Here is a 576,716-nt window from a genome sequence, read left to right as displayed (position 1 = left end):
TCTATCTCTCTCTCTCTCTCTCCCTCTCCCTCTATCCCAGCTGCCAGAGACCCTGTTAATCTACTGGCCCGTCTCCCCATCAGCCAAGTCCTCCTCGCCTTCCTTATTACAAAACCCCCGCACACACACCTACACACACTGGCAGGGTCTGTGTGTGTGTATGTGTCAATGAGTGGGAGGTGAACGGCAGTGTGTGTGACTGGGTGTGACTGAGTGAGAAAACACTAAGTTTGTTTTAAAGCAGGCATTGGATCTTTGTGTGTGTGTGTGTGTGTGTGTGTGTGTGTGTGTGTGTGTGTGTGTGTGTGTGTGTGTGTGTGTGTGTGTGTGTGTGTGTGTGTGTGTGTGTGTGTGTGTGTGTGCGTGTGTGTTTTTGTCTGTGTTTGTGTTCACGGTGCAAAAGGGACTGAGGGCATATGCACCATATGTCTATGAGTGTGATATATGTGACGGAATTGTAGGGAATTTTTGTGCTTGCAAGCAGCACATCTGTGGGAGTGTGTAGGTCTCAGTTTATGTGTGTAATGTGTGCAAGCGTGGGCAGGTATGTACGTACACAGAAGTGTTGTTATGTATGTGTGTGTGGGTAGATGACTGGTTCACATGGGTGTTTAGTGAAGGGTGTGAATGTCTTTGCGAGTGCATGTATGTGCAAGCGTGGGCAGATCCTTGCGCCTGGGTGTGTATTGTGTGTGTGTGTGTGTGTGTGTGTGTGTGTGTGTGTGCGGGTGGGGGTGTCTGGCATCCAAAGATAAGAGTGCTGGGGACTTGGAACAATCTAAGTGTCATTCCCAGCTCTCCCAGCTAACTTTCCCATAGCCGCTCAGTCAGGGTCAGAGGGTTCTCATCTGCTCTGGTGAATACTAGTTTCCACCAGGGAAAGAACTGCACTTTAAAGGGGAAATCTGGAGTTGCTACGTCCATTTTTGGACTACATATTTACCCATTGATGCTTGAAGAATATAACTTTTGAATACCTTAGAATGAGCTTAGTTCAACTATCACACTACATCTGAACCCAAAATAAAAGCTTGTTTTACTCTGTTTATAAATATTGTAAATGTAAACAAACATGATTTAGCCTAAAACTATAATTGTGATATCATGGTCCGTCCTTGCATCTATAGCTCGGTCTATGAATTTGAGAGTGGTTACATTTCTCCAAGCCCATCCTTCAGCTTTTTCCAAAAAGAGAGGCGGAGTGATCACTTTGTAAAGTTTCAACTGAAGAATAGTTTCCATTAATACGTTCACAATAACTGACTGGCCAAATACCTTTTGCTTCATTGTCCTTTGTCCTGAGGTTAACTACCTTAGTGGAAAGGTGGTACAAGATCATTGTGTAAAGAATTGGGAAAACCAACCGTTCTGTTAATGTACTTACTGGTATATCAAAATGTGGTTTATTTGTTTAAGTGTTCAGTTATATTCTGTTATTGATCAGTTACATAGTTGTAAAACAGTTTTGCAGTTCATAGAGTTTAAACTTAGATAGGACTGAGGACGTTACACGTTGTATGTGCAAATGTCACAAAGTAAACAGTTTTACTTCCTGAGTGTGAGTGGGTCTGTCTGTCTGTCTGTCTGTCTGTCTGTCTGTCTATGTGTCTGTGTGTGTGTGTGACACACATAGGGCTCTCACGGTAATTGACCGTTAATTAACATAAACACATTTAGCATCTCCTGGCTTCGACAGACCTTTGGAACATCTACATTTTAAAAAGTCCAATAAATCCATGTAATATAGCCTACACCTTCACAATAAATCCATTATTTATTTTAGACACGTCTAAAGAAACATGATATGAAGAAAATGTAGTCTGTTTCAGATCAGAAAAGCATACTCTGAGTTATCATTATGTTAGGTCCTCATCTGGCTATGCCATATGGCTGTGGGCAACACTAGTTAATTTACCAGACAAGATTAGCATAGAATTCCGTGGCATTATTTTATATTATTTTATAGTATGAAGAATACAGTTGAACAAAGATGAATAAAATAGAAAGGATATTTTCTCCAAAAGATTTGAGGGAGTGCACACATTTGGCTATTCTGTGTTGAGTGGTTAACAAAGAAATAGGTATTCCAATATGCTTCATTTAGAGTTATTCATCAAACTTTAGTTGTTCTACAAACGTTGGGCTACATGTTTAGATTTTTAATACATTGCACGATGTGACTCTAATGATGATTTGAAAAAAGTTGCATTAAAGGCATGAACTCTGCTTTGTTTTTTGCACAGACTGTCCTCACTTTTGCACAGCACTTGACTTGAATTTCCCAGCGGCATCCCCTTTGTGTGGCCGTAATGCCCCATAAAAAAATCCATGCCTTTTGCGGCCAGTGGCCATTGTGACCTTGAGATGAATATAATAATTATAATTCCCTTCTGCGTGCTCCGAAGCACCTCTCACTCACATGGCTCTCCATCATATGATCGGGTCTTTCTCACGGGCTACAAGTGAAGACAGACACATCAGGGACGCAACTGTGCGCGTTCCTATCCATTTCCGAGGTGCATATTTTAGATATTGGAAGAACTGTTCGCATTTACTTTTCTTCCGCCAACAAGATGAGTAGGCCTAACGAACAACAATAGCACTAGCCTATGTCAATCTACTATCCCCCATATTACAAAAGTTGACCTATTCTATTCTGTGCGAGAAATAAATATTCCAAATATAGCCTGGGACAGTTGTGGGATGAGATAGATCCCAATGTAATACAACCACTAGCATCAAAAAAACTTTTTTACACAATGAGCCTGACTCAACAGATCAGAACGTTTAGCTTAAAATGTTACAAAAGTACTAGGCTATTTCTTCACATTATTATCGCAGCAATGCGCACATGGCAGTAGTCTATAGTCGCAAATGTTCCATTAGCAGGAAACACCATTATCGAAAGTGACTGCAAATGTGATTATGCATTTAATGCTTTTATTATTATATCTCCCCCACAACTTGATACTCACGCACTGCTTGGGGCGGCAGGGTAGCCTAGTGGTTAGACCGTTGGACTAGTAACCGAAAGGCTGCAAGTTCAAATCCCCATGCTGATAAGGTACAAATCTGTTGTTCTGCCCCTGAGCAGGCAGTTAACCCATTGTTACTAGGCTGTCACTGAAAATAAGAATTTGTTCTTAACTGACTTGCCTAGTTAAATAAAGGTAAAATAAAAAATGTATGCCCGTTAGGCTATACTGTCACACCCTGATCTTTCACCTGTTATTGTCTCCACCCCCTCCAGGTGTCGCTTGTTTTCCCCAGTGTATCCCTGTGTTTCCTGTCTCTCTGTGCCAGTTTGTCTTTTACGTTCCAAGTCAACCAGCGGTTTTACCCATACTCCTGCCTTTGCTATTCTCTTTTTTCTAGTTTTGACCCTTGCCTGTTCTGGACTCTGTACCTGCCTGCCTGACCATTCTGCCTGCCTTGACCACGAGCCTTTCTGCTACTCTGTACCTCCTGGACTCTGATCTGGTTTTGACCTTTTGCCTGTCCACGACGATTCTCTTGCCTACTCTTTTGGATTATTAAAGATTGTAACTCCAACCATCTGCCTCCTGTGTCTGCATCTGGGTTTCGCCTTGTGTCATGATATCTACACCCCTTGTAAAGCAGATAAATGTACTTAATTTTAAGCTTTACTCCTGTTGTAAAGAGAATAAATATCCTTAATGTTAGGAAAGTTGAGAAATAAATATAGTAGGCCTAGCCTATAGAAAGCTGATGGTATCCTCCTCTTTTAAATAGAGGCCATCACTCTGTTTTCTCACGCAATTGCATAGCCTATAGAAATGTTGCGCAACATGAGCTCATAGGCTCTCATGAAGTGTTTGATTAGATTTCCGATTACATTTGCATTGATGTCCGAGTGATTAGAGACAATAGAGTGCTGAGTACCAGGCAGTTAGCAAGTTTGGTAGGCTACTAATGACCATCAGCAGCATCAGAGCTTGGAGAAGCCTAATCACCATGACTAAACGGTCACGTGGAATTTGACTACCTTAATGACTTGTGACCGCCGGTCTGGCGGTAATTAAGTCACCATAACAGTCCTAGACACACACACATTACAACGTCATGTTTGTTTTCAGATGCATTATATACTGAACAAAAATATCAACTCAACATGCAATCATTTTGCTGAGTTACAGTTCATATCAGGAAATAAATTGAAATAAATTCCTTAGGCCCTAATCTATGGATTTAACATGACTGGGAATAAATATATGCATCTGTTGGCCAAATACACCAGCCAACTTCTCTAAAATGACGTTGGAGGCAGCTTATGGTAGAGAAAAGAACAGTCAATTATCTGGAAACAGCTCTGGTGGACATTCCTGCAGTCAGCATGCCAATTGTACGCTCCCTCAAAACTTGAGACATCTGTGGCATTGTGTTGTGTGATAAAACTGCACATTTTAGAGTGGCCTTTTGTCCCCAGCATAAGGTGCACCTGTGTAATGATCATGCTGTTTAATAAGCTTCTTGATATACCAGACCTGTGAGGTGGACGGATTAATGCTCACTAACAGGGATGTAAAACAAATATTTGCACAACCTTTTAGAGAAATAAGCTTTTTGTGCATATGAAAAAATGTCTGGGATCTTTTATTTCAGCCCATGAAACATGGGACCAATACTTGACATGTTTTTAAGTTATGATAGCAAATTAACTTTGTCCCCAACATGCTCCACAGTGTTTTTTCATGTACATTGAGTGATTGATTAATCTTATGCTACACAAAGATATCATATGTACATGTTTTGAAACACATTTTTTTGCACCTGTACTGAAATGGTTGTTCCAGTTTCAATGGCTTTAGGTCACATTCATTATGAATAATGTAGTACTTAAGTACTTAAGTAGAACATATTTTAAAGTATAACTTAAGTAATCATGTGGGGTATCTGTACTTTACTATTTATATTTTTTACAACTTTTACTTTTACTTCACTACATTCCTCAAGAATATGATTGACTTTTTACTCCATACACCCAAAAGTACTTAGATTTTGAATGCTTAGCAGGACAAGAAAGGTGTCCAATTCACACAATTATCAAGAGAACATCTCTGGTCATCCCTTCTACCTCTGATCTGGCGGACTCACTAAACACACATACTTTATTTGTAAATTATGTTAGAGTGTGCCCTTGGCTTTCCATAAATAAATAAAACATGTAAAAAATGTAAGTAATTTGAAATGATTTGTACTTTTACTTTTGATACTTAAGTATATGTTAGCAATTACATTTACATTTGATTCTTACAGTTGAATTCGAAAATGTAAAATACACTTAGGTTGGAGTCATTAAAACTAGTTTTTCAACCACTCCACAAATTGCTTGTTAAAAAACTATAGTTTTGGCAAGTCGGTTAGGACATCGACTTTATGCGTGACACAAGTCATTTTTCCAATAATTATTTACAGTCACTGTCAATTATAAGTTAAATAATCTATTACAATTCCAGTGGGTCAGAAGTTTACATACACTAAGTTGACTGTGCATTTAACAGCTTGGAAAATTCCAGAAAATGATGTCATGGCTTTAGAAGCTTCTGATAGGCTAATTGACATCATTTGAGTCAATTGGAGGTGTACCTGTGGATGTATTTCAAAGCCTACCTTCAAACGCATTGCTTCTTTGCTTGACTTCTTGGGAAAATCAAAAGAAATCAGCCAAGACCTCTTAAAAAAAATTGTAGACCTCCACAAGTGTGGTTCATCCTTGGGAGCAATTTCCAAATGCCTTAAGGTACCACGTTCATTTGTACAAACAATAGTTAGCGAGTATAAACACTATGGGACCAGGCAGCCATCATAACGCTCAGGGAGGAGATGCGTTCTGTCTCCTAGAGATGAATGTACTTTGGTGCGAAAAGTGCAAATCAATCCCAGAACAACAACAAAAGACCTTGTGAAGATGCTGGAGGAAATAGGTACAAAAGTATCTATATCCACAGTAAAAATGAGTCCTATATCGACATAACCTGAAAGGCAGCTCAGCAAGGAAGAAGCCACTGCTCCAAAGCCACCATAAAAATCCAGACTACGGTTTTCAATTGCACATGGAGACAAAGATCGTACTTTTTGGAGAAATGTCCTCTGGTCTGATGAAACAAAAATAGAACCGTTTGGACATATTGACCATCGTTATATTTGGAGGAAAAAGGGGAGGCTTGCAAGCCGAAGGACACCATCCCAACTGTGAAGCACAGGGGTGGCAGAATCATGTTGTGGGGGTGCTTTGCTGCAAGAGGAACTGGTGCACTTCACAAAATGATGGCATCATGAGGCAGGAAAATGATATGGATATTTGAAGCAACATCTCAAGACATCAGTCAGGAAGTTGAAGCCTGATCGCAAATGGGTCTTTCAAATGGACAATGACCCCAATCATACTTCCAAAGTTGTGGCAAAATGGCTTAAGGACAACAAAGTGAAGGTATTGGAGTGGCTATCACAAAGCCCTGACCTCAATCCCATAGAAAATTTGTGGGCAGAACTGAAAAAGCCTGTGCGAGCAAGGAGGCTTACCAACTTGAATCAGTTACACCAGCCTTGTCAGGAGAAATGGACCAAAATTCACCCAACTTATTGTGGGAAGCTTGTGGAAGGCTACCCAAAATGTTTGACCCAAGTTAAACTATTTAAATGCAATGCTACCAAGTACTAATTGAGTGTATGTAACCTTCTGACCCACTGGGAATGTGATGAAAAAAATTAAAGCTGAAATTAAATCACTCTCAACTATTATTCTGACATTTCACATTCTTAAAGTAAAGTGGTGATCCTAACTGACCTAAAACAGGGAATTTTTACTAGGATTAAATGTCAGGAATTGTGAAAAACTGAGTTTAAATGTATTTGGCTAAGGAGCATGTAAACTTCTGACTTCAACTGTAAGTCCTGTATATTTGAAAGCAAATACTTTCCGACTTTTACTGAAGTAGTATTTTACTGGGTGACTTTCACTTTTATTTGAGTCATTTTCTATTAAGGTATCTTTACTTTTTCTCAATTATGACAATTGCCTACTTTTCCCAGCACTGGTTGCGGGTGAATAAAAATTCCAACTATTGGATATCCTACCTCTGTCTGGAGTCCAATAAGAATTACACATCACTTTGCAAGCCAGCATAATTTGACTTGCAGGTATGGTTGTACATTTTCCAGGTTTCCAGTAATCTCGGATGGAAGATTCCCGGGAATTCTTCAACCAGGATTTTTAATAAAAAATCTGGGATTTGAGGGAAAGATAGCAGAATTTTACTACAATAGGTCACAAATATATATGTAATGTCATCTTGAGTTTAATTAATTAAAAGATTCACCTACAAACTTACTTGGTGAAGGCCACAGGGCTGAAGATTATTGAAGTCAACAACCATGTCACTAGCAAATACAGTCATGGGTGATAACACTGATACATCTCAAAACTGGACTCCATACAGGGTCACAGTGACTCTATCGATTTGAGTAATGACTACAAAACCACTTGAAGTAACGGTACTCAGATATATTAAGTGCAACTTGTTTTCTCAAAAGTTTTGAGTAATGACAGCTTATTGGGGTCTACAGTGTGTGTGTGTGCGTGTGTGTGTGTGTGTGCGTGTGTGTGTGTGTGTGTGTGTGTGTGTGTGTGTGTGTGTGTGTGTGTGTGTGTGTGTGTGTGTGTGTGTGTGTGTGTGTGTGTGTGTGTGTGTTTGTTTGTTTATGTGGGGACCCTGAAACAAGCTATGAGTGGGTTGGAGACACTGTTAGAGAATAATTACAAACATACACAGACAGGAATACACACATACACTATGAACTGGCTCGTAGTCCGTAACAAAGAGGGAGCTAAAGGAATAACAAACATATATTTATTCAATAATGTAACCTATATACAAAAAGAACAGTGTGTCTGCGTGGAGAGCTTCCCCTCGATGTATGGGGGAAAGGTGTATTTATCCCCGGGACACACCCACGCCCAGGTGTATCCCATTTCCCTGACGACCCTCCCAGCTCCACCCACCAACATCCTATTAAGGAAAACAAGAACAGAGAGAAAGAATTCGGCAGACAGAGTGGGAGGGTCGTCACAATGTGGTCACCTGCTTGTCAAATATCTCATCCCAAAATCAAGGCCATTAATATGGAGTTGGTTCCCCCTTTGCTGCTATAACAGCCTCCACTCTTCTGGGAAGGATTTCCACTAGATGTTGGAACATTGTACAGGGACTTCTGGGAAGGCTTTCCACTAGATGTTGGAACATTGCTGAGGGGACTTCCTTCCATTCAGCCTCAAGAGTATTAGTGAGGTCGGACACTGATGTTGGGTGATTAGGCCTGGCTTGCAGTCGGCCTTCCAATTCATCCCAAAGGTGTTCAATGGGGTTGAGGTCAGGGCTCTGTGCAGGCTAGTCAAGTTCTTACACACCGATCTCAACAAACCATTTCGGTATTGACCTCGCTTTGTGCACAGGGCCAGTGTCATGCCGAAACAGGAAAGGGCCTTCCCCAAACTGTTGCCACAAAGTTGGAAGCACAGAATCTTCTAGAATGTCATTGTATGCTGTAGCGTTAAGATTTCCCTTCACTGGAACTAAGGTGCCTAGCCCAAACCATGAAAAACAGCCACAGACCACTATTCCTCTTCCACCAAACTTTATTGTTGGCACTACGCATTCGGGCAGGTAGCATTCTCCTGGCTTCCGCCAAACCCAGATTAGGCCGTCGGACTGTCAGATAATGAAGCGTGATTCATCACTACAGAGAATGCATTTCCACTGCTCCAGAGTCCAATGACGGCGAGCTTTACACCCCTTGGCATTGCAAATGGTGATAATAGGCTTGTGTGTGTCTGCTCGGCCATGGAAATCCATTTCATGAAGCCCCAAACTAAAGTGGGAGACAAAGAGTGCGGAGCGAGAACTACAGAGAAAGGAAGTGTATGAGAGAGAGAGTGAGAGAGAGAGGAAGAAAAATGGAGAAAGCGAGACAGCGAGGGAGAGAAAGAGAGAGAGCGAGAGAAACAGTGGGAGTAGGAGCAGCAGTGTGGTGTTGATAAGGTAAGGGCTCTTCACAGTCCTTGTCTCCCAGGGGGTCAGGACCTCACCTACAGTAAAACTCTATTTTGGCCCAATTTAAAACTGATTGTGCTTGAAGAGATGAGGACATCGATGATGAGAATGTAGAAATGTACTTCAACTTCACAACTGTAGAATGTTTCTTTCTTTTACCTCAACCATTACTTTTTTATAATGAAGTACATTATTTCACTCAGAAGTATATGATATAGCAATTCAACGCCTTGTAGCAATCCGTTGTGAGGAAATAGTTATGTTGTTACGATTCTCAGCTGCTTTCAGTTGTATTCGTTCTGTTTGCATAAATTGCAATAAACATAGCATTGGGTTTTACAGGATAAATAGAATTTAAAAAATACATTAAATACGTTCAAATCATACATTTATTCATTGCAGAAACGCATATTGGATTCATCATCCAAAAGTTAATGGTGTGAAAAAAAATGAAAGAAACTCATACATTCCAACAAATCTTGTTGCGTGGGAAGAACGTTTTGCTGTCAATATAATGTCAAATATACCATCGAATGTCTTACAATGTACCAACATAGGATGCTGAGCAACACTCTACACAACATGACCATATGTGTTTCTCTTCCAAGGCATTGCCATCATTACAATGAAATGTCAATCAAAGGCATGTCCCTAGTTCATGCGATTGCAGAATTGTCCTTCAAGATAACACTGGTTTGAAAAGTCAAGTAAGTAGAATGTTGTATAAGACTTGGTTGTATATTATCTGTATGAAGGCAAGAAAATAAGAAAGGTGTGTGTAGGTATGCATACGTGCGGGAGTGTGTGCATGTGTGCTTGTGTGTCTTTCTGTGTGTGTGTGTGTTTGTGTGTGTGTGTGTGTGTGTGTGTGTGTGTGTGTGTGTGTGTGTGTGTGTGTGTCTGTGTGTGTGTGTGTGTGTGTGTGTGTTTGTGTGTTTGTGTGTGTGTCTGTGTGTGTGTGTGTGTGTGTGTGTGTGTGTGTGTGTGCGTGTGTGTGTGTGTGTGTGTGTGTGTGTGTGTGTGTGTGTGTGTGTGTGTTTGTGTGTGTGTATGGGGGAGGGGGAGGGGGTGTTGACATATTATTTAGCACAAAGGTCGGGTGATTAAATTAAACCGTAATTGCTTTATTTGCCAACGAGATCGAGCAGCAAAAGCCCTTGTGCGCCGTACCAAATCATTTCAATGACATTAGAGAAGCTTCTCTGAAGCTACAAGGAATCTTAAATGCTTACTATGCATAGGCTGACTTGTAGGGTATCCACCATGGATCTCCAACACATACTGAAGGGTTGAACTGAGAGACAAAAGCATTCAGTTTAACATTATATTATTTACTTTGCACTTCATTTCACCCAAATATCACAGGTGTAGATCTGGTAGAGCCCTGGGTTGGTAGAGCTGACAAGGAGGCTGGACTTCCACCCACCCTCTATCTCCTGCAAATCTGCTCTCAGCTCAGCTAATCAAATCAAATCAAAAATCTAATTTATTTATATAGCCCTTCGTACATCAGCTGATATCTCAAAGTGTTGTACAGAAACCCAGCCTAAAACCCCAAACAGCAAGCGATGCAGGTGTAGAAGCACGGTGGCTAGGAAAAACTCCTTAGAAAGGCCAAAACCTAGGAAGAAACCTAGAGAGGAACCAGGCTATGTGGGGTGGCCAGTCCTCTTCTGGCTGTGCCGGGTGGAGATTATAACAGAACATGGCCAAGATGTTCAAATGTTCATAAATGACCAGCATGGTCAAATAATAATATTCACAGGCAGAACAGTTGAAACTGGAGCAGCAGCACGGTCAGGTGGACTGGGGACAGCAAGGAGTCATCATGTCAGGTAGTCCTGAGGCATGGTCCTAGGGCTCAGGTCCTCCGAGAGAGAGAAAGAAAGAGAGAATTAGAGAGAGCATACTTAAATTCACACAGGACACTGGATAAGACAGGAGAAGTACTCCAGATATAACAAACTGACCCTAGCCCCCCAACACATAAACTACTGCGGCATAAATACTGGAGGCTGAGACAGGAGGGGTCAGGAGACACTGTGGCCCCATCCGAGGACACCCGCGGACAGGGCCAAACAGGAAGGATATAACCCCACCCACTTTGCCAAAGCACAGCCCCCACACCACTAGAGGGATATCTTCAACCACCAACTTACCATCCTGAGACAAGGCCGAGTATAGCCCACAAAGATCTCCGCCATGGCACAACCCAAGGGGGGGCGCCAAACCCAGACAGGAAGATCACATCAGTGACTCAACCCACTAAAGTGACGCACCAAAGTAATTGAAATACATATTTCAAATGCATGTACTTGAAATTCTATCCCTGTAGGCGTATAGTTGAAATACTGTGTTGGCATGTAGTTGACATACTGTGCTTTAACACAACCAGCAGCATAGATCAAACTATGTTGTCTCCATTGAAATAACACTGTGCTGTCTGTTTGTTCCAGTCAGAGTGTATTGGACTGGAGTGCAACTATCCTGTATCACAATGGCCCCCCAAAAAGTTGAGAGGAAAGCACTGACAGGTCAATATTTTGGACAGTTGGAAACCTTTCATAAAGTTATACTTTGGCAAGACAGCAGGTTTTATTTTGCATATTAACATTAGCTGCAATGTTTTAACTAAATGATAACATTAGCTGCATGTTTTAAGTAACTGTTAGCTTCAACTATACATAGCCTATGTCACTTTGTCTCATACATAAAGAACATTCAGAGTCTCAAACATACTAACAAACAAGTGTGTCTGTGAGTCTGTTCTATGATCCAAAATGTTTAACAGCAAACTCTGTCGCCTTCTGGAATATTCTTCAAGAGAACAAAAGCTCAAAACAAGCATTTAGATTTTTTTTCCCCTGACGTGCTTCACTGTATCTGTGCATGAAATCAGGTCTCGGTGTATTTGATGTTAACCAGAGAGCAATTAAACAGTAACTCTGCTGAGGATTGGTCTCCCCCACTCATCCGCCCACCTGGCCTCTGATTCAGCCCTGGCTTGGTTCTTCTCAGCCTTCTCCTTCTGTCAATCACCAGCCCTCTCTCTTCAGTCTCCACTCTAAACCCAGCAGGAAGTTCACTGCTAGTGGGCCTCGTGCGTCTTCAACAACTGCAGCTTTGTTTGGATATCACCACCAGGCACCTCAACAGAGGCTGCTCCTTATCCCTCTCCTCTTGTTGCAGGGATAAATACACCAGCACAGTGGTACAAAACTCCAGTTTCCAGTTAATATCCCAACCTGGTAATGTTTGAAGATTTATTATCCAAAATGAGCAACCTGTTTGAACTCTCAGATTCCTCTAGTTCACCAACGTTTTTGTGTTTGTATGATGTACACAGAGTGTACAAAACATTAAGAACACCTGCTCTTTCCTTGACAGAGTGATGGCTATGATCCCTTACACCTTTATTTAACTTTACAAGTCAGAAAAAAAAAAATATTTTCAATGACAGCCTAGGAACAGTGGGTTATTAACTGCCTTGTTCAGGGGCAGAATTTTTACCTTGTCAGCTTTTTACCCTGTCAGCTCGGGAATTTCGATCTTGCAACCTTTCAGTTACAAGTCCAACGCTCTGACCACTAGGCTATAGATATCGCTTGTTAAACTTCAATCAGAATAAGGGGACGAGGCAGTTTAAATAATGATTTTCAAGCCTTGAGACAATTGAGACATGGATTGTGTATTTGTACCATTCAGAGGTTGAATAGGAAAGACAAAAGATTTGAAGTGCCTTTGAACAGGGTATGGTAGTTGGTGCCAGACGCACCGGTTTCAGTGTGTTAAGAACTGCAACGCTGCTGGGTTTTTTACACTCAACAGGCGTATCAAGAATGTTCCACCACCAAAGGACATCCAGCCAACTTGGCACAACCGTGGGAAGCATTGGAGTCAACATGGGCAAGCATCCCTGTGGAATTTTGACAACTTGCAGAGTCCATGACTCGGCGAATTGAGGCTGCTGCAAAGAAAATTGCTAAGAAATTGCCCTTTGGGGACAAGGAACATGTATTGAAATCTATACCCTTATGGAAAAATGACATGATTTCACGTGGAAAATCACAGTATTTGAAATGTGAAATCATGTAAAACCATGTTTTTCACATGAAGTTTCAAGTGTGGATTTTAGTGTGATGACATAAAATTCCATAGGTTATGTCATGTTAACCAAAAGTCATTATGACCCACCAAGTGCTTTTAACAGAGTTTTTTCAACTTGCATATTTGACACACTTTGACACTACATTGTGTTTGTTTATTTAGTAATTATTATTAAACATGCCTTTACCTGCCTCCTGAGTGGTGCACCAGTCTAAGGCACTGCATCACAGTGCTTGATGCGTCACTACAGATCTGGTTTCGATCCCAGCTGTGTCGCAGCCAGCCATGACTTGGAGACCCATGAGGCAGTGCAGAATTGGCCCAGGTTAGGGGAGGGTTTGGCTGGCCAGGATGTCCTTGTCCCACCATGCTCTAGTGACTCCTGTGGTGGACTGGGCGCATGCACACTGACATGGTTGCCAGTTGTATGATGTTTCCTTCCAGCACATTCGTGCTCTGGGTTAAGCAAGCAGTGCGGCTTGGCAGGGTTGTGTTTTGGGGGACGCAAGGCTCTTAACCTTTGCCTCTCCCGAGTCCGTACGAGAGTTCCAGCGATGGGACTACCAATTGGATATCACGAAAAAGGAGTAAAAAGTAAAGTTTAAGAAATTGAAAAAAATCTTTACCTGGGATTTGAACTCCCAACCTCCTGATTCACAGCATTCCAATCATCCTGCTACACCATTATGTCTGTGTCAGTAACTGAATTTACCTGTATTCCTACACTGTATTCGTACACCTGTTTCGTATTCGTACACCTGTATTCAGCTTTGCTAAAAAATAAACTCAAGAAAAACTATTTTATTCATTCAAGAGTAACAACAAAACAGAATAATATGCCTCATCAACATTAGACAACTACACAGAAAACCTCAAATTGCCATTGCTGTTACACAGAAAATACTGTTAGGCATTGCTGTTAATTTTGTGGTTTACGGTAAATTTCTACAGTAATATGACAGTGTATTAGTGTTTTGCAGTATATTTACAGTCAATTGCAATGCACTCGGGTACTTTTTGGCCCGTCACTTGCCTCACTTGCAAATACATTTAAACGTATAGGATACTTTAGATGCTCTTGTGGCATAAACTTAAAAAAATACATTTAAAAAAAGTAATTTTATAGTAAGTTACCGGCTACTGAGTTGCGGTCATAAAAGTGGAAACAACTTTAGTTTTTTTTATCCACAGCTGAACTGTATTTTGTCAGTAAATATACAAAAACTAACTACACTACCGTTCAAAAGTTTGGGGTCACTTAGAAATGTCCTTGTTTTTGAAAGAAAAGCACATTTTTCGTCCTTTAAAATAACATCAAATTGATCAGAAATACAGTGTAGACATTGTTAATGTTGTAAATGACTATTGTGGCTGGAAACGGCTAATTTTTAATGGAATATCTACATACAGTAGGCGTACATAGGTCCATTATGAACAACCTGTCATGTACTGTCATGTTGTGTCTTGTTTCTGTCCTTTCTCTTCACCCTGTCTCCCTCTGCTGGTCGTTATTAGGTTACCTTTTCTCCCCCTCTTTCCCCCAGCTGTTCCTTGTCTCCTCCTAACTACCTCGTCACCCCTTTTCCCACCTGTTCCCTTTTTCCCTCTGATTAGTCCTCTATATCTCTCTCTGTTTTTGTTCCTGTCTTTGTCGGATTCTTGTTTGTGTTAGTCATGCCTGAACCAGACTATCGTCATGTTTGCTGCAACCTTGTCCTGTCCTGTCGGAATCTGCCGGTCCATCTGAGCCTACCTATGTTTGGTTATTAAAGAAGCTCTGTTTACATTAATTCGCTTTTGGGTCCTCATTCACGCACCGTAACAGAAGAATCCGACCAAGAATGGACCCAGCGACTTCGGATCCTCTCCACTCAGCCGCCGAGATCCAGGGAGCGATGCTAGGCAGACACGAGCAGGAATTGTCTGCTGCTCGACATGCCGTTGAGACCCTGGCCACCCAAGTCTCCAACCTCACAGAACAGGTTCACCATCTCCGCCTCGATCCACCGGCAACTTCCAGGGCTTTCGAATCTCCGGAGCCCAGAATCAATAACCCGCCGTGTTACTCTGGGGAGCCCACTGAATGCCGCTCGTTCCTCACCCAGTGTGATATTGTGTTTTCTCTCCAGCCCAACACTTACTCCAGGAGCACTGCTCGTGTCGCCTACGTCATATCTCTCCTTACTGGACGGGCTCGTGAGTGGGGCACGGCAATCTGGGAGGCAAGGGCTGAGTGTACTAACCAGTATCAGGACTTTAAGGAGGAGATGATACGGGTTTTTGATCGATCTGTTTTTGGGGAGGAGGCTTCCAGGGCCCTGTCTTCCCTATGTCAAGGTAATCGATCCATAACAGACTACTCTATTGAGTTTCGCACTCTTGCTGCCTCCAGTGGCTGGAACGAGCCGGCTTTGCTCGCTCGTTTTCTGGAGGGTCTCCGCGCAGAGGTTAAGGATGAGATTCTCTCCCGGGAGGTTCCTTCCAGCGTGGATTCCTTGATTGAACTCGCTATTCGCATTGAGCGACGGGTTGATCTTCGTCACCGAGCTCGTGGAAAGGAGCTCGCGTTCTCCGTTGCCCCCCTCTCCGCATCACTACCATCTTCCTCTGCCGGCTCGGGTGCTGAGCCTATGCAGCTGGGAGGTATCCGCATCTCGACTAAGGAGAGGGAACGGAGAATCACCAACCGCCTCTGTCTCTATTGCGGTTCTGCTGGTCATTTTGTCACTTCATGTCCAGTAAAAGCCAGAGCTCATCAGTAAGCGGAGGGCTACTGGTGAGCGCTACTACTCCTGTCTCTCCTTCAAGATCCTGCACTACCTTGTCGGTCCATCTACGCTGGACCGGTTCGTCAGCTTCCTGCAGTGCCTTAATAGACTCTGGGGCGGAGGGCTGTTTTATGGACGAGACCTGGGCTCGGGAACATGACATTCCTCTCAGACAGTTAAGGGAGTCCACGGCCTTGTTCGCCCTGGATGGTAGTCCTCTCCCCAGGATTCAGCGTGAGACGCTACCTTTAACCCTCACTGTTTCTGGTAATCATAGCGAAACCATTTCTTTTTTAATTTTTCGTTCACCTTTTACACCTGTTGTTTTGGGCCATCCCTGGCTAGTTTGTCATAATCCTTCTATTAATTGGTCTAGTAATTCTATCCTCTCCTGGAACGTCTCTTGTCATGTGAAATGTTTAATGTCTGCTATCCCTCCTGTTTCCTCTGTCTCTTCTTCACAGGAGGAGCCTGGTGATTTGACAGGGGTGCCGGAGGAATATCACGATCTGCGCACGGTGTTCAGTCGGTCCAGGGCCACCTCTCTTCCTCCACATCGGTCGTATGATTGTAGTATTGATCTCCTTCCGGGAACCACTCCCCCCCGGGGTAGACTATACTCTCTGTCGGCTCCCGAACGTAAGGCTCTCGAAGATTATTTGTCTGTAGCTCTTGACGCCGGTACCATAGTCCCCTCCTCCTCTCCCGCCGGAGCGGGGTTTTTTTTTGTTAAGAAGAAGGACGGGTCCCTGCGCCCCTGCATAGATTATCGAGGGCTGAATGACATAACAGTGAAGAATCGTTATCCGCTTCCTCTTATGTCTTCAGCCTTCGAGATCCTGCAGGGAGCCAGGTTTTTCACTAAGTTGGACCTTCGTAACGCTTACCATCTCGTGCGCATCAGGGAGGGGGACGAGTGGAAGACGGCGTTTAACACTCCGTTAGGGCACTTTGAATACCGGGTTCTTCCTTTCGGCCTCGCTAACGCTCCAGCTGTCTTTCAGGCATTAGTCAATGATGTCCTGAGAGACATGCTGAACATCTTTGTTTTCGTTTACCTTGACGATATCCTGATTTTTTCACCGTCACTCCAGATTCATGTTCAGCACGTTCGACGTGTCCTCCAGCGCCTTTTAGAGAATTGTCTTTTTGTGAAGGCTGAGAAGTGCTCTTTTCATGCCTCCTCCGTCACATTTCTCGGTTCTGTTATTTCCGCTGAAGGCATTAAGATGGATCCCGCTAAGGTCCAAGCTGTCATTGATTGGCCCGTCCCTAAGTCACGCGTCGAGCTGCAGCGCTTTCTCGGCTTCGCGAACTTCTATCGTCGTTTCATCCGTAATTTCGGTCAGGTGGCAGCTCCTCTCACAGCCCTTACTTCTGTCAAGACGTGCTTTAGGTGGTCCGTTTCCGCCCAGGGAGCTTTTGATCTCCTCAAGAATCGTTTTACATCCGCACCTATCCTTGTTACACCTGACGTCACTAGACAGTTCGTTGTCGAGGTTGACGCGTCAGAGGTGGGCGTGGGAGCCATTCTTTCTCAGCGCTCCCTCTCTGACGACAAGGTCCACCCTTGCGCGTATTTTTCTCATCGCCTGTCGCCGTCGGAACGTAACTATGATGTGGGAAACCGCGAACTGCTCGCCATCCGCTTAGCCCTAGGCGAATGGCGACAGTGGTTGGAGGGGGCGACCGTTCCTTTTGTCGTTTGGACTGACCATAGGAACCTTGAGTACATCCGTTCTGCCAAACGACTTAATGCGCGTCAGGCGCGCTGGGCGCTGTTTTTCGCTCGTTTCGAGTTCGTGATTTCTTATCGTCCGGGCTCTAAGAACACCAAGCCTGATGCTTTATCTCGTCTCTTCAGTTCTTCAGTAGCCTCCACTGACCCCGAGGGGATTCTCCCTGAGGGGCGTGTTGTCGGGTTGACTGTCTGGGGAATTGAGAGGCAGGTAAAGCAAGCACTCACTCAAACTCCGTCGCCGCGCGCCTGTCCTAGGAACCTTCTTTTCGTTCCCGTTCCTACTCGTCTGGCCGTTCTTCAGTGGGCTCACTCTGCCAAGTTAGCCGGCCACCCTGGCGTTCGGGGTACGCTTGCTTCCATTCGCCAGCGTTTTTGGTGGCCCACCCGGGAGCATGACACGCGTCGCTTCGTGGCTGCTTGTTCGGTCTGCGCGCAGACTAAGTCCGGTAACTCCCCTCCTGCCGGCCGTCTCAGGCCGCTTCCCATTCCCTCTCGACCGTGGTCTCACATCGCCTTAGATTTTGTCACCGGACTGCCTTCGTCAGCGGGGAAGACTGTTATTCTTACGGTTGTCGACAGGTTCTCTAAGGCGGCTCATTTTATCCCCCTTGCTAAGCTTCCTTCTGCTAAAGAGACGGCACAAATCATCATCGAGAATGTTTTCAGAATTCATGGCCTTCCGTCAGACGTCGTTTCGGACAGAGGTCCGCAATTCACGTCTCAATTTTGGAGGGAGTTTTGCCGTTTGATTGGGGCTTCCGTCAGTCTCTCTTCCGGCTTTCACCCCCAGTCTAACGGTCAAGCAGAACGGGCCAATCAGACTATTGGTCGCATCTTACGCAGTCTTTCTTTTCGCAACCCTGCGTCTTGGTCAGAACAGCTCCCCTGGGCAGAATACGCCCACAACTCGCTTCCTTCGTCTGCGACCGGGCTATCTCCTTTTCAGAGTAGCCTCGGGTACCAGCCTCCGCTGTTCTCATCTCAGTTCGCCGAGTCCAGCGTCCCCTCCGCTCAGGCTTTTGTCCAACGTTGCGAGCGCACCTGGAAGAGGGTCAGGTCTGCACTTTGCCGTTATAGGGCGCAGACTGTGAGAGCTGCTAATAAGCGTAGAACTAAGAGTCCAAGATATTGTCGCGGTCAGAGAGTTTGGCTCTCCACTCAGAACCTTCCCCTTAAGACCGCTTCTCGCAAGTTGACCCCGCGGTTCATTGGTCCGTTCCGTATTTCTCAAATCATTAACCCTGTCGCAGTGCGACTTCTTCTGCCGCGATATCTTCGTCGCGTCCACCCGGTCTTCCATGTCTCCTGTGTCAAGCCCGTTCTTCGCGCCCCCGCTCGTCTTCCCCCCCCCCCCCCCCATCCTTGTCGAGGGCGCACCCATCTACAGGGTCCGTAGGATTTTGGACATGCGTCCTCGGGGCCGTGGTCATCAGTACCTAGTAGATTGGGAGGGGTACGGTCCTGAGGAGAGGAGTTGGGTTCCCTCTTGGGACGTGCTGGACCGTGCGCTGATCGATGATTTCCTCCGTTGCCGCCAGGCTTCCTCCTCGAGTGCGCCAGGAGGCGCTCGGTGAGTGGGGGGGTACTGTCATGTACTGTCATGTTGTGTCTTGTTTCTGTCCTTTCTCTTCACCCTGTCTCTCTCTGCTGGTCGTTATTAGGTTACCTTTTCTCCCCCTCTTTCCCCCAGCTGTTCCTTGTCTCCTCCTAACTACCTCGTCACCCCTTTTCCCACCTGTTCCCTTTTTCCCTCTGATTAGTCCTCTATATCTCTCTCTGTTTTTGTTCCTGTCTTTGTCGGATTCTTGTTTGTGTTAGTCATGCCTGAACCAGACTATCGTCATGTTTGCTGCAACCTTGTCCTGTCCTGTCGGAATCTGCCGGTCCATCTGAGCCTACCTATGTTTGGTTATTAAAGAAGCTCTGTTTACATTAATTCGCTTTTGGGTCCTCATTCACGCACCGTAACACAACCATCCCTCCTGTGTTCCGCTGGCATGCTGTGTTAGCTAATCCAAGTTTATCATTTTAAAAGGCTAATTGATCATTAGAAAATCATTTTGCAATTATGTTAGAACAGCTGAAAACTGTTGTCCTAATTAAGGAAGCAATAAAACTGTCCTTCTTTAGTTTAGTTGAGTATCTGGAGCATCAGCATTTGTGGGTTCGATTACAGGCTCAAAATGGCCAGAAACAAAGAACTTTCTTCTGAAACTCATCAGTATATTCTTGTTCTGAGAAATTAAGGCTATTCCATGCGAGAAATTTCCAAGAAACTGAAGATCTTGTACAATGCTGTGTACTACTCCCTTCACAGAACAGCACAAACTGGCCCTAACCAAAATTGAAAGAGAAGTGGGAGGCCCCAGTGCACAACTGAGCAAGAGGACAAGTAAATTAGAGTGTCTAGTTTGAGAAACAGACACCTCTCAACTGGCAGATTAATTAAATAGTACCCGCAAAACACCAGTCTCAACATCAAGAGTGAAGAGGCCACTCCGGGATGCTGGCCTTCACGGCAGAGTTGTAAAGATAAAGACATATCTCAGACTGGCCAATAAAAATAAAAGATTAAGATGGGCAAAAAAACACAGACACTGGGCAGAGAAACTCTGCCTCGAAAGTCAGCATCCCGGAGTTACTGCACTTTGAAAAGTAGCTGGGGGCATTGTGCTGGTAGGGCTCATTTGCATATTTGGGGGCCTGGTCTAAAATATGCTGTATTTGTGCCAACTGTTAGTGCAAATGCTGTACCAGTTTAGGTGGTTTTATCGTTATGTTGATGAAGCTTGAGCACCCATGTTGACATATTCAGATCTGTACTCTTTGTGAAAATTAAGCGGTGCGTGGTTAAGAGATTACTGTGCAATGTTCAATGTCTGACTATCAAGTAGTTACAAGTGGGTTATTGTAAAATTCATCATCACTGACCTGACGGTCTGGTAGGAAAGTGAGTATTAAGGAAATTGTTCACAAACATTGCCACATTCTAAGATCCGATGATAGAATCGGTAATGTGTTTTTGGACCTTCCCTTGGTCGTATTCTCTTCGGGCAGAAACGTCAGAGATCAACTGGTTCCACCCCAAGATATCGCTGCACAACGTGTATTTGCACCCCTACTGGGTGGAAACTACAAGTGTAATGGCTGTGTTCAATGCAATGGCACTTATAAATGTACAGTAGATCCTTCAAACACCCCCAAACAGGGAAACAGATCCCAATCAAAGGTGTTATCACGTGCTCCACTAAGGCAGTTATTTATCTTATAACTTGTCCTTGTGGTAAAAATGATGTGGGTAAAACAAAGCGCGTATTTAATGTGCATATCTCGGAGCATCGTAGCACCATTAGGTGCTAAAACTCGACTTACCCAGTTGCGGCCCACTTTTTGGAAGAAAACCACTCGGTTTCGTCTCTACGTTATATTGGCATCGAACATGTCACCTAACCTAGGAGAGGGGGTGACCTCAACAATTTATTGTTAAAACGAGAGGCTGCTTGGATCTTTCATTTAAAGACCCTTGCTCCCTTCGGTCTCAACGTAGACTTTGATCTGAAGCCATTCTTGTGGTTATTGTGATTTTGCTATTGTAAATGTTTGTAGGCTTATGTAGCCAAATTGTATCTATGATCGAACGCTATCCATTTATGTTTTTTGTATGCTATTTTAATATGAGAATTAACCAATGATATCAGGTCACACCCGGTCATGATTACAGACACCTGTGTGTCTTTTGACACTATATAAATGAGTCATCCTGCAGTGTTTGTCATTACACCCTGATGAAGACAGCTTGTCTGTCGAAATGGTGGACATAAATATGTTTGCATCTGAGCTCCTAGAGTGTGTGGCTCTTCGTTATGTTTTTGGGGAAAGTGAGTATTACAATAACATAGTTACTAGCTACAAATTACATATCTTAATCACCTGGGTCTTTTAACCTGACCTTCAGTGGGCAAATGCTCACCTTCAATAGCCACTGGCACACTGGAGAACTGTGCTCTTTATGGATGAATCCCAGTTTCAACTGTACCAGGCAGATGGCAGACTTGTGGGTGAGCGGTTTGCCGATGTCAATGTTGTGAACAGAGTGCTCCATGGTGGTGGTGGGGTTATGGTATGGGGAGGCATAAGCTACGGACAACAAACACAATTGCATTTTATCAATGGCAAGTTGAATGCACAGAAATACAGATATACTGTGATGAGATCCTGAGGTCCATTATGAGGCCCATTATTTCTCCGTTGTACGTAGCTGATGCCTGGCCATACCATAACCCCAACGCCATCATGGGGCACTCTGTTCACAACGTTGACATCTGCAAACCGCTCGCCCACATGATGCCATACACATGGTCTGTGGTTGTGAGGCCGGTTAGACTGCCAAATTCTCTAAAATTACGTTGGAGGTGGCTTATGGTAGATACATTAACATTCAATTATGTTAAGCTCTGGTCTACATTTCTGCAGTCAGCATGCCAATTGCACGCTCACTCAAAACTTGAGACATCTGTGGCATTGTGTTCTGTGACAAAACTGCACATTTTAGAGTGGCCTTTTATTGTCCCCCAGCACAAGGTTCCTCTGTGTAATCATCATGCTTTTTAGTCAGCTTCTTGATATGCCACTCCTGTCAGGTGTATCTTGGCAAAAGGAGAAATGCTCACTAACAGGAATGTAAACAAATTTGTGCACAGAGAAATCATTTTTTTGTGGGTATCAAATCACAAATCAAATCAAATTTTATTTGTCACATACACATGGTTAGCAGATGTTAATGCGAGTGTAGCGAAATGCTTGTGCTTCTAGTTCCGACAATGCAGTAATAACCAACGAGTAATTTAACTAACAATTCCAAAACTACTACCTTATACACACAAGTGTAAAGGGATAAAGAATATGTACATAAAGATATATGAATGAGTGATGGTACAGAACGGCATAGGCAAGATGCAGTAGATGGTATCGAGTACAGTATATACATATGAGATGAGTATGTAAACAAAGTGGCATAGTTTAAAGTGGCTAGTGATACATGTATTACATAAAGATGCAGTAGATGATATAGAGTACAGTATATACGTAGACATATGAGATGAATAATGTAGGTTATGTAAACATTATATTAAGTAGCATTGTTTAAAGTGGCTAGTGATATGTTTTTACATCAATTCCCATTATTAAAGTGGCTGGAGTTGAGTCAGTGTGTTGGCAGCAGCCACTCAATGTTAGTGGTGGCTGTTTAACAGTCTGATGGCCTTGAGATAGAAGCTGTTTTTCAGTCTCTCGGTCCCAGCTTTGATGCACCTGTACTGACCTTGCCTTCTGGATGATAGCGGGGTGAACAGGCAGTGGTTCGGGTGGTCGTTGTCCTTGATGATCTTTATGGCCTTCCTGTGACATCGGGTGGTGTAGGTGTCCGGAGGGCAGGTAGTTTGCCCCCGGTGATGCGTTGTGCAGACCTCACTACCCTCTGGAGAGCCTTACGGTTGTGGGCGGAGCAGTTGCCGTACAAGGCGGTGATACAGCCCGACAGGATGCTCTCGATTGTGCATCAGTAGAAGTTTGTGAGTGCTTTTGGTGACAAGCCAAATTTCTTCAGCCTCCTGAGGTTGAAGAGGCGCTGCTGTGCCTTCTTCACGATGCTGTCTGTGTGGGTGGACCAATAGGGTAAAAGTTTTTACCCTATACCATAGGGTATGGAACATTTCTGGGATCTTTTATTTCAGCTCATGAAATATGTGACCAACACTTTACATTTTGCATTGTATATTTTACACTGAACAAAAATATAAAGGGTAAACTCAGATAGTCTGTGTAGCCATTCTGTTGGCTATTTAGAAGTCTTATGGCTTGGGGATAGAAGCTGTTCAGGAGCCTGTTGGTGTCAGACTTGATGCTTGCCGTGCAGAACCAGAGAGAACAGTCTATGAACAGTCTATGGCACATGTTAAACTCATTCGACGGAGGGCCGAGTGTCTGCGGGTTTTTCGTTCCAGCCTTGTACTTGATTGATGAATTAAAGTCACTAATTAGTAAGGAACTCCCCTCATTGTGGGCTGTCTGCACCACCCTCTGTTGCGCCATGCGATAGAGGGCGGTGCTGCGGCCATACCAGGCAGTGATGCAACCAGTCAAGATGCTCTCAATGACGCAGCTGTAGAACTTTGAGGACTTGAGAGCCCATGCCAAACTTTTTCAACGTCCTGAGGGGGAAGAGGTGCTATTGCGCCTTCTTTACGACTGTGAGTGTATCATTTTAAACGTCATGAATAGTCAAACTCATATTTTTCATGAAATTGGATGATCTTTGGATGAAACCAGATCAAAGTATGATGACCAAAGTATGAAAAATGTCTGTTGCTTCTACATTGATAAAGTTGGATCATAAAGTTACTGGTCCCCTCCCCATGTCAAACACTTGGATTCATTATTAAGGGGATAGGGTGACATCACCCCAACTCTCATTTTAATACACCCATGGTAACATGATATTCTCTTACATCATTTAAATGAGTTCTGCCTTGTAATCAACACCGGAGAGCGTGTGGTTTATAAAGCCAGATAGCTACTCTACTGGTGCCAACATTTTACTGTATGGTGTCAGCAGCTATAATAGAACGTTTACCCTATTCATCTATTGCAAAGATACTTATATGTTTCCACTTTCATCTGTGTCTGGTGTTAGCTAGTTGCTAGCTAGGTCTTCATCCAGCATGGAACAAAAGGGGGTGAAGGGTCATTGATAACTCTGAAGCAGTTGTCAAATCAACACATCCATCAGTGATGCTGTGAACAGCATCACAAAAGACATGCAAAATGGGAGCTGTAAAAAAAGAAGAAAGAAATGACATTATTGATGCGATTTCAATGTTGTTTGAGTTGCTGTATCACCAAATAAGCTTGAGATGATTTTACTGCAACACCGCATCCAAGTTGCTTAAAATAGGCATTTTCAAAGAGCTGTCAGTCAAGGCGAGCTCATGAATATGAGCTGCCCGCCCACTCAGCCTGTCTTTTCACACTTCCTGGTAATCAGCCATGAGAGAAAAAGTCATTTTTTCCCACATTTCGAGAATTTCTATCCAAAACAAATATTATGGGTGATATTTTAGTCACTCAAAAGGCTATTTTACATGGGAATCATTATGACTGTTAGGGACCTTTAAGTCCTTAGTGATTTGGACTCAGAGGACCTTGAAGCTTTCGACCTGCTCCAAATGTGTTTTTCCAACGTAAAAGTAAGCGATGTAACTTGTTGTAGTCCTCTGTAGCTCAGGTGGTAGAACATGACTCTTGCAAAGCTAAGATATTGGGTTTGCTTCCTGGGATTGCCTTTACGGAAAAAAAATGTATGCATGACTGTAAATCGCTTTGGATTCAAGTGTCTGCTAAATGGCAAATGTTGTAGAATTATAAAGCAATGCAGTGTCAACGGGTGTATTAGAGGCAAAGTCAGGTGCAGGAGAGTAGAGTGATGTAAACAGGCGCAATTTATTTTAGTTTCCAAAACGAGAGCACTACATAAATCAAACACGCTCAAAACACGGAACATAACAAAAGTAAAGCACGTAATAAAACACCACAATAACATGAAACAATTACACACAAAACATGATGGGAAACAGAGGGTTAAATACAACTAGATTGATTAGAGAAATGAAAACCAGGTGTTATGGAACAAGACAAGACAAATGGATATTTGAAAAAAGGAGCTGCGATGGCTAGAAAGCTGGTGACGTCGATCGCCGAACGAACAGGGAGAGGAGCCGACTTTGGAGGAAGTCGTGACAGTACCCCCCCTTGACACTCGGCTCCAGTGGCACGCAGACACCGGCCTTGAGGTCGACCCGGAGGATGAGGCGCAGGGCGATCCGGCCAGCGACGGTGAAACTCCCGCAGAAGTTCAGGATCCAAAACATCTGCAACCGGAACCCAGCACCTCTCCTCAAGCTCGTACCCTTCCCACTCCACGAGGTACTGAAGGCCCCCCACCCGACGCCTCGAATCGAACGATGTACGGGGCCCCCTCGATGTCCAAACGGGGCGGAGGAACCTCCCGCACCTCAGATTCCTGGAGCGGACCAGCCACCACCGGCCTGAGGAGAGACACATGGAACGAGGGGTTAATACGATAATCAGAGGGAAGCTGTAATCTGTAACATACCTCGTTCACCCTCCTCAGGACTTTAAATGGCCCCACAATCTGCGGACCCAGCTTCCGGCAGGGCAGGCGGAGGGGCAGATTACGGGTCGAGACCCAGACCCGGTCCCCCGGTGCGAACACCGGGGTCTCACTGAAGTGACGGTCCACGCTGGCTTTCTGGCGACGCGTGCTCGATGGAGATGGACACAGGCAGTCTCCCATGTCTCCTCCGCGCACCTAAACCAGTCGTCCACCGCAGGAGTCTCGGTCTGACCCTGATGCCACAGTGCTAGAACCGGCTGGTACCCCAATACACACTGAAAAGGGGAGAGGTTAGTGGAGGAGTGGCGAAGAGTTCTGTGTCATCTCGGCCCAGAGCACGAACGCTGCCCACTCCCCCGGCCGGTCCTGGCAATAGGACTCTCCTGGTTGACTCTCTCTACCTGCCCGTTACTCTCAGGGTGAAAACCTGAGGTAAGGCTGATCGAGACCCCCAGACGTTCCATGAACGCCTTCCAAACTCTCTACGTGAACTGGGGACCCCGATCTGACACTATATCCTCAGGCACCCCGTAGTGCCGGAAGACGTGTGTAAACAGGGCCTCCGCAGTCTGTAGGGTCGTAGGGAGACCAGGCAGAGGGAGGCCTGGCCCACCTTGCCTGACGAGGATTCAGTCTCCTCACTGCCCGAATGTACTCCAGGTTGCTCCTCACTGCCCGGATGTACTCCAGGTTGCGTTGGTCAGTCCCGATGAGGAAAGGGTGTTTAGGCCCCTCAAGCCAATGTCTCCACGCTTTCAACGCCTTAACCACAGCCAACAACTCCCAGTCCCCCACATCATAGTTACGCTCCACTGGGCTGAGCTTCTTCGAGAAAATAACCTAACTGGAAATATATTGCACATCAACTCCTCATTAGAAAACATTTAAACAATGTATATAATTATTTAATTCAAAACAAAGTTTGCATTCAATTTCAATGTTAAATGCATTAACTCCAGTAACTGTAATATGCACAATTATAATACAATTACATTTTTCAAATTCTATTCCAAGGATGTTTTTATTTTCCAATTCAAATTCAGACATTTCAATTCCAATTCCAAATCCATTACAAGGATGGTTCATGTTCAATTCCAATTGCATTCCAGGGATGATTTTCTTTTACAATTCCAATTAAATTCCAATTCAGACAGTTTTAATTCTAATTAAATTCCTACATTTTTTAAAGACTGTACCATGTGAGCTCTTATGTGTACCTGTGAAGTATACCTTTGACCTTTTTGTACCCCAGGTAGAAGCACTGTACCCTAAACATAAACATACTTTTTTAGAATATAGAATGAATTACAGGGATGTAACAATTCACATCTGTCCCCAATTCAAATGTTTAAGATAAGACTGCATAGGTCCGGGTACCCCAAACCAATCCAAATGTTTAAGATAAGACTGCATTGGTCCGGGTACCCCAAACCAATCCAAATGTAGCATGCATCGGTCTGAAAATCAAGTAAAACGTTACGAATCGCAGAATAAAAATATTTTCTTTCTAACTTCCAAAGATACCTAATCTTTTGTGACAACTGATGTGTCATCTCCTTCAGTGTCGAACTAAGCATGTAACTGTGTTGACAGTGATCTATCTACAAGTCACTTTGCATGCTGAACAACCCCAGGGAATATCCGTAGCGTAGTCAAACCGCACACTGCGCCCAGCTTCATGCTGACCAATGCGAGGAAGGCAGCAAATGTTAGGCTTTATTAGTTGGGTGAACCTATGTGATTTGCTAGGTTATTGTTATCTATGCGCTGTTGAAAATGGTGTTTTACCAGAATAAAAGAAAGCTAGATAAGCTAGATCATCTGCATAGCTGTGGGAAGTAGGGGTGCTGAGCAATGTTCCCTTAAAAAAATGTAGCCATTGAGCAAACTGCAGGTCTGCTGAGCACAAACTTTGAATGTTGTGAAAATTCTGTGCAACTTCCAGCATGCATTTGCTGTGAACACTGATGCTGTACCCACTTTATAACAGCGGCCAAGTAGGCTACTGTGGCTATTTGATCATAATGTAGGCTTACCAGAGTGGCCTACCATCAGAACTAATGGAGAAAAACACGTCCCATAACATTTTAACATGTAAATAACTGTTATAATATTCAGCCTACAGTAGCAGTGTTGTAGCAATGTAGGCCTACATTCAGTGGTGTAAAGTACTAAAGTAAAACTACTTTAAAGTACTACTTAATTTGTTTTATGTACATTACTTTACTATTTATATTTTTGACTACTTTTACTTCTACTTCACTACATTTCTTATGAAAATATTATACTTTGTACTCCATACATTTTCCCTGGACACCCAACAGTACTCGTTATATTTTGAATGCTAAGCAGGAAAATGGTCCTATTCACGCACTTATCAACAGAACATCCCTGGTCATCCCTACTGCCTCTGATCTGGCAGGCTCACTAAACACACATGCTTCGTTTGTAAATTATGTCTGAATGTTGGAGTGTGCCTCTGGCTATCCATAAATGAAAAAAACAAGACAATATTGCCGTCTGGTTTGCTTAATATAAGGAATTTGAAATTATTTATACTTTTACTTTTGATACTTAAGTATATTTTAGTAATTAGATTTACTTTTGATACTTATGTATTACTAGGCTTCATTAGAGTTTACCAGCCTCAGAAATTGCAGCCCATATAAATACTTCACAGAGTTCAAGTAACAGACACATCTCAACATCAACTGGCCTTCATGGTCGAATTGCTGCAAAGAAACCACTACTAAAGGACACCAATAATAAGAAGAGACTTGCTTGGGCCAAGAAACACGAGCAATGGACATTAGACCAATTGAAATCTGTCCTTTTATCTGAGTCCAAATTTGAGATTTTTGGTTCCAACCTCCGTGTCTTTGTGAGACGTGAACAGATGATCTCTGCATGTGTGGTTTCCACCGTGAAGTATGGAGGAGGTGTGATGGTGTCGGGGTGCTTTGCTGCTGACAATATCAGTGATTTACTTAGAATTCAAGGCACACTTAACCAGCATGGCTGCAGCGATATGCCATCCCATCTGGTTTGCGCTTAGTGGGACTATCATTTGTTTTTTTAACAAGACAATGACCCAACACACCTCCAGGCTGTGAAAGGGCTATTTGACCAAGAAGGAGAGTGATGGAGTGCTGAACCAGATGACCTGGCCTCCACAATCACCCGACCTCAACCCAATTGAGATGGTTTGGGATGACTTGGACCGCAGAGTGAAGGAAAAGCAGCCAACAAGTGCTCAGCATTTGTGGGAACTCCTTCAAGACTGTTGGAAAATCATTCCAGGTGAAGCTGGTTGAGAGAATGCCAAGAGTGTGCATAGCTGTCATCAAGGCAAAGGGTGGCTACTTTGAAGAATCTAAAATCTAAAATATATTTTGATTTAACACTTCTTTGGTTACTACGTGATTCCATATGTGTTATTTCATAGTTTTTCTGTCTTCACTATTATTCTACAATGTAGAAAATAGTCAATTAAAGGAAAACCCTGGAATGAGTAGGTGTATCCAAACATTTGACTGGTACTGTACGAAGTAAAATTTCATTCATAGACTTGGTTGTAGCAACCTCATGGGAAAAGAAAAAATTAGAGTATCATGTAGTCAATGTTACATTGAACTGGGTGAACAGAATATGATCGACAGTCCTCCAATATGTTGTAACAGAAATAAGGCCATGCTCATGAAGAAAAAATATTTGTCCTCCCTCATCTTAAACAGCACTGACTGCCACTGGAGGCCATGTTTCTAGATAGTATCAAATGGTTTTGAAAGGGAAAGTTGCACATTCCTGATTAATAACTATGAACCTGATGGTACTCCCAACCGAGAGGTCACAAGTTCAAATCCCTAAAGAATTCATGTGTACTCTATGACAAGTGTCCTTGAGCACGGCTAGTTTTACGTTGATGTTTGAGTGTACTTACTCTTGCTCACAGATAAAACTGAAGAAATGCCAAATTTACATTACTAAGAATTGCAAAACACTCATTTAAAATACATAACACATAATACAGGACAATTACAGGACATTTTTCACGAAGGACATTGAAATGTTAGAGTGTGATTGCTAAAACGAGAATTTTAGGGGAGAAACATTTAAGAACTAGAGCTCTGACAGCAGTGGGTAGAGTGGCGTTTCTAAAGTGGTTCCTATGGGCAGTTATACAGGACAGTTCATAGCTGTTTCTCAGGAGCCTGGTGGTGCAATTACTGTACTTCAGGTCATTCAGTGGGTGGTCAAGAGTCTACATGTTCTTCACCAGGTGCACTGCAGCCTGCTCTCGCCTGCTCTGCAGTGATGGGAGCTGTGGTTGGACTGCTCCACCTCTGGAGATGATCCTCAAGGCCCTCCTTTGCACCCTGTCTATTTGGGCCTGCTGTTTTTTACTGCATCCAACTAACAGCACTCCACCATATTCCACACAAGGCCTGACCAGTGTAGTGTATACTGTGACCAGAACTTCAGTGGGTAGGTCATTTCTGGCAAGAACAGTCAAAACGTTCAGGCGCTTTGAGGCCTTCCTCACTGACTGCTCCGCATGTGTCACCACTGAGATTAGAGTCTAGATTAAAACCAACATACTAGGGCTTCCTGAGTGGCACAGTGGTCTAAGGCACTATATCGCAGTGCTTGAGGTGTCACTACACACCAGGATTTGATCCCTGGATGTGTCACAGCTGGCTGTGACCAGGAGACCCATGAGGCAGTACACAATTGGCCCAGCATCGTCTGGGTTAGGGGAGGGTTTGTCCAGCTGGGATTTCCTTGTCCATGTGCTCTATTGACCCCTTGTGGTGGGCTGGGTGCTTACAAGCTGACAGTGGTCACCAGCTGGACGGTGTTTCCTCTGACACATTGGTGTGGCTGGTTTAAGTGAGCAGTGTGGCTTGGCAGGATTGTGTTTCAGAGCATGCATGCCTCTCCTGTAGGGGAGTTACAGTGATGGGACAAGACTGCAACTACCAATTGGATGTCATGAAATTAGGGGTAAAACATATGCTTGGTTGTTGTTACCACTGGTACTTCCTGTCCTCCTAGGATGGGTGGTGATAATTGGACAGTTATTTTCTTGATTCTGGGCAGCTTTAAGCAAAGTGCAGAAATGCAATCTTGCCAATAAGTTTGTGGCGATATTGCTATCACACTACCAGATCAGGTGGTGTAGCTGCACTGTAGCAGGAAATTTCAGGTTGCTAGCGACCAAGAGGTTATGAGTTCAAACCCCATGTAAGGCTCAGTGTCCCAGTTTGGTCATAGTACAAAATAAATGTAAACAAATGTTTGTTTTTTTCCACTAATTGAAATCAGAATACAGCAACATACTGTAAGTTTACAGAAAAAAACACCTTCAAGTTGATTGTATATGTTTATTTTTACTGCAACGTTAGGCAAAGTATAGAAATTTATTATTTCCTATCGCCATTATGTCCACAGACCTGGTGGTGCAGCAGGAACTTCAGGTAGCCAGGAATAAAAAAGGGTGTGAGTTCAAATCCCAAGTGAGGTTAAGTCTCAAGAAATCAGCATGTTGCCCATTAACTTTGATTCGATTTAGCTGTTCAAATACAGTAACTGGTTGTAGATTCTATGATTCTATGTTGTTAGGAGTTGTTGGGGTTGAGGAGAGAAGGACAGGAGTGAAGTTTTTAGTGGTGTTGGACTTCTGCCAAGAGCAAACTCTTGCCTGTCAAACAACTTCAGGAGACATGGACTTGCCTGTAAATAGATATCCTCAAGAACAGTCAAGCACGCTCATGCCCGCACATACATGCACACACCCACGCAGTACATACATACACACATAATTATACGTGCACATTTCCACGTACACACACAAACTCAAGGTTACAACTGACACAATGCCTACACAGGCTAATGGCCACACACCCCCGCAGTACATATACACACACATAGCATAACACGTGCACATTTACTAGGCTTGGGCAGTATACCATACATACTAGTGGCGGTCAGTGGCGGGGGAGGATGTTTTTTGTTTTTTTCATGAGCATGGCCTTATTTATGTTACAGGATATTGGATGACAGACATTCATATTCCATTCACCCAGCTCAATGTAACATTGATAGTTTTGGGCTACCACATGATCCTCGAATTTCCCCTGTACCCATTATGAGGTTGCTACAACCTAGCCTATGAATGAAAGTTTACAATGAAGAGAATTTTGAGTAATCAAGGTGACCGGACAGTGACACATTCAATACCGCCTTGCATACTCTTGCCTGCATCTATCTGATTTATGGAGTAATCATTCACCATACAGTTGCAAATGTGAATTTCTATTGGACAAATTCAGGTATTTTATCCCTGTTTCTTTCCGTCTGCTTCCATTTAAGCAATGTTTTTCAACAGAATCGGCCGAACGAATACATCCCTGATCACAAGCAAACACAGTTCACTTTCATAGCAGCCAAATAAAAACAGCATGATCATTTTGCTCGTTGTATATATAATTCCTTCTCGCAACTAACTGCGTGCTCCTCTCACATTTTCCCTTTACTTGTGGACTTCAGTGCACAACACATCAGCTGTCTGTGACTAGGCGAAAAAACATTTCAGAGCCAAACCTTCATACTATATCATGATCGCTATAACCACTATACACAGCCTACACCATTGTCATGACATAGATAAATACAGCTAGCAAGCTAGATATGTTGACTATCTACCTATCTAGCTAGCTGTAGCTATCTACCTAGCTAGATGTATCTATCTACCTAGCTATCTAGCTAGCTGTATCTATTGACCTAGCTGTCTAGCTAGCTGTATCTATCGACCTAGCTGTCTAGCTAGCTGTATCTATTGACCTAGCTGTCTAGCTAGCTGTATCTATCTAGCTGTATCTATCTAGCCAGATGTATCTATCAAACTATCTAGCTATCTGTATCTAGCTAGCTCTAGCTATCTGTATCTTTCTAGCTGTATATATCTAGCTCTAGTTAGCTGTATCGATCTAACTCTAGCTAGGTCTGTCTGTCTGTCTCTCTCTCTCTTTGGAAGTAATTAATTTGTTCAAAACTTAATGTCTTTCTCTCTCTTTGAGTCAACTACTCACCACATTGTATGCACTGCAGTGCTAGCTAGCTGTAGCTTATGCTTTCAGTACTAGAATCGTTCTGATATATTGATTGGGTGGACAACATGTCAGTGCATGCTGTAAGAGCTCTGATAACTTCCGGAGGATGTCCTCCAACCTGTCATAATTACTGTGTAAGTCTATTGAAGGGGGTGAGAACCATGAGCCTCCTAGATTTTGTATTGAAGTCAATGTACCAAGAGGAGGACAGAAGCTTGCTGTTCTTCGGCTACACCATGGTGCTACCCTACAGAATACTGCTTAGGCTACTGTAGACCATCTTTGCAAAACAGTGTGTTTTAATCAATTATTTGGTGATGTGAATATATTTAGAATAGTTTTACCTAAAAAGGATGGTCCTCCCCATACTCCTCTGAGGAGCCTCCACTGGTATATACCGTAGCTATATTTGTATCTATTTTGTATTATTTTATTTTTTCACCTTTATTTAACCAGGTAGGCAAGTTGAGAACAAGTTCTCATTTACAATTGCGACCTGGCCAAGATAAAGCAAAGCAATTTAACACATACAACAACAAAGAGTTACACATGGAGTAAAACAAACATGCAGTCAATAATACAGTAGAAAAATAAGTCTATATACGATGTGAGCAAATGAGGTGAGATAAGGGAGGTAATGGCAATAAAAAGGCCATGGTGGCGAAGTAAATACAATATAGCAAGTAAAACACTGCAATGGTAGATTTGCAGTGGAAGAATGCATAGTAGAAATAAAAATAATAAGGTGCAAAGGAGCAAAATAAATAAATATGTTTGATGTGAGTCTGGAAGGAGAGTTTACAGTCTAACCAGACACCTAGGTATTTGTAGTTGTCCACATATTCTATGTCCGAACCGTCCAGAGTAGTGATGCTGGACGGGTGGGCAGGTGCAGGCAGCGATCGGTTGAAGAGCATGCATATGGTTTTACTTGTATTTAAGAGCAGTTGGAGGCCACGGAAGGAGATTTGTATGGCATTGAAGCTCGTCTGGAGGGTTGTTAACACAGTGTCCAAAGAAGGGCCAGAGGTATACAGAATGGTGTCGTCTGCGTAGAGGTGGATCAGAGACTCACCAGCAGCAAGAGCGACATCATTGATGTATACAGAGAAGAGAGTCAGCCCAAGAATTGAACCCTGTGGCACCTCCATAGAGACTGCCAGAGGCCCGGACAACAGGCCCTCTGATTTGACACACTGAACTCTATCAGAGAAGTAGTTGGTGAACCAGGCGAGGCAATCATTTGAGAAACCAAGGCTATCGAGTCTGCCGATGAGGATGTGGTGATTGACAGAGTCGAAAGCCTTGGCCAGGTCAATGAATACGGCTGCACAGTATTGTTTCTTATCGATGGAGGTTAAGATATCGTTTAGGACCTTGAGTGTGGCTGAGGTGCACCCATGACCAGCTCGGAAACCAGATTGCATAGAGGAGAAGGTGCGGTGGGATTCGAAATGGTCGGTAATCTGTTTGTTGACTTGGCTTTCGAAGACCTTAGAAAGGCAGGGTGGGATAGATATAGGTCTGTAGCAGTTTGGGTCAAGAGTGTCCCCCCCTTTGAAGAGGGGGATGACTTTGATTTTTAAGTAAATACCTGCAGTCAACATGTGCAAAATGTTAGGAGAAAAAGCAGCTTTCCACCGGTCTAATGTCCATTGCTCAGGTGTCTTGTCCCAAGCTAGTCTCTTCTTCTTATTGGTGTCCTTTAGTAGTGGTTTCTTTGTAATTCGACTATGAAGGCCTGATTCACGCAGTCTCCTCTGAACAGCTGATGTTGAGATGTGTCTGTTACTTGAACTCTGTGAAGCATTTATTTGGGCTGCAATCTGTGGTTCAGTTATTCTGTCCTCTGCAGCAGCGGTAACTCTGGGTCTTCATTTCCTTTGGCGGTCCTCATGAGAGCCAGTTTCATCATAGTGCTTGATTGTTTTTGCAACTGCACTTGAAGAAACTTTCAAAGTTCTTGAAATGTTTCGTAATGACTGACCTTCATGTCTTGAAGTAATGATGGACTGTTGTTTCTCTTTGCTTATTTGAGCTGTTCTTGCCATAATATGGACTTGGTCTTTTACCAAATCTTCTGTATACCAACACCACCTTGTCACAACACAACTGATTGGCTCAAATGCATTCCGAAGGAAAGAATTTCCACAAATGGACTTAACAAGGCACACCTGTTAATTGAAATGCATTCCAAATGACTACCTCATGAAGCTGGTTGAGAGAATGCCAAGAGTGTGCAAAGCTGTCATCAAGGCAAAGGGTGGGTACTTTGGAGAATCTACATTTTTTGGTTACTACATGATTCCATATGTGTTATTTCATAGTTGTGATGTCTTCACTATTATTCTACAATGTAGAAAATAGTTAAAATAAAGAAATTCTGGAATGAGTAGGTGTGTCCAAACTTTTGACTGGTACTGTAGAAAGTTGGAAAAATAGTCAAGAAGCATAGGCTGAGGATGCCTGCTGAACTGTAAATGCTTATCGCTTGGGCTTATGGCATCCCTTAGCTGTCTAGCCTATTTGATTAACTTGACAGACCTTTTCAGGACTCCTTGAACTAAGACAAGAAATAATCAACTATTCTTGGGATAGGCAGATTCGATTGAGTATTAGTTTAAGGGCAGAGTGGGAATGTAGTTTGACAATACCACCTCTTCATTAATGGAAGGGTAATGGGAAACAGTCCTCCCACATACTAAAGAAGACACACACACTCACTCTTCACCCTCTACAGATAGATTTGTCACACCAGGCCCCCACCGCCCTCCAAACTGGTGCAGGCGTGGGCGTGGGGCATACTGATCAAAGCGGACATTAAGCTTCTCACTGCTTCTAAAGAACCCCTCTACTACTCCAGACACAACCTCTTAAGGCTTGCACACATCACACCGAATGTGGATCTAGTGTTTGTCTGCTGATTGTTCATCACGCTATGGTTTATGGACCACCCGCTGTAGACTTCTGATTGCAGACGTTTTTCACACGATTCTACATGTAAAATTGGTGCAAACTTACTTGGTTTGCAAATTACGTTCAGAGATGCTAATTACTCTCTATTTTTACCCATCTACCAATAGGTGCCCTTCTTTGTGTGGTATTGGAAAACCTCCCTTGTCTTTGTGATTGAATCTGTGTTTGAAATTCACTGCTCGTCTGAGGGACCTTACAAATAATTGTATATGTGGGGTACAGAGTTGAGGTAGTCATTCAAAAATCAAGTTAAACACTGTTATTGCACACGGTGTGAGTCTATGCAGCTAATGTGACTTGTTAAGCAAAAAACAATCCTGAACTTATTTAGGCTTGCCATAACAAAGCGGTTGAATACTTATTGACTGAAGACATTTCAGATTTTCTTTTTTAAATGAATTTGTAAACATTTCAAAAGACATAATTCAACTTTGACATTATGGGCTATTGTATATGGGCCAGTGACCCAAACTATTCAAATTTTTTTTTTAATAAATGGGGCAGCAGGTAGCCTAATGGTTAGAGCGTTGGGCCATGGTCTAAGAACACACCAATAGCACATTTTCTTCTCCTCTTGCTTCGGCTATGCAGTGCACATTGCAAAAGTGATTGCTTTCCTCGTTATGAAATTATGAACTTTACCCTATATATAAAAAATTACCATATACAGTGCCTTCAGAAAGTATTCACACCCCTTGACTCTTTCCACATATTGTTGTGTTATAGCCTGAATTTAAAATAGATTAAATTGAGATTGTGTCACTGGCCTACACACAATACCTTATAATGTCAAAGGGAAATTGTGTTTTTAGACATTTCTACAAATTAATTGAAGATTAAAAGCTGAAATGTCTTGAGTAAATAAGTATTAAACCCTTTTGTTATGGCAAGCCTAAATAAGTTCAGGAGTGAAAATGTGTTTAACAAGTCACATAATAAGTTGCATGGACTCTGTGTGCAATAATAGTGTTTAACATGATTTATTAATGACTACAGTACCTCATCTTTATACGCCACACACATCTGTAAGGTCTCTCAGTCGAGCAGTGAATTTCAATCACAGATTCAACCACAAAGACCAGGAAGGTTTTCCAAAGCCTCTCAATGCCAATTCGTAGATGGGTAAAAATGTAAAAAAGCAGACATTGAATCTCCCTTTGAGCATTTTAAAGTTATTAATTCAACTTTGGATGGTGTATCAATACACCCAGTCACTACAAAGATACTGTAACGACTCTCGTGGGTTGAAGAAGGAGACCAAGGTGCAGCGTTGTAGGCGTTCATGATTTTTAATAAACTGAACACCTCAACAAAATAACAAAGAAAAAACAAAAGCGCACAGTTCTGTCAGGCAACAAAACAGCTAAACAGAAAATAACTATTATATATGATCCCCAATTAGAGATAACGATAGACAGCTGCCTCTGATTGGGAACCACACTAGGCAAAAACAACAAAGAAATAGAAACATAGATTATCCCACCCAAGTCACACCCTGACCTAACCAAACATAGAGAATAAATAAGTATCTCTAAGGTCAGGGCGTGACAGATACAGGCGTCATTCCTAACTCAGTTGCCAGAGAGGGAGGAAACTGTTCAGGGATTTCATCATGAGGCCAATGGTGACTTTAAAACAGCTACAGAGTTTAATGGCTGTGATAGAAGAAAACTGAGGATGGATCAACAACATTGTAGTTACACCACAATACTAACCTAAATGACGGCGTGAAAATAAGGAAGCCTGTACAGAATAAAACTATTCCAAAACATGGATCCTGTTTGCAATAAGGCACCTAAGTAAAACTACAAGAAATGTGGCAAAGAAATTAACTTAATGTTCTGAATGCAAAGCATTATGTTTGGGGCAAATCCAACACAAAACATCACTGAGTACCACTCTTCATATTTTTAAGCATGGTGGTGACTGCATCATGTTATGGGTATGCTTGTCATCAGCAAGGACTATGGAGTTTTTTAAGATAAAAATAAATGGAATAGCGCTAAGCACAGGCAAAATCCGAGAGGAAAACCTGTTTTAGTCTGCTTTCCAACAGACACTGGGAGACAAATTCACCTTTCCGCAGAATAATAATTTAAAACACAAGGCCAAATATACACTGGCGTTGCTTACCAAGACAACAAGCAATCGTTTCACTGTAACATGTGTACATGTCCAATCCACTTTTATTTGATTTGAGATAGAGGAACATCAGCACAATGAGACTGCAAATAGGCCTGCTTCTTCACTAGGAGAAATGGTACAGTACAATCTCAGAGCAAACTGATCCGTTTTGAGACCATAGTGAATTCAGAAATAATCTTTTGGGGGTGGAGAGGGGTGGGTAACTAAGAATGTTTACTTAGAGACTGAGGGGAGGAGGAGGAGGAAGAGAAAGGGGGGATGAGTGTCTGAAAAACAAACAGTGGTATTAGCATAACTTGGGGAGGCAGGCAGCAGCAAGCCAGGCAGCATATGTGACAGTAAGCCCTCAGCCCAGCGTGGGCGTGCCTGTCAGGAAAAGCCGCCGCCGTCGCCTCAGCATCCTAGAGAAATGAAAAAGCCGCCACGTGCTGCCTGCTGTGTGCGTCCGCCCACCACAAAAATCCCCCTTCCATTTTCAAAGGGCGCAGAAACAGCAACAAAAATGACATTTTCATCTGGCCTGCTTTTAAGTTTTTTTTGTTGCTTTTTTTTTTGTTGCATTTTCCCTCTTTCCTTGTCTGTCTGTGCCCATCCTTGAGTATGTGGGAGGTGGGAGGTGGAGATACTTTCCATCTCCAGCAGCTTATATTTCAGTGTTGTGAACCATGGTAGGCTACTTAGGTGCTTTTAGCAATATGGGTGTATTTAAATACACCAGCGTTGCTTTCAATTGTATTGGGTTGCACAAAAACAGCCCGTGGGAAGCCAGACAATAAATACAATTCCGTTTCAATTTAATGTGCTGGTGAGCTGGGCGGTTGGTCATCATGACAGAGGAAATTTGAAGACATTTCTAAAGGATTATATTATTATACAAACTTTCCAAATGTGGGTCTATTGTAGACCCACTTCCTCTTTACTTACCTCATGTCAAAATGAAAGTCCTGCACGTGCTCCATATGTGGACCACAAATGAATAACCTGTGGAGGACTTTTATTTTGACGTGACATATACTAAGAGGAAGTGGGTCTACAACAGACCTACGTTTGGAAAGTCTGTTTAATAGTACAATCCTTTAGATATTCTGTCTCAAATTCCCCATCATAACGACCAACCTTCTGTCCCCAAAATATAATAAGAAATATTATAATTTTTTATTGTTAGACATAAAAGACTGTAAAAACACTAGAATATGAGCTCCAAGTGATTTTAATTTAAGAAATTTGTTCCCAAGTATTCTCACACATAGAAAATTAGTGTCATTCATACAAAAAATGGGGACTCTAACATGGTACAGTGCAGTCAGTGCAGTGCGGAAGCCTATTAATTGCAATTTTACTGAATTCTACACCTTTGTTGTTGGTTCAAAGGATTTATAGGAAGTATTGTTTTAATGCAACAATTAAACACTTACTGTAGGTTGAGGTTGATTCAGGTCCACACCACAGCACAGCCGCTGATGAACGTGGCATCCAAGCCTTGATTGGATGCCGGACCCCTACAAATCAGCCGAGCTAGACAATCTGGACCCTCTCTTTCTAAAATTATCCGCAGAAATTGTTGCAACCGCCATTAATAGCCTGATCAACCTCTCTTTTGTATCGTCTGAGAGCCCAAGGATTGGAAAGCTGCTGCAGTCATCTGGCTCTTCAAAGGAGGAGACACTCTAGACCCAAACTGCCACAGACCTATATCTATCCTGCCCTGCCTTTCTAAAGTCTTCAAAAGCCTAGTTAACAAACAGATCACCGACCATTTTGAATCCCACCGTACCTTCTCCGCTATGCAATCTGGTTTCCGAGTTTGTCATGGGTGCACCTCAGCCACGCTCAAGATCCTAAACGATATCATAACCGCCATCAATAAGAGACAATACTGTGCAGCTGTATTCATCGACCAGGCCAAGGCTTTCGACGCTGTCAATCACCACATTATTTTATTTATTTTAATTTTACCCGTTTTTCATGGTATCCAATTGTTTTACTAGCTACTATCTTGTCTCATCACTACAACTCCCGTACGGGCTCGGGAGAGACACCAGCCGCACCAATGTGTTGGAGGTAACACCGTGCACCTGGCAACTTTGGTTAGCGCGCACTGCGCACGGCCCGCCACAGGAGTCGCTGGTGCACTATGAGACAAGGATATCCCTACCGGCCAAGCCCTCCCTAACCCGGACGACGCTAGGCCAATTGTGTGTCGCCCCACGGACCTCCCGGTCGCGGCCGGTTACGACAGAGCCTGGGCGCGAACCCAGGGTCTCTGGTGGCACAGCTGGCGCTGCAGTACAGCGCCCTTAACCACCCGGGAGGCCTCAATCACCACATTCTTATTGGCAGACTCAACAGCCTTGGTTTCTCAAATGACTGCCTCGCCTGGTTCACCTACTTCTCAGACAGAGTTCAGTGTGTCAAATCGGAGGGCCTGTTGTCCGGAACTCTGGCAGTCTCTACGGGGGTGCCACAGGATTCAATTCTCGGACCGACTCTTTTCTATGTATACATCAATGATGGCGCTCTTGCTGCTGGTGAGTCTCTGATCCACCTCTATGCAGACGACACCATTTAGTATACTTCTGGCCCTTCTTTGGACACTGTGTTAACTAACCTCCAGACAAGCTTCAATGCCATACAACTCTGCTTCCATGGCCTCCAACTGCTCTTAAATGCAAGTAAAACTAAATGCATGCTCTTCAACCGATCGCTGACCACACCTGCCCACCCGTCCAGCAATCCTACTCTGGACGGTTCTGACTTAGAATATACCTAGGTGTCTGGGTAGACTGTAAACTCTCCTTCCAGACTCACATTAAGCATCTCCAATCCAAAATTAAATCTAGAATTGGCTTCCTATTTCACAACAAAGCATCCTTCACTCATGCTGCCATACATACCCTCGTAAAACTGACTATCCTACCGTTCCTTAACTTCGGTGATGTCATTTACAAAATAGCCTCCAACACTCTACTCGGTAAATTGGATGCAGTCTATCACAGTGCCATCTGTTTTGTCACCAAAGCCCCATATACTACCCACCACTGCGACCTGTATGCTCTTGTTGTCTGGCCCACGCTTCATACTCGACACCAAACCCACTGGCTCCAGGTCATCTATAAGTATTTGCTAGGTAAAGCCCAGCCTTATCCTAGCTCACTGGTCACCATAGCAGCACCCACCCGTAACATGCGCTCCAGCAGGTATATCTCACTGGTCACCCCCAAAGCCAATTCCTCCTTTGTCCGCCTTTTCTTCAAGTTCTCTGCTGCCAATGACTGGAAGAAACTTCAAAAATCACTGAAGCTGGAGACTCATATCTCCCTCACTAACTTTAAGCACCAGCTGTCAGAGCAGCTCACAGATCACTGCACCTGTACATAGCCCATCTGTAAATAGCCCATCCAACTACCTCATCCCCCATACTGTTATTTATTTTTCTCTTTTGCACACCAGTATCTCCACCTGCACACTCATTTTCTGCACATCTATCACTCCAGTGTTTAATTGCTATATTGTAATTATTTCGCCAATATGGCCTATTTATTGCCTCACCTCCCTCATCCTACCTAATTTCCACACACTGTATATATTCTTTTTTCTATTGTATTATTGACTGCATGTTTGTTTATTCCATGTGTAACTCTGTGTGTTGTTTGTGTCGCACTGCTTTGCTTTATCTTGACCAGGTCGCAGTTGTAAATGAGAACTTGTTCTCAACTAGCCTCTAAAATAAAAATTAAAATAATGTATTTCACATCTTCCTTAAGGATCCACGAGGGGGAACCACAGGGGGCACCCAAAGGTAGTCAGAGTCAGAAATCATCAAACTATCCTAGGCAATGGTGTTATTATTGATTAAATAATAACTTGATTATTTCTTGCAACACGTATTATTTAGCCAGAAATTGCCTAAACACGCTCATTCTTGTCATGCTTTCAATTTCAATGCAGATGCTGATCAAGGCTAAAGCAATCAATCACGGTTGCGTGAACTACAACTGAAAATACGTGATGCAAGCTCTAGCTGTTAAATGATTGTAAAACAACATCAAAGCGTATAAATATATATTCAAATAACATACATGTAGATTGTTTGTTCACCAGAGAAAAACTTGATATGTTTATCAGTATCGTTTACTTTGGTCTAATTCGTAACCACCGAATTTGAAAGTACAGTGAACAACAATAGCTTGCTTGCTAACAACAACTAGGAATTATGAATCCTTGCTCCGATATATCAATTTTATCCATTTTAGCTGTACTGGTAAATGTCGTATGTGTACAAGTTGAAGGAAGCCTTGGCTTTTCAGACGCAGGTGAATGTTGTAGCTAAGTAATGACTGTAACGTTAGCTAGCCTATCTTGCTAACGACAGTATTTTTTTCCCCTTATCCACTATTGTTGTTAGGTAACGTAGCTAGCTAGTTGGCTATTTAGCTAACTAGTTGGTTTATTGTGTGTAACATCCATATTACTGTATGATTGGTCTGTCAATTAATTCAGAGCAACGTTTGCTAGTAGTAACGTTAGCTAACTACATAAGTTAGCTAAATTAGCCATTAACATTAGCTAGTCCACGAAGAGCAATAATCTTGTGAATTTACTTAGCTAGCTACTAGCCATTTTAGCTAGTTAACGTACTAGCCATTAGTAAAGTAACTAGCTTACTAATTTCACATTAAATATAGCTACTATGTCTGATTAACACGTTATTGTTGTATTCTTCCAGACTGCACATATCTTAAAGAAAATCAAAACACCACTCATTTTGGAACAAGATGTTTCTGTTACAATTCTGGCACAGTGATCAAATGGAAAGACATCTGGTCCACCTTTCAGGTAAGAAAGCTACACATGTCCTGTAGGTATACCATGGGTGCTTGCTTCACAACAGCTCACGATTAACTGTTGATACTCATGTGTACACCAAACACGAGACACGTTTTGTGTGTGTCTATATGCTCCCATACAATAAATTAGGCAAGTTACTGCAATGACATGATAGTTGTCGTTACTATGTTGTAACAGCAACAAACCAAACATTGCTCATATAAAGCATCTATCTGACTCTTCTTCAAGGTGCGAGTGACAGGTGAAGAAGGGGTCTACATTGTGTACCCCATCGAGGGGACCAGGAACTGCTACGAGCCAGGCCACTTCCTCACGTTGTCTTGGTGCCTGGTCAACCACTATTGGCCTCCCAGCCCCAGTGTGGCCAGGGAGAAGAGCCTGGACATCCCACTGGAACAGGAGGATGTGTGCTTCATGGTGAAGACCCCGAGGGCCAATTCTGAGCACTCTCTACATGTCAGGGGCAAACGTGAGATTATCTTATCTTATTGTTGTTGTTGGTAATTGCAGTCAACCTACCGGTTTGGTCTCAAGTTCAGAATGAGTATTAACAGCCATACTCTTTACTTACAGGGTTAAATAAAATACGATTTGGACTCTTTGCATGTGGCCTCACCCTCTTCTACTTTGCTGGGGCTTTGTGTAGGTAAGGTTTTACCATTCTTACGTTGTGTGTGTGTTAGTTATATTTAGTAGATCTCAATCCTATTGTCCTGGTAAACATGCAGTGTGAGACTTTAAGGTCCAATGCAGACATTTTTATCTCAACATCAAAACATTTCTGGGTAACAATTTAGTACCTTACTGTGATTAAATTAAAATGGTCAAAAAGAAACAAAAATAGCTTCTCAGCTAAAGGCAATTTCTGAAGCAATAATTTTGCTAGGACTGTCTGGGAGTGGTCTGAGAGATGGGCCTAATTGGAGGAGCTTTATGGGAGGGATGTGCAACCTGAAAACATTCTGTTATTAGCAGAGAGGAGGGCAAGCTCTCTTAGTTGTTGGTCTATTAAATTATAACAAAAACCCCACCCAGCCAAACAAGCTGAAATTTCAGGTGGTCTTTTCAAACAGCTCTTACATTAAAAGTGCGTTATAATAATTGTCACAATTTCAGTATTATTCCAACCTCATAGTGTGTAAATATATATAAAACACAGGAAAAATCACATTTTTGAATGCACTGCTCCTTTTAAAATGTGAATATTTCAGTAGCAGAAGAACCATCCAGTAGGCCACATATACAGGGCCTTCGGAAAGTATTTAGACCCCTTGACCGTCCTTCTACATCTGCATTGCTTGCTGTTTGGGGTTTTAGGCTGGGTTTCTGTGTAGAACTTTATGACATCGGCTGATGTAGAAGGGCTTTATAAATGAATTTGATTGATTGATGAGGTCGAATTAATTGTCTGTAGAGCTCAGAGACAGGATTGTGTTGAGGCAAAGATCTGGGGAAGGGTACCAAAAAATGTTTGCAGCATGTGGCCCCCATCATTCTTAAATGGAAGAAGTTTGGAACCACCAAGACTCTTCCTAGAGCTGTCCGTCCGGCCAAACTGAGCAATCGGGGGAGAAAGACCTTGGTCAGGGTGGTGACCAAGAACCCGATGGTCACTCTGACAGAGATCCAGAGTTGCTCTGTGGAGATGGTTGTCCTTCTGGAAGATTCTCCCATATCTGCAGCACTCCCCCAAATCAGGCTTTTATGGTAGAGTGGCCAGGCGGAAGCCACTCCTCACTAAAAGGCACATGACAGCCTGCTTGTAGTCTGCCAAAAGACACTTAAAAACTCTCCGACCATGAGAAACAAGATTCTCTGGTTTGATGAAACCAAGATTGAACACTTTGTTCTAAATGCCAAGCGTCACGTCTGGAGGAAACCTGGCACCATCTCTACGGTGAAGCATGTTGGTGGCAGCATCATGCTGTGGGGATGTTTTTCAGTGGCAGGGACTGGGAGACGAGTTAGGATCGAGGCAAAGATGAACGGAGCAAAGTACAGCGAGATCCTTGATGAAAACCTGCTCCAGAGCACTCAGAACCTCAGACTGGGGGTGAAGGTTCACCTTCTAACAGGACGACGACTCAAAGCACACAGCCAAGACAACGCAAGAGTGTCTTCGGGACAAGTCTCTGAATGTCCTTGAGTGGCCCAGCCAGAGCCCAGACTTGAACCCGATTAAACATTTCTGGAGACCTGAAAATAGCTGTGCAGCAACGTACCCCATCCAACCTGACAGAGCTTGAGAGGATCTGCAAGAAGAATGGGAGAAACTCCCCAAATACAGGTGTGCCAAGCTTGTAGCGTCATACCCAAGAAGACTCAATGCTGTAATCGCTGCCAAAGGTGGTTCAACAAAGTACTGAGTAAAGGGTCAGAATACTTATGTAAATGTGATATTTATGTTTTCTAAAAATCTGTTTTTGCTCTGTCATTATGTGGTATGGTGTGTAGATTGATGAGGATTTATTTTTGTTTTATACATTTTAGAATAAGGCTGTAACGTAACAAAATGTGGAAAAAGTTCAGGGGTCTGAATACTTTCCGAAGGCACTGTAGTTCTACAACTGAATTGACCCTGTGATTGAGCTATTCTAGGTTGAATAGTGGTACTACAGAAAACAATAATGTATATTTTTATTTTTTGGCAGGAGTTCTTTGTTTTTTTATTCCTCAGGAATCTCAGTGGGAGTTCTCTCCATTGTTGTCTTTCTGTTGTTGATCCTGAAAAACGCTATACCGGTAAGAATCACCTTTAGGCTCAAGCTGTTACTGCTTTAGGCTAATTACAAAAGACGTCCCACATTTCAATTTGACAAGCTTTGCTAATCAGTACGGTCAATGCACTCTACTTAATTTTCTTGCTTTGTTTTACCATAGCCCTTTACACGTGCATGCAGTGGCTGTACAGTAACATTCTATACATGACGTCAGAGCTCAGGGTCTCCACTTAACAGCTCTGTATGGGTTTTGACAGAAGTTGCTCCATCCCTCCTGCTAATTTGGCAACTTTTGTGGGTGGGGCTAGGTCTACATAAGGGAGCAATTTTTTTTTTTTTTTACTAAAGATCTGACGAAGGCCATGAGGCCAATACGTAAGCTTATTAAATATCAGTGATACTACCAAGAGCAGTGTGCGGTTTCCCTTTTCCTTCAATTTGGCAACTTTTGAAAGAAAATGTGTTGTCCTAGTGAAGCAAATGCTGTAAATTACGAGGACTCAATGTATTTTGAAAGATGTTAATGATTATAATAAATACTGCTTTGATCTCATGCAAGCAAGCCAAACACTTGTGCACTTCACTTTTCCATATCATTAAACTCATGCAATATACAACCTGAAGAAGGCACAGTGATGCTGAAACATTTTAAACTAATAAATTACTGTGAGCTTGTATATAGCGCGTGCAACTCCATATTTTTTTTTACAGCCTATAGTTTGCTCGCTGTTAGTCAGCACCTCTACCAACTTTCTTTGGGTCTGCACCAGCTCATGCTTTTTATTATTCAAGCAAGCTAAACAACAGTGAGTCCAAATGTGCACTTCACTTTTCCATAAAATGTAACATACTATATAAACGTTTATGATCACTATGTTTGATGTACAGTTACAAGTTAGCATGGTGTTATACCCTGGGTTGTCCTGAACAAAATGAGCCTGTTTCTTGTATTGTGAGAACTTGCCGTGGACCACGCATCTGGGTCAAGTGGGCATAATTTGAAAGTTTTTTATATTGCCAACATGATTAGCTAAATAATAAAATATGACCTAACAGTGTTAGGTTATGCTTGTGGCTTGCTTCTGAAGTTGGTCCTGGTCAGTCCCTGGATGGGAGACCAGGGGCTGCTGGAAGTGGTGTTGGAGGGCCAGTAGGAGGCACTCTTTCTTCTGGTCTAAAAAATATCCCAATGCCCCAGGTCAGTGATTGGGGACACTGCCCTGTGTAGGGTGCCGTCTTTCGGATGGGATGTTAAATGGGTGTCCTGACTCTCTGAGGTCATTAAAGATCCCATGGCACTTCTCGTAAGAGTAGGGGTGTTAACCCCGGTGTCCTGGCTAAATTCCCAATTTGGCCCTCAAACCATCACGGTCACCTAATAATCCCCAGTTTACAATTGTCTCATTCAATCCCCTCCTCTTCCCTGTAACTATTTCCCAGGTCGTTGCTGTAAATGAGAACGTGTTCTCAGTCAACTTACCTGGTAAAATAATGGATAAATAAATGTAAAGGTTTTCACAAGGCAATTCATAGAAGCAGATCGTACTTTTGGTGTGCTTAGAATGGAGTCATGAGTGCTTCTCTGAATTGCCTTATAATTTAGCTAGTCCTGCTCAAGGACACATTGACAGATGTTTCACCTTGTGAGCCAAATCCACTTATGTGTATTAAAGTAGTAAAAATTGTTTCATATTTGGTGCCATATTCATAGCACGTAATGATTACATCAAGCTTGTGACTCTATAAACTTGTTGGATGCATTTTCTGTTTGTTTTGGTTGTGTTTCAGATTATTTTGTGCCCATTATACAGTGATGGAAAAAATTATTTGATCCCCTGCTGATTTTGTACGTTTGCCCACAGACAAAGAAATGATCAGTCTATAATATTAATGGTAGGTTTATTTAAACAGTGAGAGACAGAATAACAAAAAAATCCAGAAAAACGCTTGTCAAAAATGTTATAAAGTGATTTGCATTTTAATGAGGGAAATAAGTATTTGACGCCCCTGAAAAATCCTTGTTGGCAATCAGAGGTCAGACGTTTCTTGTAGTTGGCCACCGGGTTTGCACACATCTCAGGAGGGATTTTGTCCCACTCCTCTTTGCAGATCTTCTCCAAGTCATTAAGGTTTTGAGGCTGACGTTTGGCAACTCGAACCTTCAGCTCCCTCCACAGATTTTCTATGGGATTAAGGTCTGGAGACTGGCTCGGCATCTCCAGGACGTTAATGTGCTTCTTCTTGAGCCACTCCTTTGTTGCCTTGGCCGTGTGTTTTGGGTCATTGTCATGCTGGAATACCCATCCACGTCCCATTTTCAATGCCCTGGCTGAGGGAAGGAGGTTCTCTCCCAAGATTTGACGGTACATGGCCCCGTCCATCGTCCCTTTGATGCGGTGAAGTTGTCCTGTCCCCTTAGTAGAAAAACACCCCAAAGCATAATTCTTCCACCTCCATGTTTGACGGTGGGGATGGTGTTCTTGGGGTCATAGGCAGCATTCCTCCTCCTCCAAACACGGCGAGTTGAGTTGATGCCAAAGAGCTCCATTTTGGTCTCATCTGACCACAACACTTTCACCCAGTTGTCCTCTGAATCATTCAGATGTTCATTGGCAAACTTCAGACGGCATGTATATGTGCTTTCTTGAGCAGGGGGACCTTGCGGGCGCTGCAGGATTTCAGTCCTTCACGGCGTAGTGTGTTACCAATTGTTTTCTTGGTGACTATGGTCCCAGCTGCCTTGAGATCATTGACAATATCCTCCCGTGTAGTTCTGGGATGATTCCTCACCGTTCTCATGATCATTGCAACTCCACGAGGTGAGATCTTGCATGGAGCCCCAGGCCGAGGGAGATTGACAGTTATTTTGTGTTTCATCCATTTGCGAATAATCACAACTGTTGTCACCTTCTCACCAAGCTGCTTGGCGATGGTCTTGTAGCCCATTCCAGCCTTGTGTAGGTCTACAATCTTGTCCCTGACATCCTTGGAGAGCTCTTTGGTCTTGGCCATGGTGCAGAGTTTGGAATCTGATTTATTGATTGCTTCTGTGGACAGGTGTCTTTTATACAGGTAACAAGCTTAGATTAGGAGAACTCCCTTTAAGAGTGTGCTCCTAATCTCAGCTCGTTACCTGTATAAAAGACATCTGGGAGCCAGAAATCTTTCTGATTGAGAGGGGGTCGAATACTTATTTCCCTCATTAAAATGCAAATCACTTTATAAAATTTTTGACATGCGTTTTTCTGGATTTTTTTGTTGTTATTCTGTCCCTCACTGTTCAAATAAACCTACCATTAAAATTATAGACTGATCATTTATTTGTTAGTGGGCAAACGTACAAAATCAGCAGAGGATCAAATACTTTTTCCCTCACTGTAAATTAATGGTAAATAATGTATTGTCATTTTGCATGTACTTTTGTAAATAAGAATATAATATGTTTCTAAATATATTTACATTAATGACACTCTGCACTTCTACCTCATAGTCATTGTATAAGTTCAAGTCCAGAGTACAGATACAAAACATTTGATACTGTCCCAATACTTTTGGAGCTCACTGTATATAAAAGGCCATCGCACTGCCTAAAGACTTGATCCAAATGATTAATCAGGGTGATTGATTGAAATTAGTTTTAGTTTAAAGTGATGGGACCAAACATATACATATTCTTAGCTAGGAGATATGCCCTCCGTAACCGAGGGTTAGCCTACCACCCCAGCCCCCTCAGAACTTGCCCTTTTGGACGAAGCCTCCACCGTGCCTGTAAAAATCAGATGGCCAGACCCCAAACGTGTGACTCTGGTCTGGCTTATCCTAAAGAGAGATGTCTTCTAACTGTAGAATCCAACATTTGGAGAGAGTTATTCAATAGAGAAAGAGTCCTCTGGGTGGCTCAGATGAATTAGGCTTACCTTGTTATATTACCTGCCTGTGTCACCTCCAGAGGGCCATGTTCATCACGCTGTTTGGTGCTGGCTCCGGCCTGTCCTACCTGGGATACCAGACGCTGTTCAACCACTGGGAAGACATCACGACTCTCTACTGGAAACATGCCTTGGGTGAGTTGGTTTAGTTAAGAGATTGTTGCTTAAAATAAGGTCAGTAACTAGGACTTGAACTGTTCAGTTAGCAGTAGGAGGCATTTAGTCTACATTGAAATTCTGTCTTTGCGAGGCCTTGCACATTTGAACCCAGTATGAACACTGTTTACATGAAGGCCCCTGATAAATGATATGCTCTCACTACAGACATGATACCGTAATATATTCATGACTAATGAGGATGGGTCAGCGTCCACTCTGAGTCATTCACTCCCAGGAGTCGGTCATAATAAGAGGGCCAAGTGGATGTGGAGTGGTGAAGTAGCCTACAGTTACCGACTGCCTCTCCACACTCCTCAATGGAGTGGATTTGCTGCCAAATCAATTTGCCCTCTCTCTATGCACACACTGGGTTGAAAATGGTTGAATCCGCAGGCACGTTAGGATTAGGAGTGCGCGGCAATGCTGCTGGAACATTGATTTCTGTGCTTGGAAACAAAAAGGGCTTTGGGTGGATTAGCGTTCAAATGTGTTCTTTTCACCCTTACTGGCATGCCTCAAATCCACTGGGTTCCACTGTTTCACTGTTCCAATTACACAGGGCTTTCAATTGGAGTATTTCATCTAACCGGTTACGTTTTTGTTTCTGTGTCTTTGCTTATGTTGCTTTCTCTATAAAATATTATAAATCAGATAGGAACCAACAGATCTTTCAATTTCTCTCTCCCTCACTTCATCATTTTCTCTATTTCCAGGCTACCTGGTAATAACGGGCCTGATCAGCTGGGCGGTTTGCTACAAGCACGGGCCCATCAGCAGCGAGCGCACCCTGTCCCTACTGACCTGGGGGCTCCAGTGCCTGGCCATGGGCCTCATGTACTACGGAGTGACCTACCCCCAGGCTTCCTACCTACTCCTGGGCATCCTGCTGGTGCTCAAGGCTCTGCCCTATGCCTACAGACTGCTGCTGGGGACATGCAGGTACACAGTCAATTTGTGGTTTGACATTAGATATACTACTAAGGTGGATTTGGGTAATGGAGATGAATAGTATTGGCTTTTTAGCAGATGCTTTCGATCCAAAGTTGTGTGTTTGATTGATGGCTGTCCCTCCCTCTCTCCCCCAGGCTAACAGGGCGTCTACTTACCTCTCTCCTGCGCGTGTTTGGGCGTAGCAGGAAGCCCCAGGTACGCCTCCTCACAGATGAGGAGTACAGAGAGCAGGGGGAGGTGCACACCACAGCCTCCCTTGAGGAGCTCAGGAGGCTCTGCACTACGCCTGGCTTCCCTGCCTGGGAAATGGTCCTCCGACTACGCTCCCCACAACGGTACGGGACAAACACGCAAACTACACCACTCACATCCTAACTAAAGTAGGACACATCTTGTCCTCAGGATCCAAATGAAATCATATTGTAATAGTCACATGCGCCGAATACAACAGGTATTACAACCTTACAGTGAAATGCTTACTTACGAGCCCCTAACCGGCAGTGCAGTTTCAAAAAAATACGGATAAGAATAGCTCCCTGCATTTAAAACATAACAACAGTATGAGACTGACACACAAATATTCTGAACTTTCTGCTCTAAAAGCACCCAGCTGATGAGAGCTTGACTGAACGGAGTGCTGGTGAATGACTCAACTCTGCTAAATTACATTTCTAGGTTTGCAGCCTTTCTGACAGGCGGCGGCCACGTGACCCCGGGGGAGCAGCAGAATCACGGACAGCAGTACGGCCCGGGAGCAGCCAACAACGAGAACATGCTCTTCACCTCTGCCCAGCACAGGGTGCTGGGGTTGGGCGCTGACGAGGACCTCAGCGAAGACGAGATGGACAGCTCCGTCAGGGCTCCGCCTGCACCTAGCCCCCTCCCCCTCTACACACCAACCACCCCCACCACCATGCCCCGTCCGGACAGCTCCGCCCCCTGGCTGCCCCCATCCTATCCCGCTCCTTTCTACCCTCCCACCCCTGCCGCCTTCACCCCGCCTTTAGAGCCCCACGTCATCGAGGACGTTGAGGAGGAGGACATGGAGCTTTTCTAAGATCAGATTTTAAACCTCTGTAGTGGACAGGTTGGTTCCTAATATGGCCAGTTAACACTAGGGGGCAATACCACTCAGGTTGATCTTTGGGGTCGAACATGCTGGCAAAAAATATTTAAGTGATTTATGAACTCAATTGATCAACATCTTCATACAGAATGAATCGACATAAAACACATTAACAGCTAGGAGTATAAATTAAGCTTCATCATATGTACCAAATAGAATCCCACTATAAATCTAGTCCGAGTGATTGTGAATCATAATTCCACCTAAGAGGAGACGGGGGACTTGGTGTGCCTATCCTATCCTGGCTCAGAGATATATGTATATTTTTAAGGGGGGGCCTTGAGTTAATCTGACTTTGGGGTTCCCACTCTACACTGCAAATGAAATCAAAGCAGAATTCTCCATCTCAAATCCAAAACACTGCATCATAATTGCAGGAATCACAAGAATGACTTTGAGCTCATGTTTACAGTTCTCAGGTAAACCAGCAACAATCATGAGTACATTGTTTTTTCCTCCTCCTGTGTGTGGTAAGTGCCTGGGGTTATGAGACCTGCTTCCCTGCTGGGTCACTGTAACAAACTCTCACGTACTCTTCTTAGCTGTGGAATCCAGTCAACTACTATCTACCGCCCCCACCTGGCTGCTTAGGAAACTGCCGCCTTTGACAGCCAGAACAGCTGTAAACATCGAAGGGGGATTTTGATTGGACCAAATCTGGCAAAAGCAATGTTTTTCTCCCACAGGCCAGAAAGAAAAAAAACGTTTATTGTAATTTTATATCAAACATCATTTTTAATGTTTTTGTATTTTGGGAATGATGATTTGGGCCATTATGATCCAAGGATGATTCTTTTTAAGGTTTGTTTCAATTGATTAATAAATAAGCCCATCTTTTTTCCCAGTGACATTGTATTGTGAACTGATGTTTCACCTTAAAGAGATACAAAAAGGCCACAGAGCACTGAGAGTAGTAAAGGCTGCCTGATTTAAAATACATTGGCTTAGGCTACGCAGCAGACGAGCCATGCCATGTAAAATGCTCAGGTCATTACAACGTCTGAACAGTTTTAGATAGTCCTGGAGGACAGCAGTTTGACATACTTGCAATTTCTGTCTAAATAAGACTGTAGTTAAATATTTTATGTTTGTGAAATTTTGGCCAGGCATTAGACATATGCATGTGGAAATACATTCACAGGGGGGGGGGGGATAACTGATGGGAGTTATAGTTAAATAGACATTACAGACCCTGAAAGCCTGGTGGATATCAGATCTGACACGATCACTTCATAAACCTTTTTTAAATAAGTATTTTTCCACGGCATCAGTGGTTGATAGTCAGACTAGACACAGTAAACATTTACATGTAATAGCAGGGCCACATTCTGGAGAGCAACTTGTTCCAGATACAGCCTAGTATGTAGAACAAACATGTCTCTCTGACTTTCTGTCGGTTCCAATCATAACATTTCTATCTGCAAGGTTCCACAACGTTTTCTTATTGAACGTGCACCTAAACTCTATGTAAGCAGCCATTACACACATGGCTATTTAGATTGAGTGTGTCACTTCTGCATGAGTGTGAATCACCAACCTATGACGAGGCTCAGGCACTTGATCAGTTTGAGGGCCATTGAGACAAATAGAACCCTAATTCAATCAAACCTAATATCCAGATTTGCAAGTTTTAAAAAATAACTTACAATTTTTACATCCATTTGAAAGTGCAACAGTAGCTACTTCAAGGCAAGAGCTTTTCCTCAGATCCCTAAAGGCTCTGGTTAAGTCCTCTGCTAAGAGGAAAAATATAACCTCTCATTTTGGCCTGTATTTTTCATCTGTCCAGTCTGTAAAATCATACTCTTCACTCTTTTAATAACTGGTCTTCCGCCAGCACTTGACTCTGTCGGTTGGTGGTGTTGCTTGGAAAACATTTGGGGACAGTTTCTCAAAATGTGCAATGTGTTCCCTCTTTACTGTGTGTGGCCAGTGGGGAGGGGTGGTTGGTCCGCAGGCATAGGGGGATCCTGGTCAGGTAGGGGGGTTTCCCCCTGAGAGGGTTCCGTCTGTGGGGACCTGCTGGGGGGGTCTTGAGATGAGGACTGGGAGGTTTCCTCTGTTGGTTCATCTATGCTGATCTCATTGATCTCCTACCAAACAGAGCAAAGGTAAAGTGTTGCATCATAGTTATTTGTAATACTGTAAGTATAGTACTTGGCACAGATATGCAAAAATACCCTCATAAAATACAGTTCTAAAGGCAGGTATTATATTCTCACCTTTCTTCAAAATGGGACACAACATAAAAAAGACAATTCTCAGGAGAACATTATTCAACATGGAACCTTGGCTGGTACGTGCACAAATCCCTAGATAAACCACCTGTGTTCCACATAAAACTACCTACTGTTTCATTCTCTGCCCAGTGACATGCACCTTTGGGCCCAGCCTCAAATCACAGCCTGAACCTAGAAGTCTATGCCTAAACCCCACGAGCTGCCACCCTGTCTACCTACCTCGAGCGGCTGATGGTTGTTGGCAGGGCTGCTCCTGGCCAGGACAGCGATCTCTCTGATCTGGTGCAGGGCGAAGGCCAGGGAGACCCAGGGCGAGGCGGACACCACCCAGGCGGGCTTGCTCATGTCCTCCTGCTCCTCCTGGTGCTTGGTCTTCCTTGGTGGTGGCGTTGTTGCGGCGACGTTATCTGATTGGATAACGTCGATGGTTGCTATGGGAACAGGACTGGAGGGGACGGGAATGTTCTCCGCCAGCATTTTGGTATCTGGAAAACAACGTAAGCAACATTTTTCATAACGATTAAAAATGCTTATTCTGCTAAGATGTCTGGCCTAACGACTACCGCTATTATTGACATCCTAAACATGATTCATTCAGCATTCTAATGTCTGAATATCTCAGTTGCTGATAGAAAAACTGGATTTAAAGTTAGTGGTAGTACATGTTATGCTTGCCACATTGGGAGCCAGTCACTTCTCCATTAAGGGGGATAATAGGTGCAGCAAATGCTGTTTTTCTGCCCATGCAGAGGCACAGCCTGAAGCAGACAGGGTAGGATAGGATCAACTTTATTAACACATACTTTTCTCCCCACTCTGCACAGCCAGCCATTGGATGAGAGCGAAGAGGAGGAGGATGACGAGGGAGGCGATTCCTATCCCTCTGAAGGTGTGGGCTGCTCCTAAACCATAACCCAAATAGACAAAGGTGTTCACAGTATTTCTTAATTCCAAATCAACCCCTAGCCCTTACTCCCTAGGCCAGGGGTATTCAACTCTTACCCTATGAGGTCTGAAGCCTGCTGGTTTTTTGTTCTACCTGATAATTAATTGCACATATCTGGTGTCCCAGGTCTAAATCAGTCCCCGATTAGAGGGGAACAATGAAAGAATGCAGTGGAACTGGCTTCGAGGTCCAGCATTGAGTTTGAGTGCCCTAGGCTTTGGAAACAAAATCTTCAAATACATAAATGTATTTCACTCATTGCTTTTCATATAACACTGAAACTGAAAATAAATATCAATTTCAGCACTGTAAGGGATATATTTTACACCCCCCCCCATTTCAGAGCATAGAGAGACACACAGAGTTGTTATTCTGAGAGTGCAGCCAAATGCATTGCAGACCATAAAATTCCTATCCTTACGATTTAGATGGGACTGGTGGTAGTTTATTAAGAAATAAGATCTGGATTATCTTATGAAAACCACAGAGGACAGGGCATGTTTATAAGGAGGGGAGGCGTTGTAAAACCTTTTGAAAAGGCATGTGGGACCACTATGACTGTGAGTTGGTCATGTAGAAGTCACCGTTGAAGGTATAATCCAGATTACTGCTCTTCTCAATGGTCATTTAAATTAATGCCCATTTAACAAATTGTACCTTTAACGAGTGACACCAATAGTTCCATCTCTCATTGGTTGAACTGGGAGACACGCAATTCAATTCAATGCAACTTCGATACAATCCAGCTGGGGTTTTTCCATCACAGTGGCTCTTACCAAAGAAGTTGACAAACACTCCCCCCACCATGGCCCCACAGCCCCGGCCCAGCCCCAGGTGCAGGCCCTGGAGGATACCCTGGGCAGAGGTCCTTAGCTCTGGAGGTACAGCAGCACTCAGGTAGGAGATACACGCTGCCCACACTGAGGCATGGGTCACACCTAGATACACAGAGATACAGAGAGACTGAGTGCAAGAGAGAAACGCACACTCGGGCACATCTACACAAATACGCATACGTCGTTACACTAGGTCAGGGCAGGGAGTAATACGATTAGGACAAGTTATTGGCTTGTTAATTTAAGATCATGAAACCTCCCCTCAGAGATATACAGTACTGGGTCATGAAAAGAAACATCTGTAGAACAAACAAACATTTAAATGAAGTCCCTTTCACATCTTTGTATATAACCAGAAACAAACAAGCAGACCCGTTAAACTGTCATTTGTTTTCATTAAAAGCTGTATACATCACCAGACTATTTGGGAGGGAAAATAAATACATTTTGGGAGACATTTTCTAATTGATGTCAAAGGGAGGACATGTCCTGTGTGTGTTCGTGGCAGGTGACAGGCGAGAGAGAGTGGACTTAACCATAGTCATTAACACTCGCTTGGGTGTGTCATGTTTGAACTGGCTCAACTAGCCAGTTTACATCCAACACGCCTCGTTTTCTCATGTATAGCTACCAATAATAGGACAAAGCCATCAAACCTGCTACCATACCCTCCTTAGGTCTGTCTGGCTTGCCTCGCCCCCTATTCAGCTCTTTAGCTAGCCCATATCGTCACTATCCTCTCAGACCAGAGCTACGGCCATCACTTGTTTGTCTTGTTTGTTACTGTCATACCCCTCCTTTAGAATTGTGGAGATTTTGAAATGAGATTGTGTGTGTCTCTAAACATAGTTATTTGGTGTTGTTACGCCTCTGGTGAATGATTACAATCGTTATAAGCATATTTGTGTATAGCTGCAACGTTGTAATTCATGGCCTAAATGTGGCTATCAGAGTAGTCTAGATACGGAGGAAAGGGGCGTTTTCCAGGCGAAGGACAAGCTTTTCTTGTCATTGAGGGGAGCTATCCTTTCCTGATTTGAACTCTGAGAGGCAACATGGCAACAGGGCTCCCAGTCCAAACACTACTTCCTCCTCCTTTCAATCTAATGTCAACACTTATGCTAAGCTAAGTCAATAGATATCGCATGCGTTGCAGTGCCGTGAGGCCCGAGACCCAGTGTAGCCTCACCTTGAAGGACCTCCATGGGCAGGACAACCCAGGCGTTCTCCAGGTAGGAAATGTACAGATAGCGGGCCGTGTTGCAGGCCAGCCCGATGTACAGCACCCTGGGGAGGAAAAGGGGAGGAGGAGAAGGTCGGATAACACCATTTCAATAGTACACTACAGATGGTTTATAGATTAACTTTTACCTCATTGTTTAACTAACCATCCACCATTCCCCAACATAACCCTAAAACTATCCTAAAGCTATAGCAAGTTATTACATATCGACGGAGTTGCAGGTGAAAGTAAGGCCAAAGCTTAGAAGTTAAATCCGAACTGTCCCTGAACAGACTTCTATATCATTCTGAGCAGACTTCTATAACATTCTGAACAGACTTCTATATCATTCTGAACAGACTTCTATATCATTCTGAACAGACTTCTATATCATTCTGAACAGACTTCTATATCATTCTGAACAGACTTCTATATCATTCTGAACAGACTTCTATATCATTCTGAACAGACTTCTATATCATTCTGAACAGACTTCTATATCATTCTGAACAGACTTCTATATCATTCTGAACAGACTTCTATATCATTCTGAACAGACTTCTATATCATTCTGAACAGACTTCTATGTCCAGTGATTCCCACACTGTTGGATGTTTGGTGCCCGTCTCCTATGACAACATCCTGTCCAATCAAACCCTTGACCTGATTCACCATACTTCCCCCCCCCCAAACATTAGGAACACCTTCCTAATATTGAGTTGCACCCTCCCCCTTTTTTTTGCCCTCAGAACAGCTTCAATTCGTCGGGGCATGCACTCTACAAGGTGTCAAAAGTGTTCCACAGGGATGCTGGCCCATGTTGACTGCAATGCTTCCCACAGTTGTGTCAAGTTGGCCGGATGCCCTTTTGGTGGTGGACTATTCTTGATGCACACAACTATTGAGCATGAAAAACCCAGAAGTGTTGCAGTTCTTGAAACAAACATGACACCGACAAAGGCACTGTTCAAAGGCACTTCAATCTTTGGTCTTGCCCATTCAACCTCCTGAATGGCACATGTACACAATCAAGTGTCTCAAGGCTTAAAAATCCTTCCATAACCTGTCTCCTACTCTTTTTTAAAATTTATAGGCAAGTCAGTTAAGAACAAATTCTTATTTTCAATGACGGCCTAGGGCAGATTTGTACCTTGTCAGCTCGGGGGTTTGAACTTGCAACCTTCCGGTTACTAGTCCAACGCTCTAACCACTAGGCTACCCTGCCGCTTCATCTACTGATTGAAGTGGATTCAACAAGTGACATCAATAAGGGATCATAGCTTTCACCTGGTCAGTCTATGACATGGAAAGAGAGTGTGTGTTGTGGATACTCAGTGGGCATGAACACATTACAACTACAAAAACATTATGCAAATATACTGACACATTTAACAATTCTAGTTTACATACTGTATGCATATTTTACATATATTGACCTTGGACATGCAATGCTATAGGTACTGTTTTAGGCTTTTTCTCTCATGGGCTATTTTCGAGCTGGGTGTGTGTGGCTCTTTAAGCCTGTGTCATACAGTGAGTCATTCTAACCCCGGGGCAGGCTGTGTCTGACAACACTAGGACCAGTCACAAGGACCAGATAACTGCTGCACAGAGACTAGAGCTGGACAGGAAAGGAGGCATGCACAGACTCATACACACAGCAGTCATCTAACTGGTCGATGTGTTACCAGACACAGACACAGACAGACACAGACACAGACACAAACAGACACAGACAGCAACGACTATTTCAGTATTTATCTCCACATAGTCTTATGCCCCATGTAAATCTCAGACATGGAGAGATACCCATGCAAATCTTAGCGTGAGACAGGCAATTTGAATAACAGCCTAATATGAAAAGCCCCTGCGCAGTGTTTCTGTGCTCACCAATCGATCCGCACAGGCATTTAGTTCAGGAGATCAATGGAGAGCCTCATGCTGAAGTAATGGACAGGATTGGGTTATACGCACACACACGTCCCCAAAGGAACAAAAGGCTTCCACAGGCCCTGCCAGCAGCCCAGGCAGAAACCAGGCCATCAAACAAAGATCTGACAGAGTCCAGACACACACACCACACACACAGTGAAACTCTGTGGGAGAAGAGCAGAGCTCTCCTCCATCGATTCAGCACAGCACTGTCCATTCATTCTCTACAATGCTGATGGCATTGTAAAAAGTATACATATTGGTGTAAATGTTAGTTGTTTTTACACATTATTAGTACTAGTATTAGTATTAGTATTAGTACTACATACAGTGCTTTTTACAAACGAATCCATAGTTAGTTTATAGTTTGTTGATAATATGAATGCAATGTTTAGAGACTTTCCCATTGTCTAGGAAACTGCTCTGGCTGCACTTAAAACAACCATATTTGAATAACATAAGCGGCACATTGTAGCTTTGTACTGGGAGACCAGCCCTTGGCTAACCCTTGTTATTACAAATGATTCATCCTGTTCATAGATAGGCGTGGGTGATTTGGCAAGTGTCACCCGCCTGAGAAATATCACAGGGCAGACGGGAGACGGAAGAACTGACAAAAAAATCCTCTCTGAGCTCTCAGGATGGGTCTTCCTGTTTACCAATGTTTCTTTCCTTTCCCTTAAGCAAAACACTGCATTTAAAGCTTGGGAAAATAGCAAATGTCTAGAAAAAACAGCTTGTCCATTCTGCAAACTGTGTGCCAATTTGGGCAATGCCCACTTAGTCAACATCTGGGTTTCTGCCTTTCCCTCCTCTCCCTTCCTTTCGCTCTCTCTCTCCAATCCAAACAGACAATAAATCACAATTTAGAAAGAGAGAGAGCGAGAGAGAGATAAAGAGACCACACTAGCTGGAGGGAGTAGGTTTCCCTCTTAGAAATTGAACAGAGCAGAGCTCTCCCAATGTCTGTCATCCTATGAATTGACCATATGTTTGTTTGAGGCTGTTGGGCGGTCTGCTATAGCCTATGTAGCACACCTATGTCTTCCTTTAGCAGGCTACTACATCACCCCTGAAACTCCCTTACACTCCACTCACTCATTGTGTCACTCTAGCACTCAGCTTACTGGTCAAGTTCCCACAGGGACAGGGCAGGAAATTCACATAGATTGTCGATTCACTGAATTCACTAAATGCTTAAGGTTATTTAAGTTCACTGACAAAAAGTAAACAAGTGTAAAGTCTGAACAAATTATGCTTTCTGATAAGCCTAAATCCCATCAAATCTCCAAGAAAGTTGGCTATTATGTGGAATTCAATCAAACTGAAAGAAATAAAATAATATTGTGACTTTACATACAACTATACTAGAATAATCTCATTTTGGCCTTGCTTTTGTTGCCTGGTTCCAGATCAGTTTGTGCTGTCTAGCTAACTTCTAGGGTCACGCAGGAGTTGACAAGACGTACAGAAACACAAACAGATCTGGGACCGGGCTATTGCTTTTGACCCATGCCCCCTTGATATACCTTATATGGCCGATGAGCTCGATGAGCTTGTGGCTGGTGAAGTAGGCTACCAGCTCCGAGATGTGGCTCAGCACCGAGCAGACTCCAAAAAGCGTGGTGGTCCCCTTCAGGTCCTCCAGGTGCCAGTAGAGGAAAGTGAACACGAAGCCGTAGCCGAATCCCATGAACCAGGCCACGAAGAGCACCGAGCCGTATTGCACACTGCACAGCAGCCGAAGGAGGTCCCAGTAAAGGAACCGCTGGCTGATGGAACTTTGAGATTCTAACGATTCCACCGTATGCCCTTCGGGAGATGAAACGCCACTGGACGCTTGAGGAGATTCCATATCCTGTCTCTTATCCTCCTCCACCTGTGCCTCCATTGGCCGATGGTCATTAGTACTACTCTCAAAGTAGAACTGAGTAGACACTATAAAAGCAACAGCCATCAGGACACCAAAGACAATAAAGGCTATCTGGTAGTTCTTGTAGTCAGGCACGATGCAGCCGGTGCCCTGGATGAAGAGCTTGATGTGGGTGTGGTCGATCCAGATGCCCACGCACAGCATTGCCAGGCCCCAGCCCAGGGAGCCCCACATCCTCTGCAGACCATAGCGGTCCCGGTGGGAGCCCAGGTACTGCAGGGTGCGCGTGTCCACGATGGTCATGGCCGGAGCACTGAAGAACTCGCCGATGATGATGACCAGCAGGATCAGGAGGAAGATGGTCTCCACCTGGTCGTGGTTGGAGATGATGTCATAGACTTTGGTAGTGGTGGTTGTGGTGGTTGGTTTGGTCATGGTCAGATTTGAGGCAGGTTTTGAGCCGGCTGTTGTTGTTGCTGCTGTTTTTGTTGTTGTTTTTGTTTTGGTGGTGGTGGTGGTGGTGGTGGTGGTGGTGGTGGTGGAGGGGGAAGATGTCAACATTGTTGTGGAGATGGTGGAGGAAGGCACAGGTGCCGTGACAGTACTGGGTCCAGTGATATTACCACCATCGCTCCTCACATACCTGTGTAGGGGAGCACTAACTGAGTCTGATGCAAAAGGGAGGGGGAAAAAGTCTACACTCGCACCCCTGCGGTTCCTGCTGTGATTGGCCGACGGACCGATCTGGGCGGGACTGGTGGGGGACACGACTGTAGGTTTCCTTTCCACGCAGGTCATGGAGGCAGGCTTGATGAAGCCGATGCCGCAGTTGAACACCAACCAGCAGAAGACGGAGAACAGCAGCACCACCTTGCCCTTCTTGAAGCGGTCCGCCACCACCCCCCAAAAGGGGGCGCTGCAGAATTCTATGAAGTACCGAATCCCGACCAGCAGGCCACTCTGGCTGGGCGTCATGCCCAGTTGCTTGTAGTAGACAGACAGCAACGGGTGCAGGGACCCATAGGCCGCATAGAAGAAGAAGTAGAAGACCTTGGAGATGAGTAGGTGGTTGTCGATCTGCACGCAGTTCCTCTCCAGGCAGTCATTGCTGGGGGTGTCAGATGTGTCTGTCGGGGGTGATGCTGGACCTTGGGAGGCAGCGGTGGTGTCCGCACCTGCTGCCATCTGATCCAAGGTTTTGGACAGGGTGTTGAAGGGTTCTGCCATGACGTACTTCCTCTTCTGATCCTCCTCGTCGTCTGTCAAGATGGCCACCTGGTCGTCACTCGCCATCTCCCTGGGGGATGGGGGGAGGGGGAGAGAGATGACTGAAACAGTTTTTCACCCCCACCAGAATTAAAGGAACAATGTGTAATAAACATTTCTGACCCAGACAATTTTGGCAAGCTATGGGAGATGGGCTGGCATGTCCATAAGATTGCAATAATAGTTCTAAACACATTTTGAAGCTGTATCTTTTTTTGTTAGCAAAGACTCAAACGACAACAAAAACATAAACAATGGAGTAATACAACACTTTGGGTTATGACAGGCTAGGACAATAACCTGTAATAAGCCGATAAGGCATTTATTCGGAATGTCTGTCACCTTACCTACATTTCAGCACAACTGAACAGGACATTTGATTCAATAAACCTTTTCAAAACGAATGGTGTTGTTACTCGACTGTGTTAAGTTAATTTCCATGAACTCTGAGCCAAAAAAAAGATGTTTCCCAGCATACTTTGTTGCAGGTTGATAGATAAAAAAAAAAAATTAAAACTATGTTTCCTCAAGCACATTGATTGATTAATCTTATACTGTACAATTGTTCTAAACTAATCCAATCTGTAAGGGATTTGGATTTATTGCGCCTGTTACTGAGATAGTTGTTCCAGTTTAGATGGTCTTGGTTGTGAAATCAAAATAGCAGTTATTGTTATTGAAGGTTGTGAATGACTACACACTAAAGTATTGAATGCAACAATGATGTCTCTGTCACTAACAAACACAGGCATGGGTTGATTTCTCTCACATTCACTCCAAAGGCATACTGGGACATTTTCCAATACAGCCTTCGAACAGCAACCCAAGTGTCTTGTGTTAAAACCTAAACGCCTTGTCCCGAATAAACATGTTCACGTGTGTAAAAAGCTTTACAGTGAGTAAACATGTTCTGGAATTGACTTGTGATTACAATCAAAACACTGCCACTCATTTTCATCGATATTCTAAATGCATTGACATGCTTAAAAAGTGTTACAAATAAATGTTGAGCTATGTGTTCACATCCTAAAGACTTGGTTTTACAGTGACCGAGTATGATGTTCAAGCTCTTACATTTTGTTAGGGCTAGGGTATATGAAAGACTTGGAACATATATAATAGCCCATTTGGCTACTGCCTCTACAGCAGGAGACATGACTTCACTATTCCCTGTAGCCTATACAATTATAAATGGTAGCCTGTAACTGTATAACTGTGCTCAGACCAGACAGACATTGCCCGAGAGAAATATATGACTGGAGAATAATAAGCTGTTTCATTGCCGCAGCTCTGACAAAACGTATCATGTCCTTAGAAACGTTTCTTCTTGTAACCACGCATTCAATTGTTGTTTTCTCTATTCAACTTAAAATGGTAAAGAAACACCGAAGGGACATATCTAAGCTTGTTATTCCCGTGAACACAAATAAATATATTATTGAGAAGAAGGAAAAAAATGTAACTAATCGACAAAGATATTTTCTTACCAAAATTATTGTTTCAAAGTTTCAAGGTTGTTGGAGGATAGACCGCTTGTATAGAATGTAGCCTATCTTCTTGAGTCCATCATTTAGGTGTCCAATTGGCGACGACTGTCATCGGGTGAATAAACTGTCGTTTAAAGTCACACATTGACAAACAAAAAACATGTGTTCAATAGTAATCCCATTTATATGGGGCAAGTAATATTGAACGCGTCTATTTCAGAGAAGTTTGCATTGACGTCATTTCTCACCTGCCCATGACTGCCAAACCATTTCGGAGTTCGAGACTGCTGCTGCTGTGGAAGGGATTGCACACACACAGTCTAAAATTAGTCTGGCGGCCGAGCATTGAATCAATGAGTGCATCTCAATAGTCTGAAGTGGTTTCCTCTCCTTGTCTATTCACGTAATTGACACAAATCCAAAAACGAAAAAACAGGATGGATGAAAAGAATATGGTAGTAAGCAAATGGGGAGTTGCTTTTACATCTCAATTTATTTTATAAGTGCAGACAAAGGAAAGGAGCAGAGGAAGCCAGTTTTGAGAGTTGAGATGAGCCCTATTCCCCCATAGAACAACTGCCTTTGTGCCTGTCGAGCAAGGCACTTGGGGTAACGTGGGGGTAACTAGCTCCCCCTAAGAACAATGTCCAATTGCTGACACAAAAAAAGCAACATTTGGATAAAATGTGGTATGTAGGTGATGGTCATGCTTAGGCAAACAAACTATGAAGGGAAATAGGTGTCTACAGTTTACTCTTTTGTTGTTATTTAACAAAATGTTGTTTTTAGAAAAGGGTTTTTAGAAAATGCTAATTTAGGTACTGCAAGTATTCACACCCCTGAGTCAATACATGTTAGAATCACCTTTGGCAGCAATTACACCTGCGAGTCTTTCTGAGTAAATGTCTAAGAGCCTTGCACACCTTAATTGTACAATATTTGCAAAAAAATCTTCAAACTCTGTCAAGTTGGTTGTTGATCATTGCTAGACAGAAATGTTCCAGTCTTGCCATAGATTTAAGCCAATTTAACTGTAACTAGGCCACTCAGGAACATTCAATGTCGTCTTGGTAAGCAACTGCAGTGTAGATTGTGTTTTAGATTATTGTCCTGCTGAAAGGTGCATTTTTCTCCCGGTGTCTGTTGGAAATCAGACTGAATCAGGTTTTCCTCTAGGATTTTGCCTGTGCTTAGCTCTATTCTGTTTATTTTTATCTTTAAAAACTCCATAGTCCTTGCTGATGACAAGCATACCCATAACATTATACAGCCACCACCATGCTTGAAAATATGAAGAGTGGTACTCAGTGATGTGTTATGTTGGATTTGCTCGAAACATAATGCTTTGTGTTCAGGACACAAAGTTCCTTTCTTTGCCACATGTTTTGGCAGTTTTACTTCAGCAATTCAACTCTTTAACTGTTTTAACGTCACCATTGTCCTCAGGGTGAAATCCCTGAGTGGTTTCCTTCTTTTCCAACAACTGAGTGAGGAAGGATGACTGTACTTTGTAGTGATACACCATCCAAAGTGTAATTAACTTCATCATGCTCAAGGGGATATTCAATGTCTTCTTTTTAAATTGTTCTACTAATATGTGCCCTTCTTTGCGAGGCATTGGAAAACCTCCCTGATCTTTGTGGTTGAATCTGTGTTTGAAATGCACTGCTTGACTGAGGAACCTTATAGATAATCGTATGTGTGGGGTACAGAGATGAGGTAGTCATTCAAAAATCCTTGCAATTTATTATGTGACTTGTTAAGCAAATTTTGACTCCTAAATTTATTTAGGCTTCCCATAGCAAAGGAGTTGAATACTTATTGACTCAAGACATTTCAGCTTTACAATTTGTATTTATTTGTAAAACTTTGACATTATGGGGTATTATGTGTTGGCCAGTGACAAAACAATCTCAAGTTACCCCATAAGTGTCTAAGCCCTGTCTAAACTGGAGGGTGTTCTACTAAGCTATATGGAATTGTTTTAAGAAGGTCATACCAATGATTATTTAGCTATTTGATTTAGAATTTGAAGACCCCTTGAAGTAACAGTAAAAATGGAAAACAATTATTTGATGACAAATTAAATGTGTTCGTATGGTCTTATATTATAAGACCATACGAACACATTGAATAACAGATTCACTACATATAACAACCGATAGTCCCCCCAAAAAAATCAAAAAAGGAAGTTTGTTCTGAAGTGTCTCTCCTATATCTGAGAGAAATACGAAAAATCTGGAAATATATATAAATATATATGTATTTAACCCCTTATTTTTGGCACTAAACAGTCTCCATATAAACTTCCACAATTTTTTTTCAACTGGTACCGGGGACCTTCAGACGAGTCTTGTGAGGCCTGTGGGCGTTCTAAAGCAGTCTCACCTTTCCACAGAGGGGTCATAATAGTTGTAAGAAGACCGATTTTCGTGATGCCTCATGGTCTGACAAACACCGCTCTAGCTCTGTCACCTTTCACCGCAGATGTGGAAGTGCAACATAGGCGGATGCGGTGGATTGAGACGCATCCAATGCAAAAAAACTCCAGATATCTCTAGCTTAAACTGTCAGATTTGTATTTTTTACTTAAAAAAAAAAACATTTTAAAGGGTTGTGAATACTTTCTGAACGCACTGTAAATATAACTTTTCTAAATTACGAAACATTTGATCAACTTACCTCAGAATCGTTTTGTTTGAGTGATTACAAATTTAGATGAGACAGATAACATTTTTAGTTGAGCAAGAGTAGTGGATGCTAGGGAATGTGCTGAATGTTTTGGGGGGGGGGTGACAAAGTGGTTTCTGTGAGAATTACAGCAGTGGGAGCAGTTAACCCGGTGGGCTAGATACCACACATTACCCTAACCCCAAATTAATCTCCATCCAGGAGAATCTGACTCAAAGTATGTGTTGGAGGGTGTTGAGAAAGGCAGAAGATACATTTCTGCATATGTGTGAAATTAGTTTTTATAGCCTTTATAGTTTATGTGTAGGTTTAAATGGGCCTTTATCAGCTGGTCAGGCAACTGTTGGGAGAAGGATGAGCAAAGGGGAAATGTAAACATTCTATAAAACTGCTTACTAAATAATTAGCCTAATCGTGTAGCCTAGGTCTACTGCCCGTTCCTGCGGACTGTTGATCCTGTCCCGTCCTGTACCGAACTAGACTTTAGAATTCTGTGTCAAGTCCCCAAACATAAGTGATGCTATGCTGTATGTTTCAGTTATTTTCTTGATTTTGGATTTTGATAAGACAAAGAAAGTGTTTTTCCCCTCACTGAAAGCCAGGGGCTTCAATAGTCACAGTTTGCCACTATTTCTGCTCATTCAATTCTATTCTCTGGGATGGGCAAAAATGACAAAATGCTGATACAAAATTCCATAAAGATCAATGCATCACAATAAACTACAAAATACTTGTGATGTACTTGTAATGTATTTAATTAAAATACATGTATTTCGTTTTTTAAATCAAATCAAATGTTATTACTCACATGCGCCGAATACAACAGGTGTTGTATTGTCACCTTACAGTGAAATGCTTACTTACGAGCCCCTAACCAGCAGTGCAGTTTCAAAAAATTTGAATAAGAGATAAAAGTAACAAGTAATTAAAGAGCAGCAGTAAAAAATAAAATAACAATATTTACAAGTGGTTGCCGGTACAGAGTCAAAATGCAGGGCCACCTGTTAGTTGAGGTGGTATGTACATGTAGGTAGAGTTAATTAAAGTGACTCTGCATAGATGACAACAGAGAGCGGCAATGATGTGGAGGGGGGTGGGGGCAATGTGAATAGTCTGGGTAGCCATTTGACTAGATGTTCAGGAGTATTATGGCTTGGGGATAGAAGCTGTTTAGCAGCCTCTTGGTCCTAGACTTGGTTCTCTGGTACCGCTTGCCGTGTGATAGCAGAGAGAACAATCTATGAGGGCCTTCCTCTGACACCGCCTGGTATCGAGGTCCTGGATGGAAGGAAGCTTGGCCCCAGTGATGTACTGGGCCGTTCGCACTACCCTCTGTAGTGCCTTGCGGTCGGAGGCTGAGCAGTTGCCATACCAGGCAGTGATGCAACTAGTCAGGATGCTCTCGATGGTGCAGCTGTAGAATCTTTTGTGGATCTGAGGACCCATGCCAAATATTTTCAGTCTCCTGAGGGGCAATAGGTTTTGTCTTGCCCGCATCACGACTGTCATGTTAGTTTGTTGGTGATGTGGACACCAAGGAACTTGAAGCTCTCAACCTGCTCCCCTGCAGCCCATTAGATGAGAATGGGGGCGTGCTCGGTCCTCTTTTCCCTGTAGTTCACAATCATCTCCTTTGTCTTGATCAAGTTGAGGGAGAGGTTGTTGTCCTGGCACCACACGGCCAGGTCTCTGACCTCTTCCCTATAGGCTGTCTCGTTGTTGTCGGTGATCAGGCTACCACTGTTGTGTCATCGGCAAATGTAATGATGGTGTTGGAGTCGTGCCTGGCCGTTCAGTCATGAGTGAACAGGGAGTACAGGAGGGGGCTGAGCACGCACCACTGAGGGGCCACTGTGTTGAGGATCAGCGTGGCAGATGTCTTGTTACCTAGCCTTACCACCTGGATGCGGCCCATCAGGAAATTCACGATCCAGTTGCAGAGGGAGGTGTTAAGTCCCAGAATCCTTAGCTTAGTGATGAGCTTTGAGGGCACTATGGTGTTGAACGCTGAGCTGTAGTCAGTGAATGGCATTCTGACATAGGTGTTCCTTTTGTCCAGGTGGGAAAGGGCAGTGTGGAGTGCAATAGAAACTGCATCATCTGTAGATCTGTTGTGGCGGTATGCAAATTGGAGTGGGTCTACGGTATCTCGGTTGATGATGGTATTGTGAGCCATGACCAGCCTTTCAAAGCACTTTGTGTCTACAGACGTGACTGCTACGAGTAGGTAGTCATTTAGGCAGGTTACCTTAGTGTTCTTGGGCACAGGCACTATGGCGGGCTGCTTAAAACATGTTGGTATTACAGACTTGGACAGGGAGAGGTTAAAAATGTCAGTGAAGACACTTGCTAGTTGGTCAGCGCATGCTCGCAGTACATGTCCTGGTAATCCACCTGGCCCTGCAGCCTTGTGAATGTTGACCCGTCTAAAGGTCTTACTCACATAGGCTGCGGAGAGCGTGATCACACAGTCTTATGACTCGATCTTAGTCCTGTATTGACGCTTTGCCTGTTTGATGGTTCATCGGAGGGCATAGCGGAATTTCTTATTAGCTTTCGGGTTAGAGTCCCACTCCTTGAAAGCGGCAGCTCTAGCCTTTAGCTCAGTGCAGATGCTGCCTGTAAACCATGGCTTCTGGTTGGGGTATGTACGTAAGGTCACTGTGGGGACGACGTCATCGATGCACTTATTGATGAAGCCAATGACAGATGTCATTGGAGGAATCCCGGAACATATTCCAGTCTGTGCTAGCAAAACAGTCCTGTAGCTTAGCATCTGCTTCATCTGACCACTTTTTCATTGATCTAGTCACTGGTGCTTCCTGCTTTAATTTTTACTAGGAGAGCTGCCTCTGGGTGACTGTTTTCTTGTTTGCTTATGGCAGAATACAGTTCATTCAATGCTATCTTAGTGCCAGCCTCTGACTGTGGTGGTATGTACAGCTACAAAGAATATAGATGAAAACTATCCCGGTAGGTAGTGAGGTCTGCAGCTTATCATGAGAAACTCTATCTCAGCCACGCAATAGCTCGAGACTTCCTTAGATATCGTGCACCAGCTGTTGTTTACAAAAATACATAGACCGCTGCCACACATCGTATAACCAGCCAGCTGTATGTTGATATTGTCGTCATTCAGCCACAACTCCGTGAAGCATAAGATTTTACAGTTTTTAATGTTCCATTGGTAGTTTAATCTTCCCAGTAACTCATCCATTTTATTGTCCAAAGATTGCATGTTGGCTAGCAGAATTGAGGGAAGTGGGGGTTTATTCGATCACCTCAGACTTCTCAGAAGACAGCTCGCTCTCCGGCCTCTCTTTCTCCGCCTCCTCTTCACACAGATCACTGGGGTCAGGGCCTGTTCCTGAGGGAGCCGTATATCCTCCGCCTTATGTTTGCATTGTATAGACACAGCTAATTGTATAATATTGTGAGGACTGGACTAATTACCAGGCAGCAGAGCCAAAGCTCAGTGTTACATTTGATTATTTTCTACATTTGATATTTTCTACAATTTCTTATTTATGTTAATATTCACTTATCTTAAGATTCTATAGGACATATTTAATTCAATAAATATGGTTTGCTTATACCTCATTCTGTTCTGTATAGGTCGACTTATTCTTAAACCGACAGATGGAGAACATTTTAAAGGAGTGAGGATTGTAATGTGAGCACTGGAGTCTCAGGTGTGACTGAGTGGAATTGGCAAATGGTTTACATGGCTCACGGGTCAGGTAGGAGGGCCCCTTAGCAGAATTTAGCTTAGGACCCCAGGGAGGTCAGGACCGTCCGTCTCTGTTGGTACCTTAGTTGTTGTGCTTACTAACATGATAATTTACTGAACAGCTAAGGTAGCATATTGACATGCATGTTGGTATTAAAAGACAGCAATGTCGTCAACATCAAATATGTGTTTAAAATATCCAGGAAATCATTAGTTTGATAGCTAGCTGTCCAATTAAATATGCAAAAATATGATCGCTAAAGTGAGCCAGCTAGCCAGTCAGTGGCACTGACAGGTTGGTTGAAACTGATACAGCAACAACATGTGTTTCACTCTATCCCATAAAACATGACATTTCAAACCAGGCATCAATTAGCCAACACAATTTAAAGTTTATTAGGCCCTTAAATCAATAAGTTAGACACTCACCGGACAACTTTGGAGCTAGGTAGATTTTCAACTGATTTTTCTTCTCCCCTTGACTGGTAGTCAACTGTTACTGGTCTTGGAACTTGTGTGTTCACCAGAAACAACTTCTGGTAAACTCTTTGCCACTAGTAGCAATACATATTGTTGCCAAAGGTTTGCTGCAAATGTACCACTTCTGGCAACATTTTGTGGCACACGATGTAGTTTGTAGAAAATTTGCCACAAACTTGCGGGAAGTTTGCAACAACAAATTCATTTTTGTAAGGGCAGAGAGAGGCTAGGCAGGCCTAGAGATATAGAATCACTCATGTTGTCTCATGTGCAGAGGCTGTAAGACAGATTGGTGGAACTATTAGGTGGACTGATGGAGCTACCATGGCTGCTCCTGTAGTAAGTGGACCTACTGTCAGAACTGGTGCTTCTACTAGTCCTGACATGGTTTCGAGACCTGTTCAGAAATCTTGCTCCCATAAATGTGCTGCGTCAAAGGACACTTTATAGTAAAACACATTTACTTAATTGGAAAGGTTATCAACAGGACTCGGATTGTGGAAAGCATAAATGCCAGGTTAAAGATTTTTGTGGCTATGATAAGAGAGTTATTAGGGGTAACAGATGTTACTGTCAACATGATTTTTGAAATGTTGAATAATCCTAAGGATGGAATGTCTCAGCATGATAGAGGGGACATTTGAAGAGGTTGGGAGGGTTTTGGGGATAGGGGAGGGTAGTTAATAGGGATTTATTTGTTTAGTATTACAGAATAGAGTACCACAGTATGAGTCAAAATACCCATAAAACCTAGCGGTCATACAGGGAAATGGTTCCAATCGTTTTCCCAACATTCATTTTTTCCATAGGGGATTTTATAAACACTTAAAAATAAGGTCTGTTTCATGTAGTCTTACTGTGGCATGATGTTTTGATGACCATGTAAATCTCTCTAGGACAAGGTGATTTTTTCAAAATATTTGCCTGTATTTACCCCCCCCCCCAAAATTAGACGCTAATTATCTGCTAATGTAACTATCATAAAGATCTACAAATGCCATGATGATCTGGATAAGACAGCTGAATCGAGGCAAAGGTAAGAATCTCTGGATTAACTATCTCGTGTTAGCTAAATGGATAAAATGGCTACACTTCTTTAAATGGACAATGCAGTGTACTGTCTTGTGCAAGTTTTAAATTGACACAATACCTGTTAGCAAAGGTGTCAATTAAAGAAGAAGTGCAGGAGCTTGCAGGGATTTGTAGTTTTTCATGATGTCTACTTAAGGTAATTAGCATTTTTGAAACTAAGAGTAAATAGAGACCAATATATTGATACAAGTTACCATATCCGAGAGAGATTTACACTCTTATTATAATGTCACGCCAGGGTAAGCCTACACGAAATACAGTCATTTTTTAAAGTTTTTCTAAAATCCCCTATGGGAAAAATGAATGGTGGAAAAACGACTGGAACCATTTCTCTGTTTTATGGATATTATGACACAACTGTGGGGCTCTATTAGGCAAACCATGATTGACCGTACACTCCAAAACAGTAGGTGGCGGCATGCACGTAAACGTTTCTTTACGGACCGCCATTATACCATAGAAGAAGAAGGTCGTCACTTGCATACCAGAAGTGACGTTTTTTGCGCTCCTAGCGAAACTTTGGTGCCACGCATACAGTTTGTTGACATGATGATGATGCTGCCGAAATCTCTTGTGCTTAACTTATTTTTATGTCTACAGATTTATAATGTCATTGTTGATGTTACAGTTGCAGTTGCGTCAATCGATGATGTGAAGATAGAGGTGTTATTCACGCCAGAGGACTGCTCAAAAAAGAGCAAAAAGGGAGACCTAATGAATGCACACTACGATGGGTACCTTGCTAAAGACGGTTCTCAGTTCTACTGTAGGTAAGTGTCCCAGATTTACATATAAAATGGCATCAACAATGTAATACTTTTGTTTAAAAGAAATGGATTTGCACACCATGTGAGTTTTATAATGAGGGAGCCAGGAAAGGCTCGATTTTGGTCGTAAACTATTTGATAAAACAATTTGTAATACTTTTCTACTGACCAGATCCATCAATGAAAACAGACATGAGCTGGTAAATGCATAATTATTCTATCAAAAGCTTGTAGACCGATATCCAGTGACAGTGTAACGCCACAATCCTGGATTTTTAGACAAAAAGACAACCCATCCACTTTGGTATAGCTGAGGGATGGCCCTGACACGTGAACCTCTCAAATTAAGCAGATAAGCTCATGGCTCATTAAAAGTTAATGAATGTGCCTATTATTTCAGGACAATACCATGGTAAGACAGTGACACATTCAATAATACTGTGTTATGTAGACATACTGTACCATGAGTTGAGTGCACCTAATGCATCTATCCATTTTCCTTTTTGTGTTTCAGCCGCTCAGACAAAGCTGGACATCCTCAGTGGTTTGTGTTGGGAGTCGGACAAATCATCAAGGGCCTGGACATGGCATTGAATGACATGTGTGCTGGGGAGAAACGCAAAGTCACTGTTCCACCTGAGCTAGCCTTTGGAGAAAAAGGAAAAGGTAAGATGGGGGGTAGAATAATCATATGTGCAATATTTGAGCCATTAATGTGATGCTTAAAGAGGCCATACAGAACCTTTGCCTCTTGAGCCGAAAGCAGTTCCGTGGCCTTCATGGACAAAAATATGGTCCAAAAATGACCTCCTTGGACAGAAAGGGGCACACCTCCCTGCTTGTATGTATATCTCTGTGTGTGTGTGTATATATATATATATATATCCACACAAATCCATATATATATACATGAAACCACACAAATCCATATATACAGTGGGGGGAACAAGTATTTGATACACTGCCCATTTTGCAGGTCTTCCCTACTTACAAAGCATTTTCAACTGTGAGAGACGGAATCTAAAACAAAAATCCAGAAAATCATTATTTTTAAGTAATTAATTAGCATTTTATTGCATGACATAAGTATTTGATCACCCTACCAACCAGTAAGAATTCCAGCTCCCACAGACCTGTTAGTTTTTCTTTAAGAAGCCCTCCTGTTCTCCACTCATTACCTGTATTAACTGCACCTGTTTGAACTCGTTATCTGTATAAAAGACACCTGTCCACACACTCAAACCTCTCCACAATGGCCAAGACCAGAGAGCTATGTAAGGACATCAGGGAAAAAATTGTAGACCTGCACAAGGCTGGGATGGGCTACAGGACAATAGGCAAGCAGCTTGGTGAGAAGGCTACAACTGTTGGTGCAATTATTAGAAAATGGAAGAAGTTCAAGATGACGGTCAATCACCCTCGGTCTGGGGCTCCATGCAAGATCTCACCTCGTGGGGCATCAATGCCCAGAACTACTTGGCAGGACCTGGTCAGTGACATGAAGAGAGCTGGGACCACAGTCTCAAAGAAAACCATTAGTAACACACTACGCCGTCATGGATTAAAATCCTGCAGAGCACGCAAGGTCCCCCTGCTCAAGCCAGCGCATGTCCAGGCCCGTCTGAAGTTTGCCAATGACCATCTGGATGATCCAGAGGAGGAATGGGAGAAGGTAATGTGGTCTGATGAGAAAAAATAGCTTTTTGGTCTAAACTCTACTCGCTGTGTTTGGAGGAAGAAGAAGGATGAGTACAACCCCAAGAACACCATCCCAACCGTGAAGCATGGAGGTGGAAACATCATTCTTTGGGGATGCTTTTCTGCAAAGGGGACAGGACGACTGCACCGTATTGAGGGGGAGGATGGATGGGGCCATGTATCGCGAGATCTTGGCCAACAACCTCCTTCCCTCAGTAAGAGCATTGAAGATGGGTCGTGGCTATGTCTTCCAGCATGACAACGACCCAAAACACACAGCCAGGGCAAGTAAAGGAGTGGCTCCGTAAGAAGCATCTCAAGTCCTGGAGTGGCCTAGCCAGTCTCCAGACCTGACCCAATAGAACATCTTTGGAGGGAGCTGAAAGTCCGTATTGCCCAGCGACAGCCCCAAAACCTGAAGGATCTGGATAAGTTCTGTATGGAGGAGTGGGCCAAAATCCCTGCTGCAGTGTGTGCAAACCTGGTCAAGAACTACAGGAAACGTATGATCTCTGTAATTGCAAACAAAGGTTTCTGTACCAAATATTAAGTTCTGCTTTTCTGATGTATCAAATACTTATGTCATGCAATACAATGCTAATTAATTACTTAAAATTCATACAATGTGAATTTCTGGATTTTTGTTTTAGATTCTATCTCTCAAAGTTGAAGTGTACCTATGATAAAAATTACAGACCTCTACATGCTTTGTAAGTAGGAAACACTGCCGATTTTGCAGGTTATCAAATACTTGTTCTCCCCACTGTATATACATACATACATACATGAAACCACACAAATCCATATATATATATATATATATACACATACATGAAACCACACAAATCCATATATATATATATATATATACACATACATGAAACCGCACAAATCCATATATATATATATACACATACATGAAACCACACAAATGCCTGTGATAAGAAATGTAATAATATGTCATATTAAAGCCAACATTTTACATAAACAATTCACAACTTTAATACAATTTCAAGGGACAGTCATTCAATCTTCTTGAACTAACACCTATTTCTTCATTTTTGCTTATCGTGTGTTATTTCCACAGCAGTTTCTTTGAAGGATTTCCTCCCCTGACAGTGTACACCGCACTGCTTCCTCTTGGCATGTAAGCATGTTGGGCATATGGTGCATTCACAGCATACAGCTGATACTCAGACAGCAGCTTTGCATGCGTGTTTCAAGTCTTGAACAGTGGTGGCTTGGGATGGGATTAGGATTACAACTGGTCCACTCTTTATTGTATAATTGTCCTTGTAGAGGGAGTAGCTACCATGAATGCATGCCGTGTGTTAAAGTATTTAGCATGTTTCTTTGTATGGCAATGGCATGAACTATTATATTAACATTTATGACTGCTGGAAAGGAGAAAGAAATGAATTCATTACTATAGCGAATAAACTAGAAATGTCGAATTGGAAATGAAGTTATTCTGTCTGAAAACATTGTCATTACAGTATTAAATGTTTGCAGTTGTGTTTCTGTGTGAGTCAGTCCAAAGAGTGTTGCCATTGTGTTTGGATGTCACTATTTTGTTTTCACTTTGGGGAGAATATTGCTGTAATGTATTTAAAATGAAATCAAATTTTGTTTGTCACATGCTCCGAATACAACAGATGTAGACCTTACAGTGAACTGCTTACTTACAAGCCCTAACCAACAATGCAGTAAAAATAAAGAATAAGAAATAAAACTAACAATTAGTCTGGTTTACTAGGTCCTGTCCCACCCAATGCTACATTGATCTTCGATGTGGAGCTCTACTCTGTGTCCAAAGGGCCACGCAGCCTGGAGTCCTTCAGAGATATAGACCTGGATGACGACAAGGTTCTCACTAGGGATGAGGTATGCTAGTTCATCTATATTCACAAGTCTGAGCAAAGAAACTGAAGACGGCCTTATGGACAATGTTAGTCTGGGGTGATCATGCATCATGTCTTCAATTAAATTGTCCATTGTTCAGACGAGGACTAACCCATGTTTTGTTTGTTGTTTTGTAGATGACATTCTACTTCAAGGTGGAGTATGAGAGAGATGGTAGTAAACCTCGTGAAGACTCCTTCTATGAGAGAATGGTGAATGATGTGTTCCAGAAGAGTGACCACGATAGAGATGGATTGATAACAGTGAAGGAATACAATATCTATGAACATGATGAGCTCTAGGACCCACCAGTGGCTGCACTGACTTACAGTATGAGGGTACATTTGTTATTGTTTTTTACACACTACAAACATCAGTGGATATTCCACAGATGCTGATTTGGCTGCAGAGTTTGACTAATAAAACCACTAAATTGTACAATTGTCTTTTTTGTTTTTCATTCAAGCGCTAACACACACAAGCGATCCCAGCCCCTCGCCCTTGCTTTACGACTCTCCGTATTGACCCCCAAGATGAGGCGTAGTCAAATTCAGCTTGGAGAAGGATCTCTCCACTGTTGCTGTGCACAATGGCAGTGTTGCAGATCTGCAGCATTTCAGAGTATTGAGACTCGCTGCTGTTGTCTTTCAAAGTGTGGAGGAATTGAATGTAAACCTTTGCTCAGTACTCCTCCACTGCTGGCTCTAGTGCACCGTGTTAATACCAAACAGCACTTTTCTCTGCCTTTCTTGACCAAGGCCCGGTCTCCCGATAGTGATTGAAGTTAGGTTTATTTTTTAAATTGATTTAACCTTTTTAACTTGGCAAGTCAGTTATTTAGAACATTCTTATTTACAATGATGGCCTACCCCGGCCAAACCCGGACGACGATGTGCCAATTGTGCCCTTAGGGACTCCCAATCACGGCCGGATGTGATGCAGCCTGGATTCAAACCAGGGACTGCAGTGATGCCTCTTGCACTGAGATGCAGTTTCGTAGGCCACTGGCCAACGATGCATCTTTCCTACAACGTACGCTCAGGCATGTCTGGATACTGATAGGATCGAAAGAAAGGCAATGCTGCTCTTGGATCAGCTTTCTCCATTCAAATCTGACCTTTATTAGAATTATTCCTCAATACCGACAATGGATCAGCACCTAAAAAGATCACCTATGGCTACAAATATTGAGGTGGCTAATTCTAAAGCTTACTCTATAATGCACTAAATCAAAATTTGGCAAATCATTGCGCATATTAGGCTACACATCATGAACTATATTGAGACAAATTACAGACATTAACCTACAAGTAGCAAAATAGAACTCCATTGATTGAACATGACATGTGTTTCACTATGATTGAAATAGACCTATAGCCTGTATTTATATTTGAACGCAGTCATCTTCTTATACAGTGTACAAAACATAAAGCACACCTGCTCTTTCCATGACACAAGACTGACCAGGTGAAAGCTATGGTCATTTGTTAAATACACTTCAACCAGTGTAGGTGAAGGGGAGGAGACCGGTTAAAGGATTTTTTTGGCCTTGAGACATTGTTTACAGTGCCTTGCAAAAGTATATATCCCCCTTGGTGTTTCCCCTATTTTGTTGCGTTACAACCTGTAATTTAAATGGATTTTAATTTGGATTTCATGTGATTTCATGTAAACACAAAATAGTCCAAATTGGTGAAGTGAAAAAAAATAAAAAATGCAAAAGTGGTGTGTGCATATGTATTCACCCCCTTTGCCATGAAGCCCCTAAATAAGATCTGGTGCAACCAATTACCTTCAGAAGTCACATCATTAGTTAAATAAAGTCCACCTGTGTGCAATCTAAGTGTCACATGATCTCAGTATATATACTATACACCTGTTCTGAAAGGCCCCAGAGTCTGCAACACCACTAAGCAAGCGGCACCATTAAGACCAAGGAGCTCTCCAAACAGGTCAAGGACAAAGTTGCGGAGAAGTGCAGATAAAGGTTGGGTTATAAAAAAATATCAGAAACTTTGAACATTCCACGGAGAACCATTAAATCCATTATTAAAAAATGGAAAGACTTTGGCACCACAACAAACCTGCCAAGAGAGGGCCGCCCACCAAAACTCATGGACCAGGCAAGGAGGGCATTAATCAGAGAGGCAACAAAGAGACCAAAGATAACCCTGAAGGAGCTGCAAAGCTCCACAGCGGAGATTGGAGTATCTGTCCATAGGACCACTTTAAGCCATACACTCCACAGAGCTGGGCTTTACGGAAGAGAGGCCAGAAAAAAGGAATTTCTTAAAGAAAAAAAATAAGCAAACACATTTGGTTTTCGCCAAAAGGCATGTGAGACTCCCCAAACGTTGGTCAGATGTGACTAAAATGTAGCTTTTTGGCCATCAAGGAAAACGCTATGTCTGGCGAACACCTCATCACCCCGAGAGCACCATCCCCAGAGTGAAGTATGGTGGTGGCAGTGTCATGCAGTGGTGATGTTTTTCCATCGGCAGGGACAGGGAAACTGGTCAGAATTGAAGGATGGCGCTATATACAGGGAAATTCTTGAGGGAAACCTGTTTCAGTCTTCCAGAGATTTGAGACTGGGTCGGAGGTTCACCTTCCAGCAGGTCAATGACCCTAAGGATACTGCTAAAGCAACAGTCGACTGGTTTAAGGGGAAACATTTAAATGTCTTGGAATGGCTTAGTCAAATCCCATACCTCAATCCAATTGAGAATCTGTGGTATGACTTAAAGATTGCTGTACATCAGCAGAACCCATCCAACTTGAAGGAGCTGGAGCAGTTTGCCTTGACGAATGGGCAAAAATCCCACTGGCTAGATGTGCCAAGCTTATAGAGACACACCCCAAGACACTTGCAGCTGTAATGGCTGGAATATTTATGCACGCTCAAGTTTTTTTTGTGTGTGTTATTTGTTTGTTTCACAAAAAATATTTTGCATCTTCAAAGTGGTAGGCATGTTGTGTAAATCAAATGATACAAATCCCCCAAAAATAGGAAAAATGCCAAGGGGGGTGAATACTTTCGCAAGTCACTGCATGTGTGCCATTCAAAGGTTGAAAGGGCAAGACAAAAGATTTAAGTGCCTTTGAACGAGGTATGGTAGTAGGTGCAAGGTGCACCGGTTTGTGTCAAGAACTGCAATGTTGCTGGGTTTTTAATGCTCAACAATTTTCCGTGTGTATCAAGAATGGTCCCACCACCTAAAGGACATCCAATCAACTTGACAGAACTGTGGGGAGCATTGGAGTCAACATGGGCCAGCCTCCCTCTGGAACACTTTAGACACCTTGTAGAGTCCTTCCCCCTTACAATTTGAAGCTGTTCTGAGGGCAACTCAATATTTGGAAGGTGTTCCTAATGTTTGGTATACTCTGTACATTGCTTGTTTGTATCAATTGCAAAGACATTGGCAACTTCATTTGAAGTCAACTTTTTTCTGAAGTTATCGGCAGTCACAGATGTGGATAAACCATGTGATTTGATGTTTAGCCAAGATCTTTTGTATAAAGGGACACGGAAGGGCAAACAACCTCTAATGACCCACTTAGCTGTTCTACGAGTGGTCTTAGGCTGGCGTTAAATTACGAGTGTTTAGAAGTGCAATGTAAATAACTATGGATTTGGGGAAACAGCTCTGAGATTTAACAATGCTCCTATGAAGGTTCTAACAATTAATTTACTAGTCTTAAAATGCTTTTGGGAAACCAGGCCCAGGAGTTACCTTGTTCTGTCTCCCATCTAGTGGCTAATTGTGTACATTACATTATTTAACATGGAGGCTACAGATTGAAGTCGGAGGTTTACATACACTTAGGTTGGAGTCATAAACTCATTTTTCAACCACTCCACAAATGTCTTGTTAACAAACTATAGTTTTGGCAAGTTGGTTAGGACATCTACTTTGTGCATGACAAGTAATTTTTTGAACAATTGTTTACAGACAGATAATTTCACATATAATTCACTGTATCAATTCCAGTGGGTCAGAAGTTTACATACACTAAAGTTGACTGCCTTTAAACAGCTTGGCTTTAGAAGCTTCTGATAGAATAATTGCCATCATTTAAGTCAATTGGAGGTGTACCTGTGGATGTATTTCAAGACCTACCTTCAAATTCAGTACCTCTTTGCTTGACATAATGGGAAAATAAAAATAAATCAGCCAAGACCTCAGAAAAAAAATTGTAGACCTCCACAAGTCTGGTTTTTTCTTGTGAGCAATTTCCAAACGCCTGAAGGTACCACGTTCATCTGTACAAACAATAGTACGCAAGTATAAACACCATGGGACCACGCAGCCGTCCTGAGCGAGATGAACGTACTTTGGTACAGGTACAAAAGTATCTATATCCACAGTAAAACGAGCCCTATATCAACATAACCTGAAAGGCTTCAGCAAGGAAGAAGCCACTGCTCCAGAACCACCATAAAAAGCCAGACTACGGTTTGCAACTGCACATGGGGACAAAGATCATACTTTTTGGAGAAATGTCCTCTGGTCTGATGAAACAAAAATATAACTGTTTGGCAATAATGACCTTCATTATGTTTGGAGGAAAAAGGGTGAGGCTTACAAGCCGAAGAACACCATCCTAACCGTGAAGCACGGGGTGGCAGCATCATGCTGTGGGGGTGCTTTGCTGCAGGAGAGACTGGTGCACTTCACAAAATAGATGGCATCATGAGGTAGGAAAATTATGTAGATATATTGAAGAGACACATCTCAAGACATCAGTCAGGAAATTAAAGCTTGGTCACAAATGGGTCTTCCAAATGCACAATGACCCCAAGCATACCTCCAAAGTTGTGGCAAAATGGCTTAAGGACAACAAAGTCAAGGTATTGGAGTGGCCATCACAAAGCCCTGATCTCAATCCCATGGAAAATGTGTTGTGCAGAACTGAAAAAGTGTGTGCGAGCAAGGAGGCCTACAAACCTGACCCAGCTACACCAGCTCTGTCAGGAGGAATGGGCCAAAATACACACAACTTACTGTGGGAAGCTTGTGGAAGGCTACCCAAAACATTTTACCCAAGTTAAACTATTTAAAGGCAATGCTACCAAATACTAATTGAGTGTATGTAAACGTCTGACCCACTGAGAATGTGATGAAAGAAATAAAAGCTGAAATAAATAATTATCTCTATTATTCTGACATTTCACATTCTTAAAATAAAGTGGTGATCCTAACTGACCTAAGACAGGGAATTTTTACTAGGATTAAATGTCAGGAATTGTGAAAAACTGAGTTTAAATGTATTTGGCTAAGGTGTATGTAAACATCCGACTTCAACTGTATATAGAGTAAGTTATGCAATTTTATAATACAGAACTGTGTGTAACATACTAACAGGAAAAAGTAACATTGAATGTAATTTCTTACATTGTGTGTGTGATTAGGCTGCCCCTCCCCAAAGTTGTTTTCTCCTCTGCTCTGCGTGTGTGAGTGCTGTCTGTAGCTCCTCGGGTGTCACCAGGCCGAAGCGCACTAGAGCATCCTCCAGCTGAGAGCGAGAGTTCCCAATAAAGGAGTGGGACAAGAATGAGGGAAGCCCTCCTTCTCCTCCCTTTAGTGTGTAGAGAGGAACTCGGACCATCCCCATCACCTGGAAGAGAGGAGGAGGGGTTGAGAAGGTAGCGGGGAGATAGGATGCGAGGAATGCCGGAAAGTCAAATGAACATATACTGTACACACAAATGCTACCTCATGGCCATGGTCTGTTGCTGTGCTAGCAGCTGCCCTTTCGACCTCCCTGATCTCTTTCTCTTCCATTCTCCGGGCATAGAAGTGAGTAATGAGGTGAGAGGAAGGGTTGTGGCAGGAAGACACATGATCCTCCAAGGTGACTGACAGTGAGAAGCCCAGCTCCTCCCACAGTTCCCTGCTCAGGCCCTCCTCTAGGGATTCTTCTGACGGGTCAACGAGACTGAGGTCAAAGGTCAGATGTCAGAGCACATATACAGTATTCTGAATCCCAATCCATCCCTTCCACTAGTCTAGAGTAATATTCTCTGTATGACATCACTCACCCGCCAGGGAAACCCAACAGACCATCGAAACGCATCTGCATCTGTGGAGAGAGATAAATGCAGTAACTAACACTAGTCTCTCATGACAGCTGGCCACCGACCAGTGTGCCCAGGAGATTTGGTTCTGAGTGTGGAGATCACTAACACGTGCACGCACACACCATGCTCTCTCACCAATATGATGTGTCTGATGGGGATTTCTTCAAACAGCTGAGCTTCTGTGTCTGCATAGAGCAATATGTGACACGCATGTCTGCACCCCACACACGCCAACGCCTCTTCTCTAGACAGCTGTCCACTGGCCATGCTGCCGCCTGTATACACACACACACACATTAACGCTCCCTCTGTACAGCTGTCCACTGGCCATGCTGCTGTCTATACATACACACAAGCACACGCTGTACACACCACCAAACTCTGCTACTCCAATTTATAGATCTGTTCCACTTTCATCTGTCCCTCTTTTCAAGTCTCAGAGATTCTATCATATATTGTATTGTAAATACATACAGCTACTGTAAAAGTTTGGATCACCGGTCTGTGCAGTGTGGACCACCACAGCCAGCTGCAACTCCTTTCTGTTTACAACCAGAAGCAGGAAGCTTCTGCCTCGTTAGGAAATGGGTTAGCTGAAATCAGGATAAAGCTTATATCGCCACCTGGAGGGCTGGGGTTTAGCTCCCACTTAGAGCATTTGACCAGTGGCATCTGCTTGTACAGTAGAGCAGAGGGTTCTCAAACCTTTTGCGGTTTGGGACCCCCAGGAACCCCTTTTGTGATAGCAAATTAATCGGGGACCCCTTCATAATCAGAACACAACTCGAGTTAAATAAAAATAGCATACAAGGAGTTTTACTATGACTTTGGCAGTGCAGGGCTAGACAAACCAAGTCTCTGGCCTGGGAAGGCCCATCCCTTGGCATCGAGAGAACAAATCTGTTTTCAAGCTAATTTCCTTCAATTCGACACATTTTACCATTAGGCCGAGATAACTTTGCAGTTTTACAGCTTAAATTACAGTGCATTTATGCAACAACAACAAAAGGGGGGAATTACAATAAGTACTGAGTTGAAAAATGTATAATTGGTGGAATACTGTGGATATCAATATCCCTGTGAGCCTCCAAGGCCCATGTTGCCAGATTAAGAACATAACTTGTAGATTAATAATATTACCAGTGTCCAATGTTAACTTTTTTTTCGCTCTTTGGCCCATTTGGCCAAGGGCAAAAAATCTACTGGTGTAATTTTCACCTGTCATAAAATTATAGTAAAAGATTACAGTTGCAAGAGCAAATATTTTTTGGTGAGAGAGGTGAAATCCATGTGGAGATGAAGTGTATTTGTGAGACTACAGTATCTCTGCAAAACAAAACAAAAATCTCTGCTCTCAAATTAATATTGAACATTTTTCAGTCAAGAACCTAACTAATCAACTAGGATTTCAATATTCTGTTATTAAATCAGGCTATTGATTAGGCATGCTAGGTTAGCGTCAGCTAGCAGTTAATATTTAACCACGTATAAAAGTTACCCGTATGTTTGATTTAACCAAGAGCATTGTAACTAGCTAGCTAAGTTATCAAGGGGTTAGTATGGAATGAGGACTTGACAGACCAGCATGACTGGGAGGGAGTGGCAGAGGATGGAGAGGCAGGAGGAGAACAGGCACAGAAGGCCCTCACTGGGGAAGAGGTCCTTGATTGAGATGGGGTGAGGGGGAGCCAAGAGTGATCAAACTCCAAACTAAATAGCCAATAGTGTAAACCACTAACTGCACACTTTGAGAAAGTCTATTTGAAATACAGATTTGATTACTTTTACTCTGGCAGTTTTTGTGCAGTTACAATAAAAAAGAATGACCTCTCTCTCCATCTTCTCTTTCTCCATCCCTCTCCCCATGCAGGCCCACTGTCAGCATGTGGTGGGGAAGTTGGTCTTTGCCTAGCTGACAGAGATGGGATACAGGAGTCCACTCTGTTCCAAGTATCTTGGCTCTCCTCTATGCACAGCACTCTGGGGACTTCCTGCAGGTAACCATGCCTTCTTTCGCTCACCGACAGTAATTTAGTGGTACTGAAACTTCCCTGAATTGATTTTACGTTGCAGGGAGGCATTGTCATTAAGACAGTTGTCATTTAGAGAGGATGACATGTTATTGACTTTGACCAACTGCTGTCTATTCAGTTAGAAGGATGGTTCTATACAGAGGATGGTTCTATACTGAATGTGTACAAGTAGGTTAGGTAAGGGATTTACCTGAAAACCTATAGTAGGATAGCTCTCCACCTTCCTCAGTGGAGTCCTGACCAGGGGTATCAAACTCCAATGTCTATGTACCTGTTGTGTTGGCGTAGTTACCAGACCAGTGGGAGGAGGTGTTGATGACAGTGATGCGTCCCAGTGTGGTCTCAGCAAACAGGCGCTGTGCCAACACCGTGCCTGATGATGACAACCAGATTCCTCCACCCTGAATCATAGTAAACACACACCTAGTCTATCTCTCTGTGTATGTTTGTTGCGTGTGAGAGAGTGAGTAATGGGTCTTTATATGCAAGTGTGCGTGTGTGTGTTGTGTAGGGTATAAGCATTTACATGCCTGTGTTTTCTTTGCACATTATTTTCTTGTGTGTGATTTCGTGCAGCGTTTTGTGACAGCCCTCTCTTGTGGGTGCTCCCTAGACCAGTGTTTCGAGGCGGGGATGGACTACATTGCTCGTCTGAGCTTGCCCCTCTACTCTGCACTCATGGGGACTGCATGCCGAGTCCCCATACACGCTCATCGACTCAGTTAGTTCCCACACACACGAAGTTAAACACCTAGACACGACTGAGACTTTTGTGTAAATCATGCATTGATGTCACTTTGATAAAAAACTCGAGCTACAAAGGATTTTAAGTTGGGATTCAGCCCTTCAACTCCATACTAAATCTAATTCCATCTGCTGTATCTTTCTGTCCTCTCTACATATTGTGCTGATGTCCCACTGTAAGAACCTGGAGATCTTCACTGGTTCTGAGGGAGGTGACCTGACCACCAACAGTGTCTGGGACAAGTTCCAGCGTTACCGCTGTCTGGAGAACAGCCTGGTTGGGTCAAGACGCCCTATGTAGTTGCAAAGCAGCTAAAAAGTAGTAAGTAGTTGAAAACGTACTAAATAGCTAAAACGCTAAAGTTGTCTATGGTTAGATTCAAACTCGTGACCTTTGGGCTGATAGACGTTTGTGTTATAGGCCCACCCCGACCAACCACACACCTTTCGTTTTTGCCTTAACTAACCATCTGTCTCATGTCACCATACCAAACGTAGCATATCATACTACATGCAGGGTCTCGGATTTATGAACATAATAATACGAAATGCTCTGAGACCAGGTTGTCGCTCGGGGCTCGGCACAACTGGACCTTGTGGGCTGACCAACTCCTACAGGGCTCTTGTTCTTTGAGGTTTATTGGCAGACTACACTCATAAGGGGTATTGCCGGCACCTACTGTACAGGGTAGTAAAATAAATAACCTCAAAACAAAATATGTTTTGGATGAACAAATTCATACAAATTACCAAAAACAAAAACACTAACCAAATTCAATACCCTGAATTTAAAACAAAAAAACGGTTTTCAGTCTGATTCAAATGTTTATTCAGATCCCTACACAGGCTCAGGAACCTGGGAGGGGGGGCGGGGGACCTCTTCATTCAGTACTCCCTGTACTCCCAAGTGGCGCAGTGGTCTAAGGCACAAATTGTTATCATATCCTGCCACATGTTACACAATCTACTGCAAATCTAACGGTTTCTCTCCCCCCCTGGATGGGGGGACCTCTTTCCCTGTTATCAGTTTCACAGTGGTCACAAGTTGTCTGCCACAGTTCCTTGTCTGCTAACAGTTCCTTGTCTGCTAACAGTCCCTCTTTTCCTATGCACATACATTCAAGAATACTCTTAGTTATTGTCTTACCATTACTTTAAACGTATAAATCATTTAGTCATTATCTTACCTTCATAAACATATAAATCATATGGATTTCTATAACACACTGCAGCAGCTTCTGTCTGATCAGATCTTACCGCATACCTCACATACCCAAGTTTTACATAAGTTGGGAGAACCACTTCACTCTTTTCCGTCCATAATTCAATTCAAGTGGCGTGCGTCTACTGCTCCTGGAATGTTTTCCCTAAACCACACAGCCTCTATTTTCAAAAAGACACCCTAGATGACAACTTTAACCGGTCCCCTTACTCTGAAAATCATAGCGTTCCACATCAGACCTCGACATCTTGTGGAGCCACAGAGCTTTCTCCTTTTGCGCTTTTGACACACACGAAAGCAACATCATACCGCTCCTAGTCGCTCTGATGATTCCACTTTACCCAATTTGTCCCTCACCATCTTCTAGACTGCAAACGGGTCACCCAAAAAAACACCCTTGCTCGTGAATCGCACTCTAACCATAAACTGCTGGACATATCCAACTGTTCATAGCCCTTTTTACTCCACTCTTCTTCACCATCGTTCACTCATTCTCACCAACTGTACTCACACACACAATACTTCCGCTTCTCCCATTGCTTCCCCTCAACCCCCTCTCTTGCAGCGCTCAACTGAACAGACAAATCAATCAACCCTGCGCTGGACAGTCAATTCATCCTTAGGCATGGATCAACCGGACTGCAGCATGCTGACCAAGCACAGGGGCCCACCCAACTGGGCACCTGTGCAGTCCATTTAAAAATAATTAATTATTCCCTCGCCCCTTGCCCTGCAAGTGTCAACTCATCAGACGTTATGATACGTCATCAGAAGTGTCCACTTAATTTGAGGGCTGAGTGGAGAGGGTGTGTCTTTTAAGTGTTTGGAATGCAGCCAGGGATTCCCCCAAGGGAAGTGGCTAGCGCAAGGGCTGCGGGTGGGAAAATAACGTGTTTGGAAGCAAACCGGCAGCGCCACTTCCATGTTTACCGCTGTTACTCCGGAGATAAATTCTCAAAAGACTTGCAACCCGGACTCTAGAAACTCCACCGTCAATTTGAGGCTCCTCTGTTGAGATAGGCAGTGTAATGTTGTTTTATTATTTATCGGCAGCGACCGAAAGGAATGAGTACCTTTACATTGCGTAATCTGTACAGCACAGATATTTGGCCACTTTGAGGCTAGCCTGTGGTGGCCGGTTCTGTATGCTGATTGGCTGCATTTATTTATAGTAGGCAAACAGTTGTTATTGTCCCCTAAAGAGCGAGGTTAGGCTATACATGCTTTATGCTTATTTTCCTCTAGCTGATTTTGGTACCTTGTTTGCCACTCACATTTGATATTGAATAAGTTGCATCGTTTGCTGTGTCATAGTGTGTTATTTATTGAAACAGTTGCGTTGGTTGCCGTGCTTTAGTGTGCTACTCACTGAAACAGAATTGTGTGGTTTTACATGGCAAGTTTGCGATTTGCTGTTTTTAATATTTACTTCTTGAATTTTTAATATTAACTCCATGAATTTGCCCATTTGGTTTACACTGCCTGTCTGTACCTCTGGTCAGGGGAAGAAAGTGGCAGTAGAACTGAGTCTCTTTGGGACTGTTTTGCCGCTCGACTGTCTGCTACGGTTAGAGTCAGTTCTGGCCACTATAGGGCCCTAAGTGACCATGTTTGTTAGTTTTGTCTTACCCTACCAACGAGTACTGACTACTCCCTATACATTTTCTACAATAAAGATTGTGTATTTAACTGCTACCTTTTGTGCTGTATTGTGTGTTATGGGGATCCAAAAGAACCGGTCAATTTTCCACTTTGACATTCATTGCTTCTAATTTGGATCTCTCGCGCAACATGGGACAGCTTTTGTCAACACCGAAGCCCTGCACAGAATAATCAGTTCATCCTTGTGCATGGTCAACTGGACCGTGCTCACTGACTAATTCAAACGAATCCGCATGGCGCGAGCGGACCAATTGAAGGCAATTTTGTCTGTTCATTCCTTCTCAATTGTCATTTAGATCTCTCTCGCACGAAATTCGACCAGCTTTTGTCCACATCGGCACCTCCTAGATCTGAAGCACATACTTGACGTCATGCACCCAAGAAGACTCAACCAATCACACTACACACCGTTGGACTGGCTAAGGGAAAGCATGTGTTAGTTCCTCTATCACTCCAGTGTAAGTGACCAATCTAAGGTTTTACACCCACCTCAAAGCCCACTCCCCACCAGCCTGAAATCCACTTGAGAAAAACATAAAATGAAGCCTAAGACAGCAACTTCAGAAATGAAGAGTGAAAACTTGACAAAAACATGTGACCAGTGGCAAATTTAGCACGTTAATCTTGGTGGGGCAAAGCCACAACACTAAACAATACATTAATTGCACTATAACGGTGTCAAACAATGCCCACAAACTTTTAGGGACAACATAAAGCTGTACCAACAGCAGAGCTTTATTTTCAGCACCATGGAGTGAATCCTTACCACTGCTACACCTGGCTATCAGCGGAGCCTTGTCTGGCAGCAACACAGTTCATTCAGCCTCATTTACTGCCTTTGAGACAAACAAAAAACTGATATGGCTGACTTGCTTAAACAAAAGTGGTTTCTACTGACAATTGAGATGTACAAACTATGTCATAAGGCGACGACGAGCAGACAAGAGGCAATCCGTAATTTCGATTAAGACCGTGAGCGAGCTAGGATGGACGTAGTCAATATAAGAGTCAAGGAGGTGATGTGCATATTTTGTCTGAATGAAATGTTTTCCAAAATCAACAACCAATCTATACACATATGTTATTGTAACGTGACACCCGTGGAAGCCACCAAAGGGAGTGACATATATAAGGCAGGTCAAGGAGGTGATGGAGTCCAGGTGAGTGTCATTATGCTCGTAACGATGGTGACAGGTGTGCACCATAACGAGCAGCCTGGTGACCTAGAGGCCGGAGAGGGAGCACATGTGACAGTCATGTAACTATGCCCTTTCTCTTTTATCGAGTCCTAAAAGAGTTATTAGGTAAATGTGAAGGAAAAAAATGGTGCTCTACAGTTTTTAAAACGTTGACTGTTCGAAGACGAATTGCAATCTATATAAATGTTAATAAAACATCTCAAATCATAACAAAACTGTCAAATGTTTATTCTGACATCATTTTTTTTTGGGGGGGGGGGGTTATTGCACTATATGTCTGTATGGGGAAGACAGTTTAAGCAGAAAGGTTTCAAATACTTTTGTCTGGAAAAATAGCCTTCATGATTATCATTCGGTGCAACAGACATAAAGTCACCATTTTGGATCAAATCACATGATGGTGACATCATTAAGATGCCTTTGAGATACCCTTTGGTTAAGAATAAAGTTTAGCAAGTCTCTCGTAAATGTTTTGATAATTTTACATTTCCACTCCCTGTCAGGTTTACCCCAAAAATCGGATCATTCTGTGCTACTGCTAAAAACCAATAACATTTTTGAATGATCTGAAAAGCTTGTGTTTTTTTTCGATACTCAAGATACTTGATGTCAAAGTCAAGTGTTCACATGGGTGGTGCACAAGCAGTTGCCTCTAAAATATGTTTATGTGAGAAAAGTCATACGGTGTAACCACAATGATCATTCGGAGTCACCAGAAATCACGGTTACACCACATGACTAAAACAATGTACTGAATGATGTCAATATGTTTGTCTTTGTATTAATTTATCTATTCATCTATATTTATTTTTTGTACATACGAACATCATATATCCTTTTGTAGGATATTAGTGTTTTATGTCAGTTTAAAAATATATATATATATTGTAGTGCATATCAAGCAGTTAATACTGAAAATATGTTTACGTAAATAACTAGTATCCTAATCTATCCATATTTATTGAGGGCCAATTTGCTATGCCTTTATCAAGCAAATGCCTTTATCGTCAGGACACAGATTATTGCTGACTCAGTTGCAAATAGGCAGCCGCCTACAATCCATACAAGTGTTGTGTACACATCAGAAGGTAGCCATCCTGCACCACCATATCTGACTCCCTTAGACATGGTGAGAGAGCAGTATGGGCTCACCTGGAACATGTCCTAAGAGATGTCAAGAACAATAATCCACAAATCATGACCCTCCACATGATGAGCGATGGTCCCGTCACCCAATACAGAAACTAGAAGAACATGTACCTACTCAGCACTCTGCTATATATTTACGGATTCAAACAAATGACCTGGAACTTTTCTGAAAAGTCCACGGGAAGGGTGAGGAATGTTTTTGTCTGGCCCTCTGTGCCAGACATTACCTTCTACTATGAAGGAGATGTGAAGTCAATGATCAAGTGTATAGTAATGGCGGTGCGAACAGCAATGATCATTTGGTACAACCAGTGTTAATGTTAAAAATCAATTAAATTACGTTATTGTCCGAAATGCAGAGAGAAGGTCAGTTCATAAGAGAAAAATGCCGTTCTGTGAAATGTTATATTGTTTTCATTTATTTAACAGAAGTTGTAGTTGACAATCCTTATTTAACAGAAGTTTTAGTTGATGGGTCATCCAGTGTAAAGTGAAAAAACAAAGACATATGATACTGTAACTTCTAACTTCTTTAATGTTGAATATTTGAGACCATGTACAGTACCAGACAAAAGTTTGGACACACCTACTCATTCTAGGGTTTTTCATTATTTTTACTATTTTCTACATTGTAGAATAATATTGAAGATATCAACACTATGCAATAACACATATGCATGCAGTAATCAAAAAAGTGATAAACAAATCAAAATATATTTTATATTTAATGCCTTGATGACAGCTTTGCACACTCTTGGCATTCTCAGCCAGATTCACGAGGAATGCTTTTCCAACAGTCTTGAAGGAGTTCCCACATATGCTGAGCACTTGTTGGCTACTTTTCCTACACTCTGCGGTCCAACTCATCCCAAACCATTGAGGTCAGGTGATTGTGGAGGCCAGTCTCCTCTGAACAGTTTATGTCGAGACGTGTTTGTTATTTGAACTCTGCAAAGCATTTATTTGGGCTGCAATCTGAGGTTCAGTTAACTGTAATAAACGTATCTTCTGCAGCAGAGGTAACTCTGGGTCTTCCTTTCCTGTGGCGGTCCTCATGAAAGACAGTTTCATCATAGCTGTGGATGGTTTTTGTGACTGCACTTGAAGAAACTTTAAAAGTTCTTGAAACTTTCCAGACTGACTGACCTTCATGTCTTAATGTAATGATGGACTGTCGTTTCCCTTTGCTTATTTGAGCTGTTCTTGCCATAATATGGACTTGGTCTTTTACCAAATAGGGCTATCTTCTGTATACCAACCCTACCTTGTGACAACACCTTTATCCCAAGAAGGAAATCAATTCCACAAATTAACTTTTAACAAGGCACAACAGTTAATTGAAATGTATTCCAGGTGACTACCTCGTGAAGCTGGTTGAGAGAATGCCAAGAGTGTGCAAAGCTGTCATCAAGGTAAAGGGTGGCTCTATGTGTTATTTAATAGTTTTTGACACAGATAGATGAGACAAATATTTCTCCAGATGTATAAATGGGAGACATCCGGTTGGCGTTTCCTCTCACTACCAAAGATATATTTGGAGTAATTATCGCACGTTGAGGCACACGCCGTTGACTGTGTAATCAGTAGTGCCGTATCCATGGCTACCCATCGAATCAATCACCAAAGCAATGTTCACTGATAGATATCAGTAATGAAACAAATCTACAGCTGGTTTTAACACAACTAGCACGAGGCAGCATGGCTAGCTAACATTAGTTATGTGCCCAGGCATATTACATCCAAGGCCATCCCAGGGTATGTTGCACAATCAATAGTTGCCATTTGTGACACTGGGTCATTGCAAAGTCATTTATCGAGTTGTGGAACACCATAAAGTACCTCTTAAATTATGGTAGATGTCTGTAAAACATTGTATAGGCAACTACTTATGTTCTGTTGCCCTATGATCAGATTAAGTCAGAATACCACAAAATATAGTCTACTATAATTATATGCATCTTAAGAAAATAGACTAAACTCAAAGGTTGTACATTTATTAAATGCCTGTTAACATGGTGAAACATATAGAACATATGACAACCATGAAAGTAGAGCATTGTATCACATTGTGCATGCATCCCCTCAAAAGGATAATGGTACAAAAAAGACATACATCATGTGTAGCATTAGAGCAAAGCGTCAACACATCTATCTGGTTTAAGAGGGCAGCAACCGATAATGTTTCATAGGATAAAGTGTGGGTTTTATTGTAATGTTTCATAGGATGGGATAAAGTGTGGGTCTTTATTCTATAATATGTTCTCTGTTATTTGGGGTGTTGCTAATCAGGCAATGTTTATTGAGGTGGTGTCTCAGAGAGGAGTGTCAGTTTTGATTGAAGAGGAGTGTGACGTAGACCCCAGATGTCTGCAAACTTAAGGAATGAGTCCATATACACTACTAACTATAGCAGGACACAATCAGTAAGACTGTAAGGTCCTCATTTGGGTACTGGTCACAGGAGTAGCAAGAAAGGCTGCCTTTCTCATGACTTCTGGAGTCTACGTCACACTCCTCTTGCACATACAGAGAGAAAAAACAACATGGCTGCTGTTTAAATGAACTGTAGAGTACTATTAAAAACAATCAGGGTGAATAACAGGGATAGAGGACATAACCATAAACTATTATCTACAAACTACAATGTTGTACCACAGATGTTATAGAAACCACTGCATTACTAAATGAACTATAAAACAGGAGACCTGAGGCATAGACCAACATCCAGCTGAATTCAATAAAATGTGAGATTAAACCGAACACACTTTTGTAATTACTCAGGAGGAAGATGTGGCTGAGAAACGTCAGGCGTAGCGACATCAGTCTGCAGAAGTCCTTTGAGGACCTGGAGAAAGGGGGTTACGCTGTGTGCGAGGAGCCCTTTGAAGAGTGTTCCATTGTGATTATTGACCATCTTTGTCAATAAAAATACATTTCAGTCATATGATACTTTTCCGGAAGACACTGTCCTCCGAGGCAGTACCTACCAGATTAAATTGCATGGATCCACCCCCTCAATCTGCAACAGATGCACGGCGTAGTAGAAAAATAAGTAAGCCAACCACAAAGTTCATAGCAATTAAAGGTGCAACCATTAATTGCACACACATTGAAACAAAAATATCACAAAGTTAATCTCATACAGATGTTACGTTAATAAGAGAATGCAGCTCCTGGAAAAGAAGCTGTCAAAATCACACAAAAAAACAGTCCGCAAGACTAAAAGCCACCATAACCAAGTACATCATCATCTTATAGAAATGGAGGACATCGTTGACAAAAACCGTAGCAGCCTCTGGGCAAAAACTGGCATTGTGTAAGGACTATGAGTCCTCTTACTTAGATCTAGTGCCTTTGATTGCATCATGGAAGGCCAGGTCGAGCATGCCTACCCCCTCATAGAAAAAAATATAAAGAAATGCACCATGTATAGAATGCGAGCACAGTTTAGAAAAATAAATGGTTAAGTTAACGAACCAAAAACCATAGCACAGCGAAAACTTAAGTGTTTCACCGGATAGTACTCAAATGTACCTGGGTGACTTCACACTAAATGTCTTGTAGTTTGCTCATACTTCAAGTTATCCATCTGAAACTTTGCACATATACTGCTGCCTTCTTGTGGACACCAGAGTTTTTTTTTGTATTTTATTCTACCAGATCTATTGTGTTATATTCTCCTACATTCAATTCACATTTCCACAAGCTTCAATGTGTTTCCTTTCAAATCGTACCAAGAATATGCATATCCTTGCTTCAGGGCCTGAGCTACAGGCAGATAGATTTGGGTATGTCTCTTTAGGCGGAAATTGAAAAAAAGGCGGCTATCCGTAAGAAGTTTTAATAACCTCACTCAATTATATTTTACCAATAATCTCTAGTATTGATTCGCAAAATGACAACTGTTAACTAGTCGCCATCTAGTTTTTTGCATGTGCGGAGCAGAGCTAATTTAAAGTTATTGATTTAGCTGACGTTAACTGTTCGCTAACTTAACAATACTGTTCCTCAGCATCAGTTTTAATGGAAAATAGCTAGCCAAACTGTTAACACCCACTACAAAACGTTTTAATATTTAATTTGTATAACCTTGACCTATATATTTGTAACTTACTTTTCAATATTGGTGGCGTATTTACAGTCTCAACAACAAATAGTTACTTAAAGTTTGCTACATCAACTCAAGTGTTGAAGTCTCTCTTCTCCAAATCTCCAGTCCCAACGTCTGCATCTCATTTTGAACTACAATGTAGAAAATATTGAAAATAAAGAAAAACCCTGGAATGAGCAGGTGTGTCCAAACTTTTTCCTGTATATATTCAAATTTTACTCTTTGCCTGAAATATTGGTCAGAATTTTTAAAATGTAATTCATGGTCGCACCAAATGACTTTTTTTTAGTAGATCAATTTAACAATCATATAAAAAAAATATTTGAAAGTGTATAGGTAACACAAGGGAATAGGGAGTATTTCAAATTAAATTATTTTCCCTTTTCAAATGTTTTTGCTTTGTCATTATGGAGTATTGTGTATAGATTGATGAGGGGGGAAAACAATATAATCAATTTTAAAATAAGGCTGTAACGTAAGAAAATGTGGAAAAAGTCAAGGGGTCTGAGTACTTTCCGAATGCACTGTACGTCATTGACCCATACCTATTTGTTCAGCACTTTTGAAATGTACAGAGACAGAATTCAGAACATAGGCCATTCTTACAGTAAAGTCTCCCTGTACACCAAGTCAGAAGCGTAAGATAAATCAAGGGGGCATAAGCAATAAGCAGACAATGATAACAATATTCAATGATGACATTTCTCTAAAACTGGCTATAGGCTACATGTGCACCACCAAGTCAGAACAGTAGGCTAAGTTAGGAGGAGGAAAGGGACCAAATTATTAGAGTGAGGCACATGGGCTACTAACAGCTTACTACACAGCATACACTTGGTATTACTTTCTTATCTACATTATACATATCTCCCTGGCATATTACATCATTTATGCAGCAGCATACAATACATTTTTTGACTCACCTTGTTGTTCTGTGTTCACTTGAAGAGGAAGGTGGCTCAGTGGTTCTTCTTGGGCAAATTTTGTCATCAAAGTCTGTCATTCTCTGCATTTATGGTGCTTTCAAGACAACTGGGAACTCGGAAAAAAAGTTGAATCATGACATCAGTCATCTTCAGGTCGGAGCTCTAGAAAGAGGCCCGAGTTCCCGACTTGAAATTCCGTCAGAAGTCATGCTGGATCGACAGCATGGCCAATGTATTCAACCTTTTCTGGCCCATCATGTTGAATGTTTATTATTTTAAGCTTGGAAAACAGACCCTTATACCCAGACTTGGACCCCACACTCAATCCACTGAATAACAGGCTAGTGATTGCTTTGTAACGCTTGCGGTTAGCCACTGATTCATTCCAAACCACTTGTTGAATTTTCAATTTCTAACTTGTTGTGTAATGTTTATGTCCAATGGCCGATGAGCACCGATATGTTTTATCTATAATTCCTCTTCATAATTGAAAATTAATTGCCAGTAGATTGTCGACTGAATTCATGATGATGACGGCTAGCTTGCAAGCTAAGATTTTGAAAGTATGATGTTGACATGATCAGTCCACTCAAAGCTACGGTAGATATAACATGATTTGACGTCATTTTATTGGTTGTCAATGACCTTGAGCCTTCTTGGATGGGTACTTCTAATGTAACTCCATGGCAGCACCCAAGGGGCTTGAATTTTCAAGCTCTACCTGTAAATTGTTCGGTGACGTAGTGTCCCCATGAGTGAGAAAACACTGAGCCAATCATGGCACAACTAGAGAACATTACCAACCTCTACACTCCGTATTTTCCGCTGGCTGCCCCACCACCACAGAAAGCACTGAGCTAGGCTGAAACACCTGCATTTTGGAGCTGCCTTATTCAAGAAAGCAAAATAGTTTGTATGCGGCTTTATTTTCTCAAATATAAATATATATTTTACATTGTTTGCAAACTGATGCGTGTGACACGTATTAATGCCAAAATAACATGCAACACAGGCAACCAAAAAGGTAATTTAAAAAAAAGAAAAGTGGTTCGCTAAACATGAATGATGATTCGCCACTTCATGTGAATACTGTTAGTGGACAATTGTTTACACATTTGTACCATGTTTCTTAGCTTACGATTCTATATTTTTTCATCAGACATTCTTTTTTTGGAACTGCGGCATTGATGTTCTGCTTGCCCAATGTCACACCCTCAAGTTTGGCCTGTCTTCTAAAGGGACACATCCTCTACTCTCTCAACCATCTCTTGCACAACGGACTTGAGGCTGATTTGACGCAATAGTAGTACAGATAGCATGACTTTTGGTGGACTGCAACAGAGCAGGTAAATGTTGAACTGGAACGCAAAAATGCTCTGAGGTTACTGGTCGGGCCAGTGACTGGCGAGATCCAGCGGGCCATCTTGTCGGAGTCGGACCTTTATCACATTGTATTGCATTACACCCTCTAAGCTTAATCCACCAGATTCCTTGGCCAGAATTTGTTAAATCTTTTGTTGGTAATATTATTTAAAAAATGAAATGTAACAAAAATCAAACATTTTGAGATCTGGCTGCGGACCCCCTGCCGTACCTCAACGGACCCCAGGTTCCCACTTTTAGCACCCCTGCAGTAGAGCACAATGTTGAAGTGTATCAGATATATCGTTTAGAACCTATGTGCAACTCTATGTAAAGTGAGTAGTAATGTCAGCTCTTATACTAGAAGTTTTATTTGACTTTGTGTAACTTTTCTTTTATAGATTTAATCACCAATGACCGTATTATAGACACTGCATTATGAAATCTGCATTGAAATGATCATTGAGTGATTGAAATTGAAAGGGACAGAATGATGGAAGAAAACTGAAAAAGGCCGCCCCTTACTCAACCTGAAGTTCTTTACTCAACCCCCTTGGCACACTATCATAAGCTCTGTAGCTTGCCTAAACCTTATGTGGATCTGTCTACTTCCCATGTGTCATGGCATTGGGTGATGTAGCCTACAGTATGACATTGCACTGCTGTTCCAGGGCCACTCCCCTTTACCTGAAGCAAAACAGTTATTCTGGTGTAGTAGGCGTTGATCTCAAACTGTTCATTGAGGTATACACAATAGGAACTCAGTCTAGTGTGAGAGTAACAGACAGGAAAAGGCTTCAGTTTCAGAGAAACAAGTGCTGAGACGCTGAGACAGACACTCTTCTGCTTGCTGATAGTGTTTTCTGCTGCTTTTCTGAACTGTCAAGAGGACAGGAATAGCCAGGTAAGGATTTTACTTTATTTGTTATTGAACTGGGTCAGACTAATTTCATTTCAACCTGAATTTCATTCCAATTAAATCATATTTTTCACCTGTGGTTATGCCAAATGTATGTAAGTTGCACATTTAACACAACAAAGTACATTGTAGAGCTGGGACAATTAAAATTAAATAAGCTTGCTAATAAGGGTGATTGTTAATGGGACAATTGATGGCTACAACCATCAAACTAGTAGTAGTAGTTAAATGATTAAAAAAAACTGTGGTGCACATTAATGCTATAAATGTATTGTTATATTTATCCACATTGCATTCATTCAGGCAATTTATCACGTTATGGATGTCCAAAATCGGCCAGCTCTAGTTCATTGCACAATTAGTCGTTCTAAAAAGACACGCAACACTAACTACATAGCTACACACAAAATGTAATGCACAGGGATGTTTGGTTGGGTTTACAATATACTGCAAATGTATAATAGATCAGAATGATGTTAGAATCAATGTTGCACAACTGATATACCTAAGAGAGTTGAGTTGACTGAGACATCCCCATGGCAATTTTTTTTTCTTTTTTCTTTTCATGCAGCCCATGGAAATGCCAGAAATGGATGTTGACCTTTCTCTCTTCGTTGAATTCCTCAACTTCACTTATCCTCCCATAGACGAGCTCATGGGGGTCCCTTGTAACGTCTCTATCTTGGGCTTGAGCAGTGTTGGTCTAATGATCACCTATATCGCTGTGTTCATCTTCAGTGTGCTGGGTAACAGTGTAGTCATCTACGTGGTGTGCTGCATGGCTAGGGGCCGGACCACCACAGACGTCTATCTGATGCACCTGGCAATGGCTGACCTCCTCTTCTCCTCGACCCTCCCCTTCTGGGCCGTCTATGTCTACTCCCACTGGATTTTCGGTACCTTCCTCTGCAAGTTCCTGTCTGGCCTCCAGGATGCTGCCTTTTATTGTGGGGTTTTCCTGTTAGCGTGCATTAGTGTGGACCGCTACCTGGCTATCGTGAAGGCCACGCGGGCACTGGCCCAGCGGCGCCACCTGGTGGGGTTGGTGTGCGGAGCCGTGTGGCTGGTGGCGGGGCTACTCTCGTTGCCCGTGGCACTCCAACGGGAGGCTATCCAACCCGAGGATCTTGAAGGCCAGATCATCTGCTTTGAGAACCTGACTGCGGCGAGCAGCGATCGGTGGCGGGTGGGTGTGCGGGTGATTCGCCACGTGCTGGGCTTCTTCCTGCCACTGTCGGTCATGGTCGTCTGCTACAGCTGCACTGCAGCGACGCTGTTCCGTGGCGTGCGCAACGGCGGCCAGAAGCACAAGGCCATGCGCGTCATCCTGGCCGTGGTGCTGGCGTTCGTGGCTTGCTGGCTGCCGCGCAACATCAGCGTGCTGGTAGACACGCTGATGCGGAGCGGCTCGCTGGGCGAGGAGACGTGTGAGTTCCAGAACAAGGTGAGCGTGGCGCTGTATGTGACTGAGGTGATGGCGTTCACGCACTGCGCCGTCAACCCCGTGCTGTATGCCTTCATCGGGCAGAAGTTCCGGAACCAGCTCTTGGTGGTGCTCCACAAGCATGGGCTGATCAGCAAGAGGTTGATGGTGGCGTACCGCAGTGGCTCAGTCAACAGCACGGCCAGTCAAAGGTCTAGGAACACCTCTGTTACCCTGTAAGGTTTCAGTAATCAGGGGGTGGTGTGGAAGGGGTGAGTTTCACTGGTTCCTCACAACGTATGGTCAGGGGTGCGGGCATGGCGAGAAACTTGTTCTTCTTCTTCTTCTAGGGGTGTGTGTGTGTGTGTGTGTGTGTGTGTGTGTGTGTGTGTGTGTGTGTGTGTGTGTGTGTGTGTGTGTGTGTGTGTGTGTGTGTGTGTGTGTGTGTGTGTGTGTGTGTGTGTGGTCTGTGGTAGAGGTTGGGGGCATGGATGATTCTATTGTATAGGTCCAATCCAATGTTTTTCATGTGATGCTTCAATGCTTGCTAAGTATAAACAACATACATGTCAAGGCCTAATGTGTATTAAATCTTCATATTGCAACTTTTTCTTTGTCAATGCCTGAAATAACTATTTGAGAAGAGCCGGAACATTGTGATATTTTTCAAGTGATGACCTGATAATGAAAGTCTTATCTACCAAAACAGAGGGAAATAGTTACGTGGGCGAAATGACTCAATCTGTATTGCAAAAGATGTTGCCATATTTTCGCTCTGTTTACTTGCATCCTCATTCCTCAATGACCACCACTGCATCTCTCACTTACCTCCTCAATTGCATAATTGGATCAATCTGCTGTATAGGTCTATGGGTCGTTCCACGAACAGAGTGCAGTTTATGTCCCTCAGACATTGTGTTTACATTTAGATAAAACACTCAATTTAAGAGTTGGATCACATACATCTCTAACTAAACCATGTTGAAATTTCCAATAGTACCCTTACAGAAAAAACATGCACTTCACATGTGAACGCATGTGATATCGTGATGATCACATGATTAAATGTGAAGTTAATGTGATAACATGCATGTGAAGCAAAATGTGATAGCATAAAACTGCACGTGATGATCTCATGTGAACTGTAACATCTCTGGGGTAGATGGATGATTCTATTGTATAGGTCCAATCCAGTTTTTTCCTTCTAATTTTTCCTTTATTTCACTAGGCAATACAGTTAAGAACAAACTCTTATTTTCAATGACAGCCTAGGAACAGTGGGTTAACTGCCTTGTTCAGGGGCAGAACAACAGATGTTTACCTTGTCAGCTCAGGGATTTGATCTTGCAACCTTTCATTTACTAGTCCAACGCTCTAACCACTAGGCTACCCTACCGCATTGTTGCATCAATGCTTGCTAAGTATAAGCAACATACATCTCAAGGCCTAATGTGTATTAAATCTTCATCTTCCAACATTTATTTGTCAACAGACGTGTGATGTATTTGTGTTCCGCTTACAACAATAGAGAAAATGCTATTGTACTCGTAAATAAGATGCACACATTTAAAAACCTATTTTAACTTATATTAGGATCCACCAGCTCAAATAAGGGTGTTCTGAACTTTGTCAATGTCTAAAAAACAAGTTGAGATGAGCAGGAAAATGGTGATCTTTGTCAAGTGATGATCTGATAATGAATGTCTTATCTATCAAAACAGAAGTGGTTATGTGAGCAAAATAACTCCATTTATGACCGTGATCTGTATTGCAAAAGCACACCAGCATGACTCTAACTGTGTTCATTCCTCAATGACCACTGCATCTTCTCACTTCCTGCCTCAATTGCACAATTTGATCAATCTGCTGTATAGGTCTATGGGTCGTTCCACGAACAGAGTGCTGTTTATGTCGGTCAGACATTATGTGTGTACATTTTTCTGAAACACTCAGTTTAACAGTTGGATCACATACACTCAACTCCTGAAACTGACCCCATTCTGCTTTCCCAAATATCAATCTCCTCAATCCATTTCCTACTGAATCTTGCACCCTCATTCCTACAGTACACATGGTAGTATAGTGATCACTACCCCATGTAGATTCCTCCAAAACCTCCCAACTATATCTGTCTGCCCTTGAACTTGAGATCATTGTAAGATCCAGAGCAGATTCATTCATTTCCAGTTACTGGGCCAATCCTGGTTCCCCGGCCATCATTAAGATTCACAAGCCCTTTTTCATCAAGTAGTTCCTCCAACACTTGTCCATTTACATCAGTCTGTAACCCTCCCCAGAGCGTACTACGAGCATTAAAATCCCCCACAACACATTACACATCTCCTATCTTGACCTTCTACTGTACATTCCCAAGGGCCATCAACTCTAGTGTCTTACACAGGTTGTAAAACTTCACTATTACCATATTCCCCCCTCCCAACCACATCTCTACCACTACATACTCGTGCTCAACACCGTCTCCCACACTCCTATATGAGATCCCCTGCTTTATAAAGGTAGCACACCCTCCCCCTGCCACACTATCGCTATGGACTGCAACATAACGTTGTATATCCACAGCTAGAGTAGGTTTAAGCCATGTCTACTGGAGACATATTACATTAGGTTTGTCTAGTAACTCCTCAAGAAACTGAACGCTTTCCCATTAGCCATCAAACATCTTGCATTCACATTGAAGGATTAACACCATTATGAAAATGAATCAATACATTATTGCTGACAGGACTGATTCTCAATCTTATCGAGGTCATCCTGTAAATGTTCCCATATTAGTCCTGTGATCTTCACTGCCTGCTCCACTATGATCTGTATCTTCTTACTAATAGATTGTCATTTTCTTTTCTGAGCAATTGATTGCTGCTGTCACAAATGTAACAACCTTCCTCGTGTCTACGACCAGTCTTGTGTTCTCACCCATTCTGTTCCCACCCATTCTGTTCTGTTTCTGCGTGAGTTACATGAGCTGCGTCTGCATTTGAGATTTTACGCTCACTCCTCACTTGCTGCACTTCCACCCGCCTTTTCATCACTGCACAACACCCATATACCACACTACGGGCACCCCCACAGTTACAGCACTTTAACTGGACCCTGTCTCCACAATATGCATGTTCTCCACCACACTTCGCAAATGTCCTTTTGCCTTTTCAGACCTTTGACAGTTATGGCAACGCAATGGTTTCGGAACATAAGCTTGCACATAGTAACTCCTTTATCCAAGCTTAACTTTTTCCTGGCTGTACGAGATCCTCAAAGTTTAGTAGCACTGACAGGCTATCCACCTTCCTCCTATCTCGTGTCATCTGGAGACACTTTGCCACTTCAAGTAGTCTTTTATTTCTTTCATGTTATCAATTTCTGGAACTCCTGTAATAACTCCCTTCAGCCACTGCCATCCAGTTTGATCTGGCATGCTACTATCAACCATATGTTTAATACCTGCTTGAGTTTGAGTGCTTTCTCATACTGTTAAGTATTGACACACACACCATCACCAAACTTCCATCATGAAGAATTTTAGCAGACACAACCTCTCCTACTTTACTGTCCAAATCCCGAGTCAATGCGATCTCATTCACCGCCGTGACTCCACCCTCATACTTAAATTTCTTAAAATTCTTGCTATTTCGACCTCATTCACCCTTACAGGGCACAACTGGAACACAAGCATTTCATTACATCCGCAATAACATCTGCTAAATATGTGTACGTGACCAATAGAATTTGATATGATCTGCAGGACCGTGTATCCACTGACTCTTCAACAACATATACAGGTATGTATCCTAGTGGTTAGAGCGTTGGGCCAGTAACCGGAAGGTTGCTGGATTGAATCCCCAGGCTGACAAGGTAAAAATCTGTCGTTCTGCCCCTGAGCAAGGCAGTTAACCTACTGTTCCCTGTGGATGTCGATGAAGGCAGCCCCCCGCACCTCTCTGATTCAAAGGGGTGGGATTAAATGTGGAAGACACATTTCAATTGAATAGATTAATTTGTACAACAGACTAGGGATCCCCCTTTCCCTACAGTATACTCAGTCTGCACACACTTGCCACTTGTCCAACATTGCAATGGTCTGTTCACAAAAACTCACATCTCATATTAACTCATATACCCCAAATGTACATGTGTATGGAGAAACTGTTCATCAAATTGCAATAGCACAGCCTTCCTCCTTCCATCCAGCATACAGTTCAAGCAACATGCCTCCTCTACTCCTGGTATGCAGTGTTTAATTAAGACGTTGATGTCACGGCCGTCGAAAGAAGCGGACCAAAGTGCAGCGGGGTGAGCGTACATTTTCCTTTCATTTAAAATGTCGCCAACAAACGAAGAACAAATGTGACGCTTACAGGGCTATAGTGCCACTAACAAACGTCAACTACCCACACTGAAAGGAGGGAAAAAGGGCTACCTAAGTATGATTCCCAATCAGAGACAACGATAGGCAGCTGTCCCTGATTGAGAACCATACCCGGCCAGAACATAGAAATAAAGAAACATAGAAAACAAAACATAGAATGCCCACCCCACATCACACCCTGACCTAACCAAATAGAGAAATAAAGCGTCTCTCTAAGGTCAGGGCGTGACAGTTGAGTCTCAATTTCCACCGAGACACCAGAGAAGACACATCTGTGTCCTGCTCAGAAAGTTAAAGCTTTCCACTTCATACTCCCATAATTTTCAGAGCCACAATGCACATTTCTTTTGTTCTTCTGATACACAATAAATCAATACCATACCGCTTCTGGTAACTCTGGCTGTTTCCACCTTTCCCAATGCGTCCTCCACCATCTGCGCGACAGCAATTGGGTCTCCCAAAAATATACTGAGCAAAAATATAAATGCAACATGTAAAGTGTTAATCCCATGTTTCATGCTCTGAAATAAAAGATCCCAGAAATGTTTCATATGCACAAAAAACGTATTTCTCTCAAATTTGGGAACAAATTTGTTTTCTTCCCTGTTAGTGAGCATTTCTCCTTTGCCAAGATAATCCATCCACCTGACAGGTGTGGCATATCAAGAAGCTGGTTAAACAGCGTTATCATTACACAGGTGCATACTGTATCACAGGTGCACTTCTCTCAATATGAGCAAGACAATGGAGCTGATCGTGGACTATAGGAAAAGGAGGGCCGAAAAAGCAGGGCTTTCTGACATCCAGGACCTACAGTATACACTAGGCGGTGTCAGAGAAGGCCCAAAAAATTGTCAAAGACTCCAGTCACCCAAGTCATAGACTGTTCTCTCTGCTACCACATGGAAAGTGTTACCGGAGCGCCAAGTCTATGAGCTTCTACCCCCAAGCCATAATACTGCTGAACAACTAATCAAAAGGCCACCCGGACTATCTTGTTTTTACACTGCTGCCACTCGCTGTTTATTATCTATGCATAGTCACTTTACAAATGACCTGGGCCAGGGCACTCGCCTGGGCTGCGGCGGTGTTGGAGCAACAGTGCACCATCTGCCTTAGTTTAGAGAAGTTTGTTGTGGAAGTTCGGAAGGTGTTTGATTCTCTGTTGTCTGGGTGAGAGGCTGCTCGTAAGCTGCTCCAGCTACAACAAGAATTCTGTAGTGTAGCAGACTACGCAATGGATCTTCGCACGTTGGCGGCTGAGAGTGCCTGGAACCCGGAAGCATTGTTTGACATGTTCCTTCACAGATTATCGGAGGTGGTCAAAGATGAGCTTGCAGCCCGGGAGCTGCCCATGGACCTTGACTTCCTCATAGTCTTGACCATCCGGATCGACGGGCGGCTTCGAGAACGTAGGAAGGAGAGGGAATCTGGGCCCTGTCGCCCTCATTTGCGATCGATTCCCACCTCGTCTCTGAAGAATCCCGGTGACCCCCGAAGTCTACATGTCTCTCGGGAATCACAGAGGGCTGCCGACTCGCCTCCTTTCGGAGTCTTGGCACCTGGGCAGGGCTAGATTGACTCCTGGTGAGCGCTTACGCCGACTCCACACCCAGAGCTGCCTATATTGTGGAGCTACGGGACATTTCGTATCTACCTCCCCTTTCTAAAACCAGGCTCATCAAGAAGGACTCTGGGGCCGATGACAGTTTTTTGGACGCTATCCTGGCGTCCGAGCTGGGCATCCCCACTCAGCCCCTCTCCATTCCCTTGAATGTTAGAGCGCTGGACGGGCGCTCTATAGTGAGCGCCAGCCAACGAGAGCGTAGAGGTCGCGTGGTGGGTAGTATATGGGGATTTGGTGATAAAACGGATGGCACTGTGATAGATTACATCCATTTTGCTGAGTAGAGTGTTGGGCACTATTTTGTAAATGACATCACCGAAGTCAACGATCGGTAGGATAGTCAGTTTTATGAGGGTATGTTTGGCGGCATGAGTGAAGGAAGCTTTGTTGCGAAATAGGAAGCCGATTCTAGATTTAATTTTGGATTGGAGATGCTTAATGTGAGTCTGAAAGGAGTTTACAGTCTAACCAGACTAGGTATTTGTAGTTGTCCACATATTCTTGGTCAGAACCGTCCAGAGTAGTGATGCTAGTCGGGCGGGAGGGTGCGGGCAGCAATCAGTTGAAGAGCATGCACTTAGTTTTACTAGAATTTAAAGCAGTTGGAGGCCACGGAAGGAGTGTTGTATGGCGTTAAAGCTCGTTTGGAGGTTTTCCAAAGAATGGCCAGATGTATAAAGAATGGTGTAATCTGTGTAGAAGTGGATCAGAGAATCAGCAGCAGCAAGAGCGACATCATTGATATATATATACAGTGGGGCAAAAAAGTATTTAGTCAGCCACCAATTGTGCAAGTTCTTCCACTTAAAAAGATGAGAGAGGCCTGTAATATTCATCATAGGTACACTTCAACGATGACAGACAAAATGAGAAAAAAAATCCAGAAAATCACATTGTAGGATTTTTAATGAATTTATTTGCAAATTATGGTGGAAAATAAGTATTTGGACAATAACAAGAGTTTATAACATCCAAGTAAAAATTCCCTGTCTTAGGTCAGTTAGGATCACCATGTTATTTTAAGAATGTGAAATGTCAGAATGATAGTAGAGCAAATTATTTATTTCAGCTTTTATTTCTTTCATCACATTCCCAGTGGGTCAGAAGTTTACATACACTCAATTAGTATTTCATAGAATTGTCTTTAAATTGTTTAACTTGGGTCAAACGTTTTGGTTAGTGTTCCACCAGCTTCCCACAATAAATTAATTATGGCCCATTCCTCCTGACAGAGCTGGTGTAACTGAGTCAGGTTTGTAGGCCTCCTTGCTCGCACATGCTTTTTTAGTTTTGCCCACAAATTTTCTATAAGATTGAGGTCAGGGATCTTAGCTTTCACAAGGATTCACCTGGTCACTATGTCATGGAAAGAGCAAGTGTCCTTAATGTTTTGTACAGTACAACTGTATATTTCCATTCATTTATTAAATGTATTGTGGACTTCCTATAGCAAAACAGAGAACATCATAGTGTTTGTGAGAGTCTCATCTTTTCACAGAGAGGTCAGATGTTTCCATTGAGGGGCCAGACGTTTTCATGAGAAGATCGATTTTTGGGATGTCTCCTGGTCTGACAAACACTTCTGTAGCTTTGCAAACCTTCCACCAAAGATGCGAAGGCCAACATCGGCAGATGAGGTGGATTGAGATGCGGTGGATATTTCTAACTTAAACAGACAGATTGTTATGGGGATATAATATTCAATGTTTTCTGACACACTTTGACATACACTGGCTAGGTTTCCATCTAATTGTTGACAGATTTTCATGAAAAAATATTCTCAAATCCACATAAAAACAATATGCACATTTTCCCACCAGAGATGTGTTTCCTTAAAATTGATTTGATGCTGGCTGTGCATGATGATGTAGTGCACATAAAAAAAAATTGCGGTTATATTCCCTTGAAAACACAGTGCCTTCAGAAATGATTCATACTCCTTGACTTTTTCCATATTTTGTTGTTACAGCCTGAATTCAAAATGGATTACATATATTTTCTTTCTCACACATATACACACAATACCCCATAAGGACAAAGTGAAAACATGTTTAAAAAAAAAAAAGCTAATTTATTGAAAATGAAATACAGAAATATGATATTTACATAAGTATTCACACCCCTGAGTCAATACATGTAGAAGCACTTTTGGTAGCGACGACAGCTGTGAGTCTTTCTGGGTAAGTCTCTAAGAGCTTTCCACACTTGGATTGTGCAACATTTGCCCATTGTTCTTTTCAAAGTTCTTCAATCTCTGTCAAGTTGGTTGTTGATCATTGCTAGACAGCCATTTTAAGGTCTTGCCATAGATTTTCAAGTAGATTTAAGTCAAAACTGTAACTCAGCAACGTTCCCTGTCTTCTTGGTAAACAACTCCAGTCTAGAATTGGCCTTGTGTTTTATGTTATTGTCCGTTTGAAAGGTGAATTCATCTTCCAGTGTCTGGTGAAAAGCAGACTGAACCAGGTTTTCCCCTAGGAATTTGCCTGTGCTTAGCTCCATTCCGTCCACAAAAACTCCTTAGTCCATAAAAGCACTGTGTATCATAACTACACATTTTTGTATGCAGGGCATGGCCTGTGAAATCTGGCCTTCATTAGCCGTGCACTGTACTCCTATAATCTCCACCCGGCACAGCCAGAAGAGGACTGGCCACCCCTCAGGCCCAGGTTCATCTCTAGGTTTCTTCCTAGGTTCCTGCCTTTCTAGGGAGGTTTTCCTAGCCAGTAATATCATCACATGTGAAATCATGTAATCTTCCACATGTGAAATCACATGGTTTTTCCGTAAGGGTAGTGTGTTTTCATTCAAATAAATTAGTTTTTTTTCTCTGAAAATCCCCATTTTGCCATGTCCCACATCATGTTTGTCCAACTTCTATAGGAAGACCTTAAACCACATGACTCCAACATTTTCATTGTAAAGCGCCAGTTATTTTGTTGCATTGACAAAGATTATCATTTATTTCATGAGACGATTCAATTGAGGTCAACCCTGTTACGTGAACTGACTTTGATATGGCTAAACTACTCCTTTAAAATGATATTTGTAAAAGAAACATACAAAATCATAGTGTAGCAGGTGAGCTACTCCTTTTTCTCCCCAATCAGTAGTTACAGCCTTGTCTCATCACTGCAACTCCTGTACAGACTCAGGAGAGGCCAAGGTCAGAAAAACCTGGTGACCATATCAGCACGCATTTCACCCAGCCCACCACAGGAGTCACTAGTGCATGATGGGACAAGGACATCCCTGCCAGCCAAACCCTCCCCTCAACCTGACAACACTGGGCCAATTGTGCGCCACCCCATCGGTCTCTCGGTCGCTGCAACAGAGCCTGGCCTCGAACCCCAGAACCCCAGAATCCTTACGGACACAGTTGGCACTGCAATGCAGTGCCTTAGACCACTGCGCCACTCGAGAGGCCCCGGTTGTACTCTTTTAGGCAATTTTCTGTTGTTTTGTGTTGGAAAACTGAGCGTGTCGAGCACAACACATCAACCCGGTTACCTATTGGTACATAGGCTAGAAATGTTTTAACAAGGTCAAACATTGTTGTTATGCTTGCATTCAATTTCCCCAAACTGTTGCACACAACAAGCTTCCATTCTCCCTGTAAGATAAGATTGTGGCTCTGTCCATACATAACACATGATTGAAGACAGACAAAGGACTATACAAACAATAAATACAGGTAGAAAAGTGGAATTCATGAGTGATCAATGGTTAATCTGTACACTATACACAACAGAACACTATCAATGTTGTGGCCTGGTCCCCTGTAAAGTCACTCCGAGGGGAGTAGCTCAAACTCCTGGTAAAGCGGATTAGAACCTTGTGGGCTTTTGTGAAGGCTCTTACATCATTAATGACCTCTAGAACTTTCTGCTTGACCCCTAGAACCTTATTAGCAGAGCTAACGATTTTTCTTACAATATTTCTATGAAGGATATTAGCATTTCCGTACCAGCAAATGGTATTTATACTCCTTCACTATCTCTATGTCTTGTCCTTAACAAAAATAGGTGGGGAAGATGTTACATTTTTCATAAAATCAATGTATCTCTTTGGTCTTTTTTGTATTGAGCACTGAGAGTCGTCACATCACGTCAAAAAGTCTTCCAAGACTGGCCCATGCACCTCCTCATCATCCTGGAGTAAACTGACTAGTGCTGTGTCATTTGCAAACTTTGAAAATAAAAACTTTGCAAATGCAAACTTTACCAGGTGTCTACTAGGGCAGGAACTTTTACAGTCATCAGTGTACAAGATGTACAACGCAGCAGAGAAAGCACACAGCCTTGAGGAGATCCCACGCTAGTGGTGCGCTTGGCCGACATCCACTGTCCCACCTTGATCTGCTGTGTCATGTTGCTAAGGAAATCAAGGATCCACAGCATCAGGCTTCCATCCAATGAGAAATAGTCTATTAGTCTCTGGGCCAAGGTGGAGGGCTGGATGGTATTAAAGGCTGAGGAGAAATCAACAAATAAGACCTTAGCATGGCATTTACCTCCCTCTAGGTGTTTGTAGATAAGGTTAAGTAGCATGAGGATGGCATCATCAACCCCCCTACCAGCCATACAGGTCAACTGAAGAGGATAAAGATTCTGCTGGGTAGAGTGCAGGGTGTGGTTTTTGACAATCTTCTCAAAGCAATTCCTAACCAGGGACGTTAAAGCTACTGTCCTACAGATGGGTTTGTTGATTTGGGGATGGGTACTATAGTATAGCTCTTCCATAGCATAGGTACAAAGAGGGTTGAAAAATCAAAGAGAAAATACCGCCAGTTGCTCTGCACAATGTTTCATAACTTGACCACAGATGTTGTCTTGGTCCATGGCTTTTGTAGGCATTCCATTTAATATTTTCATGACATCTGACTGATTAACAACAAACCTTTGTCCTGACGGACACCAAACAGAGGGTCCTCTGAGTCCAACCTTGAAAATAACACATTCAATTAATTTGCCATGTTAAGTCCCTCTCCACCTCCAAGGGGAGCACTGGCTACCTCTTGGCCCTTGTGGGGGGCACTTGCCATGGTTTTAATTCCCTGCCAGGCAGCTCTAGAATTGCCTGGTGACGGAACTGTTTCAACCCTGAGTTTGTAAGGATCTTTGTCTATCTGGATCTGTCGTTTTTAACCTCTCTGTAGGTCCTTCATTACCTGTGGATTACACTTCATTACCTGTGGATTACCCTTCATTACCTGTTGATTGCCCTCTGCATGACAAACATGTTCTTACTTAGCACCACTTTCAATGTCTTAGACACCCATTTTGCTGGTCTTGGTGGGCACTACTAAATCCACATGAAGGTTCATATACTGTAGCTTGAAATTTATTTACAGTGCCTTGCGAAAGTATTCGGCCCCCTTGATCTTTGCGACCTTTTGCCACATTTCAGGCTTCAAACATAAAGATATAAAACTGTATTTTTTTGTGAAGAATCAACAACAAGTGGGACACAATCATAAAGTGGAACTACATTTATTGGATATTTCAAACTTTTTTAACAAATCAAAAACTGAAAAATTGGGCGTGCAAAATTAGTTTTTGAGATAGATTAAGTATTTCATTCAAAGCTTTGGCTGTGTTTGCTTTAGGATGTTTATAAACAACAGGGCAGGTAAAAGGATCGTAGGGACACAGGCAGAGTTCCACGTCTGGAGCGCAAAGGTGCTCTCTTACCATGATTGATTTGCCCCACTGGTCCCTGATAAGTGAACAGACACCATCATTGTGATGTTTCCCAGTAGTAGCAGAGTCTGGATCCTGTCTGATGATAGTTAAAACAAGTCGGCTCCACTTCGCTGTTAGGCACTCGATTGTCCAGCCAGCTCTCAGTGATTGTCAGGATGCAGGAGTCCTAGTACTCGTGCAGGTAGCGCAGGTTAGCCATCAGCTCGTCCTCTTTCCTTGAGCCTTTGATTGGCAGAGTAGTCTGTAAGGGAAGTTTATTGCAGGAACTTCCTGCAATAATACTGGATACCGCTGCCCATGGCGTTTCCATAGCTGAGTCCATTTGTGCTTTCAAATGTGCTTTAAAGTATCAGGATCAGTCCATAGCTCCACAACTTAGTTGCCATGATTAAACACTGACGATCAAGTAGAGTTGATAAAAACATCACATGAAAACAAACACTAAAAACAATAAGACGGCAAACACAAACACAAGCCGCAGGTCACCACCATGTAGCACACCCACTTTGTCACAAGCGGAGTAATGGCTGCACAGCACAGGGCACGAGGCCTATGTCAAACTATTCAATAACATTCATATTGCATTCTGTCTCTTGTCATTCAGTTAAGTCTGTACTTGATTGAACTGGAGTTATTCATGAATATAAACAAAAACATGTTTTTCTAAAAGTGAGGAAAAAGGAAGGGTGATGAGAGTGACCTACTCTGTTACACAAACTCATATCAACAGTTTCGGTTTCAGTGCTCAGATAAGAATCCTCTTAGCTTTTTCTCAGAACCAGAGATCATAGCACATATTCAGCAAAGGCCTCACCCTGTAGATACAATTGTAGACAGATATTAAACTGTTTTTAAAATAAACCAGGTTCACAGAGTTTAGGGTCTGTGATCAGAGTATGGTGTGTTGTGACAAATGTCAGATGAGAAGTTGTGCACCACAAGTTGGATTGGTTGCCAGTTCCTCCTCTTGAGACAGTTATCGTGCCAGAAACAATAACTTCTTATCATTGTTTTGAATCTTTGGTCATGTTTTGGGGGTTTTGAGTTATGTGAGATGCCCAGTCCAATACAACAAGTTGGTCATGATACCACAGTTCAGTTCACTTATTCAGGTCTAGCATCTTGAGAACTGAATTAAGAAGACAAATCAATATTTATAATAAACATTTACAAACAACATAGACGACAACACCAGGTCACACAAACAGACAGAGCAATAGATGTAGGCCTAACGGTACAGGTTACAACTGTTAGCAAGTGAAACAGCATGCGGCTCTCTGCACAATACTTTTATTTGCACATTCTCCTTATCTGCCACAAGATGGCGAGCTATATTAATCTGCACCAGTGTTTCCAAGTTACAGACAGTCTTGTGCCCCCTAGTCATGTAGCCAGTAAGTCACAACCTCCCATAGAGTAGATATGAGCCTAATATTATTGTGTCAACGTATATCATAGAAATATAAATACCATGTCAACCATATTGAGCGTACCCATGAGGGTGCAGTCTAATTGGAATGGTCTGAGAGGCTTTGTCTTCTCCAACTGTTCTATTTCTATGGTGTAGACATCCTGGAACCAGCTCTTTAATTAACGAACATTTGCCTTGAAAACAAACATAGGTGCTATGTCAGTCAAGACCATTGTATGCTTACACACAACTGCAGCTACAGTAAATCTGGATTACAACTCTAAATTATGGAGGCAGTCGCATACAGACATGCCTCGCACTGACATAGTGGCGATGGTGGCATGGTGCCAGGCTGTGTTCTGTGTTGTGGTTTCGCTGTCACTCGCCGCCTGCCCCTAAGCCGTGCTGTGAGGCTGTTGGCATGTTGACATGTTGGCATGGCGTTAGTGAGGGTAGATTCCTCTGGCGCCTTCCAACCCCAGTAATAATCCCTACTCACTACTCCACGCCAGGGTCTGGTATGCCAGACAGGTGCTCAGTAATCGGGGTGAGTAGAGCATTTGCCAGTTAATTGCATTTTCTTATCTTGTTTGCTATGTGATTATCTGTACTGTATGTATTCTTATGTGTTTTTTCTGACCTCCTTTTTATTTTAATTTTAAAAAATGGTTCCGTTCACAGCTCACAGAGAAATTCCTATTTTAGCGGGAGAAAGAGAGAGCTGCATTGGGGACATGAACCGAGGCTTCTAATGTGCAGAAGCAGAGGTGAGTCTGTTGTTGTCTCCCAAACATAAAAGAAAATCTATCCATATCCTAACGAGGCAGTGTTTCTTTCTTTCTGGCCTGACGAGCATAAAAAAAACTGTCGGGGGAGGTTCTCTTCTGCACTGTTCAACCAATCCAGTAAATGTGGAGGAGGAGTTAAGATGGAGGGTCGACTTGTTAACGTCTCAAAGCGGAAGTTGCGTCGAAGGCTATCTTTTAATTTCCCCTTAAAACCAGATGTTACCGGTTTTCACAACCCGCTGAGGGTGATCAATCCATGACTGTTAACAGGTAGGGGGATGGACACACACATCTTAATGACATTAGCTGTTCAACAGTCTGATGGCCTGGTGGTAGTCGTTGTCTCTGAGCCTGTTGGTCTGAGACCCAATGATCCGATGCCACTTGCCAGAGGGTAACAGAGTGAACAGTCCGTGGCTCGGGGGACTGGAATCCTTGATGATCTTTCGGCCTTCCTCAGACACTTCCTGGAGTAGATGTCCTTTTAAGGGAAAGGACCCAGTGACGTATTGGTCCGCACCACCCTCTGTAGAGTCTTCCGGTTAAGGGCAGTGCAATTGCCGCACCAGACTGTGATACAGCCGGTCAAGATGTTCTCAATCTTGCAGCTGTAGAATTATTTGAGGACTTGAGAGCCCATGTCAAATTTCTTCGGGTCACCTGAGTTAGAAGAGGCACTATTGCGCCTTCTTCACCACGGAGGTGTGATTGGAGCATATCAGGTCATCTGTGATGTGCGTGCCGATGAAATTAAAGCTTTTGACCCTCTCCACTGCAGCCCCATTAATGACAATAGGGGCGTACTCCCCTACAGGAGGGTGCTGAGCATGCACCCCTGACGGTCAGCATGGCAGAGGTGCTGTTGCCTACCCTCACCACCTGGGGTCTGCTGCCTGTCAGGAAGTCCTGGATCTAGTTGCAGAGGGAGGTGTTCATACTCAGGGCCTTGAGCTTAGTTTCGAGCTTGGAAGGGACTATGTTGTTGACCCGCTGAGCTGTAGTCGATGAACAGCATTCTCATATAGGTGTTCCTCTTGTCCAGGTGGGATAAGGTGGAACTGATGTGGTCCTTGACCTGCCTGTCGAATCACTTGATGATGACAGAAGTGAGTGCTACAGGGCGATAGGGAGGTTTCCCCAATTTGCTCAGGAACAGGGAAAATGATGGACTTCTTAAAGCACGTGGGGATCACAGACTGGGACAGGGAGAAGTTGAATATGTCTGTGAACATTCCAGCCAGTTGGTCTGAACATGCTCTGAGGACGCGGCCGGGGATACCGCCTAGGCCGGCTGCTTTGCGAGTATTCACACGCTTGAAGTCTTACTCACGTTGGCCAAAGAGATTGAGAGCTCACATTCCTCTACATCAGCGACTGTGCAAAGCTGTCATCAAAGCAAAGGGTGGCTACTTTGAAGAATCTCAAATATAACATATATTTTGATTTGTTTCACACTTTTTTGATTACTACATGATTCCATATGTGTTATTTCATAGTGTTGATATCTTCACTATTATTCTACAATGTAGAAAAACCCTGGAATGAATAGGTGTGTCCAAACCTTTGACTGGGACTATGTATTTCTATAGCCATCATTCAAAGTAAAATGACATACCTTCATTTGTACTGGTAGTCTTTGTTCTATATAATCATTGTGTAGACCAAAGGTCGTTGCAACAAACTGGAGAAAGCAGGCATGTCCCTGCATACAGTCAGTCATGCTCCTGACATTGTTATGGGGGACGTGAAGGAACCATTAGAAAATATGAAGCTTGACTTCTCACTCGTACGCTACATCAAAACTAGTTTATTTCCCTCCAAGACAAAGAGATACGATCAAAGACCTAATATGAAACAGACTGCCTTGCTTAGCTCTTTGGGGATGCAACTCGACATTCTGTGATTTTCAGATTGGGGTTCATTCTATTTCGCAAAGAGGGGCTCAGTCAAAGAGAAATGTCCATTAATGTCTATGATTATAGTAAGCGCTGTTATGTTTAAAATCTTATTCCCAAAGAGTGAAATGTCGGTATGCTTTCTTCTAGGTCTTTATAACATCAAATTGATGTGCGCGGTTATACTTGGGGACTTCCCAGAGATATCACTGGTCTCTACAAGGGGAGTCTATGATGAGATAATTAATTAACTAAGGTTCCCTTTTCCAAACAGGGAAATGGAAGAGAGGGCACCCATAAAACACCTGGAGACGGGAGCTTGAAGCAGACAGCAAAAGTTTTGGCATCCGGAACAAGAATGAAAAGATATTCCAGAACAGAGTGCAATGGAGAGATGTTGTAGAGTAAGTTAGTTTCCCAACTTCGTCTCCCATGGTGTATTTCTGAACAAGGTCAAGGTTAAGGTCAATGTAATCAGAATGTTCTGCTTTTTTTCTACCCGAATGGCCATTGGTATTTCCGAACTGCCACAGGGAAGCTTCAGTACACCCTGGTCCTTAAAAACACATGAAGGGATTACTGTAGCCTCCTGAGTTTTGGGGAGAGTAAGAAGTTTAGAGTTTGGGCACCACAGTCCTTGAAAGTTGTTTCAAGGGCCTGGCTTTGGCTGACTTTAAGAGGGAAGGGATTGCAACTTACCTTTTCAGTTGGCGACAGATCCCAGGCCCATGAGCGCTGGCAAGCCAATTTTAGTTCTGGAATCAGGTGGTAGAGGAAAGAGTCATTTTTAGCCTACTGCATACTAGCAACTGAAAGTACTCTTACTCAAATTCTGACATCGGACTATTCACAAAACGTAGTTCGACCATCATGCACACAAATCAATGACAACTGTGTAAATGTGTCTAGTCCTATCTATATCTTCCCCTCAAACCCTTCATAAAAACCCTTCAGAAATCAAAATGAAAGAAGTTTAGGAAGTATGTGGCTTTTATCCTCACTCCCCATCTCACCATCTGTATAAACAGCTAGAGGCTATAGGCCAAAACTGCAGGAGCTCCAGAAGGTCGATTGAGCATCAATGGCAACCAGATGACTAGCACTTTGGTCCAGGGAAGACGACTGCAGAGTGCTCCTCAATCAAGTTGATAGATCACACAAACATATGGAACTGATGCTCATTTATAGGTATTTGGGCTACTATACTAGAGTTGTTGGGAAAGTTGTAAACGAGAATATGAGCATTGTAAAAAAAAGCTTGGTTCATGGCAGAGGGTTTGAAATTGTTTCTAAAAATGGACTTTCCTATAATAGAGCAAGTGTTACCATGGCAATTATAGAACTTGTAGTCCACAATATCCAGTGCTTAATTTGTAAATCAGGAGGTGCCGGAACAGAAAGTGAGCGTGAGCGGGGTGAGACCTGGGGAGCTCTGAGCTACCAGAACGCTTGAGAAAAAAAGTACCTTTATAATTAATTATTGCATGCATATCACACATTTGCATAGTGGCATAGAGCATTAGAGTAGAGGCACTTACAGAAGTTGCACACATGGGGAGAATTTTGAGTAGCCTAGGATCCGGGAAAAATGTGGCATTTTATAAACTCATTTCATTCAATTCTACTTTTAATACCACACTTATTATCGAAATAACAGGCTACACTGTCAAACTGACAACTTGAGATCAATAAAAGCAACCTTATCTTGAATCCATTAATAAATAGACTAGACCTAGGCATGTGGAGACATATTGTAGTCAACAATATGAATAGGAAATTATATTACTAAAATGCTTTCCAGTTTCACTGACTGATGGCCGATGCACTCTTGCCAAAAGCCTATCTCTGTTTTACTTTGTAAAGCAATATTTGGAAGTTGATCAAATATTTTTGTAGCCTATGGCAGACAGATTAGAGTCTTCTCTTTTCTTCTCTGTGTTTTCCCACAATTGCATTTGAAAAATTGCGAAAGGCCTGTTTTGTCTGCATGCTGTTGCTGTTCACTGCATGCTGTTCACTGCATGCTGTTCACTGCATGCTGCACATTCCAAACTGTAGGCTATGCCTTGTTATTGGGCTACACACAATCCACAGCTAGGCAATAATAATTTTAAAAAGCTATTATTCTTCTGTGGCTAAATTATAGGCCTTCTCATGGTGTAGTAGGCTATTCTGAATTATTTCATGTATTTATGACAGACAACAGTAATTCTATAACTTTGGCAAATTTATTTCAATTCATCAGGGGTGCTTTCTTCTCCTCCAGAAGCCTTCGCGCAGCTACGATTCTATAAGGAAATGAATGAAGTGCAATGATGGAGATATGAGAAAAGGAGAGAGATCATAGAAAGTGAATCTCATTGTAGTCCTGTGAGAGATGCAGGTGTGCTTCTCACACAGCCATGGCCACGCGTTGGTCTCCAACATAGGCGTAGGTTGCAATGTTGTAAAAACCATTAACCTGGGCCGGCTCAACCAGAATCAACTCTCAATATCAGGTCCTTGCTAAAAATCACATTACGTGTTTTTTGGGGAAGGACAGGAGAATTAACAAAGAGGAAACTTGAATGAACTTTGATAGTTTTTATTAAAAAGTTTACATTGCAAAAAGAGAAACATTTTCATGCCATGAGGTTCCGGAACAAAATAGGCCAAAATGGGGAAATGCCAGGATCCGGCTTAAATTAAGCACTGAAAATATCTATTGCGCTATTAGCTATCAAGGCACAAGGCGAGACCCAGATGCAGACACAGGAGGCAGATGGTTGGAGTCTTACAATGTTTATTAATCCAAAAAGGGGTAGGCAAGAGAATGGTCGTGTACAGGCAAAAGGTCAAAACCAGTTCAGAGTCCAATAGGTACCGAAGGGCAGGCAGAGTCAAGGTCAGAGGGCAGGCAGGATGATCAGGCAGGCAGAAAAGTAGTCCAGAGTCAGGCAGGGCTCAGAACCAGGAAGACTGGCAAAAGAGAATAGAAAAGGAGTTTGGGGAAAAACACACTGGTTGAATTGACTAAACATACAAGACAAACTGGCACAGAGAGGTAGGAAACACAGGGATAAATACACTGGGGAAAATAAGCGACACCTGCAGGGGTTGGAGACAATCACAGGGACAGGTGAAACAGATCAGGGCATGACAATTAGCTGTGAAAATACTGTAGGGGGGGCAGAAAATCTGGAGTCTCATATTTTTTAAATGTTTAGAATGACTATCTAACATCTAGTGCTAAGGACGACTCTTACTGAGCCGGCCATATCAATCCCCTAGTGCAAGAAGGGAACATTCACCAGGTAGAAAGGTCTGAGACTCCATGATGACACATTCAGGAGCCAAAGTACGATTTTATAAAGGACTGCAACAACAGAGGAGAAAACACTTCATCCGACCTCAAAACAACTCAGGTAAACTGACATAACAGCCACCATTTAGTCCAATGCCCATTAATAAGGAATCTTTGCTCTAGATAAGTGGTAGGGATAAAAATAAACATATATATATGCTGATATGATTTCAACACTGCGTCCTGTCTGGTGTGACAAACAAGGGAACTGTGTTACTCTGTAGTTCACAGACAGGTTTGCAGGAAAACAAGACACACGCCCATCCACCTTTCACTTGACTGGCTGTCAATTCGAGGCCCAAAGTCGAGATAAGAGGGGTTGTGGAATGCTGTTGATTGTCAATACCCCGGTTTCCAAGGTAACCCGTAAACACATGGCTGGGTCAGTTACTGTGAGCTGTAAATGATGTCGTATGGGGCGACTGCTGAGGGGTTTCTAACACGAAGAGTGGTTCAGACAAACAACAGCAGCTCGTATGTATGACACAGGGAGCCCAACCAGGATCATTCTTTTTCAGTGTTTTCCTTTATTTGAAACTTATATTCAAGAGTGGCAGAGAGGCGGGTTCCAATTTTTCAGAGTAAGTAACTCATGGACACTAGAGAAGCTTAACCAAGTTCAATTCTTCCCAAAGGGTCGTTACAAAGACATATTCTCTTCCACTACTTTATATACTATGCTTATGCTCATAACAATGTTCAAAGTTTCCCCCGAATCCAACAAGTGCCTTGCAAAAGTGCCTTCATCCCCCTTGGCGTTTTTCCTATTTTCTTGCATTACAACATGCAATTTAAATATATTTTGATTTCATGTAATGGACATACACAAAATAGTCCAAATTGGTGAAGTGAAAGGGGAAAAATTACTTGTTTAAATTTTTTTTTACAATTTTTAAAGGGAAAAGTGGTGTGTGTGTATATGTATTCACCCCCTTCACCCCCTTTGCTATGAAGCCCCTAAATCAGTTCTGGTGCAACCAATAAAACCATAAAATCCACCTGTGTGCAATCTAAGTGTCACATGATCTGTCATGATCTCAGTATATATAACCCTGTTCTGAAAGGCCCCGGGGTCTGCAACACCACTAAGCAAGGGGCACCACCAAGCAGCGGCACCATTAAGACCAAGGACCTCTTCAAACAGGGACAAAGTTGTGGAGAAGTACAGATCAGGGTTGGGTCATAAAAAATATCAGAAACTTTGAACATCCCAAGGAGCACCATTAAATCCATTATTAAAAAATTGAAAGAATATGGCACCACAACAAATCTGCCAAGAGAGTGCCGCCCACCAAATCCCACAGAACAGGCAAGGAGGGCATTAATCAGAGAGACAACAAAGAGACCAAAGATAATCCTGAAGGAGCTGCAAAGCTCCACAGTGAAGATTGGAGTATCTGTCCATAGGACTACTTTAAGCCATACACTCCACAGAGCTGGGCTTTACGGAAGAGTGGCCAGAAAAAAGACATTGCTTAAAGAAAAAAATAAGCAAACACGTTTGGTGTTCGCCAAAAGGCATGTGGGAGACTCCACAAACATATGGAAGAAGGTAAGCTGGTCAGATGAGAATAAAATTGAGCTTTTTGGCCATCAAGGAAAACTCTATGTCTGGCGCAAACCCAACACCTCTCATCACCCCGAGAACACCATGCCCACAGTGACGCATGGTGGTGGCAGCATCATGCTGTGGGGATGTTTTTCATCGACGGGGACTGTCAAACTGGTCAGAATTGGGAAATTCTTGAGGGAAACCTGTTTCAGTCTTCCTGAGATACAGTTGAAGTTGGAAGTTTACACATACCTTAGCCAAATACATTTAAACTCAGTTTTTCACAATTTCACAAGTCAGTTAGGATCACCACATTATTTTCTGAATGTGAAATGTCAGAATAATAGTAGAGAGAAGGATTTATTTCAGCTTTTTTTCTTTCATTACATTCCCAGTGGGTCAGACGTTTACATACACTCACTTAGTTTTTGGTAGAATTTCCTTTAAATTGTTTAAGTTGGGTCAAACAGTAGCCTTCCACAAGCTTCCCACAATAAGTTGTGTGAATTTTGGTCCATTCCTCCTGACGGAGCTGGTGTAACTGAGTCAGGTTTGTAGGCCTCCTTGCTCGCACACGCTTTTTCAGTTCTGCCCACAGATTTTCTATAGAATTGAGGTCAGGGCTTTGTGATGGCCACTCCAATACCCTGACTTTGTTGTCCTTCAGTCATTTTGCCAAAACTTTGAAAGTATGCTTGGGGTCATTGTCCATTTGGAAGACCCATTTGCCACCAAGCTTTAACTTCCTGACTGATGTCTTGAGATGTTGCTTCAAAATATGCATATCATTTTCCTACCTCATGATGCTATCTATTTTGTGAAGTGCACCAGTCCCTCCTGCAGCAAAGCACCCCCAAAACATTATGCTGCCACCCCCGTGCATCACTGTTGGGATGGTATTCTTCGGCTTGCAAGCCTCCGCCTTTTTCCTCCAAACATAACGATGGTCATTATGGCTAAACAGTTCTATTTTTGTTTCATCAGACCAGAGTACAATTCTTCAAAAATACGATATTTGTCCCCATGTGCAGTTGCAAACTGTAGTCTGGCTTTTTTATGGCAGTTTTGGAGCAGTGGCTTCTTTCTTGCTGAGCAGCCTTTTCAGGTTATGTCTAGGAGACAGAACGCGTCTCCTTCCTGAGCGGTATGACATCTGCGTGGTCCCATGGTGTTTGTACTTGCTTACTATTGTTTGTACAGATGAATGTGGTACCTTCAGGAATTTGGAAATTGCTCCCAAGGATGAACCAGACTTGTGGAGGTCTACAATTTTGTCTAATTACTTTTTATTTTCCCATGATGTCAAGCAAAGAGGCACTGAATTTGAAGGTAGGCCTTGAAATACATCCACAGGTACACCTCCAATTGACTCAAATAATGTCAATTAGCCTAACAGAAGCTTCTAAAGCCATGACATCATTTTATGGAATTTTCTAAGCTGTTTAAAGGCACATTCAACTTTGTGTATGTAAACTTCTGACCCACTGGAATTGTGATACAGTGAATTATAAGTCAAATAATCTGTCAGTAAATAATTGCTGGAAAAATTACTTGTCATGCACAAAGTAGATGTCGTTTTGTTGTTAGATATTTGTGGAGTGGTTGAAAAACTAGTTTTAAAGACTCGAACCTAAGTGTATGTAAACTTCCAACTTCAACTGTATATAATAACTTTAAAAATGTAAAATCCTCAAAGACAAGCCCTCCTCTGAAAGCATCTTTAGCAGAGGAGGAATTAATTCAGTAAAAGGAAAGGACTTTTGTGTTTTTGATGCCATTCCATTTGTTCTGTTCCAGCCATCATTTGAGCCGTCCTCCCCACAGCAGCCTCCACAGATATTAAGATACCGGTAATCCTCATGCAGGCACTGGTGTGTTTTCTCTTGAAACATCCCCATAACCCAACCATCCACAAATTCCTCTGTGAAAGCTTCTGATCAAGTCCATGCCATGTGGGAATGTGCTGAATATTATGTTGGATATTCCTGGAAAGCTGGTTTGAATCAGGTGCAGGGATCTGCTCTGCTGGCCTCTGCATGAGGATTGGGAGGCATAAATGTAAGGAATTCTGGGCAGTGTTCAGTAGAACACACTGTAGCAAAATGTTTTGCAACAGAAAGCAAAAATCGGTGTTCTTATTGGTCAAGTTCTGTTAGTACTTCCCTGTTTCAAAAATATGTCCACCTACTGCTCAGGACCCAGGCCAAATCGCAGAGAGAGCAATAGAGAGATGATGGTGAGAGAAGGAGGACTCGTAAAGCAGTGCAGGCCAAATCCAGAAACAACACCCTCTCAAATAGCTCCCATCTGGCTCCACAGCACTGTGTCCATGGCCCATTACACATACACCTCTTTTGTATCATTTTAATTAGAATACATGTATTTTGTATTTTCTAATACAAATATATACTTGCAAGTAGCCCGCTTAACTACAACCATCTCAGTAATGGTAACATAATCTTTATACTTGCTATGACTGTGGTATTTCCTTGTTAACCTTAGTTTGACTGTAAGACACTCTGGATAAGAGTGTCTGCTAAATGACCAAAATGTACATTTTAAAATGAACACTTGCTCCGGTACCATTTGCCGGATGGTAGCAGAGTGAACAGTCTATGGCTTGGGTGGCTGGAGTCTTTGTACATTTTTCGGGCCTTCCTCTGACACTGCCTGATATAAAGGTCTTGGATGGTAGGGAGCTCGGCCCCAGTGATATACTGGGCTTTCCGCACCACCCTTTGTAGCTCTTTGTGGTCAACGGCGGTGCAATTGCCATACCAAACGGTGATGCAGTCAGTCAAGACGCTTTCGATGGTGCAGCTGTAGAACGTTTTGAGGATCTGAGGTCCCATGCCAAATATTTGTTTTATTTTTTATTTCACCTTTATTTAACCAGGTAGACCAGTTGAGAACAAGTTCTCATTTACAACCACGACCTGGCTATTTTCAGCCTCCTGAAGGGGAAAGGTGCTGCTGTGCCCTCTTCATGACTGTGTGGACCATGTTCCATCCTAGGTGATGTGGATGCTAATGACCTTAAAGCTCTCAACCCACTTCACAACAGCCCGTCGATATGATGGGGGCGTGCCCTCCCCTCTTTCTCCTATAGTCCACGATCAGCTCCTTGGTCTTACTGTCGTTGAGGGAGAGGTTGTTGTCCTGGCATCACACTGCTAAGTCTCTGACCTCCTCTTAGTAGGCTGACTCATCGCTGCCGGTGATCAGGCCTACCACCGTCGTGTCGTCAGCAAACTTGATGATGGTGTTGGAGTCGTGTGTGGCCACACAGTCGTGGGTGAACAGGGAGTACACACAACCCTGAGGGGCCCCCGTGTTGAGGGTCAGCGTGGCGGAGGTGTTGTTGCCTGCCCTCACCAGCTGGGTCCGACCTGTCAAGAAGTCCAGCATCCAATTGCAGAGGGAGAGTTTCTATCCCAGGGTCCCTAGCTTGGTGATGAGCTTGGAGGGGACTATGGTGTTGAACACTGAGCTGGTCTATGAACAGCATTCTCACATGGTTATTTCCCCTCTTGTTCAGGTGGGAGAGGGCAGTGTGAAGTGCAATTGAGACTGCATCCTCTGTGGATCTGTTGGGCCAGTATGCGAATTGGAGTGGGTCAAAGGTGTCTGTGATGATGGTGTTGATGTGTGTCATGACTAGCCTTTCAAAGCACTTCATAATTACAAATGTGAGTGCTACAAGGCGATAGTCATTTAGGTTACCTTGGAGCTCTTGGGAACAGGGACAATGGTGGTCAGTTTGTAACATGTTGGGATTACAGACTGGGACAAGTCTGTGAACATGTCTGTGAAGACACCTGCCAGCTGATCTGCTCATGCTTTGAGAACACACCCTTGTATTCCGTCCGGCCCGGCGGCCTTGTGACACATCACAGTCAGAGCAAGTAAAACATTTCTGAGAATGTTGTTGCAGTTAACATTGGTCTTCAATGTATCCTGTATTGGTAACAAGATACCTTTTCTATGTTTTATATCTCTGCCCATCTCTGGCTAGTGCATAGTATGTTACTTTAATATTTACAGAAACTTGCCACCAGCTTACTATAAGTTGCTGTAAAATGCAGAGCAACGACACATTACAAGACTGTAAAATTAGCCTACTATACTGTAAGAAAGTAAATACTACTGTAATTGTTGTTATTTTGCTGTAATCGTTGTTGTTTTACTGTAATTACATGGAATTAGTGCACGCAGGTTGGCTGCTAAGTATTTGTATATTACAGCATGTTTAAGAATAGTTGGGGTTTTATATCACTTGCACTTGTAGAGGTCTTAACAAAGGCTTCAAAACTGTCAGTGACTACAGGGCAAAACAGACCAAAAGGACATGGCTAAACACTTAACCATTAAAGGCTTGAGACTTACTACCACTCTTATCTATACCGTATATACATTTAATTGTTAGGGAACTACTACCACATAACACTTAAATTGGTACAGCACTCTCAATAACGGGTGCAACAAGTATAGCCTCTTACAAGGGATGATGCAAAATGTGTTAATGAGCCACAACAATACCATGCACCCACAAAAGGTTTTTGGTGCTCCAATATTACAGTATGGTGCTATATTCTGTGAGGGCGGTACTGAATCACAGTAAATTACTGGCAGCACGGTAGCCAGTAAAATACTGTAAGTTTAAAGAAAAAGGTTTTTAGATTTCCAAAAACACATTATGGTACTGTATTCTGAGGTGGTACCGAATTACAGCAAATTTCTGGCAGCACAGTAGATAGTACGTTTTTGTAAATTTACAGGACAAATATACAAAAATAAGATTACGGTAGTGTATTATGTGGGGTACAGCATTCTCACTGATGGGTGCAACAAATATAGCCTCAAAATGTTAATGTGCCGGGTGATTATTTCATTTTCCGACAATGCACCATAATTCACAGTATGCTGCTGTAAAAAAAAAAAAAAACAGCAAAACAGGTAATACAGTACTTTACTGTATATTGTACAATTACAGCAGTGTAGCTGAATGCCATTGAGCCCCCCATAATACATTTCTCTGTACATTACTGTAATACAGAATTACAGTAGCTAACTTTATACATTTTGCTGTAAATGTACAGCAATTTGTTACAGTGCTGTCTATCTGTTTGTCTGTCTGTCTGTCTGTCTATCTGTAGCTTAGCCATTCAAATAAACTACTACCCAGTGCTCAAGAGTCGTGTTTCCTTTTTTTCACTTGACTAAAATATCCTGCCTCTTCCTACTATTAGTGGAAAACGGGATCAAAGTTTGGTGCAAGACATGAATTGAGAAATTCAGAGACAGCCCATCGAAATTATGACTTGTTTATATGTTTTATAGAAGTGCTAGCGATATTGCGCCCAGTTTGACTTGTTTCGTCATTTGGGGGCAAGAGCACAGCAACTGTTTTTTATTTTTTTAATGATTATTTTTTTTACATGCGGGAGTAGTTTAAAGTGTCCGCGAGAGAGAATTCACTATCCAGATTGGAACACATAGCTCTGAAATATCACGTTTTTGAATGGGTCCACGAGACTCTGATCTGATTTTGCCTGGATGGGATGCACGGTGAGTTTCATCTGTTGTGAAGACGACTTCCTGCAAATGCCTCTTGGCCAACATGAGAAAAATAAAGAGGATAAGAGACTTTTGAACAAGGTAAGGACCCATTCCCATAATGAACGTGTGAGTTTCTAAACTATAGCAGGGAAAGAAAATAGCACGTTATGAACTTGACAATGCATTTAACGAAGCAGGCGGGGTTCTGCATGTGTCTGTCTACCTGCGGCAGCGTGACAGCTGTTCAAGCCACACATCGAGTGATAGTCGCCTACAGATTAAGCCTAAAGAGTAATAACGCCTTCATTGACACAATACAAGGTGACCAAACATGACATGTCTTCGTGAACTTGCAACCAGAATTATTTAAAATGAAATTAAACATGTCATGCCTGTGATGCAAGTTGAACAAATTATGTTAAATGACCAAATTCGTATATTCATCAAAGACTCATTCATTCTAGCTAATCTGTTCAAAAAGTTTCAAATATATCACATCAACACATAGAGATTTTGCTAAATCAATTTCAGAACAGCATAGATCTATTGACTAGAAAGTAACCAAATAAAATCATGTACACATATTTTGCAGACGTTATCGCAGTTGCAGCGAAATGCTTGTGTTTCTTGCTCCAACAGCGCAGTAATACCTAATAATACAAAACAATACACACAAATCCCCAAATTAAAAATAAATGTATTAAGCAATGTTAGGATGAGCAATGTCAGAGTCTATAACATCAATGTCAATTCAAATCAATTTGTATTTGTCACATGCGCCGAATACAACAGTTGTAGACCTTACGTGAAATGCTTACTTACAAGCCCTTAACCAACAATACGGTTTTAAGAAAACAAGAGTAAACGAAAATATTTACTAAATAAACTAAAGTAAAAAAATAAAGAGCAGCTCATGTATATGTATATAATGGTGTCTATAAACATTATAGACAGTATGTTAATAGAAAAGGTGTGTACAGCAGTAGTTATTAAGGATGACCCTTGACTAGAATACAGTATATTACATATGAAGTGGGTAAAACAATATGTGCACATTATTAAAGTGGCCATTGACTATGTACATAGGGCAGCAGTCTCTAAGGTTCAGGACTGGGTGGTAGCCGGATAGTAACTGTGACTAAAGTTCAGGGCAATTACTACAGTAGGCTAGACAATAATATGGTCTAACCTTGATTTGTCAGGTTACTTTGTAGTCAATTGGTCTATGGCTATGCTGTTCTGAAATATTATTGTCTCTAGACAGGCAGTCAAGACAATGGTAACATGATATTCTCTTACATAATTAAAATACGTACCGCCTTGTAATCAACATCGGAGAAGGCGTGTTTGCCGTGAGGTGTGATATAAATTGCTGGATAGCTACTCTACTGGTGCCAAAATTTGACTGTAGGCTGTCAGCAAAAATAATTAAAGTTTACACTATTCATCTATGGCAAAGATACTTATATGTTTCCCCTTTCATCTGTGTCTGGTGTTTGCTAGTTACAGGCTAGGTAGGTGTTCAGCCAGCATGGAACAAAAGGGGGGAATGGTCGTTCAAAACTCTGACGCTGTTGTCATGTCAACACATCCGTCGGTGCTGTTGTAAACCGCATTCCAAAATACATGCCAAACGGGAGATGTATAATAAAATTGACATCATTGATGCAATTTCAATGTTTGAGTTTCTTTGTGTGAGAGGATTTCACTGCAGCACTGTTCACTCCATTCAAGTTTCTTGACGTAGGCGATTCAGAGCTGCCACTCAAGGCAAGCTCATGAATATGAGCTTCCCACCCACTTGGCCTGTCTTTTCAAACTTCCTGGTATCTTGACCTGAGAGAAAAAGTAAAATAAATAAAGTTAACACTTCTATCGCCCAAAAACAGAACTGATATTTCAGTCACTCAAAAGGCTATTTTACAGCAGAATTAAAAAGACTGTTAAGGCCTTTTAATATTTTTGTATTAGAATATGTAATTTGCAGTAATATTTAAGAAAAATTTCACATGATCACCAGGAATGATATTTACTCTCACGGGTGGCCAAAAATAAATGCCATGCCCCTAAATGCCATGCCCCTAATAAGACACACATCCTGAAAATAACCTATGGATTACATATAAAAATACCCAGCTGCTTGGTCAATCCAGCATAAAAGCGAATGAAAACCCAATTGATGTTTAAATTAACTCATGTTTGGGAAATTCCAACAACCCCACGTGTAGGGTTAGACATGGAATCTTTCAAATTATGCCAGCTTTCAAAGAGATGTATAATTCCTATAGAAATTCAGCCACAGTGTGGATATACAACCTTCAACAATGTATTCACCCACAACCTGTATTTATCATAACTGCCAAAGTTGGGACGGTGCAATATGAAACTACCTGAAGCATCTAAACTGGAACAACCATTTTAGTAACGGGTGCAGTAAGTCCAAGTAACATATGGGATTAATTTAGAAAATGTATGTAATTTATATTTGAGAAGCATAAGATTAATTGATCAATCCAAAAACATACATATCGAAACAATTCATTAAGATCAACTGCAATAGAGCATGCTGGGAAATATAATAATGATGGGCTTAGTTTTGCTTCTACTCTGGTAATTAACACCAACCCTGGGGTTATTTTAAACCAATGAGTGTTAATTCAACACATACAGAGTGAATTGTTATGGAAGAGATAGGCCACAAAAGTTCACAGAAAGGGGCCGCCGAGTGCTGAAGACCGTAGCGCGTAAAATGAATCTGTTCTAGGTTTATTTTATTTATTTTACCTTTATTTAACTAGGCAAGTCAGTTAAGAACAAATTCTTATTTTCAATGACGGCCTAGGAACAGTGGGTTAACTGCCTGTTCAGGGGCAGAACGACAGATTTGTACCTTGTCAGCTCGGGGATTTGAACTTGCAACCTTCCGGTTACCAGTCCAGTGCTCAGGCTACCCTGCCACCCCAACACTAAGAGTGGAGGCTGTTATAGCAACAAAGGGGGGACGAACTTCATATAATTGCCCATGATTTTGAAATGAGATGTTCGACGAGCTGCTGTCCACATACTTTTGGTCATGTAGTGTATTTCTATGGGCACAAGCACTGTTTATGACAAACTGTTCACACCTCTCTTGTTGTTGGAGAGAATTTAGCAGGTTTAAAGCTTATTTCCTGCAATTCTATACATTTTGTCATGTCTAATGTTTATTCATGTGGTATTGAGTGACACAAAAATTACAACAATATCTATGGGCTAAATAGCTGACATGTGTGAGTTGTTCTGGACATTTCTGACAAGCTATAGATAGCTTTCTAAGGCACAGTGCATTCTTAAAGTATTCAGACACCTTGACTTTTTCCACATTTTGTTACATTACAGCCTTGTTCTAAAATTGATAACTTAAAAAAAATAAATCTACACACATACCACATGATGGCAAAGCGAAAACAGGTTTTTAGAAATGTTAGCAAATTTACAAAAAAACAAAAACAGAAATACGTTTACATCAATATTCAGACCCTTTGCTATGAGACTCAAAATTTAGCTCAGGTGTATCTTGTTTCCATTGATCATCCTTGAGGTGTTTCTTCAATTTGATTGTGGAGTCCACCTTTGGTAAATTCAATTGATTGGACATGATTTGGAAAGGCACACATCTGTCAATGTAAGGTCCCACAGTTGACAGTGCATGTCAGAGCAAAAACCAAGCCATGAGTTCGAAGGAATTGTCCATAGAGCTCCGAGACAGGATTATGTCAAGGCACAGATCTGGGGAAGGGTACCAAAAAATGTCCGCTTGGAGTTTGCCAAAAGGTCCCTAAAGGACTCTCAGACCATAAGAAACAAGATGAGCTGGTCTGATGAAACCAATATTGAACTCTTTGGCCTGAATGCCAATTGTCACGTCTGGAGGAAACCTGGCACCATCCCTACGGTGAAGCATAGTGGTGGCAGCGTCATGCTGTAGGGATGTTTTTCAGCGACAGGGTCTGGGAGACCATCAAGGAAAAGATTAACGGAGTAAAGTACAGGGAGATCCTTAATGAAAACCTACTCCAGAGCACTCAGGATCTCAGACTGGGGCGAAGGTCCACCTTACAACAGGACAACGACCCTAAGCACACAGCCAAGACCACCCAGGAGTGGCTTCGGGACAAGTGTCTGAATGTCCTTGAGTGGCCCAGCCATAGCCCGGACTTGAACCGGATTGAACATCTCTGGATAGACCTGAAAATAGCTGTGCAGCAATGCTCCCCATCCGACCTGACAGAGCTTGAGAGGATCTGCAGAGAAGAATGGGAGAAACTCCCCAAATACAGGTGTGCCAAGTAGAGGTCGACTGATTAGGATTTTTCAATGCCGATACCGATACCGATTATTGGAGGACCAAAAAAAGCCGATACCGATTAATCGGCCGATTTAAAAAAAAAAATAGATTTGTAATAATGACATTTACAAACAATACTGAATGAACACTTATTTAAAAAAAATATAATACATCAATAAAATCAATTTAGCCTCAAATAAATAATGAAACATGTTCAATTTGGTTTAAATAATGCAAAAACAAAGTGTTGGAAAAGAAAGTAAAAGTGCAATATGTGCCATGTAAGAAAGCTAACGTTTAAGTTCCTTGCTCAGAACATGAGAACATATGAAAGCTGGTGGTTACTTTTAACATGAGTCTTCAATATTCCCAGGTAAGAAGTTTTAGGTTGTAGTTATTATAGGAATTATAGGACTATTTCTCTTTATACCATTTGTATTTCATTAACCTTTGACTATTGGATGTTCTTATTGGCACTTTAGTATTGCCAGTGTAACAGTATAGCTTCCGTCCCTCTCCTCGCTCCTGCCTGGGCTCGAACCAGGAACACAACGACAACAGCCACCCTCGAAGCAGCGTTACCCATGCAGAGCAAGGGGAACAACCACTCCTATTCTCAGAGCGAGTGACGTTTGAAACGCTATTAGTGCGCAACCCGCTAACTAGCTAGCCATTTCACATCGGTTACACCAGCCTAATCTCGGGAGTCGATAGGCTTGAAGTCATAAAAAGCTGCTGGCAAATTCACGAAAGTGCTGTTTGAATGAATGCTTATGAGCCTGCTGCTGCCTACCTTCGCTCAGTCAGACTGCTCTATCAAATAATACACTTAGTTATAACATGATAACACACAGAAATACGAGCCTCAGGTCATTAATATGGCCGAATCCGGAAACTATCATCTCGAAAACAAGACGTTTATTCTTTCAGTGAAATACGGAACCGTTCCGTATTTTATCTAATGGGTGTCATCCATAAGTCTAAATATTCCTGTTATATTGCACAACCTTCAATGTTATGTCATAATTACGTACAATTCTGGCAAATTAGGCGGCCCAAACTGTTGGATATACACTGACTCTGCGTGCAATGAACGCAAGAGAAGTGACACAATTTCACCTGGTTAATATTGCCTGCTAACCTGGATTTCTTTTCGCTAAATATGCAGGTTTAAAAATATATACTTCTGTGTATTGATTTTAAGAAAGGCATTGATGTTTATGGTTAGGTACACATTGGAGTAACGATACGCACCGCATCGATTATATGTAATGCAGGACACGCTAGATAAACTAGTAATATCATCAACCATGTGTAGTTAACTAGTGATTATGATTGATTGATTGATTGATTGTTTTTTATAAGATAAGTTTAATGCTAGCTAGCAACTTACCTTGGCTTACTGCATTCGCTTAACAGGCAGTCTCCTCGTGGAGTGCAATCAGGTGGTTAGAGCGTTGGACTAGTTAACTGTAAGGTTGCAAGATTGAATCCCCCGAGCTGACAAGGTAAAAATCTGTCGTTCTGCCTCTGAACGAGGCAGTTAACCCACTGTTCCTAGGCCGTCATTGAAAATAAGAATGTGTTCTTAACTGACTTGTCTAGTTAAATAAAGATTTAATAAAGGTGTAAAAACAAAATTGGCCAAATTGATGTCCAAAAATACCGATTTCCGATTGTTATGAAAACTTGAAATCGGCCCTAATTAATCGGCCATTCCGATTAATCGGTCGACGTCTAGTGCCAAGCTTGTAGCGTCAGACCCAAGAAGACTCAATGCTTTAATCGCTGCCAAAAGTGTTTCAACAAAGTACTGAGTAAAGGGTCTGAATTCTTATGTATATGTGATATATCGGTTTGTTTGTTTTTATACATTTTCAAACATTTCTAAAAAATATTTTTTTGCTTTGTCATTATGGGTTATTGTGTGTAGATTGATGAAGGGGGAATTTAAAAAAAATCCATTTTAGAATAAGGCTGTGACAAAATCTGGAAAAAGTCAAGGGTTCTGAATACTTTCTGAATGCACAGTATGCAATGACTAACATGACAAGAGGAACTGACGATGCACTACCCAATTCCAAAATTGCACCTTGTGCATTCTAATATTACAACACTGTGATATAACGTAAATGTTGAGCGGTTTCACTGCAGGTAGATTGTATGTTTTAAAATTCAATAAAATATATATATATATTAAAAAAGGCACTTTGGGATATATGCAAATAAAGCTTTACACTCAGCAGTGTGTTAATTCAACACTGTGTCTATACAGGTCCACACTTTCAGTGTTAATTTAACACTGAGGAATTTGCTGTGTAAGAGTCTATATTTTCGGGGCATTAAGGCATAGATATGTTTTTCAACCATCTTCCATTCCAATGAAAGCAAATGCTTTGATTTCTGGTCATAGAGATGGAAAAGGGATAATACATTATTTTTACTAGAAAATATCTTAATAGGTATTAGAGAAATAAATACATCATAACACAATAGTGTTGAAGTAAGGCACCTGCCAACAAATATCAGTGTTTATATTTAGTTGTGCAGAAATCATTTGCCTTCTGTAAGTTTAAGAAATATTGCCTAGTGTCTTTTCATTCTGTTTCCAAAACCCACATATCGTTTCTAATTTATCTAATTTATCTACCTCATGAAAGAAGGAAGGAGGGAGAATAATGAAAGTTAAGTAATAAGTAATAAGTAAAGGTAAACCTACCAATTAGGTATAGTGTTTTTACTGATAACAATTTTGTTTATGAATTATGAAGTATTAAGTGATTAAAACGTGCCAAATTGATAATAGAGTGACCGAAAAATCTGTAAAAGAATGACTGCAATTGAATTGGCCACAATGGAAAATTATAGTAGTCACAAACCACAGTTGCAGTAGACCACAGTACAACACAGTACAGTAAAGTACAGCAGAGTAAAGAAAAGTAAATGAAAGTAGAGTGGAGTTCAGGACAGTAGAGTAAAGAAAAGTAGAGTATAGTTCAGTACAGTACAGTAGAGCACACATGAGTAGAGTACAGTATAATGTAATATACTCAACTTTACGCTACTGGACTACACTATACTCTACTTTTCTATACTGTACTATGCTGCACTGTACTGAACTATACTCAGCTCAGGGGTGAAAGTAAGGTGGTACGGTCCGGTACGGCTTCCAGGCAAAATAAGTAGAGGGGGTATGCAGTACCTGTAAAATATGAGCCTATCACAATAATGAAAACAAAATGTCAAGAAAACTGTTGGCTATTACACCACTATGTATCATTACCGCATGTCAGAGGCATGAACAATTAGCGAATGGACTTAAAAACGAGTGGGATAGCCTGCGCTATGCAGTGGAGGCATTAATCCTGGCTTAATGACAATTGCATAATGTCATTACACTTTTTGGTATTTTGTGTAACAGATGTCTCTTTCCAATCACCACTGTTGAGACTGGAAATAAACTCAGCAAAAAAAGAAATGCCTCTTTTTCAGGACCCTGTGTTTCAGAGATCATTCGTAAAATTCCAAATAACTTCAATAGATCTTCATTGTAAAGGGTTTAAACACTGTCTCCCATGCTTGTTCAATGAACCATAAACAATTAATGAACATGCACCTGTGGAATGGTCGTTAAGACACTAATAGCTGACAGACGGTAGGCAATTAAGGTCACAGTTATGAAAACTTAGCACACTAAAGAGTCATTTCTACTGACTCTGAAAAACACCAAAAGAAAGATGCCCAGGGTCCCTGCTCATCTGCGTGAACATGCCTTTGGCATGTCCGTACTGTGAGACGCCTAAGACAGTGCTACAGGGAGACAGGATGGACAGCTGATCATCCTCGCAGTGGCAGACCACGTGTAACAATACCTGCACAGGAAAGGTACATCCGAACATCACACCTGTGGGACAGGTATATATATCCATCCTAACCTGCCTTTCTAAAGTCTTCGAAAGCCAAGTTAACAAACAGATCACTGAAAATGTTGAATCCCACCGTACCTTCTCCGCTGTGCAATCCGGTTTCCGAGCTGGTCACGGGTGCACCTCAGCCACGCTCAAGGTACTAAACAATATCATAATATCATTTGTATATATCAACGATGTCTCTCTTGCTGCGGGTGATTCCTTGATCCACCTCTACGCAGACGACACCATTCTGTATACATCTGGCCCTTCTTTGGACACTGTGTTAACAAACCTCCAAACGAGCTTCAATGCCATACACACTCCTTCCGTGGCCGCCAACTGCTCTTGAACGCTAGTAAAACTAAATGCATGCTTTTCAACCGATCGCTGCCCACACCCGCCCGCCCAACTAGCATCACTAGCGTCCAACACTCTACTCAGCAAACTGGATGCAGTCTATCACAGTGCCATCCGTTTTGTCTCCAAAGCCCCATATACCACCCACCACTGTGACCTGAATGCTCTAGTCGGCTGGCCCTCGCTACATATTCGTCGCCAGACCCCCTGGCTCCAGGTCATCTATAAGTATTTGCTAGGTAAAGCTCCGCCTTATCTCAGCTCACTGGTCACCAGAACAACACCCACCAGTAGCACACGCTCCAGCAGGTATATATACAGTGCCTTGCGAAAGTATTCGGCCCCCTTGAACTTTGCGACCTTTTGCCACATTTCAGGCTTCAAACATAAAGAGATAAAACTGTATTTTTTGTGAAGAATCAACAACAAGTGGGACACAATCATGAAGTGGAACGACATTTATTGGATATTTCAAACTTTTTTAACAAAGCAAAAACTGAAAAATTGGGCGTGCAAAATTATTCAGCCCCCTTAAGTTAATACTTTGTAGCTCCACCTTTTGCTGCGATTACAGCTGTAAGTCACTTGGGGTATGTCTTTATCAGTTTTGCACATCGAGAGACTGACATTTTTTCCCATTCCTCCTTGCAAAACAGCTCGAGCTCAGTGAGGTTGGATGGAGAGCATTTGTGAACAGCAGTTTTCAGTTCTTTCCACAGATTCTCGATTGGATTCAGGTCTGGACTTTGACTTGGCCATTCTAACACCTGGATATGTTTATTTTTGAACCATTCCATTGTAGATTTTGCTTTATGTTTTGGATCATTGTCTTGTTGGAAGACAAATCTCCGTCCCAGTCTCAGGTCTTTTGCAGACTCCATCAGGTTTTCTTCCAGAATGGTCCTGAATTTGGCTCCATCCATCTTCCCATCAATTTTAACCATCTTCCCTGTCCCTCCTGAAGAAAAGCAGGCCCAAACCATGATGCTGCCACCACCATGTTTGACAGTGGGGATGGTGTGTTCAGGGTGATGAGCTGTGTTGCTTTTAGGCCAAACATAAAGTTTTGCATTGTTGCCAAAAAGTTCAATTTTGGTTTCATCTGACCAGAGCACCTTCTTCCACATGTTTGGTGTGTCTCCCAGGTGGCTTGTGGCAAACTTTAAACGACACTTTTTATGGATATCTTTAAGAAATGGCTTTCTTCTTGCCACTCTTCCATAAAGTCCAGATTTGTGCAATATACGACTGATTGTTGTCCTATGGACAGAGTCTCCCACCTCAGCTGTAGATCTCTGCAGTTCATCCAGAGTGATCATGGTCCTCTTGGCTGCATCTCTGATCAGTCTTCTCCTTGTATGAGCTGAAAGTTTAGAGGGACGGCCAGGTCTTGGTAGATTTGCAGTGGTCTGATACTCCTTCCATTTCAATATTATCGCTTGCACAGTGCTCCTTGGGATGTTTTTTTGTATGGGAAATCTTTTTGTATCCAAATCCGGCTTTAAACTTCTTCACAACAGTATCTCGGACCTGCCTGGTGTGTTCCTTGTTCTTCATGATGCTCTCTGCGCTTTTAACGGACCTCTGAGACTATCACAGTGCAGGTGCATTTATACGGAGACTTGATTACACACAGGTGGATTGTATTTATCATCATTAGTCATTTAGGTCAACATTGGATCATTCAGAGATCCTCACTGAACTTCTGGAGAGAGTTTGCTGCACTGAAAGTAAAGGGGCTGAATAATTTTGCACGCCCAATTTTTCAGTTTTTGATTTGTTAAAAAAGTTTGAAATATCCAATAAATGTCGTTCCACTTCATGATTGTGTCCCACTTGTTGTTGATTCTTCAAAAAAAAAAATACAGTTTTATATCTTTATGTTTGAAGCCTGAAATGTGGCAAAAGGTCGCAAAGTTCAAGGGGGCCGAATACTTTCGCAAGGCACTGTATATATTACTGGTCATCCCCAAAGCCAACACCTGCTTTGGTCACCTTTCCTTCCAGTTCTCTGCTGCCAATAACTGGAACAAATTGCAAAAATCACTGAAGTTGGAGACTTATATCTCTCTCACTAACTTTAAGCATCAGCTATCTGAGCAGCTTACCGATCACTGCAGCTGTACACAGCCCATCTGTAAATAGCCCATCCAACTACCTACCTCATTCCCATATTGTTTTTATTTACTTTTTTGCTCTTTTGCACACCAGTATTTCTACTTACACATCATCATCATGCACATCTATCACTCCAGTGTTAATTTGCCAAATTGTAATTACTTCGCTACTATAGCCTATTTATTGCCTTACCTCCTTACGCCATTTGCACACACTGTATGTAGACTTTTGCTATTGTGTTATTGACTCTACATGTGTTTATTCCATGTGTAACTCTGTGTTGTTGTTTGTGTCGCACTGCTTTGCTTTATCTTGGCCAGGTCGCAGTGGTAAATGATAACTATTTTTTAAAGGTACAGGATGGCAACAATAACTGCCGAGTTACACCAGGAACTCACAATCCCTCCTCAGTGCTCAGACCGTCCGCAATAGGCTGAGAGAGGCTGGACTGAGGGATTGTAGGCCTGTTGTAAGGCAGGTCCTCACCAGACATCACGTCGCCTATGGGCACAAACCCACCGTCGCTGGACCAGACAGGACTGGCAAAAAGTGCTCTTCACTGACGAGTCACGGTTTTGTTTCACCAGGGGTGATGGTCGGATTCGCGTTTATTGTCAAAGGAATGAACGTTACACCGAGGCCTGTACTATGGAGCGGGATCAATTTGGAGGTGGAGGGTCCGTCATGGTCTGGGGCAGTGTGTCACAGCATCATCGGACTGAGCTTGTTGTCATTGCAGGCAATCTCAACGCCGTGCGTTACAGGGAAGACATCCTCCTCCCTCATGTGGTACCCTTCCTGCAGGCTCATCCTAACATGACCCTCCAGCATGTCAATGCCACCAGCCATACTGCTCGTTCTGTGCGTGATTTCCTGCAAGACAGGGATGTCAGTGTTCTGCCATGGCCAGAGAAGAGCCCGGATCTCAATCCCATTGAGCACGTCTTTTCTGTTAGTCACATGTCTGTGAAACTTGTTCAGTTTATGTCTCAGTTGTTGAATTTGTTCATACAAATATTTACACATGATAAGTTTGCTGAAAATAAATGCAGTTGACAGTGAGAGGACATTTCTTTTTTTGCTGAGTTTATTTTGCCAGTGGATGAACGTGTGCGGGCAGCCTAATAAAAGAGCCCGAAAACATCATTACTGGTTGTGTTTATGCCACAATAAAATGTAATACATTTAAAAAGTTAAATGACAAATCTTTATGACTAGGCCCACAGAGATGCTATTGAATTAATAGAGATTCTAAATATAATTCTATGATTAGGCCCCACGGCCGGTCCGCCCCCATTAGGCAGGATTAGGCAGCCACCAGAGTGGCAGTTTGCTGAGGATGTCATTTTCCGAGCAAAACTGACCAAGACGTTTTTTTCTGTAGCCCATAGACTGGAGACCAAATGTAATACAATGTCATGTGACAGACACTTTTTAAATCATTAACTTGTTAATGAGAAGAGAGAGTGCAGGAGAAAGTCAACTAAAAAGGCAAGCGGGCAGACATCAGCTTTGGAGCAGCTGCTGCATAATCAAATAAGAGATGGACAGCAATGGTGCTGAAAGTAATTCATTTCAACAATTGTCTTGGTTTTTAATTCAACTTCACTCACAACGAGGGCTTTGTTGGAGCCTATTTCTTCCTGTAAGTGGTAGGCCTGCCTGTTTGACACACGCAATTATGCTATCCATAGATTTGTCGGTATAGCCAAATTCTCCAGTACTGTCACTATGCACTCCTGTCACTATGCACTCCACAATACCTCCATGTCTGGGAAGGGCTTGGTATGTTTTGTTAGAACCAGGGCTTGAATTGAGTGAGGGTATGCCATAGCCTACCCTTTGCTAAAGAAAAGGGCAAAATGGATACTTATTGTTAGCTTTATATTTTGAATAAATGAATAAAAAGGATCCAGATAATATAAGTGTTCTATAACAATGCTTTACTCTGTGATGCCTTATGCTAGAAACAAGTTATACATTCCTCACAAAAAATTCCTCTCATGCATATGGGGATATATTGATTAGTCTCTATGACATTCTAAATCTGAGCTGCAGCCTTCAATATTTGAGGAGTCAAATCATTTACTTTGCTATTCTGTCCCTATTAATTGAACTTTTCACTTTCTGAAAAGAGATGTTTAAACCCAGGCAGATTTTAGGGAAACACTTCTGTTGTTGGGTTTACGCAACAGACAAGTAGACAGCAGTTTAAGCTTACATTCTTATGCAATGGTTGAGGCTCTGTCTGGGTGGAAAGTGTCATGCTTAGATTCATAAGGATGTCTAATATTTATTAATTTGCAAACAGCGACTGTTTCGATGAAAATAAGACACTCTGGTTTGACATTAGAAAAATATGATAAGAATGCCTATTTCTCTGTCCATTCTTCCCTGAAACTTCGTTTTTCATCACCCACCTTTCTTTTGAGACTTTTTCAGAGCAACAAGTTTCTCTTGATTGCACGCTGTTTTTCCCCAATCAACGCACAAAGGGATATAAAAAACACATTTAATTAGACATTGGTGATTTTATCAGTGTAATCCAATTGAAAATATTAGGATATGTTACTGACATTGAACATATTATATAGCTTACTAACCAGATGTGATAAAAAAAAGTTTTTTAATTTGTAGCGTAGGCCCATTAATTGGACTGCTATTATGTTCTGTTCTGCCCAAGGCCAAACTTGTTGCCGACCCCTGCGGGACACTATTCTAGTTTAGCAGGTATGGGAGGGGGAGGCAATTTTATGTCTCTCCTCGGATGACAGAACGTCCATGGCCGGGCCTGTTAGGCCCAGCCACTTTTTGGATGCACCCATGTGCACTCATAGGAGGTTCCATACCGGAAAGACATTAAATCTACTTTCACCCCTGACACTACTTTTGTATACTGTGCTCTACAGGTACTGAACTCTACTCTACTGTGCTGTGCTCTACTGTGATTCCCAAACTTGGGAAAGATAGACGTCTTGTTTGGAGACGGAGCTCATTAGAATAATAGCTAGTGTGTAGAATAATATACAAACATGCAAGGGGGATATTACATTTGTCTACCTTTTCAGGATACATCACCATGAAGGGAATGACATTTCAAGTTTGGCATGTCTTTCGTGATGCGATTCACAGCAGCACTGACAGTAGTGTTGACATGACAACTGAGTTTTGAACGACCCTTCCCCCTTTTGTTCCATGCTGGCTGAACCCATACCTAGCCTGTAACATGCTGACACTAGACACAGATGAAAGGGGAAACATATATGTTTCTTTGCCTTAAATGAGTAGTGTAAACTTTAATAAATTTGCTGACACCCTACAGTCAAATGTATGTACCAGTAGAGTAGCTATCTAGCTATACTGAACAAGCATATAAATGCAGCATGCAACAATTTCAAAGAGTTTTACTGAGTTACAGTTCATGTAAGGGAATCAGTCAATTGAAATAAATTCATTAGGCCCTAATCTATCGATTTCACATGACTGCGCAGGGGTGTAGCCATGGGTGGGCCCGGGAGGGCATAGGCACACTCACTTGGACAACTACAAATACTTAGGTGTCTGGTTAAACTGTAAACTCTCCTTCCAGACCCATATCAAACATCTCCAATCCAAAGTTAAATCTAGAATTGGCTTCCAAAGCATCCTTCACTCATGTTGCCAAACATACCCTTGTAAAACTGACCATCCTACCAATCCTCGACTTTGGCGATGTCATTTACAAAATAGCCTCCAATACCCTACTCAACAAATTGGATGCAGTCTATCATAGTGCAATCCGTTTTGTCACCAAAGCCCCATATTCGACCCACCATTGCGACCTGTACGCTCTCGTTGGCTGGCCCTCGCTTCATACTCGTCGCCAAACCCACTGGCTCCATGTCATCTGCAAGACCCTGCTAGGTAAAGTCCCCCCTTATCTCAGCTCCCTGGTCACCATAGCATCTCCCACCTGTAGCACACGCTCCAGCAGGTATATCTCTCTAGGCACCCCCAAAACCAATTCTTTCTTTGGCCGCCTCTCCTTCCAGTTCTCTGCTGCCAATGACTGGAACGAACTACAAAAATCTCTGAAACTGGAAACACTTATCTCCCTCACTAGCTTTAAGCACAAACTGTCAGAGCAGCTCACAGATTACTGCACCTGTACATAGCCCACCTATAATTAATCCCAAACAACTACCTCTTTCCCTACTGTATTTAATTTAGTTATTTATTTTTCTCCTTTGCACCCCATTATTTTTATTTCTACTTTGCACATTCTTCCATTGCAAATCTACCATTCCAGTGTTTTACTTGCTATTTGTATTTACTTTTTCACCATGGCCTTTTTTTGCCTTTACCTCCCTTATCTCACCTCATTTGCTCACATCGTATATAGACTTGTTTATACTGTATTATTGACTGTATGTTTGTTTTACTCCATGTGTAACTCTGTGTCGTTGTATGTGTCGAACTGCTTTGCTTTATCTTGGCCAGGTCGCAATTGTAAATGAGAACTTGTTCTCAACTTGCCTACCTGGTTAAATAAAGGTGAAATAAAAAAAACAAAAAAACTTGTCAGCCAGGCCTAGCCAATCATAATTAGCTATTCCCCACAACAGGGCTTTATTGCAGACATAAATACTCCTCAGCAGGACCCCCCACCCTCCCCTCAGATGAACCCCTGATTTGGAGGTCCTGGGCTGACGTGGTTACGCGTGGTCTGCGGTTGTGAGGCCGGTTGGACAGACTGCCAAATTCTCTAAAATGATGTTGGAGGCAGCTAATGGCAGAGAAATTAACATTAAATTCTCTGGCAACAGCTCTGATGGACATTCCTGCACTCCCTCAAAACTTGCAGACATCTGTGGCATTGTGTTGTGTGACAAAACTACACATTTTAAAGTGGCTTTTTATTGTCCCCATCACAAGGTGCACCTGTGTAATGACTGAGCTGTTTAATAAGCTTATTGATATGCCACACCTGTCAGGTGGAGGGATTATTTTGGCAAAGAAGAAATGCTTACCAATAGGGATGTAAGCAAATTTGTGCACAAAATTTGAAAGAAAAAGCTTTTTGCGAGTATGAAACATTTCTGGGATTTTAATTTCAGTTTATGAAACATGGGACCAACACTTTACATGTAGCGTTTACATTTTTGTTCAGTGTGTATAAACCATGTCACACCTTTATTTGGTGGGAAAAAATGAATGGTGGGAAAACGATTGGAACCATTTCCCTGTTTAGCCTCAAGGTTTTATGGGTATTATGACACCTCCGCTGTGGGCCTCTATTGTCCCTCTAACCTCTCTGACATCATTGCAAATGCCATTGAAAATCACATCAAACACTTAGCATCAAAACAGTATTTTGCTTTTAAAACTCACCTCAACGTGATTTATCGGTTTGTACAAAGAAGTTTAATTACAGGTTGAAACTGAGTGGAATCATGGTTGTTTTGATGTTGTTTCAAAGCCTAACACAATGAAATGGACAGGGCTTTCTAGGGGGGTGATGATTAATTCAAAACACCCATAAGCATATTAGAGTGTACTGTATTCATAGGCATATACAGTATATCACAAAAGTGAGTACACCCCTCACATTTTTGTAAATATTTGAGTATATCTTTTCATGTGACAACACTGAAGAAATTAGACTTTGCTACAATGTAAAGTAGTGAGTGTACAGCTTGTATAACAATTTGTAAATTTGCTGGCCCCTCAAAATAACTCAACACACAGCCATTAATGTCTAAACCGCTGGCAACAAAAGTGAGTACACCCCTAAGTGAAAATGTCCAAATTGGGCCAAAAGTGTCAATATTTTGTGTGGCCACCATCATTTTCCAGCACTGCCTTAACCCTCTTGGGCATGGAGTTCACCAGAGCTTCACAGGCTGCCACTGGAGTCCTCTTCCACTCCTCCATGACGACATCACGGAGATGGTGGATGTTAGAGGCCTTGCACTCCTCCACCTTCCGTTTGAGGATGCCCCACAGATGCTCAATAGGGTTTAGGTCTGGAGACATGCTTGGCCAGTCCATCACCTTTACCCTCAGCTTCTTTAGCAAGGCAGTGGTCGTCTCACTTTTGTGATATACTGTATATGAGCCCAAGCCTGAAAAAAAAATGTAATTAAATAATGATTGTGCATAGCCTACAGCATATTACTCACGGCATAAAAACAGATTTAAGATGTCTTTGGTACATAATTGGTCTAGCTTGTACTCCAAAATTAAACAAATTCTAGTAATCTACTAGTGTGTACTGTAAAATGCAAATTAATTACTTAAAAATCATACAATTTGGTCACCTACAAACCAGCAAGATTTCTGGCTCTCACAGACCTGTAACTTCTTCTTTAAGAGGCTCCTCTGTCCTCCACTCGTTAATGTATTAATGGCACCTGTTTGAACTTGTTATCAGTATAAAAGACACCTGTCGACAACCTCAAACAGTCACACTCCAAACTCCACTATGGCCAAGACCAAAGAGCTGTCAAAGGACACCAGAAACAAAATTGTAGACCTGCACCAGGCTGAGAAGACTGAATCTGCAATAGGTAAGCAGCTTGGTTTGAAGAAATCAACTGTGGGAGCAATTATTAGGAAATGGAAGACATACAAGACCACTGATAATCTCCCTCGATCTCGGGCTCCACGCAAGATCTCACCCCGTGGGGTCAACATGATCACAAGAACGGTGAGCAAAAATCCAAGAACCACACGGGGGGACCTAGTGAATGACCTGCAGAGAGCTGGGACCAAAGTAACAAAGCCTACCATCAGTAACACACTACGCCGCCAGGGACTCAAATCCTGCAGTGCCAGACGTGTCCCCCTGCTGAAGCCAGTACATGTCCAGGCCCGTCTGAAGTTTGCTATAGAGAGCATTTGGATAATCCAGAAGAAGATTGGGAGAATGTCATATGGTCAGATGAAACCAAAATATAACTTTTTGGTAAAAACTCAACTCGTCGTGTTTGGAGGACAAAGAATGCTGAGTTAAATCCAAAGACCACCATACCTACTGTGAAGCATGGGGGTGGAAACATCATGCTTTGGGGCTGTTTTTCTGCAAAGGGACCAGGACGACTGATCCGTGTAAAGGAAATAGGGAATGGGGCAATGTATCGTGAGATTTTGAGTGAAAACCTCCTTCCATCAGCAAGGGCATTGAAGATGAAACGTGGCTGGGTCTTTCAGCATGACAATGATCCCAAACACACCGCCCGGGCAACGAAGGAGTGGCTTCGTAAGAAGCATTTCAAGGTCCTGGAGTGGCCTAGCCAGTCTCCAGATCTCAACCCCATAGAAAATCTTGGGAGGGAGTTGAAAGTCCGTGTTGCCCAGCAACAGCCCCAAAACATCACTGCTCTAGAGGAGATCTGCATGGAGGAGTGGGCCAAAATACCAGCAACAGTGTGTGAATACCTTGTGAAGACTTACAGAAAATGTTTGACCTCTGTCATTGGCAACAAAGGGTATATAACAAAGTATTGAGATAAACTTTTGTTATTGACCAAATACTTATTTTCCACCATAATTTGCAAATAAATTCATAAAAAATCCTACAATGTGATTTTTCTGGATTTTTTTTTCTCATTTTGTCTGTCATAGTTGAAGTGTACCTATGATGAAAATTAACTTGCACAATTGGTGGCTGACTAAATACTTTTTTTCCCCACTGTGTGTAAATGTGACATTTAAGTTTTTTATTTGTAAAACATTTGCCCCCCTCAAAAATAATACATGTTTTGCTTTGTCATTAATGGGTATTGTGTGTAGATTGATGAGGAAATTAAAAATTTAAGGGGTCTGAATACTTTCCGAATGCACTGTATATTAATTAACGGTCAATTAATGTGAGTCTTTTGCATGACAATACCTGGCTTACGAAATGTCATGACCGCCACAGAGCTTGTGATGTCACCCTGTCCCGTTAATAATCCTGCCACCTGAATGCAGGGCTGAATTTAGGGCTCCTGAGTGGCGCAGCAGTCTAAGGCACTGCATCTCAGTGTATAGAGGCATCACTGCAGTCTCTAGTACGAATCCAGGCTGTATCACATCCTGCCGTGATAGGGAGTCCCATAGTGCGGCGCACAATTGTCCCAACGTCGCCCGGGTTTGGTCCGGGTAGGCCGCCATTGTAAATAAGAATTTGTTCTTATCCGACTTGCCTAGTTCTAGAAAAGTAAAAAAAATTAAATGCAAGTGTTTGACATGGGGGTACCTTCATAATCAAACTTTAGTAATGTAGAAGCAACAGTTATTATTCATTCTTTGGTCATCATACTTTCATTCAAATACTGTATCATAACATTTCATGATAAACATGATTTGGACTGTTCATTACCTTTAAAAATCACATCACATTTAGGAGCCACCGCTGCTTAATGAATATAGGGGAAACACTCAGGACCCATGTGGTCATTCTGTTCACTTACTCTAGTTCAATAACCGAAAGTGTCATATCATAGCTGACACCCCAGACATCTTTAAATCTTAATTCGAAATAGATAAATAACAGTGTTTTTGGAAAACGTGGTCACATAAAAAACCGAGGCAGATTTTACGGTCATTCTGTTACCAAACTGCATCTGCACTGTCCCTCAAGTAAATGTGTCCTACAAACATTTTCAGTGGCAATTGCTCAAAGTAGACCTTTTGGTGTATGGTTTGTTCAACTTTGCAATCAATGGTTTTGGCTTGGCATAGATTTTAAAGTGAAAAAGTGAGTCTCGGCATCACTTTGTTATTGTAGAATTGGCCCTCAGTGATGAACAGTGTGTATTTAAGACAGAGGCCATGAAGAGTGCTGCTGCGACATTGTGGTAGTCTGCACTAGGCAGTGTCTGGGCGATGGGCAGAGAAGTGGGTTAGGGGAAAGGGTCAAGGTAAGGAGGGGTGATGGGGTAGGGATAACAGGGCCTGCTTTGTTGTCCATGGTTTCATAAGTGGAATGAATAGAGGAATGTGGTCACAGACCTGTGCTCTGAATCCCTTCTCTAGTTCACACTGCCCTCTCAATTCACTGATTTCAAAGTTTATTTTCTTGAGCCTGACCAAATTTCAAGTTTTTGTTCTCCTATTCTACGCTCAATACCAACATTTTCAGAGAAAATGCTGAATGCTGTTTGTCAAAAAATATAGAACATTCACATCCTTTATGTGATGGCAATCATACTGTACATACAGTTGAAGTGGGAAGTTTACATACACTTAGGTTGGAGTCTTAAAAACTTGTTTTTCAACCACTCCACAAATTTCTTGTTAACAAACTATATTTTTAGCAATTTGGTTAGGACATCTACTTTGTGCATGACACAAGACATTTTTCCAACAGTTGTTTACAGACAGATTATTTCAATTATAATTCACTGTATCACAATTCCAGTGGGTCAGAAGTTTACATACACTAAGTTGACTGTGCCTTTAAACAGCTTGGAAAATTTCAAAAAAGGATGTCATGGCTTTAGAAGCTTCTGAATGTCTAATTGACATCATTTCAGTCAATTGGAGGTGTACCTGTGGATGTATTTCAAGGTGTACCTGTGGATGTATTTCAAGGCCTACCTTCAAACTCAGTGCCTCTTTGCTTGACATCATGGGAAAATCAAAATAAAAAAATTGTAGACCTCCACAAGTCTGGTTCATCATTGGGAGCAATTTCCAAATGCCTGAAGGTACCACGTTCATCTGTACAAACAATAGTACGCAAGTATACGCACCATGGGACCACGCAGCCGTCATACCGCTCAGGAAGGAGACACGTTCTGTCTCCTAGAGATTAAAATCCAGACTACAGTTTGCAATTGCAGATGGGGACAAAGATCGTACTTTTTGGAGAAATGTCCTCTGGTCTGATGAAACAAAAATAGAACTGTTTGGCCATAATGACCATCGTTATGTTTGGGTGAAAAAGGCGGAGGCTTGCAAGCCGAAGAACACCATCCCAACCGTGAAGCACTGGGGTGGCAGCATCATGTTGTGGGGGTGCTTTGCTGCAGGAGGGACTGGTGCACTTCACGAAATAGATGGCATCATGAGTCAGGAAATGTGCATATTATGTGCATATTTTAAAGAAACATCTCAAGACATCAGTCAGGAAGTTAAAGCATGGTCACAAATGGGTCTTCCAAATGGACAATGACCCCAAGCATACTTTCAAAGTTGTGGCAAAATGGCTTAAGGACAACAAAGTCAAGGTATTGGAGTGGCCATCACAAAGCTCAATCCTATAGAACATTTGTTTGCAGAACTAAAAAAGCGTGTGCTAGCAAGGAGGCCTTCAAACCTGATTCAGTTACACCAGCTCTGTCCGGAGGAATGGGACAGTTATTGTGGGAAGCTCGTGGAAGGGTACCCGAAACGTTTGATCCAAGTTAAACAGTTTAAAGGCAATGCTACCAAATACTAATTGAGAGTATGTAAACTTCTGACCCACTGGGAATGTGATGAAAGAAATAAAAATAACTAAATCACTCTCTACTATTATTCTCTTTACTATTATTCTATTAGGATTAAATGTCAGGAATTGTGAAAAACTGAGTTTGAATGTATTTGGCTAAGGTGTATGTAAACTTCCGACTTCAACTGTATGCTCGTGTCGGATGTGTCGTCACTCAATTGCTAAGGGCTCTTAATTTCGGGAAGCGGGTCCTTAGCTTTGTGAGAATTCACTTTTAAACACAGTGAATGTAATCAGGTAATCAGGTTTGCGCTTATGAAATTATACATTCTTTGAAAAAAAGGTGCAGGGTTCTTTGGTTTGTCCCAATTTGGGAACCCTTTTTGGTGCTGGGTAAAACCCTTTACAGAGGGTTCTATCTAGAACTTTCTATGTAGGGTACTTCAAAGAACCCTGTGTATATTGTTCTACCTGGAATCCTCTCTGGGGGGTTTTTACAAGAACCTTTTTATCTTTGGAGGGTTATTCCTAGAACCTCAATCATCTAAACTGGAACAATCATCTCAGTAACAGGTGCAATATATCTGTTCTAACAGATTGGACTAGTTTAGAAAACTGTATGTTATTTGTCTTTGTGTAACATAAATGTATCAATCAATTTTACTCTGAAAATCTCCCTGCATTAGAGAATGCTGGGAAATATTATATACGGTTCTATGTAGAACCCTTTTTGTCTCCCGAAGAATCCTTCTTGCCTTCCAAGAGTCATCCTTTTTTCTGAGAGTGTATGGTGCTGCAACTGGTGACACATCTCAAATTCAGCCTTCATCATCATAGGTCTAGCCTGTTGGAATTGTTATTTCCTTCTGAATTACCACCCTTGATTTCCCCATCCGTGGAAGCAATGAAGAGGGATTAGGCTGATTCTAAACGAGGGAAGATAAATAGTTAGACCATAAAATCACATGGCTCGCTTTCCAACATTTGCTGGGCCTTTGCTGGTACAGTTGGCAATGTAGCTTTTAGGACTTTTAGTACCCATGGGACACTAGTTGCTAGTCCCCTAATTAGGCTTGTTTTCCTGTAGTTAAACAAATCAGTGGTGTCTGAGTGTAATTTGGAAAATGTGAGCAGAATGCAAACTTCTCTATAAGTCATTAATAGACTCAAGCTGAGTCTTAATGATAGCATAGACCAAGAATGGTTGGTATCAGCACTAAACTATACTACAGGGAAGGGAGTGAGCTGCTATGCTTGAGTAAAGTATTATGGGGCGTCCTCTACAACATATAATTGTGTGTGTGGTACAAAGTAATACATATAAAGGAGAAGTGGCAGTGTGCCTACTGTACATATTCGGTTGTAATCAGCTAACAGCCTACAGATGATTATAGATTTGTAGTGATGTTGTTTTTCATCCCTTTTCTCTTTCGTAAGTTACACAGTTAAGCACCTGTGTATGATTATCTGTATGTATGCTATTATCTTTATGTTTGCATGTTATAAGGCATAGGTCTGAGTTAGGTTGTTACAGGTAAATTAAGTCTATGTGTGTGTGTGTGTGTGTGTGTGTGTGTGTGTGTGTGTGTGTGTGTGTGTGTGTGTGTGTGTGTGTGTTTGTTCGGCTTCCAACCTTCCAACCTCCTTTCATTAGAGCACACTGCACTTTGTATACCAGGTTTGGCTGGCCTTCTCTAGTCACTCGTAGGCTCAGTCACTGGTATACTTTTATTTACATAGCCATTTTGGGTTTACTACCTTTTTATTTGTGCATTTTTATTGTTCAGAAATGTGGTGGGTATTCTCTTCGTTCGCTGGACTTTATCCTGCTAATTGTTCCAAATGTCCAAACTGAATTTGGTAAAAGGGCTTTTATGTACTCTGCGCCATCGTCTTGGAACACCTTACAAAATACTTTTAAACTGGAAGAACTTGTCCCGATTGGTGTTTTTAAATCACTGATGAAGGATTTTGAGGCTGATTCCCTGATCTGTCAATGTTTTTAATTTGCTGTTTTATACTCTTGTGAATTCAATGGTTTTTACTAGATTACTTGTAGTTTTTCATGTTGTCTGTCTGTAATTTTTTTGTAATGACTTGGTGCTGCCTATCTTGGCCAGGGCGCTCTTGAAAAAGAGATTTTAATCTCAATGAGCCCTTCCTGGTTAAATAAAGGTTAAATAAAAATACATTTAAAAAACACTGGCTGTGATGTCAGTCAGACTAACACACGCTGCTGTAAGCAACACAGAACAGACCTTGGCTCTGGCTGAGATTCCTATGAGTGATAACGAGCAAGCAGGAAAACAAAGCCCACATGTCAAAGCCCAAGCAGGAGACTATGTAAAAGACATACTTTGATCCAGATGAGCGGGTATTGGAACAAGCTTTGCAAAGAATGTGCTCTTGGTTCACTTATGGCTCTTTTGTGTATTTTTGCAATAACATAGGCCTAACTAGGCTAGTACAGAAGTATGTAAGGAGATTGCTACATTGGTACACTATGCACCTTCTTGAACTAGTTAGGTACAGTGGCATTCATCTAATGTGGTTTAATGTAGAAGTATTCTGCTCATACAGTGAAACACTGTATGACAGGTAAGTCAATGCCATTGACAGATGCAACACACACACACATGCACACACACTTCTCTTACTACCAGTTTCATCAATCAGAGACCGACAGCACAAACCAACGCTTCTTTTCATCCCTCAGGTGGGAATAAATCAGAGCAGATTGAAGGAAGGATTCAGTACAAGGGGGTATTCCAGGGATATATAGGGGGTTGAGGGAGAGACTCACCACGTGAGGTAGCCAATAGGAAAAGGAAAGGGAAAGTGTGGGGGGGGGGGGGGGGGGGAATACCTAGTCAGTTGTACAACTGAATACATTCAACTGAAATGAAGAAGGGTAATCTGGAATTTTGTGAACTTCTTTTACCGTATAGAAAATAGAAGAAGTAGTAGTTGTAAAAAAAATAGAAAACGGTCACTTTACATATTGGCATGGCACTATGCACATTTTATCAATGGAGCCTTGCTCGACACCTACGGTTGCTGCCTTTGAACTTGCCGGTGCAAAAATGTTAATGAACGTTCTTTAATTCATTCATTTGGCCCTACAGAGGAAACCAAATAAAGGAACCACCTTTGGCCTACATACCTGTGTGTTTTCAAGTGTAATCAAGGTAATGTTCTCTAGATTTGGCTGAGGGCTATAGCTGGCAGCAAACTAATGCTTAAGATTTACAATCAGTGTGCATCTACTAAATCAACCAGACTGCTCTGTTCTGGCCGTCCACTTGATAAGTAGGCTCATTTATATCTCCCACTGTGCCTGAAAGGTTAGATTAAGGGATACTTTCATCCCCAAATCTATGTTTGTCAAACGTTTTCATACCACATACTTCATACCAACTGGTGTGCAGAACAGAGAGTAACACTTGAAGGGTACCTATGTAAGGACTTCACAACCCATAACAAATCAAACCCTCCCCAATTGAACCTTCCCAGACAATTGTGTCATCTATCATTGTCTATGGGATGTACAAGACACCTTTAATGAAATCCATACAGTAGGAGTCAGGTGCAGAAACGTGCCATTGGTGAAAGTGTTCAAAGTGTCTTTTGCCCTTCCCATTAACCCCTATCTCCCCCCATAGCTGTATGCTATCATTCAACGTTGCAGCTGTGTTTTGTTCCCTGAGGAATGCTGCATTATTTTTAGATCTCTTCTTCAGCCTCACCCCAACACTACGCACACAAACAAACATGCACACACACACACACACCTTTTGCTGTGTGGCTCAGCGAGATGGGACAGAACTTACTGATCTTTTTGGCTTATTTGGTTCAGTTGTTTTCTTGCCTGTCTACTGTAATAACACGGTTAAGCTGAGGTTGCCTGACTAATATATCTGCCATGCGTCAAACATTGGTGCAAACATATATTGGTTTTTGCTGATCCATCAGACAATTTACATTATAAAACGTGGGACAGCGCTGTTGTTCATCTGAATTGCTTTTACTGATTGGAATGATAGAAAATGATGTCTGACTACGTTGAATGTGATTTTTTGAATTGAATAGTGGTGGGGGCAATGTAGCAGCGGCAGCAGCCTATAAGAATAGGTGGAGGTGGGGCTTTTTGGGGGGGGGGGGGGGGGGGGGGCGTGGCTTTTTTTGCCCACCAGTGAGAGTAACTGTCATTCCAGTTAATCTGGTCTTTTGCATTTGTTATTTAAACTTGCCCAGATAGGTAATTCTGAAGTAAAAAGTGAATTTGGAACAAGATGTGAAAATGGGTTCTATTTACATGAAATATTGTTAATTATTTATTAGGTTTGACAAAATATAAATAGGTTGCAGCTTGAATTATAGGCTTGTTACAGTTGGCATTGAATCATGTACTGTATTTGGTTTCAACCAATGTTATTTATCAATTGAAGAAACCTAACTTATTTACTTATTTACCTACCAGTTTTAACCATTATTTTGAAAGTACGCTTTTTATTGTAATGTATTACTGCACTGTTGGAGCTAGAAACATTCCACTGCACCTGCGAATGACATCTGCAAAATATGTGTACACGAACAATACAATTTTACATGATGTCAGTTTAATGTATTTTTAAAGTTGATCCAAAGAGTATTTTTTTTTACAGTGTAAGACGTGACAATGAGCAACATGTTGATACAGCACTGCAGTGAGCAAAGAAGAGGGAGAAAATGGAAGGCTTTACTAACCCCTCCTCCCACCTCCACCATGTGTGTAGGTTTTAGTGTTTAGTGCTTCCATAGAATGCTAGTGTTGTGTAATACCACCAAACACCTTGATCTCATGGAGGGCACGTCTTTCAAAAGGAAAAGCAAAACGGGTTTCGCAATATCTTGACTAGGAGAAAAGTCGGGTGGATTTGTGAGCTTACAGGAGGATCCTTCTGAAGCATTGACGTGAATGGATTTGCTTACACTGGCCTGGAACATAGAATCAAGGAGCTGCCAACATCGGCTAAAGTTCGAAGACAGTGGGTAGAAAGGGGCAGAAATACAAGCTGTGTTGAGTGATCAACACATGAATGACCAACCAAAGTGTAAACACTGGTTGAATCATCTTTTTTCCCCCACATCATTTCAACAAAACGATGTAATGTGATGACGTTGAATCCAACATGGAAAACTGATTGGATTTGCAAAAAGTCATCATCGTATGGGAATTGTGTTTTTTTTCCCACCCAACTTTGACCCTAAATCCAATGACATGGTGCCATTTTTTGTTGATTTCATGTTGAATTCACGTTAGTTGACAACTCAACCAAATGTAAATAAAAAAACTAGATGTTGAACTGACGTCTGTGTCCAGTGGGTAGTTGATTGTGCCCATAATGTATATTGGTGAAGTAAAGTTATGTGAAGATGTTTTAAGGCAGAAAGATCATGATTTATTTAAAGCAACTAGAGGTCAATGATTCAAACCACATTTTAACGTTCTACATGATTATTTATGAGTTTTTCCCCCTTACTAGATATGACTTTGCTGATAGCTACTTTTTTGAGGAAATATGTACTTACTATGACAGTGGTATGTTGTTGTAGATATCTTAAACTGAATGCACTAATTGTAAGTCGCTCTGGAGAAGAGCATCTGCTAAATGTCTAAAATGTAAAATGTAAAATAAAAGCGCCTCATTTTATGGAAACCCAAAGTAGTCCATGGACCCGAAAGAGAGTCAGTAGGGGGTTGTTTACTTTGCTACCGCATAGTATTAACTCTGGGGGGATTTAGACAGAATATCTGGAGCACTCAACAAACACAGATCTGGGTAAACTACCCATTTAAAAAGCCCTCCTCTCTCCATCTCAAGCCAAAAAAACACTCTCTGACCCCTGCTCAATCAATTCCCACCAAATTGACCTTCTGCTGGCAGGGGGTTCCCCACATTTTGTAATTACCTGATAAGGGTATGTGGCGAAGTGAAAGTTACCTTACCCACCATCCCGTGCTGCATTCCAGCAGGCTCTAGGCTGTGGGGGAAACAGAGTGTCCTCTGTGCTGTGTCTCTGGGGCAGCCTCGTCTCCCTCATCTCTCTCGTACCTGCCAGCACTGACCCGCCTAGGCCCCAAACAGACTCTGCTCTGTCCATTTTTATTGTGGAAAGATGCCCACTCGTATATATGCCTGACCTGGGAATGAGTTTACATGTCTGCATGTGGAGTTTACTCTCCTTAATTTACCTCTGTGCCTATACACACACTTAGTCTTTCAACTATGTCCAGTCATAATTTCTGTATTAATTTCCTAGTGTTAGTACCTAGCCTTTAAAATACACATATCCCCATTTTATTCAATAGATGTATTAAATGTTTATTTTTTCTCTCGTAATGATAGCAAAACTTACTATGTTGGATAAAGTCCATTTAGCACAGATTGCTCTTATTCTAGAGCAGCTGACCTAATGCACCTTACGATTGAGTTGTTTTTAGACAGTCAATCAAAATGTGTAGCCACCTCAGAAAACCTGTTGCAAGAGAGAAAACAAGAGGATGATTGCCATGTGGGCTTATCTTTGTTCCCAGCATTTTATTTATATTTAACTATGCAAGTCAGTTAAGAACAAATTATTATTTACAATGACAGCCTACCCCGGCCAAGCCCTAACCCAGACGACACTGGGGCAATTGTGTGCCACCCTATGGGTCTCCCAACCACAGCCGGTACGCCTCTAGTCGTGAGCCATACATCTCTTGTGTGAGGCACATTTCAATGTCAGATAAAGATCCGACACATCGTTATGCTTTTTTTTAGCTGCCTCTGTTGAATACAGATTTGTGTCTGCGTTGGGTAAATCCATTTGGATTCTATCGCCCTTGGACAGCATCCATTTTGATTCAAACAAAACCTTCCCCACATGTTTGATGAAAGAAGTGGTGAGAAAGTGACTTTTTGGACCTGAATGCCAAAACGTTCATGATATAAGGGTGCTCAAAGTTTACCCATTTTGCCTACCCCTTCATACAATGAGACACCCATGTCGTCATCACTGGAAAAGATAAACAGTCGAGTTTGATATCATTTAAAAGCTGACAAACAGTGTTGTCAAACTATTTTATTGTTTCTTCAAAAAAGGGTTAAAAAAATGTGTGTGATTTTTAAACCTTTAACGTCAGTTATCTATAAACGCGTAAACTCCATTTTTTTTTTCATATTCACATTTATTGTAGTTTAGACCATATTTCACATCATCTGAGTTTTTTTGTGTGGTGCCCGCCATCGGTTGAGACAACACTCTCTTGAATACAGGGTGGGTGTCATTTTAATCATTGAAATATAATTTATAGAATGGAACTATCCCTTCAGACCACTGCAATTTAGGTGGTAGACCATTGAATTTTTTATTGAACTGACATTTTAATTTCTAATTACTAACACAAAGATGACCGCCGATCCAACTACTGTCGAATGTCAGCTTAAATGGTCATGTTTATTCTATTATCTACTGTAAGTTTCTATGATTTCAGTAGGTTTCCTGTGGAGGATTTACAGTTTCGTTTAAAACAATGGATATTCCCATTCAAGTCAACATTCTCTGATGTGTGGACCTCCAACCATCTTTGTGGTACCATTTGAAAGTTGAAATTTCAAATGTATCCCCATTTTAGTACATTTTATCAGCCAAAACATGACACAAACCCTGTATTCAGAGCATGTTGTGGCTCAACCGATTGTGGGCACAACACAAAAACCTTAGATGAGCTACATCATATGCGAATATGAAAAAAAAATGCGTTTAAGCGTTTTTACATAATTGACGTTAAAGGTTAAAACATTTAACATGTATTTTCCAGAAATTATAAAATAGTTTGACAACCCTGTTTGTAAGCTTTTAAATGATATCAATCACAACCGTTTATCTTTTCCAGTGATGAAGGCATGGATGTCTCATGGTATGGTGAGGTATGGAAAATGGGCCAATTTTGAGCTCACTTTATCTCTTGAATATTTTGTCATTCAGGTCCAAAAAGTCACTCTGAGCATTTCTACAATGGGCAAATATGTATGGAAGGTTGTCAAAAAGGGATGGAGTTCAAATGGATTTACCCTTTTGTGTTTTTTTTATTTTTTAAATTTAACCTGGCAAGTCAGTTAAGAACAAATTCTCATTTACAATGACGGCCTAGGAACAGTGGGTTAATGCCTTGTTCAAGATCAGAACAACATATTTTTACCTTGTAAAAAGCTTGGGGATTCATTCTAGCAACTTTTTGGTTACTGGCCCAATGCTCTAACCACTAGACTACCTGCCGTGTCCAGTGGGTGCAGTACATGTATTTGGTTGGCCTCTGTACCTGTCCCATGACAGTAGAGAATCAGACAGTGTGCAGACATTATTGTTTACAACCAATTAGCACATGGACATAGGATAGAGGAATAGGAAGCATGTGGTTTGATTAAGGTGGTTGGTTCCATGTGGGTTGAGAGTAGGGTGGTTGTGTCTTGGTCAAGGTTGGTTATGGTTGGGGTTTAGGTTTAGGTGGTTAACCTGAATGTGTGAGCACCCTATGGTTGTGTGGTAACTCTAGAAACCCTCCATGAAGAGGGGATGAGACAGAGAATGTCTGGTGAGGCTGGTGGACACACGTCACATAGTCTATAAATGCAGATAAAACAAGTGCTGTTAGCTTTCTAATGAAGATCAGAGCGCCCACCCCTTTCCGAGTGTCTTACTCCTCTGCTACCTTTATGGAGTCATTTGATTTAGGCTCCCTGCCCGTCTTACATACAGGATGGACAACTAAAGTCTCTGAAGGGGTTCCTTCAAGAAAATTCTGTTTGGGAAACAACACCAGTCCGTTCTACAATGTGTCATTGGATTTCACTGTCATACCAAACTTGAAAAAATACAGTAATACCTGCCATTTAATATACACCCATCAAGCAATATGCCATGGTAAGCCCTCTCTGACTTTAGATTGCATAGGAGAAAAAGCTATCAACTAATGTTGCATGCAAGAAAGCAATGTTTAGACTTCTTACAGGGAACACTAAATGCTAGGAAGGGTAGCGCAAAGGACTACAGAGTTGACTCTTACAGTGAGGGAAGATGTGTGTGAATAGCACCCAATTTATTGGAAATAGATGCCCTCACTAAAGCTGAAGAGTTGCTTCCCAAGAAATGCTAAGCTAATTAATGTCTGTTATGAATTTGACAGATTTTAGGGCATCTATAACTGTTAACAATGTTAGTTTAGTCAACTCTGTGACTGTTTGAGTAAGTTAATGGTTTGGGGTCAAATATGTGTGAATGAGATGGACGGATATTTCTTTTAGAAACAGGCTTTCAAGACATTACAGATTCAGCAATGCGGAAAGTCGCCCACAAAGACTCTGGCATGGACAGCTGTTGAGACACGAAGGATGTTAATACAGTCACTTAGAGTGGCTTTAATTTGGTTGGCAACGTTTTGAGGATGGAATGACAGTGAGAATGATAGATTAAAGGCAAGGGGTAACTGTATTTCCCAGAGTCACGGTTGCCGCCCCCTTATGGGAATGTAAAAGGGAGGCCTAACTTAAACACCTCTACACTGAAGCTTGTGGCATGAGAGGCACATAATGCACCCCTCTTTACCCCATTTTCTTCCAGCTCCATCTCTTTGTGGGCCTGATGAATGTAGCCTTTATTCTGCAGTTTTGTTGACATTTCTCTGCTGTGGGGATTTTCTTGTCTTCTTTCTTAATACTTGGCAAGGCAACATGGTGTTCGCTCTTGGCAACCCAGAACGCCTACAAAGTCCCATCTCTGCCGCTTTTGTAGCGGCTCAAAATGCATCAGGGGGATGGACAGGGACCCGAGCTCTCCTAGGGCGCTTCACATTCTCCTAATAGCCTCCAATGTGGCTTTTGTCGATCAAACTGGTCACTCTCTTGTCTTGGGGTCTCTTTGGGGTCTCCTTGGCTTCACTGGGATGCCAATTTGGCTCCGGAGGTAATTAGTGCTACAGCGGAGCAAAGCTGGGCTGGGCTGCCCAGGTCGACCGATCATGTTCACATCATCGGGAGACTTTTTTTGCCTGGGAAGTAATAAATCCCCCTATTTGACATGCTGCATTTGCTCTGAATACACACAGGAAGAAAAGCCCCGGATTGCTCTCTTCTCCATTTCGCGCCAAAGCTCGTAACAAGCCGAGGCAGATCATTGCAGCCGACTTGCCCTCACTATTTCTTTAAAGGAAAGGTTTGCACACTTCCACATTCCGCAGCCGAGGAATTTGGAATTGCATAGGTATTTGCACGGCAATGCTATGTGTCAGTGTACTGTGAGGCATTAAGTATATAGCTACGGTCATAGAATTTAGCCACCAAGTGTTTGTCCAGTAAAAATACAGCCCTTGTACGGCCACAGTCGATGTCTGTAGGAAATGAATGTTTTTCATGTGGTTTAATTTGTTTGTGTGTCACACAGTTAGCTTAATGAGGGACACAGTGAGTACCTACTGGGCACACACTAGTTAAATCAATTATATTTTCAGGTCATTTCAATGAAATTAAGTTGTGCCCAGTGGGTAAGGTGGTAAATGTAGGGCCCTTGTACACCAAGTTTCTGACTTCTTAGTTTCCTGATTTCAGTTTTGTGTCTATTTTAGTTTCATATTTGAACCATTGAAGTATTACAGATGCATTGAACAGGCATACATTATCAGAATTACACTTGTATGCAAGTGTCATTCTGTCATGGCTTCATTCTAGAATCCTTGACATCATTCTTTTTTAGGCTGGGGCAAATAGAAACCCAACACTCTGCTCTAATTACTGCACAAGTGCCATGTTGTATTCACTGATCCCAGTTTATGGAGTGAGGCTGCCATGCTGCCACTCCCTATGTAACAGTGGATGAGATTCCTAATCAAATCAAGGACTTGGACCTGGTGGGTCACATATAGGTTGAAATCCGCTCTTTGAACCCTGAAATACTTCACATGGGTTGCTTACATCTCCCGCTTTGCTCTTATTATATACATATATTTTTAAATATATACAGTACCAGTCAAAAGTTTGGTGATTTAGTGATTTATTTAGAATTCAAGGCACACTTAACCATTCTGTTACCACAGAATTATGCAGCAATACACCATCGCATCTGGTTTTCACTTAGTGGGACTATCATTTGGTTTCAACCAGACAATGACCCAAAACACACCTCCAGGCTGTGTACGGGCTATGTGACCAAGAAGGAGAGGGATGGAGTGCTGCATCAGATGACGTGGCCTCCACAATCACCTGACTTCAACCCAATTGAGATGGTTTGGGATGAGTTGAACCGCTGAGTGAAGGAAAAGCAGCCAACAAGTGCTCAGCATATGTGGGAACTCCTTCAAGACTGTTGGAAAAGCATTTCAGGTGAAGCTGGTTGAGAGAATGCCAAGAGTGTGCAAAGCTGTCATCATGGCAAAGGGTGGCTACTTTGAAAAATCTAAAATATACTTAGATTTGTTTAACACTTTTTTGGTTACTACATGATTCCATATGTGTTATGTAATAGTTTTGATGCCTTCACTATTATTCTACAATGAAGAAAATAGTAAAAATAAAGAAAAACCCTTGAATGAGTAGGCGTGTCCAAACTTTTGACTGGTACTGTATATTTTTATTGTCGCTGTATTTTTGTCCTGAGGGCACCATTCTAAATGAGACTGGTCTCAATTGGGTTCCCCTGAATAAATACAAGTCAATAATAATCATAGGTTTATTCTGGCACACAATAGACAGATTGTTTCTTATGAAGTTAATCTGGCCGTTTTGTATGACTGCTGGAAAGATCAGAGGGAGGCTTCTGCTATGTGTGTATTTGCTCTGGAGCTATGTTTCACTGCCAGGGTCTTTGCATATCCTGAATGCCCCATGAGACAAATCATTGTGCTGTTATGGACAGCCCAAGTGTTGCATAGTGGCAGAAAATGACATCTGAGGGCCAGGGAGAATACTGCGAGTATCCAAGCATTCACCCATTGGTTTCCCTCACAGTTGTATAGCCAGATCAATAGATGAGTAACGATAGACACCTGTGCCTGCCAGTTCCATCACCAGTTTAATTATGTTGCGGAAACCTCATTAGAAAGCATCAGTTGAGCAGGTTATAATGAAATGTGGCCTGAGTTAACCCTATGGAGGCTCTTTGATGTGGAGAGAAATTCAACTTCCATTGGATTCCATGAGTCATTAACTGACAGTACATCAAAATCCCACCACCATGGGGTTTAGTTCCAAATCTGATGGTGGTCCTGCACTGTTGTATGTTTTGGATAGAAGCCACCACTCAAACAGTCTAACCTTTTGATATGAATAGAACTTTGATGATACTTTGATCCCAAACATTGTGATTGTTCTGTATCCCTGAGTATCTCAAGACATATTTAGCATATAATGGGCCATTGTCTCGCGTCCAATGGTGTCACTCCTATGCGACGCTCGTCCCTCAACCGATCTGTCTTTTAGGACATGGAACTCATCTCAAAAAATAATTTCACTCATCCGCCTAATAATAGTTCCTAATTCTGAAAATGCATCTGCTCTCAGTAGTTACAACGGGTGGGTCTAATCCTGAATGCTGATTGGGTAAAACCGCATTCCAGCCGGTGTCTATTCCACAAGTTACCACCGGCTAAATCTATGATGTTAAAATGCCTATTTACTGTTCCATCCATTTTAGACTAATTTCGTTTTCGACAGCGAGGATTTGTATAAATCTTGCTGTCTGTGTCTCCGACATCTGCAACATTGTTTCAAAATTCTAATTCGATCTCCAGCTGTCCTATAGTGAAGAAGGTGTCGGGGACCGGGACGACACAGACAGGTAGGCAGCGTTTCTCAGCCAGTCGAAATCATTAATCAGTTTTTATGGATATATACAAAGAAATGTCAGTTGAAAAAAGGTCAAACGAAACAAAGTGCAGCTAGTTTGCCGTCTTTCCAGCTTCAGTTTGAAGTGATTGTGTTAGGTGTGTTGTTGGCTAGCTCCACTGAACAACAATCCTGACAAGTGAGCACATTTTTTTTGCCAGGCGAAATCATGCCTCATTAGCTCATTGTTATGGATGTATCCAAATAAATGTCTCTAGAAAACGGCTTAAATAAATGCAAATGCAGCTACTTTGCTGTTATTCTGGCTGTAAGTTAGCCGTAGTTGGTTAGCTAGCAAGCAAGGGATAAGAATGTTGCCAGCAAGTATGGCAACATTTAGAACATTTAGAACATTTAGAACATTTAGAACGAACGACTGGATTGCATCCATAGATACAGAACAAAAAGGTTAAGCGACTCGGTCGCGTCTCTAGCAACCAAACCAATAGAACAAACGACCAGCCGGCTTGGGTAGCAACCCTCGATGTGTGGAAGGATGAAATAGTATGAATAAATTAATCTACATTTAAAAAAAATATGTTGGTAACCCGTTGTATAAAAGTGATAATGCCCTCGAAGTCGATGTTTGGAGGATTTGTAACATTTGACCAACACGATAACATCGCAGAGATTAGTCAGCTGTGCTGTAGAACTTGACACGCTAATCACAGCAGAACAGATATCATGAAAACTAGGGTTGCACGATATATCTGTGAACATATCGGAATCGTCCGATATTAGCTTAAAATGCCAACATCGGTATCGGCCTGAAATCAAGTTTAACGCTGATGTAAAAAAACGATGTCAAAGCTACAAAGCTAGGTATGCACCCTATATAACGTGACGTAATGACACCAGGTAAAATTCAATGTGCAACACAGCATTCCTAACCTAGCCCACAATGTCTGCTGTGTGGATCGAGCAGTCAACAAGTTGAGCAATCATTTGAAAGAGTAAGAAAATCTCAGCGAGACAACTCAAAAGGCGAAATCCATTAAAGCCAAGATAATTGAATTCATTCCCCTTGACAATCAACCTTTCTCTGTCGTGGGTGATGTTGGCTTTCGCTGACTGGTCGAGCACCGGTACACACTACCAAGTACGATATTTTTCAGATGTTGCCCTACCGGAGTTACACAGTAATAGCGCCACTGCTATTAGCTTCACGACATACATACTATGGAACGCCGTTTGGGTCTTTGCGTGTCAAAAAAGATACAGTAGCACTGTTAATGCTGTACAAAAAAGTCTGCAAACACCGGCCACGAACGATCTGTTTACAATATTGCATAGGTAATAAAGCATAATTTTCTTCTGGGGTAGCTAGCTTTAGCTTGGTAGCTTGGATTAGGCAAAATAGTGGAATTTGCGGTTTGCCTTCAAAATAAAAGTATGTCATTGACAGTTATGCAAATGAATACAAATTGTAGAATTATACCACTTTATTTATTTTTTATTTAACCTTTATTTAACCAGGTAGGCCAGTTGACAATAAGTTCTCATTTACAACTGCGACCTAGCCAAAACAAAGCAAAGCAGTGCAACAAAAACTAATTGAGTTACACATGGGATAAACAATCGTACACTCAATAACACAATGGAAAAATCTGTATACAGTGTTTGCAAATTAAGTAAGGAGGTAAGGCAATAAATAGGCCAATAGTGGCGAAGTATTTACAATTTAGGAATTTATACTGGAGTGATATATGTGGAGATGAGGATGTGCAATTCGAAATACTGGTGTACAAAAGAGCAGAAAAACAAAAATAAATATGGGGATGAGGTAGGTAGTTGGTTGGTTGTTGAGACGGGCTATTTACAGATGGGCTGTGTACAGCTGCAGCAATCGGTAAGCTGCTCTACATTCCGGCGCCGACAGAGATGGCCGCCTCGCTTCGCGTTCCTAGGAAACTATGCAGTTTTTTGTTTTTTTACGTGTTATTTCTTACATTAGTACCCCAGGTCATCTTAGGTTCATTACATACAGTCGAGAAGAACTACTGAATATAAGATCAGCGTCAACTTACCATCAGTACGACCAATAATATGTTTTTCGCGACGCGGATCCTGTGTTCTGCCTTACAAACAGGACAACGGAGTGGATCCCATGCAGCGACCCCAAAAAACGACTCCGAAAAAGAGGGAAACGAGGCGGTCTTCTGGTCAGACTCCGGAGACGGGCACACCGTGCACCACTCCCTAGCATTCTTCTTGCCAATGTCCAGTCTCTTGACAACAAGGTTGATGAAATCCGAGCAAGGGTAGCATTCCAGAGGGACATCAGAGACTGTAACGTTCTTTGCTTCACGGAAACGTGGCTCACTGGAGAGACGCTATCCGAGGCGGTGCAGCCAACGGGTTTCTCCACGCATCGCGCAGACAGAAACAAACATCTTTCTGGTAAGAAGAGGGGCGGGGGCGTATGCCTTATGACTAACGTGACATGGTGTGATGAAAGAAACATACAGGAACTCAAATCCTTCTGTTCACCTGATTTAGAATTCCTCACAATCAAATGTAGACCGCATTATCTACCAAGAGAATTCTCTTCGATTATAATCACAGCCGTATATATCCCCCCCCAAGCAGACACATCGATGGCTCTGAATGAACTTTATTTGGAAAACATTTATCCGGAGGCTGCATTCATTGTAGCTGGGGATTTTAACAAGGCTAATCTGAAAACAAGACTCCCTAAATTTTATCAGCATATCGATTGCGCAACCAGGGCTGGAAAGACCTTGGATCATTGTTACTCTAACTTCCGCGACGCATATAAGGCCCTGCCCCGCCCCCCTTTCGGAAATGCTGACCACGACTCCATTTTGTTGATCCCTGCATACAGACAGAAACTAAAACAAGAGGCTCCCACGCTGAGGTCTGTCCAACGCTGGTCCGACCAAGCTGACTCCACACTCCAAGACTGCTTCCATCATGTGGACTGGGACATGTTTCGTATTGCGTCAGACAACAACATTGACGAATACGCTGATTCGGTGTGCGAGTTCATTAGAACGTGCGTTGAAGATGTCGTTCCCATAGCAACGATTAAAACATTCCCTAACCAGAAACCGTGGATTGATGGCAGCATTTGCGTGAAACTGAAAGCGCGAACCACTGCTTTTAATCAGGGCAAGGTATCTGGTAACATGACCGAATACAAACAGTGCAGCTATTCCCTCCGCAAGGCTATCAAACAAGCTAAGCGTCAGTACAGAGACAAAGTATAATCTCAATTCAACGGCTCAGACACAAGAGGCATGTGGCAGGGTCTACAGTCAATCACGGACTACAGGAAGAAATCCAGCCCAGTCACGGACCAGGATGTCCTGCTCCCAGGCAGACTAAATAACTTTTTTGCCCGCTTTGAGGACAATACAGTGCCACTGACACGGCCTGCAACGAAAACATGAGGTCTCTCCTTCACTGCAGCCGAGGTGAGTAAGACATTTAAACGTGTTAACCCTCGCAAGGCTGCAGGCCCAGACGGCATCCCCAGCCGCGCCCTCAGAGCATGCGCAGACCAGCTGGCCGGTGTGTTTACGGACATATTTAATCAATCCCTATACCAGTCTGCTGTTCCCACATGCTTCAAGAGGGCCACCATTGTTCCTGTTCCCAAGAAAGCTAAGGTAACTGAGCTAAACGACTACCGCCCCGTAGCACTCACTTCCGTCATCATGAAGTGCTTTGAGAGACTAGTCAAGGACCATATCACCTCCACCCTACCTGACACCCTAGACCCACTCCAATTTGCTTACCGCCCAAATAGGTCCACAGACGATGCAATCTCAACCACACTGCACACTGCCCTAACCCATCTGGACAAGAGGAATACCTATGTGAGAATGCTGTTCATTGACTACAGCTCAGCATTTAACACCATAGTACCCTCCAAGCTCGTCATCAAGCTCGAGACCCTGGGTCTCGACCCCGCCCTGTGCAACTGGGTACTGGACTTCCTGACGGGCCGCCCCCAGGTGGTGAGGGTAGGCAACAACATCTCCTCCCCGCTGATCCTCAACACTGGGGCCCCACAAGGGTGCGTTCTGAGCCCTCTCCTGTACTCCCTGTTCACCCACGACTGCGTGGCCACGCACGCCTCCAACTCAATCATCAAGTTTGCGGACGACACAACAGTGGTAGGCTTGATTACCAACAACGACGAGACGGCCTACAGGGAGGAGGTGAGGGCCCTCGGAGTGTGGTGTCAGGAAAATAACCTCACACTCAACGTCAACAAAACTAAGGAGATGATTGTGGACTTAAGGAAACAGCAGAGGGAACACCCCCCTATCCACATCGATGGAACAGTAGTGGAGAGGGTAGCAAGTTTTAAGTTCCTCGGCATACACATCACAGACAAACTGAATTGGTCCACTCACACAGACAGCATTGTGAAGAAGGCGCAGCAGCGCCTCTTCAACCTCAGGAGGCTGAAGAAATTTGGCTTGTCACCAAAAGCACTCACAAACTTCTACAGATGCACAATCGAGAGCATCCTGGCGGGCTGTATCACCGCCTGGTACGGCAACTCCTCCGCCCTCAACCGTAAGGCTGCACAACGCATCACCGGGGGCAAACTACCTGCCCTCCAGGACACCTACACCACCCGATGTCACAGGAAGGCCATAAAGATCATCAAGGACATCAACCACCCGAGCCACTGCCTGTTCACCCCGCTATCATCCAGAAGGCGAGGTCAGTACAGGTGCATCAAAGCTGGGACCGAGAGACTGAAAAACAGCTTCTATCTCAAGGCCATCAGACTGTTAAACAGCCACCACTAACATTGAGTGGCTGCTGCCAACACACTGACACTGACTCAACTCCAGCCACTTTAATAATGGGAATTGATGGGAAATGATGTAAATATATCACTAGCCACTTTAAACAATGCTACCTTATATAATGTTACTTACCCTACATTATTCATCTCATATGCATACGTATATACTGTACTCTATATCATCGACTGTATCCTTATGTAATACATGTATCACTAGCCACTTTAACTATGCCACTTTGTTTACATACTCACCTCATGTATATACTGTACTCGATACCATCTACTGTATCTTGACTATGCTGCTCTGTACCATCACTCATTCATATATCCTTATGTACATATTCTTTATCCCCTCACACTGTGTACAAGACAGTAGTTTTGGAATTGTTAGTTAGATTACTTGTTGGTTATTACTGCATTGTCGGAACTAGAAGCACAAGCATTTCGCTACACTCGCATTAACATCTGCTAACCATGTGTATGTGACAAATAAAATTTGATTTGATTTGATTTGATTTGATTCGCTCTGACAGCTGACGCTTAAAGTTAGTGAGGGAGATATTAGTCTCCAACTTCAGCGATTTTGGCAATTCGTTCCAGTCATTGGCAGCAGAGAACTGGAAGGAAAGGCGGCCAAAGGGGTGTTGGCTTTGGGGATGACCAGTGAGATATAGCTGCTGGAGTGCATGCTACGGGTGGGTGTTGCTATGGTGACCAGTGAGCTGAGATAAGGCGGAGCTTTACCTAGCAAAGACTTATAGATGACCTGGAGCCAGTGGGTTTGGCGACAAATATGTAGTGAGGACCAGCCAATAAGAGCATACAGGTCGCAGTGGTGGGTAGTATATGGGGCTTTGGTGACCAAACCGATGGCATTGTGATAGACTGCATCCAGTTTGCTGAGTAGAGTGTTGGAGGCTATTTTGTAATTGACATCGCCGAAGTCAAGGATCGGTAGGATAGTCAGTTTTACGAGGGTATGTTTGGCAGCGTGAGTGAAGGAGGCTTTGTTGCTAAATAGGAAGCCGATTCTAGATTTAACTTTGGATTGGAGATGCTTAATGTGAGTCTGGAAGGAGAGTTTAGAGTCTAACCAGACACCTAGGTATTTGTAGTTGTCCACATATTCTAAGTTGAACCGTCCAGAGTAGTGATGCTGGACGGGTGGGCAGGTGCGGGCAGCGATCGGTTGAAGAGCATGCATTTAGTTTTACTTGCATTTAAGAGCAGAGAGAGCAAGAGCGACATCATTGATACTTTTGAAGTCGCAAGTTGACATACACCTTAGCCAAATACATTTAAACTCAGTTTTTCACAATTCCTGACATTTAATCCACGTAAATATTCCCTGTTTTAGATCAGTTAGGATCACCACTTTATTTTAAGAATGTGAAATGTCAGAATAATAGTTTAGAGAAGGATTTATTTCAGCTTTTATTTCTCTCATCACATTCCCAGTGGGTCAGACGTTTACATACACTCACTTAGTTTTTGGTAGAATTGTCTTTCAATTGTTTAACTTGGGTCAAACGTTTCAAGCTTCCCACAATATGTTGGGTGAATTTTGGCCCATTCCTCCTGACAGAGCTCGTGTAACTGAGTCAGGTTTGTAGGCCTCCTTGCTCACATACGCTTTTTCAGTTCTGCCCACACATTTTCCATAGGATTGAGGTCAGGGCTTTGTGATGGCCACTCCAATACCTTGACTTTGTTGCCATTTTGTCACAACTTTTTAAGAATGCTTGGGGTCATTGTCCATTTGGATGACCCATTTGCAACCAAGCTTTAAATTCCCGATTGATGTCTTGAGATGTTGCTTCAATATATCCACATAATTTTCCTACCTCATGATGCCATCTATTTTGTGAAGTGCACCAGTCCATCCTGCAGCAAAGCACCCCCACAACATGATGCTGCCACCCCTGTGCTTCACGGTTGGGATGGTGTTCTTTGGCTTGCAAACCTCCCCCGTTTTCCTCCAAAAATAACAGTGGTCCTCATGGCCAACAGTTGTATTTTTTTTTCATCAGACCAGAGGACATTTCTCCAAAAAGTACAATCTTTGTCCCCATATGCAGTTGAAAACCGCAGTCTGGCTTTTTTATGGCGGTTTTGGAACAGTGGCTTCTTCCTTGCTGAGCGGCCTTTCAGGTTATGTCGACACAGGATTCATTTTACTGTGGATATAGATACTTTTGTACCCGTTTCCTCCAGCATCTTTGAAGGGAGGACTTGAAATACATCCACAGGTACACCTCCAATTGACCTAAATGATGTCAATTAGCCTATCAGAAGCTTCTAAAGCCATGACTTAATTTTCTGGAATTTTCCAAGCTGTTTAAAGGCACAGTCAACTTAGTGTATATAAACTTCTGACCCACTGGAATTGCGATACAGTGAATTATAAGTGAAATCATCTGTTTGTAAACAATTGTGTCATGCACAAAGTAGATGTCCTAACCAACTTGCCAAAACTATAGTTTGTTTAGAAGAAAGTGGTTGAAAAATTAGTTTTAATGACTCCAACCTAAGTGTATGTAAACTTTCGACTTCAAATGTATATACAGAGAAAAGAGTCGGCCCGAGAATTTAACCCTGTGGCACCCCCATAGATACTGCCAGAGATCTTGACAACAGGCCTTCCGATTTGACACACCTAACCCTATCTGAGAAGTATTTAGTGAACCAGGCAAGGTAGTCATTAGTGAAACCACGGTTGTTGAGTCTGCCGGCCTTGGCCAGTTCGATGAAGACAGTATTGTCTTTTATCGATTGTGGTTATGATATCGTTTAGGACCTCGTTTAGGACCTTTAGAGTAACTGAGGGACACCCGTGACCAGCTCGGAAACCAGATTGCAAAGTGGAGAAGGTACGCTGGGATTCAAAATGGTCGGTGATCTGTTTGTTCATTTGGTTTTCAAAGACTTTTAGAATGGCAGGGCGGGATGGATATATGTCTTTAACAGTTTGGGTCTAGAGTGTCTCCCCCTTTGAAGAGGGGGATGACTGTGGCCGCTTTCCAATCTTTAGGAATCTCAGACGATACGAAAGAGAGGTTGAACAGATTAGTAATAAGGGTTGCAACAATGGCGGCAGATAATTTTAGGAAGAGAGGGTCCAGATTGTCTAGCCCAGCTGATTTGAATTGATCCAGATTTTGTAGCTCTTTCAGAATATCAGCTGTCTGATAGGTTGGGCCAGTTGCTGCAGGGGGTGCAAAGTTGTTGGCCGGGTTTGGGGTAGCCAGGTGGAAACCATGGCCAGCCGTAGAGAAATGCTTATTGAAACGCACACTCAGAATGAACAACGAAACAGCATAGCAAGTAAGTGAAAGAAATAGGTTTTGATTATGCTTTACTGGTAATGGGGACATACGTGAATGCCAACAAAATTAATTTTTAGTCAATGTGGTTTGTGTGTGTGAGTAACCTTTATTTACAGTGCCTTGCGAAAGTATTCGGCCCCCTTGAACTTTGCGACCTTTTGCCACATTTCAGGCTTCAAACATAAAGATATAAAACTGTATTTTTTTTGTGAAGAATCAACAACAAGTGGGACACAATCATGAAGTGGAACGACATTTATTGGATATTTCAAACTTTTTTAACAAATCAAAAACTGAAAAATTGGGCGTGCAAAATTATTCAGCCCCTTTACTTTCAGTGCAGCAAACTCTCTCCAGAAGTTCAGTGAGGATCTCTGAATGATCCAATGTTGACCTAAATGACTAATGATGATAAATACAATCCACCTGTGTGTAATCAAGTCTCCGTATAAATGCACCTGCACTGTGATAGTCTCAGAGGTCCGTTAAAAGCGCAGAGAGCATCATGAAGAACAAGGAACACACCAGGCAGGTCCGAGATACTGTTGTGAAGAAGTTTAAAGCCGGATTTGGATACAAAAATATTTCCCAAGCTTTAAACATCCCAAGGAGCACTGTGCAAGCGATAATATTGAAATGGAAGGAGTATCAGACCACTGCAAATCTACCAAGACCTGGCCGTCCCTCTAAACTTTCAGCTCATACAAGGAGAAGACTGATCAGAGATGCAGCCAAGAGGCCCATGATCACTCTGGATGAACTGCAGAGATCTACAGCTGAGGTGGGAGACTCTGTCCATAGGACAACAATCAGTCGTGTATATTGCACAAATCTGGCCTTTATGGAAGAGTGGCAAGAAGAAAGCCACAAACTGATAGAGACATACCCCAAGCGACTTACAGCTGTAATCGCAGCAAAAGGTGGCACTACAAAGTATTAACTTAAGGGGGCTGAATAATTTTGCATGCCCAATCTTTCAGTTTTTGATTTGTTAAAAAAGTTTGAAATATCCAATAAATGCCGTTCCACTTCATGATTGTGTCCTACTTGATGTTGATTCTTCACAAAAAAATACAGTTTTATATCTTTATGTTTGAAGCCTGAAATGTGGCAAAAGGTCGCAAAGTTCAAGGGGGCCGAATACTTTCGCAAGGCACTGTAACTAGCATAGTCAGTTTAGAACAAATTCTTATTTACAATGGCGGCCCGGACGACGCTGGGCCAATTGTGTGCCGCCCTATGGGACTCCCAATCATGACCGGATGTGATACAGCCTGGATTCGAACCAGGGACTGTAGTGATGCCTCTTGCACTGAGATGCAGTGCCTTAGACGTGTGTGTGTGTTTATTTATTATACATTTACATAGTATTGAGAAACTTTTGCTATTGACCAAATACTTATTTTCCAACATAATTTGCAAATAAATTCATAAAAAATCCTACAATGTGATTTTCAGGATTTTGTTTTATCATTTTGTCTGTCATAGTTGAAGTGTACCTATGATGAAAATTACAGGCCTCCCTCATCTTTTTAAGTGGGAGAACTTGCACAATTTGTGGCTGACTAAATACTTTTTCCCCCACTGTATATATTGGGTATCAGTATCGGTTTTTGGGGCAAGGAAAATATTGGATATCGGTATCGGCCAAAAATGTCATATCGGTGCATCACTAATAAACTAATTTGTGGATTAGGTAGAACTTCACTACACTAGCTAGCTACAGGGAGTATTCAGCATTCAGTGTGTGAACTAGCGTTGTTAGCATCCATGCCTTTTGTTTCATATGGATTGATTTTGAGACTGGTTCAGCCACCAAGCAGACAAGAAAATACTCATTCTGCCTCCACAAAACACCTTCGCAAGATTAACTCTGACTCTTTTCAGGATGAAAGGAGGTTCAGTGGACGATGTCCCCTTGGTAACATTTTTGAATGTTAGGACAGCATATTGTAGCCAAACTTATTTTTAGCTATCCAATGAGTGTTTGCCAGTTATCTGTCAGATCAGTTGAAATGTGACAATGTACTGAACAAAAACATAAACACAACATGAAACAATTTCAATGATTTTACTTAGTTACAGTTCATATAAGGAAATCAGGCAATTTAAATAAATTCATTAGGCACTAATCTATGGATTTCACATGAGCAGGGGCACAGCCATGGGTGGGCTGGGAGGGTATAGGCCCACTCACTTGAGCCAGGGTCACCCACTGAGGAACCCGGCTCAGCCAACTAGAATTTGTTTTTTTTTGCCACAAAAGGGCTTTATTACAGACAGATATACTCCTCAGTTTCATCAGCTGTCCAGGTGTCTGGTCTCAGACGACCCGCAGGTGAAGAAGCCAGATGTGGAGGTCCTGGGCTGGCGTGGTTACACTTGGTCAGGAGTTGTGTGGCTGGTTGTACGTACTGCCAAATTCTCTAAAACGATGTTGGAAGCGGTTTATGGTAGAGAAACAAACATTCAATTCTCTGCCAACAGCTCTGGTAGACATTCCTGCAGTCAGCATGCCAATTGCAAGCTCCCTCAAAACTTGAGACATCTGTTGCATTGTGTTGTGTGACAAAACTTATTGTCCCCAGCACAAAGTGCACTTGTGTAATGATCATGCTCTTTAATCAGCTTATTGATATGCCACACCAGTCAAGTGGATTGATTAGCTTGGCAAAGGAGAAATGCTCACTAATAGGGATGTAAACAAATTTGTGCACAAAATTTGAGAGAAATAAGCTTTTTGTGGATATGGAACATTTCTGGGATCTTTTATTCCATCTCATAAAACATTGGCCCAACACTTTACATGTTGTGTTTAGATTTTTGTTCAGTATATAATGGGAATCAAAAACTGACTTTGACCATAGGAATATTTCAAGGCTGTAGCTAGGTTTCCATCCAATTGGCGACAGATTTTCATGTAAATATTCTAAAATCACCATAAAGAAAAATATACGCATTTTCCCACCAGTTGTGTGTTTCTACCAAACTGACTTCTTGCAGTTAAAAATCAGTACGTGATGGCCTGGTGCCCACAAAATATACTTTTTTACTCAAGTTTTCATGTACTGAATAAAAATCTCAAGTTTCCATCGCATTTTTAAAAACCAATATTTTTCACATGAAACCTGTAAAAAAGTGAGTGTTTTAATAAACAAACACAACATAATACAAAATAAGAAACACGGACAATGCACAGACTTGACACAGAAACAATAACGCCTACCAAAGGTAGTGACTTATATAGGGAAGGTAGCCAGGGGAGTGATGACGCACAAGTGCGCGTAACGATGGTGTGTTCAGGTGTGGAGCAGCCTGGTTACCTAGAGGCCGGAGAGGGAGCACACGTGACATGCGTTAAATAGAAAATGTGCCTACTCTGGTCTTGGCACGTTTGCTCTAGCCAACAGATCACAGATACAGTGCAAGTAGGTTGTGCATGATCAGATTATTATGGATAAGAAGGAGATTATTTGTATTTGTCCAACGGCAGTCAAGCATCAATTGATTATCTATGCAAAGTCACTTTATCCCTATCTCCATGTAGAAATGACCTCGACTAACCTGTACCACTGCACACTGACTCGGTACTGGTACCCCCTCTCTAGCCTCGTTATTGTTATTCTTATTGTGTTACCTTTTCTTATTTTTTTATTTTACTTTAGTCTATTTGGTAAATATTTTCTTAACCAACAGTGCAGTTCAAGCAGAGTTAAGGGCTTGTAAGTAAGCATTTCACAGTAAGGTCTACACTTGTTGTATTTGGCGCATGTGACAAATAAAGTTTGATTTGATTTGATCGACGTGTCACCAGAATAAGAACCTCGATATTTATTGGAAAGGAGCATCAAGCTCACAACCGTCCACTTTCACCATCCTGTGAAGTTCGTCATAACTTATTTCATCTGTAGCCTAATAAACTGTATGGTTTCCCGAGTCATAGACAGCACACCATATCATCGCGTGACTCTTAGTTTACTTCAATATGATGTTTTATTATATACATATTTGTGCATAATGATGTTTCCACTACCATTTATTGCATACTTAATTTTACCGACACAAAAATATCCCACCATGTCGAACGAACAAATCATCTGTCGGCATTTAGAAAATTGTACTGAAACTTCCTGTTTCCGTCACAGCTGTCATGTTGTTGTTTTTTTATACGGTATGACTGGATGGAAACGTAGTTTGTGTCATGTTTTTTTCCCAATGTGTTTTGTCCTGAACTACAATCTGAAAAGACTGGTTAAGGAAGACCAGACTAGATGCCTTTTTGACAGCACCCTTTTTCAATGCACTTGGTCACTGTGTGGCTCTATGCTCATTCTCCCATCCCTATAGGCTCTGAGACGTCTATATATTGTTGACAAAACTGCAGACATCTTCTTCACCAGAACTCAAGCAATTTGAGATGACTGATTGAGGCCTCTTTTCCCCAGCACTTGTTCAGCGACTGGGCAAACATTTGTTTCCATTACAGTTCTATCTACTTGAGACGTGAGTGACGCCGTGTTTATTTGAAGTCTGGCGTTAGGTTATTATTTGAGGTCGGGCGATATACTGATGGTCGGACTGAAGAGGAGCAGACATGAAAGAAAGGGAGGAAGGCAAAACAAACACAGCATTTACATTCCATGGCCGCTGTCAAGCTGGGACCTCACATCTAGACAAAACAATACAAGTATACTGTCTCTCCTGTTTTCTTCTTCCAGAAAGCTGCTGTCTGATTCAGTTCCAAGGGAGCGTGTTGATCTTAGTCTTAAGATCACTGTCACAAAAGTACCATAAGGAGATTGACAACAAAATGTGTCTGAATTGAGGCATATTACTTGATGCACTGAGTTGCTTCAGAAGTAAGAAATTAGAAATTAGAAAACCATGACATCCATGATTGTGTGTGAGAGAAATGGAGAGAAAGAACCAGACAGTGGCGAGAGATAATCTGTATAAAATGACAAAGATTGGAGGATGGAAACCTGGAAAACAGAGAACCTGTGGTCTTTGGCCAGCAGATGGTGACACTGTCAAGATGGTGAGAGATGATGTGGTTATTTTTGAGAGAAGGTAGTGGCTTGCGCAGTGTATTTGTGTGACCACTTCAAGGCTAAATTCCCACTAACAACTTTTATGGCCAAATGACCAAAAGTAGTGCACTATATAGGGAAAATGTTTTTTTTTTAATGCAGACCATGTGAATCTTAGACACCTTGCTTAATTTTCCCATGGGAGTCATCTAGAGCTTTATATCCTTCCATTAATCAACAATTAAGTAATTGTTGCTGTCTCCCTTCCTAACAGAACAATATGATGATAGATGGATGATACCCTCCCTTATGGAAAAAAAACTCATGATTTCACACGTTTCAGTGTGGATATACACTATATATACAGGAAGTATGCGGACACCCCTTTAAATTAGTGGATTCATCTATTTCAGCCACACCCATTGCTGACAGGTGTATAAAATAGAGCACACAGCCATGCAAACTCCATAGACAACAATTGGCATTATAATGGCCTTACTGAAGAGCTCAGTGACATTCAATGTGGCACAGTCATAGGATTCCACCTTTCCAACAAGTCAGAGCTGCCTCAGTCAACTGTAAGTGCTGTTATTGCGAAGTGGAAACATCTAGGGGCAACAACGCCTCAGTCACGAAGTGGTAGGCCACACAAGCTTACAGAATGGAAACGCAGAGAACTGAAACTTGTAAAAATCGCCTGTCCTCATTTGCAACACTCGCTACCAAGTTCCAAACTGCTTCAGAAAGCAACGTCAGCACAAGAACTGTTCGTAGGGAGCTTGATGAAATGGGTTTCTATGGACGAGCAGCCGCATACAAGCCTAAGATTACCATGCTCAATGCCAAGTGTCGGCTGGTGTGGTGTAAAGCTCACTGCCATTGGACTCTGGAGCAGTGGGCAGCGTTCTCTGGAGTGATGAATCACTCTTCACCATCTGACGAATCTGGATTTGGCGGATGCCAGGAGAACGATACCTGTCCGAATGCATAGTGCCAACTATAAAGATTGGTGAAGGAGGAATAATTGTCTGGGGCTGTTTTTGAAGATTCGGACAAGGCCCCTTACTTCCAGTGAAGGGAAATCTTAACGCTACAGTGTACAATGACATTCTAGACAATTCTGTGCTTCCAACTTTGTGGCAACAGTTTGGGGAAGGCCCTTTCCTGTCTCAGCATGACAATGCCCCCGTGCACAAAGTGAGGTCTATACAGAAATGGTGTAGAAGAACTTGGCTTGCCTGCACAGAGCCCTGACCTCAACCCCATTGAACACCTTTGGGATGAATTGGAACGCTGACTGCAAGCCAGGCCTAATCGCCCTAAGTTAGTGCCCGACTTCACAAATGCTTTTGTGGCTGAATGGAAGCAAGTCCTCGCAGCAATGTTCCAACATCGTGTCAAATGGTGCCAACAGAAATTATTGCCTCGCTTCGCGTTCTTCGGAAACTATGCAGTATAGTTTATTTTTATTTTATTTTTATTTCTTACATTGTAACGACAGGAAATCTTAATTCTTATTACATACAGCCTGGAAGAACTATTGGATATAAGAGCAACGTCAACTTACCAACATTACAACCAGGAATATGACTTTCCTGAAGTGAATCCTCTATTCAGACCACCACCCAGGACAATGGATCTGATCCCAGTGGCCAACCCAAACAACGGCACCGCAGAAGGGGCAGACGGAGTGGCCTTCTGGTCAGGCTCGCCAATGTCCAGTCTCTTGACAACAAGGTAGACGAAATTCGAGCAAGAGTTGATGACTCATGTTGTAATCATAACAACATACAGGAACTCAAGTCCTGCTCACCCTACTTAGAATTCCTTACAATCAATTGCCAGCCATTTTACCTACCAAAATAATTATTGCACAGGCTAATACTCTCGACCACTGCTACTCTAACTTCCGCAATGCATGCAAAGCCCTCCCCTGCCCTCCTTTCGGCAAATACGACCACGACGCCATCTTGCTCGTTCAGTCTTATAGGCAGAAACTCAAACAGGATGTACCAGTGACGAGAGCCCTTCAACGCTGGTCTGACCAATCGGAAGCCACGCTTCAAAATTGTTTTGACTGTGACTGGAAAATGTTCCTGTCAAACTCAGTGAACAACATTGACTTATACGATGACTCGGAGAGTGCGTTTATAAAGAAGTGCATTGGATATGTTGTACCCACTATGACTATTAAAACCTACCCTAACCTGAAACTGTGGATGGATGGTGGTATTTGCGCAAAACTGAAAGCGCGAACCACTGCATTTTACCATGGAAAGAGGTCTGGAAATATGGCTGAATATAAACAGTGTAGTTATTCCCTCCGCAAGGCAATCAAGCAAGCGAAATGCCGGTACAGGGACAAGGTGGAGTCACAATTAAAACGCTCAGACACGAGACATATGTGGCAGGGTCTACAGGAAATCACCGACCACAAAAACAAAAACAGCCATGTCACGGACACCAACGTCACGCTTCCAGACAAACTAAACACCTTCTTTGCCCACTTTGAGGATAATACAGTGCCACGGTCGTGGCTCGCTAACAAAGACTGCATCCTCCCTCTCCTTCTCCGTGGCTGACTTGAGTAAAACATTTAAACTTGTTAACCCTCGCAAGGCTGCTAGCCCAGGCGGTATCCCTTGACATGTCCTCAGAGCATGCGCAGACCAGCTGACTGGTGTGTTTACGGACATATTCAATCGCTCCCTATCCCAGTCTGTTGTCAGAACATGTTTCAAGATGGCTACCATTGTTCCTGTACCCAAGAAGGAAAAGTTAACTGAACTAAATGACTACCGCCCCGTAGCACTCACTTCTGTCATCATGAGGTACTTTGAGAGGCTAGTCAAGGATCATATCACCGCCACCTTACCGGCCACCCTAGTCTCACTTCAGTTTGGATACCGCCCCAACAGGTGACAGCCTACAGGGAGGAGGTGTGGGCAATAGGAGTGTGGTGTCAGGAAAACAACCTCTCATTCAACGTCAACAAAACATAGGAGATGATCGTGGTCTTCAGGAAACAGCAGAGGGAGCACCCTCTATCCACATCGAAGGGACAGCAGTGGAGAAGGTGGAAAGTTTTAAGTTCCCGAGTGTCCACATCACAGACAAACTGAAATGGTCCACCTACACAGACAGTGTGGTGAAGAAGGCGCAACAGCGCCTCTTCCACCTCAGGAGGCTGAAGAAATTTGTCTTGTCACCCAAAACCCTGACAAACCTTTACAGATGCACAATCGAGAGCATCCTGTCCGGCTGTATCACAGCCTGGTACGGCAACTGCACCGCCCTCAAACGCAAGGCTCTCCAGAGGGTGGTGCGTTCTGCACAACGCATCACCGGGGGCAAACTACCTTCCCTCCATGACACCTACAGCACCCAATGTCACAGGAAGGCCAAAAAAATCATCAAGGACAAAAACCACCCGAGCCACTACCTGTTCACACCACTATCATCCAGAAGGTGAGGTCAGTGCAGGTGCATCAATGCTGGGGCCGAGAGATTGAAAAACAGCTTCTATCTCAAGGCCATCAGACTGCTAAAAAGCAATCACTAACTCAGAGGCTGCTGCCTACATTGAGACCCAATCACTGGACACTTTAGTAAATGGATCACTAGTCACTTTAAACAATGCCACTTTAAATAATGACACTTGAATAATGTTTACATATCTTACATTACTCATATCACATGTATATACTGTATTTTACACCATCTACTGCACCTTGCCTATGGCGCTCGGCCATCGCTCATCCATATACTTACAGTATATGTACATATTCTCAATTGCCCTTTAGATTTGTTTGTATTAGGTAGTTGTTGGGGAATTGTTAATATTACTGCTCTGTCGGAACTAGTAGCACAAGCATTTCGCTACACTCATTAACATCTGCTAACCATGTGTATGTGACCAATAACATTTTATTTGATTTTGACAACTAATGGGAAGCCTTCCCAGAAGAGTGTAGGATGTTATAGCAGCAAAGGGGGGACCAACTCCATATTATTGCCCATGATTTTGGAAAGAGATATTCAACCAGCTGGTGTCCACATACTTTTGGTCAACTAGTGTATTTAACATGAGATTTCAAAGGCGATGCCCTGCAAATAACAATTAGTCATTAGGATATCCCGAGAATCAAAGTGTTTTCATATACATATTTGACATACATTTTGATTGTTTATTTATACCGTCATTATTATTCAACATGTCCTCACCTAGGATTTGAAGTCAAAACCTCTTGGTTGACGGCATTCCGATGTTCCTGCTATGCTACCATGTCTGAGTCTACAGTATAACTGATTTCACGTGTATTCAAACACTTTGGACAAACTCAATCTCAGCTTTGTTAAAATACACTCAAGGAAAACTATTAAATTGATCAAATAAAATAAAATGTTCATTGTCACATGCTTCGTGAACAATAAGTGTAGACCAACAGTGAAATGCTTACTTATGGGCCCTTCCCAACATTGCAGAATACAAGTAATAATAATAATGGAAAGAAATGATAAACTCCTTTGTCTTGCCCACATTGAGGGAGAGGTTGTTGTCCTAGTACCACACTGCCAGCTGTCTGACCACCTCCATTGGTGGTCAGGCCCACCACGTCATGTTGTTGGCAAACTTGATGATGGTGTTGAAGTCGTGCGCTTTCAAGCAGTCATAGATGAACAGGGAGTACAGGAGGGGACCCCTGAGGAGCCCCCGTGTTGAGGGTCCGTGTGGTGGATGTCTTGTTGCCTACCCTCACCACCTGGGGGCGGCGCATCAGGAAGTCCAGGATTGAGTTGCAGAGGGAGGTGTTCAGTCCCAGGGACCTTAGTTTAGTGATGAGCTATGGTGTTCAACACTGAGCTATAGTCAATGAACAACATTCTGATGTAGTTGTTTCTTTTGTCCAGGTGGGAAAAGGCTGTGTGGCAATAGAGGTTACATGATTGGGGTGGCAGGTAGCCTAGTGGTTAAAGCGTTGGACTAGTAACCGAAAAGTTGCAAGATCGAATCTCTGAGCTGACAAGGTAAAAATCTGTCGTTCTGCCCCTGAACAAACCAGTTAACATATGCCGTCATTGGAAATAAGAATTTTTCTTAACTGACTTGCCTAGTTAAATAAAGGTACGAAAAAAATAGAGTTGACTCTTACTGTGAGGGAAGATGTGTGTGAATAGCACCCAATTTACAGGAAATAGATGCCCTCTCACTAAAGCTTAAGAGTTGCTTCCAAGAAATGATACGCTAATTAATGTCTGTTATGAATTTGACAGATTTTAGGGCATCTATAACTGTTAACAATGTTAGTTTAGTCAACTCTGTGACTGTTTGAGTAAGTTAATGGTTTGGGGTCAAAAGATGTGTGAATGAGATTTCTTTTAGAAACAGGCTTTCAAGACATTACAGATTCAGCAATGCGGAAAGTCGCCCACAAAGACTCTGGCATGGACAGCTGTTGAGACACAAAGGATGTTAATACAGTCACTTAGAGTGGCTTTAATTTGGTTGGCAACGTTTTGAGGATGGAATCTGTGGATCTGTTTGGGCAGTATGTGAATTGGAGTGGGTCCAGGGTTTCTTAGATGATGGTGTTAATGACCATCCTTTCAAAGCATTTAATGGCTACAAATGTGTGTGCTATGGGGCGGCAGTAATTTAGACAGGTGTTCTTGGGCACACGGACTGTGGTGGTCTGCTTCAAACATGTAGGTATAACAGACTGGGTCAGGGAGAGGTTGAAAATGTCAATGAAGAAACTTGTCAGCTGGTCAATGCATTCTCTGTGTACGCATCCTGGTAATCCATCTGGCCCTGCGTTCTTGTGAATGTTAACCTGTTTAACCTCTCTGGCCAACAGCCAGTGAAATTGCAGGGCACCAAACAAAAATCAAACAAAAATCTCATAATTAAAATTCCTCAAGCATACAAGTATTTTACACCATTTTAAAGACAAACAGTGTTTGATTTCAAAAATGCTTAACAGCGAAAGCACCACAAACGATTATGTTAGGTCACCACCAACTCACAGAAAAACACAGCCATTTTTCCAGCCAAAGAGAGGAGTCAAAAAAAGCAGAGATAAAATTCATCACTAACCTTTGATGAGCTTCATCAGATAACACTCATAGGACTTCTTGTTACATAATACATGTATGTTTTGTTCAATAAACTGCATATTTTGCATAACATTCTAAAGTTTCCAAAACTGTAAAAATATTGTCTGTGAGTATAACATAACTGATATTCCAGGCGAAATCCTGAGAAAAATCCAATCAGGAAGTGACCATTATTTTGAAACCCCTGTCTTTCTATGCATCCCTACTGCCCATTGAAAGGGATATCAACCAGATTCTTTTTCTACGTCTTCCATAAGGTGTCTACAGCCTTTAGACGTAGTTTCACGCCTTTATGTTGAATAATTACCCAGGTGGTGAGTGAGGGCCTATGGGCCTGGAGGTCCATAGCTCCAGGGCTTAAGCTCTACTCTCATGGCCGGAAATAGAGGGGTGTTACCCGGGTGGGGAGTTAGGGCCTATAGACCTGTATGTGTACTCTCATGGCCGGAGAGAGAGGGCTGTTCCCGGATAGGGAGTTAGGGCCTTTAGGCCTGTATGTGTACTCTCATCCCAGGAGAGAGAGGCCTGTTCCCGGATAGGGAGTTAGGGCCTTTAGGCCTGTATGTGTCCTCTCACGTCCAGAGAGAGGGCTGTTCCGGGTTGGATTTTCCTCAGGTTTTCGCCTGCAATATCAGTTCTGTTATACTCACAGACATATATTCTAGATTCTGGGCCTGAGAAATAGGCAGTTTCATTTGGGCATGTTTTTCATCCAAACATCAAAATAATGCCAAAATACACTCAGGTTAAAGGCACAGTCAACTTAGTGTATGTAAACTTCTGACCCACTTGAAATGTGATAGAGTGAATTATAAGTGAAATAATCTGTCTGTAAACAGTTGTTGGAAAAATTACTTGTGTCATGCACAAAGTAGATGTCCTAACCGACTTTGCAAAACTAGTTTGTAACAAGACATTTGTGAAGTGGTTAAAAACCAGTTTTAACTTCTTATGGGCAGGTAGCGTCCCACCTGGCCAACATCCGGTGGATTTGCAGAGCGCGAAATGCAAACTACAGAATTATAAATATTTTAATTTCATAAAATCACAAGTGTAGTAACACATGAAAATAAAGCAAAATTCAAACTACAGAATTATACATATTTAACTTTCATAAAATCACAAGTGTACTACATGAAAATAAATACATGAAAATGAACTTCGTGTTAATCCCGCCGCTGTGTCAGATTAAAAAAAAAAAGGCTTTACGGCGAAAGCACACCATGCGATTATCTGAGGACAGCACCCCGCATACAAAAGCATGAAGAACATATTTCAACCAGGCAGGTGCGCCACGGAAGTCAGAAATAGCGATATAATACATGCCTTACCTTTGATGATATTCTTCTGTTGGCACTTCAAAAGGTCCCAGATACATCACAAATGGTCCTTTTGTTCGATAATGTCCTTCTTTATATCCATAAAAACTCAGTTTAGCTAGAGCGCTTCAGTCAATAATCCACCCAGTTTCCCTCCATCAAAAGGCATACAAAATTAATCCCAAACGTTACTAATAAACTTTTTCAAACAGGTCCAACAACGTTTATAATCAAACCTTAGGTACCCTAATACGTAAATAAACTATAACATTTAAGAAGGAGAATCGTTATTGTCTTTACCGGAGAAAAATACCAAAGAATGCGCTCTCTTCCACGAGCTTGGAAACACTACAGCCAAAATGGGAGCCACCTAGAAAAACTACAATTTTGCCTGCCATAGTGTTTCTGGGCCTGAGTAACAGGCAGTTTACTTTGGGCACGCTTCTCATCTGGACGTGAAAATACTGCCCCCTACCCAAGAGAGGTTAATGACTCCAACCTAAGTGTATGTAAACTTTCTACTTCAGCTGTGTACTTAAGTATCAAAGTAAATGTAATTGCTAAAATATACTTAAGTATCAATTTCAAATTCCTTATATTAAGCAATCCAGAAAGCACAATTTTAATGTATTTTAACAGCCAGGGGCACGCTCCAACTCTCAGACATAATTTATGAACAAAGCATTTGTGTTTAGTGAGTCTGCCAGATCAGAGGCAGTAAGCATTCAAAATGTAATGAGTACTTTTGGGTGTCAGGGAAAATGTATGGAGTAAAAAGTACAATATTTTCTTTAGGAATGTAAATTATGTCTGACTGTTGAAGTGTGTCTCTGGCTATCCGTAAATTTAAAAAACAAGAAAATCGTGCCTTCTGGGTTGCTTAATATAAGGAATTTGAAATGATTAATACTTTTACTTTTGATACTTAATTAAGTGTATTTAAAACCAAATACTTTTTGACTTTTACTCAAGTAGTATTTTACTGGGTGACTTTCACTTATACCTGAGTAATTTTCTTTTAAGGTATTTCTTTTAAAGTATGACAGTTGGGTATTTTTTCCTTCACTGGTGGTTTCATAGTTTTGATGTCTTCACTATTATTCTACAATGTAGAAAATAGTAAAAATATAGAAAAACCCTTGAATGAGTAGGTGTGTCCAAACTTTTGACTGGTACTGTATGTTATCACATTAACTTCTCATAAGATCACGTGATCACGTGAATTCATGTGTTTTTTCCGTAAGGACTGTCTCCCCCTTCTCCAAAGCGAGGCATCTGTTTCCTCCACAGGAGTTAATTCAATTAAACCATACAAAAACAGACTTTTTAGCACAAAGGGAAGTTCATGTGAAATGGAAAACCAATGTGACGGACACAGTTTCGCAGCCAGTCAAGCGTGCCCCTTTACAACTGCCTATGGGGCTATTTGCATAAGGCACCGCCATTGGACAGAATCACTATCGCTAAGGTTACTATTGCGCTTGTGAAGAAACACTTGTCAGAAGTTGAGTGACAAGGCAAACCCCTTCAAACCCACCTACCCCTTCTTTCAATGTAACGAAAACGTGGTCTGAGTCCTGATAAACTTTCCTTGTGTTTTAGTCTCCAATAGCCCTGTCTTTTCTACTAGCATGGGCTTGTCAATGCCCCGTGTCAATCCCAACAGGAGGAGCTGAAATATCTACTCCTTACTCACTGCACTTGCCGCTGCACAACGCCACAAAGCATAACACAGTATAATATAAATCCAAAAGCTTTGTAAGATGTAATAATATATTTACATGCATAGGATATCATACATTTTGTACATTGCCCACTCATCATTAGCCTTTGCTATCAGTATGTATTGCTGCATTAACATGGTTGTCACGGATAGCACATGTGGAGTGTATTGACTTAATGTATGACCACATGTGAGCCTGCCAAGTAACTCTCATTGGTTTCTTGGAAAGCTTCCAGGAAATGACGCAATCCACGGTGCGCCCTCATTAAAGGGGTGTGGTGTGAACTCGTTGAGGTGACAGGGTACCCCAGAGACTAGCAGCCCTAAGGGGGTGTGGTGCTGTGTTTACAGCAGTATCCAGTTCTCTCTCACACATGCAGTTAGTTCTCCCTGTCCACTCTGTTGTTCTGTACAGGCGCTTCCTGCTGGGGACACAGTGTTTCCTGTGCAGAGCCTGTTGATGGAAACTGTTTTTTTTTCTCCATCCATGATGGTGTTGGAGAACACACCCTATCCAATCCGCTTGCAGCTCTACTGCTTCCCCAGCTGACCTGGCCGCTGCTAGGGAACAGATTGTTCTGGGTGTCTTTGTTTATACCGGACACACACACACACACACACACACACACACATATTTTGGGTCACTTTCACACAAAAACTTGAATACCATATCAACACCTCCCCTGCTACTTTCTTTACATGATATAATCTCGCCTTGTCTGAAAATCACCCATTTCTATGTAGTTGTTGTGATAGAATAGAGGCGTATAAAAACATGGGCGTCCGTGACGTTACAGTAAAGGCGATGATGATAAGAGGTGTCAACACATCTAATGTGTGTGAAAGACAATGCAGGATCGTGTCCCTCCTGGTGCCTTGTAAATTCGGGGGATAGAAATCCGACATATCCGCTTGATGATATCACTAGGAGAGGCATTTGCCAAGCAATCTCTGGGAAAATGAAAGCACAACTCCATTGTGGAAGTGCCATAAATCTATTTCAGCTTCAAAGGAGGACAAGCCGACCTGAATGTTAGCACTGTGTTGTGCCGCTAACTCATCTCACACTCAATGGTGGATATAGGAGAGTGTTGTTATTACTTACCTCCTATATCCCCTCCCTCAAACTCCGTCAGAAGACACTGTTGTCAATGTAGCAAACTAAGGAACCAGTCAAAGTTCCAACAAATGTGTCAGATTGAAACGTTTTCAATTTAGCGCCTGCTATAACGCAAAGGGTGACCCTAGCCTGCCTGGCCCCTCATTGGCTCCTGGCTGTGCACCTGACCTCTTCACCCCACCCCATCCCTGATTCTGCTGACCATCACACTCTATATTCTCCCGATCTATATGTTTCACTCTTTGAATACTCCAAAATAAATGTCTTTGACTTTATTGTGTAAATCCTTTACAGTTTTAAATGTATCCATTTTTGTTTCAACATAGCGATGGAAAAAAACATACATATTTCTTTCATATCTATAACGTAGTATGTGAAAAGGTTTAAAAGGTCAGTTAAAATCAACTAATGGGTTTCTGTTTTGGTCTCTCAACTACAGCTGTTACTCTATCACATTTGGAGACCCTTCTCTCAGATCCCCTATTCATAGCATTTCTGGGTCATTCCTCTCTCACACTCTCAGCTTTAGACCTTGCCTCTAAATCCTGCGAAGAGTACCACGCCCGTATTGCCACTAAATCACACACAAAAGGTTATGTGTCTATACCTAATGGATTGAAGGTAAATCTATTCTTTACCATAATGAACTGACCGTAAATGAGCTGTGGTCCTTTTAACAAACAGTGTGGTGAGATATGGAGAGCTCAGTCTTGGCAGGCTGGAAAGGTTTCCATGTTCTGTCAATAATCAACAAGGACGTGAAGCGTCCTGGGGAGCAGGCTACCTCCTCCCCGCCAGCCACAGGTTAAACAGTGACCTTGGCCCAAAACATAAAGGAAAGAACAACAGCTCCTACTGGACTCACTCTGCAGGTCGCTCCATGGTGTGATCCCCGAGAGCGAAACAACATTTCCACTGCCCTGTGCGTGTTGTGTGTGTATGTGCAAGCATGTGTTTGTGTGTGTGTGTGTGTGTGTGTGTGTGTGTGTGTGTGTGTGTGTGTGTGTGTGTGTGTGTGTGTGTGTGTGTGTGTGTGTGTGTGTTATTATGAGTGTATGTGTGTGTGTGCACGCTTGTGCCTGTGTGTGGGTGTGAGCGTGCGAGTGTTTCGGTCTGTCTGTGTGTGAGTGAGAGTGAGTGTGTGTGTGTATCTGTCTCTGTGTGTGTGTGAGTGTGTGTGTGTTTTCTCTTTCCCAGTCTAACAATGCAGCTCAGGAAATATGTCAGGATAAAGGCTAGACTGCCAGGCTCTGTCTCTCAGTTCAGTTTGTGTTACTAGAGGGACTATGGCACAGTCCCCGTGAGCTCCAGGCAAGCCTAATTAAATATTCTGGACCTTACCTGGTTCTGGACCTAAGAGAGGAGTGGTTGTCCTATAAGTTTTCCATTGAAAGCTCTGCAATGTCCTTCTGGCTGGTGAGTGCTCTGTTAACCACTTTGGACCTAGAGGAGGGTCAGGGGTTGAATCCCTCTTGAGAGTGCTGCATTCAGTCAGTAAACAACTAGAGAGAAACTGCAGCACGGTTTTGCGTAACATTTAATCCAATGTTTTAGACAAGGACTTTCCATTTGCAGATCAGCAACAGGGGATTTTAGTGATTGGATATTGAAGTAACAGCTCTTTGAAAGTTCTTTGAAGTAATCTAAATGAGGTCTCAGGATGTTAAAATGAGGACATTTGTCGTTTTGTTCAAGATTGTGTCACTGGACAGCTTATCTCATTTAGTGTCATCATATCTTTCCATATTAGTTCAATAATGAGTTAAACACTTCTATGCTTTGCAGACATACAGTACATGTAACAAAAGGCTTACCAGGTTGTTAACATGTTTGCAGACTTATTTGCAATACTTTTATGTATCTCACGACTTGCCTATGACTTGCCCAGCTCCCATTAATTAACAGTTAAAAGTATATTTGTCAAAGAAAGCGGGTGAGGAATCTCTCATTTGATTTAGAACTATGTTAGAGTCAAGTGCTCAAACAAAGGTTTGGTTGTGCAGTTTTAAAGCCATGGAGATAGAAGATACTGTATATGGTTCTGTCTCTTTCCTTGAATACGTTTGAGAGGTCTGTGTCTCCGCTGCCCATCTCAACCTTCTTCAAGCTCTGGAGTAAGGACCCTGTCATGGTTGAGTTGACATACAAAGACAGAGTTTCGTGCACTCAGAGAAACAATAGGACTGGTGTGTTTTGATGTGTTTTTATTGGAATCCTGTATGATTTTTTTGTCTTGGGTAAACATTATTATTTTGTATTTATTTTTAAAGGAGACCAGAGTTATTATTATAATTTTTTTGACAGGACAGATAGGGAGAGTACTGGTTCCAAAATCTGGTAGGATTTTTCTATTGGATTCCTGTATTGGAATCTTGTATGATCCTATAAGATAAAACCATATAGGATAGAATCCCATTAGAGTTCAATAGGTCACGGAAACATGGTTCTCTCGTGATATGTCGTCTTAGTCGGTACAGCCACTGGGTTTCTTCATGTGTCGCACCAACAGAAATAAACATCTCTCTGGGAAGAAAAAGGGCGGGGGTGTATGCTTCATGATTAACGACTCATGGTGTAACCATAACAACATACAGGAACTGAAGTCCTTCTGTTCACCAGACCTAGAATTCCTTACAATCAAATGCCAACCGTATTATATCCCAAGAGAACTCACTCTAGTTATCGTCACAGCTGTGTATATACCCCCTCAAGCAGATGCAATGACGGCACTCAAGGAACTTCCCTGGATTCTATGTAAACTGGAAACCATATATCCTGAGGCTGCATTTATTGCAGCTGGGGATTTTAACAAAGCAAATTTGTGAACAAGGCTACCTAAATACCATCAGCATATTGATTGCAGCACCCACACGGGCAATACACTGGACAATTGCTACTCTAACTTCAACTTCAACATTCAAGCCCCCCCCCCCCCCCCCCCTCCTCCCTTCGGCAAATCCGACCACAACTCCATCTTGCTTCTACCGTCCTATAGGCAGAAACTCAAACAGGATGTACCCGTGACTAGAACCATTCAACGCTGGTCTGACCAATCGGAATACACGCTTCAAGATTGTTTTAATCACACAGACTGGAAAATGTTCTGGGTAGCCTCAGAGAATAATATTGATCTATACGCTGACTCTGTGGGTGGGTTTATAAGGAAGTGCATTGGAGATGTTATACCCACTGTCACTACCAAACCTACGCTAACCAAAAACCATGGATGGATGGCAGCATTCGCGCATAACTGAAAGCACGAACCACCGCATTTAATCATGGAAATATGGGAATATGGCCGAATATAAACTGTGTAGCTGGCTGGTGTGTTTACGGACATATTCAATTGCTCCCTATCCCAGTCTGCTGTTCCCACATGCTTCAAGATGGCCACCATTGTTCCTGTACCAAAGAAGGCAAAGATAAATGAACTAAATTACTATCACTCACTTCTGTCATCATGAAGTTCTTTGAGAGAATAGTCAAGGATCATATCACCTCCACCTTACTTACCACCCTAGACCCACTTCAGTTTGCATACTGCCCCAACAGGTCCACAGACGATGCAATCGCCATCACACTGCACACTGCCCTATCCCATCTGGACAAGAGGAATATCTATGTAAGAATGCAGTTCATCGACTACAGCTCAGAATTCAACACCATAGTACCCTCCAGGCTCATCATTAAGCTGGAGTTCCTGGGTCTCAATCCCGCCCTGTGCAATTGGGTCCTGGACTTTCTGACGGGCTGCCCCCAGGTGGTGAAGGTCGGAAACAACATATCCATTTTGCTGACCCTCAACACTGGGGCCCCACAAGGGTGCGTGCCCAGCCCTCTCCTGTACTCCCTGATCATCCATGATTGCGTGGCCATGCACACCTCCAACTCAATCATCAAGTTTGCAGACAACACAACGGTAGTGAGCTTGATTACCAACAACGACAAGACAGCCTACAGGGAGGAGGTGAGGGCACTCGGAGTGTGGTGTTAGGAAAACAACCTCTCACTCAACGTCAACAAAACAAAGGAGATGATTGTGGACTTCAGGAAACAGCAGAGGGAGCACCCCCTATCCACATCGAAGGGACAGTTCCTCGGTGTACACATCACAGACAAACTGAAATGGTCCACCCACCCACACAGACAGACAGTTTCTTCAACCTCAGGAAGCTGAAGAAATTTGGCTTGTCACCTAAAACCCTGACAAACTTTTACAGATGGACAATTGAGAGCATCCTGTTGGGCTGTATCAGCGCCTGGTACGCAACTGCACCGCCCTCAACCGCAAGACTTTCCAGACGGTAGTTCGGTCTGCACAACGCATCACTGAGGGCAAACTGCCTGCCCTCCAGGACACCTACAGCACCCGATGTCACAAAAAGATCATCAAGGACAACAACCACCGGAACCACTGCCTGTTCACCCTGCTACCATCCAGAAGGCAAGGTCAGTACAGGTGCATCAAAGCTGGGGCCGAGAGACTGAAAAACAGCTTCCATCTCAAGGCCATCAGACTGCGAAACAACAGTCACTTACTCAGAGAGGCTGCTGCCTACATAGAGACTCAAATCATTGTCCACTTTAATAAATGGATCACTAGTCACTTTAAACAATGCCACTTTAATAATGTTTGCATATCTTACATTACCCATCTCATATGTACTGTATATACTGTATCTTATACAGTACTATTGCATACTATTTTATCTTGCCTATGGCGCTCAGCCATCGTTCATCCATATATTTACATGAGATGTTGTGCATTCTAAGGGGAAACCAAACAAAAAACCCAGTGTTATTGTAACATTGTATGTATTATCGTGGTCATATTGTGCTGTCTTTTAATTCAAAGACAAGAAGTTGCATGAATAACAATCAAATCAAATAACTTAAGTGAGTGTTTTATTGAAAACGTTGTCCTGTACTGGTGGTCATACTGCAATTGAACTTGCAGCCTTGAATCAATCCCACATTGTGGTGGTGAATAAAACCAAAATGAATATAGGACAGTTCTGATTGGGGTGACAAAATCCTACAAGACATCAAAAATCCATATGATCCAATAGATTTCCAATAGGATAGAGGTGACACAAAATCCTATAGGATTCAATAGGATTCATTTTGATTTCCAATAGGAAAAAAAGTAGTCCAATAGGATTCCCGATAGGATTCTGATAGAGGTGACATAACATCCTATAGGATTGTGAGAATCTTCTATTGGAAAACATTTTGGACTAGGGTGGAGCAGGATTGTGAATTCAGCATAGAGTATATTGTAGGTGCATGGTCCGACAGTTAAATGTTTTTGTTTTAGCCATCCATTCTCATGGGTCTGTATTAGATGTATTCATCCCTTGCATTTCTTTCATTCCAGGTCACAGTGCTTGACTCACATAGAAGTCCATTTCCAGTTAGGGCTCATGGTACAGAGCCACTCAACTGCAGCATATCTCTATCATCAGGCTGGGTAGGATGTCTTAGCTCAGGGGTGCGTAACTGCAAAGGGTACAGTCACAATTGCCACCTCTGTGACCACTGTCAGTGTCAGCTAACATTAGGGCTGACCAGCAAGACAAAACAATAGCCCCGCCTTTACCCTGTGGTTAGTGTGGTATGCTGGCTCATGACACGTAATGTGACCTCAAATCAAAAACAGCAACACGGTCATGTGACCTCACTTCCTGCCTGATGTTTCTTGATAAGAGAACAAAACACAGATATGATTCAAAAATATATATTTGTTTGTAGATGGTTTGCAAACACAATTTCATTGGTTGGTCAATACTGAATGGTGATGGATATTTTCTTACATAGGGGGATATTCTGAACATGATCACAAAAACAATTTTTGTCTCCCACATTTCTGACTGGGTGATTGATGTACAATGCAGTTGATATTTTATTGGAGATATGTGTTGAAGGTACTGAAGCCTACATGGTGTGTTGACCTCAAATCGTCTAACTCTCTGTCTTTCCCTCCCTTCACTCTGTCTCTCCCTCCCTCTCTCTCTCCTCTTCCCCTGTCACTCTGCGAGGCGGCTGAACGGCTAATTACTTTATGGACCCAGGGAAAGTAATAACTGCTGGGTTCAGAAGGGGTCTTTCTCTGGCCCCCTTGGAAGTGACCCTGGAGAAGTCCTCTCTAAGTCCTTCACCTCTGTTTGTACATAAGAGGAAGCCCTCATTAGATTCCCCCCTCAATCAGTGTCACAATGGTATGTCCCATTTAGGATTATAATTTTGTAATTGGATTATATCTGGTTCACAAAGAGCTCCCTTGGTCGCTGTGCCTTTGGGGACTTATTCAATGCAGATAGGATCTGTTTTGTTTTGTGCGAAGCTTTTACAGAACCATGCATGACACAGTGATGTTTAGTAGTCATAGGGTTTTTCATTTGCTTTGATATGAGCAAGTTGTCAGTCAACTATCAGTGAAATGTAGCATGAGTGATATCACCACTCGCTGCAGTCATTGTGTCTTGGTGACAATATAGTAGGATTGACTGACATACAGTACAAAGCCTCTGCATTGAAACAGTGGTGTAGGGGATCCCTCTCTTGATTCCCCCAGTCAGCCAGCACTATAGTCCAAACACAGACATGCTTTCCCTTCGGAGCACCTCCCAGGCTTCTCTCAACAACAATGGCTGGGCTTCAATGGAGATTGGTGCGGAGGGGGCAGCCGTGATGCGTCCCTCAGGGCCTTTCATCATGCTGCTGCCGCTCACGCCCATCTAAGTGCCTGGTGGTCAGCTTTCATGAGGGACTTGATGATTAGCTTTGGCCATTTTGGTTGACACTTGCTGCTCAGGTGACTCAGGCTGGAATGCCTCTTAAGTAAGTTGAAATGTTCAGGATCATTTTTTCATGGGCCTACAGTAGAAGTTAATAAAAAATATATTGCCTAGAACCCCTCAGACTTTTGACATTATTGGCCAATACATGATGGAGCACCTAGGGAATATACTTTTAGAATTTCTTAGGAATGTTTCCTTCCTTAGAGGCCTTAACACGAACACCATTTCAGCCCCAAAGATGGGTATCTTTCTATGATGAAAACTGACAAAATGTCTCGACTTGTTGAAACCTCATATAGGAGATCTTGGACCTTGTTTTCATTTCCCCCTCCTTTTTTCTCCTTTCTTGTCCTTCCCTTTCTTTCCCATTTTCAACTCTACTGTACAAGTCCTTCATTTTGGGAACAAAGCACAGCCAATTAGGACGTAATTAAGTCCACCACAGAGCCTAGGCTGGACCACTTCTGGGGCCGCGCCTTTGCAGTCCCATCCACTCCTCGGTGTCCCCTCTCTGCTGCTGGTCTCTCATGCCTGCTTAACGAGTGTAAATGAAATGGTGGGACAGCAGCCATTTTGGAATCTGCATGTCCTTTATCTTTCCTCAACAGGAGACACAATACATTTCACGTGACAAGGCTGTGGTATCGCAGTATTGTGTTCTGTAGTTAGACATGAAACCTATCCCTGCCTGAGGTGTAGCCTAGTCAGAGAATCAGGCGGTGATGTCACAGATTCCCAGGAGGCCCTTGTGGCTCTTTGTTCCACTCCCTAGGGGTTAGTGGAGTAAATTGTAGGGATTAGTGGGATTTTGTTTGAGAGGGTACTTCATTGTACCCCTGCCACCTCTCTTATCATTCTACCCTGCAGACCCACCCCCCAATCTGCCCCACATTATATGTTTGCTGGCCCTATGTCCCCCCTCATTCACCCCTCACTCTCTCCAACTGAACAAAAGTAGAGTGTTTTGTTTGGGATCCCGGTATTGGATGGTGAAAAGGCTGGAATTAGTCTTGTTGCTTGTACAGAGGCATCTATAGGCGTACTTAAGATAGAAAGAGGTTGTTTTTGGAGCCCTCACAAATGGCGAAATGAAAATTGTTATTTAATTCCGATCATCTTTCTGTCACACGTACACATTTTGCAGAGCCGTCAATCCTCAAAATGGGCTTCAGGATGAATAAAGGGAGGGAAAGGGTTAATTGCATACATTAATCACAGACACTTTGAGGACTGGGGCACCGGCGAGTTAATTCCAAACCTAAAGTAATTGGGACATTAAATAAAATATTCACCCTGTCGAATGTAATTAATTTGGATTTAAACTGAGCTTTACCATTGCAGGGCTTGGTTTGAAATGCTTCCATTTAGACAGTGATATATGAGTAGCATATGGGGCTCTTTAACTAGCCTGAGTATGCACAACACACTCCAATGATGTCATTGGAGCACAGACTTAACACACAACTCTTGTATTGGCAGGTGAATTATGGGGGAAATTATATCTCAGCGGGACGCTTTATCACCGGGTGGTCCTAAATGAGTCGCTGTGGTGGCGATTAGCAGGCCCGGGAAAAACTCTTATGGGAAACCTTGGGATAGGTTCTGCAATTGGATGAGGGAATTCCTTGTCTGGGCACTGCTGGTTTAAGTGGTAACTTGTCTCTAGTGGCTAAATTAAATAGTTGTGGTTTGCTCTGTGGTAGTGGCATCTCCTTTCACGGCACAGATCAAATCAAATCCAATTTTATTGGTCACACACATATTTAGCAGGTGTTATTGGGTGTAGCGAAATGCTTGTGTTCCTACTTCCAGCAGTGCAGTAATATCTAACAATTCACAACAATACACGGAATTAAGAAATATATAAATATTAGGATGAGCAATGTCGGAGTCCGGAGTATAAATATATATAAAATGTGATGGGATTTATAGACATTATAGACAGTATGTGGATAGAATATTGAGTATATCTCTAGAATATGTAGGATAGTATAGTATATATACAGCAATAGTTTAATAGGATGGCATTGACTAAAATACAGTATATACAGTACATAAGAAATTAGTAAAACAGTATGTCAACATTATTAAAATGACCAGTGATTCCATGTCTTTGTACATAGGGCAGCAGCCTCTATGCAGAGATGAGTAACCGGGTGGTAGCCGGCTAGTGACAATAACTATCACAACCGGCCGTGATCGAAGGTCCCATTGGGCGGCACACTATTGGCCCAGCATTGTCCGTGTTAGGGTTTGGCCGGGGTAGCCCGCCATTGTAAATAAGAATTTGTTCTTAACTGATCACCCTAGATAAATAAAGGTTAAATACAAATATAAAGTTCAGGGCAGGGCACTGGTTGGAGGCCGGCTAGTGATGGCTATTTAACAATCTGATGGCCTTGAGATAGAAGCTGTTTTTCAGTCTCTCGGTCCCAGCTTTGCTGCACCTGTACTGACCTCACCTTCTGGATGATAGCGGAGTGAACAGGGAGTGGATCGGGTGGTTGATGTCCTTGATGATCTTTTTGGCCTTACTGTGACATCGGATGCTGTAGGTGTCCTTGGAGGGCAGGCAGTTTTAGATGATTGCGATGACAAGACAGTTAGCATTCATATATGTTTCACCCACCAAAACAGCAGCTGTGACCACACCTCTCCCACCTTCTTCCAAAACACCATCATCCACTTCCCTTTACATTCTCACTGGAACAATGGTCCCCCAATTCCCCCAGCCTCTTGGCTGGTTTCCCAGAACAGGCTTGACTTTACCTTAGCTAAAGTGAAACTGTGTGTCCAGAACCCATTGTTTTCCCCTCTGGGGAGACAGGAAGTGTGCAGCATTCAGCACAGTGTCCTGTTCCCTTCTCCGATGCCTCTCTCTGTCTCCTTGCCAGCATTGTGTGATCGCTCCTACTGTATCCCCGGTCCTTATTGCATTGCATTCCCTGCACAGCATACCTGATGTAGATCACGTTTTTTGTTATAAAGTAGTCTTCAGTTGTACATATTGGGATATCTACACTGTAGCTTCATGCTAGTGAGGAGTGCTTCACTCTTTTGCCCCAGTATCTAGTCAGTTACAGACCAGTAAATTACCATTTCTTTGGGACTCTTTATACAATTGAGTGAGTGAACTTTGCCTCAATATCTGTCTGCATGTCACACCCTGACCTTAGAGATCCTTTTAATTCTCTATTTGGTTAGGTCAGGGTGTGACTAGGGTAGCTTTTTCCCACCTGTTGTTTGTGGGATCTTGTTTTTGTGTAGCTGCTTGTGAGCAGCCCAGAACATCACATTTCATTTTCTTCTATATTGTTTTTGGTGAGTTGCATATTTATTAAACATGTGGAACTCTAAGTACGTTGCACCTTGGTCCATTCATTCAGACGAGCGTGACAGAAGATTCCACCACAACTGGACCAAGCAGCAGGCCCGGGAGGAGATGGCATCCTGGTCTTTGGAGGAGGTCGAGGAGAGAATATCCTGGACTTGGGAGGAAGTCTTGGCAAGACACGAAAGCCTGCCGGGGAAGCAGGTCGGAAGCAGCGAAGGAGCAACAACGACGACACCGGGGTTCGTGACCATGACGGAGGCCCGAGAGGCAGCCGCAAAAATTTTTTGGGGGGTGGCATACGGGGTGGTTGGCAGAGCCAGGGTTGGAACCAGAGCCAACTCCTCGTACTCACCGTGGCGAGCGTGTGACCGGTCAGGCACCATGTTTTGCGGTGATACGCACTCTGTCTCCAGTGCGCATCCACAGCCCGGTGCGTTCTGTGTCAGCTGCCCGCACTTGCCGTGTGAAAGTGGAAACGGGTACTGCCCGGGACGGGTGGTGCCGGCTCAACACGTCTGATCTCCAGTGCGCCTCCTCGGTCCAGGATATCCTGCGCTGGCTCTACACGCCGTATCTCCGGTGCGCCTTCACAGCTCAGTGCATCCTGTGCCATCTCCCCACACTTGCTGTGCGAAGGTGGTCCTTTGTCCAGGACGCGTTGTGCCAGCTCTACGCTCCAGACCTCCAGTGCGCCTCCACGGCCCAGCATATCCTGCGCCGGCCATACGTACTGTGTCTCCAGTGCGCCTTCACAGCCCAGTGCGTTGTGTGCTAGCTCCCCGCACTTGCCGTGCAAGGGTTGTCATTTGTCCAGGACGCGTTGTGCCAGCTCTTACACTCTAGACCTCCACCGCGCCTCCACGGTCCAGTATATCCTGCCAGCTCCATGCACCCGCCCTCCAATGCGTGTTTCCAGCCTGGTACGTCCTGTGCCAGCTCCACGCACGAAGCCTCCTACGGTCCGGAGTCCCCGGCAACGATCTACGGTCTGGAGTCACCGGCGACGATCCACGGTTCGATTCCTTCGGCGATGATTCACGGTCCGGAGCTTCCGGGAATGACCCCCGCACCAGGCGTCACCAAAGTTGGCAGAGCGGAGTCTGCGTCCCGCACCGGAGCCACCACCGAGGGTAGATGCCCACCCGGACCCTCCCCTATAGGTTCAGGTTTGCGGCCGGAGTCCGCACCTCGGGGGGGGGTACTGTCACGCCCTGACCTTAGAGATCCATTTAATTCTCTGTTTGGTTAGGTCAGGGTGTGACTAGGGTGGGCAATCTATGTTTTCTATTTCTTTGTTGGCCTGGTATGGTTCCCAATCAGAGGCAGCTGTCTAGTTGTTGTGGATCGTATTTAGGCAGCCTTTTCCCACCTGTTGTTTGTGGGATCTTGTTTTTGTGTAGCTGCCTGTGAGCAGCCCAGAACGTCACGTTTAGTTTTCTTCTATATTATTTTTGGTGAGTTGCATATTTATTAAACAAGTGGAACTCTAAGTATGCTGCGCCTTGGTCCATTCATTCAGACGAACGTAACACTGCAGCCATTGTATTGGTGCAGTCACCCTTCATAATGCTGCATATCACTCCAGCTGGCTGGCAAGGACTTCTAGGACATCTCATTACATCATTTGATAAAAATATTCTGTGTAGTTTAATTGTTTATCTATATTTGATCAATTCTTTCCCTACATAAACTGTCTCCACACACTGTATGTGGTGTATCTACATACAACCAGAGGCACCGCCAGTGACCAAGCCTTAGTATGCCCGCCATCCTCCTTTACTCCCAATTACTGAACTCCCCTCCTCCTCCCCTTTTCTTATCACAGTGAGTGTCTATCGTTCCGTTCGGCTGTTCACTCTCCCTCTCCCCCGCCCATTCCCCTCTTCTCTCCTCCTTCTTCCATGAATGGAGAGAGCAGCATCCAGACAGAGAGAGAATGAGGGCGAGAGAGAGTGTTCCTAAGCAGGGATGCTGTATGGTTGCTAGGCTTGGAAAGCTGAAGTTGGATGGGACCATGCCATGTGTGGTTCTGGCCTCCTCACTCGTAAAGATGGCCTCCATTCCATTTTAGGAGAACATCTAGGGGGCTGAAGCCCAGGAAGGTGATACTTTTTTTGGGGAACGGATGTAAGACCTACTCCCATCTCCTCCACAGCTAGCTGAGAGCTGGATGGTTCCTGTGAGCGTTGTATCACAGGAAATCTGAAATTAGATTGAGCGAGAGAGCGAGAGATAGCGAAGAAGTGTGGTAGAGGACAGAGGAAGGAGGAGGTGAGGACGATGGCTGGACTAGGCTGGTGTCTGGCCACGGTCCTCAGTTGGGGGAAGTTCTTCTTCTCCTGCCTCTTTCCCTTTAGGAGGATAAGGAAAGACAAGGTAAGCTTACATCACTTGGTTTGGCTGCATAATGAAAGGATGTGATGTCATTTTGCAACTCAGCTCAGCTATTTCGTGTACGAGTGACATTATCACTGTAACGTTGCTGTCATGAAATACAGACATTGTGAACACAAGTCAGGGTTGTGAATATTGTATTACACTAGCATGGTAGCAGTTACAATGTTATCCAAGCTACAATGCTATTGGATTTGGTATGTTTGCTGGCAGGAATATAGTAGGTGAAATTTCAAGTGGAAAAAGTGTATGAAATCCAATCGATCAAGCAATCCAGGACTTTTTCATCTGAATGGGCTGAAATAGGAATATGTAGTATGCTTTATGATGTTTACTATTTGAAAGTGTGTCACCTATTGTGCCACACAGTTCCCTTCTCTTTATCGTGCCTTCCCAGTTTTTCTGGCTGGCTGTCTGGCTGTCTGTCTGTCTGTCTGGCAGCTCTGGAAACAATGGTTGTGTGTATGCCAGTAGCAGCAGAGCTGCCGAGGAAATGTGCACCGATGGTAGAATGGATGATGAGGGAGGGACAGAGGAGATAAGGAAATCAGAATCACTCACATGGGCACGCGCACACACACAAACGCACACACACAAACAGGACCATGGGGCCAGGATATTGCCTGGAATCAGTTTCACCAGGGAACCTTGCCAGATAGTCTGTGCTTTGCTGAACAGAGTCATTATCCCTGTGCATGTAGCCACCAATGTCCTCAATGTCCACAAGCACACACACACACACACACACACACACACACACACACACACACACACACACATACACAGTAACCCCCCCCCCCCCCCCCCCCCACACACACACACTTAATTAAGGCAGGAAGCTTTTCTGTCCCTGGCAGGCTGTCGGGACATGGAGAGGGATTGTGAGGCGGACCAGGGTTCTTAGCGAGCACTTCTCTCTTGCCCGGACATCAATCTTCCTCCATTGGCATTTTGATAGCGCAGCATGCTGTTCCCCCTCTGTGGTTATCATTGTGGAAGACTAAGCACTTTTCCTCTCATTTAACTAATGTCCCCACGGCCCATAAATTCCGAGCGAGTCACACACTCTGCACAGCCAAAGAATAAAACTGATATCTATGCTCCATTTGATGAATGGGCCCTTTTTGGTCTTTCTTACTCCTGAGAGAAAATATTGAGCAGATGTTTGATTCCCTTTTCAGTTGGTGCATATTTACTTCAGATGTATCCATCTCAGTTTGGACAGAAGGAATTATTGGAGATAGATTAATTTAGATGGTTATTCCTTTCTTGGACATTGTATTTCTGGATGAATAGTCTTACAGAACAGAAATATTAACCTTAGCATTTTTAATATGTGTATGTCAGTGGAGGCTCCTCAGAGAAGGATGGGGAGGACCATCCTCCTCAGAGAATTTCATTTTTTTGTAAAACATTAAATGAGTTTGCCTTTTTAGATAAAACTATACTAAATATTTTCACGTCACCAAATAATTGATTAAAACAAACTGTTTTGCAGTGAAGGTCTACAGTAGCCTCAACAGCACTCTCTGGGATAGCACCATGGTGTAGCCAGAGGACAGCTAGTTTCCGTCTTCCTCTGGGTACACTGACTTCAATACAAAACCTAGGAGGCTCAAGGTTCTCACCCCATTCCATAGACTTACACATGAATTATGACAACTTCCGGAGGATGTCCTCCAACCTATCAGAGCTCTTGCAGCATGAACTGACATGTTGTCCAGCCAATCAAAGGATCAGAGAATTAATATAGTACTTAAATCATTAAGCTACAGCTAGCTAGCACTGCAGGGCATAACATGTGGTGTGTAGTTGATTCAGAGAGAAAGACAATAGTTGAACAGTTCTGAACAAATTAACTTCTTCAAAAATGAAGGAGAAGCAAGAGTTTGGCCTACTCAAACACCCGGCTCAAACAGAGACAGGTGTTATGTTAGTTATCTGGCTATGGCTATCCAACACTGGAACTCTTCCAAGTCAAGGTAATTATTAATTTATTGCCAACGGGGCTCTCCAATGTAACTACTAAACTGCTTGCTGTACACTCTACTGCATGACTGTAGCGGGTTTACTAATGCATTAGTTCTAGAAGCTATGTTGACTATATCGTTACTTAACACTAGAACCACCATAGGCCAACGGCCACTGACGTTTGATTATGTAAATAAAAAATATGACTTTTTTATCGGGCTCTAAAACGTTGGCGCCAATGCGTCTCTCTCTCCTCACTGAATGAATGACAAATGGATGAGTGGGTGATTATTATACATGTTACTTGTTGTTACATGTTACTTCACAATTTAATTCAAATTAGGCCTAACTGAATGATAAGGACGGTGAAGGTGGCAGGTAGCCGAGCGGTTAAGAGCGTTGAGCCAGTAACTAAAAGGTTGCTGGTTCAATTAGGTGAACTAGGTGAAAAATCTGTCGATGTGCCCTTGAACAAGGCACTTAACCCTTAACCCGCTCTGGATAAGAGGCTGTGAAGAGGTTGATTTAATTTAGAAAGTCAATAGTGTAATAATGAGTTTGTGTTATGCAGATTTATCAGCTTTGGTGCTCATGTTTATAACACATAATTTGACCGCGCGACTTGCGACTTTTACGTTTTACTTTGTAAAAATAATCTGTTACAGGACTGTTTTATTTACTGTTACTCTATTACGAATCAAATTGATTGTAAGGGAAATGCTATTTATTGCAGTAGGTAGAGTAATGCACAACTTATCCTTGACTCTATCCAAGTTGACGAACAATGGGAAGCAAACAATGCCAGCCAACTGAATGAATGAATGGGCGTTAGCTGTGTACGTTACTTCAAAATAACTGAATGTTAAGGAGGGTAGAGAGGTTGATTTAATTTAATTAAATTTCCAACAACAGTGTAATGATGAGTTTGTGTTATGCCTATTTATCAACGTTGGTGCTCATGTTAATAATTCATATCCTTGACTCTATCCAAGTTGTAAACATAAACTATACCGAAACTAATTTCACACACAATAAGAGTTAGCCTATAGACAATATTACATTGACAATATTCTGATGAGTTATAGTATTATCGGCTGTTGTCAAATTTTAAATGAAGAGACGGGTGCATCTAGTAATTGACAGATACAGGGAAAGGAGCATCACTTTCAAATCCTCCTTCAAAGTCACATGCAGGTAAACATTTTTGATTTCTATATAGTATCAGAAAGAGCATATTCTGCAGTTTCTATGACACTTACCTTTGTCAAATACCTCTCAAAATTCAAGAGGTGCAGTTCTATTTCCAAATGTCACTTTTTCCAAGAATACCTGTGCTGTCCATGTGTTCAGCACATGTCTACTGGTGTGGCAGCATTGCTCTGGCTACTAAGCAGACTAGTAACATAATAAATGAAACATTAGCTCGTCTGTTTTCTTTTAAATACATTTTCTTGTTTCCACAATGTTTCTTTAGACCTGTCAAAACAAAATTGTAATGGACTTATTTGAGACGGACTTAAACTAGTGGTTCTTCGTTTTTACTTGTAGCCTAGAGTAACATAAACTAATGACAATGCTATTATGTTATTTGAAATGATTGTTTTCTAATGTTACCTAAGACCTTTATAAACACAACCAAATTATTATTCTTCCATTAGCATATATCACGGTCACCACTGATAAATCCATGATAATCGAAAATTTCAATAAGCATTTCTCAACGGCTGGCCATGCCTTCCTCCTGGCTACTCCTTGGACACTGTGCTAACTAACCTCCAAACGATCTTCAATGCTTTAATGCCATACAACCCTCCTTCCGTGGCCCCCAACTGCTCTTAAATGCTAGTAAACCAAATGCATGCTTTTCAACCGCTCGCTGCCCTCCTGTCCGACGAGCATCACCACCCTGGACGGTTCCGACCTAGAATATTTGGACAACTATAAATACCTAGGTGTCTGGCTAGACTGTAAGCTCTCCTTCCAGACTCATATTAAACATCTCCAATCCAAAATCAAATCTAGAATCGGCTTTCTATTTCGCAACAAAGCCTCCTGCACTCACGCCGCCAAACTTACCCTAGTAAAACTGACTATCCTACCGATCCTCGACTTCGGCGATGTCATCTACAAAATAGCTTCCAACACTCTACTCAGAAAACTGGATGCAGTCTATCACAGTGCCATCCGTTTTGTTACCAAATCACCTTATACCACCCACCACTGCGACCTGTATGCTCTAGTCAGCTGGCCCTCGCTACATATTCGTCGCCAGATGCGAGTCAGGATGCTGTTGATTGTGCAGCTGTAGAACTTTTTGAGGATCTGAGGTACCATGCCAAATATTTTCAGCCTCCTGAAGAGGAATAGGCATTTTCTTGCCCTCTTCACAACTGTCTTGGTGTGTTTGGACCATGATAGGTCCTTAGTGATGTGGACACCAAGGCACCTGAAGATCTTGACCCGCTCCACTACAGCCCCCTCGATGTGAATGGGGGCGTGCTCGGCCCTCCTTTTCCTGTATTCCACGAGCAGCTCCTTTGTCTTGCTCACATTGAGGGAGAGGTTGTTGTCCTGACAACACACTGCCAGGTCTCTAACCTCTTCCCTATAGGCTGTCTCATCGTCGTCGGCACCGACTGCCACTAGTGTATGTGATCCCTGTAGGAACGTCAGACAATGGAAATGCACCCCCACGATGTGCAGCTACAGTATGTTGTTGGTGCAGCTTTAGCCTGACAAAGAATACACTGACTTCGACATGGAGCTCCTTTTAATATCATCCCTAGTCCTTACCTCCATATGGACTGACTAGTATCTAGTCTTAGATAGATGTAATGTCTGCCAAGTTTCTCCATGCCTCAACAATTCATTGATTACAATGAGTTGAGTCTGAGCTACAGATTAGATTGTAAGCCACCTTCACTGACTTCAAGGCAGCAGTGAAAACTACCCCAATCTCCTTGTCTTAATTCCATCAAATCATTTGCAGTGATGCAAGCTCCTAAGAGCATGTGTGACACACCACCTGGATTCAGTCCTATGTATCTACGTTTGAAATTGTGTTTTCACTTTGGGATAAAAGTAGATACTCAGAGCTAGGAAATTGTATGTCATACACTACTGTACGGTTGAGGAACAATGGGAAAGTAATTCTGCTTTGAAAGTTGATCCACTTGTAACCCCACTTTTGAGAAAATGTCCCTTGGATGTTTTGGTACACAAACTGGAGAGCTCTTCTTTGTCTACACCTATTCAGCATCGTTCACACCATCTTAAGCCTTAGCCCCACCAATCTCTTTAAGGATTCACATGTGAGGTCATGTGAGTAGTTTAGTAAACAACCAAAGGTTTCAAGACTAAAAGTTGTAAAAGTAGTAGCCGACAATAAGGAAAAACTCCAGGTAAAAATACAGTTTATCTAGTCCTTGGCCTATATCCTAATCTGACTTTGGTGCAGATCCTGTTGTTCTTCAAGTTACCGTCTCTGCTAAACACTATATCATATCAAATATCAATTTATTTGTCACATGCACAGGATACAGAAGGTGTAAATGGTACAGTGAAATGGTTACTTGCATTGTAGCAATATCAAAAACAGAACGTGTGCAGATAACAATATTTTATCATTATTACATGACGCTTACCCAGAAATCCCCCAGCCACATCTAGCTAAGTGGATGCGTCACTATTGTCTAGACATGTACACATGTTCATGACAAACAATAGATCGCTGTAATCACCCCCAGACACACCTGGCTAACTTCATGGGTCATGTAATCATCTGGCAAAGTGAAGTCTTTTGTTTAGACATGTAGCTAGCTTGCTAAACAATCAACCGGCATACTAGCTAAACAATCAACAGGCATAATACCAACTCATACTACTACCAATACAAACGCTTTCATAGCTGTAGTATGACTCTGTAGGTAGCTAAAGCTAACCAGCTAGATTCAATATTAGCTAGCTAACATTAGGCTATAACTAGCAATGCAAATATGTTTCTGATTCACATAATATTTCTACAGAGATCATACATGTAATGTTAGCTAGCGAGCCAGCAAGCTAAAGTTCGCTAAACTTGCAATGAAAACGACTTTCTGACAAAATTAGAAACGTATAATATCTGAAAATGTAGCTAGACTCTTAACTGTATACACGGCAGATTGGAATCATTTAACTTAGCGTTTTGTTTGTAGCTACATGTTGTTTGGTTGGCATTGTGTAAAGTCATTCCGGTTCACACTGACCGTGGCGCATGCAGAAAGTAGCCCATCGGGCCTCCCGAGTGGTGCAGCGGTCTAATGCACTGCATCGCAGTGCTTGAGGCATCACTACAAACCTGGGTTTGATCCCAGGCTGTGTCACAACTGGCCGTGACCGGGAGTCCCATAGGGCGGCACACAATTGGCCCAGTGTTGTCCGAGTTAGGGTAGGGTTTGGCCGGTGGGGTCTTTGCTTGGCTCATCACACTGCAGCGACTCTTTGTGGTGTGCCTACAGGCTGACTTCTGTTGTCAGTTGAGTGGTGGCCGGGTTAAGCGTGCGGGTGTTAAGAAGTGCAGTTTGGCGGGTCATGTTTCAGAGGATGCATGACTCGACCTTCGCTTCTCCCACGCCCGTTGGGGAGTTGCAACGATGAGACAAGATTGGAATTGGATCGCAATTGGATATCACAAAATTGGGTAGAAAAAAGAGGGTAAAAATAATAGTAACAAATAAAAAAGAAAGTAGCCCATCACAACGTTTTTTCAACTGATCTAACGATAGTGCCTGCTAAATTCAGGGCATCAATATTGTTGAGATAAGTAGCAAATCTTTTGTAGTTTTCGATGTCTAACGTTATATCTTTCAAAAACGCTGTGGTAGAAAGGACTATCAACGCATACTGACCAGCTCAAATTGTAGACAGAAGTCTACATGGCAGACCAATCCAAACATCATCTCCCGGCATGTCCAGCCGATCCATTATCTCAGCCAATGATGGCTAGTGGGAATGTTTGTGTCTATTTCTAGGCTCGTAATTTAACAAATTCATATTTATAGATGCCCCCCAAAAAATGCATTTTGATAAAAAATAAAAATAATCTTTAAATGCCTCTCCTGTGAAGTAGTGACATGCAACATATGCCTAGCTTCCTGAAACGGGTCGCACATGTGTGCAAACCAGATGCTCCGTTTTAAACTTGTTGCACTCAGACCTAGCTACTATAGTGCCTTCAGAAAGTATTCACACCCCTTGACTATTTCCAAATGTCGTTGTATTACAGCCTGAATTTGAAATGGATTCAATTGAGATGTTTTTTTCACTGGCTAACACACAATACCCCATAATGTCAAACTGGAATTTAGTTTTTACACATTTTTACAAAATCATTACAAATTTAAATCTAAAATATTTTGAGTCAATAAGTATTAAACCCCTTTCATTAAGGCAAGCCTTGATAAGTTCAGGAGTAAAAATGTTCTTAAGTCGCTGGACTCACTCTGTGTGCAAATACGTCATACCTGTACCCCACACATACAATTTTCTGTAAGGTCACTCAGTCGAGCAGTGAATTTCAAACACAGAATCAATCACAAATACCAGGGAGGTTTTCAAATTCCTTACAAAGAAGGGTACCTATTGGTAGTAGATGGGTAAAAAATAAAAAAGCAGACATTGAATATCCCTTTGAACATGGTGAAGTTATTAATTACATGTTGGATGGTGTATCAATACACCCAGTCACTACAAAGTTACAGGCGTCCTTCCTAACTCAGTTGCCAGAGAGGAATGCAACCTCTCAGGGATTTCATCAGGAGGCCAATGGTGACTTTAAAAAATTGACAGAGTTGAATGGTTGTGATAGGTGAAAACTGAGAATGGATCAACAACATTGTAGGTATTCCACAACACTAACCTAATTGACAAATTGAAAAAAGGAAGCCTTTACAGAATACAAATATTCCAAAACATGCATTCTGTTTGCAATAAGGCATTGCTAAAAATGCTGCAAAGCAATTCACTTTTCATCTTGAATACAAAATGTTATGTTTGGTGCAAATCCAATACAACACATTACTGAGTACCACTCTCCATATTTTCAAGCATAGTGGTGGCTACATCATATTATGGGTATGCATGTAATCATTAAGGACTGGGGAGTTTTCAGGATAAAATAGAAACGTAATGGAGCTAAGCACAGGGAAAATCCTAGAGGAAAACCTGGTTTGTTCTGCTTTCCAACAGACACTGGGATATTACTTCACCTTTCAGCAGGACAATAACCTAAAACACAAGGCCAAATCTACACTGGAGTTGCTTACCAAGAAGACAGTGAATGTTCCTGAGTGGCCGAGTTACAGTTTTGACTTAAATCTGCTTGAAAATCTATGGCAAGACTTAAAAAGGGTTTGTCTAGCAATGATCAACAACCAACTTCATAGAGCTTGAAGAAAAAGTCAGGTGTGCAAAGCTCTTAGAGACTTACAGCTGTACTCATTGAAAAAGGTGATGTATTGACTCAGTGGCGTGAATATTCCTGTAAATGAGATACACTGTATTTCTGTCTGGGACTAAACCATAGCTACTCAGAAACCGCATGACACCTCCCCACCAAACTGAAGTGCTGATGAATGATATGACCTAATAACCACAGAATGTCTCCGATAATTGACAGAGATTTTCTGGCTGTAGGTTTCCTGGGTTTTAAAAGCAGATCAGTTTGACATAAGCTGAGGGCTATGTCAGTTGAACTTGGCACCAGCTGCCTTGGTATGCAAGTGATTAAAAAGAACTGGATCCCTGAGAGAAAGTGAAAAATTGCTCTTTGAAACTACAGAGCTTTCTGAAAAGAAGGGCCAGTTTCTGCCACTGACTTGCAGAACAGGCTGAGGAGAGTTGTTGCATGTGGGGAGAAACGTATAGGGAACATATGGGCAACATATGGGCACTATTGGTATCTTCAGATTTAGTATGGGCAATGTGTGGGGAACATTATTTCAGCTACAATGCGAGGGACAGAAAATGGTCTGTGCTTGACTATTACAATGACATTTGTGCTAAAGGATGTCTCGTTAATTAGGTTGAACTGAGGAAGACTGTCCTAAGGGACAACAGTGTGGTCTGTGTTTTTGTGGAACAGTGTCTATTTATGATAGTCTGTTCTTGAGCGTAACAAGTACAGAATAAATTAACGTTTGGAGAGGACAATAGGACATACTGGTGAAAGTTTGGGTCTGAAACAAACGGGAAAGGGAATCCAATAATGTTTTGGGAAGTAGAGTGATAGGCATTGGTTTACGTCCTGCTACACAAAAGTGCTTTGATACCTTTGGAAGAGTGCTATGTTGATGCAAACCATTAGCATTAGCATTAACCAACATCGTTTAAAAAACATAAATATTTCTTAGTGTTATAGTGGAGGTCTTTCGTTCTGGTGAGGGAGGTCTGGTACAGAGGCATGTCCCTTTCTCTCACTCTCTGCTCCCTACAGGATCCTGTTCTTCAAAGCTAGAGAGAGGGGAAAAAAACATGCATACCCATGTGAGCCCGAGCCCAGGGAGGGTGTGTCTGTATTGTTTTCCACAGATTGGGGTCTGGAGTTAGACCCGGTGGGATGGGGAGGAAAGGAGGGAAGGGTGGGGGGGACTTCCTCCCATCTACTGGACTCTAGGCTCTGAGCCAAGAGGAGGCCTGGTATAGCGGAGTATGACCCACTCCCCACTTTTGTTTTATGCACACACACACACGCATGCAGACATACACACACATACTCGCAGGAACACACACACACACACACACACAATATCTGGATTAATTTATTGGTTAGCTATGTGTGTGTGTGTGTTTTTGTGGGTGAGTGTGAGTATTCAAGCTGTTTGTGTGTTTGTTATTAGACAGCAAAATATTCCTTGTCCTCTGTTGTATCATTCAATCTGAGAGGCCTGTTTTATAGCGGTTACCACTATCTCTCAGTGCTGTGCCGTGAGCTGATTTCCCAGCACAGCCCGAGCTGAAGGTCAAAGTCATACTAATGCGAGGCCATTATGGATTTGATTAGCCTGGGAAATATTATTTTATACCCCCCTGCACACACACACACACACACTAATGGAGGTCGGTACCGTTTAAGATTAGGGAGAATGATTTATTTTTTTAATGAGCATGTCCTTATTTCTATTACAGCATATTGGATGACTGTCATTCATATTCCATTCACCCAGCTCAATGTAACAGCGATAGGTTTAGGCAACTACATGATATTCAAATTCGCCCTATACCCATCATAAGATTGCTACAACCTAGCTTACAAATGAAAGTTCATAATGTAGGTGCACAGGTCGAGAGACAGTGCAAAACCGTTTTGCAACTAAAACTAAAGTTTCTATTGGACAAATTCAGGTAGGTCCCTCCCAGTTTTGATTCCGTTTGTTTCTGTTTAAGAAACCTTTTGCAACAGAAGCGGAATGAAGACACGCCTAATCACCCGCACACACAGTTCACTTTCATAGCTACCATATACAGCATCATCACTTTTCTCGTTGTATAATTCCTTCACTCATCTACGCGCTCTCCTCCTCTCACCTTTTCCCTTCGCTTGGACTTCAGTGCACAACATTACAGCTGTCTGAATGCAATCACTGTTTCAAAATGTGATTATTACGCAACAGGACAGTTAACACGTACTGCCTGCTAATTATCAACTTGTCAATTTCAAATTATTTTCTAAAAAGTTGTATTTTCTAACAACAGCTTGAATTAAGGTGTGTTCCACCTCCTCATTAATTCACATAAAAGTAGTCCAAGTCAGCCCATTTTAGTTTGAGGTTTTACTGAGCTGGACAAACTTCACTCTTCGAGGAGAGCCCACCACTTCACCAATGTTTGCGCAGCAGAAGTCTGCAGACATTTGCAAAGTCTTGCACGAATTGGAATATTTTCTGGCTGGCGCTCGCAGTGCCCTCCTTGTTGTTGTCCTTACAAATAATAATAGTTCCTTATTTTCTGTATATCGCGTTGTCGTTTCTACTGTAGGCAAATACAATATGTATGTAGCATGCAAATTAATTACTTAAAAATCAGACAATGTGATTATCTGGATTTTTGTTTTAGATTCCGTCTCTCACAGTTGAAGTGTACCTATGATAAAAATTACAGACCTCTACATGCTTTGTAAGTAGGAAAACCTGCAAAATCGGCAATGTATCAAATACTTGTTCTCCCCACTGTATATCCACATTAAAACGAGTCATATATCGACATAACCTGAAAGGCTGCTCAGCAAGGAAGAAGCCACTGCTCTAAAGCCGACATAAAAAATCCAGACTTTGCAACTGCACACAGGGACAAAAAAATCAAAAATAGAACTGTCTGGCCATAATGACCATCGTTATGTTTGGGGAAAAAAGGGGGAGGCTTGCAAGCCGAAGAACACCATCCCAACTGTGAAGCACGGGGGTTACATCATCATGTTTTGGGGGTGCTTTGCTGCAAGAGGGACTGGTGCACTTCACAAAATAGATGGCATTATGAGGTAGGAAAATTCTGTGGATATATTGAAGCAACATCTCAAGACATCAGTCTGTAAGTTAAAGCTTGATCGCAAATGGGTCTTCCAATTGGACAATGACCCCAAGCATACTTCCAAAGTTGTGGCAAAATGGCTTAAGGACAACAAAGTTAAGGTATTGGAGGGAGCATCACAAAGCCCTGACCTCAATCCTATAGAACATTTGTGGGCAGAACTGAAAAAGTGTGTGCGAGCAAAGAGGCCTTACAAAGCTGACTTAGTTACACCAGCTCTGAATGGGTAAAAATTCACCCAACTTATTGTGGGAACTTGTGAAAGGCTACCCTTTCAAGGCAATGCAACAAAATGCAAGGCAATGCAACAAAATGCTAATTGAGTGTATTTTAACTTTTGAGCCACTGGGAATGTGATGAAAGAAATAAAAGCTGAAATAAATCATCCTCTGAACTATTATTCTGAACATTTCACATTCTTAAAATAAAGTGGTGATCCTAATTGACCTAGACAGGGATTTTTTGCTCGGATTAAATGCCAGGAATTGTGAAAAACTGAGTTTAAATGTATTTAAATGTATTTGGCTATGGTGTTTGTAAACTTTAGACTTCAACTGTATGTGTAGCGCCATGTTTGTTGACATTATACAATGCATTCTGGGTGTCACGTAAACATCTGTCAGACCAAAGATGTTATAATGAGGTGAAGGAATTGTTCACTCATCTTTCATGTAAACTTCCCAGAAGTAAATGAAGGGTTGTGAATGATCGTTGACAACACACCCCCTTCAACATGCATACTATAAACAGACCAAACTCATCTTATTTCCTCTTATTATCTTTGGTTGATGCGGGGGAAAAAACATGGCGGCGTGCATAAACTACCCATCATCAGTGTACTTTAAATTTCTAGAAAGTATTTTACTAAATTATTTAGATCAAAGGTGAGCTCAGCTGTGATTAATTAATAAGAGTAATTGCTATTAGCTAATTCATATTGTAGTTTCTGTCAGCCGAGAGTTATAAAAATATGACTGCTTGTGTTATGTCAATCTTTCCTCAGATAGCGCTAGGATAAATGTAGCCTACATTTTCCGGATTGGATGATTGTGTTATGCTGTAGCTACTTCTGTGGATGTCTGAACATTGCATCCCAAAATTAACTGGTCACATTCTGGACATAACTTTTTAAGGACTGTGTTTGTGCAAAATGTTTCCGTGAAAAAACAGTTTCTCCAGCCCAAATTCTGATTGTTCCGTTAATCGAAACTGGACGTTCTAAATAAGCGTTCAAATCACACCGGTTTGAGCGTACGCTGCAGGGACCACCGTAGAATGATCACACCTGTTTGTTGGTACCTGTGAAAAGGTTAATGTTATAAAGGTAGTCAACAAACTAGAACTAACGTGTGAGTAAATCCACAATCCAATCCATATGTACAATCATGCAGTACAGTGTAAAGCAAGCAGTTACACCGGCGGGCCCTGGTAGCAATAAATTAATAAAACCAAAAGCTTGCTTGACTTGTAAGAGTTGCAGTATTGGCTAGCCAACGAGCTAGGATAAATTAATTTGTTCTTAACTGTTTAGCTATTGTCTTTCTCTCTCTTTTAGTCAACTACTTTTCAACTACTGTAGCTCATGCTTTCAGTACTAGATTCGAGGGATGGGAATTGACCTCACAATACGATATTATCACCATACTTAGGTGCCGATACGATATGTATTGGGATTCTCACGATTGTCACGATTCTATATGTATTAACCTCTACGGGATCGGGACGGTTGAGCTAATGTGCGCTAATGTGATTAGCATGAGGTTGTAAGTAACAAGAACATTTCCCTGGACATAGACATTTCTGATATGAGCAGAAAGCTTAAATTCTTGTTAATCTAACTGCACTGTCCAATTTACAGTAGCTATTACAGTGGAAGAGTACAATGCTATTTTCTGAGGAGAGTGCACAGTTATGAACTTGAAAATATATCAATTAACCAATTAGGCACATTTGGACAGACTTGATACAACATTTTGAACAGAAATACAATGGTTCATTAGATCAGTCTACAACATTGCACATACACTTCTGCAATCTAGTGGCCAAAATCTAAATTGTGCATAAACTGCAATAATACATTGTGACCTTTCTCTTGCTTTTCAAAGACGATGGAAAAAAAATAAAAAAAATAAACACAGGTTTTTTATCTTTGTATTATCTTTTACCAGATCTAATGTGTTAAATTCTCCTACATTCATTTCACATTTCCACAAATGTCAAAGTGTTTTCTTTCAAATGGTATCAAGAATGTGCATATCCTTGCTTCCGGTCCTGAGCTATAGATAGTTAGATTTGGGTATGTCATTTTAGGAGATTTTTTTATTTTAAAAAGGGTCCGATCCTTTTAAGATTCTGTGCTGTCATTTTATTGCGGTTTCATGTTTTGCAAACATATTTCTCACCAAACTGTATGTCTGCTGCAGAGGGATGAGGAAATGAGTTTTGATCAGTCATGGAAATAAAAGTGCTGAAAACAAATGGGCTTCTATTTAAAAAAGAAGATGGAGAACAGATTATAAAATAAAAATACTGGATTTTTGTGCAGGTACAGCCAACTACCGCAAAAATAATATTGTGATATTGTCAAAATGATAAGATACAATATATCTTAAAAAAGAATATCCATATGTAACCTTATTGATTTTTCAACCCATCACTACTAGATACATTTTCTGATCCTTTGATTGGATGGACAACATGTCAGTTCATACTGAAAGAGCTCTGATAGGTTGGAGGACGTTCTATGGAAGTCGTCATAATTACTGTGCAAGTCTATGGAAGGGGTGAGAACCACTAGCCTCTGAGGTTTTATACTGAAGTCAATGTACCTAGAGGATGGAAAATAGCTGCCTTCGGCTTAACCATGGCACTACCCTAGAGGGTGCTGTTGAAGCTACTGTAGACCTTCATTGCAAAACAGTGTGTTTTGATCAATTATTTGGTGACGTGAATGTATTTAGGGTAGTTTTATCTAAAACTTTTTTCAATGTTTCACTACTTACATTTTTCAGAAATTTTCCTTCTCTGGGGATCTTTCACTGACACACACACGCACGCTTGCACACACGCATGCACACACATAAAGAGGATGTGTTTGTCCTTCTTTATCTCTATCCCTGTATGCCTTCCATCCATGCTTCTGTAGATGATGGTTTGTGATACTGTCACATCTGATGCCATGTGTCCTGTTTCATTCGCCAGGCTGGGGAGCAGGGACTGCTGGCAACTGGGGCACTGATCTGAAGGGATAAAGGGGGTAATCATAGCTGTCCTGCTGATAGCTTTGTCCACACTCTGTCCTTATGTGCACTGATCTGGTGATGTCCGGAGACGATGCTGTGTGTGTGTGTGTGTGTGTATGTGTGTAATTAGCCCTATGTCCCTGTTTTCTGGACACATGCAGCCTTACCAGAATTTGGAAAAGCTATATTGCAAATGTCCACCGGGGGCCACTATGCCTTGTGAGTGGGAATAAACCTATTTTGGGACAATTGTGTCTTCAGTTTGTGTCACCAACATAAGATTTCAGTCATGAAGATCATATTCAATCACGTCATATGAAAAACAGAGGAAAGCCCAAAAAATTGTCAGAGAATCCAGTCACCCAAGTCATAGACTTTTCTCTGCTACAGCATGGCAAGTGGGACCAGAAAGGCTCCGTAACAGCTTCGACCCCCAAGCCATAAGACTGCTGAAGAGTTAATCAAATGGCCACCGGACTTTTACATTGACACCCCCCCATTTGTTTTGTACACTGCTGCTACTCGCTGTTTATTATCTATGCATAGTTACTTCACCCCTTCCGACATGTACAAAACTCGACTAACTTGTACTCCCTCACATTGACTCGGTACCGGTACCCCCTGTACATAGCCTCGTTATTGTTATTTTATTGTGTTGCTTTTTATTATTTTTTACTTTAGTTTATTTGGTAAATATTTTCTTAACTCTTTCTTGAACTGCACTGTTGGTTAAGGGTTTGTAAGTAAGCATTTCACGGTAAGATCTACACTTCGCTGGTGTGCCCCCCCTTTCCAATTCATGGCTATGCCTGTGTTCCCAAGGGTGCATCTTATGGTTGTAATGGTTAGATCCAAAGTCTTTGACCCTTGACCCTATGGAATTCTGTTGTTGCTGTCCCACAAGGATTAAGTGGGAAGTTCTCCTTATCAGACCTGGGTTCAAATACTACTTGAAATCATTTGAAATACTTTATCTGTGCTTAATTGAGCTAGCCTGGCGCAAAGGAAACAGAATAGAATAGTCACAAAACTGCAACCCCGCCCCCCTGGCATTGCAGGCAGGCTAGAGCAAACGCTAAAATAACTTGAAAGATTTCAGATAGTATTTAAACCCAGGTCTTGTCCCTTACCACTGGGTCAGAGCCCTTACACATGAGGATGAAGTAAACAAGCAGAACGTTTACCCCTGTAACCCCACACAGGAGTGACCAGGTGGGAACTGCAGACGGTAGGAGGAGAAGGTTAGAGAGGGGCGTTGCTTCAATGACCATGGCATGTACACAAGTACAACTAATCTCTATCAGAGGAAGTCAACACCTAGTATTACACTGACTCAACCTCTACTCTGATGTAGTCCTAAAACTACTACACCCTTTTCTCCACGGCCCCTCATGTGATCGTGTGTTTGAGAGGGTCAGTTTGAGCAAGGCTAGTCTATTATTTGCACATTTTGACCACATAATGAGTAGTTATTTGGGATGCAAGGGGATTTGTTGATCAGTGATTCTGTGCCCTCCGACAGTCATGTCGTCGATCACACACACGCAGAGAGTATTTCATGATTTCCAGTAGCAGATTGGCACAGCACTTCACGTCCACGCTCTCCCCCACCACAGAGACCAGAGAAGAGGGAGAGGCAATCCCACTGAAAGACTGGTGGGCACTTTTTCCTTTTCTTTATCAGAGCTTATAGTGGAAAGGAATACTGTCTGGAATAGAAAGGTCAAACAGTCATCACCGAGATTTTTCACTTCAACAATTGCTTTGCCCCATAAAGATAGTTCTATTGTGTCCCCACTTAAAAAATGATTGAAAACTACAACGAATTGATAAAAAGTATTTGCGTGAACATTGTGGTGTAGTAGCTGAAACATTAGTGGAAGGGTTCTGGGCTTTAACACTGAAACATTTTAACACTGAGCTGGTTCATCTCGATAAGGTGACTGAGAGGAAATACCATGGGATCAGTCATTTTTCATACTGTGTGTGTGTGTGCGCGCGCGTGTGTGTGGGTGTGCATGCATGCATGCGAAAGACGTGAAAGGGTGTGTGAGTGTGCATGTGTGAAAGAAGCACAGGGGAGACCAGAGAGACTTAAAGCCAGGGCTAACGTGACCCATTGATGACCATTGAGAACTTAATGAAGCAGCTTTTCTTCCCAGTCCCGCTGTGTTCTTTCTCTATAGTAGGGGGTCAGAGTCTTTTCTTTCTCTTTTAGAGGAGGGCTCTTTGATTGTTGTGGCCTTGAAAGCAAAGAGTAAAAGCAATGCGTCTTCCCGGGCCTGGTCCTGGTTTATTTTGGGGAGGAAGCAAACTAGATGAGACCACCGAGCAGAAGAGATTTTCAGTCAAGAGTTTGACGGTACGGTGAGGGAGCCAGGATGGTCCGGACAGTGAAGCGGAGTTGAAACAAGCAGGAGAGTGGATATAGGGGATGCAGGGAGGGAAGAAGAGAGGGAAAGAAAAAGGGAGTTAATGAAAAATTTAAGCAACGTTAGCACAGACATGAGTGAGCACAGTTAGCTAGGGAATACCAGGGAACGAGGGATGGGGGAGGTGAGAAAGAGGGAAGGAGTGGAGAGGAGGGAGAGTTCAAGGAATGAATGAAATTAAGAATGAAGAGAGGGGAGAGGGGGTCGAGAGAGGGGCGGGTGGCTAAGAGAGGGGGGGAGAGGGATGGAGAATAAACGGAGCCCCTTTTCTGAACACCTCCCCCTTTGCTCCCGTGGAGAGGAGCAGCCTGACCCCAAAAAGCTTTGTGAAAGTTCCCTCAGTGGAGGGAGACGGAAAGAGAGACACTGGAGAAAAGAGAGAAAGGAGAGGTACTGGGGATAAAATAAGAGTTGGGGAAAAGAGAGTGAGAGGAGGGACAAAGTTGAGTTGGAGAGGCGGAGAGAGACAGAGACAGAGAGGAACATAGAGAATAGGGAACTAAATATAAACAAGAAGCAAGTGAGTTAGAGAGAGAGTGAAGGGGATCAAGTACGCCTGTGAGAGAGATTGAGAGAAAAAGAAGGAGAGCTGCAGCAGTCACCCTCTCTGGTATTCCCTGACGTGTCATGGATTTGCGGTGCTGGATATCCCTCCTGTTTGGACTAGTTGGGAATCCTGTGGCAGGTCTGGAATACTAGTTGGGAATCCAGTGGTCAGTCTGGAGTAGCAAGAGCAATAGCAGCATCCACCAGAAGGAAGGAAATATGCCTTCTGTGTCTCTCAGCCTGCCCGCAGCCCTAGCTGGGCAAGCCCGCACCTGGGTCTGCCTCTCCTGCATGTTCTGGGTGAGCTGTGTTTGTCTGTAAATGTGTGTGGGTGGGTTGTGAGACTGTATTGGTGTGTGTGTGTTTGTGGGTGTATGCATGTGTGGGTGTATGTGAGGGGTATGGGGGTGGGGGTCTATTTTTGTGTGTGTGTGTGTGTGTGTTTTTGTGTTTGGGGGTCTGTTTTCATGTCATTTCTCCAGGTAAACTGGATGGACTATACTTCCCAAGGGGATTATGTAGGGTGGTCAACCCATTGAAGTGGAATGGGGGTCTGAGGGCCTGTTGGGTGGTCTGGGTGGTCTGCACTGCCAATGGGGAGTGAGGGTATTAGGGTAGTGGATTGTTGGGGGGGTGAGATGAAGAGGGGGGAAACTTCAGTCAGAGAAGTTGTGAGAGAGAGTGAGCGAGAGAGGGATGACTGTGTTCCCTTAATCTCTGAGTTGACCCATTCCTGTCATCTTTACCCTTCCCTTAAAAGCTGGTTCAGTCTGACTCTCTCTCTCTCCCTCCCTATCTCTCCCTCTCTCTCTGCCTGGCCGAGACACAAAGCTATTTTTGCTCTCTCTTGTATAATTTAATCTAACGTGTGTTTGCTCTCTGCAAGGGGTGTGTGTGTGTGTGTATATGTGTGTGTGCTTTCGGAGCTGTGCTGAGAATGTCCGAATGCTCAGAGGTATGGAGGTGTGCACAAAGGCGAGTCTTTCACCTTTGTGAACTATGTTGTACCCCGTTCTTCCCATTATCCTTCATCAGTGACGTGAAATAACTGGACAGGTGGAAACAAAGTCTCCATAGTGGCCATGTCCACCATACTGGTAGTCTATGTTTTCAGATCGACCCATATACTTTTAGAAGAACTTAATCGAGAGAGGAACCACGGTGCAGCTGATTGAGATGCAACTATGATGGGATGGCCCTTTGGTCTATCTCTGCTCCTCTGTCAAACTATGGTTCTGGAGAGACTTAACTGACCCCTTGATTAGTTCATCAGCATTATTCCCTTTAGGGGAGGGGGATTGTTAAAGGACACCAAAGCCCACCAGCTAAGCTCCTAGTCACTGATTGACTGCTTTTAGGAGGCTGTATAACAATGCAACTTACTTCAGGGTGAAATTCAATCAAACCTCTCTCAGTAACGTTCATGAAGAATGTTGGTTTACATAACCGCTGCCAGGCACACGTCTTTTTATGAAACCTGGAAGCGTCTACCAATGAGTCTATTTATCAGTACTTCAAAGTCATTCTGTGACTTTATTTCACTATTTGAGTCATACATTAATAAGGTATGTTTCCCGTTTTTTGTTTGTTGGTAAAGTCAGGGAACGGAGTATAGGCTGAGGTGGTTTGGAGACCAAGCTCAGGAAGAATGCCACAATGAAGAGTGATGTGTTTCCAGCTGCAGAAGCAGTTACTGTCTAGTGAAGGGAGATGCAGGAAACGGACCTCCTCTATGAACCAGACTGGCGCTATCTGCTAGGCAAGCAGAAAGAGGAGGATCCTTTCCCCCCCGAAAGCCCAGAACGTCTGAACTGTCTTGGCTGAACAGACAGAAACAGTTGCTTTAGGAAAATATGAAATGACGTGAAATGACAGAAGATGACAGTCAAGATGCAGGAAATGAAGTCGCAGAAGACACTGGCCAACCGGAAGGGAAAAGTGAAAAGGGGATGGCATAAGAAGGCGCGAGAGAAGACCTTGCAAGAGGACAACATCGATACCTGAAACACCAATCTCAGGATGTTCTTCCACAATACACTTGTGAATTATTGATAAGATCCACAATGGGTTTATGGACAGTTTTCCAGAGTTTCTCAGAAAAGGCCAATGGCAAACAAATCAACTGTCCTCTAAAAAGGCTTGAAAATATGCCAAGAAACATAATCTTGTCAGTGAGGGTCATTCTTAGGTTGCATAAGTCTTTCATGAGCAAGGTGACTGGAAGAGAATACTTGTTATAAAGTGTGTACAATGTTTGAGCCCCAACACTACAGAAAAAGGACTTAACTCCGCCCAGAAGTATGATGTCACATGGGTACATTCCTTCTGCTCGACTCTATGAACCTTAGCGGTACTAATGGGAGTTGTTATAAGCCTGTGACATCATCCGTTTAAGTGCTGATAACATATCAGAAGGTTAAGAACAAAAACCTCAGATTTCAATTTATGATTGAAATTCCTTTTCAAGTGCAAAGTGTACAGATTTAAAGAGGACCTTTAGTGGTGTATTAATGGCCACTTCTACCAATATGCAAGGGCTTACGAAGGATTTTAAAGTAAACATTTCTTGCTGCCATGAGCCTCTGATTTAAAACAACACTACTTCAGAGTGTCACCTACAACTATAAGCCAAAGCAAATATTGACCCTTGCCTAAACCTCCAAGCTGTCAAAGTGGTCAAATAGCTTAATGGAATGATCAATGTCCATTAACCTACATTTAGTCAATCTGGAGACCAGGACAGTATAGTCTTCTCAGTGCAGGTCCAGAGTCAGAGTCAGGGGGAGACCAGGACAGTATAGTCTTCTCAGTGCAGGTCCAGAGTCAGAGTCAGGGGGAGACCAGGAGAGTATAGTCTTCTCAGTGCAGGTCCAGAGTCAGAGTCAGGCTCATGCTGGGGTGTTGTCGTGGTCAGTATCTCAAAGGCCCCAGTCTGGGGTACACACGTGTCAGAAACCTAATTCTAGATACGGTGCTTAGTGGGTTGGTTGAGGATTTTTAACACCATCTCTTTTATTTTAATCTATTCCCCTCTCTGCTCATTTACCTCTTTCTATCTCTTTGTCCTGTAGCCCCCCCCCCCCCTCAGTTCCTATAGGATTACCTATGATTTGAGTGAAAGAGAGTTGCACATGTGGGGCCCCTTTGAAATATGGCAGCGTTTCTGTAATTGCAACATCTGGCTATACGTTGCCCCAATGCTTTGCAGACATAATGGATTTGCCATGCAGTCCCTTTTCCGGCATGCCTCCTCCATTTCATCATTCCCAATCGCGTTCAATCGGACACATGCTTTATCTCGGAGTTCCACTCTGTGTGTGGTGTACGTTCCATTAGTTCATGGTGCAGCAATGGAGCGGAACAGTGAAACTCAGAGCAGCGTTCCGAAGTGTAGACCACCACTCCTTCTCACTACATAAAAGGGTGTTTAAGATTGGCCCTCAGCCTTCCCTGGCCCTCTCGCCATCTCCGCATGGATTGGAACTCCAATCTGGAATGGCTCTATGGTCCCAGCTTGTTGTTTAAATCAAGTCAACATTTATTGGTCGTGTACACAGGTTTGCAGATGTTATAACAGGAGCAGTGAAATGCTTGTTTCTAGATTCAACAATGCAGTAGAATGTCTCGCAAATACAATACAAATACACAAATAATCAATACATCTAAACAAGAAATCAAGAAATGACAGAGCGGGACAATTCACAATCCAGAGTATATTTCTATAGTGAGCATGTGTCAGAATCCAGCACATAAATAAGTGGTGTGTATAAACAGTATATCATTTGGAAAGAAAATGGTATGTACAGTAGTAGGTATATTAGGATGGGTTATGTTGAGAATACAGTAAATACATACACAGTGAGTAAACAACAGTATATAAACAGAATATGAGGTGGTCAGCGTTTCAATTACTATATAAACTCAGCAAAGAAAGAAATGTCCTCTCACTGTCAACTGCGTTTATTTTCTGCAAACTTAACCTGTGCAAATATTTGTATGAACATAACAAGATTCAACAACTGAGACATAAACTGAACAAGTTCCACAGACTTGTGACTAACAGAAATGGAATAATATGTCCCTGAACATTTTTTTTTTGTTTTTATTTCACCTTTATTGAACCAGGTAGGATGGTTGAGAACCAGTTCTCATTTGCAACTGCGACCTGGCCAAGATAAAGTAAAGCAGTTCGACACATACAACAACACAGAGTTACACATGGAATAAACAAACATACAGTCAATAATACAGTAGAAAAGGTCTATATACAGTATGTGCAAATGAGGTAAGATAAGGGAGGTAAGGCAATAAATAGGCCATGGTGGCGAAGTAATTACAATATAACAGTTAAACACTGGAATGGTAGATGTGCAGAAGATGAATATGCAAGTGGAGATACTGGGGTGGGTGGGGGGGACAAAATCAAAGTAACAGTCAGTATCTGGTGTGGCCACCTGCTGCATTAAGTACTGCAGTGCATCTCCTCCTCATGGACAGTACCAGGTGTGCCAGTTCTTGCTGTGAGATGTTACCCCACTCTTCCACCAAGGCACCTGCAAGTTTCTGGACATTTCTGGGGGGAATAGCCCTCACCCTCCGATCCAACAGGTCCCAGACATGCTGTCAGAACACTGACATTCCTGTCTTGCAGGAAATCACACACAGAATGAGCAGTATGACTGGTGGCATTGTCATGCTGGAGGGTCATGTCAGGATGAGCCTGCCGGAAGGGTACCACATGAGAGAGGAGGATGTCTTCCCTGTAACGCACAGCGTTGAGATTGCCTGCAATGACAACAAGCTCAGTCCGATGATGCTGTGACACACCGCCCCAGACCATGGTGGACCCTCCACCTCCAAATCGCTCTCACTCCAGAGTACAGGCTTCGGTGTAACGTTCATTCCTTCAACGATAAACGCAAATCCGACTATCATCCCTGGTGAGACAAAACTGCAAATCATCAGTGAAGAGCACTTTTTGCCAGTCCTGTCTAGTCCAGCGATGGTGGGTTTGTGCCCATAGGCGACGTGATGTCTGGTGAGGACCTGCCTTACAACAGGCCTACAATCCCTCAGTCCAGCCTCTCGCAGCCTATTGCGGACAGTCTGAGCACTGATGGAGAGATTGTGAGTTCCTGGTGTAACTCGGGCAGTTGTTGTTGCCATCCTGTACCTGTCCTGCAGGTGTGATGTTCGGATGTAACGATCCTGCGCAGGTGTTGTTACACGTGGTCTGCCACTGCGAGGACGATCAGCTGTCCGTCTTGTCTCCCTCTAGCGCTGTCTTAGGCGTCTCACAGTACGGACATTGCAATTTATTGCCCTGGCCACATCTGCAGTCCTCATTCATCCTTGCAGCAAGCCTAAGGCCCGTTCCCGCAGATGAGCAGGGACCCTGGGCATCTTTCTTTTGGTGTAGAAAGGCCTCTTTTGTGTCCTAAGTTTTCATAACTGTGACCTTAATTGCTTACCGTGTGTAAGCGGTTAGTGTCTTAACGATCGTTCCACAGGTGCATGTTCATTAATTGTTTATGGTTCATTGATGGGAAACAGTGTTTAAACCCTTTACAATGAAGATCTGTGAAGTTATTTGGATTTTTACGATTTATCTTTGAAAGACAGGGTCCGGAAAAAGGTCAGTTTCTTTTTTTGCTGAGTTTACAGTAGGCATTTGTCTCAAGGTGCAGGGCTGAGTACTGGGCAGGTAATCGGCTTTTCAACAATCTGGTGGCCTGGAGATAGAAGCTGTATTTCAGTCTCTTCAGTCCTGGCTGTGATGCACCTGTCCTGTTACATCTCTGTCTGCCAGAAGGTAGGAGAATGAATAGACCATGGCTCGGATGGCTGAGGTACTTGATGTCCTTCTTGGCCTTCTTCCTTTGACACAGAGTGCTGTAAATGTCCCGGAGGGCAGGCAGCGTGCCCCCGTTAATGCGTTGGGCTGACCGCACCACCCTCTGGAGAGCCATGTGGTTGAGGGCGGTCCAGTTGTCGTACCAGGTAGAAATTCAGCCCGACAGACTGCTCTCAATATGGTCTTAGGGGCCATGCCGATTTTGTTTCAGCCGTCTGTGGTTGTTGAGGCGCTGTTGCGCCTTTATTCACCACGGTGTCGGTGTGGCGAGACCATTTCAGGTCTTCAGTGATGTGCATGCCAAGTAACTTGAAGCTTTTGACCCTATCCACTGCGGCCCTCTCCTCTGTCTCCTGTTGTCCACGATCAGCTCCTTTGTTTGTTTTACATTGAGTGAGAGGTTATTATCCTGGCACCACTCCACCTTGGGTCTAACCTTCTCCCTGTAGGCTGTCTGGTCGTTGTTGGTAATCAGGTCTACTGTTGTGTTGTCAGAAAATTTGTTGATTGAGTTGGAGTTTTGCTTAGCTGTGCAGTCTTGGGTGAACAGGGAGTACAGGAGGGGGCTGAGCACACATCCCTGGGGGGCCCTCGTGTTGAGGATCAGCGTGACGGAGGTGTTGTTTTCTACCATCTCCACCTGGGGTCGGCAAGTGGGGAAAACAGAGGAGAGGTTGAATATGTCCGTAAACACTCCAGCCGGGGGTGCAAATTGATTTTGCTAGTCGCTCTCACGCAGATATCATATTAAAAACTCTGCTGTCTCCGCTGCCAAGAGGGGGGCCGCTAAAATGTTTTGCTCGCAAGGTGGGGGGGTCCCCCGGCAACATTTTGTTTCGGGCCCCCAAAAGGCTAGGACAGGCTCTGACTGAATATGTGGGTATGGATGCGGGTACGCAGACTGCGGCCCCTCATGATGAGTTCAGATTTTTTTTTGTGAGCCCCACCCCCATCAAAGTTGCCCGTTCCTGCTCTGGCTGGAAGACCTGTATTGGGTTTGTCACATTTTCTTGTGGGAAAGAGATACTCTGATCAATAGGAAAGAACATCTGTCTTCCAGTTCCATAATATATCCTGTTTTGGGGATTCAATATTGCCTTAGTTAGCGGTTTGACTGGTTTTTTCCCCTATGCATGTCCTCTTTTCTCTGATTTTGTTTTGTAATATGGCTTCAATGTTGTATTGGATCAATAGCAGAAGTAAGTGTTCTGATGAGACAGGCTGATAGTTTGTGACAACCCTCAGAAAAAATGTGGAGGATTGGGTCCACACATGCTGGCACAGAAAACAACCCAGATGTGTGTAGAGTGCTGCCATCCTCTACTCTCCATAGATGGTTCATGTCACTCATCAACAACTGTTTTGAGCGTTGGCTGAGTTCCCGAACACTGGCTTTAATATGGGGAGCTTTTGATGTTCCTCTTGTGGCTTTAACTATTTAACCTTTCCCAGGTTTATTTCTGGCTTAGTTGTTTTGTTTCACTTGGGGTTACCCATAGTTTGTCATAGAAACAGACCATGATCCTTCAGAGAGAGCCTGATCACCAGCATCAATCATTCCCCAATAAACAAAATCCCTTGTGGCTATGGAGACGAAATAGCACCACATTATTAAGATCACTAGCGAGGACTTCAGTTGAGTTTGATTTCCCTTTATGAGTGCAGTGAGATCGAGGCAGGCAATGGAGGTGAATAAGCCATTTATGAAGTGTTATGGAATTCTCTGCAGGTCTGAGCTGCGTCCAGTCTGCTACGGGATTTGACTGAGTAGCCTGGAGACTAGAGTTGCATGTGAGAAGACTCCTTCCTACCTTATATTTAGCATTATCAGATAGGGTTATACTCTCTTGGTCGTCTCTTGCTAAAACGGGTCAAGTTTGCTTGCATAAGATAGATTGAGTGATAGAGTGCAGTCTATGGCCAAATACTATTTTGGTCAGTGGGCAGTTATCCTTTGAGCACTATGTGCTTAGTACATTCAGGGGCCGGCTGCCCGGATCCAGGTAAAGCATATTCCTGGACAAAAAAATCACATTCTCCACTGAGCGTGCATTCTGTGAATGACAGTTCTTGAAAATATGCTTCTTTGCGGAAAGGCTCGGCTTGAGCCCACTTGATTAAACATTTTTACACTCAGCACCAGCGTTTTACATTCCAGAATTTACATGCATTGCTTTGAGAAACACAGTATGGTATTTCAAAATGCTCCACAGCCATTTTGCTCTGTAGACTGCGGAATTCAACTGAAAGATAGTTCAATAAAGCCTTGCAGGTGACATCACTCATAGACAGGGCTGGTTAGGCTGGACCTGATTCCAGTGGAGGTCAGGATTCATCGAACAGGAAGTGAGACATGGCTGTGGGGCGAGACATAATTGAGAGCCGAGAGTCCAGACCTCCTCCATCCTCCCCAGCATCTACCTCTGCAATCCCGCAATCATTCACAACTCATCACAAACTGTCCTTGGCTACATACCATAGGCTACTGAGCTTATATGTGTATGTAGGTGTGTGTGTGTGTGTGTGTTAAAAAGATTGACTGCTATGTGTGAGTCAATATGAAGGTTCACGCATTCCTGTATTGTTCCTGTATTGTGAGGGATTTTGGCCTCAGTTTTGATCCCTTGTTGCGTCTATAAACTCCACTTTCTGGCTTGCTTGTGAACACTGCCTTCACCGTATATGGCCATGTTGAGCTTCTGATACATTCAGCACCTGAATCAAGTGTGAGCCATGCCAGAACATTTCAACATGAATACTCGCCCAATAGACCTCCACTGCCGTGACGAGCGGTGAATTCTAAGGCTCTTTCTCAATTGTCTAAAAGCCCCCCCCCCCCCCCCCCCCCCCCCCCCCAGCTCGTTCCCATTATCTCACTCCCTTCTTCTAGAGAATGCTCAAAAGGTAAAAACAATGTGATGGAAACTCACCATTAGGCTTTCCTACTCTTGATCAGGTATTCTCAGAACAGTGCAGATGAAGAAGTGGAGAATAGGACAGATCTTTAGACAATTATTATTATTATTGATGCCTCTCTTCCCCTAACCAGTAGTAAATTATTGGGCTAGTCTGCTGACAGCCTGGGATTTTACACCCTGATAACAACAACAGCAATGATACAGGTGTGTCTGAGGCTGGGCGAGTTGCCCACTAGCTGAATACAGTAGTCTGCCAGCTCCTCCCATGCTGCCACCATCCAAGGAGGCATTATCTGACCGACTTATGGGGGAAAAAAAGAGTGTAGCAAAAACAATGGCTTCTGCGTCTGTCAGTTACAACATTACTCTTTGCAGCCAATCTGAAGCGACCATAATTCATGCCCTTCGCTTTATCATCAATGTTTTCATTTGAGGAGCTCTGTTGCCACAAAACAGAAAGACCATGTTGTATTTCAGTGTCTGCTTCTTGAGATTAAACAGTCTTCTTTATCAGATTATACAAATCTCCTGTGTGGAGTGCAAAAATGAGACCACTGTGTAAGATACATGTGTAACTTCATTATTTATGATGGGATATAAGAGCGACTAAGTCCCACAGAGGCGTGTATGCCTTTATGAGGCGTATAGTGAGGTGGTTGTTCTCCGCGGGATGACCGTTAGGCCTATGTACTATAACAAGTTGTGGAGCAGGCCGTGGTTTATGTTACCACCACCCACTCCATTATGTGCAAAGGTCTGTGTCAGTTTAAAGAAAGTACTTTCGGGGTTATGAAGCCTCATCAATTGTCAATCATCAAGCCAAATTGTAGCACTGGTGAAAGCATGCATGCTGTCTTTTCTGGGCAAAGAGCTCATTTCTGACGATGAACTTGGTTACTTTAAACTGAGCATGGATTAGGACCATTAAAGCAGGCTGCTTGCGGGAAGAGGTTTACAGAGGTTTTCGGGGCGTGCTTCTCCAGTGTTGCTCAATTTCTGACATTTATTTTCATTTGCTGCAATGTCTCTACGGCTTCTGGGAGAAAAGGATGTTCTGGTTTTGCGAAACAAGTGCCGACTACGCCAAACGAATTAGGCGATGTCATTCAATATCAAGTCCAATTGAACTGCTTTTCGTGCATGGTTATGATTAAATAATGGTTAAAGAATTCAAAACAAAAGCTATGACATGCCATTGTAATAGTGTAATGGCCTTACTCCCTGCTCTCTCTTCTCTCAACTTAATCATCATAGTCTCTTTATCCTTGTGGAATTTTGCTAAATAAGTCTTTATTTTATCTCAGCATTGCACTAAATTTGAGTTGGGAAAGCACCAGGAAATGTTTTCTTTTTTCTTGTAGAGCTTGTAGATGCCATGACGCCAGGATGCCGCTACCTACTTTTTTTGTTGAGTGTGGCTGAGTTCCAAAAGGGTTGTTTTGGCAGTCCCCATAGGATAAGCCTTTTTGGTTCCAGGAAGAACGCTTTTTTGGTTCCAGGTAGAACTATTTTGGGTTCCATGTAGAACCTTCTGGGGAAATGGTTCTACATGGAACTCAATAGGGCTCTACCTGGATCCAAAATAGTTTTGCCTGGAACCAAAAAGAGTTCTTCAAGGGGTTATCATTTGCCGAAGAGTGTGGGTTGTTATTTCTCCCAGGTCGGGACTGGACGACGGAAGCCACTGTATCCAGTCTGCCTCTGGGGGTGGAACATACATGAGTTAACCATCCCTGCAGATACCTGCAGACTGAGAACCAAAGCATTGTTATTGTTCAAAGTCATTGTTCTGTTTAGAAGCTGTCTTTTCATGTTATACCTTGTTAATGACTTCAGTTCAGACGATATATTTGTTGTTGTCTAAATGGATATAGACCTAAAGTGGTGTTTATCTTAAGCAGTTGTGGGTTGACACTGAATTAACTCTGGTAGTGAGATGTGGTGTGTTTGCATAGTGTAAAGTACAATTTAACAGACATTTGTGACTCATAAATGTAACATGTTTATGCAAGATGTATGCACTCTATTACTGCATACTGACATTCACATACAACTGCTGTTTACCAGGGCTCCCGAGTGGTGCAGCGGTCTAAGTCACTGCATCTTGGTGCTAGAGGCGTCACTACAGATCCTGGTTTGATTCCAGGCTGTATCACAACCGGTCGTGATTGGAAGTCTCATATGGCGATGCACAATTGGCCCAGCATCGCCGGGATAGGCAGTAATTGTAAATAAGAATTTGTTCTTAACTGACTAGCCTAGTTAAATTAAGGTTAAATAAATAAACATAACTCGATAGTGGATTGAGACTAGATTCAAAGTCTGTACTTAATGCTTCTCTCCCTCCATTCTGTTGATTAGCCCATGAAAAAATGGGTGATTTTCTCTCTTCACTTCTGGATGACTGAGTCATTTTCTCCCTGGGATCCACCTCACTGAGATGAAAATGCATGTTGAGAGAAAGAGAGGGAGCGAGAGAGGGAAAGATTGGAATGCCTGAGGTGCATTTCTCCCTAAATGAAATCAGGTGACCGTCCATTGTGAGGCCGGTGGATGGAGGAAAGGAGAGTCGTAGAGGAGGAGGAGATGAGAGAAAGAAAAGGTCAAATTCCTCCCTTCATCAAATCAAATTTTATTTGTCACATGCACAGAATACAACAGGTGTAGACTTTACAGTGAAATGCTTACTTACAAGCCCTACGGGATCGTTGTCCTTAAACAGGGACGGTTGTTGCTAACTGGTTTGATACATTCACCTCTGAAGATAAATAATGTACTTACATTCAGTAATCTTGCTCTGACTTGTCATCCTGAGGGTCCCAGAAATAAAATGTAGCATAGTTTTATATGATAAAATCAATGTTTATGTTCAATTGTAGGAACTGGGGTTTACAGTTTGACCCAACTGCTGTCTCTGACTCCACACCCACCAGGCCCGGCCATCTAGATGTGTGAAAGTTAGTGTATAAGCTAATGATCCATCATGTATGACATTCCTGGGAGTGTGTAAAAGTTCATTTTTTATTACCATAGCATTTTTGACTTGATATTGCAGTAATGTAATTCTTCACGAGATAAGTCTGAAACTGTGCACACACACTGCTGCCACCTGATGGCCAAATCTAAATTACACCTATACTCCTATCTGGCCTTTCTCTTGCATTTAAAAAAAAATATATAGAAAACACATGTTTCTTTGTCTATATTATCTTTTACCAGATCTAATGTGTTATATTCTCCTATATTAATTTCACATTTCCACAAACTTCAAAGTGTTTCATTTCAAATGGTATCAAGAATATGCATGTCCGTGCTTCAGTTCCTGAGCTACAGGCAGTTAGATTTGGGTATGTAATTTTGGTTAAAAAAAAGGTCTGATACTTAAGAGGTTAAAGTTTTGAGAGTGTTAATTAAGAAACTATTTACTAAAATAAACTTAAGTAAAAAATAAGAAAAATTGAAATATAACAAATAATTAAAGAGCAACAATATAATAACAGGGTACTGGTACAGAGTCAATGTGCGGGGGCACAGGTTAGTTGAGGTAATAGATGTAATATGTGCATGTACAGTGCCTTGCAAAAGTATTCATCCCCCTTGGCGTTTTTCCTATTTTGTTGCATTACAACCTGTAATTTAAATGGATTTTTATTTGGATTTTATGGCATACTGTCATGGTCGTATTATGAAGAAGGTGTGGACCAAAGCGCAGCGTGGTAAGTGTTCATGTTATTTTTTATTTAAACTGAACACAAAACAAAATAACAAAGAGAATGAATGAAAACAAAACAGTCCTGTCAGGTGCAGAAACAGAAAACAACTACGCACAACCCATAATGGGAAAACAGGCTGCCTAAGTATGGTTCTCAATCAGAGCCAACGATAAACAGCTGCCTCTGATTGGGAACCATACCAGGCCAAACACAGAAATACAAAACATAGAACAACACATAGAATGCCCACCCCAACTCACACCCTGACCAAACTAAAATAGAGACATAAAAAAGGAACTATGGTCAGGACATGACACATACACAAATTAGTCCCAATTGGTGAAGTGACATTTTTTTAAATTACTTGTTTCAAAATATTCTACAAAATAAAAAACGGAAAAGTAGTGCGTGCACATGTATTCACACCCTTTGTTATGAAGCCACTAAATAAGATCTGGTGTAACCAATTACCTTCAGAAGTCACACAATTAGTTAAATAAAGTCCACCTGTGTGCAATCTAAGTCTCACATGATCTGTCACATGTGCTCAGTAAATATACACCTGTTCTGAAAGGCACCAGAGTCTGCAACACCACTAAGCAAGGGGCAACACCAAGCAAGAGGCACCATGAAGACCAAGGAGCTCTCGAAACAGGTCAGAGACAAAGTTGTGGAGAAGTACAGATCAGGGTTGGGTTCTAAAAAAATATCTGAAACTTTCAACATCCCACGGAGCACAATTAAATCCATTTTTTTTTAAATGGAAAGAATATGGCACCACAACAAACATGCCAAGAGAGGGCCACCCACCAAAACTCATGGACCAGGCAAGGAGGGCATTAATCAGAGGCAACAAAGAGACCAAAGATACCCCTGAAGGAGCTGCAAAGCTCCATAACGGAGATTGGAGTATCTGTCCATAGGACCACCTTAAGCCGTACACTCCACAGAGCTGGGCTTTACGGAAGAGTGGCCAGAAAAAAAGCCATTGCTTAAAGAAAAAAATAAGCAAACAAAAACGTTTGGTTTTCGCTACAAGGCATGTGGGAGACTCCGCAAACATATTGAAGAAGGTACTCTGGTCAGATGAGACCAGAGAAAATTGAGCTTTTTGGCCATCAAGGAAAATGCTATGTCTGGTGCAAACCCAACACCTCTCATCACCCCGAGAATACCATCCCCACAGTGAAGCATGGTGGTGGCAGCATCATGCCGTGGGGATGTTTTTCCATCAGCAGGGACTGGGAAACTGGTCAGAATTGAAGGAATGATGGATGGCGCTAAACAGGGAAATTCTTGAGGGAAACCTGTTTCAGTGATTTGAGACTGGTTCATCTTCTAGCAGGACAATGACCCTAAGCATACTGCTAAAACAACACTTGAGTGGTTTAAGGGGAAACATTTAAATGTCTTGGAATGACCTAGTCAAAGCCCAGACCTCAATCCAATTGAGAGTCTGTGGTATGACTTAAAGATTTCTGTACACCAGTGGAACCCATCCAACTTGAAGGAGCTGGAAGCAGCTTTGCCTTGAAGAATGGGCAAAAAATACCAGTGGCTAGATGTGCCAAGTTTATAGAGACATGCCCCAAGAGACTTGCAGTTGTAATTGCTGCAAAAGGTGGCTCTACAAAGTGTTGACTTTGAGGGGGTGAATAGTTATGCACGCTCAAGTTTTCTGTTTTTTTGTCTCATTTCTTGTTTGTTTCACAAGAAAAAATATTTAGCATCTTCAAAGTGGTAAGCATGTTGTGTAAATCAAATGATACAAACACCCCCAAAAAATATATTTTAATTCCAGGTTGTAAGGCAAGAAATTAGGAAAAATGCCAAGGGGGTGAATACTTTCGCAAGCCACTGTATGTGTGTACGGTCACTGTGGGGAAAACATCATTGATTCACTTGTTGATGAAGCCAGTGACTGATGTGGTGTACTCAATGCCATCGAAAGAATCCTGGAACATATTCCGGTCTGTGCTAGCAAAACAGTCCTGTAGCTTAGCATCTGCGTAATCTGACCACTTCCTTATTGAGCGAGTCACTGGTACTTCCTGCTTTAGTTTTTGCTTGTAAGCAGGAATCGGGAGGATAGAGTTATAGCCAGATTTGGAGGGCGAGGGATAGATTTTTACAAAATCTCTGTGTGTGGAGTAAAGGTGGTCTGGAGTTTTTTTCCTCTGGTTGCACATGTAATATGCTGGTAGAAATGAGGTAAAACGGATTTAAGATTCCCTGCATTAATGTCCCCGGCCACTAGGAGCGCCGCCTCTGGATGAGCATTTTCTTGTTTGCTTATGGCCTTATACAGCTCGTTGAGTGCAGTCTTAGTGCCAGCATCTGACAGCAAAGAAAAATATAGATGAAAACATTCTTGGTAAATAGTGTGGTCTACAGCTTATCATGAGACACTCTACCTCAGGCGAGCAAAACCTTGAGACTTATATTTCGTGCTCCAGCTGTCATTTATAAATAGACACAGATCGCCACCCCTTTGTCTTACTGGAGGCAGCTTTTCTATCTTGCCGAAAACCTAGCCAGCTGTTACGAGCCCTACTTTTTACAACCTTTTGTATGAAACAAAGGATCGATGATGAAGATGAGAGCTGGGAATCTGAGTGCATCTAGAGACATGTCAATGAGGCTGGTGGTCACAAAACCAACTCTTCTTGTGTGTTTGCAGAGAGAGTTTATCTTCCCTAGCCTCTGAAACTGCTGCTCAGTGCCTCGCAGTCCCACGTGCATCATGAATTATTAAATCTAGTTTTTGCATAGCAGATGCCTCACAGGCAAAGGACAGGACTTTTTTTCCATTCCACATTTCACGCACTTTTCCATTTTCACTGGGTTGTAAATGTACAGATTTTTTCTAAAAGTAATTTAAATTAAGTGTTTACTACTTACATAACGGTAAATCTTCCTGTGACTTATTTGTTTCCTTATCCACGTCAAAGCATGTAAGTTAAATTATGATCACTCCTCTTACCAAAATATTTCAGCACTGCAAGGGTTTAAAGTAACATTTAGTGTCATTCAAACATATCTATTTATTTTTTCAAAAACGCTAATTTGAAACTCCATAGCAGTTTTGATGGAAAAGACAGCTCTCTAATAACTAGGTTTACTTCTTCAGCTTGTTGACTCCCTGTTTGGAATGACAGGGTTTGGGAGAAGGACGGGACACTTCGCCAACTGTCTCTGATGGTCAACGACCCTACCATCGAGGGAATTCCTGCCCTGAGATGGGCTGTGCTATGGATACCAGCTTAGGGGGGCACGTTCAAACTCACTTCCCCACCTCCTTGCCTTTCTTCCTCCTTTTCATCCACCCTTCTTTTTTATTTCCTCTCTCTTACTCTTTCCTGTCTCTCTTTCCTCTTCCCCCTCCTTTTCATTCCTCTCTTTTTTTGTGTGTGAAGGATGAAGAATTCATTGGCTCTCTTACAAAACGATCAGTTAGCCACCACCAGTGGATTCTCCTAAACGCATGCCTGTCAAAAATCTTTGGGAATTTCACATAAATGTTCCAATAGCTGGTACAATCCCGGGGTTGGCCTCCTCTTATTGTCAGAGTTCAGTGTTCAGTGGCCCTTTATTGGAACTCCATGTGGGGGCTCCATTGTACTCACGTGATCAAAAGAAAGAGAGAGAGTGTGTGAGCGAGACAGAGAGAGACTGAGAGAGGAACTGAGAGACGGAGACAGAGGGTGAGAGAGGGAGATGAAGGGAGTAGAGGCTGCCTCTGTGTGGATGTGGGGTCAGGCCAGACTGAGTGGAAGGAGATGAGATAGGTCAAGGGTGAGATGCCCCTGCCTGCTTGCGTTTTGTGAGCTGAAGAATCATAGCCTTGCGGGAGAAAACATGCATGGAGGGGTGGGCGGTTTGGGAGAGTGAGGAGAGAAGAATGGGGTTATTGGAGAAAGGGCGGGGTAGGAGCGCGAGGGATGTTCCAGCAACAGAGGGCACACACACACATGCACACACACTTCCCATAGTAGCAGATGGGACCTGTCGCAGTGACCCCACTGTGTGTCTTGTTAACATCTCACCCAAACACATGTTGTCCCATATGAGAGACGCTGTGTTAAGTAGGTTATTATCTCAGTTGAATGGATGGATTGGATGGGATCACTTCTGATAAGGCTTGAGTTTCAATCTAATGTTCAAGGGAGTTCACACGCACACTCACTCTCACTCTCTCTCTCTCTCTCTCTCTCTCTCTCTCTCTCTCACACCCTACTTGAAGGGCATAAGATAATATGGATCTGCACAGGGTTAAGTTCATAATGTTATCAAGTTCTAGAGTCTTGTTACAAGACACTATCTGAAAACCTTTTCATTCCTCCTTGTAATGCACTTTTGCAGTGGGCTCTAAGGATGGATTCATTGCCCAGACACACCAACAAAGTTAGTCGGTGCCAATACCAAATGAAGTAAACCCCCAAATGAAATTAACTCCACAGAGTTTAAGTGGGTAAAAAAAAAGAGCTTGACAGCAGGTTTGCTGAACACATCCCAGCTGGCACATTTTGTTCCTTGAGAATTTATGAAATTAAAATGTTTTGTTTCCCATTGGTTCAAGATGCCAAACGTTTCCTGACCGGTAAAACTGAAGTTTTTAAAAAAATGTTCTGAGAACGGAAGTGAACATTTTGCCTGTTCTGGGAACATACATTTTGTAGGTTACATGGAGTTTCTGAGAATGTTTTACTATGGTTCACGGAAAGTTTTCCTGGGATATTTTAACTTTCTGAGAACGTAGGTTATGTTGAGGTTTTTAATCAAAGCACAGATAGGACAGAAGTAAATGAATTTGAATTTCTTTTCTCTATCCATTGGAGTTAGTCCCCTGCGCCACCTGGATGGAGCTAGCATGCTATGTTTTTTTTTAAAACTCCTACCAAGCTGTTCATTTTAGTCTATTCAAACAGACCCAATTTCAAAGGAAACAAGCACTCATTAAGAACAGGTGTGGCCAAATAGTGGATGCGGCCAAAACACAAAGCAGTTTTCCTATGCTGAGAACAGAATGTACAGTCATGTTTTTCTTTAAACATTACTAATGTTTGCTTGTGATTTTGATCGAAAATTGCCTTAATGTTCTGAGAACATGACTTTAAATAGAACTATGAGGAAACCTGCAGAAAACTTTATTGTGATGTCTTGAAATTCCCACAGGAGAACGTTGTTTTTTAATCTCTGAAGTCTTTGTGAACATTCCCAATGTCAAACCAGTTGGAGAACGTTCCTAGAGTATTACCAAACTACATTCTGTGTAGCCATATACGCCACAGACTTGCTGAAGTATGTGTGTGTGTGGTAAATAGAAGCAAATAAAGGGTTATGAAATGATAGGCATACGCTTTACAGATCGACAGCATCCAAAGGAAACATTTCTCAAAAACTATATTTTGGATTTTCTTTATTAGTCCAATGTTAATACAGTCAGTCCTAAAATGTTTTGCATATCAGCAGTCAAGTTTTCAAGATATTGGATTTGAAGCAAAGTGTCACTTGCCACATCATCATGATGACAAAATGCATCATATGATGCAAAACAAATCATCATGTTGATGTGGCAAGTGACACTTTGCTTCTAGAAAATCCTCTTGATAACTTGACTGCTGACGTTCAAAACCGTTTGGGACTGTGTAACAGTAGACTATTGGAAAAAAATACAAAAATATAGTTTTGAGTGGATTTTTCCTTTAAGCTCAAAAGTACATACTTTCTGAAGTGTGCACTTTCGAGGAAAAAAAAGGTGCTAAGTAGAACCACGTAGGTTCTTCAGTTTGTCCACATAGGGGAACCATTTTTGGTGCTGGGTAGAACCCTTTTCTATGAAGCCTTTTCTATGAAGGGTTCTACCAAGAACCATATCATCCAAAGTTTCTTCCTAGAACCGTCTATGAAGGGTTCTACCGAGAACCGTTTTATATTTGGAGGGTTCTTCCTATTCTATTCTTCCAATTATTTATGACAATACGTTACATATAGCAGAGCCTTTCTTTGAAGGCCTAGTTATACCCTGACACTGTGGCGTTACGAAACTCCTGGATTACAGGTCTCGTCAGTGCCGCAAGTCACATTATGCTGGCTTGCAAAGTGATGTGTAATTCCTATTGGAGCCCGACAGAGTTAGGAATCCAACAAGTGGAATTGTTACTCACCTGCTACCTGGATTCAGAATGACTGCGGGGTAGGAAAAATGTAATACTGAGACTACCTTAATCATCTAAACTAGAACAACCATCTCAGTAATGGTTCCAACAAATCCAATTGCTAACAGATTGGGTTAGTTTAGAAAACTGTATTTTATTTATCTTCCTGTAGCATAAAATTCATCAATCAATCAATGTACATGCCAAAACACAGATATTACAGGAAAACAAACAATTCTGAAAATCTCACTGCAATAGAGCATGCTGGAAAAACATTATATACAGTATGGTTCTATTTAGAACCGTTCTTGCCTTCCAAAGAATCATTCTTCCCTTCCAAAAAGGGTTCTTCAGATCAAAATGGTTATTGGTATGACCCTATCGCTCTGCTAAGAACCCTTTTGGAGTGTGTGTGTGTACTTTGCAAAGGGTTGTAAACTTATGAGGTGAGCGATTTATCCTCACATGCAGCTCGGACTGAAATCAGTCTGCTTCCTCGGTATATGTGTATCAGTGTGTGTGTGAGAGATGGGGCGTCATCGAATGCAGCGCTTTTAGCGTCAAGGATGAAAAAAAGCTTCTCGAAGTGACCTTATTCAGCAGGAATGTCTCAGAGTTGTAGCTGGAAAAGCGGCCCTATTGGGGGGGGGGTCAATGTACAGATTTGGAGCTTATTGAGGAGGATGTGAGCGCCACTCGCTATCCTCGTGTCAGACAGGTATTCCCTTTCATTGTAGTTGCTTTTGCCTTTCCTTTCATAGTTTCCTCCATCTGGATTGATGTGATTGACATTTGACCTGGACAGGTGAATAATACATTCCCAGCAGGCATTCACCATACTGCTTTCACCTGTCATGATTTTTCATCAGTGCAGTTCAGAGTTATCCAACTTCAGTCTTCAGTGATATTGCGCTGTGCAAGTTTTTATCCCAGTTCATCACACCCGATTAAAAAAATCTAATACCAGTTTTTAGTCTGAGCCACGATAAGCTGAACCAGGTGTGGTACTGGAGGGCTGGAACAAAAGCCTGCACACCCAGTAGCTCTCAATGACCCTTTAATGAGTTGGTGAATCATGGTGTATATTAAGAGGAGATGAGGAATGGATTCCATTTATACCTACTGAAACCCACCCTTGCTCTTCCCAGAGTGCTGTAGCCCTGCTTTAAACCCTATCAGCCCATTGGGAGCCACGCCCCCAAACCACGCTCCCCACTCCCTCAGAGTTTGGGGTCTCCATTGTGTGTATGTGCGTGTGTGTATGAGTGGCTTGGAGGGATGGGACCCTGTTCCCAGGAGCTTAGCGTCTCAGCAAGGGGGCTGTGTGTACACTGGCCTTGTCCCCTGGGGGTCCAATGATGCCTGTTTCAAGCCGTCTGCCTTTGTGTCAGTCTAGCAGAGAGAAAAGGGAGGCGATGGAAAGAGCCACGGTAGGACCAGGGGCATTTGCATGGTTGGCATCACTTTGAACTGTAATCCAGAGACCTCGTCTCTTGTGAATGTGAACGTACCCCCATGATTACCGTACACCCCCTCACCCCTCTCATCTCTTCCCTCCAAATCCATAGCGCCATGTATCCCAGAATCCCCCACTTTCCTCCCCGCTACAAACAATAAACAAACTCTGCAAGCAGTGGCGGCCCTCTTAATGAACGGAACCAATTAGGGTCGGGCCCCATGAAGGGAGCTCCCCTATATTGTTTTGTGCCGTTTATTTACATAGTATTTGGAGTAAACAATGGAGGCCAGGCCTCAGATGGGTGCGAAGCAGAGGAGGGCTTGTTTGTTTGGTTTCTAAAAGAGGATGAGCACTTATGGCTCCAGTCCAAATTGCTAATGGGAATTAAACCATGAGGTATTGTGCTGAGATCTGAGTGCCCCCCCTCTCCTAGATTCAACCCCCGAAGGTGGGGAGACAAGTGACTGACATTGGAGGCCAGGCAGGAGGGATGAAGTATTTAAAAAGTGTTTTGCTGGAGTCTCTTCCATTCTGTTGCACAGCCTGATGAATAGGGGGGAGAACACTAGAAGTCTGTTTTATTTGGGGGTCAGCTCCTCTCTCTGAGAGGGCCAAAGACGATGGTACTCCCTGGCCTGAATAGACTGAGATTGAGACATTTTTAATGTCTGGCGTGTGTCCCTCACATTGTCTCCCTCTCTGTCTGCAGCGTGAAAGAAACTAAACTACACAGTTACATTCCTGTAGTAGGCTGCAGAGCCCATGTGCGGAGAGGGACTTTCAGGCAGTTTATTTGCTATTCTGTAATGTATGTCCACATGGGAAAATTACATGTCAGATAGATTAAGTATAAATGTTTGAATAGATGTTACCCTGTGTATGCATGATAACATAGTTGTTTTTGTTTACATTTTGTCTTGAGCCCTCTTCTTCTCATGAGGTGGGAACATCTCTTGTAATGAACCAAAACTACACTGTTGATGAGAGCCCACATAGGAGATCCCAGGACCCATGCTTCTATAGTAACCCTGTCAACTCACTAACCAGGTGGCCAAGAGGTGTGTGTGTGTGTTGGCATGCGTGAGTGTGCGGTTAAAAATTCAGCCCCCACATTGTTTGGGTAAAAGTTAGTTTTTTTTTTTCTCTCCAATTTCATGGTATCCAATTGGTAATTACACTCTTGTCTCATCATTGCAACTCCCGTACAGACTTGGGAGAGTCGAAGGTCGAGAGCTGTGAGTCCTCTGAAACACAACCCAACCAAGCCACACTGCTTCCTGACACAATGCCCACTTAACCCGGAAGCCAGCTGCACCAATGTGTCGGAGGAAACACTGTGCACCTGGCGACCGTGTCAGCATGCACTGCGCCGGGCACAACGCAGGAGTCAGTAGTGCGCGATGGGACAAGGACATCCCTGCCGGCCAAACCCTCCCCTAACCCGTACGACGCTGGGCCAATTGTGCGCCATGCCCCATGGTTCTCCCGGTCGTGGTCGGCTGCGACAGAGCCTGGACTCGAACCCAGAATCACTGGTCCTCCCTGCTTTAGTTTTTGCTTGTAAGCAGGAATCAGGAGGATGGAATTATGGTCAGATTTTCCAAATGGAGGGTGATGGAGAGGTTTGTACATGTCTCTGTGTGTGGAGTAAAGCTGGTCTGGAGTTGTTTTCCCTCTGTCGTGGTCATTTGACTGATAGTTTGCTTCTGATTGGAGGGAGAATACACTATTCGTTGCCCATCATGGGAACCAGACCTTGTGCTTTCCTGTAGGCTGCACAGACATCCATAAATCTACCTCTCTGCTAAGTGGGGGAGTTAGCAAGGTAGACTGTTGGGGAAGAGAGGATGGTAGAGGGGAGGAAGAGAGCGAGAGAGAAAGAAAGAGAGAGAGACTGACAGAGACAAAGAAAGTGAGAGACGTCCAGAAATAACAAAAGAGAAAGTAAGTTGAAATAAAGTGAGAGAGTGAAAGAGGTTCTAGGGGATCAAGACCAAAAGAGAAAGTACTGTACAGTCCATTCTAAAATGTATTAAATTACTTTTTTCCCCTCATCAATCTACATCCAATACCCGATAATGTCAAAGCAAAATCAGGTGTTTAGATTTTTTTTGCTAATTTCTAAAAAATAATCACCTCCCTGACCAAGGCCCTTCTCCCTCGATTGCTCAGTTTGGCTGGGCGGCCAGCTCTAGGCAGAGTCTTGGTGGTTCCAAATGTATACCTTTTAAGAATGATTAAGGCCACTGTGTTCTTGGGGATCTTCAATGCTGCAGACATTTTTTTGCTACCCTTCCCCAGATCTGTTTCTCGACACAATCATGTCTCAGAGCTATACGGACAATTCATTCGACCTCATGGCTTAGTTTTTCTCTGACATGCACTGTCAATTGTGGGACCTTATATAGACATGTATGTGTCTTTCCAAATCATGTCCAATCAATTTAATTGACCACAGGTGGACGCCAATCAAGTTGTAGAAACATCTCAAGGATGATCAATGGAAACAAGATACACCTGAGCTCAATTTCGAGTCTCATGGCAAAGGGTCTGAATAGTTATGTAAATAAGGTATTTCTGTTTTGGAATTTAATACATTTGCAAACATTTCTAAAAACCTGTTTTCACTTTGTCATTATGGGGTGTTGTGTGTAGATTGCAGAGGATTTTTTTCTTCAATTTTATCCATTTTAGAATAAGGCTGTAACGTAACAAAATGTGGAAAAAGTCAAAGTGTCTGAATACTTTCCAAAGGCACTATGAATATATAATATATAGACAGAGTGGGAGAGCCAGCTAGAGTCAGCTGAAGTGCTTACCTCTCACTCTGGCCTGCAACGTCTATGCCTTACTGCATTCCATCCACTGACTCTTTGGGATTGATGGCCAAAGGAGGTACATAGCATCATTACTGGTACGGCTGCAGTGTCTGGTCTGGGATTTCTCTCTCGGTGGTACACCGCAGCCCCAATCCGTTCTCCTGCCATCTAAAGTCTCTCTCTAAAGTTGCTCAATGTGCCAAACACATGGCCTTTTGAGCCCTGTCCAGCGAGCGCACACACACTGCCTTAATGGAAATTTGATGGATATTATAAAGCCATTCCGGCCTGCATTTCCTGCCTTGAAAAGCGTTCAGTAACCCTCATAAAGAATATGGTTAAGAATCAGGCAGCTGTGCATGCGCACACACACACACACACACACACACACACTACACCATAAAAAAATGGTGTTGGCTATAGAATCTGGTCTGTTTTACATCTCTGCTTCCCCATAATGCATTGTGAGTCGACTCGGTCCCCAGGTCTCTTTGTTATACATTCTTTCCTCCTTGTTTACGTGTTAGTCTTGATTCACTTTTCAGACAGGTGACGTATATGCAGCAAATCTCCTTGTGTGGCCATGTGTGATTCTTTCACTTCTAAAGTACTTTTGTTATATGAGCTCAATATTGCTATGTTGGGCCCACAGACAGTGTGTTAGTGGGGCCCAATATCCCACCGAGCCGAAACCCAGAAAAGCCCAAAATGGGGACCAGCTGAGAAAATACACAGAGGAAGTGATGTCACCGGTCCAAATCCCCCAAAGTCGTCCATTACGGGGGTGACGCTGAGACGCTGACCACAAAGAGGGAACATGACACAGGTTTCACAGCGAGCAGAGATGGTTGTCCTTCGCTTTGACATTTCTGTTACCCTGACCCCCGCCAACGAGCTCAGTTTAGAAGGAAGACAGGAAAAAGGGAGAACAGTTGAGATGTAATTATAGGAGAAGGAAAACACATGCCGGCTGGAGACAGGGGGGTCATTTCAGAGGAGGCTACGCTATGGACGCTGTCAGATAGGAATTATCTCAGAGGGCTTGCATAACACACCTCCAGCAGCAGCCTTAGGAAAGGAGGGGGGGACGGAGGGGCATGGGGTGACGTGGTTGTTCTTGTTTCTCGGAGTAGAGAAAGTGGGAACTGCTTCTTTGTAGAGGGCAGCTGGAGTGTACCATTTCTACAGTTGTTGGGCCAAATGCTAACATTTCTGCACTTTTGTGCAAATCTTCAGTCTGTGATGTGATTCGGTGTGGTACTGTGTGTTCATCTCAAGTTAGGGCAAATAAGACTTCTCCTACCGCTAAAGTCTATTTGATTAATATTATGTTCATTATCTTTGCAAATGAAATAAGTATACTGTAGTGGACTATCCTTATAGATGCACAGCTTTTAATTTATACTGACAGACAATTTGTTTTATTCCTAGTTTGGTTGATTGTTCCATTTTCTTTGCCTGTGACAAAAGTCCAAATTACTTTATCCATAAAAAACCCTAATGTATACCGTGGCTTATGCACAAATTGAACCCACAATCTTTGTATTGACACCACCATGACCCGATCAACTGAGCCATCTGCAATTGAACACTAACCCTCTCCTCTTTATCTGTTCCATTTGCAGCCTGAAGAGTTCGAGGGGCTTCACTCACACACCTTCCGGGCGAAGACATTCAAGAAAAGCAAGCACTGTGGGGTGTGCAAACAGACCGTCAGCCAGGAGGGGCTCATCTGCAGAGGTTAGTCCTGACCTTGCCTGAGTGTTACCACGGTAACCATGGTCATATGGGGTCATCAAAGGGTCATTTGGGGTCACCCAAGGTCACCGTTGTGGTCACTCTGAGTAATTACATTAAAGTAGCTCAGGGAATGTCAAGGGTTGGCAGGTTTTCAATTCACTCAATGATAGTTTGCTAATCAGGCTTTTAACTAATTTCATTGATTAGATTGATACAGGTAACTGTCAAAATAAAGGAAACACTTGAAGTAAATGAGGGATACAAAATATATTGAAAGCAGGTGCTTCCACACAGGTGTGTTTCCTGAGTTAATTAAGCAATTAAAACAGCCCATCATGCTTAGGGTCATGTATAAAAGTTGCCCATTATTTGGGCCACCATGGATAGAAGAAGAGATCTCTGTGACTTTGAAAAAGGGGTCTTAAAGGAGCATAGGGGGTTAAAAGCGTTGCGTGAGTCTCTCTCAGTCACTAGAGATCAACCCAATGGAATAATTATGGGAATTTCTGGAGCGGCGTCTAAGACAGAGTTTTCCACAACCATCAACAAAAGACCAAATGATGGAATTTCTTGTGCAAGAATGGTGTTGCATTCCTCTAATAAAGTTCCAGATACTTGTAGAATCTATGTCAAGGCTCATTGATGCTGTTCTGGCTCATGGTGGCCCAACACCCTATTAAGATACTTTATGTTGATGTTTCCTTTATATTGACAGTCACCTGTAGTTTGTTTAGTAAGCAAATTGAGTACTAGCTGGGTACTGAGGATTGAGCATTTGAAGTGGCTAAGTTTTTGAGTGAATTAGAGATCAACAAAAACAATGTAAAGAGAAAATACAAGCAATATAATAATATAGCTCTGTGAATCATCAACAGTAGATAGCCCTATATCCACTGCGTTGGCAAACCTTCAGGCTAGACAGTAGACACACTGGGCTTGGCTGGTCACTGCTACTTGGCTAGTGGACATGTCTGCTTCTGCTGATAGTGCTGCATCGGTATGCTGGCAGGTTGTTTGGCCTAGTATCCAGAAGGGAAAGATTTGGCTTGCCTATTTCCCTTCCTCCTGGCACGGTATGGATATTTTATTCACAGTAAAGTGAAACAGAGGCATTCTCTTGGCTTAGTGTTTAACTCTGAGAGGACCTAGTATACTATAAGCATGCATTTTTTATTATTACCTTGTAGTTGTACTGTCCTCTTGGAAAGCAGACATTTATACATAATCGTGTGGCTGGCTGCTCCCTACAAAAAATACTTCATTACTAGTAACTACATTATGTCCTTTTGAAAGATTGTTGTTTTTCTGGTAACTGTATTGTTGTCTCTTCCCATTATATTACCATGATATATTATCCTCCTGAAATGGGCGTCTCTTATTTATATATTTACAGTCCTCTATGCTGGGTCCTGTGTGTGTTGCAGCTGTCTGTCCCTGCTCTCCCAAAGGGATGGCCTGTTAGGGTAGCCAGAATGCATAGGATCAATCATTTCCCCATAGACCACAATCGCTTCACTATCACATGGGTCAACCTCTTAGCCACTTACTCTGATGTGTTTCTGTGTCTGCTACTTTTTTTCCCTCTTATTGTGCATGTCTGTGCATACTTTTTCTTTGTGTGTCGTTGTAGTGAGCAAATGTGTATCTGGCCTTACTTGAAGCAAGAGCCCTTGACTCCTGCTGAGAGGCTTATCATGACACTTCAGCACCACCGGGGATGTCTCCCCTGTCAGAGCCTGTATAGATAGAATGTAACAGAGGATAGCTCCCCTGTCAGTCCGCCTGTATAGATAGATGGTAACAGAGGATGTCTCCCCTGTCAGAGCCTGTATAGATAGATAGAATGTAACAGAGGATAGCTCCCCTGTCTCTCAGCCTGTATAGATAGAATGTAACAGAGGATGGCTCCCCTGTCAGTCAGCCTGTATACTGTAGATAGATGGTAACAGAGGATAGCTCCCCTGTCAGTCCGCCTGTATACTGTAGATAGATGGTAACAGAGGCTAGCTCCCCTGTCAGTCAGCCTGTATACTGTAGATAGATGGTAACAGAGGCTAGCTCCCCTGTCAGTCAGCCTGTATAGATAGAATGTAACAGAGGATAGCTCCCCTGTCAGTCAATCTGTATACTGTAGATAGATGGTAACATAGGCTAGCTCCCCTGTCAGTCAGCCTGTATACTGTAGATAGATGGTAACAGAGGCTAGCTCCCCTGTCAGTCAACCTGTATACTGTAGATAGATGGTAACAGAGGCTTGGGTATTGAGTTGTCTGCTGTATTGACTACAACATGGCTGGTTCCATAGAGGCAACTGAGTATGGTAGTGTGTGCGCGTGTGTCTGTTTGCACGTGTTTGTACGTAAGTCTGTGTTTTATGTCTATGCTTGCCTGTGTTTGTGAGAGAGAGTTTAAATACGTCTGTGTGTGTGTGTCCTGTCTGCTTGGAGCAGATTTACGAGGGCCAGCCAGTGGGCTCTCAGGAAAGTACAAAATGAACAATAGAGGCCCACTCAGACAGCAACACACACGCTAACACACTCCATACAAGGACACAGCCTGGAGTAGCCAGCACTGATGAATCACTGAAATTGGTCTTGTTTCAGGACGGAGTGAACAAATGTGTTCATAAATCTCAGAATAAGGATTCAGATAAGGAGTTCTCCTTTACTATTTTTAATGAGGTTTGCGAAATATTGGTTCATGTGGTTAATTTTCTTTCAAATTTAGCCTAACAGGGTGGACATTTATGAGTGGGACATACCGACTAACTACAACAAACAAGGAAAAATTGATACAATTCAGTGTTTTTATATATATTTAGCTTTGCACCATTATTTTCCCAGCAAATGATGATGACTTCCTGACTGAGGTGTCATTGTAGGAAGGGGTTGTTTTCTAAAATGGAGAATTACAACAAACTATATGTGATAACATCTACAATTCTGGGTATGCGACCAATATAGTTTTTGATTTGAACTAACACGATGGAAAGTGATATCAGAGACACACAGAAAAGCTTAAATAAAACAAACATAAATACAATAATCATTAAAAAAAATTTAATGATGAGAGAGACTTTAGGTAGGACTATAAAATAATGAATACATATTTAGTATTTCATGGCTTATATTTCTTGTGGAAGTTGATGAATAACACCTGGAGACAAAACACCCACATCCACTGAAAAAGTGTTGAAAATGCATAAAATGTCCTTTCAAGATGCATATTTTTGTGTTTTAAGGTAAAGACATCAGACCTTATATTTAAAACCTTTTGGAATCCACACATGATATTTCCTGGGGACAGAAAAGGCACCGCTTGGTAGGAATGACCCAGATGGGGTTTCAGAGTTATTAGTACATCGGCGAGCACTCTGAGGTAATGTGAAGTCATGTTCAGATGTTCCACCCACCCCAACACCCCCTTCCCTTCCGTAACACTGTTTACAAACACTCATCAGTCACATGGGTTCCCAATCATCATCCCAGCTCCACCACTTCCTCGCCTCTTGCCAGGATACGTTGCTAGGCTCCATGACAATAGGAGCGTATCCTGGCTGGTGACGCAGGTCTATTCAGCATGTGTTTGTTTCCAGTCAAAAGACTAGACCCTTAGCCTGGTCCCAAATCTGGGACCAGACTGTATCACTGCCCGGGTGGATGTGTTGACATGTTAGCCTACCATACTCACTGCATGGATGTGAGTGTGTTAACATTTTTAGAATACTTGATTTCAACGTATGAATGCATTGGAGATGATAACTGCTATTTGCTATACTGCATACAGTAGATGCATTAGGGTCAATTTGGATGCTAGCTAGTGGGGCCTTCAGAAAGTATTCACACCCCTTGATTTTTTTCACATTTCGTTGTTTTACATCCTTTCAAAATTCAAAAGGCACTCGCACACCTGAGCAATCTTTTTTGCAGTGGCATGGTATCAGTTGAACAAGTAGAAGGAATAAGGAAACCGCACACTGCTCTTGATAGTATCACTGATCTTTAATGAGCTTACGTATCGGCCTCATGGCCTTCGTCAGAGCTGACCCGCCTAACTGCGCTCCTTAACACAACACCCACCAGCTAAACTCAGAAGCCAGCCGCACCAATGAGCACCGCTCAACATGCGACCGGGGTCAGCCTGCAGGCACCCGACCCGCCACAAGGAGCCAATTGTGCGCCGTCCCATGGGACTCCCGGCCACAGCCGGTTGTGGCACAGCCAGGGAATGAACCCAGGTCTGTAGTAACGCCTTAGACCCCTGCGTCACTCGGGAGGCCCGAAGCATGCATTTCTAAATGAAACACTGATTAAATTTGGTGAAAAGTGACTGCATGATTTTGTGCGTTATAATCAGTCAATTGAAAATGTGCTTAGAATTTCGAAACAACTGTCTTTTTGATGATCCGTTTTGAGTTTTCTACAAACTTGTGAAAATTGCACCAAAGCGATAAAAAAAAACTGTAGCATGTTTAAACATTACTCGTTGCTATATATAAATGGGCTGTGCTATGGTTTCATTAGTATCTTCTCATTGTCTGTGGCAGTACATCATGTTTGTCTTATTCAGTAGGACATTTTCCAGAGCTAGCAACTTTAACAGTCTATGCACACCCCTGTTTCACTTAGTTTTTCTGGCTCGGGGTTAGTACTCAGATTTTCATCTGGTGTAACAAAACTGTAGGCACTGACACACAACCACATGTGTACACTCACGCTTGTGCTTCTCTATTGTATAAATATATGCAGGGGAACATACAGTACATCCAAGTATTTACTTAAACATGAGCATACACGTACAGTATACAAACATTGAAACATCTGGTGTGCAAAAACATGAGAACATACTGTACACACTACAATAAATCTTGACATAAACACTGAACACCTACGCACATGCACACACGCACACACACAGACACGTAGATAAACAAAACACACATGCACACACCCACACACACTCAGACACACCACCCCACCACATGAGGTTGGTGGCAACTTAATTGGGGAGGACAGACTCGTGGTAATGGCAGGAGCAGAATCAGTGGAATGGTATCAAATACATCAAACACATGGTTTCCATTCCATAGGTTCTGTACCAGCCATTATTATGAGCCATTCTCCCTTCAGCAGCCTCCACTGCACTCCACACACACACACACGCACACACACACACACACAATTTCTTTATTTATCTTACTCTAACATGTTTAGCCACCACTTGCTGACTGAATCAATCAGTCAAATGCATTTATAAAGTTCTTTTTACATGTGCAGATGTCACAAAGTGCTATACAGAAACTCAGCCTAAAACCCCAAACAGCGAGCAATGCAGATGTGGAAGCACGGTGGCTAGGAAAAACTCCCTAGGAAGAAACCTAGAGAGGAACCAGGCTCTGAGGGGTGGCCAGTCCTCCTCTGGCTGTGCCAGGTGGAGATTATAACAGTACATGGCCAAGATGTTCAAACATTCATAGATGATCTGCAGTGTCAAATAATAATAATCACAGTGGTTCTAGAGGGTGCAAAAGGTCAGCACCTCAGGAGTAAATGTCAGTTGGCTTTTCATAGCCGATCATTCGGAGTTAGAGGCGGCAGGTCCGGTACTAGGTAGCATGTCCAGTGAACAAGTCAGGGTTCCATAGCCGCAGGCAGAACAGTTGAAACTGGAGCAGCAGCACGACCAGGTGGACTGGGGACAGCAAGGAGTCATCAGGCCAGGTAGTCTTGAGGCATGGTCCTAGGGCTTAGGTCCGATGAGAGAAGAGAAATAGAAAGAGAGAGAGAAAGACAGAGAGAGAGAATTAGAGGGAGCATACTTAAATTCACACAGGACACCGGATAAGACAGGAGAAATACTCCAGATATAACAGACTGACCCTAGTGCCCCGACACATAAACTATTGCAGCATAATTACCTGGAGGCTGGGACAAGAGGGGTCCGGAGACACTGTGGCCCCATCCGACTATACCCCGGACTGGGCCAACCAGGCAGGATATAACCCCAACCCACTTTGCCAAAGCACAGCCCCCTCACCACTAGAGGGATATCTTCAACCACCAACTTACTACCCTGAGACAAGGCTAAGTATAGACCATGAAGATCTCCCCCACGGCACGAACCCGAGGGGGGTGCCAACCCGAACAGGAAGATCATATCAGAGACTCAACCCACTCAAGTGACGCACACCTCCTAGGGACGGCATGAAAGAGCAACAGTAAGCCAGTGATTCAGCCCCCGTAATAGGGTTAGAGGCAGAGAATCCCAGTGGAAAGAGGGGAACCGGCCAGGCAGAGACAGCAAGGGTGGTTCGTCGCTCCAGTGCCTTTCCGTTCACCTTCACACCCCTGGGCCAGACTACACTCAATCATAGGACCTACTGAAGAGATGAGTCTTCAGTAAAGACTTAAAGGTCGAGACCGAGTCAGCGTCTCTCACATCGATAGGCAGACCATTCCATGAAAATGGAGCTCTATAGGAGAACGCCCTGCCTCCAGCTGTTTGCTTAGAAGCATCTTTGTGCATCTTTGTGTTGGTCCCCTCCCTTTCCTACTCATTAGCCAAATGAGAAGATCAGATGGATGATCATGACCATTAGTTCGTCTCTGTATGATGGATTGGCGTTGTCTCCTCAGTGTAATGTCGTTATCATAATCAGTTAAACGGTCATATGCTGAGATTACCATAATGGCAAGATAGGAGGGGAATTATTATGTAACATTATGGAGATGGTTTTAAGAAAGCACTAAGCAGTTTATATGCACCCACATACACATACACACTCACACACACAGCACACACATACAAACACAAACACACACTCCCACATACGGACCCATTAGCTGTTCGGCGTTGTGTATTGATTTAGTATTGAGATTGTATTAACTTGTCTAAACATTACTTGTTGCTGTATATACTGTAAATAGGCTGTGCTGTTTTTTCATTAGTATTTTCTCATTGTCTGTGGAAGTACATCATGTGTGTCTTATTCAGTAAGACATTTTCCAGAGCTAGGAACTTTAACATTCTATGCACACCCCTGTTTCACTTAGTTTTTCTGGCTCGGGGTTAGAACTCAGGTTTTCATCTGGTTGAACACAACTGTAGGCACTAACACACAATCACATGTGTACACTCACGCTTGTGCTTCTCTATTGTATAAATATATGCAGGGCAACAGACAGTACATCAAAGTTTTTACTTAAACATGAGCTTACACATATACATACATTAAAACATCGGGCTTGAAAAATCATGGGAACATACAGTACACATAAGTCCACAAATGCATGCATGCACACACACACACACACACGCACACACACACACACACACACCCACTCGCACTCTAACGTGTTTAGTCACTTGCTGTATGAAGCATCTTTGTGTTGGTCCCCTCCCGTTCCTAGTCATTAGCCAAATGAGAAGATCAGATGGATGATCATGACCATTGGTTCGTCTCTGTATGATGGATTGGCATTGTCTCCTCAGTGTAATGTCATTATCATAATCAGTTAAACGGTCATATGCTGAGATTACCATAATGGCAAGATAGGAGGGGAATTATTATGTAACATTATGGAGATGGTTTTAAGAAAGCACTAAGCAGTTTATATGCACATGCACAAATGCACGCACACACACACACAGCTGTAGGGCCTCAGCTTCACACTCACCCCAACAAGCGGTTGATTGGACCTCCATGTCCTTATTGGAAAACAGCCTTTCTGTTTTGTTGACATTATACTTCCAATGCCCCCTACTGGATTTCTCTAGACATTACAGGTCAATGGCCCTATCATAATGCTGTTTTAGATTTATAACACTGTTTTCAGGTACATTTCTTTTACCTCATCAGTTAAATGCACCTGATGATAATAACATGACACGGCTGAAAGTTAGCAGATTGTGGCCTCCAAGGACAATCTTGGCACAATTGCTGTTCAGTTAAGACATGCTGAAAAGCTGTTGAGTCAAGTCCACCACCAGAGGGGAGCAGAACAACAAATATGCTGCTTCTACAGGCCAGCCGAACAAACGACCTCTCCTTACCCGCCGTACTGCAGCAAACAGACTGCCCACCCACATAGGTATTTGACGGTGCAGAGACTACTTGAATAAAATGGATTATAAACATGAATTTAATCTGTGCTCAGAAAGGTTACTTTTCACATGTACAGTACCGTTCAAAAGTTTGGGGTCACTTAGAAATGTCCTTGTTTTTGAAAGAAAAGCCTTTTTTTTTTAAACATAACATAGATCAGAAATACAGTGTAGACATTGTTTACTTTTTAATTTTTAAAATTTTTTTTTACCCCTTTTTCTCCCCAATTTCGTGGTATCCAATTGTTGTAGTAGGTACTATCTTGTCTCATTGCTACAACTCCCGTACGGGCTCGGGAGAGACGTTGGTTGAATGTCATGCGTCCTCCGATACACAACCCAACCAGCCATACTACTTCTTAACACAGCGCGCATCCAACCCGGAAGCCAGCCGCACCAATGTGTCGGAGGCTACACCGTGTACCTGGCAACCTTGGCTAGCGCGCACTGCGCCCGGCCCGCCACCGGAGTCGTTGGTGCGCGATGAGACAAGGAGATCCCTACCGACCAATCCCTCCCTAACCCGGACGATGCTAGGCCAATTGTGCGTCGCCCCACGGACCTCCCGGTCGCGGCCGGTTATGACAGAGCCTGGGCGCGAACCCAGGGACTCTGATGGCACAGCTGGCGCTGTAGTACAGCGCCCTTAACCACTGCACCACCCGGGAGGCTGGAAACGGCAGATTTTTTATGGAATATTTACAAAGGCGTACAGACACCCATTGTCAGCAATCATCACTCCTGTGTTCCAATGGCACGTTGTGTTAGCTAATCCAAGTTTATAATTTTAAAATTCGAATTGATCATTAGAAAACCGTTTTGCAATTATGTTAGCACAGCTGAAAACGGTTGTGCTGATTAAAGATGCAATAAACTGTCCTTTTTTAGACTCGTTGAGTATCTGGAGCATCACCGTTTGTGAGTTCCATTACAGGCTCAAAATGGCCAGAAACAAAGTGCTTTCTTCTGAAACTCAACAGTATTCTTGCTCTGAGAAATGAAGGCTATTCCATGCGAGAAATTGCAAAGAAACTGATCTCGTAAAACACTGTGTACTACTCCCTTCACAGAACAGGCCCTAACCAGAATAGAAAGAGGAATGGGAGGCCCCGGTGCACAACTGAGCAAGAGGACAAGTACATTAGAATGTCTAGTTTGGGAAACAGACGCCTCACAAGTCCTCAACTGGCAGCTTCATTAAATAGTACCCGCAAAACACCAGTCTCAACGTCAACAGTGAAGAGGCGACTCGGGGATGCTGGCCTTCTATGCAGAATTTGTCTGATGAAACCAAAATTGAGCTCTTTGTCCTGAATGCCAAGCGTCACGTCTGGAGGAAACCTGGCACCATCCCTAAGGTGAAGCACGGTGGTGGCAGCATCATGCTGTGGGGATGTTTTTCAGCGGCAGGGACTCCGAGACTAGTTATGATCTAGGGAAAGATGAATGGAGCAAAGTACAGAAAGATCCTTGATGAAAACCTGCTCAGGACCTCAGACTGGGGTGAAGGTTCACCTTCCAACAGGACAACAACCCTAAGCACACAGCCAAGACAATGCAGGAGTGGCTTCGGGACAGGTCTCTGAATGTCCTTGAACGGCCCAGCCAGAGCCCAGACATGAACCTAATCAAACATCTCTGGAGAGACCTGAAAATAGCTGTGCAGCGACGATCCCCATCCAGCTGACAGAGAATGAGAGGATCTGCAGAGAAGAACGGGAGAAACTCCCCAAATGCAGGTGTGCCAAGTTTGTTATACCCAAGAATATTATTGGATCTAATAGCTGCCAAAGGTGCTTCAATAAGTACTGTGTAAAGGGTCTGAATACTTATATAAATTTGATATTTCAGTTTTTGTTTTTGTTTTTAAAAACAATCTACAAACCTGTTTATGTTTGTCATTATGGGGTATTGTGTGTATATTGATGGAAATACAATTAATCAAGTTTAGAGTAAGGCTGTAATGTAATTTGAGAGAAATACATTTCTTGTGCGTATGAAACATTTCTGGGATCTTTTATTTCTGTTCAAGAAACAGTAACACTTTACATGGTGAGTTTATATTTTTGTTCAGTGTAGTTAATAGTTAACAAACATATTCTATAGAGAATGCACCTTTACCTCAAGGCTCCAACGTGAGCTGCGCTATAAACATCAAATAAGTTATTGATAGTGAACTATGCAGACTACATTGGCTAGTTTGAGAACCATGGTACCATCTCTGTTTTTTGCAACACTCCCATTTCATTACTGAAATAACACACTGCACAACACTTGTGTAAGAAGCAGCCCCTTCGACAAACTGGAAAATGTATCAAAGGAAACAGCTGGTTAAACAAACCAGTTTTGATATACCCTATACTCTGGAAATCCATATAGAAAATCTAGTTATGGAAACAAATGTTCTGCACTTTCCTATTCAACAAAAATCTCCCCACAGCCAACTCCCATCCACCACATGGTTTGGGGGAGATATTCTTCTCAGGATATTACCTATTCCCCTCGAAACCTCACGGGGAGAAACGCCTCGGTCAGTCAAAACCTAAGTTAACAAGGACAAGGGGGTGGCCAGCCAACGTGGGACTGTTGACCGATGATACTGTAGGTGTATAGAGGACGGAGCAGTATGACTCAGGACAGAAGAATGGTGGAGGTAGGGGTATGACATAGGAATGTTTGTACATGCAGACAAAAGTATGCAGATGTCTTCACGGGTCCAACAGACCCAACATTCAGAGACCTGTGTCCTAAATTCTGGCTTTTGTCTCAGATCTGGGTCAGGTCTGATATAATTGCCACGAGTCTCGGTTATGTGCAATTAAAATGTACCGAGTGGACCCATCCGCTGTTAATTTAATGTGTGTGAGGTGATGAGAACTGTGTGAGCTTGTAATCTGTGTCAGCCAATTGCAACTCAATAAAACATATAGCTTATGTCCAGCTGAAACTGGTTCTGGCTGCTCACCACACGTGCGCCTGCTGCTGATGAGATAGAGAGCGAGTGAAAGGAGCTTTGGCCTTGGCTACTGTTGATTGTGAAGAAGCCTTTTTAATTTAAGTAAAAGGAAAATTCTAAGAGAAAAAGTATAGTGAAAAGAAGCCTACAAGGTGAATGTCCTCTGGGACATGTTTTAGTGGACAAAGAGGAGAAGAACGTTGGCGCGGCCAAATGGAAAGTGTGTGCAACTCGCTATTCAGGTTTGATGCAGCTTTCATTTATTTATTTTCATATTTATTATAATTTGTTTTATTATTGTACACTGCTCAAAAAAATAAAGGGAACATCAAAATAACACATCCTAGATCTGAATGAATGAAATATTCTTATTAAATATTTTTTTCTTTACATAGTTGAATGTGCTGACAACAAAATCACACAAAAATCACATAAAATCACACAAGAATAATCAATGGAAATCAAATGTATCAACCCATGGAGGTCTGGATTTGGAGTCACACTCAAAATTAAAGTGGAAAACCACACTACAAGCTGATCCAACTTTGATGTAATGTCCTTAAAACAAGTCAAAATGAGGCCCAGTAGTGTGCGTGGCCTCCACGTCCCTGTATGACCTCCCTACAACGCCTGGGCATGCTCCTGATGAGGTGGCGGATGGTCTCCTGAGGGATCTCCTCCCAGACCTGGACTAAAGCATCCGCCAACTCATCTGAGCATCTCAACTCCTGGACAGTCTGTGGTGCAACGTGGCATTAGTGGATGGAGCGAGACATGATGTCCCAGATGTGCTCAATTGGATTCAGGTCTGGGGAACGGGCGGGCCAGTCCATAGCACCAATGCCTTCCTCTTGCAGGAACTGCTGACACACTCCAGCCACATGAGGTCTAGCATTGTCTTGCATTAGGAGGAACCCAGGGCAAGCCGCATCAGCATATGGTCTCACAAGGGGTCTGAGGATCTCATCTCGGTACCTAATGGCAGTCAGGCTACCTCTGGCGAGCACATGGAGGGCTGTGCGGCCCCCCAAAGAAATGCTACCCCACACCATGACTGACCCACCGCCAAACTGGTCATGCTGGAGGATGTTGCAGGCAGCAGAACGTTCTCCACGGCATCTCCAGACTCTGTCACGTCTGTCACATGTGCTCAGTGTGAACCGGCTTTCATCTGTGAAGAGCACAGGGCGCCAGTGGCGGATTTGCCAGTCTTGGTGTTCTCTGGCAAATGCCAAACGTCCTGCACGGTGTTGGGCTGTAAGCACAACCCCCACCTGTGGACGTCGGGCCCTCATACCACCCTCATGGAGTCTGTTTCTGACCGTTTGAGCAGACACATGCACATTTGTGGCCTGCTGGAGGTCATTTTGCAGGGCTCTGGCAGTGCTCCTCCTGCTCCTCCTTGCACAAAATCGGAGGTAGCGGTCCTGCTGCTGGGTTGTTGCCCTCCTACGGCCTTCTCCACGTCTCCTGATGTACTGGCCTGTCTCCTGGTAGCGCCTCCATGCTATGGACACTACGCTGACAGACACAGCAAACCTTCTTGCCACAGCTCGCATTGATGTGCCATCCTGGATGAGCTGCACTACCTGAGCCACTTGTGTGGGTTGTAGACTCCGTCTCATGCTACCACTAGAGTGAAAGCACCGCCATCATTCAAAAGTGACCAAAACATCAGCCAGGAAGCATAGGAACTGAGAAGTGGTCTGTGGTCACCACCTGCATAACCACTCCTTTATTGGGGGTGTCTTGCTAATTGCCTATAATTTCAACCTATTGTCAAATCAAATCAAATTTATTTTATAAAGTGCCTTGCGAAAGTATTCGGCCCCCTTGAACTTTGCGACCTTTTGCCACATTTCAGGCTTCAAACATAAAGATATAAACTGTATTTTTTTGTGAAGAATCAACAACAGGTGGGACACAATCATGAAGTGGAACGACATTTATTGGATATTTCAAACTTTTTTAACAAATCAAAATCTGAAAAATTGGGCGTGCAAAATTATTCAGCCCCTTTACTTTCAGTGCAGCAAACTCTCTCCAGAAGTTCAGTGAGGATCTCTGAATGATCCAATGTTGACCTAAATGACTAATGATGATAAATACAATCCACCTGTGTGTAATCAAGTCTCCGTATAAATGCACCTGCACTGTGATAGTCTCAGAGGTCCGTTAAAAGCGCAGAGAGCATCATGAAGAACAAGGAACACACCAGGCAGGTCCGAGATACTGTTGTTAAGAAGTTTAAAGCCGGATTTGGATACAAAAAGATTTCCCAAGCTTTAAACATCCCAAGGAGCACTGTGCAAGCGATAATATTGAAATGGAAGGAGTATCAGACCACTGCAAATCTACCAAGACCTGGCCGTCCCTCTAAACTTTCAGCTCATACAAGGAGAAGACTGATCAGAGATGCAGCCAAGAGGCCCATGATCACTCTGGGTGAACTGCAGAGATCTACAGCTGAGGTGGGAGACTCTTTCCATAGGACAACAATCAGTCGTATATTGCACAAATCTGGCCTTTATGGAAGAGTGGCAAGAAAGCCATTTCTTAAAGATATCCATAAAAAGTGTTGTTTAAAGTTTGCCACAAGCCACCTGGGAGACACACCAAACATGTGGAAGAAGGTGCTCTGGTCAGATGAAACCAAAATTGAACTTTTTGATAACAATGCAAAACGTTATGTTTGGCGTAAAAGCAACACCGCTGAACACACCCTCCCCACTGTCAAACATGGTGGTGGCAGCATCATGGTTTGGGCCTGCTTTTCTCCAGCAGGGACAGGGAAGATGGTTAAAATTGATGGGAAGATGGATGGAGCCAAATACAGGACCATTCTGGAAGAATAATCGCAGCAAAAGGTGGCGCTACAAAGTATTAACTTAAGGGGGCTGAATAATTTTGCACTCCCAATTTTTCAGTTTTTGATTTGTTAAAGTTTGAAATATCCAATAAATGTCGTTCCACTTCATGATTGTGTCCCACTTGTTGTTGATTCTTCACAAAAAAATACAGTTTTCTATCTTTATGTTTGAAGCCTGAAATGTGGCAAAAGGTCGCAAAGTTCAAGGGGGCCGAATACTTTCGCAAGGCACTGTATATTTGATACCAGAGCTCCAAGGTATGCTTTGAAATAGCTAAGCAGCTAACTTCAAAACAGTGTGCCGATGTGTTTATCACTTTATCAGAAGTACTTAATCCGTGACGACCGAATCTTCATTTCATTTTGTGTTTTTTTTCTCGCAAAATGCGAGATCCCACTAGTTTTGCCGTGGTTTCGGTGCTTTCTTCGATTCCCAGCTTCTTTCAGACTTCGACCTCTACTGGACAGGATTTTGTACATGTCGTTTCACCATTCAGGAATGTGAGTGTATGAGGTCCAATCCCATTGAAATTGTTTTTTGTTAAACCACACTTTATGTACTGTTCAAATAATTTATTTGATTTAGTATAGTATAAGCTTCTGTCTTAAGCATCCTAAATAATGCCATAGATTCCATTTAAAAAACAACAACTTGTAAAGCATTAAATACACACACACACATTGCACAAGATTACTTCAACCTTTAAAGTAATCTTGGTATTCCAACTGATTATAGATGAATAAAGCTGACGATTTACTGCAGCGCCAAATAATTTTGATGAAAGCAGTTAAAAATTGTTTTTTTTTTTTTTATATCTGATAATCACACGCTGCTATTTATTGCTGACTGGCAGATGTCACAAATATGCATTGTGAATAGATAATGAAGCTCTGAGTAATGAACCGTTTTCATGGCATAATTTGGTAAATGTGTTGAAGCCTTCAGAAAGCCTTGTTTTCCAAACACTATGCGAAACTACCTCTAACTTCCTTCATGCTGGACACAGTGACATAAAAGTGGTATCCACAAGTTTATCTGACTCTGGGGAAGTAGATAAAAGGCCATAATCCTAAACTATCCCTTTAAACTGGTACAGTACTCTCACTAACAGGTGCAACAAATACGGCTACTTACAAGGCAAGCCTTTAAATAGGATATTGAGACAGCGATTCTTTCTCCTACCACAATATTTTTTTTTCTACAATGCACCATCATTTACAGTATGCTGCAGTAAATATATACCGCAAACAGTGATACAATACATTATTGTTGAATTGTTTTGATAATAAAATCAGAAATTGCTAACAGAGAATATTCAATGATACCTTACAGCATACCAACGGATAGTTGTTTTTTTAACTTGCACTTTATGCCTTTAACAAAGCTTCTAAACTGAAAGTGACTACAGGACAAAACCTGTCAAAAGGATATGGCATGCCACTCAACCATTAAAGGTTACAGACTTGCTGCCACTGATCTGTTTCCTATACAGTATAAATGTAATTGTTAGGGAACTACTTCCACGTATCCCTGCAATTGGTACAGCACTCTCACTAACGAGTGCAACACATATAGCCTATTGTGAGGCAAGTCTCAAAGTATGTTCATGAGGGTGACACAACAATACCATGCACCCACTAGTGTTCAAAGGGTTTTGGTGCGGTTACAGCATTCTCACTCATGGGTACAACAAACACCTTAAAATATGTTAATGAGCCAGAGACTATTTCCCTGCCCACACAATTTTCCCACAATGCAGCATCATTAATACTGTAAAACACATTTTGCTGTGAAATTACAGAAAGGTCTTACAGTGTGCTGTAACACAAATGTACCGTATTTTACTGTGGATTCTACAATAGTCTACTGTATTCAGTTTATACAGTCTCATACTATCAGTAATACAGTAAGTTACTGATAAAATTAAAAAAAACTGCTAACAGTGCAGCAGTGCGTGTGGCTGGTTTGTTTGTATGGTTACTCGGCATGTTAGCAGCGCAAACAGCAGGAGGTAAACATTTACTCTGGTAGATACACTGCTGCCCCGGTGAGGGATGGTGGTTCGGCAACTTGTGTAGCTGTGGTATGCTAAGCACATAGTTTGGGCCTAAGTATTAAAGGTCAAAGTAATCTTGTGCAAAGTGTGTGTGTGTGCGTGTATTTAAGTACATGCATATGAGTGTGTTTATGTGTCTGTCATAGTGTACAGTAATGGGCAGAGCAGGATGTTTACATGTACATATGTGGGTGTGTATGTTTGTGTGTCTGGTGTCTGTAACATTCTACTGTAGGGGGCAGGACAGTGCATGGTACATGGTGTGTGTGTATTTAGTTCATCTGTGTATAAGTACTGTAAGAGTGAGAAAAGGACTGTGTGTGTGTGTGTATTGTATGTGCCCTATAGGGTCTGTGTGTGTGTATGAGAGAGGAAATAGCCCAGCCCTGCTCTCTTGATTGTTCTCTCTCTCTCTCTCTCTCTCTCTCTCTCTCTCTCTCTCTCTCTCTCTCTCTCTCTCTAGCCGGGCTTAGCCGGGCTTAGCCCATCCCTTTGGGAGTCCTGACCCATTACAAAGGACCCGGGTGAGGAAATAGCCCTAGCCCCATTCCCTCCCTCCCTCCTAAAGAGCATTCCTCAAGCCATGAGTCAGATAGGAACCAGCCCCTCAATGCCCCTCATCATCTCTTCCATGTGGACCAACACCCAACTCCCATTGCTTGCTAACGGTTATCCTATATCCATCCTCTCTCCCCATTTCTTTATTTTCTTGCGTATTCTCGTATTTTCTTTCACTTTCTCCCCTTCTTTCTTTGCTAGTCACTATTTTCTTTCATCTCCATGGTTTTGGACCTCCGTCTCTGTGACCTTTTCTAATCCATCCTTCCCTTGTCTTCTCCACTGCCTCCTCTCCTTTTCTAGCCCATCATATCTCAATGTATCTCCTCTACTCGGGCCTCTCCTCTCTACCCACAACTCTATCCCTCATCTTCATCCCTTCTTAACCCTCTCCTTCGTTCCCCTTCTTTCTTTAATTCTCCCCTGTTTACACTGCAGAGCTCTAACTTCCTAACAAGGCAAAAGCCTGACCGGGCCCTTCTGAGCTGGCCACCTTCACACCCAATATGGAAGTCCTCCCCTCGCTGTCTTTCACTCTTCCCCAGGGGAGTATGCTTACTCAGGGATCACGTGCTGGGCACAGAGCTGATCAGTGTATCTGCACCGTGTGATGAGGTGGGAGGAGCATAGATTGGTGGTATTCCAGAGACAAATATAGTGTAGTGTTTTCTCTTTTTGGTTGTACATGAGTTGAGCTCTTGCTCAATCTCTTGTGTGCTATACGTACTTCAGCAATAAGGCACAAGAGGCCGCGCTATATCAAGAATATAGTCACATGTAAATGGAGTTGTTCTTACCAACGCGTAAAGGTGAATTACTTTTAGTATTTAAACAGTGCCGTGCTCTTTGACTGGATAAAATAAGTCCATTGTGCTGGACCCTGGGAACCAGCGTCTCCTCTGGGTTGGAGCATCATGGTGTTGGTTTTCACTCTGCCACACTCCTCCCAATAAGGCCTTTAATTAAAGACTCAAAGTGGCTCTCAAATGTTACCCCCTCGTGTGCAAATGTAGTCTGGCGTGCCTAAATATAAACACTAATTAGATGGTTGGGCTATTTATATTCATTCAGATTTACTTGCGAGGTAAAAATGATCTCGTAGTATTTTTTGTGAAGTAAGATAAAGTGAATGCCCCAGTCCTGAGCACTGATGGTGACTGTAATCCTGTGAGTCATATGTTGTACACACATGACCCACTGGTATGGTATAATATGGTCTAAAATTAGTATGGTTAGTGTAATTTGGAGTGTGGTGCATCTCTTTCCAGCTTGGATGATTCTCCCCTTGTGGTTAGAACCAAACCCAGACAAGCATCTCAGCTCTCAGACCCCCAGGCCCTGCACATACTTCAAATTAGACTAGCTATACTCATTTCTCTAGGCCCTGCACAACTCTCTCCAGGCCCTGCACATTTACCATAATCCAACTCCAAGGTTAGCACAGGAGGCCACATGCTAACAAAAACATCCCGTGAAGCCCCCCTCCCTCCCCTCTGCTTCTAACTCGATAGGAACCCCATTTCACACAATGATGGGAGGGGCCGTCTTTAATCTTCAAATCAATGACTTAAAGGAATAGTTCGGGATTTTGGCAATGAGGCCCTTTATCTAGTTCCCCAGAGTCAGATGAACTAGTGGATACCATTTTGAAGGAAGTTAGTATGAAGGAAGTTAGTGCTAGTTTCGCGAGCCAATGCCAACAAGGGTTAGCGCAATGACTGGAAGTGTGCATGCTAGCTGTTCCATCAGACTCCCAGTCATTGCGCTAACTCTAGTGAGCAACTTCCTTCAAACGACACGCAGAAACATACAAATGGTATCCACAAATTCATTTGACTTTGGGGAAGTAGGAAAAGGGTCTCATTGCCAACATCCCGAACTACCCCTGTAAGGGCTAACCATAGTAAATATTACACTCACATGTAAAAATGTGGCTTGCGGCGAGATTCAGGAAGAATCACATGTTACATAAGGTGTGGTGTGGTTCCAGAGAAAGCATAGACTTTTCATACTTGAGTTGGAAAGCGTCCGCTTGAGCCCACTGAACGGCCTTTTGATTTTCAAACCTTTGAGGGGATCATCTGTGGCTGACAATTTATGACCTGCTGGGCCAGGTGCTTTCCCCTGTTGATCCCCCCCCATTTGTAGAAATAGCAGGGAATCACAGAGAGGGAAGGAGGGAGGGAATGAGGGAGAGAAAGAGAGGCTAGCAGGCCACTGTTGTGAGATCCCGAATGGTCCAAATCCTGCCTAACATACTGTCTTTTGGGTATCCAAATTGGATGTAACACATCTTCCCACTCCCTCACCATTTTGTCGACTTTCATTTGCACTTGTACTTGCATGCCTATTTTAACTACCTCTTCCAATTCCTTTTGAACTCTTAAACTCATAGGCATACATTGGTTTTACACTCCAAAATAACCCTTCCAGTCTTTCTGCTCTTGGGGTTCTCTCTTATATCAACCACTCAAAGCTGAGTAAGGTGGAATGATGTGCAGACCCAAGACACCCAAGACCCCATCCACAGTGTATGACCCATGTCTCTGATACAAGGCCAAAAGCCCAAGAGCACCAAACCTCAGACCCCAGTACTGGGCAGCATCAGTCTTTAACAGCCAATAATATTTGAGTAAACATGTTGAGGAACTTGGACGAGGACCTAGCATTCCAATACTCTCTTTTAATTTACTCAATGTCACGTTTCATTACGCTCAGCAATGTTTACATTTAATTTCTCAGAAATGTATGTTTGAATTTCTAGGAAATGTAAACTAACTGTAAACTTCTGTTTTTTTCCTGTCTTCTAGTGTGCCGGCTGACTTGCCACAAGAAATGTGAAATAAAGGTAAGAGCAACAGCTTTTCTCATCTTCCAGGCAATGCACACATAGACATTTCAACACTCTTGTGTTGCATCAACACAATAGGAAGGCAGTCTTATTAGACAGCTAGGGCTTTTAGATGTACTGTAGGTTGTCATAAACTGTCATTCCGACTTATGCCATCACATCCCATCTCTATTTCAAGTGCACGACAGCCTTATGTAGGCATTGTGACAGAACATTCCAAGTGTAACTGTACAAAGACTATTATCCTCTGTTGGCGCTTAGTGCTCTGTTGAGCTCTACTCTCTCTCTCCACCAAAGCCAAGCAGAGCTTATTAGAAGGAAATGTTATGTTGATGAGGCGGATGGAGCCTCGCCTGGAACAGTGTTCCTGCACTCCGAACATCGGAGGAATCTGAAAACAACTCCAAGCTGTCCCAGCATGTGTTTGATTTGGCTGAACCCTTGCATGTTCAAGATCACCCCCTTCTAAAAATGAAGCCCTCGCTGCATTGTCTACTGACTTGTTACATGATGGACTTTTTTGTTGTTGAAGCAGGGGCACATAGAAGAAGATCGGACTGAGTGGAGGAAAGAGAAAGAGAAAGGCAGGCAGGCAGGGAGGGAGGGCTGGGTGCGGAGACTTTAGACTTATAGCACCCACCCTCCCAATGCGCACACACACACACATGCACGCACGCACACACGCACAAACACACCCAGACCATACATCACCGCCCTTCATCTGGCAGCCATTACTGAAATGGTCCGGAGCTGCCAGCTCTACCCACCACCCTACTCCAGCTCGGACTGACAGGAAATACCAGGGGTGCAAAGCGGCTTGGCAAGGGGGGCAAAGGGTGCCAATGGTTTACCAGTCAGTCTCATAGGAGTGGTGAAGACAAATTAGCACAAGCTGAAGCGCAATGCATCTGGTGGATGATTGTCAATGTTAAAAAAAAAAAAACGATGTTTGTCTGAAGTCGAAAAATAAAGAAAATTCACGAGCACCACAATGCCTACTCCACACATGCTCTACCAATGTTGTCTAGCATACAGTTTTGACCAACTCAGATAAATGATTAAATACGTAAGTAAATAAATAGCCGCCCATTGTTTTGAGGGAAAGTTCTGAAGCAGTGAGTAATGACCAGCCCATGTGACCTCTTATCTTCACGGTCTGATGGATCTTAAAATGACAACAAACTGTATTTCAATCAACACTCCCGTGACAAATACACACACGTCCTGTTTTCACATTCATGACCCCACCACTAATCTGACGTTAATAATAAGATTGAAACCAATAGGGGGGGGCATACTGTATAAAGCCTGAAATAACAAAAGATGAAATAGTGTTCTCTCTTGTTGGTGTTGTTGTTGGAGTTCTTTGCTAGGAAGAAATGTGTTTGCGAATTCTGTGAAGCCGAGGTTGATTTGTGAAGACGCAGATGCTCTTTCTTCATTAAATTGTGATGCGAGTACAATTCAAAATACTCCCAATCAGCAAACATGGAAAAAAATAGACAAACCTCCCTTTTCTCTAATCATAGAAATGTTCCCTCTGCAATTATCCTTGGCAGCTTGCAATTCACTTTTAGCCTTGACATGAACATGTTTTAATGTAATGAATGATAGTTGATAAAGACTAGCTTGATCGCTATCAGCGGTCAATCAAGCTAGCATGGCCTGAGGACCTGAGTTAATTATTAATCATTTCCAACCAAAGAAGTGAGGTTAAGATGGTCCCATTGCCCCCCATGCTCCATTTTGATTCATATGTGATCTTGTACTTTTGGAATCCAAGTGGTGGTAATAAATCACTAATGCGGAGACAGTTTCCACACTGACTCGCTACAGGGATAAATCTCCACATCCATATTTAGATTAGACTTACACGTACTCCCTGCATAACCTCCGCTACTAAAAACAAATGGTCAGACTGAGTGTAACAACAGTATGTTTCGGTGACTGTGTATGTGTCTGGGTGTGTGTTTTCTGTTTCTGGGCGAGAGAGAGAGAGAGAGAGAGAGAGGAAGAGCATGTACATTTAAAGGGTGCGAGTGAGTATGTCGGAAGCATTTGGAGACAGGGAAAGGGAGAGAGTGGAAAGATGAATAGAGGCAGCAGAAACAGCAGATGGAGATTTGTGGGATGAGGACTTGTGGGAGAGGATTGTCATTCCTCTGTTACCCATGGGAAACAGAGCTTTATCCAAACCAACGTGAGGTGTCACTTCGATGTTTGTGTATATATTGCTGTCTGGTGCCAAGGAGATGGAGAAGCGAAGTTATATCTGTGTACAGGTGCTGTTTGCTCTGTGCTGTCATGTCATCGACTAGCAAAATACCAGTGACAAATGAACCTTTCCACTACCCTTTACGCCACACCTCCATGTTTTCCTTATTAACACTATTCTGGAGGTCTTCGGGCCACAGAAAGGAAGGGCCAGTCTCCCGTCACAGAAAGGAAGAGCCAGCCTGTGTGGGACTCTCCCACTCCACTGCTGTGAGAACAGTTCAGGAAGGTAAAACCTAGGGCCTCTACATAGCTCTTAATCAGACATAATACAGCCTGTCCCTTCCCACAGGCTGTAGATGGAGTGGCAATGTGGAGTACCGACGGTGTCTGCTATGAAATCAATGGTACCTTTTGAGCTGTGGTGCACTGAGGTGGAGTGATCAACAAAAGTCTCTATACTAGGGTTTATGGGTGGAGGGGCCTTCATTGGTTGGTGGGGTTTGATGGCAGACTAGATTGGTGTACTACCAGCTTTAGAGTGTCTATTTTGGTCGCTATCTATCTTGCTTATTTCATCTTTATATCTTCAGCTTGATCTGTGTCAACTCCGCAACACAGATTCTAGTTGTCGGAGGTGACACCATCAGTAATTGTTTCTACTGTAATAAATATAGCTGCTCAGTAACGGTTCAGTGGTACTGCCTTGGAGGGGGGCTAGTCTGTGGGTTGGACCTGATGTTCATTCCAAAGGCGAGCAAAATGAAGTGTACGTCTCCAGTGCATCATAAATATAGGTGAATGGAGTTAAGAGGGAAAGCACAATCATTCATTAGGCTCTTCCCCCCGAAGTGAGTCATTATTGGGAAGGCTGTGGCGAGAGTGTGTATCCAACGAACAATTATCGACTCGCCAAAACGTTTCTACAAGGTCGTAATAACGTTATCACACAACCAAATGGGAAGCAGATGAAAACATTTTGTGGGAAGTTTTCTTTTTTTCGCTGGGTGGGGTTGAGTAGGGTTGAGGGTATTACTCCGTCCATACCCAGACAGGAGGTTCATAAAAAGCATTAGGCGGCCATTGGCGGGAGCCAGAAATGTTAGAGGGAACCGCTATCGGACGTGCCAGAGAAATGTGTGTAGATTAGAAACTCAAAGGGTCTTAAATCCAGCCAGAGTCGTCAGACTTAATTACTGTTTGTGGAATCAGTCACTGCCTGGCTAAATCCTTCCTCTTTAAATGTTTCAATTGTCAGTTTGATTTTACAAGATGGGCCATGTGCAAGAAAAGAGGACTTTAAAAAGCCTGAGAAAAAATCTAAATGGAGCTGTGTGTAGTAGCAGTCTGCATACTGTACATAAGCCATGGCAAAATAATTGTTCTTTGAACAAACATTCATGATTCAAGTCTGATTCTGCCACTCCATTTTTTCCTTCGCCAAACATGTTGTCAGTTGACTATAGTCCTTGCCAAAATGCTCTGGCAATTAAATTACTTGTTGCATTATTTGAAGTTGAGCCAATTTCCAGAGAACATTATGGACCTTCATAGGAGTTAGTCTGGATTGAAAGGAGTACCAACCAGGCCAGAGATACAGCTACTGGCATAAAGTGTGTTTTTGGAAGGAAATGAGTAGGCAGGACTGAGAAAGCAGAGTGCGAGAACACAAATACACACTAACTGATCACCCCTCCTACATTTTAGCAGACGCTCTTATCCATAGCGACTTACAGGAGCAATTAGGGTTAAGTGCCTTGCTCAAGGGCACATCGCCAGATTATTGTCTTTGGGATTTGAACGAGCAACCTTTCAGTTACTGGCCCAACGCTCTTAACTGCTAGGCTACCTGCTAGGCTAGGTTACCAACCTACCTCCTATCTACTTAACCCCTACCTATTCTTTCTTTATTTCTTTCTTCCTTCCACAGTGATGAAGTATGTTTTCATTTTCTCCTGCCTCCCATACAAATTCCCTCACCATCCATCTCTGTATTTTTAACCTCAGAAAAGAAAAGAAAAGCATGTTTTTGTTTGGACTGGACAGCCATTTTGGGCACTTTTGGAAGGCTGTTTTTGCTACTCCTCGCTCCGTTTCCCTTGGCCAGATAGGTCCAGGCCCGAGAGCTAGTTTAATTATATTACCCGCTGATAATGAGAGAGTTATGGCCATGTTGTTTATTGTTTTTGCCACTGGACGAGCTGCAGTTCAGGCGTCTTGTTTAGCTAAATGTAGTGGTAGCTTGGATGACTGTGGTGTTAGCCGAATGGTCCCACCATGTATCAAGCTTTTTGTGTTGTTATAGTCAATAACACTCCCCTCCTCTTGCTACTGGAACTACCATTGGCCAACTTCAGCATTCAATGTTCAGTTGTGGACACGGGGCACAGAAGACAGTGCTTTGCCAGAATACGCAATAGCCTGTCTTTAGCCCCCAAAACATATCAATTGGAGTCATCTTGTGTGCAATCCTTGGAGTCTAGATCTAGGTGTAGTCTCATGATGACATGGAACCTTTGTCATGGCTAGGTGTGGCCCAGAGTTGAACATACAGTACATCACTGACTGAAACCCAGTTGGTTTGGCCCAAACATTTGCAGTTGCCATGTGCTACCCACATGCTTTTTCCATTGTGAGTCAAAGGGGAGAGAGAAAAAACATGAAGACTTTCATTTCTGAATCTTTTCCAATTTCATGATTCAGATCTGTATTTATAATAGCATGATGGTTCTATTCAGCATTTTTCTCTGTTTTGGTGGTAATTTAATTTAAAAAACAACACTAATTGGCATGAGAACAATGACTGTCCGTTATTTTCTCTTTATTTACTGTCTCTACCTTTTTGACAAATCCAGGCACCTGTATATACACGTAAGCTCAGAGACACGTCTTTGATATGGTGGTTTGGTTGCTTTAGCTGGCCCAGCTTTCTACTCACCTGAAGGGAACAGAAGTCTGATTTATATGTCTGTGTCTAGCTGTCTCAACTTCACTGCCAGCGAACTTCCTCTGCTGACAAAGCTTGGTACATGTATAAATCTAGATAGCTCCTGTGTTTTCAGTTGATATATCGAAAAATGTTGAGGAAGAAAACACCCCAAATTAGTAGGAGCTCCTTCAAGTGAATCAGTGCAGTGTATATTTTAGCAAGGTGAGGCTGAGGGTGTCCTAAAATATATACTGTACATACGTACAGTACATTTAGATTCAGGCCCCACCAGTATTTAGTTGGAGTATCTCATCCTCTCTGAGGTAAGTTTTTGGAACACAACCCCAGAAGAGTCTGTCTTGTCCTTCCTTAATCTCTTGTTCCGTCTTGCTTGCTCTTACTTACCTCCTGTAACGGCAGCTGTCAAGATCATTTGGCATGTGCTCGCTCCTCTCCTGTTCCAATGACTTACCTCAGATACGATACTTTGCCATTGGAGGCTGATTTATCGCGCAGAGGGTAATTGGAAAGCTGTGTCGTTGTTGCAGAGGACGAGGGAAGCTTTTTCATTATCTTAGATTTTGGCTAGAGTAAGAGTTTGGCATGGAAGACGAATGGGCATGAGGGATGTATCTTTTCTGCTTAGAATGGCAAAGAGAAATGCGTAAGAGGAAATGTTCCAGAGGATGTTCTGCTTCTCATTCCTCTTTTCGACCCACCCTAGTTCTCTGCTTCTGCCCCCATTTCAGTTTCCAAGTTCAGTTAAAAAAAAACATTGTTTCTTCTTTATTCCTCAATGCTAGTCACCCAAATCCAAGAAGTCCTATGAAACAGCTTTGGACCCAAGTCTCACACATCCCATCGTCTCATTCCCATTTTCAAACCCCAGCCCCACACCCATGCTGCTCTCTCTACTTGTGTTCTTTGACTGTTTAACACCCCCAAAAAAATCAGATCAAATCAGATCAAATCAAACTGATCTATGTTAGTCGGTAACACATGAAAACAATGGTTTTAGAAGCAGGGCCTTTTTCCTCATCACAGGGTGTGTTTATTCACACTGCAGACAATACTGTACAGAACTAGGATCTTAATTTGAGCCAGTTTGCTACAGAAGGAAAATAATCCTGAAGCAATTATTATGTGGATTATAATTAATGGAAATTTTTGTAGGGGTTGATACATTTTTCATAAGCAGTTTTAAACCTAAAACACACTACAGGTTTAAAAAGTTTTCTCCTGCAACAGGGAGATCAAATTCAGATCCTACGTCTGTACTCTCCCCTCAGCCAAAGACCATATCATCGGATAGATATTATGTACCATTGCAATAAGTCTTCATTCCTCTTAGGTAACAGTGAGTTGAAAGACAAACAGTCGAACAACTCAACTGGGTCGACCCCCATCTCGCTTCGAGTGTGTGCCCATGCCTTCAAGTCCAAAAGCTGTTGGTGGACTCCTTCGAGGAACAGCGCTGAGAACTTCCTTCCTTTTGTATGATTGAGACTGCAGAGAAAACTGCAGAGAAAACGTGATACCCAGGAAATGGGTGTGGAAGTTGCTATCCATGTGGGATATGGGCAGGCCTGCGAGCTGGTGAAGGGGAAGAGCAGAAAGGAGAAGGGAAAATATTTTGTGAATGCATTGGGTCTTTGCCACAAGATCAGCAAGTTGTTCAAGTGACCAGCCATCTACATCAGGCGTTATCAGTCTTTATATCAAATTAACAATCTGGTACAGTCTTAAAGATAATGTCATTAGAAGTCATGGGATAGGGCGTCATTCTTGCCCCTGCCCAGTGGTGTCCTGTTCATTCCAAAGGAAACAAAAGAAAAAAGCAACACATTGGCCATGGGATCAGTCATATGGACAGGGTTTGGTGATTCTTATTGAGTTATGAAGAGATGCTTTAATGGGTATTAAGGATGTATTCGATATCTGACCGCCTGTTGTTTTGAAGACTCAACTGTAGGTCCAATTTTAATAAGGTGTGTTAGTGCTGGGTTAGAGCAAAAATGTGCACCACCTGGCAGATCCCTAGTAATGGAATCAGAACCACTGTGCTAGTGGACGTGTCACTGTGTTAGGGTTCAAATAACTTTCACTGCCTACAGTGCTGGCAGGGCCTTGTAACACATGTGGAGAATGATTGCACATTAAACGTGTGGCCTTTCAAGTCAACTGTAAGAAGAAGAACAACAACAAGAAGAAATACATATGTTTAGTTGTTCTGCTCACTCCTCTCCTCTGTCTCTTCCGGTGCTGAGTTGTAGCGCATGGCTGCGTCTTTTCTAAGTAAACGTGCCACGTGCATAGATGCAGGAGAGAAGACAAACAGAAACGCCCAACCTTTGGCAAGATGGAGTAATCAAGAGTCTCTGGAAAGAATGCAAAGAGGCCAAGTGAGTAAGAGTATGAATGGGGGGAGAGAAGAAGAGAGAAGAGAAATAAAGACCGAGACAGAAGTATGATGAAAGATGGGATAACCTGACCATGAATTGATACTGATTGATGCTGATTGAATACTGAATGTGTTTACCTATCAAAGCCTGACTAAAGATTAGTTATATCTAATCCCCCCTCACTTACGCAACCATCCTGCGACAGTTCATTCAACCAGGCCTGAATAATGTACAATGTAGCCCTGGTGTTGACATTCACTTGCTGTGACACGCTAGCATTGCCTGGGCGTTGTTCTGATGTTCCACGGGGGGACTGGTGTTGTTGTTGAGAAACCCTGAGTCAGCCTCAGGAGACTCTGCCTTAGAACAGAGACAGCTGTGTCCTGTGTCCTCGCCCAGAAACTCTCTCCATCTCTCTGTCTGCCATCATGTTCTGAGCGGTCATGCATGCCGGTCAGCTAACTACAGCTGACCCGCCACTGGTAGATCATAGAGCTCTGTGTTGCACAAGCATTGCGGCAATTGCTCTGCCAATGTGACCTAACTTTTTAGTGCCCTCAACTGTATACTGTATTTTTTTTAATATATTTTTTTATTTCACCTTTATTTATCCAGGTAGGCCAAGTTCTCATTTACAACTGCGACCTGGCCAAGATAAAGCAAAGCAGTGCAACACAAACAACACAGAGTTACACATGGGATAAACAAACATAGAGTCAATAACACAGTAGAAAAAATGTATATACAGTGTGTGCAAATGTTGTAAGATTAGGGAGGTAAGGCAATAAATAGGCCATTGTGGTGAAATAATTACAATTTAGCATTAACACTGGAGTGATAGATGTGCAGAAGATGATATGCATGTAGATATACTGGGATACTGGGGTGCAAAGGAGCAAAAGAATAAATAACAATATGGGGATGAGGTAGTTGGGGGGGCTATTTACAGATGGGCTGTGTACAGGTGGAATGATCGGTAAGCTGCTCTGACAGCTGATCCTTAAAGTTAGTGAGGGAGATATAAGTCTCCAGCTTCAGTGATTTTTGCAATTCGTTCCAGCCATTGGCAGCAGAGAACTGGAAGGAAAGGCGGCCAAAGCAGGATTTGGATTTGGAATGACAAGTGAAATATACCTGCTGGAGCTCATGCTACTGGTGGGTGCTGCTATGGTGACCAGTGAGCTGACATAAGGCGGGGCTTTAAATAGAAAAGACTTATAGATGACCTGGAGCCAGTGGGTTTGGTGACAAATATGAAGTGAGGGCCAGCCAACGAGAGCATACAGGTTGCATTGGTGGGTAGTATATGCGGCTTTGGTGACAAAACGGACTGTGATAGACTACATCCAATTTGCTGAGTAGAGTGTTGGAGGCTGTTTTGTAAATGACATCGCCGAAGTCGAGGATCGGTAGGATAGTCAGTTTTACGAGGGTATGTTTAGCATCGTAAGTGAAGGATGCTTTGTTGCGAAATAGGAAGCCGATTCTAGATTTAATTTTGGATTGGAGATCCTTAATGTGAGTCTGGAAGGAGAGTTTACGGTCTAACCAGACACCTAGGTATTTGTAGTTGTCCACACACCCGCGGGCGGGTGCGGGCAGCGATCGGTTGAAGAGCATGTATTTAGTTTTATTTGCATTTAAGAGCAGTTGGAGTCCACGAAAGGAGTGTTGTATGGCATTGAAGCTCAGAGTTTTGTTAACACAGTGTCCAAAGAAGGGCCAAAAGTATACAGAATTGTGTCGTCTGCAAGAGTTGGCCTGAGAATTTAACCTGTGCACCCCCATAGAGACTGCCCGAGGTCCGGACAACATGCCCTCCGATTTGACACACTGAACTCAATCTGAGAAGTAGTTGGTGAAGCAGGCGAGGCAGTCATTTGAGAAACCAAGACTGTTGAGTCTGCCGATAAGAATGCAGTGATTGACAGAGTCGAAAGCCTTGGCCAGGTCGATGAAGACGGCTGCACAGTACTGTCTTTTATTGATGGCGGTTATGATGTTGTTTAGAACCTTGAGCGTGGCTGAGGTGCACCCATGACCAGCTCAGAAACCAGATTGCTTAGCGGAGAAGGTACGGTGGGCATCGAAATGGTCGGTGATCTGTTTGTTAACTTGGCTTTCGAAGACTTTAGAAAGGCAGGGCAGGATAGATATAGGTCTGTAACAGTTTGGGTCTAGAGTGTCTCCCCCTTTGAAGCTGGGGATGATCTCGGCAGCATTCTAGTCTTTAGGGATCTCAGACGATACGAAAGAGAGGTTCATCAGACTAGTAATAGGGCTTGCATTAATTGCGGCTAATAATTTTAGAAAGAGAGGGTCCAGATTGTCTAGCCCAGCTGATTTGTATGGGTCCAGATTTTGCAGCTCTTTCAGAACATTAGCTATCTGGATTTGGGTGAAGGAGAAGTGGGGGAGGATTGGGCAAGTTGCTGTGGGGGGTGCAGAGCGTTTGGCCGGGGTAGGGGTAGCCAGGTGGAAAGCATGGCCAGCCGTAGAAAAATGCTAATTGAAATTCTCGAATATCGTAGATTTATCGGTGGTGACAATGTTTCCTAGCCTCAGTGCAGTGGGCAGCTGGGAGGGCAGCTTTTTTCTCCATGGAATTTACAGTGTCCCAGAACTTTTTGGTGTTTGTGCTATATGTTGCAATATGTTTCTGTTTGAAAAAGCTAGCCTTTCCTTTCCTAACTGCCTGTGTATATTGGTTCCTAACTTCCCTGAAAAGTTGCATATCGCGGGGGCTATTGGATGCTAATGCAGTACACCACAGAATGTTTTTGTGCTGGTCAAGGGTAGTCTTGGTTCACTCCAAGTCTGGAGTGAACCAAGGGCTGTATCTGTTCTTAGTTCTAAATTTTTTGAAAAGGGCAAGCTTATTTAAGATGGTGAGGAAAGCACTTTTAGAATAACCAGGCATCCTCTACTGACGGATTGAGGTTAATATCCTTCCATGATACCCGGGCCAGGTCAATTAGAAAGGCCTGCTCGCTGAATTGTTTTAGGGAGCATTTGACAATGATGAGGCGTGGTCATTTGACCAGGCAATGAGGCAGTGATTGCTGAGATCCTGGTTGAAGACAGCAGAGGTGTATTTAGAGGGCAGGTTGGTCAGGATGATATCTATGAGGGTGCCCGTGTTTACGGATTTAGGGTTGTACCTTGTAGGTTCCTTGATAATTTGTGTGAGATTGAGGGCATCTACCTTAAATTGTAGGGCGTCTGGGGTGTTAAGCATATCCCAGTTTAGGTTACCTAACAGTACGAACTCTGAAGATAAATGTTGGGCAATTAATTCAAATTAGTTCACATATGGTGTCCAGTGCCCAGTCTTTAAAAAGTGGCAACAGTTAGAGGCTTGTTTCTGGAAAGGTGTTTTTTTTAAAGTAGAAGCTCAAACTGTTTGTCACAGACCTGGATAGCATGACAGAACTCTGCAGACTATCTCTGCAGTAGATTGCAACTCTGCCCCCTTTGTCAATTCTATCTCGGCGGAAAATGTTGTAGTTGGGTTGGAAAAGTCTGAATTTTTGGTGGTCTTCCTAAGCCAGGATTCAGACACGACTAGTACATCAGGGTTGGTGGAGTGTGCTCAAGCAGTGAATAAAACAAACTTAGGGAGGAGGCTTCTGATGTTAACATGCATGAAACCAAGGCTTTTACGGTTACAGAAGTCAACAAATGATAGCGCCTGGGGAATAGAAGTGGACCTGGGGGCTACAGGGCCTGGGTTAACCTCTACATCACCAGAGGAACAGAGGAGGAGTAGGATGAGGGTACGGCTAAAGGTTATAAGAACTTGTCGTCTAGTGCATTGGGAACAGAGAATCAAACCAGCATATTTCTGGGCGTGGTAGAATAGGTTCAGGGCATAATGTACAGACAAGGGTATGGTAGGATGTGAGTACAGTGGAGGTAAACCAAGGTGTCGAGTAACGATGAGAGAGGTTTCGTCTCTGGAGGCACTAGTTAAGCCAGGTGTGGTCTCCACATGTGTGTGGGGTGGGACAAAAGAGCTATCTAAGGCAAGTTGAGTGGGACTGAGGGCTCTACATTGAAAGAAAACAATAAGAACTAGCCAAGACAGCAGTAGACAAATCACAGGTGTTGATCAGGAGAACTAAGACAACAACTGGTAAATGGCAATGAATGGGCAGAGTGGGTCAGTTAGGTACATACAGGACCTGAGTTCGAGGCTGGGGCCGACAGGGAAACAAAATGGGGTACTGTGTTATTGAAACAGTCCAGTGGGCATCAGCTGTGTAGCCGAGTGATCACAGGGTCAAAAGAGCAGCAATAGGTGAGTCTGGGTGCTGTTCGGTAGTCCCTACTACGCTAGGCAAGCAGGGGACACAGTGTTCAGAAAGCTAGCGGACCGGGGCTAGGAGATGGTTCTTCGGTGACATCGTAATAGAATAGCCTGTTGAGACCACATCGGGCGATCACGTCGGCAGTCCAGTCGTGATGGATCGGCGGGGCTCCATGTCGACAATAAATGGTCCAGGCCAATTGGCAAAAGAGGATTTGTAGCCCTAGAATTATCTGGTATATGGGCCTAGCTCGAGGCTAGCTCAATGCTATCTGGTGCTTGCTTCGGGACAGAGGCGTTAGCTAACAGTAGCCACTTGTTTGCAACTAGCTAGCTGAGATGATCCGGTGTAATGATCCGGAGCGGCAGGAATCCGGTGATGTGGTAGAGATAAGCAGTCCGATATGCTCTGGGTTGATATTGCCCTCTGCAGACTGGCAGGTATTGTCCGAGCAAAGGCTGGCTGGTGACCGAGCTTAAGGTGAAGACCGTTAGCCATGGCTAACAAAGACTAGTAGCTAGTTAGCTGGCTAGCTTCTGATGGAGATTCCAGTTATAAGGAATAAAATAGCAGATCCGTATCACATTGGGTGAGGCGGGTTGCAGGAAAGTATATTTAGTTCGTAGATAGAAAGTGAGTATAAGATATATACAAAAAAACTAGCTATTTACATGGGATAAGACAAAGACAAACACACACGTCCGACTGCTACGCCATCTTGGAGAAATATGTATGTGTGCAGTGTCAAGGGGGTCGACAATAAAAGACAGCAAATAGACACATTTCCATTTGACAATGAACAAAAATAAATATTCTATTTAATTCTATTATCTTTCACCCAATCAGTTCAATCCACAAACCTCACATTATTGTTATGATAGTGTCATAAAAAGGTTGGGTGATGTGTAGCAAGATGTTCTGGTGATGTGTAGCAAGATGTTCTGGTGATGTGTAGCAAGATGTTCTGGTGATGTGTAGCAAGATGTTCTGGCAATGTGTAGCAAGATGTTCTGGTGATGTGTAGCAAGATGTTCTGGTGATGTGTAGCAAGATGTTCTGGTGATGTGTAGCAACATGTTCTGGCGATGTGTAGCAAGATGTTCTGGTGATGTGTAGCAAGATGTTCTGGTGATGTGTAGCAAGATGTTCTGATGATGTGTAGCAAGAGGTTCTATGGTCTTACTTTCCTAATATAAATCTGTTTAGTCTAGTCTAGTCATTCTGTTTCTATATGTTTCCTCTCGATGGCGTTCCAGGAATGCAACGCTGTGGGATGCACATCTTTATTCTATTTTGCTCCGGCAGGCGTCTGTTTGCTCATACCTTCACACCACAAGCAGACTGGTATTTTCTTCCCTGATGCTGTACTGTACTGTACCTCTCCCATCAGACACCTCCCTCCCTGACGGTGAGTCCTGGCAGTGTCAGCGCTGATTACAGGCAGCTACAAGGGGATAATACAGCTAATAAAAACCAGGACACAGGAAATATGCCAGACCCATAACATATTAGCACTTAACTCAGGCATATTCTCACACACACTGCACATACCTCACCAAGATACTGAACACACCTATGAATAGCCTTCACACACATTCACACTCCTTAAAAACCAGGGAAGTTCCCAGACCCATTGAGTCTCGTCCGTTCATTTACTTTACTGTACATGATGGTATTTGCTAGCTAGCTGACGTAAACCACCATGTTGTTTTGTTGCTAATACAACAAGCATTGTGTCCTCCCCCCACCCACTCACCCACCCATCCACCCACCCTTCCTTCCTTCCTTCCTACTCCTTGTCATTAATTGTGGATTAAACAACACATACAGAACAGGCATCTGGTGAACACAACTGCAGGAATGAACTCCTAGCCTAGGTGTTACTTTGAAAGTGCTGCCATGTAATTATTCCGACCCAACTTCAAAGAAGATGGTCAATCTTTCCATGCGGAACATAGTGTAATTGTGTGTTCCAAAATGTTTGCCATATAAGCATAAGTGGTAGCGTGCTTGTTGAGAGTCGACTACTGTTTGTTGTAGTTGTCAAATATACTCTTGAGGTTATGGAAATATGATGTCATTGTTATTGTCAGAGGATATGACAGCTACTACAACATAAGGATGGTTAACATATTACTGTTATGTGTCGACTCACCGCTTTGGACATTGTGGTTCTTTGCCTATACTATGCTTATTATTTATTTCGCCTGAAGGCTTAAAAGCCCACACCAGTAGAAATCCACTTTTTCCAGCTGAAAGACGATGGCCAGAGCTTACCCATGATGTTGCTCAACAATTGAAGTCAATAGTTATCATTTTTGTCAAGTATGATATATTTGGGCTTGAAGTGACAAATCTGAATTGTGTACTTTGTGCAATTCCATGTGAATGCGGTGTCTTGTCCTGTGATATGATATACTAATTATTTTCAGCCTACATTTGTTTCATTTCAGGGTTTTACCTCTCATTTAATCCTGCATGGGCTGGCTTGGCTTTGCTGTACCGTGGCCGAAACCTACCAACAGCTTACCTACCAAAGGTTGCACCTTGTCCTTTACAATGTCGAAAAACGCATATCAGCTATCTTTGAATGATTATCCATATTACCGGAGATTCATTTTATTATTTCAAACTATTTCTATGGCGGATTTGCATCTGCAATGTACAGAAGATGCGAAAATGTTGGAGATAACAATTGATGAGGAAGTCAAAACCCAGCAACAACAGATAACATTAGCTAGCTAGATAAGGTTAGCATGCTAGCTAGCTACAACGACTACTGTCAGTGCCGTAATTTCCTTGTGGAAATCATTTCCTTGTGGAAATTACCACACCCAATTCATGAATAAGTAGTTCGTCTGAGGTGAAACCTTAACGTGGATTTCCTCTCTAGGACAGGTGAAATAGTGGCGGCAACTTCCTCTGGGGGGGTTGGGGGGTGCTTTAAAGTTGATCTGTATTCAATGCTACCTTAATATGTACAGTGCCTTGCGAAAGTATTCGGCCCCCTTGAACTTTGCGACCTTTTGCCACATTTCAGGCTTCAAACATAAAGATATAAAACTGTATCTTTTTGTGAAGAATCAACAACAAGTGGGACACAATCATGATGTGGAACGACATTTATTGGATATTTCAAACTTTTTTAACAAATCAAAAACTGAAAAATTGGGCGTGCAAAATTATTCAGCCCCCTTAAGTTAATACTTTGTAGCGCCACCTTTTGCTGAAATTACAGCTGTAAGTCGCTTGGGGTATGTCTCTATCAGTTTTGCACATCGAGAGACTGACATTTTTTCCCATTCCTCCTTGCAAAACAGCTCGAGCTCAGTGAGGTTGGATGGAGAGCATTTGTGAACAGCAGTTTTCAGTTCTTTCCACAGATTCTCGATTGGATTCAGGTCTGGACTTTGACTTGGCCATTCTAACACCTGGATATGTTTATTTTTGAACCATTCCATTGTAGATTTTGCTTTACGTTTTGGATCATTGTCTTGTTGGAAGACAAATCTCCGTCCCAGTCTCAGGTCTTTTGCAGACTCCATCAGGTTTTCTTCCAGAATGGTCCTGTATTTGGCTCCATCCATCTTCCCATCAATTTTAACCATCTTCCCTGTCCCTGCTGAAGAAAAGCAGGCCCAAACCATGATGCTGCCACCACCATGTTTGACAGTGGGGATGGTGTGTTCAGCTGTGTTGCTTTTACGCCAAACATAGCGTTTTGCATTGTTGCCAAAAAGTTCAATTTTGGTTTCATCTGACCAGAGCACCTTCTTCCACATGTTTGGTGTGTCTCCCAGGTGGCTTGTGGCAAACTTTAAATGACACTTTTTATGGATATCTTTAAGAAATGGCTTTCTTCTTGCCACTCTTCCATAAAGGCCAGATTTGTGCAATATACGACTGATTGTTGTCCTATGGACAGAGTCTCCCACCTCAGCTGTAGATCTCTGCAGTTCATCCAGAGTGATCATGGGCCTCTTGGCTGCATCTCTGATCAGTCTTCTCCTTGTATGAGCTGAAAGTTTAGAGGGACGGCCAGGTCTTGGTAGATTTGCAGTGGTCTGATACTCCTTCCATTTCAATATTATCGCTTGCACAGTGCTCCTTGGGATGTTTAAAGCTTGGGAAATCTTTTTGTATCCAAATCCGGCTTTAAACTTCTTCACAACAGTACCTCGGACCTGCCTGGTGTGTTCCTTGTTCTTCATGATGCTCTCTGCGCTTTTAACGGACCTCTGAGACTATCACAGTGCAGGTGCATTTATACAGAGACTTGATTACACACAGGTGGATTGTATTTATCATCATTAGTCATTTAGGTCAACATTGGATCATTCAGAGATCCTCACTGAACTTCTGGAGAGAGTTTGCTGCACTGAAAGTAAAGGGGCTGAATAATTTTGCACACCCAATTTTTCAGTTTTTGATTTGTTAAAAAAGTTTGAAATATCCAATAAATGTCGTTCCACTTCATGATTGTGTCCCACTTGTTGTTGATTCTTCACAAAAAAATACAGTTTTCTATCTTTATGTTTGAAGCCTGAAATGTGGCAAAAGGTCGCAAAGTTCAATGGGGCCGAATACTTTCGCAAGGCACTGTAGATAATTGTCACTAATTTGATTTAGATTTTTGACTAGATTTCATGAAAAAGCACTACATTAAATGTAAATCACAATGTTTAGTAGCTGAAAGTCTGTTGTTGTTTCCTTATGAAACATAATCAATAGTATCAATAGATCACTAGAACACAAGGGACTAAACCAGGGGTGACAAACTCATTTTGCCACATTCGATTTTCAATGAGGTCTGGGGGGACGCACTGAAAATGTGTAATATTTCCTCTGCGTCAAAATTTCCCCAAAATCATCCTCTATCCATCATTTTAAATAAAAGTTATACGCTCCCTGGTGGTCTATCTTTCATTTAGGTGATTATTAGCGAGCTGGATACAGTAAACAACATCTGTATGAATGTAGGTCCGTTATTATTACTACACAGTCTCTATTTTAGTCATTTGAAAGACCCTACAGGACTAAGCTATTGTTTCAAGGGATATTGGAGCTTTTCTGAAGCTTCTCAGTTTGTGTGTGTGTGTGTGTGTGTGTGTGTGTGTGTGTGTGTGTGTGTGTGTGTGTGTGTGTGTGTGTGTGTGTGTGTGTGTGTGTGTGTGTGTGTGTGTGTGTGTGTGTGTGTGTTTGTGACTGTGTCTGTGAATGTGTGTGTGAAAGAGGGAGAGAGAGGCAAGACATGAGCTTGTCAACTCGTATTTAACCTGTAACCCGAGAACCTGATAACAACGAGAGGGAGAAAAAAAAGGGGGCTTTCGTCTTGTGTCAAGCTCAAGTCCAACCCCTGCACTCCTTGGGAAATGTACCTAGATATACTTCTGATGTTTTTTTCCCCTCTCTCCTTGCTTGCGAGCATGTGCTCAGAGTGAGAGAGAGAGTAAAGGAGGAAGGAGTGACTAAGTGAGAGGGAGGAGAGCAAGGAGAGAAATAGCGAGAGAGCGGAGAGAGAGAAAGGGGGGATTAGCAATAGCCCGCAGCCAGACTTTCCCAATTTGTTGGTGCTGAGTGCTGCAGTGTGCTGTTCCAGATCTTGGGTGTTAGGGCTCACTATTTGGCCCTCTTCGTGGCACTTGACCGTATAAAGAGACTTGAGACATTTCTATGCTCATTTTTCTGGCAAGAGGGAGAGAGGAACGAAAAGCCAGAGCTATTAGCGTGGAGCCTTGTGAAGCCAGAAAAATACATACCTCTCTCTCTCTCACACACACCTCCACGATCTCTCCAGCCTAGGTAGGCAGCCTTTGGATTACCCCATCTAGTGTGCATGCCGACAAAGCAAGCCATTCTCTGCCTCTCTGCACACTGAAAGAAAGGACGATGTCGCACTAAACGTGGAAACAGCAAAAGAAGGAACGAGTGAAAGAGAGAGAGAGACAGTGAGAGAGGATGGCTACGGCTGTGTATCAGGTAAGAAGAACAGGCTGGTCCCACGCTCCTCTCGTTTGTGAGGAGAGCGCTTGTTTACCCGGTAGTTATGTCTGGGATTTGAGCTAGGTAGTCTCCGGTCTAGGTTGTGCAACTCCAGCGGTGAATGGAATAGCAACCCCTGGCACTGGCACACTGTGTTTGCTTGTTCTGCATAAAGAGACAGCAAGTTCTAAGTGCTCTCAGATGTGTGTGTGTGTCTGTGTGTGTGACAGACAGACAGACAGACAGGCATAACGAGAATAATGAGACAGAATGAGAAGGGAACAGGGGTGTGTGCACTGTCCATGTGAAATAGAGCATCACCTTTCAGTTCACTACATGCACTTCCATGTGGTAGACAGTAGTTAGTTTATTGGTACCATCGTGTTATGGTCCATTTAGCATGCTTTGGGTGGTCCCGTGTTGTCAAACTGTTCAGAGCTTGTTCTCAGGACATAAAATGGCTTTTGCCCCCTTTACTGAAGGATCTTTTTTTGTGTGTGTTTGTGTGTGTGTGTGTGTGTGTGTGAGTGTGTGAGTCTTCTTTGAGGGTGTGTGTTAGAGAAAATGAGGGGTAGTTGGAGAGTTATGTGTGTATCTGACAGGAATGACAAATATGGCTATAAGTGGCGGGCAATAGGTGTTCTCCTTGAGGGTTGTTTGTGTGTGTGCGTCTGGGTCTGCATGTGCTGCCGGACCTGCCTCTCCCCTGTACCGTTATCTCTGCCTCTACTGTAGCTCACTCCCCTTTTGACTCAGAGGCTCCATATATGTAGTTGTGGGTCCATCCATATAATTAATAATACCTTATAATGCTTGTGAGGTGAGACATACTGCATGAAGTCATTCTCCTTAAATGTATAAGCTGTGTATGTGTGTATGTTGTTTGAGAAGTCAGAGGTGTGTGTGTGTGTGTGTGTGTGTGTGTGTGTGTGTGTGTGTGTGTGTGTGTGTGTGTGTGTGTGTGTGTGTGTGTGTGTGTGTGTGTGTGTGTCCACGCAGCACCCAACACTAGACCCTGACCCTGCTCCCTGTCCAATAATAACCACAGTCACTCCGTCTCAACCGTGAGAAACTAACAGCAGTTTGGGAATTTTTGGCTCTTATAGCAGATGCAATTGCATCCAATTTGCGTCAAATTGGGGGGAAAAGAGCAACAGAATAGGGAGAAAACTTAGAGAGTATTCATCAGTGAGTTTGGAGCTCGTGGGAAATGAGCAGAGTTTGCTCTTAAAGACATCCCAGAGGTAATGTATACAACATTCTGTGTGTGTGTGTGTGTGTGTGTGTGTGTGTGTGTGTGTGTGGATGTGTGTGTGTGTGTGTGTGTGTTTGTGTTTGAGTGTGGCGCACCCATGTTCATCAGTCTCCAAGTATCTCTCCCCCTCTTGCTTCTTCCCATTATTAGTCCAGTCCTGGACAGAATTCCTCCCCGCTTGCCTCACCATATCAGGAATTCCTTGTTCATGTATGGCCAAGAGAAATGTGAACCAATATGGACCGTCTCACTAGAACATTGGGATGAAGCTTGTTTTGTGTGGGAATACTGTACCTATAGCATCCATTGGCAGGGAACCCGAGAGAGACTTGGTTTCAGTTTTGTCGTAGAAGCATATTTATTTTCACCTTCTGTCTGTTAGCCAAGCTTTGCTGCAGTCCACATCGGACTGCAGATAGATAGATGATAGATGTCCCCATGCAACAAAATACAGTATCACCGAGCGAGCCAGGGAAACAGATGAATAGTAGAGTTGCGTTTTAGAGCGAGAGCGGGTGATGAAGGGGTGTGTGAGTTTTGAGTGTGAGAGAGTGTGTGTGTGTGTGTGTGTGAAAATGTCTCACATCATGTCCTATAACCACATAGACTGTATACTGAGATCCTGTAGAATGTAGAGCATTCTTCTTATTTGCGCTGCTTGCCTCTAATTGTGATTTAAGAGCACCTTTAGAATTCCAGGTCCACCATTTTACTCTGCCCCTAAAACATTTGGATGAGGATTTTGGCAGAGCAATGCTTTGTACTGTGTGGTAAGGAATGTTGTTAGTCCCATTATGGAACTTTGGGGCTTGTTGCATTTCGTGGATATTTTTCTTTTTTATTATTATCATTTTTTATTGATTTAACCTTTATTTAACTAGGCAAGTCAGTTAAGAACAAATCCTTATTTACAATGACGGCCTACCCCGACCAAACCCGGATGACGCTGGGCCAATTGTGTGCCGCCCTACACACACACACACGCACGCACGCACACACACACACACACACACACACACACACACACACACACACACACACACACACACACACACACACACACACACACACACTGCAATCAGGGGAACAAGAGTTTATCATACAGGTGTAGGATCTTAATTCGATCGCCCTGTTGCTGGAGAACTTTCCTGCAAAGGACAGGACATTTTAAACTTGTAGTGTATTTGAGGTTTAAAAAGGCTTCTAAAGCTTAGAATTTCCACTTTGAAATGAGATTTTCCGTTAGGAAAAATGTATCAACCCCTACAAAAATGTACATAAATTATAATCCAAATAATAATTTACGTAATAATTATTGTTAGTGCAGGATTATTTTCCTAATGTAGCAAACTGGCTCAAATTAAGATCCTACATCTGTAGACCCTCACTCCGTATCTGTAAAACGGGAACACCGTATCTTGTGCGGCACCACTTTGTTTACATTCCTGTTGTGTATTTTAGCAGCACCAGCTTCATTCCTCCTCCCCTCCCGCACTGTGTTATTTTCCTCTTCCTTGATGGTAAACATAAGTACAGCTTCTGTGTGTGTGTTCAAGCGCGGGCACGTGTACTGTGTGTGATGGCTAATCACGTCTGTCATCTATGTTTCGGTGCAATCTGTGCGTGTGGATGTGTTTCAATCCCTCTTCAGGAAAGATAACGGTCCACCATTTTAATGTCTCTACAGAACATAGTGCTATCCTATTATCAACATTAGCTAAATCATCCAAAACATACGGTTTGTTATGATCTGGTAGAAGTTATTTAGGAGTTATTTTTTTCTGGTCCTGTTTTAAACATGTTCCAGCACTTTAAATTTATAAGCCAGATACACTGTGATTGGTTTACAGGAACAGTTTGACGAGAGACATCTCCAACAACTACCTGCTGTCACTAGTTGACACCGGGGCCCCACATAGTTACTGGTAGGGGAATGTCTTTTTAACCCAGGGATCAGATTACAATCTAAGCCTCTATAACTCCTCACCCTTCCTTAAAGAGATTCAGAGACAGTCATGCCTGTCCATATGGCAGTCATGCATATCCTCATAGTGTCCCCTTAAATTAGTTCAAGATGTGTTTCTCTCCAGAGACCAAAAGTGTGAGATTCTCTGCATCATACGGGGAAACTCTCACAGAAGGTGCTAACGTGCTAAAATGCTAGTTGTAGGGCTCCAAAGGTGAGAGCAAGCAAGGGCCACAACAGAGTCTGTTTTTTCTCCTCTGTGGCACGTAATTGATATATTATTGTACAATCATTGATTGGCTAGGGGGAGACTGTTCTAAGTTGCTGATTAGAAGGAAAGGACAAAGGAGAAGTAAACACATTGGCTTGAGTTTGAGGCCTGAAGTCGATATTGTTCCAGAGAGAGACAAGAAACGACAGCACATCAGACAGTGTACGTCATCATATACTGTGCCCAGTTTATTGAAAAACACAACCAGCCTCAGTATGCACTCCATCAGATTCAACGCTGCTTTAACGTTGGCACACGTTATGAGGCAGACATTAGCACTGCAGTAATACATGTGTCAACGGTTAATTGTTTACAGTCTGGCTTTTAGTGAGATGAATAAAATCTTTGAGGGCACAGGGCCATGTTTTCTGAAGGCCCCATATACTTGAAGGGGGATAAGCTAATGTTACACATGGCTACTTTAAAGACTTTTGGTTCCTCTACAGTAAAACTGTTGACCGACCCTAAAGGGAGGTTTGTTGAGATTGGGTGAAAACATCCTGTGTGTTGTTTTGGGCATAGTGAATAGTTGTCCATTCAGTTGTCACCTGACAGAGGGTCAGAACATCTCATGTCAAAGTAACCTTAACTCATGACTAAGAGTTGCCAGTTAAACAGTGAAAAGCCAACTGTGACCAAAATATGCCCACTCACGTGTCTATGAAAAGGTAATGAAAATGTGTTTTTTTTAAGTATAATAATGCTATCTTGTTCAAGAGAATGGTGTGATGTAACTAAAAAAAAAATCCATAGCTACCGTAATTGTGCAAATTAATGTCATGCCATGTGTTGTCTGGTATTCTTTACAGGTGTGTGTTTTGGTAACACTTAAAAGGAGAGCAGGAATGAAGTAATTATATTGCCTACAGCCCCATTGTCATCATATGTTATGAAGATTGCCCAATGACTTGTAAAGTAACAAATTGTACATAGCACAATTTAAAACTGACCTTAGATCAGTGTCAGGGCTCAACCTCATCCTATTTCTATACTCTAGTCACACATGGTGCACAATGTGATCTAAACGTCTCACGGTTCTCCACCAACAAAGTCTAGTGCCATACCAGCTCCTCAAGACTTAGGCCATCCATAGCCCCTATAATACCGCTTAATGGGGAACACTGGGCCCAGACATTTAATAATAGCTGATTTCTCCAAAATGCCTCCATGCAATTAAGACGGCGGTCTCGCCTTGCATAACGGCTCTTTATTGACCAGTGGTTGCTGCTGGAAGGGAGTGAAGGAAAGGGATAAAAGAGGAGAACGAGACCCTGTTTCCGCTCCTCTGTTCGCAATCCCAGCATTTGCCGCGGCCTGTAAGCTTGACAAGGGGGTTTACATTTGTGGCTGCGGGTAACATTGTCCCCGTTGATTACAGTAAAATGGCAGCCCTGTCGGTTGCCAGTTCTGTCAGAATCAATGGCTCGCTGTATTTTGTCTCTTCAACCACATCCCACCACCGTAGTAGAACTGAGTCATCCACGGCCCTGTTTGACCCTCCTGGGACACCGTCAGTCAAATATGGAGCCCGGCTCAATGACTGCACCATTATGCTTATTGAAAGTGACTTCTCTGACGACCCCAGGGAGTAGAATAGAATACTATATAAGATCACATTCATGGTGGTTATGTCCTTAACATTGTGTTTTGGTGTACAGTGATTGTTTTGAATCTATAGTTTACAACTCATAGTTTGCCATCTACAAACCTATTGGAGTCTAGAGTAATTCCCAACTGACAGAGGTTGAATGATGCCCATTCCCACTAAAATAGTGATCAATAGAGATCCTACTGTACATTCAAGAAAACTAGTTACAAATGCAACTAAGAAACTAAGACCCTAATACTATACTATCCAGCATGGCTAGATAGTATAGACCAGAGGTAGGGAACTACACTGAACAAAAACATAAATGCAACGTGTAAAGTATTGGTCCAATGAGTTGAAAAAATCCCAGAAATGTTCTATGCGCACTAAAAGCTTATTTCTCTCATACATGTGTATATATATAACAATCCATCCACCTGACAGCAGTGGCATATCAAGAAGCTGATTAAACAGCGTGATTATTCCACAGGTGCACCTTGTGCTGGGGACAGTAAAAGGTCACTCCAAAATGTGCAGTTTTGTCACACAACACAATGCCACAGATGTCGCAAGTTTTGAGGGGGAGCGTGCAATTGGCATGCTGACTGCAGGATCGTCCACCAGAGAATGTTAATTATTAACCATGTTAATTTCTCTACCATTTCTCCACCAATGTCATTTTAGAAAATGTGGCAGTAAGTCCAACCTGCCTCACAACCGCACACCACATATATGGCATCGTGCGGGCATGTGAGCGAGCGGTTTGCTGATGTCAATGTTGTGAACAGAGTGCCCCATGGTGGCGGTGGGGTTAAGCTACGGACAATGAACACAATATGCATTTTATTGATGGCAATTTGAATGCACAGAGATACCGTGACAAGATCCCGAGGCCATGTTTGGAATGCTCTGGATCGATGTGTGCGACAGCGTGTTCCAGTTCCCGCCAATATCCAGCAACTTTGCACAGCTATTGAAGAGGAGAGGGACAACATTCCACAGGCCACAAACAACAGCCTGATCAACTCTACGCGAAGGAGATGTATCGTGCTGCATGAGGCAAATGGTAGTCACACCAGATACTGACTGGTTTTCTGATCCACGGCCCCACCTATTTTTTTCAAGGTATCTTTGACCATTAGTAGCGTATCTGTATTACCAGTCATGTGAAATCCATAGATTAGGGCCTAATGAATTTAATTCAATTGACTGATTTCCTTATATGAACTGTAACTCAGTAAAATCTTTGAAATTGTTGCATGCTGCGTTTATATTTTTGTTCAGCAGCGGGATGGTTTTTGTCTGGAACGGATGGTCAAGGTGCCGGAACATAATGATAAAAAAAAATATATATATATTTTAGGGGGCCCAAAAAAATCACTTGTCCGCATGTTGCCAATTCCCTTAGCCCCTCCATACATTGTCACTTTCTTGCAAAGGCTAGAGAGGCTAGGTAGAAGGTAGGTACCCTCTTGCTTTGTCCCTATCCCACCCATCATTATCATCAGCCAGCATGTGCATCCCCCACCCCTACTCCTCCCAAAACTCCAGACGACTCCCCGAACGCTATGTGAAATATTCCCTCTCCCTGGGAACCATGGGTGCGCGCCAACAGTTGAGTGCGGGGAAGGGGGGCTGTGTTCCACGTAACATCCCCTCCCATGAGGTCTCTCTCTCTCTCGCTCTCTCTTATCCGGCCCTCAGTCTCCCTGTGGAATGTTTATGGAATGCAGGCCCTAGCTGTTTCCACGGTTTCATCAGAAAGCCCTTGTGTTCTTGTTTGCTTTTTCTGCCTTGATTGATGGAGGGACTTTAGTATTGGAAAAAAGGCAGGAAACACCTTGCAAGGTCTGGATCCTTCCATGCTGCAAATATTCACCATCCAGACCAGTAGCACTAAAACTACAGGGCTGGTCATGCAGCCAGCATGGAGCAGTCAACTGATCTTCAACAGAGAAACTGGGGTTGACATAGACTCTTGCCCTCACATTTGGCTGCGATATTATAGTCACAATTGGCAACAGTGTCATACAGTACAATGTTATGATTTACCTTCCAGGAGCAGAAATTGAGACTTGTATAAAAAGTTAAATGACAGTATTAGTCTTTGAGTGTGCAAGCAGGTATGCTTGTACATTGTGTTTGCATGTATATGTGTGTGTGTGTGTGTTTCTGTGTGTTTCTGTGTGTTTCTGTGTGTGTGTTTCTGTGTGTGTGTCTGTGTAGCATAGATGTGTTTTCTCCAAACTCCATAAAGGGAGCCACAAACAGAGACAGGCCCCACACACTTTACTGAAAAGTGTAACTCTTTCTATGTTCCCCAAATGGAAGAGTTTATTTGCTCTGCTCACTAACATTTCAATATTGGCTCTGGAATGAAACTGCGGTGATTAATGCTTATTTGAGCGAAGGTATGCAGTTGGCGTCCCATAGATGTGTATGTACTGTATCAATATTGCTCTAATGGAGTCAATTATGGACTTATTTATTTGCACATCAGCAATTCTGAGCGATTGTGTGCAAACAAAATGGTGGTTATAAGGGAGTGTGTGTGAACAGTTTGTACTTATTCAGCATGTGTGTATGCACGCGTGTCTTTGTCGTGTGGCGCACCCATGTCTGTATGAGGGATAGAGAAAGACATAGACATTCACCCATCTATCTCACCAGAGACCTCAGACGCCAATGAGAGATAACTCATGTTTTGTGCCAGTTAGTCTGCTGTCACCGTGTTTCCAAAACTAGACCCGGAGCATCAAACCAGCCCACCTGCCCGCGAAGGGGATTTCTGTATCCCCATAACTCTTCTCCACAAATGTGCTAAATGCCAGCCAGGCTGCCTGCCTGTCAGTGCTAGCCTGTCTCAGCCTGCCACAGCTCCCTGAGAGAATAACTATTGCTTTCCAAGGCTTGACTAAGGCAATGGTAGTCAAATTGAGTTATAGTACTGTTTGTCAGCTCAGGGGAACCAAGGGTGAGTAATCTAATGTTGCCATATCCCAATAGACTTAGACTTACACATTATGATAATCTACAACACGATACAATACATTGCAATTTTACAATAAGGTGTACTACAATGAAATACACATACACGTACCTATCGCATTTTACTTTCTTACATTTGATCATATGGGCATTATGTTCTTCCATTGCTTGGTCATGTTCAAATAACTTGTGACTCTGATATTGTTTCATGGCAGGAATCCACTATTACCCTCATACACACAAGTCTCCCTCGTGATTGGAGATTAACCTTCACCTTCCCCTCTGTTATCTGTATCCTAAGCAATAACCAACCTTTTTAGCCTGTTCCCAGATCAGTTTGTGCTGTCTTGCCAACTCCTATGGCCACACATACAGATCTGTGATCAGGCTACCACTTTCTTGCTCTCCTTGTTTCTGCCTCCCCTTTTCCCCTCTTTCACTGTCTCCATGGGGTTCTCAATGCTTGGCCATTTGCCAAACAATAAAAACATGGCAATGTGCAAATCACCTCATTGGTAAATAAGACTTGATCCCACATGTCATCTTGAAGAGTCTGGAGGAAGTGTGACCTCACTGTGCAGTAACAAAAGAAACAAGGCATAGCTTCTCTGCCATGTGACAGTAGTTCTGCCAAACAAAGATGGAGTGAGAATGAACAGGCGGCCCTGTTGAAGACGCAGCAGGCCTCTCCTCGCCAGGGAGAATAAACATGGCAGGGAATTAGAGTGTGTCAAAGCCTGCTCTATTCCACACCCCTCTTTCACCCCTCTGCCATGTGCGCTCTCTCTCTGTCTCTCTCTCTGTCTCTCTCTCTGTCTGTCTGCCTGTCCCTGTCTTCTGTCTAACTCTCTCTCTCTCTCGCCCTCTCTCTCTCAGCCCCTCTCTCTCTCTCTCAATTCAATTCAATTCAATTCAAAGGCTTTATTGGCATGGGAAACATGTGTTAACATTGCCAAAGCAAGTGAGGTAGACAACATACAAAGTGAATATATAAAGTGAAAAACAACAAAAATTAACAGTAAACATTACACATACAGAGGTTTCAAAACAGTAAAGACATTACAAATGTCATATTATATATATATATACAGTGTTTTAACAATGTACAAATGGTTAAAGGACACAAGATAAAATAAATAAGCATAAATATGGGTTGTATTTACAATGGTGTGTGTTCTTCACTGGTTGCCCTTTTCTCGTGGCAACAGGTCACAAATCTTGCTGCTGTGATGGCACACTGTGGAATTTCACCCAGTAGATATGGGAGTTTTTCAAATTTGGATTTGTTTTCGAATTCTTTGTGGATCTGTGTAATCTGAGGGAAATATGTCTCTCTAATATGGTCATACATTGGGCAGGAGGTTAGAAAGTGCAGCTCAGTTTCCACCTCATTTTGTGGGCAGTGAGCACATAGCCTGTCTTCTCTTGAGAGCCATGTCTGCCTACGGCGGTCTTTCTCAATAGCAAGGCTATGCTCACTGAGTCTGTACATAGTCAAAGCTTTCCTTAATTTTGGGTCAGTCACAGTGGTCAGGTATTCTGCCGCTGTGTACTCTCTGTTTAGGGCCAAATAGCATTCTAGTTTGCTCTGTTTTTTTGTTAATTCTTTCAAATGTGTCAAGTAATTATCTTTTTGTTTTCTCTCTCTCTCTCGCTCTCTCTCTCTCTCTCTCTCTCTCTCTCTCTAAGATGTTACTCACATCCATCCCCTTGCCTGGCCCTTCAGTGTTGCTAAATGTTTTTTATTTTTTTATTATTTCACCTTTATTTAATCCAGGTAGGCTAGTTGAGAACAAGTTCTCATTTACAACTGCGACCTGGCCAAGATAAAGCAAAGCAGTGCGACACAAACAACACAGAGTTAGACATGGGATAAACAAACGTACAGTCAATAACACAATAGAAAAATCTATATACAGTGTGTGCAAATGTAGTAAGATTAGGGAGGTAAGGCAATAAATAGGCCAGTGGCAAAATAATTACAATTTAGCAATTAAACACTGGAGTGATAGATGTGCAGATGATGGATGTGCAAGTAGAGATACTAGGGTGCAAAGGAGCAAAAAAATATTTTAACAATATGGGGATGAGGTAGTTGGGTGGGCTATTTACAGATGGGCTGTGTACAGGTGCAATGATCTGTGAGCTGCTCTGACAGCTGATGCTTAAATTTAGTGAGGGAGATATAAGTGATTTTTGCATTTCGTTCCAGTCATTGGCAGCAGAGAACTGGAAGGAAAGGCGGCCAAAGCAGGAGTTGGCTTTCAGTGAAACACACCTGCTGGAGTGTGTGCTATGGCGACCAGTGAGCTGAGATAAGGCGGAGCTTTACCTAGCAAAAACTTATGGATGACCTGGAGTCAGTGGATTTGGCGACAAATATGAAACGAGGGCCAGCCAACGAGAGCATACAGGATGCAGTGGTGGGTAGTATATGGGGCTTTGGTGACAAAACGGATGGCACTGTGATAGACTACATCCAATTTGTAGAGTGTTGGAGGCTATTCTGTAAATGACATCGCCAATGTCAAGGATCTGTAGGATAGTCAGTTTTATGGGGGTATGTTTGGCAGCATGAGTGAAGGATGCTTTGTTGAGAAATAGTAAATAATAATAATAAATAATAAATAATTTAATTTTGTATTCGAGATGCTTAATGTGAGTCTGGAAGGAGAGTTTACAGTCTAACCAGACACCTAGGTATTTGTAGTTGTCCACATATTCTAAGTTAGAACCATCCAGTGTATTCATGATAGATGGGCGGGCGAGTGCGGGCAGCGATCGGTTGAAGAGCATGCATTTAGTTTTACTTGCATTTAGTTTTACTTGCTCGTCTGGAGGTTGTGTCCAAAGAAGGGCCAGAAGTATACTGAATGGTGTCGTCTGCGTAGAGGTGGATCAGAGAATCACTAGCAGCAAAAGCGACATCATTGATATATACAGAGAAAAGAGTCCCCCATAGAGACTGCCAGAGGTCCAGACAATTTGACACATTGAACTCTATCTGAGTAGCTTGTGATCCAGGCTAGGCAGTCATTTGAGAAACCAAGGCTGATGGTTTGGCCAGGTCGATGAAGACAGCTGCACAGTATTGTCTTTTATCAATGGCGGTTATGATATCGTTTAGGACCTTAGCGTGGCTGAGGTGCACCCATGACAAGCTCAGAAACCAGATTTCATAGCGGAGAAGGTACGGTGGGATTTGAAGTGGTCGGTGATCTGTTTATTAACTTGGCTTTCAAAGACTTTAGAAAGGCAGGGTAGGATGGATATAGGTCTGTAACAGTTTGGGTCTAGAGTGTTTCCCCCTTTGAAGAGGGGGATGACCGCGGCAGCTTTCCAATCTTTAGGGATCTCAGACGATATGAAAGAGAGGTTGAACAAGCCAGTAATAGGGGTTGCAACAATTGCGACGGATAATTTTAGAAAGAGAGGGTACAGATTGTCTAGCCCAGCTGATGTGTAGGTTTCCAGATTTTGCAGGTCTTTCAGAACATCAGCTATCTCGATTTGGGTGAAGGAGAAATGGGGAGGCTTGGGCAAGTTGCTGTGGGGGGTGCAGAGCTGTTGACCGGGGTAGGGGTTGCCAGGGGTTGCCAGATGAAAGCATGGCCATCTGTAGAAAAATGCTTATTGAAATTCTCAGATTTATCAGTGGTGACAGTGTTTCCTAGCCTAGTGCAGTGGGCAGCTCGGAGGAGCTGGGAGGAGGTGCTCTTATTCTCCCTGGACTTTTTTGAGTTTGTGCAACAGGATGCACATTTCTGTTTGAAAAAGCTAGCCTTTGCTTTCCTAACTGCCTGTGTATATTGGTTCCTAACTTCCCTGCAGTACGTCACAGGATGTTTTCATGCTGGTCAAGGGCAGTCAAGTCTGTAGTGATCCAAGGGCTATATCTGTTCTTAGTTCTACATTTTTTGAATGGGGCATGCTTCTTTAAGATGGTGAGGAAAGCACATTTAAAGAATAACCAGGCATCCTCTACTGATGGAATGAGGTCAATATCCTCCCATGATACCTGGACCAGGATGATTAGAAAGGCCTGCTCCCTGAAGTGTTTTAGGGAGTGTTTGACAGTGATGAGGGGTGGTCGTTTGACCGCGGACCCATTACAGATGCCGGCAATGAGGCAGTGATCACTGAGATCCTGGTTGAAGACAGCAAAGGTGTATTTTGAGAGCAGGATGGTTAGGATGATATCTATGAGGGTGACCGTGTTTACAGATTTAGGGTTGTACCTGGTAGGTTCGTTGATAATTTGTGTGAGATTGAGGGCATCTACCTTAAATTGTAGGATGGCTGGGGTGTTAAGCATATCCCAGTTTAGGTCACCTAACAGTACAAACTGTTAGATAAATGGGGGGCTACAAATTCACATATGGTGTCCAGGGCCCAGCTGGGGGCTGAGGGGGGTCTATAACAAGCGGCAAGAGACTTGGATTTTTAAAAGTAGAAGCTTAAACTGTTTGAGCACAGACCTGGATAGCATGACAGCACTCTGCAGATTATCTCTACAGTAGATTGCAACTCCACCCCCTTTGGCAGTTCTATCTTGGCGGAAAATGTTGTATTTGGGGATGGAAATTTCACAATTTTTTTGTGGCCTTCCTAAGCCAGGATTCAGACATGACTAGGACATCACAGTTGGTGGAGTGTGCTCAAGCAGTGAATAAAACAAGCTTAGGGAGGAGGCTCTGATGTTAACATGCATGAAACCAAGACTTTTACGATTACAGAAGTCAACAAACAATAGCACCTGGGGAATAGAAGTGGATTTGGGGGCTACAGGGCCTGGGTTAACCTCTACATCACCAGAGGAACAGAGGAGGAGTAGGATAAGGGTATAATAACTGGTTGTCTCGTGCGTTTGGGACAGAGAATTTAAGGAGCAGATATCTGGCCGTGGTAGAATAGATTCAGGGCATAATGTACTGACAATGGTATGGTAGGATATGAGTACAGTGGAGGTAAACCTAGGTTTTGAGTGACGATGAGAGAGGTTTTGTCTCTGGAGGCACCAGTTAAGCTAGGTGAGGTCTCCGCATGTGTGTGGGGTGGGACAACAGAGCTATGTAAGGCATTTTGAGCAGGACTGAGGGCTCTACAGTGAAATAAACAATAAGAACTAGCCAAGACAGCAGTAGACAAGCCATATTGACATTAGAGAGAGGCGTAAAGCAATCACAGGTGTTGATCAGGAGCGCTAAGACAACAACGGGTAAATGGCAATGAATGGGCAGAGTGGGTCAGTTAGGTACATACAGGACCTGAGTTTGAGCCTGGGGCCGACAGGTAAACAAAATGAGGTACCATGTTATTGAAACCGTCCAGGGGGCTTTAGCTGTGTAGCCGAGTGATCATAAGGTCAAAAGGTGAGTCATAAGGTTAATAGGTGTCAGGGTGCCATTCGCTAGTCACTACTATGCTAGGCAAGCAGAGGACACATCATTCAGGGACTAGGAGATGGTTCTTCGGCGACATCGTAATAGAATAGCCTGTTGAGACCACATCGGGTGATCACGTCGGCAGTCCAGTCATGATGGATCGGCAGGGCTCCGTGTCGACAATAAATGGTCTAGGCCTATTGGCAAAGGAGGTATTTTAGCCCTAGATTTAGCTGGTATATGGGCCCGAGGCTAGCTCAAGGCTAGCTGGGGTTGTTTCGGGACAGAGGCATTAGCTAACAGTTGCCACTCATTTGCAGCTAGCTAGCTGCAATGATCCGGTGTATTGATCCAGAGTGGCAGGAATCCGGTGATATGGTTGAGAGAATCAGTCCAATATGCTCTGGGTTGATATCGCACTGTGCAGACTGGCAGGTGTTGTCCGAGCTAAGGCTGGCTGAGCTAAAGCTGGTTGGCTGGTGACCGAGAAAAAGGTGAAGACAGCAAGCCTTTGGCTAACAAAGACTAGAAGCTAGTTAGCTGGCTTGCTTCTGATGGAAGTTCCAGTAATAAGGAATAAAAATTGCAGATCCGTACCGCATTGGGTGATTTAGTTCGTTCGTAGATAGAAAGTGAGAATAAGATATATATGAAAAATACTAGCTAAATACATTTTGAGAAGGGAAACAATGTTATGTAGTCAGTGTGGGAAGGATCACACTGAAAGAAAAAAGAGAAAGGAAAGCATAGCTGTTGCTCAGACGGAATGTTCTGAAGGGGGAATGGGCACTAGCACATGGGCCAGCGATTCCACTTCATTCCTTTCTCTATTGTTTATACCCAATAAGTCCAAACTAACACAGCATTTTGCAAACTAAGATACCCCTTCTACGGAAAGCCCTCTGTTATTGGTTACGCCAAGTAAATTGAATTTGCACACTGAATATTTCTATGAGGAATTGCCAGATGCATGGATGTATTGGGTCTGTGTAAACATTAAAGCACTCAGGAGCGGCCTTGTGTTTATGCCAGTGCCAGAGGATGGAAGGTTTGAGTGGTGATATGCCCCATTTTTGTCGCTGTGGAAATTCACCTGACCCACCACGATTGATTCATTACATTGTAATGGTAGCCTGTAGTGCACAAGCAGCTCACCTGTCACACTGCCACAATCAAACAATTTGTGAAGAGAAGGATTGATTACTTTTTATTTTCTCCGACCACTTGTGGCCGCGGGACTATCAACGCAAGCTAAGCCATGATCCCGAGCTATCAACCCAAACTGAGCAATCCTAAACTGTTTTAAAAAAAATCAATAGTCAAATCTATCTATTGTAGTTTATCTGTAGTAGCTCAACACAATACAATGCTTGTACATCCTCCCCTGTAAGCAATGAACGACTGTATATCCTGTACTGACAGAGCCATTTGCCATGGACTTTTGTCTGCGGGAAATTGACCGTGATTTAATGTTGTTAACACAAGCATGTACAGAATGCAACAACACAATTACCATTTATTATATTGCACTTGTTCGTACACTTCGATGGCATCAACACACAGTCATGGCTGTCCCTGCACCCATACACTGACAAAGGCTTTATGTTTTTCCCCCATGCTAACTAAAGTGGACTGGAAATCACATTTTATTTGATTTTATTTGAAACGTTTTGTCCCTCCTCTCCTTCCACCACTGTAAATGTAGTACTTGCATACTCCACTTGAAACGGTTACCCAGGTCCTTAAAGGCATGACAATGTCCTGATAGAAAGTAACCAGAGAGAGAGAAAGAGAAAAGAAGGTAACTTTTTCGGCGGGGGATCCCATTTTTTCCAGCAAATCATTTCTTTGCGACCCCACCCCATATTTTAATGATACAACTTTAACATTTGTAAATTTAGATTTTTACATCAACAAATAATCTCTTGTCAAAATGAAAAGCAACCAATAAATACATTTACTCAAAATAATTGTCGAATTGCGTTTCTCAAAAACATTGTATATTGTCCCATACAATAGTCTGAACTCTTAAAAACATGTAGTTATTTGTTTTTTGGGGCGACCCCACCTCGTTTCCCCCTTATTGTCACGACTTCCGCCGGAGTCGGTCCCTCTCCTTGTTCGAGCGGCGTTCGGCGGTCGACGTCACCGGCCTTCTAGCCATCACCGATCCACTTTTCATTTTCGATTTGTTTTGTCTTTGTTTTCTACACACCTGGTTTCAATTCCCCCATTACATGTTCATTATTTAACCCTCTGGTTTCCCCGATGTTTGTGTGCGTATTTGTTCTATTGTTCAGGCTGTTACTGACGGCTGGTATTTTGTTGCCGGTGTTTGTTATTACGCCCGTTTATTTCGTGGTGCCGGTATTTTTCCCGCACATTTGTATTGTGTTTATACAGGTGTTATCTTGTATTACATACCTTGTCCACGCATCTCCGCTCTCCTGAGCCTGACTACTTTCACCAGTTACCCACAGCCTTGACACTTATGGGGTCGCGACCCCAACTTCGAATACCCCTGCTCTACAGTATGACATATTTTTGAATAAATCGTTATGAATGCAACTATATTTATTCACCTGTATTCTCAAAGTCACCTGGAGGCTCACTGAGGCTCTCCTTCCATTCTTTATGCCACACCTTACCATTCTCCACCTGCAAATCTGTTCACATTTCCAACTCTTTTTTACTCATTTCTCCCTCTCTTCTGCACTTGTGTCAGTTTAATATTTTCTCAGTGCGGTTACCCACGGTTTGACCTGCGGTGGGCCCAATGCTAAGTGTTCACCTGGTCCTTCTCTTAACAGTCTCTGTGCCTATTCTTTGACCATCTGCCAGGCTACAAGATGCATGCTAAACTATGTGCTACAGTTGGCCTCTAAAGCCAAGAGTACAACTGAATGGAAATGGCTACCTAGGGTAGAATCTGAGTTATTATTTTATGGGTAGACCTCTTCCGTTCTGTCTCAATCTAGCCTATTGTGGGTTCTCATTATTGTGGCCAAGTAAGGAGCCCAAAGGGGTCAAGGATTGCGCATTTACAAGATTATTAGTCCAAATGTCGTCATCCCATTGGAATTCATACACACCGTCTCACATCTGAAATGCCATCACTTGGCTGTAGGGAGTGTTTGAATAGACCCACATGCGTGCCCTTTAGGCTTTGTGTCAATTGTCCTACCTTTTCTTCTGGTCTTCTGTCGAACTTACTCAGTAAGTAAGTCTGTGTCCCTCCAGCTGTGTTAAAATCCATTAAATTGCATTCATGTGTAATAAATGTTTTGCTGAGGGCTATCATTGAACTTTGTCACACAGGAATTCATTGTGATTCATAGTGCATTGGTCAGCCTGTCAGTAGCGGTGCGCGCCCCCCCCCCCCCCCCCCTGAAAAAAAGCCATAATACAACTTACACTGAATGTGTTGTGATAATTGTGTTGTTTGCTCTATAACCTGTTAGTTCATATGCCTAACAACTATTGATTTAGAACCACAGAGAGTTACTGCGAGTTGCAAAGAAAAATGTAGCTGCTTCCACTATTCAAGCACCATTTCAACATTTCAACATCATCAAATCACTTCAATTTAGGCTAATCATCATAACCTAAATATGATGTGGATGTCCATGGTTCTGATTTATGTTTGCTTGCATGTGTGTGCGTAGAAAAACATGTTGACTCACCCTACTTGTAGAAAAACGTCAAAGCCATCCTCTTCTCTTTCATGTTGACAAAACGGTCTATCACTGTCATACAGTACACACTTTTATTTTTTGTTGTCCTAGGCTACCTGGCTAGAATGCTTGGTCGCTAGCCTAGCTTCCATTCATAAGCAACGTTAATTAGTTATCATTAGCCTTCTACAGCTAGCTACATATTGAACTAATGGTTGGATCAGAATCGTCGTTATAATAATTGGCCAGTACGGAGAATTAAGTAAAACCACAAGTCCAAATCCCTATCTCCATCCATGGATAATTTAGCTAGCTAGCCAGCCACCGGAGGACAACAACACAACGAGATGCAACAATTCAAGTTCTTTCTGTTTATGACCTAGACTCTGGTACAATGTGATACTCGTTTGTACCAGACAGTACCCAAATGATAGCCTACACGTTGTTTTTTTTTGGGGGGGGGGGGGGCGGGGAGCTTCCCTTGGTGTCAATGAATACATGCCACTGCTGCCTATTAGGATATTTGACTGAGATTAGCCTTAGCCCTTAGCCTTGTTAATCCTCAGTATAGATTTGTGAACCAATCCCAAAGACCACTTTCCATTCCCCCACCAGCATATGCCCTTCACGGCAACCTCGATAAGCACATCCTCGATACCAATCCGACCCTGAAAATTCATTACTCAAGGGAGGGTCATGGAGGATTGCAGGGCAAGTGGAAATGGGCGGGAATTTCGGGTGAAACCCACAAGGTGTCGGAGTGGTTATTGATTGCAGGTGGACTTAACTATTAGCAGCAGGAGCCTGGGGGTGAAGTGGGGGCCATGTGATGAGATGGGATGGGCACCTCAGATGGGCACCTCAGCGGGGCTCAGACATTCCCCAGGCCCCTTGGAGTCCTTGGATGAGCTGAGAGGCATGGAGGGGGCAGCTGTCAGTGTGTGGAGTGAACGGGAGGGTTGGGGGGTAAGGTGCAGACATGGGCAGGCATGGTTGAGGTGATTTGAGGAGGGTAACAGTGTGGAGACTTGAACCAGGCTGAGATACTGTACTTTGTCAACTCACAGCACCTCTAAATATGCGCAGCCTTTCCCAAGAGACAAGTGGCATTCCATGGAGCTGTCCTCATGCTACTTGATTTATCTGGTTACAGTCAGTCATTAGTCAGAGATACAGCATTTATTTTGGGTTACACTGTATTTAAATAGTTCCCTACGAATGCTACATTCTATACATGCTCAACTAACTACTATGCACCTATTTTTTTCTGGTATCAGATAGCAATGCTTTCCTGTTTACAGTCCGCATTCCTCTATTCCATCAGGGTTTTGAGTAATGGCCTCCAAAACGACAAGGACTTTGATGACCCAACGTGACCCACGCATCTGATATAACCTTGTGAATCCAATAAGCCGACTCACACCCCAATGGCTACCGTCCAGTGATGCTTTTAGTTTGATCCAATCAACGTGTGTATTGGCTGTATAGTCACACTAGCAATGTCCAGTGTGAATTTCTAGCTTGAAAACATCCAGTTGACTTTGAGCTCCCTGAAGATCTTGAGATTGCTTTGTTGTAAGGACCAATGGGCATTCAGGTGAATTTGTGTAGACCTCTTGTGCGTTTGTGAAACTTCACTGCAAATTAGTGACCACTGTCGCAGTTATACCTTCACTGTCCCAACGTTTTAAGGTAATGCCTTAGTCAGCTTAGAAAATCTGCACATTCCATTTATAGCTTCACGAATAAAACTCCATTGATTTATGAACAAAGAAATCAGAAACAGACACAATAGAGAGAGTTAAGCATTGAGTCGTTGCTGCCATGCATTGTGAAAACAACTGCGCTATGGAAAGAGGCTTTTGCTTACAGTACAAAGAAGTAGCACGCTCGGTATTAGAATTGCAGATCAACCACTGTATGGGCTTAGCGATGGATAATCCTTGATTTACTCTCTGCCGTGACAGATTTGTCCCATTGTATTTATTTGCGGTGCTTTACATTGCCTGAAGCAACATTTGGGGAGTTTTGGTGTGGACTGTTAGAGACTGTTCAGGCTTTTTATGTGGACAGAAAGGAATGTGCTAGCTTTAGCGTAAACATAAAGCAGACCCCAAGAACCCATAAGTCTTCTGTTCACACCGCAAGGGACAATTAGTCAAGGATTTGCCTCTGTGTATGACAGGGCTTTTAAAGGCTAACAGCCCCGATAGCCTACAGCTGACCTTTTAGCACTAAAACAGAGATAGTGGTCCAGCATTGACGGACGGCCCTGTTACGAGAGCAAGAGAGAGAACGTGGGTGTGTGTGTGTGTGTGTGTGTGTGTGTGGTGGGGGGGTGTAAGGCAAAGAGAGATAGAGAGATGAGCAAGTGAAAAAGGTCAACAGCTGATTGAATCGGAGTTACTGTCTCCTGTTTCTAATTTAGCCTTTCCTAACAATAGTCTTTTGTTTGAAAATTAAGGACTTTTTTAGGAAGGGAACATCACTGACAACTTACTGTTTGGCTGATGGTCCTCATGTGGAAACGGTTCACCTCAGTGTTCTATTTGAGTCCCTCGTTATTATCCTCTTCCTGTTTACCCCCTCGCAGTCCTCGTGATTCTGCTCGGGAACTCTGGGATTGATTGTCGCAGTCATTAGAGCGCTAATCGGATTAGAGGTTAGCGCCAACCTTGGCAGATCATGGGTTTCAGTAGGCTTCACAATCGCCTTTAGACATCATTGACTTTCTGGTGCTAAGATAAGCTAGTTAACTGCTGCTAGGAGTTAGCAGATAGGCTACCTTTTACTTGTTGCATACTGTTACACAGTTGGAAATTGTTATTATATTGTCCATTGAGGTTGGCTCAGAGCTCAATGCTAACGTATTGTTTTCCCAGCCTCTCAGCCTGGGCCAATCATTCTATTCTAAAATGAACTGTACAGCATCTCTTAGGTCTGTTGTCTGTATCTCTGTTAAGACATTTTGATCACTAGGGTATTGTCATATTCTTCCTGTGATATACCTATAGACACATACACATTGATACACATTCATAAGATGTACTAGTTTTGGGAAATGTACTATATACTATATTGAAGCATACAGTAAAAACAAAGGACTAATGCTCAGGATCACACAGGTCAAATTTTGAGAGTTTAAACCAGGTATCAACTGTCTGTATACTGTATGCTTACGCATAATCTGCAACATACAACATTTTCTTCATTTTCTTTTCCAGGTGTCTTCATCCTGTGTTCCTGCCACTAACTATGAGCTGGTAAGATTAAAAAAAAAATATATATATATATATTTACATATATATATATATATATATATATATATATATATATATATATATATATATATATATATATATATATATATATATATATAATTGCTCAATGTAAATCTGTCAGTAATAGTGTGTCCATGTATGTATTGTAGAGTAATCTCTTCTTCAGAATGCCATCCAAACATCCAGGGAATGGGTTCTGGGAATCAAGCGAATGAGCAAGGGCAATAAAAACAACATCATGTTGCTGCATTACCTTTTTTGGTCTGGGTTTGAGATTCTCTGTTGGATGTGGAATTATTTGCCCTCTCTGCACGTCCCGTGTATACATTTACTCTAATCCTTGGAAAGACAGAGTGGCCTGCAATGTACACTGAGTATACAAAACATTAAGGACACCTGCTCTTTTCATGCCAAAGACTGACCAAGTGAATCCAGGTGAAAGCAATGATCCCGTATTGATGTCACTTGTTAAATCCGCTTCAATCAGTGTAGTTGAAGGAGAGACAGGTCAAAGAAGGATTTTTAAGCCTTGAGACAATTGAGACATGGATTGTGTACGTGTGCCTTTCAGAGGGTGAATGGGCAAGAGCGGGATATGATAGTAGGAGCCAGGCGCACCGGTTTGTGTCGAGAACTTCACCGCTGCTGGGTTGTTCAGGCTCAACAGTTTCGACTTCTTGTAGACTCCATGCCCCAACGAATTGAGGCTGTTCTGAGGGCAAAAGTAGGGGGTTCATCTATTTTCCTTCCCCAGTATGTCATCTACAGGGGAGTTTCACTTTGTGAAATGGCCCTCCATGTAATTTTCTCTCTCTCCCTATGCCAAGACAACTCACCCCAGAGGTAGACATCACACCCAACATCTTGCTGATTGCCCACTTAAACGTTAATTAGCTAAGATGTAAAACATTCACTGACATATGGTCTTTTTACGACCGAGAAGAGAAAAAGTGCACACACACACACACACACACACACACACACACACACACACACACACACGCACGCACACACACACACACACACAGCGGCAAGCTACTCAGGAGGCTTACAGCAGCTGTGTTGTGAAAACAAAATATGGTTCTCAAGGACAACAGTGGCAGTATTTACCAGAGGAAACTGAGTCCAGCTGGACGAAAGGGCCTTACAGAGAGCAGGAAACAGGAGAAAATACCACAACTTCACACTCGTACCATTTGCTTGTACAGATGTTTGGTTTGCATACATTATTTTCTCCCTCTGATTTTGCTTCATTTCATGAGTAAGTAGGCTATGCAGTCTCTAACTAGGCAGAGTGATGGATTTTAGAGTGATTGCTACATGACTCATGATTGGCTACTTCTTTTACGTTTGATGTGTGTGTGTGTGTGCGTCTGTGTGTGTGGAGGAAGTGGATAGCTGCTGAGGGATTACCCTCTTAGGGCTCTACTTCCTACCTCCCACCCCCACACCACTTTTCTTGATAAAACACCGCTCCTGTACCTCTTATACTCACCCCTCTTTTCCATTCTGGATCATACATTTAACAGAACCCTGCAGAAAAAACACTGCATTCCACTCCATGTCATGGCAGTTTATTAGCGTTCTCCAAACTTAATTATTTGTTATTAGGTTGGGAAGAACTAAAATGTGCTGTTTGATTGTTATACACAGTGGTACTCTATGAGCCATAGGTAAGTAAAATAGTAGCAAAGCTGTTGTGAAGTGCAAAGTATATTGTATATAGGATAAATTGTGTGTGTATGTGTGTTCGCTTGTGTGTGTGTGTGTGTGTGTGTGTGTGTGTGTGTGTGTGTGTGTTTGTGTGTGTGCATGCTTGTGTGTGTGTTTTCTCTCTGGCTGAAGGATGCTTCTCTCCTCCCATCCCAGGCAGCTCCATGTTTGGTGAATTCCTCACCTCTAGAAGAAAGAGAGAGGGCGAGAGAGAGAGAGAGATCTGATTTCGACAGTTGTGTTGTCTAGGTGCAGAACAGAGGGAAGATCACCATGAATCGCTTCATGTCTAAAATGATGAGGGGTTCAATTAACATAGTATTTTACATATGAAGTCACTTATTGTGATTCTAGTGATTTGGTGTGTTGGGAGACACACACCAGAGAATATGAGTCTTTAACTACAGGTACACTACAGGTACACTACAGTACACGAAAACACTATGCGGATGCTGTGACTGTCATGTTAGGAAGAGTGTGTGAGAGTGAGGTCCATATAGTGAAGTCAAGTACAGTACCCTATGTGAGGGAGAAATACACAGTTAGGACGTAACCAACAAAGGGATGTAGCCTATAGAGCCGACACTACAGCATAGAGATCAATAGCATCAATATGTTTCTGTGGACTCCAGTGTGTTGGAGAGTGGGGTGTCCAATGTGAGCTGTCAAGTGGAAGCTCTGGTTTGATCATGGTGCGATAAGGATGTCCTCAGAGTGAGTGATGAGGCGATAGCTCCCCCAGCGGGACTCCCATGCTCCCATGCTTGGAGGTGCGTGGCGTAGAGTGGGGCATGCTGGGTAGTACATTCCTGAGACGTGCCCTCATGTTAACTAACGCTGGGCCTGCAATTTCATTTCCCAGAGAGAGAGAGTGTGGAGAGAGAGAGAGAGAGTATAGAGAGAGAGACAGAGAGAGAGAGAGCAGAACATAGTAAACTGGTTTTAGGTTTGAAACACGCACAGACATACATACACATGCAGCACTCACACACGTAATGATTCACATACACCTTTATACAATCCCCTCAGGCTTGTGTTTACCTGCATCCACTCAAAGCTGTTTCTCAGTCAATGCCTCCGACACCTACGTCATCCAGACACACACACACACAAAACCAACACAAACCACGGCTGGGGAATCGTGCCAGTGCATTGCTGTGTAATGACTCTAACTGTGGCGCAGAGATGGGCAAGATCTTTTCAATTAGCCCAGTGTTTACAGCTGCACATACTTGGCTGATATGCCATATTACGTTCTGTATACAGGACAGGACCAAGTACCCCATAACATTATGTGATTCCTATCTCGTAGGCATGTGCATATACATGGGAAGCAAGTAAGGTTGGCCATCCATGTTGTATATGCCAAGTGAAAGATGGATGTTTCTTTTTACCAGCTGTACATACACATTATATAATGAACTGAAAGATGTCAACTAGTATTGATGACAAGTATTGATTGTGTGTTAATGTGCATGTGTCAGCTGAAGCTAGGCCATATGAAAGATTTTTCTGGTTAACATTCTTTTTTTTCTTCACAATAAGTGCCTTGACTTCAAAAATGAAAGTCCCTGGAGGACAAGAGTTTAGGTAAAACAGCCAATGGTGTGCTTTGTGTAGTATATGGATACAGCTGGACTCCACTGAGTTGCGTGTAGAACTGTTCTCTTCAGGAACGTTTTGATTCACTCTCTCTTTGACCCGTCCAAATATACAAGGCGAGAGACAGCTAGGCATATTTGTACACAGGAAAACAAACAATGGGGGAAAACACAGAGCCCTCATAGTTTTGGCTCAGATTGGAAGTCATGGAAGTCCTCATCGGGCCATTGGGTTATGTCATCATCTGTGTATGCTGTGGTTGTATCAGTGACCAAACCCTGTTAGCCATAATAGGACATGAGACAGGAGAGAGAAGGGAAAGAAAGGGTGAGAGAGAGAGAGGAAAGAGAGAACACATTCCAAACTGAGTGAGAATGAGCAGACTAGCATCACTCCGTCCCCACTGGTGTGTCTTCGTCGTCCCCCACAGTTGTTTATAATCACAGAACCCTAGTCTCTCGTGCATACCAGAATGTCATGTGTTATGTAACAGAGAGAGCTGAAGAGTCCATTTGGGATGGGTCGATCTGGCTGGCCTGCGTGTGACCTCCGTCCGTCCGGGTCCTAGTGCAAACTTTGAGAGAGGTCAGAGGTCGTTTATGGACACTGCTGGCTCAGGAGGTTCCCACAGCTCTGCGTGGCTCAGTTTTGAATTCCAGCATTAGATTGTTTCCATAGAAACCCACCATGAGATCGTGGGCCCAGAATTGTGTATGAGTGGGAGCTAAAGACCAGGGAGCCCACCTCCCCCTCCTCTCTCCATCATCGTTTATGTTTACATTTCTAAACCATGTTCTGTGAAATGCTGCAGATGGGGCTGCTAAGCATGGGAGACTAGCAGATGTTTGCGTGTGTGGGTAAATTGTGCCTGTGTGTGTTGGTGTTGATACAGTTTGTGTGTTAGGGGGGAATGTGTGTGTATTTAAAATGTATGTTTGCATGTTTAAATGTGTGTCTGTCAGAGCGACTGTACCTATTGCTTGTGCCTGTGTGTTACTTTTTATAAGTGTGCGTGTTTGTCTCTGTCTCCATTCACTTACTTGAAATAAATGTTTTCTTTCATTTTCTGTATGTGGTTGTTTGTGGAAATGGAATTGAGCATGTGTACGTGTGTGCAGTATGTCTGTGATATTCGCCCACCAACTATTATATTATTAATACTGGGGACAGTGCCAGGTAGCTCCCTTAACAGTCCATGAGGAATTTGAAGGGCTGTTTATTTATTAAGCATCACATATTCAGCATTGTCTGGACGTCAACCTAGGGTTTTAAATCAACCTGTAATTGGCTTGGATGCAGCTTTGAGACAGGCGAAACAGCATTGCCTTTTTAGGTGTCAGACATAAGAGGGCTTTGACAGGAAACTCACATCTACCTTGTCTCCTGCCAAACAGCCATCCTGTCCTTATTTTAGTAAACAAACAGTTTCTTTCTGTTGCCTCCCTCATGATTGTGCCAAAACTAAGGTAAATGTTCAATGTTGTTGACAGAAGCATAAATAAAAGTGTATTCGTGTGTGAGAAGTTGAAAGATGTCTTGAGCTCCGTGGTTTAAGAAATCATGCTTGGCAGGGGGGTTAAAGTTCCATTTTTAAAACATTGAAGGCTGTCCAGACAGCCCCTAGACGGTAAACCCCAGGACTCACTTCATGTAGTTCTGAAAGGTGACATTTCTGCCATAAAATACACCCATCCAATCCTTTCAGATCTACACAACTGTCAAGAGGGTAGGGTCTAGAGCACGTGTCAAAATCATTCTATAGAGGGCCGATTGTCCGCAGATTTTCACTCCTTTCTTGCACTTGATTGGTTAATTAAGGTCATGATTAGTTAGGAACTCCCCTCACCTGGTTGTCTGAGTCTTCTTTGAACACAAATGAAAAGGAAATAACCAAAACCAGCAGACTTCCGGCCCTCCATGGAATGAGTTTGACACTAGAGATTGGTTAGGCCTGAAATCCAGTAGCCTTGCGTTGTATTTAGGCTGCAGTTCCTATCCTCACCAGCAGGAGGCAGTGTAGCGTTAGATCATTTTACTCAACTCGTCGATTGTACATTTTCCCTCTCTACCATAACTATACTGCTTTCTGTCTAGAAACAAATGATTATGGGAGAACACGTGAGAATGAAACAGGCCATTTTTTCCAATCCCAAGTAATAAATGTAAAGGAAAGCACATGCTCCCTTGATGGGATACATTTTTGAACCTGCATGGATTGAGGAATTTTCATTGGGGCATAAATCTGAAGAATGTCATGCAAAGAATGTGAAAACCCTTAAAAAAACGTATACGTTTCGACGTGTTTCATAACTTCGCAAATTAGGCTTTCCAAAATGATTTAGGGGTAAATAGCCTGTGATTCTGCATTCACCCATGCTTTTCATCTCTCCTTTTCATTAAAGAAAACTGGGAACGACATTGCTCAGACCAAAAACAAAATGAATTGGCAATCAACGTTTTAGTATCAACAGTTCAATTGACACATATACACACAGCATCATGAGGAGTTTTTATATATTGTGACTGTGCAGGATGTATTCATACAACGTAGACCAACGCAGATGGTACAGTATGTATTTTGAAATCTCAAAAGAGCACCATGGTCTAGCAAAAACATTGAGGTGACCATATAGGGATATAATAAAGATAGAAGGAGAGTAGGAAGGAAGGAGAGAAGAAGCAGAGTAGGAAAGAGGGAGAGAGGAAGGAGAGTAGGAAGGAGGGAGGGAGGAAGGAGAGTAGGAAGGAAGGAGGGAGGAGAGTAGGAAGGCGGGAGGGAGGAAGGAGAGTAGGAAGGAAGGAGGGAGGAAGGAGAGTAGGAAGGAGGGAGGGAGGAGAGTAGGAAGGAGAGTAGGAAGGAGGGAGGAAGGAGAGTAGGAAGGAGGGAGGGAGGAGGAAGAAAGGAGAGTAGGAAGGAGGAAGAAAGGAGAGTAGGAAGGAGGGAGGAAGGAGAGTAGGAAGGAGGGAGGAAGGAGAGTAGGAAGGAGGGAGGAAGGAGAGCAGGGAGGAAGGAGGGAGAAAGAGATGAGAGATGTAGTACATACCCTGGGCCATGAGTCTGCCCACAACACACACACACACACACACACACACACACACACACACACACACACACACACACACACACACACACAAAGTTTAGCTCCTAGTTTGGATCCAGACTGGCCAACTCTAGCTGATTTCGCTAGAGATGTGGCATCTAAATGAGCTGGCCTGGTGATTATATTTAGCTGTGTGTCATTTCCAAGGAGACTCTGTTTGGGTATATTTGTGTCCTCACACTGGGAAACTCCCTACACTGTACCTTTCTTCTTGGGCGCTTCCAAGGGTGACTTATAATTATTTGAGTTATGTGAATCTATCAAAGGAGGCTCTATGTACAGTCCATGTGAGTTGCACATGGACTGAATACTGGCCTTACATGTTTATGTCACAGACACACTTATCACAGACACACTGCAATTGCATGTGATTAAGACAGGTGTCCAGGCCTTTCTCTGACCTCATACCCGCTCAGTCTTTATGACATCAAATCCCATCAGTCTCTGACCTCATACCCACTCTGTCTTTATGACCTTCCACTCAGTCTCTATGACACCCTATTACACACTCAGTCTCTAGACTCTCTGACATCATACCCACCTAGTCTCTCTGACCTCATACCCTCTCAGTCTATGACGTCATACCCACATTCTCTCTGGCCTAATACCCACTCAGTCTATATGACCTCATACACACGCAGTCCCTTTGACCTCATACATACTCAGTCTTTCTGACCTCATAGTCCCAGTCGGTATTAGACAGAACGTCGCGGCCATGCCCGCCTGTGGAGAAAACAATATGAGGTTACCTAGGTCGCCCCATTGGCTCACAGCAAAAACTTGACCTTTTCCAAACGCACTTTTCTTGTCTGCTTGTTTTAGTAAATTACAAAACTACATTTATGAAAAGTACAACATGTCTAAAGATGACTTATTAACACTGCCTGCTCCCGACTTTCCTCACTATTTTGAAAACGTAATGTTGTACCGGTATCCTTCATTCCCCTTTTCATAATGGTGCTGGCAGCAACATGAGTGAGTGCTAGCTAGCTACCTACCAGAACATTAAGCTAGCCAAGACCAACAACACAAACAAACGGACGATACAGCTAAAAATAGTTAATGTCTTACCTGTGATGAAATGTTTTCACACATAGCTGGTTATGTACATTGAACAACACAGCAGCTTTTTTTGGCGTGTTTTGTTATTTCTGTAGAACAAAATAAATTGACGACGAAGTTGGCTCTTTTACAGTGGGGATGAATGGGAAAAAATATTTGTTTTCCTCAATTTGTGGGAATGGTTGAGGGGAATTTCTTATTATTACATTAATATCGACTTGGAGTATACCCACTCAGTCTCTATGACCTCATACCCCCTCAGTCTCTATGACAGGGCTCCTCAACTGGTGGCCCGAGGGCTGAATTTGGCCCACTGTAACGAGTTTCGTCTTCATACGAAGGAGAGTCGGACCAAAATGCAGCGTGTGGTTTACGATCCATGTTTATTAATAATACGAAACACGAATCTCCAATACAATACTACAAAACTAAAACGTAACGAAACCCTAACAGCCTATATAGTGTGAACACAGGGACACATAGGACAGGAACAATCACCCACAAACACACAGTGAACCCCAGGCTACCTAAATATGGTTCCCAATCAGAGACAATGACGAACACCTGCCTCTGACTGAGAACCATATCAGGCTGAACATAGAAATAGACAAACAAGACATGAAACATAGAATGCCCACTCAGATCACACCCTGACCAATCAAAACATAGAAAATACAAAGTAAACTATGGTCAGGGCGTGACAGTACCCCCCCCCCAAGGTGCGGACTCCGGCCGCAAAACCTGAACCTATAGGGGAGGGTCTGGGTGGGCATCTGTCCGCGGTGTCGGCTCTGGCGCTGGACGTGGACCCCACTCCATGACAGTTTTAATCCCCCTCCTAAACGTCCCTAAATAGGTTACCCACCACAATGATAACATGGGACAGAGGGACAGCTCGGGACAGAGGTAACTCGGGACAGATGGGTAGCTCAGCACTGAGAGGAAGCTCAGCACTGAGAAGAAGCTCAGCACTGAGAGGAAGCCCAGGCAGGTAGTAGAAACTACCAGAACCTGGCTGGCGGTTTCAGCAGATCCTGGTCGACTGGCGGATCTGGGAGAATCTGGTCGACTGGCGGATCTGGGAGAATCTGGTCGACTGGCGGATCTGGGAGAATCTGGTCGACTGGCGGATCTGGGAGAATCTGATCGACTGGCAGATCTGGGAGAATCTGGTCGACTGGCAGATCTGGGAGAGTCTGGACGACTGGCAGATCTGGAAGAGTCTGGACGACTGGCAGATCTGGAAGAGTCTGGTCGACTGGCAGATCTGGAAGAGTCTGGTCGACTGGCAGATCTGGAAGAGTCTGGTCGACTGGCAGATCTGGAAGAGTCTGGTCGACTGGCAGATCTGGAAGAGTCTGGTCGACTGGCAGATCTGGAAGAGTCTGGTCGACTGGCAGATCTGGAAGAGTCTGGTCGACTGGCAGATCTGGAAGAGTCTGGACGACGGGCAGATCTGGACGAGTCTGGACGACGGGCAGATCTGGAAGAGTCTGGACGACTGGCAGATGTGGAAGAGACTGGTCGACACAGACTGGCTGCTCTGGCTGCTTCATGCTGACTGGCAGCTCTGGCTGCTCCATGCTGGCAGACTGCTCTGGCTGCTCCATGCTGACTGGCTGCTCCATGCTGACTGGCGGCCCTGGCTGCTCCATGCTGACTGGCGGCCCTGGCTGCTCCATGCTGACTGGCGGCCCTTGCTGCTCCATACTGACTGGCGGCCCTGGCTGCTCCATGCTAACTGGCAGCTCTGGCGGCTCCTTGCAGACTGGCAGCTCTGGCGGCTCCTTGCAGACTGGCAGCTCTGGCGGCTCCTTGCAGACTGGCAGCTTTGGCGGCATCCTGCAGACAGGCAGCTCTGGCGGCTCCTTGCAGACTGGCAGCTCCTTGCAGACTGGCAGCTCTATGCAGACTGGCAGCTCCTTGCAGACTGGCAGCTCCTTGCAGACTGGCAGCTCCTTGCAGACTGGCAGCTCTATGCTAGCTGGCAGCTCTATGCTAACTGGCAGCTCTATGCTAACTGGCAGCTCTATGCTAACTGGCAGCTCTATGCTAACTGGCAGTTCTGAACAGGCGGGAGACTCCGGCAGCGCTGTAGAGAATGAAGGCTCTAACAGCGCTAAACAGGCGGGAGACTCCGACAGCGCTGGAGAGGAGGAGGGCTCCGACAGCGCTGGACAGGCGAGGCGCACTGTAGGCCTGATGCGTGGTGCTGGCACTGGTGGTACTGGGCCGAGGACACGCACAGGAAGCCTGGTGCGGGGAGCTGCTACCGGAGGGCTGGGGTGTGGAGGTGGTACTGGAAAAAACGGACCGTGCAGGCGCACTGGAGCTCTTGAGCACCGAGCCTGCCCAACCTTACCTGGTTGAATGCTCACGGTCGCCCTGCCAGTGCGGCGAGGTGGAATAGCCCGCACTGGGCTATGCAGGCGAACCGGAGACACCGAGCGCAAGGCTGGTGCCATGTAAGCCGGCCCAAGGAGACGCACTGGGGACCAGCTGCGTAGAGCCGGCTTCATGGCATTAGGCTCGACGCTCAATCTAGCCCGGCCGACACGCGGAGCTGGAATATACCGCACCGGGCTATGCACCCGCACTGGAGACACCGTGCGCACCACTGCATAACACGGTGCCTGTCCGGTCTCTCTAGCCCCCCGGTAAGCACAGGGAGTCTGCCCAGGTCTCCTACCTGGCGTAGCCATACTCCCTGTTAGCCCCCCCCCAATAAATTTTTGGGGCTGCCTCTCGGGCTTCCTTGCCAGCCGTGTTCCCTCATATCGCCGGCTCCTCTCTCCGGCTGCCTCTGCTCTCCTAAGTGCCTCCACCTGTTCCCATGGGAGGCGATCTCTTCCAGCCAGTATCTCCTCCCAAGTGTAACAGCCCTTGCCATCCAAAACGTCCTCCCATGTCCATTCCTCTTTACGCTGCTGTTGCTGCCTGTTGACACGCTGCTTGGTCCGTTGGTGGTGGGTGATTCTGTAACGGTTTTCTATATGTGAAGGAGAGTCGGACCAAAATGCAGCGTGTGGTTTACGATCCATGTTTATTAATAATACGAAACACGAATCTCCAATACAATACTACAAAACAAAAACGTAACGAAACCCTAACAGCCTATATAGTGTGAACACAGGGACACATAGGACAGGAACAATCACCCACAAACACACAGTGAACCCCAGGCTACCTAAATATGGTTCCCAATCAGAGACAATGACGAACACCTGCCTCTGACTGAGAACCATATCAGGCTGAACATAGAAATAGACAAACAAGACATGAAACATAGAATGCCCACTCAGATCACACCCTGACCAATCAAAACATAGAAAATACAAAGTAAACTATGGTCAGGGCGTGACACCCACGTGTGATTTTCTTTGGTCCCCCACATTTTCTGGGCAAAAAAATGTATGTATACTGTATATTTTAGTTATTTATTGTTAGACATAAAAAACTGTAAGAACACCAGCAAATCTCTAAGTTATTTTAATTTAGGAAATCTGATCCAAAGTATTCCCACACATAATCTATGTGATCGTTTACAAATGTAAGCAAGGTTTGAAATTATTATGTTTTACTCAAATATTGTATCTGTTTGGACTTCTTCAGTCAATTTGCTGTCTACAAATTATTTGTCATTATGACCATCCGCGAAATAACAAATCGGCCCGCGGCTGAATCTAGTTTATGATGACCTTATACCCACTCAGTCTCTATGACCTCATACCCTATCAGTCTCTATGATCTCATACCCACATGTCTCTATGTCCTTTTGCACGCTCAGTTTATGGGACCACACACACAGTCAGTCTCATATGCACACAGTCTCTATGATATCATACCAACAGTCTCTCTGACATCACATATTATGCCTCTAACCTTCCAGCTCAATGTCTATGACCTCATACCCCCAGTCTATGTTGTCCCAACTCCTCTATAAGACACAATAAACCCAGTCTACAACATCACACCTTTCGATCTAACTTTCGACTTCATACCGAGCCTCTGTCTGTTTTGTCATAGTTTTCACGGTGTAACATTATGGCTAGAATACCATTTCACTGCCATTCCACATCTGTCTTTCTACTAACCAGCTGTGTTTTGTGAGTTGGACCTCTACATACTGTGACACTACACAATGAAAACCATGTAAAAGCATGTGTACTGTACACACACAGATGTTTACAGTATGTGTGTGTACAGTATGATCTCACACAGGCCTTTGTTCGGTAACTAGACTCCAGGCTCTCTATTACAATAGGGCGGTGTGGCCAAACGTTGTTTTGGGAAGAAAATGTCTGGCCATGGAATTTGGCCTGGATACAAATTCACAGACCAGTTGTACTGTTGCGAGGATCACTACGTGTTTTCTTGTCCATTACCAAGAAATGTCCCCTAGCTGACACACCTTCTCACTAGAGGAGACAATTTAGCCAACTTGGCCAACCAGAGATAGCGTGACACTCCTGCATTTGGATCAGTAGTGTATTTTATTATTTGTAGTTTGTTGTTTTGATCTTTTGGCTTTTTCCTCATATTTGGGTTATGGTGTTATATTCTGTATCGTTAGATTTCAGTGCAGCCTTTGATGTTATTGATCCTAATTTCTTATTGAAGAAAATCTCACTTATTTATGGCTTTACATCACCTGCCATCACATGGTTGGAGAGTTATTTATCCAAAAGAACTAGAGAGTATTCTTCAATGGACGCTTTACAGTGTGGTATCCCTCATGGCACTTGCCTTGGGCTGTTACTCTTCTCTATTTTTACAAATGATTTCCCACTTGTCTTACACATTTGCACACTCTACACATCAGCACCTTCAGCCAATGATCTCACTGAGAATCTTAGCAAGGAGTTACAGTCAGTGTTAGAATGTGTAATTAACAATAAACTGGTCTTAAATACATGTAAAACCAAAAGCATTGTTTTGATTCAAAGCATTCTCTTGGACCTAAACCTCAACTGGAGAAAGAGTGTAAACATTGAACAAGGTGGTCAGTTATCATGGCCAAGTCATATTGACAAAGTTGTTGTGAAGATGGGGAGATATTTGTCTGTTATAAAAAGATTATTCTGCATTTTTGACACAAAGATCTGTACTAATTGTTCAGGCTTTGATCTTGTCCCATCTTGATTACTGTCCGGTAATATTGCCGGGTGCAGCATAGAAAGACCTAGCAAAGCTGCAGCTGGCTTAAAACAAAGCAGCACGCCTTCCCCTTATCTCCACACACAGAACTAACATCTACAACATGCATGATAGTCTTGCATGGTTGAGGGTTGTGGAGAAATTGACTACTTCTCTTCTGGTCTTTTTAATAAATATTTGTGTGTTGAAAATGCCTAACCACTTGTATCACATGGTTGGAGAGTTACTTATCCAATAGAACTACAGAGTATTATTCAATGGAAGCTTGTACAGTGTGGTATCCCTCATGGCATTGCATGCACTTTAAACAGACATACATAGCCCACCAGACATACCAGTTTCTTCACGGTACCCAAACCAAAAACAGATTTAATGCATTGCCCAGTTATGTATAGAGGCGTGTCATCGTGGAATCCTCTGCCACCAGAGGTTACTCAGGCAGAAACAAGTTTAACATACACTATATATACAAAAGTATGTGGACACCCCTTCAAATTAGTGGATTCGGCTATTTCAGCCACACCCGTTGCTGACAGGTGTATAAAATTGAGCACACAGCCATTCAATCTCCATAGACAAACATTGACAGTACAATGGCTTTACTGAAGAGCTCAGTGACATTAAAATGGCAACGTCATAGGATGCCACCTTTCCAACAAGTCAGTTCGTCAAATTGTTCCATATTAATGCCCATGATTTTGGAATGAGATGTTCGACCGACCAGGTGTCCACATACTTTTGGTCATGTAGTGTATTGTATCCCAGTGCCTCTCCTCTTTCTAAATATCTAATTCAACTGTACTGTATATAATAATATGAATATGTATATATGAATACTGTGTAAATAGTATTTTTGTTATCTCTTGTTGTCTCTGTACTTTGTCATGTATTTGTACATTTTATGTGGACCGAAGGAACAGTAGCTGCTGTACGCGCAATAGCTAATGGGGATACTAATAAACTAAACTAAACTTAGCAGATACTTTTCTCCAAAATAACTTACTGTACAGTGCATACATGTTTTGTATGTGTATGTGATCCTTGTGGCAAATGAACCCTCAACCATGGTATTGCTAGCCCCACAGTCTTGCCATATAATCCACACAGGACCAAGTATTGTCTCTTTCAGGCGCTGTCTGAACTTGGCGGGATTTGTAGGCTATACTCCCCAAATTATGTGTTGGACTGTTCCCTTAGTGTTAGAACTGTTCTGTTCTGTGAACTATGAACCCCTAACTGTAACCCTTTGAGTCAATGAGACGGATAATTTGCACACATGCACACATATCCTTCGTGGTGGTGTCTGTAGCTGTATTATACATTTGAATCATACATCCCATATCGTTCCAAGTCCTAGTTTTTTGAACCCAGCGCAGAAGGCTTTGATACGCACTGCTTTACTATTGAATTCCGGTCTTCTTACTTAGTTTGTGTGTATATAGGCTATCGCCCCTCTCCTTGGCTCCTCATATCACTCTAACAATTTGAAGCTAGCCAGAGCCACCCTGACCAATGACATCATGGATTCCTTGAGGCCTGGGTCATTATAAATAAACAATGTTTTTGGACATCTCTCTCTCTCTCTCTCTCTCTCTCTCTCTCTCTCTCTCTCTCTCTCCTTCTACTCCTCTCTCTCTCTCCCCCCCCTCTCTCTCTCTCCCTCCCCTGCCTCACTCTCTCCCTCTCTCTTCTTCTTTCTCCTCCCCACTCTCTTTCTCCTCTCTCTTTCACCCTCTCCTTATTCTCTCTCTCTCGCTCTCTCTCGCTCTCTGTCTCTCTCACTCTCTCATTCTCTCTCTCTCCATGGCTGTAAATGGTTGTGATGGGTGTGCTGCAGCAGTGGGGATGGAGATGGTCTCTGGGCTGGGCTAACGGAAGAGATGAGTCTCTTAGGGCACTATTTTCACAAACTTGGTGCTGGCTACAGATTTCAGGGTGTGTATCTGTATTTTCACAACTGAAATTATGTGCGCAGTAGCTGGTGGTGACGCAAAACGACTGGGTTTTGATAAATGAACAAATTGTGTCAAGGCTTTATACCTCACTGGCCAATCAGAACATGGTCCATGGCTAAATATGTGGTTTCTTCAAGTTGTGTATTTACAGAGTCTCCCGAGTGAAACGGAGGTCTAAAGCACTGCACCGCAGTGCTTAAGGCATCACTAGGGACCCGGGTTTGATCCCGGGCTGTGTCACAGCCGGCCATGTCAGAGAGACCCAGACTCGGGGCACAATTGGCCCAGCTTCGTCCGGGTTAGGGGAGGTTTTTGCCGGGCCGGGATGTCCTCGTCCCATCACGCTCTAGCGACTCCTGTGGCAGGCTGGGCGCATGCACGCTGACCCGGTCGCCAGTTGTATGGTGTTTCCTCCGACACATTGGTGCGGCTGGCTTCTGGGTTAAGCGAGCAGTGTGTCAAGAAGCAGTGCAGCTTGGCAGGGTTGTGTTTTCGGAAGACACATGGCTCCCAACCTTTTCCTCTCCTGAGTCCGTACGGGAGTTGCAGTGATGGGACAAGACTGTATTTACTAATTGGGTAGAAAAATTGGTTACATTTTTTAAATAAAATTATATATAAAATATATATATTTATTTTTTAAATGTATAAAATGTTCTATTAAAACAAATACAGTATCAGTCAAGAGTTTGGACACACCTACTCATTCCACATTTTTTCTTTATTTTTTACTATTTTCCACATTGTACAATAATAGTGAAGACATCAAAACTATGAAATAACACATATGTAATAATGTAGTAACCAAAAAAGTGTCACGACTTCCGCCGAAGTCGGCGGTCGACGTCACCGGCTTTCTAGCCATCGCCGCTCCATTTTTCATATTTCCATTTGTTTTGTCTTGTTCCATACACATCTGGTTTTCATTCCCTAATCACACTGCATGTATTTAGTCCTCTGTTCCCCTCCATGTCTTTGTGTGAAATTGTATTTATGCATGTTCACTACACTCTGCTCTCCTGCACCTGACTTCCCCTTCCAGTACACACCCTTAACAAAAAGTGTATGTTTTTTATATTTGAGATTCTTCAAAATAGCCTCTAAGAATCGTGACCAAGACTTTAAGCTCTTAACAATGCCCAATACTTTTGGCTTTCTGTTGCTCAGGTAAAAACAACAGATATATGCATAATATACATTACCAGTCAAAAGTTTGGACACACCTACTCATTCCAGGGTTCTTTATTTTATTATTTTCTACATTGTAGAATAATAGTGAAGACATCAAAACTATGAAATTACACATATGGAATCATGTAGTTACCAAAAAAGTGTTAAACAAATCAACATTTCAAAACCTGCCAAGAGAGGGTCGCCCACCAAAATTCATGGACCAGGTAAGGAGGGCATTAATCAGAGAGTTAACATAGAGACCAAAGATAACCTTGAAGGAGCTGCAAAGCTCCACAGCGAAGATTGGAGTATCTGTCCATAGGACCACTTTAAGCCATACACTCCACAGAGCTGGGCTTTACGGAAGAGTGGCCAGAAAAAAAGACATTGCTTAAAGAAAAAAATAAGCAAACACATTTGGTGTTCGCCAAAAGGCATGTGGGAGACTCCCCAAACATATGGAAGAAGGTACTCTGGTCAGATGAGACTAAAATTGATATTTTTGGCCATCAGAGAAAACGTTATGCCTGGGGCAAACACAACACCTCTCATCACCCTGACTGAGAACACCACCCCCACAGTGAAGCATGGTGGTGGCAGCATCATGCTGTGGGGATGTTTTTCATCGGCAGGGACTGGGAAACTGGTCAGAATTGAAGGAATGATGGACACCGCTAAATACAGGGAAATTCTTGAGGGAAACCTGTTTTAGTCTTCCAGAGATTTGAGACTGGGATGAAGGTTCACCTTCCAGCAGGACAATGATTCTAAGCATACTGCTAAAGCAACACTCGACTGATTTAATGGGAACCATTTAAATGTCTTGGAATGGCCTAGTCAAAGCCTAGACCTCAATTCAATTAAGAATCTGTGGTATGACTTAAAGAGTGCTGTACACCAGCGGAACCCATCCAACTTGAAGGAGCAGGAGCAGTTTTGCCTTGAAGAATGGGCAAAAATCCCAGTGGCTAGATGTGCCAAGCTTATAGAGACATACCCCAAGAGACTTGCAGCTGTAATTGCTGAAAAAAGGTGGCTCTACAAAGTATTGACTTTTGGGGGGTGAATAGTTATGCACGCTCAAATTTTCTTGCTTCACAAGAAAAAAATATTTAGCATCTTCAAAGTGGTAGGCATGTTGTGTAAATCAAATGATACAAACCCCCAACAAGTCTATTTTAATTCCAAGTTGTAAAAAAACTTTCGCAAGCCACTGTAATTGCTTCCCGTGAGCGTATAATACAGACAAGGCATCTTAGACTATGGAGGGTTTTATACAAATGCAAACTTTTCACAGGAGCTTGACAAAGATCCAATATATAGAGAAATGGGGAATACCCACTCACCTTTATACTGATCCAAAATGTTTTATAAACATACAAACATCATTGAACCATCTTACAGATCATTTTTGCACTTTTTTTTTTTTTGCATTTTTTGCACTTGCACTTTTTTTTGCAATTTTTGCACAGACAAAATTGCATTGCAATTGAGCCATTTGCTTTCTCAGCATAAACCCACGGATGGTTAATCTTTCTAATGAGATTGGTTTTTCATCAAATTAAATGAAAAACAATCCATGTCTTTTTTAAAACAGTCACAATATTTCTAAATTGGATCAGGTCAGAAGCATGATATCATAAATCACCTCTATCATTCCATGAGCATAAGGCTATGTTTGCACGAATAGGCCTCAGGGCTCTCTGGCAGGAGGCATGGATGTTTGTCCCATCCATTGAAGATAGTTTATTAAATAAATACAGTAACCCTACAATAAGCCTAGTTATAACAAACATGTAGCCAATCTAGTTTGTTTTTATTGGCTTCAACATGGACATATTTGTCGACACACCTTGCATTGACATTTTTTTAAATGCACTGCATGTTCGATTATTGGACATTGCCCAAATAATAAGATTAGCCTACCATCACCATCGCCTGTTAGTGACTTTGCCACGTGAAAGGTAAACTAACAGACAAATAGCCAGGCTTCAAGCTGATCGCTACGATTTGACAGTTAGGTCCAACAGATGAAAGTGGAAAGTAGGGGTTGGAAAATAGCATAGCGCTGGTCAAAGTTGCCAAAGAGCGTGCGTTTGACACTAGCGTCGCCTTAACGCCAGCTGAAAATAGAGGCCCTAGTGTAAATATTTACCTCAAAGGTTTTATGGATGCTCCTACGCACTCAAGGCGTATACCAGCTCCACTTTTACCCAGACCGGTCAGTAAGGAATTCTAGGTCCTCGAAAAGCACCCTTTCAGACAAAACACTATAGAAATATGACATGACAGAAGATTGACCTGGGTCAAAATACTATTTGTTTTTATTTCAATTACATTGGGTGGGGTTTGCATTTTTGGCGCTGTTGGTTCTGGAGCTAAATCAACTGCATATTAGTAATTGAAAGAAAAATGTTTGCCCCAGGTCGGATTATGACACATACTGTGGGATAAACATTGGCACAGAATTATTTTTTATTAATCTTTTTTTATTTTTTTATGTAACCTTTATTTAACTAAGCAAGTCAGATATTTACATTGACGCCTACCTCGTCCAAATCCGATGCTGGGCCAATTGTGTGCCGCCCTATTGGACTCCCAATCACGGCCGGATGTGATACAGCCTAACCCCCCCCCCCCCCATAGTAAGGATATTGGCCATTCAAGTGTGAAGTTTTGTATATAAAACAGTGCTAATGCAAACAGTCTATAAAAGGTGTTATCACAACCAAGCTTCCCCATTGCAGGTTGTATACTGTATTTACAGTGGTCTCACCTTCTCTCTCTTTCTCGCTCTCTCTCTCCTTCTTTTCTCCCTTTCTCTCTCTCTCTCCCATTACTCTTTTAGGCACCTGGTAACGACATACCCCTGAAGTATGTAGAGACTATGGTGAGTTTGAGCTGCATCTTATATTATATTTGGTTGGGTGTGTGTTATTTCATTTCTCTAGCTAAAACAACACAAACCGTTAAGAGAGGGATCAAATTTATCAAACCAATTGTATTTATATAGCCCTTCGTACATCAGCTGATATCTCAAAGTGCTGTACAGAAACACAGCCTAAAACCCCAAACAGCAAGCAATGCAGGTGTAGAAGCACGGTGGCTAGGAAAAACTCCCTAAAAAGAAACCTAGAAAGGAACCAGGCTATGAGGGGTGGCCAGTCCTCTTCTGGCTGTGCCGGGTGGAGATTATAACAGAACATGGCAAAGATGTTCAAATGTTCATAAATGACCAGCATGGTCAAATAATAATAATCACAGTAGTTGTCGAGGGTGCAGCAAGTCAGCACCTCAGGAGTAAATGTCAGTTGGCTTTTCATAGCCGATCATTAAAAGTATCTCTACCACTCCTGCTGTCTCTAGAGAGTTGAAAACAGCATGTCTAGGACAGGTAGCACGTCCGGTGAACAGGTCAGGATTCCATAGCCGCAGGCAGAACAGTTGATACTGGAGCAGCAGCACGGCCAGGTGGACTGGGGACAGCAAGGAGTCCTCATGCCAGGTAGTAGGTAGGATGAGGAATGCTTTTGCTCCATTGTGTTATTATCATTGTGATACAAGCCAATAATCTTGACCAAGACTTTAAGCTCTTAATTAACAATGCACAATACTTTTGGCTTTTGGTTGCTCAGGTAAAAACAACAGATATATGCAAAATATACATTACCAGTCAAAAGTTTGGACACACCTACTCATTCCAGGGTTCTTTATTTGTACTATTTTATACATTGTAGAATAATAGTGAAGACATCAGAACTATCAAATAACACATATAGAATCATGTAGTAATCAAAAAAGTGTTAAACTAAACAAACTATTTTATATTTGAGATTCTTCAAAGTAGCCACCTTAATGACAGCTTTGCACACTCTTGGCATTCTCTCAACCAGCTTCATGAGGAATGATTATCCAACAGTCTTGAAGGAGTTCCCACATATGTGACCCAATTCAGGAAACTAGGCGTATGTCGCAAGTCACAACTTCACAGGAGAGCTGTTTGAACGTAAACAAAAAAAATTAACAGTTTTTTGGCAGAAATAACTTCTCGAATATGTGACTTTTCATGTGCCTTAATATCAAACTTGTATGCCATCTGTAAATACAAATACAATTGTTAAATTATGAGCCTAGTTGGTTTAAACACAGAAAAAGTGCAACCTTCCCGCTGTTTACCTAGCTAGCTACATGTCTTATCAAAAGACTCTAATTTTGACAAAGTATTTTCATTTTAGTTAAAGTGTACTGTTAGCTAGCTAACTAACGTTAGTTGGCTGGCTCGCTAACTAACGTTATGTCATGCATTGGGATTCATTATTTACCTAGCTACATTTCTTAACAAAAGACTCTCGTCTTAGTGTGCCAGAGCGCAGAATAACTATAGCATTTTTGAACGCTCAAAACCTGTTCAATATGTCGGGTGTCAGTAAACGTCAGCAACAAAGCATCATTCAATTGTTGCCAGCAGCACAGTTACAGTCACCAGCACTCTGGATAACATGAAAAAAGCCTAACCAGCTCTGCTAGGGCGAGTAAAATGGTCAGAGTGGGTGTTCTCTGGGGTTAATGGCGCTGTACTGCAGCGCCAGCTGTGCCACCAGAGACTCTGGGTTCGCTCTGTTGTAACCGGCTGCGACCGGGAGGTCCGTGGGGCGACGCACAATTGATAGGGCGATTAATGTTCCGTGAGCTGTTCTCTCTCTCTCTTAGGTGTCTGGAAGTAGCTGGCAAGTTAGTACAGAATGGTTGGATCAACACTTAAAGAAATGGGTGGAGCTAAGGCTTAAAGGGGTGTGAACAATGCTGAATGGGTGTAGACAAAGAAGGGCTCTCCAATAGTTGTACAAAAACATTGAAAGACTCAAAAGTGAGTTTTCAAGTTGATCAATTTTCAAAGCCTAATTACTTTCTCAGTGTTTCCTCAAATGCAGTGTATGATATACCATGTTGTAGCTATGAGTCTCTAATTTTATTCAATGTAAAAAAAAAAATATTCAAATGTTGCTACATAAGACCGAATCCAGGTGGTGAGTCACATATGCTGAGCACTTGTTGGCTACTTTTCCTTCACTCTGCGGCCCAACTCATCCCTAACCATCTCAATTGGGTTGAGGTCTGGTGATTCTGGAGGCCAGGTCATCTGATGCAGCACTCCATCACCCTCCTTGGTCAAATAGCCCTTACAAAGCCTGAAGGTGTGTTTTGGGTCATTGTCCTGTTGAGAAACAAATGATAGTCCCACTAAGTGCAAACCAGATGGAATGACATATCACTTCAGAATGCTGTGGTAGTCATGCTGGTTAAGTGTGCCTTGAATTTGAAATAAATCACTGACTGTGTCACCAGCAAAGTACCCCCACACCATCACACCTCCTCCTCCATGCTTCACGGTGGGAACCACACATGAGGAGATCATCCGTTCACCTACTCTGCGTCTCACAAAGACACTGCGGTTGCAACCAAAAATCGCACATTTGGACTCATCAGACCATAGGACAGATTTCCACAGGTAGAATTTCCATTGCTCGTGTTTCTTGGCCCAAGCAAGTCTCTTCTTATTATTGGTGTCCTTAAGTAGTGGTTTCTTTATTTGGGCTGCAATCTGAGGCTGGTAACTCTAATGAACTTATCCTCTGCAGTAGAGGTAACTCTGGGCCTTTCTTTCCTGTGGTGGTCCTCATGAGAACCAGTTTCATCATAGCTCTTAATGGTTTTTGCAACTGCACATGAAGAAACTTTAAAAGTTCTTGAATATTTTTCCACATTGACTGACCTTCATGTGTTAAAGTAATGATGGACTGTCGTTCTCTTTGCTCATTTGAGCTCTTCTTTGTCACATCCTAATCTGTTTCACCTGTCTTTGTGCTTGTCTCCACCCCTCCAGGTGTCACCCATCTTCCCCATTATCCCCAGTGTATTTATACCTGTGTTCTCTGTTTATCTGTTGCCAGCTCATTTTGTTCGGCAAGACCTCCAGCGGTTTTCCCCTTGCTCCTGTCTGTTTCTAGTTTTCCCGGTTTTGACCATTCTGCCTGCCCTGACCCTGCCTGCCATTCTGTACCTTTTCACATCACACTGTTTTATTGACCTCTGCCTGCCCATGACCCTGAGACTGCCTGCCGTTCTGTACCTTTTGGACTTTTGATCTGGATTACTGACCTCTGCCTGCCCTCGACCTGTCGTTTTGCCTGCCCCCTGTTCTAGTAATACACTTTTGTTACTTCGACACTGTCTGCATCTGGATCTTCCCTAAAAGTGATAATTCTTGCCATAATATGGACTTGGTCTTTTACCAAATAGGGCTATCTTCTATATACCACCCCTACCTTGTCACAACACAACTGATTGACTAAAACGCATTAAGAAGGAAAGAAATTCCACAAATGAACTTTTCACAAGGCACACCTGTTAAATGAAATGCATTCCAGGTGACTACCTCATGAAGCTGGTTGAGAGAATGCCAAGATTGTGCAAAGCTGTCATCAAGGCAAAGGATGACTACTTTGAAGAATCTCCAATATAAAATCTATTTTGATTTGTTTAACACTTTTTTGGTTACTACATGATTCCATATGTGTTATTTCATGGTGTTGATGTCTTCACTATTATTCTACAATGTAGGAAATAGTCAAAATAAAGAAATACCCTGCAGGTGTGTCCAAACTTTTGACTGGTACCCTACATACACACTCATCTATTGTGTTCATTCATAAAAGAACATAACCAAATACACATAAACACAAAGAAACTGAACAAATGAATGCAATATGCAGTGTACATGCAAACACACGGTGATCCAGTCACAGCTGTGTATGAGTAATTGCACTCTGCGTTGATCCAAATAAACGTTTAGTCTCTCTTCAGCTGAATTCCATATGATGGTGTATCACTGACCACACAACCTCAGGGGGTAGTGAGACACTTTGAGCTTTGTCCTGCTGTTACACACACACGTACAAACATGTGCACACACACAGACACACACACACAGACACACACGCACAGACACACACATGTAAACACATGCATAAACGAAGGAACGCGTGCATGCACGCACACACACACGTACACATGCATGAACTAACCCACACACGTGCACACACATACAATGAGAGAGACTGTCTGTATTAGTTGCTACTACTACATTTGTGTTGTATGTTGTATGTTTGCATTTGTGAATTAATGTTTTTTTTATGGTCTATTCAGTATCCAGTACAGAGCCAGCCATGCAAGTTTTAAAGCCAAGCATACAGCATAGGTTGCCTATGACACGTTTCCTTTTGGGTTTGGAATGGGTCTTATTTAGTCTGAGAAAGGAAGTATCACGTTACAGATTGAGACTTATGACTAATGTTCCCTCAATTTTTTTTAGGCACTGAGCAAATTGCACATCTGCTGAGTGCAAAATTGAACATTGTGAAAGTTCTGTGCAACTTCCAGCGCACTTTATTGTGAACTCTGGGGCTGTACCTGCTTTAAGTGACAGTTTTAACAGTGGCCAAGTAGACTACTGTGGCTATTTGATCATAATGTAGGCCTATCACTGGCCTTCCATAAAAAAACTATGGAGAAAATGCCTCCCATAACATTTTAACATGGAAATAGCTGTTCTATCATTCAGCCTACAGTAGCTGCCAATGTGTGGTGTTCAATGTAGGCCTACATTCCATGAGACTTTTGAAAAACATGCAGGGCTTGACATTCATCTGTTTATCCACTTTATCCACAAGGAGGTGACTGAAAATGTTGTTGTGTTGTTTGATGCAAGAAACCACTTTACAAAATACAATGTATTATTATTCCCAAACCATTATTGCAGAGAATCAGACAAATGATGCTACCCTCTGCCTATTGGCTACTTAGCTTATTCAAGCCTGTCTCAAAATACAACACTGCCCCTTTAAGACAAAAAAAAAGCTCTATATCTGACTTGCTTTTCAAAGATGTCTAGAAATGTTTTGTGCTCTTATAGGAAGCAATCAATTCCCTATTGTTGACTACAAATGATCTATAGCTGGGCTAATAACTCACTAACTAGCAAAGGATATGAACAAAATGCACACACATGGCTACATGTAGCTCTTGCTTTGATCTCAAAACAAGCGCATCTACTCACGACCACAGCTGTAAACAGTCCAGTTCAAAGTAAATGGCACAGATCCATTTATGAAAATGGTCTATTTTTCGCTAGACAAATGAGATGATCGTGCACTACAGGAAAAGGGGCTGTAGTTGAGCCCCCATTCACATCGACGGGGCTGTAGTTGAGCAAGTCGAGAGTTTCAAGTTCCTTGGTGTCCAACAAACTATCATGGTCCAAACACACAAAGAAAGTTGTGAAGAGGACGCAACAATACCTTTGATTTGATATAAGCCTACCGTAGCTCTGATTAGTTATGCCGCATCGGTCCATGTAGAGTACGGGCTGAGTCGTGCGCAATAGAATTCTAGTCCGTTACCTTGTGCCTTCAACAAAATCTCTTGTATTGCTCGTTATGTTTCAGTATGTTGCATTGAAAGTGGCTAATATTGCATTGATTTGATCACAATTGCCACAGTAAATGGAAACACTGATAGTGTTAACTAACAGGGAAAACTCTAGAAAGTTGAATGACCCAAGCCAAGACGCAGCCCATATTTAAGGAGGAAAATTAAGCACTATCCAGAGCTATGTATGCGTGTGTGTGTTTTGTGCATGCCTGCAGACTTTTATGCTATTTATCACAGCCAGGTCACCAGCGATACAAGTCAGTATTTGACCTCCATCCATGTCTGAGGACATTGGGAGTTGATATGGAAACTCACCACTAGGGTATTACCTTCGGATGTGCTATGGGGATTGTGGACAGGGATGGAAGATGGGTGTAAGCATCTGCCTCTGATTACCAAGGTTGCAAGTTTGAATTCAGTGATAAAATTTTGTTTTGAGACTTTTGTTTTAAGCCTTTACCCTTATCTTTAAAAAATCCCTTGACGTTTGCAACAACTTCGAAATTTGACGGTTGGGAAACATGGATGAACGTATAATTTTGATGCAAGACTTTATCGTTGTTCCATTGGGAATCTGCCGTCAGTTATAATCGGAAATGCGTATGTACTGTACGTGAGCCATTATCTTGTGTGTGTACTTCTATGTGTGTACATACATACTGTACATTTCACAATTTCACAGGTAACAGAGTGAGTTTATCTTCTGTCTACAGTATTTCTCCCACTAATCAAACAAATTGACACACACACACATACACACACACACACACACACACATACGCACGCACGCACGCACAAACACAACACTACTGCAGAACTTCATGAATCTGACTCACGCACTTACTATTACAACTCGGAATCCTATTTGGCCATAAATATGCATTTAGATTTTGCTAAAGCTCAGATGTAATCAGATAGCTATGATTCAATCATTGATGTTGGGAGCTTAAACCACTGGCATCCCGTGTTTAATTTAATGGCCTCACTGTGGGCCAAATCCCCCTGATCTACTGACTGATGCACATCCTGGGTTAGATCCCTCTGAAACAAATGGACTGTGAGGATCTGTCTCTGTCTGAGGAGGAGGGATGAGGAAAGATGAGGAGGTGGTCAACCTTTTGGCTCCATTTGTCTTTGTTTTGTGGACGAGTTTGGGGGAGTATGGCTGTTGAGTGAGGTGGGAGGTTGTGTGTGGGGGGAAGGTTTGTGGGTATATGTGTGTATGTATCTGTGTGTGTGTGTGTGTGTGTGTGTGTGTGTGTGTGTGTGTGTGTGTGTGTGTGTGTGTGTGTGTGTGTGTGTGTTTGTGTGTGTGTGTGTGTGCACGTCTGCCGTATTGCTTATAGTACAATGCACAGATTCACACTGAGTCTGACTTTTCCAGCTGAGGGCATAATTGAAGTCTGTACAGATGAACAGAAAGTGTCTGCCAAAGCCCAAAGCATCATGGGACGTGTACTGCAACACGTAGCTCCTAGGGCAAATCATGAGCATTAGCTCTGTGGTTACACTGACGTCTTTCAGTCTCACTAATGTTCCTGGGCCCCTCAGTCTCTCAGAGCTTATCATATGACTACATGTGCAATACCCACTTCTCTGTCCTAGTTTTGTTAGTGTTTTGTTGTTATGTTTTGTCATCTGTTTTTTCCCCTCTTTACTTGGACTGGGACATAAGCTCAATGACTAGACAAATGCTGCTGAACAATAATTGAAGAACTCTAGTGAGGTATCACAGCATGGGAGATTAGGTCAAGATAGGGGTCATCTGTGATTTCTATGTCAAGCCAAAGGGTATTGCTGTTGTTTCTGACCTCGTTCAGTTGGGCCTGTGAGAGTCTGGACTGTTAGTTAGTTTACCCTTATCAAGAACTATACGGATGTCCTGTCACACAAGTAAGAGGACACTCCATGATTTACACCACACACACACGCGCACACACACACACACGTGCACACACACACACACACACACACACACACACACACACACACACACACACACACACACAGTCAGGAAGGGGTTAAATAAGAGCAGGAAGCAAGTGGGGTTAATGAAGAGCAAGAAAAGAGTGGGGTTAATGAAGAGCAAGAAAAGAGTGGGGTTAATGAAGAGCAAGAAAAGGTGCGGTTAATGAAGAGCAAGAAAAGTGTGGGGTTAATGAAGAGCAAGAAAAGAGTGGGGTTAATGAAGAGCAGGAAGAGAGTGGGGTTAATGAAGAGCAGGAAGAGAGTGGGGTTAATGAAGAGCAAGAAAAGAGTGGGGTTAATGAAGAGCAAGAAAAGAGTGGGGTTAATGAAGAGCAAGAAAAGAGTGGGGTTGATGAAGAGCAGGAAGAGAGTGGGGTTAATGAAGAGCAGGAAGAGAGTGGGGTTAATGAAGAGCAAGAAAAGAGTGGGGTTAATGAAGAGCAAGAAAAGAGTGGGGTTAATGAAGAACAAGAAAATAGTGGGGTTAATGAAGAGCAAGAAAAGAGTGGGGTTAATGAAGAGCAAGAAAAGAGTGGGGTTAATGAAGAGCAAGAAAAGAGTGGGGTTAATGAAGAGCAGGAAGAGAGTGGGGTTAATGAAGAGCAGGAAGAGAGTGGGGTTAATGAAGAGCAGGAAAAGAGTGGGGTTAATGAAGAGCAGGAAGAGAGTGGGGTTAATGAAGAGCAGGAAGAGAGTGGGTGAAGGCGGCATGTCAGCTGACAGGGGTCTAACCCTAGGGAGGGAAAGAACATGGGGGCATAGTGTTACAAAATCACAGCATGGAAGAGAGGAGAGAGGGAGGAGGGGAGGAGAGGTAGAGACCAAGAGGGGGAAGATGAAGAGATACAGAGGGAGAGGGAAGGAGGGAAGAGTGGTTTGGAGAGGGAAAGGGGGGCAAGGATGTGTGTGTGAGAGAAAGGGAGGGAGAGAGAGAGAGGAGGGAAGGAGGGAAAGAGGGAGAAAACAAACCCAGAGAGAAAGAGAGCAAACACTCTGTGGAGTCTGGTGGAGGCTATAGGCATGTGGTGCCCCGTTGGAACCTCTCGACCGAAATAGCGGAAACCTTTTTTCTTCTTTATTCCTCCACTGGAAGAGAAAGGGAGAGTTTTGTGGACGAGGGTGGAACAGGAGAGCGAAAGAAGGACAGAGGAAGAGAAGGCGAGAGAGAGACTTTCACTCCTCTCCAGAGATGAACCGGGGAGGGTCCCTGCGAAGACGTCTGTCCTCCCTACGGGGGGCTTGGCGATGGAGTACAGGCTACCTGTTTAGGACGGTAGGAAAGAAGGAATGGAGGGAAGGGAGGAGGGAGAGGGTTGGGGTACCTGTGAAGGGGGCGAGGTAGGCTACACGAATGACCTGTTCTCTTGTCTTGTGTCTCTTTTTTGTTTTTCGTCTGAGTTTTCCCATCTTTCCTCCTGTTCTGCCCATGCTTGGGTATTTTGTTGTGAAACTTTTATTTTTATTTCCCTTTTTAGACCTACCAGCCCCCATCCTTTCCCTCTCTCCCCACCTCTTTCTTTCTGTTGGTTAATTTGTAAGGCCTGCTTGTAAAGCCAGGCTCCCAGATGGTTTTGATCAGGGTTCCATGGAGACCCCCCACTTGCTACCTCCCCAAACCCACGCTCCTCCTAGTTGTTGCTCAAGGGGTTATAGGTGGGGGGGGGGGGGGGGGGGGGGGGTGATTGGAGTATGATGAAGTGAACATTGTCTGGACATTTGATTTGGAGTTGGTTGTTGTTCTGTGATGAGGAACTTTTGGAAATAGGTAGACTTTTATTTCACTTAGGCCTGTATGTATTGGAATGTCACCAGAACAGCCCCCCCCCCCCCCCACACACACACACACACACTCATAAAACTGTACAGTCATTGTTTTTGACTAATTAGGAACCAATCACTTTCCCACAATTCAACGTCCCCAGTCTTACAGTGTCTCTCTTAGTTTTTAGTCATCAGGCTGTAGGCTAGACTGTTTGTTTTGGTCCGCCTTGTTGGTTACATCTGTCCTACCCAAGATAGTCCTTTCATTCTCTTTCTCTCTCTTTCATTTGTTTCTGTCCTCCTCTAGCGACTCTCTCTCTCTCTCTCTCTACTTGAATAGCCGTCCTGCGTTCCCGACATACTGAAGCATTTAGCTTGAGAGAGAGAGACACAGATGTTGGGGCTACACTTTGTGTCGCTACAATCGGCCTAGCCACATGTGTACGCGGGGGACTTGTTAAAGAAAAGGGCCTTGGGAATAAGGGATAGAAGTTGTCAAAACAAATTGTCTCTGCAGGGTACTAATGAGAGAGAGAGGGTTGGAGAGAAAGAGAACGAGAGAAGATGAGAAGAGTTAGAGGTAGAGAGAAAGAGAGATCTAAGAACGAGTGTGGTTAGCCAGACTAGGGCTGGGCAGTATACCGTATTTTATGATATACCGGTATTAATGCAGGGACCGGTTTAGGTTTTTTACTTTATCTTCTATAAGGGTATTTGAGTGTTTGGTTTGTTAAATATGATACGTCGTGTGCAACGTCCATGTTTATAATTTACTTCGCTACTTGAGTCATCTCTCTCGGCTCTCTCTCTCTCCATGGCGCTTTCCACACAGACCTAGCCACGCCCCCTGTCACTCAAGGAGTGCATTTGTTGTTCCTAGACCACGAGACTCTTGCGTTCAGTCTCCATGGTCAATGCAGCACATGCAACAATGTTGATGACAACGATGCTGTTTTCACTTTGCTTCTTATTATAAATCCACTAGCGTTCTATAATGACACTATTAGTTTGTTTTTTACATCTGCAAACAGCTAGTTTATCCTTTCTTGGCAAGTTGGGCCTGAATCTTGTGCAATGCTAATTGTTAGCAATAATGCTAATAGCTAGCTAGCTAATAAATGTACTGAGTAAGCGCAAACATATTTAGCTCTACAGCCTATTAATACCAGTGATGGTGTAGACTTAAATCATCATGTTGTTTGTATAACAGTATCTTCTAAATCAAAGAGGAATACACAGAGCAAGAATATGTTAGCTACATGAAGTAGCTAAGAGAGAGAAAACATTAAATGTAGCCAAAGATTTTAGGGTCCCCTAGGAAATACGTATCAACACTTTAGTTCCTACCCTGTCACATTAACTCATCCATTGCCATGTCAAACAACACTGTATTCAAAGTGCTCACTATTATATTCTAACTATAGAATTAGAATAGTCATTCTATTTCCATGATTCCAACAGTTCACCCAAGTGTTTTGCTCTAAATCGCAAGGGGGGGTTGAAGTTAAAACAATCAGAATGGAGAAATATCCATTAAAATCACCTAGAGTATATGTGTTGCCACCCTAGGGTTATGGACTATCATAAAGAAAATGTACAACTTTTATTATTCAAAAACATAAAATGACATTCTGGCCATATCGCCAAACCCTCAGCCTGACTGAAGAAATGGATGATGATAGATAACATCAGGTCTTCACCTGAGCTCATGTGACCCTGCCTCCCCCTTCCCAAGAGGAGTGTATAAGTCTCTCTGATCTTTGACCTCTATGGGAGTGGATGGGAGGGCAGCCATAGAAATGCCGTTATAGTTATACCTGTAATGTGTATAGTACTGTAACACTTAAATGGTCTGAGAAACTGGCCCAAAGAGAGTAAAAACAGAGACCGTAAAAAGTAAAAACAGAGACTACTTACTGTACAATGCAGTCCTCTCTTATATTCTGTGTTCGGGGGAAATGAGTGTTTCGCATGATAATGATGATTCTTAGTCTATGACTGTTGTGCTCTTAGTTGTAGTATTCTTCATCTACTTACTATACATTGTTTGTGTGTATTCCTCACTTTTGTTGTGTGTGTGTGTGTGTGTGTGTGTGTGTGTGTGTGTGTGTGTGTGTGAAAAACAATCATTTCAAATCCATTTCGAGAAATAACCATTTGTTGTAAATTATAATAACTGCCCATGGATCTGCCCCAAAACATGTGTTCACACACCAAAATAATTTGTGCGAAAGAAATGCTTTTGGTGATTTATGAGTTCAAGGGTATTTTGGGTGCTTGGTCTTTCTCGCTGTCAACCAGCATAACTGTATGTTGGGTTTGATATCTAACTCTTAAGTCTCCCTATTAAGAATGTTCGCTATAATGACTCTATAATAGCTTCTATGTCTGCTTTTGTTTCAGGGTTCAACAAAGTCCACAAAGAGTATGGAGTCTCGACGCAGATCATCAAGGTAAGACCCTTTTATCACATGGTGTTCTGCAAGGTTCTCCTCTCTCTTCTCCTGTCCTCTCCTCTCCCTCCCTCCGAGCCAACCCCAACAAGGAAACCAAGTCCCCACACAGGGACTTCGAAACGGTTTAAATCCTGTCTTTCACCAATATGAAGAACCATGAAAAGGGGGATGCAATGAAAATATGAAAGTAGACTCACTCTTCAGGGATCTTTCCGTGCAGGTCGTTTTACGGCTCACTCCTTCCTTCTCATTGAATCGCTCCCAGGCACTTTATAGATGTCAGATCTTAATTTGATCACTCTTTTGTTTTGGAGAATTTTCCTGATGAATCAGGAAGTTCAAGTGAGCCTTGTGATTGGCTAAACATGTACAGTTATCTTTCTCTTCATTCGGGAGCATTTAAGTCATTGGGATCAGGGCTCTCTATCTTAAAAGAATGTTCTCTCTTGCTCTCAATAGGCCTACGTCCTATTACTGCAACATTCAAATGAATAAAACATTTATCTGAAATTCAGCAATACACATCAACAACCGTAGTTTTATATAGCTTAACAACACAAGATAGTTATTGGTTTCCACTAGGCTACGACATACAAGTGTCTAGTGTATCCTAAGGTTACGAATGAACTGTCAAAATTCAGTTCAATTGTGGCCTGGAGTGGTTTAGCAATTAGGGCCACTGCCTTCAGCGCGCACATATACTGTAGGCCTAGCGTGTTTGTGTGGGTTCAATTCTGGCCCGAGTACTTCTGGCACAAATAATGCAGTCTCCAAATTGACTCGATGTAATTAGACATTTTAAATATGGACAGGCAAGGGTAATTTCTTATTTTTCTTGATAAGAAATTAGCATACCAGACACTTTTAGATAACATAAATAGTAAACAAATAAAATAACAGTACGCCAATATTAGTTTTCATTCATACAGTGTCACAATAGATTGCCGTGGTAAACAAGGAAATACTTAATTGCTATTGTACAGAATGCATGTAAAATAGACAAATTGCCCTTTGTTCAAAAAGGACTACATTGTTCCATTGATAATACCAACAAGAGGACGAACGTATCTTGAAAGACTTTTGAGCAGGACTAAGGCAGAGAGGAAGAGGCAAAGCGAGATGGGTCATTCTTGCCAAATAAGCCCAAACCGTTTCTATGGTCTTGATATGCAGACCTAAGCTTGTCGCCTGCCTTTGGGATGGTTCATATTGTTAGGGCGGAGACATGAGCATCTCGTCATTGTATACTGATGTCTTACTAAGGTAACACTGACATCACCTTTTAGGGAGTGGTAGAGGTGACCAATAGTGGTTGCAATTGAGATCAGCTGTGCGGGTGAATCCAGTGCATATTGATGATTTAACGAGACATCAATTGGTTATAATCTAGTGCCATCGATGGTTGTAATTGGCCCATTGTTAATTCATTATATTCCTATAGGCTACATTTTGTAGGCTGCCCGTTAGCCTATCAATAGTCACATAATGAAAGGTGTGAAACACAATAATCTACTGTTTGTGTTTCCCTGACTAAATTGATGAGCTGATTTGGGCCATCAGTTGATTGACAGATATATACCTAATGTAGAACGATATAATTTCAAGTACAGTGCATTTGTAAAGTATTCCTTCCCCAAGATTGAACTCTTTAGCCTGAAAGCCAAGTGTCACGTCTGGCGGAAGCCTGGCACCATCCCTACAGTGAAGCATGGTGGTGGCAGCATCATGCTGGGGGAGAGGTTTTTCAGTGGCAGGGACTGGGAGAGTATTCGGGATCGAGGGAAAGATCCTTGATGAAGTACAGAGAGATCCTTGATTAAAACCTGCTCCAGAGTGCTCAGGACAGAGATCGTATGGGAAGCTAAAAACAGGAGATTCAACTTTTTCTGTCAGATTCTAACTAGCCATTTGATATTCGCTTGTCCTCAAAACACAATTTCAACAGCAGACTGATATCTTTGAAATTCTTATCTTACTCCAGAAATATATATCACAAAGGCAGAAGGTAGTTAAAGTGTGACTTACCTCTGATCGAATCTGGCTAAGAACCAAAGAAAAATAAATCTGAGGACAAAAATAAGACAAAAATATGTGCCTCACTTCAAGAGCCATGGCGGAGATAAAACTGTGTTTGACGGACAATGTTGAGAGCCAATGGACATGAAGAGTTTTGATGACAAGATATTTTGACTACATTTCATTGGTCAAGGGGTTGTGAAACGTTCATACAGTACAGACGTAAAGGGAAACCAATAATATCGATTAATGAAAATAAATATATAACACAACATTTGGTTAGGAGTATTTAATCCGACAGCAACAATATAATAATATAAATCTAAGTAACTAAAGTGACATATTTGGTAAGTTGTAACGGAGGAAAAAAGTAATTACTTCATGAAGAGTGCAAGTACAGTCCACAGAGTGTAACTACAAAAGTACTACTTCCTCAAAAATATTTAAGGGTATTAGTAGACTGGATTTGAACCTATGCCCATGCCCACTCTGGCATATGTGCGCAGTTGTTAGCAGCTGTATCCTACTGGACAAACAGGCACTGAGATAACCATGAATTTATTTAGCCTCTTGCTTGCCTTGAACATATAATAAAACAATTGATGTAAAAAATATATATATATATATTCCCTAATGAAAAATATGCCTACCCCCTACAAATATTGTCAATTTATTATAATCCACATACGAATTCACACGAGACACATAGGCTACTTGAACTGACGCCCAGTGGATCTACAGTCTAAATTATTGTATAGCCTACAAGCACCGCTTCCAGCTGCCCGCTGGCTATCGATTCTAAATGTTAAATAAACATTAAAATCCTCCTGCGACGAAATGGGTCATATTAAGATCCGACATCTGTAGGATAGCAGGATAGCATGTTTTACTGACAGGGCCTATACGTTTTTCACATTAACCCCACCAAGGATGTCGACCAAGGCTTGCGTCCATTTTATTAGACCCTATTCGTCTGTCTCTGTAGCAGAGCTTATTTTGGATACAGGACTCTTTTGTGTCCTTGCCAAGAAAAGCATTAACATCATAGGGTGAAGCAGCAATGTAATATAGCACTGCTGTGTACTTTTTTGAGATTTCCGAGACCATTTGTTAGACATTTTTACGGAGCTCCAAATATGAGGCAGTGCATTGTGAGAGAGGCATGCAGCAAACAGAAGTTGATATTATCCATTTGTGTCAAGGGAACAACCCCTAGCTAACCAGCAAGCCCTGGAAATAGCCTAGCCAAGCTGTTGTGCAGATATATAGCTAGCCTACTCTTTTATATGTAAGATTCTTCCTGGCATAACATGTGTTGTCAGTGTTGTGCCTTACTAGCATATACTACAAGACAAAGATACAGCAGAGGTGATGTTTTTAATAATGATGCAGCTGTATAAAACATTGAGAAACAAAATCAACCAATCATGTGCTCCCTCTGGCTCCGCCACATTGCAGTCAAAGCAACATATACACACACACACACAATTATTATCACACATATTCACTCGCATTCACCCTCATCACACGATATGTAGGATGTCTATCATGAACGTGTTATCTGCAGTGGCAATAGCAGAGCTATTTTATCACCGGCTATGTTTGTTCAAATGCGTAAATGCGATCAGTGCAGCTGCGTAATTGAGCGCAGCGAGATATGCGCTGGACTGATAAAGTGAAGGCTGTCGGTCTGGTCTGTAGCTAAGGCAGCGCTGATGAGAAGCAGATTGGAGCCCAGTGCATGCTGGTGTACCTGGAGGAGACCCAAACCGCAACTCTATAAGCTGTATACCCTCAAGGAGAGTAGGAGAGAGAGAATTGCGAGACTATGGGGGAGGGGGACTGAAATATAGTAAGATAAGAGAGTGTATAAAGCACATAATAAGAGTAGGGAGAGTGAGAGAGGACGAATCATACAGTATATTTGTTTAGTAGAGAACCTTTTGGATATGTTGCTTTGTCTAGTATTTCTTTTGACTAATAAGGTGGTTTCTCATAGTGCCAGATGTACAACATGTTTGCACTGTTAAACCAGTGTATTTCCCGGTAGCAGACACATGAGCAATATCCTCCAAATCGGCATTCCAGAGTTGAGACGTGGGAAATATTTCTAGTAGACGCTCAATCGCTCTCTCTGAGCCATATGCTCTCCCAGTCAGTTTCAGGCTTGCTCCCGATTGCAGTCCGGACACATCACATTGGGAAAAAGGCATGTGGCCGCTCTGCCCCAACTCATTCTTCGCGATTGACCAAAATGTTTTGTTTGGTTTGCTGAGGCTCACACTCACGGAATGCGGAATAGTTTCATATCAGGCTTTGTTTATCCCTCGAATCAATCTCTTTCCACTGTTTTCGTCCGAGCGGTTCCCAAGCGAAACATACATGTTTAATGTACTGCATTTTGTGCGTGTGTGTGTGTTTAATGTACTGGACAGCTGTTGGAGTTTGGAGGCTACCATGACCCCATGGTGATTTAGTGATGTCATGTCCTTAAGAAATGGGATTTAACAAAGACTCTGGCCGGTATTCAGTCAGTTGCAGATAGTGGGTTTTATGGATAGCCCTTTGCATAGCAGACAGTCTCTTTCTCTCTGTCTTTATCTTGATCTTCTCTGTTCTCTCTCTCTCTGTATTACATTCTAAATACACTTTATTGGCATTGAAGGAACAATCTAATTTTGCCAAACCAATGCAATACACACAGAAAAGTAGCTCTAAGTCAACTATTTTCAACTTGTCATTGAAATTGACTTGACATTGACATTACCCTGCCTCCCTTACTGTAATTTAATTTGCAAAGCTTTATTGCCATGGAAAGTGTAAAAAATACAGTTTGTCTCTCTCCCCTCCCCTCTCCCTACCCCAGGAGTGTGAGTCTGCTGCAGGCCCTGGAGGAGAGCTATGAGGTGGACCTGGTCTACATCACCGAGCGGATCATCTCCGTCTCCTTCCCCAGCTGCGTGGAGGAGACCAGCTACGCCTCAAACCTCCGCGAGGTGGCCTCCATGTTGCGCTCCAAACACCAAGACAACTACCTAGTAAGGGCCGCCCCACTGATCAAGGATCAGCTCGCCCTACCAATACATAGGCTTAAAGGGGATCAGTCCCCTCTGGCAAAGTGTTTGTGTTGCAGTAGAGTAAAAAGAAAAGAAAGAAATGGAAAAGAAAATATTGAAACGTTGAAACTTTTTCAGCTCTTCAACCTCAGCGAGAAACGGTATGACATCAACCAGCTCAACCCAAAGGTGTTGGACTTTGGCTGGCCAGACCACCACGCTCCTGCCCTGGATAAGATTTGCAGTATCTGTAAGGCCATGGACACCTGGCTGAGCGCAGACAGTCACAATGTGGTGGTGATACATAACAAGGTGAGACAGTGATACTGTACTCTATCTAAAGCCCTCACAAGCATATTGAGAAACTTTGCAGCTATCAGGGCTTTGTACTGTTTATGCTGCTCTGAGACAGTAGATGGCGTTCTCAGGCAATTGTCTCCTTCCCAATATATACAGTTGAAGTGGGAAGTTTACATACACTTAGGTTGGAGTCATTAAAACTTGCTTTTCAACAACTCCACAAATTTCTTGTTAACAAACTATAGTTTTGGCAAGTCGGTTAGGACATCTACTTTGTGCATGACACAAGTAATTATTCCAACAATTGTTTACAGACAGATTATTTCACCTATAATTCACTGTATCACAATTCCAGTGGGTCAGAAGTGTACATACACTAAGTTGACTGTGCCTTTAAACAGCTTGGAAAATTCCAGAAAATTAAGTCATGGCTTTAGAAGCTTCTGATAGGCTAATTGACATCATTTGAGTCAATTGGAGGTGTACCTGTGGATGTATTTCAAGGCTTACCTTCAAACTCAGTGCCTTTTTGATTTTCATGGGAAAATCAAAAGAAAAGCCAAGACCTCAGAAAAAAATTGTAGACCTCCACAAGTCTGGTTCATCCTTGGGAGCAATTTCCAAATGCCTGAAGGTACCACGTTCATCTGTACAAACAATAGTATGCAAGTATAAACACCATGGGACCACGCAGCCATTATACCGCTCAGGAAGGAGACGCGTTCTGTCTCCTAGAGATGAACGTACTTTGGTGCAAAAAGTGCAAATCAATCCCAGAAAAATAGCAAAGGACCTTGTGATGATGCTGGAGGAAACAGGTACAAAAGTATCTATATCCACAGTAGAACGAGTCCTATATCGGCATAACCTGAAAGGCCGCTCAGCAAGGAAGAAGCCACTGCTCCAAAACCGCCATAAAAAAATACAGAATACGGTTTGCAACTGCACGTGGGGACAAAGATCGTACTTTTTGGAGAAATGTCTTCTGGTCTGATGAAACAAAATTGAACTGTTTGGCCATAATGACCCTCGTTATGTTTGGAGGAAAAAGGGGGAGGCTTGCAAGCCGAATAACACCATTCCATCCATGAAGCACAGGGGTGGCAGCATCATGTTGTGGGGGTGCTTTGTTGAGGGAGGGACTGGTGCACTTCATAAAATAGATGGCATCATGAGGCAGGGAAATGAGGTGGATATATTGAAGCAACATCCCAACATCTTCCAAATGGACAATGACCGCAAGCATACATAAAGTCAATGTATTGGAGTGGCCATCACAAAGCCCTGACCTCATTCCTATTGAAAAGTTTTGGGCTGAACTGAAAAAGTGTGTGGGAACAAAGAGGCCTACAAACACCACCAGTTACACCAGCTCTGTCAGGAGGAATGGGCCAACATTCCCCAAACATATTGTGGGAAGCTACCTGAAACGTTTCACCCAAGTTAAACAATTTAAGGTAATTGAGTGTAACTTTAACCCACTGGGAATGTGATGAAAGAAATAACTTCAACTTCAACTGTATCTTCTGAATGACCAATAAATCAAAGCAATACTTCCTGATTGCTAATCCTTATTTGATGTTCTTTCTGCAGGGGAACCGAGGGCGAACAGGAGTGGTGGTGGCAGCATACATGCATTACAGCAACATATCAGCCAGGTGAACACATAGCCCATGAGACTTAATGGCACAATACACAAGAGAGATGGGGGGGAGTAGAGAGAGAGAGAGACAGGGTGCGAGAGAGAGGATGCAGGAGAAGGTGCGAGGGAGAGAGGGTGCGAGAGAGAGAGAGGGTGTGAGAGAAAGTGAGAGAGAGAGGGTGTGAGAGAGAGAGCGTGCGAGAGAGAGAAATGGTGTGAGAGGGTGACAGAGAGAGAGAGAGGGTGCGAGAAGAGAGAAGGGTGAGAGAAAGAGGCGAGAGAGAGAGAGTGCAAGAGAGAAGGGTGAGAGAGAGAGGGTGCGAGAAAGAGGCGAGAGAGAGGGTGCAGGAGAGGGTGCGAAAGAGAGAGAGGGTGCGAGAGAGAGAGGGTGCAAGAGAGAGAGAGAGAGGGTCTGAGAGAGAGAGAGAGAGGGATCGAGAAAGAGAGAGGGTGCAAGAGAGAGAGAGGGTGCGAGAGAGGGTGCGAGATAGCGAGAGGGTTTGAAAGAGAGAGAGGGTGCGAGAGAGAGGGAAGGTGAGAGAGGTTGTGTGAGAGGGTGCGAGAGAGGGAGAACGTGCAAGAGAGAGAGGGTGCAAGAGAGGGAGAGTGTGCGAGGGGGAAAAGGAGGGTGTGAGAGACAGCGTGCGAGAGAGAGGATGCGGGTGAGGGTGCGAGAGAGAGAGAGGGCGCGAGAGAGAAAGGGTGTGAGAGAGAGAGATAGGGTGTGAGAGAGGGTGCGAGAGGAGAGAGGGTGCGAGGGAGAGGGTGCGAGAGAGAGAGAGAGAGGTTATAAGAGATATAGAAGTTGCGAGAGAGAGGTTAAGAGAGAGAGATTATGAGAGAGAGAGAGGTTATGAGAGAGAGAGGGTGCGGGGGGAGGGAGAAAGGGTGCGAGAGAGGGAGGGTTCAAGAGAGAGAGAAGGTGCGAGAAATAGAGAGAGAGAGGGTGCGAGAGAGATAGAGGTTGCGAGACAGAGGGTGCGAGAAAGAGAGAGGGAGAGAGAGGGTGCAAGAGAGAGAGAGGGTGCGAGAGGTTGAAAGAAAGAGAGAGAGAGGGTGCGAGAGAGGGAGGGTTCAAGAGAGAGAGAAGGTGCGAGAAATAGAGAGAGAGAGGGTGCGAGAGAGATAGAGGTTGCGAGACAGAGGGTGCGAGAAAGAGAGAGGGAGAGAGAGGGTGCAAGAGAGAGAGAGGGTGCGAGAGGTTGAAAGAAAGAGAGAGAGAGGGTGCGAGAGAGAGAAAGGGAGTGAGAGGGTGACAGAAAGAGAGAGAGAGAGAGAGAGAGGGTGTGAGAAAGAGAGAAAGTGTGCGAGATAGAGAGAGGGTGCCGAGAAAGAGAGAGGGTGCGAGAGAGAGAGAGAGAGAGGTAGCGAGAGAGAAGGCTGAGAGAAAGAGGCGAGAGAAAGAGTGCGAGAGAGAAGGGTGAGAGAAAGAGGTGAGAGAGGGGGTGCGAGAAAGAGGCAAGAGAGAAGGGTGAGAGAGGGTATTGAGAGAGAGAGAGAGAGGGGAGTGAGAGAGAGAAAGAGTCAAGTAGAGCAGAGTAGGGCGGTCAACAAATCAACAGATGATGAAGAGTCACAAGATTCATGTTATCCGCCGATCATCACATTCCCCCTCCCCACCCAACATGTTCCAACTGTGCACCAGTGTTCAGGACTTCTTCCACAAAGCAGGCCCTAATTCCATAAATGGCATACAGTACAAAGAAACACAACACTGAGTTCACTTAAAGGTCCAATGTTCTCAGAGTACCAGCTTTTTTCCCTCAATCTGCTATTGGTTGTATTTGGGTCACATTCTCTTTTTTTTAACATGATCAAAATAGAGTCCTTTGAAGAGGTGTGAAGATATGACTGAGCGGTAGGCAGGGTACGGGTGCTAACCAGATGTTTGTCTCTGTTTGCTTAGTGCTGATCAGGCCCTGGACAGGTTTGCCATGAAGAGGTTCTATGAAGACAAAGTACTTCCTGTGGGTCAGCCATCTCAGAAGAGGTCAGTTTCCCTCCACTTCCTGTCCGACCCCTCTACTACCTCTTTGACCCAAATACCATTTCCTGTTTAATTTTCTCTTTATGAGTTACGCCCCGATCGTAGTGGGTTTAAGTTCACCTTGTTGTCTCAACCACTCTCCTACTCTTTCTTTCAGTTTGTTGGCTTTTTTAGAGGGGCAACGGAGGCCTCCTCCTTTTTGCATCCTAATTTGTCGAGAACCATCTTTAGACATTCATAAGTGAATGAGTATGATGTAAGCGTCTGCTGTTTTCTTTGCAAAGGTCATACCTAGAGATAGAATCTCCATTTATCTACTTGACATGTTTACATGCACACACTGTCCAGTGTACACCAATGGCATGCTGATTCCTCTGTTAACAAAACATTGAAATCCTGAATTCTCTCTCTCTCTCGCTCTCTGTCTCGCTCTCTGTCTGTCTCTCTCTCTTTCTCTCTCAGGTATGTACAGTACTTCAGTGGTCTTCTTTCAGGACATATCAAGATCAACAACAAACCCCTGTTCCTTCACCATGTCATCATGCACGGCATCCCCAACTTTGAGTCCAAAGGAGGTGAAAGTTGACACACACACACACACACACACACACACACACACACACACACACACACACACACACACACACACACACACACATACACCTGCTTGTTTTTACTCAATGTTCTGTGATGGCTTTTCAGGATGCCGCCCTTTCCTCAAGATCTACCAAGCCATGCAGCCAGTCTACACATCTGGGATCTAGTAAGTACACACACACCTTCAGTCTCCGTTTTCTCACTCACACAACACTGGCCAGATGCCTGGGTCTGCAGGGTTACAATGGCTCAATGATAATAATATCACACACACACACATTCACCCCCGCAAGTAAATCCATTGTAAGCTTGCCACACGTTATTATGTTTAGCTAGCCTCTCTAGTTCCCCAGCCCGCCTCTAGTTTCCCAGCCCCAGTCTCTAGTGCCCCAGTCTCTAGTTCCCCAGTCTCTAGTGCCCCAGTCTCTAGTTTCCCAGCCCCAGTCTCTATGGCCCCAGTCTCTATTGCCCCAGTCTCTAGTGCCCCAGCCTCTAGTGTCCCAGTCTCTAGTGCCCCAGTCTCTAGTTCCCCAGCGCCAGTCTCTAGTGCCACAGTCTCTAGTTCCCCAGCCCCAGTCTCTATTGCCCCAGTCTCTAGTTCCCCAGTCCCAGTCTCTAGTTTCCCAGTTCCAGTCTCTAGTTCCCAGCCCCAGTCTCTAGTTCCCCAGTCTCTAGTGCCACAACTCCAGTCTCTAGTTCCCCAGTCTCTAGTGCCACAGCCCCAGTCTCTAGTTCCCCAGCCCCCGTCTCTAGTTCCCCAGCCCCCGTCTCTAGTTTCCCAGCCCCCGTCTCTAGTTTCCCAGCCCCCGTCTCTAGTTTCCCAGCCCCCGTCTCTAGTTTCCCAGCCCCCGTCTCTTGTTTCCCAGCCCCAGTCTCTAGTTTCCCAGCCCCCGTCTCTAGTTTCCCAGCCCCCGTCTCTAGTTTCACAGCCCCAGTCTCTAGTTTCCCAGCCCCCGTCTCTAGTTTCACAGCCCCAGTCTCTAGTTTCCCAGCCCCAGTCTCTAGTGCCACAGCCCCAGTCTCTATTGCCACAGCCCCAGTCTCTAGTTCCCCAGCCCCAGTCTCTAGTTCCCCAGCTCCAGTCTCTAGTTCCCCAGCCCCAGTCTCTAGTTCCCCAGCCCCAGTCACTAGTTCCCCAGTCTCTAGTTTCCCAGCCCCAGTCTCTAGTTCCCCAGCCCCTGTCTCTAGTTCCCCAGCCCCTGTCTCTAGTTCCCCAGCCCCAGTCTCTAGTGCCCCAGCCCCAGTCTCTAGTTCCCCAGCCCCAGTCTCTAGTTCCCCAGTCTCTCATTCCCCAGCCCCCGTCTCTAGTTCCCCAGCCCCGTCTCTAGTTCCCCAGCCCCAGTCTCTAGTTCCCCAGCCCCCGTCTCTAGTTCCCCAGCCCCCGTCTCTCTTTCCCCAGCCCCGTCTCTAGTTCCCCAGCCCCCGTCTCTAGTTCCCCAGCTCCAGTCTCTCGTCACCCAGCCCCTGTCTCTAGTTCCCCTGCCCCTGTCTCTAGTTCCCCAGCCCCAGTCTCTAGTGCCCCAGCCCCAGTCTCTAGTTCCCCAGCCCCAGTCTCTAGTTCCCCAGTCTCTAGTTCCCCAGCCCCCGTCTCTAGTTCCCTAGCCCCAGTCTCTCATTCCCCAGCCCCAGTCTCTCATTCCCCAGCCCCCGTCTCTAGTTCCCCAGCCCCAGTCTCTAGTTCCCCAGCCCCCGTCTCTCTTTCCCCAGCCCCCGTCTCTAGTTCCCCAGCCCCCGTCTCTAGTTCCCCAGCTCCAGTCTCTCGTTACCCAGCCCCCATCTCTAGTTCCCCAGCTCCAGTCTCTAGTTCCCCAGCTCCAGTCTCTCGTTCCCCAGCCCCCGTCTCTCGTTCCCCAGCCCCCGTCTCTCGTTCCCCAGCCCCCGTCTCTAGTTCCCCAGCCCCCGTCTCTTGTTCCCCAGCCCCCGTCTCTAGTTCCCCAGCCCACGATGTTCCAGCCTGGTGTTATGATCAGTAGTAGTGTTATTAGTAACTGGAGGAGCCAGTGAAATAAGCAGACTTGGATGTGTGTGGACACCCCAGGGCCTTGCTGAAGGACCCCTACAGAGACCCAGGCAGGAAATGATGAATTATACAGCTTTATGCAGATGTTTGAGCATACAGGAGGGCATGCCCACAGATGGCAGGACAAATGAGGGCACTCCAGGTGGCACTCCTTACATGGTCCCCTTCACTTTACATTTCCTTCCTTCCTAGTCTATGTATTGATAAAACGTATAGTATATTCATGTACTGTATATCTGGTGTGTGTGTGTGCCAGTGGAGACTGCTGAGTAGAGGATGCATGGAAACCATGTGTTTTGATGTATTTGATACCATCCCACTCATTTTTCTTCGGCCATTACCACGAGTCCGTTCTCCCCAATTAAGGTGCCACCAACCTCCTGTGGTGTGTGCATACGTGCATGTCTAGGTCAGGAGACGGCAACAGGCACATTTTAGTTTTTGGTTTAAAAAAATGTTGTAAAATCACCAGGAATTCAGCAAAACGTGTTTAATGTAAGAAATATTTTCTCAAGTATTCCTACAAATAAAAGAGACACACAGTTAAGGTCGGAAGTTTACATACACCTTAGACAAATACATTTGAAATGTTTTTCACAATTCCTGACATTTAATCCTAGTAAACATTCCCTTTCTTAGGTCAGTTAGGATCACCACTTTATTTTAATAATGTGAAATGTCAGAAAAATAGTAGAGAGAATGATATATCTCAGCTTTTATTTATTTCATCACATTCCCAGAAGTTTACATACACTCAATTAGTATTTGGTAGCATTGGCTTTAAATTGTACCATGATGATGTACAAGAGTAACCCTTCTTTTGCTCTCTGTGTGTGTTTACAGTAATGTCCAGGGAGACAGCCAGACCAGCATCTGCATCACTATTGAGCCTGGCCTGCTGCTGAAGGGGGACATTCTGGTAAGGAACATCAGCTCTTCACTGAGTGAAATGGAGAAGTGTACTGTACATGGATTTTGGGAGTGTTTATTATGGTAAGGTATTAACCCCCTCAAATGAGAGGATAGTGGATTGACCTCTGTTGGGGAATGCAATTTATTTTAACCACATTGAGTCCAAATGCTTTACATTATGTGCAAACACAGTATGTTTGTCCCTAATGCTTTAATAGGCCCCATTCATGAAAGCAGCAAAGCTGTAAAAACTAGAGGTAAGGACAGTTGGCATATGCCCACTACCCCCTATAGCACACAGTATGGAGGCTGTAACAATGTCTACACTGTATTTCTGATCAATTTGATGTTATTTTAATAGACAGAAATCAGATTTTCTTTCAAAAACAAGGACATGACCCCAAACTTTTGAACAGTAGCGTGTATATATATTTATATATATATATGTTTTTTAAGTAATATGATTTTTTATTAATTGATACACAATGCATGAAAACCTGCTCCTGAGTCCGTCTCCATGACTACAGATGAAACAAAGTAAAGTAATAAAGCAGAAAAGTGTTTTCAGTCAATGTTATATTCACAGGCATCAGCATCCATTAGGGTTCCATTAGTTAGCAGATACAATGTACGCTTTAGCTGAAGCATCTGCCAAAGTATCTGTTTTGGGGCCAAGTGATGTTGCCTACGGTAAGTGCTGCTTTCAAATTGCTAGAATGTAAAAATGACTTACTTCCTCTTCAAGACGATGCTGGAAATATTATAGTTCAATTGCACTCGAGTTTTAAGGCAAGAATAAGAATACTTTATTGTAAATGTTCCTTACAAGTCCATGAAAATGTGTCTTTAGCACAGACAAAAAGCATATAGCTTCAGTTGCCTGTTCTATAAGGCACCGATTGATTTGGCATGCACATTGGTGACATAATTTGTGTCAAAGCAATTTGAAAGCAGCACTTACCGTAGGCAATATCACTTGGCCCCAAAACAGATACTTTGGCAGATGCTTCAGCTAAAGCGTACATTGTATCTGCTAACTAATGGAACCCTAATGGATGCTGATGCCTGTGAATATAACATTGACTGAAAACACTTTTCTGCTTTATTACTTTACTTTTTTCCATCTGTAGTCATGGAGACGGACTCAGGAGCAGGTTTTTGTGCATTGTGCTCTTTGTGTGGAACACTTCAATTAATAAAAAAATAAAAAATAACATGTTACTTAAAAACATGATATATATATATATATATATATATATATATATAAATACATATATACATACAGTACCAGTCAAACATTTGGACACACCTACTCATTCCGGGCTTTTTCTCTATTTTTACTATTTTATACATTGTAGAATAATGGTGATGACATCAAAACTATGAAAAAACAAATATAGAATCTTATACTAACCAAAAAGTGTTAAACAAATCAAAATATATTTTATATTTGAGATTCTTCAAAGTAGACACCCTTTGCCTTGATTACAGCTTTGCACACTCTTGGTAAGAACAGCTCAAGTAAGCAAAGAGAAACAGCGTTTCATCATTACTTAAAGACATGAAGGTCAGTAAATCTGGAAAATTTCAAAAACCCACTCAAATAAAACTGGCTCTCATGAGGACATACACAGGAAAGGAAGACCCAGAGTTACCTCTGCTGCAGAGGATAAATTCAGTAGAGTTAACTGCACCTCAGATTACAGCCCAAATAAATGTTCATAGAGTTCAAGTAACAGATACATCTCGACATAAACTGTTCAGAGGAGACTGTGTGAATCAGGCCTTCATGGTCGAATTGCTGCAAAGAAACCACTACTAAAGGACACCAATAATAAGAAGACACTTACGTGGGCCAAAGAACACTAGCAATGGACATTCGACCTGTGGAAATCTGTCCTTTGGTCTGATGAATCCAAATTTGAGATTGTTGGTTCCAACCACTGTGTCTTTGTGAGACGCAGAGTAGATGAACGGATGGTCTCAGCATGTGTGGTTCCCACCGTGAAGCATGGAGGAGGAGGTGTGATGGTATGGTGGTGCTTTGCTGGTGACAATGTCAGTGATTTATTTAGAATTAAATGCACACTTAACCAGCATGGCTACCACAGCATTCTTCAGCGATACGCCATCCCATCTGGTTTGCGCTTTGTGAGATTATCATTTATTTTTCAACAGGACACTGATCCAAAATACACCTTCAAGCTGTGTAAGGTCTATTTGACCAAGAAAAAGAGTGATGGAGTGCTGCATCAGATGACCTGGCCTCCACAATCACCTGACCTCATCCCAATTGAGATGGTTTGGGATTAATTGGCCTGCAGAGTGAAGGAAAAGCAGCCAGCAAGTGCTCAGCAAATGTGGGAACTCCTTCAAGACTGTTGGAAATGCATTCCATATGTACTCGGTTGCAGCACTTACTACTCTGGAAGCAACGTTAGCACAATAACTGTTTGTTGGGAGCTTCATTAAATGGGTTTCCATGGCCGAGCAGCCTTACACAAGCCTAGGATCACCATGCGCAATGTCAAGCGTAGACTAGGGTGGTGTAAACCTCGCCGCTATTGGACTCAGGAGCAGTGGAAACACGTTCTCACACATCACCATCTGGCAGACCAATAGACACATCTGGGTTTGGCGGATGCCAGGAGAACACTACATGCCCGAATGCAAAGTGCCAAGTTTGGTGGAGGAGGAATTAATGGTCTGGGGCTGTTTTTCATGGTTCGGGCTAGGCCCCTTAGTTCCAGTGATGGGAAATCTTAACACTACAGCATACAATGACATTCTGGATGATTCTCTGCTTCCAACTTTGAAAATGTATGCAGTCACTACTGTAAGTCGCTCTGGATAAGAGTGTCTGCTAAATTACTAAAATGTAAAATGTCAACTTTGTGGCTACAGTTTGGAGAAGGCCCTTTCCTGTTTCTTCATGACAATGCCCCTGGGCACAAAATGAGATCCATACAGAAATTGTTTATCGAGAGATCGGTGGGGAAGAACTTGACTGGCCTGCACAGAGCCCTGACCTCAACTTGGAATTAATTGAAACGCTGACTTCGAGCCAGGCCAAATTGCCCAACATTTGTGCCCGACCTCACTAATGCTCTTGTGGCTGAATGGAAGCAAGTCCCCGCAGCAATGTTCCAACATCTAGTAGAAAGCCTTCCCAGAAGAGCGGAGGCTGTTATTGCAGCAAAAGGGGGACCAACTTTATGTTAATGTCCTTGATTTTGGAATGAGATGTTCGATGAGCAGGTGTCCACATACTTATGGCTATGTAGTATATATACAGTGCCTTGCGAAAGTATTCGGCCCCCTTGAACTTTGCGACCTTTTGCCACATTTCATGCTTCAAACATAAAGATATAAAACTGTATTTTTTGTGAAGAATCAACAACAAGTGGGACACAATCATGAAGTGGAATGACATTTATTGGATATTTCAAACTTTTTTAACAAATCAAAAACTGAAAAATTGGGCGTGCAAAATGATTCAGCCCCCTTAAGTTAATACTTTGTAGCGCCACCTTTTGCTGCGATTACAGCTGTAAGTCGCTTGGGGTATGTCTCTATCAGTTTTTCACATCGAGAGACTGAAATTTTTTCCCATTCCTCCTTGCAAAACAGCTCGAGCTCAGTGAGGTTGGATGGAGAGCATTTGTGAACAGCAGTTTTCAGTTCTTTCCACAGATTCTCGATTGGATTCAGGTCTGGACTTTGACTTGGCCATTCTAACACCTGGATATGTTTATTTTTGAACCATTCCATTGTAGATTTTGCTTTATGTTTTGGATCATTGTCTTGTTGGAAGACAAATCTCCGTCCCAGTCTCAGGTCTTTTGCAGACTCCATCAGGTTTTCTTCCAGAATGGTCCTGTATTTGGCTCCATCCATCTTCCCATCAATTTTAACCATCTTCCCTGTCCCTGCTGAAGAAAAGCAGGCCCAAACCATGATGCTGCCACCACCATGTTTGACAGTGGGGATGGTGTGAGCTGTGTTGCTTTTACGCCAAACATAACGTTTTGCATTGTTGCCAAAAAGTTCAATTTTGGTTTCATCTGACCAGAGCACCTTCTTCCACATGTTTGGTGTGTCTCCCAGGTGGCTTGTGGCAAACTTTAAACGACACTTTTTATGGATATCTTTAAGAAATGGCTTTCTTCTTGCCACTCTTCCATAAAGGCCAGATTTGTGCAATGTACGACTGATTGTTGTCCTATGGACAGAGTCTCCCACCTCAGCTGTAGATCTCTGCAGTTCATCCAGAGTGATCATGGGCCTCTTGGCTGCATCTCTGATCAGTCTTCTCCTTGTATGAGCTGAAAGTTTAGAGGGATGGCCAGGTCTTGGTAGATTTGCAGTGGTCTGATACTCCTTCCATTTCAATATTATCGCTTGCACAGTGCTCCTTGGGATGTTTAAAGCTTGGGAAATCTTTTTGTATTCAAATCCGGCTTTAAACTTCTTCACAACAGTATCTCGGACCTGCCTGGTGTGTTCCTTGTTCTTCATGATGCTCTCTGCGCTTTTAACGGACCTCTGAGACAGTGCAGGTGCATTTATACGGAGACTTGATTACACACAGGTGGATTGTATTTATCATCATTAGTCATTTAGGTCAACATTGGATCATTCAGAGATCCTCACCGAACTTCTGGAGAGAGTTTGCTGCACTGAAAATAAAGGCGCTGAATAATTTTGCACGCCCAATTTTTCAGTTTTTGATTTGTTAAAAAAGTGTGAAATATCCAATAAATGTCGTTCCACTTCATGATTGTGTCCCACTTGTTGTTGATTCTTCACAAAAAAATACAGTTTTATATCTTTATGTTTGAAGCCTGAAATGTGGCAAAAGGTCGCAAAGTTCAAGGGGGCCGAATACTTTCGCAAGGCACTGTATGTCAATGACATGTTATCCAAATAAAAATCAATTTCAATTACAGGTTGTAATACAACATTATAGGAAAAATGCCAAGGGGGGTGAATACTTTTGCAAGGCACTGTACATATTTCATCTTGAAGGACAGTCGGAATCAGTTTGTCATTGTGTTTTTCTTCTGCTTCTCCTCAAACTTGGCTCACTAGTATGGTACCCCCCCTTAAATAGACCCCCAATGGGAGGTATACATATCTCATGAAGCCACAGGCCATTTGGCTCAGTTCCCCCACTTTCCTCATCTAGAGTTGTTTGTTTTGCTTCTGTCTCTGCAAATAAAATCCTGCTCTTTTTTTAGTTCCTCCAACCTCAACCCAATAGCCTTAATTACAGCGAAGGAAGGCTTGTCCACGGAAGTGACTGTTTCTGTCATGTGTCTAGGACAATAACCAGACTGAACCCTGTGCTCATCATGGTTTCACTTCACTTATGTTGAGTGCAGCATTCAGCTTGGTTTAACCAGACTAGACGTGTAACATTTACACCAAAGCATATTGTTCCATGATGAACAGTGGCTGTCTATGGCCAACAATGTCTCAAAGTAAGTTAAGTAATCATGGACATTGATTAGGCCATGCAATGGAATAGGTTTTTGAATGTTTTGCAACTGAAAACCAAATTGGACAAGTCTTTGTTGTCCCTCCCTGTTTCAGTCATTTTTTTCCATTTGTGCCTAATGAACATGACACTTATCTTATCAGGGTTATGAGGCTAAATAAACAATAATTCCAGACAAATGGAAGTGTTCTTCAGGCTTATTGTATACCCTTAAAGGTGTTCAGTACGCTTACTCCAGTTTCCAAGCCCAGCTCTGCCACAGTTCTTTGTGCAGTGTTTCGTTTGGGCTAAGCACAAACGCTAAATATTCCTTGTATACCTGTAAATGTGAGGTCCTTGTAAAAGGTCTGGCCAACCCGTAGCCAGGGTGAATCACAGTGGGGTAGAGAGTGAAGAGTTTCCTGTGTAGGGTTTACAAGGCTTTAAAGGGCTCTTGTGTGGATAGCAATGGTCTGGATAATAGTGCTTTTGTTTGGGAAGGCAAGCCATACATTTACAGGGCTATATATATAAAAACAAAACTGCTTTCTCTAGCACACTGCCAAATTCCCTGAAACAGGATGGTGCTGTGAATCTAGCTGGTATGTTATCCACAGGTATTTCACAATGACATGTAGCTTGCAGACCTGGGTCCTGCTCTGGATTTAGTTTGCCCAACATTGTCTTATGTCAGATGGCCGTCTGCACTGATCTGTCTGATAACTCGCAGACACTATAGATCAAAAAATGTAGTCTGGCTACAATACACTGTCATAACATTATGTTACCAAAGTGACCCCCTTTCATCCTCAAAGAGTCAGAGTTAATCTTACCAATAATGAAAAAACTAGAGTCAGATTCTGCACCTGCAGATATTTTTTTTTAGAACAGTCCCATAACTTCGATGCAATACAACTTCATCAGCAAGTTGGCAAACTACTGTAGCTACGCTAATGGTCATTCAAACATGCTAGCACTGAGCTGTTAACTGGGAACAAGTTTGCTATTCTGATCGAGCATGTTTTGTCGTAGTAGCCAATAGCCAGTGAGTGTCAGTCTGAGTTCCACGATTTGCTAGACATTTGGCTCCTGGAGACGCTTGTCACATTAGAATGATGCCATCTGACAGAAGAAAATGGTTTGCCCGGTACAATGGAGTCCCAAAAGTGCAAAACTCCAATCTAAATTGAGTCCACCTTCAAGTGTTTTTCAGTTGTGCTAGTGATCTTAAGACTGTGAAAGTCCCTCAGAAGTCTGCAACAGAAAGTTAATTAAGGTCTCTAGGTGATCTTTGTGACTTGAGGACCGTGAAATCTACGAAAGCCTTGAATGTCTATTTTTGGGACTCCAAAAAAGTCTGTGTTCCTTAAACCAGAAAGGCCTTGTTTAATACAGTATTTATCTTGTTGTACCCTCCCAGCTGAAATGTTACCACAAGCACTTCAGAAGCCCACAGCGGGATGTGATATTCCGGGTGCAGTTCCATACCTGCGCTGTGCATGACTTGGGAATCGTCTTTGGGAAGGACGAGTTAGACGAGACCTTCAAGGGTAAAGACATTCCTAAATGTCCAGAAAACAAACCATAATGCATACAATATCTGTTAAACCTATTTGATGACCATATTTGCCAGTAACTTTTACATTCATAAGTTGAAATCTCTTGTCTTTGTTTTGAACATGAACACATTTTTGCTTTTTATCTCATCCTCAAACCAGATGACAGATTCCCGGATTTTGGAAAGGTGGAATTTGTATTTTCCTTTGGACCAGAAAAAATCCATGGTAAGCATACCTGCTTCTCTTTTTTGGCCATTTTCTCCAAGCAAATGAAAGCTCATTTAGAAAGAGAAATGTGTTGAACTTGACATAGATAACTTATGTTATGAGAATAGCTTTGGTCAATGATAAAGTACAGTATGTTCTGGTAATTCATTGTCAGAAAGAAGTCACCTGAATTAAGACGTTTGTCCTCTTCTTATAATGTTTTTTTTTTCTCCCAGGTATGGACCACTTGGAGAATGGGCCCACGGTCTCAGTGGACTACAATACCCAAGATGCTCTAATCCGCTGGGACTCCAATGAGAACTTCAATCAGCATTGTGAGGACACTATGGATGGTGAGTACTAACACTTGGCATGCTTACTGGAGGTCTCCCTTTTCCCGGATGTACACTGTTTTCATGCTATGGTTTTGGTTGCCACAGCTTCAAGCTCCTCTCAACTAATCATATTGCATGGCCAGAACTATCTGTTGTACAAACTGGGATACCTTTACATACATTATGTTGATGGTCTTGCATATGAATTGTTGATGGTCTTGCATATGAATTGTTGATGGTCTTGCATATCAATTAGAGGTCGACCGACTTATGATTTTTCAACACCGATACCGATTATTGGAGGACCAAAAAACGATACCGATTTAATCGGCTGATTTTTTAAATGTATATATTTGTAATAATGACAATTACAACAATACTGAATGAACAATGAACACCTTTTTATTTGAACTTTATATAATACTTAAATAAAATCTATTTAGTCTCAAATAAATAATGAAACATGTTCAGTTTGATTTAAATAATGCAAAAACACAGTGTTGGAGAAGAAAGTAAAAGTGCAATATGTTCCATGTAAAAAAGCTAACTGTTAAGTTCCTTGCTCAGAACATGAGAACACATGAAAGCTTGTGGTTCAATATTCCCAGTTCTTCAATATTCCCAGTTAAGAAGTTTTAGCTTGTAGTTATTATAGGAATTATGACACGTCAACTATTTCTATCTATACCATTTATATTTCATATACCTTTGATTACTGGATGTTCTTATAGGCACTTTAGTATTGCCAGCCTAATCTCGGGAATTGATAGTCTTGAAGTCATAAACAGCGCTGTGGTTCAAGCATTGCTAAGAGCTGCTGGCAAACGCAGTAAAGTGCTGTTTGAATGAATGCTTACGAGCCTGCTGCTGCCTAGAACCACTCAGTCAGACTGCTCTATCACACATCAAATCATAGACTTAATTCTAATATAATAAACACAGAAATACGAGCCTTTGGTCATTAATATGGTCAAATCCGGAAACGTATCATTTTGAAAACAAAATGTTTATTCTTTCAGTGAAATACGGAACCGTTCCGTATTTTATCGATCTGGTGGCAAGCCTAACACGGAACCCAAACCGGCTGCGCGCGTGCGCCATCGTGCGCTATCGTGCATAAATGTATGTTGTCCCCCTACACCAAACGCGATCACAACACACAGGTTAAAATAGCAAAACAAACTCTGAACCAATTACATTAATTTGGGGACAGGTCAAAAATAATTAAACATGTATGGCAATTTAGCTAGTTAGCTTGCACTTGCTAGCTAATTTGTCCTATTTAGCTAGCTTGCTGTTGCTAGCTAATTTGTCCTGGGACATAAACATTGGGGTGTTATTTTACCTGAAATGCACAAGCTCCTCTACTCCACCAATTAAACCACACATAAAACGGCTAACTGAATCATTTCTAGTCATCTCTCCTCCTTCCAGGCTTTTTCATCTTTGAACTTATATGGTGAATGGCTTCTAAACTTTGACAGTATTACCACGACTACCGGCAAAACAGTTCGTCTTTCAATCACCCACGTGGATAGAACCAATGAGGAGATGGCATGTGGGTACCTGCTTCTATAAACCAATGAGGAGATGGGAGGGGCAGGACTTTCAGCCCGATCTGCGTCAGAAATAGAAAGGAGTTCTATTTTTGCCCTTGGCATCGCAGACGCTCGTTGGCGCGCGTGAGCAGTGTTGAATAACATGGATTTCTACATTTATTTTGCGACGCTTGAGCATGCGACGTGTCCTGTCAGCATGTAAGTCTAAATATTGCTGTTACATTGCACAACCTTCAACGTTATGTCATAGTTATGTAAAATTCTGGCAAATTAGTTCACAGTTCGCAACGAGCCAGGCGGCCCAAACTGTTGCATATACCCTGACTCTGCTTGCACTGAACGTAAGAGAAGTGACACAATTTCCTTAGTTAAGATTACCTGCTAAAATGCATTTCTTTTAACTAAATATGCAGGTTTAAAAATGAATACTTCTTTGTATTGATTTTAAGAAAGGCATTGATGTTTATGGTTCGGTACATTTGTGCAACGAGTATCCTTTTTTCGCGAATGCGCTTTTGTTAAATCATCACCCTTTTGGCGAAGTTGAAGTAGGCTGTGATTCGATGATAAATGAACAGGCACCGCATTGACTATATGCAACGCAGGACAAGCTAGTTAACCTAGTAATATCATCAACCATGTGTAGTTCACTAGTGATTATGTTAAGATTGATTGTTTTTTATAAGATAAGTTTAATGCTAGCTAGCAACTTACTTTGTCTCCTTGCAGCCACAAGGTCCTTTTGACACTGCACTCGTGTAACAAGTGGGCAGCCTGCTTCGCAGTTTCCTCATGGATTGCAATGTATTCGGCCTGAATCGGCGTCCAAAAAGGCAGATTACCGATTGTTATGAAAACTTGAAATCGGCCATGCCGATTACCCGGTCAACCTCTAATATCAATTGTTGATGGTCTTGCATAAGAACATGCACACTTTGTCTACAGCCAGGACACAAACACACACACACACTCACTTACTCCCCCACACAACACTGTTGTAAAGTCTGAGTCCAGGAGGTGTTAATGACTTTGGCTCTTAACGCCCCCACACTCCATGTTTCTTTCTAATTTCAAATGACCAGGAGGGACATTCAGAAGTTAACCAAGCATGTATGGCCACACATACACACAAGCCAACCCCACTATAATCTAAAGCATCAAGACGTAATGTTGTCCCAAACTCACAGACACTCACACACACATGCACACACACTCACACACGCACACACACAAAACAAAAGGCTGTTTGTGTCTACTCCTTCATAGTCTGCTGTGTGTCCTTTGGTGTTTGCTGCGTGCTTGAGAGAAAGGAGGAGGGAGGGAGGGAGAAAATAGATATTCTGTCAAAGCCTTAAAGGAATTGAGAGACATTCACACACGTTCATCTCTCTAATCTCCAGGACTAGGCAGGTCAACCCCAGGTCACAGAGGACTTGTGACATGCAAGCCATCTATTGAAGTAATTGCCTTCTACATAATTCAGTAAATTCTGTTGAAATTGAATTGCCCTTCCAAACCTGAGGTTTATGTTTAGGTTCCAGTTGTGTGAGATCTTAATATCTTACCTGTTGGTAAACAATGACCAGAACCAAGTTCCAAGAGTCTGTTTATCTAGTGGATAAGATGGTCTTATCCTCTCTAATCCTTGGCTATTTTTTGCTTTTCTTTGCCTTTCGGGGGACATTGATAAGATACAGGTAACTGCCAAAATAAAGGAAACACTTGAGTAAATGTATATTGGTTCCTTAGTTAATGACGCAATTAACATCCCATCATGCTCATGTATAAAAATGCTGGGCAGGCCATTATTTTGGCCATTATTTTGGCTACCATGGATATGCCCCCATAGGATGACAATGCCCCCATCCACAGGGCATGAGTGGTCACTGAATGGTTTCATGAGCATGAAAACAATGTTTACCATATGCCAACCCAATTGAACACTTATGGGAGATACTGGAGCGGCACCTGAGACAGCGGATTTCACCATCATCAACAAAACACCGAATGATGGAATTACCCATGGAAGAATGTTGTCGCATCCCTCCCATAGAGTTCCAGAGACTTATAGAATCTATGCCACGGTGCAGGCAGGTTGTTACCTTAACAAGCCTTGTAAACAGGCAGACACTCTAAGGCATGGCTATGGAGTCATGTCTAAGATATGTCTTCAGTTACATTTACACTCCTCTGGTATTTCTGGTGGACTATGAAACAACAGGAGCGCACACGCACACACAGTCTTGTACAGCTAACCTTGTGGGGACGCACAATTCAGTCCCATTCAAAATCCTATTTTCCCTAACCCCTAAACCTAACCTTAACCCTAACCTGAAACCTAAGCCTAGCTCCTAACCCTAAACCTAATTCTAACACTCACACTAATTCTAACTTTAACCCTGAACACCCTATAAATAGTATTTGACCTTGTGGGAACCAACAAAATGTCTGCAGTTGGTAAATTGTTTGTTTTTGTACTATTCTTGTGGGGACTTAACTATTTAACTATTCCCCACAAGAATAGTTAAACATGTCCAGCTCTTCAGGATTCCCAGGGTGAGACATTCTGGGGTGTAGCAACAGGCAACATAACATTCCTGATATTCCTAATCCTGGAGTGATGGTCACTCTCTGACCAAACTGATACTTGCACACAGCCCAAAATGGAAGCGCTGCATCCTGTGGGTGTGATAGGGTTGTTGTTATTGTCTTCTTTCATCAGTCTTCAAAATATTCTCTCACGCTGCCTAGTGGAGACAGAATTTGTGATTCTCCAATCGCTTGTTGCGAATATGTCAATCAATCAATTAATCAATCAAGTTTGATATTAATTTTCTAGTCGTTTGTCTCTGAATTATACATTTGGATATAATACCTGTCACAGTATTACTGCTGATTCATATAGAATCATATGGAACAAAAATACACATGTGACAGAGTGCTAGGGTATCTATAGATTTCTGTTTTTTCAGTGTGTGATCATTATTACTGATCATCCAAGATAACTCAGTACTGAGCTCTGAAATAGTTTTTTGTTCAGTTTATGGCCTTTTCTCGTAGTATTCCTACATGTTTTGCCAGGTTCCTTTTCTTGGTCCTCTGGATAAATGGGAGGGCAGAGGTCATGCCCATGACTATCTTCTTTATCACTCTGGCCATAAAATGTCCATCCCCTCACACCGTCACACCCATTTACAGCTTTAAATAGGTGTCACAGAAATATAAGAGGGGTCCAGCTCTCCTCTTGCAGCTTGTGTGTGTGTGTGCGTGTGTGTGTGTGTGTGTGTGTGCAATTCACTGTCTAATCAGCCGTCCAGGCAAGTTCTAAACTTGATCTCCACTATAAAAAGCATCTAGACATTATCTCACATTTCTTTTAGACTAACATTTACTTTTCAACAGCGGACATTTGTATAAACCATACTGTCTGTCTCTCCGACATTTGTAACATTGTTTCAAAATTCAAATTCGATCTCCAGCTGTGCCATAGTAATGAACGTAGAGGTCGGGACTAGACAGACAGCATTTCTGTGCCAGAGACAGACAGCATGAATCAGCTGGCATAATTTTTATGGATATATATACAAAGAAATGTCAATTGAAAAAGGTAAAACAAAATTAAGTGCAGCTAGTTTGCAGTCTTTCCAGCTTCAGTTTGAAGTTATTGTGTTAGCTGTGTTGTTGGTTAGCTCCTCTGAACAACAGTGTCTTGACGAGAGAGCACATTTTCTATGCCAGGCGAGATCGTGCTTCATTAGCTCTTTGTTATAGATGTATCCAAATAAATGTCACTAGAAAACAGCTAAAACAAATGCAAAGGCAGATACTGTTGTTATTCTGTCTGCACCATTTGACATTACTGTATGTTAGCCAGTAGTTGGCTAGCTAGCAAGCAAATGATAAGAACTTTGTTAGCCAGTATGGCAATGGAACATTTAGAACAAACGACTGAGTCTCGTCCATAGATACAGAACAAAACGTCTGAACGACTGGGTCTTGTCTCTGGTAACCGAACCAATAGAAGGAACGACTAGCTGGCTAGCAACCATAGATTTGTGTCGGAACTATATCTTGTGGAAGGATTAAAAAGTATGAATAAATTCAATTTGCAAAGAAAGAAATCTGTGAATATCTCACCCTAAACGCTGTTTGAACTAGTCAAATCACATTCAGAGATCCTAGAAGGTAACAAGACTTCACTATTTCATTAGGGGTGTAGTATATGGTATAGGACACCATATTTAGTCAGAGAGCGACGCCTTCATGCCACTCCGATGACGCGGGCGGCCATCACTTGAAGGACTGTATCTTTGTCAAATAAGCACCAATCGGGGTCAAACAAAGCTAGCTAGATAGCCAATGAGCTGGGCTTTACGGGAGTATCTGGAAACCCTGTCTCAGTTGCAAAATATAGGCGCTAACCTTTTCAGCATGCCTTTTTGCTAACCTTCGACAGCATGCCTTTTCCTTTTGGACGCAGAGTTTTGAAGTCAATGAAACTGGTTGTTTTGCAAATGTTGACTTAAACTTATAATATGGCTACGTATACTTGGAAAGCTAAATCAAAGTCCAAGTATACAGATTTGACGATATTCTTGCAGAAAAATGGAATATGAATGCTAATGTCTCATTCACAATTTGCCCAAATGTACCTGGGGACACAAAAAGTATTGTTGTTCACAAATTTTTCAATTTATCCATCTGAAACTTTGCACATACATGCTCCCATCTTGTGGACACTATAGTAATTACAACCAGAGTGATGGCTATAACTATGACCTTTCTCTTGCATTTCAAAAATGGTGGTAGAAAAAGACCTGTTGATTTTTTCTTTGTATTTTCTTCTTCCAGATCTATTGTCATATTCTCCTACATTCACTCTTCCTTTCAAATGGTACCAAGAATATGCATATCCTTGCTTCAGGGCCTGAGCTACAGGCAGTTAGATTTGGGTATGTCATTTAGGCGAAAATTGGGAAAAATGGGGCTATCCATAGGAATTTTTGAAGAAACAACGTTCTTCTGTGGGAATTTCAGCATAACTTTTTCTGCAGGTCTTATTGAAAATGCTCACAGAGCGTTATTTAATTACCTTAAAATAACCTATAATTTCCGTTCTCAAAATGTTAATAAAACCTCCCAAGAAACCTCACAAGAAAACTTTCAGAGAACCATAGTAAAATATTCTCAAAACTTCCTTGCAACCTAAACATTAACATTCCTATACATTCAGTTTTACCGGTCAGGAAACTTATGGCTTCCTTCCCAGAACCAATGGGAAACCAAAAACATATGTTCCCACAACTTCCAAGGAACCAAATGGGCTAGCTGGGTATCAAGTCATGTCCACTGACTGACTGACCTTGACCAAGGCTGTGTTCAATAGAGCACAATGCTGTGAATACTAGTTCAGATAGAAATATATTGGGTAGATCAGACATGCCTCTCTAATATGTGGAGTAAGGCATCATGTCCACTCTATTTGTGAAATCTCTGTCTGAACGTGACCCCGAGCTTCAGCCAACAGGCTAAAAGCTGCTCTTCTGCTTGTTAGTTCTCAAGGCTAGTGTCTTCCCTTTCAGGGCCTCAACCCTGCAGGTCACTTCAAAGCAGTGGTTTATCAACAAATATTTTCTACTACTTGAGTACCGGCACGTCTTACAAAATACTTTCTCTGAAATACAAAACACAGTACGGTAAAATAAAATACATTTCATTACTCTTCAATCACTGCAATCAATGTTACCCTGTGAAACTCAACCCAAAAACAATCCCACGGCTAGCTATGCTAAAAGTATTTTAGCTTTCACCGACTAGCCTGTAGCTAGGTCTTTAGGGGAGTCAAATCAAATCAAAATGTATTTGTCACGTGCGCCAAATACAACAGGTGTAGACCTTAAAGTGAAATGCTTACTTACAGGCTCTAACCAATAGTGCAAAAAATGTATTAGGTGAACAATAGGTAGGTAAAGAAATACAACAACAGTAAAAAGACAGGCTATATACACTAGCAAGGCTATAAAAAGAGCGAGGCTATATACAGACACCGGTTAGTCAGGCTGATTGAGGTAGTATGTACATGTAGATATGGTTAAAGTGACTATGCATATATGATGAACAGAGAGTAGCAGTAGCATAAAAGAGGGGTTAGCTGATGGTGGGTGGTGGACTACAATGCAGATAGCCCGGTTAGCCAATGTGCGGGAGCACTGGTTGGTCGGCCCAATTGAGGTAGTATGTACATGAATGTATAGTTAAACTGACTATGCATATATGATAAACAGAGAGTAGCAGCAGCGTAAAAAGAGGGGTTGGGGGGGCACACAATGCAAATAGTCCGGGTAGCCATTTGATTACCTGATCAGGAGTCTTATGGCTTGGGGGTAAAAACTGTTGAGAATACTTTTTGTCCTAGACTTGGCACTCCGGTACCACTTGCCATGCGGTAGTAGAGAGAACAGTCTATGACTGGGGTGGCTGGGGTCTTTGACAATTCTTAGTGCCTTCCTCTGACACCGCCTGGTGTAGAGGTCCTGGATGGCAGGCAGCTTAGCCCCAGTGATGTACTGGGCCGTACGCACTACCCTATGTAGTGCCTTGCGGTCAGAGGCAGAGCAATTGCCGTACCAGGCAGTGATGCTCTCGATGTTGCAGCTGTAGAACCTATTGAGGGTCTCAGGACCCATGCCAAATCTTTTCCGTTTCCTGTGGGGGAATAGGCTTTGTCGTGCCCTCTTCACAACTGTCTTGGTGTGTATGGACGATCCTAGTTTGTTGTTGATGTGGACACCAATGAACTTGAAGCTCTCAACCTGCTCCACTACAGCCCCGTCGATGAGAATGGGGGCGTGCTCGGTCCTCCTTTTCCTCTAGTCCACAATCATCTCCTTAGTCTTGGTTACGTTGAGGGATAGGTTGTTATTCTGGCACCACCCGGCCAGGTCTCTGACTTCCTCCCTATACGCTGTCTCCTCATTGTCGGTGATCAGGCCTACCACTGTTGTGTCGTCTGCAAACTTACTGATGGTGTTGGAGTCGTGCCTGGCCATGCAGTCATGCGTGAACAGGGAGTACAGGAGGGGACTGAGCACGCACCCCGGGGGAGCTCCGGTGTTGTGGATCAGTGTGGCAGATGTGTTGCTACCTACCCTCAACATGTCTCAACATAAATGAGATTACCGGTGCGTTCAGTTCACTTGAACTTTTGCTAGAACGACTTGTTCTAAACGTCACGTTTCCCCAAAACGTTCTTGTACGTTCTTGAATAGACTTTGAGGTACGTTTGCTCTGTTCAGTGGGTGTGCCGGGAAACGTGTTTTAAGGGCGTGCAGAGGGGCATTTTAAAGCCACAACCTAAACCCTCCCCGTTTTTCAACTGGTGGTTCCGTACAGCACCGTTGAATTTAACGTACTATTACGTTTTTATGTTCTGAATGCAGCCCACATGACTCATTTGAGCCCCAACATCAAAATAATATATATTCTGTCTTATCAACAAATTAATCTAAATTCTCCTTTCAGTCAGTATGAAGAGATATTTCCTATGTTCTCATCATCTTATGTGAGAGGTAGTATGAGATGGGTGAGATTGATGGGGGTAAATTGTGTCATTGTAGGATTCAGCAAGGGGTCTTCTAACATTCCTTAGTCTTGTTTACTATCCAACTGTCACTTCAACTACCATATTTGGCTATTGCACAACCCACAACATTTCTAGAATAGTTGAGGGTGAGAGGGCGATGTGTGTGTGTGTGTGTGTGTGTGTGTGTGTGTGTGTCCAATTATAACGCAATCTCCTCTGTCACCAAGTACACACAGTCTCACACTCCTCCACACTCCTGTGTAGGCCTTTGTGCTGTGCGTCGTAACAGGGGGAGTGACAGAGCATGCAGAATGTGTATGTGTGTGTGTTTTAGATCCTGCTCAGTGCAGACAGATGAACAGGCACTGAGCTGCTTGGAGTTGGCTAGTTGTGTTACACTCTCTTCTGTTGACATCCTCCAATGGTCAAGACCGGACTTGTTCTACCAGACCAAAGGGCTGAACATTTGACTGTAGAGAAAAACTGTACAAACAACAACAACAAAAACAAGTGAGTAGTGAACTACACGTTTAGTTCTACGGGGAATGACATGGGGAACATTGTCCTCACTTGACAGACTTTTGAATTACTTATTGACATCGGGCTTCTTAATCGCCAACTACTTGGTGATGTTTTTGTACCAGTGAGTTTTTGGTTTAGTAGGCTATGTACTGTTTGTGTCTTTACAAGCCTGTGTGAGTGACAGCTTCTTTTGAATTCCGATTTTGTCTCACATTTCTTTAAAATGAAAAAAACAAAAAAAGTTTGTTTACACCTGTGGTTGTTTTCAGACAAATATGATTCAACTGATTCAATAGGATTCAACTGAATGCTGACGTAGAATGTAGAATGTCATCTAACGTTGAATGTGGACTTTTGACTTTTTGAATGCAAAAATCAGACAAAATTAGATTGAGACTCAGTCCAGCTGTGCATAGTGCAACATCTGAACTTTTAAATCGAATCAAAGTAAACTTAATTGAAAGTGCATTTTAACATCACAATAAGATAGATGTTACTTAGAGTGCGTCTCTCTAAAACATTGCTGGAAGAAATTCTCATCCTATCACAGCGCAATGTATTTTCTCTAGTGACAACCATTTAAAGTGAATCCCAAACTTTACTTAAGTTTGCTATTGTGGAAACGTGAAAGCGTTGTGTGTGCGTGTGCGAATAGTGTTACAATGTTTATTCTCCATCTCCCGGGCTTACATTATGGTACTAGTATTACATCACCGTCTTCGGTAGAGACATTGGAGGTTGAAGTAGCCTGTAGAGGCTGGAGGTTGATGTAGGCTGTAGAGACTGGAGGTCGATGTAGGCTGTAGAGACTGGAGGTTGATGTAGGCTGTAGAGGCTGGAGGTCGATGTAGGCTGTAGAGGCTGGAGGTTGATGTAGCCTGTAGAGGCTGGAGGTCGATGTAGGCTGTAGAGGCTGGAGGTTGATGTAGCCTGTAGAGGCTGGAGGTTGATGTAGCCTGTAGAGACTGGAGGTTGATGTAGCCTGTAGAGACTGGAGGTTGATGTAGGCTGTAGAGACTGGAGGTTGATGTAGGCTGTAGACACGCAGGATGTACAGTATGCTGTGTCTATGATGGAACACTGCTCCAGATGATTCATTACACACTTTAACATTATTGCTATTATAAACAGTTTACCAACGTAGAGCAGTAAAAATAACTGTTTTGTCATACCCGTGGTATACGGTCTGATATACCACGGCTGTCAGCCAATCAGCATTCAGGGCTCGAACCATCCAGTTTATAATGTACAATATATGATAGCTTGTTTCAACCCAGACTTCTCCTGAATATAGCAGCATCTGACCAGCATCTCACTATGCAGAGCATTGTATCCTTCATCTAAATGTTTCTCATTAAATCTCATTGATATGTGTGTTGTGGGGACGCAGTGTTTTTCAATCTCACAGGACACAGAGGTGAACCATCTAGCCTATTCTTGACTTTGTGTTGGAAACAGACCAAAACTACCCCGTCTCAGTCAGTCTGTTTGGGGCTTTGGGGATTTCATTGCTTTGACTCCAAACTCAAGACGGTTGGGCCCCTGCCGTAAACACAGTTTCCCCCCGCAAGGTCAGTGTTCCCTCTCTCATTCCCCCTCCCTAAAATAAATGTTATGCGTCAGCCAGACAGTCACTCACAAAGTATTGACTACCAATTGCTGTCCATGGTGCTGAAATTGCGACATGTCTATGAGGCTGCCCATCGAATCGATGATGGGCTTTCTGTGGTGCCAGGGCATGTAGCTTATAGCTTTACTTTAGCTGATGGATAAATGTTTATTGGTAAGCCTATTTGGTCTGCATTTTCTCATGTTAAGCCTAACATAATTTCAAGAAGCTATACATGGTGTCGCAAGTTTGCCATTTAGACTGCTGGTTGGCGGCAAAAATGTAATTACTTGTTCAGCAATTAAAGTTGGAAATTCAAACAGCAACCAATAGATTGTCCTGTATAGCTGTCCTGTATAGCCTACCTGAACCTGCATGACATGAGCCTGCATGTTCTGGTCCTCTCTCCCAGCTTTGATAGAACGTTTTTGTGCGTGAAACCAGTCTATTAATGCCAAGTAATACAGTCAGTCCCCTCATAACACTATCTTACTAGGGAATGCTTCATTATGTTGTGTAGCCTACTATCTATAGCTATATAGAGTATTTAGGTGTTATTTAGCTGCTAAAATGGGGACTGTTTATATTGCAATGACAACTCCAACGGCGGTTCACCAGTATGAACAAAATCGCAAACCACTTTTTTGTTGTTTGAGCCCTCAACAACTGTCGCCCGCTAAAAATGATCATCTGTTTTCAATTTATTGGCTGTCCAGTGTCCATACAACCTGTCCCACAGCTTCCTGTACAATTAATCTCTTTCCGTATTGAGGCCGGTGATTAAGGAGAATGCAAGAGGCTCCATTAAAGATGCATAACTGCTATATTTGAGCAATGGAGCCTTTCTGCATTGAGGCACATGGAGCCTGATTGGGAATAGTGTTTTATAGGGTCGGGTCCACTGCTGGGTTGAAGCTATTTCTCCTATTCTAGGACAGTTCTTTTTTACCTTTGGGAATATGGTGTGGTGTTTTAGTGAGTGAGCAGTGCTGGGGGACATGCATGTCTGGCACTGGAGTGGCTAACTGGAGACCCAGGCCGGTCTTAGAGAAGCAATGCTAACTGTTAGCCAATAGCTATTACCCGTTAGCCACAGATGCTAATGTTTTATTAGCAGGTGCTAATGTGCATGATTGACTGGTCCCTCATGCTCACAGCTTGACTCCAGCTGGTGTCCAGACAGTCTCTCTCTCTCTCTCTCTCTCTCTCTCAGCTCACGGTATAACACTGTTTGCCTTTGGGCTTAACTACCTCTGGGAAATGGGTGTGAGTGGAGGGGCGGAAAGGAGGACAGGAGGAGGAGGAAAAGAGGAGGATAGTACCAGCAACTCACCCTGTCTTTATTGGCCACCACTGTCTTGTTTCTTTTTGATGCTCCCCAGGCCTCCTCTCCCTTCATACTGCACGGGTCACTTAGCCTGTTGAATAGGCAACCCTCTGAGCTGGGTATGGGTAAACACAGGGCTAAGGTTTACTGGGGAGGTTTGGTTACAGATAAGAGGTATAGGTACACATACACAACACATACACAAACATAGACCCGCACACATGTGCACACACACACAATCATAGTAGCATGCATGTACTGTATGTTTCATCAATGTTACACTTTAGCCCTGTTTTAACATATAGCCATATGCACACACACACACAGTTGTGTAAAGTATTAAGTAAAAAATACTTTAAAGTACTACTTAAGTAGTTTTTGGGGGGTATCTGTAATTTACTTTACTATTTATATTTTTTTTACAACTTTTGCTCCACTACATTCCTAAAGAAAATATGTACTTTTTACTCCCATAAATTTACTCTGATCCGCAAAGGTATTCATTACATTTAGAATGCTCAGGCAGGAGGACAGCAACATGGTTCAATTCACGCACCTATTAATATAATGCATAGTCTTCCCTACTGCCTCTGATCTGACAGACTCACAAAACACAAATACTGCATTTGTAAATTATGTTGAAGTGTGCGCTTGTCTGTCTGTAAATGTTCAAATCAAGAAAATCGTACCATCTAGTTTGCTAAATATAAGGAATTAGTGGTTCAGCGTTTACTTTTACTTTATTCTTTTACTCAAGTACGACAAATCAGTACTTTTCCCACCACAGTACTTAAGTGCTGTACATTTAAAACCCAATAATTTTAGACTTTTACTCAAGTTGTGTTTTACTGGGTGACTTTCATTTTCTAAAAAGTATGACAATTTTGTAATTTTTTCCCACACAAGCACACGTACATACACACACATCCTTTGGGCTCCTTGGGGGATTGCAACCCGACACTGCCATCACTCTATCTTAATAGAGCCTTTGGTTATCTCGTCCTCCTCTTTCCTGTTTTCTGTCACTGGACATTATCTAACACAGAAACAGAAACACAAAAACATCACTGTTTTATTTGAACAGGTTACACACAGTCACAGAAAATGACCAACATGAAACATAACTTTTTCATCACTTCAACACAACATACAGTGTACATATGAAGATATGGAATCCGCTTCTTGCCCCCCCCCCTAACTGAACAAGGCCAGCTAGTCTGAGCCCGAGGAATTAGTTCTATATTAGGACAATAGAAAGTGCTGATTCACCGCCCATGCTGCACCCAGCCAACAGCCTGGCAACACATACACACACACACCGCACAACACACACACCATACGACACACACTGCACACACACACCGTACGTACACCGCACACAGCCAACAGTCTGTCATGGCCGTGTCTCCCTCTGTCAGCTTCACCGCATAGGGTCCTTTGAATGGCTTAATTGCTGTCCAATGATGTGCCTGAAGTAATGAGGGACCACAGTTGAACAGGCAGGAGCCATGGAGCAAATGGGACTTTGTTTGGTTCTTTTCATGAGGAAATCGTCCTTTTTAGTGGAATGCCGGAGTAGATTGTCTGTAACTGGGTTCTCTGCAAATTTCAAAGTACTCTATTGGGCCCTATCACTATTACACAGGCCTATGTCAAGGGTAACTATAAGGGTATAAGCTGTGAGTATGGAAATTATGCCTTTCAAAAGAGGACATGTTGACCAAGTGTACGCTTTTTGTTAGAGAATGAAGTTGATTTGAACAGCACTTAATGGGTCTGATGGCTTTGAGTAGGGATGAACCTCAGTCGGCTTCTAGGCAGGAGATGTGGAATGAGTGGCTGCTCGTCCTCCTTGGGTCCTCTCCAGACCACAGTCCCAGCCACGGCGAGCCGATCAAAGCATCGCCTCATATGGGCCTCAGGCTTTTCCCATGCAGCGCTATGAGTTGAACGGAGCTTGATTGCTTTTCCTTAGACAAAAAACGTAATCCAGAGTGAAACCGTAGCTCTACATAGAGAGAGAGACTGTGGCTGTGACGCATGATTGTGTACACGTGTGTGTGTGCATGTGCGTGTGTGTGTGTGTGTGTGGGAAGATGAATACAGAAGATGAATACTGACTGAAAGTATCTGACCATTCTATAAGAAACCCCTTTGTAAAGACCTTGTCTTTCCAAACCCCAAACACGTTTTCCAAGTTCTGTCTCATAGATCTAGAAGGTGAGCCATCATTGATGTATTTTCAATGTTCTCCACTTTGAAATAAAGCCTCCATTAGCACCGTGTGGGCTTCTTTGCTGACAGCACAGTAAGTGTTTCGGGGAGATACAGCAAGGCTTTAGACGGAGGCAAAGGCATGATGCTCTAGGGACTTACTCAGCAGAAGTCAGCCCCAGTTTTGCAAAGGCATCTGATTCACACAGGCTTCTGTCCTAACTTAAGTGGGCTGGATTTAATTTACTGTAAATTCAAAGCCAAATCTGTTCCTCACTCTGTAACCATATTGTCCTCCCTCCTGATCTGCCCTTGTGCTTAACAGTTACAGCGGCGTTTCACAAAAACCTGCCAATGGCCACTGAAGGCCCAGTCAATAGTTCAGCCATTAACTCTGTCCAAACATAGCCTGTGCCAAAAACATCTCATGTACAGGTAGGGATCTAAGTAGCCTGCTCTCTAGGGGGGCTTGGAATGGCTTGGCTCAATGCCAAACTCTAAACTCCGTTGATTGATTCCATTAGTGCCCAAGGTTATGTTCTCACTGAACGCAGTCATCATCACAACATTATTTTCTATGTAGCACTGGTGGCCAGTGGACCGTGAACCCTCCACGATAGTTCTTGGTTGTTTGGAAGTTGGATTGTACTTACACGCACACACACAATTACACAGCGGGGTCAAAGGTAACACTGGGGGAGCATCTGGAAGACAGAACCTCTAAACATTCACATCCAAGTCAAAACAGGACATTAGAATTATTAGCTAAGTATGTCATAGCTTCTTCGCTCCGGAGGACGTGTATCTTGACACACTGTTCTCCTGTCACCGAAGGCTAATTTATATTCCGGAATGCCTTACCAGTCGTTTCAGGCTATACAATGTGTGAAAAGAAACGTTTATGTCCAACTTTTCCTGAGTTGACTGAATACACACCATATCTCCCTGAAGGTGAACTGCCATCTCGGATCATGCGGTAATCTCGCTTGGACTAGTAAGTGAGCTTCTGAAAATGTGCATTTAAATGTTTATTTCTACCATAGTTCACACATTGTGTAGCCCGAAACAACTGGTAAGGCATTCCGGATTATAGATTTGCCTTCGGTGATGCGAAAACTTTCTCACAAATAGGTTAACTGGAGGGCTGGTAAATATGTTTTCGTTGTATGTGATGTCACCTTCAGCGATGGGAGATCTGTGTAAAGGTCTCCCGGAGTGAAGAGGTTAGGAAGATAATAATTAACTTCCAGTAGTTTGAGATGTGATCTCAGAGGGAGCATAATATCAAACACACACACACACACACACACACACACACATCATGTGGTGACAAATACTTTGAGACAGACAGGTCATATGCCATGGCACAATCTCCCTGCTGGGAAATTAGGCAGAGCAAGGTGTCAAGAATGATGACGGGGCCCCTGCAAATATGGGTATGATCACACAGAAAGGCATTTGCCTCCTGGAGTGAGTGAGTCAAGAAAACACAGAAACAGAAATAGGCTGTAGATTCTCTATCTCTGTTTGGAATTTGACTCCCCCCCCCCCCCGCTGCTACTGTGACTATCCTAAATTTAAGACCCTTAATATACAACTTGAGGAGGGAGAACTAAAGCATGGCTAAATCTGACCTGTGAGCATCTCAGCCTAGAATACTCTTCAGCACTTACTTTATAGCTTAGAATAGTCTGCCATCGTCATTATTAACTCTGAGTGGACTGAGCAGCACAGAGCTGTACAAGGATGATGAATGATAATGCTGATGATGATGAGAGAGTGGAAGAGAGAGAAAATCGGACACAGAGGAGGGAGACCAAGAGAGGGGGACTGTCTTGATTCCGATTTGACATTATGTTGTGTACCTCGTGTTCTGTTGCTGCTGAATGTGCTGTGTTAGCGTATCAAGGTTTATCAGAACATGAACTAGTGTGTTGGCTAGATATGCTTACCGCTGAGTCTCATCTTAGTTTCATGTAGGTTATCAGATTGGAAGAGAGAAGCAGTATGTTTGTTCTCTATTCCACAATAAATCCACTGTGATATGCCTAAGAGATGGCTAAGTAAGACGGCAGCTCAAACAGAAGAGTTTGAGCTTAGTAAGGAAATATCAGTGCACTTTGTGTGTACGTAACAAAACTAGAATGTGCAGAAGCAAAGGCTGTGTGTGTGTGTGTGTGTGTGTGTGTGTGTGTGTGTGTGTGTGTGTGTGTGTGTGTGTGTGTGCGCGCGTCCGTGCGTCATCTCATTGGTACCCTGCTCCAGATCAGATACTATTGAGCACCTCTTACTTTCACCTTCATCTTTCTTTTCTGGTTCTTTCTCATCGCCCCCGCTCATCACCTTTTCCTCGCTCTTTCTTTTCCTTCTCATTCTTTCCTCCCAGCCCTATGCAGGGTGTGGTTATTTCTTTCACAGGAACAGCTTTTTTCTATTCCCTAGTGCTGGCTCAGATAGCTAGTAAAATGTCAGTCATTGGACTTAGTGGCTCTTTTCCATTGCATGAACGTTTGTGACAGGAGCCAACATAAGGAGTGGCTCATTTCTATGTGTGGGTGGGTGGGATGTGGGAGGTGTACAGTAGTGTCTGTGTGTGTGGTGGGGGGGGGGGGGGTTCTGTGTGTGTTGACTGTGGCTCGGTTCTTGACTGTGTGTGTGTGTGTGTGAGAGAGAGAGGGAAACAGAGGGAGAGAGAGAAGTGATGTCACTCAGTCAAACACATACTATGGTGTGTGTGGCTGCCCCTCTCCCCACACAGACACACAGAGACTGTTGTAAAGGTTCATGGGACTTCACAGCAGTAGCTCACTTAGAGTAGCTTAGACAGTCAGCCAGTCACCACTAGTCCACAACAGCAGCGCCTCTCACAACACGATTAGCCTCCTGAGCCAAGAGAATCCCCCCTATTCAGCTCCGCAATGTTCTGCTCCGGGGGCTCCGCTTTAGGGTAGCACTAGGGCTTTTCCCATATTCCTCTGGACTGTACCAACGGCCACATTCACAAAGGTAGGGGAGCTCCTTTCACGCTTTCTCTGTTGTGCTTTTGGAATTCCTTCTATTTTGTAACATCGGAAACTCACTGAAAGAAAGATCCGGAACCCACAAGTAACTTCCTTCCTAAGTGATTTGCCATGTGTGTCTATCTTCACTATTAATACTGGTTGTTCAGGGATGATGTGTTGAGCTGCACCGGTTGATTTACTCTCGGTTGCCAGTTGTGTCACATTTGGCCGTAAGCAGGTGATTAAAAAAAGGTGCTAAAACAGATCTACTCAAAGAGCTACTCATCTTTCAGGACATCTATGTCTGTAGGACATATACGTATGTGTGCGTATCCCATTTAATGTGGTCACTTGACCCTTAGAAGGGACACTAAGACGTAAATAAAGACATGATGATGACGCCTTTCTTTGGTTTTGCACCACAGTCTATGAGTTGAACTCTTCAGTCAGGGTCAGACGTCTGGGTTGAAGTTGTAGCTCAAGTTTTGGGAGACTTCACTGTGACATTGGTGTGTGCTACTCTTCTGTTTGCATCTGCCGGAGGGACAACAAAGGTATTTATGCGGCCAACTGTGTCAGTTTGGCCATTCAGAGTGCCATATCTGTGACTTTCTATGTGTGGTAGAAGATGTTTTGCTCTTAAGTTATTTCTCTAGAACCTTCCAGACTTCTCAGTCAAGGAAGATGTCGTCCACGGCAAACAGAGTAGACGATGGGGAAAATAATCCCTTTTTCCAAGGAATGCTGCTCTTAAAGGAAGTCCTGGACTGTGGCCTAGGCCGGTGAAAGGAAACAAACAGGCTGTCGAGACATCAGCCTGAGCCTTGAAAGGAGACATAAGCTTATTTAGTGCAGTTTCACAGGGTCCTTGTGTTTAAAGCTTAAACGTTTGAAGTTGTTCAGCAAAACGCCGACCCCATTTCTACGAACTGAAATGATCGTTGAAGAGATTCTCAGATCCCAGATTCAGATTCTACCTTAAAGGGCAATTCCGTCACTTTTCAACATCATATTCATTATCTCCAGCACCATACCGGTGTCTACATGTGAAAAGGGCACCTTTCTATGATCTGTGGTTAAAAAAGATAGTCCTAAAAAATGCTTCGCTGTGACATCACAGCTGTTTTCAAAACCTGCAAAGCATTTATAGCCATAGGGAGGGTATGTCACCATGTCACCTCGAATCTCATAGTGTTTGAAAATCGCTGTTTTTAAAATGTAGAAATGCACTGTTTTCACACATGTAAGCACTGGTATTGTGCTGGAGATAATGAAAAGGAGGTTGAAAAGTGGTGGAATTTCCCTTTAAAGACAGGAGAAGGATTAACATAGGGGCTCTATTTTCGGTTGCCGTTAAGGCGGTGCTAGTGTGAAATGCATGTTCGTTTGCATTTTCAAGCCCTATCACCAGTTTCGGTAATTTACCAGTCTTATATCAGCTCGCTAGCGCTCAGATGACGGGGTGGAAATATTGGAGGTGTGTCCTTAAAAACATGATCTGAAGTGCAAATTTCAGGCAGCGCTGATAGGGATATTTAAGACCAACCAAAAGCAGTAACGCAGTTGATTATGGCATGGATTGTGACATCAGAAACGGAGACGATCCAGCCGTGAATCATACTGCCCATATGCGCATGGAACAAGAGTAGCCTTGGTGTCTGTATACTTAATATTTATTTGATTAAAACCAAGCATAGCCTTCCCTCCTCTCAACGAAGGCTTTTTTTAATCTACCCAATGGTCCCGTTTTGAATGTGTGTAAAACACTCCATAGTCTGCATTGTTTGAATATTATATGACAACAGGGAGAAATGATGGTGCCTGTAAGTATTTAAAACAAGTTGTTGTTTTGTTTATAATTTGATTAGAATGATTAGTTCTCTTTGTAGGCCTTATCAGTAATTAATTGAATCTTGCTTATTGACCATGTTTGGCATGTCCATGCTAAAGGCCAAGCCCTATATCAGTGTGAAGACATGCAATTACTTACAATGTGGACTAAATGGTTTTACGTTTAACCTATTTAGCAAAGATGGGATAGGTCTACATTTTGTTATTTCATTTCTGTAAGCCATTTAACAAACTACAACATTGGAATTTAAGTTGATTCAAAGGCAATTTATAAAAGTCTGTAAATACACACAACCTGAAGCAACCACGTACAGTATTTTGCCATGGAGCACGTTCTGATTGGCCAGCGAGGGGCCAAGCCTGCACACACTCATAACTTGTTTATTCATCAAAACCCAGCCCTTTCACTCCAACGCCAGCAAGTGTGCCGATAACTGTGATAGTGAAAATATCAAAGATGTCTCACTCACCCCTGAACCTATTGCATTACCGACTGCGCTTAGATTGACCATTACGTTAGGTTTGTTAAACTAGAGCCCTTTGTCTGGTATAATAGAGGGAAAAAGTATGACCTTGCAGTGATTTATGGGCAACCCTGCAGAGAAGGGTGGGTCAACCCACAGAGACAGGTTCAAAGGTCAAACCAGGGCATTATGGTCCTCACCAGGTGACCTGTAGCATCTGGCAGGAAGTGGCTTCAGGGGACACAAGGTCAAAGGTCACGTCACAAGAGTAGGTAGAAGTTGCACTTATCCACTGAAACAGGGTCAGATGTTTCCTCATGTTTAAGGTTACGATTGGGAATAGGATAATCTTACACTAGATCTCTTAAAGGAAACGTTACAGAACCTCATAGATCAGCTGAACAACAACAACAGAGCCGGTCTATGGACTTCTATGGAATTCACAGAGAACCATTCACAGAAGGTTTTCTGAAGGCTTGTGATGTTCGCACTGTTTTTTTTTTTAGAATGGCATGCTCTGTTTGTGCACTGCTGTTTCCAGATGTACAATCTGATTTGTATATCAGGAGATATCTCAGAAAACCTATGCACACTGTCTCACACAACACACACACACACACCTACACACACACTGCTGTTTCACCCATACAGGCTTTGCTGTCTCGCCAGCCTGTAAAGCTTCATGGGAACTGTGTGGGGTGAGGAGCTAGAAGCTTAATCAGATATAACGTTATGTCGATGCTCACTTCATGCCCTCTGATGGAGGCTGGAATGCTGAAATGTGCTGCTTTTTAATGATATGTTGTAATAAGAAGCATTATTCATTGAACTTCCATTGTCTTCCTCCAAGAGAGACTAAATATGAATCTTTGTATGGCACTGTTGGCGTTGTGGTTCCCAATGTGAGCTTGCATGGCAGGGCAGTTTAAATGTCATGCTGCATAGAGCCAGCTGCTGTGGGCATTGTGAAGAGCAGTTTGCCACTGGTAGTTTTAGGTGGTCATCCCCTTCACTGATGTATTGTGACATTGACCTGACCATAAGGAATCAATGGGAATAGTGTAGGGCGTGTCTGTGTGTGTGTGTCTGCACTTGTGTGTGTGTGTGTGTGCATTGCGTGCATTTGTGCATGTACAGTATGTGTTTGTCCACATTTGCACAATAGTGAATGGCGTACGTGTGATTTAGAGTTGTGTGTCTTTCTCTGCGTTTTTTGTCTGTGGTAGGAAATGTTTTGCTTCTATTCCTAGGGGGCAGGAAAGGCCTTCAGGACTTACTTACTTAGTGAGGCAGTTTTTCCACGATGACTCAGTGCTTCTGGATGGGGCTCCCTCTACCTTGGGAGGTCCCCTGGACAGGGGGTGGGGCTGCCGTGTGTGTGTGTGTGTGTGTGTGTGTGTGTGTGTGTGTGTGTGTGTGTGTGTGTGTGTGTGTGTGTGCATCCGTTAATGTTTAAGTGTAGTTGTGTGTTCCTGGATGATGTACCAATGATCCATTGCTTTTCTCTGAGCTCATTCTGTAAAATACCTCAATCGTCAGCATGCCAGTTTTTTTTCATCAGAACCGGGTGATGTGCATTAACATAGATAATACATAACATACTCTGTATACAAACACAAACTCATTTCCAATGCGTTTCAGGTGGCGGTGATTGGCTTGAGAAAGTGCAAGCCAGGCTTCTGTGATTTCATCCTATTTTCCACAGCGCATGCCACAGCCCCATTCTCATTTCCTGTCAGAGAGAGGCTGGTAAAATAGGCAGAAGTGTGCCAGTATTCAGTTTAACTGTGGCTGTTTTGGCATCGCCTGCACACTGACAAATTACACTTTCCCCACCTACTTCTCTTTTGTCCCTTCCCTGCTCTTTCCCTTTCTCGCTTTCTCAATTATACTGGATTTAGTTGCTTTATCGGTATTACAGGTCTGTGTTGCTGAAAAGTAATGATATTCGCTGTACCAAATGTCCACAAACCTTTGAATGATATACATTGAATGATGACATTTTTGTGTGTACTGGCTCTTCATCTTGATTCACATTAATTGAATGATGACCATTGTACATAAGATACTGTACAGTGTTGTTTCCCTCTTTGTAAACACCCTCTTTCCGTCTCTTTCTCTCTCCAGACGTCATACACACACAGGGCCCTCTCGACGGCAGTCTCTACGCTAAAGTTCGCAAGAAGGAGTCCATCGAGGGCTCGGTCACTGCCAACGGCCTCTCGCCTGCCGCCACCGAACACGTCCTACCTGCCGTCGACCAGGTCCTTCCCACAATCGACCAAGCTCTGTCGGTGAGCAGCGACTCTGGCAACTCCACCGCCTCTATCAAGACTGACCGCACCGATGAGCCAGCCCCGGCAGCAGCAGCACAAGTACCCCAAGCAGCCCTCGCAGTGATCCAGCCACCAGCGACCCAGGAAAAGGTCGCAGACTCGGGCACGGTCCCGGCTGTCCAGCCCATCAGTCCCCAGGAGAAGCAGGAGCTGGAGCAGCTGCTCAGCGGCCTGGAGGGCCCCATGCACCGCCAGGGCTACCTGTCCTCCCCATCAGGTGGAGGGACAAGTATAGGACTAGGAGGAGGAGGAGGAGGAGGAGGAGGAGGAGGAGGAGGAGGAGGAATACTTCACCTGGTGCCGGCCCAAGTTCACGTGAACGGCAACAACAGCAGAATGGACAGGGAAACGGATATTCTGGATGACGAGGTGGCACTGCCTACCAGCCAGGAGGGCAACAGCATGGATAGCCTGGGCACCCTGTCGTCCCTGGAAGGGAGAGCTACACCGGCAGACCTCTACTATCAGGCTGAGACGGTCATCAATGGGCAGCACGAGGTTACCTATCTGGAGAGGAGCATCCCCCCGGAAAATGCTGTCATCAATGTCGCCATACGCTCACAGGATGTGGCCGCTCAGGTTCCCGTCACATTGGTGCGAAGCCTATCCTCAGCTCAGGATGGGACAGGCGAGTCCATCCCCCCGGCGAGCGATTACATTTTCAGCCAAAACGGGAACCTGTATCGCTCGCAGTCGTTCGGTGCAGAGCAGAAACCCCTCCCCAGAGCTCCAGCACGTACCACCAGTAGTCGTGATGCCGTCCAACGGGGGCTCAACGTGTGGCAGCAATATGGCGTCCCAGAGGAGCCGGTGATGGACGGCGTCCATTTTGGCCCTTTTCCACCCTCCATGCCTCTACAAAGCCACCACAGCCTGCCACAGTTCCCCCACCACCAGACTGCCTCGCAGCAGGAGATTGAGCAGTCCATTGAGGCCCTCAACCTGCTGATGCTAGACCTGGACCCAGGCTGTCCTTTGGGGCAGGTGCCCAAGTCCCTGAGCGCTCCGCCAGGGGATAATGGGGTGGTGGTGACCATGCAACCATCCTTCTCCCAGACCCAGGCCAGACCCTCCTACCAGGCCGACTCAGCTATCTCGGGAAGCCATGCGCCTCGCCTTGCCAAGGTCCCGCTGAGTTCCTCCCCCATCCAGCTGTCCACGTCACCAGAGCCCTCTGCCGTCCAGAGACCCACAGCCATCTACCAGCCTGGTCCCACTGTAGTCTCCGTCCCTGGCTTCCTCACTGAACCTTCCAGCCAAGGGGAAACCTGGACCAGTTCTCCCACCCAGGTCCCCACTACCGTTGGCCAGCTGCAGCTGAAGCCCATTAACACGTACCCCCCCAGCACAATGACCTCGTCCCTGTCCCCAGAGCTCCAGCAGAGTCTCAGTGCCATCTCCTCATTGCCCCAGCTGAGAGATGCCGAGCCTGATGAAGTATTCAACGTGGAGGGTTTAGTAGCCCAGCGCGTGGCAGGTAAGACTGCAGATCTCATGTGTTGTCATTGGCATATAGGTGTGATTTAATATACAAAGGAAACAGGAAGGTTATTCTCAAGTCGAGGATATATTAGGATGTTAAAAAAGAAACAAAAAGCTGTAATGAATATGAATGAAGTTCAAACAGAGAACATCTTGATAGTTTTCTCCCAAAACAGAGCATTTATTACATTTTCTTTCCTAAACTTAGTTTTTTTAACAAGTTTGTTTACTGCACAAAGAGATGAACAGCCCACACAGACACCATCTCTCAGTACAACATGGAACTGTAAAACCCCCGGAGTAACAAATGAAATCCTCAGAAAATCCATTGTGAGCCGGGCTTGACTTTTCCTGGCTCAAATCTCTGCCCTTATGATGGGCTGCGTTGGCGTTGATATGAGCCCTGTGAGGTCACAATGAAGCCATTGTACACACAGTGCCTCAGCTCGAGGATCCCCCGTAAGACCCTGCACTACACTGTATGAAGCACTGAGGCTTCCTAGAACTGACTGCTCCCAAGATGGAGGACACACCTACTAGTACATATGGTTCATTGCTTAAAGCATCTAGCACCCTGGTAAAATAATGTTGTTTTTCATGTAAATAGTGCTAAGAGAACTAAGCTTTTGTCCAATAGGAGGATAGCTTGTTATGTGAAGCTAGAAGGACTTTACAGGGCAAATGGCTCTTAATAAGGCCACACAAACATTTTTATGACAAGTGGGGCAAAAGTATGCCAACAAGCACACGTTGACAAGGTTACACTGTCAGTGAGATCATGAAACCATTTTAATGCACTTCTTCGGCACGTGTATTGGTGGCCAACCCTTTTCCTGGAGAACAATCCATTTACCTTTCAAATCAAGCCTGCGTCAACCTGCAGTACCATATATACCGCAGCAGTTATTGCCAAATGACAAGCTTTCCAAACTGCACAATTTCAGTGCATCTTATCTCGTGACAGCCTGCTCATCAGTTATGAGCTGTCTCCAATGGAGGAAGTTCGCTGGTGTAACCGAACACACAGGTCCGCAGTGTGGAAACCTGTCATAAATCAAAAAGTAGTGGTACAGAATCACATTGCCAAGCTGTGAAGGGACATCTCTGAAAACAAGTCCAAGAAAGATACTCTCACAGTAATGGGTAAATGCATCTTCTTGGTTCTGAAATTAGTTTCCGTGAAACCCCATTATGGCCAGACAGCGAAAGTGCTGTTATTGGGATTTTATAGACAAATCAATTAAAATATCATTTAAATAAAGTGCATAAAAAAATGCAAGGCACTTTACAGTCAAACAACTACATAAAGGAAATAAAAGAAAAACAAGCAGGAAGAATAAAAAGCAGGAATAATATAAGCGAGCAGGGAGATCCTTCTGTCCTTGTTAGTTACTTGTCACACAACCACTTTGCTTCTCTGGACAGCTCAAGGCAACTGATAGTAGACTTTCCTTATCACATCTTGTGGTTGTCAGGAGATACAAGCCCACTTTGTCCACATGTACAGGCAGCTGTCCACCGAAACATATGTGACATGTCCACTTGGTTCTTATTTCTGATATTTCTTAGTCATTGTTTATCATAGATGTTTGACATTTCCATTGTTCTGTAAGCGATTATGATTTAGATTTTTTTTTTCATAAACTAGCAAATAACGTATTTTCTTCATTTATTTTTCCCTTTCTGTGGACGATCTCATTATCTCTCCATCATTCTCTCTCCTCTTCATCTTCATCCTCCTCCTCCTCTTTCTCCTGCCGACTCCAATCATGCCCCTACTCTACCTACCCAGAGTACTCAGCCAGAATGCGAGGCCAGTCTGAGCACCGTCGCTCCCTCTCCCTCTCTGGTTCGTTCCCCTCCTCCTCTCCTTCCCTGTTTCCCCTGTCACTGACTCCTCTTCAAAACTAACCTTTCTGAGTATCTATCCATGGCACTGCCTGCCAGTTTGAGTTTGCTGTTTGCATTTGTTGCTTCCTGTTTATGCCCTTTCTTTCCGTTTCTACCTTACTCTCTTTCTTTCTCATTATCTATCTATTTTTTTTCAGTCTTTCCCTTGCTCTCTTTTCCTCACTCCTTCCCTCTGATTGTCTCTCTCGCTATGTCATAGAACAAACAATGTCCTCTAATGTCCAGTTTTTCCAATACACCGTCCTTCATCTGTGATTGATGGAGAGGACAGTTTGATATTTATTTTTTAAGGTTAAGGAATCGACCCAACCCAAAAATTGCATTTGAGTTAATGTTTAAGTTTTACAAGAACGAGATGAGGAAGCACAAAGATGGCTCTGTGCGGACTCGCAGCGGAGTGTATGTCACAAGATATTGTTTGCCAAAGCCAGGGAACAATACCCAAGGCCAGGAGACACTGGCCTCTTTCAAGGCTGCTCTTTTCCCCTTTCTGTTTTTAACATTATCATCGCAGACAAAGGGCACTAAATCTAGGGGGAAGATTGCCTTTTTGAAATATTCTGAAGGCCTTATCTGTCCGTTGGGAGAGATAGACAAGGACGCAGACTGTATTGTTCTGTCAGGGGCCTGGAATGATGTCCAGACTGCACTGTACTCCCAAAAGCCAGAGTAGTCCTTGAAGTCCAAGGACTGTAATGAATGACCACAATGACATCCATTCTATTAACATGGCTTCACTTCCAACAACTCAGGCCTTGGAGCAAAGATGGAGCATGAGTAGACCGGACATTCCCGGTGTAGACCGTTTAGAATGGGGTCAGACCTGGTCTACTGGGGAAAAAAAACACTCTATTTGGGTATTTATATACATACGTAGATCTGTTTCCAATCAGTACATTTCTTTGAAGGGAATTCCGATGAATTTCCCCCCAGATAACCCTTCCGCACCATAAAATAGTCCCTCACTGGAGCGATAGATGGAGAGGAAGAGAGCGATAGCCCCTTCCTCATAAAATTTCCTATAGTATGTAAAAAATATATATATATTTGTGTTTATATGCTTGAAAAACAAGGGGGGGAACAAAACAATTCCCCAGATATGTCAGTCCATGGAATCTCTGCTGTAACAGCTGGAAGCTATTAGCCATCTCCAGGGCAACGATACAGTGTTTGACAGGCTCCGCTGTAGAGCAGTGCATCCTGGGTCCATCTGTTTTGCTGTATCCCAGGCCCATTGCCATTCACGTGCCAGCGCTTAGGATTTATCCAACAATGCCCCTCTTCGATCCACAAATCAAAATAGAGCACAGCCTAGACATGTGACATGACTGAAGCAGCTCCATTGGAGGCAAATCAAGAACGTAAAAAGATGGGCATATGAATGGCATGCGTGCAGGTTTGGCGTTTTAGGCCTATACTTGGATCTTGTCATGATACTGTTTTGTTATGCTGTAAATCGGGATCCAACAAAGCACACTTAGTGACACTAGATTTCTGTTGATATACAGTATATACACTGTTGTGTACTAGACAGACAGGAAGTTAGTTAACCTCTTAGAAGACTGCTCTCCTTTAATACCACTTTTTCCCTCCAAAATCTCTCTGTAGTTTTTATGTTCAGTTTAACGGTTGTGGAATATGGATATACTTCTTCACAGTCATGGATATTATTTGGAGTAAACACATAAGGCATGTCTGACTCTTGTGTGACCAAAGAGGCCATCTCCATTCTGACAGTAGCTGTTAGCCTCTTAGTTTCCCGCAGCTGCATGCTAATGCTATCTCTAACTCGCCCCCCCAGGTTTATCCTGCCAAAAGAGGCTGAGCTAGGGCTCGTAAATATTTTTCACTGTTTCCATAACGTTCGGCTCTCGAACTAGGGTGTGTTTGCATGCTTTTCCATCTTTGGGAGGGTATGTCAGAACTTCAGGCCTGGAGAATCCATGAATCAGATGAATAGTTTGTTTTTGCAGACAGTCAGCGCTAGCTACAGAGTACATTGCATAAAACCTGCATGAAAAAGCAAAAAATAAGTGTTTATGCACAATTTTCAATGACCCTCCAAATTTTACCTTAAAATTGAAGAACCTAGGGTAAAAGTTAAACATATTTTTAAGAAAGGCTGGCTACGATACAAAACCAATGTGTAGTTTGCTTACATTTACCCAAAGTCTCTGACTACCAATGAACAAAAACAAGTTTCCATGCAGTAACTAACACATTCAAATAATCTTACGCAAATCCTTTTTGTCTTACACTGGCAGTGGCAGCTTCCTCTCTTTCCCTCCAAACCAACTAATGAGTTTACTGGGCCTTTTGAGGTTCATCCAAAACATTAGCTACCGCCACAAAGTATTACCCAGATAACAATAATTACAAATTTAGACTGTTTCACTGATGTACCTGCGAGTTCCTGATAATCTAGTGACATTCAACAAGAACATTGATCCCTACTGTTCCCCTCCAAACAATCCAGAGTGCCTGATTTTAATGAGAAAAGTTCTGGTTAGAGTGTTCAACATCAAGTAGCATGTTGAAAGTTCAGCTTTGCCATTTCTTACTGTTCACTTTTGAACACTTTGTGACTGTTTCCTTATTCTGATGTTTCTGTGGATTTAAAGGCTGTGCAAGACATTGCTGGTTTGAAGTGAAAAATTGTGTTTCAAAGAGCATGATACTGATACAGCATGATATTTTTTTTCTCTTTTTTTTTTACAAAACACTGTTCTGACAAAATGTGACCCCTGTTTGATCTGTACAGGTGTCCAGTCCCATGGGATGTCATTGGACGAGACATTGGCCCTGCCCCGTCAACGCACCACCAGCGAAGGACAATGCCACAATGGCCACGACGAAAACTTCTCTTACGAACCCCCAGTCCGCTCCCCCATTCGCTGTGTCTCGCCGGAGTTCGTCAACACCTTAAATCTGAATCCTGGGGGGCGGCCCAAAGAGGTAGAATGCTCTGCCCACAGCCTCAACCTTCTCTAGTGTGTCTCACATAGGATGATATATGATTAGGATGACCATAATGAATACTAACATATTGGGTGTGTATGCGTGTGCGTGAATGTGTGTGTTTCCTTGTCTTCTCTTCCATCAGAGACACATGCACAGCTACAGAGAGGCCTTTGAGGAGTTGGAAGGTGGCTCCGTCAGCCCCACGCCCACTGTTGGTGGTGAGGTGTTCCCCCAAACCCCTGCCTTCCCCATCTCGCCGCAAACCCCTTACTTCAACCTGTGTAAGTCTCCCCTCTGGCTGGCTGTAGGCGCTGTGGAACTCAGGGGAATATAGGCTTTTACCATAAATCATATTTAAATACATTTATCCAAGAAGGGAGTAGGATGTTATTTAAAGGAATAATTAACCAGGAGTTACATTACCATGTGACTTGATCGAGAAAACCTCAAAAGTTTAACTCTCTAGGATATTATAGGACATGAGAATACCATGTTTTATTCAGGCATGTACAGGTTCAGAGTGTAGAAACTATACAACTGATATTATGGTCAATAAAGTCATGGTGGCATTAGTCTAGCGCTGTCTGGTTGGTTTTAATTCTTGGACCATAACATTTTTCTTCTTCTTCTTCTTCTTCTTCTCAAAAAAAATAATAGACTACATCTCCTAATCCCGAGTATTCTACCCCATTTAGATGTAGGGCAATAAACTACATTTCCCACATGACAAAATCCACTTCAAACCCATTCAGACAGATTTGTAGGAAGTGCAGGATAGATCCTAATAACTGCAGAGGCCACACTGTCTGAGAGGCCACACTGTTTGCAATTGTGTCGGCTCATAGAAAAGTCTGAGTCATCCTATCAGACAAGAATCACACTTCTCTCCTGCCTTCCAGTCAGTAATTCAGTGGGTTTAGAGAATGTGCTGCCATCTACAGATCAACATATCCTGGGATCCCACCAGTCTTCTGATGCATTTAGTAGGCACGTATTTCATATGAAAGATGGGCACTGTTTAATTTTTGGATTTTATTCGGTGCCTATCTTCCACATTCATTTGGGTTAAGGCATTGAGCTGGATCTACACACAGAAACAATAGCGTGAGTTGTGGTTTCAAGCGCTTGACAAATTATGGAGTGAACTATCCCTTCAAATACCATGTCAGTTGCCAGCGCTACGAGTTACCTCATCTCCCCCTGGGCAAAGCCCTAAAAACACCCCATAAAAAGTCCATAGCATTTTTACCGCCCTCAAAGGTGTTACACCCCCCCCCAAAAAACAAAATACTCCATGCAAAGCGGGTATGCAGTGAGTACTTATTTTTCCTGACTAAACCATGACGATTTATGATATCTCTGTCCATGTAAGAAGATTCTAGTCAAGTATGCATCCACTTACATGCATCTACCAGCATTTAGGGATCTACTAGTAGTATGCTACTACTCAAGTATGCATCCCACTTTCAATATGCTTCAACTTCATTTTACACATAATGTCTTGAATAGAAACTGAAACAGATACTTAGATAGACTGGTGGAGCCCTGGGTATGTCTGTCCCTGTCTATCTCTGCCGTTCTAGCCCCTAACCCTAAACATTACTGCGAGACAGGAGGTGTTGGTTTTCTTTCTATGGAGCTAGTGGTGTCGTTGACTGTTGCCCTGCAAGCCTGGCCTTGTATCAGTTTGGAATCATCACATACCATCACATTGGTAATGTTACAATTCGGGGTATGGAAAGCTGATGGACCAGCGCTTAGGGTTACCCAGATCCCTATCATCGGCACATCCACAGACCCCTCTCAGTTCTAGACCTTTAGAGTGTCCTCCCATGAAACGCATTTGCCCAACACGATCCACCACATTGTAAGGCATTTAGGTTGCCACACAGAACAAAGAATTGATTGGGATTCTTTGGTAAGTGGAGGATGATGCACGTCCCTAGTCCCACTGTTGACCACATTGGCCATCTTGGCCCAGGCTCAGCGACCCTGAAGTTACCCCCAGCTCTCCCCTTCTGCCTATCATAGCCCCCCCCCCCCGCACGGCTTTACCCAGCATGCCTCTGGAGAGCAGTACCTCTTAAGACACAAGAGCCCCTTATAGACTTGAGATCCACACTAAATTACTCATATAAAGGAAACACACGTATTCACCCACGCTAATTCACACACACACACACGCGCGCACGCGCACACACACACGCACGCGCACACAAACACACATGCGCATATACAAATATTTCAAAATAACTAAGCCTCACTCTCCAAAGGTACTGCTCTCCATGTGACTGTTGTCATGTGTGTATTCCTTTTAACATCACTTTGTTGTTTTGCTACTCACTGACTTCTCCCAAGCATCTTTATTTGTTAAGCCACATAAGGCTTGTCTTTTCTACATATGTCAGTGAGTTACTGTTGTTATTTACATTTGTGTGCATGGCACACCTTTGCTTATATCCTGCCATGTTTGTTGTGACCGTGTCGCTCAGAGGCTGGTCACAGTGTGATACGTCACCTGCATGGTCCTCCCACAGAGCATGAGGCATGGACACACCCCTCCCACATCTAGCTGTGTCCGTCATGATATCACCCATGTTGTCGTGTGTCACTGTGTCACATTCTGTTGTTATGATGTCTTGACAGCTCAGCATCTGTATGTACCATATGTATACACACACATTTGGTTTCCGGACCCAGATTAAGCCTAGTTCTGGACAAAAAATAACTTTCCAACAATATTCTCTGTTGAGCATGTTTTTTCTTCTTGGACTAGTGTTATTCTAGGTCCCGGAAAACATTCCTTAATGTTTCCATGCTACACATGTCAGTCAGTCCTATTTATGAGGCATAGAACATGTGCAGCAATGAACAACCTGCCTTGGAATTCAGGAATAAAAAAATTGCCCTATCAATTGAATACATGTAACGGTAACTAACACACTTTTGAACATTGCGCTATTCCGTACAATTTACCTTGTTTTACCGCCCCAAAAACGTAATACTTCCAGGTCAACTGTGACATGAATCCATTGTAAAGCGCAATTTCTCCCCTTTCTAGCAAAATCAATGACGAGACCTCCATGCTGCCCGTCTCTGCATGATTGAAAAACGCAATCCGTCTGGTCTTTTTAAAAATGGCGGGTGGGGAAGCGAAACCTACTGCGTGATAGTGAAAGGGGGGAGATATGTTGTGTGGGGAAACTGCTTTTGTCACCCAATTTGTCCAACTTATCACCTCTAAAATGTAAATGAAACAATATAGCTAGAGAAGGGCTACACCTGGTGGAAAGAGGCTGTACGACACCGAATGAGTTCCACCGAATGAGTTGTACATTACGTAGTGACACGTCACAATGTAACGTACCGCGTCAGAGGGATCTGTTTTTTGTTAGTCTTTTCTCAAATACTATTAGTCCATTCCCATGAAAATCAACGCTGAATCAAAACTTAGTTCACACCCCAGATTTTGATGCCAATACATTTGCTACAGTCCCATTAGTTTTCATTGCAGCCTCGTTTGAATGCTGCGGTGGCGCAAATTTGTACGGAATGGGGTTAGTCACCGTTACATACCTTACATAGACCCAAACCAGCTAACACACACACACACACACACACACACACACACACACACACACACACACACACACACACATACACAGTTACAACATGAACAGCACAGGTGTTTGCTGCTAAGACTGTTGTAGTGAAGCATGCTAAATGCTAAGTCATGTTGTGCTCTTTTCCTGCTAGGCCAAGCTCGTTCCCCTCCAGGCCTGATGAAGACCCCTCTCTCTGCCCTGGGCCTCAAACCCCACAACCCAGCTGAGATCCACCTCAACCAGAGTGGCTCAGGTGAGCAAGCACTCCTTAGCCTGTTAGCCATTGTGCTTCACTCATGGGCTTGAAGAGCCTGTAAGCATAGCATAATGTAGCCTCTAGCATGTTAGCATAATCTATGTTCACTTCATCTAGTTTATTGTATGTAAACTTTGTGTAAATTTGTCTGTCTGTAGTCTGTCTCAATATGTAGTTTTTTGCTAGCAGCACCATATCACCAAGTAAAATTCTGGGTATGTGTAAATGTACTTAAATATACAAATTGTAAAAAAAATATATAAATGCAACATGTAAAGTGTTGAAATAAATATCCCCAAAATGTTCCATACGCACAAAAAGCTGATTTCTCTTGAATGTTGTTGTCACTCCCTGGCCATAGAGAGGCTTTTCATTCTCTATTTTGGTTAGGCCAGGGTGTGACTAGGGTGGGCATTCTATGTCCTTTTTTCTATGTTTTTGTATTTCTATGTCTTGGCCTGGTATGGTTCTCAATCAGAGGCAGCTGTCTATCGTTGTCTCTGATTGAGAACCATACTTAGGTACCCTTTTCCCCCCACCTGTTTTGTGAGAAGTTAACTTTGTAGTTGTTCAGGGCACATAGCCCAAAGCTTCACGGTTGTTTTTTTCTTCTTCGTTTTGTCAGCGTCATTTTTAAATAAAGTAAAAATGTACGCTTACCATGCTGCACCTTGGTCCAGTCCTTCAGCCAGCCGTGACAGTTCTGCACAAATGTGTTTATGTCTATTAGCGAGCATTTATTTTTGCCAAGATAATCCATCCACCTGACAGGTGTGGCATAGTAAAAAGCTGATTAAACTGCATGATCATTACACAGTGCTGGGGACATAAAAGTCCACTCTAAAATGTGAAGTTTTGTCACACAACACAATGCCACAGATGAATGATATTTTGAGGGAGCATGCAATTGGCATGCTGATTGCTGGAATGTCCACCAGAGCTGTTGCCAAAGAATTTCATGTTAATTTCTCTACCATAAGCCGCCTCCAACGTCGGTTTGCGCAACCAACAAATTTCTGCACAAACTGTCAGAAACCATCTCAGGGAAGCTAATGACATGACTGCAGTTCGGCGTCATAACCAACTTCAGTGGGCAAATACTCACCTTCGACGGCCACTCTTCACGGATTAATCCCGGTTTCAACTGTACATGGCAGACAGCTTGTGGGTGAGCGGTTTGCTGATGTCAGCGTTGTGAACAAAGTGCCCCCATGGTGGGGTGGGGTTATGGTATGGGCAGGCATAAGCTACGGCAGCGAACGGGATTGCGTATTATCGATTACAATTTCAATGCACAGAGATACCGTGACGAGATCCTGAGGCACATTGTCGTACCATTCATCCACGCCATGTTTCAGCATGATAATGCAAGGATCTGTACACAACTCCTGGAAGCTGAAAATGTCCCAGTTCTTCCATGGCTTGCATACTCACTAAACATGTCATCCATTGAGCATTTTTGGGATGCTCTGGATCTATGCGTACGCCAGCGTGTTCCAGTTCCACAGGCCACAATCAACAGCCTGATCAACTCTATGCGAAGGAGATGTGTTGCGCTACATGAGGCAAATGGTGGTCACACCAGATACTGACTGGTTTTCTGACCAACCTTTTTTTTAAGGTATCTGTGACCAACAGATGCATAGTTCCAGTCGTGAAATCCAGAGATTAGGGCCCAGTGAATTTACTGATTTCCATATATGAACTCGTAAAATCTTTGAAATTGTTTTGTTTACATATTTTTTCAGTGTATACTAATAATATATATGCCATTTAGCAGACACTTTATCCAACGCATGTATAAGAATAATGATTTTTTTCTGATAATATTGTGCTACATACATATGCTACATGACCAAAAGTATGTGGACACCTGCTTCGTCAAACATCTCATTCCAAAATCATGGGCATTAATATGTAATTGGTCCCCCCTTTGCTGCTATAACCGCTACCTTTCTTCTGGGAAGGCTTTCCCCTAAATGTTGGTACATTGCTGCGGATGCTTTGCTTACATTCAGCCACAAACATTAGTGAGGTCGAGCACTGATGTTGAGGTGGCAGGTAGCCTAGTGGTTAGAGCGTTGAGCCAGTAACTGAAAGATTGCTGGATCGAGTCCCTGAGTTGACAAGGTAAAAAAAAATCTGTCGTTCTGCACCTGAACAAGGCAGTTAACCCACTGTTCCCCGGTAGGCAGTCATTGTAAATTAGAATTTGTTCTCAACTAACTTGCATAGTTAAATAAAGTTTAACAAAAAAACGCCTCGCAGTGGGCGTTTCAATTCATCCAAAGGTGTTTGATGGGGTTGAGGTCAGGGTTCTGTGCAGGCCAGTCAAGTTAATCCAGTGTTTTGTGCACGGGGGCATTGTCATGCTGAAACAGGAAAGGGATTTCCCCAAACTTTTGCCACAAAGTTGGAAGCACAGAATCATCTAGCCTGAACCACCGAATTCTAAACTGCCTCTGGAAGCAACGTCAGCACAAGAACTCTTCGTCGGGAGCTTCATGAAATGGGTTTCCATGGCCGAGCCGCCACACACAAGCCTAAGATCACCATGTGCAATCCCAAGTGTCGGCTGGAGTGGTGTAAACCTTGCTGCCATTAGACTCTGGAGTATTGACAATGGGTTCTCTAGAGTGATGAATCACGCTTCACTATCTGGCATTCCGACGGAGAAATCTGTGTTTGGGGGATGCCAGGAAAACAAATATTCCTCCTCTATGCTTTGGGGCAGGTAGCGTTCTCCTGGCATCCTCCCTTGCTTCCAGAGGCAGTTTGGGTCTCAGTAGGTAGTGTTGCAACCGAGGACAAATTATTTTTATGCGCTACGCACTTCAGTGGTCCCATCCTCTGAGCTTGTGTGGTATACCACTTCGCGACGGAGACGTTGTTGCTCCTAGACGTTTCCACTTCACAATAACAGCACTTACATTTGATCGGGGCAGCTCTAGCAGAGCAGAAATTTTATGAACTGACTTGTTGGAGCCATGTTGAAAGCCACTGAGCTCTTCAGTAAGGCCATTCTACTGCCAATGTTTGTATATGGAGATTGCATGTGTGGCTGAAATAGCTGAATACAATAAGTAGCTGAAATAGCTGAATACATTAATTTGAAGAGGTGTCCACATACTTTTGTATATATAGTGCAGCATAGTGCTAAAATGTAAACATAGCATCTACTAGCATAGTGCTACTCCCTTGAGGCCTCAACGATTGTTAGCATAGGGCTAAATCTAGAGCGCGTGGCTAGCTAGCACCATTCCATTGAGGGCTCGAAAGGCTAGCATAGCAACCTAGCTTTAGCTTGAGATACATTTTCTGTGAAACAGTTCACCAGTGAGATCACCAGTGCTTGTAAATTGAGCAGTGTTTTTGTATCATATGTGGTTATATTGGGGTTGATTTTAGTGACCTAGGAATGTGAATGAAAGCTTGATTTATGGCTCACCTTCATAGAGTTGCATGTTAATCCAGTCTTCAAAGCGATGAGTCCCATATTTACACAGCCGACAGGCTAAATGTGAGAGAGCCCCCAGAAATATAATTTCAACAAATGACTCCTTTGAACATGCGCTCTTTTTTATTGTCTCCTCTAAGCCTTTATGGAGTGTTTGGTTCTAGCGGAGGCAGGAGCAATAATATCTCATTACTGGATGAGGTGCTTGGGCTCTCGGAGGGATGTTTGACTTGGCTCACGAAATGTGGACCCCACTGCTCAGTAGTTCCTTCTGCGCTGACTATTCCAGCGCTGACTTATACACACACACACACACACACACACACACACACACACACAGTTAAACTACAGATGCTTGAATATAACTTTGACAAATTGTCTTCCCTCTCTACACCATCGATCACATCATCATACTTTGTCTTCTTTCTTTCTCCCATGAACCTCTTTTCCTCCCCTCCCTTCTCTGGCTACCTTACACTACTTCTCATCCTCTTCCTCCCTTCTCATTCCTTCCTTTCCCTCCCTTTATCTCTCTCTTCTTGTTCTTGACTCTTTGTTTCACTTTTTTTCTTTGAATTCGGTCCGTCACGGCGCCTCAGACGCTGACAATAGTGAGGGCGAGGAAGGTAAGAACATCGCCCAATCATCAAGCATTGTTTTTTTACTTCCCCAGAGAACCCTTGTCATAGACAACCACAGAGCCTCACTCTTTTTCTCCCTCTTCTCCCATCCAAATGTCCTCCACCCATTTCAGGTGTTACTTCACAATTGAGACTTTACAATTCCTTACAACGTTGCACTTTTTCTCCATTTCTTTGTTCCGTATTGTGTTTGCTCGTTGCTGTTATGGTCACCATCCCTCTTGCTCCATTCAGTCACTGTATGTTCCATGGAGTCATTATTGTGGGCAATACTGTTCCCTCCAGAAGATTCTTGTCTAGCGTGGGTTTCAGATCTAGCAGACTGTGCTTTTGATAGGCTCTTGTGGACCTCATTGGAATGTCGAGGGGGCAATAGAACATGTCTCTGAGTACATACAAGCAGGTCTGTTTGACGAACACACTGTTGACAAGCTCCTGATGGGGAAACGGTGAAGATGCTGCAGTTTGGTTGATGGGCTGCAGCTGATGACTTGAATATGATCATTTCAATGAAGGAGGAATAATTTAACGACAGCCTAAAGCCTATTGTTGCTTTGTAGGTTCTCTGGACTGCTTAACTCTTAACTCTGTAGTCCCATTTGTAGGAGTTGAAATATTATATTAAAGACATAATATGTCAGTAATGATATGTCAATAATATTTCAGTGTATACCCAAAGTACAGTAAATCTTGATATCCAAACAACTCACTAATCCTGAATTCAGTGAAGAAAACACATTTGATAGATAATGGCATGTTCACAAGAACAGAATTGTCACTGTTTAGGGGGAAAGTGCAGCCATCCTGTGAAGACAACGTCACCTTCACGACAGTACACACTGAAATGAAATCACACTTAATGGCCAAGTCTGTATCTCTTCAGAGCCGCGGAGCTACGTGGAGTCGGTGGCCAGATCAGCGGTGGCCGGCGGGGGACCACCAGGGTCACCTGTGACCCTCAGCCCTCCAAAAGAGATCTTGGCCAGACAGACGACCACTGACCCTGCCCCGACATTCAACCCCCCACTGTCTAGCAGCAGCCCAATCCACAGCTCAGAGGGGTGAGTACGAAGCAAACAACATTAATACATACACTCAATTACCAATTTATTAGGTACGCTCGTTCACGAAAATGGTTCGCTCCTACAGACAGTGAGTCACGTGGCACTGGCTTGCTATATAACGCAGTCAGACCGGCAACGAGGCATTCCTTTACTGTTCGATTGAATGTTAGAATGGGCAAAACTTGTGACCTAAGCGACGATGAACGTTGGTGCCAGGTGCACCGGTTCCAGTATCTCAGAAACGACCGGCCTCCTGGGCTTTTCACTCACGGCAGTGTCTAGGGGTTACCGAGAATGGTGCGACAAACAAAAAACATCCAGTCAGCGGCAGTCCTGTGGGCAAAAAAACCCAGTCATACTCCTTTCAGCTAAAAACAAGAAGAATTTGCTCAAGTTTTCTCGCAATCACAAAAAGTGGACTATTAAGGGTGGAAAAACATTGCCTGGTCTGACAAATCCCGGTTCCTGTTGCGTCATGCTGATGGGAGAATCAGGATTTGGCGTAAGCAGCATGAGGCCATGGCCATATCATGCCTGGTGTCAATGCGACAGGCTGGTGGCGGTAGTGTAATTGTGTGGAGTATGTTTTCCTGGCACACGTTAGCTCCCTTTAAACCAATTGAGCAATGTTTCCATTCCCCAAAGTATTCAGGCTGTTCTGGAGGCAGTGGGGGATCCAAACTGTACTTCATGGGTGTACCTAATAAATTGGTCAATGAGTGTGTATTAAATGACATTAAACATACACATACATGACATTGGTAAGGAACCAGTATTCCTGAAATATACTACATGTTTACAGATAGCAAGGGATCCATAGGTGTTAATACTGCATTTAGTTCATTCTACTGTGGACTTCTTTCCATACACTGTGTTTGAGTGTCTTTATCTCTCTTTCTCCCTCAGAGAGCACCAATTGGCTGACAGCAGTGGAAACATCCCCTCGCAAGCGGCCAGTGACTCCGGCTTCCGTTCACAGCCTTCTGAGGGCGCGTCCCCCACCCCCACTCCCACCTCTGTCGCTACTCCCAAGCCCTACCTCCAGGCCCTGGGAACCCCATCTCCCTTCCTTCAAGCCCAGGGTACCCCTACCCCCTCCTACCTGAGCTCCAACTCAGCCAACCTGTCCTACCTGTGCTCCCCAACCACCACGCCCTCCTACCTAGGTCCCAATGGCCTCATGGGGAGCTACATCTCCACCGACCCCAGCCCTCCCCAGGCCCAGCCGGAGGTATCCCCCCGGGAAAGCTCTTTGGCTGTCCACCCCTCGCCAGGATCAGGAAGTCTCCACACACTGCATCACGACAACAGCCCCTCTCTCCAACATCGGCACCAGCCCACCAATCACGGCAGCCCTGTCATGGGCCACCAGCCCTCTCCTGCCAATGGCTTTGTGGAGTTTGGGATCCCTGGGATGGTAATGGCGGGAAGTCCTGTGTTGGGCCGCCACCACTATAACCCGTGTGTGTCCAAGGGGACACAGTCCAGCCCAGTGCTGAGTCGACAGCCCTCCATGCCCCAGAGGAGCCCTGTCCTGAGCCGACAACCATCCCTGACGCAGGCCTCCCAGGGCAGCCCCGTGCTCAGCCGCCAGCCCTCCCTCACCTACAGCCAGCCTATCCAGAGCAGTCCGGTGCTGAGTCGACAGCCGTCCCTCACCCACCAGCAGGGCAGTGGTAATAGTCCGGTGCTGGACCACCACCCGTCCCTCGGCCAGATGTCACAATGCAGTCCGAGTCTGGACCGACACCCTATGTTGCATAGTAGCGGCTACACCACCCCGGACGAGAGGCACGGCACCCTGTCCCGACAGAGCAGCTCCTCAGGATACCACCCACCCTCCACGCCCTCCTTCCCCCTCTCCCCTGCGGGCTACCTGGACGGGGGGATGATGATGGGGCTAAGGCAGGGCAGCCCGGCCCCCCCGGCGCAGGCTCAACCCCAGCTGCCAGAGAAGAGGCGCATGTCGAGCGGGGAGAGGCCCAACGGGGGGCTCTCTTACGGGACGCTGAACGGAAAAATGTCCTCACCTATGTCGAGTGGAGGGAGCACACCCAGCACCAGCTACTTTCAAACACTGCCCGACTTCTCCAAGTTTAACATGTCTGGTAAGACCACCTTGAAAACCCCCTTAAAACTTAGCTACTTCTGTAGCAAAGAGCACCCCAACTAGCACTGACATCCCCAGCGAAACAGGAAGTGAAGATCAGTGTATTCTCAAGGATGATACAGTGCCCTCCATAATTATTGGGACAGTAAGGCATTTGTTTCTTCTTTTGACTCTATACTCCAAAAGTTTGGATTTGAAATCAAGCAATGACTATGAGGTTAAAGTGCAGACTGACAGCTTTCATTTGAGGGCATTTTCATCCATATTGGGCTAACCGTTTAGAAATTACACCACTTTTTGTACGTAGTCCCCCCCAAAAGTATTGGGACAAATTCACCTACAGTACCAGTCAAAGGTTTGGACACACCTACTCATTCCAGGGTTTTTATTTATTTGTACTATTTTCTACATTGTAGAATAATAGTGCAGACATCAAAACTATGAAACAAAACATATGGAATCATGTAGTAACCAAAAAGTGTAAAACAAATCAAATTGTGTTATATTTGAGATTCTTCAAAGTAGCCACCCTTTGCCTTGATGACAGTTTTGCACACTCTTGGCATTCTCCCAACCAGCTTCATGAGGTAGTCACCTGGAATGCATTTCAATTAACAGGTGTGCCTTGTTAAAAGTTAATTTGTGGAATTTCTTTCCTTCTAAATGCATTTGAGCCAATCAGTTGTGTTGTGACAAAGTAGGGGTGGTATACAGAACGTAACCCTATTTGGTAAAAGACCAAGTCCATATTATGTTAAGAACAGCTCAAATAAGCAAAGATAAACGACCGTCCATCATTACTTTAAGATGTGAAGGTCAGCCAATCTGGAAAATGTCAAGAACTTTGAAGGTTTCTTCAAGTGCAGATGCAAAAAGCATCACACGCTGTGATGAAATTGGCTCTCATGAGGATCGCCACAGGAAAAGAAGAGTTAACACCCTCAGAAATTACAGCCCAAATAATGCTTCACAGAGTTCAACAAACACATCTCAACATCAGCTGTTCAGATGAGACTGTGTGAATCAGGCCTTCATGGTTGAATTGCTACAAAGAAACCACTACTAAATGACACCAGTAAGAAGAAGAGACTTCCTTAGGCCAAGAAACACGAGCAATGGACATTAGACCGATGGAAATCTGTCCTTTGGTCTGATGAGTCCAAATTTGATATTTTTGGTTCCAAACGCCTTGTCTTTGTGAGATGCAGAGTAGGTGAACGGATGATCTCTGCAAGTGTGGTTCTATATGTGAAGCATGGAGAAGGAGGTGTGATGGTGTGGGGGTGCTTTGCTGGTGACACTGTCTGTGATTTATTTAGAATTCAAGGCACACTTAACCAGCATGGCAACCACAGCGTTCTGTAGCGAAATGCCATCCCATCTGGTTTGCGTTTAGTGGGACTATCATTCGTTTTTCAACAGGACAATGACCCAACACACCTCCAGGCTGTGTAAGGGCTATTTGACCAAGAAGGAGGGTGGAGTGCTGCATCAGATGACCTGGCCTCCACAATCACCTGACCTCAACCCAATTGAGATGGTTTGGGATGAGTTGGACCGCATAGTGAAGTTAAAGCAGTCAACTAGTGCTCAGCGTATGCAGGAAGTACTTCAAGACTGTTGGAAAATCATTCCAGCGGAAGCTGGTTGAGAGAATCCCAGGAGTGTGCAAAGCTGTCATCAAGGCAAAGGGCAGCTTCTTTGATGAATCTAAAATATATTTTGATTTGTTTAACACTTTTTTGGTTACTACATAATTCCATATGTGTTATTTCAGAGTTTGGAAGTCTTCACTATTATTCTACAATGTTGAAAAGAGTACAAATTTAGAAAAACCCTTGAATCAGTAGGTGTGTCCAAACTTTTGACTGGTACTGTGTATGTGTATTAAAGTAGTAAAAAGTTGAGTATTTCTATTGGGCACAAAATCATCTGAAACACAACCAAAACAAACAGCAAATGCATCCAACAAATTTGTAGAGTCACACGCTTGATGTAATAAATGATTGTGTGCTATGAATATGGGACCAAATACTTAAATGTCCCAATACTTTTGCTCCCTTAAAATGGGGGAACTATGTACAAAAAGTGCTGTAATTTCTAAACGGTTCACCCGATATACCCTCAAATTAAAGCTGACAGTCTGCACTTTAACCTGATAGTCATTGTTTGATTTCAAATCCAAACTTTTGGAGAATAGAGCTAAAAGAAGATAAAACGTTTCACTGTCCCAACAATTACGGAGGGCACTGTATATTCTTTAAAGCGGTTCATTAATGTGAAACTGCATGATAATAACAACTTAATAAGCTGATTTTACCTTCTCAGTAACTATATTTATAGGGTAAGCGTGTGATATGTATTTAGCCACAATTTACACTACCGGTCAAAAGGGGTCACTTAGAAATGTCCTTGTTTTTGAAAGAAAAGCAACATAAAAAAAACATTAAAATAACATCAAATTGGTCAGAAATACAGTGTAGACATTGTTAATGTTGTAAATGACTATTGTAGCTGGAAACGGCAGGTTTTTAATGTAATATCTACATAGGCGTACAGAGACCTATTATCATCAATCATCATGTGTTCCAATGTCACGTTCTGTTAGCCCATCCAAGTGTATCATTTTAAAAGGCTAATTGATCATTAGAAAACTATTTTGCAATTATCATTCCAGAACTGAAAACGGGTTGTGCTGATTAAAGAAGCAATTAAACTCTCCTTTAGGCTAGTTGAGTATCTGGAGCATTACAACATTAACAATGTCTACACTGAATTTCTGATCATTTTTATTTTATTTTAATGGACAAAAAATGTGCTTTTCTTTCTAAAACAAGGACATTTCTAAGTGACCACAAACTTTTGAACGGTAGTGTATATATTTATTTTACAAATACATTGCTTATGAAGCCGCAAACGGGTATATTCTTTGCCAGTGCATATGTAACAATGCATACCTAAACTATAATTGCGCTAGTACCCAACTATATAAGTACAATGTACATACATCTGTTTTCATACACACATGTTTCTGTGAAAGCAGACGAAGTGAGTAGAGCCAGCATAAGTATAGTGAAGTAAAGTGAATGCGGTCATACTTGCATGGTTTTAGCTGAGCAGGCGGTTCATAAGTTGGACACACTTACTTTCTCCGTAAACACATTGCAGAGCAGATGAAGGAATGAATGCATCTCCCAGGCAGCCCAGCCAGTCCCAGATGCTAGGTTCAGATAGAACTGGCATCCGGCCCAGAGCCTTGGTTGGCAGCCATTTCTGCATCTGCAGTGGTTTCAAAGCTCCATTCTGGAGTATACTGGGAGACGAGTTAAAACAGCAACTACTAATATGGTCACAGATACAGATACCTGTGTTTTTGTGAGAGGTAAAGATACTGGCGTGTTTGCGAGGGTTGACGCTAGGAGCTAACTTGCTAATAGCGCAGATTCGCTAATCTCTACACAATAAGGAGCTGTTAATGTCCTGTTTGGAAGTCGAGTTGATATGTAGATTGGATTATCTGGTCTTCGTCAGGATGACCCTCACGAAGCATCACTGCTGCTGTCTTCGTCCAGGTCTTTCTTGAAAAATGTATTTTTATCTCAACGAGTCTAACCTGGTTAAATAAAGGTAAAAATAAATAAATAAGACTACTGAGACTTTGGACTTGATTCAATGTAATGTGACATGCAGCATTTACAAAGTATCATATAAACATACCTCTATTCACATGGTGAAATGGCTAAATGATTTTGGTTAAATCTACACATGGTTTCAACACAACTCGTTCTTTCTTCTCTTAGACGGGAGTCCCGAGACCAGGCTGAATGTAAAGTTTGTTCAGGACACTTCCAAGTTCTGGTATAAGCCTGACATCTCCCGTGAACAAGGTAATTGTGCCTCTTGTCATAGAGGGAAGAGATTAAAGGTAACACATACAGTAGGTTTTATGATAATTCAGTTTCCCAAGAAAATAGTAAAACATTTGAGTATTAAGTAGTAACTGCTGTGTAATGGTATGTACTACACTCCTAGAAAAAAAGGTTCTGGAAGGGTTCTTCAGCTGTCCCCATATGAGAACCCTTATTGGTTCCAGGTAGAACCCTTTTTTGTTTCAGGTAGAACTCTTTTGGGTTCCATGTAGAACCCTCTGTGGAAAGTGTTCTACCTGGAACCGATACGGTTTTACCTGGAACTAAGGGTTATCCTATCGGGACAGCCAAAGAACTCTTTTAGGTTCTAGATAGCAACTTTTTTTCTAAGAGTGTAGTTACTAGCTTGTCACAGAACAGTTACCTTGGTTATCCCACTAGTTGTTCCTCTAGCATAAGACCTATTTAAGGTCAAATGTGGCCGAGAATGTTATTTTTTTAGTAACCAGGAGAGAGTTAGGATGTGTGTCTGATGTAAACCCTTTTGGATTCTTCTGACACATCCTCTCCACACACAGATGTCCTAAATGACCCTATTCTGTTCTCTTCTGCTGTATGTTTCACTGTGAGGTCACTGCTGTTGGCCCCTACATCTGCTTCTGCTCACACTCTCTTATTGGATTAGATCATCTGGGATGGAACGTCTGCTAAATTAATAAAATGTCAATGGAGATAGCCTTAAACACAAGCACATGCTCCGCTGCGATGACATCACACACGCGCACACACACACACATACGCACACACACACCATATGTACTCCATTAATCTAAGTGGCTAGGGAACATCTGCATGTAATGTATATCTATCTTCCTTACAGAGTCTATGAAATGTCATATTTTGACATATACATAGAATTGCATGTTAGAGATGCAATACATGTTGTTTTGTTGAACAAGACAACAGCTAATAACTCCCCCCCCCCGTAGTTACATTGAAATATGGGATCACAAAAGGTCTTCCTTCCTTCCTTTCAAGGAAAGTTTCCTCCTCATTCCCTTCCGACTCCCACTCGCCGCCTCCTCCCTCTCCCCGTCTTCCATGTCTATCCTACCTATCCCTTTATTTCTCCTCGTCCTTCCACCCTCCCCGTTTCACCTCTTCAGAATCATTTTTCACCCCTCCCTCTCTCCCCCAAAGACCTCTCCTTGCCTCTTCCTTGTCCTTGTTTCTTCTCCTCTCTGTGTTACATCCAAAGGAATGTATGATCTGGCAATACTTTCTTACTTTCCCCTGAGGGGATGCATAAAGTGTTATTTTATTGAATCATGTATTATTGTGTATTGCAGCCATCAGCCTGCTGAGAGAGAGAGAGCCCGGGGCCTTTGTCATTCGGGACAGTCACTCCTTCCGAGGGGCCTATGGCCTGGCCATGAAAGTGGCCTCTCCTCCTCCCACTGTACAGCAGACCAAGAAAGGTACTTCCAAGTTTCCCACTTGTTATGAACACATGAGTGTGATATGTGGTTGTCTCTCCTAGCTGTTTTAAGATGAATGCACTAACTTTAAATAGCTCTGGATAAGAGCGTCTGCTAAATTACTCAAACGTAAAATGTACTGGATCACCAACTGGGCTCCAGCTTTCATATACTGTACCTGTAATTGCTGATGGAAAATTATATTAGCCCTCTACACCTCTGTGATGTTGTGTCATCTTGTGGCCCTACATATAAGGAGACACACACACACAAGCACACATACAGTCCACAGTGAAATCATACAAAGAACAATCACATTTTGTTTGACGTTCACATACTCTCACGTATTAAATCAATCAATCAACAAACTCTGAAGTGGATCATGTGTTTCTGAGGGGCCCGATGAAAGCATATCGTTACTCCAGCAGAGTCTGGCTACATAGTCGATCAGCACTGCTAAACATATACCCTGGGTCTTAGTACTGTCATTAAGGTATGAGGTGCCTGTGATGTTTCCAATAACACCTAGAAGAGCAGGGATAACTGGGAGTGGATTGGAATGCCTCCTCTACACACGTGGACGCCTGCACACGTCTTCCTGTGCGCACACACACACACAAACATAATGGTTCTTAATAGTACCAGATAGGGGTTATTTGGCTTGTAACCATAGCAGAACCCTTTTTGGTGCTGTATAGAACACTTTTTTTGAAGGTTCTGTAAAGAAGTTTGTTTTAGATACTTTTGAAGAACCATACAGGGTTTTATATTCTGGTGGGCCATATTATAATGTTAAAATTCCGTAGGTGTTGTTGTGTTAATTGACACGTTGAATCAAGTGAGCTACTGTACCCCTGGCACAGCTGGTGGTCCGGGAGGAGAGAATTTTAGCACCACTGACTGATTTAGTGAACCGTTAACAATTGACACAACTGTTCTCAGTCTTTCACAAGACACCATCACTGGCCATAATGTTTGATAACATAACACAACACATTAGATAAACTGGAATGACACTTTCACTCAAGGTTGCACAAAAAAGGTCTGAGCACAAACCACGCCCCAAAATATTCTAGTGAGCCACCTCCCCTACGTTTTAATTATCATTAAAAGAGCAAATAACACTTTTGTGAACTGTAAAGAACCGTTGATGAGCTAAAGTCATTATGGTTACACCTAGAACCATCACCTTTCCCAAAGAACCCTTGAATAAACCTCCTTTTTTGTGTGCACACAAAGGGAAGTGAATGTTCTAGGTCAACACTGTGCACGCACGGACACACACACACACACGAAGGGAGGAGAATGTTGTAAGCACAGTTTATTTTTCTGCCAAGTGGCCAATCTTAACTAGCCACTTAGCTCATCCTAGAACATTCCATTAAAAATCATATTTTAGTCTCTGTTTTGGCCTGTTGTCAGGTGGGGTAAAGAACGAAGTCATTGCCTATATAAAAACTATAATATAGAATACCTCCCCGTGTAAGGTGATGTCTACATACCATAAATGGGCTCACCGGTGTGTTGTTCTTTTGTGTTCCCTATATTGTTTTGCCCTTCGGGGGCCCCTGTAGCTGGTGACAACACTAATGAGCTGGTGAGGCACTTCCTGATTGAGACAAGTCCTAAGGGAGTGAAGCTGAAGGGATGTCCCAACGAACCTTACTTTGGTGAGTCACCTTTAACCCCTACACACACACACATATGCATGCGCATAGCTGCAGTAAGTAGTTTGGGGGTGCGGGTGCTGTGATTTATTTTGTTGATGGGGGGTGCTGACATTTTTGAAGGGCCAGCACTACAGACAGCTATATGGGTCTGCTAATACAGGTATAGTAAAGACCCAGCGCACTACTTTTGTGAACAAAATTATTTCCCCCCCCCAAAAAAAGTATTTTTTATTCCTATCTTTCAAGGGGTGCTACAGCACCCTCAGAACCCCTATTACCCGCGGCTATGTGCACACGCACACAGAGGGAAGAGAGGAGAGCATTGGAGGAGGAGATCCAAGGTTCTTCTTCTGCACGGATATTCTCCCCCAATACTCTCCTCGCTTCACTCTGACGTTTTGAGAGGGAAGTGGGGAGAGGACAGAAGGATTCAAGAACGTTGATAGAATCTTTTTTCAGACCTATCAGAACCGGTCCTTCTGACAACAACATGGCTTGTTTCTCAGATTGTGTAACGGGGGAGGAGTGCGCTCCAGACATGAGGTTCATGATGTGGTTGGGGTGACTAACTCTTACTCTTGGCTGTGTTGGTCTAATGACTCTGATCCCCTCTGTGCTCCCCGTGTCCCAGCCTTTGAAAGAGTATCCGTTCTCCCAGCCCATCATGTGTAATCCTAATTATAGTATGGGATCAGTTAAAGTAATTTAGTATGGTTCAAATGTATCCCCCTCTAATTTAATCCGCAGACCACATTGTGTGTGTGTGTGTGTGTGTGTGTGTGTGTGTGTGTGTGTGTGTGTGTACAGTGGTGGAAAACGTACTCAAATGTCATACTTGAGTAAAAGTAAAGATACCGTAATAGAAAATGACTCAAGTAAATGGGAAAGTCACCCAGTAAAATACTACTTGAGTAAAAGTCTAAAAGTATTTGGCTTTAAGTGTACTTATGTATCAAAAGTAAATGGAATTGCTCAAATGTACTTAAGTATCAAAAGTGAAAGTATAAATCATTTCAAATTCCTTATATTAAGCAAACCAGAACGCACAATGTTCTTGTTTTTTATTGACGGACAGCCAAGGGCACACTACAACACTCAGACATCATTTACAAACAAAGCATTTGTGTTTAGTGAGTCCACCAGGTCAGAGGCAGTAGGGAAGACCAGGGATGTTCTCTTGATAAGTGAGTGAATTGGACCATTTTCCTGTCAAAATGTACTTTTGGCTATCAGGGAAAATGTATGGAGTAAAAAGTACAGTATTGTCTTTAGGTATATAGTGAAGTAAAAATAAACGTTGCCCAAAAAAATAAATAGTAAAGGACAGATACCCCCCAAAAATACTAAAGTAGTACTTTAAAGTATTTTACATCACTGAATGTGTATAAATGAGGGGCTGGAAGGAGTTATCAGCATAAGGGACAAGGCTTTTTCCCCCCATCCTTCGGGTGCAAAAGGATGATAGCAAGATCAAAAAAAGTATGATAACATAGGGCTGGGTGGCGTACGTAAGCTGCAAAGCATGCGGCTACAGGAGCCTTGTGTAAGATCATCTTGAGAAGGTGCGGAGGAGACTAGCTAGCTCCAGACCAGGGTTCAAATACTATTTGAAATCTTTAAAATACGTTTTCATTTGCCTGCCTGCAGTGGCAGTTATTTCAAATAGTATTTGAACCCAGAGTTGGTAGCTAGCGACCTTCCCTCCCACATCTGAGCTGTTGTTAAATGAAGGCAATTTTCACAGTGTCAAATCTAGATATGAAATACTGTATGCATGTGTGTGTTAGACTCCTCTTACTGAGAACCACAGGAAGATGGCTACTGGCCCAAGCACACATTTAGGGATGACTTAACAAGTCAGCCAGCATCAGTCTAAAAATGGGCCTCTTGAAGTAACCTTCTGAATGTCACGAATCATTGGATATCTGCACGAACCCTAGCAACCCTAGCATTGGTTACTGACATAATACACTGAAAGTCCCTAGTGGGATAAGCCGATATGACGGCTTGGTAGACAAAGAGAGGATTCACTGTAATACAGTTGATAACTACACTATGCTAACTATGCTAATGCTTTTAACATGAACAACTGCTCAAAAGGGCCACGTCGTGACAGATAGGGAGGGATGTGGGGTTAAATTAGACACTGTTGCTGATTTTTGACTCTAACACAAGTGTTACAATATACACCCTGATGTTATACTAAGGAAATAGTGTTTCCATAGCTAGGGCTGAGAGTGAGGACTTGTGAAGAGCAGAATCAACAACCTCTGCTTAATTAAAACAGTTGTGGGAAGGTGTTAAACGTCGGAAGGCATAAACCCATGTTCACAATTAGCGATTGTTACCTGTATGTAAATGCCACCTAAAATGCCCCAACAGCCCCTTCGTTGGCACCAAGTCAGAGCAGGTCCACTGTCCCAGGAGCATGGCCCAGTGAGTCCCAGGAGCTAATAACACTGGGGTAAATCCATAGTGGAAATGCACCATGGGTGTGGGAGTGTGGGTATGGGGTGAGTGAAAGTGTTGCTATGAGGAGTGTGTGAGTGTGGGAATGGGGTATGTGTGAAAGTGTGGGCCCAGGGTGTGTGATCTACATGTCTGGATCAGGATATGTAATCTTTATAGAATCTTTGTCCTGTTGGCACGGCTAATACTAATCTCTCTTTGTGTTGGTGTCTCTCTAGGATGTCTGTCCGCTCTGGTGTACCAGCACGCCATGACTCCACAGGCCCTGCCCTGTAAACTGGTCATACCTACCAGAGGTGAGGCCAGGAGAGTGTGTGTGTGTGCGTGCGTGTATTCTTGAATGAATATGTACATGGATACATACAACAGTGTGGTGTGAGGAATTTCTGCAGAATCTGCTTCTGCTGCGTTTCAGATATCCACGAGGATGTGCCGGATATTGCCACACCAACCAACCCAGCAGCTGAACTCCTGAAACAAGGAGCCGGTAAGAAGCCATATCTCAGTCAGCAGTTTTGCTGAGCATTACGTAACAGAAAGATAATCGAAATTACTTTATTTGTTGTGACATAATCTGAACCATTCCACTGTTCTCCCCCCACTGGTGACATCACCTCTGTGTCACTATAGGGCAGAGGGCCCCTGCTGACTCCCATGGTAAACCCTGTGTCCTTTCGTTTGAATTTGTCTTCCTGATATGTGACTGTTGGTCCCTGACTGCTGCATTCTAGCCCAGATCCCTGATGTCTACCTCAGAAGTCTGTGCATGAGTGTGCGTGAGTGTGCGTGAGTGTGCGTGGGCGTGCCCGTGTGTTTGTCTCTTTCTCCATCTAATAGACAACAACAATGCACCTGTCCAGCTTTTCTGTCCGATGTCTTTTTTTTTCCCAGCCTTGTCCCAGAATGCATGTGCCGTCCTTAGAGCAATGGAAATGTGTTGCATGGAAATACAAATGTCTTTTTAAAAATGTTATATCTGCTGAGGTGCAGAACTATAAACCCACTAATACCAATGTGATATATGTCTTGTCTCCATGTATGAAATGATTCCCTTAATTGCATTGAAAACTGTCAAGAATGTACAATTGCTTTTTTGCATTAAACTGCTGTGCTACATAGTATACAGTGATGAATGGAGTTTTGTAATAGATTCTATCATGTTTCTCTGATCATAAGCATACATGATAAATCCTATACATGAAACAATTGTAAACTATTGATCATGCCACTTCACAACAGAAAACAATACAACAAAACCCATATAATTGAAGAACCAGACAGCCCATGGCATCACTTCTCGCCTCTTTCCAGTGTGAAATGCACTGTGCTGATTGGCTACACCTCTCTCTTCTTTTCCCAGCATGCAATGTGCTGTACATCAACTCGGTGGACATGGAGTCTCTGACGGGACCTCAGGCCGTCGCCAAGGCCATCTCGGAGACGGTGGCTGCCGTGTCCCCGCCCACCGCCACCATCGTGCACTTCAAGGTGTCGGCCCAAGGCATCACCCTGACCGACAACCAGAGAAAGTGAGTAGGATGCACAGGCATTTGTGTATGAAATAGAGAATAACCACAAGAGTGTATATTGAATTTGTAATTCTGCCCAACAATAAAACATATTTGAAACTGACTTCCAGATAGAGCTCACTCTGACCGAGGGTTACAATTTATGCCTCTGTTCAATCCAACTTGCATTGTAGTAGCTAGTTACACAGTAGCCTATGCATTGCTATATTGCAATGTGCTGAAACATAGTTTTTCCCTACAGGCTTTTCTTCCGGCGCCACTACCCCATCAACACTGTCACATTTTGTGATATCGACCCTCAGGAGAGAAAGTGAGTCCACTTAAGTGACAATGCACTCGAAGCCGGTGTTTGGAGGATATATTGGCATGGGTGTTGTTAGGTCCTAGATGAAGTTATGGGCCGGCAAACCATGCCAAAATGTCCTCAAAACACTGGCTTTGATGGCATTATCACTTTTATGCAACGGGTTACCAGCATATTCAAGTAATGATTAAAATAATGTTTTTAAAGAAAATATGTCAATGAAATTATTCATACTATTTCATCCATCCACAGATCGTCCCGACACAAATCTATAGTTGCTACCCAAGCCGGATGGTCAAATGACCCAGCCGTTCAGTCTATTTGTTCTGTATCTATGGACGAGATCCAGTCGTTCGTATTAAATGTTCTATTGCCATACTGTCTGGCAACGTTCTTATACCTTGCTTGCTAGCTAGCCAACTACGGCTAACTTACAGACACGTCAAACAGTGCAGCCAGAATAACAACAAAGTAGCATCATTTGCATTTGTTTAAGCAGTTTTCTAGTGACATTTATTTGGATACATCCATAACAATGAGCTAATGAGTTCGCCTGTCAAGGAAAATGTGTTCTCTCGTCAGGACACTGTTGTTCAGAACAACACAGCTAACACAATAACTTAAAATTGAAGCTGCAAACTAGCTCCACTTCGTTTCGTTTGACCTTTTTCAATTGACATTACTTTGTATATATATCCATAAAAATGATGCCAGCTGATTCATGATTTTGACTGGCTGGGAAACGCTGCCTGCCTGTCTGTCTCGTCCCAACTCCCGACCCCTACCTTCATTACTATGGGACAGCTGGAGATGGAATTTGAATATTGAAACAATGTTGCAGATGTCAGAGATACAAACAGCAAGGTTTATACAAATCTCCCGCTGCTGAAAACTAAAAGAAATGTGAGATAATGTCTAGATGCTTTTTATAGTGGATATCAAGTTTCTAAATTGCCTGGCTGGGCTGATGAGACAGTGGATTGGGACGTCAGATGGAACGGAGTAAATAGGCAATTTAATGTCATAGATTTAGCCGGTGGTAACTTGTGGAATAGACACCGGCTGGAATGCGGTTTTAACCAATCATCATTCATCATTAGACCCACCCGTTGTATAAACTGAGCTACAGCACACTAATGCTGTCCACACACGTACAAACACACACACACACCCATGTACGCGGGCAGTAATCGAAAAGCAGCAATCTCTGTTTTTTTTTTTAAATGAATGGGGCCTTTGACCTCAATATTATATGTCATGAATACATCATACAAAATGTTACCCGATAGAATACTGTTTATTTCTCTCTCTACAGGTGGAACAAACCTGAAGGGGGCACAGCCAAGTAAGTATACATGCACTTGAGTACCATACACCTAAACCTAGTATATTTATTTCTGTAGTTGCATATACTGTTTATAGCCCAACCACTTTGACTGAGAGTTACAGAGCAACGTTTGCCACTGAAGAAAGTTAAGCAAACTAGCTAACTGGTGGAGGTGCTTGATACTTTCAGATAGTTGTCCGAGGATGGTTTTCACTGGTTAGAACTAGGGATAGGTAGATCAGTTGTTTAGCTTGACCTCCATGGTCTTTGGGAGAAACATTTCACTCAGACAGACTTACCATCAGTTCTTGACCTGCGCCAAATGAAAGGCGATATTTTGGAGCTCAGCCATGATATGAGGGGAAACAAGAAAGGTTGTAGGTATCCCACCAATGATTCAGAGAGGAGGAATAGATGGATGGATAGGTGACTGGGCAGGTTATGCCAACAAAACCAAGCGTTGGCAGTCACACCTTTAGAGTTTAACATGTCATGGTTTGAGGTTTTAAACTCCGGTATCATAGTTCCTATGAATTTACTGTTATGAAACTTAGGGCACAATTGGATTAAACTCCTTTGTCTTTAAAGGCAGTATATCAAGTAGACAAACACTATGACAATATCATAATCATTAATATAAGACATTTGTCATTTACAGCCAGAGCTAGCAAAATACACTACCGTTCAAAAGTTTTAGAACACCTACTCATTCCAGGGTTTTTCTTTATTTTTACTGTTTTCTACATTGTAGAATAATAACTATGAATAATAACTATGAAATAATATCTATGAAATCATGTAGTAACCAAAAAAAGTGTTAAAAAAATCAAAATATGTTATATTTGAGATTCTTCAAATAGCCACCCTTTGCCTTGATGACAATTTGCACACTATTGGCATTCTCTCAACCAGCTTCATGAGGTAGTCACATGGAATGCATTTCAATTAACAGGTGTGCCTTCTTAAAAGTTAATTTGTGGAATTTCTTTCCTTCTTAAGCCAATCAGTTGTGTTATGACAAGGTTATACAGAAAATAGCCCAATTTGGTAAAAGACCAAGTCCATATTATTGCAAGAACAGCTCAAATAAGCAAAGGGAAATGACAATCCATCATTACTTTAAGACATGAGAGTCAGTCAATTCGGAAATGTTCAAGGACTTCGAAAGTTTCTTCAAGTGCAGTTGCAAAAACCATCAAGCGCTATGATGAAACTGGCTCTCATGAGGACCGCCACTGGAATGGAAGACCCAGAGTTACCTCTGCTGCAGAGGATAAGTTCATTAGAGTTACCAGCCTCAGAAATTGCAGCCCATATAAATCCTTCACAGAGTTCATGTAACAGACACATCTCAAGATCAACTGTTCAGAGGAGACTGCCTGAATCATGGTCGAATTGCTGCAAAGAAGAATATATATATACTTTTTTGCTTACTACATGAGTCTATATGTGTTATTTCATAGTTTTGATGTCTTTAACCTTATTCTATTCTATGTAGACAAAAGTAAAAAATAAATAAAAACCCTTGAATGAGTAGGTGTTCTAAAGCTTTTGACCAGTAGTGTAGCTCCAGACAAAAGCTGTCTGAGTGGCTGGTAAAAGCAGCAACACTGGCTGTGGGTCCAAAATGTTGATTTCAGATGCATGCTCATGTGAAATGCACGTAGTATGTAAAGTACCTTCTTATTCAGTTTAAGACAGTTCTCAAAATCTTCTCGGAATTGATGAAAGTGGGTTGAATATACCCTGAGAATATGGCTACATCACTGGCTCCTAGACTAAAAAGTTAGTTTCAGGCCCTGGTTACATCAATGCAGTAAATAAGTAAAAATGATAACAGTGGCATGGTGTGTCTTTACCCCCTAGAGATTGACCACATAACTATAGAGATGGAAAAAAACAAAATGGAGCGTAACAATATCTCTAAATATATACAGAAAAGCATTAATGATAATGGAAGTGGGTGGACCATGCTTGAGTGATGAGTTAAATTTCCTAAGGCCTGAAGTAATAGGTTTTAGCTCAGTGGGCTAACACAGTTTTGTGATGTGAAGACAACCAGGGTTCAAACCCATTTGGTGCACACACACACACTTTCCATATATGATTCATATAATGTCCTACAGATTCATTTCACCAATCCAGTCCTCTCAGACTCAGAACGAGGCAAACAGAAGATACTGATTGGAGGAGACCCATTGACAGTGTCCCTTCTCTTTTTAGGTTCTTTGGGTTCGTGGCTCGGAAGCAAGGAAGCACAACTGACAACGTCAGTCACCTCTTTGCCGAGATGGACCCCGATCAGCCTGCCAGCGCTATCGTGAACTTTGTTTCCAAGGTGATGATCGGCTCGCAGAAACAATGAGCTGAACTTTTGACGACCCCTGTTTTTTTTTGTTTGTTCTTTTTAACCACGGAGGAAATGTGTGTTCTATTTTGGATTTTGTTTGTATTATTTTGTTCTGATCTTATGTGTCACCTCTTTCCTTCTGATCTTGTCTTTTACTTGTGAGTGCACGTGGTGTTTACACACGTATGTGTTCTTCTTGGAAGGACTCCTGTGTGGCGCTAACTAGGGGGATAGAGGAAGTGCAGTTTGTGGTTGTGGCTATGTGGGATGTTGGCTTTGGGGGGCCATTGTGATCTCTCTAGCAGGGTAACACAAGAACAGGAAGGATACATTTATGTCAATGATGTCAGTGAGCATGGTTCGTTAAAAAAAGAGAAGAAGAAGTAAGGTTGTGTGACGTAGAAGTGTTAAGCTATCAGACGTTTGGACTGGTCAACCAAAGATTTTTTTTTTAAGTAGCCAGGGGTGAGTTTTCCACTGTCGGAAGGTCTGTTGGAAATTATATTTTGTAAAAAAAATAAGTAATAATAAAAAAAAATCATTTTAATTTTCTTTCTATATACAAGTACTGATACTGTATGTATGTTATTCTTTAAGAGTTTGCATCTTTGCCTTCTTCGCAAAGCGTATTCCAGGACATTTTTGCATGCTGGTGAGTTGAGTTAATGTAAATATCACGTAGTGCTTTCTGGGTAAGGCGTGGATGACTTGGGGCCTGAAATGTTGTTGTTTTTTTTGTTTTGTTTTTTGCTTTCTGTAATAAAAAATGGAAAGAGAAAGAAAGAAGCATACCTGCTCTCTTCTACATATAGACCAAATTTGTAATGGGCAAACACACTGTTCTCCTTCAACTTCCATTCTTCTTTTTCCCTCTTCTGTTAAACGGATGGAGGATGGATAGAAGCTTGTCCAGTTCAGTCCAACTATTCACCTACACAGTGGTATTTTAACCCCATAATATCTTTGGTAGCTGAAATCTGCTGTTACCCTACTTCTAGACCAACCTGCAATGCACCCCTCTATGGAGAAATGTTGGTTAGGCTGAATGGTTACCCTTTGTGTGTTTAACATTGATTAACATTGAAAAACTGCCACTCCTCTCTGTGCATGTATGAGCATCATGGAAGAACCGAGTTCACTGCTGATTTTAGAATGGCGGACGGGTTTGGGCAATGAGAGCTTATGTCCAGGTTGTTACTGCTACAGCATCAAGCTCTCTCTCTCTTCTCCTTTGGAGAAGTTTGCAGATATTCTACCCTTGCAACCATCTTAGTCTAGATTGAGAAAGGCCACTATCCCTACACATCAGCCTGTCAAACTTGTAACACCCACATCATACCCACAAGTAAGCTATATACATATAAATATACATATATAGATATATATAAAACTTCAACAAAATATTTATTTTTTTGCTCTGTCGCTCTATGTTAACTCATATTACTTGTATACATATATTGTATAGTCTACATTAAGATTACTGAAAGTGTCAAAAAGTGCATCAAAATATATATGGTGTAAAGTGTATGCATTTTAAAGCTTGTCATTGTTGTTTTGAGTATGTTTTCCCACTGCATTACTTTGTCTTTGTAGGAAACGTCCTTTGTTAGTTGGGAGAAAGAGCGGCTTAGTTGCAAAAGTCATGGATTCATCCTAAATGGAGACAACATTTTACGCTCATGTCCAAATGGAAATTCCTAAAATGGAATGGTCAGAGTTAAACACTTAAATATTTTCATGTGAAATATCAACACCCATTTGTAGTTGGCAAAACAGTGAGATGATTGAAATGACTACTTCATGTAAACAGACTTGCTGTGTATGTTCTCAGAAGGTTTAGAGGCAAAATATGACTTCCTTGATTACATCCTCAATCTAACATCACAGGTTTATTAGTAAATCACCACCAGAAGTATTTTCCTGAGCAATTCCACATTGTGTTATAAAGGGCCTACTGCCCTCATGTGGTAAAACACATTTTGACTACCCATTGTGTTTTTACTGTAGAGTTTCAACTGTGATTTCAGCAATGGCCTTTAGTAGACAAGCAATACTCAAATGGGCAGTGCTGAGTTTAAATGATCGTTTACTGAATGAGGAAGACTTTTATGCCCAAATATTAGGTCAATATTTTGACGTTTTTTATTTTGTGAATGTCCTTCAATTCAATTATGTTTGGAGCAGGGTAGCCGTAACTCAATGGTCAAATATACTCCAGTGAAAAAATAAATACGTAGCACTTATAAATGGGATTCTGTCATGTCAAAATACACAGAAATAGTTTGCATGTTCAGTCCACTTCTTTTAACTCAATGTTTTGTATCAACTAGGTATTTTCGGTTCAAGCTCAACTGTCTTCTCCCATGGCTTCTTTGCTTGTTCAACTATTCACTCCTCTTCAATGAGAATCCCTCCGTTTGAACTGAATCGTATTTCTTGTGTTGATAGTCACAACTGTAACAATATATGTGGCAAAAAACATGGTCGATTCTGCATTTGTGTATGATCAACCTGTGATAAATGGTTGTGGAGTAAATCACCCTCTACCACAAAATGAATGTTTGTCAACAAAAACCAATTGTGTAAGAAGTCTCCTTTGATGTATGTGTGCCCACTTTGAGGAAATCGCCTAGACTTAAGATGTGTGAATGTGCTACTATGCCTGTACAGAACCTTATGTATTTTGATTTGCTTTAAGGTATGGCTTTTATTGTTTCTGAGAAGAAAAAAACACATTAAAAAGTAATACAAATCACTCCATGTTTAAAGCATACTTGGGAATGTTATGTGCTTGTCTAATGTCTATTCACATTTAGGATGTCTGTTCATATGAAAGAGTAATACTAACTTCTGACCTTTGTTCACACACTCCTGGACCACAATTACTGCTTACATAGGACCCACAAAATAGCTATGTTTAACCTATGTGCATTTTTATTTAACTAGGCAAGTCAGTTAAGAACTAATTGTTATTTACAATGACAGCCTACCCCAGCCAGTCCAATTGTGTGCTGCCCTACATGGCTCCCAATCACAGCCGGTTGTGATACAGCTTGGAATCGAACCAGGGTCTGCAGTGACACCTCTAGCAATGACATGCTGTGGCTTAGACCACTGCGCCACTCAGGAGCCCATCAAATGTATGTCCTAATATGTACATCGTACGCGTCACTTCGTCATACCATGCAGCCCATTCTTTACTATCAGCCAATCAAATTCAAATCAGACAGCAACAAGGTTATTAGAGTAAACTAAACTAAAAACGCGTGCTGGAGAGCACACGTTTACTGGACATTGTGTCATAGAGAACACATGTTCAACTTAATAAAAAAACAAGGGTTCAAAGGGCATTCCCATTTTAACATACAAAAATGTACTATAGTAAGTGCCTATTAAGTGCCAAATAAATTAACAGGGTTGACAGAAAAAAGTTGGTCATAAATCCCTTTTGTGGTAATTGAATGCAAGTTTCACAACAACAACAACAATGAAACAGAAATGCTTTACCAATGTCTGGGTAACAGGGTTGATGTGTTATGCTCAGGCCGATTAGTTTCCACCATAACAACACCAGAACATTTACAAAAAGAGTAGAACCAGCTCACCTGCTTTTACACTATGACTTGACTATTAGATTTTCAATGTTACTTTTGACATATTAAAAAAGTATAGTTTCACCATATTAAAACGAGAGTTCAATTCACATAACAGGGTTGACCTTAAAATGAGAGACAGACAAATTCATTCACTAATCACATAAAATATTACTTTGAAAGCAACAAAATAAATAGGACTTTACAATGATGGTGAAAACTTGGAGAAATGTTGAAGCTACAATATGTAACTTTTTGTGCGAGCCACCCAAATTCACAAAGAAACATGTGAGTTATAGATCTGTCATTCTCATTGACAGCAAGAATAAGAAGCAGTATATGTGTTCTATATACTCTATTTCTATGGCTCCCATTCTTCATTTTCGTATTTTAGGTATTTTACTTTCGGTTTTGGACACCAGCGTCAAACAGCTGAAAATACAGTATTTTGGCTTAATGAAAATATATTTCACAGCAGTTTAGATGGTACAATAATTCTCTACGCTATACATAATGTTAACACTACTTTTTCACATGTAAAAAACCCTCACGTCGAAATCAAATTTGCAGTTTAATGTGAAAGTTGAAAAGAAATGTGAAATATTGAAAAGTTTTCATTGTATCACATTTAGAAATGTTGCTTCCCTATGTTGTCACATTTATCCCACATGAGATTATGTTTTCACATGTTCCTTTTAAAGTGTTGACACATGTTATCACATTAACGTCAAAATAAGATTACACGTGATCACATGAGACATTCCTGTGGTTTTGTGGTTTTTCTGTTACGGTGGTCAAACACAGGAATCAGCTGATAGCTACCACCCAGGAATCAGTGCACAAGCGGTACAGGTGCCTTGCGGCCATTCTTTACCATCAGCCAATCAAAATCAAATTGCAGACAGAGGGACAGCAAGACCCGTGTTTAGATCATTTATGCGGTGGTGCCCAACTGATGCAGTGGAAAAAAGGTTTGCGTCCAAAAGCACCGATATCAAGACTATTTGCAGAGACTAATTCCAAATGATACAAGCTTATATTTAGACTAGCTAGCTGCTTTCCTGGTTAGTTATCTTTTCAAATCAGGTAACTTGGGTTGCTAGATAGCTAGGTAGCTAGTTGCATATGGCTGGCTGTTTGGGCTAATGTTTTTCATCTTAACTACATGATGCAGCAAGCACAGCTACAACAGTTACAAACTGCTTGGCTACCTATTTTCTATAACACATTGAGCAAGCTCTAAGTTACACTTGGCTGGCTGGTGAGATAAATATATCTTTGAATCTAATTAACACAATGCAGGCTCTTTCCAAGCTGATCCGTGTACTTAGAGGCCTTGACGACTGGTGGGCCTCAAAGCTAGCAGTTTCACCTGCAGCCTCCAAGGCTGGTCTATGTGTAATGCTCCTCAGAGGCTGATCAGAGTAAATAGGGATAATGAAGGTTCCTCCCAGGCTGGTCAGTGTAAATAGGGCTAGTATTGCTTCCTTGCAGGCTGGTCAGTATAAATAGGGATAATAACATTTTCTCCAAGGCTGGCCTAGGGATTGGTCTATAACAAAGGTTCCTTGCTGGCTGGTCAGTGTAAGTATAGGTTTTGGAGGCTGGTCTATAGTAAAGCCTTCTCGCAGGCTGGTCAGTGTAAACAGGATATTTTCTGGCTCCTCTCTTTATAAAGCAATGGTAGTTCTACATAAATGATAATACAGAATTCATCATTTTCATTTGACAGTCTACAGCAGGGATGGGCAACTTTGATGGGGGTGGGGGACACTGAACTCATCATGAAGGGCCGCAGTGGTTCGCGGGTCTGCGTGCCTACATCCATACCCACACATGCAGTCAGTGCCGGCCCTAGCCTTTTGGGGGCCCTAACTTAAATTATTGTTGCCACTCACCTCATTTTTCCATGGGGTTAAAGAAATTCTTCCAGTTTTACAGCCATAGCGTGTTTCTTTGCCATAGGGTGGAGAATTTTTTTTTCAATATGATATCTGAGTGAGAGTGACTAACAAAATCAATGGGGCCCCCTGGTCAGTAATTCGGCCATGATTACTACATGTTTAAATAGCTGGTCACTAGACTAATTTACCAATCTAAAAAATGATAGATGACATAGGCTAATTGAGTTACTGTCAGTGACCGACATAACAAGAGAAAAACTGCTGAAGCAGAACCACATTTTGAAATTGCACCTTGTGTTATTATTCTAACTCTCAACTGTAAGTTCATAAAATCAACTGTAATAACACTGCCCATTTTTATAAATGATGATAAGGACTTTTTAGTGTAAGAGCTGTTTGAAAATGTCAGCCTGTTTTGTTGGGATGGAGTTTGGCCTGCCTGGTGACATCACCAGTCAGTAAATTAGTAAATAGACTATTAAGAAAGAGAGTTCCAAACCTTTCTGACAACAGCATCTACTTTTCATTTTCCCCCTCCCCACCCAGACAATCATAGCTAAATTCTTGCTTGAGAAATTGCTCTTTGCTAAGAAGCTATTTTTGTTTATTTTCTCAGTTTAAAATGAAAACAATCACAGTACCTAATTGTTACTCAGAAATGATTTGATATTGAGATAAGAAAAACTGCTGATTTGGACCTTAAAGTCTGTGGCTTAAGACCCCAGCGGTAGAAGGCAAGCAGGTCTCATGTCAGAAAACATTTTACATGGTTTGTCTAGTGTATTTAGCTATGATTGCATTCATTCATACATTCACTAGGCTTCAATCATTATTAATCTTGCAAAATCATGTTTATGATGCGTTATGGTGTACAGTTCAGATAACATTCTGAGAGACTTATATAGAACGTCTTGGCACTTAGCATTATCAAGGAAAATGATTATGGGTAAGACCCTGCAAAAGACTAGTGTTCTGTCCAGGGGGTGTACATCAAACTGCCTCTTGCTACAGAAACAGGTTCCTGCTCATATGAGCCATATGGGCTCGCACAAACCAAGGCTCATGCAAGGCTACATACTGTACTTACAAAACATTTGATTTGAGAACAGCACTGATGTAATCATCAAGATATAATTTGTTAACAAAATCAAATGTAGTCCTTTTAAAATTGATTAATTCTTTATTTGATAGTACTGTATATTCAAATGAGATATGATGCAGTCTTGTAATGCCTGAGGTGAGAAAAAAGGGAAAATATACCTGTATAGTATATTGACAATGTGAACATCAGGGATTAATTCCACAAATTTAATTCAAATTCAATTCTCCCTCCCTGTAAATTCAATTGAATTTAAATCAAATTTCAGGTCAGTCTTTGAATTAATTGATAATTCACTTCCCCTGAATTCCACTTCTCCAACAATTTCAGAAATTCCAATTTGAATAAAAATGTCACTGTTCAGACACCCTAGCTATGCTGGAAATATATGAATACAGGTTGAAATGATAAAAAAATAACAGTCAATTCTTTATATTTTGTGCATTAATTCCATTAACTGGGAAATGTAAAAATATGACATTCCAACGATGAAATGTTTTTACAATTCCAAATCAATTCCAAAAGTCCAAACAGTGTAATTCCAATTTAATTCCAGTTTCAAAATTTGAACATTGTTACAATTCAAATGTACAGTTGGTTAGGACATCTACTTTGTGCATGACACAAGTAATTTTCCAACAATTGTTTACAAACAGATTATTTCACTTATAATTCACTGTTTCACAATTCCAGTGGGTCAGAAGTTTACATATACTGAGTTGACTGTGCCTTTAAACAGCTTGGAAAATTCCCGAAAATTATGTCATTGCTTCAGAAGCTTCTGATAGGCTAATTGACATCATTTGAGTCAATTGGGGGCGTACCTGTGGATGTATTTCAAGACCTACCTTCAAATGTAGTGCCTCTTTGCTTGACATCATTGGAAAATCAAAAGAAATCAGCCAAGACCTCAGAAAAAAATGTGTAGATCTCCACAAGTCTGGTTCATCCTTGGGAGCATTTTCCAAATGCCTGAAGGGACCACGTTCATCTGTACAATCAATAGTACGCAAGTATAAACACCATGGGACCTCGCAGCCGTCATACCGCTTAGGAAGGAGACGCATTCTGTCTCCTAGAGATGAACGTACTTTGGTGCGAAAAGTGCAAATCAATCCCAGAACAACAGCAAAGGACCTTGAGAAGGTCCTGGAGGATACAGGTACAAAGGAATCTATATCCACAGTAAAACATGTCCTATATCGTCATAACCTAAAAGGCAAACAGCAAGGAAGAAGACGCTGCTCCAAAACCGCCATTAAAAAAAGCCAGACTACGGTTTGCAACTGCACATGAGGACAAGATCGTACTTTTTGAAGAAATGTCCTCTGGTCTGTTGAAACAAAAATAAAACTGTTTGGCCATAATGACCATCGTTATGTTTGGAGGAAAAAGGGGGAGGCTTGCACATTCCCAACCGTGAAGCACGGGGTTGGTAGCATCATGTTGTGGGGGTTCATTGCTTCAGGAGGGACTGGCTGCAAACTTTCTACTTTTAAACTCGGACAAAACAGAGATGCTTGTTCTAGGTCCCAAGAAACAAAGACATCTTCTGTTGAATCTGACAATTAATCTTAATGGTTGTACAGTCGTCTCAAATAAAACTGTGAAGGACCTCGGCGTTACTCTGGACCTGATCTCTCTTTTGAAGAACATATCAAGACCATTTCAAGGACAGCTTTTTTTCCATCTACGTAACATTGCAAAAATCAGAAACTTTCTGTCCAAAAATGATGCAGAAAAATTAATCCATGCTTTTGTCACTTCTAGGTTAGACTACTGCAATGCTCTACTTTCCGGCTACCCGGATAAAGCACTAAATAAACTTCAGTTAGTGCTAAATACGGCTGCTAGAATCCTGACTAGAACCAAAAAATTTGATCATATTACTCCAGTGCTAGCCTCTCTACACTGGCTTCCTGTCAAAGCAAGGGCTGATTTCAAGGTTTTACTGCTAACCTACAAAGCATTACATGGGCTTGCTCCTACCTATGTCTCTGATTTGGTCCTGCCGTACATACCTACACGTACGCTACGGTCACAAGACGCAGGCCTCCTAATTGTCCCTAGAATTTCTAAGCAAACAGCTGGAGGCAGGGCTTTCTCCTATAGAGCTCCATTTTTATGGAACGGTCTGCCTACCCATGTCAGAGACGCAAACTCGGTCTCAACCTTTAAGTCTTTACTGAAGACTCATCTCTTCAGTGGGTCATATGATTGAGTGTAGTCTGGCCCAGGATTGGGAAGGTGAACGGAAAGGCTCTGGAGCAACGAACCGCCCTTGCTGTCTCTGCCTGGCCGGTTCCCCTCTTTCCACTGGGATTCTCTGCCTCTAACCCTATTACAGGGGCTGAGTCACCTTACTGGGGCTCTCTCATGCCGTTCCTGGAGGGGGTGCGTCACCTGAGTGGGTTGATTCACTGATGTGGTCATCCTGTCCCCCCCTTGGGTTGTGCTGTGGCGGAGGTCTTTGTGGGCTATACTCAGCCTTGTCTCAGGATGGTAAGTTGGTAGTTGAAGACATCCCTCTAGTGGTGTGGGGGCTGTGCTTTGGCAAAGTGGGTGGGATTATATCCTTCCTGTTTGGCCCTGTCCGGGGGTGTCCTCGGATGGGGCCACAGTGTCTCCTGACCCCTCCTGTCTCAGCCTCCAGTATTTATGCTGCAGTAGTTTATGTGTCGGGGGGCTAGGGTCAGTTTGTTATATCTGGAGTACTTCTCCTGTCCTATTCGGTGTCCTGTGTGAATCTAAGTGTGCGTTCTCTAATTCTCTCCTTCTCTCTTTCTTTCTCTCTCTTGGAGGACCTGAGCCCTAGGACCGTGCCCCAGGACTACCTGACATGATGACTCCTTGCTGTCCCCAGTCCACCTGACCGTGCTGCTGCTCCAGTTTCAACTGTTCTGCCTTATTATTATTCGACCATGCTGGTCATTTATGAACATTTGAACATCTTGGCCATGTTCTGTTATAATCTCCACCCGGCACAGCCAGAAGAGGACTGGCCACCCCACATAGCCTGGTTCCTCTCTAGGTTTCTTCCTAGGTTTTGGCCTTTCTAGGGAGTTTTTCCTAGCCACCGTGCTTCTACACCTGCATTGCTTGCTGTTTGGGGTTTTAGGCTGGGTTTCTGTACAGCACTTTGAGATATCAGCTGATGTACGAAGGGCTATATAAATACATTTGATTTGATTTTGATTTGATGACTGGTGCACTTCACAAAATAGAAGGCATCATGGATGAGGGAAAAATATGTGGATAGATTGAAGCAATATCTCAAGACATCAGTCAGGAAGTTAAAGCTTGGTCACAAATGGGTCTTCCAAATTGACAATGACCCCAAGCATACTTCCAAAGTTGTGGCAAAATGGCTTTAACGACAACAAAGTCAAGGTATTGGAGTGGCCATCACAAAGCCCTGACCTCAATCCCACAGAAGATTTGTGGGCAGAACTGAAAAAGCATGTGTGAGCAAGGAGAAATACAAACCTGACTCAGTTACACCAGCTCTGTCAGGAGGAATGGGCCAAAAGTCACCCAACTTATTGTGGGAGGCATGTGGAAGGCTACATGAAACGTTTGACCCAAGATAAACAATTTCAAGGCAATGCTACCAAATACTCATTGAGTGTATGTAAACTTTTGACCCACTGAGAATGTGATGAAAGAAATAAAAACTGAAATAAATCATACTCTACTATTATTCTGACATTTCACATTCTTAAAATAAAGTGGTGATCCTAACTGACCTAAAACAGGGAATTTGTACTCGGATTAAATGTCAGCAATTGTGAAAAACTGTTTAAATGTAGTTTAAATGTATTTGGCTAAGGTGTATGTAAACTTTTGACTTCAACTGTACACAAAACAAAAATATAAATGCAACATGAAACATTTTCAAAGGTTTTACTGAGTTACAGTTCATTTAAGCAAATTAGTCAATTTAAATGCATTCATTATGCCCTAATATACAGATTTCAGATGACTGGGAATACAGATACGCTGTTGGTCACAGATACCTTTAAAAAAGTTAGGGATGTGGATCAGAATACCAGTCATTTTCTGTTGTGACCATCGTTAGCAGTGCAACACATTTCCTTTGTATAGAGTTCATCAGGCTGTTGATTGTGGCCTGTGGTACAGTGCCTTGCGAAAGTATTCGGCCCCCTTGAACTTTGCGACCTTTTGCCACATTTCAGGCTTCAAACATAAAGATATAAAACTGTATTTTTTTGTGAAGAATCAACAACAAGTGGGACACAATCATGAAGTGGAACGACATTTATTGGATATTTCAAACTTTTTTAACAAATCAAAAACTGAAAAATTGAGCGTGCAAAATTATTCAGCCCCTTTACTTTCAGTGCAGCAAACTCTCTCCAGAAGTTCAGTGAGGATCTCTGAATGATTCAATGTTGACCTAAATGACTAATGATGATAAATACAATCCACCTGTGTGTAATCAAGTCTCCGTATAAATGCACCTGCACTGTGATAGTCTCAGAGGTCCGTTAAAAGCGCAGAGAGCATCATGAAGAACAAGGAACACACCAGGCAGGTCCGAGATACTGTTGTGGAGAAGTTTAAAGCCGGATTTGGATACAAAAAGACTTCCCAGGCTTTAAACATCCCAAGGAGCACTGTGCAAGCGATAATATTGAAATGGAAGGAGTATCAGACCACTGCAAATCTACCAAGACCTGGCTGTCCCTCTAAACTTTCAGCTCATACAAGGAGAAGACTGATCAGAGATGCAGCCAAGAGGCCCATGATCACTCTGGATGAACTGCAGAGATCTACAGCTGAGGTGGGAGACTCTGTCCATAGGACAACAATCAGTCGTATATTGCACAAATCTGGCCTTTATGGAAGAGTGGCAAGAAGAAAGCCATTTCTTAAAGATATCCATAAAAAGTATTGTTTAAAGTTTGCCACAAGCCACCTGGGAGACACACCAAACATGTGGAAGAAGGTGCTCTGGTCAGATGAAACCAAAATTGAACTTTTTGGCAACAATGCAAAACGTTATGTTTGGCGTAAAAGCAACACAGCTGAACACACCATCCCCACTGTCAAACATGGTGGTGGCAGCATCATGGTTTGGGCCTGCTTTTCTTCAGCAGGGACAGACAGGGAAGATGGTTAAAATTGATGGGAAGATGGATGGAGCCAAATACAGGACCACTCTGGAAGAAAACCTGATGGAGTCTGCAAAAGACCTGAGACTGGGACGGAGATTTGTCTTCCAACAAGACAATGATCCAAAACATAAAGCAAAATCTACAATGGAATGGTTAAAAAATAAACATATCCAGGTGTTAGAATGGCCAAGTCAAAGTCCAGACCTGAATCCAATCGAGAATCTGTGGAAAGAACTGAAAACTGCTGTTCACAAATGCTCTCCATCCAACCTCACTGAGCTCGAGCTGTTTTGCAAGGAGGAATGGGAAAAAATGTCAGTCTCTCGATGTGCAAAACTGATAGAGACATACCCCAAGCGACTTACAGCTGTAATCGCAGCAAAAGGTGGCGCTACAAAGTATTAACTTAAGGGGGCTGAATAATTTTGCACGCCCAATTTTTCAGTTTTTGATTTGTTAAAAAAGTTTGAAATATCCAATAAATGTCGTTACACTTCATGATTGTGTCCCACTTGTTGTTGATTCTTCACAAAAAAATACAGTTTTGATCTTTATGTTTGAAGCCTGAAATGTGGCAAAAGGTCGCAAAGTTCAAGGGGGCCGAATACTTTCGGAAGGCACTGTATATTAACCCACTCCTCTTCAATGGCTGTGTGAAGTTGTTAGATATTGACGGGAACAGGAACACTCTGTCTTTCTCGTCGATCCAGAGCTTTCCAAACATGGGGTGACATGTCTGGTGAGTATGCTGGCCATGAAATAATAGGGACAATTTTCAGCTTCTAGGAATTGTGTAGAGATAGAGATCCTTGCGACAATGGACCTTGCATTATCATGCTGAAACATGAGGTGATGGCTGCGAATGAATGGCATAACAATAGGCCTCAGGATCTTATCACAGTATTTCGGTGCATTCAAATGTCCATCGATAAATTGTGTTTGTTTTCCGCAGCTTATGCCTGCCGTACCATAACCCCACCACCACCATGGGACACTGTTCACAACGTTGACATCAGCAAACCACTCGCCCACACAACGCCATACACGGCGTCTGCTATCTGCCCGTTACAGTTGAAATCGGGATGCATCTGTAAAGAGCACACTTCTCCAGTGTGCAAGAGGCTATTGATGGTGAGCATTTGCCCAAAATGAAGTTGGTTATGATGCCGAACTGCCGTCAGGTTAAGACCCCGGTGAGGATGACGAACACACCGATAAGCTTCCCTGAAACGATTTCTGACAGTTTGCAGAAATAATTTGGTTGTGCAAACCCAGAGTTTAATCAGCTGTCCGGGTGGCTGGTCTCAGATGATCCGCAGGTGAAACAGCCGGATGTGGAGGTCCTGAAACATGGAACCGACACTTTACATGTTACGTTAATATTTTAGTTTGTGATAATTCAACGTATCCACATTAGTGAAATCAAGAATTTCATTTGAATTTCAAATTAACTTGGAATGGGCTCCAATCTTGAGGCACATACTATAAATATATTATAAAATAAAAACATTGAATAATTAAATTTGTCTGACAGTTGATAAAAATGTATAGCAATATTTTTTCTCACAAATTACAACAAAAAAAGAACTACAATTTCAGTACATATTACAATATTTCAATATTTCAATAAACAAAAATAGAAAGATGGACTACTTCTGCGGGGAACCCCCTGAACATATAACACAACCAAACAAACAAACACTGAGACAATAGAGATATAACAAAACTTCAACGTCTACACCACAATATACAGTGATTAAAGCCCAGAGTCTTCTTTGTTATGGGGCTACAAACTTGGCACACCTGTATTTGGGGAGTTTCTCCCATTCTTCTCTGCAGATCCTCTCAAGCTCGGTCAGGTTGGATGGGGAGCGTCGCCGCACAGCTATTTTCAGGTTTCTCCAGAGATGTTAGATCGGGTTAATATCCGGGCTCTGGCTGGGCCACTCAAGGACATTCAGAGACTTGTCCGAAGCCACTCCTGTGATGTCTTAGGTGTCTGCTTAACCCTTGTGTTGTCTTAAGTGTCAAAATGACCCACCACTATGTTTAACAGCAGAGAAAACCCCCGAATGTTATTTTTTTCAACTTGACATTTGATTACTTTTCCTAGAGTGACCCCAACATTAGAAAAAGTGAAACATCACCTTTGTTCATATTTCCATGAAAGCTGTACACCACAAGGGTACAAAGATTGTCTTAGGTTCAATTTTGATCCGGCAGTTTTAAAATAATTTACACACACACACACACACACACACACACACACACACACACACACACACACACACACACACACACACACACACACACACACACACACACACACACACACACACACACACACACACACACACACACAGAGAGAGAGAGAGAAATTGATATGTGTACTACTGATTGAACTCAGCCAGCAGCTCCCGCAGAGGAAGATCACCATGGTTGGCACAGTTAGAAAGACCAAGCCTGAGGTCCCTCCTGCACTCCTCGCAACAAGGGGGTGAGAGGCCTTCTCATCAAACTTTGCCTTCACACCCACCACTCTAGTTTCTTACATCCCAAAGAGGAACAAGAATGCGGTCCCCCTGAGCACACTGCACAAAATAGCTGAGCTCAATGATCATGAGGGCAGGAAGCCAGCCATCACCCTGGACTACAACCACAACAAAAGAGGTGTGGACAACCTGGACAAGGTGATTGGAGCTTACAGCTGCAGGAGGATGACTGCCCGCTGGCCCCTGGTCCTCTTCCATAACATAATTTATGTGTCCTCATACAATGCCTTCGTGATATGGAACAAGATCAACCCTACCTGGATGCCTGATAAGCGGAACAAGAGGAGTGTGTTCCTGGAGCAGCTGGGAAAGGCACGTGTAACCCCACACATTCAAAGAAGGAAGTGCATCCACCACACAGCAGCCTCTACAATGCATGTGAAAGCTGTTCAGGGTGCTGAATCTTGTCCTGATACACCTGAGGCTGCAGCTGGGGCACGCAAGAGGAGGAGATGCCAATTCTGCCCCACAAAGAAGGATTGTAAAACAAGTACTATCTGCTGCAAATGTGAGAAATACATCTGCAGAGTCCATGCACACACACTTGCATACTGTCCTACATGTGCTAATTAGAGTTGATTGATTTATGTTCTTCACGTTTTTGTTTTGTATCTATTATCTTATTTTATTCATATTTATTGTTGTTGTTTATACACCTTGTGGGTGGCGGCAATGGTTAAAAAAAGGGGAGAAGACTAGTATTTTGTGGTTGAATTCCTCATTGTACAGTATATACTGTAAGAATATATCACTTATGTTGCCAAAAACGTTCAAGACTGTTGTTGTTTCCCTTCAATAAAATGCATTCCAAACTTTCTGCGTATTTCTGCTACTTTCTTCTTTTTTTTTACCCTTGTGACAAGGGGAGTATACAGAATGTTAAGACTGCTCAAGGGTTAAGGTCGTTGTCCTTTTGGAAGGTGAACCTTCGCCCCAGTCTGAGGTCCTGAGTGCTCTGGAGAAGGTTTTCATTAAGGATCTCTCTGTACTTTGCTCCATTCATCTTTCCCTCGATCCCGACTATTCTCCCAGTCCCTCGTGCTGAAAAACATCCCCATATCATGATGCTGCAACCACCATGCTTCACCATAGGGACGGTGTCAGGTTTCCTCCAGACGTGATGCTTGGCATTCAGGGTGACAGGTAGTCAAGTGATTAGAGTGTTGGACCATTAACCGAAAGGTTGCTGGTTTGAATCCCTGAGCTGACAAGGTAAAAATCTGTTGTTCTGCCCCTGTGGAAGGCAGTTAACCCACTGTTCCCTGGGCGCTGAAGATGTGGTTGTTGATTAAGACATCCACCCTCGGCAACTCTCTGATTCAGAGGGGTTTTGTTTAATGCGGAAGACACACAGGTGAAGGCGTTCAGTTCTACAGCAAAGAGCTCAATCTTGGTTTCATTAGACCAGAGAATCTTGTTTCTCATGGTCTGAGTCTTTAGGTGTCTTTTGGCAAATTCCAAGAGAGCTGTCATGTGCTGTCATGTGCCTTTTACCGAGGAGTGGCTTCTGTCTGGCCACTACCATAAAGGCCTGATTGGTGGAGTGCTACAGAGATGATTATCCTTTGGGAATGTTCTCCCATCTCCACAGAGGTACTCTGGAGCTTTTCAGAGTGACCATTGGGTTCTTGGTCACATCCCTGACCAAGGCCCTTCTCCTCCGATTGCTCAGTTTGGCCAGCTCTAGGAAGAGTTTTGGTGGTTCCAAACTTCTTCCATTTAAGAATGATGGAGGCCACTGTGTTCTTGGGGACCTTCAATGCTGCAGAAATTTTTTGGTACAGTGGTTCCTCCTTTAAAAGTCGCGAGCTTGCACCGCGGGTCTTATAGGTACCCAGCGTCATGGCTTTGTTCCACACCATCACAAGGGGGAGTTAGAGCACTCATTATGCATGAGGGTCCCAAGGTTTTTATATGACCAATCAAGCAAAAAAATGTACAATTGTGAGGAATATGCTAGTTAATTTAGAGATAAACGTTTGTGCATATTTTTTTGTCATGAAGTTAATATACAAAAATCGCTATTTAGCAAGTTATCTGACTAGATAACATTAGCCAGCTATCTAGTGTTAGGAGAATGAATTTGTAATTTGTGTTGTTTAATGTTTTAGGGACTCCTGAGAAAACCAGCAAACCAGGCTGTCATCTTGTGAAACGGGGGATGTAAATAATCTAACTAGCTAAAGCACTTACTGCAAATTGAATGTACAATTGTGTAAGCTTGCCTTGCAATGCAGCTGAAGTAACATAGCTAGCTAACTATTTGCATGCTTATTGTGTAGTGGAGGATAAAAATAACTGTATCCCTATGGATGTGTAGCTAGCTACAGTATGTAGCCGATCTGTGTATGGACCCTAAAATGTTAGGTTCTGAACTAATATTCATACCAAACTATGAACCTCAGCTATCATAGTTGTATCAACTTCAAGTCTGAATGGTATTAATGAAGCCTATGGATAGAGTAGAATATAATAACTTTATTGTGCCAAGGATGCAAGTCCTACATACACATGCACTGTAGTTATTACCACCCATGTACAATGAATACATTCACTGATGTACTCTTCCTTGGCAAATAAAGGTGCAGTTCAGGTATGAATCTCTGAGACATTCTTTTTCAGTCATATTAAACTCTGTCTGCATGTCTGCATGTATGAATTACAATTATACACTTCAACAGTGTTTAATTTCAATTTCAGATACTTAATTTCAACCAGTGGAGAATGTGAAACTCTTTATTGAAAGAAGTTCATTATCCAGGTGTTATAAATACATGAATGCATTAGAATTGTGATAATTGTAATATTATAAATACATGTTCAATCTCTACTTCAATGCACATATGATGTGCATTATAAAACGAGGAAGAAAGACGAGATGGCTAGAGAGGTGTAGAAAAAAGAAAGGGAAAGAGGTAAGAACAGCGGCACACAACATATGATTAATGAATTACAGTGCTACCCTAATATTCTCTCAGTTCATCACAATTGCGGTGTCTCCTAACCAGCCTTGGGCCCCCAGTTACCCCGAAGGTTATCTTAAGAGCGGCTGAGGTGGCGAAGACGAGACTGGCTTCCTCACTCACATCAAAACATACCTGCAGACGAGTGACAGATGCATAGAGAGAGAGCATGATTATGCCATTTTTTTAAATTCCAATTTATTCTTATTTCAATGTAAAGCATCTCTTTAATAATACTGTTGACCCGACCAAGTGACATCTCACCTATGATCATGTTGTGCCCTCTGTGTCAGCCAGTTCAGATGCAGGAGGGGTTCACCAAAACAGCTGGCATAACCTAGAGGATTTAGGGAGAAGGGGGAGAGGGATGAAGTGAAGAAGAGAGACTGTTATTGTGTGTGTGTGGTCTCACCTGGTGTCCACACTAAGTGGCTACAGAGTACTTTATACTGAAAAACAGACACATGAGGACAAACAATAGAACATAATGTCGATAGAAGATACTGTATGTGACGCAGACACCTATCGGAGTGTACCTGAAACATTTGAATATAGAGGGCTATGTGTCTCACCACTTGGTTATTGCAAGGCTAACCCCCAGGGAAATCATGACTTGGCAGCAACAGATAGTCCAGTGAAAATGTCTGTGTTTATGTAGTGTAAATCTGAAGATTAGCAGCTGTAAGACAGGTTCCATGTACAAAAAAACACTTTTGCCAGCAATACAGCTTCCACGGCCTGTTCCTCGGGCAGTGAACATCTGGCAATATCTACATTTTCAACACCTTGGTCAGCTCGCTCTCTGAAAGGAAAGAAAACTGCATATTTTTTATAGATATAAAATCAATAACTGAGACTGTTCAATCTAAAGCAGCAGATGTCATTTTTAGGAAACGCCAATACAGCCCAGTGCTGCTTACCTGAGATGCCATCTTCAATACAGCCCAGTGCTGCTTATCTGAGATGCCATCTTCAATACAGCCCAGTGCTGCTTATCTGAGATGCCATCTTCAATACAGCCCAGTGCTGCTTATCTGAGATGCCATCTTCAATACAGCCCAGTGCTGCTTATCTGAGATGCCATCTTCAATACAGCCCAGTGCTGCTTATCTGAGATGCCATCTTCAATACAGCCCAGTGCTGCTTATCTGAGATGCCATCTTCAATACAGCCCAGTGCTGCTTATCTGAGATGCCATCTTCAATACAGCCCAGTGCTGCTTATCTGAGATGCCATCTTCAATACAGCCCAGTGCTGCTTATCTGAGATGCCATCTTCAATACAGCCCAGTGCTGCTTATCTGAGATGCCATCTTCAATACAGCCCAGTGCTGCTTATCTGAGATGCCATCTTCAATACAGCCCAGTGCTGCTTATCTGAGATGCCATCTTCAATACAGCCCAGTGCTGCTTATCTGAGATGCCATCTTCAATACAGCCCAGTGCTGCTTATCTGAGATGCCATCTCCAATACAGCCCAGTGCTGCTTATCTGAGATGCCATCTACAATACAGCCCAGTGCTTCTTACCTGAGATGCCATCTTCAATACAGCCCAGTGCTGCTTATCTGAGATGCCATCTTCAATACAGCCCAGTGCTGCTTATCTGAGATGCCATCTTCAGTACAGCCCAGTGCTGCTTACCTGAGATGCCATCTTCAATACAGCCCAGTGCTGCTTATCTGAGATGCCATCTTCATAGGTGTTCGCTTTGACTTCCTTTGTGTCGGAAAAAAAAGTGGTTTTCAGAACAATTATTTTGGATTGAAAAATCTCTTGACAAAAAGACACACGTAGCTCCATAGAATATAACAATTTTCCTGTGAATAACCACACCTTCATACAAACACGCAACTGTATGCAGAATTCTTGACGCACAACCAAAGATGTCCTGCCAGCACGCCCACATGCGAGCCACACAGGAGCAGAATGATGACACGTGAAGAGGGTTAACTGCCTGTTCAGGGCCAGAACAACAGATTTGTATTTTGTCAGCTCGGGGTTTGAACTTGCAACCTTCCGGTTACTGGTGGTCAAACTAGCAATAACTTGCAGTAACCGAAGAAATGGTTGAGAATTAAATTGCGTGCCACAGTATGCAGCAGCAGCACGCAGGGTGTGCCGCAGTAGGACGCAACTTTTAAAGGAGGAACCACTGTACTCTTCCCCAGATCTGTGCCGCGACACAATCCTGTCACAGGGCTCTACGGACAATTCCTTTGACCTCATGGCTTTGTTTTTGCTCTGACATGCACTGTCAACTGTGGGACCTTATATAGACAGGTGTGTGCCTTTCCAAATCATGTCCAATCAATTGAATTTACCATAGGAAGACTCCAATCAAGTTGTAGAAATATCTCAAGGGTGATCAATCGAAACAGGATGCAGCTGAGCTCAATTTCGAGTCTCATAGCACAGGGTCTGAATACTTATGTGAATTTGCAAACATTTCTACAAATGGGTTTTTGCTTTTCATTATGGGGTATTGTGTGTTGATTGATGGGGGAAAAAAGTATTTAATCAATTTTATAATAAGGCCGTAACATAACAGCTAGGCCTATTTGATATCCATATGTGAAACTGCACATTAAACATTTATTTTTTTCTTAAGGAAAGCAATGACATGGGATAAGGGTATTTAAAGTAAGTGGTACACTGTTCAGCTAAAATAGTGTAAACATCTTAAATCAATATGATCATATGAACCCTGACCCCACCTGGCATTTGAAGTCACAACTTCTGGATTTAGGGGTACACTGATCGTTTTGCTGCGCGATAAAGACAGCAGTCCAGATTCATTACCTATAATACATCTCTGCGCTTAGCAAAAGAGTGCCATCTGCGCTGCTCTTTTAGTTATCAGTTAATCTGACTATTCTCTCATCATTGATTTAGTTGACTTATTTCAGCAATTTGAGGATTTTCTGTTCAATGTTGCTGGGGCATATTATTCTGTTTAAATGTGACTCCTGAATCCCTATGATAAATATAATAGTTTTTCTTGAGTGTATTATCAACAAAACTAAGATTTACGTTAAAGTCAAAAGTGTAGGAATATAGTGGAAACCAGTTACTGACACAGACATGGTGGCGTAGCAGGAAGATCTGCATGCTGGTAACTCAAAGGTTGTGAGTTCAAATCCTAGGTGAGGATGTGTTGGTAATAGTTACTGTTTGAATACATGTACACAATCTTATTGTGTGTCAAACATGTATGTTGAAAACACTACGATTTTCCAGGGACATGTGAAATATCACATATGTTGTTTACATAAGGGCAGGCTATCTCCTGACCCAAGCCAGGGAATCCCAACTCCTCTACCTGGTCGATGCCTGACCACCTATATTCTGTGAGTGTTTCCCCCTTGTAAACTGTGTCACTGCTCTCTCTGCCCATTGCATTTCAATGACTTTGCTAGAGACCTTTACAATGACGTCCAGTCCTTTCTTATTGCACACATTTCGGTTACCAAACCAGTCCACAAAAGTTAACATTTTGCTAATATTTTGAAACTAACTGTACATATAACATTGAAAAAGCACCTTGAAATGAAGAACCAAAGCTGAATTGCACATTGTGCACCAACAAATTATCCTAACCATTTTGGACTTGTAACACACTCTCCAGGCCTCTTGATGTCACTGTTTCTCTTCCAGAGAGAGAGTGATGATCGGTGGTAAGGCTGTGCAATCACGCTTAGAGCCAGAACTCATCAAGAGTGTGTGTGTGTGTGTGTGTGTGTGTGTGTGTGTGTGTGTGTGTGTGTGTGTGTGTGTGTGTGTGTGTGTGTGTGTGTGTGTGTGTGTGTGTGAAAAACAATCATTTAAAATCCATTTCGAGAAATAACCATTTGTTGTAAATTATAATAACTGCCCATGCCCTTTTTTCCATCCTCCGTGTGCAAGATTAAGCCAAAAGTGGCTCCGGGTGCAAAAGTACCTCCGGGTGCAAAAGTGTGTGTGTGTGTGTGAGTGGGAGTGTGCATGAGTTAATTTCTGAATTAATGAATGAATTGAGTTCTAAATTCTTAACAATACAATACTCAACCACCAAGTTACAGGCTGATGGGAAAAGTAAAACAACACAATTGAGCACTAGGTTACGCGTGTGTGGCTTTCCGCCTCAAGGAAGAACTTTTTCCCCCCCAGAATATCAATGTGACTAGAGGAAAATGGCAATTTGCTCCCAGCAGGTGGTCCAAATGACAAGATGGGACGCATTAGGCGGCCTGTATGGGGGTGGGGGCAAGAGTGGGGGATAACCCCATTTAATCTAAGTGGGCTTTGTGCGCCAGGGAGGAAAATCGGAAAATCAATATTTCGTCTGGTTCCTGAGCGCAGTAATCTAGGCGCGGGGGTAACAGGTGTCCCGTTTCCTGCTAAAGTAAAGCTTCTTGTCCGTCGTCACACATGAAAACATAGCACGTCTTGAAGTCTCTCCTTCGGAGAGCAGTGTTGTATAACAACTCATTGCTCTCAAGGTTGTTTTCTTTGTATCAGGGACTGCAATTGGTATAAGCCATGGTAGACTCAAGAGACCTTGAGTCGTGCTAAAGAATGGAGGACACTATGTAACTCTTGCTGAACACAGCTGTCATTTGGTCAAGTGATAGCAGAAAGTTAAGACATCATGTACAGTATGTGCATACAAGTCAGCCATATTATTCCTCAAGCTTGTGTATGTCTGTGTGTGTGTGTGTGTGTGTGTGTGTGTGTGTGTGTGTGCGTCTTTGTGTATTCTCCCAGCAATGTGTGTGTGTGTTCCGGAGGTGTGAGTGACACTGTTCCCCTCGCTGTCCATCCTGAGAGACTGGCATATATGAGTCACTCCATATCCAAAGTTTCCATCCAATGCTCCCTAATCCATCTGACTGCCATTGGTCCGGACAGCAAGGCCCTCCTGAGCTGTCTCTAGTACTTCCTGACAAAAATTACATGCTTCAGGATGTTATTTCAAAGCCTCACATGCGTGCCTGGCTTCAATTTTTCTGCCTTTGGGATGTTTTTTTTCCCCTCCTTCCATAAATAAGAGAAGTGAAATTGCTGAGAAACACAACATTGTAATTATTCAATAGCGCAACCCAATTAGCTTCCTTCAATTAATGTCAGTTCCTGGTTAGGATAGGTCACTTTTGGGATTTGTGCGATGTTTGTTTTGCTTGAACTGCCTGAACTCAGTGGTGTACTGGTGCCTGGAGAAGTGGTACAGTCTAAAGTTGCCCCCCCCCCCCCCCCCCCCCACACACAAAAGAATGGCTGCCCAGAGAAGGGAAGGTGCCGTGTGTGAAAAATGCTATGTTTTGCTTTGTTTTTCAGGTTTTTACTCTCAAAACCACACTTTTTTAAATAGAAAAACTTTTCAAAATTGATATTCTCAGCCCACGACAATGCTTAAACCACAGCAGGAGAAAAATGATGGCATGTGATGACAGAGTTGGCAAAACAAAGCTATTAGCAGTGGGTACCAGTACCGAGTCAATGTGGAGGGGTCAATGCAAATAGTCCAGGTAGCCATTTGATTAACTGGTGTTAATGGCTTGGTGTTAAGGACCCTTTTGGACATAGACTTGGCGCTCCGACACCACTTGCCGTGCGGTAGCAGAGAGAACGGTCTATGGCTAGGATGGCTTGAGTCTTTGAAAATGTTTTGTGCCTTTTGACACCGCCTGGTATCGACGTCCTGGATGGCAGGAAGCTTGGCCCCAGTGATGTACTGGGCTGTACGCACTACCCTCTAGAGATCCTTGTGGTTGGATGCCGAGCAGTTGCCATACCAAGCGGTGATGCAACCAGTCTCGATGGTGCAGCTGTAGAACTTATTGAGGATCTGAGGACCCATGCCAAATATTTTCAGTCCCCTGAGGGAGGATAGGCGTCGTCAGTCCCTCTTCACGACTGTCTAGGTATGTTTGGACCGTGATGTTTGTAAGTGATGTGGATACCAAGGAACTTGAAGCTCCTGACTTGCTCCACTACAGCCCCGTCGATGTGGATGGGGGCATGCTCTGCCCCTCTTTTCCTGTAGTCCACGATCAGCTCTTAGGTCTTGATCACATTGAGGGAGAGGTTGTTGTCCTGGCACCATATTGCCAGGTCTCAGACTTCCTCCCTGTAGGCTGTCTCATTGTTGTTGGTGATCAGGCCTACCCCCATTGTGTTGTCAGCAAACTTAATGAAAGTGTTGGAGTTGTGCATGGCCACGCAGTCATGCATGGGTGAACAGGAGGGGACTAAGCATGCACCTCTGATGGGGCCCTGTGTTGAGGATCAGCGTGGCAGATGTGTTGTTGCCTACCCTTACCACCTGGGGGGTGGGCCGTCAGGAATACCAGGATTCGGTTGCAAAGAAAAGTGTCTAATCCCAGAGTTCATATGTTAGTGATGAGCTTTGAGGGCACTATGGTGTTGAACGCTGAACAGCATTCCTTTTGTCCAGGAGGAAAAGGGCAGTGTGGAGTGCAATGGATATTGCATCATCTGTGGATCTGTTGAGGCAATATGTGAATTGTAGTGGGTCTAGGGTTTCTGGGATGATGGTGTTGATGTGAGCTATGACCAGCCTTTCAAAGCACTTCATGGTTACAGATGTGAGTGCTATGGGGCAGTAGACATTTAGGAAGGTTACCTTCACATTCTTGGGCACAGGAACTATGGTGGTCTGCTTGAAACATGTAGGCATTACAGACTCGGTCAGGGAGAGTTTGAAAATGTCACTGGGCAGCTCGCGACTGGGTCTCCCTTTGTAGTCCGTAATAGTTTATAAGCTCTGCCACATCCGACGAGCGTCATAGCCGGTGTAGTAGGATTCAGTTAGTATTATTTATTATTTCCTCTCTAAGTCCTGTATTGACGCTTTGCCTGTTTGATGGTTTGTCGGGGGGCATAGTGGGATTTCTTATAAACGTCCGGACTAGTATGCCACTTCTTGAAGGCTGCAGCTCTACCCTTTAGCTCAGTGCGGATGTTGCCTGTAATCCATGACTTCTGGTTGGGAAAAGATTAAAACTCTCTTTGTAAATAGTGTGGTCTACAGCTTATCATTAGGTGCTCTACCTTAGGAGAGCAAAACCTTGAGACTTCCTTAATATTAGAGATCGCACACCAGCCCTCTTACTGGAGGTTGCTGTTCTGTCTTGCCGATGGAAAACCCATCCAACTGTATATTATCCATGTCTTTGTTCATCCGCGACTCGGTGAAACATTAGATATTACAGTTTTTAAAGTCCTGTTGATAGAATAGTCTCCAATGGAGCTCATCCAGTTTATTATCCAGTGATTGTATGTTTGCCAGTAGGATGGATGGAAAAGGTGGATTATCCACTCGCCAATTAATTCTCACCAAGTCCCCTGTATTCGCGTCTCCTCCTCGGCTTCGATTATAAAAAATAATAATATTTGTACTGCCCGAGGTGAGTAATCGCTGTTTTGATGTCCTGAAGCTCTTTACGGTCATAAGAGACAGTGTAAGAAATATTATGTACAAAAAAAGTTACAAACAATGTGAAAAAACACAGAATTGTACAATTGGTTAGGAGCCCATAAACCAGCACCCTCCAGTGCCATCTTAATACCATCTTAAAAGTAGGTAGGCCTACGTTGCAATAAACATTTATTTTGAATTTTTTTGGTGGGAAAGCCTTTAAAAATGTTAATTCAAACAGGGCATGATGACTGAATAAGGCATGCAAAGATTCAACCAAGACTTCACTTGTTGCCTCGATATCACAAGTTGAAAAGATCTTTCCTAACTACACTTACCGGCTACCAATGTTGTTCTTCTGCTCCATGCAACAACCAGTTCAGAGCTGCGTGCTCTTGGTGCCTGATGATATTCTGCTGAAACTAGGCTGTGTGTGAGGCGCGCATGTGAAATATTTCACATCCTTTGCGATTGTGTATGATTTCTCTGTTGCACTACTGAATTGATACAGTGTATAAAAATCCACTACACAACTTTGATCTGAGTTTATTAAGAACTGAGTATATGCTATGCCCACTGACATGTTTTGTGGATACGTCATGTACCTGCGTATAGCCCCCACAACACCACAATTTCTTTTGCAATTTTTAAGCAATTTTTTCTGTAATTCTACACATTTTTCCATGGGGCTGAGAGAAGAAATGTGCCGTTTGAAAGCTAAATTCCTTCGTTAATAATATTTGAGTAAGAGTGACTAACACAATCAATGGAGGCCCCCTGGAGGTCAGGGCCCCTGGGCACATGCCCTGTGTGCCGATCAGTATTCGGCCATGATTAGAACAAGTTGAGATAGCTGGCTAGACTAACTTAACAATAAATAAACCCCCTAGCGCCCAGGGGTCGCTTATACCTGGACCCTGCCCTGCTTGAACTGCTTGGTCTCTGTTACTGCCCTTTATTATTATTTAGAGAAAGTAGCCTACTGCAGATGCCCAGTGCAAGGCTTACATTCCATCAGATCAAGCGTTAACCCACGCTAGCCACCACCTGCATAGGTGGTGTTTTGACGGTGTCTGAGGTGTAACTGTGTTGGAGCTGTCAAATCGGTGAGCTAATGATTTTGTGGTCATTGTCACGATGCCACCACACATTCCAGCAGTGTTAGAAGTTCAATATGAGAAAGTGTAGGTTATGTTGAAAATCATTCAACAAAATAATGAGGAGTTCTATCAGCCTAATCAAGGTGTCGATTACACGACACATTCAAATCAAGTCATATCAAATTTTATTTACAATTTTCAAACTTGTAAAACAAGGCTGCATGAGATGTTTACTAATGTGACTCCCTGCAGCCAATTATAATGTCCTGGATAGGTATAATTCCGGGAGCATCTCTAACGCAGTTCCACCTCCGACATGTCAAAACAACAGCTGTGCTGGTGTCGGCTAGCTCCAATCTGATTGAATCTAGCCCTAAGTACAGCCTACTTTGGGTCCTGGAGAACCACAGTGTGTTTGTGGATTTTATTCCTGCCCAGTGACAACTCAACACACCTGATTTATACAGTGCCTTGCGAAAGTATTCGGCCCCCTTGAACTTTGCGACCTTTTGCCACATTTCAGGCTTCAAACATAAAGATATAAAACTGTATTTTTTTGTGAATAATCAACAACAAGTGGGACACAATCATGAAGTGGAACGACATTTATTGGATATTTCAAACTTTTTTAACAAATCAAAAACAGAAAAATTGGGCGTGCAAAATTATTCAGCCCCTTTACTTTCAGTGCAGCAAACTCTCTCCAGAAGTTCAGTGAGGATCTCTGAATGATCCAATGTTGACCTAAATGACTAATGATGATAAATACAATCCACCTGTCTGTAATCAAGTCTCCGTATAAATGCACCTGCACTGTGATAGTCTCAGAGGTCCGTTAAAAGCGCAGAGAGCATCATGAAGAACAAGGAACACACCAGGCAGGTCCGAGATACTGTTGTGAAGAAGTTTAAAGCCGGATTTGGATACAAAAAGATTTCCCAAGCTTTAAACATCCCAAGGAGCACTGTGCAAGCGATAATATTGAAATGGAAGGAGTATCAGACCACTGCAAATCTACCAAGACCTGGCCGTCCCTCTAAACTTTCAGCTCATACAAGGAGAAGACTGATCAGAGATGCAGCCAAGAGGCCCATGATCACTCTGGATGAACTGCAGAGATCTACAGCTGAGGTGGGAGACTCTGTCCATAGGACAACAATCAGTCGTATATTGCACAAATCTGGCCTTTATGGAAGAGTGGCAAGAAGAAAGCCATTTCTTAAAGATATCCATAAAAAGTGTCGTTTAAAGTTTGCCACAAGCCACCTGGACATGTGGAAGAAGGTGCTCTGGTCAGATGAAACCAAAATTGAACTTTTTGGCAACAATGCAAAACGTTATGTAAAAGCAACACAGCTGAACACACCATCGTCACTGTCAAACATGGTGGTGGCAGCATCATGGTTTGGGCCTGCCTTTCTTCAGCAGGGACAGGGAAGATGGTTAAAATTGATGGGAAGATGGATGGAGCCAAATACAGGACCATTCTGGAAGAAAACCTGATGGAGTCTGCAAAAGACCTGAGACTGGGACGGAGATTTGTCTTCCAACAAGACAATGATCCAAAACATAAAGCAAAATCTACAATGGAATGGTTAAAAAATAAACATATCCAGGTGTTAGAATGGCCAAGTCAAAGTCCAGACCTGAATCCAATCGAGAATCTGTGGAAAGAACTGAAAACTGCTGTTCACAAATGCTCTCCATCCAACCTCACTGAGCTCGAGCTGTTTTGCAAGGAGGAATGGGAAAAAATGTCAGTCTCTCGATGTGCAAAACTGATAGAGACATACCCCAAGCGACTTACAGCTGTAATCGCAGCAAAAGGTGGCGCTACAAAGTATTAACTTAAGGGGGCTGAATAATTTTGCACGCCCAATTTTTCTGTTTTTGATTTGTTAAAAAAGTTTGAAATATCCAATAAATGTCGTTCCACTCCATGATTGTGTCCCACTTGTTGTTGATTCTTCACAAAAAAATACAGTTTTATATCTTTATGTTTGAAGCCTGAAATGTGGCAAAAGGTCGCAAAGTTCAAGGGGGCCGAATACTTTCGCAAGGCACTGTATACAGTTGATACTTGATAAGTGTACCAGTTTACCGATCCGAAATCAAACATACTTTTTACTTGCTGTTGGTTGATATCAGCAAGCTTAAGTTTAGAGCATGCATTAATGCCAGTTTCAAATCATTGCAATTTTCTGAATCAAGTGTGTTTGAATCAGAGCTGGGGTGAAACAAATGCCTGCACAAACTGTTGTGGCTCTTCGTAACCAGAGAAGGCCCAACCTCTGACCACACCACAAGAGAGAGCAGAGGAGGGGGAGGGTGGGAGAGAGGACACCTGAGTGAGCTCCTGTCGGGAGGGAACCTTGTAGACGGAGAAAACACACCTATCATGTCATACACACTCAAAGCATGTGACACACACCATACACTTGTTGTCAATGGACCATCTCCCCCCAAAACAGGGATCTGGAACACACATACAGCATACACGTCTAGTCTCAGTTGTCCCCCATCAGAGATATCACTCACAGGCAGAGGAGCCATAACCCTATCTGGGTCGGGTGCTTTATTGGCAGTCTCGTTTTTTTCAATCCCCACCCTTACCCATAACCACACCTCACCCCAATCCACCCCACCCAATCAACACAGCCCTCCAGCACCCCCAGATGGCTGTAGGGTTGTATGGGGTTAGAAGGTTCTCGAAGGGGGTCATGAGGGGTTAGGCTGGGCAGGGGTGTTTGTGATTGTTGTTACATGACTGGTGCCTGTCAATGTGCAGTTGGGGGGCTAGCATGTGGCCTTCAAGCCCCCCTCTTGCCCCGCCAATCCCTAAAATGGTCAGGCTTTGGAACAAAATTGGCAGCCAGTTGGCCATCCTGGACGAGCCCCGAACAAGTGGATTACAGATTTGCTTCACTCAGCATTCGCACACACCTGTTTGAGAGAGCCTTGTGTTAAGGGAGCGAAACAAATGTGGGCAAAGTTCAAGGAAAGCAAATGTGAATGTGTAGACTGAATGCTCATTGAGCTTAGTCCTCGACAGTATCATGATTCATCTTTAACCTCTATCTCAACCTCTGTCCTCTCTGTTTCTCTCCCTTCACTAAGATCTAGCTGTAGTCTGTCCACTGTTTTTCTCCCTCATCCCTCGATATCCCTAACCCCCATATTCGGTGATCTCCTTCTCTTCCATCCACACCAACAAGCTCACGACCACATCAACTTTGATGAACAGCCCACGATTTCCAAGAAACATCACCTAACCCCCCAATCTCCTCACTCACCCACCTCACCCACCTACTATAAAATTCTAGCCAAATGTTTGCTCTTTTGACCCTGGTGCAAGATTGTAAACACCCAGCAACAGAGGACAGTCAACAGTCCTACGTGCTTTGGATATACCAGGAGCTCCCTCCTCTCAATCATCCCATCCGAGTGACACGGGTGTCGGGTAGCCGATTGGCCTCCTCCTGGCCAGTCAACTGTGACGGCTGGGGATATCGGGTGTCTGACTACACTCTTTGAGTGTAAGGTGGTGATAGAGCTTGAATAGGAGAACGGCACATACTGATACGGACAACAGAAACTGATCAGGCCGTGAGAGACTATAGTATAGCTTATACTGCCATGCTGTGGAGTGCTGTAACAGGTACTCAGGTTAAGACTTTGAAGGTTGTGGTGTCTGCTGCTCTTTCATCGCCCCTCCCACCCCTAATGGATTTATTAAAGTTAGAAGTCAACAGTTGACTTCAGAGCCTACTCGTTGTAGCTCATAATCTGTAGCTGATTAGAAAGTGAGGAAAACCATCAGATACTGTCAGAAAAGATAAGCATTGTACAACCATGCCAATCGTTTCCATTCATTTGGGCTTGCCCATATTTAGCTGGATCTACTCAACCAATGGCCTGGTACGTGGATTCATCTTGACTTCCTGAATCTAAATATGGAATTGACACCCGACCCTAGTCTCAGAATCCTACTGTATTACCGGCATTGGTCTGGTGGGTGAGCATGGACAGACTGTTCCTTCCCTGCCCCTGATACTGATGCAACCCCGCTGGCACATGTCCTAGTCAGGTTGGCAAGGAAGATGGAAGATTGCCAACACTGATTAGCTGGGCTTATGAGGGCACTGGGCAGCTGGTTGCCCCTGTAGGGGTACTCCACCTGGCAATGCCCATCAGGCCAGGTGACACCCTCATGCTTGGGGCATACTGTACATTCTAGCACCGCCACCCTAACCAAGGCTTCCTCTCCACGCTATGTGAAATATGAAATACCGGGATTCCTATTAAGAAAGACGATCCCAGTCCAAATAGTCATAGCTTGCCCCAGTCCCTGCTCTGAGCCCCTCAGGGGGTTATTTGGACACCCTGGTCCCACCTCCTTCTCCCTCTCCTCTTCTACCTCCTCTTCCATGATTTGTTTGCATTGGGACAGTTTGACAAAATTCCCAAGGCATGATATTTGGGAGAGCCATTAGCTTAAAATCTCACTAGGGTACGTGGGATGCTAGCATCCCACCTGGCCAACATCTAGTGAAATTGCAGAGCTCAAAATTCAAAAACAGAAATACTCATTATAAAAATTCATAAAACATACAAGTGTTATACATCGGTTTAAAGATTAACTTCTTGTTAATCCAACCACGGTGTCAGATTTCAAAAAGGCTTTATGGCGAAAGCATACCATGCGATTATCTCAGAACAGCGCCCAGCAGATAAATCATTACAAACAGTTACCAGCCAAGTAGAGGAGTTACACAAGTCAGAAATAGTGATAAAATTAATCACTTACCTTTGATGATCCCAGTCCAATATGGTTGCACTCACAAGACTCCCATTTACTCAATAAATGTTTTGTTTTGTTCGATAAAGTCCCTGTTTATATCCAAAAACCTCTGTTTTGTTCCTGTGTTTTGTTCAGTAATCCACAGGCTCAAATGCAGTCACAACAGGCAGACGAAAAATCCCCAAAGTTTTCGTAAAGTTTGTAGAAACATTTCAAACGATGTTTATAATCAATCCTCAGGTTGTTTTTAGTCTAAATAATCAATAATGTTTCAACCCGGACAATAATTATATGCATATCTTAGCTTCTGGGCCTGAGAGGCAGGCAGTTTACTTTGGGCACGCTTTTCATCCGGAAGTGAAAATAGTGGCCCCTACCCTTGTGAAGTTAAAGGCTAACCTCAACCTTGAAAAACCCGGCAGGATCTTGGTGTCACTCAATACCTCATGTTGGGGATTTGTGTAGTTTTTGACACTCTCTGGCTTTCGGCGGTATGGAAAGAGAAAGAAAGAGGGCTCATTAAGTTAATGAAACACTTGTGATAGCTGGGTTTTATTGCGCTGCGAGCTGGAGGGGTCCGGCCTGTTCCAGTCATGTTGGGGTCAGGGACAGGGTCTCCCCCAACGGTCACCAGTGGCCTGGGTGCAAAGGTGAACAATGATGCCCATTTCCACCACTTGAAGCTCTTGGCATAAAGCTCAATTTATGCTACCAATAGCATGACATGGCAGATGTTATGAGCCATTGTAATGGCTTATCAGGACTGTGGAATGCTGCAGGTATGGTGACGTAACAGAAAATCCTGTTAACCTAACCTCTGAATCTGGATACTGAATAAGGATATGCTCAATGTATGATTACTGGACACTTGTACTGTAGGCACACCAAATACAAATATATAGCTACACATAGTGAGATACACAGACAGAAAAGCTTATCGGAAAGACTCACAGTGTGAAGGTCATTCTCTCTCTCTCTCACACACACACACACACACCTGCACATACGCACAAATGCACACACACACAGCCTGATGGTCAGTATCTCTCACACACAGACCAGTACACACAAACATACAGGGATTCACACTCCCACAGGCGCACACACAGGCGCCTCTGACGTGCAAAGGGCCCTGTCAGGCCAGGAAATACACTGCGAGAGAGGAAGAACTCAATACCAGTGTGCCTGTTTACAGTAATTGCCACAATTACCGTCAACCCCCCCCCCCCATCCCACCGTCCCACAGGCAAACGCATCTGCCAGCAGAGATCCGGTTGGAGCGAAGAGCTCTTTCCCAGAGATATCAGTGACGTGCGCACACACACACACACACATACACACACACACACACTCCATCATTCTCTCACACTCCATCATACCCTCACGCACCATCAGTCACTCCCATTTATTGCCGTCTGTCTGTATGTCTGTTTGTTTTGTGAATGAGTTTAGGGGATAGTTTTTGCAGAAACACAGACAGGGGCTCTAGTCACAGAGGACACATGATCTCCTACCGCACAGCTTTTGCATTCTACCACACAAACAAAACGTTGGTCGTTTGTAAGACATGCTACCTCTCTCTCTCTCACCTGTGAGTGTTTTCACTCAAGTATGCTTTAGGGGCATGACCAGATTTTGAATAGGTAATATCACTCTGGAGCCTAGTTGTATAAGCAAGACTATAAACCAGGTGTGTTTGTGCATGATTGTGTGAGTAGGTATGTAAGAGGATTTGGGCCTGGACACACATTGCAAAGGTTTTACCTGGTTCTGGTGTCAGGGAATTCCCTTCCCTGGCTAGGAGAAAGTATCACCCGTCTGTCCCATTCTTGGCATTGCAGACACTGGAAAGAATGTAGCGATGAAAGTTGTGATTGGTGTAAGCAGGGTGAGTGGTATTTTGGGGGTTGGTGGTGGGGATGAGAGAGGGGGCGCACAGAACCCAAGGGGTGAAGGGAGGACCACCGATATGGGTTGGGACGGGCCTGGGCGATGATTTGCGTCTAGACGCTTCATAGGCAGGACGGGTTAGGCATAGCCTTTACTCTCCAACTCCCAAAGTCAATCTCTCCCAGCTCTCATTCCCTCACTATTTCACCCCCCCCCCCCGGATCACGATCCAGTGTAATCGAGGAACTGGCATTAGACCCTGCTAAATAAGGTCCTGGAGAGGACATGGCGTTCTGAAATCTAGGATTTAATGTTTAACTCGTGTTACCGTGCAGGCTGGTATCCGCCCTGAATGAAGACTGGTACAGACTCATTGCGTTGGCAGATGGAGGCAGGTGCGTTATGAAAACACAAACACAAGCCAATAGATTTCCTTTGGGACAGGCTACAGTGCTTTCAGAAAATATCACACCCTTTTCCTTTTTTCTCATTTTGTTGTGTTACAGTCTGAATTTAAAATGGATTAAATTGAGATTTTGTGTCACTGGCCTACAAACAATAACCCATAATGTTGAAGTGGAATTATGTTTTTAGACATTTTTACAAATGAATTAACAATCAAAACTGAAATGTCTTGAGTCAATAATTATTCAACCTCTTTGTTATGGCAAGCCTAAATAAGTTCAGGAGTAAAAATTTGATTAATAACAAGTCACATAATAAGTTGCATGGACTCACCCTGTGTGCAATAATAGTGTTTAGCATGATTTTTGTATGACTACCTCATCTGTGTATCCCACACATACAATTATCTGTAAGGTCCCACAGTCGAGCAGTGAATTTCAAACACAGATTCAACCACAAAGATCAGAGAGATTTTCCAACGCTTCTCAAAGAAGGCCACCTATTGGTAGATGGGTAAAATAACAAACAGACATTAAATATCCCTTTGAGCATGGTGAAGTTATTAATTACGCTTTGGATGGTGTATCAATACACCCAGTCACTATAAAGATATAGGCGTCCTTCCTAACTCAGTTGCGGGAGAGGAAGGAAACTGGTCAGGGATTTCACCATAGGAGAAAACTGATTTCACCATGATGGGAGAAAACTAAAGATGGATAAATAACATTGTAGTTACTCCACAATACTAACTGAAATTACAGAATGAAAAGAAGGAAGCCTGTATAAAAAATTAATGTGAACAAAAATCTAAATATTCCAAATCCTGTTTGCAAAAGTCATAAGTCATCAATGTAAACCTACCATAAATGTGGTAAATAAATACATGTTATGTCCTGAATACAATGCGTTCTGTTTTGGGAAAAACCAACAAAACACATCACTTAGTACCACTCTTCATACTGTATGTTCAAGCATGGTGGTGGCTCTATCATATTATGGGTATGCTTGTCATCGGCAAGTACTAGGTAGGTTTAAAAAAAAAAGAAACGGAATAGAGTAAAATGCTCTACTGTAGAGTAATATGCAACACCTACACTGTAAAACAACAATTTGCTTAGTGTGGATGCTGTTATACTTTCGCAGTGTAAGAAATGGACACCTGTAGCGTGACAGTAAGTTGTTTTCGGTGTTGTTTTAACACTGTATGGTGTACAGCCTAATTGGCATATTTCCCAGGGTGCCTATGCTCTCAGAGCAGCACGAAACGGTGCTGAAATAGCTTAAAATGCCAGAATGTCACAAATAATTGAACACACACAATTCTTAAAATTCTGGTAATAGGATGTGGTCTGGAGGAATGAAGCAGTGACGCAGGGTAACGTACTGAACCACAAATGACCTCTTAAATCCCACGGCATAATCTCAAAACTTTTAATAAAGGAACAATTGTATATACTCACTTGGAGAAAACCACAGGCCTTTTGAAATGAAATAATTCAATAACCATGTCTCTGTCACTAACAAATACAGTCATGGAAGGGAACTCTACAATTCACTCGAAAAGAAAAGGGATAAATCAATGAGATTTTTATTTTCATTGAATCTCCGTTTGGGTATTAGTTAGACTACAATTAGGGTGTGGAAATGTTAGGATAATTTTGCTCTTAGTACTGTAGCCTACTCCCAACCGATCACGTTGTACGGAAACCCTGAGGGACCCTGAGGGTCGTTTTTCTTGGAATAGAAACACCATAATATTAAGCAAATTAATTAAGCAACATTTCTTGAAATCATTCCCACATACTATGTTCTTTCAAAAAAGGTTTTAAATTCTCTAGGACAGCCAATATTAAAGACTGTCAAATGCTTCTCAAAGATGCCCTCTGGTGGTCAAACTAGCATTAATGGCAACAATGACTGACACTTAATTAAATAACGTGCCATAGAATTCTACAGCAGAGCGCAAGGTGTGCTGCAGTATGACACAAGTTTTTATATTTTGTAAAATTGTACGAAAACTTCCTGTTTCCATCACAGCTGTTGTGATATTTTTTAAATATGCGGTATGATCTTACCAGCATAAAACTGTGGATGGACACATGGTTACTGGTAGCATTATGATGCGAAGATTGAGATGATTAACCACATTTCTGATTGGTTCGAGAGAAGGAATCATGGATTAGGCGGGGAAAGGAGAGCACATTGTGATTGATTGAGCTGGGATTGCAATGGCTCTCACCAGTGAAATACGAGGAGGACACAGACATGATTGGCTCGTGGGGCTAATTACCACAAGAAACTGCAGCCCTGATGTCCCCAGGGATCACCGAGGAAGCACACCTGCTCCCTGACCTTGACATGGCTGGGGAGGATGAAGAGAACAATAGGGAGGTGGAAGGGTACAGGTACCGAGTCAATGTGCGGGGGTACATGTTAGTCGAGGTAATTTGTACATGTACTGTAAGTAGGATGGAAGACAGTATCTAGCTACAGGCATGTCTATCAGGCATGCTCAGGCAAATATGTTTTACAGCAAAACCAGCTCATCAGTTTTACAACAGTCAGATTGTTGTATTATTGGTTTTCCTCAATGTTAGCTAGTAAACTTAGCTGAGATTGGGATTGAAATGCATCCACAGTTATAATCATAAACAATGACACCACTCCTCAATTATGTTACATAGCTAACTAGTATTTTCTTTACAGTTGCTGATGTTACACATATTTGCTAATAGGTTACAAACGCGTAACGTGATGCATAACAAGTTAGCAGGTGCCAGGCTATCTAGCAAGTCAACTCCAGTCATGTGCTAATATTTGCTGGTAAACCTAGCTTTAGGTGGCTGATTGTAACATTGTAGCTTGCTGTTTAGTAACCATATCTACTACTAAAAAGAGAAGAGGTTTTACAATCAAGATACAATAGATCACTGATTGTAAAACCTCTACTGATTTTGGTATTAGATAGGGCTACCTGTAGTTGTTTAGCTAACTTAACTAGCTAGACTAGCTAGCTAACTAGTTACCTATGCTAGCAAGCAGAAAAATAATTGTAATGTCCCCCTACTGTAACAAGTTGGCCAGAAATAAACAATATGAAATTCAGTAGATCAACTAAAATTATCTAGCTAGCTAAGTAGCTTGCAGGAAAAATGACTTACTTAGCTAGCCACCGTATTTGTCATCTGCCCTCTTGGTGCTGGCATTCGCTGCGTTCGTGAAATGCCACAAAGCAGGACTACATTTATTTTCATATCTCGACCCACATCAATACACCAGAAGCCATCATAGGGTGTATCATTCAGCACTTGAAGCCCAGACATGCCTTTTTCCAAGGCAATTATGTGTGAAACACATCTCACTGACATAGAAATGCCTTGGACACAATGAAAAGAAGCCCAGATTCCCACAGGGTTAAATTCCCCTGTAATTGATAATTTCGTACTCCAAACATTGTGTTCACCACAATAGCCTAGCTAGTCTTTTTTGCTGTGAAATCAGGAAGGGCATTTTTCTTGACTTTTTTAGTCACCAGTTAATAAATGAACAGGCAGTGGAATGAAGTACAGTAGTTTGACAAAAAGTGTTCAAAAGTCACTGTAACAAGTCTAAAATATAGCTAGCAAATGTATAGTTTTTATTTTCTAGAAAACTAGCTAACATTAGCTACAGTGATGATGGTGAGCGTTTGCTATTTAGCTATGCCTCCCCCAGCATTTTAAATTTAGCTAGCCAGCAAAGGGCATTTATAGCTATCAACTTTATCAATCAAATGGTTAACTAGCAAATATATACATTTTTCCCTTGCATCAAAAGCTTCCTGATAAAACTAGCCAGTTGATAGTAAAGCTAGTTTAAATGTCAGAGGCCAGCTAGCTAACGTTAGCTTCTGTCAATGCAATGGCTGGTCTGGAGTTCGTCTGAAAAGTACCATTATATTTCACATAGTTTCTTTATTATGTATTTTCACAAAAAAATGTATATACACACGAAAGAGACGATTACCTTTAGGTAGATAGATTTGTATTTTATTTGAGTACTTCAGGCCAAGAGGTAGTTTGTAGAAAAAAACCCTGGATGGTTGACCCCTTGGCCTCTGTACCTGTCGACTTAGTCTCACATGCCCAGTTGGCCCCAGCAGGTGGGTTGACTCATTTTCACCGCAATGACGAATAGGACGAGGGCGAGTAATGTTCTCCTCATCAGTGGTGTAGTACAATTTTTTAAATTATGTCAAAATTTCCTCAATCAAAGTTTGTACCGACAGATGTAGCATGATAATGTTTTTGTTTACTATTTAACTTCAGCTAACCATCCTACAATCTCATTAGAAATAAGGAGGTTATTTTGGTGTAACAGGAACGGTATAGGCCTACTATGCAATTGAAGTGATAATGCCCTCGAAGCCGGTGTTTGGAGGATATATTGGCATGGGTGTTGTTAGGCTCGAGATGAAGTCGAGGGCTGGCAAACTGTCCCAATATATCCCTCAAACACTGGCTTCACCAAACACCGGCATTATCATTTTTACGGGATAACAACACATTTAAAAAAATATTGAAAATATTAAAAGCGTTATTTTGATGAATTTATTTATATTATTTCATCCTTCCACAAGATATAGTCCAGACACAAATCTAGGGTTGCTACCCAAAACGGCTGGTCGTTCATTCTATTGGTTCGGTTGCCAGAGACGCGACCCGGTTGTTCAGTCTTTTTGTTCTGTATCTATGGACGCGACCCAGTTGTTCGTTCTAAATATTCCATTGCCATACTGGCTCGCAACATTCTTATCCCTTGTTTACTAGATATCCAACTATGACTAACTTACAGTCATGTCAAACAATGCAGTAGCATCATTTGCATTTGTTTAAGCTGTTTTCTAGTGACATTTATTTGGATACATACATAACGATGAGCTAATGAGGCATGATTTTGCCTGATATAGAAAATGTGCTCACTCGTCAGGAGACTGTTGTTCATAGGAGCTAGCCAACTACCCACCTAACACAATCACTTCAAACTGAAGCTGGAAAGACTAGCTGCACTTTGTTTCGTTTCACCTTTTTATAATTGACATTTCTTTGTATAGATTCATAAAAATGATGCCAGCTGATTCATGATTTCGACTGGCTGAGAAATACTGCCTGCCTGCCTGTCTGTCTGTCTCATCCCAACTCCCGACACGTTCATTACTATGGAACAGCTGGAAATCGAATTTGAATATTGAAACAATGTTGGTGGATGTCATAGAGACAGACTGCAAGGTTTATACAAATCTCCCGCTGCTGAAAACTACATGCTAGTTTAAAAGAGATGTGAGATGATGTCTAGATGCTTTTAATAGTGGAGATCAAGTTTATAAATTGAGAGACAGTGAATTACGCAGTCAGATGGAACAGAGTAAATAGGCATTTTAAGGCATTCATAGAATTAGCCACTACGTAAAACTAGAGAGAGTAGATAGACACGGGGTCCGTGGAGTTTTCTGAACATAGTTATATTATTTTAGGACGTTCTGATTGGCCAAAGTGGTCAAGCTTCCGATGGACCTCAGGAGTGCGCACCTGTAGCCTATATACAGTGCCTTGCGAAAGTATTCGGCCCCCTTGAACTTTGCGACCTTTTGCCACATTTCAGGCTTCAAACATAAAGATATAAAACTGTATTTTTTTGTGAAGAATCAACAACAAGTGGAACACAATCATGAAGTGGAACGACATTTATTGGATATTTCAAACTTTTTTAACAAATCAAAAACTGAAAAATTGGGCGTGCAAAATTATTCAGCCCCTTTACTTTCAGTGCAGCAAACTCTCCAGAAGTTCAGTGAGGATCTCTGAATGATCCAATGTTGACCTAAATGACTAATGATGATAAAAACAATCCACCTGTGTTGATGATCCAAAACATAAAGCAAAATCTACAATGGAATGGTTCAAAAATAAACATATCCAGGTGTTAGAATGGCCAAGTCAAAGTCCAGACCTGAATCCAATCGAGAATCTGTGGAAAGAACTGAAAACTTCTGTTCACAAATGCTCTCCATCCAACCTCACTGAGCTCGAGCTGTTTTGCAAGGAGGAATGGGAAAAAATGTCAGTCTCTCGATGTGCAAAACTGATAGAGACATACCCCAAGCGACTTACAGCTGTAATCACAGCAAAAGGTGGCGCTACAAAGTATTAACTTAAGGGGGCTGAATAATTTTGCACGCCCAATTTTGTTAAAAAAGTTTGAAATATCCAATAAATGTCGTTCCACTTCATGATTGTGTCCCACTTGTTGTTGATTCTTCACAAAAAAATACAGTTTTATATCTTTATGTTTGAAGCCTGAAATGTGGCAAAAGGTCGCAAAGTTCAACGGGGCCGAATACTTTCGCAAGGCACTGTAGTTCATCACAACTTGCAGACTTGTTTTCGAGTTGCTGTGCGTTTTGTTGCCAACCTGTTTTGCTACCTGACAAATTTACGGTTTTTACTTTTTAATTACCGTTTATATTTTTGTTTTTTTTTCCTCAACTTTTTCACTCCGGACGCTTTATCTGGACACGATTCGTCAGGACCTCCAACAGCCGAAGCTAAGTAGTAACATTAACACAATGCCTTCTAATTGCAGTCGCTGTACTCGCCTTACGGCGAGGATAGCTGTGCTACAAGCCCAGCTTCAGACGCAATCGCTAGGCAAGGGTAATTTCAGTGTAGGAAAGGATGAAACCGCGTCTGTGCCACCAGTAAGTACAGAGAGTAGTATAAATCCCCTGGCACAGTCCCCGCAGCCGGACAACTTTCTGGCGGTTTCTGGAAGGAAATGCTGTAGGAACGCTCAACCGGTGTCGCTCATTCAGCTGACAGAAACTTTCAACCGGTTTTCCCCATTAAGCAGCGGGTCAGAGGCCGAGTCTTCTCTGGTCTCTAATCCTCCCGTTACGGGGTCTGAGACGCCGAAGCTTCCCACCATTAGCTCTGACAAATTGAAAACTCTAGTCATTGGCGACTCCATTACCCGCAGTATTAGACTTAAAACGAATCATCCAGCGATCATACACTGTTTACCGGGGGGCAGGGCTACCGACGTTAAGGCTAATCTGAAGATGGTGCTGGCTAAAGCTAAAACTGGCGAGTGTAGAGAGTATAGAGATATTGTTATCCACGTCGGCACCAACGATGTTAGGATGAAACAGTCAGAGATCACCAAGCGCAACATAGCTTCTGCGTGTAAATCAGCTAGAAAGATGTGTCGGCATCGAGTAATTGTCTCTGGCCCCCTCCCAGTTAGGTGGAGTGATGAGCTCTACAGCAGAGTCTCACAACTCAATCGCTGGTTGAAAACTGTTTTCTGCCCCTCCCAAAAGATAGAATTTGTAGATAATTGGCCCTCTTTCTGGGACTCACCCACAAACAGGACAAAGCCTGACCTGCTGAGGAGTGACGGACTCCATCCTAGCTGGAGGGGTGCTCTCATTTTATCTACCAACATAGACAGGGCTCTAACTCCTCTAGCTCCACAATGAAATAGGGTGCAGGCCAGGCAGCAGGCTGTTAGCCAGCCTGCCAGCATAGTGGAGTCTGCCACTAGCACAGTCAGTGTAGTCTGCTCAGCTATCACCATTGAGACCGTGTCTTTGCCTCGACCTAGGTTGGGCAAAACTAAACATGGTGGTGTTTGCCTTAGCAATCTCACTAGGATAAAGACCACCTCCATTCCTGTCATTATTGAAAGAGATCATGATACCTCACATCTCAAAATAGGGCTACTTAATGTTAGATCCCTTACTTCAAAGGCAATTATAGTCAATGAACTAATCACTGATCATGATCTTGATGTGATTGGCCTGACTGAAACATGGCTTAAGCCTGATGAATTTACTGTGTTAAATGAGGCCTCACCTCCTGGCTACACTAGTGACCATATCCCCCGTGCATCCCGCAAAGGCGGAGGTGTTGCTAACATTTACGATAGCAAATTTAAATTTACAAAAAAAAAAAAATGATGACGTTTTCGTCTTTTGAGCTTCTAGTCATGAAATCTATGCAGCCTACTCAATCACTTTTTATAGCTACTGTTTACAGGCCTCCTGGGCCATATACAGCGTTCCTCACTGAGTTCCCTGAATTCCTATCGGACCTTGTAGTCATAGCAGATAATATTCTAATCTTTGGTGACTTTAATATTCACATGGAAAAGTCCACAGACCCACTCCAAAAGGCTTTCGGAGCCATCATCGACTCAGTGGGTTTTGTCCAACATGTCTCTGGACCCACTCACTGTCACAGTCATACGCTGTACCTAGTTTTGTCCCGTGGAATAAATGTTGTGGATCTTAATGTTTTTCCTCATAATCCTGGACTATCGGACCACCATTTTATTACGTTTGCAATTGCAACAAATAATCTGCTCAGACCCCAAACAAGGATCATCAAAAGTCGTGCTATAAATTCACAGACAACACAAAGACTCCTTGATGTCCTTCCAGATTCCCTCTGTCTACCCAAGGACGCCAGAGGACAAAAATCAGTTAACCACCTAACTGAGGAACCCAATTTAACCTTGCGCAATACCCTAGATGCAGTTGCACCCCTAAAAACTACAAATATTTCTCATAAGAAACTAGCTCCCTGGTACACAGAAAATACCCGAGCTCTGATGCAAGCTTCCAGAAAATTGGAACGGAAATGGCGCCATACCAAACTGGAAGTCTTCCGACTAGCTTGGAAAGACAGTACTGTGCAGTGCCGAAGAGCCCTTACTGCTGCTCGATCATCCTATTTTTCTAACTTAATTGAGGAAAATAAGAACAATCCGAAATTCCTTTTTGATACTGTCGCAAAGCTAACTAAAAAGCAGCATTCCCCAAGAGAGGATGACTTTCACTTTAGCAGTGATAAATTCATGAACTTCTTTAAGGAAAAGATTATGATTATTAGAAAGCAAATTACGGACTCCTCCTTAAATCTGCGTATTCCTTCAAAGCTCAGTTGTCCTGAGTCTGCACAACTCTGCCAGGACCTAGGATCAAGAGAGACGCTCAAGTGTTTTAGTACTATATCTCTTGACACAACAATGAAAATAATCATGGCCTCTAAACCTTCAAGCTGCATACTGGACCCTATTCCAACTAAACTACTGAAAGAGCTGCTTCCTGTGCTTGGCCCTCCTATGTTGAACATAATAAACGGCTCTCTATCCACCGGATGTGTACCAAACTCACTAAAAGTGGCAGTAATAAAGCCTCTCTTGAAAAAGCCAAACCTTGACCCAGAAAATATAAAAAACTATCGGCCTATATCGAATCTTCCATTCCTCTCAAAAAATTTAGAAAAGGCTGTTGCGCAACAACTCACTTCCTTCCTGAAGGCAAACAATGTTTACGAAATGCTTCAGTCTGGTTTTAGACCCCATCATAGCACTGAGACGGCACTTGTGAAGGTGGTAAATTACATTTTAATGGCATCAGACCGAGGCTCTGCATCTGTCCTCGTGCTCCTAGACCTTAGTGCTGCTTTTGATATCATCGATCACCACATTCTTTTGGAGAGATTGGAAACCCAAATTGGTCTACACGGACAAGTTCTGGCCTGATTTAGATCTTATCTGTCGGAAAGATATCAGTTTGTCTCTGTGAATGGTTTGTCCTCTGACAAATCAACTGTACATTTCGGTGTTCCTCAAGGTTCCGTTTTAGGACCACTATTGTTTTCACTATATATTTTACCTCTTGGGGATGTTATTCGAAAACATGATGTTAACTTTCACTGCTATGCGGATGACACACAGCTGTACATTTCAATGAAACATGGTGAAGCCCCAAAATTGCCCTTGCTAGAAGCATGTGTTTCAGACATAAGGAAGTGGATGGCTGCAAACTTTCTACTTTTAAACTCGGACAAAACAGAGATGCTTGTTCTAGGTCCCAAGAAACAAAGAGATCTTCTGTTGAATCTGACAATTAATCTTAATGGTTGTACAGTCGTCTCAAATAAAACTGTGAAGGACCTCGATGGACCCTAATCTCTCTTTTGAAGAACATATCAAGACCATTTCAAGGACAGCTTTTTTCCATCTACGTAACATTGCAAAAATCAGAAACTTTCTGTCCAAAAATGATGCAGGAAAATTAATCCATGCTTTTGTCACTTCTAGGTTAGACTACTGCAATGATCTACTTTCCGGCTACCCGGATAAAGCACTAAATAAACTTCAGTTAGTGCTAAATACGGGTGCTAGAATCCTGACTAGAACCAAAATATTTGATCATATTACTCCAGTGCTAGCCTCTCTACACTGGCTTCCTGTCAAAGCAAGGGCTGATTTCAAGGTTTTACTGCTAACCTACAAAGCATTACATGGGCTTGCTCCTACCTATGTCTCTGATTTGGTCCTGCCGTACATACCTACATGTACGCTACGGTCACAAGACGCAGGCCTCCTAATTGTCCCTAGAATTTCTAAGCAAACAGCTGGAGGCAGGGCTTTCTCCTATAGAGCTCCATTTTTATGGAACGGTCTGCCTACCCATGTCAGAGACGCAAACTCGGTCTCAACCTTTAAGTCTCTACTGAAGACTCATCTCTTCAGTGGGTCATATGATTGAGTGTAGTCTGGCCCAGGATTGGGAAGGTGAACGGAAAGGCTCTGGAGCAACGAACCGCCCTTGCTGTCTCTGCCTGGCCGGTTCCCCTCTTTCTCTGCCTCTAACCCTCTAACTCCCCTTGGGTTGTGCCCTGGCGGAGGTCTTTGTGGGCTATACTCAGCCTTGTCTCAGGATGGTTAGTTGGTGGTTGAAGATATCCCTCTAGTGGTGTGGGGGCTGTGCTTTGGCAAAGTGGGTGGGGTTATATCCTTCCTGTTTGGCCCTGTCCGGGGGTGTCCTCGGATGGGGCCACAGTGTCTCCTGACCCCTCCTGTCTCAGCCTCCAGTATTTATGCTGCAGTAGTTTATGTGTCGGGGGGCTAGGGTCAGTTTGTCATATCTGGAGTACTTCTCCTGTCCTATTCGGTGTCCTGTGTGAATCTAAGTGTGTGTTCTCTAATTCTCTCCTTCTCTCTTTCTTTCTCTCTCTTGGAGGACCTGAGCCCTAGGACCATGCCCCAGGACTACCTGACATGATGACTCCTTGCTGTCCCCAGTCAACCTGACCGTGCTGCTGCTCCAGTTTCAACTGTTCTGCCTTATTATTATTCGACCATGTTGGTCATTTATGAACATTTGAACATCTTGGCCATGTTCTGTTATAATCTCCACCCGGCACAGCCAGAAGAGGACTGGCCACCCCACATAGCCTGGTTCTAGGTTTCTTCCTAGGTTTTGGCCTTTCTAGGGAGCTTTTCCTAGCCACCGTGCTTCTACACCTGCATTGCTTGCTGTTTGGGGTTTTAGGCTGGGTTTCTGTACAGCACTTTGAGATATCAGCTGATGTACGAAGGGCTATATAAATACATTTGATTTGATTTGATCATTCTCACCACCGCCAGAGAGAAGACAGGGAAGCAACCACCATTTACCTACTTCTAGGCCGCTATACATATTTATTTGGATTGTTATTCTATAGTTTTTCATGGAATTTTTGTGGTAATTAATTATTTATTTTTTTGAATTTATCAGAATTAATTTTCCAGAATTTTTTTTACCAGCTCTGTGTATTCTCAAATTGAAACAAGTGAGGGAGAGCTGCTGTTCCGGGCTTCGGCAGCATTATACCTGTGCTCTTTACACAAAGAGCACGGGTATATTTGTCTTATGTATGTATGTATGTGGGTCAAGGGAGTTGGTCAAACGTCATTTCCGGTCACGACTTGCAGACTTGTTTTTGAGTTGTTGTGCGTTTTGTTGCCAACCTGTTTTGCTACCTTACAAATTTACGGTTTTTACTTTTTAATTACCGTTTATATTTTTGTTTTTTCCTACTCAACTTTTTCACTCCGGACGCTTTATCTGGACACGATTCGTCAGGACCTCCAACAGCCGAAGCTAAGTAGTAACATTAACATGATGCCTTCTAATTGCAGTCGCTGTACTCGCCTTACGGCGAGGATAGCTGTGCTACAAGCCCAGCTTCAGACGCAATCGCTAGGCAAGGGTAATTTCAGTGTAGGAAAGGATGAAACAGCGTCTGTGCCACCAGTAAGTACAGATAGTAGTATAAATCCCCTGGCACAGTCCCCGCAGCCGGACAACTTTCTCACGGTTTCTGGAAGGAAATGCTGTAGGAACGCTCAACCGGTGTCGCTCATTCAGCCGACAGAAACTTTCAACCGGTTTTCCCCATTAAGCAGCGGGTCGGAGTCAGAGGCCGAGTCTTCTCTGGTCTCTACTCCTCCCGTTACGGGGTCTGAGACGCCGAAGCTTCCCACCATTAGCTCTGACAAATTGAAAACTCTAGTCATTGGCGACTCCATTACCCGCAGTATTAGACTTGAGAATCATCCAGCGATCATACACTGTTTACCGGGGGGCAGGGCTACCGACGTTAAGGCTAATCTGAAGATGGTGCTGGCTAAAGCTAAAACTGGCGAGTGTAGAGAGTATAGAGATATTGTTATCCACGTCGGCACCAACGATGTTAGGATGAAACAGTCAGAGATCACCAAGCGCAACATAGCTTCTGCGTGTAAATCAGCTAGAAAGATGTGTCGGCATCGAGTAATTGTCTCTGACCCCCTCCCAGTTAGGGGGAGTGATGAGCTCTACAGCAGAGTCTCACAACTCAATCGCTGGTTGAAAACTGTTTTCTGCCCCTCCCAAAAGATAGAATTTGTAGATAATTGGCCCTCTTTCTGGGACTCACCCACAAACAGGACCAAGCCTGACCTGCTGAGGAGTGACGGACTCCATCCTAGCTGGAGGGGTGCTCTCATTTTATCTACCAACATAGACAGGGCTCTAACTCCTCTAGCTCCACAATGAAATAGGGTGCAGGCCAGGCAGCAGGCTGTTAGCCAGCCTGCCAGCATAGTGGAGTCTGCCACTAGCACAGTCAGTGTAGTCAGCTCAGCTATCACCATTGAGACCGTGTCTGTGCCTCGACCTAGGTTGGGCAAAACTAAACATGGCGGTGTTCGCCTTAGCAATCTCACTAGGATAAAGACCACCTCCATTCCTGTCATTATTGAAAGAGATCATGATACCTCACATCTCAAAATAGGGCTACTTAATGTTAGATCCCTTACTTCAAAGGCAATTATAGTCAATGAACTAATCACTGATCATAATCTTGATGTGATTGGCCTGACTGAAACATGGCTTAAGCCTGATGAATTTACTGTGTTAAATGAGGCTTCACCTCCTGGCTACACTAGTGACCATATCCCCCGTGCATCCCGCAAAGGCGGAGGTGTTGCTAACATTTACGATAGCAAATTTCAATTTACAAAAAAAAAAATGACGTTTTCGTCTTTTGAGCTTCTAGTCATGAAATCTATGCAGCCTACTCAATCACTTTTTATAGCTACTGTTTACAGGCCTCCTGGGCCATATACAGCGTTCCTCACTGAGTTCCCTGAATTCCTATCGGACCTTGTAGTCATAGCGGATAATATTCTAATCTTTGGTGACTTTAATATTCACATGGAAAAGTCCACAGACCCACTCCAAAAGGCTTTCGGAGCCATCATCGACTCAGTGGGTTTTGTCCAACATGTATCTGGACCCACTCACTGTCACAGTCATACGCTGGACCTAGTTTTGTCCCATGGAATAAATGTTGTGGATCTTAATGTTTTTCCTCATAATCCGGGACTATCGGACCACCATTTTATTACGTTTGCAATTGCAACAAATAATCTAGTCAGACCCCAACCAAGGATCATCAAAAGTCGTGCTATAAATTCACAGACAACACAAAGATTCCTTGATGTCCTTCCAGACTCCTTCTGCCTACCCAAGGATGCCAGAGGACAAAAATCAGTTAACCACCTAACTGAGGAACTCAACTTAACCTTGCGCAATACCCTAGATGCAGTTGCACCCCTAAAAACTAAAAACATTTCTCATAAGAAACTAGCTCCCTGGTACACAGAAAATACCCGAGCTCTGAAGCAAGCTTCCAGAAAATTGGAACGGAAATGGCGCCACACCAAACTGGAAGTCTTCCGACTAGCTTGGAAAGACAGTACTGTGCAGTACCGAAGAGCCCTTACTGCTGCTCGATCATCCTATTTTTCTAACTTAATTGAGGAAAATAAGAACAATCCGAAATTCCTTTTTGATACTGTCGCAAAGCTAACTAAAAAGCAGCATTCCCCAAGAGAGGATGACTTTCACTTTAGCAGTGATAAATTCATGAACTTCTTTGAGGAAAAGATTATGATTATTAGAAAGCAAATTACGGACTCTTCCTTAAATCTGCGTATTCCTTCAAAGCTCAGTTGTCCTGAGTCTGCACAACTCTGCCAGGACCTAGGATCAAGAGAGACACTCAAGTGTTTTAGTACTATATCTCTTGACACAATGATGAAAATAATCATGGCCTCTAAACCTTCAAGCTGCATACTGGACCCTATTCCAACTAAACTACTGAAAGAGCTGCTTCCTGTGCTTGGCCCTCCTATGTTGAACATAATAAACGGCTCTCTATCCACCGGATGTGTACCAAACTCACTAAAAGTGGCAGTAATAAAGCCTCTCTTGAAAAAGCCAAACCTTGACCCAGAAAATATAAAAAACTATCGGCCTATATCGAATCTTCCATTCCTCTCAAAAATGTTAGAAAAGGCTGTTGCGCAACAACTCACTGCCTTCCTGAAGACAAACAATGTATACGAAATGCTTCAGTCTGGTTTTAGACCCCATCATAGCACTGAGACGGGACTTGTGAAGGTGGTAAATGACATTTTAATGGCATCGGACCGAGGCTCTGCATCTGTCCTCGTGCTCCTAGACCTTAGTGCTGCTTTTGATACCATCGATCACCACATTCTTTTGGAGAGATTGGAAACCCAAATTGGTCTACACGGACAAGTTCTGGCCTGGTTTAGATCTTATCTGTCGGAAAGATATCAGTTTGTCTCTGTGAATGGTCTGTCCTCTGACAAATCAACTGTAAATTTCGGTGTTCCTCAAGGTTCCGTTTTAGGACCACTATTGTTTTCACTATATATTTTACCTCTTGGGGATGTTATTCGAAAACATGATGTTAACTTTCACTGCTATGCGGATGACACACAGCTGTACATTTCAATGAAACATGGTGAAGCCCCAAAATTGCCCTTGCTAGAAGCATGTGTTTCAGACATAAGGAAGTGGATGGCTGCAAACTTTCTACTTTTAAACTCGGACAAAACAGAGATGCTTGTTCTAGGTCCCAAGAAACAAAGAGATCTTCTGTTGAATCTGACAATTAATCTTAATGGTTGTACAGTCGTCTCAAATAAAACTGTGAAGGACCTCGATGGACCCTAATCTCTCTTTTGAAGAACATATCAAGACCATTTCAAGGACAGCTTTTTTCCATCTACGTAACATTGCAAAAATCAGAAACTTTCTGTCCAAAAATGATGCAGGAAAATTAATCCATGCTTTTGTCACTTCTAGGTTAGACTACTGCAATGATCTACTTTCCGGCTACCCGGATAAAGCACTAAATAAACTTCAGTTAGTGCTAAATACGGGTGCTAGAATCCTGACTAGAACCAAAAAATGTGATCATATTACTCCAGTGCTAGCCTCTCTACACTGGCTTCCTGTCAAAGCAAGGGCTGATTTCAAGGTTTTACTGCTAACCTACAAAGCATTACATGGGCTTGCTCCTACCTATGTCTCTGATTTGGTCCTGCCGTACATACCTACATGTACGCTACGGTCACAAGACGCAGGCCTCCTAATTGTCCCTAGAATTTCTAAGCAAACAGCTGGAGGCAGGGCTTTCTCCTATAGAGCTCCATTTTTATGGAACGGTCTGCCTACCCATGTCAGAGACGCAAACTCGGTCTCAACCTTTAAGTCTCTACTGAAGACTCATCTCTTCAGTGGGTCATATGATTGAGTGTAGTCTGGCCCAGGATTGGGAAGGTGAACGGAAAGGCTCTGGAGCAACGAACCGCCCTTGCTGTCTCTGCCTGGCCGGTTCCCCTCTTTCTCTGCCTCTAACCCTCTAACTCCCCTTGGGTTGTGCCCTGGCGGAGGTCTTTGTGGGCTATACTCAGCCTTGTCTCAGGATGGTTAGTTGGTGGTTGAAGATATCCCTCTAGTGGTGTGGGGGCTGTGCTTTGGCAAAGTGGGTGGGGTTATATCCTTCCTGTTTGGCCCTGTCCGGGGGTGTCCTCGGATGGGGCCACAGTGTCTCCTGACCCCTCCTGTCTCAGCCTCCAGTATTTATGCTGCAGTAGTTTATGTGTCGGGGGGCTAGGGTCAGTTTGTCATATCTGGAGTACTTCTCCTGTCCTATTCGGTGTCCTGTGTGAATCTAAGTGTGTGTTCTCTAATTCTCTCCTTCTCTCTTTCTTTCTCTCTCTTGGAGGACCTGAGCCCTAGGACCATGCCCCAGGACTACCTGACATGATGACTCCTTGCTGTCCCCAGTCAACCTGACCGTGCTGCTGCTCCAGTTTCAACTGTTCTGCCTTATTATTATTCGACCATGTTGGTCATTTATGAACATTTGAACATCTTGGCCATGTTCTGTTATAATCTCCACCCGGCACAGCCAGAAGAGGACTGGCCACCCCACATAGCCTGGTTCTAGGTTTCTTCCTAGGTTTTGGCCTTTCTAGGGAGCTTTTCCTAGCCACCGTGCTTCTACACCTGCATTGCTTGCTGTTTGGGGTTTTAGGCTGGGTTTCTGTACAGCACTTTGAGATATCAGCTGATGTACGAAGGGCTATATAAATACATTTGATTTGATTTGATCATTCTCACCACCGCCAGAGAGAAGACAGGGAAGCAACCACCATTTACCTACTTCTAGGCCGCTATACATATTTATTTGGATTGTTATTCTATAGTTTTTCATGGAATTTTTGTGGTAATTAATTATTTATTTTTTTGAATTTATCAGAATTAATTTTCCAGAATTTTTTTTACCAGCTCTGTGTATTCTCAAATTGAAACAAGTGAGGGAGAGCTGCTGTTCCGGGCTTCGGCAGCATTATACCTGTGCTCTTTACACAAAGAGCACGGGTATATTTGTCTTATGTATGTATGTATGTGGGTCAAGGGAGTTGGTCAAACGTCATTTCCGGTCACGACTTGCAGACTTGTTTTTGAGTTGTTGTGCGTTTTGTTGCCAACCTGTTTTGCTACCTTACAAATTTACGGTTTTTACTTTTTAATTACCGTTTATATTTTTGTTTTTTCCTACTCAACTTTTTCACTCCGGACGCTTTATCTGGACACGATTCGTCAGGACCTCCAACAGCCGAAGCTAAGTAGTAACATTAACATGATGCCTTCTAATTGCAGTCGCTGTACTCGCCTTACGGCGAGGATAGCTGTGCTACAAGCCCAGCTTCAGACGCAATCGCTAGGCAAGGGTAATTTCAGTGTAGGAAAGGATGAAACAGCGTCTGTGCCACCAGTAAGTACAGATAGTAGTATAAATCCCCTGGCACAGTCCCCGCAGCCGGACAACTTTCTCACGGTTTCTGGAAGGAAATGCTGTAGGAACGCTCAACCGGTGTCGCTCATTCAGCCGACAGAAACTTTCAACCGGTTTTCCCCATTAAGCAGCGGGTCGGAGTCAGAGGCCGAGTCTTCTCTGGTCTCTACTCCTCCCGTTACGGGGTCTGAGACGCCGAAGCTTCCCACCATTAGCTCTGACAAATTGAAAACTCTAGTCATTGGCGACTCCATTACCCGCAGTATTAGACTTGAGAATCATCCAGCGATCATACACTGTTTACCGGGGGGCAGGGCTACCGACGTTAAGGCTAATCTGAAGATGGTGCTGGCTAAAGCTAAAACTGGCGAGTGTAGAGAGTATAGAGATATTGTTATCCACGTCGGCACCAACGATGTTAGGATGAAACAGTCAGAGATCACCAAGCGCAACATAGCTTCTGCGTGTAAATCAGCTAGAAAGATGTGTCGGCATCGAGTAATTGTCTCTGGCCCCCTCCCAGTTAGGGGGAGTGATGAGCTCTACAGCAGAGTCTCACAACTCAATCGCTGGTTGAAAACTGTTTTCTGCCCCTCCCAAAAGATAGAATTTGTAGATAATTGGCCCTCTTTCTGGGACTCACCCACAAACAGGACCAAGCCTGACCTGCTGAGGAGTGACGGACTCCATCCTAGCTGGAGGGGTGCTCTCATTTTATCTACCAACATAGACAGGGCTCTAACTCCTCTAGCTCCACAATGAAATAGGGTGCAGGCCAGGCAGCAGGCTGTTAGCCAGCCTGCCAGCATAGTGGAGTCTGCCACTAGCACAGTCAGTGTAGTCAGCTCAGCTATCACCATTGAGACCGTGTCTGTGCCTCGACCTAGGTTGGGCAAAACTAAACATGGCGGTGTTCGCCTTAGCAATCTCACTAGGATAAAGACCACCTCCATTCCTGTCATTATTGAAAGAGATCATGATACCTCACATCTCAAAATAGGGCTACTTAATGTTAGATCCCTTACTTCAAAGGCAATTATAGTCAATGAACTAATCACTGATCATAATCTTGATGTGATTGGCCTGACTGAAACATGGCTTAAGCCTGATGAATTTACTGTGTTAAATGAGGCTTCACCTCCTGGCTACACTAGTGACCATATCCCCCGTGCATCCCGCAAAGGCGGAGGTGTTGCTAACATTTACGATAGCAAATTTCAATTTACAAAAAAAAAAATGACGTTTTCGTCTTTTGAGCTTCTAGTCATGAAATCTATGCAGCCTACTCAATCACTTTTTATAGCTACTGTTTACAGGCCTCCTGGGCCATATACAGCGTTCCTCACTGAGTTCCCTGAATTCCTATCGGACCTTGTAGTCATAGCGGATAATATTCTAATCTTTGGTGACTTTAATATTCACATGGAAAAGTCCACAGACCCACTCCAAAAGGCTTTCGGAGCCATCATCGACTCAGTGGGTTTTGTCCAACATGTATCTGGACCCACTCACTGTCACAGTCATACGCTGGACCTAGTTTTGTCCCATGGAATAAATGTTGTGGATCTTAATGTTTTTCCTCATAATCCGGGACTATCGGACCACCATTTTATTACGTTTGCAATTGCAACAAATAATCTAGTCAGACCCCAACCAAGGATCATCAAAAGTCGTGCTATAAATTCACAGACAACACAAAGATTCCTTGATGTCCTTCCAGACTCCTTCTGCCTACCCAAGGATGCCAGAGGACAAAAATCAGTTAACCACCTAACTGAGGAACTCAACTTAACCTTGCGCAATACCCTAGATGCAGTTGCACCCCTAAAAACTAAAAACATTTCTCATAAGAAACTAGCTCCCTGGTACACAGAAAATACCCGAGCTCTGAAGCAAGCTTCCAGAAAATTGGAACGGAAATGGCGCCACACCAAACTGGAAGTCTTCCGACTAGCTTGGAAAGACAGTACTGTGCAGTACCGAAGAGCCCTTACTGCTGCTCGATCATCCTATTTTTCTAACTTAATTGAGGAAAATAAGAACAATCCGAAATTCCTTTTTGATACTGTCGCAAAGCTAACTAAAAAGCAGCATTCCCCAAGAGAGGATGACTTTCACTTTAGCAGTGATAAATTCATGAACTTCTTTGAGGAAAAGATTATGATTATTAGAAAGCAAATTACGGACTCTTCCTTAAATCTGCGTATTCCTTCAAAGCTCAGTTGTCCTGAGTCTGCACAACTCTGCCAGGACCTAGGATCAAGAGAGACACTCAAGTGTTTTAGTACTATATCTCTTGACACAATGATGAAAATAATCATGGCCTCTAAACCTTCAAGCTGCATACTGGACCCTATTCCAACTAAACTACTGAAAGAGCTGCTTCCTGTGCTTGGCCCTCCTATGTTGAACATAATAAACGGCTCTCTATCCACCGGATGTGTACCAAACTCACTAAAAGTGGCAGTAATAAAGCCTCTCTTGAAAAAGCCAAACCTTGACCCAGAAAATATAAAAAACTATCGGCCTATATCGAATCTTCCATTCCTCTCAAAAATTTTAGAAAAGGCTGTTGCGCAACAACTCACTGCCTTCCTGAAGACAAACAATGTATACGAAATGCTTCAGTCTGGTTTTAGACCCCATCATAGCACTGAGACGGGACTTGTGAAGGTGGTAAATGACATTTTAATGGCATCGGACCGAGGCTCTGCATCTGTCCTCGTGCTCCTAGACCTTAGTGCTGCTTTTGATACCATCGATCACCACATTCTTTTGGAGAGATTGGAAACCCAAATTGGTCTACACGGACAAGTTCTGGCCTGGTTTAGATCTTATCTGTCGGAAAGATATCAGTTTGTCTCTGTGAATGGTCTGTCCTCTGACAAATCAACTGTAAATTTCGGTGTTCCTCAAGGTTCCGTTTTAGGACCACTATTGTTTTCACTATATATTTTACCTCTTGGGGATGTTATTCGAAAACATAATGTTAACTTTCACTGCTATGCAGATGACACACAGCTGTACATTTCAATTAAACATGGTGAAGCCCCAAAATTGCCCTTGCTAGAAGAATGTGTTTCAGACATAAGGAAGTGGATGGCTGCAAACTTTCTACTTTTAAACTCGGACAAAACAGAGATGCTTGTTCTAGGTCCCAAGAAACAAAGAGATCTTCTGTTGAATCTGACAATTAATCTTAATGGTTGTACAGTCGTCTCAAATAAAACTGTGAAGGACCTCGGCGTTACTCTGGACCCTGATCTCTCCTTTGAAGAACATATCAAGACCATTTCAAGGACAGCTTTTTTCCATCTACGTAACATTGCAAAAATCAGGAACTTTCTGTCCAAAAATGATGCAGAAAAATTAATCCATGCTTTTGTCACTTCCAGGTTAGACTACTGCAATGCTCTACTTTCCGGCTACCCGGATAAAGCACTAAATAAACTTCAGTTAGTGCTAAATACGGCTGCTAGAATCCTGACTAGAACCAAAAAATTTGATCATATTACTCCAGTGCTAGCCTCTCTACACTGGCTTCCTGTCAAAGCAAGGGCTGATTTCAAGGTTTTACTGCTAACCTACAAAGCATTACATGGGCTTGCTCCTATCTATCTCTCTGATTTGGTCCTGCCGTACATACCTACACGTACGCTACGGTCACAAGACGCAGGCCTCCTAATTGTCCCTAGAATTTTTAAGCAAACAGCTGGAGGCAGGGCTTTCTCCTATAGAGCTCCATTTTTATGGAACGGTCTGCCTACCCATGTCAGAGACGCAAACTCGGTCTCAACCTTTAAGTCTCTACTGAAGACTCATCTCTTCAGTGGGTCATATGATTGAGTGTAGTCTGGCCCAGGAGTGGGAGGGTGAACGGAAAGGCTCTGGAGCAACGAACCACCCTTGCTGTCTCTGCCTGGCCGGTTCCCCTCTTTCCACTGGGATTCTCTGCCCCTAACCCTATTACAGGGGCTGAGTCACTGGCTTTACTGGGGCTCTCTCATGCCGTCCCTGGAGGGGGTGCGTCACCTGAGTGGGTTGAGTCACTGATGTGGTCATCCTGTCTGGGTTGGCGCCCCCCCCCCCCCCCCCCCCCCCCCCCCCTTAAGTTGTGCCGTGGCGGAGGTCTTTGTGGGCTATACTCAGCCTTGTCTCAGGATGGTAAGTTGGTGGTTGAAGATATCCCTCTAGTGGTGTGGGGGCTGTGCTTTGGCAAAGTGGGTGGGATTATATCCTTCCTGTTTGGCCCTGTCCGGGGGTGTCCTCGGATGGGGCCACAGTGTCTCCTGACCCCTCCTGTCTCAGCCTCCAGTATTTATGCTGCAGTAGTTTATGTGTCGGGGGGCTAGGGTCAGTTTGTTATATCTGGAGTACTTCTCCTGTCCTATTCGGTGTCCTGTGTGAATCTAAGTGTGCGTTCTCTAATTCTCTCCTTCTCTCTTTCTCTCTCTCGGAGGACCTGAGCCGTAGGACCATGCCCCAGGACTACCTGACATGATGACTCCTTGCTGTCCCCAGTCCACCTGGCTGTGCTGCTGCTCCAGTTTCAACTGTTCTGCCTTATTATTATTCGACCATGCTGATCATTTATGAACATTTGAACATCTTGGCCATGTTCTGTTATAATCTCCACCCGGCACAGCCAGAAGAGGACTGGCCATCCCACATATGCTCTCTCTAATTCTCTCTTTCTTTCTCTCTCTCGGAGGACCTGAGCCCTAGGACCATGCCCCAGGAATACCTGACATGATGACTCCTTGCTGTCCCCAGTCCACCTGACTGTGCTGCTGCTCCAGTTTCAACTATTCTGCCTTATTATTATTCGACCATGCTGGTCATTTATGAACATTTGAACATCTTGACCATGTTTTGTTATAATCTCCACCCGGCACAGCCAGAAGAGGACTGGCCACCCCACATAGCCTGGTTCCTCTCTAGGTTTCTTCCTAGGTTTTGGCCTTTCTAGGGAGTTTTTCCTAGCCACCGTGCTTCTTCACCTGCATTGCTTGCTGTTTGGGGTTTTAGGCTGGGTTTCTGTACAGCACTTTGAGATATCAGCTGATGTACGAAGGGCTATATAAAATAAATTTGATTGATTGATTGATGTATGTATGTGTGTGTGTGTGTGTGTGTATGAGTGTGCGTGAAGGAAGAGGTTTGAGTGTGTGTTTGTGACACTGAGTGTGTGACTTTGTTTGGGGTTTACTCGTGGGGGTTTGTAATAATGTTGTAAGGGAGATATGGATCACTTTTAACATTAGTGACTGTCTATAATCTGGTTATTCTATCTATATTTCAATGGACCTGAGATTCAAGCCAGCGGTCTCAGTAACACAACGTACCCCAAGGCTATAGACATCACTAACCTGTCAAAACCGTAGCTTTGATCAGCCATTGGGCGTCAGTACTTCAGGTCTCTGTGAAGTCCAGCTTAATTGTTGTAGGTTTAAATACAGATGTTGTATCTTTTATAAAAAAAGACCATGAACCTTCTTAATTTGAAGTCAAGATTAAGTTAGCCTGGCAGCTGTGTGTTATATGACTGCAAAAGGTTCACTGAAAGTGGGATTTCTCTGTGACTAATTCCAAAACCTTTTGAAATCTAGCTTCACTTAAATGTAGCCAGTGAGTTTGAAGTCTCTCCTAAATGACAACACTCACACTAAATGGTGAACATAACCAATTTGTCATATAGATTTCCTAATGATATTTGAAAACAAACCAAAGTGAGAAAAAAAGTTGACTCCCTCCAGGAATTTAAATTGTAAACAGATTTCGCTTCCCACTGTGAGAATGACCCAATACCTGGAACAGAGTCCAGGAAATAAACTAGCATCAGATATAGTCACAACACCCACAATTAAAAGCATTACTCACATGGACGCATGCACTGAAGCATCTACTGTGCCTGCTGTGGCTGTACAGTGTGTGTGTGTATGTGCGTGCATGTATGAGTGTCTACCTTTGAATGTTAATAGTATGTGTACAGTTCTTCATCTGTGTGTGAGAATGTGCTTTTCTCTGTATTGGCCGTCCTGCTTGTCTGTTGAGTGGGAGCAGACAGACGGGCGTGATGTGTGTGTGCCAGGGCTTGTTGGGGTGGCTGTGGGGTGGCCAGAGGAACGGCACTGAAGCAGAACTGGCTCTTGGCTGACCCCTAGTCCACCAGGGCTTGTTCACTCACTCACCTCATTAGTTTGACAGGAGCTACCAAACAAATTGAGGGCATCGTTGGTTTAAAGGACTTCCATTGGAAAATGTGGCTATTTCTTGCCGTCCCTGTTGACATTCAAGCACACTCTGTACACAAACACACACCCACACATAAACATTCACACACAGAGAGACGGAGACACACACGCAGAGAGGCATGCATGCACGCGTACACAAACACATCAGACACAGACAGACACAGACGCATCCAGACACACACACAGACACACACACACCGCGTTCCTAAGCTTATCTCTCTTTACCGGACTGACAGTATAGGGCCAGAGGTGACATCATGATACTGTAGGTTTGAACTTCCTCAAAACACCTCACATTATGTTACTATTGCATTTCACAGCCTTCAAACAGCCATTTTACATATTTCTTACACAACATTCACCTTTCATGCGATACATGCTTTATTTATCTTGAGCACACTGCTAATTTCACTGAACGCATTTCCGCCTCTCTGAAAGATAAATATGGAAGTGAACAAACCCCAGAAATGAATGATGTGGGTGGATAAAGAGGAGTTGGTTATTTTCCTGTTTAGTTTCAGTATTTCTGTCTGGTCATCCATTCGACCTAATGGAAAAATAGATCCTTACTTAAAAAATATCTTCCTGTGACTACAGCTGAACTGTACATGATATACTGCATACAGTATGCACAACGGTAAACATGGAGTTACCAGGGTGTGGACTCTACCACACCTGAGTTTGATTAGCCCTTTACACGCATACCCATATGTGACTCGTTTCCGGAAACTAGGCGTATGTTGCACGCAGTGGTGGAAAAAGTACCGAATTGTCATACTTGAGTAAAAGTAAAGATACCTTAAAAGACAATGACTAAAGTAAAAGTGAAAGTCACCCAGTAAAATACTACTTGAGTAAAAGTCTAAAACTACTTGGTTTTAAATATACTGTACGTAAATATCAAAAGTAAATTTAATCGCAAATATACTTAATTATAAATAATTTTAAATTCCTTATATTAAGCAACCCAGATGGCATGATTTTCTTGTTTTTTATTTATTTACGGATAGCCAGGGGCACACTTCAACAGTCAGACATAATTTACAAATGATGCATTTGTGTTTAGTGAGTCTGTAATGAGTGCGCTTAGAGACGGGAAGCTAGTCCGGGGGCGTGAGTGTTTATAAAAATTAACAACAATAAACACAAAACACAACTAATATGAAACCGAGTCAAGGGGAGTGACAGATATGGGGAAGATAATCAAGGAGGTGATGGAGTCCAGGTGAGTGTCATGAGGCGCAGGTGCGTGAGACGATGGTGACAGATGTGCGGGACAATCAGCAGCCTGATGACCTAGAGGCCGGAGAGAGAGTATACATGAGAGTCTGCCAGATCAGAGGCAGTAGGGATAACCAGGGATTATATCTTGATAAGTGTGTGAATTAGAAAAATGTTGTGTCCTGCTAAGCAACCATATATTTATATATTATTAATTCCATTAACTTACTTATATTTGTTTATATTGTGTACATGTTGTGAAATTGTTACATATTACCTGTTAGATATTACTGCACAGTTGGAGCTAGAAACACAACCATTTCGCTATACCCGCAATAACATCTGCTAAACGCGTGTATGTGACCAATAAAATTGGATTTGATTTGATTCGATTCAATACGTAACGAGTGCTTTTGGGTGTCAGGGAAAATATAAATAAAATTGTTAAATTACAATCCTAGTTGGTTTAGCCACGGAAAAAGCCATGAACCTTCCCGCTAGCCATGATTGGCTGAGATAATGGATGGGATGGATATGCTGGGAGATAAGGTTGGATTGGATTCTAGCTCCAACTGTGCAGCCATGTAGCATGCGTCTGTTTATAACGTGAGCTGCTCAGTATGTGGTCATAGTCCTTTCTACTGCAATTTTTTTTAAATATATAATTTTAGCCATCGAGAACTACAAAGTTTAGCTACTTTTCTCAACAACATTGATACCCTGAATTTAGCAGGCACTGTCGTTAGATCAGTTGGAAAAAGTAGCAACTTTCTTCACACGCCACGGTCAGTGTGAACCAGAGTGACTTGACACGACGCTGACCAAACAAGATGTAGCTAAAAACAAAATGGTGTTAAATGGTTCAAGTCTGCCGTGTAGCGTTCGTCCATGTAAGAGTATAGAGTATAGCTACATTTTCAGAAATATTCTAAGTTTCACATTTTGTCAGAAAGTTGTTTTCATTGCAAGTTAAAGCGTACAGTTCGCTAGCTAGCGATGTTAGCTTGCTAATGTTATGTGTATGATCTCTGTAGTAATATTATTAGAATCGGAAATCCATTTGTATTCTTAGTTACAGCCTAATGCTAGCTAGCTGACATTGGACCTGGTTGGCTACCTAGCTAGCTAGCTAGCTGACTACATGTCTAAACAAAGCATTTCACCAGGTGATGACCCATACATGACCCATCAAGTTAGCCAGGTGTGTCTGGGGGTGATTACGGCCATCTATTGTACTTCATGAACATTTGTGCATGTCTAGACAATAGTGACCCAGCCACTTAACAAGATGTGTCTGGGGGTTGGTTATAGCATTTCCTTCACATGACCCATCAATTTAGACAAGTGTGTCAGGTAAGCATCATCTAATAATTATAAAATATTTATATCTGGACACTTTCTGTTTTTGATATTGCTACTATGCAGCAATCATTTCACTGTACTGTTTACACGTTCTTTATCCTGTGCATGTGACAAATCAACATTTTATTTTATTTGATATGGTGTGTGTTTATCAGAGATGGTAATGTGAAGAACAACATGACCTGCACCAAAGTCAAATTAGGAGATAGGTCAAGGAATACCTGCCGTTTTTCCATATTGTAGGCTAGTACTTTCAACACTTTTAGTCTTGAAATCTTTGGTTGTTTACTCAACTAATCAGTCTGTTTAGCAAATGGCTCACATGTGAATCCTTAAAGAGATGGGTGTGGCTAAGGCTTAATGGGTGTAGACAAAGAAGAATGCACTTATGACTCCATTCTATTTGCACCAAAATTACGATCTGCTTCTCTGAATTGCCTCCTGAAAGCCTAACACTGTATTTTATGATTTAGTTAGTCATGTTGGCAATGGAAATTATGCCCACCTGAGCCAGGTTTTGATTTATAATGAACTGGTTTTGGATTGCGTAAACAACAATAGTAATTGTGTAAAGGCGGGGATGCAGGGCTGTGTTCCAAACAAAACATCTACAAGTGTGCTTGCTCGAGTTCCTCAAAAGCACCTTATAGATGAAGACTTTCTTGACACATAAAAGTGCATTGAAGTTACTTAGGAGCTGTGCACACTTTGGAGAGGTGTGACCACTTGGAAACACCAGTTAGACCTCTCACTCAAACCCTTGTCATTCTTTTGTCTTATGTTGCACCTATTCCAAATTGTCCAATAATATTATTATCATGTTACTGAATGTATCCACAGTTCATTATCAACAAATGTGGTGAAAACAACAGTAAATGTAAAATTCACATATAATCAACAATGTAATGCTTGGATTCAGTCTCAGGTGAAATGTTGTGTCCTCACCTTTAGTCTAATCATTTTCACATAATCTCCAAACTGTTCCCTTTAAAATGCTACCATGGCTATGCATATGCTTTCCATATTTCTTCTGTTAGAAACATTTAAATATTGCGTTGTCAATATAGGCCAATTCCCACAAGTGTAAGGGGTTAATCCTGCCTGGAGTGCCAAAAGGCGGGGATTGCACTCTTGGGACGTTTCTATTGATTACAGTGTGCTGGGCAAGCTCAATCAAGCCCAGATAAAGTATTAGAAATGATTTCTAATATCATTTCGACCCAGCGCTGTATTCCATGTGTGTATTCTCATTAGACTGATTGGACTGTTCATGTCTGCAGGGGCAGAGAAAATACAGGGGTGATACATTTCATGCAACACCCTGTTTGGCATTCTTTGCGGATTTGGATCCTGTTGTGTAATGTTATTCAAGTTAAAAAGGTTATACTTTACAAGCATGGTGTCATTCCAATGTTCTCATACAAACACGTATCTAATCATAATGTATCAAGTGATATTTATCAAACATCCTAATAATGTATTACTCATTTAAGGTGTTTTCATTTGAGCAGGTCCCTAAGGCAATGGCATGTTTTGTTACACTGAGAAACACAGTGATTAGTCTTCTTTCTTACTTGGGGATTTCTTTATAAAATCCCTTTCCATGAAACAAGAGTGTAAATGTTTCTGCCTTTGAGCACTGGTTCCCATTTTTTATCTCAATCCAAACACCGACTACCTTTCAGACAATGGAAGGTGTCAATAAATCACCATATTGACGTACATAGGAGCTACAATGGGGCATTGGGAAAACAGTCATTTTTTCCCCTGATACACTAGATGTGTGGCTTTTTGCTGGCGTAAAAACCTTTTACTATTGTTCTCGAGTGTAATCTGTGCATTGAAATCTTGAAAGTAGGGTCAATTAGTCAGTGCAACATCGGAATATACAGTGCATTCAGAAAGTGTTCAGACCCCTTGACTTTTTCCACATTTTGTTACGTAAAATTGATAAAATAGCTTTTTGTTGTTGAAATTTTTGCAAATCTATTAAAAATAAAAAACAGAAATACCTTATTTACATAAGTATTCAGACCTTTTGCATTGAGAGACGAAATTGAGCTCTGCCGAATCCTCTTTTCATTAAGCATCCTTGAGATGTTTCTATAACTTGATTGTAGTCCACCTGTCATAAATTCAATTGATTGGACATGATATGGAAGGCACACACCAGTCTATATAAGGTCCCACACTTGACAGTGCTTGTCAGAGTAAAAACCAAGCACTGAGGATGAAGGAATTCTCCGTAGAGCTCCGAGACAGGATTGTGGTGAGACACAGATCTGGGGAAGGGTACCAAAACATTTCTGCAGCATTGAAGGTCCGCAAGAACACAGCAGCCTCTATTATTCTTAAATGGAAGAAGTTTGGAACCACCAAGCACTCCACTAATCAGGCTTTTATGGTAGAGTGGCCAGATGGAAGCCACTCCTCAGTAAAAGGCACATGACAGTCTGCTTGGACTTTGCAAAAAGGCACTCTCAGACCATGAGAAACAAAATTATCTGGTCTGATGAAACCTCTTCGGCCTGAATACCGAGCGTCACTTCGGGAGGAAACGTGGCACCATCCCTACAGTGAATCATGGTGGTGGCATCATGCTGTGGGGATGTTTTTCAATGGCAGGGACTGGGAGACTAGTTAAGATCGAGGGAAAGATAAACAGAGCAGTACAGAGAGATCCTTGATGAAAACCTGCTACAGAGCGCTCAGGAGCTTGGACTGGGGCTAAGGTTCACCTTCCAACAGGACAAGAACCCTAAGCACACAGCCAATACAATGCAGGATTGGCTTTGGGACAAATATCTGAATGTCCTTGAGTGGCCCAGCCCGAGTCCGGACTTGAACCTGATTGAACATCTCTGGAGAGACCTGAAAATAGCCGTGCAGTGACACTCCCCATCCAACCTGACAGAACTTGAGAGAATATGCAGAGAAGAATGGGAGAAACTTTCCAAATACAGGTGTGCCAAAGCTTGTAGCGTCATAACCGAGAAGGATGTAATTGCTGCTCAAGATGTTTCAACATTGGCAAGATAAGCAAACTTAGGGATGACATGCCAGCAACAAACGCAGGCACTACACGTCTAAGTATATCTGACCAAAGTATGAAAGACAAGAATTGTACTTTCGAATTCAATAAAGTCAGAGTTGAAAAAATTGTTTTCTATCAACAGTGACAAGCCACCGGGGTCTGACAATCTGGTTTGAAAATTACTGAGGAAAATAGTGGACAATATTAGGAAGCCTCTCAAACATAATCCAGGTAGAATCAGGAATTCCCCAGGGTAGCTGTTTAGGCCCCTTGCTTTTTTCAATCTTTACTAATGACATGCCACTGGCTTTGAGTAAGTCTAGTATGACTATGTATGCGGATGACTCAACACTATACACGCCAGCTACTACAGAGACTGAAATGACTACAACACTTAACAAAGAGCTGCAGTTCATTTTGGAATGGGTATCAAGTGATAAGTTAGTCTTAACATTTTCCAAAACTAAAACCATTGTATTTGGGACAAATCATTCTCTAAGCTCTAATCCTTAACTTTGTCTTGTAATGAATGTGGAAATTGAGCAAGTTGAGGTGACTACACTACTTGGAGTAACCCTGGTTTGTAAACTGTCATGGTCAAAACATATTGATACAACAGGAGCTTAGATGGGGAGAAGTCTGTCAATAATAGTAGCGCGGCTGTGCCTTCTTAACAACACTATCAACAGGGCAGGTCCTACAGGCCCTGCTTTTGTCGCACCTAGACTACTGGTACCACAAAGAGTGACTTGAGAAAATTGCAGTTGGCTCAGAACAGAGCAGCACGGCTGGCCCTTAAAAGTACACGGAGAGCTAACATTAATGACATGTATGTCAATCTCTCATGGCTCAAAGTGGAAGAGAGATTGACTTCATCATTACTGAATGTCCCAAGCTGTCTGTTTAAAATACTAGCACACAGCTTGGACACCCATGCATACCCTACAAGACATGCCACCAGAGGTCTCTTCACAGTTCCCAAGTCCTGAACAGGCTATGGGAGGCACACAGTACTATATAGAGCCATGACTACATGGAACTCTATTCCACATCAAGTAACTGATTGAAGCATTAGAATCCGATTTAAAAAGCAGGTAAAAATACACCTCATGGAACAACGGGGACTGTGATGAGAAACACACAAAGGTACAGACACATGCATATGCACACATTGTGATATTGTTGTGATGTGGTATTGAACATGTTGTGTGGTGGATATGTGGTGGTTTAGGGATGTTATATGATGTACTTTTTTTAATCTTTAGCTCATTCAGCACAAACATAGTTCCTTGTTTTAAATGTTGTTTTATATGTAACGTGGGAGCTTTGATGACTTTGGAGCCCCAGGAAGAGTAGCTGCTGACTTGTAATAAATACAAACAAAGTACTAAGTAAAGGGTCTGAATACTTATGTAAATACGATATTACCGTTTTTTATTTTTTATAAATTGGCACACATTTCTAAAAACCTGTTTTTGCTTTGTCATTATGGGGTATTGTGTGTAGATTGTTGAGACAAAAAAATATTTTATCCATTTTAGAACAAGGCTGTAACGTAACAAAATGTGGAAAAAGTCAAGGGGTCTGAATACTTTCCCAAATGCACTGTAAGTGAGCCCTAACTTTATGTCTACATTCAACCCTAACACTAGCCGCAACCACAACCCTAACCATCACTCTAACGCTAGCTTCGTGTCCACATCCCGGTTCAACCTTAACCTTAGCATCAACCACAATCCTAACCTTAACCGTAACCCTAACCCTTCATGTCCACTTCCCAGTTCAACTAACCCTTACACCACTAGCCCTATCAGAAGTTCTGTGTGATTGCACTGCAGGCGGGTAACTAGCTAGCTAGCTGAGGAACTGAGGTGTTTTGGGCAGAGGTGGCACTATATAGAGGTGGCTCCATGGCCGTGGAACACACTTCCAGACACTATTAGGGCTGCATAGTCTCTGTCCTCCTTCAAGGCATATCTCAAGACGATGCTGTTCAGAAAAGCTTTCAAGGACGTCTGCTAATTCTGTTCTCATGCCCTCCGGATCTGAAGACACCTGCATATAGCTTTGGTTGTTGTCTGTGTTCTATGTTCTCTGTTTTTTTAAATTAATTTTATTATTATACTTTTTGGAGTGAGAAAAGTGCTTAAAAAATGTAATAAATTATTATTACTATTTTTATATTTTAGGCTTGTTTCAGGCCTTGTTTCTGTGTACTGGGTTCTCTAATGAGCTTGAGGTGGTGTTAAAAAGGTGTTAAAAGCATCCAGGAGAAGATAGATTTACTTGGGTGGCTGAGGAGGGGGGTCAATGCCAGCTAGGCAGGAGAGGATGGCAGTGTTAGAGTGGGTGGTGTGTGTGTGTGTAGGGGGTGGACTAGGGGTGTGGTGAAGCGCAGATTTGAGATGTTTTTCAGGGGCTTGGCCCGAGGCTGCATGTCTGGCGGATTTGGCCAGGTGAGCAGCTAGAATGTGTGGCCTGGCGCACTGGGAGCCAGAGAGGCGGTGGAGCGCAGAAAAAAACAAACGGCATCATGGAACAGGCTGTTGAAAGACTTGTGAGAGAGATTGAGAGAAAGAGACAGAGAGAGAGGGAGAAAGAAAGAAAATGTAGGGACATAAATAGTAGAAACACATTCATTGTAGTGCTTGGTATACCTGCATTGTTTAGTTTTTATTTACTGAGTCGGAAAATAGGCCAGTGAAGCCATATGAATCTCCTAAGGAGAGAGAGAGAGAGAGAGAGAGAGAGAGAGAGAGAGAGAGAGAGAGAGAGAGAGAGAGAGAGAGAGAGAGAGAAAGAGCACCCGCAGTGGTGGTCCACCTCTTGAACACTAGCCAGATGTAGTCCTGCAGGCCCCTGTGTGTGTCTGTAACATATGTCAAGTTGACTGAATATAATGCAAAAATGTGATATAGAGGCAGTTGGGCTCTCCCCCAAGTGTAACAGTTATTAGATAACCAGATGCTGATAAACACATGCACACAAGGACACAGACGCACACATGCACACACACACACACACACACACACACACACACACAAAACAACAACAATATTGTCACATCCATTCTCCCTTCTCCAGATATGCCACATATGCCTCCAGTTTTGACAGGCTACAAGGCCATGTGTTGTATAATCTTGCCATGTCCAAAAACTCATATTTTTTCAGCTGATGACGTTGATACACGCTAAATCATTTCAATGCATGCGATGGGCGTACTGCGGTCTTGACTGGTGTGCATTAAGGTATTTTTAGCTTGCGGGAGCATGCGGTTAGCAAACTGAGGTGGCCTGGCCATCCTCTTGATAAAAATACACAAAATATGATGTGTCCCTAATACGAAACATGCAGGCGTGCGGCTGTCCCTCCGTACACTCTATTCCTGTAGAGAGACATTAAAAAACATATTCCATCTTTAAACTCAAATCCTTATTGATGCCTTGAACTTCTATCTCCAGTGAACTGCCCTGAATAAAATCTGGGGTTCAAGCTGCAGGCCACCGAGTATTTATTAAGCCACATCTGGGATTGTCATCACTGCTGCATCGGCCCGGCGGAGAGAGAGAGGGAGAGGGAACGGGGAAAGGATGTGTGCTGAAGGCTAGGAGAAGGAGTGGAGTTGGGGGACTTAAGGATAGGAAGGATGGATCCTGTCTAGGTATACAGCCAGGTAACAGAGGAAGAGAGGACCCATCTGGATTCCCGCTCTACTACAGTATAAGACACTGTCTGGTCATACTTTACGTCAGTGTTTCTTAATCTATTCCTGAGGGGGGGCTGAAGGTGCATACTGTTGTTGACCTGGCCCCACACTAACACAACTGGTTCAACTAATCAGCTAATTAACACTAGAATAGCTGGGGCTTATTGAATAACAATTGACACCAATGCTGTGCCCTTGGGGCGTCTATTTTAACTGTCTAATTAGCCCTTTATTAGTTCAGGTACATTAGTGCTTAGCAAGAACAAAAATGTGAAAATGGATTGAGAAATGTTACAGGACATAAGTCTTATACCAGAGGAAGGACAGAATTACATCCCTTTGCCGGAAAAAAGTATCACTAATCCTTTTCAACAGCATTTTGTACCAATGCATAACACAGGTGACTGCACAGTTCTCCATTCATGTGCTCTGCCCATGGCAATGGTTAAGACTATCAGTCTTATCTTAGGGAGATGTGTTTAATTCTTTGTAATACATTTGACTTTTCCTATGTGTTCCCTTCCTGAAACAGCCTCGGTCCTTGGAGTTGGCCCAAGTCTGGAAGCATGTCTCTTTTCCACCTTCCTTTCATGTCATTCCAGGCTGCAGAAAAAGGAGCAGCGTACACAAACATGCTGGAAGGGAATAATTGTCTAAACCTCTTTATTTATATGAGGTGGGTAGAATGTCAGACCTTTCCAGTTGTTAAAATAGCTTTTAGATTTTTTTATGCTACAAAGAACTAGTGATTGTAATTTCCCAAAGAAGATCACCAAAGAGCAAGATCATGAAGTAGGAGAGTGAAGGAAATTACGCTGTTAAACAATCATATTACACCACTGGAGGGAAAAGTATAGAAACAATGGAAAGGAATTATGGTCCTTGTTAACCATTATTTGTCAGTTGCACAGAAGACTTCTGCAAAAGCCATTTCCAAGTACTGTATTACTGCAATCAGGAGTCATTCAGATGGAGACATACTCTAGAAACCATGCTAAAGAGCTTCACCGCACTCCAATATCAGTTTGACCCGAAGCCGGAGGGAATCCCCTCCTGTATCTCAAATGGGACAGATACGCTAGCTCCCCAAACACAAGCAGGAAGGTGTGGCACTGGCTGTTCCGAACCCTGTTAACGAGAGCCCTGGACCATTCAGAGATGTGTCACGTCGAGCTCCAGCTTTACGGGGCCAACTTTCTGTCAGTGGGACCCAGGTTATGAGGCCCGAGTTCGGGGACTCTGGCCATCTTTCTGGGACTCATCTGGGACCCTCACAACCGCCTTGGTTAATTGAGTGTGTGTGTGTGTGTGTGTGTGTGTGTGTAAGCAGTTTAAGCTAGAAAAAAAGTATGTGGTCACCCACCACCTTCCAGCTCCAAGCAATGGGTTTACCACTCTGTCTGGCATGCCATAACAGTGTGTGTGTGTGTTTCACGTGTTGTTCACATGTTCATTTTGTGGATCTCTCCTTCTTTTGCAGAGCAAATATGTTTTGGCACCTGGGAGAAAATGTAATAGCCCCCTCAATTTTTTTTATTTTTTTCTCCAAATGACATCAGTTTCACTGGAAGGAAAATAGAAATCTGTGAAAACCTAACATGTTTTTGATAATATTTTAATTCAGCTTGGATGCATATTTTATGTGGTTGAAATACTATCAGCTTTTGGCGGCAGGTAGCATAGCGGTTAAGAGCATTGGGCCAGTAACCAAAACATTGCTGGTTCGAATCCTGGCACTGACTATGTGAAAAAAAATCTGTCAATGTTCCCTTGAGCATTTAACCCCAATTGCTTCTGTAAGTTGCTCTCGATAAGAGTGTCTGCTATATTACTAAAATGTAAACCATAATGCACCTCTACAGATATCACTAACTGCACATTCACATTATCTAAAGATGCTGAAATAAATAAATGACATTTCTCCACTCATGTTCCCATTTGGTGTATCATTTTACTGCAAGAAATGCTTAATTCTGCAGGATTTAATATTAAGGCTATGTGAGAGGTTATAGACTTACAGTCAGTGTCCCAAATTCAGTTTTCATTTAACCCATCGGAACAGTAGGCTACATTTCCCTTGACGTGCCATAAGCCTGTTTGAAGTCCCTGTCTTCTGACTGTTGAATATGTGTAGGGCCTCACAAAACACTACACATAACGTAGCCAGCAATGCTATCATCCTCTTTTACCACTTTCATCAAATCTTTAGCAAACATGACTTTTCTGGCCCTCCCTTCTCATTATTTTCAACTATCCATTTTGCAGCTTTTCTCTTATTGAATTAAAACCCAACATTGTCCTTTTTGCCAGACTTTTTCTGCCCGTTTCCAAAAACATTTAGCGATTGGCGTGTAGGCCATTTGGCGTGTGTACAGTTAGGCCCTAAAGCTTATAGGCTTACACAATAATGCCAGATAGCCTAAAAATAATGAAATAAAAACCTCAGTGTAGCTTTATACATTCATGTTTTTTTGTGTATTGTTTTCTCTTTCTTTAACCCGCCCATCTACCCACACGCCCTTCATCCACACAATATTTCATGACCTTAAACCCGCCCACCCTGCAGTTATGCGGGTTATGAGTCAAGCTGCACATCACTAAAGGAAACGTATATAGAGAAGGGACACATTTATTACAGCCAATGAGTTATGTTCTTAATTGGCTCGCGACACGTAGAAAATACGAAGCTTTTATGATTCTATTATTCCACTATATCTGCACGTTAAATGCATAGATGATTTATCTACAGCCAAACCCCACTAAAGGGTAAATTCCTCCAATGTGTTTTGAAAGAGAAGGAGAGAGAATAATAATGGATGGTGTTCATCATGCTTTTCGTTAGGTGTCAAAGTGCCTTTCATTTTTGTTTATTGGACTGATTTTATTAAGCACCAATGTAGCAGCCACCAGAGGTTCTCCAAAACCATTTCTCAGAGGCAGCCCAAGTTCAGAACATGCCCAATGCTGCTTGCTTTCAGACAAAACCCAGCAGATCGGTGGTAATACTTCTGGCAGAAGAGAGAAACTATTCATATTTCTGATTAGGGTCATACTGCATATTATATTGGCTAGAAGGGAATTCTAGAATGGGCATTAAAACCAGAAACACAGGACAGTTGGATGTCTCTGGGACAGTTATAAGGGACACCTAATCATGACGCAATGTAAAGCAATGCACATGCAGATCGTACTTGCTACATAGTTACAGAAAGCTAAGCCAACAAACACACAAACCGATATTGGATACATTGTAAACGCAGGTCCAGCTAGCATTCTTTTGTTTTTGCAGAGACATCTGATGATCTAACGTGATGAGTGAAGAGACAAAAACTAATGTCTCTTGTCCCTCAATGTTGTAGTCATGATGCAAGTGGCGCTATGCTGTCAAATCCTCCCACATGTTTTAATTTGACCAGCTGTTTTCAGCAACTGATGTTGAAGTTGGTTGGCATGTTGGCATGTTTGCTAGCAACAAACTATTTAGCTAGCTTCTAACCTAATGTTTGATATCCAATGCAATCTCCTGGTAATCAACAGTGTCTTGACAAGAAGGCAAACTTTTCTGTGACAGGCAAAATCACACATCATAACCACATCATATCCAAACGAAAGTCACTAGAAAACATCTTAAACATGCAAATGTAACTATTTTGTGTCAATTCTGGCTGCAAAGCTTGACATTTTATTTTACTAGGCAAGTTAGTTTAAGAACAAATTCTCATTTTCAATGACAGCCTAGGAACAGGGGCAGAACGACAGATTTGTACCTTGTCAGCTCAAGGGTTTGAACTTGCAACCTTCCGGTTACTAGTCCAACCTTCCGGTTACTACTCTAACCACTAGGCTACCCTGTCATGACTGTGTTAGCCATAGTTGGATAGCTAGCAAGCAAGGGATAAGAACGTTGCCAGACAGCATGGTAACCGAATAAAAATAATGAACGACTATCCATAGATATAGAACAGAATTAACCACTGGATCACGTCTTTGGCAACGGACTAACAATCAGGTTTGGTAGGAGAATGAAAAAGACTTACAAAAAAATAAATATCAATGAAAACATGTAATTTTTTTCAGGTTCAGTGGGGCAAAAAAAGTATTTAGTCAGCCACCAATTGTGCAAGTTCTCCCACTTAAAAATATGAGAGAGGCCCTTAATTTTAATCATAGGTACACCTCAACTATGACAGACAAAATGAGATAAAAAAAATCCAGAAAATCACATTGTAGGATTTTTTATGAATTTATTTGCAAATTATTTGGTCAATAACAATAGTTTATCTCAATACTTTGTTATATACCCTTTGTTGGCAATGACAGAGGTCAAACGTTTTCTTTCAAAAGTCTTCACAAGGTTTTCACACACTGTTGCTGGTATTTTGGCCCATTCCTCCATGCAGATCTCCTCTAGAGCAGTGATGTTTTGGGGCTGTTGCTGGGCAACATGGACTTTCAACTCCCTCCAAATATTTTCTATGGGGTTGAGATCTGGAGACTGGCTCGGCCACTCCAGGACCTAGAAATGCTTCTTACGAAGCCACTCCTTCGATTCACGGGTGGTGTGTTTGGGATCATTGTCATGGTGAAAGACCCAGCCACGTTTCATCTACAATGGCCTTGCTGATGGGAGGAGGTTTTCACTCAAAATCTCACGATACATGGCCCCATTCATTATTTTCTTAACACGGATCAGTCGTCCTGGTCCCTTTGCAGAAAAACAGCCCCAAAGCATGATGTTTCCACCCCCATGCTTCACAGTAGGTATGGTGTTCTGTGGATGCAACTCAGCATTCTTTGTCCTCCAAACACGACGGGCCTGGACATGTACTGGCTTAAGCAGGGGGACACGTCTGGCACTGCAGGATTTGAGTCCCTGGCGGCATAGTGTGTTACTGATGGTAGGCTTTGTTACTTTGGTCCCAGCTCTCTGCAGGTCATTCACTAGGTCCCCATGAGGTTCTGGGATTTTTGCTCACCGTTCTTGTGATCATTTTGACCCCACGGGGTGAGATCTTGCGTGGAGCCTCAGATTGAGGGAGATTATCAGTGGTCTTGTATGTCTTCCATTTCCTAATAATTGCTCCCACAGTTGATTTCTTCAAACCAAGCTGCTTACCTATTGCAGATTCAGTCTTCCGAGCCTGGTTCAGGTCTACAATTTTGTTTCTGGTGTCCTTTGACAGCTCTTTGGTCTTGGCCATAGTGGAGTTTGGAGTGTGATGATTTGAGGTTGTGGACAGGTGTCTTTTATACTGATAACAAGTTCAAACAGGTTCCATTAATGTTAATTTCTAGCTCATAAACTACAACCATTTGCTGTGATGATTTATTTTATTAATTATTTTCTCACATGATCTATTCGGCTTTTCTCTCCTGTGTCCTGCTCCCAGAGATCAACCAAGTGCTATGCTATTCACCAAGCATGGGCTCAGCTGATTCACTCACCTGTGAGGACCATCCTATTGCAGTTTGAACTAGCCCTGCCGTCAATATTAGACACCGAGACCATTTGCCTGTAGGCATTTGACTGTTGTCTTTCCTTTGTGGGTTTTGTCTAACACAGTCCATTACATTTTTAGAGTGGAAGAGCACCAACTACAAATACACACAGTTGTTAGAGCATCTCAAAGACAAAAAAAAAACAGATAATGTTTAACTATTGTAACATGCAGTGATGAGAATTCTATTGTCCCCGTCAGGAGCCCAGGCATTTGCTGTAGATGGTAGAGTTCTCGTCTCTGGACCACACAATCTGAAGATTGCATTCCGCTAAGGCACTTCTCTCTTTCTACATCGGTTGGCTACATTGGTGATCAGAGTGGGATCCTTTTGATACACCTATGGGGCCTGGGCCCACACATGGTCCTAGAGAGATGGGGGAATACTGAAGCATGCATTGATGACAGTTATACTGTCTCCATCAGAGATTCAGGCTTTTGTCATAGAGGTTAAAGCTCTCATTTCTGGAATGCAACATTGTAAGATTGTGCCCCCCACGGCATTTCTCTCTATATATACACAATTGATTGGTAGTTTACACTGAATTTAGATACTTCAAATACTGCCTGAGACACCTTTGCTATTTGCCTTTGTACTCAAATTGTGAAACACTTTGTGGTGGTGTTTTTTGTTTGAATGTACAGTACATGCATGAAACGTACATTATGGAAAACAGGCCTCACACTCAGTCATAGTTAGTAGTAGATTAAGGGATTGGCAAAAATGTGACAGTCAACTTTTAGAAGGTTAGTTGGAAGGATAGGCTAATCATTTAAACCACCTAAATAGACTCACATTCACTGAACATTTAGTATTTTAAACTCAAACATTAATTTCCTTTTTCTTAATTTTCTTTTTCTATAATCCTGTAGAATCATTCTCCATATCTTATATTCCAATGCATCCAACATTATGCATGCTCACCATCGTGTTGGGCAGTTTCTGACATTTGAGAACTGATTTCTGGTTTAGAACATGATTAAAATATGTAATTCACTGACAGTGTGCCAACAAATTGTATAGTCATCACAATAATGTTTTACTGTCATATACAAAAATTCAGCTCCTCCCTCAAAGTGGATTGATCAACTTCACATTTTTCTGCTTCGGCCCACCACCTACGAAGGCTTCATACCGTTTGTGTTTAGGTTCAAGGTTAAGTTGAAGCATCAGCCAATTAAAATTGTCTACGTAGTGTCAAGTGATTGTTACATTGTATCTGGTCCAATCACATTGGATAGGGCTAACACATGTTAGACCTATGCTATCCTCACCAGGTGGCAGTGATTATTTCCTGCAACAAATTCCTCATCAGCCTATCAAAGATCTTGAACCTTTTCTCAAAAAACCAATGGCATTTCATGAACTAGGTCAACTCGGTCACCAGAGGAATACATGTAAACCCCCAAATTCAATGTTTACATGTATCCCTCTGGTTCTCGAGTTGACCTATTAAAGGAAAATTCCACTCAAAACGATGTTTTGGTATTTGGTATTTGTTTCATTAGTCCATTGTTGACATCGTCCCAACATGTGTTGCTTGTCAGCAATCATGTTTTCAAGAAATGTAACTTTCAAAAAACAGAAATCGTCCGCCTACGAGCATTTAGCATCATATGATGCAAAACGCAGGAATTCTGTATTTTGAACGTTACACATCTTGAAAACATGATTGCTGACATGATAATAAATTAATGCTGTGTTAATTTTGGCATGTTTACCTGCCCACAACACCCACTATAGTGTGCGTAGATTACAAGCCCATAGTAAGTCGATAGGATAACTGTCTAGCTACTACTGTTAGGTAGCCAGATAGCCACGAAGAATTGTTAACTAGCTAGCTACCCATGAAGAATTGACATTTACCTTTAATAACATTAGTTTTACGTAATTTTTGCCTGTTTGACTAGCTGGCTAGCTATATTATTACAATTCACATACAACTAGCTGATAATTATGAGGTAAAACGTTTGCTTTGTGTATATCTTGTTTCATCTCTATTGTTGCCATTGTCCTGGCTGGAAGAAGGTTCAGTGAATGGGAGGTGCAGCGTGAGGTAATACAGTAGGGGGAGTGCGAGTGCTTCTTAAAACATTTTTTGGGGGCGTTCCCCACACTCTCGTCCTCACAAGAACGTACTCAAGAAAACATCCTCAGAGAATGCACTCAGGGCATGAGAGTGGGGAGCATGGAAGTATGCATATTGTGAAACACCCTGTGTGTATGTTTACAGCAGGGTTGAGTCTTCATCCACGGGGCACACTTAGAAAGGACTTATTACTGTTGTGGAATGCCAGTAATGCTGTCTGGAATGTGTGGATGTGTGGATGAGACTTTGCGAAGGAGTATGACCGAGAGTACTTGAGAGTGCAGAGAGGTGTGAGAGATAGAGAGCGTGTTTGTGTGTGTGTATGAAGGTATGTATACATATGTGGGACTGTGTCTGTGGCTGAGCTGTATATCTGAAGCATTGGGAGTAGTGGAGGGTTGGGGTAAACACCGTAATATTCCCAACACAACTTGTTTCGGGATGATTCCTAGTTAATCTCCCGCCTGACAGCTCCTCTCATCTCCCAGTCCACCTAAGAGACAAGTTTTGTGAAGCCCAAGGCTGGGCCTGGATTACCGTTAGTCAGGCTTTTCACTTAGGAAAAGCCTTCAACCACACAAACAGGCATGTCAAGTGCACTTCCATATGTTTCTGTGCTTGACGAGAAAAACTCAGAAACCGAGCGGTATGTGTGTTGGTCCATCATTCTGTACAGGGTTGGCTATAATGATGACCAAAAAGTCAAAGGTTTGGACACACCTACTCATTTCAGGGTTTTTCTGTATTTTTTACTATTTTCAACATTGTATAACAATAGTGAAGACATCAAAACTATTAAATAATACGTATGGAATCATGTAGTATCCAAAAAAAGTGTTAAATAAATCTAAATATATTTCAATTACTTTGAAGAATTGAATTTTAAAATATATGTTGATTTGTTTAACACTTTTTTGGTTACTATATGATTCCATATGTGTTATTTCAAAGTGTTAATGTCATCACTATTTGAATGAGTAGGTGTGTCCAAACTTTTGACTGGTACTGTTTGTTAGTTCTCCTTATAACATCCAAAGTCACTGCATTTTTAAATATGAAATAAGTCAAACTTAACTACTGCTTTCGAATACATTCATATTTTGTTTTGATTTTGTTTGAAGGGTAAGTTGCAGAAAGAATTGATGCTCTGTTGATGGTCAGCAAAATCAGGGCTATGACAAGCAGCAGCTCAATGACCCTTGGTGTAGCTAGGGCCCTGGCTGTCGTCCTAATGCACAAAACATGAAGTGAAAGTACTTGTGCTGAGGAGGAAAGGACAACATAGGAGGTATATTGGGCTTGAACACTGTGCCAATGGAACAGAGGAGTTGAAGTCTAAAAATACCACTGCAACACACTTGCGTTCCCAACAAGTGAATGCCCTTGCCCCGAAGGACCTGAAACCTTGACTGCAATTACACAAAATTATTCTATTTTTTTTCTGTCTTTTTCATGATTTCCAGTCAACTTGTAATTCAGCAGTTTGTGTGTGTCAGCATCAAGCGGGGTAGAAAAGGAAATGGGTAACGCCTTGTGCTATTTAAAGCCAAGAGTATTCCAGGTAGACTTCCAAACTTTGCTTACTCTACCATGCCAAACATTTACCAAAAGTCTTGGTGCTTGACACCTGTGACCAAGTCACGCCAACCCATTAGCTTAAACCAAACATAGACATTTCATGCATAAGACCACACATCTATAACTGTTACTCAACAGTACTAGTAAGTAGTAAAAACATTACATGACGATTAGAAAAGGCTCTGAAATAAAACATAATTTGTTTTTCCATAAACTGACTTAATGTGCGTAGAAAGATTGGTTCCAGTTATGTAAGGTTTTTATGGCTTGAACTGTTCAAATTATGCTCTTTTAAAGTGACCTCAAAACTAGATAGGCAGCAGTGGTCTAAAGTACTTTAGTAAACATACTTTAAAGTACTACTTAAGTACTTTTTGGGGGTATATCTACTTTACTTTAATATTTATATTCTTATTTTGGACAACTTTTACTTTTTAATCCATACATTTTCCCTGGCATCCAAAAGCAGGACAGGAAAATGGTCCAATTCACACACTTATCAAGAGAACATCCCTGCTCATCCCTAGTGCCTCTGATCTGGCGGACTCACTAAACACACATGCTTCATTTGTGAATGATGTCAGTGTGCCCCTGGCTAACTATACATTAAAAGAAGAACAAGAAAAGGGTGCCATCTGGTTTGTTTAATATAAGGAATTGGAAATGATTTATACCTTTACTTTTACTTTCTATACTTTAGTATATTTTAGAAATTACATTTACTTTTGATACTTAAGTATATTTAAAACCAAATACTTTTAGACTTCTACTCAAGTAGTATTTTAATGTGTGAATGTTACATTTACTTGAGTCATTTTCTATTAAGATATCTTTACTTTTACTTAAGGATGACAATTGGGTACTTTTTACAACACTGAAAGGCAGGCGGTTGTTTTGTAATGGGTGCAGAGAAACTGAGAAATTGATCAATGGTTATAAGGACAGAAATAGATATGGACCCCACTGAGCAATGTCTTTGTGTCTGAAATGAGTGCAATGTGCTTAAAAAAGTGAGCACAGGAAAAGTCCAGGCTAATGTCAAAGAAGAGCAGACAAGGCCAATATTCAACAAAAATCGAAATCATTAAAACACCATGGTAGAATTCAATGTTTTGGTGGAATCCCAAGTTTTGAAAGCAGATAGCAGAGTTAAGAAGAAATAACAACATTTTGAAATATGGCATGGATTTTCAACCATCTCGATGGGGATCAGATGAGACGATCCAGCAAGACAACAACAGCACTCTGCAAGAAAATATAACACTGAAATCGAATTCCTAAGAAATTGAACAAAATTCCTGACAAGTTGCTTTGGTTAGCACGTGTCTATTTCTTTAATTTTCCCAGGCTCCTTTTCTTCTGAGGCTAACACCAAAGGGCTGACAGAGGGATCACTTTTGATTGTGGTAGACCAAAACCCAGACTGTCGACCGAAATGTAGTATGAACCCAGACTAGAAGGATCAGAGGTAAAGAGATGTTGAAGAATGGAAGTAGGCAGAGCGGTGTGGGCTGAGCTGGCAGCCACAAGAAAAGGTTGTAAAACACTTCTGAACTGGCTTCTGTGGGCTGAATGGCATTGTCTACATTTCCCCTGGATCAAAACAAGCCAGTTCGCCAAGTCTCCAAAAGCATGCATTCGTGGAGGTCTGCTGTATGATATTAGCCACTGTAACCAGAAATAACACTCTATAAGGAAGGTTTATAAAAGCCCAGTGCCGTCAAACACATGATTTTCCTGTGATTAATATATATTTCTACACTATGAGGTTAGAATAATACTGTGAAATTGGGAAAATTGTGATTTTAGTGTAAATGATCTTTTAGTGTAAGAGCTGTTTGACAAGACAGCCTGAAATGTCAGCCTGTTTTGGTGGTCTAAGCCCTTAGATCGTAATATCTACTAGGCTGTTATGCCTTTTATTCTCTATGGTGGTTAGGTCGGGGTGTGACTAGGGTGGGTTCCCGATCAGAGACAGCTGTTTATCGTTGTCTCTGATTGGGGATCATATTTAGGCAGCCATTTCCCCCACTGTGTTTTGTGGGATCTTGTTTCTGTGTAGTTGCCTGTGAGCACTGCTTGAGCTTCACATATTGTCTGAAAACTCAGAATAAATATAAGAAACCTCAGAATAAATCATTGTATTTGGACGTATGTTTGGTCACGTTATTCATAGCACATTTTTCCCCCTATACACTTTTTGTCCGTTACTGGGTTACCTTCAGGCGACTCTCCTGTGTGAGTTGTAGAGCAGATCAACCAACACCTTCGTGTTCATGAGTCTCCCTATTCGATATTGGTGATATATTAGTTTGTAACTCCAACAGTTCATTCTGGTGAGTCGGTTTTGTTAGAAGACCTTTTCAAATTGAGGGTGTCCGCGTCAGAGAGTTCAGATGACTGCCATAAAGCTTGTGGATGTTACAGAGCCAAACAACTGACACTCATGTTCGAGAGAATCTCGTCTTTTGATGGTGGTGATTTATGAGTTTATAGCTTCGGTTTTTACAGACGATTGTGGCGATTTTCTTGCCAGGATCATCTCGTGTAGAAAAAGTCAGTTTCACAAGCCCTATGTTATGCAATAGGCGCAAACTTTATGTATATATATATACAGTGCCTTGCGAAAGTATTCGGCCCCCTTGAACTTTGCGACCTTTTGCCACATTTCAGGCTTCAAACATAAAGAAATAAAACTGTATTTTTTTGTGAAGAATCAACAACAAGTGGGACACAATCATGAAGTGGAACGACATTTATTGGATATTTCAAACTTTTTTAACAAATCAAAAACTGAAAAATTGGGCGTGCAAAATTATTCAGCCCCCTTAAGTTAATACTTTGTAGCGCCACCTTTTGCTGCAATTACAGCTGTAAGTCGCTTGGGGTATGTCTCTATCAGTTTTGCACATCGAGAGACTGACATTTTTTCCCATTCCTCCTTGCAAAACAGCTCGAGCTCAGTGAGGTTGAATGGAGAGCATTTGTGAACAGCAGTTTTCAGTTCTATCCACAGATTCTCGATTGGATTCAGGTCTGGACTTGTGTTTATTGTGTTTATTTTTGAACCATTCCATTGTAGATTTTGCTTTATGTTTTGGATCATTGTCTTGTTGGAAGACAAATCTCCGTCCCAGTCTCAGGTCTTTTGCAGACTCCATCAGGTTTTCTTCCAGAATGGTCCTGTATTTGGTTCCATCCATCTTCCCATCAATTTTAACCATCTTCCCTGTCCCTGCTGAAGAAAAGCAGGCCCAAACCATGATGCTGCCACCACCATGTTTGACAGTGGGGATGGTGTGTTCAGCTGTGTTGCTTTTACGCCAAACATAACGTTTTGCATTGTTGCCAAAAAGTTCAATTTTTGGTTTCATCTGACCAGAGCACCTTCTTCCACATGTTTGGTGTGTCTCCCAGGTGGCTTGTGGCAAACTTTAAACAACACTTTTTATGGATATCTTTAAGAAATGGCTTTCTTCTTGCCACTCTTCCATAAAGGCCAGATTTGTGCAATATACGACTGATTGTTGTCCTATGGACAGAGTCTCCCACCTCAGCTGTAGATCTCTGCACTTCATCCAGAGTGATCATGGGCCTCTTGGCTGCATCTCTGATCAGTCTTCTCCTTGTATGAGCTGAAAGTTTAGAGGGACGGCCAGGTCTTGGTAGATTTGCAGTGGTCTGATACTCCTTCCATTTCAATATTATCGCTTGCACAGTGCTCCTTGGGATGTTTAAAGCTTGGTAATCTTTTTGTATCCAAATCCGGCTTTAAACTTCTTCACAACAGTATCTCGGACCTGCCTGGTGTGTTCCTTGTTCTTCATGATGCTCTCTGCGCTTTTAACAGACCTCTGAGACTATCACAGTGCAGGTGCATTTATACGGAGACTTGATTACACACAGGTGGATTGTATTTATCATCATTAGTCATTTAGGTCAACATTGGATCATTCAGAGATCCTCACTGAACTTCTGGAGAGAGTTTGCTGCACTGAAAGTAAAGGGGCTGAATAATTTTGCACGCCCAATTTTTCAGTTTTTGATTTGTTAAAAAAGTTTGAAATAAAAGTTCAAGGGGGCCGAATACTTTCGCAAGGCACTGTATATATATATATATATATATATATATATATATATATATATATATATATATATATATATCAGGAGAACAAGTATTTGATACACTGCCGATTTTTCAGGTTTACCAACTTACAAAGCATGTAGAGGTCTGTAATTTTTATCATAGGTACACTTCAACTGTGAGAGACGGAATCTAAAACAAAAATCCAGAATCATCACATTGTATGATTTTTAAGATATTAATTTGCATTTTATTGCATGACATAAATATTTGTTCACCTACCAACCTGTAAAAATTCCGTCTCTCACAGACCTGTTAGTTTTTCTTTAAGAAGACCTCCTGTTCTCCACTCATTACCTGTATTAACTGCACCTGTTTGAACTCGTTACCTGTATAAAAGACACCTGTCCACACACTCAATCAAACAGACGCCAACCTCTCCACAATGGCCAAGACCAGAGAGCTGTGTAAGGACATCAGGGATAAAATTGTAGACCTGCACAAGGCTTGGATGGGCTACAGGACAATAGGCAAGCAGCTTGGTGAGAAGGCAACAACTGTTGGCGCAATGATTAGAAAATGGAAGAAGTTCAAGATGACGGTCAATCACCCTCGGTCTGGGGCTCCATGCAAGATCTCACCTTGTGGGGCATCAATGATCATGAGGAAGGGGAGGGATCAGACCAGAACTACACGGCAGGACCTGGTTAATGACCTGAAGAGAGCTGGGACCACAGTCTCAAAGAAAACCATTAGTAACACACTACGCCGTCATGGATTAAAATCCTGCAGCGCACGCAAGGTCCCCCTGCTCAAGCCAGCACATGTCCAGGCCCGTCTGAAATTTTCCAATGACCATCTGGATGACCCAGAGGAGGAATGGGAGGAGGTCATGTGTTCTAATGAGACAAAAATAGAGCTTTTTGGTCTAAACTCCACTCGCCGTGTTTGGAGGAAGAAGAAGGAGTACAACCCCAAGAACACCATCCCAACCGTGAAACATGGAGGTGGAAACATCATTCTTTGGGGATGCTTTTCTGTAAAGGTGACAGGACGACTGCACTGTATTGAGGGGAGGATGAATGGGGCCATGTATCGCAAAATCTTGGCCAACAACCCCTTTCCCTCAGTAAGAGCATTGAAGATGGGTTGTGGCTGGGTCTTCCAGCTTGACAACGACCCGAAACACACAGCCAGGGCAACTAAGGAGTGGCTCCGTAAGAAGCATCTCAAGGTCCTGGAGTGGCCTAGCCAGTCTCCAGACCTGAACCCAATACAACATCTTTGGAGGGAGCTGAAAGTCTGTATTGCCCAGCGACAGCCCCTAAACCTGAAGGATCTGGAGAAGGTCTGTATAGAGGAGTGGGCCAACATCTCTGCTGCAGTGTGTGCAAACCTGGTCAAGAACTACAGGAAATGTATGATCTCTGTAATTTTTGTTTTAGATTCCATCTCTCACAGTTGAAGTGTACCTATGATAAAAATTACAGACCTCTATATGCTTTGTAAGTAAGAAAACCTGCAAAATCAGCAATGTATCAAATACTTGTTCTCCCACTGTATATGAGGGGATTGAGCTGCAACCAATACAATAAATTGTATGTCTCTAGCATAAACACACGGGAGCAATTCAATATTCAAAATGATGTCACTGTGTGACGGCATGGGTGCATTAATCGACTCTAGGGGGTTTTAATAGATGTACATTATGTACACTAGGGGTTGGTGGCACCAGACAGGCCACAGTAGATAGCCCTTCATGTCTAGGGGTAATTCTACCTCTAGGGCTGCAAGTCAGTGTGTGTCCTGTGTGCTCCAGTAATTCTGCTCGTATAACCAACCCCCAGCAGAGCAGGCAACTGAGCTCTTCACTGGTCTCTTTTTTCAGCCGAGAAAGCACCTGGATTGTGTTTGGTCAGCCTATATATAGACTCGAAATGTGAACCACCTGTGCTCGCCCACTGTGAACAGCCCGGGCATCAGTCATGTAAGTGGCTGTACAGCACAGGAGGCTACTGAGGGGAGGACGGCTCATAATAATGGGCGGAACGGCGCAAATGGAATGGCATCAAACACATGGAAACCATGTCTTTGATGTATTTAATACCATTCCACTGATTCTGCTCCACGAGCCTGTCCTCCCCAGTTAATGTCCCACCAATCTCCTGTGCATACGGGGTGCTGCCTTAGAGGAGCCCTGCGACCTGCTCAGGGCACAGCGCACAGGAAACACACATGATTAGGAATCAGAACTCATTGAACAACAACAGCCTATGTTCACTGCTAGCTAAAAGCAAAATTAGCCTAGCTATAGTTGATCAACTACATTTGTTAGACAACTGCAACACAATGAAGATTTTAAAACGTTAGAATTTGTCGTAAGTCGAAAAATAAGTAAGCAATTACTCACAACCGGTGGCCATTATCTGAGAATAACTGCACATTTCCAGTGTTGTGAGAAGGCACATGGCCGAAGGTACTTCATATTTGCCTAATTTAAATTTTGAGTGTTTCCACATGATTAAGCTTCCGAGCTGGCCAGAAGGGTACAAATCAGTGGGTTTATAAAGAATGTGACAAACTTCATCTCACCTGGCTAAACATATGATCATACTTACCAAACTAGGTTTCTATTTATTAACAAAATCGAAAGCAGTTGTCAAGTGTACATGTTTTGCCATCTCTTGTTTAGCTAACTGGGAACCTGATACTGTTGCTGTAACACGTTTGATAAGCTCTGGGCCTGCTAGCTAGCTAAGTAGCGATGTTAACTGTGAATACGCTTTTCACAAATGCTAAAAACCTCTTTTGTCAGAAATTTGACCCTTTTAAAAAGATAAATTGTATAGAAATTGTGGTCAATTATAATACCAGGACTACCAGGATCAATACTGAGACCCAACCACACAATATATGCATGAGTTAGCAGCAAATCCTTACACTTGATTATAGATTATAGCAACAAGGCACACATGCCTCTACAGTAAGTATTAAAAAAGGCCTAGAGACTCTTGCACGTGATGAATGCTGTCCACCAAAATTGAGAGAGCATTGCGATGATTTACACCCAGACAATCTGCTCCTCCCTGCATAATGCAATGGATTAAGTCTCTTATATTTCTACTTAATCTTTGAAAAAGGTTGAAGTGCTGCAGCTCAAGATCACCTCAACAAATGTCTTCTCAACAACATATAGTGATGTAATTTTTTTAAACACAGAATTGTTTAGACCTTCTTCCAAACATTTTCTTATTAATTGTTTTCTGTATGCTGGAAATGGAGAGAGAAGCACATTACCAAGTAATATAGTACAAAACAAGTTTTTCTCATCTATTTCCTAATTAGGTTGGATAACAAGCTGCCATTTATGAACACAACATTCTGAATATGAAAAGGCAGGATAGGGGAACAATAAACAGCTTATTGGCAAGTATATTTGTGGGTGTGTACATGTCTATCACACGTTCTAGGACTCTCCACATTCTGGCACACATGGTCACAGGTGTGTGTGAGGAGAAATGTACAAATTAGGGCAATTTAGGCTTTCAAATATATATTTAATTTAAAAAAAGAATAATTCTGCCATTACGGTCAGAATTAGTTTTGAGTAGTCTATGTCTCCAAGCCCTACCTAACCTGTCCCGTCATCTGACCAACACACTTTGTATAACAGTAAAGTGAAAATAAATAGCCTTGCACAAGTCTTGGCTTGACACACATAATTGGCCAGTGTTGATTTTTCAGTGTAACATTTCTAGTGTTGATTCAGGAGTTAAAGTCACTCTGTTAAAGTGAAATTAATACTCAGTGGTGTAAAACAACCCCAGTGTTGGTGTTTGTTAATCAGAGTTATTGTTTTACACTGTGGAGAGTAAAACAGTCCCATCAGAACCACACCCATCACTATCATATTTCCCAGCATGTGATGCAGGGATTGTTAGGATTGTTTTTTAATATCTGTGGTTCTGCATGTACATTGATTGACTGATTAATCTTCTGCTACACAAAGATACATAACATAATTTTTTCTAAAGTAATCCAATCAGTTAGATTTATTGCATTCGTTAAATGGTTGTGCCTCTTTAAATGGTTGAGGTAGTCTCCTTTACCAGAGTTCCTAACCATGGTAGTCATTCTGAAAGTAGGTTGTGCGTGAATAACAATGCAACATGTTGGATATCCTAACTCTGGCTTGATTCCAAAAGCAATTACGCATCACTTTGCCAGCCAGCATAATGTGACTTGCAGGCCTGATGTGGCCTGTAATTTGTAAACACCTCTTTTAGGGTAAAAATAGGCCATCAAAGTAAGGCCTTATGATACAGTACATTCAATGCATTGTTGTGAAGTACAATATTTAATGATAACATTCACCTAGTTACCCATTTGGTAAAAGCCACAGGCCTTTAAAAGAAAAGAATTCAACAACCATGTCTCTGCCATTAACAAATACAGTCATGTAACTCTACAATTCCCCCGAAAAGAAAAGGCACCCTGGGAAATATGCAAATGAGGCTTTACAGCATATAGTGGAATAAAATACCCGCCCAAAATCACTTATTGTAACAGTGTTTTTGCATAACACTAATAGGAGTTTACTCTAGATTGACACTAGTGTTGAATATAAAGAATGATGTGAGTGTTAAATGCCCCATAGTGTTACATTTCAAAGATCACATGCCTCATGTAAAGCCATCTTTTTGGGTGCTGCTATGGGCTCCCAAGTGCCAACAGTCCACTATTTGGGTAATATGTGTGTAATGCTTGATAGTGTGTGTGTGTGATGCTAACAGGGATTTCTATTTTCTGTGTGACCTGAACATTGACTGGTTAGCAACAAGCTGTCCTCTCAAGAGGAAGCTTCTAACTGTGACTAATGCCTGTAATATGACTCAAGTTATCACTCAACCAACTAGAGCGCATACCAATAGTGTTGAATCTGTGACATCCACTTCTATTGATCACATCTTCACTAATCCTGCAGAGATTTCCTCCAAAGCAACATCACAACATTGTGGCAACAACAACAGGGAAAGCCAAAGTGCCTAAATCAATTAATAAGAGATCATACAAAATGCTTTCACAGGATTCTTTTCTTGAAAATATAATACATGTATGTTGGTCTGATGTGTATGAGGAAGTGAATCCAGATGCATCACTGAAAGTATTTCTTAAAGTATTCATGCCAATTGTTGACACGGATGCACCTGTTAAGACAAATGTTATGTTTCAAAGAAATTATGCAAAATAGTTGGCAAACAAGTTAGGTTCCTCAGCTTATTGGTTGACATAATGTAAATTGAGACATTTTCGGACTAAACTTAACAAAAAGAAGAATAAATGATATTACCAAACCAAGATAAATGACATAAAACACAATGGAAAAAGACTTGAGTACCTTAAATAATTTAATGAGCAGAAAACCCAATTATTCTCCATCGTTCATTGAAGTTGATGGGTCATTTATAACAATATCGTTTGAATGGAAATTACAACCATAAACAACACTGAACCATCATTTTGTAAAAAATATCTAATAATGCATTTGGTCAAGTTAGTGTGGGAGAGGTGGAAAAACTATTGTTATCCATCCATAATGATAAGCCACCAGGTATAGACAACCTTGATGGGAAACTATTGAGAATGCTAGGTGACTGTTTTGCCACCTCTATTTGCTATATCTTTAACCAAAGTCTAAAGGAATGTGTGTGTGTCCACAGGCATGGAAGGAAGCTAAAGTAATTTGACTGCCTAAAAATAGTAAATCACCCTTTGCTGGATCTAACAGCCCCCCAATCAATTTGCTGCCTGTTCTTAGTATACTGATGGAGAGAACTATGTTTCAGCAAATACAATGCTATTTGCACAGAGAACAAGTTAACTACTGACTTTCAGCATGCATATAGATAAGGGCACTCAACTTGTACTTCACTGATTCAGATGATAGATGATTGGTTAAAATAAACTGATAATAAGATGACCATTGAAGCTGGATTGTTAGATAGACCTTTGATGGTACCGATCATAAATTGTTATTGATTAAACTCACTTGATATGGCTTTATAGCACCTGCCATCAAATGGTTGGAGAGTTATTTATCCAATAGAACCCAGAGAGTGCTATTCAATGGAAGCTCCTCTAACATCAGATATGTACAGTGCGGTGTCCCTCAGGGCAGTTCCTTGGGCCACTAGTCTTCTCTATATTTACAAATGATTTGCCACTGATTTTACACGAAACTTTTTATTTTATTTATTTCACTTTTATTTAACTAGGCAAGTCAGTTAAGAACGAATTCTTATTTACAATGACTGCCTATCCTGGCCAAACCCGGATGACGCTGGGCCAATTGTGCACCACCATATGGGGACTCACAATTATGGCCGGACGTGATACACCCTGGATGAATATGTATGCGGATGATTCAACAATCTCCATGTCAGCATCCAAAGCCAGAGAGCTCACTGAAATTCTAAATAAGGAGTTACATTCAGTATCAGAATGGGTGAGTAATAATAAACTGGTCTTAAATACATCTAAAACAAAAAAAAATGTATTTGGTTCAAAATATTCTCTAAGACCTAAACCTTAACTAGCGTTGTCCATAAAGGTTGTGACCATTCAGCAAGTTGAGGAAAATAAACTCCTAGGTATAACATTGGATGGTCCAATTGTCATGGTCAAGTCATTTTGACAGTTTTTGGTAAGATGTCTATTATAAAAAGATGTTCACAAACATCAACTGTACTAGTTGTTCAGGCTGTGGTCTTGTCCCATCTTGATTACTGTCCTGTAATATGATCAAATGCAGCAAAGACCTAGCAAAGCTGCAGCTGGCTCAAAACAGAGCAGCACTCCTTGCCCTTAACTGCACATATAGAACTAACATCAACAACATGCATGCCAGTCCTTCCTGGATGAGGGTTGATGAGAGATTAACTGCTTCTCTTCTAGTTTTCATGGGACATTAATGTGATGAAAATTCAAGAATGTCTGCATAATCAAATATAATTCAGCTCAGACACCCATACATACCCCACCAGGGATCTCTTCACAGTCCCCAAGGCCCCAAAACAAATGTACAACAATTAACAGTATTATACAGAGCCATGATCATACGGAACTCCCTTCCATCTCCAATTACTGAAACAAAGAGCAAATTACTTTAAAACAACATCTCCTGGAACGGTGGGGACTGTGAGGGGAAGCACACAAACACACACACACACACACACACACACACACACACACACACACACACACACACACACACACACACACACACACACACACACACACACACACACACACACACAAATAGTTTTGTTGTTGTATTGGTTGTGTATCATTGTATTTTACATTTGTGTGATGATCCTTGTCTATCAGTGTATCAGTGTTTTGTTACTTGGCATATTTTGTCAAATAAACCAATAAACAAATAAAACCTTGGCTTTGTAATATCTCTCAGATATAGGACAGACACTCCAAAACATACTTCCTTTTGGTAATTTGTTTTGCTATCTGTTTTGCCATGTACAGTGGGGCAAACAAGTTTTTAGTCAGTTTTAAAGTTTTTAAAGTTTAATGTTTTAAAGTTTTAGGCACACTTCAACTATGACAGACAAAATGAGAAAAAGAATAAAGAAAATCACGTTGTAGGATTTTTAATGAATTTATTTGCAAATTATGGTGGAAAATAAGTATTTTGTCACCTACAAACAAGCACAGATTTCTGGCTCTCACAGACCTGTAACTTCTTCTTTAAGAGGCTCCTCTGTCCTCCACTCATTACCCCACGGGTGATATCTTGCGTGGAGCCCCAGATCGAGGGGGATTATCAGTGTTCTTGTATGTCTTCCATTTCCTAATAATCAACTGCTCCCACAGTTGATTTCTTCAAACCAAGCTCCTTATCTATTGCAGATTCAGTCTTCCCATCCTGGTGCAGGTCTACAATTTTGTTTCTGGTGTCCTTTGACAGCTCTTTGGTCTTGGCCATAGTGGAGTTTGGAGTGTGACTGTTTGAGGTTGTGGACAGGCGTCTTTTATACTGATAACAAGTTCAAACAGGTTCCATTAATAAAGGTAACGAGTGGAGGCCAGAGGAGCCTCTTAAAGAAGAAGTTACAGGTCTGTGAGAGCCAGAAATCTGTGCTTGTTTGTAGGTGACCAAATACTTATTTTCCACCATAATTTGCAAATAAATTCATAAAAAATCCTACAATGTGATTTTCTGGATTTTTTTTCTCATTTTGTCTGTCATAGTTGAAGTGTGCCTATGATGAAAACTACAGGCCTCTCTCATCTTTTAAGTGGGAGTACTTGCACAATTGGTGGCTGACTAAATACTTTTTTGAACCACTGTATACATATGTTATTCAGTGTGCTTTGATGGGCTAATATCAGTAATGCCAAATACAATGTTTCACCAACTAATTTTAGTATATTTTTTGGGATCCCTACAGGGATCCTACAATTCTAAATCAAATGGCTAAATGATCCATGGTTTGACCATCTTAAAACAATTCCATGTTAGCTAAGTAGAGGCCCCCTTCAAATACATACAAATGATTCCAAATGAAAATGTGATCAAATTCTCCATGACGCAGCACTGCCTGGTAGAATAGATGCATTTTCTAAGCGTCTTCTTCTGAGACCTTCTTTAATACCTTCCCCCTTAACGGGTGAGAGTGCTGCTCTTAACCCTGAACAGTGAGCACACCCATGTGGAAACCAAACGGACATGTGGATCAACGCAGTACATCTGAAATCTTTTTCCCTTCATTAGCTTTATTGAGACACGTGGAGTTGCATTACATAACCCAGTTGTCTGTAAACCCTGATTTAAGACAGATGGAGGCAAGATGGCGTTGGCTTGTTTAAAAGTGGCAGAAGTAGTGGGAGAAGTAGAGTACCAAACGCTCCGATCATTGGCACTTGCACCAGCATTCTTCTTCCACCCCGTGTCCAGGGCACACCCAACCTGACACCCATTATTACAAGACAAAGGTCAAGAGTTGGACAGAATTAGGTTGTGTTTATTAGGGCACACCATAGCAAAATGTTTCACAAAGAAAAACGAAAACAAGTATTTCTTATTGGACATGTTAAGATAGCAACTCCCTGTTCAGGACATTTTCTTCAGTTTGGGGCCTACTGAACAAAATACTAGCCTTGCATGAATGAACCCTGCTCTAACCTTTGAACAACAAAATGGCCAGTGTTAGTAAGAGAGAAACTGTGACCGATGTAAAGGAAATTGTTTAGGAGAGGGGAAGTGGTTTGGTTCGCTCATTTGCCTGAGAGAGTAAGTGTGAAGAGTAATTAAGAAAATACACCTCCTTTCTTTGGTGTTTTATTTATTTATTACGCATGGCCTACATTAATACTTAAAACACAGAATAGAAAACTGTCAAAAGCAATATAAGTCTAGGGGAGAACATTATGGCTGCTTAACATGCAAGCATGGGAAGGAAAATTGTTTTTATCAGACATTGACAGAACACATTATGTTTCTGGACAGTCTTTAGAACATAACTTGATCACTGTATTCCCTGGAGGAAGAGGGCTTTGTCATTATTCTGTCATCTAACTAAAGCTCAGAAATTGTAATGAAATATAGAAATGAAAGCTCTATACTCGTGTGCTTATGAGTAAGGTACTACAGCTTTAGATCTACTGGACATACTGTACTACAAGTTCAACAAAGGCCCACTCTGCCTCTGAAGGTGTGACATGATGCATGTGCCTTATGATTAATGAGTGTTAGTTTTACTGTCATGTGGTTAAAGTGTGGGATGGAGTAGGTTTGCTGGGGTGTAATATGGTTTAGACTTTTAGGTCTGCTGTGGTGTAGGGGTTTACCAAGGTGTGGCATTGGGGCTGGCTAAGGTACAGGATGAATGAATCCACTGTCTAGGCTACCTGGACTCAGGGGTAGACATAATAACATAATAAATGTATATCCGGGACACTCCAATTAGTATGATATGTTGCGTTTCATACGGTATGTATTAATTTGTGGATGTCCATCATCTATTTTGTATGATATGTTACGAATTGCAATTTATACAATGTGTTTTGAATTTGCAAAATGTATGATATCAAATCAAATCAAAGTTTGTCACGTGCGCTGAATACAACAGGTGTACACCTTGCAGTGAAATGCTTACTTACAGGCTCTAACCAACAGTGCAAAAAAGGTGTTAGGTGAACAATAGGTTAGTAAAGAAATAGAACAGTAAAAATTACAAATTCCAATTTGCTGTGGCTAACGTTAGCTAGGCTAGGGTTAAGGGTTAGAGGTTAAGGTTAGGTTAAAGGTTAGGGGAAGGGTTAACTAACATGCTAAGTGGTTGGACAGTAGCTAAAAAGTAGTTAGAAGCTGCAAAGTTGCTAATTAGCTAAAATGCTGAAGTAGTCCATGATGAGACTTGAACACTCAACCTTTAGGTTGTGAGATGTTTGCGTTATGCACACACTCATCCACCCTGACCAACCACCTTACTTTTTATTTTTAACTTCACTAGGTTAGGGGGCAGCATTCTGAATTTTGGATGAAAAGCGTGCCCAAAGTAAACTGCATGCTACTCAGGCCCAGAAGATAGGATATGCATATAATTAGTAGATTTGGATTGAAAACACTCTAAACTTTCCAAAACTGTTAAAATCATGTCTGTGAGTATAACAGAACCGGTATGACAGGCGAAAACCCGAGGAAAATCCAACCAGGAAGTACTATTAATTGGAAAGGCTGTTTTTCCATTGAAAGCCTATCCACCATACAAAGACTTAGGACCCAGTTCATGGTCTCTATGGCTTCCTCTACATGTGGCCAGTCTTTAGGCATTGTTTCAGGCTTTTACTCTGAAATATGAGGGAGATACAGCACTCTCAATCAGTGGCCAGTGGAAATGTCCATTCATCAGCCATGCGCCTGATCGGGAACGCGCCTTTCTTGTTTCTCATTTCCTATTGACAAAGCTTTTGTCCGGTTGAAATATAATTTATTATTTATGACAAAAACAACCAGAGGATTGATTTTAAACATTGTTTGGCATGTTTCTACTAACTTCTATTGTACTTTTTAAAAACTTTTCGTCTGGACTTAGTGCACGCGCCTTAAGCATTCGGATTACTGGACAAAATGCACAAATCAGAAGGAGGTATTGGGTCATAAAGAGGGACATTAGCGAACAAAACAAACATTTATTGTCTAACATGGAGACCTGGGAGTGCCACCAGATGAAGATCATCAAAGGTAAGTGATTAATTTTAATGCTATTCCTATTCGTGCTATTTTGTGACACTCTCCTTGGCTGGAAAATGGCTGTATGGGTTTCTGAGGCTAGGTGCAGACCTAACATAATCGCAAAGTGTGCTTTCTCTGTAAAGCCTTTTTTAAATCTGACACAGCGGTTGCATTAAGGAGAAGTTTATCTTTATTTGTATGTTTAACACTTGTATCGTTTGTCGATGTTTATGATGAGTATTTCTGTAATTTGATGTGGCTCTCTGCACTTTCACCGGATGTTTGAGTCAATGCATTTCTGACCATAACGCGCCAATGTAAACTGAGATTTTTGGATATAAATATGAACTTTATCGAACAAACATACATGTATTGTGTTACATGAAGTCCTATGAGTGCCATCTCATAATCCTCAAAGGTTAGTGATTAATTTTATCTCTATTTCTGCTTTTTGTGACTCCTCTCTTTGGCTGGAAAAATAGCTGTATGGATTTATGTGACTAGCAGCTGACCTAACATAATCGCATGGTGTGCTTTCACAGTAAAGCCTTTTTGAAATCAGACACTGTGGTTGGATTTACAAGAAGTTTATCTTTAAAATGGTGGATAATACTTGAATGTTTGAGGAATTTTATTTATGGGATTTCTGTTTTGAATTTGGCTGTTGTATAGGTGGGACGCTAACGCTTGGGGTGGGATGCTTCTGTCTTATTAACATATTTTCCCAGATTTATGTTTACGTCTAGTCTATGAGACCAGGCTGAAATCAGATGTCAAGTCAAGGGACAGAATCTGAGTTTCACAGTATGTTAAATTTGGAGAGAACGGAACAATGAAAATTAAGCCTTAGTGTTAGAGGAACAGCAACCAGACTGCTGGTTCCAATCCTGGGTCTGATTGGGTGGGCACTTGAGCAAGGCATTTAAACCTTAAAACTGAGAAAGGTTGAAAACTAATGGTACAGACTAGGGGTGTGAACGTTTAAACCTCTTAAGGCTAGGGGGTACTATTTTCATCTTTGGAAAAATAACGTTCCCAAAGTAAACGGGCTATTTCTCAGGACCAGATGCTAGAATATGCATATAATTTACAGCTTATGATAGAAAACACTCTAAAGTTTCCAAAACTGTAAAAATATTGTCTGTGAGTATAACATAACTGATATTGCAGGCGAAAGCCTGAGAAAAATCAAATCAGGAAGTGTATGAATCATGTTTGTGAGTATAACATAATTTATGTAGCAGGCAAAACCCCGAGGATTAACCATTCAGATTTTTTTTTTGAGGTCACTCTCTATTCAATGAGTTCTCATTGGGAAACAAGGGAAATTTCTAAGGCACTTGTTCCTGCCACTTCCACTGGATGTCACCAGTCTTTGGAATTTGGTTGAGGTTATTCCTTTGTGCAATGAAGAAGTACGGCCATCTTGGAACAGGGTAACGTTATGTGTACTGTTTGAGAGTTGCGCAAGACTTGAAAAGTAGCGTTAGTTTGTTATCCCTCCTGTATTGAAAACAGATTGACCCCTCTTCAATTTGATCGATTATTAATGTTTAAAAATATCTAGTTGTATTACAAAAGTCGTTCGAAATGTTTTGACAAAGTTTACAGGTAACTTTTGAGATATTTTGAAGTGACGTTGCGCAAATCGGAAGATGTTTTTTTCTGGATCAAACGCGCCAAATAAATGGACATTTTGGATATATGATTTGTGATGTTTATGGGACATATTGGAGTGCCAACAAAAGAAGCTTGTCAAAGGTAAGGCATGATTTATATTTTATTTCTGCGTTTTGTGTGGTGGCTGCAGGGTTGAAATATGCTATTCTCTCTTTGTTTACTGTTGTGCTATCATCGGATAATAGCTTCGTATGCTTTCGCCGAAAAACCTTTTTGAAATCTGACATGTTGTCTTGATTCACAACGAGTGTAGGTTTAATTTGGTATCTTACATGTGTGATTTAATGAAAGTTAGAATTTTATAGTATTTTATTTGAATCTGGCGCTGGCAATTGGCCAAGTGGAACACTTGCGTCCCCCCTATCCCAGAGAGGTTTTAAGCAGACAAGATGTGCTTATAATTCCGTGGCATCATTTTATATTATTTTATAGAATGAAGAATACAATTGAGCAAACCTTAATAAAATGTAAATATTGTCAGCCAACCATTTGAGGGTGTGCACACTTGCAGCTATTCTGTGTTGAGCTGTTAAGAAAGAAATAGGTACCCCTATATGCTTAATTTAGAATTATTAATGTAACTAGATGTTCTACAAACGTTGGGCTATATGTTTTGATTTTTAATACATTGTAAGGCTGCTTGAAGAGATTATAATCATGATTTGAAAAAAGTTGCTTGAATGTCATGAGCTCTGCTCTAAATTATTGCAATGGCTGTACACACGCTAATAGTCTCTCGTTCACAATTTCACAAGATGAGTAGGGCTAACGGACAGCAAAAGCACTAGCCTATGTCAATCTACCATCTACCAAAGTCTGGGACAGTTGTGGGATGCGATAGATCCAAATCAATACAACCACTAGCATCAAAAAATGTTTTATGCTATGTAGCTGACGCAACAGATCCGAAAATTTAGGTTAAAATGTTGATAAACTATTAGGCTATTTCTTTACATTATAAGTATAGCAATGCGCATATGGTACTAGGTTATAAGCGTGAATGTTCCGTTAGCGGAACAAAACATTATCAAAAGTGACCGCATGTAATGCTTTTATTATAACGGTGCATTTTTATGGTGAAAATTAGCTTCCCCAAACTTGAAAATCATGCTCTGCTTAAATATGCCAGTTAGGCTCTACAGCCATTGTAAAGCGAATGAATGTGCTTCATTTAAATAAGTGATTTGGCCACTTTAATTGTGATACAAACCTTATTAACCTGTTATGGCTGCAATCCCGATACCGGGATCGATATGACAACTACAGGTGAAAATAGAGGGCGCCAAATTCAAACAACAGAAATCTCATAATTACAATTCCTAAAACATACATGTGTTTTATATAATTTTAAAGCTATTCTCGTTGTTGTCCAATTTCAAATAGGCTTTTCAGCGAAAGCACTACAAACGATTATCTTAGGTCTCCACCAAACCACAATAAGCACAGCCATTTTCCAGAAAAATATAGCATTCACAAAAACCAGAAATAAAGATAAAATTAATCACTAACCTTGAATTATCTTCATCAGATGACACTCATAGGACTTCATGTTACACAATACATGCATGTTTTGTTTGATAAAGTTCATATTTATATAAAAAAAATCTGAGTTTACATTGGCGAGTTAGATTCACTAGTTCCAAAAACAAGTGATTTTGCATAGCTACATCATTCAACAGAAATACTCATCATAAATGTAGATGATAATACAAGTTATACACAAGGAATTATAGATATACCTCACCTTAATACAACCGCTGTGTCAGATTTCAAAAAGAAACGCATGCAATAATCTGAGACGGCGCTCAAAAGTAAAAACACCACAGCCGCAAAGATGGCGTCAACATAAACAATAAATTACATGATAAATATTCCCTTACCTTTGATGATCTACATCAGAAAGCACTCCAGGAATCCCAGGTCCACAATAAATGTTTGTTTTGTTCGGAAATGTCCGTTATTTATGTCCAAATACCTTATTTTGTTAGCGCGTTTGGTATACATATCCAAACGCTAATTCTGGTCAGCGTTATATCGGACAAAAACTTGAAAAAGTGATATTACCGGTCAAAGAAACATTTCAATCTAAGTATAGAATCAATCATTAGGATGTTTTTAACATACAGCTTCAATACAGTTCCAACCGGAATATTCCTTCTTGTCTTTGTGAGCAATGGAACGCAAGTGACTACCATGAAGAAAAAGAGCGATCACAAAATGGCTGCTTGATGGACATCTGATATTTTCTGCTTTCATTCACTCCCACAACAACATAGAAGCCTCATTATAATTTCTATTGATGGTTGACATCTAGTGGAACCCCTAGGCAGTGCAACATCATTCATATCTCAAGGGGATTTCAATGGGGACTCTGGTGAATACATACAACCTCAGATTTCTGACTTCCTGTTTTGATTTCTACTCAGGATTTTGTCTGCCAATGTGATTTCTGTTATACTCACAGACATCATTCAAGTTTTATAAACGTCAGAGTGTTTTCTATTCAATACTAATAATAATATGCGAATATTAGCAACTATGACTGAGGAGCAGGCCGTTTGATATGGGCACCTTTCATCCAAGCTACTCAATACTGCCCCTGCAGCCATAAAAAAGCTAATCTATGATTAGAAAAAGGCATCATTTCTTATGCAGGGCTTCATTTACAAGTGATAATTTGACTGCCTTCCTGACTCGTGACTGCCGGTGTGGCAGTAATACGGTCACTGCAACAGCCCTAGTCATGCAGCCTGTAGTTTTTGTGTTTATACTTTTTCATACCGACAACGACAAGTTTGATGTTGGACGACAATAGAATGGTAATGATGACAACTGTCGATAGACATAGTATATACCAATCCTTAAAGAGATGGTTTGGGCTAAGGCTTAAGAGGGTGTGAACGATGCTGAATGGGTGTAGAAAAGAGGATCTGCAGAGATGAACCAAGCTTGTAGCATCATACACAACAGTACTTGAGGCTGTAATTGGTTCCAAAGGCACTTCAACTAAGTTAAGGTCTGCATAGTTATGTAAATGTGATACATTTATTTTATTTTTTGAATACATTTGTCAACCTTTCCTTTTTTGCTTTTTCATTATGTGATATTGTGTTTAGATTAATGAGGGTTGTTTTTTTTAGGAAAAGGCTGTAATGTAACAAAATGTGGAAAAGGTGAAGGGGTCTGAATACTTTCCGAATGCCCTGTATGCCAAAATGTATTACTCTTTATATTTTCACGTGTTTCTTGAAAGTGCATCTGAAAATATATTGACATTTATTTATTTTCTGTATGGGGCTGCATGAGGCAAAGGGTGTTCACACCAGATACTGACTGCTTTTCTGATTCACGACCCTACCTTTTTTTACGGTATCTATGACCAATATCTGCATTCCCATTCATGTGAAATCCATAGATTAGGGCACTTCATTTAATATAGAAGGCTTTTAAAATTAAATATTGATGCACAACTTCTACTTAAAATATTAAAGGCATGCAAAAGGCACTCCTTTCATGGAGGACCAGCATGTACACAATCATGGCAGATGATTTCATTTCAAAAGTATGCTGGACATCTTTGGGTAGAGGATCATCAGACCAATAGCCAAACCCAACGACTCTATGCCGTGACCGAGTGGTACGATTATTCCTCACAAACTTAGATCACTTGTTATGACTGCTCAGTGCTCGTGACATATTATGTCAACCATATGGCAGCATGTGAAGCTTGTGTGGTGTGTTGATGGAATGTCTGTGTGCTGTGTCACCACTTTTCTGTGTTTCTCAGGAGCTGACAGCAACTGGAGGCTAGTCACACTAACAACTGGCACGCTCTTGTTGTGAGTTGCTACGTTGCCATGCTCCACCTCTCACTAACAACAGGTACACTTATCCAGTCGTCTGGTCACTAGTGACCAGGATGTTTATAGGGGCACAGCACAATGTTCCCTTACGGAAAAAACAAATGAATTTCACATGTAAACATGTGATCTCGTGTGAAGTTAATGTGAAATAAATGTGGCAACATGGAGATGCAAAATCTCAACATGTGATAATATGAAATTACACGTGACAACGTGAGTACATGTGAAAACATGATGTCTTGGGAAAGAAATGTGACAACATGGGGAGGCAAAATTTCAACATGTGATACCATGAATATGATACTGTATTTCACAGCTAATTTAAGGTGTTAATGTGAAAGGACAGTAAGGTCTTTAATAATATAACAGGCATTATTGATGCACAACTTCTTCTTAAAATACACTACCGTTCAAAGGTTTGGGGTCATTTAGAAATGTCCTTGTTTTTGAAAGATAAGCAAAAATTGTATCCATTAAAATAACATAAAATTGTTCAGAAATACAGTGTAGACATTGTTAATGTTGTAAATGACTATTGTAGCCGGAAACTGCTGATTTTTTTATGGAATATCTACATAGGCGTGCAGAGGCCCGTTATCAGCAACCATCACTCCTGTGTTCCAATGTCACATTGTGTTAGCTAAATCTAAGTTTATCATTTTAAAAGGGCTAATTGATCATTAGAAAAACCTTTTGCAATTATGTTAGTACAACTGAAAACTGTAACCCTGAATGAGCTGCAAAGTTCCACAACAGAGATTGGAGCACCTGTCCATAGGACCACTTTAAGCCGTACACTCCCCAGAGCTGGGCTTTACGGAAGAGTGGCAAGAAGAAAGCCATTGCTTAAAGAAAAAAATAAGCAAACATGTTTGGTGTTCGCCAAAAGGTATGTTGGAGACTCCCAAACATGGAAGAAGGTGCACTGGTCAGATGAGACTAAAATGTAGCTTTTTGGCCATCAAGGAAAATGCTCTCTGGCGTAAACCCAACACCTCTACACAACCCGAGAAAACCATCAATGTTTTTCATTGGCTGGGACTGGGAAACTGGTCAGAATTGAAGGAATGATGGATGCCGCTAAATACAGGGAAATTGTTGAAGGAAACCTTTCAGTCTTCAAGAGATTTGAGACTGGTACGGAGGTTCACCTTCCAGCAAGACAATGACCCTAAGCATACTGTTAAAGCAACACTCGAGTGGTTTAAGGGGAAACATTTAAATGTCTTGGAATGCCCTAGTCAAAGCCCAGACCTCAATCTAATTAAGAATCTGTGGTATGACTTAAAGATTTCTAGTCACCAGTGGAACCCATCCAACTTGAAGGAGCTGGAGCAGTTTTTCCTTGAAGAATGGGCAAAAATCCCAGTGGCTAGATCTGCCAAGCTTATAGAGACATATCCCAAGAGACTTGCAGCTGTAATTGCTGCAAAAGGTGGCTCTTTAAATAAAGAGGGGGGGGGGGGGGGGGGGGGGAGTGAATAGTTATGCACGCTCAAGTTCGGTATTTTTGGCTTATTTCTTGTTTGTTTCACAATAAAAATATTTTGTATCTTCAAAGGGGTTGGCATGTTGTGTAAATCAAATGATACAAACCCCCAAAAAATCAATTTTAATTCCAGGTTGTATGGCAACAAAATAGGAAAAATGGCAAGTAGGGTAAATACTTTTGCAAGCCACTGTGACAGTATGCATTAACAGTATGCTGATTTGAACTCATAATCTCTCAGAGGCTAGAAACCTGAAATGTCCTACTATAGTGCAGCTACACCACCAGATATGTGAGCAGAAATCTCAACCTCGAATCCAGTTCCACTTTGTTTTTTCATTGTTCCCCTCTAATCAGGGACTGATTTAGATCTGGGATCCAGGCAGCTGCAATTCATTTTGAGGCAAAACAGAAAACCAGCAGGCTCCGGAATTATTGAATACCCCTGCCGTAGAGTATTCATTAATTCTTTGTGGATTTGAACTTGACATCTCTTGTTTGGGAGTACATCAGATATTTCTGCAGTAACACCAGGTTTCAAATCAAATCAAATCAAATCAAATTTATTTATATAGCCCTTCGTACATCAGCTGATATCTCAAAGTGCTGTACAGAAACCCAGCCTAAAACCCCAAACAGCAAGCAATGCAGGTGTAGAAGCACGGTGGCTAGGAAAAACTCCCTAGAAAGGCCAAAACCTAGGAAGAAACCTAGAGAGGGACCAGGCTATGTGGGGTGGCCAGTCCTCTTCTGGCTGTGCCGGGTGGAGATTATAACAAAACATGGTCAAGATGTTCAAATGTTCATAAATGACCAGCATGGTCGAATAATAATAAGGCAGAATAGTTGAAACTGGAGCAGCAGCACAGTCAGGTGGACTGGGGACAGCAAGGAGTCATCATGTCAGGTATTCCTGGGGCATGGTCCTAGGGCTCAGGTCCTCCGAGAGAGAGAAAGAAAGAGAGAATTAGAGAGAGCATATGTGGGATGGCCAGTCCTCTTCTGGCTGTGCCGGGTGGAGATTATAACAGAACATGGCCAAGATGTTCAAATGTTCATAAATGACCAGCATGGTCGAATAATAATAAGGCAGAACAGTTGAAACTGGAGTAGCAGCACAGCCAGGTGGACTGGGGACAGCAAGGAGTCATCATGTCAGGTAGTCCTGGGGCATGGTCCTAGGGCTCAGGTCCTCCGAGAGAGAGAAAGAGAGAAGGAGAGAATTAGAGAACGCACACTTAGATTCACACAGGACACCGAATAGGACAGGAGAAGTACTCCAGATATAACAAACTGACCCTAGCCCCCCGACACATAAACTACTGCAGCATAAATACTGGAGGCTGAGACAGGAGGGGTCAGGAGACACTGTTTATACTTTATATTAACACACATGACTTCACACATGAAACATGACATTTTGCACGTGAAATCATGTGAAAACGTGTTTTTGGAACACTTTACACGTGATATACACATGTTTAGTACGTGTGCAATTTCATGTGTCATACAAAAAATAAGTCCCCAACTGGGATATTAACTCACAACCTTTGGATTTGAGTTACACTGACCTTTCTGCTGCACCACAAAGTCTGCAGCATTCCCATTCACACCCAATACCTGTAATACATCTCTGACTATTCTCTCATCATTGATTACATTTAATTATTTCAAAAAGATGAGGGTTAACAAAGCTGAGATGTACTTTGAAGTCCAAAGTGTAGGAATACAGGTGAAATCAGTTATTGACACAGTTGTGAGTTAAAATCGCAGGTAAGGACATGTTGAATAGTAATTACTATATAAATAAGCATAAACAATGTAGTCAAAGTGTTAAAACCACTGTCTGTGTGTGAATCATTTTTATTTGCAGGGCATCACCTGTGAAATCGCATGTGAAAATTTGAATCCACATGTGAAAGGTTAAGCGATCACATTTGAAAATCCACATGATGAAATATCATCACGTGAAGTGTTCCAAAAGCACATGGTTTAAAATGATTTCAAATGTGAAAATCCACATGAAAAATGTCATGTGAAATATCACATGTGAAATCATGTAGTTTTTCCGTATGGGTTTGGCCCCAGTCTGGTGTTTACAAATCCAGGAGATCACAGCCAACATTTACAGTAGTTCTAGGGGGGGTGAATATGTGTCAAAGAACAGAGGGGAACACGCGGTTCTAAGGTGGGCTGTGGAGCACAAAGTTCATTGCAGTTGACAGTGCTGTAATGGGGTAGAACTGGGTTTCCCAAATGGTGGTGTGAGAACCTACTGGTGGGTCAGGGCAGATTCAGGCCTGAGGTTAATGACTGGGTTCTGGATAGAGTGGGTCCTAGGGTAGAACCTGTCTTGGTCTGTGCCCATAGTAACTTTATAGTGGACTGTGCAACAATTCCAGTAGACTTGGCTCTTAATACTCCAGGGCTTGGCCAAGCATTTCGTCAACTGGTCCAAATGCCTGTTTAATATCTCCTGTACAGCACACAAGGCCCTGCATGGCCAGACATGGGTGGCCTCACCACACAGTGACCCTGAGTTCCACTGGAAATACAGGAGTCACTCTGGAAACCGCACCCTTGGAGCTCTTGTCTTACCCAGTGTCATGGTCGACTCATCCTACCATGCTCTCAATATCCCACACAGTTACAGTTAGAGCTTCTCCAGTTGTCAATCAAATGGAATAAGTGTATTTAATTTGCACAGCAGAATGTCCCTGGCCAAGGGCCTGCTGATTTCTAAATCAACCCACTTACCACAGACGTCACTTCAACGTCTATCCCACATTGGTTCAGTGTAATATTATTGAAATGATGTGGAAATAACATTGATTCAACCAGTGTGTGCCCAGTGTGAAGTGCCAAATTCCTACACCCAGAACACAAATTAAACACACTTCTGAAAACTCATTGAGGAAAAATGTAATGTGCCTCCATTGAATTGCAACTCACATGCCGGTGTCACAGTGTCACGTGTATTCTGCTGCTGGCTAATATGCATCTGAGTCTTGTAGACCCCAGCCCTAAGGCCATAAACAACATTTTCAGTTTGGAACAAAAGAGAATTTAGCGTCACACTAACTTCAAGTTACTTTCTTTACAGACACATCTCACTACAGTATGTGTAAAGACCTACTGAATCAACTCACAATCACACAATCAGTGTATTTCTCTGAAATGGTTTGCACACATAGGTTTACATCCCTGTTAGTGAGCATTTCTCCTTTGCCAAGATAATCCATTCACCTGACAGGTGTTACATATCAAGAAGCTGATTAAACAGCACAATCATTACACAGGTGCACCTTGTGCTGGGTATAATAAAAGGCCACTAAAATGTGCAGTTTTGTCACACAATACAATGCCACAGATGTCTCAAGTTTTGAAGGAGCGTGCATTTGGCATGCTGACTGCAGGATTGTCCACCACATATGTTACCAGAACAATGAATGTTGATCTCTCTACCATAAGCCGCCTCCAACGTTGTTTTAGAGAATTTGACAGTATTTCCAACTGGCCTCACAACCGCAGACCACCTGTATGGTGTTGTGTGGGGGAGCGGTTTGCAAATGTCAATGTTGTGAACAGAGCGCCCCATGGTGGTGGTGGGGTAATTGTATGGGCAGGAATAAGCTATGGACAACGGACACAATTGCATTTTATCAGTGGCAATTTGAATGCACAGAGATACCGTGAGGAGATCCTGAAGCCCATTGTCGTGGCATTCATCCATCACCTCATGTTTCAGCATGATAATGCATGGCCCCATGTCGCAAGGATGTGTACACAATTCCTGGAAGCTGAAAATGTCCCAGTTCTCCCATGGCCTGCATAGTCACCAGACATGTCACCCATTGAGCATGTTTGGGATGCTCTGGATCGACGTGTTACAGTTCCTGCAAATATCCAGCAACTTCACACAGCTATTGAAAAGGAGTGGGACAACATTCCACAGGCCACAATCAACAGCCTGATCAACTCTATGCGAAGGAGATGTGTCACGCTGCATGAGGCAAATTGTCACACCAGACATTTTTTTAATGTATCTGTGACCAACAGATGCATATCTTTATTCCATGTCATGTGAAATCTATAGATTAAGGCCTAATAATTCACCTGATTGATTTCCTTATATGAACTGTAACTCAGTAAAGTCTTAAATTGTTGCATGTTGCGGTTATAGTTCTGTTCAGTATACATCTAGCTATTCTTGGTTACTTAGTTCACCTGACACTTGTTGACAGCTTGCTGTGTTAGGTTTCATTCCCACAGCCCAAATAAAAATCCTTAAATGAACCCAGTGACTCCAATCAGAAGGGCTGGGTCTTATTCATTTGGGCTCACTTTAGCAAACATTTTAGCAAAGAAAAAAAACAAGCCTTTCTTATTGGACAGGTTTAGATAGAACCTCCACGATTTTGGAAATGTTCTTCCGTTTCTTACCTAAGTAACAAAACCCATGGATGGTGTGACGTATCGCATGATCCTTGTCTACCAAGGCCAAGGTGTTCTGTTACCCGAGACACCCTCTCACTAACCTCTTACGCAAAAAGTAGACACCTAAGCATTGGTGTCAGTGTCAATTAGCATTGAACTGTCACCATTCATGATGCTTGGCCTTCAATGACCCCAATGCCACCTGAACAAAACAATGTGTCTATGGACAGCAATGCATTTTGAATGGAGAGCCAGGAAACATTTCCATTATGGATGAGATGTTAAACCCTGCAGTGACACAGTGAGGCTTATAGCCGGTTTCCTTCCCCGTTCTCGACTGATGTCTGTGTGGCGCTGTATACTGGCGAAGCATGATGTTTTCAGAGGTTTTTGGTTTACCTACCTGTGTCTATCATCAGCTCACACAAACACCTTCATCTCTGTCCTCTGTTACAAGAACCAATGTGGTACTGTACAATTGTCGAAGGTATTTAGGTGATCTTCCTTGGTCTTAATAATTCATAAGAGGCACAAGGATCCCTGCTCCTTCCCACCGTGCTCTCAACCAGCTCCTCTACCTTACTGCTTACTGGAAAGAGATAATACTGAGTTACAAGGCATCATCGTATGTGTCCTTGTCCCTGAAATTCACTGCACATTCAGATGGTGCTCATTACATTTCCCCCCACGCACCTTTCATGTGCAGTGATGCGTTACCGCCATTTTCCTAAGATAACAACTGTCAGAAGAGAGTAATTAGTCAGGGGAGTGGCGTTTGGGTGTCTCGCCGCGTCCACATGATCATTCAAACCAGCCTGTCCCCAGAGAGAGAGAGGGAATGAGAGAGGGGGGGAATGAGAGAGAGAGAGGGAATGAGAGAGAGGGGGGGAATGAGAGAGAGAGGGGGAATGAGAGAGAGAGAGGGGGAATGAGAGCGAGAGAGAGAGAGCGAGAGAGAGAGAGAGAGAGAGAGAGAGGGAGAGAGAGAGAGGAAAGGAGAGCGAGAGACGGAAACAGAGAGAGGGAAGGAGAGCGAGAGATTGAAAGAGAGAGAGAGGCCCTGTTCCACTATGCTCCAGCCTCCGCACGCTGTGCCCAGCATCCTGCCCTTCCCTGTCCCTTGCTGACACCTCATCCATTCCCCTAACCCTCTCCAAACATTCTCCCTCCACCGGCAACATTTCCTGGCCCGCCATACCTCCCCTCTGCGCCCACACCCAGAATTCTCCCCATCGACATCTTATGTGCCGCCTCCCTCTCTCCTTCGTGGCAGTATCTCTATAGCAACACATCCCCCCTACCCTTCTACACATTCTTCGTCCTGCCCAATCTGGCACCAAACTCCACCTCCCTCTCTACAGAAGTCCTGTTTGTGAATCATCACATCCTGTTTGATGTTTGATGTGGTGTTGCATCTGCTCAGCCACACTGCCTCGTCAGGCTTCTTCACTTCCTGTATGGATGTACAGGTGCTGCTGCCTGAGAGAGGGTTTCGGGCGGCAGGTTTAGTGGGGAGGCTGTAGGATGCATGCATCTCAATCCCCACATGTAGGCGTGTAGTCTGCCTTCCAGTCTCGCTGTACCCATTAGTGCTAATCTGGAGCTTCCGACGCATTCTTCTAAAGCTCCGTGGGGTGAGCATAGTAAGAAACTGCCAAGCAGTCTGCTTCTTTAGGGACCACCGCACCGAATCCTGACACATTCCAGACGAGGGAATTACTCATACCAAGGCTACAACAGACTTATTTGCATACTCTATCACTCAAATTACAGGCAAAGTGAAGCTTGTGTATGGAGTGATAACAGTGCCAACATCAATTTTATTGGAATTCAAGTTTCATGTTGGCATTAATATCACTTCATACTTGTCATAGTGAAAGTCTAACTAACAGTCGTCTTATGGAATACACATGGAGAGAGATTTTGCGTGGAGCCTTCACACATAACTGCGCATCCATCAGCATCTAGAAATGGCAATGCTAACAAGCTACTCCCTAGCTCAGTTTGTTTATGTAGAAGACACCCTGATAATGTTCTGCCTGAAATATGCTGGAGAAAAATGCCTGGAATTAAATTCACATGCCAGAACAAGGCAGTCAATCAGATGTATGTATCTAGGACACATAGGCCGTCTGTGTTCAATGGGTAGGTGTAAATATGACATTCATGGTAAAATTAATGATTGTAAGGATATGAAGGAATGTTGGATTGCCATTTTTCATTTCTGAAGACATGCGTGGCGTCTGCATACCTTGTATGCACAGAAATGCAGAGCTAGCCGAGAGGAGCCTGGCCATGTGAGTATGTTCCACTAAACTGTTATAAGGACACTGGCGGTTGCAGAAATAATACTGCAAAAAAATCTTTCAAAAACATAGTGCTTGTCTGGCTGAAGGTCTAAGGCACATTTGAGATTCAGACACTACTTATTGCTGAATAAAGACTCAAATGCTAAAAACAGGCATGGCAAAGTTATTGAAATGAAAATCAACTAACACTATTCAACAGCTTTCTTCCCATAGTGGAGTGTGTCTTAAAAACATTCAGTAAACTATATACAGGTGTGTGGCGAGGAGCTTTTGCTTTCTCCTGCATCCATTCAACTTTCTTAAAGTCTCCATGCATTTAGAGAGGCTAGGGGTTGAAAACCACCTTGAAATTCTACTGGCTTCTTAACTACACTATACACATTGTGTTCACATTACACTATAAATATTTTTCTACTGCTACAACTGAGTTGTAGTGCAGAACTCAGAAGAACTGGAACACGCTGTCGTTCACGTCGATCCAGAGCATCCCAGACAAGCTCAATGAGTATGCAGGCCATGGAAGAACTGGGCACATTCCAGGAATTGTGTACACATCCTTGTGACATGGGGCACTGCATTATCATGCTGAAACATCAAATCAAATCAAATTGTTAATGCGAGTGTAACGAAATGCTTATGCTTCTAGTTCCGACAATACAGTAATACCTATCCAGTAATCTGACAATTTCACAACAACTACCTTATACACACAAACATAAAGGGATGAATAAGAATATGTACATATAAATATATGCATGAGCGATGGCCGTGCTGCTTAGGCAAGATGCAGTAGATGGTATAGAGTACAGTATATACATATGACATGAGTAATGTAAGGTATGTAAACATTTTGTAAAGTGCCATTGTTTAAAGTGACAAGTGATACATTATTTACATCCAATTATTAATTATTAAAGTGGCTGGAGATTTGAGTCTGTATGTTGGCAGCAGCCACTCAATGTTAGCGATGGCTGTTGAACAGTCTGATGAGCCTGTTTTTCAGGCTCTCGGTCCCAGATTTGCTGCACCTGTGCTGACCTCGCCTTCTGGATGATAGCTGGGTGAACAGGCAGCGGCTCGGATGGTTGCTGTCCTTGATGATCTTTTTGGCCTTCCTGTGATATCGCGTGATGTAGGTGTCATGGAGGGAAGGTAGTTTGTCCCCGGTGATGCGTTGTGAAGACCGCTCTACCCTCTGCAGAGCCTTCGGTTGTGGGTGGAGCAGTTTCCATACCAGGCTGTGACACAGCTCGACAGGATGCTCTTGATTGTGCATCTGTAAAAGTTTGTGAGTGTTTTCAATGACGAGCCAAATTTCTTCAGCCTCCTGAGGTTGAAGAGGCGCTGTTGCGCCTTCTTCACGACGCTGTCTGTGTGGGTGGACCAATTCCGTTTGTCCGTGATGTGTACGCCGAGGAACTTAAAACTTTCCACCTTCTCCACCACTGTCTCGTCGATGTGGATAGGGGGGTGCTCCCTATGCTGTTTCCTGAAGTCCACAATCATCTCCTTTGTTTTGTTGACGTTGAGTGTGAGGTTATTTTCCTCATACCACACTCTGAGGGCCCTCACCTCCTTCCTGTAGTCTGTCTTATCATTGTTGGTTACCAAGCCTACCACTGTAGTGTCATCTGCAAACTTGATGATTGAGTTGCATGGCCACGCAGTCATGGGTGAACAGGAAGTACAGGACAGAGCTGAGAACGCACCCTTGTGGGGCTCCAGTGTTGAGGATCAGCGGGGTGGAGATGTTTTTTCCTACCCTCACCACCTGGGGGCAGCCCATCAGAAAGTCCAGGACCCAATTGCACAGGGCAGGGTCGAGACCCAGGGTCACAAGCTTAATGACGAGTTTGGAGGGTACAATGGTGTTAAATGCTGAGCTGTAGTCGATAAACAGCATTCTTACATACAGTTAAAGTCGGAAGTTAACATACACATTAGCCAATACATTTAAACTCAGTTTTCCCACAATACCTGACATTTAATCCTAGTAAAAATTCCTTGTCATAGATCAGTTAGGATCACCACTTTATTTTAAGAATGTGAAATGTCAGAATAATAGTTGAGAGAATTATTTATTTCAGCTTTAATTTATTTCATCACATTCCCAGTGGGGCAGGAGTTTACATACTGTACACTCAATTAGTATTTGGTAGCATTGCCTTTAAATTGTTTAACTTGTGTCAAACGTATTGGTGAGCCTTCCACAAGCTTCCCACAATAAGTTGTGTTAATTTTGGCCCATTCCCCCTGACAGAGCTGGTGTAACTGACTCAGATTTGTAGGCCTCCTTGCTTTCACACGCTTTTTCAGTTCTGCCCACAAATCTTCTATAGGTTTGAGGTCAGGGCTTTGTGATGGCCACTCCAATACCTTGACTTTGTTGTCCTTAAGCCATTTTGCCACAACTTTGGAAGTATGCTTGGGGTCATTGTCAATTTGGAAGACCCATTTGCAACCAAGCTTTAACTTCCTGACTGATGTCTTGAGATGTTGCTTCAATATATCCACATAATTTTCCTACCTCATGAAGCCATCTATTTTGTGAAGTGCACCAGCCCCTCCTGTAGCAAAGCACCCCCACAACATGATGCTGCCACCCACGTGCTTCACGGTTGGGATAGTGTTCTTGCAAGTTTCCCCCTTTTTCCTCCAAACATAACGATGGTCATTATGGCCAAACAGGTCTATTTGTGTTCCATCAGACCAGAGGACATTTCTCACAAAAGTATGATCTTGTCCTCATGTGCAGTGGCAAACCGTAGTCTGGCTTTTTTATGGAGGTTTGGAGCAGTGGCTTCTTCCTTGCTGAGCGGATTTTCAGGTTATGTCTATATAGGACTCGTTTTACTGTGGATATAGATAATTGGTACCTGTTTCCTCCAGCATCTTCAAAAGGTTCTTTGCTGTTTTTCTGGGATTGATTTGCACTTTTCGCACCAAAGTACGTTAATCTCTAGGGGACAGAACACGTCTCCTTCCTAAGCGGTATGACAGCTGCGTGGTCAGATGGCCTTTATACTTGCGTATTATTGTTTGTATAGATGAATGTGGAACCTTCAGGTGTTTGGAAATTGCTCACATGGATGAACCAGACTTGTGGAGGTCGACAATTATTTTTCAGTCATGGCTGCTTTCTTTTGATTTTCCCATGATGTCAATCAAAGAGGCACTGAGTTTGAAGGTAGGCCGTGAAATACATCCACAGGTACACCTCCAATTGACTCAAATTATGTCAATTAGCCTATCAGATGCTTCTAAAGCCATGACACAATTTTCTGGAATTTTCCAAGCTGTTTAAAGGCACAATCAACTTCTGACCCACTGGAATTGTGATACAGGGAATTATAAGTGAAATAATCTGTCTGTAAACAATTGTTGGAAAAATGACTCGTGTCAAACACAAAGTAGATGTCCCAACTGACTTGCCAAAACTATAATTTGTTAACAAGAAATTTGTGGAGTGGTTAAAAAACTAAAACCAACCTAAGTGTATGTAACCTTCCGACTTCAACTGTAGGTATTCCTCTTGTCCAGATGGGATAGGGCAATGTGCAGTGCGATTGTGATTTGGATTGCGTCGTCTGTGGACCTATTGGGTTGGTAAGAAAATTGGAGTGGGTCTAGGGTATCAGGTAGGGTGGAGGTGATATGACCCTTGACTAGTCTCTCAAAACACTTCATGATGACAGAAGTGAGCTCTACGGGGTGATAGTCGTTTAGCTCAGTTACCTTAGCTTTCTAGGGAACAGGAACGCTGGCCCTCTTGAAGCATGTGGGCACAGCAGACTGGGATAGGGATTGATTGAATATGTCCGTAAACACACCAGCCAGCTGGTCTGCGCATGCTCTGGGGACCTGGCTAAGGAAGCCGTCTGGGGCGGCAGCCTTGCGTGAGTTAACACGTTTAAATCAAGGATCGCATAGCAGTTCAGACGTCTTTTGTCCTCGTCTTGTCGTGTCCTGTATATATATATATTTACAACTTTTTTCACTCCTGCAACCCGCCTCACCAATTTATATGTATAAAAAAGTATTATTTACCTCAGATCTGTAATCCTCCAAGAAGCTAGCCAGAAACTCCAAGAAGCTAGCCAGAAACTAGCCAGAAGCTAGCCAGGAGCTAGCCCAGAAGCTAATCAGAAGCTAGTTAGCTTCTTTACTGGCAAATCGTTAGTATTCAGCTAACCACGGTTTGTGGTCATCAGCTATCCTTTAGCTCGAAAATCTATCGAAAATCTATCGCCAGTTTTGTACGGCGCAGCGCGGCTCGGAACGGAACATACCGGGCCAATTTTTCTCTCCATGTCCCTGGATTTCAACTGCTCTCTGGACATTCATACCCGGATCTCACAGCTAGCTAGCTGCTATCCGTGTGACAATCGGCTTTCGTCGATTCCGGAGCAAACATCAATTATTCCGGTGCTAGCCAGCTCCGTCAATCACTCCTGAGTTCCATCATTCACTCCTGGGCTGCAGTCACCTATCCGGACCCGTTTTACTGCCTACGCGGAGCCCCACCGGGCCTTCACAACTGGACTGCCGACGTTATCTACCTGAAGGAGATCCGGCTGGCTCCTCCGTCGCGACGTTACCTGAACGCCCATCTGCGGCCCGCTAACCGTTAGCTGTCTTACCGGCTGCTATCTGAATAGACAATCAGACAATTTATTTATTTTTATTATTATTATGTTTTCTTCTCGGGCCTCTATAATCTATATCTATTGTTCTTATTTTTGTTGTTGTTGTGTGATTTGGATTAATCCCCTCTACCACACGGAACCCCACTAATCTACTGACCGAACGCAAGAGGTGGCTAACAACATACCTCCATCCTATGCTAGCTTGCTACCGATGGCCTGGCTAGCTGTCTAAATCGCCGTGACCCTCAACCAACCTCTCCACTCACTGGACCCTTTGATCACTCGACTAAACATGCCTCTCCTTAATGTCAATATGTCTTGTCCATTGCTGTTCTGGTTAGTGTTTATTGGCTTATTTCACTGTAGAGCCTCTAGTCCTGCTCACTATACCTTATCCAACCTATTAGTTCCACCACCCACACATGCAATGACATCTCCTGGTTTCAATGATGTTTCTAGAGACAATATCTCTCTCTTCATCACTCAATACCTAGGTTTACCTCCACTGTATTCACATCCTACCTTACCTTTGTCTGTACATTATACCTTGATGCTATTTTATCGCCCCCAGAAACCTCCTTTTACTCTCTGTTCCAGACGTTCTAGACGACCAATTCTTATTGCTTTTAGCCGCACCCTTATTCTACTCCTCCTATGTTCCTCTGGCGATGTAGAGGTGAATCCAGGCCCTGCAGTGCCTAGCTCCACTCCTATTCCCCAGGCGCTCTCTTTTGACGACTTCTGTAACCGTAATAGCCTTGGTTTCATGCATGTTAACATTAGAAGCCTCCTCCCTAAGTTTGTTCTATTCACTGCTTTAGCACACTCTGCCAACCCGGATGTTCTAGCTGTGTCTGAATCCTGGCTTAGGAAGACCAGACAAACATTCAGACATTTTAATTCCAAACTACAACATTTTCAGACAAGATAGAACTGCCAAAGGGGGCGGTGTTGCAATCTACTGCAAAGATAGCCTGCAGAGTTCTGTCCTACTATCCAGGTCCGTACCCAAACAATTTGAACTTCTACTTTTAAAAATCCACCTCTCTAAAAACAAGTCTCTCACCGTTGCCGCCTGCTATAGACCCCCCTCTGCCCCCAGCTGTGCTCTGGACACCATATGTGAACTGATTGCCCCCCATCTATCTTCAGAGCTCGTGCTGCTAGGCGACCTAAACTGGAACATGCTTAACACCCCAGCCATCCTACAATCTAAACTTGATGCCCTCAATCTCACACAAATTATCAATGAACCTACCAGGTACCTCCCCAAAGCCTTAAACACGGGCACCCTCATAGATATCATCCTAACCAACTTCCCCTCTAAATACACCTCTGCTGTCTTCAACCAAGATCTCAGCGATCACTGCCTCATTGCCTGCATCCGTAATGGGTCAGCGGTCAAACGACCTCCTCTCATCACTGTAAAACGCTCCCTGAAACACTTCAGCGAGCAGGCCTTTCTAATCGACCTGGCCAGGGTATCCTGGAAGGATATTGACCTCATCCCGTCAGTAGAGGATGCCTGGATATTTTTTTTGAAAGGCCTTCCTAACCATCTTAAATAAACATGCCCCATTCAAGAAATTTAGAACCAGGAACAGATATAGCCCTTGGTTCTCCCCAGACCTGACTGCCCTTAACCAACACAAAAACATCATATGGCATTCTGCATTAGCATCGAACAGCCCCCGTGATATGCAGCTGTTCAGGGAAGCTAGAAACCATTATACACAGGCAGTTAGAAAAGCCAAGGCTAGCTTTTTCAAGCAGAAATTTGCTTCTTGCAACACTAACTCAAAAAAGTTCTGGGACACTGTAAAGTCCATGGATAATAAAAACACCTCCTCCCAGCTGCCCACTGCACTGAAGATAGGAAACACTGTCACCACTGATAAATCCACCATAATTGAAAATTTCAATAAGCATTTTTCTACTGCTGGCCATGCTTTCCACCTGGCTACTCCTACCCCTGTCAACAGCACTGCACCCCCAACAGCAACTCGCCCAAGCCTTCCCCATTTATCCTTCTCCCAAATCCATTCAGCTGATGTTCTGAAAGAGCTGCAAAATCTGGACCCCTACAAATCAGCCGGGCTAGACAATCTGGACCCTTTCTTTCTAAAATTATCTGCCGAAATTGTTGCCACCCCTATTACTAGCCTGTTCAACCTCTCTTTTGTGTCGTCTGAGATTCCCAAAGATTGGAAAGCAGCTGCGGTCATCCCCCTCTTCAAAGGGGGGGACACTCTTGACCCAAACTGCTACAGACCTATTTCTATCCTACCATGCCTGTCTAAGGTCTTCGAAAGCCAAGTCAACAAACAGATTACCGACCGTTTCGAATCTCACCATACCTTCTCTGCTATGCAATCTGGTTTCAGAGCTGGTCATGGGTGCACCTCAGCCACGCTCAAGGTCCTAAACGATATCTTAACCGCCATCGATAAGAAACATTACTGTGCAGCCATATTCATTGATCTGGCCAAGGCTTTCGACTCTGTCAATCACCACATCCTCATCGGCAGACTCAACAGCCTTGGTTTCTCAAATGACTGCCTCGCCTGGTTCACCAATTACTTCTCTGATAGAGTTCAGTGTGTCAAATCGGAGGGTCTGTTGTCCGGACCTCTGGCAGTCTCTATGGGGGTGCCACAGGGTTCAATTATTGGACCGACTCTCTTCTCTGTATACATCAATGAGGTCGCTCTTGCTGCTGGTGATTCTCTGATCCACCTCTACGCAGACGACACCATTCTGTATACTTCCGGCCCTTCTTTGGACACTGTGTTAACAACCCTCCAGGCAAGCTTCAATGCCATACAACTCTCCTTCCGTGGCCTCCAATTGCTCTTAAATACAAGTAAAACTAAATGCATGCTCTTCAACCGATCGCTACCTGCACCTACCCTCCTGTCCAACATCACTACTCTGGACGGCTCTGACTTAGAATACGTGGACAACTACAAATACTTAGGTGTCTGGTTAGACTGTAAACTCTCCTTCCAGACCCATATCAAACATCTCCAATCCAAAGTTAAATCTAGAATTGGCTTCCTGTTTCGCAACAAAGCATCCTTCACTCATGCTGCCAAACATACCCTTGTAAAACTGACCATCCTACCAATCCTCGACTTTGGCGATGTCATTTACAAAATAGCCTCCAATACCCTACTCAACAAATTGGATGCAGTCTATCACAGTGCAATCCGTTTTGTCACCAAAGCCCCATATACTACCCACCATTGCGACCTGTACGCTCTCGTTGGCTGGCCCTCGCTTCATACTCGTCGCCAAACCCACTGGCTCCATGTCATCTACAAGACCCTGCTAGGTAAAGTCCCCCCTTATCTCAGCTCACTGGTCACCATAGCATCTCCCACCTGTAGCACACGCTCCAGCAGGTATATCTCTCTAGTCACCCCCAAAACCAATTATTTCTTTGGCCGCCTCTCTTTCCAGTTCTCTGCTGCCAATGACTGGAACGAACTACAAAAATCTCTGAAACTGGAAACACTTATCTCCCTCACTAGCTTTAAGCACCAACTGTCAGAGCAGCTCACAGATTACTGCACCTGTACATAGCCCACCTATAATTTAGCCCAAACAACTACCTCTTTCCCAACTGTATTTAATTTATTTATTTATTTTGCTCCTTTGCACCCCATTATTTGTATTTCTACTTTGCACATTCTTCCATTGCAAAACTACCATTCCAGTGTTTTACTTGCTATATTGTATTTACCTTGCCACCATGGCCTTTTTTGCCTTTACCTCCCTTCTCACCTCATTTGCTCACATTGTATATAGACTTGTTTATACTGTATTATTGACTGTATGTTTGTTTTACTCCATGTGTAACTCTGTGTCGTTGTATCTGTCGAACTGCTTTGCTTTATCTTGGCCAGGTCGCAATTGTAAATGATAACTTGTTCTCAACTTGCCTACCTGGTTAAATAAAGGTAAAATAAATGTAAAAAAAATAAAAATGTTTAACTCATGTTGGCGATGATGAAGGAGAGCCCACAGGTTTTGGTAGCGGGCCGTGCCAGTGTCACTGTATTGTCCTCAAAGTGAGCAAAGACGTTGTTTAATTTGTGTGGGACCAAGACGGTGTCTACGATGGGGCTGGTTTTCTTTTTGTAATCCGCGCGCTCTCATTCACGCGCACCAAAAGACTAGAGTCCACCTGAGTGACACTTAGAAAGAATACGACTACTTCTTCATTTAAAAAAAAAACGTTGAACAATTTATATAGACTGTTGACATCTAGTGGACGCCATAGGAACTACAATCTGGGTCGAATACTGCCCCCTAGCCTTAAGAAGTTTTAATGATCAAGGTGTTTAATCATTTTCATGATATACCAGACCTGTCAGTTGGATTGATTATCTTGGCAAAGGAGAAATGCTCAAAAACAGGGATTCTAAACAAATTTGTGCACAAAATGTGAGAGAATAACACTTTCTTTGCATTAATACAATTTCTGGGATATTTTATTTCAGCTCATGAAACGTGGGTCCAACACTTTACAATTTGTGTTTATATTTTTGTTCAGTAATACAATGTGAGTGTCACGCCCTGATCTGTTTCACCTGTCTTTGTGCTTGTCTCACCCCCCTCCAGGTGTCTCCCATCTTCCCCATTATCCCCTGTCTATTTAGACCTGTGTTCTCTGTTTGTCTGTTGCCAGTTCGTCTTGTTTGTCAAGCTTACCAGCTTTCGTCCTGTCAGCTCCTGTCTTTTCCCAGCCTCTCTTTTTATCGTCCTCCTGGTTTTTGACCCTTTCCTGTCCTGACCCTTTACCCGACTGCCTGACCATTCTAACCATATCTGAGCCTGCCTGCCGTCCTGTACCTTTGCTCCTACTCTGGATTATCGACCCCTGCCTGCCTTGACTTGTTGTTTGCCTGCACATTGTTACTTCACAAAGTGTGCACTTGGACCTTACAATGATTTGTGATAGGAGTGTCAGTTACTTCTCCCATCCGTCAACAGATGCAGTATGAAGATTATGTATCATTGCCAATAATGTATATAAACTCTGCAGTGGAGGCTGCTGAAGGGAGGACAGCTCATAAAAATGGCTGGTATGGCGCTAATGAAATGGGATCAAACATATTGAAACCATGTGTTTGATACCATTCCGCTAATTTCGCTACCGCCATTACCACGAGCATGCCCTCCCTACATCCTCCCCAACCAACCTCCTGTGAAACCCTGGATTGCTGATGCTATGTATTGTCCAATGAGAGGCTTTGAAGCCTTGGCAGTGGTGTGTACTTTTGAAAAATTATTTAAAGTACTACTTAAGTAGTTTTTGGGGGTATCTGTACTTTACTTTATAATTTCTATTGTTGATAACTTTTACCTTTACTTCACTACATTCCTAAAGAAAATAATGTACCTTTTACATTTTCCCTTACACCCAAAAGCACTCATTACATTTTGAATGCTTAGCAGGACAGGAAAATAGTCCAATTCACTCACTTATCAAGAGAACATCCCTACATCCTCTGATCTGACAAACTCACTAAACACAAATGCTTCATTTGTAAATTATGTCTGAGTGTTGGAATGTGCACTTGGCTATCCATATATTAACAAAAACAAGAACATTGTGCCGTCTGGTTTGCTTAATATGAGCAATTTTAAGGGATTTATACTTTTACTTTTGTTTCTTAAGTATATTTTTGCAATTAAATTTACTTTTGATGCTTACCTGAGTCATTTTCTATTAAGGTATCTTTACTTTTACTCAAGTATTACATTTGGGTACTTTTTCTACCACTGCCGGTCGGCCATATTGGCAGGCCTCAGAAAAGCAGTCCTCAATAGCAGTGGTTCTCAAACCTCTACTCAGGAACCCTCCGACATTACACAATTTAGTTGTAGCTCTGATCTAGCTCACCTGATTCACATATTCAAGGGCTTGATGATTAGTTGATAAGTCGAATCAGGTGTGCTAGCTCTGGAATAGATCATTTCATTTAAATGTTCAAGGACAAAATTGTATTTAAGTTTAATAAATAAGTGAAGTGGGGACAGTAGCATTCGTACTTTCTATATACAGTACAAGTCAAGAGTTTGGACACACCTACTCATTCAAGGGTTTTTCTTAATTTGCACAATTTTCTCTTGGCATCCTCTCGACCAGCTTTAATAAAAAGGCTGTCATACCCATCAGTATTAGGTGTAAAATGAAAGTGGCCTTATGAAACACATTCTATCCTTTATATTTACTGTATCTAAATGCAAGAAGGTCCGTTTTATTGCCATTCTTTAGCTCGTTCCCTCATGATTTATTCTGTGAGACAGTGGGATTCGACAGGGAATGTATATCATGGAGAAAGAAGAGGATAAAGTCCACCAGAAAAGCACAATCTTCCTCCACCTGCTGTTGGACAACGTGCAAAAGTCCCCCAAAAAAACAGCGGCAAACGGGTTTGACAACATACCTGATGACTGCGCCCATATATCCATGCGTTGCATCACTCATTCCATCACTCATGTTTCTTGACAGTCTAAGCTAACAACACCTCTATAGGCTCGTCTGTAAACATGGCAGGAACTCAAACTGCTCAAATTCCAACCATAACAGGACTGGGGTGGACTGAGTGGGAATGTGACATTTTTATATGGTCATGATCTATCAATTTTATAGTATCGTTAATAATGTGCCTGGAAGGGGATTTTAAGAGGGGGAATCTATGTGTGGGCAGTGGCGACACGTCATTCAGGGCAGGTGGGGCAGAGCTCCACCTTTCTAGATAAATAATTATAAATAATACAAAAAATAATATTTTTGGGGGGAGATGCCTGTTTTACATTTTATTTTGGCATTAATATGTGTCACATATGAGTTTGCCGACAACGTAAAAACAAATTTAAAATAATTTTAGTTAATAAAGCTGCAAGCAAACTTCATCTGCTTTTTGCTTTCTTGAGTAAGGCAGTTCCGAAATGCAGGTGTTTCAGCCTAGCTCAGTGTTTTCTGTGGTGGTGGTGGGGCAGTCAGCGGAAAATACGGAGCGTAGGTGTTGGTAATGTTCTCTAGCTGCGCCGTGACTGGCTCAGCGTTCTGTCACTCAAGGGGACACTACTTCACTGCCAAATCTACTTCACCGCCAAAGCCATTCAAAAGCGAATGTGTAAGGCCGTTCTAAAACGTTGTACTTCTGATCCTCTTGATTTCTCCCCTCTCTCTTTGAGGATCATAAGTACAACGTTTGGCAAACTGCTGTGGAAAAAAGAGCCTGGCTCTTTCAAGTTCTTCACGGGATAGAGGATATCGAGTCAGAGTAAAAAAAGTGCAGATTGTAAAAATTGACCAAATGTTCTCTCCGTGACACAGCTGGGAGATGGCGGGGGCCAAATTCTGATCTGATCTCCACAGGGCTGCTGGCTCGGGTTTGCAATGTCATCAGGCTTCAAAGTGCTCCGCTGTGTCCTCCACAGAGAGAGCTGTGTTGAACTCCTGTCAATAGTTGTCAAATTGCAATCGCTCCACCTCATACATGCTACAAATCACCAGCCGGTCAGAAAGATCTCCCCTCTGTTGGAAACTCTACTGGGCTTCTGAAAAAGTGTGATTCCCAATGTGAGTATTGAGTGCACTGCTCTTTTGAACCCGGAAAATTAGTTAGACTGGTTTGTGGATGAGTTGGATGAGTTGTGGATGAGATGTTTCATAATTGTCAGTGACTATTTAGGACTTTTTTTACTGACATAGGGCTGGATTTAATATCTATCGCTGAAGAATCCCGGAAGAGCCACGTTAACATTTACCTTGGATGCAGACTCTGCGAATGCGGTAACAAACAGCCCTAAATACACTGAGTATATAAAATATTAAGAACACGACCTCTTTCCATGACATAGACTGACCAGGTGAATCCAGGTGAAAGCTATGATCCCTTATTGATGTCACTTGTTAATTCCACTTCAATCAGTGTAGATGAAGGAGAGGAGACAGGTTAAATAATTACTTTTAAGTCTTGCAAGTGTGCTAATTCAGAGGCTGAATGGGCAAGAAAAAACATTTAAGTGCCTTTAAACGGGGTATGGTAGTAGGTGCCAGACTCACCGGTTTGTGTCAAGAACTGCAACGTTACTGTTTTTTTCATGCTCAACAGTTTCCCGTGTGTATCAAGAATGGTCCACTCCAGGAATATCAGTACTTTATAAACCTCTTTACTCCCAAGTGTTGTTCCACTATTTCATTTTATTTTACTCGGCAAGTCAGTTAAGAACAAATTATTATTTACAATGATGGCCTAGGAACAGTGGGTTAACTGCCTTGTTCAGGGGCAGAACAACAGATTTTTACCTTGTCAGCTCGAGGATTTGATCTAGCAACCTTTCAGTTACTGGCACAACACAACCACTAGGCCTCCTGCCGCCCCACTAGGTTGTCACACCCTGGTCAAAGTATTTTGTGTTTATCTTTATTTATTTGGTCAGGCCAGGGTGTGGCATGGGTTTTTGTATGTGGTGTGTATGTATGGGGATTGTAGCTAGTGGGGTGTTCTAGCTAAGTCTATGGCTGTCTGAAGTGGTTCTCAATCAGAGGCAGGTGTTTATCGTTGTCTCTGATTGGGAACCATATTTAGGCAGCCATATTCTTTGAGTTTGTCGTGGGTGATTGTCCTTAGTGTCCTGATGTCATTGTTCTGTGTTAGGTTACACAAGTATAGGCTGTTTCGGTTTTCGTTAAGTTTATTGTTTTGATAGTGTTTGTGTTTAGTGTGTTCCTTTATTAAACATGGATTGCAATAGACACGCCGCATTTTGGTCCGACTCTCCTTCTCACCAAGAAAACCGTTACATAGGTGTGCATTAAAGATAGCAATATACGGTATTGTAGGTAATAATTTGTAATAATACTGTTTTAACACCCAGTCCCTCCAAGGCCAATAAACTGCTAGTGCTTCACACGAGCTGCACTATATCCCATATTTTGAGTTGTTACCAGATTACCATGGATGGTTTAAAGAGAATGAGTTTTTGCATCATCAAGGGGGGGTTCTACTAAGCTATGTGGAATTGTTTTAAGAAGGTCATACAAGGATCATTTAGCTATTAGATTTGGAATTGTAAGACCCCTTGAAGTATCCACCCCCAAAAATGTAAATAAAAGTTTTATGAAAAAGTTTTTGGGCCATACTACTGTTATCCCACACGAACACGTTGAATAACAGATTCACTAGAAGGAGCAGATAGTCCTCTCCAAAAATCTAAAGGAAGTTTGTTCTGAATTGTCTGTCCTATATCTGAGAGATGTAATAAAGTTCAGAAAACATTTGTAAAAAAATTTTTACATTTCAATCACTTTTCTAAAGACTCTCCATATACAATATACTTCCATAAATTTTTTTCAACTGGTACCCGGCGACCTTCAGACGAGTCTTGTGAGAAGACAGATTTTTGGGATGTCTCATGGTCTGACAAACACTGCTCTAGCTCTGGCATCTTTCATCGCAGATGCTGAAGTGCGACATAGGCGGATGAGGTAGATTGAGAAGCATCCAATGCAAAAAAAAAGAAGATATCTCTAGCTTAAATTGACGATTTTTATGGGGAGTTTTGTATTATGCTAATTACACTCTAGGGATTTAAGATATTATATGTGAGGCAAAGAAAGGCTTTTCCACCCACCATTCACCTCCAAATCAATGCCAGGGACAGGAGGCACACTTTTGCTTATGACTTTACACAAATCGTTGTGATACTAATACTGTGCTGCCACATTTCAAATTTTGTTATAAGATGTATAAAGTTGTGTTTAGTGTTAGTCTATAGTAAAAGGTGTGTATGCTACTTGATGTATGTCTTCATGTTGAGGCATAACTCCCCAGAGGACTGTTGTTAAAACATGAGATAAAACTGCTCTATCCCAGTATGCTTCTGATGTGGATATCTGCCACACATTTTTACCCAAACCCAATGCCATGAGCTCAAGGACTGAATCCAAGTCTCACTTTTCTTGTTTAAGTGGCTTTGATTCTAAGGCAGGCCATCTCGTACATACAGTATATACTGTACAATCTATATCCTCCTTTATTTTTCCCCCTGTCTCATTCCCCGTCACTCTAGAATCACAGACTTGTGTTTTGTCTGGCCGAAGCCCTAGAATTTCTCATGAGGTTGGGACCAATCACAAGGTCTTGGGTTGTTCTTAAAAATAACCTTATGGTTCTATTACCTCCACCGACAGGCACTTGATCCCTTGATGTCTGCAGACACGGCCAAGTGCACACGGTCCATGTAGCCTACACACTTTCTCTACTCCTTGTTCCATCTGTGTCACACACCCATTGACATATTTGGGTTGGTAATTAAGAAATACGAAGCAAAGCAAGGTATAAGATGAAAGGTCTGACTTTGGTGTGTGAGATAATTGTGAGCCAATTCCTTTCGCACGAGAGCCTTGAGGAATTGGCATTGGTGGTAGTAGAAAGGAAAGGCAAAGGCCAGAGACGTTCCCAATGGCAAGACAGACATTTTGGGCCTAGATTGAGGTGCACTTGCGTTATATTCCGTGCAGGAACATTTTATCATTTGAAAGGGGATCATGTTGAAGTGGGGACTCTAATGGGACCACACCTTATCTAAACAAAGTACCCAATTTAGACATTGGCGTTTAAACACATTCCTTGCTGAAAAAGAGGGAGTCTTGAAGTTTGAATAGCCCCATCATTAAAGTGATTTGATGAAGCAGAAGAAAAACTCAAGAAAAAAAATGAATAAATCTGCTAAAGGAAAATATGACTGTCCCAAATTATGACTTCAAATGAATGTCGCTCCAGTAATTGCGATGAATAAATAATGAGTGATTGAGACAGGACAGAGTCAAGTACACAGGGATAGGGTTACAGAGTGCAAGGTCTGGCACATTTCAGGGGAACACAGAGGAGGGGGGAAAGTATGAGACAGTGTTTGCAGTCCTGTATGGCTTCTTAAAACCAACACTGTAATTGTTTATCTGGGCAGAGCATAACAGAGACATACATATGTAATTTGTCGCCAATGCAATTTGCATTTCTGCTTTGTCCGATCACTTTTTCCCCTCTCTTCGACTTCTGGAAAGATCCACAATGAGACATGCAGTATAGCAACAAGTTGTTATGGGGGTTGATACTACCTACGTGCACAGTTGTTGTCAGATCTATACACATAAAAATACTGCTTTAATTGAGGTAATATTTCACATTTAAATGTACAGTATCATAACCTTTATATTGGGGAACATCAGAGATAAAACAAAGGTTAGGACTATATCAACAATGGGTCACAACATTTGGTTGGTGTATAAGGGTGTAGCAGGTGTCACACTAACAAGGTACAGTGCTTACATGGCAACACCCTTATAGAGTGAATACTGTGGGCTATAGGATATAACGTATAGTGCTTTCATCAGGCATAGTTCACATCCTGGGGAGAATTGGGCAATACGTTAATTTGAATCATGTGTTTTGTATCCAGGAACAGTGTTATTATTTTAGTTGTTTGGATATTTGACTCATCCTTCTCAACCATTGAGGAAAACTTAACAAAGCCTACACAGCATTTCCTTCTGATCTAAGCCTTTCAGATGCACTATGTATAAAAACATATATGGACACCCCTTCAAAGTGGAATCGGCCATTTCAGCCACACCCATTGCTGACAGGTGTATAAAATCGAGGACATATTCATGCAATCTCCATGGACAAAAAAAATACAAAAAATGTCAGTTCTCAGTTGCAACACTCACTACCGAATTCCAAACTGCCTCTGAAGGTAACGTCAGCACAATAACTGTTCGTCTGGAGCTTCATGAAATGGGTTTCCATGGCCCGAGCAGCAGCACACAAGCCTAAGATCACCATGCGTAGGCTGGTGTAAAGCTCGCCACCAATGGGCTCTGGAGCAGTGGAAATGCTTTCTCTGGAGTGATGAATCACACTTCACCATCTGGCAGTCCGACGGATAAATCTGGGTTTGGAGGATGCCAGGAGAATGCTACCTGCTCGAAAGCATAATGCCAACTATAAAGTTCGACGGAGGATGAGTAATGGTCTGGGGCTGTTTTTATGGTTCGTGCTAGGCCCCTTAGTTCCAGTGAAGTGAAATCTTAAATCTACAGCATACATTGACATTCTAGAAGATGCTGTCCTTCCAACTTTGTGGTAACAGTTTTAGGTAGGTATTTTCCTGTTTCAGCATGACAATGCCCCCGTGCACAAAGCGAGATCCATATAGAAATGCTTTGTAGAGATCGGTGTGGAAGAACATGACTGGCCTGCACAGAGCACTGATTTCAACCCCATTAAACACCTTTGGGATGAATTGGAACACCGACTGTGAGCCAGGCCTAATCGCACAACATCAGTGCCCGACCTCACTAATGCTCTTGTGGCTGAATGGAAGCAAGTCCCCCGCAGCAATGTTCCAACATGTTCCAACATGTAGTGGAAAGCATTCCCAGAAGAGTGCATGCTTCATCTTTTTGTAAGGGTTGATACATTTTTGGTTAGGGCAAATCAAGTCTGATATTTTAGAGTGGAAATGACAAACATTAGAAGCCTTTTTAAACCTTGACTACAGAACAGGTTTGCATTTCCAGCTGTGATGGAAAATTCTCAGGAAAAAAAGAGAGATCAAATTAAGATCCTACATCTGTAATAGAGGAAATATGAGAGAAAAGACTGTAGTGAGCGTGACAGGCCCAAATATAATTGGGAAAATGTTAGCCATCGGCAAGGAGCAGATAAGTAGTAAAACCACAATGCATCTGAATGGAAATCGGCATGGAGCCGTTTAAACATTGCCTTGTCAGTAATTTATGGCTTTCTCTCCTCAGGAGGATCCAAACTTGGCATACTGCATCCCTCTTTCAGTCTGCGCCGCGTTGCTCATGGAGCAACATGCACGCAAAGATACAAACAATCACTAGTTCATTTCTCAGGGTCAAAGAAACATGGATAGAATTTCGTCCAAGTAAGCAGAATATTTATTTGAGATGGAAAGAGAGTGGTGGGAGGGTTGGAAGACAACAAGATGTAAATGTTTTGATGGTGAACAGGCTTTTAGTGGAGCGGCAATCCAGATGGCAAGAGTCCAATTTAATCAGTTTACACCTGGCTTTGGCATGGTGATTATCTGAATGTTTAGATACAATTTACAGTACCAAACAAATTTCTAATTTACTTTTAGCTCACAGTGACGTTCATTGCACTATTATGAGCATGTTACTGTGGTAGACTTGTAATATGTAGTGTGTGATATGATATTGCGCTACATCCTGTCAAAATATGTTGATCTTGATGCCACAGGAATGTTTATCTTAGGTACTTCATTTTAATTGGCATGCTGACAATACAGTATACAGATACAGTATAATGCCAGCATTCAAATATCAGCAATAGTACATTATCGTGTATATGCCTTCTGTAGCCCTTTACACTCTTACCCGTACACAGGTTGAAAATTGCAGATTTGGACACTGATAAGAGACTAAATTGACACGCAGTGGCTGTACAGTAACATGCTATACATGACGTCAGAGCTCAGGATCTCTGCTTCACAGCTCTGTATGGGTTTTGATGGACAGCCATTCTGAACTTGAGCAAGAAGTGGCCCCCGTCCCTCCCAATAATGTTGCAACTTTTGCAAATGTTTTGTTGTCTGAGTGAGGGAAATGCTGTACATTACGAGGAAGCCAAACACCTGTGAGACCAAATGTGCACTTCACCTTTCCATATCATAAAACTCACGTAACATTCAGTGTCAAAAGCAGTGTGAAAGCCTAACACCGTAAATTCATATTTTATAATTTAGCTAGTAGCTTTCAAATTATGCCCACCTAACCCAGATTGCGATTTAAAAAGGAACATTTTTGGATTGCGTAAACAACAACAGTAATTGTGTAAAGGCGGGGATGCGGGGCTGTGTTCCAAACAAAACATCTACACGTTTGCTTGCTCTAGTTCCTCAATGGCACAGCTAGGAGAGCTTAAAAGAATCACCTTATAAATGAAGACTATTCTTTGAACTGTGTATTGGAGAGTTGGGTGGCCACTTGGAAACACTAGTTAGACCTCTCACTCAAACCATTGTCCTTTTTTGGTCTTATGTTGCATCTATCCAACATTTCCAAGAATATTCTTATTATCGTGTTACTGAGTATTTTCAGATTTTGTTATCGACAAATGCAGCGACAATTACAGTTAAGGAGAGCCTAACACATGAATGTTCTGCTTGTCATTCATCTGGACTTAAATGCACATTCAAATGAGATGTAACAATTTCATAAATATTGTCAACAATTTGAACTTTACTCAACAAATCAGCAATCATGCAGTGTGACTGTTTTTAATCGTTATTTAAAGTCAACACATGAACTGTGGATACAATGCATCAAAGGCAGAGAAAAATGCATCAAAGGCAGTGAAAAATGATCTTTGATCCTCCAATTTTACATTTGTATTATCTGTCATTAGGTGACAAATGTATTGTACTCCCTCACACCACATGACACAGCGATTCATATCCAAAGAGAAAAATACATCTTCAGATGTTACATTTGCTGAGCTTTGAAGTAAACTGGCTTTTATTGTTTTATTGTTAATCCATACATGGGGCTGGTGGAAGCGGCCAGGACAGTAAAGCTGTCATAATGTTTTAGAGTATTATCTCTGATGAGCTCTGGATGAGGAGAGCCTGGATGGGATAGGTGGCTGGCTCAGGATGAAGTGCTAACCAGTGTTGTGGAGCCCAAACAGAGAAGTCACAGCAGGAGGTGAGCCCCCGTTTTAATAATGGGATCACTATAAAGACAAATGTACTTAACTCTGAGAAACAGTGCAGGTTTCCAGTAGTGCAAGTTTGCTTTAACATTGCCCACAGCCATAACTCTGCGTAGAAAAGCTTCTTGGCAGGGAGGAGCAGAGGGTGCATTTGTTACGAATCTCTTTATGGAGTAACAGGATGGAAAAACATAACGGATCAATTGGCGTTTTAACTATGGTCACGTCTGTACTCTCTTAATTTCTGCAAAGGAGTGGGCAGGGTGTGTTAGCTGGGTCTGTCTCTTTACATCTCCCCCTCTATCCCCGATGCCTGTCATAGTATGGTTGAAATACACTGTCACAACTTTTCTACTTTTCTACGTGGAAAGTCGATTTTGTAGGTTCAATTTGTTTTCATAGGGATTCATTGGTTCTGTGAGATTGCAAAAATCCACATGTTGCAAAGCTCTGACGTTTCCCAAGAGAAGAAGATCAATGGTTTGTGAGAAATTGATGAATGATGAACAAATATATATATATATATAACAATTGCTTGCATTTATAAAATTTAGCACCGACTTCACAGCATCAACACCTATCCAGTCCCCTCTGTTGTCCTTTACTGTCAGTATTGCAAGTCTACATGGACATTTGAGGTCTCCTGTCACAACTTCTGCCGAAGTCGATGCCTCTCCTTGTTCGGGCGGTGCTCGGCGGTCAACGTCACCGGTCTTCTAGCCATCGTTGATCTGTTTAATCTTCCATTGGTTTTGTCTTGTCTTCCTACACACCTGGTTCCAATCCCATTCATTATATGTTGTGTATTTTTAACCCTCTGTTTCCCCTCATGTCCTTGTCGGAGATTGATTGTTGTCATGTTCGTGTTTCATGGATTGGTCTGCGACGGGTGCTTGTACCCACATGTATTTTATTATGGACTTTGGTTTTGGAGTTTGTGTTTTAAGTTATGAAAATACTCAATTTATACCAAGTTTGATTCTCCTGCGCCTGACTTCCCTGTCACCTACATACACGACGTGACATCTCCTTCCTACACACAGTTTATTTTTCTAGCAGTGACATCGATAACATACTAACATCTATTCTGAAATACTGAACTGAGTTCAGTTCATGAGACAGCTCATAGCCAAGATACATATGTGAGCTAAAAAGCAGTTAATTAAAAGCTTGATAAAAGCATATTTTGCAAAGTACTCTCTCGCCTGAAGTAACTCTCCCACCATCAGAATGCTGATCTAATTCCCTGTGGGTTTATGACTTTTGTTATGGAAACTAATACATGCCCACACAAAGTGGATTTATGTCTAAGGAAAATTGCTCAACAATTTGCTTCCAAATTTGGCTGTGGGACCGAGTGCCTTCAAACTCAGGTCTCCTGCTTTCTAGGAAGCTGTGTTCGCCTGCTGAGCTAAACACTAGGGTAGCTAGTGGAAGGGTTCAGGTCTCAGGCAAGGTTATTCATTGTGCAAGTGTACAGTCATGGGCAAAAGTTTTGAAAATTACACAGATATTAATTTTCACAAAGTCTGCTGCCTCAGTTTGTATGATGGCAATTTGCATATACTCCAGAATGTTATGAAGAGTGATCAGATGAATTGCAATTAATTGCAAAGTCTCTCTTTGCCATCCAAATGAACTGAATCCCCCCCAAAAACATTTCCACTGCACTTCTGCCCTGCCACAAAAGGACCAGCTCGCATCATGTCAGTGTTTCTCTTGTTAACACAGGTGTGAGTGTTGACGAGGACAAGGATGGAGATCAGTCTGTCATGCTGATTGAGTTCAAATAACAGACTGGAAGCTTCAAAAGGAGGGTGGTGCTTGGAATCATTGTTCTTCCTCTGTCAACCATGGTTACCTGCAAGGAAACATGTATTGCATCATTGCTTTGCACAAAAAGGGCTTTACAGGCAAGGATATTGCTGCCAGTAAGAGTGCTGTCACGACTTCTACCGAAGGTAACTCCTCTCCCTGTTCGGGCGGCGCTCGGCGCTCGGCGTCGCCGGTTTACTAGCCGCTACCGATCCCTTTTCCTTTTTCTGGTTGTTTTGTCTGTGTTCCTTTTCACACCTGGTTTCAATTGCTTTGATTTCTGTGGGTATATAGGGCACCTGTTACCTGCCGTAATTCGTGCAGGATTAAGCTTGTGAGTATTAGCGTTCAGTATTCTATGCGGTTTATTGTTTTCGCATTGACGTATGTGTATGTAGTGTCGGAACTGTGGTTGTTCCTCCGTGTACTGACACAAGTTTGTTTTCCTTCGAGCGGGTTGTTTGGACATTCATCTGGGCCGATTTTGTACTGGTGGACTATGTGTACAGATCTCTACATTAAACACGCTTCTCAAAGAAAATCCCTGCTCTCCTGCGCCTGACTCCTACACCTCTCACCGAGACGCACTTTATCACAGAGTGCACCTAAATCAACCATTTATCGGATCATGAAGAACTTCAAGGAGAGCGGTTCAATTGTTGTGAAGGCTTCAGGGCGCCCAAGAAAGTCCAGCAAGCTCTAGGACCGTCTCCTAAAGTTGATTCAGCTGCGGGATCGGGGCACCACCAGTACAGAGCTTGCTCAGGAATGACAGCAGGCAGGTGTGAGTGCATCTGCACGCACAGTGAGGCGAAGACTTTTGGAGGATGGCCTGGTGTCAAGAAGGGCAGCAAAGGAGCCACTTCTCGCCAGGTAAAACATCAGGCACAGACTGATATTCTGCAAAAGGTACAGGGATCGGACTGCTGAGGACTGAGGTAAAGTAATTTTCTCTGAAGAATCCCCTATCCGATTGTTTGGGGCATCCGGAAAAAAGCTTATCGGGAGAAGACAAGGTGAGCGATACCATCAGTCCTGTGTCATGCCAACAGTAAAGCATCCTGAGACCATTCATGTGTGGGGTTGCTACTCAGCCAAGGGAGTGGGCTCACTCACAATTTTGCCTAAGAACACAGCTATGAGTAAAGAATGGTACCAACACATCCTCAGAGAGCAATTCTCCTAACCATGCAGGAACAGTTTGGTGACGAACAATGACTTTTCCAGCATGATGGAGCACCTTGCCAAAAGGCAAAAGTGATAACTAAGTGGCTCGGGAAACAAAACATTGATATTTTGGGTCCATGGCCAGGAAACTCCCCAGACCTCTATCCCATTGAGAACGTGTGGCGGGTGGACAAACAAAAACCCACAAATTCTGACAAACTCCAAGCATTGATTATGCAAGAATGTGCTCAGAAGTTAATTGACAGCATGCCAGGGCGGATTGCAGAGGTCTTGAAAAAGAAGGGTCAACACTACAAATATTGACTCTTTGCATCAACGTCATGTAATTGTCAATAAATGCCTTTGACACGTATGAAATGCTTGTAATTATACTTCAGTATTCCACAGTAACATCTGACAAAAATATCTAAAGACACTGAAACAGCAAACTTTGTGAAAATTAATATTTGTGTCATTCTCACAACTTTTGTCCACGACTGTACTTACAGCAGTTGAGATTACATAATTGCTAACAGTGCTAGGTTGGTGCAAATGCTATTCACCATCACAAAAAGGTGTGGAGGCCCTACTCTTGAGGTATGAAAAATGTAGAAAACCTTACAAATTATTTTGGAAAAAGATTTTGTGCATGTGCTGCTTTTTCATTGAGCAGAGTGCTACATGGGGTATGTACTGCACACTCTTAATCCCTATGGTTTTTCAGATAAATAAAGAGAGTAGTATTAGCTGTGGCAGGGAAACTATGAAGTGGACAGCACTGAGAGCCTGGATTCTACATCAAAGGGAGACTGGCCATGGGTCTACAGTGAACCTCTGATTGGTAATCGTTTGCACATGCAAAAAAACACACAAAAAACTTAATGCATCCTCAAAGAACCTTTTGGGGTCCATTTCTTTAATAACCCCCTTATTGTTATTATAAGTAATAATAATACACATAACAAAAACACAATATTTTAGTTGTCAGTGTTTATTATGATTTTAGTGGCAAAGAAGAATAAATAAATATGAAGTAAACTCTCAGTAGAGCCCCAAGTCCAATGGGTATATCCTCTGGCGTGTTGATGTTAATGTGTTGATGTTCTCCGTATCCATAGCCAGAATGATTTTGCACTGCATTTTTGACCAAACAGGTTTCCTGTTATATTCATCGGAGGTGTAGGGAGTGTCTGTGAATCAAAAAATAGGCATTATACAAATGTTTAACAAAACATGCATACGACAGTATTGATGCCTTGGTTTGTGTGGTAAATGTGAATTTTGTAAAATGTGATGATGGTTTTCATACATGTACCTTGTCCATAATGTAGAGGCTTATGGGATTTTCATTGAAGTGGTAAGGGAGGAGGATGGTACACACCATTACCGATTGACATATCTTTGTATGCTTCCTCGTTTGTATACCTGCAGACACAGACACAAAAGTGAACAGTTCAGTCATCTGTACCCAATACAGCTAGCCTTCAACATATTCTTATAGCATTCATATTCTTACCTCTTTGTTGACTGATATCCAGTGAATTGTCCTTTTTCTGTTTTAGAAAGATTTGCACAACTGTGTAAAGATTGATGGTATCATCATACAACAATTTAGATCATATAAGGGACAAATCTTACATTAAATTGAGGAGATCTTTACATTTTTCAGTTAAGTGCCTGCACCTGCTGTCCTTTCCAAATCAAATCCAAATATTTCAGTTGTGCAGTTAGGTTTCTGCAAGAACCTCCATCAACTAAGGAGGTTCCTCGATGAACCCCACCTCCTATGGGTTCTTGGAATAACATTTTGTGGGCAATTTCCAGTGCCAAGAACCCTACGGTTCTTCAAATAACTTTGAGGAGCTTAGAACCCCTAATTGTTAGAGTGTGAGGTGGAATGTTATTTATCTCATAAATCATCAAATTGTAGAATACAATGGGGCCTGAAACAATGCCTTGATGTACACCACATGAGATGGTACTGGGATCTAATAAGGCATTTCCTATGGCATCATATGCAGTTGGAGAGGTAGGATGTAAAGCAGCTTAGAACAGTACTGTCAAGATCTACGTGATCTCTCATTTAGCTGAACAGCAAAGCAGCAGTGGTGTAACAGGTGTCGAAACTAAGTGCTGTGGAAAATCTTGATAGTGCATAAATCAAGTGTTTTAGCTATCGACAATCTTTCACAGAAAATGTAGTTCATGGATTTAATAAGTAGCAAGCAGGAGTAAAGAACAAATATCTTACAGGCTAAGTGCCTGATATACTATCAAATAATTGTCAGTATCAGAGACATTTTACAGCGGAGATACTGTATCTGTTCTATCTTTGAATTCCATGGGCCACATGGTGTGATTCCATTGGCTTTGCCTTTTGTTCCAGAACCATAAAAGATCAATATGATGCATTGACGTTAGAATAAATGTGGAGCCCACATATGGACTAACAGTTGAACACCAAACAGTCCTTTTAAGGATTGCCCAAGATCTCTTGGCTATGTTCAGATTCCAGACACACATACATACCTTCACATCTTCACTCACTCAAGCACACTTGCCACACATGTATTATGCAAGTAGTGTGCACATGTATATGCACACACACACATGCATGCACGCATGCACACACTCTCTCTCTGACTCATCGTCATGGCAACTAATTTCCTAACAACATAAGGTCAACTCTTCAGTAGCTAAGCTAACCCCCGTCATCCATCCCCAACAACCCTTTCATGGCCTGCTCTCTCAGGCCATAGTTGTGTGATTGTGGGAGGTGGAGAAACTGTAATATTTTCCTTCTGACTCGCATCTCCCCACAGCTGGACACAGCGTTCCCAGTTCCATTAGGCCGCAGCTGTGACTGTGAGCCAACCAGACACCTGGATCTGACAGCTGAACACTGTGTTCAGCAGAGGAGAGATACGGATGGCCCCTGTTAGTCAAGTCTTTGAGTGGAATTCCCTTTCTTTGAGTCAGTCAACAGAGTTTCTTGTTACAGTTCACCATTTCCAATCAGAATGTGTCAGTAATGTAGTGTTTGATTTCTGAATTCTTTCTGTATTCTATCAAAATTACACATGGATTTTTTTAGCCCATATTTAAATATGTTATATTCTTCAAGTGTCTGCAATCATGTGGCACTCTATTGTATTTTTTGTAGGTCTACTACATTATTTGCTTTGTTCTAAATGAGGCAATTCTTTAAACCAAATCATTGAGGTTACTCAGTAAAGGGTGATGGGCCCTCAATATGAAATTCATGCATGGGCCTTTGGATCTAATAAGTGTTTGCTAGAGTTAAATACATGACAACAGTAAGTGCTCAGGCTGTAGACACACAAAAGCTTTGATATTAACTATAGTGTCCCACCTAAAAATCAAATTTTGTATAATTGTCCATCATTCATGCAAGTCTTTGAGTGTCAATGGCACTTAAACAGGACTTAATTTGAAAAGGGGTAATGGTGTTCCTCATTTATTGCCTGGGTAAATATGAAACACAAAACGCCTGAACTCCGGCTAGCCTTGCGAAGCTAATCGTTTCTGCAATCGACAAACCTTTTTTTCTGTCTTTCCTCAAGTTGAAGTGATTCAGGGCTCCTCACTCACACAACACCTGGGGAGTTTTGTTCCTCACAGTTCATAATCATAACACAATGACTATTTTCCAATAACACACTTTTCATAGATCGAGCAAAGAGTCCTTTCTGACACTCATCATTGGCATTGATATCCAACAATTTCTTTGATAAACTTTCCTCCAATGGGAGCTCACAAAAAAAAAAGGTTCCCATGTGTTGCAGTACCTTGGTTGCACATTTACTAGAGTGAACATCAATCCAGTGTTGATGATAGAGTATTGGCAGTGGTGTGAAGTAGTTTTTTGGGAGAATCTGTATTTTACATTTTTTTACTACTTTTAATACACTACATTCCTAAATAAAATAATGTACTTTGTACTCCATACATTTTTCACTGACACCCAAATGTAGCCGAAGAACACCATCCCATCCGTAAAGCACAGGGGTGGCAACATCATGTTGTGGGGATGCTTTGCTGCAGGAGGGACTGGTGCACTTCACAAAATAGATGGCATCTTGAGGAAGGAAAATTACGTGGATATATTGAGCTAACATCTCAAGACATCAGTCAGGAAGTTAAAGCTTTGTCACAAATGGGTCTTCCAAAATGACTTCCAAACTACTTCCAAAGTTGTGGCAAAATGACTTCAGGAAAACAAAGTCAAGATATTGGAGTGGCCATCACAAAGCCCTGTTTAAAGGCAATGCTACCAAATACTAATGAGTATGTAAACTTCTTACCCATTGAGAATATGATAAAATAAATAAAAGCTGAAATAAATCATTCTCTCTGCTATTATTCTGACATTTCACATTCTTAAAATAACATGGTGATCCTAAAACAGGGAATTTTTACTCCGATTAAATGTCAGGAATTGTGAAAAACTGAGTTTCAATGTATTTGGCTAAGGTGTATGTAAAATCAATACTTTATTGAAGCACCTTTGGCAGCAATTTGTCTTCTTGGGTGTGATGCTACAAGCTTGGCACACCTGTATTTGGGGAGTTTGTCACATACTTCTCTGCAGATCCTCTCAAGCTCTTTCAGGTTGGATGGGGAGTGTCGCTGCATAGCTATTTTCTAGTCTCTCCAGAGATGTTTAATCGGGTTCAAGTCCGGGCTCTGGCTGGGCCACTCAAGGACATTCAAAGACCTGAAGCCACTCCTGTGTTGTCTTGGCTGTGTGCTTAGGGTTGTTGTCCTGTTGGAAGGTGAACTTTCTTCCAAGTTTGAGGTCCTGAGCACTCTGGAACAGATTTTCTTCAAGGATTTCTCTGTACTTTTCTCCGTTCATCTTTCCCTCGATCAGACCAGAGAATCTTGTTTCTGTCTCTCCACACTACCTTAACCTCTCTGGGATCGTTCGGGACGCTAGCGTCCCACCTCGCCAACAGCCAGTGAAATTGCAGGGCGACAAATTCAAAACAACAGAAATCTTATAATTAAAATAGATTTTACACCATTTTAAAGATACACTTTTCGTTAATCCAACCACAGTGTCCGATTTCAAAAATGCTTTTCGGCGAAAGCAGAACATATAACTAGGTTAGGTAAGCAACTGGTCACAGAAAGCATTCAGCCATTTTCCAACCAAAGAGAGGTGCCACAAAAAGCATAAATATAGATAAAATAACCTTTGACCTTTGACGATTTTCATCAGATGACACTCCCAGGACTCAATGTTACACAATACATTTATGTTTTGTTCGATCAAGTTCATATTTATATCCAAAAACCTCAGTTTACATTGGCACCGTGTTCAGAAATGCCTCCAAAACATCCGGAGAAATTGCAGTGAGCCACGTCAAATAACATAAATACTCATCATAAACTTTGATAAAAGATACATGTTTTACATAGAATAAAAATATAAACTTGTTCTTAATGCAACCGCTGTGTCAGATTTCAAAAAAGCTTTACGGCAAAGGCACAAGATGCAATAATCTGAGAACAGCGTTCAGCCACAAAAGCAAGCAATACAGTTACCCGCCAAATTGTGGAGTCAACAAAAGTCATAAATAGCATTATAAATCTTCACTTACCTTTGCTGATCTTCGTGTGAATGCACTCCCAGGACTCTCACTTCCACAATACATTTTCGTTTTGTTCGATTACGTCCATATTTATGTCCAAATACCTCCCTTTTCGTTCGTGCGTTTAGTTCACTATTCCAAAGGCACAATGCGCGAGCGCAAAATCCAGATGAAAAGTCAAAAGAGTTGCATTACCGTTTTTAGAAACTTATCAAAGATGTTTACAATCAATCCTTAGGGTCTTTTTATAATACATCTACAATAATATTCCAACCGGACAATAGCGTATTCATTACAGAGGAAAAATAAGGAACGGCGTGCCTGCGTGACTGCGCAGTAAACAACTGATTGGCCTCAGCCACTTGTTGAAACAGCTCTTATTCGACACCCTTCCACAATAGAAGCCTCAAACAACTTTCTAAAGACTGTTGACATCTGCTGGAAGCCTTGGCGAGTGCAATCTGATCCCATAGACACAGCATATTGGATAGGCAATCACTTAAATGAAACTACAAACCTCAGAATTTCCACTTCCTGGTTAGATTTGTCTCAGGTTTTCGCCTGCCATATGAGTTCTGTTATACTCACAGACATCATTCAAACAGTTTTTAGAAACTTCAGAGTGCTTTCTATCCAATACTACTAATGATATGCATATATTAGCATCTGGGACAGAGTAGCAGGCAGTTTACTCTGGGCACCTTATTCATCGAAGCTACACAATACTGCCCCCTTGTTACCAAGAAGTTAAAGGCCTGATTGGTGGAGTGCTGCAGAGATTGTTGTCCTTCTGGAAGGTTCTCCCATCTCCACAGATAAATGCTGGAGCTCTGTCAGTGTGACCATCGGGTTCTTGGTCATTTCCCTGACCAAGGCCCTTCTCCCCCAATTTCTCTGTTTTGCCATGCAGCCAGCTCTTGGAAGTGTCTTGATGGTTCTAAACTTCTTCCATTTAAGAATGATGGAGGCACTGTGTTCTTGGGGACCTTCAATGCTGCAAAAAATGTTTTGCCCTTCCCCAAATATGTGCCTCGAAACAATCCTGTTTCGTAGCTCTACAGACAATTCCTTCGACCTCATGGCTTTGTTTTTGCTCTAACATGCGCTGTCAACTGTGGGACCTTATATAGACCAACATTCTTTTTTTTTTACAGTTGTGTGCCTTTCCAAATCATGTCCAATCAATTACATTTACCACAGGTGGACTCCAATCAAGTTGTAGAAACATCTGAAGCATCATCAATGGAAACAGGATGCACCTGAGCTCAATTTCGAGTCTCATAGCAAAGGGTCTGAATAACTATGTATATAAAGGCATTTCTGTTTTTTATTTTTATACATTTGGAAAAAAAGACTCAAAACCTGTTTTTGCTTTGTCTTTATGCGGTATTGTGTGTAGATTGATGAGGAACATGTTTTATTTAATCCATTTTAGAGTACAGCTGTAACAACAACATTTGGAAAAGTCAAAGGGTCTGAATATTTTCTGAATGCACTGTAAATGATGGCTGTGTTGGAGTGTGCCCATGGCTATCCGTAAATAAAAGTAAAATAAAAAGCAAGAAAATGGTGCTGTCTGGTTTGCTTAATCTAAGAAATGTAAAATGATTTATACTTTTGATACTTGAGTATATTTTAGCAATTACGTATATTTAAAGCCAAAACGTTTAGACTTTTATTCAAGTAGTATTTTACTGGGTGAATTTAACTTTTAAAGATACCTTTTACTTTTACTCAAGTATAACAATTGGGTACTTTTTCCATCACTGAGCATTGTCCGTGTCAATGTTGTATACGCTTAGAATTTCCAGTTTAAATATGATGAAGAATTTTATGGAATAAGATCATTTTAAAATGTTTGCGTGTTAAATCATTTTCGTCTTCCACTTCATGTTGTATCCTAAATATTTTGTTCTCACAGTAGAGAACTGTTGTAGTCCGAGGAATAATGTTGAAATGAAGAGGAACCTTATACATAGGCACAGTAAGGGTTAACATGGCAAACGTCTGTTTAGAGACAAACGTTGCCGCTGCTAAAACTGCAGCATAGGGGTGAGATCAAAGCCAAAGGTGAGGACATGCTGTAATTAGCAAGATTCTGGCCCTCTTTTCCTGAATCGATCTAATCAGGCTGTAAACACGGCTGCTGTCAAGGAATGCCACTTATATAAAACATAAGCTGGCTATGTGAAACTACCTTTGACCCAGCGGGAACCTGCCCCTGTGAGAAATGTATAGCCAAGGGTCGCTGTGGAGGGAGGTTTGAAAAGGATTATCATAGCTGGGTATAGAATAACATGTGGAGGAAAGAGGGGTGTTGTTGGGAGTCGAAGGTCGACTAGTGTCAGCGTATACAGTACATGCCTCATCGGTGGAGGGAGGCTGCTAGTGAAATATTAATATTCTCTATGCCCCCCACAGCATGGAATCTAAATCATCCCAAAGGGCCTTCCGACGCTAGAGCATATCATGCTTTTGAGTGAACAGAAAAATCCATTCGGCAGAGAAGGATGACATTCTGAATGGGGAAGAGAAGAAGTATGGCTCTGAAATTTTAAAGACACCCAGACACTGTGCTGCTTTATTCTATCAACTTCACCGCAGGTGAGTGCCTCCAATCAGGGTACGGGGTACTTTTCAGCGTGAAATAGGATGACATCATCCCACTAAAAAGGATGATTAATTGGTTTAGAAGGGCCCACAATGTTCCCTTTAGACATAAGAGATATGCTCAGACTTGAATTGCTTACTTGTCTGATTGTTGACAATGTGATTTGGTGATGGAGAAGTGGTTGTGAAAGAAGGAATAGCAGGTGCATGATGAGATCAGAATAAAGAAAGGAGTTAAGTATTAACAAAGGGAAGACAAGAAGATGGCAAGACAAAAGAATGAGAGAGCCAGTGAGAGAGTAGATGGTAATGGGCAATAAAAAAAAAAGAGCTGTTTAAAAAGACCTGTTCCTCTACCCTCATTAGTAGAGGGTAGAGGAAAAGTATGGAGAAGACAGATAAGATGTTCCCTATGTTCTCTTGTGAAGCTGCAGTGTCTTGGACGTTTAAAGCCATCCCTGGTCAAGGGGCAGGCAGTGGTACAAACCGAGGGTAGCTCACAGCATGGGCCTGCATATCCAAACAGAACAAGTAAAGCAGGAAATCCAAAACAAATCTACTATTAAACTGTGGTACCCTGCCTCAAGTCTTTCTAGTGGAGGGTGGTGGGTAGAGGGAGAGAGAGATAGAAAAAGTTAGAGTGAAACCATTGTATTATCATGGTGAAGCTTCTGTCAATGTTTTCTTTGGAGATATTAAGCTAAGAGCGAGTCTTTTGAGCTAAGGACAATTGTTTGTTCTGTTGTGTCCTATTGTTTGTGGAGGGCCATGCTTGGCTACTGTTGAGAGACATCTAAAGAGCACCAATATTTTCCAGGAAATTGAATAATGTGGCACGATGTGCCTAACTTCCCAGAACCTTCAGTTTACTTTGTGATGACTAAAGATGAAGGCATCTTCGTCGGCAGAAAGGCTATACTCTGGATGAATAAATATAGGGTTTTAATTAGCTAAGCCAAGAAATGAACAAAAAACTTTTCCACTTTTCCACCAGCCCGGATAGAGAAACTGGAGCATTGCCTCACCTGTTGGAAGAACAAAACGGTATAAATTCACATCCTGTAATCGCTATGGTTACGACTAACTGCAGGAAAAGCAAAGTGATCCAGAGTAATGGAGGAATGGGGGAAAAATGGTCTCCTAAGGAGCCTGTCAGAAGCCTGTTCATTCTAATCAAGGATCATGGATTAGCATGTGCGAGTTCTGGGCGAGGGGAGCGGTAGAAAGGGGGTGGGAAGATCTGTCATATGGGTGTGCTCGAGTATGTACTGTTGCCTCCTCTTAACCCATGCGTAGCTCGGAGGAGAATGGAAGGGGAAAGCCATCCAAGTGTCAGTTCTCCGCTCCCCAGACTGGGACTCCTCTCCTCTAGATCTCTGCTGCTATCCTCTGCTCTCCACCAACTCCAGGCAGGCCCAAGCATTTCTATTCCAAGCAAATTCAGCACTTGGCTGCTCTGGCGAGGAAGGGAGGGAGGGAAGGAGGGTGGATAGAGAAAGAAATGGACTTTGAGCTAATGCACTGATGATCAGACTGTATGCGTGCAATCATCCCATGGCTCCACATTCCAAGGTGCCCATGTCCCCATCCACAGCAATCACAATAACATCACGTTCAACTAGCATACAAGTATTTTAAACTCTTCACCACACCCTTTCAACAGAGCCTTTTGTCTTGATACATACAGTATTTGTTTTTATAGTCCTATGTCACTTTTGAATGCTGATATCAATATTAATGATAAATACTCAGCTTTAAGAGGAAGATGTGAAATTCAAACCAGAGCACATCTCTAGAGTTCACTGGTTCCTTGCATGAGAGCAGCAGTATAGAGGTTCCGTCTTCATTTACCCATCATCCACCTGTCTCCATTTAAAGCCCCATAGAGGGTCATATTCAGTCAGGGTTCGAGCCAGCAGAACCATTAAAATCAAACGTGCTGGAGGGCCCGGCGTCTGTGTGTACGGAATTGTTTGGGCTGAATGCTCCCATGATTTATGCATATACACTTCATGACCACATACAGGGGAACTCATATCTTTGGAATGCTAGCGAGAACTTGGTTGGATGGGCCAAGAGAACACTTGGTGGGCCAGGAGTTACCCAGAGCCACAAAGACTAGCGCCACATGCTGATCATACCTGGAACAGGCGTTGTAGTCAAACTGTCTTCATTTCCCAAAGAGTTTCAGAATCCAAATCGCTCAAGACAGCAGTCATACAAAAAACACTGTATCCTTCGGAGACAAATAGGGCAGGGTCTCGCAATAAAACCCTGATGTGAACCCTCGATTTAGGTGAACCCTCTGAGCCATCGACTATATGAACAGTTACTAATTCATAGCTAAGATTACCTGGGGCTACAGAGATATAAATCTCCACACACAATATACACAATGGTGAAACACTATATACTGTAGATCATTTTATTGTAGCAGCCGACAAAAATAGGGGCAATGAGGGATTGAATGTCTTGGTGATTGAATGCCGACGCTGATCCTGCTTGTAAATTGCTCTGGCTTTAACATAATGGGGTTTTGTGCAATTGCTCATCTTGTTTGGAGGTGGGATTGGACGTTGATGTTTGGTTGGGTGAACAGTTTCTTAAGGCTTGCAGCGTGTGGTTTGTGGTATGGCGGAGGGGATAGGGACAATCCGTTTGCTCCGGCTCTGTGTTTCTTAATGTAAACTTTGGGTTTAGGGTTACACGGAGAGGTGAGAATGGTTTGGTAATTCAAACCGTCCAACACACATGCAGCTCCCAAAACAACCCACATTTACTGTACTCAGGGCTCTAAATTAACATGTTTAACTTTAAAAAGTTAGGAGCATCATATAAAATTAAGGAGCACCAGAAACATATATTTTTTTATTGATTGAGATATAGCCTACATTTGGCCCTATGAATCATGCTTACTTTTGAAGCACAAGATATCACTTGTCCTTTCTTTCTATGCCACCAAATGTTTGCATATACTGGTAAAGTCAAAAGGTTGTTAGTAGGGCTATACAAAATTGTCCCAAAAAATGCAATGGAGATTTGTTAACCAAATACTGCCATTTGACTTACAGTACAGTGGTTCCTACTTTAATTAATTAACAAAAGGCTAAGCTGTGTTTTCCTATATTGCACTTGTGATTTCATGAATATAAATATTTGTTGTAATATTCATTGAATGTAGCGCTTTGCAATTCAGCGGTTGTTGATGACAATTATCCCGTTAACGGGATTGCAGCCATAACAAGTTAATAAAAAAAAAACTTAAGATGTCAGCTGCTAATTTTCCGATTTACTCCACATAAACACTCAGCCATTTTCACTGGACTATCAAGCCACTGTTGCTGCCAAGTCATGATTTCACTGGGGGTTAGCCTTTCAATTTCCAAGTGGTGAGACACATAGCCCTCTATATTTAAATGTTTCAGGTACCCTCAGATAGGTGTCTGCGTCACATACAGTCGGCAACCACTCACAGAGGCACACACAACTTGCATTTCTATAAGGTCGGACCCACCTCAGTGTTCACTATTCATGGAAGAAGACACCACAAGACCACAGATATTAAGTCCCCCACCCACAAAACATTGTATTTCTCTCTGTTAGAGTGGGACGCTTATGGAGAGATGTTTGGAGTGCTGTGACATGTCAGTACTACAATATGCTGCACAGTTTGGAGGAAGAAGACTACCTTGACATGTCAAATTCTATCCACCTCTTCTGTGTGGGATATGTGTTCCTACCTCGTCCTCGTCTGTGGGCAGATCTGCAGCATTTCACAGAGAGTTGGAATAATCATAAGCTGTTGCCTTAGCACTGCACAACTGATTCAAATGATCACGTCATCATCAATCTTCAAGTGGTATTTATGTATTAATTTGTGATCTGGTAATGTAGAAGTCTAATAATGAATTTATCTTCTATTGTTTGTCATTATGCGTCTGTTTTTCCAGCATAAAGTACTCTGTAGCCACTTAGTGTGGACACCAGGTGAGACTACACACACACAGATTCCTGTTGAACACAGTCGCTTTAACTACCTTTTTTTTCAATAACAGTCTCTCTCCTTCACCTCATCCCTCTCCCCCTTCTCCCAAAATCTTCTGGGTTATATCAGCAGCTCCCGCATCTGCCTGACACAGATGGCACAGCATGATCATAGGTGAGAGGTCACTTGGTTGGGTTAACAGGAAGTGTTATTAAAGAGATGCTTTACATTGAAATATAGATATAGATGTAGAAGTCCCAGAGTTACTGATCCAAGGTCAGTTTTGCATTTCACCTCCTGATGATTATGATGACTGACCGTGTTAGAGTAAAAAACAAAGCTTAAGCATGCTCTCTCTCTATCCACCTGTCTCTTATCTGCAGGTACAGTGCCTTGCGAAAGTATTCGGCCCCCTTGAACTTTGCGACCTTTTGCCACATTTCAGGCTTCAAACATAAAGATATAAAACTGTATTTTTTTGTGAAGAATCAACAACAAGTGGGACACAATCATGAAGTGGAACGACATTTATTGGATATTTCAAACTTTTTTAACAAATCAAAAACTGAAAAATTGGGCGTGCAAAATTATTCAGCCCCTTTACTTTCAGTGCAGCAAACTCTCTCCAGAAGTTCAGTGAGGATCTCTGAATGATCCAATGTTGACCTAAATGACTAATGATGATAAATACAATCCACCTGTGTGTAATCAAGTCTCCGTATAAATGCACCTGCAATGTGATAGTCTCAGAGGTCCGTTAAAAGCGCAGAGAGCATCATGAAGAACAAGGAACACACCAGGCAGGTCCGAGATACTGTTGTGAAGAAGTTTAAAGCCGGATTTGGATACAAAAAGATTTCCCAAGCTTTAAACATCCCAAGGAGCACTGTGCAAGCGATAATATTGAAATGAAGGAGTATCAGACCACTGCAAATCTACCAAGACCTGGCCGTCCCTCTAAACTTTCAGCTCATACAAGGAGAAGACTGATCAGAGATGCAGCCAAGAGGCCCATGATCACTCTGGATGAACTGCAGAGATCTACAGCTGAGGTGGGAGACTCTGTCCATAGGACAACAATCAGTCGTATATTGCACAAATCTGGCCTTTATGGAAGAGTGACAAGAAGAAAGCCATTTCTTAAAGATATCCATAAAAAGTGTTGTTTAAAGTTTGCCACAAGCCACCTGGGAGACACACCAAACATGTGGAAGAAGGTGCTCTGGTCAAATGAAACCAAAATTGAACTTTTTGGCAACAATGCAAAACGTTATGTTTGGCGTAAAAGCAACACCCTGAACACACCATCCCCACTGTCAAACATGGTGGTGGCAGCATCATGGTTTGGGCCTGCTTTTCTTCAGCAGGGACAGGGAAGATGGTTAAAATTGATGGGAAGATGGATGGAGCCAAATACAGGACCATTCTGGAAGAAAACCTGATGGAGTCTGCAAAAGACCTGAGACTGGGACGGAGATTTGTCTTCCAACAAGACAATGATCCAAAACATAAAGCAAAATCTACAATGGAATGGTTAAAAAATAAACATATCCAGGTGTTAGAATGGCCAAGTCAAAGTCCAGACCTGAATCCAATCGAGAATCTGTGGAAAGAACTGAAAACTGCTGTTCACAAATGCTCTCCATCCAACCTCACTGAGCTCGAGCTGTTTTGCAAGGAGGAATGGGAAAAAAATTCAGTCTCTCGATGTGCAAAACTGATAGAGACATACCCCAAGCGACTTACAGCTGTAATCGCAGCAAAATGTGGCGCTACAAAGTATTAACTTAAGGGGGCTGAATAATTTTGCACGCCCAATTTTTCAGTTTTTGATTTGTTAAAAAAGTTTGAAATATCCAATAAATGTCGTTCCACTTCATGATTGTGTCCCACTTGTTGTTGATTCTTCACAAAAAATACAATTTTATATCTTTATGTTTGAAGCCTGAAATGTGGCAAAAGGTCGCAAAGTTCAAGGGGGCCGTATACTTTCGCAAGGCACTGTATGTTTTGATGTGAGAGAGGAAGCCAGTCCCGTCATCGCCACCTCACCCGCTCTTAAGATAACCTTCGGGCCGACTTGGAGCCCAAGGCTGGTTAGGAGACACTGCTAGAGACACTATGTAATTGTGATGAAGTGAGAGAATATTAGGGTAGCACTGTAATTAATTATTCATATGCTGTCTTTCCTGCTCCTCTGTTTTACCTCTTTCCTTTTTTGTCTTCTACAGCTCTCTCCCCATCTCCTCTTTCGTCCTATTTTTTTTATAATGCACACCATATGTGCATTGAAGTACAGATTGAACTTGTATTTATAACATACTAATGCATGTATTATGTATTTATTACACCTGGATAATGAACTTTCAATAAAGAGTTTCACATTCTCAACTGGTTGAAATTAAGGATTTTATCGAAATACTCCTCATATTGATGCAGATGAAGGAAGTTAGATATGCATAGGAAGTGTAGTGTAGTGTAGTGTTTTTTTTCTGTATATATAAATTACAAATCAGCCTTTACTTAAATCATGTTTCTAGTCTATTGCATAGTTGCAATGTGTAATCATTGATGTCCCAGGAGCAGGAGTGGTAAACACTGTTGAAGTGTATAATTGTAATACATACATGTAGACACAGCATCATTCAAAGAATGGAGTTTGATACACCTGGTATTGGATATGGCTGAAAAAGAATGTCTCACAGAGATTCATACCTGAACCGCACCTTTATTTGCCAAGGAAGAGTACATGATCAGTGAATATATTCAATGTGCAGGCTACAATGTGGGGATCTCATGCATGGATATAACTACTATCCTTGGCACAATAAAGTTATTATATTCCACTCAATCCATAGGCTTCATTAATACCATTCAGACTTGAAGTTGATACAACAACTATAATAACTGAGGTTCATAGGTTCTGAACTAATATTCATACCAAACATTTTAGGGTCCATACACAGATCAGCTACATATTGTAGCTAGCTACACATCCATAGGCATACAGTTATTTTCATCCTCCACTACACAATAAGCAAATAAATAGTTAGCTTGCTATGTTACTTCAGCTGCATTGTATGGCAAATATAAGCAAGGCAAGCTTACACAATTGTACATTAAATGTGCAGTAAATGCTTTAGCTTGCTAGATTCTTTAAATAAAATCAAATCAAATCAAATGTATTTATATAGCCCTTCGTACATCAGCTGATATCTCAAAGTGCTGTACAGAAACCCAGCCTAAACCCTAAACAGCAAGCAATGCAGGTGTAGAAGCACGGTGGCTAGGAAAAACTCCCTAGAAAGGCCAAAACCTAGGAAGAAACCTAGAGAGGAACCAGGCTATGTGGGGTGGCCAGTCCTCTTCTGGCTGTGCCGGGTGGAGATTATAACAGAACATGGCCAAGATGTTCAAATGTTCATAAATGACCAGCATGGTCGAATAATAATAAGGCAGAACAGTTTAAACTGGAGCAGCAGCACGGCCAGGTGGACTGGGGACAGCAAGGAGTCATCATGTCAGGTAGTCCTGGGGCATGGTCCTAGGGCTCAGGTCCTCCGAGAGAGAGAAAGAAAGAGAGAAGGAGAGAATTAGAGAACGCACAGGACACCGAATAGGACAGGAGAAGTACTCCAGATATAACAAACTGACCCTAGCCCCCCGACACATAAACTACTGCAGCATAAATACTGGAGGCTGAGACAGGAGGGGTCAGGAGACACTGTGGCCCCATTATATGCACTGTTTCACAAGACGACAGCCTGGTTTGCTGGTTTTCTCAGGAGTACCTAAAACATTAAACCACACGAATTACAATTTCATACCATGTCATAACACTAGCTAGCTAGCTGGCTAACGTTAGATAGTCAGCTAACTTGCTAAATAGCGATTTTTGTGAATTAACTTTATGACCAAAAAATATGCACAATCGTTTGTCTCTAGATTAACTAACATATTCCTCTCAATTGTACATGTTTTGCTTGACTCGTTATGACGTTATAATTACTTACATTTGCTTTCACCGTAATGTCTTGTCAGCCATCTTTGCTGAAGAAAGTCACCAGCAACAGGTGGCTCACGTCAAATTCGTCATTAGGACCACTCGATATGATTGGACATATAAAAACCTTGGGACCCAAATGCATAATGAGTGCTCTAACTTCCCCTTGCGGTGGTCTGGAGCAATGAAGCCATGACACTGGGTACCTCTAAGTCCCGCGGTGTAAGCTTGCAACTTTTAAAGGAGGAACCACTGTATATATCAAAACACTTGTGTGAACTGTTGAATCACATAAATATAATAATTATTCTAATTATATGGTTGGTGTTGTTTGGCATGAGGACATTTTTTAAATGAGTGTTACCACATAGCATTACTGCTACAAAACTAAAGCTAGGTAGCTAGCTTATTTTTTTTATTGAAATAACATGGCTGTTTAGCTAGATAGCATTAGAGCCTTCTGGCTAGCCTGTAACTAATTTGTGTTACATTTTGTAACAGAGCAATAGGTCCATGTCCTTGTTATTTGGTTGAGACTAACATTACTATAGAAAATAATTATTTGCTCAGTGTATATTTGTTGTGTAGTTGGTTGGCTATACTAGTTAGGAATCTGAGATCTCTTTGTTGGCTAGCTAATGTTTTGAGGGGAACAGGCTAACGTTAGCTCCCTGTAGAATCTAGACAAGATGGGTCGTGCAGCTGCTTCTATCTGGCTGTTGCAGTGCCCAGATGAGGTAAAACAGAGAGAGATAAAAAGGTCAAATCTCTCAGATTATATCTTGATTAGCTAGATTTCAATGTTGTACCAAATCAAAGATACACATTCTATTGGCTTGCTGATTTTCATGAAAATGTCTATCTGATAAAGCAAGCTAATTGTTGTTGTTGTTCTAGTGCAATGTCCATGAAATGCTACAGCCACAACATTGGTATTATATTCCATATTAAGTTTTAATCTATTTGTACTGTATTGCTATCCGTCTCATGTTGTGCAGATCATCAGCATGAAGGTTGAATTCTGTTGACTTGTCAAGTGGACTAAACTCTCATTAAAATAACATTGTGCCTCTTTCAGATCTGCCAAACACACATCTGCCTCTGACAACTTCTCCCCATGCTGACCACCGATGGACAGTACCCATGAGAGCTGCCGTTGTTGCGTTCCTGGCCAAGCACCACAGGGAGAAAGATATCCTGAAGTGTGTGGATGAGATTTGGACTGCCATCAGCTCTACCACCAGTATCATGACTGTGTTATTGTCATTAGCTGCTACAGCTAAACTAATTTACTAATGTTTATTGCACCACACAGTCTTGTTTTTTTTCCATACAAGATCAAGGGCGACAGAACCTCATAGTGTTTGGGTAAACTCCTTCCTGGTTGTCCCTGTCCGTTGAACAGAGCCACAGTGTCTCCCAACCCTTCTGTCTCAATCCCCAGTAATTATGCTGCAATAGTTTATGGTCTGGGGGCTAGGGTCAGTCTTATCTGGTGTATTGTGTGTTCTTAGGCATGCTCCCACTAATCCCCCCCTCTCTCTGTGTCTCCACTCCCGGATGACCTGAGCCCCTGGTGGTGCTACTGATCCCGTGCTGCTGGTCCAACAGCAGCTGTGGACCCCTGGCCTGATTTAACCGGGCATGCTACCTTGTCCCAGACGCCTGCTGATTGAGCCAGGCAGCCAGGTAGTCACTGTGCTTCTGCCTTTGCATTGCATGCTATTTGGAGGTTTAGTCTGGGCATCTGTAACGCACTTTGTGGCAACTGCTGATGTAAAAAAGGGCATCAGAAAAACACATTTAATTGATTGATAATGAAATTCACAAAACATGGATGTGTTTGTAGTCCTATGTACCATGTGTTTGTATCCTGATTAATGTGAGTTCCAATTCTCTGTGTTGTTGCAGCTTGATCAGGGGCCCCGGAGCTTTTCTCTGTGCACCATGAACCTGCTTAAACTGCCCACATCTCGCCAGCCAATTTTAATGAGTGTAATTACCTACTACTCTGCGTTTGTTCATGTGTCATCATGAAACCAAAACAATAGACATGCATTTGTAACCGTGAACAGTGAATGCTGCTTTGGGGTTTTATGCAATTTCAAATATAAAACATTGCTGATCTGGTCTACATTTTATTGAAATTATTTTCTAAGATGACTAACATCCATCATTATCAAGGACTACCATCCACATGCACTCCACCACCACTTTTCTAATTAACACTCCTCCTCAATCAGCATATTATACATGGGTCAACAGATTTTCTATGTACAGCTTCTACACAACATGGCAACATGCTTGACTGGAAATATTTAATGGGTGTGGTGCTGTTGCCCATCAGATTTCATATATTATGCCAATGTGTCATCAAATAGCTGTTCATGGTACTGTTCAGAATGACATGTCCATGACTGTTGACGTTCACAGGACTTTCCTAATGCTATGTTGAACAAGCACCATGGATGAAGAAGGGGGAGGAAAACAGACAGCTTCTCACTACCACACCTTCACCAAGTAATCCAATGTTTTTTTTTTTTTTCGAAGATTGCTTCATGAGCAGAGGTTAATTTTGTTTCTGTTTTTTTTATGCTAGATGTGATTAATATAGCAGGTTTATAATATATTTTATTGTTCTGTAAAATGTATTAAATATACAGTACCAGTCAAAGTTTGGACACAAGTTTTCAAGGGTTTATCTTTATTTTTACTATTTTCCACATTGCAATATAATAGTGAAGACGTCACAACTATGAAATAACACATATGGAATCATGCAGTAACCAAAAAGTGTTAAACAAATCAAAATATATTTTGGATATTATATTCTTCAAAAAATCCACCCTTTGCCTTGATGACAACTTTGCACACTCTTGGCATTCTCTCAACCAGCTTCACCTGAAATGCTTTTCCAGCAGTCTTGAATTGAACTAGTTTCCATGTATGTTGAGCATTTGTTGGCTACTTTTACTTCACTCTGCGGTCAAACTCATCCCTAACCATATCAATTGGGTTGAGGGCGGGTGATTGTGGAGGCCAGGTCATCTGATGCAGCACTCCATCATCCTCCTTCTTGGTCAAATAGCCCTTACATAGCCTGGAGGTGTGTTGGGTCATTGTCCTGTTGAAAAACAAGTGATAGTCCCGCTAAGCACAAACCAGATGGGATGGCGTATTGCTGCAGAATACTGTGGTAGCCATGCTGGTTAAGTGTGCCTTAAATTCTAAATAAATCCCAGACAGTGTCACCAGCAAGGCAAATCACCCCCAAACCATCACACCTTCTCCTCCATGCTTCATGATGGGAACCACACATGTGGAGGTCATCGGTTCGCGTTCTCTGCGTCTCACGAAGACATGGCGGTTTGGGCCAAAAATCTCAAATTTTGACTCATCAGACCAAAGGGCATATTTCCACTGGTCTAATGTCCATTGCTTGTGTTTCTTGGACCAAGCAAGTCTTTTCTTATTATCGGTGTCCAATTCTACCATGAGGGCTTGATTCACGCAGTATCCTCTGAAAAGTTGACGTTGAGATGTGTCTATTACTTTAACTCTGTGAAGCATTATTTGGCTTGCAATTTGTGAAGCTGGTAATTCTAATGAATTTATCCCCTGCAGCAGAGATAACTCTGGGTCTTCCTTTCCTGTGGCAGTCCTCATGAGAGCCAGTTTCATTATTGCGCTTGATGGTTTTTGCGACTGCACTTGAAGGAACGTTAAAAGTCCTTGAAATTTTCCAGATTGACCGATCTTCATGTATTAAAGTAATGATGGACTGTAATTTCTCTTTTCTTATTTGAGTTGTTCTTGCCATACTATGGACTTGGTATTTTACCAAATAGGGCTATCTTCTGTTTACCACCCCTACCTTGTCACAACACAACTGATTGGCTTGCATTAAGAATGGAAGAAATTCCACAAATTAGGACTTTAACAAGGCACACCTTTTTATTGAAATGTATTCATGAAGCTGGTTGAGAGAATGCCAAGAATGTGCAAAGCTGTCATCAAGGCAAAGGGTGGCTACTTTGAACAATATCAAATATAAAACATATTTTGATTTGTTTAACACGTTATTGGTTACTACATGATTCCATATGTGTTATTTCATAGTTTTGATGTCTTCACTATCATTCTACAATGTAAAGAATAGTAAAAAATAAAGAAAAACCCTGGAATGAGTAGGTGTGTCCAAACTTTTGACTGGTACTATATATTCAGTCAAGTCACTTGGATTATTTTATGCTGCCTTGTGAATGTTTGCTAAAAATTATTATATATATTTTTTTGTTAGTTTGTACATGGTGAAACAGTTTGCGCTACACTATGATCTGTCAATGTCTACTACGCTTTTTAAAACGTTTTTGAGTGAAATTAGCAATGTTGGCATTTGTTTTAGGCTACTGTCTCTTGAGAAAGTGGGTAATATTGAATACATCGGAGGAAGGGAGAATGAATGAGTAATCAGTTTAAGGATGTATTAGTGAGCGATTTATTTTTTAATCCTGCGTTTGTTGATTGCATGTTTTGGCTATTCAAATGAGCTGTGTCTGGTGGTGGTTTTACATATATATGTGCTATGTTTTCGCCGTAAAACATTTTAGAAATCAGACTTGCTGGCTAGATGAACAAGGTGTTTATCTTTCATTTGAGCTATTGGACTTGCTAATGTGTGGAGGTTAAATATTTTTAAGAATATTTTTGCTTTCCATGCGCCACCGTTTCAGCTGAACGTGGGAGGGTTGATCCCCAATTGGGAACCAATATCTTAGACAGGTTAACAAAGGGCATCTTTAAAAGATCATGGACAACGTCAGGGAATAAGTAGGTGAAGTAGAGAAGTAACATTTAGCTTTCTAGGATAACATTAGATATTTGCATGTTATGTACTGGACAGCGGGCTAGCAAAGCTGTTTACAGATTGGATTACCAAATTGAACAATGAGATCGCAGCTTGTTAGATAGCAAAGCCATCCAAATATACATCTTGGCAATCAATCATTGTGTCAACTAATGTTAGGTTCAAGTAAAATGGCAAGTTCTCTGTAAAACAATGTTAGATACATTATATGATATTAGCCAGAAAGCTCTAATGCTAGCTAGCTAACCAGTCAAGTCTGTGAAAGAGGCTAGCTAGCTAGCATCATCTTTGTTTATTTTTATTTTTAATTGTACCTTTATTTAACTAGGCAAGTCAGTTAAGAACAAATTCTTATTTTCAATGACGGCCTAGGAACAGCGGGTTAACTGCCTTGTTCAGGGGGCAAAATGACAGATTTGTACCTTGCCAGCTCGGGGATTTGAACTTGCAACCTTCCGGTTACTAGACCAACACTCTAACCACTAGGCTACCCTGCCGCCCCGGGTAGCCTAGTGTAGTGGTTATACGATGTTGAAACACCTGTTTTCAAAAATGTCTCATAAGTGTATTGCTGTACCTTTTTAAAGGGATACTTCTGAATTTTTGAGGCCATGTATCTACTTCCTCAGAGTCAGATTAGCTGGTGGATATCATGTTTATGTCTCTGTGTCCAGTATAAAGGAAGTTAGAGCCAATGCTAACTAGCATGCTAGCAGATAGCCTCAGACTTCCAGTCATTGCACTAATGCTAGTTAGCAATTGCGCTAGCACTAGTTAACAACTTCTTTCAAACTGCTCGCAGAGACATACAAATGGTATCCCCAAGTTAATCTGACTCTGGGGAAGTGGATAAAGATAACGAATTTGATCCCGCTAAACAAGGTTTCCTCCCCGTTGGCAAAGCCTGACAATGCACTGGAAACGGCTCCCTGATAAGAAGAGGACTTGGAACATTCGAGCGTGGAATGTGCATTGAAGGCATTGCATACGCCATAGGCCTACCACCAGTAGTGGTGTAGATCAGCATTGATTGTGCAATGGAATGTTCTGAATAAGGAGTTTTTTCGCTTACACGGATGGGAGTAAAGAAAGCCAGAGGTCCCTCCCCTCTGACCTTCAATGGGTTTTGAGAAGGAGACAAGGAGAGAGGACGCGAGGAGTATGCATTTGACATTTTCCCAAAGATTTTAGAACTCTCTCTTCAAGTTTTTGAAACATAGCTGTATAAAATGAGGATCACTGCCCAGTTCAGTACCAACGTGTTCATACATTTGTAGGCATTGGATCACAACCATGCTGTCTGCTTTGAAATAATCTCTTTGCTCAATTGCGGGACCTCTATTTGACTGCCAAGTCATGTCTCTTGGCTTCAAAGCCTTTTATCCTAAATCAAGAGCAAACATGGGTAGACTTGCAAACTACTTAATATCACAGGGTTGGTGCAGAGGATGCTGGAAAGAACACCTTGTAAAGGCAGTTCTCATCCAGAGTTGGCCTAAGCCCACTGCTATATCCTCAGTTAAACCTCTGCCAGGTATGCCTGGTCAAAGGGTGCAATATGTTTCATGGATCTAATGTTGAAGCCCATAAGTCTTCTCCCTAGTGCAGTCATGCAGTAGTAGAGTATATTCACTTGTACGGATGGGAGTAGAGAAAATGCACTGAAGGATCTTTAATGCCTTTGATTTGCAACAACATAAGAGAGCCTAAGACATACTGTAATTCCATATATTACAGTCTAGGCAGAGTATGGGCATCAATTGTTAATTAAATGGTTGCCAGTTTGTAATGTATATTGGAAGACTGTGATTCATGTAATTCCAAGCTATATAATACATGATGGATTTAAAACTAAAACATAAAACTGTAGTCAGCGCTGCCAAAATGTCCTTTTCCCATTACATTTGAAATATAACATTTACGAAAATGAATTCGCCATATAGAAATATATCTTTAAGAGAAAGGCTAAAAATGTATTTAAAATTAATTCAAAACAGTAGTTTCTTAGGTTGAGAAAAGGGCTAGCTGAACTTTGCAGTTGAATTTAATCTAAATATGACATAAAAAAATCCTTTGTCTCCCTTTCAGGACATCCCCTTCTGGCAACCCAAACAGTATCTGTAATCTCAAAGTCCACAGAACTGGACCGCAGAGAGACATGGGCTTGACTCTCATCAAAACCACAACAAGAAAGACCCAGGCATATCAAAGTATCCTGAGGAATGTCTGATTCGTTCAAACAAACCTTTGGAAAAATAACTCTGTCTCTCTCTCTCTCTCGCTCTCTCTCTCTCTCTCTCTCTCTCTCTCTCTCTCTCTCTTTCTTTATTGTTTTGTCAGCTGACCTGAAAGCAGCGGGCTCATGGCGGGTGACATTGTGATGACATCATGGTGGGAAAAGACAAGGATGAGCAGGCTGTGAGAGGAAGTGAAGCCGCCTACTCCCAGGGTTCCAGGCAACAGAGGGCCAGCGTGTAATGTCGTCATCCTAATGTGTGTTTCTCACTCATGCTCTCTCGCGATCAGGTTGAAGGGGTGGGAACTACTGGGAAAGACCTGCTTGTCTAACACCATGCCCAGCTGAAGTCTGTAGGAGAATGTTCAAGTCTTTCATGATAAGGCCAGGGGGCCGTTGCCTACTTAAAATCCCTTTAACTGATGTAATGCTTGAACAGTTACATGTTTTAGTGTGTGGGTTACATGTTTTAGTGCAGTGTTTCCCAACCCTGGTCCTCGAGTACAACCAACAGTATACAGTTTGATTGTAGCCATTGACAAACACACCTCATTCATTGAGGGCTTGATGATTAGTTGACAAGTTGAATCACCTGTGCTTGTACAGGATTACAATAAAAATGTGTACTGTTGGGGGGTACTCAAGCACCAGGGTTGGGAAACACTGTTTTAGTCTGTGGAAGGTGTGGTAGCCAATAACATTTTTGACAGCCATTTTCATTTAGGGACATGACATCAAGATTCTGTATGTGTAGATTATAACTAATTCACAAAGCGTTGTGGGGGGGGGGGGGGGGGTCAAGTTTGATATGCTGAACTAAACTTACACTACAACTACCCAGCCTGAAGAAAACTTTTACTGACAGTGTCATATCCTGCATCGTTAAATTCTGGTAAAAGGCTGATAGCCATTAAACAATAATTCACTGAGTCAGAGATTCATTGTGGTCTTACATCCCCTCCAAAGGAACTGTGGGCCTCGATGTGATGAGAAAAGCCTATAAATGCCATGGTAGTAGTCACAGCGCATGGATGTCAGGGGTTGAAATAATTAAACTTGTGTGTTTTGGATCACAAAACAGTGAAAGCTTCTCTTTGTATTCCGCCCAGGGTGAAAAGACCTTGAGAACCTCTGTGCAAACATGACAAAACCGGACTCTGTAATGTTTACTGTTATGGATAATACATTTACAGCCTGGCTCCCTCCACTTCAAGGAAGACTTGACTCATCTCCAAGAGATGGCGAGATGCTGGTCCCACTGGACTTATGATGGGAATTCATCTTGGCGCAGGCTTTGAGAAGACTCGCTATGGGATGGCTACTCAGTGGGAGTGTCATTTTCACAGATGCTCTCTGGCCGTCTGTGTGAACACACACTCTTTATCTGTCTGTCAATGTGAACATGGTTCATAGGCCTGGGAAAGTGGGATAGAGTTTGTCTTGTTTCTTACCATACTAAACCATGAGAAGAATAGGGTTGAACAATTCCATTGTGTTATGTTGTAAAATTGACATAGTTATGTTGTTGAGTGAAGGGCCTTTTGTAAATGTCGTTGTTATTTGTTATATTTGTTATATACATTTTAAAGGTCTGGGCCTCATCTTCTGGTATTACACTGATTTAGGAAAACCACTCAGGAGAAAATTCGATTCAAGGGGAGTTCCTCTGTTCCTTAGTTGGATTGGAACCTGTTTGTGGAGTCTAAGCTGACAGTTTAGTCTCCAGGATTTTCCAGGGTCCGTCAAATATTATCGCCCAACACCACTGGCATGTCTGGAATCCCTGTGTGGGCGCGCCCCTTGGCTCCGTCCTCAGCACCCTGTCATTGTGTCATACTAATTAAATGTGCACTCTGAAATAAACAAAGGGATTCTGTTTCACAGGGGAAAAGTCTACTGCAACAACCTCTTGGAGCACCTCCACCGCACACTGGGGAGGTAACAAACTAGCAAAACCCGCCTTGAAAGTTCAAAGACGGAGCAAACACACGGTTCTCCCTCTTTTCTCCAGGAACCGCGCTGGTCGGTCTCCACCAGATGTCTTGCTAGCGTCTAATGGCTGGACTACAGCATTACGCATCCAAGAAATGTTAGATGTTAGACAAAAGAAGCACTCCCTTCTACCTCCTCCCGTGGTGTACGACCAATAACTTGGAAGAGTGGATGTGTGTAACCCAAAACACACCCCGTCGTGCCAGTCCGGGCCAGCTCCTCAGACCAGACAGATGCTGTGTGTGTGTGTGTGTGTGTGTGTGTGTGTGTGTGTGTGTGTGTGTGTGTGTGTGTGTGTGTGTGTGTGTGTGTGCGTGTGTGTGTGTGTGAGACCTCTGCTCTGCGGAGGCTGCTTCCACCCATCAGCACTGAGACTTGACTCTAAACACCAGGCGTTATGATTCATACGTGAGAGCATGCACTGCATCAAAATACTGAGCAGCAACACAGAAGCACTGGTCCATGTTGAAAAAGGGTTGCATACAGGCCTCAAACAGACATGCTTTTGTTTGACTATTATGACAATGTACCGGAGAAAAGAAAACAGAGTGGCCCCTCCCAAATTAAAACTATTATCTGAAATGAACTGGATTGAGCGAGCTGCTGTCTGAGTTCCACGTTAAGCCATTACCCAAAGAAAATATGTGCTACACTTCCAAAAAGCCTGTTTCTGTTAGTCAGGATGAAATGTTTAAAGTTCAACTACCACATTGACTGATTGCATTTGCCAAAGAGAAAGCAGACCAATTTAAACAATGAGCGGCCATAGTGCGGCCCAGCAGTTTCCGAGACACCTGTCTTTATACAAAGAGTAAAACCAATACGGTTGAAGTTATGTCTGAGTAACAGTGTCTACTTAATGAATGGATCCATTTTCAGGGATGACACACTGTCCAATGCTCGGGCTCTTTCATGTGTGGAACCACAGTAACCATGCAGCATCAAAAAGCCTGCCAGAATGAGTTCCATGTGTGTCTAGCGTATCACAGCAGTGTATGAATCCCCAACCAAAGGCACCGCTTTGAAGTCAAACTTTCAATAAAGGTTCAGGGGTGTTAGTTGCATCAGTGGAACAACCGGATGTATGTCTCACTGTCTAGCTTTTTTACTCCTGAACAACGCATTTGAACTACTTCTCGTAGGACTGGAACTACAAAGACAACATTGACCAAAAGTGGAACATTTTGAAAAACAATTTGGGTGGTACAGGTATTAATTTAGTCTGTTGGCCAATTTGGCCTTCAAATACAGAAGAACATAAATATTGCTTTCCTGAAGAATTTGCACGATCGTCAAATTCATGTTGTGCTTCCATGTGAAAGCTTGGTCGATACTCCCTCTGAACAGTATGTTCAGGAAATAAGTTTATCCCAAAATGTATTGACTGTTGTTTTTAAGTGAGATCTGTCATTTTCACTGTTTAGTTCATCATGTTCCAGTGGACCTCAAAATGGTGCAGAATGTTAACTGAGACCCTATCAGACTCCGCAGCAGCCATTGCTGTGGCCAATTTCAATTTCACCCTAAGATTATGCAGCTAATACTTTCAAGACATATGGATTGACTATGTCCCATTGGAATATCCAGTGTATCGCGGTCCAGGCCCACATCTTCCCAAAAGGCTGTTGGTTAAGAGATTTGATTGATCGGTGGATGATGAAGTCAATACTCCAGAAGACGTACACTGTAATGGAAAACTGTGAATTATAAGTAAAGAAAGTAAAGAAACTTTCTACAGCAGATGTCGTGGGCAGGGAAATAATTGCTGTATTTCTAATTATACTTTAATTCCACCCTACAGAATACAGTACTGTATCATTGGAGCGCCAAATACTTTTTGACCACACGTGAGTGCATGGTATTGTTGTTTCCGGTTTCATATATTTTTGGGGGAGGCGTGCCTTGTAAGAGGCTTAATTGGTTGCACACTTGAGAAAACTGAAAACTGTATCAATATAACTCCTATGTGGAAATAGTGCACAATCAATTTAAGATGTATAGGGGACATATTGGAGGAGCAGAAAGTCTTAAACCTTAAATGGTTGAGGATTTTGCCATGTCCTTTTGGTCTGTTTTGCCCTGTAGTCACTGCCAGTGTGGAAGCCTTTGTTAAGGCCTCTAGAAGTGCATGTGATATAAAACACTAAATATGAATTATTATTAAATGGGTGGTTCGAGCCCTGAATGCTGATTGGCTGACAGCCGTGGTATATCATACCGTATACCACAGGTATGACAAAACATGTATTTTTACTGCTCTAATTACGATGGTAGCCAGTTTAAAATAGCAATAAGGCACCTCAGGGTTTGTGGTATATTGCCAATATACCATGGCTAAGGGCTGTGTCCAGGCACTCTGCATTGCATGGTGCCTATGAACAGTCCTTAACCATTGTCTATTGGCCATATACCACACCCCCTTGGGCCTTATTGCTTAAATATGCTGTGATGTTTGTGAACACTTTACCTAGCAGCCAATCTGCTTGCACCAATCCCTTGTAATTACAGTCAAACATTGTGAAATACAAACCCCTCCCCTCAATGTTTCATCCATTAATTCATTCTGATTATGGTGGCATTGACTTTTTTTTACAATATAATAGTCAATTTTACAGTATTGTAGTGTACACAGTACTTGCTTTGATACTGTATTTATATTGCAGTATATGTATGTACTATAAAATACATCATTTTACTTGCCACCAAGCTGCCTGTAAGCTACTGTCAAATTCACGCTAACTGCTTTACAGTGTATGGTTGAGGAAGAACACAGATGAAAGACCAGATAACTCTTCTACTTCGACTGCATGTATTCTGTAACGCCCCTGTCCTATGGTAGTCAGTTAGCCAGTTACAGCTGTAGGCTTCCAGTCCGTCCACCACATCTCAACCACAACCACAACCACTGAAGGGGCAAATGGCCATGATAAGGCGATGCCAGTCTAAGACCTGAGGCCTGAGGGTTAGAGATTTTGTGATTAACTCCTTATACCATTCCTCTCCCTTTAAAAGGACTGTCTACCGAGTGAAGATGGATTGGGAGGAGGAGAAAGCCTGCATGGCCCTTTCACTATGTCTTCCCTTTGAGTGTGTGCTCGTGCATGGAGGAGCCATCAGTAGTCATACCCCTGACATGGCTAAGAGGTGTGGGTGAAGTGTGAGTAACAGAGGTTAAGTGGAAAGGTTGCTCGCTTTGTAGATGCAGCTGCACTGCCTTGTGGATTACTACAATATGCTGGGCTATCTCAATGTGAACTACTTTGCACTATATTCTACAGCTGATGTTTCACCACATTCATGACATTGTTGTTTACATGGTGCAAAAAAGTGGAATTTGGTTGTTTATTTTTGGTCAGTTTATTGTTATGGTTGTAATGGGAAGGGAATACCTACGACAGTTTGATCATGTTAGGCTTTTGTTAAACAAATCGCTCGTGTTGGGTTCAGGATTTGATTTACTTCGCAAGTGCAAGCTAATTATTAGTCACCCTAAAATACCATGGCATAACTTTTACTTTATGACTCAAAACTTCACTTCATCCAAACATTCAGTATAATTAAATACGCTTTTGTTGGCTTGAATTGAAAAACACATTGTGGTTTAAATTGCTAGGGTTGGTGTGCTTAGTTTATGTGGTTCTCATTTCTGAGTAGACGCTATAAAGCTGTTTGACAGCAGCACACAACTAGGCATGTCTACTTCAGCTAATATATTATTTCTGTGGAGGCCGCTTGAAGTGAGGGTGTACAGCAAAAGCAATGGTGTACATTTAACTCGGAATGTGTCAAATTTACAGTTGAAGTCGGAAGTTTACATACACCTTAGCCAAATACATTCAAACTCAGTTTTTCACAATTCCCGTAAAAATAGTAAAAATTCCCTCTCTAGGTCAGTTAGGATCACCAACGTTTCAGGTAGCCTTCCACAAGCTTTCCACAATAAGTTGGGTGAATTTTGGCCCATTCCCCCTGACAGAGCTGGTGTAACTGAGTCAGGTTTGTAGGACCCTTGCTCGTACACTGTAGTCTGGCTTTTTATGGCAGTTTTTGAGCAGTAGCTTCTTCCTTGCTGAGCAGCCTTTCAGGTTATGTAGATATAGGACTTGTTTTACTGTGGATATAGATAGTTTTGTTCCTGTTTCCTCCAGCATCTTCATAAGGTCCTTTGTTGTTGTTCTGGGATTACTGTTCTCTAGGAGACAGAACACATCTCCTTCCTGAGTGGTACGACGGCTGCGTGGTCCCATTGTGTTTATACTTACGTATAGGTTTTTCAAAGCCCTCCATTTTATCCTGCTTCGTAAGTTGCCCTCAGCTAAGGAGACGGTCCAGCTCATGGTGTAGAACGCCTTCCAGAACCGTGACAAGAACTGAGGACCACAATCGGAGACCAAGTCGCAAGTCCATGGATCTGGAAGACGTGCTACACCATGAGCTGGACCGTCTCCTTAGCTGAGGGCAACTTACGAAGCGGAATAAAATGGAGGGCTTTGAAAAACCTGTCCACCACCATTATGATGGTGGTGTTGCCATCTGGTTTCAGGTTCCGATGGTGTAGTAGCGGGCTGTACAGACGTGAGAGTACATCAGGTTTCACATTCTTGGACTCCGGGCAGTAGGAGAAATGGAAACAAGTGAATATCAGGGCCCATCTCACCTGCCTGGAGGTGAAGCACTTGGCGGTGCGGAGATATTCCAGGTTCTTATGGTCTGTTCCCACCAAGAATGGCTTCCGCCCCTTCTAACCAGTGCCTCCACTCCTCCAACGCCATCTTAACAGTGAGTAATTCTCGAATTCCCACATCATAGATCCTCTCAGAGGGATTAATACGATGTGAAATTGCAGGGATGCAGCTTCTGGGCTAGGGCAGAATGCTCGGACAGGACAGCCCCCACTCTGACATTCGAGGCATCGACCTCCACCACAAATCGACGGGATGGTTCTGGATGGATTTAGAGAATCAAGGGTGCTGTAACCCCTGACGAAACGACGGTAGAAATTGGCAAACCACAGGAAATGTTGCAGCTGCACTCTGGATGTGGGTTAAGGCCAATCCAAGACTGCTCTCACCTTGTCAGGGTCCATCTGAATATTTCCTGCAGCAATGAAGTATCCTAAGAAAGAGGTAGTGCAGCGATGAAACTCACATTCCTCCACCAGTCAAGGCAGACAGGGGTTGAGAATCCAGTGTCGTGGGACAAAGGTACAGGACGGCAGGTAGGCTCAGGGTCAGGTCAGGCAGAGGTCGGTAATCCAGAAGTGGGGTAAAGGTACAGGACAGCAGGCAGGCTCAGGGGCAGGCAGAGTGGATGAGGCAGGTGGGCTCAGAGACAGGACAGGCAAGGGTCAAAACCAGGAGGGCGAGAAAAAGAGAGACTTGGGAAAAGTAGGAGCTGAGACCAAAACGCTGGTTGACTTGACAAACAAGACAAACTGGCAACAGACAAACAGAGAACACAGGTATAAATACACCGGGGATAATGGGGAAGATGGGCAACACCTGGAGAGGAGTGGAGACAATCACAAGGACAGGTGAAACAGATCAGGGTGTGAAAGCCTGCATGGTGAAGTCTAATTAAATGTTTGGAAAATGTAGTCCTATTTGACACTACCACTTTTAATTACACATTACAATTTTTGCACTGTGAAAATAAGGCAACAGTTCCCTCCATGGTTCACAGTTCACTCCATTATCACACTCCATGGTGATAATCCCATCACAGATTGAAGAGATAAATCCCATTCAAAATCAATCATGCGTACATCAACAGCGGATATAAACAAGGTGGCGATCGTTCCATCACTCAACTAACGCTTTGTGTCCATCTCAACATTGTGCACAGTTGTTATTAAGTCCTCCAGTACCAGCACGCACCTCATTCAATATTTGCTTACTTTAGACACACCAATTACTTTTTGAATTCAGTGTGAGAAATGAGTTTGATTGTTCGTTCGGGTTTATTTACTGCTGCTGAGCTGCAGACTATATGCAACACAACATTGCATTAATTTCCCCTCACTTGTCTAGGCAGACAGGTCTATTTAGTGTTGTGTGGATGTCCCTCCATTTCTCATTTGAAAACAACCTCAGCATTATAATATTTGTGTTATGTTGGTTGGTCTACAGTTCAGACTTGTTGAAATCTACAACTCCTTCATCAATATGCAAAAAGGTAAAGCAGGTACATGGCTTGATGACACATTTGAGTTATGTGCAATGCATTTCCTGTGTTCATACTGTCTAGACTGATGTAATAACTAAAGGGCATTCACCTGGAAAAGGTGTGTGAATAGAATGGTACTTATTGCAAGACTGTGGGTATGAGAGTGTGTGCATCCCGTCAAGAACAAAAGAGTGATTGACATCAGACACCCAAGTTACATGTTTGTGTGTTGTTGGAATTGACATATTGTTCAAATATGCCCACTCTCAAGAATTATCATGACGGTTCTATAATTAGACGCCATAGCTTCCAGAAATAGTTTCTGTCTCTCTGGGACAATTTTGACATCCACAGCTCCATTCAACTTCAACCAGAGTGTCATCTGATGATGAATAATGGTCTTCCCTATGGAAGCCAGGGAATGTACCCCTTTAAGCCACCCACAGGACAGAACAATGACTGGCATGGCCCGACTTTTGTGTTTGATACTGATAAATAAAAGCTATTCAATTAATAAAAATATATGTGTTCCCATTATTCTCTACTGGCACTCTCTTCTTGTTTATGTGAAGTAAAAAGGGTATATAAACTGGCAGTCAGGTGGCATGACCAGCTCGGTTATGTTTATGGCAAACATGAATGAGAAGTCACCCAGCGCCCCTTACATAGTAACAACTTCTAAATGTGTCAACTTCCTCCTTGTGGGACACGGTGCTTTGAAAATCAAATGCACTTCTGAAAGCACTACCCGGAATCCCCCTATTTGCCAACAGGCTTGAGATTTGATTGGTTCATGCATCTTATTCAGAACGTTAACCAGACAACAGACAGCAGGAAGAAGATTTTCACTCCAAATGAAAACACATCTATGTTGACCCAAAGATGGCACAAACTGTAAAGACCTGGTAAACAGCTCCATAAAACATCACTACTTAGCACTTCAGTATCACATGTCCCTCCCAAACATGATTCAACCGACGACGACTGTTTGATATTAACATTTCTAAGGTGGCCCAGGTCTGACCAGGAAAGAGAACAGGAAGGGAATTCTTTGATGATTAATTGGTGTCATGGCCACGAGAGGGGGCCGTGATATTACGTCGTAAAGCTAATTTAGGGGCCACTGTGTGTTTGGGCCGGGCTGCCCGCCCCTGCTGGGCCGGGGTACTGGGTTATGGTGTCCAGATGGATCCTTAATAGGATGCACCTGGGGCCTGCTGGGCCTGAACCCCATCACACTCTCCGCACCTCGGCTCCAAAGCCTGACTCAGCCAAACACCACACACCCAGACCTCTCCTATAGCTCCTCCCACTGTGGTCGGCACCACAGCCTAACCAGCACTCACACACTAACCAGTGCAGTAGTGCAGCACATCCCCACCAGCGTCATTTCCAGGCCTCTGTGGTGCCTCACCAGTAACAGTGACGCCCGAGGCATTGCTCATCTAAAAACATGTATTTATGGTGCGCTGCAAATCAAAAGATGGGTTGAGGGATGATGCCAGTGGTGTCCTCTACTTTCAACAATCAATGGTTGAATATACCCATGGAATTTCCCTGTCTATAACAACCATCATAAAACAGAAATAACCTTCGCTGGATTTTTATTTGTGAGTTGATGTCTGTCCATGTGTGTACTGTACGTATGCTTGCATGTGTATTTGTCTCTTTGCATTGCCCCCCCATAGATATGTCATCAAGGTCAACCAATGTTAATTAAGAACTATATAAGTGCTCACCATTTGTGTCCGACTGGCTCGATTCGGTCTTATGTAGCAAGATGGTTTTTTTCCGTATTGGATAATTTTTTACAATTAGCTATGCAGCCAGTTAAGAACGAATTCTTATTTACAATGACGGCCTACCCCGGCAACGCTGAGCCAATTGTGTGCCACCAATCACGATCGGATGTGATGCAGCCTGGATTCAAACCAGGGACACCTCTTGCACTGAGATGCAGTGCCTTAGACAGCTGCGCCACTCGGGAGACTCAGAGTAGAGACTCAGAGCTAGAAAATGGTATATCGTTAACTACAGTTGAGGAACAATGGGAAAGTAATTCTGCTATGAAAGTTGAGAAAATGGCCTTGGAATGTTTTGGTACACCTAATGGAGAGCTCTTCTTTGTCTACACCCATTCAGCATCGCTTTAGGCCCGCCCATCTCTAAGGATTCACATGTGAGGCCATGTACTAAACAACCAAAGATTTCAAGACTGAAGGCAGGTTTATACTACGGGTGTGTTCATAAATGTAATCTGGAGTGCCAGAGTGTGCTCTGGGCGTTCGTAAACTCAGAGTGCTGTCAGATTGTCTATTTGTAAATTCAGAGCGTTTCGCTCTCGGATCATTCAGCGCGCACACTGGACACTCTGGCCGTAGAGTAGGGTTGATCCGAGCGTTCTGACCTAATAACAGCAGTCAAGCACCCAAGCTAACTGGCTAACATTGTCTAGCTTGCTAGCTACTTCCAGACATGAGGGAACAGCTCACTCTGACAATTTTATTCACCCTAGCAGAGCGTTGGTGAATGCAACTGTGCTGCTGGCAACAATTTAATCACGTGTTTTTGCCAATGTTTACTGACATCAGCTATATTCAACGGGTGTTGAGCATTCGTAAATTCGTCAATTATTCTGCAAATTTACCAGCTACATCTATCAGCAGTTGTCGCAGTGACATCATGAACATTCTATTGAAATGGTTACTTGCATAGTGGAGTCTTTTGTTAAGACATGTAGCTAGCTAGCTAAACAATGAACAATACACCCAACTCATGACTTTACTACTCTGCATGAATCTGCAGGTAGCTAACTAACCAGGCTATAACTAGTAAAGCAAATGGCTCTGAGATACAAATAATATTACTACTAAGATCATACACGTAACATTAACTAGCGAGCCGGCCAGGTAACGTTAGCTAGCTAGCTAACAGTACACTTTAACTTGAAATGAAAACAACTTTCTGACAAAATTAGAGATGTGTAATATCTGAAAATGTAGCGAGCAAGACTATCTTACCCATATACATGGATAGACGCTTCTCCCTCTCTTTCATGGATGCCATAGTTGCCTTTAGTTTGAAGATGTAATCTGGAGACAGGTGTTTTCTCCATCTCCTTAGCTATCATACTCTAATTCCATTGATTTCAAACCTTGGTCCTCCAGAAAGTAAAGAGCAACACTTATGGAGTTCTACTCCGTGATATCTTTAAAAAAAAGCAGTGTTAGAAAGGATTACCTACACATGCTGACCAGCTCAAATCGACAGAAGCACGCTACATGGGCAGACCAATCCGAACTCATCTCTCGGCATGTCCAGCCCACTCATTGTCTCAGCCAATCATGGCTAGCGGGAAGGTTGCTGACTTTTTCTGTGGCTAAACCAACTAGGCTCATAATTTAACAATGTTATTCGTATTTACAGATGGAATACAAGTTTGTTATTAAGGCACATGAAAGTTCACATGTTCCAGAAGGCATTTCTGCCAAAAAACACATTTTTATTTCGAAAAGTTTACATTCAAATGGCTCTCATGTGAAGTAGTGAAGCGGGACATACGTCTAGTTTCCTGAAATGAGTCACATTTGAACTGTTCTCATTTTAGCTGCAGTGTTATTTTAAGGTTAATTATCTATGTAAGGAAGAGCTCAATTACACCGCTTACTCGATGCTTAAGGTGAATTCTTTAACTTGCAATGTACCACATACCTCCATCTCCCTCATACACAAACTCCTATGTTTTGTCCTCCATGGAAAAATGCATATCTCCCACAGCTGTTTTTATGTTACATCTGCATGAGTCTGAATTTCACTCCCCCACAGACTGTGCATGGCAGAAACCGACACTGGCACTCAAAGGCCTCTCCCAAAGCCCTGTGTCTCCACTCGCTCCCTCACTTACATGTCCCCTAACTCCTTTAAAAAATTGCTTTGCCTCTTTGCTGGCTCTCCCAAATTCCATGAAGTCGGCAATGATAGCTTGGCTCAGACCCAAAACTGGAGCACTGTAGGCCGAGAACAAACATTCTGCATGCCTTGTGTCTTCTGAACGGCATCCTTTTCAGCACTCAGGTTTTGGGGATGGCTCTGAGAGTGTATTCCTTAATAATGCAGGTTCCCATTTGTAATATCCAAAGTTGCCATGGTAATCGGGCAGCTCAGTGGAATGGTACCCAAGCATTGTGTTGGTAGTACAGGTGCTAGGACCACCACATAGTTAGGACCACCACATAAAAGCACCATAAAAGAGCAGGATATAATACGATTGTTTAATTGATTGATAATAGGTTTCTCATTTTGGAAAAAAGCACTGTTTCCTATTGCGATGCAATACGTTAAATTGTGCACTGTCTCTTTAAGAATGGAGATGCATCCAGCTGCAACGTTGCACTGGTAATATGGGTCACAACTTTTTAACAGTTTAGAGACAAGCTGGGTTTTTTCTGTAGTAATGTGCAACCGGACTGGGAAACAGCTGTACAGCTTAGCCTATACAACAATTATTCATCTGCACATTTTTCCAACAGACGCGCTGGAGCTCCCAAATAAAAATTCCAAGTTGTCACACAGCAAAATATTTAAGAGCATATGCGACCAAAATGGTCACATTTTAGAGCCCTGGATATAGAACCAACAGGTTAAAGAGCATGAGTGAAAGACATTGTTGGTATGTTTATACTGCCATGGAATATTGAATGCTCTGGAGAGCCCTTCTCCAACAATTTCCCCTTCCTACCTCCATGGACATGGGAACAGTCTGCTGTTCATTGAGTGGTCATGAAGTCTTTGAGCTGGGTCTCCAAAGTCCACAAAAAGGCTATTTAGATTATCTGAGCTAAAAGTGAATGCATGTCCAATTTGATCCCCATGGATTCACTGATTAAGGCCAAGTTGTTTTATGAGAGGAAGATATCCCTCCTCCACCCTTTGACTAAGGTTAATGACAACCATAGGAAGAGATTATGTGCCAGCTTGGACAGCTTGCAGCTCAAAGAGATCAACATAACTATTAACCATGCACAGAAATAATTTGGCCTCCATTATAGTTTACACTCTTAGAAAAAAGGTGCTAAGTAGAACCATAGTAGAACTGAGTTCTTTGGTTTGTCCCCACAGGGAATTTTTTGGGGGGGCTAAGTAGAACCCCTTATGTAGGGTTCTTCATAGAACCCCCTGTATATGGTTCTACCTAGAACCCTCTATTAAGGGTTCTAACGAAAACACTTTTATCTTTGGATAGTTATTCCTACAACCCTCTATGAATGGTTCCACCAGCTTTATCAGCCTTTAAAATGTAATTATTTATGACAATACATTACATATATCACAAGGCCTTCTTTGAGTGCCTAGTTATACTCTAACACAGTGATGTTAGGAAACTCCTGATTTACAGGGCACATCAGGCCTGCAAGTGACATCATGCTGGCTTGCAGAGTGATGTTTAATTCCTATTGGGATCCAGCCAGAGTTAGGATATCCAACAAGTTACAGGTTTTATCATCCTGCATTCAGAATGACTGTCAGGGTAGGGAGGATGGAATGCTGAGACTACCTCAATCCTCTGAACTGGAACAACCATCTCAGTAACAGGTGCAATAAATCCAACGACGAACAGATTGGTTTAGTTGAGAAAAATGTATGCTATTTATCTTTGTGTAGCATAAAATGTATCAATCAATCAATGTACATGCAAAACACAATTATTAAAATAAACTATTTTGAAATCACCCTACAATGGAGCATGTTGGGAAGTATAATACATGGTTATATGTAGAACATTTCTTGCCTACCAAATAATCATCAAAGACCCTTTTCTTCCAAAAGCGGTTCTTATGATGTTAAAAGGTCTTGGTAGAACCCTATCACTCCGCAAATACCCATTTTGGAACACTTTTTTCCCAAGGGTACTCCCTTCTTTTTTTAAAGAAACTTAAGGAATTATATCAACTAAATGTCCTGGGATCATATGCATTTGATCTAGGTGGATGTATGTGGTACAACTATGTACAGTGGGGCAAAAAAAGTCTTTAGTCAGCCACCTATTGTGCAAGTTCTCCCACTTAAAAAGATGAGAGAGGCCTGTAATTTTCATCATAGGTACACTTCATCTATGACAGACAAAATGAGAAAATAAATTCCAGAAAATCACATTTTTATGAATTTATTTGCAAATTATGCAAATTATTCTCACATTTCATAAGCCTGTGTTTGTTGAAGGTTTTCATTTTCTGCTTTGCAATTAAGACTAGTCACTTTAAATCCTTTTCAGTTCCCAATAAGTGTCTGTAGCATACATTATGACATTGTAATTTCTTATAAAAGCCTCATGTACGTGGTTCATGAACATGTCCTTCATTCAAAATGTACATATTGCTCAGCACATACTGATGAAGTTTACATACACCATACCCAAATACATTTAAACTCAGATTTTCACAATTCTTGACATTTAATCATTTAAAAATGACCTGTTTTAGGTCAGTTAGGATCACCACTTTATTTTAAGAATGTGAAATGTCAGAATAATAGTAGAGAGAATGATTTATTTCAGCTTTTATTTCTTTCATCACATTCCCAGTGGGTCAGAAGTTTACATACACTCAATTAGTATTTGGTAGCATTGCCTTTAAATTGTTTAACTTCCACAAGCTTCCCACAATAAGTTCGGTGAATTTTGACCCATTCCTCCTGACAGAGCTGGTGTAACTAGGATTGAGGTCAGGGCTTTGTGATGGCCACTCCAATACCTTGACTTTGTTGTCCTTAAGCCATTTTGCCATTTTGCCATCTATTTTGTGAAGTGCACCAGTCTCTCCTGCAGCAAAGCACCCCCACAACATGATGCTGCTACCCCAGTGCTTCACGGTTGGGATGGTGTTCCTCGGCTTGCGAGCATCCCCCTTTTCCCTCCAAACATAATGATGGTCATTATGGCCAAACAGTTCTATGTTTGTTTCGTCAGACCAGACTACTTTTCTCCAAAAAGTCCGATCTTTGTCCTCACGTGCAGTTGCAAACCGTAGTCTGGCTTTTTTTATGGCGGTATTGGAGCAGTGGTTTCTTCCTTGCTGAGTCGGCCTTTCAAGTTATGTCGATATAGGACGTGTTTTACTATGGATATAGATACTTTTGTATCTGTTTCCAAGCTGTTTAAAGGCACAGTCAACTTAGTGTTCTTGTAAACTTCTGACCCACTGGAATTGTGAGAGTGAAATATATTTGAAATAATCTGTCTGTAAACAATTGTTGGAAAAATTACTTATGTCATGCAAAAAGTAGATGTCCTAACCGAGATGCCCAAACTATGGAGTGGTTGAAAAATGAGTTTTAATGACTCCAACCTAAGTGTATGTAAACTTCCGACTTCAACTGTAAGTACCTCTTCTATCCAAGGATGTTTAGAAGGACTTGTTTTTCCATAGTCCTTCATCAAAATGACAGAAAAAAAAGCTTTCATGTATGTCACACCTTGTTAAATTCACCAGAACACTAATCTTTTAAAAGCAGACTTTGACTTGAAGCTTTACTTAATGTCTAATTTATGGGAACAGGAGTGTTCGAGCGCTAGTCCATATCAGGCTGGTGGCAGTGGGGGGTTAACAACTCGGGGGTCCGGTGCCAGGCAGGAACACACTCACATATGCACATGTACTGTACATACACACATACCTCATACACAAACACATGCCACACACAAGCACGCACAAACACACGCATGAACACAATGAACATACTACAGATGTAGGATCTTAATTTGATTACTCTTTTGTTGCTGAGAAATTTCCTGCTCAGCAGGAAATGCGAAATTGTAGTGTATTTGAGTTTAAAAATGCTTCTAATGTTCATAATTTCCACTTATCGAAAAAAGTACCAACCAAAAATATCCATTAATTATAATCCACATTTAATTTTGCTGCATTTCCTGCTAAGAGGCCTAGTCTGAACCACTGAAAACACCCCCAGACCATTATTCCTCCTCATCCAAACTTTGCAGTTGGGACTATGCATTCGAGAACGTGGTGAAGCGTGATTTACTGCCAGATGGTGAATCCAGAGAACGCATTTCCACTTTTCCAGAGGGTAATGGCGGCGAGCTTTACACCACTCCAGCCGACGCTTGGTGTTGTGCATGGTGATCTTAACCTTGTGTGTAGCTGCTTGGCCATGGAAACCTATTTCATGAAGCTCCCGACGAGCAGTTCTTGTGCTGACGTCGCTTCCAGAGGCAGTTTGGAACGTAGTAGTGAGTGTTGCTTCCGAGGAAATATAATTTTTATGCGCTCCCGTTAAGTGAGCTTGTGTGGACTACCACTTTGCGGCTGAGCCATTGTTGCTCCTAGATGTTTCCACTTCCTAATAATAGCACGTAGATGCAAATTAATTATTAAAAATGATACAATGTGATTTTCTGGATTTTTGTTTTAGATTCCGTCTCTCACAGTTGAAGTGTACCTATGATAAGAATTACAGACCTCTACATGCGTTGTAAGTAGGAAAACCTGCAAAATCGTCAGTGTATCAAATACTTGAGGAGTGGCTTCTGTCTGGCCACTCTACCATAAAGGCCTTATTGGTGCTGCAGAGATGGTTGTCCTTCTGGAAGGTTCTCCCATCTCCACAGCGGAACTCTGGAGCTCTGTCAGAGTGACCATCAGGTTCTTGCTCACCTCCCTGACCAATGCCCCTCTGTTCAATTTTGCTGGGAGGCTAGCTCTAGGAAGATTGTTGGTGGTTCCAAACTTCTTCCATTTATATATTATGAAGGCCACTGTGTTCTTGGGGACCTTCAATGCTGCAGAAATGTTTTGGTACCCTTCCCCAGATCTGTGCCTCAACACAATCCTGTCTCGGAGCTCTACAGACAATTCATTCGACCTCATGGCTTGGTTTTTGCTCTGACATGACATGAACTGTCAACTGTTTGACTTTATATAGACAGATGTGTGTCTTTCCAAGTCTTGTCCAATCAATTGAATTTACCACATGTGGACCCCAATCAAGTTGCAGAAACATCTCAGGATTATCAATGGAAACAGGATGCACATGAGCTCAATTTCGAGTCTCATAGCAAAGGTTCTGAATACTTATGTAAATAAGGTATTTCTGTTTTTTTCTGTTTAATAGGTTCTGCAAAAAATACTAAAAACCTTTTGTCACTTTGTCATTATGGCGTATTGTGGGTCAATTGATGAGCAAAACATTTAATTTAATACATTTTAGAATAAGGCTGTAATGTTGAAAAATGTGGAAAAAGTCAAGGGGTCATTTCTGAAGATTATTATTTATTTCATGCGATTACTGATTCAGCTGTCCCTCATTTGAAGTTCAACCTCTTGTGACCTCTCATTTTGATATGGTGAAACTATTCCTTTTAAAATATATTTTTTTCAAAAGAAACATCTAATAGTCAAATCACAGTGGAAAAGCAGGTGAGCTGGTTATACTATTTTTGAGCATTTTCTGGTGTTTTGTGATGAAAAACTATTCGGGTCATGCATAACACGTCAACCCCGTTACCCATAGATAATAATAATTAATGTAGGCTTGCATTCCATTTAATTGCCCCTCCCTGTTGCACCACAACAAGCTTCCATTCTTCCAGTCACAAGAGGAGTTATGGCTGATTTAAGATCACATTTTCAACACCTTAATTTGGCACATAATAGGCACTTACTTTTTTTATGAAGATATACAGTATGGTCTTTATTACAGAATTTTTACACTTCGGTCAAATCAAGCGATTTTCTGATCAAGTTACATTTCTCAAAAGGCACCGAATTGGTGGAACGACCCATGTATGTTAGGTTGTCAACTCCTGGCCAAAGTGCAGGCACACACACACAAACACATGCACACACACACAAACACACGCACACGCGCTCGCGCACACACACACACACACACACACACACACACACACACACACACACACACACACACACACACACACACACACACACACACACACACACACACACACATTACAGACCTGGCTGCCCTCCATAGCAGCAGCCCACTGGTAAAGGAAACCACACACTCAATGACAAAGGCTTATGCTGAAATGTTTTGGTTCGGGCAGAAGTTGTCTTTAGCACTCATTGTTGAAATAAAGACGTGCTTTCTGACGTGCTTTTTATTTGTATTTTTACATCTGGCCTCAATGCTGTTGATTTTATCGGAACATTGTTGAGCACTTAGTGTGAAGAGTTGTAGGACATTTCAGTAAGGAAGAAGCCGATTTGTGGATATTGTGGAATCGTGAAATGACTCAAAGACTATTGTTTTTAATAAATTGACTATGAATGGAGCTGGAGGTTTTAAACCCAAACGGTTCATAGAAATCATTAGGCTCCAGAGACATAGAGATAATATGACCCACATTCCTTGAGTGGAATTAAGGCATTATTATATTCTCTATAAATACACCTTATGGCAATGTTGGCGGGTTCTGGGGAAAATATGCATGTCTGGTTTCTCAGTATCTCCTAATCTGAAGTAATGTGTGGAAGATGTTAAAAACAGAACAATTTCTAGGAATGCTAAGACTAAGTTTGTGTTGTGTTTGACGAAAGGCCTTAAACCATCATTCCAAACATACTGTATGACTTGAGCATAGACATTTGTGTGAAGCCAAGTGCTGCTCAAAGGGACCTGCCATTCTGAAAACTGAGAATGGCATTATTTTCAAAATCATTCTTATGAAATGCTAGTGTTGAAATGCTAAAGAATTCAGATCAGTATATTCAGAAAATCACATCAATCATATATGCAGAAAAATGCCTTCATCATGAATAATTGATATCTTCTGAAATCTGTGAAGAATAAACCAACACACTGACACACCCACTCACACACACACACATACACCACCCACCAGCCCACCCACACACACAATCACCCACCCACCCACAAGCACGCATGCGCATACACACACACACACACACACACACACACACACACACACACACACACACACACACACACACACACACACACACACACACACGTCAGTACAGTCTTCATCAATTTGATAATGGAAGTTCCAGATCATCCAAAAGCGGTTCCATCTGTGGTCATTAGTGAAAACATTAAGATGAATTAATAACAAGATTAATTTTGACACATTTCTCCAGTCATCTATCCAGTAAAGGCACACTTGACATTTTCAGAGAAGAAAACCTCATAAAAGAGATTAAGATAAATGGAAGGGCCAGGGAAAGAATATGGCTAAAATAACTGTCAAGGGGCACCGAAAAACTCTTCAGTTCATATATTTCAAAATGTTCCCTTGCACAGCTGTTCTAATAATATATTAATGTGTTTACACTCATGCGCTTGCTTAAATGAATATGGCCCACAAGGTTATATTTGAGTTGTCTCTACGCATACCTAATGTTTTGAATTTACTCTTATTACCTCTCTTGAACATAAAACATCGTATTTCATTTCTGGCCTCCACATTGAGAAAGGCTATTGAGCCTGAACGTTTGTTTATGATCCCTTGTTATGACTAAAATAAATAATATAAAAAGTGTAAGTTATTTTAGAGTAGTTATTGAGTGTGAACGTGTTATTTATAACTTTGAATGAATTACCAAATTGGTTTTACACACCATCTTGGGAAATTCAACCAATATAGTCATGTACTGTATACATTTTGTTGGCTACAATGCTTTCAATGTAAATACACTGATTTGTAAATTATTTGTAAACGGTCCAAAATCAGCAAGTGTGCAACCAAGTCATTAGCAAGAGCTGTGCTGTAAGTGACCAACAGAAAACAGTTTTCCTGGAAAGCAAATATGACTCATAATATCCTCAGACCGGACCCTGTATAGAGTGAGAGCCAGAAAACAGACGGGCCTGTTTCATATGCCAGTGCCATGGGTACCTAGATGCCTTAAATCAGTCTAAGTGAGGCCAAACACCCCAAATATTTCATGAGATTTTCCCCCCTCAACAGTTGAATGATTGTACGAAATGGGCATAAATTATTAAAAGGAGGTGGCTTCGGAGCTCATAACCTACTTCAGTAACGATGACATCACAGTGGCTCAGTTTATTTCAGACGTCTTGCCATAAAATGCTCTTTAAAACAACTTCTGGTGGTGCAAATCCAACGTCTGCCACAAACAAGGGGTTTGACAGACCTTCCATTTGTATGCTCGTGTGCTCTGATTCCCACATGAAGCCTCCCACAAAGCCTTGTAAAGACCAGAGACAGAAAATTAATTCCACTCACCACCAACTTAAGGGCCACATTGTGTTTCACTTGATGAAGAATGGTAGGAGTATGGTTATGAGTGACACAGTGACATATTTTTAAAATAATGTACCATTGGTGTTTTCTCTCTGACAGATGGAGGTACCATCCAGACTGCAGTAGACTGCTGTTCAGCTCGGTGGAGGCTCCTCAGAAGAGGAAGGGGAGGACCATCCTACTTAGTGAATTTCATTAAAAAAGTTATGTCACACCCTGATCTGTTTCACCTGTCCTCGTTATTGTCTCCACCCCTCCAGGTGTCGCTTGTTTTCCCCAGTGTATTTATCCCTGTGATTCCTTTCTCTCTGTGCCAGTTCGTCTTGTCTTCCAAGCCTACCAGTGTTTTTTCCTGTTTTCCTGCTTTGCCTTTTCTCCTTCTTCTAGTCCTCCCAGTTTTGACCCTTGCCTGTTCTGTGCCTCACCATTCCACCTGCCCTGACCTCGAGCCTGCCTGCCACTCTGTACATCCTGGGCTCTGATTTTGATCCTGGACTCTGCTTTTGGGTCTCACCTAGTGTCATGATAAGTTATCCTTTTCCGATACAACTATACTAAATATATTCACATCACCAAATAATTGATTTAAACACACTGTTTTGCAATTAAGGTGTACAGTAGCCTCAGCAGCACTCTGTAGGGTAGCACAATGGTGTAGCACAATGGTGTAGCCAGAGGACAGCTAGCTTCTGTCCTCTTCTGGGTATATTTACTTCAACACAAAACCTAGGAGGTTCATGGTTCTCACCCCCTAAAATAGACTTACACAGTGATTATGACAACTTCCGGAGGACGTCCTCCAACCTATCGGGGGCGGCAAGTAGCCTACTGGTTAGAGCGTTGGACTAGTAACTGAAAGGTTGCAAGATCAAATCCCCAAGCTGACAAGGTACACATTTTGTTCTGCCCCTGAGCAAGACAACTGACTTGCCTAGTAAAAATAAAGGTAAAAAGTACATTTATTTTTTAAAATCAGAGATCTTGCAGCATGAACTGACATGTTGTCAACCCAATCAAAGAACACATCTAGTACTAAAAGCATAAGCTACAGCTAGCTAGCACTGCAGTGCATACAATGTGGTAGATGACTCAAAGAGAGAGAAAGACAATATCAAAGAGAGAGAAAAACAATAGTTGAACAGTTTTGCCTGGTCACAGACAGCTGATATGTTCTGCACTGAAGTCCACATGTGAAGGGAAAATGTGAAAGGTGGAGAGCGTATAGATAGATGAGAGAAGGAATTACATGTACAACAAGCTGTTTGTATGTGTCTGGTATGAAAGTGAACTGTGTTTGCGTGTGATCAGGGGTATATTCATTGCGCCAATTCTTTTTTAAAACCTTTCTTAAATGGAAGCAAACGAAATGGGGATAAACTTACATGAATTTGTCCAATAGAAACTCACGTTTGGAACTGTTGGACTAATGATTACACCCTAGATCAGTTAGATGCAGGCAAGAGTTTGAGTTTGAGTTTATTTTTATTTTTACAGGGACAGTGCACATTAATCAACGTTTCAGTAAAAGTGCCGGTTTTAGCCAGCCGGCTAATTTTCAACCACAGTCCCTGGGCAGGTTATTAAAAACAATTACAAAATAGACAATAGCAACATAGAACAAGCAAGACATAGCAACATAGGACAAGCAAGACATAGCATACAGACAGAGCAACATAGGACAAGCAAGACGTAGCATACAGACAGAGCAACATAAAACAAAAAGCAGCAAGCAAAATTTATAAAAGTAACAAAGTGTTTCCACACCTCACAAGCTACAGACAACAGACAACATGGAAAGCGACAACACACAGCTAGGGACCATGTTCACAAATCTGATTGACCTTTAGCCATGTCTTCAAGCATTTTGTGAAAGTGTGATATGTGGTGCAGTTATGTGTGTCTGATGGCAGTGTATTCCAGACATGGGAAGCTCTCACAGAGAATGCAGATTTACTAAAGGTGCTTTTCCTTAGGGGAACTATACAGTCACCTCTCATGGCAGACCTTGTGGATCTGCTGCCATATGTCTGGGTTTTCTGTTTAACAAAAATATTGAGTGGAGGGGGAGCCAGGCCATTAAGGATCTTGAATACAAGACATGCGTCGGTGTATTGCACAAGATTTTCCCAACTCAAGAGCTCATGCTTTCTAAGGATGTGACAATGATGATGGCTATTGGGCTTCCTATCAAGCACTTTGAGAGCCTGTTTGTAGACAGACTGAATAGGTTTTAATGTTGTACAGCAAGCTTGGGTCCAACTAGTCAAGCAGTATGTTAAGTGGGGGAGTATCATAGATTTGAAGTACAGTTTTGCTACCTCTGTAGTCAAACAATTTCGTATAAATCGGAAAATAGCTAGGTTGAATTTGGTTATTTGAATTACCTTTTTCACATGCTTTTTAAAAGAGAGGTTGGAATCAAGTATGATGCCAAGGTACTTAAAATCGGATACCACCTGGAGCTTCTCCCCTGACACATAGACATCTGGCTCAGTAGCATCTGTTGCCCTCTTTGTGAAGAACATGCAAACAGTTTTTTTCACATTGAGATGCAAACACGAGTCACTGAGCCACTTTGTAACCTGGACCATTACAGTAGTGAGTTCTTGTGCAGCTTGTTGTTTGCTCTGCAAAGCGGTATTGAATGTGTCACTGTCTGTCAAATTTATAACTGAAAATGCTCTCGACCTGTGCTCCTACATTGTAAACAGATTTAGGAACCTAATGATGGGTAGAGAGACATTTTTGATTATCATGTTGTAGCCTAAACCTATAATTGTTACATTGAGCAGGGTGAATGGAATATGAATGACAGTCATCCAATATGCTGTAATAGAAATAAGTCCATGTTCATAAAACCGACTGCCACTGGCTCACTTCTTCTGGAAAAATGAAGGCCACCATACTGAAGGGCCATATTACACTTTAGAAACTTTAGGGACAACTTCCTCCATCAAAATCCTGGTAAATCCCTCTCCATAATCTGAGGCTCAAAAGAGAATGGACAGGAGGCATTTTTAGGAGGGAGCTAGGGGTTTCCGAAATGTGAAATATACACTAAGTATACCAAACATTAGGAACACCTTCCTAATATTGAGCTGTGTTTACAAGGTGTCAAAGGTTTTCCACAGGGATGCTGGCCCATGTTGACTCCAATGCTTCCCACAGTTGTCAAGTTGGCTGGATGTACTTTGGGTAGTAGACCATTCTTGAAACACACGGGAAACTGTTGAGTGTGAAAAACCCTGCAGCGCTGCAGTTCTTGACACAAACCGGGTCACCTAGCACCTACTACCATACCCCGTTCATAGGCACTTAAATATTTTGCCTTCATCCTCTGAATGGTACACATACACAATCCATGTCTCAAGGCTTGAAAATCCTCCTTTAACCTCTCCTCCCCTTCATCTACACTGATTGACTTAGATTTAACAAGTGACATCAATAAGGGTGTAATTGTAATGTAATGTAATTTCAACATGGTAGGTTTTTATGCTTTATAGACTGCATATTGAAACAAACAAATATTGATGTGTTGGTTGTCTTTCATTCATGCAAAAAAAAAATACAGTGTTGTGAGAAATGTATGGGCCTACATTCTGAAAGCCCCCAAGAAAAAATGATAAAGGTCCGGTCCCACAGTCAAACATCCTACATCTTTATTTACCTAGGTTTGTAGCAGAGATATCTTCACCATGTTCTCTTTGTAATGGAAACAGTGTCCTTTCCAGCCTGAATTTATGAAGTTGTAAACAGAGGTCAAGACTGCTTTCAGCACATCAAATTGTTATCCCATGGCTGCCAAGTTGGACTAAAAAAGCCATTTCCAGACTACAAAGGCAACAAATCCATCCCGAGAGAGGAAATGGAGCTGAAGTTAACTCTAAAATGTAATCAAGTATGTTCTCTCTGTTTGGGTAGCGTATGGGTGGAGTGGGCGGAGAAGTTGTGTAATGACATTTCCATTTTCCTCCCAAAACAGTTCCTAGTTCCCTTTGCCCTTGTGCCAGGTCCCAGCTCTCCTGCAATGAGAGTGGATCTTGAATACACCACATAGGTTTTTATGATTCTTCCGGGCTAGTCTAGCACCAGAACATGTAATTGAACCAGTTCATCCTGAAAGGCTGAAAAGCTTACTCCTGTAACGACCTCTTCTGAGTCACGGCAATAGCATGGTTTGCTGATTGTCAAGTTTCCCTGTAACACTTCCTGACATATCGAATATATAATACCCATCATAATAATGAAAGGTACTACACTGGTGTGTAGAAGGGAGGGAGGGGCTTTGAAAACATTAAGAACACCTTCTTAATTTGCCCTCAGAACAGCCTAAATGTGTTGGGGCAGGAACTCTACAAGGTTTCGAAAAGCATTCCACAGGGATGCTGGCCCATGTTGACTCAAATGCTTACCAAAGTTGTGTCAAGTTGGCTGGATGTCCCTTGGGTGATGGACCATTCTTGATAGACATGGGAAACTGTTGAGTGTGAAAAACCCAGCAACGTTGCAGTTCTGGACACAATCCGGTGCGCCTGGCACCTACTACCATAACCCATTCAAAGGCACTTACATGTTTTGTCTTGCCCATTCAACTTCTTAATGGTACACATACACAATCCATGTCTCAATGGTCTCAAGGCTTAAAAATCCTTATTTAACCTGTCTCCTCCCCTTCATCTACACTGATTTAAGTGGATTTACGAATGACATCAATAAGGGATCATAGATTTCACCTGGATTCACCTGGTAGTCTATGTCTTGGAAATAACAATGTTCATAATGTTTTGTACACTCAGTGTAGCTAACTCCATGATTAATGAATGAAAAGGTAAACAACCAAGGAAAAAGATCAAAGATTAAGTATTCACAGAAATGCATATTTACAATTTAATGCCTCTTGCATATATGTCAATTAACTTTTGGATTGGTCGGTCGCTTTAAACAAATCCTCATATGACCTCACTAACATTTCAATGACTAATTTTGTCACTCTTACACCAGCATTCTGTCAGCTTTGACAGAGGACCTTACATGAGTTGTTGCCATAAATAAATGAGTTAAAGACTTAGTGGCAGTGCTTTAGTTAGCGCTGCTCTTTTTGTGGCCTCCTCTCTGCTCGGAAACAGTGTCGACTCTGGCACAGAGTCATGGTCCCTTTCAACTCCTGGCTGGTGGTGTAATTTGCCAATTCCTCACATGTTGAAAAACAGGCCCTGATGGCCGGCTCCGCTCCCCCCGTCAGCCCTGCTCTCATGGACAGGAAGACCTGGAGACGGCTGGGAGGGAGACAAGCATCTCTGGAGACGCCACAGCCTCACCCCGATGTGACCACATGGTCGGAAGAGAAAAGAGGGCCGGAGAGTGTCAGACAATGAACAAAAAGAAACCAACTAACCACAGTCTGGCTCTCAGAGCAACACCACCAGCACCAGCCCTCTGTGTAACATCATCATCCCAATAAAAGAGAGAGCCACTCTGGATGGCCTTTTCGCAATGTGACAGCTTGCTGCTACCTCAGAGAGCTATCCCTAAATTGCTCTCTGGACTATAAATGAGCTGCACTACAAGCTGGACCGCCTGCACCAAGCTGGACCGCCTGCAACAAGCTGGACCGCCTGCACCAAGCTGGACCGCCTGCACCAAGCTGGAACGCCTGCACCAAGCTGGACCGCCTGCAACAAGCTGG

At 42.5% G+C, this 576,716-nt stretch overlaps 6 protein-coding genes across 49 annotated transcripts; 4 read left to right on the top strand and 2 right to left on the bottom strand.

The window, feature by feature from the left end:
* The first annotated feature begins 42,074 nt into the window (after positions 1 to 42,074).
* On the top strand, positions 42,075 to 52,689 carry nemp2 (nuclear envelope integral membrane protein 2). Its single transcript, XM_021578923.3, has 9 exons — positions 42,075 to 42,424; positions 42,838 to 42,947; positions 43,188 to 43,428; positions 43,533 to 43,605; positions 45,611 to 45,701; positions 49,629 to 49,743; positions 50,481 to 50,706; positions 50,853 to 51,053; positions 51,394 to 52,689. Exons 1-9 carry the CDS (start codon positions 42,325 to 42,327, stop codon positions 51,773 to 51,775), a joined length of 1,539 nt encoding a protein of 512 aa, XP_021434598.2. The 5' UTR covers positions 42,075 to 42,324; the 3' UTR covers positions 51,776 to 52,689.
* Positions 52,550 to 73,052, bottom strand: LOC110501387 (major facilitator superfamily domain-containing protein 6). Of its 4 annotated transcripts, XM_090215562.1 has the most exons (9): positions 72,869 to 73,052; positions 63,895 to 63,939; positions 63,647 to 63,770; positions 60,550 to 62,190; positions 57,056 to 57,153; positions 55,807 to 55,968; positions 54,888 to 54,986; positions 54,304 to 54,569; positions 52,550 to 53,937 (listed from the first exon to the last, which is right to left on the bottom strand). In XM_090215562.1, exons 4-9 carry the CDS (start codon positions 62,184 to 62,186, stop codon positions 53,761 to 53,763), a joined length of 2,439 nt encoding a protein of 812 aa, XP_090071688.1. In that variant the 5' UTR covers positions 62,187 to 62,190; positions 63,647 to 63,770; positions 63,895 to 63,939; positions 72,869 to 73,052; the 3' UTR covers positions 52,550 to 53,760. The 4 variants fall into 4 exon arrangements, with proteins under 4 accessions (XP_090071688.1, XP_021434595.3, XP_021434596.3 ...); XM_021578920.3 differs by lacking the exon at positions 72,869 to 73,052 and having other exon boundaries at positions 63,895 to 64,055; XM_021578921.3 differs by lacking the exon at positions 72,869 to 73,052 and having other exon boundaries at positions 63,647 to 63,751; positions 63,895 to 63,982.
* fkbp7 (FKBP prolyl isomerase 7) lies at positions 72,103 to 76,444 on the top strand. The gene is made up of 4 exons (XM_036958732.2): positions 72,103 to 72,409; positions 72,921 to 73,072; positions 75,861 to 75,988; positions 76,144 to 76,444. Exons 1-4 carry the CDS (start codon positions 72,186 to 72,188, stop codon positions 76,306 to 76,308), a joined length of 669 nt encoding a protein of 222 aa, XP_036814627.2. The 5' UTR covers positions 72,103 to 72,185; the 3' UTR covers positions 76,309 to 76,444.
* Positions 76,445 to 77,098: 654 nt separating this feature from the next.
* Positions 77,099 to 82,678, bottom strand: zgc:103759 (U8 snoRNA-decapping enzyme). Of its 2 annotated transcripts, none has more exons than XM_021578916.3 (5): positions 82,464 to 82,678; positions 82,227 to 82,366; positions 82,053 to 82,093; positions 81,727 to 81,949; positions 77,099 to 81,628 (listed from the first exon to the last, which is right to left on the bottom strand). In XM_021578916.3, the coding sequence occupies exons 2-5, from the start codon at positions 82,356 to 82,358 to the stop codon at positions 81,419 to 81,421; spliced, it is 606 nt and encodes a 201-aa protein (XP_021434591.3). In that variant the 5' UTR covers positions 82,359 to 82,366; positions 82,464 to 82,678; the 3' UTR covers positions 77,099 to 81,418. The 2 variants fall into 2 exon arrangements, with proteins under 2 accessions (XP_021434591.3, XP_021434592.3); XM_021578917.3 differs by having other exon boundaries at positions 82,566 to 82,678.
* Positions 82,679 to 97,170: 14,492 nt separating this feature from the next.
* On the top strand, positions 97,171 to 100,318 carry LOC110501383 (C-X-C chemokine receptor type 1). The gene is made up of 2 exons (XM_021578915.3): positions 97,171 to 97,403; positions 97,990 to 100,318. The coding sequence occupies exon 2, from the start codon at positions 97,993 to 97,995 to the stop codon at positions 99,079 to 99,081; it is 1,089 nt and encodes a 362-aa protein (XP_021434590.2). The 5' UTR covers positions 97,171 to 97,403; positions 97,990 to 97,992; the 3' UTR covers positions 99,082 to 100,318.
* Positions 100,319 to 124,772: 24,454 nt separating this feature from the next.
* On the top strand, positions 124,773 to 403,374 carry tns1b (tensin 1b). 40 transcript variants are annotated; one of them, XM_090215558.1, is made up of 33 exons: positions 124,773 to 125,204; positions 237,370 to 237,484; positions 256,838 to 256,875; positions 295,066 to 295,104; positions 313,734 to 313,775; positions 325,508 to 325,557; positions 330,443 to 330,614; positions 330,771 to 330,944; positions 332,526 to 332,590; positions 334,481 to 334,564; positions 335,024 to 335,136; positions 335,264 to 335,324; positions 338,022 to 338,097; positions 344,990 to 345,119; positions 345,288 to 345,353; positions 345,572 to 345,688; positions 367,928 to 369,613; positions 371,411 to 371,467; positions 374,291 to 374,484; positions 374,633 to 374,771; positions 378,247 to 378,348; positions 383,333 to 383,510; positions 384,420 to 385,621; positions 389,424 to 389,510; positions 390,842 to 390,970; positions 392,545 to 392,640; positions 395,328 to 395,405; positions 395,525 to 395,596; positions 395,740 to 395,766; positions 396,470 to 396,638; positions 396,880 to 396,948; positions 398,258 to 398,287; positions 400,493 to 403,374. In XM_090215558.1, exons 1-33 carry the CDS (start codon positions 125,103 to 125,105, stop codon positions 400,632 to 400,634), a joined length of 5,901 nt encoding a protein of 1,966 aa, XP_090071684.1. In that variant the 5' UTR covers positions 124,773 to 125,102; the 3' UTR covers positions 400,635 to 403,374. The 40 variants fall into 40 exon arrangements, with proteins under 40 accessions (XP_090071684.1, XP_090071653.1, XP_090071645.1 ...); XM_090215560.1 differs by lacking the exon at positions 124,773 to 125,204 and adding an exon at positions 194,940 to 195,050; XM_090215527.1 differs by lacking the exon at positions 371,411 to 371,467 and having other exon boundaries at positions 374,633 to 374,708.
* Positions 403,375 to 576,716: the final 173,342 nt, after the last annotated feature.

The sequence above is a fragment of the Oncorhynchus mykiss genome, chromosome 22, assembly GCF_057628025.1.
Source record: "Oncorhynchus mykiss isolate SJ-2025 chromosome 22, ASM5762802v1, whole genome shotgun sequence".
Taxonomy (NCBI): Eukaryota; Metazoa; Chordata; class Actinopteri; order Salmoniformes; family Salmonidae; genus Oncorhynchus; species Oncorhynchus mykiss.
This window is presented reverse-complemented; position numbering and strand designations above follow the sequence as displayed.

Coding starts and splice junctions, on each gene's coding strand:
- nemp2 (XM_021578923.3), top strand. CDS start 42,325: ATGAATCCTTGCTCCGATATATCAATTTTATCCATTTTAGCTGTACTG. Junction 45,702..49,628: donor TCCTGAAAAACGCTATACCG/GTAAGAATCACC, acceptor TGTCACCTCCAG/AGGGCCATGTTCATCACGCT. Junction 51,054..51,393: donor CGACTACGCTCCCCACAACG/GTACGGGACAAA, acceptor TTACATTTCTAG/GTTTGCAGCCTTTCTGACAG.
- LOC110501387 (XM_090215561.1), bottom strand. Junction 54,570..54,887: donor TGTGCAGAGTGGGGAGAAAA/GTATGTGTTAAT, acceptor GTTGTTTTCCAG/ATACCAAAATGCTGGCGGAG. Junction 53,938..54,303: donor ACAACCATCAGCCGCTCGAG/GTAGGTAGACAG, acceptor TCTGTTTGGTAG/GAGATCAATGAGATCAGCAT.
- fkbp7 (XM_036958732.2), top strand. CDS start 72,186: ATGATGATGATGCTGCCGAAATCTCTTGTGCTTAACTTATTTTTATGT. Junction 72,410..72,920: donor GGTTCTCAGTTCTACTGTAG/GTAAGTGTCCCA, acceptor TTTGTGTTTCAG/CCGCTCAGACAAAGCTGGAC. Junction 75,989..76,143: donor AGGTTCTCACTAGGGATGAG/GTATGCTAGTTC, acceptor GTTGTTTTGTAG/ATGACATTCTACTTCAAGGT.
- zgc:103759 (XM_021578916.3), bottom strand. CDS start 82,358: ATGGCCAGTGGACAGCTGTCTAGAGAAGAGGCGTTGGCGTGTGTGGGG. Junction 82,094..82,226: donor CCATCAGACACATCATATTG/GTGAGAGAGCAT, acceptor CTCTCTCCACAG/ATGCAGATGCGTTTCGATGG. Junction 81,629..81,726: donor CAACAGACCATGGCCATGAG/GTAGCATTTGTG, acceptor CCTCTCTTCCAG/GTGATGGGGATGGTCCGAGT.
- LOC110501383 (XM_021578915.3), top strand. CDS start 97,993: ATGGAAATGCCAGAAATGGATGTTGACCTTTCTCTCTTCGTTGAATTC.
- tns1b (XM_090215558.1), top strand. CDS start 125,103: ATGGGATGCACGGTGAGTTTCATCTGTTGTGAAGACGACTTCCTGCAA. Junction 389,511..390,841: donor TGACATCTCCCGTGAACAAG/GTAATTGTGCCT, acceptor TGTGTATTGCAG/CCATCAGCCTGCTGAGAGAG. Junction 398,288..400,492: donor CCTGAAGGGGGCACAGCCAA/GTAAGTATACAT, acceptor TTCTCTTTTTAG/GTTCTTTGGGTTCGTGGCTC.